This window comes from Schistocerca americana, chromosome 5 (assembly GCF_021461395.2).
Source record: "Schistocerca americana isolate TAMUIC-IGC-003095 chromosome 5, iqSchAmer2.1, whole genome shotgun sequence".
Classification (NCBI taxonomy): domain Eukaryota; kingdom Metazoa; phylum Arthropoda; class Insecta; order Orthoptera; family Acrididae; genus Schistocerca; species Schistocerca americana.
The window spans coordinates 358,775,433-359,279,906 of record NC_060123.1 but is presented as its reverse complement, the minus strand read 5'-3'; the positions used below and the strand labels follow the sequence as shown (position 1 = coordinate 359,279,906).

General features: G+C 40.4%; 1 protein-coding gene across 1 annotated transcript; it reads right to left on the bottom strand.

Moving 5' to 3' along the window:
* Positions 1–19,395: 19,395 nt before the first annotated feature.
* LOC124616382 (neural-cadherin-like) lies at positions 19,396–331,698 on the bottom strand. Its single transcript, XM_047144688.1, has 24 exons — positions 331,510–331,698; positions 329,773–329,959; positions 329,449–329,682; positions 308,676–308,848; positions 308,447–308,596; positions 278,877–279,182; positions 278,439–278,712; positions 249,295–249,503; positions 220,105–220,268; positions 194,117–194,285; positions 193,829–194,035; positions 193,461–193,732; positions 183,544–183,749; positions 175,183–175,325; positions 163,152–163,412; positions 152,313–152,591; positions 130,608–130,721; positions 116,926–117,112; positions 114,089–114,278; positions 89,653–89,894; positions 63,222–63,422; positions 55,607–55,756; positions 40,869–40,989; positions 19,396–19,842 (listed from the first exon to the last, which is right to left on the bottom strand). The coding sequence occupies exons 1-24, from the start codon at positions 331,696–331,698 to the stop codon at positions 19,791–19,793; spliced, it is 4,680 nt and encodes a 1,559-aa protein (XP_047000644.1). The 3' UTR covers positions 19,396–19,790.
* Positions 331,699–504,474: the final 172,776 nt, after the last annotated feature.

Genomic DNA, 504,474 nt, shown 5'->3' with positions numbered 1-504,474 from the left:
AGTTGTATGTTTTCATGGCAGTGACCACAAACTTTTGAATCAATGGTACAATGAACAAGCAAGTAATGAAAAAGATGAGAGAAAGAGAACAGTAGAAGCAGCAGCAGCTATCATTCGTGAAAATATAAGAATGACTCCTTACAGTATTGCCGATTACCCAGATATCGATGACTTGACAGAGAATGCTGGAGTTATGGTTCCTGACACTTTACACAAATTTGTGAAGGGTGTAGGTTTGTCAAAAAAGAAAGGCAGTGAACAGTCCTCTTTAAAAAAAAAATGTACAGCAATAGCCCATGCTATTGTGTCAGCTGCCAGGCTTCATTCATTTATGTCCCCACTACAACTTGGTCTTGCGGTGTACTTGTTTCGTAAAGTGGGATTAAAAAACAGTGTTGAAATTGTCTCGAATATGGGTTTCTGCTCTTCATATGGCACTGTGGCCTTATTTGAGACTTCTGCCGTTTAGTTCTGCAAACCAAATACTTAAAATCAGTCGTTCTCACAGTTCGTTTTCGATAATGCTGACAACATGGGTGTAATCAGGTGTGCGAATACAAGGAGAGCGATAGAACTTCAGAAAGTAACAAAAGTCTCTGTCTTTCCAAGCTCTACTGAAATGTCAAGTGCCCAAAAATTAGTCTGCTAACATTCCAAAGGCAGAACAAGAGTTGGAATTGAAGAAATTGTCCTGCAAAAGTCTACTCAAAACAATCATTCACTAAAGCAACAGTGCCCACCAATCACAATTTTACTTGGATAATGGGAAAGTTCTTACAGCTTTCTATTCCTGCATGGCAAGGTTTTAAGGAGAAAATCACAACTGGAGAATCTTATACCCAATCAAATGTATTAGTGCTTCCATTCATCAACAGTTTTAACTGCTTTAACTTATGCCATCACGGAGAATGAGAAGACCGCACAGCAAACCTGTATCACGACGTTTGATAAATTACTCTACATGAAAGCTAGAGATATAGTTGCAGTGGAGGCTAATGGAGAGAATGAGCTATTTGCTAATGTAGTTATTTGAATAGGAGGCTATCACTTGATAATGTCTTTCCTAGGAGCAATAGGATTCTTAATGAGATACAGTGGACTCTCTCAACTTTTTGAGACTGTATGTGCTGCAGCTTCTGTTTTCCCACATACTTTCTGCTCGTGCATACACGAGGGCAATTCAAGCTCACTCTGCAGTCATGTGTGCTCTTTCCATCATAATACTAGAGAAAATGGCAGGAAAGGAGGAGGAGAAGCAACATATTAAAGACTGCATTTCTGATATGAATGGAAACGGTGCATCTTTTGGCGATTTGGAAAAAGATCATGTGATTGAGAAGTTGCAAAATAAATTTGTTAACACAGTGGATGATATTAAGCAAGAAGGGAAAACTTCCTAGTTATGGAGACAATACATTCAGCTTGTCATCTTGGCATTGCATTTCATCCAAGCAGCATATGGGGAATTGGGAGCTCCATATAGAATTTGTGAGCGCTATGCTCCCAATATTCCATGCAACTGGACACTTTCCTTGCGCTAAGGCGTGTCATTTGTACCTCCAGGACATAGAAAAACTAAAAGAAACTATGAAATTTGCGGAGTTCAATAAATTCACCAAGGACAGCTTCTTCACAGTTCGACACTCTGATAACTATTGGTGTGGAGTGTGAACTGACATGACGATAGAACAAGCTCTTATGAAGAACCTGGAGAGTGTTGGAGGTGTTTCACATGGAAGAGGTCTCACCAATAGTGTGTTGAACCGATGCATTTATGGTATACCAATAACCCATCACATATGTGCAGCTATGGAACAGTTCTGGAATTTACATTCGGTTTCGAGTGAACAACATGATGAACTGAGGAGTGGGAGGATAGAAATTGATGAGAAAATTTACAGAAGATTACAAACATGGTTGCAACAACACACTCCATTTGCTTATAAGGATCAGTTGTATTCTTTAGGATCTGGATAAGTAGCTTCTCAGGAAGGAAACAGCTATAAAGCTGTGTCTGTTGGTGAAGAAGCTCTTCAAACAATAGTTACTGTCTCATCAAAATTTGGGCCTCTGAAGCTCAAGCAATCTAGCATGGTTAGGACAATGTGCAAGGCAACCGTTAGGCATGAAAAAAATATAACTGAATTGGATGACTGTACAATCCTTTCGATCAAGTACCTTAAAGGAATATTGACAATAATGAATCAAAGTTCTTTGTTATAGATAGAGAGTTTCTTATCCACCACATCATGTGCCCTGAGAATAGAACTTTTTGTGGCATTTATAAAACCTTAATAGTGTATATTCAGAAACATTATACAGATGATGTTGCTGTGGTATTTGACAGATATTCAGAAAGCTCTCGGAACATAAAATCTACTGAACACCGAAGGCAAACAATGAAGTGGACCTCATGAGAAATGTTATTTAATGACGAGACATTATGCGGTGAATAACAGTCTGTCTTTCTTAGTAACCTCATTAATAAGGAAATGTTTATTACACAGCTTGTGCAAAAACTAGACAGTTTAGGTACTGAAACCCGGATTGCGGATGACAATGCAGATGTTGAAATTGTTGCTAAAGCTGTAAATGCCTCAAAATTTTACCAACAATTGATGATAATGGGTCATGATGTAGATCTTATTGTGTTACCTATCGCTCTTGCTCCAGATGACACAGACGTAACAGTGATGAAGGAAGGTAAAGGTAGCATCAGAACAAGGTTTTACAGTTCTAAAGATATATGTCACTCCTCACTCATTCATGAATGCAAGAATTCAGTACTGTTTCGTCGTGCAGTAAGAGGTTGTGACAGCAGTTCAGAAAGCTGCAAGTTTTCCAACTATTCAACCGGTATCCCCAAATTCATAGTATTCCACAGATATTCAACGATCCTGCTTCCTCTCCTGATACCGTTGCAAAAGCAGGAGAGAAATTTATACTCTCTCTCAACACAAAAACAGTAGAGAGTCCTGATGATAACTTTAAATGCTATTCAATTTCAATGTTTCAATGTACTTGTGGGTCAGGCAAACAATGCTGTCATATACTCTCTCGTTTGCCACCCACTACTGATGCAGGGCACCTCCACTCTTACCGAGTTTACCTACAAGTCCAGCTATTGCTGGGGAACAACTTGGAGGCCAGAAACTGGGGCTGGAGGTAACCAAACGCATCCCTCTCCCCAATTCACATGAAATGACTACCGGCTCCAGAGAAAATACTGCTACTGATTTCATGTGGCTGCACTCAAGGCTGTGGAAGAAAGTGCAGATGTGGGAAGGCTGACCTACATTGCACAACAATGTGAAAAACTGTTGTGAAAAAAGCTGCACTAATGTGCCTCACAGTGATTTGACAGAAGATTTGAATAATGATTTTATGGAACAAAAAATATTTACAAGAATTTATTTGTTTGATAGATATTGTGGTATTTTCATTGTCTGCATGCCGTATGTATGATTGTAAATATATTACAACAAAAGTAATTGTTCATTAGTTTTACAGTAATTCTTAATTTTCATGAAAAATAATTTTCATTTCAATAATTTAAGTTGCATCTAAAGTAAAAGACTATAAAGCAAAATTGTTCCATATAAATAAAAGTCTGTTTTAAAAGAAATGTCACTTTTTTTTACCTACAAATTTTAGCACTCATAAACTAATTACCTTAGTAAAATGCAAACATCGTGTGACTAGGGCCTCCCGTCGGGTAGACCATACGCGGGGTGCAAGTCTTTCGATTTGACGCCACTTTGGTGACTTGAGCATCAATGGGGATGAAATGATGATGATTAGGACACCACAACACCCAGTCCCTAAGCAGAGAAAATCTTAGACACAGCCGGGAATCGAACCCAGGCTCTTAGGATTGACATTCTGTCATGCTGGTCACTCAGCTACTGGGGGTGGACATTACCTTGGTTAATCACGCATTTAACCTTCTCTGAGTAGAATTTCACTAGAAATGTTTTCTGTCATATAGATAACTTCGTTACATAACTGTTTTTCATCAAGTTTGGAAAAAAGGAAAATAAATTACATTAACGGGTGGAAGCGCCCCGTGTAGGTGAGGGAATTTTTCTGTTTTTTACTTCTTCATTCCCTAAGAGTGTTTTCCCAAAGTTTCAAAACTTTATAAGTTTTTTCCCCATTTTTCCTAATTTGCCTGGACTATTTACTTTGTTTCATTATGTCTACACACACTTTTTGCTGAGAAAACTATTCCATCATTGTATAGCTTATTCATTTTTCTTCTTAAACAGTTACCTTTCTGCTCTTCTTCTGCTTGCAAGTCAGCTCTGGTGGTCCGACAGTAAATAGCACTTCTGGAAACTGAGAGGTTGCTGGATGGAGTCCACAGTAATTTTCAGTCTGCCTTCAGTCTAGCCTTCACCTCTGCACAATGTGAGGAATCGACAGGAATGATACATGGTTTGGATTCCATGAAAACTGTAGGCAACCTTCCCCTGGTCAGATAACTGCGGTAGTTCAGGGACACGCAAGTCCCTTTAGTGGGATCCAACTGAAAGACTTGCACCCTGCCACTGAGCTACACCCAGTTATTATCTGCAGACAACAAAGAGCTCAGCAAGTATTAGGACCACTCCTCACATCTTGCCAATATCTTCTATTTATATTTGTTGACAACATAGTAGGCAACTTTATATTTTTCTGTCACAACCTTATCTGGCACTCGTCATGCACTTCTATTTGGTCATTGATTCTTGTGCCTGTCCCATTGTGCGACTGTAGTCTACAGTATTTTTTTTTTTTTCCTTCCTCCTCCTCCTCCTTGTAAGAATTTTTCAAATATCTGTATGTTTGAAGCCGTGTGATTCATTTTGCCATACCACATGCTCTCTCAAAGATATTCTAGTTCATCTTAATCTAGTTGGCATCCTGTTCCAGCTCCTCTTTTGTCTAGGACCTTAGACTTTGGGTACTGATTTTTCTTAGGTGACAGAAATAGCATTCTGTAGTTCAGTGGTGCTTTTGTCTGCATTGTAACCCGTATTCTCAAGCATCTACATATTGAAATTCGCTTTGAATAGGTTCCACTTCATTTTCTTGAGTTGCAAATCAGTTTTTGCATGCAGTGCTTACTTGTTCTTGTATCTCCAAGCTACAGGAGAAAGGGCGTAAGGTTGTTGTTGCTTGTTGTCATATTATTTATGACACACCACAAAGACACATCGTTAATAGAATGGCGGTTTGCAAAGTTAGGTTCTGTCTGTTTCTGCTTTTGCTCTGTTGTGCTACACAGATGTCTAACATAGCTTGTTTAGCACTTGGAGATAGAATTCAGCAATAATATCTAGTAGTTCTGCATCTCTATTGCGTGGCTCTATCGAAGTACAAATTTGGTGTTAGCATCTAAAATAAAAAATGCTCCTGCTCTCTTCCCACCATAGCAGAAGCCTTTAATTGCTACAAACAGGAATAAATTTCCATATAGAACATAAATGTTTGTTAACAAACCTCCTGATTCTATTGTGACCTCTATGGCTCATTGTGTTTGATTTCCATCATATCGTTGTGCTTGATTTTCTTGATCTACATTAATGATCTACCAATTACAATCAATGACAGAGAAAAACTAGTCATATTTGCTGATGAAACAAGTATTCTGATCAAAGGGCCCAACACAATGCAGGATACAACCCTGACTGTCACTAAACAAGTACACAAATTGTTCACAGCAAATGGCCAAAACCTAAATTTTTCAAAATTTTAATATAATGCAGCTTCAGATATCAAATAAAAAACTTCATGTTGCTGAACTGGATATCAATTAGGAAATTTATGAAATCACACACAGAAAATTTCTAGTAATCCTGATAGACAGTCAGCTAAGATCGAAAAACCAAATTGATCAGATAGTCAAGAAACTTGCTCAAGGTACTTCACACTAAGAGCAATTTCTCACTTTCTTGACAGAGAAATAATACTGTTATATTCTGTATATTTCCACTCCATACTCTTGAACACTATAATGTTCTACAGATACGCTGCAGGAGTTGAAAAAGTCTTCAAACTTCAGAAATGAGCAGTGAACTAATATACGGGGTCTCTAACAGAACATCCTGTATGGTTCACATCAAGTGTCTCAGGATATTTACTATTACCAGTCAACATAAGCTCACCAGAGAAGCAGTAAGCACCCACTGATGAACTGTTAAGTCTTTACAGATGGCACAGCAATCAAGTCACTTGCTCAGCCACTCACTCACTGCCTCCACGTGAGCATAAGGAAGTGGCAGTCAGTGAGGCATTGAAGTTTCAAGCAAAAACTGTACATAGACTTGGGTAAATGTAATGACATGACAATTGGCAAAAAAGGGCAATCGTGTCTGGCCATGCTCATGACCATATAGCGTGTGAAGTTGTTGGATTTGTTGGTGCCTAGTGGCAGACTATTCAGTGTGTCTAGTGCTTAGTGGCAGACTATTCAATGTATCTACAAGAAGCAGTGTAACACTTCTGGGCACAAAACATGACATCAGAATTGTGACATCCCTCTATCAGATCCTGACAGAGGGTCAGGAGGGGAGTTAAAAGCCTTGTGAATCAAAATCACTTCCAAATCTGACAGAAATTACTGCAGGCAGTTAATGAAGGCCAATTCCAACCTGTTAGTGAGAGAACATTGGAATGGAAACTGTGTCACCACAAGAGACACAACTGCTAAGACTCACACAAAAAGCCAGGTGTCTTCAATGTGCTAGATATCATCGAATGTGGGCAGTAGCTGACTGGCGGAACTGAATGTATTTTGACAAATCATGTTTTTTCCTATATTAAAATGATACACATCAATGAGTACACCAAAGGCCAAGTGAAGCATGTTATTCTGGTTGTGTGCAAGGTCAGGTTCAAGCCGGTGCTGGGTCTATGATGTTTTCCTTATCATGAACTGGGCTAACTCACCAAGGTGACCAATAACCTGAACCCACATGTTTATTTAAACATTCCGACTGATAAGGTGTTGCCTTTCAGTCAACAGCTGCATGATAAGCATGCTGTTGATACTCCTAATTCTCAAGACAACAACAGCAAAGTATATCAGGCTGAAAGAATATGGACTGGTTTCTTGAACATTGTGATTGGTTTCCAGAAACACTTCCCCACACTCTTCATCACCACTGACCTGCAAAATTGCCTGACTTGAACCAAAAAAGAATATCTGTGAGAAATGATGGAACAGTGAGTAAAACTCCAATAGCATCCCCACAATTTGGTCAAATTGCATGATGAAATCCTCAATGAGCGCCTTAACTTGGATGCGATGCACCTGCACAACCTCATGGACTCACTTTCTAACCAATTCCATGTTGTTATAAAGTCAAAGGGTAAAACTACACAGAGTTAAATAATGTAAGCAATGATTTATCTAGGGGTGACCAATTTTTTGTCTGTTGAGCTTATATACTTACTGATGATGGTTGCAGCAAACAAGAGGAAATTATATCAGGAAAACTGTGGCATTTACAATCAGGACACAGGACTGATGAAAACTTTCCATTAAGGCTCTGCAACTCTCACGAAAGTGCACATGAGAACTGTTTATCGGGTGTAATAGTATACAAACAGCTTCCCATCAACATAAAAAAAGAAATTAATAATGTACAAGAGTTCAAAAGGAAATTAAACACATTTCTCATCAGACAAACTTCTTACAAAATGAATGAGTTTTTTAAGTTACAAGCATCCCTTAGTGCAACAGCAGAGGAATTCACTTACCTAAAAACAGTCTTAAAAGAAAACATTCTTCCCATATGACATGAAGAAAAAGTTTTCTATTATTTTAACTCAAATTATGATGTAAAAATATAAATTTGTTTTTCATTAGGATAAAAATATGTACTCTCAGGAGAAAATTTATATTTTAATTTGAAAATGTTAGTATATATATATATATATATATATATATATATATATATATAAAAACAAAGATGAGGTGACTTACCGAACAAAAGCGCTGGCAGGTCGATAGACACACAAACAAACACAAACATACAAGCTTTCGCAACAAACTGTTGCCTCATCAGGAATTTTTCCCACGTGGAATGTTTCCTTCCATTATATATATATATATATATATATATATATATATATATATATATATAAAAAACAAAGATGAGGTGACTTACCGAACAAAAGCGGTGGCAGGTCGATAGACACACAAACAAACACAAACATACACACAAAATTCAAGCTTTCGCAACAAACTGTTGCCTCATCAGGAAAGAGGGAAGGAGAGGGGAAGACGAAAGGAAGTGGGTTTTAAGGGAGAGGGTAAGGAGTCATTCCAATCCCGGGAGCGGAAAGACTTACCTTAGGGGGAAAAAAGGACAGGTATACACTCGCACACACGCACATATCCATCCACATGGTCTGTATGTGTGGATGGATATGTGCGTGTGTGCGAGTGTATACCTGTCCTTTTTTCCCCCTAAGGTAAGTCTTTCCGCTCCCGGGATTGGAATGACTCCTTACCCTCTCCCTTAAAACCCACTTCCTTTCGTCTTCCCCTCTCCTTCCCTCTTTCCTGATGAGGCAACAGTTTGTTGCGAAAGCTTGAATTTTGTGTGTGTGTTTGTGTTTGTTTGTGTGTCTATCGACCTGCCAGCGCTTTTGTTCGGTAAGTCACCTCATCTTTGTTTTTATATATAATTTTTCCCACGTGGAATGTTTCCTTCCATTATATATATACATATATATATACACACACAATTTTTCCCACGTGGAATGTTTCCTTCCATTATATATATATATATATTATTATTATTCACGTTTGGGCCCTACTGGACCACGCGAAGTACAATCACGGGGCATTCAGTTATTTTCTTTTAGACTTTCTCTCTGCCCAAATTGTTTTCATTCTCTCGGAATGAGCTCTTTTCCTTTCATCAGACCATGTGGTTCCAGTTTTCTTTGGTTTTTCAGCTTGACCAACTACCCAGTCATGAATTTTTTGCCTAAATAATTTTCTGTCTTGAATTTCATCTTGTTTTATATCTGCCTATTTCATGTCCTCTTTTATAGCAGCAATCCATTTTATTGTCTCAAATTTAGCTTTACTTCGATTTTCGTAGAATTCCACTACTTGTTTAGTTAGTCTGGTAGCATCCATTCTTTTAATATGCCCATAAAATTTTAATCTGCGTTTTTTCATATCCGAATATATGCTGGTGTATTGTTGAATTTCACTATTTGCTCTTAGCCTGTATGTTCCTTTTTCAGTATATTTTGGACCTAGAATTTTTCTGATTACTTTTCTTTCTCTTTTTTGGATTTCTTGAATGTCCTTTTTTCTGTTTAAAATTAGCGTTTTAGCCCCATAAAGGCACTCTGGTTTTATGACCGTGTTGTAATGTCTCAATTTAGAGTACCTCGAGAGACATTTTTTGTTGTAGATGTCTTTTGTAAGTCTAAAAGCTGTCTCCATCTTTTGACAACGAATTTCATTTCCAATTTTTTCTAGACCAGTCTCTGAGATTGTTTCACCTAAATATTTGAATTGCGAAACTCTTTTGATTTTTCCATACTTAGTTTCCAAAAGTTTGGGTGCCAGTTTGTTGCTAGTCATATACTGTGATTTTTCAAATGAGATTTGGAGACCTACTCTTTCTGCTGTTTCTTTAAGAATTTCTATTTGTTTCTGAGCAATTTGGATGTCCTGCGTTAGAATAACCAAGTCGTCTGCAAAGGCCAAACAGTCTATTCGAATATTTGTTCGTCCTAATTTCACTGGTTGGTCAATTTTGAACTCCAATTTTCGTTCGCGCCACTCTTGTATTACTTTTTCTAGAACGCAGTTAAATAGCAAAAGCGCTGGCAGGTCGATAGACACACAAACAAACACAATGGAGACAAGACACATGGAGTTCCTAATGACTAATAAACTGAGGTGGCATCAGTATACAAATAAATTGTGTTTGTTTGTGTGTCTATCGACCTGCCAGCGCTTTTGTTCGGTAAGTCACCTCATCTTTGTTTTTATATATAAAAAACAAAGATGAAAACTTTTTGTCTTTAAATATGTCTGCTTGTGTCTGTATATGTGTGGATGGATATGTGTGTGTGCGAGTGTATACCCGTCCTTTTTTCCCCCTAAGGTAAGTCTTTCCGCTCCCGGGATTGGAATGACTCCTTACCCTCTCCCTTAAAACCCACTTCCTTTCGTCTTTCCCTCTCCTTCCCTCTTCACATCATCTTTGTTTTTAGATATATATTTCCTACGTGGAATGTTTCCCTCTATTTTATATATATATATATATATATATATATATATAAAACCCTCTCCCTTGAAACCCACATCCTTTCGTCTTTCCCTCTCCTTCCCTCTTTCCTGATGAGGCAACAGTTTGTTGCGAAAGCTTGAATTTTGTGTGTATGTTGTGTTTGTTTGTGTGTCTATCGACGTGCCAGCGCTTTCGTTTGGTAAGTCATATCATCTTTGTTTTTAGGTATATTTTTCCCATGTTTCCCTCTATTAATATATATATATATATATATATATATATATATATATATATATATATATATATATATATATATATATATATATATATATATATAATAGAGGGAAACATTCCACATAGGAAAAATAGATCTAAAAACAAAGATGATGTGACTTACCAAACGAAAGCGCTGGCAGGTTGATAGACACACAAACAAACACAAACATACATACAAAATTCAAGCTTTCGCAACCAACGGTTGCTTCATCAGGAAAGAGGGAAGGAGAGCGAAAGGATATGGGTTTTAAGGGAGAGGCTAAGGAGTCATTCCAATCCCGGGAGCGGAAAGACTTACCTTAGGGGGAAAAAAAGGACAGGTATACACTCGCACACACACACATATCCCATATATCTTTTAGGATAAAAATGTGCACTTTCATTCATTTTACTATTTTAACCACTAAGTTAAACTTATGCCAATAAACAGCATTTTTTAATTAAAAGCAACCAAACGTTTTTAGAATATAAGTAAAATGGTAATACGTGATACATAAAATGTACATATAATACTGTAGTGTCTCATTTGACTTGTCACAATTACTAGTACACTACTTGTACAATATGTAATCAACAAGACCAAATAAAAAGTCAAATCAAATGAGAAACACAGACAGGAAAACACTAAAACAGTTTTACAACTGGTTTACATGAAATGGTTAAGCCGTTAAACTTATAAAGATTCATTTCACATAAAAGCAAATCAGCTCACAGGTTCCAGAAGTAGTTATCAATGGAGACAAGACACATGGAGTTCCTAGGCATCCTAATGACTAATAAACTGAGGTGGCATCAGTATACAAATAAATTAACCTGAAGATGAGTTCCGTCTGCTTTCTCTCTGGTTATGTTGACCTACAGGTGGGATTGCTGACAAACTTTACATACTTTCATTCTATACCATTCTATGGCATAACTCTCTGAGACAAGGTGCAGAAAGTATTTATTCTACACCATCACACAGTAAAAATATTATGTAAAATTGATGATATAAGATATTGCAGAAGCCTGTAGAGGGACCTTGATAGTCTTTCATTTAGATGTCAATATATTTAATCCCAAATTGTACTTGTAATTAACAATAAATGTGCACTTAGGGTGGAAAGTGAAGCTCACAGTCACAATGCTGCAAGCAAAAATAATTTTGATATAGACACTGTGCCAATGTCTAGCTTTCAGTAATGAGTTTTACTCTGTTGTAAAAGGTTGCCTGTGGACATCAGGCAGGAAACTGGAAATCCGCAGACATTCCAAAACAAAATAAAAGAGCACATTATTAGCCATTGCCATAATTTATAAGAATATTTGGGATCATGGACATAAAATTCAACTAACATTAAGGTCCATATTAAACAGAGTTTCAGCTTCTCTAGCTGACAGAGTTTATGTAAAATTACATGAAAGCTTGGTTTGAAGAATTAGAGAAATAGTAGTAGCCGAGAAATTTAAGATGAAAAGCAATAGCTGTTTTTCAAATAAAGTAATCTAGCAGTAACTCCTTTAATTATCAGTGTGAATAGATTAGCACTATAAATAATTTGTTATAAGGACAATTTACAGAAGCTGCTGCTTCATGCTGTTAATACACAGCTTAACTTATTCCACAGCCCCAAGGACAGGATTTATGGAACATGACATATGAATAAAACAAATCATTGAATGTTTGAACAGTGCTTTGTCAATGTTATAGCTTTGCTTATAGCCACAAAACTTGTATTTGGCAATTAGTCTTCATTTTAATACAAAAATAAACATTAAACGAAACTTTAATTGAGTCAGTAAGATCATTGTTAAAATGCGCCCGGGGCAGTTTATCCAAACAGCACATGTAGTACAAACCACAGGCCTCACATTCTCAGGGGCACCATAATACACCGACCAGTTTTATCGGGGAGGGGGGGGGGGGGCGCAGAATGGACCATTAGTAGTTTTGAATAGCAAATAATAACACTGTATAGAATTGTTTGCACAAGATGGTGCAGCATTTTTTAATCATTGAAAATAACAGATCACTGACATACAGTTGTGCATTTGATCATTAGAAGAATACATTTAAAATAACTCTATTTTATTAAATTACTGTTTACTTGTTACAAATTGGCATAAGAGTTTTATTAACATGTTGTACTTCACTGCTGTGTATTGCTGTGAACCTGCACCACATTATTGTGGCAGAGTTTTTTGACTTTACATTGTGAACTAAACCTCCTAAAACTGTATATCAATGTACCCTTGCATCAAACATCTTGGCTCAGTAAACTGTAGAACAATCACAATTCTTTCAAAGGTTGACAACTGTTCAACAGAATTAATGTTATTGACATTCTAGCTCATTTAGTACTGTAGCCTTTTGCAAACTACACTCCTGGAAATTGAAATAAGAACACCGTGAATTCATTGTCCCAGGAAGGGGAAACTTTATTGACACATTCCTGGGGTCAGATACATCACATGATCACACTGACAGAACCACAGGCACATAGACACCGGCAACGGAGCATGCACAATGTCGGCACTAGTGCAGTGTATATCCACCTTTCGCAGCAATACAGGCTGCTATTCTCCCATGGAGACAATCGTAGAGATGCTGGATGTAGTCCTGTGGAACGGCTTGCCATGCCATTTCCACCTGGCACCTCAGTTGGACCAGCGTTCGTGCTGGACGTGCAGACCGCGTGAGACGACGCTTCATCCAGTCCCAAACATGCTCAATGGGGGACAGATCCGGAGATCTTGCTGGCTAGGGTAGTTGACTTACACCTTCTAGAGCACGTTGGGTGGCACGGGATACATGCGGACGTGCATTGTCCTGTTGGAACAGCAAGTTCCCTTGCCGGTCTAGGAATGGTAGAACGATGGGTTCGATGACGGTTTGGATGTACCGTGCACTATTCAGTGTCCCCTCGACGATCACCAGTGGTGTACGGCCAGTGTAGGAGATCGCTCCCCACACCATGATGCCGGGTGTTGGCCCTGTGTGCCTCGGTCGTATGCAGTCCTGATTGTGGCACTCACCTGCACGGCGCCAAACACGCATACGACCATCATTGGCACCAAGGCAGAAGCGACTCTCATCTCTGAAGACGACACGTCTCCATTCGTCCCTCCATTCACGCCTGTCGCGACACCACTGGAGGCGGGCTGCACGATGTTGGGGTGTGAGCGGAAGACGGCCTAACGGTGTGCGGGACCGTAGCCCAGCTTCATGGAGACGGTTGCGAATGGTCCTCGCCGATACCCCAGGAGCAACAGTGTCCCTAATTTGCTGGGAAGTGGCGGTGCGGTCCCCTACGGCACTGCGTAGGATCCTACGGTCTTGGCGTGCATCCGTGCGTCGCTGCGGTCCGGTCCCAGGTCGACGGGCACATGCACCTTCCGCCGACCACTGGCGACAACATCGATGTACTGTGGAGACCTCACGCCCCACGTGTTGAGCAATTCGGCGGTACGTCCACCCGGCCTCCCGCATGCCCACTATACGCCCTCGCTCAAAGTCCGTCAACTGCACATACGGTGCACGTCCACGCTGTCGCGGCATGCTACCAGTGTTAAAGACTGTGATGGAGCTCCGTATGCCACGGCAAACTGGCTGACACTGACGGCGGCGGTGCACAAATGCTGCGCAGCTAGCGCCATTCGGCGGCCAACACCGCGGTTCCTGGTGTGTCCGCTGTGCCGTGCGTGTGATCATTGCTTGTACAGCCCTCTCGCAGTGTCCGGAGCAAGTATGGTGGGTCTGACACACCGGTGTCAATGTGTTCTATTTTCCATTTCCAGGAGTGTATTTTTATGTCCCTGAGGTCAGGCACAATATGTTTGTATACCATGCTTCCATTAAATTCTGTGGAGTTTCCACCTATGGTTTATAATTTAACCCATTCAGATATTCCCCCATGCTCTTTCTGTCCTGTCAAATGTTGTAGTATTTGATTTCCAGCTTATACTACTAAGCAGAATGTAGATTATTCTTTCTCAGCCAGTGTGCTGCAACATTTTACTGTGTGCCATACTGTTATGGAATTTGTCATGGCCCAGAGTTCAAACTTTTATAAGTTTATAATACTAGACTCACTACTTGTAAACAGTGTTTATTTCTCCCTTCTTAATACAAGCCAACTTTGAAGTCTATAGTTTTAGTGTCTTATGTTATTTTGATTAAGTTTCTCAGGAATGGTTCACAAAATCAAGTATATCGGATCTGTTGACACTTAAATAGTGAAATAAAATTTTAATACATGTTACCTTCAAATGTTACATGGGAATGAAATAATAAACTGAAAAGCATATGAGTACATATAGCTGAATAGGGGCCCTACAGTTCATCAATGCTATGGGCCCTGCACAGTCTTAAACCTACCCCACTGACATATAACCCATGGCAAATAGTTTTGCCTTATAGAGAGGTTAAGTATGTGACATACTGGTAAGCAGCTTCAGTAAATGGCTAGCAAATGCTGAATTGTATTTATGTTTGTCTCGCTTAGTGAAATATGATCTTGAGCTGAAAAAAAGTATATGGAGTCAGGAGATTTGACTGTTTTGTGAAACATATGCCATGACAATTAACTTAGAATTTTCCAACAATGAGTATATATTTGAACTTTGAACATTGTTGTGAAAGACACTGCTGGAATTTTATACCTTAATGTTAGTTTGTACTGTCACCCTGAACTTTAATATTTTCTACATTTTTCTGTACCATCTATACACTTCCTTGTCCAATTCAAACTCATTTATGATTCAAATATAATAGATGGAAACATTCCACGTGGGAAAAATATATCTAAAAACAAAGATGATGAGACTTACCAAACAAAAGTGCTGGCAGGTCGATAGACACACAAACAAACACAAACATACACACAAAATTCTAGCTTTCGCAACCAACGGTTGCTTCATCAGGAAAGAGGGAAGGAGAGGGAAAGAAGAAAGGATGTGGGTTTTAAGGGAGAGGGTAAGGAGTCATTCCAATCCCGGGAGCGGAAAGACTTACCTTATGGGGAAAAAAAGGACGGGTATACACTCGCACACACACACATATCCATCCGCACATACACAGTGAAAATGTCTGCTTGTGTCTGTGTATGTGCGGATGGATGTGTGTGTGTGTACGAGTGTATACCCGTCCTTTTTTTCCCATAAGGTAAGTCTTTCCGCTCCCGGGATTGGAATGACTCCTTACCCTCTCCCTTAAAATCCACATCCTTTTGTCTCTCCCTCTCCTTCCCTCTTTCTTGGCGAAGCAACCGTCGGTTGCGAAAGCTAGAATTTTGTATGTATGTTTGTGTTTGTTTGTGTGTCTATCGACCTGCCAGCGGTTTTGTTTGGTAATTTTCATCATCTTTGTTTTTAGATATATCATTTATGATTCAGTTATTCATGATATATTTGTGCAAATTCTTACTTTTTTCAGCAGGAAAAACCCATTGTCAAGGAACATACAGCTTTTCCAAACAAAAATTACTGGGGTTTGTTCTGATAAATTTCAGAGCTTTTGTGAACTTTTAAGTGAAATATGAAAGTGTTCAATTTTTTTAGTTTGTGTGTTTTAATTGTTAATTGGAATTGACATTTATATATCAAAGCTAGAACATTTCAAAGAAATTTTATGATAATCAGAGCAGTCTGCATCAAGAAATTTTGATAAATCACTCAAAAATAACCAGGACAAGCCACAGGAGAAAAAAATGCTGCAACTCCATTTTATACTTTTTAATTTAATTAATTTATTTTTCATATATCTTTTTGTTATGACCAGCATTTCTTTGAGTAGAACCTTCTGAGTGGGCGTATAAATAGCCTAGAGAAAATAATACACCCCAGTGACCTCCCTGAAAGCTGTTTATAGTTTGAGCCAATGATGTCTCCATAGTGGACTGTCACAAAATACAGAAAAATTAAATACACATGGAAAAAATTTTCTGCCTATGAAACGGCAGCAGAGACTTCCAGTGTCAGAGGCTCCTCCATCTTGCAAATTGAGAGAAGTTGATGGTAAAGAGACTGGCTAAGAGTTAATTAAGGAAAGGCAGAGAGTAAGAGGTATTCTAGAAGTAATGGATGCAAGAAGCTGCTGTATGAGAGATCACAGTGGTAGGGGAGGAAGTAAACAAGACAGAACAAACTGAAGAGGACAGTTGTGGTAATGAGCAGTGGATATGACCAAATGCAGATTATAACTGGATCAACTGCCATAAGTTTAAGTGCAAGGGATGTTGAGAACAAAGTACATGCTGCAGAGCAAGCTACAAACTGAAATCCTGTTTCTGTGGCATGGGAAGAAACAAATAAAATTTACATTTTGCATTGCAGGTACGAAGTCCATTAACATCCTGTTGCAAAATATGCCTTTGGGTAGAAAATTGTGCCTTGCCAATTATCCAAGAACAGTTTCCGGTGCTTACCACTGACTTCCAAACCCTTTGCAGGCTGCAGATTTACTTGCAACATGCTGAGCTGAATGCTGCATCATTATCACCTAATATGTCTACCTACCCTAAGTAGTCTGTGTTTAGGCTTGCATATGCGCTGGTATTGACTGAGCAGCCTGCCTTGCCCTATGCTGAATATTTCTGGAGTGCTTTCTGTAGTGTCTCATCCTGTCACTCTAAGTTTCGTCACTACTGAGAGAAACGTTATTGTAGGTGTAACAATTAGTTTCCAGCTTTGAAGCTGCTTTGTAAATTTATCAAAGTCATACATCTGAAGAGGTGTAAAGATGGCTTTTTCTTCAATAGTGTCCCATTACAGTATTACAGTATGAACGAAAGTTACTCCCACTTTGAGATAATTCAGATTTGTGAGTACTATCAATCATATAAACAAATACATACGTATAATGTAGATTTAAAAAACCACTCACCAACTGGCAAAAGGAAAATACACATATAAAGGTATTTAAATCTGCCAGCTTCCGAAGCCAGCAGAAGTGTTGACGAGAGAAGAGGGCTGAAGGAAAAAGGCTGCTGAGGCTTAGGAAATGGGGAGAGCTCAGAAAAGTCACCCAGAACCCCGAGTCAGGGCAGACTTACTGGGCGGGATGAGGAGGACAGGCTGGTTCTAGCTCCCATATGGATGGGGATAGAGGTTACGAGTATCAGTAACCCCTGACATCTATGCTGACCTGCATGCCATATGTTGTGCAGTAACTACTGGAATTCATTTCACAGGCAGTACATGTGGATGGGCACAGCTGAGCACAGAGAGGGGGAGGATGAGGTGCACTGAGAAAGAGTGGAGGAGGAGATGGACAGACAGAGAGGAGAGAGCAAAATGGACAGGTAGAGGTGTGAGGATGAAATGGACAAAGAGGTGGGGTAAGGAAAGATGGACAGAGAGAAAGAGGGAGGAGGAGATGGAAAGTGAGGGGGTTAGCAAGAAATGGGCAGGGATATAGGGAGGAGGAGACAGGCAGAGAGACAGGGAAGGAGAAGATGGATAGAGTGAGCAGGAGGAGGAAAATTAGAGGGAGAAGTGGAGGAGGAGCTGGACAGAGAGAAAGGGGAAGAAGGAGGTGGAGAGGAAGGGGGGGGGGGGGGAGAGAAAAACAGAGACAGGAGAAGGAGAATATGGAAACAGAGATGGACACAAAGAAGGGGGAGGATGAGATGGATAGTGAGAGGGGGGTGGCAGAGGATGGAATGAGTTATGGGGGAGGAGGAGATGGACAGAGCCAGGGGGGATGGACAGGGAGAGTGGGAGGAGGAGAGGGTAAAGTGAGGGGGGAGGAGGAATGAATAGAGTGAGGTGGAGGAGTAAATGGACAGAGAGAGTGGGAGGAGAAGATGGATGGAGATAGGAGAAAGAGATAGACAGAGAGGTCAGAGAAGAAGGAAATGGAAAGAGACAGGGAGGAGGAGATGGACAGAGAGAGGAGCAGGATGAGGAGATGTGAACAATGTATGTGCCATACGCATTCACTGGTGAAGCCATGGGTAACAGACTAGTTACATCTATTGCTGAAATAGAAGAGTGTAGTGATAATCTGCTGACACGCATGACTCAGGACTGTAGTTTTCAGAATCTATGGAGGACTTGTCACTTATGACAGCATTGAGTAATTCATCCCCATCATTCTTCCCAAGTATCTCCACGAACTTTTCCTCAGTACAACCATGATGCCTTGTCATTTTCCTTGTAGAACGGATGAGGAAAAACTGTGATGCCAAATCCTGATAAGCAATAAAACATAAAGCAAAGTTGAATGCAGAAGAATGATATCAAAGGAGACAAAGAATCTCAACACAACAACTAGAACTGTGGAAAGCTACTGAGATGTAGGGCAGGAATTCCACTGGGATGGCATGTCTGTACTCATTATTAGTGTTCAGCAGTCAACAAGGATGCCAGAGTATACCACTGAAAGAAAATCCAAAGACCCTGCTTAATTTGTCACCATCACCTGGGGAGCAGCAGAGGTGATGTGTTAACTCATCAACAGCAGTCAAAGGGTTAAAGGATCACAACACTTTTCATCACTACAGTAACTGCTCTATAAATCTATCACACATGTAATATACATGACTAAAACTAGGAATTTCTGCCATTTTAAAATTATTCCAACACAATAAATGTGTATAACTGTAATTATTTGAAACCATAGCTTGGAGAACTAGAATGCATACTTGGAACTAAATGGTCTCTGGGTAAAAATTAAGTTGAAATACATCACACCTTTGAAACTAGACTTTTTTTCCTTACAAATTAAATACTTCTGAAATACTGTCCTGACGTCTTGTAAACATACAGAAATAGTATGCTAAGTTTATTTTCACATTCATGTTTTATTTGGTTATATTTTAAAAATTAGTACATAAATACATCAGTCTTTAAAGTTTGTGTGAATTACTTTAAGAGAAAAGCTCAAATAAATGTCTTCACACATTGTATTATGAAATGCCACTGTTTTAATATTCCAGTTAGCTCATTTACCAACTGATGTAACATATCTTGTTTTCATTAAAGCATGTGTAAAAATTTCTTCAATGGCAGTGATATCCAGCTTGTGCAAAAAACAATGTAAACAAATAACACATTAAACTTAATGTTAATAAATGTTTTGAAAGGACTCTTTTTCAGTAATTGTGTTGGAACAGTGAATTTGGTATTATAGCAAGACATTTCAGATCAAAAGTGTACATGTTAACATAAGATAAAGTCAATTAAATTAACTCACACATTCACTTTAGTAAGTTTGTTATGGATAAGGCACTGTGGTGTTTTTTGTAAAGATGTCAGAAAATTTTACAGAATTGCAATAGCCTGTCAGGAGTTGTATGAAATATTACTCAGCGATTTTTGTTGACAGTCCACAAACCTGCAATAAAATAATGAATTTGTATTAGTTAGTTTAGTTAGTTATTTGTTCCATAATTCATATTCTCTGTACACTTTATGATGTGGAACATTTCAACACAGCATAGGCTTTTTCCATAAAAACAAGAAATTATTTCTATTCAAAAGTGACTTTATGATACAGAAGGAGTTTTTAAGAAAAAAAAGACTTAAATGCACTTTTCGAAACACTTCTCATATCTGTCAGACACTTTCTTTCAATGCACAAATCATCCAAGAGTTTTATAGCTGCGTATTTCACTCCTTTCTGTTCCAAAGTTATATTCATTAAAGGATAATGCACATCACTTTCCCTTCTAGTGTTGTACTTGTGAAAATTTCTGTTACTCTCAAATGCAAATGGGTTGCTGACAACAAATTTCGTAAGGGAATAAATATAGTGTGAGGGTGTAATTACTACTCAGAGATGCTTAAAGAGATACCTGCAAGACTTATGTGTGTGGACCTCACTTTCTTTTTTGCACTGAACACCTTCTGCCTAGATGAGAAGTTACCCTAGAATATTACCCCATAAGACATCAATGAATGAAAATATGCAAAAGATGTACCTTAATGACTTCTGTAACTCCAAAGTTGGCAATTATTCTTATGGAAACACAAGCTGTACCTACATATTTTAACAGATCTATTATACAGTTTTTTCCAGATTAACTTTTGATGAATATGTGTATCTAAAAACTTACCAACCTTATTTAATATTTTCTGTTTGTATGCTAAGTTAAAAGGAGATGAGATATTTGTGATATTGTACAAAGACAATAAAAGCAAATGCAACTATAGTTCCTTTTAAAAATATGTTACCTCATCAGAACCTATTATTTTTATAGCACTTCATGATCTCATGTTCTATGAGCTATTATGTCTATTCAAATCATTCGTTATCATGAAGCAGCCTGATCTTATGCAAAACAGATTTGCTTTTATCATTTCCCACAAAGAATGTGGTGATACTGTAATTCTTCTCTCCACTCACAGCACTGCTTCCATTCTTGACAGGTAGTCCATTTCTGGGTACAACCAGAGACACACTCATCACTCAGTTTCATTATCATCAGCAATTTACTGCATAAAATATTGGTATTGCTTTTCAACATCCAGATTCTAAATTATTTTATGATTTGCAGGCAGAATTCAAGAAGTTGTTAGGTGTAGCATGGAATCTCTGTAAAACTTGTTAACTCAAAGCTTCTCATGCAGGATCTTACAAACATCTGCTGATGCATTCCCAGCAGTGCCTTTAATATGATAATGGCTGCAGCAAGCATCCTATTCGGTCACAGTTTTGACTCAAAACTCATTTTCTACAGTAGCAGTCATCACCGGTCATTCCGGCCCACTTCTGTCTTCAAGGTGTTTTCTTTGAAGTGATAGCAGGTTTTTATGGATTTCTTGCCATATCCATTTGAAGAATGTGTATAGTGTGTCTTCTGGAAGATGGAAGGAGAGAGTATTACAGTAAAACTTTGTTTTTACATTCCCACATTTTACGTTTTCCCGCTTTCTATGTTCATTTTTGTCAGTTCCAACAGAAGTCCTATTCTACATCTACATCTACATTTATACTCTGCAAGCCACCCAACGGCGTGTGGCAGAGGGCACTTTACGTGCCACTGTCATTACCTCCCTTTCCTGTTCCAGTTGCGTATGGTTTGCAGGAAGAACGACTGCCGGAAAGCCTACTTGCATGCTCGAATCTCTCTAATTTTACAATCGTGACCTCCTCAGGAGGTATACGTAGAGGGAAGCAATATATTAGATACCTCATCCAGAAACGCACCCTCTCGAAACCTGGCCAGCAAGCTACACTGCGATGCAGAGAGCCTCTCTTGCAGAGTCTGCCACTTGAGTTTGCTAAACATCTCCGTAACGCTATCACGCTTACCAAATAACCCTGTGATGAAATGTGCTGCTCTTCTTTGGATACACCATTTCCCACATTTTTAAGTCTGCTCTGGCATTATCACAACCTTTAACTCTAATTCATACAGACTGCTCCAAAAAGTGCATTGTATTCCTGCTCAAAGTCAGCACTGGTTTAGGGTAGTAAGATAGATTTTCATTGTCAGTGTGTAGGGTATTGTACCCTGGCCACCTGCATTACAGGATTGCAGTGTTTGAGATAGTGGGAAATTGTGATGAATCACTGCCCTAATGGTAATTGCGATCTGTCAATAGTGACTTTATTAGCAACTTTCCTTCTGCTCATTGAGTTGTATTACAACAGCTTTAATTTAATTTTAAAGTCATTTGTACAAATAAGCACTGCTTTTAAAGACAGCTGTCTCTATAATGTGCATCCACAAATCATTGTTACTTCCTCATACAATATGCTAATCCACACTAAACATGCAGTATTGTGGTGGTACCACCTGATGTCAGAGGTAAACATACCTCCTCAAGATTCTCTGTAACATGACAACAGTTTCCACCCTATTTCTCACCCAGGAGAACCCTGAACTGAGTGACCTCCTTGTCAAGAACAAGCTGTAGATATCATGCTTATTTTTCTCTGTTTATGAAGACTCTCAACTTTAATATTTTAACCCATGTTGTGTTAAAAGTTTTATTTACCATAATTTTATAATGATTATCAATAACAAATCTCACTTTAGAGCACAAATATCTTTTTAATAAGTTTTCATGAAAGACTTTTGATTCCATGTTTTATTTAGACCATTGGACAGGACAGGAACTAAGAGAGAAACCCGTGTGCAAATGCCCTTGAGATTATCACGAAGGCAGTGGTGAGTGCTAAAACACACAAATGTGTGCTTCCTTCTTTGTTCCTATCATGTCCAATGGTGTAAATAAAACATGGAAGCAAAAGATTTTCATGAAACCACATTAAAAAGATATCCATGTTGTAATATATTGGCTAAAATACTTAGGTTAGCAGTCTTGATAAACAGATAATAACAGGCATGAACTCTGAAGCTTCTACATCTACATTCTACATTGATACTCGGCAAGCCACCCAACGGTGTGTGGCGGAGGGCACTTTACGTGCCACTGTCATTACCTCCCTTTCCTGTTCCAGTCGCGTATGGTTCGCGGGAAGAACGACTGTCTGAAAGCCTCCGTGCGCGCTCTAATCTCTCTAATTTTACATTCGTGATCTCCTCGGGAGGTATAAGTAGGGGGAAGCAATATATTCGATACCTCATCCAGAAACGCACCCTCTCGAAACCTGGCGACCAATCTACACCGCGATGCAGAGCGCCTCTCTTGCAGAGTCTGCCACTTGAGTTTATTAAACATCTCCGTAGCGCTTTCACGGTTACCAAATAACCCTGTGACGAAACGCGCCGCTCTTCTTTGGATCTTCTCTATCTCCTCCGTCAGACCGATCTGGTACGGATCCCACACTGATGAGCAATACTCAAGTATAGGTCGAACGAGTGTTTTGTAAGCCACCTCCTTTATTGATGGACTACATTTTCTAAGGACTCTCCCAATGAATCTCAACCTGGTACCCGCCTTACCAACAATTAATTTTATATGATCATTCCACTTCAAATCGTTCCGCACGCATACTCCCAGATATTTTACAGAAGTAACTGCTACCAGTGTTTGTTCCGCTATCATATAATCATACAATAAAGGATCCTTCTTTCTATGTATTCGCAATACATTACATTTGTCTATGTTCAGGGTCAGTTGCCACTCCCTGCACCAAGTACCTATCCACTGCAGATCTTCCTGCATTTCGCTACAATTTTCTAATGCTGCAACTTCTCTGTATACTACAGCATCATCCGCGAAAAGCCGCATGGAACTTCCGACACTATATACTAAGTCATTTATATATATCGTGAAAAGCAATGGTCCCATAACACTACCCTGTGGCACGCCAGAGGTTACTTTAACGTCTGTAGACGTCTCTCCATTGATAACAACATGCTGTGTTCTGTTTGCTAAAAACTCTTCAATCCAGCCACACAGCTGGTCTGATATTCCGTAGGCTCTTACTTTGTTTATCAGGCGACAGTGCGGAACTGCATCGAACGCCTTCCGGAAGTCAAGAAAAATAGCATCTACCTGGGAGCCTGTATCTAATATTTTCTGGGTCTCATGAACAAATAAAGCGAGTTGGGTCTCACACGATCGCTGTTTCCGGAATCCATGTTGATTCCTACATAGTAGATTCTGGGTTTCCAGAAATGACATGATACGCGAGCAAAAAACATGTTCTAAAATTCTACAAGAGATCGACGTAAGAGATATAGGTCTATAGTTTTGCGCATCTGCTCGACGACCCTTCTTGAAGACTGGGACTATCTGTGCTCTTTTCCAATCATTTGGAACTCTCCATTCCTCTAGAGACTTGCGGTACACGGCTGTTAGAAGGGGGGCAAGTACTTTCGCGTACTCTGTGTAGAATCGAATTGGTATCCCGTCAGGTCCAGTGGACTTTCCTCTATTGAGTGATTCCAGTTGCTTTTCTATTCCTTGGACACTTATTTCGATGTCAGCCATTTTTTCGTTTGTGCGAGGATTTAGAGAAGGAACTGCAGTGCGGTCTTCCTCTGTGAAACAGCTTTGGAAAAAGGTGTTTAGTATTTCAGCTTTACACGTGTCATCCTCTGTTTCAATGCCATCATCATCCCGTAGTGTCTGGATATGCTGTTTTGAGCCACTTACTGATTTAACGTAAGACCAGAACTTCCTAGGATTTTCTGTCAAGTCGGTACATAGAATTTTACTTTCGAATTCAATGAACGCTTCACGCATAGCCCTCCTTACGCTAACTTTGACATCGTTTAGCTTCTGTTTGTCTGAGAGGTTTTGGCTGCGTTTAAACTTGGAGTGGAGCTCTCTTTGCTTTCGCAGTAGTTTCCTAACATTGTTGTTGTACCACGGTGGGTTTTTCCCGTCCCTCACAGTTTTACTCGGCACGTACCTGTCTAAAACGCATTTTACGATTGCCTTGAACTTTTTCCATAAACACTCAACATTGTCAGTGTCGGAACAGAAATTTTCGTTTTGATCTGTTAGGTAGTCTGAAATCTGCCTTCTATTACTCTTGCTAAACAGATAAACCTTCCTCCCTTTTTTTATATTCCTATTAACTTCCATATTCAGGGATGCTGCAACGGCCTTATGATCACTGATTCCCTGTTCTGTACATACAGAGTCGAAAAGTTCGGGTCTGTTTGTTATCAGTAGGTCCAAGATGTTATCTCCACGAGTCGGTTCTCTGTTTAATTGCTCGAGGTAATTTTCGGATAGTGCACTCAGTATAATGTCACTCGATGCTCTGTCCCTACCACCCGTCCTAAACATCTGAGTGTCCCAGACTATATCTGGTAAATTGAAATCTCCACCTAAGACTATAACATGCTGGGAAAATTTATGTGAAATGTATTCCAAATTTTCTCTCAGTTGTTCTGCCACTAATGCTGCTGAGTCGGGAGGTCGGTAAAAGGAGCCAATTATTAACCTAGTTCAGTTGTTTAGTGTAACCTCCACCCATAATAATTCACAGGAACTATCCACTTCCACTTCACTACAGGATAAACTACTACTAACAGCGACGAACACTCCACCACCGGTTGCATGCAATCTATCCTTTCTAAACACCGTCTGTGCCTTTGTAAAAATTTCGGCAGAATTTATCTCTGGCTTAAGCCAGCTTTCTGTACCTATAACGATTGTTGCTGAAAAGGATGTCACTCAGCTCAGGGATGTCCTGGGTGAGAAAGAGGGCAGAAATTCTCATCATATTGCACAGCATCTTGAGGAGAAACGTTTACGTCTGACATCAGGTCCTACCAACCTCAGACTGCACACCTAATATGATTAGCATATTTCACACAGAAGTAACAATAATTTGTGAAAGCCCATTATAGAGACGGCCGTCTACAAAAGCAGTACTTATTTGTATAAATGACCATGAACTTAAACTAAAGCTTTTGTAACACAATCCGATGAGCAGAATGAAGGCAGCTACTGGAGTCTTTCCCATCAGATCATTTCAGTTGTCACAACAGAAGAAAGAAGACAGTCAACAGGTGATGTTTCAAATCATGCCAACATGCCACAAAAAGTTATGGAAAGGTCTAGGCAGAAAGTTCTCTTGTCACTAAAAAATAAAAATGATTACTGCCCATTTAATCAGGAATTCTGAAATAAAATGTGGCACTAGATTAAACTTCACCAAAAGTAGTCAGAATAATTTATATTCTACCTTTTCCATATAGTGAATGTTAGTTTGAATGCCACGAGGGAGCTACAATTCTAATAATGATCGTGAAAAAACAGTACTGTACCAGTAATAATAAGCAGACAAACACTAGTGTAAAAGTCACATTCCGCACTTATTTGCAGCAGTGCCTATGAGTGAAATGATCAGAAAAGATGGGAAATGTACTTCTGTGGAAAAAAAAAATTACAACATGTACATTCGCATGTTAGATGGCAACATACTGACAGAAAAGGTGCTTCAGTTTGCTGCGAAAAATGAGGATGCCCAACGTCCCAGCTTCAAATAGTCAGAGTGATTAATTTAAAACTCGCCGTAACACTGTGTAGTGAAAGTGTAAGTGTTGATAGCGGAACTGTGAACCAATGGAAAGAAGATCTGTAAAATATCTTTAAAGAATATGATCCAAAAAATATTTTTTAATGTTCATTACACTGGTATTTTTTGTAGCATGTTACCAAATAGTCTGAAGCTTAAGGGACCAGTCAACCAGAATCCAGAAGTGGAACGCAGAAGTACTAAGAAATGTAGAGATGCAGTTCAATTTCTCTGAGGCTATAGACACTGCGATAATAAATAGCTCAGTAGGCAGTTCATTTGGAGAAGAATGGACATCTATAAAAAGGGCAGTCACAGAAGTTGGAGAAAAAAATGTAAGTACAAGGAAACCATGGATAACACAAGAAATACCTCAGTTGACCAACAAAAAAGGAAGTACAAAAATGTTCAGAGAAACTCAGGCATAATGAAATACAGGTCACTTGCGAATGAAATAAACAGAAAGTACAGGGAAGATAAGGCAAAATGGCTACATGAAAAATGTGAAGAAATCAAAAAAGAAATGATTACGGGAAGGACTCGTTCACCATATCGAAAAATTAAAACTAACTTCAGAGACATAAAAAGCAAGGGTAGTAACATTAACAGTGCAGTGGGAATTCCATTGTTAAATGCAGGGGACAGGGCAGACAGGTGGAAAGAGTACATTGAGGACCTCTATGAGGGGAAGGACTTGTCTGATAATTTGAGTGAAGAAGAAACTGGAGTTGATAGGGAAAAGATAGGGGATCCAGTATTAGAATCTGAATTTAGAAGAGCTTCGGAAGACTTAACATTAAATATGACAGAAGGGATAGATAATATTCCACCACAACTTATAAAATCACTGGGACAGGTGGCAACAAGACAACTGTTCACATTGGTTTGTAGAATGTGTGGAACTGCTGATATACCATCAACTTCGGGAAAACATCATCCACACAATTCCCAAGATTGCATGAGCCAACAAGTGTGTGAAGAAGAATGGAAAAGGAAACTGAGGATCTGATAGATGATGATCAGTATGATCTTAGGACAGGTAAAGATACCAGAGAGTCAGTTCTAACATTGTGGTTGATAATTGGAGCAAGACTGAAGAAAAATCAAGACATAGGATCTGTTGACCTGTCAAAAGTGTTCAACAATATAAAATGGTGCAAGGTGTTCAACGTCCTGAGAAAAATAGGGGTAAGCTATATGGAAAGACGGGTAATATACAATATGTACAAGAATCATGAGGGAACAATAAGAGTGGAAGACAATGAACGACGTGCTTGGATTAAAAAGGGTATAAGACAGGGATGTAGTCTTTAAATAAAAGAAAGATTCAAGAGCGGGATTAAAATTCAAGGTGAAAGGATATCAGTGGTACGTTCCACTGGTGACATTGCTATCCTCACAGAGAGTGAAGAAGAATTACAGGACCTGTTGAATGGAATGAACAGACTAATGAGTACAGAATATGGATTGAGAGTAAACAGTAGAATGGCAAAAGTTATGAGAAGTAGCAGAAATGAGAACAGTGAGAAACTTAACATCATAATTGGTGATCATGAAGCAGATGGAGTTAAGGGATTCTGCAACCTAGGTAGCAAAATAACCCATGACGGATGGGGCAAGGAAGACATAAAAACCAGACTAGATTTGGTAAAGAGTTACTCCTGGCCAAGAAAAGTCTATACTGGTATCAAACATAGATCTTAATTTGAGGAAGAAATTTCTGAAAACATACAGTTGGAACACAGCATTTATGACAGTGAGACATGGACTGTGGGAAAACCAGAACAGAAGAGAATACAAGCATTTGAGGTGTGGTGCATCAGAAGAATGTTGAAAATTTGATGGACTGATAAGGTAAAAAATGAGGAGGTTATCAGCAGAATCGTTTAGGCAAGGAATGTATGGAAGAAGTGATAGGATGATAGGACATCTGTTAGGGAGTAAGGGAATAACTTCCACTTTGCTACAAGGGGATGTATAGAGTGAAAAGTGAACAGGAAGATAGAGTTTGGGGCTGCAAGTGCTACTCTGAGATGAAAAGGTTGGAACGGAAGAGGAATTTGTGGTCGATTGCATCCACCCAGTCAATAGACTGATGAATCACACACACACACACACACACACACACACACACACATACATGCAAAATATTACAAAGTGAGATCTTATGTTTTAAAGGCAAGAAATGCCACAGAGGGAAACTGAGTAAGCAGAGATAATCATTTTAGTCATGGTCAGTGCTGATGGATCTGAAAAATTACTTTCTTTGGTAATTTAAAAAGACAAGGTGTTCCAAAAATATGAGAACTCTGCCCACTAATTATGATTCCGACAGCACTGTGTGGATGGTCAGTTATATTTTCACATCCACCATGCATGCATTCGATGCCAAAATCGAGGCAAAAAATAGGAAAATGATGCTGCTACTTAACAGATGCCCAGTGCACCCTGACAATCTCCAGCTCAGAAATATTAAGTTAGTGTCCCTGGCTCCTAATTGTAAAAGTGAGCTGTTAGATCTGAAAATAGTCCATTCATTTAAATGGAAACATAGAAAAATGCTCTTCCAGAAGGCTATATTTATGCATGATAATGGCATGGACCTCAAATCTATGACCATATAACATTTGGGTGCTATTCATTACCTAGCCAAAGCATGGATGGGTGTGACTCCTTTAACTGTTTCTGTTCCATGAAAGCAGGATTTAAATTTACAGAATACACACAGGATCCACTGGAAGAAGATTTGTCGGAGCCTACTGGTATAGGCATATCATCTGTGTTTCAAGAATATTTCAGAGTTGAGGCTTCAGTCATCACTTCAGAGGTGCCAATAGTAGACAGCATCATTACCAAACATTTTGAATAAGGGAGGAAAGAGGTGATTGTGAAGAGGATGACCAAGTTTATGATCAAGAACCAGTTGTGCTAAGTAGTAGAGAAGCTATGGAATCTGCTAACACTTCAAGCCGGTACACTGCAAATGCATCACATAACGATAATGCAATTTGATGCTTTGTATACTGTAGAGAGACATGTAGATCTAATTGCTGTGAGAAAGAAACAGAAGCAATTAATTATTTCAGATCTTTTTAAAAAGGCAATATTTAAATTGTTTTAATTTCATATTTTGAGCAATATGGAGAGAACGACATTTTCATTTGTTGTGTTTCCTTAGCTTTCCTATATTTTACGCTTTTCTGCATTTCACACTTTTTAGTCAGTCCACTGAAAAGTGTAAAAAGGGGGCTTTCCTGTATTTCAACATTTATAGGCCCAATGTGATCTGACACAGTAGAAATGAGAGAACATTTTATTGAGCTAATCCCATGCTGTCAACTCATTAAACCAGTGGTGAACTGTTGTACTGTTGTTTTGTGAGTTAATGTCACCAGAAGCCTGCTGCCAATGTTCCAAACACTTGTATGCAGTCACTCCTATCATAAACTAATAAAAATTTATTGGATTTAAGTTCTCATCTTTCAGCTTAATTACATTTTCAGTCCAACTGATGAAACAAATGACTGCCTGTTATTAAAAATAGTGTGATGAATAACAATCTTTAAAAAATCTGAGTGGCCCTGTTGCAGACTTTGCCTTGGACTGTATAATTTAAAAACTCAGAAGAGAGATCATAGACACAGAAGTGCCCAGATAAACAGAGAGAATCCGAAACTAAAATCTTTATTTTTTAGAAGCGCACAAATTTGGACTGTTCTAAAAAATTTAAGAACTACAACATAGTCCAAATAGGCTGTATGTTTTTATTATTTGACCTTATTTTCATTCTTAAAACATGGTGAGGCCTTGAACGCCCATGAAAATAAAATTTCAAAATGTTCTACAAGTGTAATTTCATGACAAGAAATGCCACTACTAAACTTTCTGTGGTTTGTTCAGAGGCTACAGAAACTGATCAACATTATTTATTGTACTTCCCAATGCGTGTAAATTATTTCTCATGTGATCACAAATAATAAAATGCAGAAAAGACTGCTTAATACAAAATGCTCTAAGCTACTCATTCTGAAGGCAAAGACAAAGATATATTCTGTACTTAATACAAGAGATAATAATTAACAAGACAATGACCCAACGGAAAGATTTACACTGACTCATATGCTTTTGAAACATAAATTTCTCTTTCCAGTATGTAGGGAAAAAATGGACAACAGTGAAAAGTCCATTAGACCTGAAAAACAGGAAGAGTCACACATAATGCACAATAACAGACAAGTAACATATCACTGTTATAGTTATTTTCTGCATTTCCATTCATTATCATTCCTTGAGATCTTCTGTTTATCTGTCTAAATGGCAAAGTCCATGTTTTCATATTTTTCTGGCTGAATAGAAAATCATTATGCACACCCTTTCTTGTGCTTTACTGAAGCTTAACACTGTCAAAGAAAGCACTTCACAACAGGTGGAACGCATGTAAATAAATGGGGCAAATCACTTCTCAGCCAGAAAATCAAAGTGCTAGTGAAAAGTGTTTTTTTAAAAGTCAGGAATGTGATACAATTTCATTGGCAACTATAAATAAGGCTGCAAAGTATCTTTCCTGCCAGCTCAGCAGAAATAGAACATAAAGAAACATTAGTTACAGAAGAAAGTACTGAAGGAGAAGCAGCTTTGTTAACAGTGGCAAGTCATGGAACAACACAACCAAGAAGAAAGAAAAAAGAAACAGCAAGAGTGGCAGCATATCCAGCTACAGAAACAACTGCACCATCAGATGATACAGATGTGCATCATGCTCTAAAGTTTAAACTACCCCCAAATAAGAACACAATATGTTAGAGCAAGACATCTGCCATGAAGAAGCGGGAATTTTTACTAGCCACGGATGAAGACAGCACCTCCACATTGTAGACCAGAAGTGCTCTTCAGATTAAAGTGAATAGAAAGCAGACACAAAAAGGTAAGTGGTGAATCAAATATGCCAATCAGAAGCCTCAAATTTATAGTGGTTCATCGAAATGTCCACTCACTCCAAGACAAAATCAAAAAACTACTAGGTCTACAACTTTGCTTCAGCCACTTTTTTTCAAAGTTTGTAGCTTTATTGTGAAAAACTTACAGAAAAATTATGATTCATAGTATTTCCCATTGCTGGCCACTACATTCTCCCATCTTTTGGATAGCATACGAATCCCGTGGTGGGAGAACTGGGAGTCCTTTGTGGGGATCCATGAATCGATTCAATTTTGCACTTGTTCATATGATCGGAAGTGCTGGTCAGCCAGACTGTATACCACTGATCAAAAAAGGTGGTAGTCAGAGAGAGCAACATATGGAGAATACGGCAGGAGGGATAGGACTTCTCATTTCAACGTTTCCATGTATATTTTGACGAGTTTTGCGACATGGGGCCGAGCACTGACCTGCTACAAAATTACCTTTATGTGTCTATCACTGTATTGTGGCTGTTTGTGTTTCAGTGTTGAGCTCAAATGCATCAATTGGTTTCGATAATAATGTCCTGTGACTGTCTTCATCTGTTTCTGTAGCTACGAAAACATTCTGTCTTCCACCGCCATGCTGGTCTTTGACATCAAAATCACCATTCTTAAGGCAGTGGAAACATTCTCTGCACATTATTCCACTAATAGTTCCCTCACCATTGGTCTTACCCATCATTTTAAGAGCCACAGCCACAGATTTCTTCATGTTAAAGCAGAAAATTAAAGCTTCCCCCAGATGGTGAGAAACGGGTACATAAGTTGATATACTTAATCGATATTAACCTTATGATGCAATCACAAATCGACTAATATTTTTATGGCCTTATGCTTACAGATGCCTAAGCTTATTGTATTACACCTACGACCAACCACCTGAACCTCACTTGCTGCTACTGTTGTCTATTGCAAAACGGCATAAGCAAAGCTGTAGACATAATGGAAGTATTATTGTCAGACCAATTACAAGAATATCTGTTATGTGCTTTAGTGAGCATTGGCTAACTGATGACATGTTAGCAAACATGAACACAATATGTTAGAGCAAGACAGGGTTTTGTTACGACAGCTCATTTCGTAGAAAAATATCTGCTCTTAAGTAATCGTGAAAGACGGTATCAACTTTTGTGCTTGAAATGCATGAAAAAGAATTTGAAATTTCTGCTGTAGAACTAACTTAAATAAACTTGTGTGCCTACTGATATGTCTCAGAAGTTGGCATTACTAATAAACAAATCAGTCCTTTGTTTCTGATACTAGTTTTCATTGAAAGTAGTGTGATTATTGGCTGTTCTTGTAGTAAGCTAACTTCTATTGCTTTTTATACATAAATAAAATGACTAAGTGTGAAAGTTACTTCAAGAAACACAAATTTGCGGGTAACAGATATGTGAGACCTGCATTTTCTTCTGAAGTACTCGAAAACACGTGTGCTAGTAGTGAAGGAAACCACAATAATGTTTCTGAAGTGACTACAGCCCCTAGTGCATCGAAAAGGAAAGTAACTTTAGAAACGGGCGGCAGTGGTAAAAGTAACAATATTATGGCAATCAAACCTAGTTACAGAGATTTGGCAAATCCTGAGCTACTTAAGAAGTGTTTACATGGGAAGACCCAGAATGTGAATACCAAGCAAGGCGGCGCAGTGTTTAGCACACTGGACTTGCATTCGGGAGGACAATGGTTCAATCCCACGTCTGGCCATCCTGATTTAGGTTTCCCGTGATTTCCCTAAATTGCTCCAGGCAAATGCCAGTTCCTTTGATAGGGCATGGCCGACTTCCTTCTCCAACCTTCCCTAATCCAATGAGACCAATGACCTTGCTGTTTGGTCTCCTCCCCCAAACAACCCAACCCAACCCAGAATGTGAATGAGTCCTTCAGTAATGTTGTGTGGTGCCATGTGCCTAAAAATGTATTTGTTGGCCTTATGACTCTAAAGTTAGCAGTACCTGATGCTGTAATACCTTTTAATGGTGGGAACTACAAAAGACTTAAGGTTCTGGAGAAGTTAGGGGTAAGATTTGGACAGAACACAGCTAAAGGACTGTGGGAACTGGATGAGCTTCGTGTATGTGAAGCAGAGCTAGCTGCTCAGCAAATGACAAAAGAAGCAAGAAAGAAAAGGAGGAGGCAAGCACTGGGCTGTTGTGACACTGAAGAAGACACAGACTATGGACCAAGGCAATTCTAGTGCATAAAAGATGCAGAAATGAAAGTCTGTATAAGAATTTGTAATAAAAAAAGTTTTAAACCTCAGTATCTCTGGACTACATTTTTTGCAATAAATGGCCTGTTTTCTAAAAAGGTACCGATGGTAGAGACATGAAATTTTCACATCATGCCAGAGTGTGAGATTCAACACATATGGAACTAGGATAATTAAAATATCCAGAGTTGCTTTGTTTTTATGTTCATTTATATACAAAATTCTGTCAAAAAATAGAGTGTTTGAAAAATAAAAGATAACATGCCCCACAATACAATTTTAGTAATAATTCTAGTTCAGTGTATCTAGAAATTCAATAATTATGGAAAATTGGAAGTTGGTGTCTTAAAAAGTTTCCAAGGTAATGAGTCACAAAATTCAATAATTTTACATTGGCGGCAAAGGACATACAGTGTCCCCTTAACAACTTTAAGGTAGTCTTGACGATATCAGCAACCTGAACAAAATAGTTATGGTATGTGGAGGCTTTAACAGTGACTTCAATAAAATTTCAGAAGATTGGGATGATCTTTTGGATATTTGCAACACACAACTTGCTCCCAACTATAAATACCCCCACCAGAGTCACAAGTCTACCAACACCACTATTGATATGGTATTGGTAAGCAACACAACTAGAAATATCAACTCATGTTTCAGTGACCACTATGCACAGCTTCTTGGAATATCTTCAACACTGAGCTTAACTAAATGAATAGAAACAGCGCAAATAGGATGAACCTTCAACCAACAAAAAGGTTGAGAAGTTTATAAATCTACAAAGGAAGGAAACATGAGTTGATGTGTATAGCTGTGAAAGTGCAGATGAAAAGTTCCTTTTAAACTGGAATTTTTCCATTATGCCTAAAAAGTGCCAAGCTCAAACTGCTATTCAAACAAGGTAAAAAGGACAAAGTGACTAACTATAGGCTCTTTGCTCTACTCCGTGTGATCTCAAAATTCATAGAAAAAGTTTTTCAAAGAAGAGTGGTAGATTTCCTGGAAAAGCACAAGATGTTATGTATGGCACAGTGTGTTTTCAGAAAGGGCCAGTCAACTGATTCAGAAATTTTTGAGTTTTTAAATGAAGTATTTCAAAAACTAGGTAATGGTGAATGTCAGTGAAATACATCTAGATCTATCTAAGGCTTCTGATATCATAGATCACACTAAACTCTTGCCTGAGACCAACAACATGCTCATCACAGGAACATCCAGCAACTGGATAAGATTGATAAGATCCTACATAAGTGGACAAATGCAAGTGGCTGAAGTGTATCACCACAAATTAGGACAACATCACTGAAAGCATGAACCCATTAAATACGAAGTGCCACAAAGATCAGTGCTGGGATCTCTTCTATTTCTATTATATGGAATTACCTGAAAAAATTCTGTGAGAACATCATTCAGTTTGCTAATGATACTAATGTGCTAGTTAGTGGGAAATAAATGGAAATGCTTCAGAAGTGTACAGCAGAGACACTGAATAATAGTGAAAACTCATTCAGTCACAACATGTTGGTAATGCAGTAGAGCGTTGATTATCCGAAGTAGTTGGGGGACATGGGTGTTCGGAAAACTGGTTTGTTCGGACAATCGAACTGTACATGTTAACTTGCCAAAAAGAAGTACTGTACAGTAAATTTATTCATAAAAACAGGCATCTCTTTTAGTATTACAAAGTAACATACAAACGTGACTTCAGTAGGAATATATAGTATGTGGCACAGTTTATTAAACAAAAATATATGCATATTACATACGCATTTTGCATGAACAATACACACAGTATACAAAATTAACGTTTAAAAAAATCCTTTATTTTTGTCTGTCTAAGCAAGCCTACACACTTACGAGCAGCTGAGTCACGTACTTTTTTCATTACAGATATCTGAAACTGGTCACTTTCATCCTGGGCTTCAAACCATCACAAGGCAGTATCTAAACAAGTGAATGTCTCAGAAGCTGTTGGTATACTTTCATCTTCACTTTCTGAAGCACTAATTGAAGAGATGCTGGTGGTGTCATCTTTATCAGTGACGTTTACGTTTACGCATTTTGTATTGTCAAGTTCACTTCTTCACACAGCAGCACACAAGTGGTCGTAACAGAGACCAGAAGGTGACTGTTTGCACCGAGGGCACACCTCAACTCTAAGCTGGCGCAGCTGTTGCTGTGAACAGCTTTGATACTGCCGCTACTTCTACTGCCAGTGCCAAGCCGACAGAAGTGTGCTGATTGTTGAAACACAGCGACTGGCGGCTTGGCCACTCAGCAGCACCTTGTGAAGGCCCCATTAGAAGCAATGTTCCACCAGTGGTGGCCCAGTGTGGCAACTACTGTGGGAAACGTGGTTTGGGAATGAGGGGGATGATGGACGGTAGGGTGGGAGAGTAACAGGTGCGAGCGAGTACACATTTCGGTTAAGCGGTCATTCGGTTGACCGACGTTCAGATAATCGATGCTCTACTGTACATCCAAGTAAGACAGTGGCAGTAAATTTCTGCAATGTGAAGAACACTGAGCAGACTGTTCAGATTCAGATATCTGATAAAGAACTTTGGAGTGTAGACAATGCAAAGTCTTGCGTTTTAGGCTCCAAAATAATCATAAAAGGGAGGCACATATTAAAAAAGTGTATGAGAAATTAAGCACTGCGTGCTACTTAATGAGGATATTCAAAGGATGCTGCAACAAGGTTGTTTGAAAACTTTATGCTTTGTCTACACAGTGTGTCCCAGAATTGTAGCGACTAACTTCTAAGGGAAGTGGAGCACATCAAAAGGATTGAGAACTGCGTAGCAACCTATGGCTGCAAACATGATTGTACACCACTAGGTGGTGCTGCACACAAGAGTACTGGAGGGGAACACAAGATAAGTGGAATGGTACATGAACTTTGAGGTTGCAAACTTTCACTTAATGTGTGGAGCAGCTCAGTGCAATGGATGAGCCACTGGATCCATTTATCAAGAACACTTTCCAGAGAAACAATAACTGTACCACACTTCATTTGCACATCTGCATCAAAATTTATGTGAATATTGGTCATTAAGAAGCTGTTGGGCTACTGAGGGCAGGCCATGATTGGCGCATTTGGTCATTGTGGAAGAAAGTGTGTTGGGGGGTGTGCAGACTAATCCAAGTGCCAACATATGTGCCATTGCATTGGACTTAAGAATGTCTCAAAGCAGTTCCCAACACGCTTTGAATGCCAAGTCTTTAAAAGCCTTTCATCTCCTAAGGGTGCAGTTAGGGCTCACTGATGACTATCCCATACAAGTGTGTTTTGCACCAGTAGTTTCTGCATCAAAGTGACCAACATGTGCACTTCCTATCTTATGTGATGTTCACTGATGAGGCCACATTCACTAGCGATGGTGTTTTCAATCACCACAATAAGCATTTCTGGGCATCAGAAAAACCCCATTAAGTGCGGCACAACATCGTTTCACAGTTAATGTGTGAGCAGGTATGGTTGGCAACTGCATACTCAGGCCATAACTTTCACCATCCCACTTGACTGCCATGAATTATCAGACCTCTCTGGAGCAGATACTTCTTGAAATTTTACAGAAAATGTGAGGCACAGCATATTGGTTCCAACATGTGGGGCACCTGCTGATTTTGGACTGGCTGTACATAGGCATTTGAACAGGTCATTTCCGCATCAATGGATTGGGTGTAGTGGACTGGTTCCCTGGCCCCCATGCTCACCAGATTTATCAAGCCTTAATCTCTTTCTGTGGGGAGCCATGAAATCTATCACATATCATGATCCTGTGGAGTCTGAAATGGATCTCATCATGAGAATAGTCTGCACAACCGCTCCAGTCAAATAAACTCCTGGTTTGTTCAAGCATGTCCAGGCTGTCAATGCTCCATCAGTGTCAGGCATGCATGGTCTTGGATGGTGAAAACTGCAAGAATCTGTTGTAACATTAGAGCTGTATTCATGTGGTACACTGTGTGTACTCATTATATCCAATAAATGTTTCAAATTATCACTCTCTTGTTTCCTTTCTAATCTTTGACCTCTGCTATTGCTTACAGCTGATATTTTTAGCCATGGCTTGCAGTGCAATTCTCAAACCTTATGATGTGCGCCACCTTCTCTAGAAGTTTGTTGCAACATTTCTGGGACACCCCGTGTATACTCAAAACTTAACTATAAAATTATTTTCTGGGATAACTCTTCCCTCAGCTGAAAGCTGTTAGTCTACAAGAAAGGATTACAAGAATAATGGAAGGTATAAAATTGAGAAAAACCTGTAGACCACTCTTTAAACAGCTGGAAATCCTCCCACTTCCACAGATCTATGTGTATGAGATGCCTGTTTTTGTGAAAAATGTTTACTGAAAAATCCCATTCTCTTCCCAGAAAATGAAAGTGTTCACTCCCATAACAAAGGCAAAAAGGGAATTTTCAAACAGTGTCAGTGGATACCAGCTAAAATAAAAAAGAAACCTCACATTATGGTAAAGTTATTTGGCATAAGTTTCCCCCAGAAATTAAGTCAATAAATGACCTGACAAAGTTCAGGTCAGCTGCTAAGGCATATCTGATTCATCACTGCTTCTATAGCCTGCAAGAGTTCTTTCAGTGATGTATTATATAAATGTACCTTTAAGTACCTTAATTATCTACCATGTAGACGATAATGTAATACAAATATCAATTTACCTGTAATGTATATGCTCTTTCTGCTTTTACAATGTATTCTCTTTCCTCTTGTACGATATATATTCTGTACTTAACTTAATGGACATTTAATGTGAAATAGTGTAATTAATGTAAATTGAAATTCTGTAATATTACATTTTGTTACACACTGACTTACGCTGCATGATTACCTGGGCCAACAAAGATCTAATCTATCTTGAAAAGGAACATTTTTCTCCACTTTTAAATTTTTGAATCCCAATGAGAGACAAGAATGAGGCAACAGCGAAAGTAAAGCTGTGAGGGAAAGTCGTAAGTCCTGCTTGGACAACTCAGTTAGTAGAGCACTTGACTGTGAAAGGCAAAGGTCCTAGATTCAAGTCCTAGCTCAGCACACAGTTTTAATCCACCAGTAAGTTCCACATCAGCATACATGCTGCTGCCAAGTGAAAATTCATTCTGGTGGAAAACAAGCCCACGGGCTGTGGCTATGCCATGTCTCCATAATATCCTTTCTTCCAGTAGTGTTTTGTCCCACAAGGTATGCAGGAGAACCTCTGTGAAGTTTGGAAGGTAGGTGATGAGGCACTGGCAGACGTAAAGCTGAGGGGGCAGGTTGTGAGTCGTGCTTAAACAGCTCAGTTGTTAGACCACTTGCCCATCAAGGCAAGGTCCCAGGTTTGAGTCCTGGTTGGGTACATGTTTAATTAGTTTCAAAGTTGAGACTACAATGGTGTTGGCACTCCTGAAGTTAAGCATACCCATCTGCTATTAAAATCATGCCTTCAGTGTTGGTATTGTGGGATCTGGACAGAGCCAGTCTTGCAGCAGTGTGTACAAATATGACCTGGAGCTATTAGATTTTGTTTGCAATGGACAGTATGCTGGCCTTCAATACATGCATGAGTTCAGTATGTGGACTCTCACTGCAACTGGAACTGGATCACACTTGGATCCTATTTGAGAGTTTGTGTCACTTTTATGAACTTCACGCACTATTTAGGTCTTTTGGGTTTGCTAGTCTCACTTGTACCTCCCTTGCTTTGGTTATCAATGTATCAAAAACTATTCTGTGGATTCTACTGCAGCATTGTTTACAGTGTATGCAACAAACTGAGTAACACTAATGACAAATTTTTTCAGCTACCACAACAACTGAAGCAGTATTTAATTCTGGCAGCCCAGTCCCTACCATCTTTCTAGCCCTCCAGTGAGATGAAAGACACAAATGTTTGCTGCTTGTGTCAGGACTTAACCACCTTGGTAAAGGACCTCAACTTATAGCAGACTACAGTAGTTCATTTGCTGCACAAGTTGTCACTTTTCTCAGATCAAGTGACACTCTTTTATTACAAGATATTTGCAAAAATCTAACTGTATTCGTAAGATTCATTTAGTACCTGCACATCTGAAATTTCCTAACATAAAGGCAGTATGAGTAATCATATTCATTGACTTAAACATCAGACTTCAGTTGTACATTTCCTGCACAAGTTGTCACCTTTCTCAGATCAAGTGACACTGTTTTATGACAAGATAATTGCAAGAATCTTATCGTATTCATAAGATTCATTTAGTACTTGCACATCTGAAGTTTCTTTAGTATAAAGATAGCATGAACAGTCATATTTATAGAGGTAAACATCTAGTGGTGAAGTTGTTATACTACATGGTTACTTTCACTAGTGACACTAGACCTATCACACAGAAATGTCCCATGTCTCAACAGACTGGGAATAAGAAGGTAGGTTGTGGAGATAGTGGGATATCTGCTTGGGAGTGGTAGGAATCATCACTAATTTCACTGTATGATTCAGTTGTGTAAGTTGTAATGAGGTGAATGCACCTTTGTTGCTGGCTGGGGTGTGTGGTAAGTACTTTCAAAGTATAGGAGGGTATGGCATGTCTATTTATGTATTAGGTTTTTAGAGTAGCATCTTACAGTGGAGTGCTTGGTAAGACCTACGACATAAAGTGTGGCAAATTGCTCATTACTGCAAATTTACTGAGGATGAGTAGCAAGACTGCAAGGCAGATTTTTCATGTGGAATCAGTGGCAGCTATCAAAGTGAAGGTATTATCAGTGGTTAGTTGTGTTAAAATGGATAGAGATTCTTTTGGATCCACCAGTGAGATAATAGTTAATGACAACAAATGTGCCTTACTAAACAGAAGAGGACATATGAAACAAACTAAATGTCATGAAGTTGCAAAGGAATGAGGGTAAAGTATCCTGGCTCTGGGTGTAGATCAAAAGGCATCATCTGTTTATTTAAATCAAATGAAGTGGTTTAGAGTTCTGGTTGACTTGATAGAATTCTTCTAATAAGCCCATGACCAAGTAACCATAGACGGGGACCATGTGAGTGTCAGTGGTTGTGTAATTATTTATAAATGTATCTTACAAATGCAGAATAGATATAGATGAGGATATAGTTGGGGATACATATAAATGAAGTGGCAGTACAGTTGCAGTCACAAAGTTCTGCTCATTATTTGGGTCAGCAATTGATAGGCCCTGCATATTATTAAGCCAGAACAGCATAACAGTCATTGGTGTCACCACTTGAAACATAAACCTATTACAGCATTCCAGTTAGCAAGATGTAATGTCTTCATATATACTTACATTTCTTGTTGACCTTCTTCTTCACTTTCTGTGGATTTATGTCTGTATGAGTGCGCCAATTTATGAAACTTTGGCCCCCATTTGCTCAGGAAATCAAATTCTTGGTCTCCTTCTTCTGTCCCTGTAACAAGGTGTCTTATATTGCCACCTAATTCTGCTGAAACAGGTCAAGTCAAGAGTAACATCAAATTGCTGCACAGGAAACAATGTTCATCTTCCTCCCTGCCTGTCTTGACAATACATTCTGAATTCATATCTTTGTCACCTTCTTCTATTTTTTTCTTATATTTTCCTACAGCATCATATCCTTCTTTTCCCCAGCACAATAGACTGTACACAATCACAAATTCTCATCTATATCTATGTCTATACTCTGTGAACCACTGTGAAGTACATAGCAGAGGATGCACCCCACTTTTTCCCATTCCATTCACATATGAAACACAGGAAGAATGATTGTTTAAATGCCTCTATGCATGCTGTAATTAATGTAATCTTGTCCTCATGAAGCCTATGGGAATAATATATATGGGATTTTAGTATATTCCTAGTCATCATTTAAGGCAGCTCTTGAAATTTGCTAGCAGGCTTTCTAAAGTTAGTTTTTCATCTATCTTCAAAAGTCTGCCAATTCACTTCTTTCAACATCACTGTGACCCTCTCCCATGAGTCACACAAACCTGTGACTATCCATGCTGTCCTTCTCAGTATATGTTAAATAACCCATTTAGTCCTATTTGCTACAGGTCTCACACATGAGCAGCATTCTAGGATGGGTCACACAAGTGATTTGTAAGCAATCCCTTTTGTAGACTGAATTTCACTAGTATCCTACTAACAGATTGAAGTCTGCTCAACTCAAAATCCCTTTCAAGTGGATGAGGCATATTTAATCTATGTGGATAAGTAAATTTTCCATTTACAATAACAAAATTAGGAAAACAAGTCTGCAGTAAAAAATTAACAACATTTTTAAGATTTTTTCCTGAACTACTTATACAATGTGACATAGCTGATTTAAACCTGATATGACTACTCTTGTACTGGTTATGATATGTTACAAAGGTCCCCTATATGCTAAAAAGACCCATTATCAGCAGTGTAACTGTTGGCAAGACATTTAAATATTACTAGATATTTAGCAATGATTCAAAAGGTGCAAGAAAATCATTGACTAAAGAAAACTCTTCAGATAGTAATACAGGTTAACTGATTAGCTACATAAATTGGAGAAATATGTCTGTTAACATCACAGCAATCAATGGAATGAGAAGCACCTTAAATAGACTAGTTCGTAAGACTTACACCATAATACTGAGTGAAATATAGTTCATATGAGAAGAAAAACATGTAAGTGAACAGAAGTTTAACCATTCAGCAGCTGTTACCCAGTGTATTACATTACTTATTCGGTGATGGTGGACGCCATTGGGGTTTTTAGCAGCTACACCTAATAAGTGTATGTCTACATAGCAAGTATTCATATAGAGTAGCTGTACTTTTATACTCCTCACTGTTTTCCTCAGTATTGCACATAAATATTTTTGGTGTTCTGCGCTGACTTTTGTGTTCCTTTTAATGTGAATGAATATTGTTGTGCTTTTGCATTCCTAACACATAATATCTGTAGTCATACAGCATATTAGACAGGTCAGGTCCTCATGGAACCTGCTGCTTGATCTGTCTAAGATCTGGACATTATTCATGTAAGTGATTAGCTTCAGTACATCAAACTGCAACACTTGGTAGCTGCTAAGAGGAATGTGACCATTCTTTTTAATCAAAACCAGCCACAAAGAGAATTTTTTATGTTTCTCTTGCCCCTCTAAAATCTGATGTGCACCCAAGAAATTACAATTACCAACTGCACAAAATACTGGAGATATTGTATCATCTGTTGATCTTGCCACACAACCACCCTGTTTAACATGCAACACCTGGCTAGTGTTTTCTTTGACATAGAAAAAGAATGCAGTAATATTTGGAGGCATAACATTCTACAAAAATTCCACAAAGAGAAATTTCATGGACAATGTCTTACATTCATTCAGTCCTTCAAGTGTAAATATCTTTTCAAGTACTGTATCAGTCATGTCTGTCATCATTTTTACCATTAGATTGGTTCCTCTTTGGTATCCACTTAACTTGACATAGTTGGGAGATTACCTCCCTTCCTTGGATTTCTACCACAGTGATTTGTAATATGATCATTTACAGAAAATAACATATCAACCCTAACAACAATAATAGTAGTATTAACTACTGTTACACTTTATTATTACATAAGAACTCAATTTTCAGCACTTATTATATCATACACTGAGAACACTAATAACATGACAAAAAACTGCCCCAATAATAATAATGTCACACTGTATTCAATCAAGAACATTCATTTGAATAATTATTATTCTAAGAATAATTATTAGGGCAATAAGAGGTTTAATCACTATTAAGTGATCGGGGATTAAGCAAAATTTTGGGATTCAGATTTTCTTAGAAAATTGTAGGGACTCCATCAGTTCACAGGCTAACATGACCACTGTGCATAGGAAATCGAAAACCCAAAGGGCAAAAGACACATTAATTTTATAAAGTTCCTTAGCCATATCTCAAGGGAAGCTGACAGAGCTCATTTGCACACCCTGTACAAGTCTTTTGTGTAACCCTGGCTCAATTATAGGCACATGGTTTATGGAAAAGCAAATACTTCATACTCAAAAAATTATTTTCTTTATTCATAATGAGGGGATCAGACCGACAATAGCTCTATTTGAGATCAGACCTAGACAGAAATCGGTTCTAGACATGCTCAGGCCGGTGAGACACCATATGTAAACCAGTACAGCTCTCCTTGCTGTGCCAGGCTTTTATTTATCACCAACAGTAAGTGGAATCTCATCTAGCACTGGAGTACATCTTTACAAATCAACCCAAAGCTATGAGGCCATATGGGATTCTCACATACTGAGACATAGAGACATAATGCTCAATTGAGAGTGGATTAAGTCACTATCCTGGTCGCTGAAGAGTACCTAATTAGCTGTAGAACTGCTGAGATATAGGAGCAACTCACTATGTTTCTGAATGAATATTTTATTAAATTTTAGGTATTATATTAGGTTTAAATAGATGACTCCAAACACTGAGACCCCATCAGCTGCTCTGCAGTATTCACTGAAAGTGCACTCAAGATAATTTAGCAAACAAATTTTCAGTTAATGATGCAAAGTCATATGTGATCTTAATGGGATTAGAACAGAATCAGATACAAATCAGCTATGAAATTCCTCACCTCCTTTAACTCCATAAATGTTCTTCTAATTGTTGAGTCTATTTACACAGTAGATTAAAAGTCCACAAAATCTTGAATTCCCTTTTCCAACTGCAAGTGTCATTCTGCTGCATACTATGACATTTTGGTATTGAGAACTCAGATAAAATTGCCAAGGATGCCTGCATGAGACAAACTGCGCTACAGCATTCTATCACTTCCCTTTTGAGACAAAGGACCTTGCGATAAGAGGATCAAGGGAGGGCTACATTTGTTGAAGAACAACAAACTGACCATAGGTAACTTTTTTGAGCCACTGAAAGGAGATTAAATAACTCCAGTAAGGCTCCTAGTAGCACACTATCCTAAGATGCATGGGTTACGTCGCCATCGATAGGACCCACCAGAATAAATAGCTTGAGTGATTGTTGCATACAAATTTTGGTATGAAATTTTTTAATTAAACATCTATTAATCACTACAAACTGATTACTCATAGTTGCCCCACTACTTGTTTATCGCGATCTTCTATTGATCAGAATACAAAATCAAATATATCTAACATAAAACTAAACCAGTTTTGCACAGAATAAGCTTGCTAATTGAGGGGAACATGCTGGTTGACCTGTAAGTTCAATATAAGAGTTTTGTAAGCAAAGGTTATTTATATTTTTACAAGTAGAAGAACAGCATACAAATAATTAAGTAAAATATCTCTGCTGTAACCTAGGGCTTAGGCCCTATTGCAGTTCAGCCAAATCTGGCCTTTGATTGCGTAAATCATGGAATTCTTTTAGATAAGCTAAATCATTATGGTTTGAGGGGGGCAGTGCACAAATGGTTTAATTCATACTTAACTGGAAGAATGCAGAAAGTTGAAATAAGTGGTTCATGTAATGTTAAAACAACAGCTGATTCCTCAAACTGGGGGGCTATCAAGTACGGGGTCCACAGGGTTCGGTCTTAGGTCCTTTACTGTTCCTGATATAAATTAATGACTTACCATTCCACATTGATGAAGATGCAAAGTTAGTTCTTTTTGCTGATGATACAAGTATAGTAAGAACATCCAAAAACCAAGAACTAAGTCATGTAATTGTAAATGATGTTTTTCACAAAATTATTAAGTGGTTCTCAGCAAACGGACTCTCTTTAAATTTTGATAAAACACAGTATATACAGTTCCATACAGTAAATGGCACAACTCCAGTAATAAATATAGACTTTGAACAGAAGTCTGTAGCTAAGGTAGAATTTTCAAAATTTTTAGGTGTGTCCATTGATGAGAGGTTAAACTGGAAGCAACACATTGATGGTCTGCTGAAACGTCTGAGTTCAGCTACGTATGCTATTAGGGTTATTGCAAATTTTGGTGATAAGAATCTCAGTAAATTAGCTTACTACACCTACTTTCATTCACTGCTTTCATATGGCATCATATTCTGGGGTAATTCATCGTTGAGTAGAAAAGTATTCATTGCTCAAAAACGTGTATTCAGAATAATTGCTGGAGCCCACCCACGGTCATCCTGCAGACATCTATTTAAGGATCTAGGGATCCTCACAGTAACCTCACAGTATATATATTCACTTATGAAATTTGTTGTTAATAATCCAACCCAGTTCAAAAGTAATAGCAGTGTGCATGGCTATAACACCAGGGGAAAAGATGATCACAGTAACCTCACAGTTACTTATGAAATTTGTTGTTAATAATCCAACCCAGTTCAAAAGTAATAGCAGTGTGCATGGCTATAACACCAGGAGAAAAGATGATCTTCACTATGCAGGGTTAAATCTGACTTTGGCACAGAAAGGGGTAAATTATGCTGCCACAAAAGTCTTTGATCATCTACCAAACAGCATCAAAAGCCAGACAGATAGCCAACCAACATTTAAAAATAAATTAAAAGAATTTCTAGATGACAACTCCTTCTACTCATTGGCTGAATTTTTAGATATAAATTAAGGGAGGGAAAAAAAACAACTTAAACATTAGTGTCATGCAATATTTTGTGTAATGTAATATCTTGTACAGACATCTTCTATTAAGCTGACACGTTCCACATCATTACAAAGTGTTGTATTCATGATCTATGGAACAAGTATTAATCTAATCCAATCTAATCTGCCAAGCTGCATAACCCAGCAGATACCAAAAGCATAAATAACAATATGTTTGTGGGCTTATTTGAAGGAGACTGGCAGTGCCAAGTTTACCACCAGTGAAAATAAAATTCTCACACTATTTTTCCTACGCCAGTTTCATATCTACAAGTGAGTGGGGCACATTTTCATCCACTCCACTTGTATTTAAAAGACAACATGACTCTAAGAGAGCAGTTCTGACAGTGGAGCCAGTTCCAGTTAACTTCACTTCAGTAACACTGAATTCAGTTGCGGCGACATTGATCAAGCATCCAGCACATCATCTACATGTGTTTGTTATTGCACTTTGCATCTAAGTTATGGTGTCCATTTGTCCTGGTTTTCCTGAGATAGTCCCCTTTTTTTCTAAAACGTTCCGCTGTCCCACAAGTTTCATCGGAGAGACTCCAGCGTCTTGCTTTAATGTCCCATTATCACAAAAGCTTTTTTTGGTGATGCTAAAATGTCCTGTGATTCAGCTTGGGTAAACTATTTTATGCTAGCAGTTCATTCCGCAAGCATAGATGCCAGGAAGTGTCACTTGTATAATTCGATCCACAATATTTGTTTATTTACTCTTAATATTTTGCACTATTGTTAGTACCAGTTTGTGTAGGGTCATATTTATGGTTGATTTAGGTAATAAGAATTTTCATTTCTGTTGTCGTAAACATTCTGAAGACACTGTTGTGGATATGTGACAATTTTAAATCTGTTCAGTCACTGTTTCAATCAGGCCAAAATGAAAGTGTAATTTGACACCAATCTAAAATGTGAGTTCACTTTTATCACCAGCAGTGCTGTAACTGTCAAATACATGTGGATTTTCTTAGTGAACAGTTTGTGCTCACATGAAGGGGGGAAGAAGAAGGGTCAAATGTATGTGGGTTTCCTTAGCGAACAGTTTGTGCTCAGATGAAGGGGAGAAGAAGAAGAAGAAAAGGAAGAGCATGAGAGAGAGAGAGGGGGGCAGGGGGGGAGGGGGGGAGAGGGAGAGAGAGAGAGAGAGAGAGAGAGAGAGAGAGAGAGAGAGAGAGAGAGAGAGAGAGAAGAATGAAAGCTGAAACAGTGAAGACCTTGCTCACTGGCAAAACAAGTTTTAATTGGGAATCACATGCTCACTTTTAAGAGACAATGTCAAAAGAAAATTCACTTGTTGGTAGCATACATAAAAGTAAAAAGTACAATGACAATGCAGGAGAAACTGTAAAATGTCATTTGGGATTATCTGAGTGCATGGTGCAGATGTAAGCATTTATTTCCACCAAATTTTGTTGATACTGTTCATGTCCCATTTGCCCCCTTAATTGTTCCAGGTTCTATACTGTTATGTCTTTTTAATAAAACTGAAATGGACACCCTAGTTTAAGTGATCCATTAACTCTCCTGGTTTGGGCTAAAATCAGAAGTAATAATTTTGTTTGGACCTTGTGTTATTTACATATCGAATCCCACGAGTTCAACTGTATAAACTGCGGCCTGAATAAAAGTTTGGATTTTAATGAAACTGACATTGGTAGTTATGTAGCCTTGACAGTAAAAGCTAATGATGGAGAGCATGTGTTAAAGCACCCCATGACTGTTAAAGCACTCTGTGACTGCCATCGCAAAAGTATCAAAAGAGAAATACACATGAGCAAATTATAAAATTAAAAGATTGAATGGCTGGCCAATACTTACCTCCAGCAGGTGAAATTCTTAGTACTAAATATTATCCTGGCTTTGAGAACTGAACTCCTCCCTCATGCAGAAAAGAGGGATAGGTTTGGTAAGGTCAGAAATGAAACGCACGTCATTCAGATCCCAGGATGAGAGAAACCTACCTGTTGTGAGGACTAAGGTAAAAGATACCAACTTTAACCACTAACTCTCACTGATATCTCCTGCTTTAATTTTGTGTCCCCCTATTGTAGACTTGGAGAAAGCTTTTGACAATGTTGACTGGAATACTCTCTTTCAAATTCTGAAGGTGGCAGGGGTAAAATACAGGGAGCGAAAGGCTATTTACAATTTGTATAGAAACCAAATGGCAGTTATAAGAGTTGAGGGGCATGAAATGGAAGCAGTGGTTGGGAAGGGAGTGAGACAGGGTTGTAGCCTCTCCTCGATGTTATTCAATCTGTATATTGAGCAAGCAGTGAAGGAAACAAAAGAAAAATTCGGAGTAGTTATTAAAATCCATGGAGAAGAAATAAAAACTTTGAGGTTCGCCGATGACATTGTAATTCTGTCAGAGACAGCAAAGGACTTGGAAGAGCAGTTGAACGGAATGGATAGTGTCTTGAAAGGAGGATATAAGATGAACATCAACAAAAGCAAAACGAAGATAATGGAATGTAGTCGAATTAAGTCGGGTGATGCTGAGGGTATTAGATTAGGAAATAAGACACTTAAAGTAGTAAAGGAGTTTTGCTATTTGGGGAACAAAATAACTGATGATGGTCGAAGTAGAGAGGATATAAAATGTAGACTAGCAAAGGGAAGGAAAGCATTTCTGAAGAAGACAAATTTGTTAACATCGAGTATAGATTGAAGTGTCAGGATGTTGTTTCTGAAAGTACTTGTACGGAATGTAGCCATGTATGGAAGTGAACATGGACGATAAATAGTTTAGAGAAGAAGAGAATAGAAGCCTTCGAAATGTGGTGCTACAGAAGAATGCTGAAGATTAGATGGGTAGATCACATAAGTAATGAGGAGGTGTTGAATAGGATTGGGGAGAAGAGAAGTTTGTGGCACAACTTGACTAGAAGAAGGGATCGGTTGGTAGGACATGTTCTGAGGCATCAAGGGCTCACCAATTTAGTATTGGAGGGCAGCATAGAGGGTAAAAATTGTAGAGGGAGACCAAGAGGTGAATATACCAAGCAGATTCAGAAGGATGTAGGTTGCAGTAGGTACTGGGAGATGAAGAAGCTTGCACAGGATAGAGTAGCATGGAGAGCTGCATCAAACCAGTCTCAGGACTGAAGACCACAACAAAAACAACATTGCCACAATGGGAGGGTCCCTCTTAACTTGGAGCCTGAGTGAGCTGCCTTTCCTTTAAAACCCTCCTCAAACAACCCCTCTCTCCTCCTTCAGGAAATAACTAAATAAATCGAAAAGCTATGATGGTTACTGTGGCATCAGTCTGTAGCAGGTCACAGCAGCCAGCCAAGGGGTATTGGGTCATCCATGGGTGAAATATCTTGAGACCTAAAAAGAATGTGATATTCCCAATACTGAAGAAAACAGTTGCTGATAAGTGTGAGTACTGCCCAACCATCAATTTCATAAGTCATAGTTGTGAAATACAACACTTTTATCAGGGATAAAACACAGGGAGAAAAATTTTTACTTGCACAAAAGCCAAATTTCAGTTCTAAGAATTGAATAAATAGAATGCAATAGCAAAGAAGGGAATGAAACAGAGTTGTACCGTATCCATCGTGTTATTCAATTTGTACACTGAGCAAACTTTCCAAATTTCCCCAGAAGAATGATGAATATTAGATAGATATGTTACATAACTAATGAAAAGTTACTGAATCAAACAGGGGAGAAAAGCACTTTACTGCACAAACTGACAAGGGAAGGGATAGGTTGATAAGACACAGTTGGAGACGTAGGGAACTGTTGATTTAATAGTGGTGGTAACTGTAGGTAGTAACAGCTATATAGGGAGGCCAATGTCTGAGTACAGTAGAAGATTGAAATGGATGTAGTTTTCCAGAAATAAACTGTTTTCCACAAGACACCCTAGTAAGGAGGGCTGCTTCAAACCAGTCTTTGGACTGATGACCACAACAGCAGTAGCAGTAGCAATAAGAATACCAATTTTCATTCAAATTTCTCTACCTGTTCCAGATCACACTGGAACATAGATATATGGTATGTACAGGGTGGTCATAATTTAAATTAAACTTTCAAAATGATGTAGAAATTAGACCACTAGTCAGAATGATGTCAAATTGCAATGAATATTATCGGAGAAGGGGGAAAATGTATGGCAGAAGAGAAAAAATAGTGTCAAAATTGATCAATAGATGGCTCTGTATGTGTCATAATATGTAAGTGAAAATGCCTGTCATGCGTAAGACCCATAGAAGTTGGTATAAACACGCTGGGTACACAGCTTTTCCTCCTTTCACATCCACGAAGTTCGCCATGATTGTCTCAATGCTGGATCATGCTCTGCTTGTAAAACTACATTATACAAAAGTGATGACTGTGCACACGTCGCTCTGCAGAAGTTCCAGATGCTGAAGGGTTTAAAAAAAGGTGGTCAAGGTCTGGAGAAAATGATTCAGAAACTCGAAAAGACAGGTTCTTTTAGTGTGCAACCTGGTAGAGGGAGCAAATGAATTGATTCAATGTCAGTGGAAGCAGTGGCCACAGCAATGCAGGAGGAGATGAGTAGTGGTGCGCAAATGTGTAGTGCATGGAAAATTGCCCGAACATTGGACATACCTATGATAATGGTGCATAAAATCCTATGAAACATCCTTCTTTGCTATCCATTCAATATTACCCATGTGCACGACCTGCCAGCAAGAGAGACCTTGCTTTTAGAATTTCTTGCTTGCATGGAAGCAGACAACTATCTGCCGTGGAAGATTATGTGGACAGACAAAGCCCACTTCCATCTGACAGAATATGTCAATAAACAGAATTGTCGAATATGGGCAATGGAAAATCCACACACAAATAACCAGTACCACTTCATCCTGAAAAGGTCACTGTGTGGTGTGTGTTTATGGCATCATTTATCATAGGGCCATATTTTTTCGAAGAGTCAGGTGCTTCCAGTCCTGTTACCTGTACTATCACTGGTAAGTGCTATGAGTGTCTTTTGCACAACCATGTCATTCCAGCTCTCCAACAGAGTGCATGTGTGGATGGGATCATTTTTATGCAAGATGGCACACCTCTGCACACTGCAAATCCAGTTAAGTAGCCACTGAAGTGCCATTTGAGAAATGCTAGAATTATCAGCCACCATTTCCCTACAGCCTGGCTGTCCCCATCACTTGATCTTAATCTGTGTGACTTCTGGCTGTGAGGCTATCTGAAAGCTGTTGTGTTCAGTGTTCTGATTGTAAACTTAGCTGCATTGAAGGCATGCATTGTGCAACACATTCTGAATGTGACCCCGGAAACACTTCAATCAATTTTGGGCAGTGAAATATCTGTACTAGCAGAATAGAAATGTGGAAAACAGAAGTCCAAAAACAATTTACTGGAATCACCAAAACAAAACAATAATACAATCTCCTAAAGTACAACCAACTCAATACCAACTTCAGATCGACACAAATACACAATAACAAACAATAATAGTAATAGAAAGACCTGACTCTTCACAAGGAGTGAACACAATTAACAATTCTACAATGTCAAGAGGTTTGTTGACTATACCAAGTCCATCCACAAGAGATCAGCCAGCTAGAAGAGGCATCTGGCCATGGCTGCTGGGTTGGCAGCTCTGTATCCTTCCAAGTGGTGTGTTGAACTGCCTTTTGCCAGCAAGGTGCCACCTCATAAATCCCGTTGGTGGATGTATCTGTGGGAACTATTTGCAATCATATGACTGCAATATCAATGTAGTTTCTGGGCTAGCTGCAACGTCTGGTGAAGCTGTTCTGCAGGCTCCATGAATGGGTAGCGGTCCCTGGCAGCCATTGATGGAGACCTGGTGGTGTGTTGTGTTGTGGTCGCTGGTAAGTATTTGCTTTGACAACACAGACAATGTAGGTTTTCCTGGTTAATATATGCCCTATGATGCAGGCATCCTGTGTTGGCTGGATGTGAAGTGGGATGGCGATGCAGTAAGCGCTTTGATGTTCGAAGTGGGTGGCCACAGCAGACAGCATATTGAACATGTTTTACACCAGTCACATGGAAATTAATAATCCGATTTGATTTTGGTTGATGCTTTTTATGCGATTTTTGGGCTCAAGACAACTAAAAACCGATGTGACTCACGCTTTTTATGCGGTTTTTGTCATCAGGATAATTCAAACTAATGTGATTGATGCTTTTTAGCGGTTTTTGGCCTCAGGACAATTAAAAACCGATGTGAGAGATGCTTTTTATGTAGTTTTTGACCTCAGGACAATCAAAAACCGATTTTCCCCATCCAACGTGATGTGACCTTCCCGTGATGGGTGGGCTTATGTAACTAACAGTATTACACCTGTACACCCATGCACAATGAGTAGTACAGTTTGTTTAACATCAAACGTACACCTTAGGCATTGTTTTATGATTGATTTGTCATTTGTAACTGAGCACTATTAAATTATGATGCTTACAGCGCCATCTATTGCTACATTTTGCAACTATTTGTTTTTCTTCTGCTATACATTATCCCCCTTCTCTGATAATATTCAGTTGCAATTTGATGTCATTCTGACCGATGGTGTTATTTATACAGCGATTTAAAAGTTTAACTTTAATTATAATCACCCTGTATATACACTGAAGAGTGAAAGAAACTGGTACACCTGCCTAATATTATGCAGGACCCCTGCGAGCATGAAGAAGTGCCACAACAAGACATGGTATGGACTCAACTAATGTATCAAGTAGTGCTGGAGGGAATTGACATAATGAATCCTGCAGGGCTGTCCATAAATCCGTAAGAGTATGAGGAGGTGGAGATCTCTCCTGAACAGCATGTTGCACGGCATCCCAGATATGCCAATGATGTTCATGTCTGGGGAGTTTGGTGGTCTGCGGAAGTGTTTAAGCTCTTTCCTGGAGCCAGTCTGTAGCAATTATGGATGCATCAAGTGTCGCATTCTCCTGCTGGGATTGCACAAGTTTGTCAGCATGCACAATGGACATGAATGGATGCAGGTGATTTGACAGAGTGCTTACATATGTGTCACCTGTCAGAGTCATATCTAGATGTTTCGGGGCCCCATACCACTCCAACTGCACATGCATCACACCATTACAGAGCCTCCACCAGCTTGCTCAGTCCCCTGCTGACATGCAAGGTCCATGGATTCATGACGTTGTATCCATACCCATACATGTCCATCCACTCGATATAATTTGAAACAAGTCTCGTCTGGCCAGGCAACATGTTTCCTGTCATCAACAGTCCTATGTTGGTGTTGGTGGACCTAGGTGAGATGTAAAGCTTTGTGTCATGCAGCCATCAAGGGTACAGAAGTGGGCCTTCAGCACCAAAAGCCCATACCCATAATGTTTTGTTGAACAGTTCATGAGCTGACACTCGTTGATGGCCCAGCATTGAAATCTGCAGCAACCTTCAGAAGGGTTGCACTTCTGTCATGCTGAATGAGTCTCTTCAGTCGTCATTGATCCTGTTCTTGCAGGATCTTTTTCTGGCCGCAGCAGTGTCGGAGATTTGATATTGTACTGAATTCCTGATATTCTCAGTGCACACATGAAATGGTTGTACAGGAAAATCCCCCCTTTATCGCTACCTTGGAGATGCTATGTCCCATTGCTCGTGTGCTGACTATAACACAATGTTCAAATCACTTAAGTCTTGATAACCTGTCATATTAGCAGCAGTAACTGACTTAACAGCTGCACAAGACACTTCTTGTATTAATTAGGCACTGCCGACCGCAGCACCATATTCTGCCTGTTTACATAAGTCTGTTTTTGAATACAAAGACCTGTACCAGTTTCTTTGGCACTTCAGTGTATAATTCACTGACAAACTTTGAGGGTTTGTAGTTATTATCATGAACAACAAACTGAGCATAAGAATACACATCCAGAGACATAGCCAGTGAGGTTCCAGAGCATTGAAATTACAGGGGAAAATACCTTCCACTATGTCACCCTTTTGTTGTCAGAAAACATGCACTTATATTCTGGCAGAACACAAGTGGAACTTCCCAAAATAGAACTGACAGCATTCATGACATTAGGTGGTGTCAAAGATGTCCATGCCTGGCATAAGAATGATATAAAGACTGCCAGTCATTATTGTGGCAGAGATGTCAACATAAAAACTCATGTTTGCTGCCACGTGGGTAGTCTAGCACCAGATAACTTTGATATTCCACAGAATCATTGGATAATGTTTCCAAATATGGATTGCTATCCTCAGTTTGTTCCTCTAGGCACCCTCTGCAACCACGAAAAGTTTGTCCGTATCACTTTGTGTCACCCTGTTGAGTGTAATTGTATGGGTGAACATTAAAGTAACTGGAAGTTTTTACAATTTTTTGTTGGAATTTTTTATTAAGGATGCTAACAACAATGTTGATGGACATGTAAATCTACAGTCATCATTATAATCAAAGAAGCAAAATTAGTAGTTTTGTGTACGAGGTCCATACCGTAGTCCCAAGATGTCATCTTCACACTATCACTACATGATGATTTGTACATGTAAAGACATGAGAATACAAACAAAACCATTTGGTCTACATGCAGTAACTGTGAGGTTCAATCAATCTTCAAAGATCTCACACCTCTTTCATTACAGTCTTCTATGGCAACGTCACAGGAACTCATGACATACCCACTGACTTGACTTGGGAGTACCTTAGCCACTCACATGCTGTTCCAATGGCACTAATATAAAAATCCCACTGCACACTAAACTGAAAATACATGGACAATAGTGCAGTACCTATCACCATCTGCTCTCTCTCATCATGCTCTGAACACGAACTCACATATCATGAGTTCTGTACACAGTATTCTTTTCATCAAAGAGTGCTCCAAATATACAAAATACTGTGTGGGAACAATGTTTTCTACAGCTGTCCTTGCACCTCAAATCTTAACTTTTCTGTCTCTTTGTTTCCACAAGTGTTCCTTCAAAGGTTGTTAGTTCATAAACAATAACATTATACTGTACATTTTGATCATAGTGCACTCTGTAACCTATTATGATTACAATTAGTCACAGGGAATTCTGAATATTCTGTCCATCTACTTGTGACTGTGAAGTAAATTGTACATCTCTCTGAGTAAACAATACATTTTGGAAGTGACATCACATTATCCTCAAATGTAAAACATGTATTACAGGCTTCCTGTTTCACAGGTAGTTTTTAGAGACAAAAAAATCAAGTGTGCCTCCAGCAATATGAAATGAATATCTAACATATTCAAACAGAAATATCATGGCTGTTCTAATTTAATGAACAAATACAATGATGATGAAAATAAAATGTTTGACATTTTTTACTTAGTCATTCCCTACTTCTGTTGACTAGATAATAAATAAAATCATTAAGGGGTTGTGTTTTCTTTCACATATCAAGATTACTTCATAAACACAGTTAGGAAAATGGAACAAGAGGGATAACTGTTGGAATGCTCAACAACTAACCTGATGCCAGTGATGACAATGACCCAGCGACACTGCCACTTCCTTCATGAATAAAATTGTGGAGATCATCCACTGAGGCCATTTGACTATTGCTGTAACTAGGGTCTTCAATGGATGGGGGAACATGTGGCTCAGTATCTAAAGGATACTCTGAAAAATAATGTAACACAAAACTTTGAAAAGCCAAATTTACATTTCAAGTTCAGTAATATTAATGAAAGTTGAGAAAAGTTTATTTCAATTATCAATAACAAGTAAACTTAAGAACAGTTTATTACTTCAACACATTTTCTTCACTTGTTACTACCACTGACTTACACAGCTTTCAGAGCAATATGAGTGCACAGCAAGATTTAAAATATGCTATTGCTGGGGGCAATGCACAACTAAACTAAAGCTCAGCTCACTTCAGTGATGTAGGATGTACTGGTTGCCTAGGGAGGACAATATTTATTCATAGGGAATTCCAAATGTGGAATGAATTGAGAGTTTTATGAGTCTTGAAAGACTTACAAAAAATGTACAGAAAATCCTTTATCATTCACTGTAATTGTAATTCAAAATAATATAAAATTATTATGTACATTCTTCTTTGTCCCATATTAAAAATATTAATATCTGTAAAACTCTGGCCTTGATCTTGGATGAGGATAGATGTGAAAGACATTGTAAGTGTACTTACATTGCATTCTGGTTAAATATATGTGTTTATTTGCTCTTAAAACCTTTATTTATGTTTCTTTAGCATCTATACATGATAGGAAACTAATAACTTATTTTTCAGAATGTATGTGAGCTTACGAATGGTTGTTGCTGGCCGTTTGCACAGCGCAACGTATTATTTGAAGATTGCCAATATTAAATGGCTTAAAGCTACAGCAATAGCTTACAAAGTTTGCATTTTTATTATACTACTTAACTTCAGTGTCATTTTAGTTTATCTGCAAAGATTAATAGCGGTTTTCATTAAGTTCATGTGGCGGCTGCATAATGGTTATCTTTTATTTCAGGTACGTAAATTCACAGAAATCAATTTACTCTGAAATGATCAATGATCAATACACTACACAATAATATTTCTCTACGTGAATCCATGACATTAAAGCAGAATTAATTTCAATGAAATTGCAATGCAAAAATAGCCTGAGATATTTTGTTAACAGACAAGACAGTACAGTGCTTCACACCGCTCTTTACATGTTTCATATTGCAGGCATTAATCCCTCAAAAAAATATTTCCGCAACAACAAAAGACTGTGTAATTTGCCTGTGATAATTTGTGTTGTCACTTTAGTGTGTGCAGTGTCATTTGGTGTGTTACTATGCGTATATGTGCAAACAAATCGTACAGTTTAATGAACTGCACATATACATATAATTAAAGCACACCACTTGATGTACAGGACAGATCACAACAACATACATATTTAGAAAAAAATAAAAATAATAAAAAAATGCAAGAGGGCAACTGTACACCAGCACTCTTAAGCCCATGCATTAACTAAAGAGCAGACTTTTAATTACAAAATTTGAAAGTAGATGCTTGTCATCTGATAGTACAGTCTCTTGCTGCTAATCATAACATAAGACTAAAGTTCATTATCCTAAAAACAGCTGCAAAAACAAGCAAAGAAGTCCATCACATGTAAGTCTCAAGATTAACTGTCACAAAACAGTTTTAAGGTTCTCAGCTGCCTCAAGTTCCACAAATAAAGTTGAGGTTATTACGGGCACTGAAACTCAGTCTCTGAAACCACTATTAAATTTTGTAAGTTCATTGAAAAGTTAAACTATGCGCCTGTGATCAGCCAAAATTACTCAGGTCTAATGAAATAATGTAAATGGATAGATAAAAACTCTACTCACCAAGCAGTGGCAGGGGAACACAGAAAAGGATTTAATGTGTACAAATTTTCAGAGCCGGTGGCTCCTTCTTCTAGCAGAAGAGTTGAAGGGTTCTACCAGAAGAAGGAGCCACTGGCTCTGAAAGCTTGTAAATGTTAAATCCTTTTGTGTGCATGTTCCCCTGCCACCGCTTGGGGTGTAGATTTTTTTTTTCTTCCCATTTACATTATATTATCAATAACTGATTATTTTCATTGTAATACAAGTCTAATGAAAAGCAGACATATGAGTCTGCACTCTTCAAAATCATTTTAAGTCCAATGATTGGAACTGGAACAAATTTAAAGCATTTATATAGCGCTGCTGCCTTGACACCTAGACACTTTTAGGTACCACTAACCAAACCCACAGATGCAGCCCCCAACAACAAAAGACAGCTGTCACACTGCTGCTTCCCCTTAAATACCTTTTGTGACACCATGCATTACTGAATCCATGTTAATTACTCAAAGAATGACCATCATTCAAAACAAAGACTATTTTCACATACGTACACATTATTAGAATAAATCCACAATTATTACAGTCATTTTGCAACCTAAAATTACACAAACTATATACTACTACATAAGTTATCAACATATTTCATAAACATGTTTACACCTTGTTTTACAATATGAAAGAATTACGTCAAAATTAAAAAATGCCTGAGGCCATCTCAAACAAAGAGTATTCTTTTGTCCTGTAGGTATTGTGTTTTACTTTTTATTATTTGCACTTCTACAGTGATTTAATATAACTTTCCTCAATGGACATTTACTTACTTAACCCCATAAAGTATAACTAATACTTAATTCTATGAAGCCATTAACTAGGATGGTACAGTGAGAAACTAAATAACTCAAGCTGTCTTCATAACCCATGTAGCTTGTGGATGATTATGGCTGTAGCATATTTTCATATATAATTTTTTATAAAATCATTAGTAATTTAAAATATAAATGCAGGATTTGACATAAGGTCAGTAGTGGTGTTGACACAGTCAGCTTTAATTTGATGCATCATATGGTGGGAAAGCTTCAATAATTTATAAGGTCAATAGTGGTGACACTTCCTGGCAGATTAAAACTGTGTGCCTGACCGAGACTCAAACTCGAGACCTTTGCCTTTCGCGGGCAAGTGCTCTACCATCTGAGCTACTGAAGCATGACTCACACCCGGTCCTCACAGCTTTACTTCTGCCAGTATCTCGTCTCTTACCTTCCAAACTTTACAGAAGCTCTCCTGCGAACCTTGCAGAACTAGCACTCCTGAAAGAAAGGATACTGCGGAGACATGGCTTAGCCACAGCCTGGGGGATGTTTCCAGAATGAGCTTTTCACTCTGCAGCGGAGTGTGTGCTGATATGAAACTTCCTGGCAGATTAAAACTGTGTGCCCGACCAAGACTCGAACTCGGGACCTTTGCCTTTCACGGGCAAGTGCTCTACCATCTGAGCTACTGAAGCATGACTCATGCCCGGTCCTCACAGCTTTACTTCTGCCAGTATCTCATCTCCTACCTTCCAAATTTTACAGAAGCTCTCCTGCGAACCTTGCAGAACTAGCACTCCTGAAAGAAAGGTATCCTGGCACACAGTTTTAATCTGCCAGGAAGTTTCATATCAGCACACGCTCCGCTGCAGAGTGAAAATCTCATTCTAGAAACATCACCTAGGCTGTGGCTAAGCCATGTCTCCGCAGTATCCTTTGTTTCAGGAGTGCTAGTACTGCAAGGTTCGCAGGAGAGCTTCTGTAAAGTTTGGAAGGTAGGAGATGAGATACTGGCAGAAGTAAAGCTGTGAGGACCGGGCATGAGTCGTGCTTCGGTAGCTCAGATGGTAGAGCACTTGCCCGCGAAAGGCAAAGGTCCCGAGTTCAAGTCTCGGTTGGGCACACAGTTTTAATCTGCCAGGAAGTTACATATTAGCGCACACTCCACTGCAGAGTGAAAGTCTCATTCTGGTCAATAGTGGTGTTGACATTATCAACTTTAATTTGATACGTCATATGGTGGGAAAGCTTCAATGATTTAATTGTTGTTAATTTTTACTGTCCAGCAAAATAACCACAATTAAAAGCAATTGTAATGTTCTTAATATTTATCATATAACCATGCTTAAAGCTGCAATGAGATCATTTCAATAGGAATAAATTATTAGAGTTGGAACATTTTTGTAAGCTAAAAAAATGTGTATTGTGAGTCTCATAACATTGGCTTACAGAAAAATCAAGTAGTTTTTTCATACCCTATGAGCACACACTGGCAGCACACTATAATGAGCAGAAATAGGGAAAAAAGGGGGTGTGGGGGGCAGATTGCAACATTTGTGAGACAATACATAATTTTTTTAAAAATAGATATAAGATCATACTCCAATGAATTAAATGGCAAATTTAGCTGTAGAAGACTGATCGAACAGAATATCATAATAATCCAATTTGTACAGATATCCAAATGATGATGTTAATTTAATGTTTGAGAAATTTGAACAAATGTTGAGAAAAATTTTTAAACTCAAAACTCATGTTGCTATATATGGTGATTCCAACATAGAGTTGTCTGGCTCAAGTGAGTCAACTCAAAAACATTTTTAAACTTGCTTAGATCATTAAATTTATTTGTAATAGCAATAGCCCAACATGTGGAAATGCCTGTTCTGACAATATGATAGTTAATTTTTCAAGAGACGTAAACAGTGTTATCATAGCATATGAATGTTTTGCAAATCATGATCCACTACTCTTCACACACCACCATGCACAGTCAGATAACGACTGCCAAGCTTGCCACGGGTTAGAGGTCAGAAAGAGGAATGTTTTAAGTTATTCACAGACTGCCTTAGAAACACAAATTGAGACTTTGTTTATGAATATGATGCAAATAAATTAATTGCTGAAACTCTCTGCAATAATTTCTTGAAGACATACATTGATTTATGGTACTCTTGTTCACCACTGAAAAGAAACAGTCTGAACCAAACAAAAAATGAAAAAGAAAAGAAACAGTTCTAAACCTATATGACCTTGCTAGTATCTGGGAAAAAATGCTTTCACTGTACAAGATGTGTACAAATAATTGCAAACATTGCACAGAGCAGTATGACATTTTTTATAAAGCCTGCCTGAAACATAAAAAACATTATAAAGCTGACCTTCAACTTGCCAAACAATTTGCCTATGAAAATTACATAGAAGAAATTACACAGAAGCAGCTCTGAGAAATATAAAGGTGCTTGGGATATTATAACACAAGAATCCACTTCTACCCAAATTAAAACATTCTGCTTGAGCCAGAAGAGCTCAGTAGATACTTTATTACTATAGTGAATGAATTAAGACCTAAAATTAACCAGTCAGACACATCAGAAACTGACATACTTGCTGATCACCTTCCTAGAGTAAATGACTTCCACTGGGAACTTGTAGCAACAGTAAAAGCTGTTTGAAATTTTTCTAACTCAAAAAGCATGAACTGTTACTGGCTATCTAATTACACATTGAAAAGGACAATACACCTTATTTGCAAACCACTTGCTTTTAGTATGAATAAAAGCCTTGAGTTTCGAGTTTTCTCCAACCAGCTCAATATTTCAAAAGCTAATACAATGCCTGTACACAAAAAGGGGGAAAAGAATACCCCTGAGAACAACAGGCAAATATCTATTGTTGCAATCTTTTACAAAATATCTGAAGTAATTTTTCACATACCAGTCAGAAACTACTATGAAAAACATTACCTTCACCACAGATCAAGATAGGTTACAGTTATGCCAGAAATCACTAAATTGGTTCACATCTAATAAACTACTCTGCATCCAGAGAAAATCACTAAATTGGTTCACATCTAATAAACTACTTTGCATCCAGAGAAAACTCAACACATGCTGCTGGGACAAGATAAAGGCATAGAAGCAAAATCTGTAAAACTGCTTGGAAAACATACTGATTTCAAACTAAAGTGGCAAACCCCTATTAATTATGTCTGCAGAAAGATATCAAGGGTGTCCTCTCTCATATGGATACTATCTGATATAGTGAGAAATAAATATCTCATGAAAGCTTACTACAGACTTTTTCAGTTTCACATATCCTATGGGCTGTTGTTATGGGGTCACTCATGTCATGTTAGTGATGTATTACTGAGGGAAAGAAGGTGCTAAGAATAATGTGTAAGGATGGTCCAAGGGAACACTGATGTCTGTGATAAATCTTTATGTCTATGTATCATTGATATATATGGAAAAAAAACCATAGCAGAGGCTGACACAAGAGAGAACAAATGTTGTCATGACATTAGAAATAAGATTAATAGTGACATTCCTAGACACAGGCTGACAAAAACAGGCAACTCTCACAAAGTGAACTGTCTGAAATAACAGTTTTTAATAAATTGCCACATTCTGCAATGAATGCTTCTTTCAATAATTTTAAAAGTAAGTTTTATACATGGTTAATAAACAATCCATTCTACAGTTTGAAAGAATTGCTGAATAGTAGTAGGGTAGAAAATGAGTTTTAGGATCAGAATTACAATTCCTTACAACAGGTTAGTATAAGATAAATTGTTTGTACATGCAGTGTGAACAGTAATTAATATAGAGATTGCTATTGTATATCAACGTAAAGCCCATTTCGCTATGTGTGGTCAATGGCTAATAAAGAATCTGATCTGAATTGTGATTTTTATGGTGTATTTGGTTTTATTGTATCTTGATTGAAGTCTGTAACATATTATCCCTGGAAACGCAAACTCTTTCTCATATTTTGTTTATTGTAGTCGACAATGTTCCTTCTCTGACTGCCTCATTCAAGTCTGTATGTGCCAGTCATGGAAATTCCCATCCCATGTCCACTGGTCAATGCTTACTAGAACCAGCCCTGCCGGGCCATTGCACTGACTGTTACTAGAGTATACAACAAATAACACTACCCAGCAGATGTAAATATACAGTGAGAGAAATGCTCTCACTTTTACAGAATGGGAAAGATTTTGCTTCCATGACACCTGAGCTGAGAGAAGCGAAGCCTAAGATCAGAGTCTGAAGAATGTTGCACAGTAAGGACAGTCAGTACATAGGCTCTCAAGAAAACAAGGCCAATTTTTAACTGTGGTCAGTAATATGTATGCTTAATCGTGAGACACTGACATAAAATAACTGAGCTCTGGTGACTACAAGGCAGTGACCTGATGTCTGCAACTGTCTCTCCTGAAAAAGGGCTTAACATCCCTTCCCTCTTGTTCCTGCGAATTTGCTCTATCTTTTCTCCATTTTTGGTGAAAGGATTTTAGGGAATTCTGAAAATTAAAAACTTAAAAATTTCTGTCTTGTCATGACTGCACCAATTTTTTAGTTTCAACATCCAGTAAATATTTACTTATCTTCAGTCAGAAATGTTACTAGCACCTACCCATCATATTTGTTTAGCTTTTTGTGACTCAAAAAGGGATAAAGTATTTTCTACCATCAAAAAAATGAAAGAAATCGAGTAAAGTGAAATATGTTTATTATTCCCTTTTACAACTGTCAGACAAATTAGTTGTTGTCACCTTACCTTATGTGGAATAGAACCTCATTTTGGAACTTTAATAACAGACAATCTGTCACTTCATAATCTTTACTCTCAAGAGAACAGGTTTTTATGCACCTTTATGCAAATGCTCTGTTGTAATCAAAAGTTTTGAATCTTCTGTGTAATTCCAGAATTAAATGGTAACAAAATGTACTCACTGGATAATGTCTCTGTTGATGCATCCATTGATTTTTTACTATCCAGTTGCACATTTGTCACATCTGATTCCATCATAGAATCCTTCCCACCACCTTCATCATCATATTTTATGATGTTTTCTCCAACACAATCTTCCTCTTTTTTCTTTTGTGTGTCTTCTTTGCATATGGCATTATACACAATTAAAATCAAGATTAACACTGAAATAAGGAATAATATTCATTAAACAATGAAGTAGCTCACAAGCTGTACACAATGTAAGAACAGATGTTTAATCTAAAATGTGGTCTCCCAATATTTAATTCTCATCATTTAGTAATTTACAATGAATTACTTCTATCTTTCAGATTCTCTTCAACTTCTGATTTAATCTATGTTCCATTTCCAACAACTCATATCATTTAGTTTACCCTACAGAAAATGTAAGATGGTTTCATTATAACTTTAGTTTAAAAAAGTTTTTAAAAAAAGGATAAAAGTTGCAAAAAAATTTGTGGCAGTTAACAATATCAAAATACCTACTGAAATACATTACTCAGAAAAAAGGTGTACTCAGTTATGCTTAACTATAAACTTATAGGTTAGATCATTAGAAGGAAGTGTATCCTGAATAAATTACACTTCTTTTATGGAGTTTGGGTTTTGCAAAAGTGTCAGTGAATTAGGCATGTTCCCAATTTTGATAAACAATGTCACTGGTATGGTTTCAAATATCTGTGAAGCATATGACTTTAATCTGTCATTAACTACTGAGATCAAAACACACTATATTAAACAAAAAAAATTAGAGTCCAAAAGAAATAATGAATCTATAATTACAGTACTAGAAAAAATACCTTCTTCCTCTTAATTAAAATAGAATTTAGGTGATATAGGGGTTAATAATGCAGCTACCAAAATCTTTGGTCACTTACTCAATTTCACTAAATGCCTAAAAGAAAGGAAATTTAATATGAAAGTAAGTAAGAAAAGATTCTTCTGGGTAACTCCTCATATTTTGTACAAGATTTTTTATTCAGAAATTTGTACCTATGTTTACCTCATACATAACATATTTATTTCTGCTGTTTAATTATACTTTGTGGACTAATATGCAAGTGTTAGCATGAAACTATATTCAAATATTGGTTATGTTAATACTCTGCAAATTGATGTAGTCTGTAATAAATTGTGTATATGGACTATGTAACATGTAACTACTAACTTAGTATCCAGTTTCTTATCTCAAACATTTCCTTCATTACTCTTCCTCCTACAAACACAGGCATTGCACAATAACACATTGCTTGACAGTTTTCTGATTCCCAGTTTCTTTGAAGCTTTAGAGGTGGAACTGTTGAACGAGGTCTCATCAGTTTTCAAGCTATCTCAGTACAAGCAATACTATCATTAATAATTGCATCCATTTTCCTCCATTGCTAACTTCAATTGTGTTTTACCATTAAGAAAACTCCAATCTTTTGCAAGTAAAATTTATTCTTGAATGCCAGACATGTTTCACTTAGTTATGTTAGGCATCTTCAGTGGTATTCAATTTTGTGTCCTGTTCATGCAGTATACATTTCTTGCTGTAAATATTTATTTGTACACAACCTATACTACAGTAAACTGCACATGCTTGCACTACTCTTGGTAAGATGTTTTAGAGCTCCAAAAGTGGGGAGGTAATAGTCACGTGTGCATGAGCTGTGTGTGTGTGTTTTCTTTTTTTTCTTTTTTGAAGAAGGCTTTGGCTAACCCTATAACTGTCTTTTCACTGTGCCTGTCTGCAACTCAACATATCATCTTTACTGTGAGCACCAATCTATCCTTTTCAAAATATTCTTGTATATGAAAATATTGATTCTGATGTCTTATTGCATTATGCACACTATTTATTTTAATGTATTATCGTGTAACATTAGCTCATAAGTACTACCATTAATTTACTATATTGCAACATGATGTATCAATTACCGTAAATTTTTAAAAATTTTTAAAAATCAAGACTGTAAATAGAAAACAACACTTACTATTCCCATGTCAAAATGACTATAATGGTATTGGTATTAATGGAACTTGCAATAGTATAAATAAATACACGAATCCTCCTAGTAACCCGATACTTTAACACATCTGTCTTCAAATTCATAGATGACATCTTCATGGTCTAAACTCCTGATGGTCAGATTCTACTCCTTCTCATTATCCTAAACATTCTCAAACTAGCTATCTGCTGGTTGGCAGCACAGGTGCCCCTCAGTAGCTGCATCAGTGTTAGTCATGCAGTCATTTTCTAATGGCTAAGTGATTTTTTAAAACATCTTTAATAAGTAATCTCATTCTATTGTATTTCATTTATATGGGCAAGTGATGGTTTTTTGACCTGAGATTTTGTATTTAAATTATCGCATAAAATCGCATCACACATAGTATGCCACATTTTGCTCTTAGTAAACGCTGTCAAATATCACGTAACAACCATGATCTGTGATGGTTAAGAGTTACATTTTATTGTGAATAAGTTACTTAAGATGTACTGTGGTTAGTTGAGTGCTTAGTTCATGCATTAAATGGGAATAACTGCCTTTTTATGTTACATCATGCACCTGAGACATTAACCTGTATGCCAAATTTTTGCCACCCATAAATAACAAAAATTCGTGTTAAGTTATTTAGTTCTATTTTTAAGTGTTGGATCAATATTGCTGTAGATTCCACCTCTGGGGGAGTAGTGATATCAGGAAGGGCATTCGGTCACCATCTGTCACTAACATTGCCAAAATCTGTATAACAGCACCGGCCTTGTGGAGAATACAGGAACAGGCAAGGAAGAGGAGGAAGAGGAGGAAGAAGAAGAAGAAGAAGAAGAAAGCAAAAAAATGCGAAGTTCCATTGGGGAGATTTCAGTGGGGATCTCAAGGGGGATGAACTCAGACACACACTGTGCTAATATTTAGAGAATATTCTGACTCTTGCACATGAGATTTCCTCTAGAGGCAGAATGATTGAGTACACAGATTCCACCTCTGGGGGAGTAGTGATATCAGGAAGGGCATTCAGTCACCATCTGTCACTAACATTGCCATAATCTGTATAACAGCACCGGCCTTGTGGAGAATACAGGAACAGGCAAGGAAGAGGAGGAAGAAGAAGAAGAAGAAGAAGAAGAAGAAGAAGAAGAAAGCAAAAAAATGCGAAGTTCCATTGGGGAGATTTCAGTGGGGATCTCAAGGGGGATCTCAACATGGCTATCCCATGGAATTGTAGGTCTTGCATAAAACAAGACAATGTCTGAACAAGAAGCAAAGATTTGTGCCCATTAGGCTAAATCAGTTTACATGAAATTTTAACTAGACAGGTTAAATGGAGGATGATGGCCGCTTGTTAAAGGTAACAAGTTATGGGCATAAGGGGAACAGTTCTTCAACTTCTTCAATTACATATTCACTTACAGTATGCAGTAAGTCTGAACTGTTACCTGAAGTAGGAGGGGAAGAGCCTCATCCAGTTATGGGTCACAGTATGGTGCAGCAGACTTCTAGCAAAGAAACTAATGAGGTAATGGTCCAATCTGACATGTCAAAACCTACCCAAAAATGTTTCACAAAGGAAGAATACATCAAAAGATATGCACCATCAAAATTTCAGCTGCTAAGGTGCACTTTTTTAAAAGAAATGTTACAGTGCCTCCATTTTGCTGCAAGAAGAACCACATATAGCAGCAGTTTTCCTAACATGCAAGTTGGCAAATAAGCAGATGCAACTATGGCAAAAGAACATAGCACTGCACAGCACGAAGTTCACAATGCACACATGTGAATTTTTAGCACTTAAACCATACCAAAAATGTCTCAAATCATTAATTTTGCAGTTCATATCAACAGCTAAACTGTTAAACAAGTAACTGGCAGACAAAATAAAATGAAGGCAGTGTATGATGATACATTACAGATGACTTCCATCAGTCAGTACTAATTTGTTGACATTAAAGATTTTATAACTGTTCCTGTATCACAGTTCTTATAATAATTTTAGTGACAATGAAACAGTTCTTTGTAGTCATCACAAAAATGCTAAGTGTCCACTGGATGATGAAAACAAACATTTTGCTTATACCCCACACCCTTGATAAAAGATAAATTAATGCATTCAGACTCTTCCCAGTCATTTTTAGTTTCGTTTTGGAAAGAAATAAGAAATGGTCATGGGCACTGTTCTGCATACTGTACTGTGTACCTACAATACTTGATAAAATTTGTAAAATGTGGTGATGCAAACAGACAATGTTGAAATGACTGAAATTTAATAGTAACATTCTGCTGACAAAGAGCTATCAGAAATTCTACTGGCTGACAATTTTCTGAAAACTGCTTTATACTGTTCAAATATATTTTTATCGAGAGGCTGAATCGCACCATTAGTTCTGGGTGGAATCACAACTATATTAACTGTTTTTTCAATTGTCGCCCTGAAGACAGAGGTGTCATTATGTCCAGCCAAAGAATCTAACAAAAGCAATGAATTATTTTCTGCAGATGGAAAGAAGAGGTTTTGATGTAACATTGAAAATTATTTCCCTCTTTTTCCAGCTTTTGCTGAACTGATTCCAAGATTTTTGCGAGTAAACGGTCCTTTTTTTTCTAATTGTGGTTCTAATTTGCCTTGAGGTTACTGAGGACAGACATGAAGCAGTGGAATCAGTATTCCATTGGCACTTACCACTGGCATTGTTGTACACAAATGTGTCATAGCATTCATCAATTGTACAAGTGACTCTCTCTCTGGTTGGCTTTATACAAAGATTTTAGAGGATAGCAAGAAGCTATCATATTTGCTATGAATTTCTCTATAGTGTTACCTATTAATCAAATCTACTCTACACATTTACTTGAGACAAATTTTGTAATTTTGCAACCTTCCTTATATAATTTCCTGATTCTGTTTAACAAGGTCAAAGAAACCCATAAAACAGTAATGTTCATCTCACTTGCAATTCAAAGTGCCCAGGCTCACAGATCTTCATCAGTAACAGTGTACTGATTATCACATGCAGTTCTACATTTTTCAAATAGTCTTTCTTTCATACTTTTGCGAGCTTTATTTTGGCTCATGATTTGTACTTTGTGTAATTTTTTCTTCCATTTATACAATTCATGATCAGATTTTATGAAGCAAAACTGGCTTTGCACACTGCTTAAATTGTATTGTTTCCTCTCTCCCATGAGAAACCAAAAAATTTACAGATTTTTCTGTGTCACCAAAAGCTATTACTGTTTGTTGTCTTTGAGCTTGGAAGCTGGTCTAATCTTGTTATGGACTTCAATTGGCACAATAATCATTGCTGAACCCACAATTCACAGAATCATCCAAGTTATTCCCCATTTCTTGTAATGTTTCCACAGTTACTAAAAAAATGGCAACATCATTCAAATGAATAGTCACTAAATTAACTAATAAATAATGCACATCTAGGTCTTCAGGACAAGTAGATGATTTTGACTGAGTACCACATTCTCCATATTTCACCTTTGTGAGGTTGAAAACATTAGTTTGATTCCACATTACTGTGAAATGCTGGAATTGGCACAAAGACAGATGCTATTAGCACGCTTATACAAAGAAATTACAAAGAAAATTAATTCAGTTTTGTCTCCATAGTTAATACTTAGCAGACCCACAAAGGCAGTTACTAATTATTAAAGGTTTAAGTCAGTTGCAAATTCAATCATATAGAAACTGAGAACAATTATCAAAGAAACCATCTATAGAAACTGAAATTCACTTTACAAATTATGATCATGTTGTGCCATGTTGTCTGTTTACAGATATGGCATCAACCAAGGCTATATCCTCATCATGTTGCACATGCACTATCTGCTACATCTACAGTACGCGTGCATATTTCTCCACCCACCACATGAGCTACGAATCTGCCAATTTTCAACATTAAAAAAATATATATAGTTAGAGTGTGTCTTAACAACTAAATCCCGACTTTTTTTGCTGCATATTCTCCCTGTATAACAAATTTCAGGGGAGGTTTTGACATGTTCTAGTGGACCATTCCCTAGATCATTAACAAAAGAAATTAGTAAGAAAACCATCTTGCTGCTATGTAAAAGGCATTGCAGGTGTGTAGGCCAGATGGTAAAGGGACGGGGTACCAGGCCACTACTATTGTGAAGCCAAGTTCTAGCCTTAGCCAGGTAACAGAGGATCCAGAGAAATTGTTAATGTTTGGTGGCCATGTGTGACATGTTTGCATTGTTCTGCTGGTAGATACCATCATGTGAAGGAAAACAAAGTGCATGCAGGGGTAGACATGGTCCCCAAGGATAGATGCATACTTGTGTTACATCATTGTACCCTCCAGAATGATGAGATCACCCAGAGAATGCCACAAAAACATTCCCCAGACCATAATGTTACCTTCTCCAACATGGATCCTTCCTACAATTCTTGCAGGGCTACACAGGTCAAATGTCACCTGTCCAATGGAATATAAAACATACTTCATCTGAACAGGCCACTTGTCACCAGTCAGGGGATATCCAGCTGTGGTATTGGCATGCAAATTCCAGACTTTCTCATTGACGAACTGAAGTCAGTATGGCTGCATGAACCAGGTGCCTGCTGCTGATGCCCATATGCAGCAATTTTTACTTAATGGTCATTGAGTGGACACTGTTGATAGCCCCTTGGTTCATCTGGATGATCAGTAGCTCAACTGTTATATGTCTGATTGCCCATGCATATCACTGCAGCCTTTTTTTCACCCATATACCTGTGGTCCTTGGTGAATCCTAAATGCCACAGCCTCAGTTTCAGATAGTGCCATTTTGCCACACTTGGTATATTTTAACCATGGTGGCATGAGAACACTTTTTAAACTTAGCCTTTCAGAATTGATTCCACCCTTGGTCCACAAGCCAATGATCATACCTTACTGGACATCAGATAAACAGCTCAATTCCCACATTATTATGATGACTGCACTGCTTTCCATGTCCCCCAGACATGATTTACATATACCCTAGCCTGCTAGCACTACCACCTGCCATCTGTGAATGCTTATTGCACATTGACATCGACCATAGGTGGTGGACACATTAATGTGCCTTGCCTGTGTAGATCCCCATTGGGATACTTTGAACTGTTTATGAGGACAGAATGAGATTTTCACTCTGCAGCGGAGTGTGCGCTGATATGAAACTTCCTGGCAGATTAAAACTGTGTGCCCGACCAAGACTCGAACTCGGGACCTTTGCCTTTCGCGGGCAAGTGCTCTACCAACTGAGCTACCGAAGCACGACTCACGCCCGGTACTCACAGCTTTACTGGCAGAAGTAAAGCTGTGAGTACCGGGCGTGAGTCGTGCTTCGGTAGCTCAGTTGGTAGAGCACTTGCCCGCGAAAGGCAAAGGTCCCGAGTTCGAGTCTCGGTCGGGCACACAGTTTTAATCTGTTTATGAGGAGTTTGGATTCCTTGCTATGCTATCTGCCTTTGGAAACCTTAATCTGATCCTAAAATTAGCTCTCAGTAATTAACTTTCCAACACAGGTGGATAAAGTCAGTATGGCCATAACCAATAATTTTTTCTTAGATGAAGATCAAAGTAAGATAATAACTGTATACCCAGCAACATATGTGTCCTCCGATCATGGTGAACAATTGGATAGGATAAATAATATAGTGTCTTACAGAATAGATGCTCTTCATTTAGAATTATTAAAGACTCTAGGACTAATATTTTTAAGTACAGTTACAACAGACGACCTGGGATCAAATTTATAATTAACCGAATGCTGACATACAATTTAGTTTGTTGTTGTTGTTGTTGTTGTGGTCTTCAGTCCTGAGACTGGTTTGATGCAGCTCTCCATGCTACTCTATCCTGTGCAACCTTCTTCATCTCCCAGTAACTACTGCAACCTACATCTTTCTGAATCTGCTTAGTGTATTCATCTCTCGGTCTCCCTCTACAATTTTTACCCTCCATGCTGCCCTCCAGTACTAAATTGGTGATCCCTTGAAGCCTCAGAACATGTCCTGCCAACTGATCGCTTCTTCTAGTCAATTTGTACCACAAACTTCTCTTCTCCCCAATCCTATTCAATACCTCCTCATTAGTTATATGGTCTACCCATCTAATATTCAGCATTCTTCTGTAGCATCACATTTTGAAAGCTTCTATTCTCTTCTTGTCCAAACTAGTTAACATCCATGTTTCACTTCCATACATGGCTACACTCCATTCAAATACTTTCAGAAACGACTTCCTGACACTTAAATCTATACTCGATGTTAACAAACATCTCTTCTTCAGAAACGCTTTCCTTGCCATTGCCAATCTACATTTTATATCCTCTCTACTTTGACCATCATCAGTTATTTTGTTCCCCAAATAGCAAAACTCCTTTACTACTTTAAGTGTCTCATTTCCTAATCTAATTCCCTCAGCATCACCTGACTTAATTCGACTACCTTCCATTATCCCCATTTTGCTTTTGTTGATGTTCATCTTATATCCTCCTTTCAAGACACTGTCCATTCCGTTCAACTGCTCTTCCAAGTTCTTTGCTGTCTCTGACAGAATTACAATGTCATCAGCGAAAATTGTAAATGGCCCTTCGCTCCCTGTATTTTACCCCTGCCACCTTCAGAATTTGAAAGAGAGTATTCCAGTCAACATTGTCAAACGCTTTCTCTAAGTCTACAAATGCTAGAAACGTAGGTTTGCCTTTCCTTAATCTAGCTTCTAAGATAAGTCATAGGGTCAGTATTGCCTCACGTGTTCCAATATTTCTACGGAATCCAAACTGATCTTCACCGAGGTCAGCTTCTACCAGTTTTTCCATTCGTCTGTAAAGAATTCGCGTTAGTATTTTGCATCCGTGACTTATTAAACTGATTGTTCGGTAATTTTCACATCTGCCAACACCTGCTTTCTTTGGGATTATATTCTTCTTGAAGTCTGAGGGTATTTCGCCTGTCTCATACATCTTCCCCACCGGATGGTAGAGTTTTGTCAGGACTGGCTCTCCCAAGGCTGTCAGTAGTTCTAATGGAATGTTGTCTACTCCCGGGGCCTTGTTTTGACTTAGGTCTTTCAGTACTCTATCAAACTCTTCATGCAGTATCGTATTTCCCATTTCATCTTCATCTACATCCTCTTCCATTTCCATAACATTGTCCTCAAGTACATCGCCCTTGTATAGACACTCTATATACTCCTTCCACCTTTCTGCTTTCCCTTCTTTGCTTAGAACTGGGTTTCCATCTGAGCTCTTGATATTCATACAAGTGGATCTCTTTTCTCCAAAGGTCTCTTTAATTTTCCTGTAGGCAGTATCTATCTTACCCCTAGTGAGACAAGCCTCTACATCCTTACATTTGTCCTCTAGCCATCCCTGCTTAGCCATTTTGCACTTCCTGTCGATCTCATTTTTGAGACGTTTGTATTCCTTTTTGCTTGCTTCATTTACTGCCTTTTTGATATTTTCTCCTTTCATCTATTAAATTCAATATTTCTTCTGTTACCCAAGGATTTCTGTTAGCCCTCGTCTTTTTACCTACTTGATCCTCTGCTGCCTTCACTACTTCATCTCTCAAAGCTACCCATTCTTCTTCTACTGTATTTCTTTCCCCCATTCCTGTCAATTGTTCCCTTATGCTCTCCCTGAAACTCTGTACAACCTCTGGTTTAGTCAGTTTATCCAGCTCCCATCTGTTTAAATTCCCACCTTTTTGTAGTTTCTTCAGTTTTAATCTACAGTTCATAACCAATAGATTGTAGTCACAGTCCACATCTGCCCCTGGAAATGGTTTACAATTTAAAACCTGGTTCCTAAATCTCTGTCTTACCATTATGTAATCTATCTGAAACCTGTCAGTATCTCCAGGCTTCTTCCATGTATACAACCTTCTTTTATGATTACTGAACAAAGTGTTAGCTATGACTAAGTTGTGCTCTGCGCAAAATTCTACCAGGCGGCTTCCTCTTTCATTTCTTAGCCCCAATCCATATTCACCTACTACGTTTCCTTCTCTCCCTTTTCCTACTACCGAATTCCAGTCACTCATGACTATTAAGTTTTCATCTCCCTTCACTATCTGAATAATTTCTTTTATTTCATCATACATTTCTTCAATTTCTTTGTCATCTGCAGAGCTAGTTGGCATATAAACTTGTACTATTGTAGTAAGCGTGGGCTTCATGTCTATCTTGGCCACAATAAGGCGTTCACTATGCTGTTTGTAGTAGCTTACCCGCACTCCTATTTTTTTATTCATTATTAAACCGACTCCTGCACAATTTAGTTTATCCCATGGTAAATTCATATTATTATTTGAAAATAGTTTTCCACATAAGCTAATCAGAAAAGACATTAAACAGCACTGTAAAAATTCATGGATAACTAGATGAATTAAAGCATTTAGTGAAAGGAAGAGGGAAACACACCTATTGACAACAATAAGTGAAGATCCTACAGTAGGAGTGAACTGCAAAAACTATTCAGAATTACTGAGAAAACTTATGAAAAAAAATCAAGTGCATTATTTCAGAAGTCAGTAATTTTGATAACATATTAAATCTATGCAAAGTGTAGTGAAATGAAAGATGGGATGACAGGTGCACAGAACAGGGTAACATCATTACTCATTTAAAGGGAAGGGCAATAAATGATTAGTCACAGATAGTAGATATGTTTAATAATCATATAGCAGTATGTTGAAAAAGTATGTCAATAAACAAAAGTCTCACTTACTTCTTCTGAAATTAAGAAAATCATACATTCTGTCAAAAATAAAACCCCATCTGGATTTTATGGCGTTTTCAACAGAGTATTAAAGATTTGTTCCCGTATAATACTGGCTGACTTTTCTAAAATATGTAATGCATCACTAACTCAGAGATTCTTAAAACCTATTATCAGAAAGGTGATAGATGGGATGTCAAAACTGCTTACACATTTCACCACACGACACCATTTTCTGAAATTTTTGAGAATGATCCATATTGTGGAACAATATTTCACCTGTGCAATCATAATATCTCTTCAGTAAACCACAGCATGGATTTGATGGGATAGTGAACCTATGTATAATGGCACATTTAACAAAAAGAAGTTCAAAGATTTACTTAATAATTCAACCAATGTAAACAGGGGAGATTCTTCTGACTGAGAAGAAAATGATTATGGGGGTCCACAAGGTTCAATCTTAGAACCATTATTGTTTCTCACTAATGTAAGTGACTTTCCATTTAATATACAACAAGCAGAGTTAGTTCTTTCTGCTTATGACACTAGTATTCCAATCAATCCCAAAATACACATAGCAACAGAAGAAATGGTAAGCAATGTTTTTAATACACACATCAAAAAAATGTTTTGCTTCATCCCGGTTCCCAGAGCTCCTGGAGACAGATGTTGACTGTGGATATTGTGTCACAGACACAGTCGCTTTGACTGTTCAGAGATGTCACTAAACCCACCCAAATATGTAAACAACCATGCATGAGAAGCGCCTATTAGACAGAGGGGGTCCAACAGCCGATCAGTTCCAGTCATTCCACCAGAAAGGAGGTACAAGGCTTGTGTTGTCTGTAGTTCAACCACGCCTAGACAGTCAATATCACAGTTCCATTGTTACTTTGTGTCAGGAAAAGCTCTCAACAAGAGAAGCGTCCAAGCCTCTCCGAGTGAACCAAAGTGATGTTATTCGGACATGGAGGAGCTACAGACAGACAGGAACTTCCAATGACATGCCTCACTCAGGCCCCTGAAGGGCTACTACTGCAGTGGACGACCATTACCCACAGATTATGGCTCAGAAGAACTCTGACAGCAACGCCACCATGTTGAATAGTGCTTTTCGTGCAGGCACAAGAAGTCATGCTATGACTCAAACTGTGCGCAATAGGCTGCATGATGTGCGCACTTCAGACAGACGTTGGTGCATGCCTGTATTCGTCGTGGCATACTATCCACAAGTTCATCAAGACACTGTTGGTCCATATTGCCCCACTCCTCAACGGCGATCTGGCGTAGATCCCTCAGAGTGTTTGGTGGGTTATGTCGTCCATAAACACCATGCAGCATGATACAGATGGGCCCAGCAACATGCCGAATGGACCGCTCAGGATTGGCATCACATTCTCTTCACCAATGAGTGTTGCATATGCCTTCAACCAGACAATCGTTGGAGACGTGTTTGGAGGCAACCCGAACAGGCTGAATGCCTTAGACACACTGTCCAGCAAGTGCAGCAAGGGGGGCTGGCATTATGTGGGGCTGACGTATGCCGCTGGTAGTCGTGGAAGGCACCAAAACAGTTGTACGATATGTGAATGCCATCCTCTGACCGATACTGCAACCATATCAGCAGCATATTGGTGAGGCATTCATCTTGATGGATGACAATTCGCGCCCCCACTGTGCACATCTTGTGAATTACTTCCTTCAGGATAATGACATTGCTTGACTGAAGCGGCTAGCATGTTCTCCAGACATGAACCCCATCGAACATTCCTGGGATCGATTGAAAAGGGCTGTTAATGGATGACGTAACCCACCAAACACTCTGAGGGATCTATGCCAGATCGCCATTGAGGGGTGGGACAATCTGGACCAACAGTGCCTTGATGAACTTGTGGATAGTATGCCACGACGAATACAGGCATGCATCAATGCAAGTGGACTTGCTACTGGTTATTAGAGGTACGGGTGTGTACAGCAATCTTGACCACCTCTGAAGTTCTCGCTGTGTGGTAGTACAACATGCAATGTGTGATTTTCATGAGCAATAAAAAGGGTGTAAATGGTGTTTATGTTGATCTCTATTCCAATTTTCTGTATTGGTCTTGAACTCTTGGAACTGAGGTGATGCAAAACTTTTTTTGATGTGTGTAGTTTTGCTGACTGGTTTTCTATAAATGGCATCATGTCAATTTTTAAAAGACACAACAAATACAGTTTTGCACATCTATAGATGCTACACCAATAGTAATAATAACTATGGTGGAAACTTCATAACTTTTAGGTGCCTATACTGGTGAGAAATTAGGAAAAAAATTTGGAAGTATTAAAATAACTTAGTTCAGTCTCATTTGCACTTCAAATTATTGCAAATCTTTGGGAGAGAGTAGCAAGTAACTGCAAATATATTTTGTGTATTTTCATTCAGTAATAGAAAAATGTTCTGAGTTAACTCATCTTTCAGGAACAATACGTTTATTGTGTAAAAAAGTACTGTAATATGTGGTTCTCACCCATGATCATTTTGTAGACAGCTGTTTGAGGAGTTAAGCATTTTAACTTCACAATCTATTTATTCCCTAATATACTTTGTCATAAATAACCCACTGCTGTTCAAAAGAAACAATGACACACATAATTACAACATCGGAAGAAAAAAGTAACAGTCATTGTTCCAAATTAAGGTCATCTCTAGCAGAAAACAAGTTTCACAATGCTGCCACCAATATTTATCACTTTCCCCCAATGATACAGAATGTCTGACAGGCAGCAAAAGTAAGTTTTAAAACAACTGGAAAAGTGTCTCCTGGACAACTCCTATTCCACAGCAGAATTTATATTTTTGTAGATTGTACAATGTGATGGGTACAAATTACTAAATCATATCTGCATTTAAAAGGAAGGTCGGCATGCAGTCTTACTTAAATATGAATGTGTAATGTGAATATAAAATGACTCATTCAACATCATTATGATTAATTGTACAAATGATCCATGGAAACTAAAACTAATTAACTTCAATGTGGTCTTAACCTTCACAACTCCATTTCCGAAAGATTTTGTTTTACAGCATGGGCACCACTTGCACCCAATTCAGCAATGTCAGTGCAAATATTGTGATAACCTTGCAAGCATCTTTGCAGAAAGACAATATTATGTTCAGTTAATTCATAAATACATCTCTTTATTATTTATTAAATAAATCTCTTTTACTGCTACGCATGCAACTGCATATGCTATGGTATGCAATATGTCCCAAAATGCTGAAGAATATTGGTTTGTTCTTTTTTCATGTGATGTCAACAGTGAGCATAATGGACTTATGGAGGCATCATTAGTTCACAGGCAATTCCATATAAAATCCCAAAAATGCGCTTTTTCACCATTTTTTGTACCAAAACTAAGTTGTGTATACCAAGCGGAATATGCACAGAAAATGGCTGAGATTTTTTTGATATATTCCTAAGATCCAGATCTCAAGTAATATTGAAGATTTTCTTAATATATTTGTCTGTTACTGAGATACAGAGATTCAAATTTTACCCTAGTTCTATATGAAAAATCAGGTATGACACAAAATCTAAATAATAAATAACCACAGAAATTGCTCAGTTCTTATTAGCACATTCACGAGGCATTTATCCAGAAGTGTGAGAAATACTCCATAAAGTGGAATGAGGCAGTGGGAAAGAGTAGGAAAAGTAATAAGTACTGGAAGATAGTAGGCAGTGGTTGTGGTACAGAAAAAACAAAGGAGACAATGGCAGAGTGAGAGAAAGACAGGGACACAGCGGTAGTGGAACTTAGTTGACAAGGGCAGGACAGTGCTGGGAAAATAGTGATGGAGACAGTGCCAGTGAGAGAGGAATAGAGATGGAGAAAGTGGGAATGAGTGATAGCCAGTGATAATGACAGAGAGGATCTATGAGAATGACAAGGAGGAAGAGAGAGACAGTGACAGCAAGAAGAGACAGCAACAGTGGGAAGGAAAGAATGAGAGAGAGATAGCAAAAGATAGATAGTGACAGTGAGAGGGGACAGTAGTAGTAGGACGGAATGAAGGAGACTGTGGCTATGAGACAGGAGACAATGACAATTAGAGAGACACAAAGAGACAATGACAATGAGCTGGGCCAAATGAGTAAGTGAGAATGGGCAAGTGGGAATGGATTGGTATGAGCAGCTTATAGCGATGGGCCAGGGGGTGTGAGTGAGTTACAGTTAGGTGAGCCTGTGGGAGTGAGAGGTGACTTTCATGTTAAAAGGAACTTGAATATATTCATATGCCAAAATTTTTGGGAAAATTTTTAGAGGTTATCAGGAAGGTAGAATGATCCACTTTTTGTTCAGCGTCTTTTAAATAGCAGCTTACTCACCTTTTGTATTCCAATAGAATCATTTCTTCATTGGTGATTTATACTCATATCTCCAGCAAATCTGTTGCTATTGCTTGCCTCTCATGAGTGAGTACTCTATGTATCAACCAAAGGCCTAGTGAAACATCTACATCCTTCACTGGGACATCAACCATTTCTTTTACCACTTAACACATGGTCATTTGAAAGACCCTGCCCAAATCCCTGCCTTCCTCTTCAAATGGTTATTACATCATCGACCCCTAAACATGTCACAGTTCATCCACACACCACTTATATTCTCTTGTAAATGCAAGATCTGTCCTGTACACCCATCAAACAGTTCCTACTGAAGCACTACACAGACAATTCGTTATTATTATGTGTGGAGGCAGCTATGTCATCTACCAGCTGTGTTGCAACTGCTGTGCAGTTTACAAGGTAGTTACATCTAAGGTATCTTATCCACTGTTGGCTGGGTATGGGCTTGTTCACTCAGGATTCCTGAACGATGAACAGTTATCAAGTACCATAAACCCTAAGAATGTTTCATCTACTGCTGATGGCAGTGACACTAAAAGGTGCTACATCTCAGAGTATGGGGATCTTAACTTAATGGTGTAACATCTTTTCTTTTTTTTCATGGAATTGACTGCTGCTGAAGTCGCTTTAGTAACCTCACTGTATGTGTTTAGGGAAGATATGGATATATCAATATGCATAGCATTGCCCACAACCTGAGAGGGCACCTTCGTTGGGGAAGCTGCTGATACCAGAGGCTGGGACCTAAAATTCTGTAGTTGGCCAATATAATATCATCTGGTAGCTTGCTCACCCTCAGCTTTTCCTTCACTAGCTGCTTTTATCTGATTCTTCCTCTATGAAGTGAACTTCAACTGCCACTGCTGTTAACCTGAGGATAGATTGGAGTTGTATTTTGACTACCATACTTTCCAAATTACTGCATGACTAGAGTGACGGGTCTGTTATCTGGACTCCATGGGCTTGTATAATATTTCTATATAATGCTTCTATCTGATGAGCATAGCAGTGGTTAACAGCTTGACCACTGGCAGCATCTGGTAAATGTTTCATTTTGGCCATTTCTCCACGTTATTTTAAAACATCAGTTTTAACGTAATAAATGTGGTGTGGTCAAATTCAATGCAACTTATATATCTGAGGAAGAGATTATTACTGGAAAATAAGAGCTCCAACTACCTGTTATATAATTGCTTTCAGAATAAAAAAACTTATATTTTACACATTTGTGCACTGCGCAAAAACAGTCCATGCACATGAAACTCTGAGGACAAATTTGGCATTTAAATGACACCTGCTTGCTATGTTTGATGGCATGCTTTTGGCCACCAGCTTTGGAGAGTTTGTGGTAACAGCTGTTACGTTTTCTCACTGGAATTTCAACCACTTTGTGATTGCCATTCATTGATGTCTTCCGAACATCATCAACCCCGAGGAACACACTTGCAATAGCCTCGTGGAAAGCAATGATACCCATTTTTTGTTTTGTAATTTGAACAAAGTATGAGCATTTACAAGAGTAGTATTGATAAGTAATACAAAGGCCACTTTGTGGTAACACTTCCACTCACTTCCACAAGCATGAGTCATAGGTTTTCTTTTGATCTGAAAGATCAATGAAGGATTTAGCTGCATTGTAATCCACAGTTGCATTAGGTTTTTTCACTTCACCTCTCCTTGTTTTCACTGCCACAAGCTCAGGTTTATGTTTGGTTGTCAAAAAAATGACATCACTCTTGTCACACCACTTTCCAACAACAACCTTTGAGTTGCTTTCCACAACCACCATTTACCATTCTTCAACTTTTTAGTGATGACAGTTTTCAGATCTCCCCTTCTTTTTGCGTGGAGTGTTCCCACCAGATGAGATTGTGTTCATAGAAGAATGTGCACCAAGTTCACAATAGTGTGAAAGTTATCTACAAAGAGGGTCCTTCCAGAATTTGAAAGTGAATCGATTAATTCTAAAATGGCTGCCATTGTTACATCTACAGCATTAACTTCTTTTACGCAATACACTTTAACATTCCAAGTATATCCATCTACAGCACACACTTGGGATAATTTCCCTCCATATTTAAAACATTTTCCAGGAACATACTGATGAAATCATAACCTTTCGCAAAATGGAACCATTGTTTCATCAATACAAACAGGCGATTCACAAGCTTCCTAATTTTGAACACCTTGTCATGTTCATCTATGTTTTCATTGTCACAAAAATGTATGCAACTGAGGAGCAAATAAAACATATTTTGGGACATAACAGAAGACACCTGGTTTTTGTAAAGTGGATTCTGATACTAATAATCCTCCAGTCTTGGCTTATAATCAGACCCCATCCACAACATAAGCCCCATACATTTTCTCTAGTCAACAACATGGATATCACTCCACAAAGTCAGTCTGGATGATGGTGATAATGTTTCTGCAGCTATTTCACTAACAATCTTTTGCTCAGTATTGTTTGTTTCATTCACTATGAAATTGCACATTTCTTCATCAAGTAAAACATTGTAAACATCAATGGGATGGATATTTGCAGGTAGATTGTCCAAAAGTGCATTACTTACTCCACAGTAGAAAAAAAAAAAAAGTTTAGGTTTTATTCAGGAAGTAGGGAGCCCATCAGCACAAGAGATCTCTTCTGGTGACAGCTCACTTTCACTGTCTTCATCAGTGGAAGATGAAACTTTGTTTTCCCAATTTGTAGACATATTATTTGTAACTTTCACATGTACCTTTTGTTTCTTCAAAGGAACTACTACTACTTCATCTTCACTACTACTCCCGCTAAGGGAATGATCATGGTAATCTGGGTCACAATCACTACCGCTTTCAAAGAGTGATTCATCACATAAATCAATTCCTCCAACCATTTTCAGATTCTCTCCTCTTGTGAATCAATTTTTCACTGAACATCTATATCTTACTGAAAACAAGCACTACACATTGCCACATAGGTAAAAAAAATATCTCTGCCAGCAAGGAACATGTACTGATGTTACATCGTAAACAGGTAACAACTGCCTGTCATCCATTCCTGCCACTACAAAACCAACGTCACAATACTTTTACCACTGGCCGGCATAATGTGAAACTCATTTGATTTCAATGCAGGTGTGACTGTATATGCACCATAGGCAAATACTCAAGAACCCCCATGTGATCAAATATGATGCAAATGGCGAAAATGGAAAAACTGATGTGCATCAACTATGCTGCACAAGGTGGTGAAAGTTTTAATACACACATCAAAAAAAGTTTTGCATCACCCCAGTTCCCAGAACTTCTGAAGACAGACATTGACTGTGGATATCGTATCACAGACACAGTCGCTTTGACTGTTCAGAGATGTCACTAAACCCATCCAAATACGTAAACAACCATGCATAAGCAGCGCCTATTAGATGGAGAAAGTCCAACAGCCGATCAGTTCCAGTACCTCCACCAGAAAGGAGGTACATGGTTCGTGTTGTCTGTAGTTCAACCATGCCTAGATGGTCAATAGTGCAGTTTCATTGTTACTTTGTGCCAGGAAGGGTTCTCAACAAGGTAAGTGTCCAGGTATCTCGGAGTGAACCAAAGCGATGTTCGGACATGGAGGAGATACAGAGAGACAGGAACTGTCAATGACATCCACTTCTCAGGCCACCCAAGGGCTATTACTGCAGTAGATGACCGCTACCTATGGATTATGGCTTGGAGGAACCCTGACAGCAAATCCACCATTTTCAGTAATGCTTTTTGTGCAGCCACAAGACGTCATATTACAACTCGAAATGTGTGCAATAGGCTGTATGATGTGTAACTTCACTCCCAACGTCCATGGTGAGGTCCATCTTTGCAACCATGTCACCATGCAGCATTGTACAGATGGGCCCAACAACATGCCAAATGGACTGCTCAGGATTAGCATCACATTCTCTTCACTGATGAGTGTCGCATACGCCTTCAACCAGACAATCTTTGGAGATGTGCTTGGAGGCAACCCGGTCAGGCTGAACACCTTAGACACACTGTCGAGTGAGTGTAGGATGGTGGAGGTTCTCTGCTGTTTTGGAGTGGCATTACTTGGGGTCGACTTATGCTGCTTGTGGTCATGGAAGGCACCATAACGGCTGTATGATGAGTGAATACCATCCTCCAACAGATAGTGGAACCATATCGGCAGCATATTGGCAAGACATTCATCTTCATGGCCGACAATTTGCACCCCTATCATCCACATCTTGTAAATGACTTCCTTCAGGATAAAAACATCATTCGACTAGAGTGACCAGGCGTTCTCCAGACATGAACCCTATTGAACATACCTGGGATAGATTGAAAAGGGCTGTTAATGGATGACGTAACCCACCAAACTCTCTGAGGGATCTATGCCGAATCGCCGTTGAGGAGTGGGACAATCTGGACCAACAGTGCCTTGATGAACTTGTGGATAGTATGCCATGACGAATACAGGCATACATCAATACGTGAGGATGTGCTACTGGGTATTAGATGTACCAGTGTGTTCAGCAATTGGGGGCACCACCTCTGAAGGTCTCACTTTATGGTGGTACAACCTTCGTGTGATTTTCATGAGCAATAAGAAGGGCAGAAATGATGTTTCTGTACAGGTTCCAGCATCTCGGAACCATGGTGATGGAAAACTTTTTTTTTTTTTATGTGTGTGTTAAAAATGCAACATATGTGTCCAACAGTGCAGTAATGCTTGGTTTTACATTAATTTTGATCAGGAACTATGATAGTTTGCTTTTGTGGAAGATCAGAAAATATAATTTTATGTTCCAGAAAGTTAATTTTAATGCACACAATGTGCTAGGGGATCTTACACAAAATTTCCTAGGAGTGGAACAGTTGAGAGCACTGTATCAAACATATCTCTTGATATGCTCTCCTTCCCCAGCAGATGTTGCTCTCTGGGGTGTACCTGACAGTGTACTCTCCAGTAACAAATTCCTAAGGAATTCAGACCGCAGACTGAGAGGAGCCCAAACAACGGGTAAATAGATGCTGTATGCATAACTACTGTGCTTGAACCTCATGACTATCCAGGTATGGGTGGATCACATTATGACTATTTTCACCTAGCTGGTAATACAGTCATTCCAAAATCTGCAGACAACCTATGTCCTAGTGAACTGAGGAAAGTCGCTCTGCAATCTGAGCCAGGTTAACTATTGAGACCCTCATGTTGCTTGTCATGAATGACACAACATTACAAGCCATTTTATAAAGTCAGAAGAAGGGACAGATGTAAGGAGTTCAGGTATAGTGTAAAATGGTAGCCTCCATAAGAAAACAAGAGATAAAATGCTCACAGAACACACTGACCAAGTGACAACTAATGGCAGTAGGATACAGTCTTACATCACCACAGAGTCATCATTGATAAGAGGCAGTTTGTATATATGTTTAAAGCAATGAGCTACTTTATAACAGTTCCTTTGCAGTGTAAGATCTGGAGCCAGTATCAACTAATTTTTAGTAAGACACCTGGTTGTTGTACTACACCATGCTGCAACACCTGTGATGGAATGCTATGAAAATCCTCCGTAACCTGTTCAATTTGATCAAGAACAAAGACACTTCTCCAACTTGTGACACAATGCAATATTCACGTCTCCCATAAAACCATGAAAGAACAGTAAATATCCAAGTAGTTATCATAGTGTTGCTCTCAACAGCTACATAGAAAAGATATCAGAGCAGTGAGTAAGCTACAATCTTATCTGGCCTCACAAATCTAGTGAGCTCCTTAGTTTGGTTCCACAATTAGTTGAGGAGATATCATTCCATCACTGATAACCTGACATTCCTGGTGACATCTATACAGTAGGCTCTCCTATAAAAGCATATTTTTCAATTTTTGAAAGGATAATGACCCCACTGTGAGGGATATTAGTCTCAGAAACTTCCTTCAGTGGAACTTTCAGGTACATTGTCTCTTCTTTGTCTGCTTACTCTTGTCGTGCCAAATTCTTAGATACTGATTCAGGGAAGCTCTGTTGGGATATTTTACATATCATTTACTACAAACATGCATTGCAAAAGTAGGACATTACTCCAAGTGCTAGAGAATCAGTGAGATTTTGAGGCCTTCTTTCTGATGGCACACTTTATCAGTTACTATGTATGAGGGGAATCTGGAAGCAAGGAAACAAGTGCAGAATGTCCTTGAGCATATAGTCACTAGTGTTTGGAAGAAGACATTACACAACTATTCCAGTTCTACAATGCCTTCATTTGGCATTGGTTGGTTTAACAACGCTCACAGTCCAGCACAAACTTTGTATATTAAGGTCACATATTCTATACATCATGAGGTTGTAACCATAGAAGACCAGCTCACAGCCAGTATTTGTGCTGACTAAAGCTAGTGAGCTCCCACTGTACATTCAACATCATTTCCTCATAGTGCATCATCAACGCAGGTTATTGTCAGATTCACAAGATCAGATCTACAAGACTGCCCACAAGAAATGGAACTATTCTGTATATTTATGAAATGCAGATCTAGTGGCCCTTAGGTGGAACATATGAATATTACACTTCCCTTCTAGAAATGGAACCACACACTTCCTAAATAGTAAGGAGCTCAAATTATTAACATTTATTTTTTGTAACCGAAGGCAATGAAACATGAAATACAGAAATTTATGGGCTTCAAATTCAAAAACAACTCTGAAGTAATGTGTTAGGTTTGTGATGGTTCTTCATGTGGTATAAAACAGATGGCTTCTGAACTTATGACATAAAAAATAGGGTAACACAACCTTCCAGTAACACACATTATCAATGAAAATGCTGTATCTTGCTTCTAGTGCATGTGAGTGTGAGTACACCAAGTGTGATGTCACCACGTGTGTGTGCTTGAATCAACCCCAAACAGTATCAGCGTGGTCCAACCACCAGAGGTCGCCTGTGGGGTGCATGCACATGGCATGTCTCTGCCATACTTTCTGCCACTGACTCACACATATATATATGTGGGGATCAGCTCTGACTCTCCCTCTATGTTCATCCAGCTGTACTGCTCACATCAATTGTTCTGTCTTGTTACATGTGGAGTCACAAAAGGCTTATTTCCATTATTGTTCAGAGGTTTATGAATAAAGCCATATTTGTGTTACTTAGATCTGTTTCGTGTATTACTTTGTAGCTACATGACTGGTGATGATGATGGGATGGTTTCTGCATGTGCAGTCTTTAAGTGCAGTTTCATCAAGCCAATCATTATGGACACCATGCTGCCAGCCCTCACTGAACAGCTTAGTTCAGCAGGAATCACTTTATCAGCTTCCTTTAACAGTGAGGGTACCATTCCACTGGTCCATCCACCCACTTTTCCTCAACATGATAAGTAAGCCACAGATTGGGAAGTTTCCAAAAAATGACTCAGACAGCATTTTTCGGCTTTCAGTGTGACTCAAATTTGTCCAAAACCTTCTTGCTCTCATGGAGTCTCTAAAATGTATCAATTACTGTGTCTGCCTGCTCCTTTACTAGAACTGGGAACTCTTACTTTTGATCACATGCTCAGTTTACTGTCTAACTAGCATTGCAAACAAATGCATGTCATAGTGGTGCCACAAGAAATCAAACGAGTAATACAGGACCTGGGCAGCCAAGCTTCATGGCCTCAGCCATAAGGCTCAACTCATTACTGATTTCTGTAATGATTCTTATGCAGATTCTATGGTGCACAACATGATTATCTGTTTAGCTCTGGACAAAGAAGTGTGCCAGAAGGCTTTACTATGTGAAAACCCCCTGTTGGCAAAGGTTTTGCAAATAGTACAATCTTCTGAAGTTTCTCAGGCAGCAAGGGACCAAATTAAAATGTGGGAAATATGGCAGTAGTGTCACAAGATGTGCCCACTAGGACAACTGACAGCTTGCACAAGGAAGCGGCAGTGGTGGTGGTAAACATGTGGGCCCAGTGCCAAGCAGACCAAGGCTGGCCCAAGCAGCCTTGACCACCACAGCACCAGCGTCAGCATTCTCTGTTACTGTCATCTCCTTTCTGTTTTGTCCAGCATGAATGTTCTGCATGCCCTAAGTGCTGGGCTACTTGTAATCCTTGCCAGAAGCAAGGCCACATAGTGTCCACATGTCATTTGCTGAAGATTGTCCAGGGTATGGATATGGGCATAAACTATGTGGCTCCAATGCTTGTGACTACTCCCAAGTTGTTTATTGAGTTACGTGTTGTTTGCCAAGTGCTCCAACCACAGGCTGACACAGGTGCTGCAGTAATGTTATTGAATTCTCAAACCTATGTGAGTTTAGGCTCACTTCTGTTGAAGCGGATCACATGGAGGAGGTCAGTTGTAACAAACAGAACATTGTGTTGTTTGGACAATTTATGGCATCTTTCTCTTACAAGACAGTGGTTCATTCCATTACATTTTTGGTGGTTGCTGATGTTGGTGTTGGGAACTTGTTCGGGATGGATGCATTTCAGGGATTTGGATTTTCTATCACTGATGCAGTTCACCTTGTGTCTGATCAGGTACCATATTCTCAATATGAAATACATTGTTTGGAGTTTTCATACTTGTTTTCAGAAGGTATAGGGTATGTTTACAAATTTTCTGCTCATTTTTCTTTGAAATCCATGGCTCAGTCTCACTTTTGTCATGCATGTTCCATTACTGTTGCCCTAAAAGATCAAGTGAAAAAAGAACTGAGCAGACTTCAATCACTATGGGTGGTACAACCTGTTATGGCTAGTGAATGGTGGTCTCATCTGGTCATCTGGTTGAGAGTCGTCAGGGAAACTTCGCCTCTGTGGCGACTTCAGGACACGTCAACATGCAGTTGGTTGTGGATACATATCCTCTTCCACCCCAGGAGGAACTGTTGTTGAAAATTTTGGGTCACCGGTGCTTTTCTAAAATTGATATGTCTGAATTGTATCTGCTATTTTCCAATGATTTTATAGCAACTGTTTACAGTGTAACCTCACAAAATCTCAGCTTTTTCGACCTTCTCTTGTTTATTTGGTGTTTGAGGTCTTGTAGGATGGTTTTCACCCTCTACCAGATCACCTCACTGTTATGTCTACACCCTGCCCCTAATTCAGGAAGGAGCTTCAGACATTCTTAGGTTAGATGGCCCACTACTATAAATTCCTGCTGGAGGTGGCCACATTGGCCCTCCCATTGCATGCCTTGTTATGCAAGAATGTACGTTTCTGCTGGAGCTGGGACTGTGAACATGCTTTTCAAATGTTGAAATCCAAACTGCTCTTTGCCCCTTGTTTAGCTACATTCTCTCTGTACCTAAAATACTTGTTGCTTCTGCCTCTAAATCTCTCACTTTGGCCCAGAAGCATTACTCTCAGGTGGAGAGAGAAGCTCTTACCATAGGCTATGCTCTCTGGAAATTTTATGTTTTTTGTATGGCTCAAAGTTTCACCTTATTACTGACCATAAACCCTTGGTTTCCATATTTAACCCTCCCATTTTCTTGCCTGACAAGGCAGCAAACTGCTTAAAATTCTGGGTGCTGCTCTTGTCTCACTAGAATTATGAAATCAATTTTCAACCTATGTCTAATCATACCAATGTGGATGCCTTGTCACACCTTCCTGTGGGTCCTGATCCTGACTTTGACCATGAAGAAATCCTTTGCTTCCATCTTGACATTGAAAAGCAGGCTGTGGTTGAGGGTTTCCCAATAATGAGCTCGAGCATAGCGCCTGGAGTTGCTGCTGACCATGTTCCCCACTAGGTGGTTTGGTCTGTTGAATAGAGCTGGCCAGATAAACCATGGGGTTGGGCTGCAGACCTTCTGTGGAATTATTTTTCCTTACAGTATTGCCTCTATGGTCCCAGAGCAGTCATTTCTGCTGCATTACTGCGTGAGGTTCTACACCTTCTCCAGGGCAATTGGGAAATTTCACACACTGAACTGTTAGCTAGAAGACATGTTTTTTCACCAGGGGTTGATGGTGAAATTGCTGGTTTTGTCACAGCTTGTCAGCAGTGTGCCAGGTAACTCCCAGAGTGGAACTGTTCCCCTGGCCTGCTCCCAACCAACTATGCAAACACATTTGTGTAGACTTTGTGGGTCCCTTCTTGAATTCCTATAGTCTCTTGGTTTTGGATGCATTTTCCTGGTTTCCTTGGATTCTGCAGTATGCGTTGACTCAACTGAGGTCACAATTCATATGCTTTTTGATAGCTTTTCTATTGAGGGATTGCCTTCTACCTTAGTTTCCAATAATGGGCCCAAGTTTGTTTCTCTAAGCTTTCAATTGTTTAGTTCCTGTCATTGTATTCATCACATTACAGCTCCAACATTCCACTCTCAGTCAAATGACAAGTCAAAATGACTCCTGCATATGTTCAAGTCTCAAATGAAAAAGTCTTTTGTGGACTCTTCACTGGACGATGCCTTTCTCCATTTTCTGAGCACTTGGAACACTTCATGCCTATGAGGCAGCAGAGCCCAGCTGAGATGCTTCATAGCCAGCAGTCATGCACACTCTTCCACCTTCTGCAGCCATGCTTTAGTGCCTGCCCGGCACCTTGTTCCACCCCTTCCATTGGCGCTGGCTGCCGCTGCTCTGCATATGATGGATGTGTCTCTCGTCAGGCCACTGGCAGCTCCTCCATCACCTGGGTGCTTGCTTCAGCACTGACTGTCTCACTCTATGTTCATCCAGTTGTAATGCTGACATCAGTTGTTCTGTGTCTTGTTACATGTGGTTTCAAGAGAGGCTTATTTCCATTACTGTTCAGAGGTTTATGAATAAAAATAATAAAGTCATATTTGTGTTATCTGTATCAGTTTCATGTATTACTTGGTTACTACAGAAACCACTTTGGCAATCATAGTTTTACAAATCCAAGAAAATCTGTAATTTGAATGTAGCAGCAGTAAAACTACCACTACAGAAGTAAGAGGGTTGTCATCAATGAACTATGGTATGCTGACCTCAAAAAATGTCACACAAGCTGCATGATATTGAATGCAAGACAAAATGCTAGAGACATTTTGTTAGTACCGTAACAGCAGTCACAAGTTCTTAATTTTCATATTTGTACTAAAACCTATGAAGTGTAGAAATCGACTACAGAAAAACATAGCATGGTCCTGTAGTTACAGCTGAGAAGTACATGCAATCAGTCTCAGAAAATTAGTATGTTCACAGATGGCATTGTAGCACTGGATTATATGACAATCTTAAAAAATAAAATAAAATACTGTATCATCCAATGTCATAATTCATCAGTAGCTTAAGCAATATCGAGATAACATAAATGGTAACTTACATAAGATAACAATAATACAAACAAAGAAGGCCACAACTGCATCTGTGCCCAGTTTTATTGTTAGTTCCTCTTGCAACATCTCACAGTTTACACCACCATATTTTTTTGGACACACACAACTATAACGGAGATCAGGTTCCTGGTTTATACAAGTACCTCCATTCAGACAAGGCATATTCAAACATTCATTGTGGTCTATACAAGCATTTCCATCATGTGACAATGTTCTCCCTTCACCACATCTGAAAGATTAGAGAGAAAATTATTCAAAATGTAGTACACTTTACAAGGCAACACAAATGAGAAATAAAGCTCTCATAATATTTGACTACTAACCAGAGACTCCTCTGGTATTCCATAACTTATACGATTTGGGACTAGGATTAATAAAGTTTTGAAACTTTGCACTGGGCTTGAAAGTACATAAAACAAAGTAAACAATTATCATCTTAAGATGATATTTATTTTGACAGCAAAGTAATAAAGCACAACTAAGGGACTTCACTCAAAATATAAGGCGCAATAACTATGTATGTTCTTCTTTACAGCATGATAAACTAGCATATCACTGATAAAGTCAGACCTTTTCATACTGACAAAGTTTGCTGTTGACTGAAAGTTACTGTCAGCACATATTTCGGGTGTCACTCATTACACATTGTACAAGGATATTGTCTGAAACTTGTGGTGCTGTCAATCACAATTATTCTCATGCATATTTCCTGATTAATAGTCCAATGCACATAGTAATGATCAAATTAGTGACTAACTCAATTTACTTAGATTTGCCGATAAATACACTAAGCAGCAGCCCAATGATGATGGGAAAAAGGAGCAGCTAAATGTTCTGATAAAAATATAATAAATAACTATGTTTTAAATAGCAAATGTTCCTTCACTGATGAGCTATTGAAGGCGTGGAGACAAAAAAAAGGGTAACAAAATCGCTCATAGGAGGATCACCATGTTCATTCACTCATTCATGATGCTGCACAGATGCCAACATTTTGATAATTATTCAGGAGAGAGGAATAAGTCAAAATGTACATCAATGTGTGCATGGTATTTGTGCTCAATCTTGATCATGATTAAATTACCAGGAAAGCTGATAATTTGTAAAAAGCTCTCATTTCCACATTTATATCCAATAAGGTTGCTTGCAACCTACTGGTTCTTTAATATTGATAAGACACTGATACTTATAAAGGCTGTAAGAAATGAGAACTCTTTTCAGTTAACACCATTACCTGTCATGCTGGAAATGAGTTTGCTGCAGTTCACACTAATCTCACAATGAGCCATGAGGTCATGCTGGTATCAGTGTCCACATCTAAATGCTGAACAAGGAATACTACTGAATTTACTTTTTTAGCTACACAGTCATGCTCACATACACAAATGATGACACCTCAGTCAACATTTTACTTTGATTGGTTTCATTTTCTTTATCTCTCTTGTTTACAATAGCACTGTTTTAAATGGCGGTTAAACAATCAACATTGCACCTTTCTAATGTAAAAAAAAGGTCCAGGATGAAAATTACCCTTTTTGCATTATAAACTGTAATTATGTTTCATCAAACAATAAAAAAAAATGCATATATCCTCAGATTGCAGTCATCTGGAAATAATGATGGTAGTTGGAAGCAGGTCTTATAAAACATATTTGACCTTGAAGAACTGGGAAATGTGTAAAACAATGTTGTTGAAGCACTCTGTGAATTTCACAGGACTGACAGTAATAGACAATCCTCTAATACCTGAAATAAGCAACCATTATGACATACTGTATCATCCATTTGCAAAACAGGAACACTTGCAAATTCATATTACCACAATGAAGCTATGGAACTGCTTAGGCTAGTGTTCACAGATGTTCAAATAACATACAGGAATGCAGCCAGGCAACACCTTTGACAATTGTCAATATTTCGAGATATGCACATCCTACCATTTCTCAGGCACGAATGCAGCAAGGAAGTGCTGTGCAAGGGAACTGAAAACCTCAATTTGAAGAATTTAATTTCAATGGTGTCCTTAATAACACTATTCCAATAGCTGGGATTGCATTCCAGAATCTCCATGTTGTTATATTCCAAATGATGACCATTGTTGAGGCAACTGCTCAGCTGTTAGAAGTGTTTGTGATGTCTATGCTCAGTACACTGGTTCTCCTTGGTCCTGGCAATCTAAACAAAATTTAATATGCCACAACTGCAGGAAATACAATATCCACCTTAGACAAACTGAAAGAGACTTAATCTTATATGGTGGCCAAAAAAATACATTTCACATCATATTTCTGCAAAATATGAGAAATCCTTTTGGAAGTGCTTCCAGCAGAAGGCAAAATGGCTGTAAACTTTGGTCCCACCTCTGCGTTATCATCATTCACCTGACATGTCGTCAATCAATAGTGCAATGGACATGTTATCATTATTTCACTATAACTATTCTGACAAAAGATGGCTCTGAGATGGCCTAACTCATGTGACTAACTTTAAGGTCTAAAATGACAAGGCCCCTGTGAACCAAGGTATAAAACACCCCTTCACATTGAGCCAGGTGGTGACAACTATCAGCCTTTAAATAGAAAGTGGTGTGATTTGGTTACCGATAAGCTGCATGTTCCCATGTACAATCAGCTATTTTCATGACCAACACATCAAGAAAGAGAACGCAGCCATTCTTCCCACCTCCACTTTGAAATGAATATTCAAGTGAACTGAAGCCAGGTGTTCTAAAATGCCATTTAAATTCTTGCTATCATGAGGCCAAACAGCAAAAGTATTTTAAATATATTGAAAGGGGAGGGGGGGTTAAAATACACTCCTGGAAATGGAAAAAAGAACACATTGACACCAGTGTGTCAGACCCACCATACTTGCTCCGGACACTGCGAGAGGGCTGTACAAGCAATGATCACACGCACGGCACAGCGGACACACCAGGAACCGCGGTGTTGGCCGTCGAATGGCGCTAGCTGCGCAGCATTTGTGCACCGCCGCCATCAGTGTCAGCCAGTTTGCCGTGGCATACGGAGCTCCATCGCAGTCTTTAACACTGGTAGCATGCCGCGACAGCGTGGACGTGAACCGTATGTGCAGTTGACGGACTTTGAGCGAGGGCGTATAGTGGGCATGCGGGAGGCTGGGTGGACGTACCGCCGAATTGCTCAACACGTGGGGCGTGAGGTCTCCACAGTACATCGATGTTGTCGCCAGTGGTCGGCGGAAGGTGCACATGCCCGTCGACCTGGGACCGGACCGCAGCGACGCACGGATGCACGCCAAGACCTTAGGATCCTACGCAGTGCCGTAGGGGACCGCACCGCCACTTCCCAGCAAATTAGGGACACTGTTGCTCCTGGGGTATCGGCGAGGACCATTCGCAACCGTCTCCATGAAGCTGGGCTACGGTCTCGCACACCGTTAGGCCGTCTTCCGCTCACGCCCCAACATCGTGCAGCCCGCCTCCAGTGGTGTCGCGACAGGCGTGAATGGAGGGACGAATAGAGACGTGTCGTCTTCAGCGATGAGAGTCGCTTCTGCCTTGGTGCCAATGATGGTCGTATGCATGTTTGGCGCCGTGCAGGTGAGCGCCACAATCAGGACTGCATACGACCGAGGCACACAGGGCCAACACCTGGCATCATGGTGTGGAGAGCGATCTCCTACACTGGCCGTACACCACTGGTGATCGTCGAGGGGACACTGAATAGTGCACGGTACATCCAAACCGTCATCGAACCCATCGTTCTACCATTCCCAGACCGGCAAGGGAACTTGCTGTTCCAACAGGACAATGCACGTCCGCATGTATCCCGTGCCACCCAACGTGCTCTAGAAGGTGTAAGTCAACTACCCTGGCCAGCAAGATCTCCGGATCTGTCCCCCACTGAGCATGTTTGGGACTGGATGAAGCGTCGTCTCACGCGGTCTGCACGTCCAGCACGAACGCTGGTCCAACTGAGGCGCCAGGTGGAAATGGCATGGCAAGCCGTTCCACAGGACTACATCCAGCATCTCTACGATCGTCTCCATGGGAGAATAGCAACCTGCATTGCTGCGAAAGGTGGATATACACTGTACTAGTGCCGACATTGTGCATGCTCTGTTGCCTGTGTCTATGTGCCTGTGGGTCTGTCAGTGTGATCATGTGATGTATCTGACCCCAGGAATGTGTCAATAAAGTTTCCCCTTCCTGGGACAATGAATTCACGGTGTTCTTATTTCAATTTCCAGGAGTGTAGTTCTGTTAATTCAGTGTCAAGCCTAACATCAATTAACCATAACAATTCAGACAGAGAATGCAAATAAACATATGAGTCATTCAAATGCAATCCCTCTAATTGGTGTAAGAAATATGCTGGGTTCTTAATGTGATGCACACATCGACCTCCTATTGAGCTCAACAGAGTTTCAAGGAATTTTGTTATATGATATGTCATAGCAAAAATGTTTCTCACAACAGGCCTAAGAAAAACACCTCCCTTGTAGATCTTTGGGTGCTCATATACTTTAGTGGGGACCCCACAGTAAGAATTAAGACTCTTCATAATCTCCTACAACAAGGAACTTTTCTTCAGGATGATCTTTCCTTTGTGGGGGACCAGAACCACACAGAATTTTTTGAAAGAAATTTCTGCTGTTTGGCTGTTAAGGTACATCAGACATATCTTAATGGTTCAACATGCACCTGAGAATGGCTAGAAAGTTGAAATCATGATTGTGTACAATAAATGAGCAATTAACAGTCAAATGGTGGAAATTTCTTTCAAAAAATTTTCCTCAGGAGATTGATAGTCTTTCTCTCAACACTTTTTGTAGGGTCAGCACTGAGCCCATGATATGCTGAATCAGAGAGTAAGCACCGCACTTTTTAAACATAATCCAGCTTTTCCAACACCACTGTAGCACTGACCTTGTCTGTGGGTAAAATAGCAACACATGGATACACTCTAAGTGAACATAAAGCAGCCCCCTCTCAGCTGCTGTTACATCACTCTTGGGTGAAGGTGCCCCAGTCAACACAACATGCTTCCTGCCTAAACTCCTCTTCAGCATTAGAAGGTACTTCAAAAACAGCCTGTTCAATATATCCTATAAAATCAGTGACTGGTAAACACTCAGACATCAGAGCAAAATCTAAATCTTTCCCAACCACAGATAAAGCTCAGTCATGACAACTTTTTTCCCTGAGAATGAACACACAACATTGAGATATAATAATAGACACTGAGCCACTGAAACATTCAGATTTCACCAAATGCCATACAGTTATAAAATGAAATTTATAGTCAGACTGTGACCATGAAGCATCATCCAGCCAATCCCAAGAAAACGGTGAAGTTTTTTGAGCAGTCAATAAATGAAGTTAAAATAATTCCTTGAAAACAAAATCCAACTGTTGGCATATGAAATTGGCTAAACCAGCCTGTTGCTTGATGCTCTGCAACCCAAGGTTTTAAATTCCTTGTGTAGCACTTCTTTTGCAGCATTTGTCCTTAAAAATGACAGGGTGTGCACCAGTTGAAATATTGACAACTGTCAAAGACATAATCCAGATGCAGTCGTCTAAGTTATATGAACATTTTATATGCCAGTAGAAACTCATGTTTCACACTGTTTACAGATGAGTTCTTTCAACATGTAGGTAATGAAAATAATGATAATTCAGAGAGTATTCTTCTAAGAAAATTAAAATGGACAAATTACAATCTGTCACTGGAGAAAAGTACACTTAGGATAACTAACAGTCTTTTTCATAATTTTGTAATAATAGTGGTAATAATAATTAATAAAGTAATAATTTCATTCTCATTAAACCATTAAAGCAACAGGCAAAGTCAAATGCATAGTACACTTGTTAAACTGATAAACACACAGGTCCCCTCCATAACTTTTAGCCCTACACTTTTCTCCATTACTAAACTGATAATTCTGTTGTGTCTCAGGATGCATTCTATCAACTAATCCCTCTTTTGTAGACAAGTAGTGCCATAATGTTCTTTTTTCCTCAGTCTGAACCAGTATGTCTCCATTAGTCACTCAATCTACCCACTAATCCTCGGCATTTTTCTGTAGCACCATATATCAACAGGTTCTATTCCCATCTAGACTGAACTGCTTAACATCCACATTCCACTTCCAAACAAGGATAGATGAAGACAGACAAATACTTCCAGAAGAGTTTTCCTGACTTAAATTTACATTAGATGTTGACAAATTCATCTTATTCAGTCTGCTTTTTATGTCCTCTCTACTTTGGCCATTGCCAGTTATTTCACTGCTCAAACAGCAAAACTCATCTTAAAGTTTTAGTGTCTCATTTTCTATTCCAATTCCTTCAGCATCACCTGAGTTAATTTGAATACATTTCATAATGCTACTTTCACTTTTGTTGATATCTAGCTTATAACCCCTTCTCAAGGCACTATGAGTATAAATTCCATTCAATTGCTCTTCCAAGTCCTTTGCCACATCTGACAGAATCACAATGTCATAAGCAAACCTTTAAGTATCTATTTCTTCTCCCTGAACTTTAACCTCCTTTTCAAATTTCTCCTTGGATTTCATCACTGCTTGCTCAATTTACACATGGAATAACATCAGCAAGATGCAAAAACCTTGTGTCACTCCCTTCTCAGCTATTACTTTTCATGACCTTCACCTCGTACAATTTCAGGTTGGTTTCTGAACAAGTTGTAAACAAACTCTCACTACTGTATTTTACCCTCGCTACCCTCAAAATAGTTTCATGTTCCATGAGTCATTCCTTTTGAATTGCAGTGAATTATTTACAACAAACTTTATGAGTGAATAAATGTACTGTGAGACAGTAGTCACCAGTATTAACTCCTTAGATAGATTCCAAGGTGATTGTTGGTGAGCATCATATATTATTCGTGCAGCACTTGCTCAACAATGAAGACTTTCTTTCTTAAAAGTGAGTTAGAACAATATTCCATAAGACATTATTGAAAGAAACCATGCAAAATATATGAGCTTATTGATTTGACTCTCCTTAATATTTGCAATGATTTGAAGTACAAATCAAGCTGAATTAAATTGTTTTAGAAAGAAAGATACTTTTCCAGTTTAAATTCAAATAAGTACCTTGAGTGCACTGGTCTTCATCACAACTGGAACTCGCAACTCACACCATCCTTACATCACATGACAGGTGTGGAACCTCTGAGCTAACAAGCCACTGCAGAGAATAGTCCCTACAACATTGTCAAAAGCTTTCTCTAAAGCTGTTTTTGTTCTGGTCTTCAGTCTGAAGATTAGTTTGTTACAGCTTTCCATGCTATTCTAACCTGTACAATGCTCTTCTATGTACCACAATGTACATCCCTTTCAACATGCTTACTGTATTCATGCCTTGGTCTGCCCCTACAATCCTTAGCCACCACATTTCCTTCTGGTACCAAATTGGCAACTCCTTCATGCCTCAGCATGTGCCCTATCAACCACCCCCTTCTTTCAATCAAGGTGGCCACAACTTACTTTCTCCCCAATCCAGTTCAGTTATTCAATATATCCACTTAATCTTCAGCATTTTTCTGTACCACTACATTCCAAAAACTCCTCTTCTTATCTGAACTAGTTATTGTCAACATTTCACTTCCATAAAAGATTAACTCCTATCAAATACCTTAGCAAAGACTTTCTAACCCTTAAACTCATTTTGTTGTTAACACAGTCCTCTTTTCCAGAAATGCTTTCCTTGCCTTTGGCTCTCTGCATTTTACATCCTCTCTAATTTTGCCATTGTCAATTATTTCTCTGCCCAACCAGCAACACTGATCTACTACATTTAGTGTCTCGATTCCTAATTTAAGTCCCTCAGCATCACCTGATTGAAATCAGTTACACTCCATTAACCTCACTTTACTTATAACTGATGTTCATCTTATAATCCCTTTTCAAGACACTATGCATTCTGTTCTGTTCTGACTCTTTGGTGTCTCTCCCAGAATTATGACATTGTAGTCTGCCTCAAAAATTGAGTGATCAATTTTGAAGCAGCCAGAAAACTTACTTGCTGTACAATTGCAGCAAGGGGAGCATATCTGGCCAGTGATACGCAAATATTATTTTTTTCTGCTGCATCGTGTTTGTCAGTGCAAACTCAGATACTTAACAGTAATTGTTCTGTACAATTCCAATTTTTGTCATTGTCTTCTATTATGATTATAAATATACTATGTATTAAAAATAACAGAAGTTAGATTTGTTATGTAATTTACTTTTATTAATACAGACATTGTCTTCCATATAAAAAAAGTGGCTCTTACAAGGAGATCAGCAGACCTTGTTTCAACTCTCAGCTCTGTTGTCAGATTCTTCTCACAGTATTGTATCTCCCATCTCATCTACTTCCTCTATGCTTTCTGCAGTCTGTCATCTCATCCCATCACCGCGCAAGCTGCCAAAGCGGTGTCAACTCAAATGACTAGCACTAGGTGACTGGTCTACCCAACAGGAGGCCCTAGCCACGTGACATTTAATTTCACAATGTTATAAACAAATATTAAAATTTTTATTTTTTCACCATGAACTCGAATTCACTTTCAAAATTTATCTTTGGTTTCCTTTACTGCTAACTCAATGTAAAGAATGAATAACAAGGGGGATGTTACAGCCCTGTCTCACTTCCATCTCAACTACAGTTTCCTGCCATGCCCTTCTACTCTTATAACTACAGTCTGGTTTCTGTACTATTTGTAAATAATTTTCCACTCCCTGTATTTTATACCTCCTACCTTCATAATTTCAGAGTGTACTTCAGGCAACACTGTCAAAAGTTTTCTACAACTCTACAAATGCTATAAATATAGGTTTGCCTTTCCTTAACCTCTCTTCTAAAGATAAATCACAGGGTCAGTATTGCCTTGTGTGTTCCAACATTTTTCTGGAACTCAAATTCATCTTTCCCAAGGTTAGCTTGTACCAGTTTTTCCATTCTTCTATAAAAAATGTGTGTCAATATTTTACAACCATAACTCATTAAACTAACAGTTCGATAATATCCTCAGCTGTCCACTCCAGCTTTCTTTGGATTTGGAACTATTACATTATTTTGTTATGTCTGAGGGTATTTTTCCCATCTTATGTACCTCATACACCATACAAAAGAGTTTTCTCATGACTGGCTCTTACAAGGAGATCAGCAGACCTTGTTTCAACTCTCAGCTCTGTCAAATTCTTCTCACAGTATTGAGCCTTTTAGTTTATTTCCCTTGTATAGCCCCCCATCCCCCACTACACAGAACAGGGCTTGAAGGCTCAACAGTATTAACTGACTACAGTGTCATCCTCAGCCCACAAGCATCACCACATGTAGATATGGAGGGACATGCAGTCAGCACACCGCTCTCCCTGCCATTGTCAGGTTTTGTGACCAGAGCCACTACATCTCAATCAAGTAGCTCCTCAACTCTGGCAACCTGGATGTGAGCATGAGGTGTGCTTGCTTGTGTGAATGAATGGTGTGTGTTTATCTTTTCCAATGAAGGCTGGAGCCAAAAGCTTATGTGTAAGCGTCTTTTAATTGTGTCTGCCTCCAACTTAGTGTGTTGTCTTTATGGTACACAGCAATCTAGCCTTTCCTACATTGTTCATGTTCCTATCTGGAGTTTCCATTGTTCAACATTACGAAAAGTCGTAAGAGATGCTTTTGCAGAAATGTAGGTGTTTTATATGAACACAACAACAGTTACATGACCACACTCATAGTTAAAGGAGATGTTCAAAGTGTTGTTCTCGTACCCAGACGCAGGTGTCTACCTGTCACTGCAATGAGTTCCAAATTCTTTCAGACATACCTGGATTATTCCACAATTCTTGACAACACTGACAAGAGTCTGCTCCAATGCTTCAACCATGTTAACTGGAGTGGTGTACACAACACCTTTAAGGTGGTCCCAAACATAGAAATCCATGGGGTTCAGATCTGGTGATCTTAGAGGCCATGGTAAAGGTTCTTCTCACCCAGTCCATCTTTGACCATTTCAGAGCATTAAATGATGTCTCACCATAGCAACAAAATGTGCAGATGTTCCATAATATATGTACTGTGTCCTCTATTATTGCTCTAATGGAATACCCTCAAGCAGTCCACTAAGATGATCCCACAGAAATCAAAGACAATTCCATCAATTTAGTTAGTTTGGTAGCAATAAGGCCATACCTAGTACCCCTAATCACATGTTAAATGATTTCACTGATCACTATTACCAAGACTCATGAATACCATGTGGGTTGGAGCCAAGATGACTCCAAATGTGACAACTGTGATAATTAAAAACACCATCATGAGTGCACCCTGCTTCAGCTCTAAATAAAAAGTTATTGTGAAACACAGGATTGCCTACAGTTTGTTGTTGCATCCACTGATTGAACATTAATCAAGGACCAATGTCCATCTCACTAAGACAATGAACACACTGGAGGTGGTACAGATACATTGCACTGTGATGCATTATTCTCCGAACACTACTGTGGGCCATTTCTGGAATTTGTGTCACAAATCTCCTTCATGAAATTCAAGAGGAGTATTTGAATGCTTCCAGCATCACATATTCAAGCACAAGTGTAATTCATTCCGTCCTACTGTTCTCACACCATGTCAAAGCTCCCAGTTTCTTGGAAGTGTCAATGCAACCTTATAAATGTTTCACTTTCGGGATACCTTCAAGCAGTGTATGCATCTTGGTACTAGCATGCAGGTTCCTGTGCATTGTTGTTAGCTGTAATACATGAAATGCATATCTGCTTACTCCTTATTACTGTAAGTTCCACATTACCACCAACACTGGTGCAATGCAACTGATGATCTGCAAACTACTAACTGTGTACTGTACTGTTGTAACTATTCTGTTTACAATTCTGTATCTCAATAATGTAATAAAGGACTACATCATGGATCAGCATGGAGTGTTTACACAGTATCATGTCAGTAGTGCCTGATAAATGCAAAGTCACAGTTATGTCACAATGAATTCATTTGCAAGTCTATGTTTACTGAGACCTATTATTTCTATATCATGTACCTACAACTGCGTGCATCTATGATGTAAATTATGATAATCGTATATATTCCTTCCACCTTCCAGCTCCCCCCCTCTTTGCTTACAAATGGTTTTCCATCTGAGAACTTCATATTCACACAGCTACTTCTCTTTCTTCCAAAGGCCTTTTTAATTTTCTTTTAGGTGGTGCCTTTTTTCCCTTGTTATACATTCTTCCTCTAGCCACTAACGCTTAGCCATTTTGCACTTCTTGTCAATCTTTTTTTTAGATGTTTGTATTTCCTTTCACCTGCCAGATTTTTATAATTAATTTTTATAATTAAATGCAGTATCTCCTGTGACATCCAAGGATTTCTACAAGGCCTCATCTTTCTGCCTGTCTCACCCTCTGCTGCCTTCACTGTTTCATCTCTCAAAGCTACCCATTTTTCTTCTGCTGCATTCCTTTCCCCTGTTTCAGTCAGCCACTACACAATTCTCCCTTTACAACTCTCAGCAATATTTGGTTCTTTCAGCTTATCCACGTCCCATCTCCTTAATTTACTACCATTTTGCATATTCTTCAGTTTTCATCTATAGTTCATAACCAATAAATTATGGTAAGAGTCAACATCTGCCTTTGGAAATGTCTTACAGCTTATAATATGGTTTTAAAACCTTTGTCTTACCACTATATAAATAATTTGAAAACCTCCAGGTCTCAGCCATGTATATGACATTCTTTCATGGTTGCATGGTTGCATGGAAGTCCTACTCTTCTTTCCACAGCACTTCACTAATTCTCACTGTATCCAACCAAGTATTGGTGATGATTAAATTATGCACTATACGCAATTCTACCTGGTGGTTTCCTCTTTCTTTCCATTTCCTGTCAGTCTATATTTTCCATGTGTTTTTCCTTCTCTTCCCCCATCACAATTAGATTTTCATCTCCATTAACTGTCTGAATAATTTCACCCATCTCATTACGTGTTCTTTCAAGTGCTTCATTATCTGTAGAGCTAGATGGCATATAAACTTGTAATTCTGTGGTGGATGTTGACTATATGTCTGTCTTGATTACAATAATGTGTTGACTATGCTGTTCATGCAGCTTATCTGCATTCCTGTTTTCTTACTCATTATTAGACCAGCTTCTGCTTCACCTCTACCGGATTTTGTATTTATAAGTCTGTACTCAACTGACCAGAAGTCCTACTCTTCTTTCCACAGCACTTCACTAATTCTCACTGTATCCAACTTCAACCTATCCATATCTCTTTTTAAATTTGCTGTCCTTTTTAGCTGATTAAGAGACCTAACAATCCTTGTTCAAAACCATAGATGGCCAGTTTTGTTTTTCTTGATGACAACATCCTCCAACACAGTCCTTGCTGAGAGATTGGAACAGAGGACTATTTTACCTGTTGAATATTTTGTCCAAGATGATTACATCATCATTTAATCATATAACAGAGCTGCATCTCTTGGGAAAAATAATGGCAGTAGTTTCTCCTTGCTTTCAGCTTTCAGTCTCCTATACAGGGTGAATATAAAGTCCGGGAACACTTTCTATTATTTATTGCACAAGAACTAAACATTGTACAGATGTCACATACATTGCATTTTGAAGAGAAATTCTGAAAGTTTTTATTTTACAAACAATCAATATGCGAACCATGAGTGACCCAGCAGACATAAATACGGTAATCGAATTCTTGTCATACCCATCCCAGCATGGCATCGTCGACTGTGGCAGTCGCTTCCCATATTCTCTCCCGCAGCTCTGCTGCATCACGTGGTAGAGTCAGTACATACACCAGATCTTTAGTGTGTCCCCACAGAAAAAAGTCACACGGAGTGGGATCTGGGGGAGGCCATTTCATGAAACAGCTGTCCCCTTCTGTAGCAAGGCCAATCCATCGATGCGGCAGCTCTGTGTTCAGGTACCCACGAACTTCATGATGAAAATGAGGTGGGGGTCCCATCCTGCTGAAAGATGAACGGAGAGTCTGATTGCATTTGAGGGATCAGCCATCGCTGCAACATGTCCAAGTAGGAATATCCAGTGACAGTGCTCTCGGCGAAGAACAACAGCCCGTACAGTTTTTGACGTGACAAGGCACAAAAAATATTTACTTTTAGGGAAACATGCTCAAATTCAATGCATTCGTGTGGATGCTTTGCACCCCAGATTCGACAATAATGTCTATTCACTTTCCCATTAGTGTGAAAAGTGGCTTCATCACTAAAAATTAAGCAATTAACAATGCCATCCCCATTTTCTTTCAATTGTTGCAAATGCAAACAAAACTCAAAACGCTTATCTTTATCATCATCACTGGGCTTCTGCACTAGCTCCAATTTGAATGGTTTCACAGACAGCTTGTTGGAGGACTTCCCACACCGTCATTGGAGCCATTTCAATTTCACAGGATGCAAGACGCACCAATTTCTTTGGACTCATATATGTCTCTCACTTCACTCACACTGGGACGCCCGCTTCTCTTTGTTGGGCACAAGCAACCCATGTAATGAATTTGTTTGGCCAGTGGTAAATGGCCTTCCTTGTTGGTGGCTTCTTAGGGTACTTGGTTCTAAACATCTGTTGAACAGCTTTAGCACACTTTTTTTTGAACTCCAACACACAGAAAGCTCGTTCCACACCTGAACTCACCACATTTGCGACTAGCACTGACTATCAGCAAATTACCAAATTATGCTGTGACGGTATAAATGAAAAAAGGCTTTCAGGGTTTCTCTTAAAAATGACGTATGTATGATATCTGTACAGTGTTTGGCGCAATAAATAATTGAAAGTGTTCCCAGACTTTATTTACACCCTGTATATTGTGTGTTTAAATGCATGTTTAGAAATATCTTGTACAACTAGTGGCAAGTTATTAAACAATTTATGCCCTACTAGCTCACAATCATTCACTGGTCTTGGTAATCTATTGCACGAGGAGTAAATATTTCTGTTGTTTTATGTATTGTAACCAATGATGTTTCTGTAGTGTTTTACTTTTGGCACCTTCTGCTTCAAATAAAGTAAAACAGTGTGTGTAAAAGGGGGGGGGGGGGGGGGGGAGGAGATGCACATCACGATTTTTCTGCTTAGTAAACAAACAGAGGTTAACATGGTTTATGCAAAGAGTCAGTAATTACTCGTTTGGCTTCTTTCTGCAATAAAAAGATCTCACGAACAGAGTTGCTCCATTAGAAAATGCATAGAAGAAGTGGAAAATTAAGAGACGTAATATAGACTACAGGAACATGTTCTTAAGTAATGAATCACTATAGATAACTTACCACTAATGTACAGGGCTATTACAAATGATTGAAGCGATTTTATAAATTCACTGTAGCTCCATTCATTGACATATGGTCACGACACACTACAGATACGTAGAAAAACTCATAAAGTTTTGTTCGGCTGAAACCGCACTTCAGGTTTCTGCCGCCAGAGCGCTCGAGAGCGCAGTGAGACAAAATGGCGACAGGAGCCGAGAAAGCGTATGTCGTGCTTGAAATACACTCACATCAGTCAGTCATAACAGTGCAACGACACTTTCGGACGAAGTTCAACAAAGATCCACCAACTGCTAACTCCATTCGGCGATGGTATACGCAGTTTAAAGCTTCTGGATCCCTCTGTAAGGGGAAATCAACGGGTCAGCCTGCAGTGAGCGAAGAAACGGTTGAACGCGTGCGGGCAAGTTTCACGCATAGTGATGTGAAAGATTCAGTGTTTAAACCTCCTCTACCAAGAAACGTGCCAGAACTGCGAGCTCGCATCAACAATGCTTTCGAACTCATTGATGAGGACATGCTGCGCCGAGTGTGGGAGGAACTTGATTATCGGCTTGATGTCTGCCGAATCACTAAAGGGGCACATGTCGAACATTTGTGAATGCCTAAAAAAACTTTTTGAGTTTTTGTATGTGTGTGCAAAGCATTGTGAAAATATCTCAAATAATAAAGTTATTGTAGAGCTGTGAAATCGCTTCAATCATTTGTAATAACCCTGTACTTCACATTTCATCATGAAGGTAACTTATCATGTACAACCAACAACTTGATACAACTACCATTATCAGAGGAAAATTTGGCTATTAAACTAAAATTATTTGCTGTGTTTTGTTTCACTAACCAAAAATTCACACACTCTAAACCAACAAGATTTTGAGCAGGTTATTGAGGTAACTGTAGCTGTGAAAGATTATAAATTTCCTGTTGAACCAAGCAGCACAGCCTTAGAGCTTAAAAATTAGGGCAGATCAGTTATTATATGTCATACCTTTCTTTTTAGACAACTTACTTACAATTATCCAGTGAGGACTTTCAAAGTTTAAGTCTATTGTGTCAAATACAATAAAATTCCAGCCAGTCTAGGAATGATACATATTGTCATGTCTAAATCACAATGAAGTCAAAATCCAGAGGCAGTATCACCAATGAAATTTAACAATTAGTATTGAAAACATATTTATTATTGACAACAACATACAACCAGAAGAGAACTGACTTCCTGGATGGAGAATGCAGCTATTTACACAAACATTGAATATTCCAGAATGCTGGTATATATACAAACACTGATATTCCAGAATAAACAAACTTTACAAATGTCAGATATTTCTAAAAACCTTCCAGAAAAGATAAATACTACATAACAACTAATTGTTCGTGACTGAGTTTGAAGTGACAACCCACAACATGCCAGCCAGTGAGGCTAATAACAATGACATACTGCAAGCACTGCAGCTTGCAGTAATGCTTCTGCTCCTGGAGAATCAATAATCCACTGTTTCAGAAGTTCTCATTAGAGCCGACAACAGCACTCCAGTTCCACATCTTCACAATGATCATGCATGCGGTGACACTGGTGGATCCTTACAGTCTGATCATGTTTTTACACCCTCTTCAATAGGATCAGCACTGAAGGTAGCCCCTCCCATCAACAAACTCCACGTTCGTCAAGGGCCCTCAGTTTCCTTGAACCTCCCATTGTTGATTTGTACCTCTGGACTGTAGTAAGGCTTTGTATAGAGGGCACTGATAACATCTCTAAAATTTTGTCTTCCACATCAAGAGTCATAATCCTCTATTTCATATATCACATCAGCAAGAGTTGGAGGATCTGATACAGTCCACAGCCTCATGGCCATGGAGCAGAAAGAATGGTGTGAATGCTGTATTATCTCGCTTCACTGTATTAAATACAAATGTAACAACAAGCAGTAATGTATTCCAATATGCTTGTTCAGTATCAATGCACGTAAGGGAGTATATCTGCCAACATTTTATTAAAACATTTTGTGGGGTCAATTACCTGAAGATGGTAGGTGCATGCCATCCTGTGAGTGATGTAGCAATGTGAAATTACCTTTCAGTCTAGTCTCGACCAGGAAACTTTTCCACACTCAGAGATCATCATATGGGGTGCGCCACTCTTCAGGATAATGTCTTCTACATGGAACTTCACAATTACCAGGGCTTTGACGGTCAGCACAGCTTTCATGACAGCATAGCAGCTGAGGTAGTCAGTGCAGACTATTATCCACTGATTCCAAATTGTTGACTTTCGGAATGTTCCCAAGAGGTCATTCCAGTTTGGTGGAATGGTGGTGCTCCAGGTGGGATTGGTACCAGATGCCCCATAGGTAACTGCAGCACATGATTTCATTGCTAGCAGTCCTTACAGAGGCTCACATAGTCTCTAACAAATCAGTAGAGACCTGTCCAATTATATCTGCATCTGACTCGACCCTAGTCTTCATGAATGTTGCAACATTGTGCAAACAATTCAGGATTGCCACCTGCAGATGAACTGGGATGACGAACAACCATTTCTGCTTCACTGTGTTATATTTCCTCTTATACAGCTTATTAAATAGAATTCTCCTTTGGTCAGTTCCTCAGTCTTCATAACTTCCATGGTTTTCAGCAATGCTGGATCTTCCCTCTAATTAGCAGCAATGTCATTTAATGCAGAAATGAGATTTTGACCATGCTGCTGTGTTTTGCTGAAGGATTCCTTAAAAGGCAGTCAGCATCCTTGTGTGTCGCATTCATTTTTTATACTATGGAGATTTACTCTTGAACCCTCAGTGCCCATCAAACCAGTTCACTAGATGGATCCTTCAGGCTAGTCAGCAAGCACAGAGAATGGTGATTTGTCACAATGATGAATAGTTTGCCAACTAAACACAGCTGGATCTTGTTGATGGCCCAAACAACTGCAAGGCACTCTTTCTCAGTTGTAGAGCAGTCCCTATCTATAAACAGTTAGAACTGATGTAAAGCTCTGCCTCGCATTCTTGTCATACAATGCTAGATCTGGAGGTGTTATCCCCTCCTTAAGGCCAAGGAAAGATCTTTCTTGCCCGTTGTTCCAAGAAAATCAGGCATCTCTCTGCAGCAGTTCTTGCAAAGGTCATGTCTTAGTACAGAAGATCTTCATGAATCACCAATAGTAAGAGAACATCTGAGAAAACTTCACACATTATGAACATGGCAAGAAGTTGGAAAAACTATGACTGCTCTTATTTTCTCTGGGTGGGGATGGGCTCCATTATAATTCTCCAGGAGGCCCAAGATTTTTATTTCCAAGGTGACAAGGAAGCATTTTTTTGAATTCAGCCAAAGAACTGCTGTCTGAATACACTTCTAGACAGTTCCTCAAATGTCTTAGAAAAATTGATAACGTCATCCAGATAGCAAAGATATGTCCGTTTAATATGTCACATCAAGTTGTCCATCATACTTTCAAAGGTGGCTGGAGTGTTACACTGTCCAAAGGGCATAACTTTAAACTCAAAGAGGAAGTGAGGAATTATGAAGGCAGTCTTCCTCCAGTCATCCTTGCAAACCTCAGTTTTCCAGTAACTTGTCTGTATGTACATAGCTCATAAACACTTTGCTTTGCTTTCAAGTGGTCTATTGTGTCATCAACGTGTAACAGTAGATATACATCGTTCTTCATTGCTTTGTTCACTTATCTGCACTCAATGCAAAAACACCACATGCCATCCTTCTTCTTGCCCAAGAACCAGAGGAGAGGACCAAGGACACTCTGAAGGTTTAAGTGTGTCACCTTGCAGTACCTCCTCTGCTTCCTTCCAGATTATTTGTTGTTCAGCTGATGACATTTTATATCAGAGCTAGATGTTTGGTGGGTGACCCTCGGTATTGATAAGGTGTTTTACTATGGGCCACTTGGTCAGATTTGGAAACATCTTAAAATTGACTAAGAGTGGCTATCATTCATTGATGTTGTTCCTTGGTCAAGTCAGAACCTATTAGTAGCTCAACAACAGCTTCCTCCCCTGGTTTTTCTGTAATGGTAGCAGAGCATGAGCTTTCAATGATAACAATAACCTGCCCTTTCTCGACTGGTTCGGCTGTCCCTATGCACTTACATTCAGGGATGAGTTGTGGCTGCTGATGACAATTAGTTATCCAAATTTCTTCTGGATCATCTACAGTGCTTAAGATTGTTTCTAGCATCTAAAAATCCTTTGTGAGCCTGAACAGCTTTTCATAACCAAAAAATACTACACAGCTGAACTGAGCACCTTGGCTGTTGCCTGGAAGTCATTTTCTTGGCAGTGGTGTAATGATAATGTCTTGAATGCCAAACAATCAACCAGAACCATTTTTGTTATTTGTGCTTGTTGGAATAGCTTTGTCAGTCTAAAGCTCTGACCTCCCACAGCCATTGCTGACTACATTTTGTTAAAATGACAAATTTGTAAGGTTGTGTTCTGTCACTGACATACTCTTAAAATGCATGCTCCTGTCAGCTAGACATATTTCCCATTTGAAACTTTCAGCACAATCACTTTTTTTGATGATGGTAAACATTCAACATTAAAGAAAAATAATCCCCTGAGTTGTCTAGCACCCAGAGTGGTTGGCCATCACCGATGATGTCAGTGAGATTTCCTGACATCTTTATGTGTCATCCATGGAGGATTGACATGTGTGGTGGCCTCACTTTCATAGATGGTTGCCTCGATTAGTGTTCCTGAATTTTGCAGGGAGATGAGCAGCTGATATGTCTGAAGCGTGATGGGGAATGGCTGTGGTGCATTGGGGAGTGACCTTGTATAGGGTATGACAATGTGCTTTGTCCCATAGTTCGACTGTGACCATCTGCAGCTTACTGGCACAAATAAAACTGCTGTAATGTTTGACACCTGGTGATGTAGTAGTAATTGAAAACTCACCTTCTATCTCTGCAGTACCATATAATGTGTCCAGGGCATTTACAATGGAAACACACTGCCATGTCTCTGTCTTCCCTTTGTAGTGGTATTCTTTTTTTGCGTTTCAGACTTCAGAGAATATATCATGATTATTTGATTACCTGCACTGTGGCAAATTTATACTTCAAAGTCCTCAGTGGTTCTCTGTCCTCTGCTTTCCTTTTCATTCTTTGGTACTCTCTTTATGGTATAATGGTATCATTCAGCATCTGGTATCTTCCTTTACCCTTCTCTCTCTTCCCCAGAACAAAACCTTCAATTGCCTCTGCTAGATGGCAGTCTCATGTCAAATTATGTCCTGTCCAATTTAGCTTCCTATTCTTCATTGTCAGCAACATCCTCTGATCTGCTCTGTACAAGTTGATGTTCTGTACCAGATATTTAATTAGTCACTTCCTTAATTCAGTGTTCAAACCACTAGTTACAAGTCTTTTCTGCTCTTAAAATGCCTCTTTCACCAGCATATTTCTGACTTTGATGTCCTGTTCACAGTGCTTATCTTTCCTGATACAGCTTCCCAAATACTTGAATGTTTCCATCAGTTCCATGGTTTGTGAAACTATTATATTTCACTCTTATTTTCTTTAAGCTACAACCATATCTTTCATTTTCTTTCTGTTTACTTTAATACAATATGATACACAAGTTTCATTGAGACCATTTAGTGTTTGAATCTACATCTTGATTTTCTGCAAGAATCGCCATGTCATGCACATATCTTATGGATTCTATTTTCTGTACATCTATCCTGATGTCTCTTTCCCCATCCAAAGAACTTTTCACTATTTCCTCCAAATAAATATTTAATAGGACTGGTGAGCGACAACGTACCTGTTGACCCCTCTCCTGATCTTGCTGTCTTTCAAAGTCTCACTTCCTACTCACATTTTTACTTTCAGATTCCAGTAGAGATTTTCAATCATAACATGTAAATAACAGATTTATTTGTTTGTTAAGCATGCAATATAACACCTGAATTATGAATCGAAACAATATTTATAATGACATGTCATAATGGTAATATCCAAGTCAAAAGTGCTTTAAACAACTCGGCATACATTTACTCCCTTATGGAGTCTGTCACCAGTCTAGTGTGTGTGTGTGTGTGTGTGTGTGTGTGTGTGTGTGTGTGTGTGTGATGGTAGCAAGATAACACCTTATCACTGAGAAAGTGTGTATAATTTTAAAATCGACTCATTCCACATCGCAGAGACATCACAATTATGATCCATGGAATACGCTAATAATGCCAACAGCTACACTAAGCGGTATCTCATGTGTAAAGCAGTATGTGTTAAGCAAGTATTCATCCCACTCCAAAAAGTTTTACTAATGAAACATTTTTAAAATAATTTTAATCAATGTTATTACCAAACATTAAATCTTGTAATAAGACAAAATACAGAGCAAAAAAAGTTCAGAAATGTAGGTCATAAAAATCTCAAATAATTTTAATCAATGTTTTTGCCAAACATTAAATCTTGTAGTAAGACAAAATGCAGAGCAAATAAAGCTCAGAAATGTAGGTCATAAACATTTCAAATAATTTTAATCAATGTTTTTGCCAAACATTAAATCTTGCAGTAAGACATAACACAGAGCAAATAAAGCTCAGAAATGTAGGTCATAAACATCTCTTTGAATCTGTTTAATTATACTGTTTTTGTCCTTTTCAGTGTGAAGACTCATTAAAGGCAACTCTCCTTGCAACCCTATCCTATGGTAACCTTTCAATCCCTGCATGACTATTGCAACATGAAACCACTTGATACTGCTAATTGTAGTTAAGCTCTGTTCAAATAGCGCATTTTTACCTCATCTCCCTACTCCCCCTACAAACACACACTCTTTCCTCCACGAACAGACTAGACTGACTATCCACTGATGCCGAAGAATATATTCTCTTACTGAAGGCTGTTCCATTTTTGTTCCATGGGGCAAAGGCACACACATGCACTCATCAACTTGCCAGGAGTAGCTAGTATAGGCTATCTGCCATCTGTATATAGCTACAATCACAATAAATACTTTCTAAAAAGGCCTCCTAATGCTTAAATTCATTGTAAATTTTAACACGTTATTTTTTTTTCAGAAAAGATACTGTTGCATGTCTCCATTTTCTATTCTCTTTACTTGTCACTTAATTTCCTCCCAAAATATCACAACCCATCTATCACTTTTAGTGTCTCATTCGCTAACCTAATTCTCTCAGCATTTCTTGATTGAATTCAATTCTTTTCAAGTCACTATCCATTATGATTCAACTGATCACCTAATCCTTTGATCTCTGATTGAATTATACTGTCATTGCAAACCATGAAGTTTTTATTTTTTTGCACTGAACTTTAATTCACTTATCAAACTTCTTAATACTTTCCTTTACTGCTTGATCGACAAACAGATTGAATAACATCTTGGGTATGCTACAACCCTGCCTCACTCTCTTCCAACTACTGCTTCCACTTCATATTCTGCTATTTAAATGATAGAAGAATGAATTTTATTGCATTTATGGAACAAGTTTAGATTCCACTGTTAAAGACAACAACGACAGTTTGATCTCGGCAAAGGTAAGCTCAGCTTCCATTTCAAAATAATCCTACAATTTCCTGCTACCATCAAAATGTCAGAGTGTATTCCAGGCAACATTGTTATAAGCTTTCCTTAAATCTAAGAAATAAAGCTGTCATCAGTTAAAATATTGGTTTGAGCACCACAGTGCTTCACTAGGCACTGTCCTGTAGGTGGTGGTATACAACTGCCTTCCTCTAAACTTTGATCTACCTTACCCAGTCAGTTATACGGGAACCTACAGTTTAATGTTAACTTTGGGCTGTGGCAAAATTTGTCAATTTTCACATTAACAAAACATTGCAAGAAGTAAAAGACATGAAAAGCGGCAGATAGAACAAATAGGACTGACCAGAGATCTAAAGCTATAAATGTAGTTTTCTGTTTTTCAATCTATCTTCAAAAAGAAGTCTTAATATCATGACCTCACGTTTTCTAACATTTCTGTAGAGCCTAAACTGAACTTCCTCAACAATGGCTTCTACCAGTCTTTCCTTTCTTTTGTAGATAACTCATGTTAATATTTGGCACCCACGATTTATTCAACTGAAGTTTCAACAATATTCACACCTGTGAGCACTTATTTTCATTGAAAATGGATTCATTATATTATTTTTTAGTCCTGAGGGTATTTTGACTGTCTCATATACCTTGCATAACCAGGTGGAATAGTTATGTCTTGGTAAATTCTCCCAAGGAACTCCATGATTCTGAGGTAAGTCCTCCACTCTAAGTGCCTTTCTTTGACCTAGGTCTTTTGGTACTCTATGAGATTTTTCTTATAGTATCACCCCTCTCATCTCATCTTCATCTACTGTCTCCTCCGTTTTCCTAACATTTCCTTTTAACTCCTTTCCTTTGTGTAGCACTTTTATAGATTTCTTTCAGTTTTCAGCTTCCATTTCTTTTCTTGGCATTGGCTTGCCACTTGAGCTCTTCACATTTATACAGCTTTGTCTCTTTTCTCCAACAGTGTCACTGTTTTCCTATATGTGGCATTTATCTTGCTCATGCTCATGCATGTCCTGCAACATTTCTGTTCTAGCAATTTCTGCTTTGCAGTTTTTTACTACTTGTCATTACCACTTTTTAGAAATCTGTATTCCCTTTCAGCTTATTCATTTGCTGCATTTTTTTTTTTTTTTATTTTCTCCTCTCGTCACTTAAATTTAATTTATATGGGGCATTGTCTCTTTCCCTATTAGTTCCTCTGCTGCCTTCATTATGTGATCTCTAAAGGTACTCATTTATCTTCTAACATGTTCGTTTCCCCTGTTCTAGTCAATAGCTGCCTAATGCTAATATTTGAATTTCTGAGCATCCTCTGATTCTTTCAACTCATCCCAGTTGCACCTCCTTAATTTACTATGTTTCTATAATTTCTTCAGCTCTAATCTAAAGTTCATGGCCAAAAATTTGTGGCCAGAATCCACAACTACTCTTGGAAATATTTCTCAGACTAAAATTTGGTTTCTAAATCCCTGTCTTATGATTATATAATTTATCTGTAACACTCTGGTGTCTCCATGTCTCATCCACATACAAAACCTTATTTTATGATTTTTAAAGCAAATGTTTGCAATTATTAAGTTGTCCACTGCATAATTCTACCAGATGGTAACCCATTTAATTAATTTTCTCCCAGTCCATGTTTTACCATCATTCTTTCTCTTCCTCCAATAGAATAACATTTTTGTCTACTATTACTCTCTGAAAAATCTATTTTCCCATGTCATATTTATTGTTTTCAGTATTTTCATCATCTGTAAAATGAATAGGAGTACAAGAGTCTGACTGTCATCTTACAGGAATTATTGATCAAATGAAGAACAGTAGAACATAGAAACATTCTACTTATTGTCTGTAAAGAGAAATTTGTTCCAAACATTGGTTTTGAGTGACAAATTGTCTTTATGTTCTTCTTCACATGCAATAGCACAGTCTGCTTAATTATGTTGCTTCACGTGATGCTCTCTCTCTCTCTCTCTCTCTCTCTGTGTGTGTGTCTGTGTGTGTGTGTGTGTGTGTGTGTGTGTGAGTGAGAGGGAGAGAGGCAGACTCAATTTTCAGTAAGTATATTTATGTGCAACACACAACAACAGACACACATATGCGCACACACACACACACACACACACACACACACACACACAAACACTCTCACTCACTCTCTCTCTCTCTCTCTCTCTCTCTCTCTCTCTCTCTCTCTCTCTCAAACGCAACTCACACACACTCTGTGGTTTCAGTTACCTGAGACTGCTGTCATGTGTGTTAGTTGCTTTTGCATGAGTGTGTGTGTGTGTGTGTGTGTGTGTGTGTGTGTGTGTGTGTGTGTGTGTGTGCGCGCACACACACACGCACGCACACATGTGTGACAAAGGTCCATGGCCAAAAGCTTTAATTGTGAGAGTCTTTTTGTTGTGCCTATCTGCGACTCAGCATCTCCACTATATGGTGAGTAGCAACTTTCCTTCCATAATATTGTTACATTCCATCCTGGGTTTTCGATTGTTTGACTTGTTCATATCAAATAACTTTGTAGTAAAGCTAGTGACACTGACAAGAGAAATACTTACGCACACTCATACTCATTCCAGAGATCAACACATACGAATGGCTCAGGGCATACAATGTTGATACAAGGACCATTTGAAAAGCATTTGTAACCCAAATTCTTTGACATAGTAGCTTGTCCCCACTGAGTTCCATTAACAGCAGGTGGCAGAGGTAATTGTTTCCCTTCAAGTTTGATGTCCTCCATACAACCTTGATCAAAAAAGATTACAGGAATAGTCTTTAGTTATTTAAATTATAAAAGGCTATATTTATTGCATCTGTACAACAGTTTGGATACTGGTACCAAAACAAACCATAATAAGTACAGTCTTTTGGAAGCAAAGGTAATCTCAGTTCCCATTTAAAAACAAACCAAGAATTTTAAATTTACTTACTGTAATGAAACGAATTTTGCAGACAACAATAAGAATTTTTTATTGATGGTTCATTCTTGGAAACCACAAGACCCCATTCATTTCTATACTAAAATAAATTACACCTATTGCTATTTATACAAGTAGGAAGAACATTGTTCTGAAATAGCGGATGTATATCACTGAGTCACAGCTGGAATTAGACTACTCATGCAAATGCCTCAGAGTATCACTCTGTAAAGGTAATGGAATGTAGTCAAATCAGATGATGCTAAGGGAATTAGATTAGGAAATGAGACACTTAAACTCACAGATAGTTTTGCTATTTTGACAGTAAGGTAACTGATCAAAGCTGAATTTAAGATAATATAAAATATAGAAATAAAGGAGATGACTCACCGAAAGGCAGAAGCACTGTGTCGTCCATAGGTATACGAACAAAGGTACAGAGCTTGACCAGCTTTCAGAATGAACTTCCTTTTTCAGGTTTGTAGGAAAACCATGCACACATATGCACATACAGTCACTCACATGCACACACCTGTTCCCTACATTGTGCTCAGGTGACTTCCAGCACTTTTCTGGCCCATGGTGAGTGTGCTGGGGTGAGATGAGGGTTTGGGGTGGGGTGAGGTGGGGTAAGGTGGGGTGGGGTGGAGTGGGCTGAGGGAGGGAGAGAGGCAAGATGCAGGGAGTAGGCTGGGAAGAAGTGTCTAGCAGCTCGTGGGAGAGTGGGGAGTCTGTGGGCTAGCAAGTGGTGCAGGTAGAGAGGGGAGTTGGCAGACAGCCAGACACTTAATTTCATAGCCTAGGATGAGAGATAACAGCATGCATCTAGCTAATGTGGCAATACAAACTGGGTGGGTGTTCTGTGGCAGGGGAGCAGGCATTGAAATCTTGCATGTTGTGCCACTGGGTGGTCCACCTTGTTTTTAGCAACGGTTGTGTGGTGACCATTCATTCTAGTTGACAGGTGGTTGGTTGTCATACCAGTTTAAAATGCTGTACAGTGGATGCAGCAGAGCTGGTATATAACATGGCTGCTTTCACAGGTGGCCTGACCTCTGACGGGGTAGGATAAGCCCGGAGTAGGAGGTGCTGGGTGGGTAGATTGAACAAGTCTTGCATCTGGGTCTTCCACAGGGGTATGATCCCTGGGGCAGGAGTTGGGGATAGGAGTGACATAGGGATAGATTAGGATATTGTGGAGGTTGGGTGGCAACAGAACACCACTTTGAGGGAGGTGGGAATTATCTTGTGTAAGATGTCCCTCATTTCAGGGCATGGTCGTAGATAATCAAAGCTCCAATGAAGAATGTGGTTCAGTCGTTCCAGTCCAGGGTGGTATTGAGAGACAAGGGGAGGGGGGGAGGCACTTCTTTGTCGTTGGTTCTTGGGAGGGATTTGAGGATCAGGTGAGTGTGAGAATATGGCAAGGGAGAACTGTTCGTGAATTAGATTTGGAGGGTACTGGCTGTCTGTGAAGGCCTTTGTGAGGCCTTCAGAATTCTGGGCGAGGTAGTTTCTCATCACTTTAGATGCATTTACCATTGGTGACTAGGCTCTATGCGACTGGTTTTTGGTGTGGAACAGGTGGCAGCTCTCAATGTTCAGGTACTGTTGATGATTGGTGGGTCTGATGTGGACTGAGGTGTGGATGGAGCCATATGGGAGGAGGAGATAGACATTAGGAAGGTGGCACAATGGGTGGATGGGGGAGAAGGTGTTGAGGTTGTGGAGGAATGAGGATAAGGTGTCCTGACCTTTGGTCCAGATAATAAAGATGTCATCAATAAACCTGAACCAGAGCAGGGGTTTGCATTATTGGGAGGCTAGGAATGTTTTCTTTGTATGTATTGTATTGTATGTTAACCAGGGACCTAGAAACGATGGAGAGGCTCAGTCCCCGCCGCAGCGGTCCACAACCCCATGACGACTACCACTTCATCCCTCCGCCGACCCACACCGAACCCATGGTTATTGTGCAGTTCGGACCCCGGTGGATCCCCCCAGGGAACGTCTCACACCAGACGAGTGTAACCCCTATGTTTATGTGGTAGAGTAATGGTGGTGTACATGTATGTGGAGAACTTGTTTGCGCAGCAATCACCGACATAGTGTAACTGAGGTGGAATAAGGGGAACCAGCCCGCATTTGTCGAGGCAGATGGAAAACCGCCTGAAAACCATCCACAGACTGGCCAGTTCACTGGACCTCGACTCAAATTCCCCGGGCGGATTCGTGCTGGGGACCAGGCACTCCTTCCTGCCCGGAAAGACATGCATTAGACCACACGGCCAACCGGGCGGACTCATGTTTCCTTTAGGTGGCCCATAAAGAGGTTTGCGTAGGAGGATGCCATGCTGGTGCCCAGGGCTGTATTACAAATTTGTGTGTTACTGTGCTCATTTTGTGGGCATGATAATAGTTATGATGATGATAATGTTGATAATATTAATTGTAATATGGTATTATGTACTTACCTTTCTGGTAGTCATTGTGAACTTCAAATGTCTGAACACCTGTATACTCAGCCTTTCCTCCAACATAAACACCTTCTTGCCTATCGACAACCAAAAGCTGATGGCCACTGAACTTGAAACTTTCATTGTATCGTAAACCTTCTCCATCATCAAGTATCAAAATAGAAACTGATCCATAACGAGTCACCTGGCAAATTTTTGGAAGAAAGAAAACAATGTAAGAGAAATAAAGCATAACTGAGAAGAGGCTATTGCTCATCATTGTGTAGTTTAATGTACAATGGTGTACTTCTCATGTAACCAACAATTTATTAGCCATGTGATACATCTAAAATTGTCTAAGACAATACGGAGCACATAATAGCATATAGTACATCACAATACAACATGATAACAGACAGCAGAAATAATTGTTTTAGATTATGGAGGAGAAAGTTCCATATCACTGCATTACAAGCATAAAATGAATGCCTTAGCAGACACTAATGTTTCCTGAGTGTGGAAGTATGTCTGTTCTGTTTGCATATCAAGAAAAAAGAAAGCACTACATACATATGAGTGATCAGGTACTTTTGACCTGTCAGGGAATATTTTTATTGCATATAACCAGTGCGTTTGTGGGGTTATTGTGAAAATGCTATTAACATGCAACATTTTAGTTTTGGGGAGCATGTGGATGTTGTGTGGTGTTCATGCCACATTCCTGCCTGCATTTATTGCATTTTTGTTGCTATGTTTTAACACACGTATAGGAAGATTTTGGTACAGGAGGCTAGCAACTAAGATCATAAGGCAGATTCATCAAACGATGCACCAGATGGTCACATAGCATGAGAACAGCCGAGTGACCAAGAGCCATAATGCATTGGAACAAAGGGGGACAGTGGAGATTCACCAAGAATGCTGGGCACTAATAAGCAAATCTTTTATTATTTATATTTGCTTTTTAAATATTAATATACAGCTTCCACTGTGCTGATGAGATTGGTCGCACTGAGAACTTAAAAATGGTAATTTCAATATCACTCAATTTAAATATCATTCACTTCATCAGGAAATGCTAATTACAAATATTCATTACTGTCAATGCTTGCTGATAGAAAGGATGAATGAATTACAAGCGCAACCTGGAAGGGCATGCATCACGCTGTTGAGATATCTCACTAGGCAGTCTATAATAATTTTTTGAGGTGGCAACACACGAACTACTGTGTGAAGTGCAATTGATAAAGTTACCTCGGAAAACAAATTTTTGTGATCTCATGTTGATTCTAAAATTGTGTGAAGCATTTTTGTGACTTTGCAGTGCTTGAGAACAAATGATTACTGGATAGGAATCTTGTTATGAACATTAATGCTAGATCGGCTCTAGAAATTGTTTTACTAACTTTGCAGTTGGTGAAATAAACAAAGTTAGTTTTATCCCAACATTTAATGATTCTTATCACGCTTGGCATTTAAACCTACCCAATTGTCACATGCATTGTTTATTGCACAAGCATTAAAGTATGCAACCAACAGAGAAGAAACCAATTGCAGCCACATGTATGAGATGCAATGTAAGCAAGATGGCTACAAGTCAGTTACAAGAAATACGGGATGGACGTACTAGACTTTCATCTGTAAATTACATGTAGCATCTCTGTGTGTCCCCATGCACATATTATGGCAGAAAATATTTTGAACATTCATTCCCCTGGCTGCTGTGATAGTGTTACAGTTACATGAAGTGTGTAACTGAGAAAAATAAATTTCAAAGTACTGGTTATTCCAGTGAACAGGGTAGTGAGAAAGTATTCCTTTTAAGTAAACTTATAGTTACTATGAGAAGAACACTTAATTTTTTGAGATACACATAATGACTGGTGTGACAAAGCTTCTGTAACACAATTCATTTGTGAAATATGGTGGTACCCCAAAGTACTGATGCACTGTAGCATAAATTTACCCTGGAAGGAACATTTCATTCTTGATGGATACATTAATAATGTTTAAAATGTTTTGTTGTCCAGTATAATCATATAAAACTTCAAAATGAAATTGCCAGTTTTTGCTGTCACAGGTTATCTTCAGATCACAAGTGTTATAAGTAGTTCACTCAACAGAACATTGATGAAACCACACTATCAACACAGATACAGTGGTTTTCTCAGTATGTTTCCAAGTGAACTATTGCTAACTCTCAGGATCTGAAGATGACCAGTGACAGCCAAAACAGGTAATTTCCTTTAGGAATTTTATGTGGTTGCACTCAACAATTAACCATTTTGAAAATACATTTATTTGCCAAAAACAGGTTTTGAAGAAGGTATTTCTATAACTTCTAGGAGTACAGCAATGGTCCATGTTGAAGGCATTGCACCATACAGATTCTATCATAATGGTACTGTATTTTGTCTAAACTACTGAACACTAAGTCAATGTCACTTCAGTGTCAAAAGATCACATCTTATTCTAATGTAGGTACATCAGAGATTCCTACAGGCTCAGTTCTGTACAGTACTAGATGTCTGATGTAATCATATCAGCACTGAGTTATAAATTACTCCTAGGAATCATGCAGTCAATGTCACTGATACTACAAGGCCTCCAGACTTCATCATTGTACCAAGGTGTTGCACATATTTACAAATGCTATTACTACTATTACCCAACAGAAAATCCAGGATGGAATATGACAACATTATGAAACATATAGTTGCTACTCAACATATAGAGAAGATGCTGAGACACAGATAAGCACAGCAAAGAGACTGCAAAAAAGTAAGCTTTGAGCCAACAAGGCTTTCATCGGAAATAGACAACAAACAAACACACATATACACACACACACACACACACACACACACACACACACACACACACACACATGCAAACGCAACTCACACGCATGACCACTGTCTTTAGCTGCTGAGACCAGTGAGCTGCATCTCCCTGAGTGTCTGTGAGTTTGTTGTCTATTTCTGATGAAGGCTTTGTTGGCCAAACGCTTACATTCTGACAGTCTTTTTGTTGTACTTATCTGCACCTCGGTACAACTACTATTATTAAGACAACATCATTTGCTGGCCAAGATCAGACACATTGCATTACATCTTAGTGATTATATATTAAAACCATTACTAAAACTATGATAATGGACAACAAGCTCTAAACAACATAGATATCTATAAATGGCACTTTATAGTCATTAAAAGTTTCCAGTTTGTGGCATCACACTGAAAGGTATCATGTTGACCAGCCTACGATTCGACCTGTAGAAAAACATTCATTTACAGAATATAGTGGCAGTTGCTTGAGCACAAGCATCAATCTAGCCCCGAAGATTTTCAGTGCCAATTTCTGAACATCTGGTGGTAGGTGGTTGAACATCTTCAGGGCTGGTGTGGGAAAACTGTCCAGTGTCTTACTTTGGTGACAGCTTGGAATATCAATGTCAGCCTTATTTCGTGTGCCGTAGTTGTGAATCTCTTGCCTCATGCAAAAGAATGCCTGATTTTCTTTCTTATAGACAAGAGAGTTGTAAACATACTGTCATTATTCCCAACTGCTCGAAAATGGGTCTACAGTAGAAAAATTTCTTACTAGAAAATATTATTCTTACAGCCTTCTTTTGTAGGAGCAATATATTTTTACTTCCAGTAGAGTTCCTCCACAGCTGCAGTCAATAAATGATGTGGTTGTGGCACAGTGCATAATATATTGTGATTAAGTACTGATACGTTATCATACATTTGACCTACCTGAGGAGATAAATTACTATTGAGAGCTTAGCACACATGTGTGCATTGTGTTCAGTCCATGTCAGTTTATTATCAGTTGTGATTCCCTGGAGTTTGACAGTATCAGTACCCATAGTCATTAATGTTGTAGAGAGTCCTGCAGTACATGGTGTTCAAGTGCTACTTCATGAGACATCGGCCCCTGGATACAAACACTCTGCCACCTTCTCTGTCTATTAGGTAAAGTGACAGAGTCTCAAAAACAAGACCCTCCATTATAAGATTTTAATTTTTCCAACAGTATCTTATGAGGGATGCAATTGAATGCCTTGATTATATCACAAAGAATTGAAGCCATGCAGTTCTTTTCATTAAATGCTTCCATTATTTTTGTTGTTACATGAAGCATTACAATAAATGTAAATTTCCCTCTTCTAAACCGGTGTTGATTGCCCAGGAAGATGTTGTCGTCTTTGAAATAACATATAACAGTTGGTTCTTCATTATAGTTTCAATCACTTTTGCTAGTACAGATGTTACGGAAGTTGGGGAGTAGGTGGATGGACTGTTAGGATGACCTTCTTTATACACTGGTACTGTCTTTGCCAGTTTTAAGAACTTTGGAAAAGTACCAACCTTAACATGTTGGTTGATGATGGCTGTAAAAAGGTTCAGCAATATCAGATATAGTATCCTTGAAAACAGCACATGACATGCCATTTATATCTGTGCTAACACAGCGCTCAAAACATTTCACGATTTTCACAATGTCCTCTGAAAGTACTTCCTTGCACTTGATCAGGGTGCAACCATTGCTAATGCTTATATTGCTTGTAATATCAATTTCTAAATCTGCTACATTAGCTACATTATTCCCAACAACATAAATAAAATATTTTTTTAAACCATCAGGTCTGCACACATTTAATGGGACAGTGGGCCTTTTTCTGTGTTCATTAACCAGTTCCTAGGCCACTTTGCATGGGTTGTGGCCTTCAGAAATGAACTTAACAGTATATGCCTTCTAGCAGATTCCTTCCTATAGCTTCTTTTAGCTTTCAGATAACAACAATGAAACATATCTTTGGTCCTGGCATCTATTGCTTTTTTAATTCGGTCATTTAGCAGCAAAACAACACACTTCATATTTTTCAGCTTGGAGTGCATCACGCCTGTGTCTCTGCCTATTTTGCTTTTATTTTTTAGTTTATCTACACGATTCTTTATGGTTACTGTTGGGAAACAATTGTCAAAATTTATTTTGAGGAGCTGGAAAATACATTTAAAAGCATCACTTGGTCCCCGTCATAAAACTTCAGACTGCCAATCAATCCTGGCAAGGACATTTCTGAAGATGTGTATTCCTTCATCCATTGTAATTCTTTTACTGACAGGTATAGCCAGAAAACCATGCACTGAGTTTTCTATTATGGCTCCTTTGCCTATTTTGGTGGACAACTAATGCATCATGATCTGCTGTCAACGGATCCAAGAGACTTATTCTGTAGTCCCAGGTGCTTAGGTTCATGATGACAGTGTCAAGGCAAACCTCTCCTCTTGTTGGCTCATGGTAAGCTACATATGTCCCACAACTACTCATCCAGTACTTGAATGCTTTTTGCTGCCTTCTCCCAAATGGATGGTGAGGACACCAAACAACATAATTTTTAAATTCATACACATTAGGCAGGACAAACAGCTGTCTGTCTTGGTGAGAAAATTATCAAAGTCTCCACCAGGAGCATGGTACACGGACATGACAACAATATTTACATCACACAGTCCTAATGCAGTCAACTCTGAATCCAGCTCTACACAAAACATTTTTAGGTGAAGTTCCCGACACTAAGACTGTTGTTTGCATAAACAGATACTGCACCATAAGTAGCGGTTTTATGATACCATACGCTAACCACAAGTAGCTGTTTTACGATACCATGCACTTATCATTTCTAGATAGTCTATACGTCTATAATAATCACCCTCCTGCTCAACTAGACATTGTTCACTAAGGCACACTGTGATGCAATGGGTTTGAATTGGTCTACAAAGATGGCTAAATTCTTCAGTTTTGTCCTGATACACTGGACACTTGCAACAACAACAGGCACATCTTCTGGAATAATTACTAAATAGGAGAGCTGTACTTTCTCTTGAATAAAAAATGCTTTATATCTACATTTCAGGTCACACAAAAGGCTCCATTAAGTAATACTTGAGTTCTCAGTCTACATTTAGTTTAAAACTGCAATTAAATCCATTCATGGTTAGTTCCCCATCTACAAAGTTCTTGTAGTCTTGGAAACACTCTCCCAAGAAAGCAGTTAATTTTCAGCTGTTGTGCCACTTCTTTGCTCTGGCCAAATAGAACCACATCTTCCTATTTCCACAAAACATATTCACTTCTTTACCAGTACACGGATAAGCAAAGCATGTTTTTATCAGCAAACCATTACATTATGTGACAGCACAATTTACTCTACAGTAGATGCCCTTGAGAGACATGTCCATTGAAAATAAGTTATTGTAACAGCTTAACAGACAGTGATAGGGAAGTATATATGGTGTAAAATATTGAGCTGAAGGGTTGAGGACAGCCTTGTTACATTTAGTGTGTTTCCATCACCTCACTGCTCAACATTATGTGTGCCCAACAAGTATGAAGCAGCCTTTGATGAAGCTATCTGAAAATATACATGCATGGAATTTATGGAATAGTTTATGAATATGCACACTGCAATTGAGATATCAATGAAGAATGTGGAGAGAAAACTGCACTGGATGAACACTGCCAAGTTGTTGAAGTTTAACACTGCATGATTATCTGATATTCTACTTTCTTTTTGAAGCAGTATTGGGTGCTTGGTAAAACTGATATGGCAATTTGTTTGTAAGATGATGCTGTACACACAAACTTCTGAGTTCTGAAATCTTTGATTTCATCACAAGCCATATAAGAAATGGATTATAAATCAATATCTCCACTTGTTTTATGTTATCATGCACTACATTTCATATCAACAATACCATATTCAAAATCGAAGTTCTCACTAAATTCAGCAAGAAGGACTTTTCAAGATATAAACTTCATATTGCTTGCATCAATAACATAAAGTATTTTAAGTAAAATAAATTCATTTCTTGTATTTAAAAATTAAAAAGTTCTTTTTCATTGTTATTCAAATTACTTAATCTCCCACATGTTACCTACTAACTCACTACAATGGCACTATTTCCTTGTCCATACTTTTCCATTGGTTGTTGAGATTGACATATCAAAAGGCTGAGATACAGTGTTCAATGTTACATATTACTACCAGACATGATCTAGTTACTGTAGCTGATGTGTCTGTCTGCCTATACAGGTAGCCTCAGATCTCCTGTACAGACACTTTTTCTCAGCAGAGGGTCCAGTCATGGTCAGGTAAAATGCACTTCAGGCATATGACTGAGAAGTACTCTTGCAGTGCCTGTAAACTGTCGGAAAACTCAGATAATGAACTCAATCTCAGACCTTCAAGTAGGAAAAATTAGTTATCAAGACATAGAGTGGCACGTTTGACTACAATTCACTGTTTTTTTCATAAGCAGAAACATGATGGCTGGAGCTAAGACTTCAAAGTTATTATCCTATTCATGAACTTTGCGTTGTATTATGTATTTTCAACACAGTGTCAACAGGATTTTCTTTATTACTTCCTATGTCTCATTTTAACAATTTCCATACACTATTAGTGGTATCATCTCACTCTTCCTGACAATAATAAGCTATCTTTCTCCACTATCTTACAGTGACAGTGCATATTTATTACTGATCCCTCCAACCAAAGCCAACACTGAAACTTTCTTCTCCTAGTTCAAAACATCTTCCAACCATGAGCCATCCCTCTCCCCTCCCCCCCTCCACCCCCCCCCCCCCCCTCCACCAAATTTTCCTGTGATAACATTCCAGCAGTTACTCAGTTACTTACTTACCTCCAACTTGGCCACACCTTCCTTGCCCATGTCATTTCCAAGGACACAAACCTCTCAATGGAAGAAAGAACAGCCACACACAGGCAAACCCTTATTAAATGTTTGTCCCTGCAGACAACGACTCCCTGCAGACAAAGGCTCTATCAGTGTTGTGATGAAACAGCAATTATCTGACACAATGCATCTATCAATGATCTCAGTTCTGCAACTGCAAGCTCTGCCTTAGTGATTCCCCCAACCTTCCCCCACAGAAGTCCAGCATAACTTCCAATCCCAATTTGAATACATAACCCATCCAGAGTCTTCCTCCTCATCTCAACAATCCTCGCAGACTCACCTGCTACATAGTTCCAAAAATTTACAAACCCAAAAGTTCTGGATGCTCCATCATTTTCCGTTACTGTACTCCCACTAAAAAATCTCCACTTTTACCAACCAGTACCTCAAAACCACTGTCAATGGTCTAGTCTCTTATTTTAAAGATATGAACCACTACTTGTACCAACTCCCAACCATCCCCACTCCATTATCACCTGAAATCCTACTCATCACTGTTGATACCACCTCCTCAGCACTAAATTCCCTGTACTCATGGGCTTGCTGTGGCAGTCTGTCTAGTGGGTCATATAGCCACATGGACACTTACATAGCACCCTTCTATACCAGTGACATTATGGGTCATCTGGAAAAACCTCCCTTGTCTTCCAAAGCCCTTTTCTGGTTCAGGATCAATGACGACATCTTCATAATCAGGACCCAGGGCCAAGACATACTATCCTCACGCCTCCACAGCCTCTACCTTCTCTTCCATTCAGCTCACCTGGTCTTCTTCCATTCACCACACCTGTGTCACCTTCCTGGACACTGTTTCATCCATGCTTCTGTCCATATCAAGCCCATTAATCAACAGTACCTGCATTTTGACAGCTGTCACCTCTGTCACACCAGAGAGTTGCTCCACATAATCTGGCCACCAGTGCACAGCACAGTTGCCTGACGTGAATTTCCTTGTGCACTATGCCAAAGGTCTCAATAATGCCTTTACACAGAATCACTGTCCCCCAAACCTAGTCCACAAGCAGATTTCCCACACCATATTCTCACACATCACTGCTTCTCCCACCATCTCAATGAATCAGCAATGCCCCCACACCCAAAATAATCCTGGATTGTAGCAACTGAACCACGTCCTTTGCCATGGCTTTTACTTCTTATCATGGTGCACGTTTATGAGAGGTATCATTCTCACAATCCTTCCCACCCTTCCAAAAATTGTATTCCCTTCCCCACATAACACCCTGCCTCATCCTTATGCCAAACCCATTGTCAACCCCTTGCCCGTCCTGTGTAAGACCTAGATTAGATTAGATTAGATTAGATTAGATTAATACTAGTTCCATGGATCATGAATACGATATTTCGTAATGATGTGGAACGAGTCGAATTTTCCAATACATGACATAATTAGGTTAATTTAACAACATACTTAAGTTAATATAACAACTTTATTTTTTTTGTGTTTTTTTGTTTTTCTTTATTTTTTTTATTTTATTTTTTATTTTTTTTAATATTTTTGTTTTTTTTTCTTAATTTATATCTAAAACTTCCTGTATGGAGTAGAAGGAGTCGTCATTCAGAAATTCTTTTAATTTCTTCTTAAATACTTGTTGGTTATCTGTCAGACTTTTGATACTATTTGGTAAGTGACCAAAGACTTTAGTGCCAGTATAATTCACCCCTTTCTCTGCCAAAGTTAGATTTAATCTTGAATAGTGAAGATCGTCTTTTCTCCTAGTATTGTAGTTATGCACACTGCTATTACTTTTGAATTGGGTTTGGTTGTTAATAACAAATTTCATAAGAGAGTATATACACTGAGAAGCTACTGTGAATATCCCTAGATCCTTAAATAAATGTCTGCAGGATGATCTTGGGTGGACTCCAGCTATTATTCTGATTACACGCTTTTGTGCAATAAATACTTTATTCCTCAGTGATGAATTACCCCAAAATATGATGCCATATGAAAGCAATGAGTGAAAATAGGCGTAGTAAGCTAATTTACTAAGATGTTTATCACCAAAATTTGCAATGACCCTTATTGCATAAGTAGCTGAACTCAAACGTTTCAGCAGATCATCAATGTGTTTCTTCCAATTTAATCTCTCATCTATGGACATACCTAAAAATTTGGAATATTCTACCTTAGCTATATGCTTCTGATTAAGGTCTATATTTATTAATGGCGTCATACCATTCACTGTACGGAACTGTATGTACTGTGTCTTATCAAAATTCAGTGAGAGTCCATTTACAAGGAACCACTTAGTAATTTTCTGAAAGACAGTATTGACAATTTCATCAGTTAATTCTTGTTTCTCGGGTGTGATTACTATACTTGTATCATCAGCGAAGAGAACTAACTTTGCCTCTTCATGAATATAGAATGGCAAGTCATTAATATATAATAAGAACAACAAAGGACCCAAGACTGACCCTTGTGGAACCCCATTCTTGATAGTTCCCCAGTTTGAGGAATGTGCTGATCTTTGCATGTTACGACAACTACTTATTTCAACTTTCTGCACTCTTCCAGTTAGGTGCAAAATACGTACAATTCACCCATCCAGCACATCCTACTCCAATCGGGTCAGATGCTAATTGTACCCCAGCAGAGACAGGACCACCTGTGAAACCATCCATGTTATATACCATCTCTGCTGCAATTTCTGCCTGGTATCTTATGTGAGCATGAATACAGACCAACTGTCCATCTGAATGAACAGTAACCACCATATGCGGCTAAGAGCAGAGTTTGGAGCACAGCAAGATGGAAGCTCCTCATATGTTATGTTTTCCACTGCCACAAATATTAATGTTTTTCCTTCTTTCTTGAAGACAGCTGCACATGTAATATGCAGTATGTACACGAATGTATGAATATCAAGAGATCAGATGGAAACCCAGTTCTAAGCAAAGAAGGGAAAGCAGAAAGGTGGAAGGAGTATATAGAGGGTCTATTCAAGGACGATGTACTTGAGGATAATATTATGGAAATGGAAGAGGATGTAGATGAAGATGAAATGGGAGATATGATACTGCATGAAGAGTTTGACAGAGCGCTGAAAGAACTGAGTCGAAACAAGGCCCCGGGAGTAGACAACATTCCATTAGAGCTACTGACGGCCTTGGGAGAGCCAGTCATGACAAAACTCTGCCAGCTGGTGAGCAAGATGTATGAGACAGGCAAAATACCCTCAGACTTCAAGAAGAATATAATAATACCAATCCCAAAGAAATCAGGTGTTGACAGATGTGAAAATTATCGAACTATCAGTTTAATAAGTCACAGCTGCAGAATACTAATGCGAATTCTTTATAGACGAATGGAAAAGGTGGTAGAAGTCGACCTCGGGGAAGATCAGTTTGGATTCCGTATAAATGTTGGAACACATGAGGCAATACTGACCGTACGCCTTATCTTAGAAGAAAGATTAAGGAAAGGCAAACCTACATTTCTAGCATTTGTAGACTTAGAGAAAGCTTTTGACAATGTTGACTGGAATACTCTCTTTCAAATTCAAAAGGTGCCAGGAGTAAAATACAGGGAATGAAAGGCTATTTACAATTTGTACAGAAACCAGATTGCAGTTATAAGAGTTGAGGGACATGAAAGGGAAGCATGGTTGGGAAGGGAGTGAGACAGGGTTGTAGCCTCTCCCTGATGTTATTCAATCTGTATATTGAGCAAGCAGTAAAGGAAACAAAGAAAAATTCGGAGTAGGTATTAAAATCCATGGAGAAGAAATAAAAACTTTGAGGTTCACCGATGACATTGTAATTCTGTCAGAGACAGCAAAGGACTTGGAAGAGCGGATGAATGGAATGGACAGTGTCTTGAAAGGAGGGTATAAGATGAACTTCAGCAAAAGCCAAACGAGGATCATGGAATGTAGTCGAGTTAAGTTGGGTGATGCTGAGGGAATTAGATTAGGAATTGAGACACTTAAAGTAGTAAATGAGTTTTGCTATTTGGGGAGCAAAATAACTGATGATGGTCGAAGTAGAGAGGATATAAAATTGTAGACTGTCAATAGCAAGGAAAGCGTTTATGAGGAATTTGTTAACATTGAGTATAGATTTAAGTAGTTGTATGGAGTGTAGCCATGTATGAAGTGAAACATGGACGATAAATAGTTTGGACAAGAAGAGAATAGAAGCTTTCGAAATGTGGTGCTACAGAAGAATGATGAAGATTAGATGGGTAGATCACGTAACTAATGAGGAGGTATTGAATACAATAGGGGAGAAGAGGCGTTTGTGGCACAACTTGACAAGAAGAAGGGACCGGCTGGTAGGGCATGTTTTGAGGCATCAAGGGATCACAAATTTAGCATTGGAGGGCAGCGTGGAGGGTAAAAATCGTAGAGGGAGACCAAGAGATGAATACATTAAGCAGATTCAGAAGGATGTTGGTTGCAGTAAGTACTGGGAGATGAAGAAGCTTGCACAGGACAGAGTAGCATGGAGAGCTGCACCAAACCAGTCTCAGGACTGAAGACCACAACAACAAACAACACGAATGTCCCTGAGGGTTAGTTACACATAGTTTCAATTACATTTATAGTTCAGTTAATTATTTTTATCTTCTTGATTCAAATGGTACAATTACTCTCACTAGAGGCTCATTTAATTAAAAGTTATAACTAACTGAAATTCTGACTGTAGAAAGTAATGGGAAAAAACTTTGAGCTAATCAATAGAATACAGATTGTTGTTTTCATTCATTTGAAAATAGAAACCATCAACTATTAATTAGGTCATGGGGTGACTGCATAACCATAAGTAGTACAGTACAGTTCAGTGACTTGCACAAGACTGCCAGATGGAAGTGGTACATAGTAATTTAAGGAGCATTAGCCCAACAGAGGCTGCTGGCTATGGCTCAAGCAATTCAGGTGGAGGCCTGGAGCATCTGAACAGCACACTACTCAATTGTGTGACATGCACACAGTAGTGGTGGAAGAGGTTTCTTCCCAGTCAGAAGCTGATACAGCATGGAAACAGCCTCTCTGTCTAATGCGACAGCATGCTCAGTAGGAAAAGTCCTCGTGGAATCAACTTTAACTTTTGTAACTCATGCTTGTAGTTGTACTAAACATTTGCAAGGTTAGTTACACAAAGTTTCAATTAAATGTATAGTTCAGTCAATTATTTTTATCTTCCTGATTCAAATGGTATAATTAATCTCACTGGAGGCTCAGTTACTTAAAAGTTATATCTAACTGAAATTCTGACTCTAGTAAGTAATGGGAGAAGCTTTAGGGTTATGGATAGAATACAGAGTGTTCTTATCCAAGAACACCAAATGAATTTTGTGTAATAATTACAAGTCAATTATCAGTCAGTATAGCTCCACACATGAATGAACTTAACTCACACTGCTACAAGGAATTCTGATTCAAGAAGCTCCACAGATATTCACACAGAACTAAGTGGATCCCATGCTTTCCCATCCATGGCCAAGCAAGTTTAGGTCCCTGTGTTGCAGTCAGACTTTCTGATTACTCAGCTATAGAGGAAGGTCTTTTACAAACACACTGTTATAGAAGCATGAAGGATTTTAGTATATCTACTGGATAACAGTAGTTACAAGAAATCTGTTCTAAATGATCATGTTGTACTGTTATTATTTTAAGCTATTCAACATTCAGTTGGCTTTTATGTCATAGCATCTTCTTAACTTTATCAGATGTCATGAAGTTTCATGAGTTGTTAGTATGAGAGCATGTTATACTTATCACCAAATAATAGTATATTACTGTGTAATTAGAACACACTTCAATAAACAGAATACACATAAACTTAAAATAAACTCATTTAACCCAAGCAAGCATTACTACTTCATTTTCTGCAGTTAAAGCATATTATAAATATCCAAACAAAGGGTTGTGACTTTAGACCTCTGATGGTACAACAACTTACCTTTACTGAGTGCCATTGTCCATCACTGACTGTAATATTACTCAACCACAAATCTTTCTCTTCTCGTTGAAGGCTATTGAGGTTGTAATAGAAATGAAGCTTGCTGTCATTTATCTGCAGAAAACAATACATAAAACATGAACACATATTTTCCTAATAAAAACAAAAATGAAACACTAATATTCATATGGATACTCAAAATTCTATATACAATAAAGAAACTGACAATATTTATGTCACATCTCTACATAAACTAAAATTATTAAGAAGACCCATATTGAATCTCTTATATTCCTATATCATATTCTGATAGTTTAGTACCAACATGTATGTCAAAAATATGGTGTGTTGTATGAGATTAAATTACTGATGGAGTTCAGGAACTCTCATTACGACATATTTTTACTCTCTTTAACTATTTTTCTCACCTTTGGCCTCATCACCGAAGAATTTTGACCATTGGGTACTGCTTGAACCTTTGCTTAGCTGCCTGCCTATAGCTTGAATGAGGAACAGCACATGCCCCATCAAGGGACTGACTGTATCCTAGGTTCCTCTTATGGCTTAGGAATGGATGCATCTGTGGCCAGATGGATTATGGGCATGGACTATGACAGTTATTGATTGTAGTATTGTGATCCAGGACACAAGTGAGATATGGTGTGTGTCCTCCTCAAACACTGCTACCTCTCCCTTCACTCTGCACCAGTAAGGTAGTTTCACAGCAGCACTAGCTGCCTACATTCCCAATTATTTGATGGATGTATTCCAATCTTTGTCTTGCTCTTCAGTTTTTACCCTCTACAGCTCCCTCTAGTTTCATGAAAATCATTACCTGATGTCTTACCACATGCCCTATCATCATGTCCTTTTCTCTTGTCAGGGTTTTCCATACAGTCCATTCCTTTCTGATCCTATGGAGAACTTCCTCATTACTTATCAGCCCATCTAATTTTCAATATTCTTCTGTAGCATCTCAAATGCTTCTCTTTTCCTCTGCTCCAGTTTTCCCATGGTCCATATCTCACTATCATACAATTCCGTGCTCCAATTGTACATTCTCAGAAATTTATTCCTCAAATTAAGATCTGTGTTTGATACTAGCTTACTTCTCTTGGTCAGGAATGCTCTTTTTACTAGTGATGGTCTGCTTTTTCTATCCTCTTTGCTCTGTCTGGCATGGGTTATTTTGCTGCCTCAATTCTTTTCCACTTTCACTGAGGGTAGCAATGTCATCAATGTGGATAGCAATGATATCAGTGAATCTTAAAATTGACATCCTCACAAATTGAATAGTAATCCCACTTTGGAACCTTTCTTTTATTTCCATCATTACTTCTTTGACATATAGATTGAACAGTAGTGACAAAAGACTACATACATGTCTTTCACCATTTTTATTCAGTTCAGTTCACATTTGGTCTTCCACTCTTATTGTTCCCTCTTTATTCTTTAGCATATTGTATAGTACATGTCTTCCCCTACAGCTTACTCCTATCTATTTTTCTCGGGATTTTGTACTTCTTGCACGATGTTACACTGTCAAACATTTTTTACAGGTCGAAAAATCCTATGAATGTACTTGATTTTTCTTCAGTCTTCCTTCCATTACTATCTGCAATGTCAGAACAGCCTCTCTGGCACCTTTACTTTTCCTGTAGAGAAACTGATTGTGATCTAAAATATCCTCAATTTTCTTTTCCATTCTTCTGTACATTATTCTTGTCAGCAACTTGGATGCATGAGCTGTTCAGCTGATTGTATGATAATTGTTGCTCTTGTTGGCTTTTGCAATCTTGTGAACTGTGTGCATGATGTTTTTCTGGAAGTCTGATGGTTTGTCACCAGTCTCATATGTTCTATACACCAATGTGAACAATTGCTTTGTTGCAACTTCCCCCAATGGTTTTAGAGATTATGATAGAATGTTATCCATTCCTTCTGCCTTATGTGACTTTAAGTCTTCCAGAGCTTTTCTAAATTCTGATTGTAACATTGGATCTCCTACCTCTTCCCTATCGACTCCTGTTTCTTCTTCTATCAAACTGTCAGCTTAAAGTCCTCCCCCTCAAAGAGGCCGCCAATGCACTCCTTCCACCTGTCTGTGCTCTCCTCTGCATTTTTTAGTAGTAGTAGTAACTTCATTCTTCTGTAGATCTCTTTTTACAAGGATATATGATATTTCAAAGTATTTACAAGTTTAGACCAGTTTAAAATAAACTAATTCATGTATGCATACATTTACAGACTTCTAGTTAGAGATTTACTCCTGGTATACAATAGTTCTTTTGTGAATAACATATTCAATAATGTAACGCCACACTGTTCATTAATATCTCACTATCAGTCACTCTATACACTATACACACATTGTTTCATAACACTTCACTCACTACACACACACACACACACACACACACACACACACACACACACATTGGTGATCTCTCGGCCATTTTCGGTACCGCAACTTCCCATTTGCTATCCTGAAAAAGTAAGTCAGCATCCTTCTATAATGAGTGAGATGTTGAGCTCAGAAAGAGGAAGAGGTGTTAGTTTTGTGCTATGCATAGCTTGGGGTTAAGTTCTTCTATAAAAGGAAAAAAGAAGGACTAAAACTTAGTGTGAAAGTGTTATGTGGAATGTTGGATGTTTTATAATCATTATTATTGTTTATTTGTATAACATTTTTCTTTTACCAAACCCCTACTCCATTTTATGTAAGTAATCCTTCAATGTATAAAATGTATTGCATAACAGGCACTTTTTAGTTGCCTTTTTAAATAAGTGTATTTTTGCAATTTCTTTAATCTCTTTTCGTAATTTATTGTACAGTTTTATTCCTTGGTAGAAAATGCTGTTTTGAGTTTTATGTTTATTTTTTTCTTAGTAAATGTAAGTTCAGTCTAGCTCATGTTCCACGGTCACGGACAGCACTGTTTGTGCAGTAATTACTAATGTTATTTCTGATGTGTACAACTGACTGGTAAATGTTTTCACACAGAGCAGTTATAATCCCCAGTGTTTTGAACAGATCTTTAAAATGAGTCCAATTACTATTTTTGGTTATTATTCTTATGGCTCTTTTCTGGAGTTTGAAAATTGTTTTCATATTTTGTGCATTTGTTCCCCAAAAATGAATGCCATAACTAAGAACTGAGAGCACATATGAACAGTATGTAACTAAAAGACACTGCATGTTACACACTGATGATAGGATTCTACGGACAGAAAATGCTGATGACATTCTGTTTGCAATTATCTCTGTGTGTTAACACCATTTCAACTGACAATCAATATTTACTCCCAGAAATTTTGCATTTGTTACACAGTCTATAGAGGTGACATCTGCATTTATTTTAACATTGTCATTTTCCCTCTTCAAACTGAAGTTCATGGCATTAGTTTTCTTTACATTCAATGTGACTTTATTGCTTATTGACCAATCGTAAACTTCCTTCAGGATTTCATTTGCTTGCTCTGCAAGGAGTTCTCTTTTTTGCAGTGGTTATAATGTTGCTGTTGCCAGTGAAGAGAAATTCTTCACCATCTACATCTACATCTACATTTATACTCCGCAAGCCACCCAACGGTGTGTGGCGGAGGGCACTTTACGTGCCACTGTCATCACCTCTCTTTCCTGTTCCAGTCGCGTATGGTTCGCTGGAAGAACCACTGTCTGAAAGCCTCCGTGCGCGCTCTAATCTCTCTAATTTTACATTCGTGATCTCCTCGGGAGGTATAAGTAGGGGGGAAGCAATATATTCGATACCTCATCCAGAAACGCACCCTCTCGAGACCTGGTGAGCAAGCTACACCGCGATGCAAAGTGCCTGTCTGAGTAACACTATTGGGAAAGCCATTGATATACATCAGGACTAGTATTGGTCCCAATATGCTACCTTGCGGAACCCCTATGTTAATGTATTTTGGTTCTGATAAGTATTGGAATTCCCACTGCTCCATTGATTTTACTACCCTTACTTTAATTTCACTGAAGTTTGTTTTAATTTTTCTATATGCTCAGACATTCCTTCCAACAATCATTTCTTTTTCGATTTCTTCATATTTTTCATGTAGCCATTTTGCCTTAGCTTCCCTGTAGTTCCTACTTCTTTCATTCCTAAGTGACTTGTCTTTCTGTATCTTGAATTTCCCTGAATATTTTTATACTTTCATCTTTTGTCAAGAAACCGAAGTATTTCTTCTGTTAGCCGCAGTTTCTTTACAGTTATCTTCCTTGTACCTACATTTTTCTCTCAAACATCTGTGACTGCCCTTTTTTGAGATTTCCACTCCTCTTCAACTGAACTTCCTACAGAGCTATTCAGTACTGGCTATTAAAGTTCACCCTGCACTGCATCATTACTAAATTGTGATCTGAGTCTATACCTGCTCCTGAGTATGCCTTACGATACAATATCTGATTTCAGAACATCTGCCTGACCATGATGTAATCTAACAGAAATCTTCCTTTATCTTTCAGGCTTTTTCTAATATATCTGCTCCCCTTGTGATTCTTGAACAAAGTATTCACTATTACCATCTGAAATTTATTGCAGATCCCAGTTAGTCTTTCTCTTCTCTCATTCCTACTATCAACCTCATATTCTCCCTTACCCCTTTCTTCTACTCCTTCCCCTACACACAGATTCCAATCCTCCATGGCTATTAGAAATTTATCTCCCTTTATGTATTGAATTATCTGTACAGTATCCTCATCTACTTTTTCTATCTCTTCATCTTCTGCTTGTGACACTGGCATGTATACTTGATTTATTGTTGTCAATGTTGGTTTGCTGTTGATTCTGTTAAGAACAACCCTATCACTTAACTGCTCACAGTAACTCACTTCCTGTCCTATCTTCCTATTCATAATGAATCCTACTCCTGTTACACAATTTTCTGCTGTTGTTGATATTACCCTACACTCGTCTGACCAGAAATCCTTGTCTTATTTCCATTTCACTTCACTGATGCTCACTGTATCTAGATTGAGCCTTAGCACTTCCCTTTTCAGACTTCCTAAGTTGACTACCATGTTCAAACTTTTGACATTCCATAACCCAACTCGTAGAACATTATCCTTTCATTATTTATTCACTCTTTTTCTCATGGCCACCTCCAAATTTGCAGTCCCCTCCTGGAGATCTGAATGGGGGACTATTCCACGATTTTTTGCCAATGGAGAGATCATTTTCAGTCTCTTCCCAGATATCTGAATGGGGGACTAGTCCATTATCTTTTGCCAATGGAGAGATCATCATGACACTTTTTCAATTACAGGCCACATGTCCTGTGGATACATGTTATGTGTCGTTAATGCATTGGTTTCCATTGTCTTCTGCATCCTCATGCCATTGATCGTTGCTGATTCTTCCACTTTTCATTTCTGATTCTTCCATATTTTACGGGTAGTTTCCCACCCCTAGGTCACGAAAGTCCCCTGAACCTCAGTCCTCTCCTCCACCCTCTTTGACAAGGCCACTGGCAGATTGAGGGTGACTTCTTACGTCAAAGGCTTTGACAGTCAATCCTGATGATTTTTATTCAAAATTTAAGCAGTGGCAGGGTTCAAACTTGGGACCTACACCATGGGTTTTGTACTTCACTTTAATGATGGCTTCACAGTCTCTGTCATATAGGTTCTTCCCACCAATACCAGATTTTCTAAATTGTGCAGGTGAGAACTTTCCCTATGGAATATATGAGGGTGGGTCAAATGGAAACCTTAAATTCGTAACAACAAATCAAAATTTCATGCCATTATCCTGTAAGTCGGTAAGTGTGCAACAAACAGCATGCAGAATGGCCTGTAGGGGGCAGCATAGTTCAGATGCACACATACCGTCGCAGTATCAGTATAAATATGGCTGCCCCACTTGTGGTTTGCACCAGGGAAGAACAGCATTCTGTTATTCGGTTTTTGCATAATGAAGGTGTAAAACCTATTGAAATTCATCGATAAATGAAGGTTCAGTATGGTGATGAATGTTTGTCACAGCAGCAAGTCTACAAATGGAGTAGGAAGTTTGCAAATGGTGTGACGTCAGTTGAAGATGCTCCTCGTCCAGGTCAGGCACAACAAGTTGTGACTCCACAGAACATTGCAGCAGTTGAAGCCATAGTGAAGGAAAACCTACGAGTGACACTGAATGACATTGCAGCATGTTTACAGATTAGTCATGGGTCAGCACACCACTTTGTGCATGATGTGCTCCAGTTTCACAAAGTGTCTGTAAGATGGGTGCCATGGCAGCTGACTCCTGAAATGAGAGAACAATGTGTTGATGGTTGTGACAAACTTCTTCGGCACTTTGAACGAGAAGGTGATGGCTTTCTAGCATGAAGCGTTACTAGGAACAAAACCTGGGTTCACTACCACCAACTGGAAAAGAAGAGAGCAAGCAAGGAATGGCGCCATTCCTCATCACCAAAACCAAAGAAGTTTTGAACAGAACCATCAGCAGGGAATGTTATGCTGACTCTCTTTTGGGATGAAAAAGGCATCATTTTGGGGCATTACATGCCTAGAGGGACCACTGTCACTAGTGCATCATACACAGATCTCCTAAAAAATCATCTGGAGCCTGCAATCAAATCAAAGCGACATGGATTGCTGTCAGCAGGTGTGCTTTTGCAACACGACAATGCAAGGACCCACATTGCCCATACAACAGTTGCAAAAATCACAGACCTGCATTTTGAGTGTCTTCCTCATGCGCCATACTCACCAAACCTTGCCCCCAAGTGATTTCCATATGTTTGCACACTCAAAGATGCAATGGGAGGTAAGAAGTTCCGTTCTGATCAAGAGGTATGCCACGCGGTGCATGAGTGGTTGCGCAGACTACCAAAAGAATTTTTTTCTAAAGGAATTTATGCACTTTGTAAGAGCTGAAGGACTTGCACTGAGCATGGGGCAGGGGGGGGGGGGGGGGTAACGTTGAAAAGTGATACAGCTTTGTATCACTTCTGCACAATAAATAATATTTAAAAAAATATTTAAGGTTTTCATTTGACTCACCCTCGTACTACATCCTTCCTGTAACTCCCCTAGCCTGTACTTCCCAGAGTCTGTGTCCTTCATCTGCCTACCCTGTTCCCTGCTACCACTCTAGCACTACAAACACCTTCTATCCTGTCAAAACATCAACATTGTCCTTTCTCCTTCTCTACTTATACCCCCCCCCCCCCTCTTCCCTCCTCCCTCCCCCACCCCACCAATGCAGCACCTAGCAGTCCTATCTTGTCTCCACCACACCCCTGCACATTCTCAAAGACAGCACTAGCATCCTACCACATCCCTACCTTGATATCACTCCCCACCCCCAATGCATCTTCATTACCCTCACTACACACCCCAGCTAGACTGCTGCTCACATCAGATGCTGTCACAGTTAGGCCTCATGTGTTTATGTGTGTAAATTTTCTGCTTCTAAAGAAGGACTTTCCCTGAAAGCCTATCTGTAACTCAATACCAGAAAATTATTATACCATTTGACATAGTCATACATAATAAGCAAGCTGCAAACATGCACTCTCAGTCATATAATACTTTCCATTATGCTTATCAAGCTGTAGCATTTGTAATTAGTTGTGGTGCTTAACACAGTCACAGAGCTAACTATCTACACAAAAACCTTTGAACACCTGTATATCATGTCAAAACCTAAAAATAATCTTATACCTACATTTCAGTATTTGCAGCCAATGAAATGTGACTGAACATAATATTCACAGATGCATCATCTCACATATGCAACCCTTGGCAACCAAATGAATCCTTATTAGTAGCATAAGATCCACATTCTATAATGCTCTAACTACTTATGTTAAACATTACAAACTGGAAACATCTTAACTCAATTACTGCTAAGGAGATTAGGTTGGAGCCTGTTTTTCTCAACACCATTCCTAAAGGTGAGTCCTGAAATGCCCAATGGTCACCTCTGTCTTTTAGCTTAACATGTCAATCCCTTCATCTCTCAAATTGCAAAATATTTCTATTTTCTCTAAATTCAACATCATCTAATGTTTTTCTTCCAAATATAATACAGTTGGACCTGATTTATACGTATATCAAGTGAAAAAGAAAATAATTACTTGTAACTAATAACTAGAAGTCAACTACAGGCACAGTAATACACATCATATTTTTCGTGACCCCTTCCCCTCATGATCCTTCTCACAGAGAGAGAGAGAGGGCAAAATTAGATACTGTATTGTAATTTGGCACTTTTCACTGTACAAACAAAGTTACAGTATTAAGGAGAAAATAAATTATTTTGAACTTGATTCTGCTTTAAAGAAATAAGATAATTTGGCTTGTTTCACTTTTCATGCATTAAGTATATACATCTTATTTTGCAGATTTATTAATGAATTCAGACCTTTTTCACAACATATTTTTGCACTGGTGTAATGCCTGCACACACCAATTGCACCTAACACTTCACCCTGTTTAGGTTTTTCAAGATTCAAGCCATCATCTCTGTCTCAATCACTGTCACTTGAAACTGATCTACCTTCTTGATCATCATCGCATTGTTGTCACACATCAGCAATAATCTCGTATTGTAGTTCTGCACACATGGCCAAATTATCATCAAAATATACAAACTGTCAAAATCTTTACCCTCCAGAAGAGCTTGCTCATTACCAAACATGTCCTCCCCTGGTAGCTGAGTGGTCAGCGCGACAGTATGTCAATCCTGAGGGCCCGGGTTCAATTCCTGGCTGGGTGAACGGTCTGCTTGACAGAAGGCCCCAGTCACATGACATTTACATTTACATTACAAGACATGACTTCACTAAATCCACTACCTCATCAGCAGCAGCAGTTTCTCCCAGCAAGGCACCAGCTTTAAAGAAACAGTTGTTGATTCTGAAGGATGACTCCAGTTGCAAGGCAGCCAAAATAAATTCCATGGCTTGTAGTAAATTAATGGAGAGACTTTCAATTCCTGCATTAGCTAGTGCTAACAAACGCTGAACCAGTTTTCCCTACAGTGTGGTACAGGGTAGTGTCAAAAAATATCAGTCCAATGATGTGCATTCTTGTTCCACTACACCAGATGCCAATCTTTCATCATGGAGTGGTTGCTGACACACAGTGTTAGTGTTCTCCATTGCCCGGTATCTCACGTTCTCTGACTTCACATAAGTAGGAATATGAAACCAAGCTTCATCACTTAAGATGTAATGGAAAGGATCTAGCAAACCATCACTGATATTATTCAAAAGCCAGGTGCAGCAATTTTCGAGTTTCTGATTGTCATCCTTCTGTAATTGCTGCACAATCATCACACAATATGGCTTCAAATGAAGATTTTTCAATATCTGCTGGCAACTCATCATACTTACATGTGCCTGTTGAGTCAATTTACATGTAGACTTCTTTGAGCTGCGAAATGTCTGCAAAAACTTCTGGTGTGCGAACTGAAGGAATTCTTTGTCATTTTACATTTTGCACATATCTGTAGGTGCGCCACTTTTTATACAGACTCTTAATTGCTCTCTTTGCTGGTAGTCCTCTATCTGGATACCTGACCCCAAAAATTTCAACAGTTTCCTCAATCAAAACTGTTTTCATATATGCTTCCATAATTTTGTTTCTTTCTTCCATCGAGAAAGTCATTTTGCAGGCCGCAAAGAGAAACGTCTAACTTAACTGATGAAATAAATGGAAATGCTGACAGAAGAATATTAAGAAGGGATTATTGCATGAAACTGTCCACAGTTGTAGTTGTTTACTCTATTTCAGAAGTAGTAGCATTGCATTTACATTCAAAGGAGAGGCGGGCTACTTTTAACGATGCCACCCTCTATAATGCACTTTGAAAATTGCAATAATGCCCAAATCAAGTGGATATAGAACACTGGTACAGTCTGGAAGGAAAAATTCCATGTGAACATTTTCCAAAATTACTTGGGGTGGATGTGCTGACATTAGTCCATAAGGAGAAGGATCCTCTCCCTCTCCTTTTCCCTAATGTCCTGTTTTTTTTAATCATTGTTCAATTTAAATCATAATCACCCAAGAATTTTTATTGGATTTGTATTGTCTAGGCTTTGTCTTAAGACCTGTGAAACACCTCAGATTCTTCTATTTTCCTATCACAAGTGGGGGAAGTTTGTCAGATCTATCTGCATTCGTGGCACAAGGAACTGTCATGCAGATTTTACTTTTGTTCCCTCCACAGCATGAGTCACCCTTTTCAGATGATGTTTTACTTTGAAGAAGACTATAAAATAGACCAGTCTCATCATGGCTGCAGATGTTTTGAGGTTGGTAATCCCTTAAGATACCTGGCAGAACCTGATCAATTCAGTGTTGCATCATGACATACACCGCAGGTTTTGATTTGTCAGAAATTGTACTCCCTGTGATTCTACAATAATCTTTAAATCCTTGTAATCATCTAGATGAAGCCTTGAAATCAGTAGTGATGTTCAAACTTCTAGCTAAATCTATCGCCTTTGCTTTCAGGTTGTCACCAGTATCAGTTGCAAAGCGATTTAGAAAAGATTGCTGTATGGTGTGGCAGGTGGCAGTTGACGCTAAATAACGAAAAGTATGAGATGTTCCACATGAGTTCCAAAAGAAATCCGTTGGAATTCGATTACTCGATAAATAGTACAATTCTCAAGGCTGTCAATTCAACTAAGTACCTGGGTGTTAAAATTACAAACAACTTCAGTTGGAAAGACCACATAGATAATATTGTGGGGAAGGTGAGCCAAAGGTCGCGTTTCATTGGCAGGACACTTAGAAGATGCAACAAGTCTACTAAAGAGACATCTTACACTACACTCGTTCGTCCTCTGTTAGAATATTGCTGCGCGGTGTGGGATCCTTACCAGGTGGGATTGACAGAGGACATCAAAAGGGTGCAAAAAAGGGCAACTCGTTTTGTATTATCGCGTGATAGGGGAGAGAGTGTGGCAGATATGATACGCGAGTTAGGATGGAAGTCATTAAAGCAAAGACATTTTTTGTCGTGGAGAGATCTATTTACGAAATTTCAGTCACCAACTTTCTCTTCCGAATGCGAAAATATTTTGTTGAGCCCAGCCTACATAGGTAGGAATGATCATCAAAATAAAATAAGAGAAATCAGAGGTTGAACAGAATGGTTTAGGTGTTCGTTTTTCCCGCGCGCTGTTCGGGAGTGGAATGGTAGAGAGATAGTATGGTTGTGGTTCGATGAACCCTCTACCAAGCACTTAAATGTGAATTGCAGAGTAGTCATGTAGATGTAGATGTAGATAAGTAGAGCTACACCCCAAGTTCACTGTAACCATATAAAAAGTGCCTTTTCCAAATCTACGTATCTCCCTTCTTGATGACAGCTGTATTTTGTTGATTTTGCACCCAATTTTAAAAATCCATTCAAAATACTGTTTCTTTTGCTGATGACTGCACATAGTGTGGTACAGGCAATTCCTAAGAATGAAGCAATTTGAGATTTTGTTTTTCTGTGGATTAGGATCCTCCTCTCATACGAGGGGGGGACCCAAAAGAAACCAGATTGTTGTCATAAAAAATTTATTGATGAACCTTTTTACAAAATTACTTCAGTCACCTTCAAAATACTCTCCATTACATGCGATGCATTTGTCAAGTCTCTTTTGCCACTGTTGGAAGCATGTTTGGAACTCTTCAAGTTTGATATTGTCCAGTGCCCTTTGCGAAGCTGTTTTTACCGCCTCCACATCATAATGCTCCCCTTTTAGAGTTTTTTCATTTGTGGAAATAGGAAAAATTCACACGGGGCTAGGTCCGGCAAATACGGAGCGTGGGGAACAACAGACCACATCTGAGATGCCAAATAGTGGGTCACTCGTAAGGCTGTGTGTACTGGAGCTTTGTCATGATGCAGAAACCAGTCACCTGATCGCCAAAGTTCCAGGTGTTTCCTCCTCACATCCTCTCGCAGACACCTTAAAACATCCAAGTAAAAGTGACGCCTTAAAACATCCAAGTAAAAGTGCTGGTTAACAGTCTGGCCACGGGGTACGAATTTCCGATGCACAATTCCATGAACATAAAAAAAGACAATGATCATCGTCTTCACATTTGACCTCACTTGCCTTGCTTTTTTTGGTCTGGGAGAGTTGGGAGTCCTCCACTGGCTTGGCGCTTGCTTGGTTTCTCGGTCATATCCGTAACACCAACTCTCATCCCCTGTAATGACTTTGTTCAAGAAGCTTGGATCATGTGCAATCTCTGTTTTCAAGTCCTGACACACATTCATGCAGATGGTTTTTTGCTCCTGTGTGAGAAGGCGTGGAACAAATTTAGCAGCAACACGTCTCATGTGCAAATTCTCACTCAGAATCTGCTGGCACAAGTTCCAACTGATTCCTGTCTCTGCTGAAATTTGGTCAATTGTTTGGCGATGATCCTCGTTGATCTTTTGGCAGACCTTTTCAATGTTCTCCTCATTTCGCGATGTTGAAGGGTGTCCAGAATGAGCTTGGTCTTCAACACACATCTCACCATGTTTAAAGCGCCCAAACCACTCGAAACCTAAGTGTGCTCATAGCGTCCTCCTGGAAAGCTTCCTGAAGCATTTGGTGTGTCTCCGTTGCAGTTTTTTAAGCAGGAAACAAAATTTCACACACACTCTTTGTTCTTTTAAAGTTGCCATAATGACTTCGCAGAGGTAACCTGCCAACAGTCAGAGAAACACAATCTCACACTTGCACGTTCAGCTCTACACTGACACTGTCTACACAGCTGTTTCATGAAGGTCTTTACTAACACCATCTAGCGTCATTTTGAAGACAAACCCTGAAAGTTACGTATACCGCCACAGCGTAGTTTGGTAATTTGCCGATAGCGCTAGTCATAAACATGGCGAGTGCAGGTGCCGTGCTACAGAAGGGGACAGCTGTTTCGTGAAATGGCCTCCCCAATCACCAGATCTCACTCTGCGTGACTTTTTTCTGTGAGGAAACAATAAAGATCTGGTGTATGTACTGCTTCTACCAAATGATGTAGCAGAGCTCCGGGAGAGAATACGGAAACCGACTGCCACAGTCGACAACGCCATGCTGGGATGGGTATGACAAGAATTTGATTACCGTATTGATGTCTGCCAGGTCACTCATGGTTTGCATATAAAATGATTGTAATTTAAAATAATAATAATAATAATAATAATAATAATAATCTTTGGTAGATGATGGGAGGTCGACTTTACAGAGCTCTGTGAGTGTGTTAAATGCCACTGGTATTATGAATAATATACATAATGGACAATCTAGTCCGGCTGACATAGCTTGTTTGCTGCTTATTTATTACTTTTGACTGTACCTAAAGGCATAATAATTTTAAGGTAAGTAATACTACATGGGAAATATAGACCAATTTACATTATATGTATGTTACTATGTGTAATAATATGAAGTAATGATTTGCTTTTCCTTGTTTTATAGAACTATACAATGGGATCATACCATCCTAAAACAAGTTTTGTTTACTAAATCACACATTTGGACAACTGATGCATCATATCCCTCACACTTTTTGTCATGATATAGTTGTACCATAGCTTCACAACTCTTAACTCAGCTGGACAGTGTTAAGTATACTGCCGAAGACAAATTTGTAGCACTCAGAAAACATGGTCCAATGACAATGTCACTTAGTAAATGTAAACACCATTGGTGGGTATGTAAATGATTACATGAGCAATTCTCTAAAGCAAGTAGAACAGCCACCAGAGTGCATTAGTGCTGTTGATGTATAGTGTTATTACCAGGCCTGGTACGGTATAAAAGCTGCCTGACCAGCATCAGATGCTGAGTGATCACTATGAAAAACACAGATATGCTGTGTACTTGTGTGAGAAAGCATTATCAGCACCTTACAGGGGTAGAAAGATATTACATATGTGTTGTGGGTCTCTATTTGGTTGATTGGTTACATCACGCAATTTTTAGATGTGTGAAGGATTTGGATATTACTGTGGCCTGATGTTGGACTGCATGGGAATGTGAGGGCAAGTACACTCATCATATGGTTCCAGTGGACCATATCCAACCACCACATGGGGAGATCATCATATTGTGCACCAAGCAAAATGTAACCACACCTGCAGCTGCCATTCGAGAACAAGTAATGGACTCTCTGCAGCATTCTGTGCCAGTACGCATCATAGGTCAGAGAATAGCACCACCCACACTTGGGAATTACTCTCCCAAGCGTAGGCTGTCATTAACACAAGACAAATGGCCACATTTGGAGTGTTGCAGTGACCGGGAAGCATAGACTGCTCACGACAGACATTGAATTGTGTTCAATGATGAATAAGGATTCTGCTGTATCCAGGATGACCATTGTCGGTGAGCATGGCAGTGGGCCATGTACCATTCTTCTAATGTTTTGGAGAGACACAGTGGTGTTGCTACAGGTGCTGGGGAATGAGAAACCATTGGATAGACTTCAATTCATGGGCAGTTATCAGCAAGGGAACTCTGACAGCAAATACATATGTAACCATCAGGCTTTCCACCCCTGCTAAAATTTTTGCAAGAGATGATTGTTCCTGCCATGACACATTACTGTGGCAGACATGCTAAACACACAAGATGTAGTGTGCTAATGGTTGCATGTACAGTGCTATGTTGATCAGCCCATGAAGGAGTGATATAGCAATTTTCACCTCTCTTCCCTTGCTCATCAGGATGAAGTTTGCGTACTTCACTCGTTCTAAAGCTGTCTCAATGTCACCATTGAATTTATTCACCACTGTCTGCAACTCTCAACATATGAACAACAGACAGTGACTTTTGGCAAGAATACTACAGTGCTACAATCAAGTTTTAAAATTCTGGAATGCTATCTCGTTTATTAATTCAAATGAAAATGAGGAAAATTTGCTTTCACTATAAATCCTATCTGAGATCCAGTCTAAAAGCAATCTTTGCAGTAACAATTACACATTTTAATTACAACTTATCAAGTGGCACAATATTCACAATTCAGCACTCAATACCTGTTAACGCTTTGGAGACCGACCAGTTAGAACAATATTGGGCCAAGAAAACTGGCCATTTATGCCATGTTTTAAAGTGTTACTAGTGCATATGCAACTGATAATCTTCGTGAGTAATATGTATGGAAAAAGGGCCAAGCTTCAGGATTTATTTTTCGTATTTCCTTTAGTTCTTTGACAGATTACAAATTTTAAAATGATAATGACAGAAGGTATCATCCCAAGGAAAAAGTGAGAGGTGAGTTAGTGAGCAATTTCTTCCTCTTGAGCTCCCAAAACTTCTTGCTCACTCAACAAACATGATGTATTTATAACAGAATTACAGCAAACTGTGAAACCTATTGAGTACATGCACAAGATTATATCAAGGTGATCATACTGGCTCAGTCATTCACAATGGTGTCTGTTATGTTTGCTAACGTTTCTATCAAAATAATTCTATAACTGACAACAGAAGGCAGCACCAGTCGTGGGGCAGCTCCAAATACTGATTATTGGGCTATCCTGACTCTTTCATGCCCAATCAATTAGGACTGTCTTGTGATTGTTCAGTCTAGTTCAACAATCACTGTTAACATTAAACTAATTCTGTAATTAATGTCTGCAAGTAAATTTTAAATGATTGACCATATAATTACATATATATCAGTATGGGTAAAATCTACAGTATTGTTAGAATAGTGTACAAACATATTAACATTAACTATTAATACTAACAGTTATTCGTCTTGGCAGGAGACCTAACATGGGATTCACTGCTCACTTATACCCTTAACATCTTATACCCTTAACATCTACTACAACCAGTGGAGTGGATAGTCTCCCATTCATGTATTGTTTGCAAAGTTCCAGCAGTGTAATCACTGAGATATGATTTAATAAAAGATGGCCCAAAATGTGGCATAAACATGCATAGATATCTTGCATCCTCATGCATTGCCTCTCATGCAGTAGAATCGTTGTGCCCCCCCCCCCCTTTTTTTAACAAGACAATGTCATTTCACAAAAGGCACATGATTCTATGAGATGTCTATGCAATGCTGAGGTACCCCCATACTCCCATGGCCATTATCAAACTCAGATCTGTTTCTGACAGAACTGTATAGAAACAGAGAGTATATCCAGTTCATCCAAATGCCAGTATCCAGGATACTGAGGACCATATACAACAGCTGCGGGCCAGTTCAGGAGAGGATCCAACAGATCTATAACACCCTTCCCAATTGAATCAGTGTATGCACTGAGGACAGAGTGGGTGCAATATCATTCTGATAAGTGGGTCCATATGCCAGGTTCTATGTAAATTTGACTCACTTTAGTAATCCCTGAAATAAGATCACATGCTACCTCAGTCTGTGTATTTTTGTTTCATTTCTCCCTCCCCTTCTGGGTGCTTCACTTTGTTTGTCAGGCAGTTTAGTTAAGTTTCAGATCTTCTATAAAAATGCCAGTATCCAGGATACTGAGGACCATATACAACAGCTGCGGGCCAGTTCAGGAGAGGATCCAACAGATCTATAACACCATTCCCAATTGAATCAGTGTATGCATTGAGGACAGAGTGGGTGCAACGTCATTCTGATAAGTGGGTCCATATGCCAGGTTCTATGTAAATTTGACTCACTTTAGTAATCCCTGAAATAAGATCACATGCTACCTCAGTCTGTGTATTTTTGTTTCATTTCTCCCTCCACTTCTGGGTGCTTCACTTTGTTTGTCAGGCAGTTTAGTTAAGTTTCAGATCTTCTATAAACGAAGTACATAATGTACCATAAATATTTCAGAATGAAAGTAATGCATGAAGTGTAAACAGGATCACAACAAGTGAATTGATCCAAATCTACTACCAAAGCAGATTCTTAGATGGTCTGCTAGTATTTTTCTTTTTGATCTCACTTTTTATTTTTTCAAATTCTTCCCTGGGTTTGTGCTATGCTACAGACATCTAAAAACTTTGGTAGCTACGATCCATTCCCTAACTACTTCCAAAAATCAGACTTATTGCTATGATAGACTTCAGTAATTTATGCTCACATTTTTTGAAAATATGGTCAGCAGCAAAATTAAAAATTTCTGTAATTAGTATTTTTTGGTTAAGAATAATTGACTCTATCAATTTTATATGGTTTTGGCTGTACTGATATAAGTCAAAAACTTCAGTTAAGAGCTTATTATTATGTCCTTCTATCTACCACTAAACTGTCTCCTAGATACTGAAACAGTTTTATAAAAGTACACATCTGATAATACATATGTTTTCATTTGATACTGTCTTAACAGGAGGAGGCTTTCATCATTCAACAACTGACTGGGATAATTACATGTTTGTTAGTGGTGGTGTTGACAAGACATTTAGCAAAATATTACTGAATGCTTTCTCTGAAAACTACTAGCAACGAAGAGCTAATTGTAACTAATAGATCTGACATGTCTGTGGAAGTCCATATTGAAAATGATATGAAATTACTGAAGTAATAAGGACAGCAAAACAAGCACAAAGACTTCTTTAATTAGTGAACTAGTGAAGAGGTAATGTGTCTCATCTCAAAAAAAGGAATGATGAATGCAAAACATTTACTTACAGGTGGGAGCGTGTAAAGGAATTTTAGCTAAAATTTAAAACAATAATTGATCAAGCACTTAACAGACACGTACATAGTCAAACAGCTTTAATTGGAGGGGATCTCTGGTAGAAAATTACTCTAAAGAAAGAAGTACTACTGCATTAATTAGTGTAAAATAGTGGAACCCAAATAAATTTTAGCCTGATGTAAAGACTCTTGGCACTACAAAAATTAGTGTGCAGACACTTATGGATGAGACAGGCACTGAAATTGAAGGCAGCAAAGCAACATTAAAGATGCTCAACTCCCTTTTCAATATCTGCATTACAAAGGACGGTACACAAGTATTGTCCCAATTTAATTTTCGCATCACTGAAAACATGAATGATATAGGTGATGGTATCATTATTGTTGAGAAACAGATAAAATCACTTTAGGGCTTGATGGGTTACAGATAAGTTTCTATACAAATTTTGTCTCCAACTTAGCTACCATTTTAACAGTAATATACCATAAACGTTCAAACAAAAAACTGTGCCCAGTGGTTGGAAGAGAGCACAGGTTACAACCATCTGCAAGGGGGTAGTAGAAGTAAAATACAAAACTACTTTCCAGTCTCACTGACACCCATCTATTCTAGAATCCTAAAGCATTTCCAGAGCTCAAATATAAAATGGGATCTCAAACAGAATGACCTCCTCCATGACAATCAGCATGTATTCCAGAAACATTATCATCCAAAACTCAACTTGCATTTTTCTTTCATGTCATCCTGAAAGACATAGATGAAGGCAATTAGGTAGATGCTGTATTTCTTGGCTTCCAAAATGAGTTTGCCTTGGTATCACACTAACATTTACTAATGAGAGTATGATAATACAGGATATCAAATAACATTTTGTAACCTGACTGAGAATTTCTGTGTAGGGAGGGCACAGCATGTCATCCTGGAAGGAGAGAAAATGACAAAAAGTAGAAGTAATTTCAACTGCACCACACGGAAGTGTATTGAGACCCCTGCTGTCCATATTCCGTATTTAAAGACATGGCAAGAGAATACTGTTGCTAATCTAAAACTTTTGCAGATAATGGAGTTACATGTAATGAAGTACTGTCTCAAAAAAGCTGCACAAATATTCAGCAAGATCTTGATCAGATTTCAAAATTGTTCAGAGATTGGTATTTTGCTCTAAATTCATAGAAATGTAAAACTACACACTTCATAAAATGTAGAACATTAGTATCCCATTACTACAGTATCAAGGAGTCACAACTGGAATCAGTCAACTCATACAAACACACAAGTAAAACAATTTGAGATGATAATGTTATGAAATGATCACTTAAGCTCAGTTACAGGTAAATTATATGGCAAAGTAACGTTAATTGGCAGTTTACAAAGGGCAATGGTTACAAAACCCTGTTATGTCCCATCTTAGAATATTGCTCAAGTTTATGGGATCATAGCAAATAAGACTGAAAGGGGATATAGAGTAGATACAATGAAGGGCAGCAAGAATAGTCACATGTTTGTTACACTGAAAGGAGAGCAGTATGGAAATGCTGAAAAATCTGAAATGGCAGACGCATGAAGATAGATGGCAATTATCCCATAAAAGAGTAAACACAGGGTTTCTAGAGCCAGTGCAAAGTGATAAATCTGGAGCTATACTTTAGCTCCCTATGTACTGCTCCCAAAATGATCACAAAAACAAGATTATGTTAACTGCAGCAAGCGCAGATGCATTTATGCAGTGATTCTTCGCACACACAGTCAGAATAGGAAGGAACTCTAATATGTGGTACAACACTAAGTGTCACCTGTACACTATATGATCAAAAGTATCCAGACACCTGACTGAAAATGACTTACAAGTTTGTAGTGCACTCCATCGGTAATGCTGGAATTCAATAAGGTGTTTGCCCACCCTTAGCTTTGATGACAGGCATACCTTCAATCAGGTGCTGGAAGGTTTCTTAGGAAATGGCAGCCCATTCTTCACGGAGTGCTGCACTGAGGAGAGATATCGATGTCGGTCGGTGAGGCCTGGCATGAAGTCGGCATTCCAAAACATCCAAAAGGTGTTCTGTAGGATTTAAGTCAGGACTCTGTGTGGGCCAGTCCATTAAAGGGATGTTATTGTCATGTAACCACTGTGCCACAGGCCATGCATTATGAACAGGTGCTCAATCATGTTGAAAGATGCAATCACCATCCCCAAATTGCTCTTCAATGGTGGAAAGCAAGAAAGTGTTTAAAACACCAATGTAGACCTGTGCTGTGATAGTGCCACACAAAACAACAAGGGGTGCAAGTCCCCTCCACGAAAAACATGATCACACTGTAACACCATAGCCTCCGAATTTTACTGTTGGCACTACACACACTGGCACACCTGGAATTTGGCATAACCACACCCTGCCATTGGATTGCCATATTGTGTACCGTGATTCATCACTCCACACAACTTTTTTCCACTGTTCAATCATCCAATGTTTATGCTCCTTACACCAAGCAAGGCATCGTTTGGCATTTACCACTGTGATGTGTGGCTTATGAGCAGCCACTTGACCATGAAATCCAAGTTTTCCCACATCCTGCCTAACTGTCATAGTACTTGCAGTGGATCTTGAAGCAGTCTGGAATTCCTGTGTGATGGTCTGGATAGATGTCTGCCTACTACACATTTCGACCTTCTTCAACTGTTGGCAGTCTCTGGCAGTCAACAGACGAGGTTGTCCTGTACTCTTTTGTACTGTACATGTCCCTTCACGTTTCCACTTCACTATCACATTGGAAACAGTGGACCTTGGGATGTTTAGGAGTGTGGAAAACTTGCATACAGATGTATGATACAAGTGACACCCAATCACCTGACCACATTTGAAGTCCGTGAGTTCTGCAGGGTAACCCATTCTGCTCTCTCACGATGTCTATTGACTACTAAGGTCACTGATATGGAGTACCTGGCAGTAGGTGGCAGCACAATTCACCTAATATAAAAAACATATGTTTTTGGGAGCATCCAGATACTTTTGTTCCCATAGTGTATGTAGCTGTACATGTATAAACAGTGAGTAAGATGAAGTTAATAATATCTGCTTTTATCTAACTGGTTAAGGCAATCTGCTCTGTGAAAATTTTCTAAAAATGAAGGAAAGTTATTGAAGCCAAGGCCAGTATACGTAGAGTACTAATGGTGTTTGTATGTTCACAGATGTAAGAAGGGGGGAAGAAATGAGAAATTACCTTATTCAATGAAGAATCTGATTATTTATCTGCAGTGATTTATAGAAACCATGGGAAACTTAGAACAAAATTACTGGGTAAGGATTGAGCCCTAATTCTTTTAAAAATAAGCGTTAACTACTGTCACACCATGTGCAGTTGTAAAACATTTTATAATGAAACAAGAAGTTATATTCTGGAAGGAGCAAAATGCTGAGTGCTTTTACCATACCCTATCTGGGTGTTAATTCATGCTTTCATCTCAAAAGGTAACTTCTCTGCAGGTAACAAAAATAATGAAGGAAAAGCTGTAGATGGTAGAAAAATTTCTACAACCCTTTCAGTTATCAAACATAGACTTTGTAGATAACTCTTAAGAATATAGGTAATATTCTTTGTGTCTTAAATTTTTGAATTCTATTTGTAATCAATTAAAATCTAACAACAGGAGATTCAGACTGGTCTTTCCTCTGTTTTCACATCATCTGCACTTATTATTTTCCCTTGTTCTCTGTAGCATTTAGTAAAAAATAAAGCAAAATTGAAGATTTAATTTTGATTAATTCTTTCAGCTATGTTTCATACATCAGTTCACTAATATGAGCTTTTAGATCAATTTTCATCTATATGGAAGAATGTCTTACTCAAAACCCTTATTTGGGAAGCAGTAGCGGGCAGCTTGAGAATCATCATGAAACTGATAAGCAAGTTCTGAAAGAATAACAGAGTTAATAATTGTTTAAAATCAATATAACATTATGCTACAAATGCCATTCACTACTGCAACATAGTGAAGATCATCCAATATAAAATTTTGCAGCAGCTGTACTGAAGCATTCACATCAAGCCATGAACTCAAAATATATTGTCCTCATCAAATGAACAACACAAAATGAAAACCTACCTCAAGCACAGCATATTCATGGCCATGCTTATCACTGGCTCGGAAGAGTTCCCCATTGATTTCTCTTGTACGGAAGCGTAGCTGCAGATCAGTGGAGAAACTGTTGGGTTCAAAAGAGAGCACATATTTTATGTAGCTCCCTGGGGCAAAACTTGTGGGTAGCACTGACCCAGTACAGCGTGCCCCTGTGTGCCCTATACTGCATGGGCTTCGGTGCCTCTGTGTAGGACAGTTGCCTCTATTACTGTATGAAAAACCCGATGATCCCAGATCCAGTAGCTGTAATATTCAACGGTGAAACAGAAATCAAGGTACATAATACAAACACATTTCACAACCTAGGTATACTCATGAAAAACAGGCTGTGAACTTTTTGTGCATAAAAACATGGTATGTATCACTTCAGTTAAATGTATCTTCAGTCTTTCAGAAAGATGTGCCCTCTGGAAAGACTGGAAGAGTTAAAATTGGACACATCATAAATTTTACACTACTTAGGGAGCTGGTTATGAGTTACAAGTGTAAATATTTGGTACAAATCCCTTTGTTGAATTTCTAATACCTAAGTCTCTATCCCCAAAATAAATATAGTGTTACCCTTAGCCTCAGCACAGAAGCCTATTTCCTCTTACTTACCACTGATTGATTCTGTACTTGGCAAACTCTTTTGATTTCAAGATTAAATCTTAGTTCAGAAAAAAAAGCTGTTCATGTTAGAAGATATAAGTGATTAGTATCAGAATGCAACATACTTTCACCATTCAGACTTCCAAATAAACTACAATCACTCATTTCATGTGATGAATAGCCTAATATGAAGGCTTGTATGAAGTATCATACAAGAATTTATATTAGGCTATCCATGACAAAAAGTAAGTGACTGAAGTCCACTTGTAAGTCTGAATGATGAAGGGATGCAGCATTCTGATAATATCCACTTATATTTGTTGATATGAAGAGGTTGGCCATATTTGCAACATATGAGAAACATTTTGTTGTTGGGTGTTTCAAAGAGAATATCAGGGATTGACACAGTGAACTAGTGAAAGAAATACAATTAAAATAGGTAAATTTGATGTAAAATAGTCGTGACAGCAGAAGAATAACTAGTCAAAACACAGAATAAATCATTGGATATGATAGGCGGTATTAAAATACACCAATGAAAGAAGGGACTGTAGAACTGTAATAAATCAAGTAGGCAGAAGAGAGCACAGACATATAAAAAATTAGACTGACAGAAAATGTAAAATAGCAAAGCAGAAATGCAAAACTATAGAAGCACTCATGACTGTAGGAAAATTAAAGAAACCTTTGGAGGAAAGAGAAATGGTTTTTAAACACCATGACCTTACATGTCAGGCCAGGAAAATCTGAAAGATGGAATAAATACATAAAAGGGTTTATAGAAAATAAATGTGAAGACAATATTATAAAATGAGTAGACGATATGGATAAAGATAAGATGGTTGCTGCAGTAGTATAAGAATACTGCAGAACACTGATGACATACACTGATGAACAAAACAATGTGATCACTGCCCATTGTGAATCTGGACATCACTTGGTGACAATGCGGGCATGTGATGCATTAAGGAAAATATATAGACATGGCAAAAGCAAATGGGGAATCATTCTAGTGATGATAAGGAGTGAAAGTCTGGAAATCCACTGGCACTGACTTTGACAAATGGTAAACTGTTATCATCTGGTGCCAGGGAATAAGCATTTCAGAAATGGCACAGATGGTCTGCTGTTAGTGTGCTACTGACATCAGCATCTGTGGAAAGTGGTTGAAGGACAATGAAACCACAAATAGGCAACAAGCTGTTGGTCATTCATGCCTTGTCACAGAACGTGGAGGCTGAAGGTTTACTCAGTCTGTATGGAAACATAGTCAGTGATCTGAGGCAGATCTGAAGAAAGAGTACAATCATGGTACTTTCATAAGTGTTTCCGAGCACTGCTGAACACTAGGGTTCTACAGCAGACAACCCTTACCTGTATCCATGTTGATTCAAATGCATCATCAGTTTGACTGTAGTGGGCATAGAATCATCAATAATGGATGTGAAACAATGGAAATGTATCACCTTGTTAAATAAATCATGTTTCTTGTTACATAAAGTTGATGGTTATATTTGTACATGCTGTCATCAAAGTAAATGGCTGCTCGAAATGTGCACCATGCCATGGATCCATGCTGGTGGGATCAGTAATATGATATGGAGGTATTCACCTCAGTTCCAGCGGAACTATCATAGTAATCAAGGGCACCATGTTAGTTCTGGACTATATTAACATTATTGTGGGCTACCTGCATCCCTTCAAGCTTGATACCTTCTCTGGTGGTGATGGCATCTTCCAGCAGGATAAATATGTATGTCAAAATGCCAGAATCATGCTATTATGGTGGGAGGAGCATGATAGTGAACTCATGGTGATGACTTGGCCACCAAATTTGCCTGATATTAACTTGATGGAAGCCTTTTGGGGTGTGATCAGGCAACAGCTCTGCACCTAAAAGCCACTGGCCTCAAATAGATGGGACTTGTGTGACCCTTGCATAGATATCTGGTGCACATAACACCAGAAAGCTACCAAAGACTTGCCGAATCCATGCCACACAGAACCACCACTGTATTGCCTTCCAAAGATGTACCTGCAAGCTATTGAGCAGGTGGTCATAAGTGAATCATAAGTGGAAGTTGAAACAAGTCTCCTTGAAGTAGATGACACTCCTTCAGAATTATTAAGAACAATAGAAGAACTAATCATGACTGAACAGTTAATCTGGTATGAAGGATACAGAAAAATTTGAAATACCATCAGATTTCTGAAAGAATGTTGACTGGAATGCACTCTTTGAAATTATTACATTATCAGGAATAAGACACAGTGAGTGAAGGACTGTAAAGATATTGTAATTCTGATATGGATGATATAGGACTTAGAATGCTAACAGAATGTAATGGATACGGTCTTGGAGGGGGGGGGGGGGGGAGGGAGGAGGGGGGGGGCAAGGTGAACATCAACATAAGTCAGTAAAATGTGGGTTTAAAGAGTAGTCAGTTTAAGTCAAGTGACACTGAATAAAGCACATTGGGAAATGAAACATTAAAAGTAGTAGGTAAGATTAGCCATTGGAATAGCAAAATAAATGAAAAGGAAGAAATATTAGAGTTTATCATTCTCTTGATGAGAAGATACTAGTGATGGATCACAAACTAAAATAAGGAGCCACCTCGGCATTGGCTTCAAGTGATTTAGGGAACTATGGAAAATATAAATCTGGATAACAGGATGAAGAATTGAACTGTCATCCTCCCATGTGGTGGCCCAGTGCATTACCATTGCGCCATTCCACTTGTTCCACTCCTTCCACTTGTTCCACTCCTAAATAACTGACAGTTTCAGTAGTAAACAGGATATACAAATTGAATTGACAATAATAAGAAAAGCATTACAGAAAAAGAGAATACACTAACATCCAATATAAATTATATAAATTTAAGTTGTTACAAAGACATTTGCCAAAGTCTTTGTCTGGATTTCTGACTTCATATGGTGAGCATGTAATGACATGTTTGTTATAGAATGTTCAAACCATAACAGAACACTAGAACTGTGTGTGAAATGTTTAACTTGGAAATAATAAGCATGTACAGCAGCTGACAACCTAAAGAAAATACACTTAAAACACAGGAAAGGCAACCACCTATCTATGGCAGATTGCCATAAGGAGCACAGAAACATGTAACAGAAAGCAGTATTCACACAATCTTTCAAACAGTAGCTCTTTTTCTAACACACACACACACACACACACACACACACACGCACACACAAACACACAAATGCACAGTCCTTGCCCATGACAAGATTAATTATTGATAACTGATTATTGAAAGCAGATTCCTGAGCTGACGGAAGTGGGGAGAGGGGAGGGAAGGACACATGGAGGGGATAGCAGGAAAGAGGCAGGTCTTTGGAAAGGTGACTTACCAGTCACAAAACAAGATGAAAAGGGTACAAGAGTACAGAAGGTACAGCAAACAGAGATGTCACAAGAGGGAGAGAAGGGTAACTGAGTGGGGAAAGGGAGGGGGGGGGGGGGGGGAGAGAGAAAGGTGAAGACGGAGAGGGAGAAAGGGAGGGGGCTAGAGAAGAGCAAGGAGTTGAAAAGGGAAAAGAGGAAAGAGAGAGAGAGAGAGAGAGAGAGAGAGAGAGAGAGAGAGAATACCGTAACCACAAGGGGGGAGGAGAGTGTGGTGGGAGATGGCAGTGTACAGTCTGTGCAGAGATGGAGTGGTGTGGATAGATGAAAGAAGGGAAAAGGTGAGATCAGACAGTGGGAAAAGTTTAGCAAAGGTTTAGGCCAAGGGGATTGCAATATCACAAGATATTTCAGAGAGACAATTCTCATTTGTGTAGCTCAGAGAAACTTGCACTAAAAGGAAGTATCCAAATGGTGAGTGTAGTGAAGCAGCGGTTGAAGTCATTTATGAAAATGTCAGGGAGGAGCAACAGACAATTTATCAGACAATTTATCTTTAAAGAGTGCTGTGAAATAATTAGAAGACCAGTAACATCTACCAAAATGAATTTTACTCACAATGACTGTGTGAACCTGAATAGAAATTTTATAGAATTTTCTCTGTGTGGGCTTGAAAAGAAATTTTATAGTATTTTTTGAGAAGTATTGCCTAACCACAGGTTATCCAAATTGTGTTGTTGTCATTGTAATTTTCAGTCCAAAGACTGGTTTGATGAAGCTCTGTACACTTCTCTGTCCTGTGCAAGTTTCATTATCTCTGCGTAACAACTACAATAAACATCTGTCTGAACCTGCTTACTGTATTAACCTGCCACATTGCCTTCATTTTAGTTGAACTGAGTCATAAAGTTCTTTTAGTCTTAATTCAGTTCAGTATCTCTTTGCTGAATATACAATTACCTACATAATCTTCTAAAATAAAAAAAAATAAAAAAAATATTCTTTGCTTTTTTGTTCCATTTATTATTTGTGGGTTAACTTTCATTTAACACTATATTGCACATAAACACTATCACAAAAAAATTACAAACCCTCACAATTACATTCACTAGTAACATATCTCATTTCCTTGTGCTCTGTTATAAAGAACCCTACATTCTCCAAAAAGAAATCAGCAGTTCACATGCATTTCACCATATGTAAGAATGACACACACTGTAAATTTAAAAAATCTGTCCCTGGTACTGAGAGGTGCTAAGAAAGCTGATGTAAAAATCTACATCCTTGTTTCCACTTATCTTAGAAACATAAGGAGTAGGGAATCCACTTTCAGAACTAAACTACACATATTTCTCTAGAATCATGGATACTAATCTGCTGAGGAATTTGTGAAAGAGAGCTTACCAAAGGAAAGATATAGCTAAACTGTTTTATAACTGTTGAAGTATTTTATGTAGATTAGGTTATTTTCATTTAGTCATTTTGTTGTGTGCTTGCCTCTATAGCTGAATGGTCAGCATGGCAGACTGCTATGCTGAGGACCCAGGTTCAGGTCCCATAATGCTAGGAATTTTTTCTTGGTGGGAAGACTGGAAAAGGGTCCATGCAGCTTTCTGATGCCAACAAATGAGCTACTTGAATAAGTAGTATGGGTTCCAGCTGACAACAGCTGGGAGAGTGATGTGCTGATCCATGCGTATCCATCAGGCATTCAAATGATGCCACTGGCTGAGGATGACATGGCAGTTGGTCAGTCCCAATGTGCCCATCTGGGGCTAGAATGGTGGAGCTTATGAGGTTATGATTGCGTAGTGTGGATATATATTTTTGTTTATAGAGAAATGCAGTTGAGGAGGTACTTGAATGAGAAGTATGGGCTCCAAGATTTACAAAGCTAACAACAGCTTGGAGAGTGTTGTGCTGATCCCACACCCCTCCATAACACATCCAAATGACACCACTGGTAGAAGAATGACATGTAGTTGGTCGGTCCAAATTACAAGGGTGGTATGAAAAGTTCTTGCAATCACCGCAAGAGGTCAGCACTAGCGCAATGAGTTGTTCACATGATATTCATTGGACTGCTGCCTGTAAACACGTGCCTCATCAGTGCTCTTGGAAGAGAGCTGTGGCAGTGATGTGGCTCTGCTGTTGTTCCCGCGTAGTGACTTGCGAAGATGGAAAAAATCAAAATTCGAGCAGTGATTAAGTGAGCAAAGGAAAATCATGCCAATTTCCAGAATACACTGGGGTACTCTGTTCCTTCATATTCAACTGTTGACAAGTGGACAAATATATTTAAATTTGGTCAGGAGAGCTTAGATGATGATCCACACAGTGGTTGATCAAGATGTGTCACTACTCCAGAAATCATTGCAGAAGTGCATAAAATGGTCATGGAGGATCACCTATTGAAAGCATGTGAAATTGCTCATACTTTAAAGATATCGTATGAAAGTGTGTATCACATTTTAACTGAAGAATTATAAATGAAAAAATTATTTGCAAGGTGGGTGCCGCGACTCTCGACATGTGCCCACACGCATGTGCAGTCACCATGGCAAAATTACAAAAACTAAGGTGTGAATTGTTTCCACACCCACCATATTCACCTCATATGGCTCCATCAGACTTCGATCTCTTCCCAAAACTGAAAATTTTTCTTGGTGGATGAAGATTCATTTCAAACGATGAATTGATAGCCAGAGTTGACAACTATTTTGCAGGTCTGGAGTAAACTCATTTTTGAGATGGTATCAAGACACTGGAACATCATTTGACCAAGTGCATTAATCTACAAGGAGACTACACTGAAAAAAAAAAAAAAAAAAAAAAAAAAAAGGGGGGTTTCAGTGATGTAAGTACTTTTTTTCTATTCCGTTCCAAGAACTTTTAAAACCACCCTTGTAACCGGCCTCTGGCCAGAATGGCAGAGCTGATGAGCTTACCTTTGTGCAGTATGGGTACATATTTTTACTAACAGAGAAATGCTGTTACTAAATAGAAGATTTCAAATTGTAGGATCTCCTTCTAAAACTATTAGTGTACAAAGCCATAAGCTTGTTTTTCTAACAGAAAACTGAGAATTTCTGATCTTCACTTTCTGTATCAAAGTAAAGGAAAAGTAGTATGTGAATATGGACTGGGGGTAAGGAATGAAAGAGGAAGCTGCCTGGTAGATTAATGCACAGAGCATAAATTATTCATCGCTAAAACTTGGTTCAATAATTATGAAAGAAGGTTCTATATGTGGGAGAGACCTCGAGAAACCAGAAGGTTTCAGATCAATTATATAATGGCAACACAGAGATTTAGGAACCGGATTTTAAATTGTAAGACATTTCCAGGGGCAGATGTGAACTCTGACCACAATTTATTGGTTATGAACTGTAGATAAAATGTGAAGAAACTACAAAAAGTAGGAATTTAAGGTGATAGGACCTGGGTAAAGGAAAAGAACCAGAGGTTGTAAAGAGTGTCACAAAAACAGAGAGTTAAGGAATGATTGACAAGAACAGGGGAAAGGAAAACAGTAGAAGAAGAATGGGTAGCTTTGAGAGATGAAATAGTGAAGGCAGCAGAGGATCAAGTAGGTAAGAAGATGAGGGCTAGTAGAAATCCTTGTGTAACACAAGAGATATTGAATTTAATTGATGAAAGGAGAAAGTATAAAAATGCAGAAAATGAAGCAGGCGAAAAGGAATACAAGCGTCTAAAAAATGAGACTGACAGGAAGTGTAAGATGGATAAGCGAGAATGGCTAGAGGACAAATGTAAGGACGCAGAGCCATACATCACTAGGGGTAAGGTAGATGCCCCCTACAGGAAAATTAAAGGGACCTTCGGAGAAAAGAGAGCCACCTGGACAAATATCAAGGGTTCAGATGGTAAACCAGTCCTAAGAAAAGAAGGGAAAAGCAAAGAATGGAAAGCAGTAGGGTGAAAGGGGTACAAAAAGGGTCTACACAAAGGCAATGTACTCGAGATTATGGAAATGGAAGAGGATGTAGATGAAGATGAGATGGTAAATAAAACACTGCATGGAGAATTTAACAGAGCACGATGAGACCTAGGTGAAAACAAGGCCCTGTGAGTAGACAGCATTCTGTTAGAGCTACTGATAGCCTTGGGAGAGCTGGCCACGACAAAATTCTTCCACCTGGTGAGCAAGATGTATGAGATAGGAGAATGACCCTCAGACTTCAAGAAGAATATAATAATTCCAATTCCAAAGAAAGCAGGTACTGCCAGGTGTGAAACTTATCGAACTATCAGTTTCATAATTCACAGTTGCAAAATATTAACATGAATTCTTTACAGATGAATGGAAAAACTGGTAGAATGTGATATCGGAGAAGATCAGTTTGGATTCCATAGAAATGTAGGAACACGCAAGGCCATATTGACCCTTCAACTTATCTTAGAAGATAGGTTAAGGAAAGGCACACCTACATTTATAGCATTTGTAGACTTAGGGAAAACTTCTGACAATGTTGACTGGAATACTCTCTTTCAAATTATGAAAGTGGCAGGGGTAAAATACAGGGATCAAAAGGCTATTTACAACTTGTACAGAAACCACATAGCAATTATAAGAGTCGAAGGCATGACAGGGAAGCAGTGGATCAGAAGGGAGTGAGACAGGGTTGTAGCCTATCACCATTGTTATTCAGTATGTATATTGAGCAAGCAGTAAAGGAAACAAAAGAAAAATTTGAAGCAGAAATTAAAATCCAGGGGAAGAAATAAAATCCTTGAGGTCCGTCGATGACATTGTTATTCTGTCAGAGACAGCAAAGGACTTGGAAGAACAGTTGAACAGAGTGGACAGTGTCTTGAAATGAACATCAACAAAAGCAAAACAAGGATAATCGAATGCAGCTGAATTAAATCAGGTGATGCTGAGGGGATTAGAAAAGGAAATAAGACACTTAAAGTAGCAGATGAGTTTTGCTATTTGCGGAGCAAAATAACTGATGATGGTTGAAGTAGAGAGGATATAAAACATAGACTGGCAATGGCAAGGAAATTGTTTTTGAATAAGAGAAACTTGTTAACATTGAGTATAGATTTAAATGTCAGGAAGTCCTTTTTGAAATTATTTGTATGGAGTGTAGCCATGTATTGAAGTGAAACATGGATGATAAACAGTGTACAAAAGAAGAGAATAGAAGCTTTTGAAATGTGGTGCTAGAGAAAATGCTGAAGATTAGATGGGTAGATCATGTAACTAATGAGGAGGTACTGAATAGAATTGGGGAGAAGAGAGATTTGTGACATAACTTGACTAGAAGAAGGGACACAATCTGAGGCATCAAGGGATCTCCAATTAAGTATTGGAGGGTAGCATGGAGGGTAAAAACTATAGAGGGAGACCAAGAGATGAATACACTAAGCATGTTCAGAAGGATGCAGACTGCAGTAGTTACCTGGAGGTGAAGAGACTTACACAGGATAGGGTAGCATGGAGAGCTGCATCAAACCTGTATTTGGACTGAAGGCCACAACAACAATAATCATTTATCTGTTTCTGGTAAGAGAAGTACTACTAGTACAACCTTGTATGTAATTATTATGTAAACTAAAGCTATGATGATGTCCAAAAACTGATTGCTATATGGACAGCAAATAAACGGTACAAAAATAGCTAAGCCTACCATACTATTCTGAACAAGTGACTACTTAGGATACAATAATCATTTATTGTTTTATTTGTAATTTTATAGTATCTGTTGAGCAGTAAATTGTAACTCAATATATATGGAAATATATCTCATCATAATCTTGAAATGTTCTACATCACTGCTTTTCCTGATCTACCCACACTGACATTCACCCAGATCATCTGCCACCAGTCATTCTGTTAGTTGACTCTTAAGGATTTCTTTGCAGATCTGCCATTACATCACATTTTCTAAATCTCACAAGATTTCTTCAAGGTAACTCCTTCATATCATCAGGTGGTGGCTGCTGGTTACTCCTGAAAGAAGAAAGCTATTTACTTGCCAGCAGTAACCAGCATTCATCACCTGTTGATGTCAATCAGTTATTTTTATGAAAGACTGTAGAATTTACAAAACATGCTCTACTGGATAGGACAGCATTATTATGGTTGTTTTTCACAAGGAACTAAGTTATTGTGACAGGTTGTCATCTACTCTAGGTGCCTGGTTTTGATTTTGGTTGTTCAGGTTCAGTGTTCTGTCAAATTCTTATCACATTCTTGAATTACCCATCTCATCTTTAACCACTCATCTTCCTTTTTCACTCTCATTAAGCTTATATTCACCTTTAAAGACCAAGAGCAATGAACTGTTCATTTCTTGACAATCACCTCATCAACTTTCTCCTTCTACCCTATCAAGATTTTAATTTCTTTCACATTTATCTTTTACCTTGGTTTGTTGCATTACTCCAGCATAAGGTCTGTCAACTAACATGAGTTTCTGAAACTAAGGATCATCAAAACAAGATGTCAGTCTTGCCAATATTCACTTCTAGCATTGCGATAGGTAATGGTTTATTATTTACAAAGTAATAAAAATAGAAGAAAGATGAGAACACAATTCTACAGCTATTTACAAAACAGGAACTGTAATGAAGTGTGATTTTAGTATGAAATTTAACCCATTCTTGTAGTTTATCAGGTCTTATTTAGACAACAAAAAAAGGTTACAAGTGAAACATAGGACTCTTATTCCTGAATAAAAATTTATAAAATCAGTATTTTGTCCCAGTCTGCACTGCATCTTGCTAAATTAAGCTGAGCCTTTGAAAAAATTCCAGTATTTTTTTTAAAAAAATATGCAACAGAATGGCTAATGAAAAACAGTATTTCTTACCTGCCTATTGTAATAAATATTTCTAATACATCCACTGAAACTTTTTGTAAAAGGAGCTCCATGCCAGTGGAACATCTGTGGGTCAAACTCTTGTCTGTGGCAGCCACCTATCTGAAGTGGGTCATTGACATTCAAGTATTCACTGAAAGGTGGTACAACACCTTCAGCCTGACAGATTGTGTAATCAAATTTTGATAAGCTTCCATCCTCTTGCTCAGTAATATCCGCAAATTTACAGAAGTCCAGCACCATTCGAACACTCTGCAAACTCAAGAGTTTTCCACAGTTTCATATTCATGTAATGAAAAGTTCATTTGGAAATTGGCACTCAGATGCACAGACCTTATAAGCAAAATACACCACCAAAACTTTCCATTATGAGTAACACTTTCAGTTAATTACACTGGTTTAAAAAAAATTATGCTCATTTTATATTCAAATTTTTCCTGCTATGATGTTCATTCCAAGAAGAAATACCTCCCACAATACATATTTTATATTTGACTGAATTATTTCACCATGTACTTAGGAAATAGAATATTATCTAGTCCCCCACAGACTTTCATAAGATGGCACTTTACAGAGGCTTCATTAGTAGTATGTTTAATTTTATATTCACACTTAATGGATTTAATTCTTTCTCATTATATGTGATTCCTTAAGAAAATAATATTAGAAAAGAGAGGTTAAGTGTGGTTGTGGGTGGAGAGCAATGGTCATGTGGGGAAGATATGTCATGGAAGAGATTATTGTGATATGATATACAAATATAGTTTTTACAAGACATTTATATTCTTGTATAAAACTTGGAATAAGTCCACTATTTGACAGCAAAATGGAATACAAGAGAAACAGTCTGCTGTTATAAATGAGGAAGTTGTGTATCAAAATAAACTATAACCAATTTATAAGTGTTTACCATCAATTAGATTTCTGCACCCATGGTCTAGGGTTTGCATCTTTGATTAGTGATCAAAATTTCCTAATGCCAGGTTCGAAACCCATCAATGCTTAAATTTTGATTAATACTCAGCATTGGTGACCAAAGACTTCCAGCATAAGAAATCACCCTCTTTCTGTCAATGGTCTTGTCAAAGAAGGCAGAGGGGTGGACAGAGTTTCAGGGCAGTCTCTTGTCCTTGGGGTGGGAAACTGCCCCTAGAGGTGGAATAATCAGCAATGACAAAGGCATGAGGATGCAGAAGACAATGGAAACCACTGCATTAAAGACACATGACATGTAACCACAGGTCATGTGGCTGGTAACTGAAAAAATGTCACAACGATCTCTCCTTTGGCAAAAGATTCTGGAATAGTCCCCCACTCAGATGCCTGGCAGGGGACTGCCAAGGGGGAGGCAACCATCAGAAAAAGATTGAATAGCCAATGAAAGGACAATAATGTCAGAAGCCTGAACGTGGTAGGGAAGCTAGAAAATCAGATAAGGGAAATGCAAAGGCTCAATCTAGATACAGCAAGGGTCAGTGAAGTGAAATGGAAAGAAGAGAATGATTTCTGGTCAGATGAGTATAAAATAGGGAAATATCAACAGCAGTACAAAATGTTACTACGGGAGTAGGACTCATCATGATAGAAAGGTAGGGCAGACAGTGTGTGAAGAGCTCAGTGATAGGATTGTTCTTATGAGAATCAACAGCAAACCAACATTGACAACAATAAATCAGGTATACATGCTGGCATCACAAGCAGAAGATGAAGAGATAGAAAAAGTATATGAGGATACTGTACAGATAATTCAATGCATAAAGTAAGATAAAAATCCGATGGTCATGGAGGATTGGAATCTGTGTGTAGGAGAAAGAGCAGAAGAAAGGGTTAGGGGAGAATATGAAGTTGATAGTAGAAATGAGAGAGGATAAAGACTAACTGAGTTCTGCAATAAATTTCAGATGGTAATAGTGAATACTTTGTTCAAGAATAACAGGAGGAGCAGATATACTAGGAAAAGGCTGGGCGAAACAGAAAGGTTTCAGTTAGGTTACATCATGGTCAGGCAGATGTTCTGTTATCAGATATTGGATTGTAAGGCATACTCAGGAGCAGATACAGACTCAGATCACAATGAACACTGCTGTTCCACTTTTATTGTATACCTCTAATTTTGTGGCCAGCTTGGCTTGGGTCAAATGGTTTAAACAAAAGCTTAAAATCAGGCAAAGTAAGATTACACAGTTTACCAGTTCCAAAGAATGTGCAACGATCGAAGAAGTATTAGTAGCTGTGGAAGAATTCTTCACACAAACAAAAATACTTATTGGTAATTTTAACATTGACTACATAATCAACACTGATCAACTGGACTGTCAATATCTATCAATGTACAGTAGGTCTCTCTCAGAGAAAGGAGTGAGAACCATTCTCATGCAGAGAAAAGATTTAAACAAGACAAGTCATTCATACACAGCACAGTACATTCTAACTGCATCAGGAAAGGGCATCCCATATGTTTTTTTTTTTACATATTCAGGAACCGTTGGGAAAATTTGGCCCTAATGTTCAGAAAGAGTGGATCAGTTAACTCTCAAATTTAAAAGTGTAATTGTGTCCTGCACAAAATGAGGGAAGTTCATGAAACTGGTGTACGAAGACTTTTTAAAATCTGTGATTCTTCCATACATGGGAGGGGAAAAATTTCTACATGTCCTGTGCAAGTTTCATCATGTGTGTGTAAGAACTATAATAAACATCCATCTGAAGCTGCTTACATTATTTACCTGTCACACTGCCCTCATTTTAGTTGAAATGAGTCATAAGGTTCTTTTATTCTTAATTAAATTCACTATGTCTTTGCTAAATATCCAATTACCTACATAATCTTCAGCATTCTTCCAAGATAACATATTATAAAAACATCTGTTCTTTGTCTTTTTGTACTATTTATTACTTGTGGGTTAACTTTCATTTAAGACTATATTGCACATAAACACTATCAGAAAAAAATTACACGACACTTACAATTACATTCGCTAGTAACTTATTTCTCATTTCCTTGTGCTCTGTTATAAAGAATCTACGTTCTCCAAAAATAAATCTGCAGTTCACATGCATTACACTAGATGTAAAATTGACACACACTATAAACTGAAAAAGTCTGTCCCTGGTGCAGAGAGCACCAGACTGATCTGACCGTATATGATCACATCTTCGTGGACGAGAGGAAAGCGTGCACCTGCACCTTAAAAGTTATCCCACCAAAGTGTACTCCACTTTGCCAGCCTTATAATGTATATTTTTACTGACAGGTTAAAATTTTCATGAAGAAAATTCAGAATACTCCCGATTTGTTGAAGACCAAGAAAGCAATTGCATCCAGGGCTGATTCCATAAAACTACACTCATTAATTCTATATCAATTCAGGGCACCTACTTTTTTTAATATGATCTAATATGCATGGTTTGCATCAAAGTTAACGGATGAAAGAAAAACTTTTTTGAATGTAAATAGTTAATGTTTTCCGGTATCACTCTTAAAAACTCCATGCAGTTGCAAGACTTAGCTTTTATGAAATGTGCCTGGTGCTGTCAAACATTGTGTTTTGGTTGCTTTTAAGAGAAATATCATCCAGATTTCTGTTGTGACATAGCAAGCAATGCAGGTGATAGCAAGTAAGATTTTGTAATAATGATGTGAAAATTACATTACTACAGCAAAATTGAATATTTCTTAATAATTTCATACAATGTACACTGTTTATTGATATTCTGGAAAATAAAATGGAAAAATGTTGGACTATTCTGATTTTAAAAAAAAGCAAAAACATGAAAAGGACCCAAACATGGTACGTTCAGTGTGGTAACTGCACCACACACACTTGGTTGGAACATGGCCAATGTTAGGCATATTACAGCATGCAGTGAACTTCAAAATCAATTTTCTCAAAAACCAAGGCCTGTCACTAAAATAGGGGATAGCCTCATACTCAGTGCATGTCCCTCTACAACATATCTGAGAACCATCAAAATCCGTGATGTACAATTCTGATGGCCCACCGGTAAGACTAAATGGCTGCATTGAAAATGTGAAGAAATAGAAAAGTAATAATTGTCAGAAGGACTGATTCAGAATAGAGGTAAGTCAATGAAAGCATGGATGGTAACATTAAGAGGGCAATGGGAATTCCACTGTTAAATGGAGAGTGGAGAGTGGATAGGTGGAAAGAGTACATTGAGGGCCTCTATGAGGGGGAAGATTTGTCTGATGTGATAGAAGAAAAAGAAACAGACATCGATTTAGAAAAGATAGGGAATCCAGTATTAGAATATGAATTTAAGGGAGCTTTGCAGAACTTAAGATCAATTAAGGCAGAACGGATAGATAAAATTCCATTAGAATTTCTACAATCATTGGGGAAAGTGTCAACAAAATGACTGTTCACATTGCTGTGCAAAATGTATGAGTCTGGTGACATACCACATGACTCTCAGAGAAACATCATCCACACAATTCTGAAGACAGCAAGAGCTGACAAGTGCAAGAACTACTGCACAATCAGCTTAACAGCTCATGCATCCAATTTGTTGACAGGAATAATATACAGAAGAATGGAAAAGAAAATTGAGGATGTGTTAGATGATGATCAGTTTGGCTTTAGGAAAGGGAAAGGCACCAAAGAGGCAATTCTGATGTTGTGGTTAATATTGGAAGCAAGACTAAAGAAAAATCTTGACATCATAGAATTTGTCAACCTGGGAAAAATGTTTGACAATGTAAAATGGTGCAAGATGTACAAAATTCTGAGAAAATAGAGGTTAGTTGTAGGGGAAGACAGGTAATATACAATGTGTAGAAAAGCCAAGATGGAATAATATAAATGGATGACCAAGAACAAAGCGACTAGATTAAGAAGTGTGTAAGACACAGATGTAGTCTTTTGCTTCTACTTTTCAATCAGTACATTGAAGAAACAATGATGGAAATAAAAGAGTGTTTCCAGAGTGGAATTAAAATTCAAGGTGAAAGGATATTAATGATATGATTTGCTGATGACATTGCTATCTTGAGTGAAAGTGAAGAAGAATTATATGATCTGCTGAATGGAATGAACAGTCTAATGAGTATGGAATTTGGATTGAGAGTAAATTAAAGAAAAATGAAAGTAATGAGAAATAGCAGAAATGATAACAGCGAGAAACTTAACATCAGGATTGATGATCACAAAGTAGTTGAATTTAAGAAATTCTACTACCTAGGCAACAAAATAATCAAGACAGAACAAGGAGGACATCAAGAGGAGACTAGCACTGGCAAAAAGAGCATTCCTGGCCAAGAGAAGTCAACTAGTATCAAATGTAGGCCTCAATTTGAAGAAGGAATTTCTGAGAATGCACACTTGGAGCACGCCATTGTATGGTAGTGAAACATGGACTGTGGGAAAACTGAAACAGAAGATAATCGAAGCATTTGAGATGTGGTGCTACAGATGAATGTTCAAAATTAAGTGGACTGATAAAGTAAGGAATGAGGGGGTTCTGCACAGAATTGGAGAGGAAACGAGTATGGGGAAAACATTGACAAGGATGATAAGGTATCTCGTAAGACATCAGGGAATGACTTTCATGGTGCCACCAGAGGGAGCTGTAGAGGGCAAAACTATAGAGGAAGACAGACCTTGGAATACCTCCAGCAAATAATTGAGGACATAGGTTGCAACTGATACTCTGAGATGCAGAGGTTGGCACAGGAGAGGAATTTGTGGTGGATTGCATCATACCAATCAGAAGTATGATGACTCAAAAAAAATCATCAAATACATATTTGAACCACCTCCTTAATCAAATGTTTGGCATCACTACATTCAGTGCAGCAGGACCTGGATACAAAAGTGGTGGGGAAGGAGGTCCAGAACAGAATCAATCCACTATGTCTCATGAAGTCAAATGAGGAACTGCCTGAATAAAGAAACAGTGGCATCATCAGGATACATCTACTGGCATTAACAGCTGGAAGGGCCGGAAACATGCCTATCAGGTGCGAGTTTGCCACTCAAAACAAGACTAAGGCCTAGTCTGTGGTGTTGAAGTAATGTTTATGTTGTCAGCCACATATTTTGAAAGTTAACCAATTTCTATAACCTGACATTGTAACTGTCTGTTATTTTGCCGTTTTAGAGCGTGCATAGTAAAATAAGCCTTCACATCTTTTCAAATAATTATACACTGATCAGCCAGAACATTATGACCACTGACCTATTATCGATACAAACCCATCCTGGTGATAGCAGCATAATCTGCGGAGGAATGCACTGTGCATGTAGTATCAGTGAGCATGCTATCAGTGTGTAGAATGGGGAAGGTGCACGCAATCTATTTGAGTTTGACTGGGGGCAAAATATGATGGTCCTGAGACCTGGCAAGAGTATTTGGCAGACTTCATAACTTGTCGGTGTTCAAGGAGTGCTGTGGTGACTGTCTTCAACAGGCGGTGAAACCAAGGTGAAAAACCATGTCCAGATGTCATGGGTTTGGGCACATGACCACTGGAACTGGACATTGGCACAGTAGCAGAGCATATCATGGTCTGATGAATCCCAACATCTTCTTCATCAAGCCAATGGGAGAGTGCCAATCGATTGTCTTCCAGTGAAACAGCTCGTTGACCCCTGTACTGTGGGACAGAGATAACCTGGCAGCAGCTCCATTGTGCTCTGGGGAACATCCATATGGGCATCCATGGATCCAGTGGAGCTCGTGCAAGCACCATGATGCCCAAGGAGTATGGTATACTAGTTGCAGACCACGCACATACACTCCTTCATGACGATCACTTTTCCCAAAGGCAGCAGGATATTTCAGCAAGATAACGTGCCATGTCACAAGGCCAGGAGTGTAATAGAGTGGTCCAAGGAACATAGTGGTGAATTCCAATTGATGTGCTCACCCCCTAACTCAACAGATCTGAATCCAATGGAACATGTCTGCAATGTGATTGAATGTGGCATCCCAGAATTTACAAGAATGAGGTCGACTTGTGTATGCAGATGTGGTGCTAACTTCCTCCAGCCACACAGGAAGGTCTCACAGCTTCCATGCCATGACAAGTCACTGCTGTTATCCATGCTAAAGGTGGACATAATAGCTGTTAGGTAGATAGGCATAATGTTCTGGCTGATCAGTGTACAGCTTTCCCATATGTTAAGCTGATATATTTGCACCTCTATGCAAACGCACAGTCTTGAGAATCAGCCTTACAAGAAGAATTTTCAAAGCACACCAGTGTGTTTCCACATATAATCAGTTATTTTGTACAAGTAATGACATAATTATCTGTTTTTGCTTTCAATCATTTCTACAGAAAATTGGGATTCTTGTGAGAAACAATGACTGTTTTCCCCTGCTCTCAATCTCTGCTTATCATTGTCTTCAACTTACCACACATGACATCCTCCTGTTCACATACCATCCCATTGTCTTGCACCCACATAATACTTTCTCTACTCTTCACTCCCCTACTAGATCCCTTATAGGAATCTTTTCTTATATATCTTCCTTTTCTAGTCTGGATCCTATAACTTGCCACTGTACTCTCCCTTTCCTCTCAACAACATCTCTCCTAAACTTCTCTCTCTCTCTCTTTCTCTCTCTCTCTCTCTCTGTGTGTGTGTGTGTGTGTGTGTGTGAGAGAGAGAGAGAGAGAGAGAGAGAGAGAGAGAGAGAGAGAGAGGGAGGGGGGTTGAGGGAGAGGCGGGAGGGGGGGGGGTGAGGGAGAGGTGAGTGAGAGAGAGAGGGGGGTTGAGGGAGAGGTGGGGGGGGTGGGGGAGAGGTGAGTGAGAGAGAGGGGGGTTGAGGGAGAGGTGGGGGGGTGAAGGAGAGGTGGGAGGGTGGGAGGGAGGGAGGGAAGGGGGGGAGAGAGAGAGAGAGAGAGAGAGAGAGAGAGAGAGAGAGATCTTGTCCACACTTAAGTGTTTTGCATATGAATCATTTTGTTAGTATTCTAAATTATGTAGATAATTTAAAGGATAAATCAGAAAAGAATGGTGATTTTTTCCCTCATTTGGAATATATAATAGCAGAAAACTGCATGGCAGCAAAATGTGGACAATAAACAGTTAGTATAAGAAGAGAATATAAATTTCTGAGATATAGTGCAACAGGTGAATACTGAAGATTAGATGTATAGATAGGGTAACTAATGAAGTGGTACTGAATCGAACTGGCAAAAGAAGAATTTTGTGGCAGAATTTGACATGACACATCCTCAGACATCAAAGAATCATCAATTTGGTAATGGAGGAATGTCTATGGGATAATTACTTTAGAGGAAGACTTAGGTTTGACTACAGTAAGCAGGTTAAAACTGATGTAGGCTGAAGTAGTTGGATAAATAATGAAATTATTTTGCAATGGGATGTATGTGTCTATGAGATCATACCTTTGTTTCATATAACTGCTATGACGGCTTATTAAATGTTACAGCAGTCCCAGCCACATCGTGAAAGGATTCTTCCACAATAAATAACATTTTGCTGATTAAAACCAGTTAAAAGAGAGTTGGATTTTGATGTACTACATGCAACTGAGCAAATGAAATCATGATTTTTATTATTTTTGCCATTGTACTGGAAGATGACAGAACAACTACAGATATTGCAGCAAAATCACTAACATTTTCCATAAGCAAGGCAGTTCATATCCAACACATATACACAGGAGGTAACTGCCAAGATTACTAAACCCAGAACAAAAGCAAAGAAAATGGAGACTTGGTCAAAATCATTTTTAGTGCAGCATAGGGAAGCCTATCACAGTTCGATCATTCCAAATTTGAAAGTGAAATAAAGCAATAAAGCAAGTGTAGCCTGGTAATCATTCAGTTTTCAGATAGTAAAGAAAGTTGCTTGGCCAGTAGGAGACAATGGTGATTCGCATCTCCAATTGATACGATTCATCAATACATGCTTGCTCACTTACAATGGCTACTATAGCCATCATAGTTATCTAAAACCCATATATGTAAATTATACTGGATTCCAAGCTGAGTACTTTGAGGTACAAATCTAGTGGTCTACATAGACTTTTACGATTTATGAGGGGGACCAAAAAGAAAATTGGAATAACATTGCCTTGGGCGGAGCTTGTGTACTACGCATTTCTGCCACTATGTATGTATAGCACAAGTCATTATCAGTTCAGTGCCACCTGTGTTGTCAATCTGACTTGTTCCGTTCATCTGCAGTGATTCTATTTGCTAGTACTGCTTTGTTCTTGTTTTGTCTTTTATGATGACAAATTTAATTGAACAACGTGCGACTGTGAAATTTTGTTTACTACTTGGTGCTTTTAATATCAAAAATGATGCTAAGAGAAAAACTCAAGTGTACAAGTGGTTTGCTCAATTTAAAAATGTTGACATGTTGATTGATGACAAACCTCGTTCTGGACATCCATTACCTGCCAGAAACAATAAAAATATTTAAAAAATTCAAGAGCTTGTGCTCACATACTGTCAACAGATAACTGATCAACAGTCAGAGATTAGTGGATTATCTTGGAGCTCAGTTCAGTGATTTGTGGCAGACTGGAGACTTGTCCTTCCACCTTGACAATGCACCTGCAGGCACAGCCATCTCTGTTAGACAGTTCTTAGCTAAAAGTGGCATGGTTCCACTGCCCACACATCTTAATCACCTATCCTGGCTCTGCGCAAATTTTTCTTGTTTTCACACATGAAAAGGGGCATGAAAAAACACCAATTTCACAACATGTTTCAAACTGTGGAAGCACCAGTGGGGCAAATGTTTTAGTTGTAATAGACAGTAGTATTTTGAAAGGGATAAAGTTGTTTTGTAAACAATATGAAAATATATAGCACTTAAAAATACACTCCTGAAAATTGAAATAAGAACACCGTGAATTCATTGTCCCAGGAAGGGGAAACTTTATTGACACATTCCTGGGGTCAGATACATCACATGATCACACTGACAGAACCACAGGCACATATACACAGGCAACAGAGCATGCACAATGTCGGCACTAGTACAGTGTATATCCACCTTTCGCAGCAATGCAGGCTGCTATTCTCCCATGGAGACGATCGTAGAGATGCTGGATGTAGTCCTGTGGAACGGCTTGCCATGCCATTTCCACCTGGCGCCTCAGTTGGACCAGCGTTCGTGCTGGACGTGCAGACCGCGTGAGACGACGCTTCATCCAGTCCCAAACATGCTCAATGGGGGACAGATCCGGAGATCTTGCTGGCCAGGGTAGTTGACTTACACCTTCTAGAGCACGTTGGGTGGCACGGGATACATGCGGACGTGCATTGTCCTGTTGGAACAGCAAGTTCCCTTGCCGGTCTGGGAATGGTAGAACGATGGGTTCGATGACGGTTTGGATGTACCGTGCACTATTCAGTGTCCCCTCGACGATCACCAGTGGTGTACGGCCAGTGTAGGAGATCGCTCCCCACACCATGATGCCGGGTGTAGGCCCTGTGTGCCTCGGTCGTATGCAGTCCTGATTGTGGCGCTCACCTGCACGGCGCCAAACACGCATACGACCATCATTGGCACCAAGGCAGAAGCGACTCTCATCGCTGAAGACGACACGTCTCCATTCGTCCCTCCATTCACGCCTGTCGCGACACCACTGGAGGCGGGCTGCACGATGTTGGGGCGTGAGCGGAAGACAGCCTAACGGTGTGCGGGACCGTAGCCCAGCTTCATGGAGACGGTTGCGAATGGTCCTCGCCGATACCCCAGAAGCAACAGTGTCCCTAATTTGCTGGGAAGTGGCGGTGCGGTCCCCTACGGCACTGCGTAGGATCCTACGGTCTTGGCGTGCATCCGTGCGTCGCTGCGGTCCGGTCCCAGGTCGACGGGCACGTGCACCTTCCGCCGACCACTGGCGACAACATCGATGTACTGTGGAGACCTCACGCCCCACGTGTTGAGCAATTCGGCGGTACGTCCACCCGGTCTCCCGCATGCCCACTATACGGCCTCGCTCAAAGTCCGTCAACTGCACATACAGTTCACGTCCACGCTGTCGCGGCATGCTACCAGTGTTAAAGACTGCGATGGAGCTCCGTATGCCACGGCAAACTGGCTGACACTGACGGCGGCGGTGCACAAATGCTGCGCAGCTAGCGCCATTCGACGGCCAACACCGCGGTTCCTGGTGTGTCCGCTGTGCCGTGCGTGTGATCATTGCTTGTACAGCCCTCTCGCAGTGTCCGGAGCAAGTATGGTGGGTCTGACACACCGGTGTCAATGTGTTCTTTTTTCCATTTCCAGGAGTGTATTTTAATTTATTTTATTTTATTTTTTATTTTTTTTATACTCCCTCATATTGACTTAAGCACAGCACACACTTATAACAACAATTTAAGCTCAAACTTTCACTTTGAGCCTAGTGGTCTAATGGTGAAGTGCATGCCGTTATTTAATTGTAGCAACTTTCAAAGTGACAGCCGATAGTCTCAATGCATGCATCACAACAGCACATAAAATTCTGTCACTCTCTTTCAAATACTCAAATTGTTTATTGAAAAATGAAGTGTTTGTTAGGATCTTATCATCACTAATGACTTCACATAAAATCTGCATTGTGAGATTTAGTAACTGTACTGGAGACTGTATCAGGTTTGAACGTCCATCCCAAATGCATTAGGAAATGCTTCATCAGCATTACAAACAGTGAGATGTTAAATGCTTTCGTTTTGGTAAGACTTCTATCTAATTGCTGACTAAAAGAAACATTGAATTTGTGATGCACCCATGATATATCCTAGATATTATCCCTTATGGGTTTATTTTCACTTGTCTGAAGCTGAAGGTCTATGGTAATTAATTTTTAAATCATGAAGGCTTGTCACTGAAAGAGTAGCAACCAGTTCAAAAGCCAATGTGGGAAGATGTGTTTTTGATACTTATGGGTGTGGAATAATTATATATTCTTTTTCTATTTGGAATGCAACAATTTTGAGTTTAGGTTTCAAAATACTATATTTTCAGCATCTAGCAACACAATGAATGGAAAATGAAGTAAATAAATAATTATTTTAACATACTTCTGTGTCCCAGAAAATGTCGATCCTGTGCCATTCTTCATCATTTAACTCTTTTCTTGTTATTATTTTGAGCTCTAATGTGCCAGAGCCGAAGTCAACCAGAAGTCTTGGCATCCCATCTACCAATTCAAGTGATATAAAATCTGTAAGAGAAATATGTAAACTACTAGTTGAGACTGTCGTCAGACATGCAAAGACATATTTCATAACATTCTCAAACACAACTTCCTCATTAGAAACAAGGGCCAGTAAGACACAACAGAGATGTGATCTGCCTCTAATGTGAATAACTGATCTTGCCATCTATTCAAAAAACATGTTTGCAGGTATCTTCATGCTTGACAGATGTGGAATATGGTAACAACTATTATAAATGTATTTATAAACAGCAATAGCAAATAAATATAATTAGTACTGGTCCATTTATGTCTTTAATAAAGGGCTTTAGCTGATGCCTTGATGATATTAAACAGGCGGTAATTCATTACTTTTCTAGTTACATTATTTAGCTTACATTTACCATATCTGCCAACCTGTACTTCCTATTTTTCTAAATATATCAATGATATCATGATAATAGGTGACTTCAGTTGTGTTAATAAATCATGCTGACTTTCACATTTGACATGGTTTCTGTTACAGATAGTACAATCTGTACAAGGTCTAATCATAAAAGAATCAATTAAGAATCAGTGATACGACTTTGTAAGCTTTCTCAGCAGAATAATTTGTGAGACTCTCCTTTGTTTGACAAGACTCAGCAGCAGCAGTGCCTCACTTGAAGATAATAGCCTAATGGATCACTGAGATATTGTGTCAAATCGATTTGAAAATGTGGTTGTAAAAATGAGAAGAGTATCACAAGAATAATTGATCTTTGTTACAGAGAACGCTGAACTCCCTTTGCTTCTCTACTTTTATGTAAACTTTGCAGAAGGTGCTTTTAGTCATTAAGTAATAATTTGTATGGAACACACATAAGCAGTAAGGAAACGGTTTCATTACAACACACAGGAAAACTAAACATAACAATGAACAATAATGAATTTAAAATATTAACAAATTCAAACTTCAGTCCTCACAAACTTGAAGTACAATTCAAGATTCTGTTAAAGGCTATTTTTTATGACTGGTTTGATGTGACCAGCCACAAATTCCTGTGCCAACCTCTTCATATCAAGGGTAGCACTTTCAACCTACATCCTCAGGTACTTGTTATATGTATTCCAATCTCTGTCTTCCCCTACAGTTTTTACCCTCTATAGCCCCCTCTTCTACCATGGAAGTTATTTCTTGATGTCTTCAAAAATGTCCTGTGATCCTGTCCCTTCATCTTGTCAGTGTTTTCCAGATTTTCCTTCCTACACTAATTCTGCAGAGACTCTCCAAATTTCTTAACTTATCAGTCACCTGATTTTCAACATTCTTCTGCAGAACCACATCTCAAATGCTTCAATTTCTGTTCTGGTTTTTGCACTGTCCATGATTTATTACCATATAATTAAATTTCTCCACAAAAAAGAGCCCTATGTTTGATACTAGTAGACTTTTTGTGGCTAGAAATGCCCGCTCTGGCAGTTCTAGTCTGCTCTTTATGACCACCTTGTTGTCTGTCTTGGGGTAGTTTGCTTCCATGGTAAAACAACTTCTTAACTTCATCTACTTTGTGACCTCCAAGTTTGTTGTTCAGTTACTCAGTATCCTCATTTCTGTTGCTTCTTATTATATTCATTTTTCTCAGTCCATATTCTGTATCCATTAGATTGTTCATTCCAGTCAGCAGATCCTGCAATTCTTCTTCACATCCCCTGAGGATAGCAATAATATCATCAGTGAATCATATCATTAATATCCTTTCACCCTTAATTTTAATCCTACTCTTGAACCTTTCATCTATTTCCATCATTACTTGTTCAATGTACAGATTGAACAGTAGGGGTGAAAGATTACATCTCTGTCTTACACCCTTTTTAACCTCACTTTGTTCTTGATCTTCCAACTTTATTGTCCCCTTTTGGTTCTCCCACATGTTATAGATTACCTGCCATTCTCTATAGCTTACTCCTATTTTTCTCCAAATTTTGAATGTGTTACACTATTTTACATAACTCTTTTTCCTGGTCAACAAACCCTGTTACCTTCTCTTAATTTTTCTTCTGTCTTGCTTCCATTATCAACAGCAAAATCAGGACTGTCTCTCTGGTGTGTTTACCTTTCACCGCGAGTGATGCTTTTTAAATCCATATAGCAGAGATGCTGAGTCGCAGATAGGCACAACAAAAAGACTCTCACAATTAAAGTTTTCAGCCATTAAGGCCTTCATCAACAATAGCTACACACACACACACACACACACATACGGAAAACATTTAGGATTATAAACAGACACACCACTGAAACCTTTAATCAGCGATTACAGCTTGTGGACTGGTCTCCTGTATATGCTACAGTTGATGTTAATTCAAAATTTAACATATTTATCGAAGAAGTTACAAGCCTTTTCAAAGAAGCATTTCCTAAAAAATCTGTGAGAGAAAACCTGTTCAAGTCTGGAAACAAGCCTTGGATTACTAAAGGCGTCAAAATCTCTTGTAAAACAACAAGAGAACTATATGCTGCAGCCAGGAGTTCAAATGATAACAGTAGGATTACACACTATAAAATCTACAATAAAGTTCTGAATAAGACCATTCAGGCAGCAAAGAACATGTGCTTGAAGACAGAAATTGACAACTCGAGCAATAAAATAAAAACTATCAGGAAATTAGTAAAGAAGGAAACGGGGATAAATGCAGTTTGTAGATAAAATATCCAACTCAAAAGTGAGGGTAATCTTGTTAGCGATCCAAAAACAGTTGCAGACACATTCAACAACAATTTTTTAACAGTAACAGAAAAAATAGGTTTACAAGGGTCCATGAAGCAAGCCATCAATCTTTTGAAAGCTATAGTACATGGTTCAGTACAACACAGTCACTGTTCAAGAAATTGAAAGATTTATTAAATCCCTGAAAAGTAAAAACTCTGCTGGAATTCACAACATTTATAACAAATTATTAAAATACTGCTCCAGCCATGTAAGTAAAGTCCTTTGCCACATTTTTGATGCGTCACTTAAGCAAGGAATAGTTCCTGAGAGGCTTAAGTATGCAGTTGTAAAACCGGTGTATAAGAAGGGGGATAAGACAGATACTGCTAACTATAGGCCAGTATCACTACTGACAAGCTTTTCAAAGGTTTTAGAGAAACTAATGCATGTCAGGATAGTTAAGCATCTCAGTGAATATCTTCAGCAAAAGTCAGTTTGGATTTCAGAAAGGTTTGTCAACAGAAGATGCAATATTTGCATTTACTGGAAAACTCTTGGAATCTATCAACAAAAAACTGAAAGTGATTGGCATATTTTGTGACCTAACATAAGCATTTGACTCTGTAAATCACCAAATTCTTTTAGAAAAAGCTGCACATCTCAGTATAAGTGGTACAGCAGGGCAATGGCTTGACTCACATCTGTCAAACAGGAAACAAAAAGTTGTAGTAGATAGTCAAGATGGTGCCCCATTATCTTCAGAATGGGGTACCATCACATGTGGAGAGCCGCAGGGCTCAGTTATGGGCCCCCTACTTTTTATTATATTTATAAATGATCTCCCTCTCTGTACGGAATATTATAGATTCACTATTTTCGCTGATGACACTACACTACTTATTGATAATTCAAGTAGATAAACTTGAGGTAACAGCAAATAAGGTTTTAAATGAAATGGCGAACTGGTTTAACATTAATGGTCTTTCTTTTTTAAATTACTGTAAAACAAACTACATTCAGTTCCAAACAAAATCCAAAGATGAGGAAATAGTAGTAAAACTAGGTGAGCAGACAATAACCAGGGTAGATTCCTCAAAATATCTAGGCTTGCATATTGATATCAAACTGCATTGGTCAAACCACATTCTGGATCTATGCAAAAGACTAAGTTCAGTGACATATGCACTGTGCATTGCTTCTTCTTATAGAAATACGGAAACCATTAAGTCAGCATATTATGGTTACTTTCATGCAATTATGGCATTTGGAATTATATTTTGGGGAAATCAGCCACTGGCTAAAAAAGTACTGTGTGTACAGAAAAGAGCCATAAGGATCATTTGTGGAGTCCATCCTACAGCCACATGCAGGAATCTTTTTAAGAAGCTTGAAATACTTACATCCACTGCGCAATATATATTCTCTTTGATGTGCTCCATAAGGAAAGAAAAATCCATCTTTAAGCTGAACAGTGCATATCACAGTCACAATACTAGAAGGAAACATGATATCCACTATGAACAGCCAAATCTGAATATGGTGCAGAAACGAGTCCATTTCAGTGGCTGTAAGATTTTTAATGCCCTCTCTTCAAGAATTAAGTGTTTGGTAGATGATGATCTCTTGTTTAAAAAAACCTTAAGGCAGTTCCTATTGCAAGGATCATTTTATACAATAGAAGAGTTCCTGAACTACCATGTTTAACATTTCTTGTATTGTAAATCGCAAATGTATGCCTAAATTTGTATTTTTAATACCGAATATTTTTAATGTAAACATACACTTATGGAAATTGAAATAAGAACACCGTGAATTCATTGTCCCAGGAAGGGGAAACTTTATTGACACATTCCTGGGGTCAGATACATCACATGATCACACTGACAGAACCACAGGCACATAGACACAGGCAACAGAGCATGCACAATGTCGGCACTAGTACAGTGTATATCCACCTTTCGCAGCAATGCAGGCTGCTATTCTCCCATGGAGACGATCGTAGAGATGCTGGATGTAGTCCTGTGGAACGGCTTGCCATGCCATTTCCACCTGGCGCCTCAGTTGGACCTGCGTTCGTGCTGGACGTGCAGACCGCGTGAGACGCCGCTTCATCCAGTCCCAAACATGCTCAATGGGGGACAGATCCGGAGATCTTGCTGGCCAGGGTAGTTGACTTACACCTTCTAGAGTACGTTGGGTGGCACGGGATACATGCGGACGAGCATTGTCCTGTTGGAACAGCAAGTTCCCTTGCCGGTCTAGGAATGGTAGAACGATGGGTTCGATGACGGTTTGGATGTACCGTGCACTATTCAGTGTCCCCTCGACGATCACCAGTGGCGTACGGCCAGTGTAGGAGATCGCTCCCCACACCATGATGCCGGGTGTTGGCCCTGTGTGCCTCGGTCGTATGCAGTCCTGATTGTGGCGCTCACCTGCACGGCGCCAAACACGCATACGACCATCATTGGCATCAAGGCAGAAGCGACTCTCATCGCTGAAGACGACACGTCTCCATTCGTCCCTCCATTCACGCCTGTCGCGACACCACTGGAGGCGGGCTGCACGATGTTGGGGCCTGAGCGGAAGACGGCCTAACGGTGTGCGGGACCGTAGCCCAGCTTCATGGAGACGGTTGCGAATGGTCCTCGCCGATACCCCAGGAGCAACAGTGTCTCTAATTTGCTGGGAAGTGGCGGTGCGGTCCCCTACGGCACTGCGTAGGATCCTACGGTTTTGGCGTGCATCCGTGCGTCGCTGCGGTCCGGTCCCAGGTCGACGGGCACGTGCACCTTCCGCCGACCACTGGCGACAACATCGATGTACTGTGGAGACCTCACGCCCCACGTGTTGAGCAATTCGGCGGTACGTCCACCCGGCCTCCCGCATGCCCACTATACGCCCTCGCTCAAAGTCCGTCAACTGCACATACGGTTCACGTCCACGCTGTCGTGGCATGCTACCAGTGTTAAAGACTGCGATGGAGCTCCGTATGCCACGGCAAACTGGCTGACACTGACGGCGGCGGTGCACAAATGCTGCGCAGCTAGCGCCATTCGACGGCCAACACCGCGGTTCCTGGTGTGTCCGCTGTGCCGTGCGTGTGATCACTGCTTGTACAGCCCTCTCGCAGTGTCCGGAGCAAGTATGGTGGGTCTGACACACCGGTGTCAATGTGTTCTTTTTTCCATTTCCAGGAGTGTATATTTTGCAATATTTATTTCTCTGTAACACTTATTATTTTGTAATCATTATCTATCTCTAAAATGTATTTTTTGTAGTGGGACCTAAGTTACTGTTTACTGTTTTTGTTTTGTAATATCTATCTATCTCTAAAATGTATTTTTTGTAGTGGGACCTAAGTTACTGTTTACTGTTTTCGTTTTGTTTTATGTATTACCATAAATTCTGGCCGAAAGCTTGTAAAATTGACATGTTCCATATCCTGTGATAGTGCCATAACAGGAACAAGAGATAAAACACAAACGCAACTTACACATACAACTGCAGCCTCAGGCAAGAGTGCAGTCTCAGGCAAGACTGCAGTCTCAGGCAAGACTGCAGTCGTGTGTGTGAGTTGTATTTTCATGAGTGTTGTCTTTGTGTGTGTGTGTATTGTTGACAAAGGCCTTAATGACCAAAAGCTTTAATTGATGAGTCTTTTTGTTGTGTCTATCTGCCGCTCAGCATCTCTGCTATATGGTGCGTAGTAACGTTCCTTCTCATAATATTGTTACATTCCATCCTGGATTTTACATTGTTTGATTTTTAAATCCATGCTGACTTGTGTACAGACACTTTTCTGTCTCAAGGAAATTTTTTATATTTGAACTCAGAATGCACTCGAGAATCCCAAGGCAACCAATGTTAAGGATATTGGACTTATGCATGTTCATTCTTTTAACCTTTCTTACATACAGGATTCACTTGTATTTTTTTCCAGTTGCTTGAGACTTTGTCCTGGGTGAGAGATTCATGACAAATGCAAAATAAGTAAGGGGCCAATGCCACACAGTATTCTCTGTGAAACTGAACTGGGATTCTGTCTGGACCCGTGTACTTATTTGTTTTCAACTCTTTCAGTTGCTTCTCCAAGCCAGTGATGCCTGTTTCCTTGTCCTCAATGTGAAAGTCTGTGCAAAAGTCAAATGATGATATTTTGAACAGTTCTCCTGAGTGAATGATATTTTAAACGTGAAATTTCCCATATGGAGGGTGAGTCATTTGTTGCCAGCAACATCATGTGATAATATCTTGTTTCCATTAAACAACATGAGAATAAGCACAGTTATGAACCAATAAAGGAAAAACAACCTTTACTGAGGTTACCATGTCTTTTGCTGGATTGCTCAACACAGTTTAATTCATGTCTTAGAATACGTTTCATTGTCAGATCTTCAGAGCTAAAATTGTTCATTTCAATTTTAATGCAATTCTGGTGTTAAAGGAATCAGACCCATTTCAACTCCAGTGACAGTTCACCTGAAAAGTTCATTACTGTGCCCAGTCAAGGAAATTCAAAGCACTGACTACACCAATGGTTTTGCGTGCCTTTTCAGCTGAATTGTCACATTTCCAGGGCCCTATGTATGAAAATTTCCAGTATTTATCATGTTCTGTGATAAGTTCATAAATAACACTTCTTGAACTGAATGAAACTCATTATTTTCTTGAACATCTACATCAGCGTTCTATACAAATTCTTCTGTGGTGACATTTTGTCTTCCTCAGGAAAATTAGTATAACCCTCTTTAAATGCTCTTGCATGCCCACTAACTGGCAGTAGGCACCCATGGGTACATGTGGGGAGGGATGGACAAACAACTGACTGTGGGCAGTTAGGCAGCTGTGCTGGAGCCTATGCAATGGTTTTGCACTGGCCGAGTGAACATGGGCATGGGCGCTGGTTTGCGCACACACAAAATGTATGTGATATAACTACTTGGCATGGACTCTATACCAGTTCTCATGCTCCTGTGCCATCTAAGGGGCACTTGGAAGTGTCTGCACCCTATATGGTAGTGTTGTAATAGCCTGCTCCTACTCTTTTTCTTACCGTTCCACTGATCACTGTGCCACTGAATCTTGACAGCTTTCACGTCCTTTCCACACAACAGTACTGCACATATTTTCCATTAACTGAGGCAATTCAAATTAGCACAAACAAATGAAAACTAGAGAAAATAATTCCTTCAGTCAGTATCAAATAACAGAAGGTACTCAGTAGACAAGCACAGACTGCTGGCTACAGTAATCATATTTAAAAATGGCACCTACATAAAAATATGCTTCATAGATATTCACATTCTGCTTCAAATTGTGAAGCTCTTAGCTATCTTGTGACTGATTCATGATGAAATTTTACATCAAGATTTTTTAAAATTGAAAATTCACTTGTTAAATTACTTTTAAAACAGTAACATGAGTTATACTATTGTACTTTTTATTACTTTAAAGCATGATATGTTGCTGCAAAAATTTTATGGATTTTTTTTTCAAGTTAGTCTACTTTGATACATTTAAATACTACTTTTAGTGGAAACTTACTTTACCTGAAAGCAGTGTTTCATTTCCATCTGGAGAAGTTAATGGGCCATTATACAATAATAACCCTGCCTTATATTTTGTTCTAAATTCCAAACTAAGATGTGAACTGCCACACACTTCAAGAGCAGGATACCATGCCCAACTGTTTCCTTGGAAATTGCGAGATGTCTGCTGACATCGTGGACCATTAAATTCACTAGAGCAGGAGCACCTGCATAAAAAATGTAGTTGCTAAATACCAGTTACTAACTTAGATGAACTATTCATTTAAAGGTGTAATCATGACACACTGACAAGAACTTCTTCAAAGAAAGGCAGTGTATAAAACTTTTACCAACACTCCAAACACATATACAATGTGACTGGATAGATAAATACATCTTCTCACCAAGCGGCGGCAGAGGAACACACACACACACACACACACACACACACACACACACACACACACACAGTTTTAGCTTACGCGAGCTTTCAGAGCCAATGGCCCCTTCTTCTAGCAGAAGAGTTGAAGGGAAAGGAAGCAGAGGGGGGCACGGGGACTGCGAAAAGTAGACAGGTCAGAAAATGAAAATTATAGAAACTAAAATGGAGTGAAGAAATGAGTGGTTACTGTTAATAAATGCTGAGATGGAAGTAATTAATGCATATTAAGGCCAGGTGGGTGGTGAGAACCAAGGACATGTTGCAACACTAGTTCCCGCTTTCAGAGTTCTGAGAAACAGGTGTCTGGAGGAAGAATCCGGATGGTGTATCTGGTGAAGCAGGCACTGAGGTCAGAATTGTCATGTTGTAGAGCATGCTCTGCAACAGGATATTGTGTGTTAATGGTACACATGCTCTGCCTATGCCCATTCATCCTAACAGATTACTAGGTGGTAGTCAAGACAATGTAAAAGGATGAATAGTATTTATGTAACAGCTGATATGTGATGTGTCGTTTCACAGGTGGTTCTCTGTTTGATAGTATATGTTTTCCAGTTACAGGGCTGGTATACACATATACAGATGTACACAAAAACTGGATTAGTTCTATATCAGTATAGAGGATGAAACAGTGCAAGATAGAAGGCATAATGAGATACTTCATTAGAATGAAGCTTACCATATGGTATACTTTTGCATTGAAATTAGGAGCATCACATTAACTGAAACTTGAGATGATGTTTCTTTTACAGTTTAACATGTTACTTGATTAATACAGAGGCTGAGTGGACAATGAGATCATCTGTCATGGTTGCGTTGAACATTTCTGTTGTGTTCTGTAGTACGGAGCTTTGAGACGTATCGATATGACTGTCCAAAGTACTGCATCGCATATTTGCATTTAATACAGCAAACGACTAGTTGAACAGTCCTGGATGGTCTGGTTGAACCAAGCATGTCCTTAATTTTCCAGGTTGCATGGAGAATGGTATTTATTTGATGTTTGTCCATTATTTTCATGATCATGCCCATTGGCAGTCCCGCGTATGGCAGGAATGGCACACATTATGTTGTTCTTCTTCTAGTTTCTCCTGCCTTCTCTTATCTGACTTTAAGGCACATCTTACTTCTATCTCATTGTAACCATTTTTGGTAAAAGTTTCCTGCAGATGCTGTAAGTCATTCGGAAAACTCTTTCTGTTGCAGATGGCCCTGGCACTTTTATATACTATGGTGGTTAGTACCAAGTCGTGTTTAGATGGATGAAGGCGACTCCAAGCATTAAGGTAAATGTCCATGTGCATCTTCTTACTGCAGACCAAGTGTCCCACCTTGGAGCCCAAATGTCTCTTGATCAAAATTTCCAAGAAGGGTAGGTGTACATTCTCTTCTACCTCCACAGTGAACTTGATCCTGCCATGAATGTCACTGAGATGACATAGGAACTCCTGCAGGTTTTCTGTGCTATGTGTCCACACCACAAATGTGTCATCTATGTATCTGTAGAATGCATTCGACTTCAGGTGGACACTATTCAGTGCTACATCTTCGAACTGTTTCAGGTATAGATTACTCACATGCAGACCTAAGGGGTACCCATAGGAATCCTGTCTATTTGCTCATAGAATTTCACAACATTTGAAATAAGTGATTGTTAGTGCACGTCGAAAGACACTGACTGTGTCATTATCAAAGTGCTTGGCCATTGAGTAGAGCTAGGAATCCTCCAGAGCTATATGGGCGAAAAGTGATGTGGCATCAAGGCTGACTAGTAGGTGGTTCTTGTCCAAGTGTATGCACCAGGTCACCAGTGGAGGATTACTTAGCTTGACTCAAGGCGAAATTTGATAAGACCACAGCTGAACTCTTTCAAAATGTACTAAACACCAGTGACTTGAAATGTGATATAAAATTCTATGAGCAATTCGATGGGGTTGCCATGCTGCAGTCCAGTATCAGTATACTAGGTAGTTCTATGTAGTCATGTTGTCTGTAGTATTATTGAATAGATGATCGACATTCTTGCTTGTAGAATGTTGTTCTAGTTGTTGTATTTCTTCATTTAGCAGACAGTGTTATTCTGGTTGCCTTCTTATGAAGTTGCTATGGGCTGATAAGCGAATAATGAGATTTCTGTTCACTTGTTCTGGGTATATGTCTGTTTTTATGCCACTGGTGTCAAATAAGATTAGCGTTTGAAAATATTTTATCTACTGTTCAACTATTCTGGATGTTCCCTAATGAAAATATTTTATCTACTGTTCAAGTATTCTGGATGTTCCCTAATATTAAAATATTACAGAGGAGATGCTGACTTGCATACAGGCACAACAACAAAAATGCTAAACATATGAGCTTTTGGCCCAAAGGTCTCCATCTAAAATAGACAAACTTGCACGTTTATGCAAGTACAACTCGCACACAAAATGATCACTGTCTCTGGTCACTGAGGTTGGACTGCAAGCAACTGAGGATGATGGGAGAAGCAATCTGAGTGGTGCAAGAGGATGCTGGAGGAATGATAACAGGTAGGGGTGGCAGACAGTAATGTGCTGCTTGTGTGAGCATGCAGGGCAAGTGGAGACAAGGTAGGGGAGATAGGTGCAGTCGCAAGGTTAGAAGTGGAGGGGAGGGGGAGATGGAGTGGAAAAGGAGAGAAATAGAGGACAGGAAAGAAGACTAGTGGATGCGATGCTGGAATAAAAGGCTGTGCCGTTCAGGAGTGGCTGCAGGAAAGGGGATGGATGGGTGAAGGACACGGACTAATGAAGATTGAGGCCAGAGGGTCACTGGAATGTAGGATATATTGCAGGAAGAGTTCTCACCTGCACAATTCAGAAAATTTGGTGCTGGTAGGAAAGATTCAGATACCACACGCTGTGAAGCAGTCACTGACGTGAAGAACATTGTGTTGAGCAACATGTCCAGCAACTGGGTGATCCAGCTGTCTCTTGGCCACAGTTTGGTGGTGGCCATTCATCTGGACAGACAGCTTGTTGGTTCTCATGCCACCATAGAAAACAACACAGTGATTACAGCTTAGTTTGTAGAGCATGTAACTGCTCCCACAGATAGCCCTGCCTTTCATGGGGTAGATGACGCTTGCGACCACAGTAGAGTAGGTGGTGGTAGGAGGACGTAGGAAGGGTAGTGGGTAGGATATTCCTCATTTATGACCAGACGGTGGGACTTTGGAAGATGGTGAGAGCATTCCACTCGTCACTCAATAACATCCAGGCCTGGAGCAACTGAATCACATTCTCTGCTAAGGTTTTGTCTATCTCTCATTGTGCCCTAAAATGAGAAATATCCTACCCACTACACTTACCAGATGTGCAAAAGTGGCATTCTTCTGCCCACCATAGTATCACAGTGGGCAGGAATTACTAAGTTTCATTAGCATATTTCTCTTTACCTTAAGAGAAATAGAGAGAGAGAGAGAGAGAGAGAGAGAGAGAGAGAGAGAGAGAGAGAGAGAGAAAGAGAGAGAGAGAGAATGTAAAGTGACTTGTTCCATATCATTTTCATCAATTGTATAAATGATCCATGAAATGTGAAACTAACTAACAGACCATTAATTATTCATGGTGTCATTTATTTATTTATTTATTTATGTCTATGGACCATTCTGTACAATGGTATTGGACATGTTTACATGAAGTAGAAAAATTACAAGTTAAAAAATACACACCTACAACCATATATCTGTAAAATGACCAATTTCCTCCAAAATAGTTCTAGAAGTACAAGAATCTAAAGAAAAAAAAAGAATGACATTGATATACATACATAATTACTAACAATTAAAATCGCTTATGCTTTCTGAAAGTTCTTTACATATTTACACAATTACATACGAAACATTACATTAATTTCTTACTTCGAAGTATTCTTCAACAGTTTATGGACAAGTTTTAATCCAGTGAAATTTTAGTTTATTTCTGAAAGCAGACATGTTTTCTGTTGTCTTTATACGGTCTCGCAAACTGGTATATAGAAGGCATCTGGCGTCGTGCTTCTACAGGCTCTTTGCCAGTTAATTTGAGCAGATTTCCTTCAATATGATAATCACTTTTATTTCTTGTGTTATAGTTACATAGTATGGGTATCTCTGTTTAACCGAACTGCATTGTTAAATAAATAATTTTTTCATGTATGTAAAGTGACATTAGTGTTTGTAAGTTTAGTTTCCTGAATTTATTTCTGCAGGAATCTCTAGATGACAATTTTGTTATGCATCTTATAACCTTCTTTTGTAGCTTTACTACACTAGGTGTGTGTGCGTTTGCAGAATTTTCCCAGACAAGGATACCATATGAAATTTGTGAATGAACTCGCCCATTGTGTATTGTTAGCAGTGCTTGTGTGTTTATTGTACTTGACATTTCTCTTATTATAAATATACATGAACTTACTTTGTAACAAATATTATTTATGTTTCTCCTATGACAAGTACCTACCCACTGTCATGCCCAGTAATTTAGAAGTTTGTGTCTGTTTTAGAACCAAGCCTCCAAGCTTGACTGTAATAGTGTTCAAGCAAGGTGTTTTGTTTGCATGTATTTGCATATATGTGGCTTTATTTATGTTTATAAAAAGATTATTTCCTCTGGAATAACTGTTTCCATTTTCTATATTTAGAGAAGCTAGCTTTTGTAAGTCATCTGTTGAAACACTACTTATAATGAATGAAATGTCATTTTCATACATGACAACATTTCCAACGACTATTTTGGGCATATCATTTACATATAAAATAAAAAGCAGTGGGCCCACCACTGATCCTTGAGGCACTACATATTTAACAAATTCAGAATCTGACTAGACATTTATTTGTTATAGTACTGTTCACATTTTGCTTTATTTCTACACACTGTTCTCTATTTTCCATGAATGGTTTTATGATATTGGCTGCTTTCCCCCTTATACCACAACCCTTAAGCTTTTCTACCTGTATCTTGTAGCATACACAATCAAAAGCTTTTGAAAGGTCAAGAAACGTACCACAAGCTTTCTTTTGTTCATCTAGTGCCTTAGCTACACACACTATAAATTACCGTATTTACTCGAATCTAAGCCGCACTTTTTTTCCGGTTTTTGTAATCCAAAAAACCACCTGCGGCTTAGAATCGAGTGCAAAGCAAGCGGAAGTTCTGAAAAATGTTGCTAGGTGCCGCCACAACTAACTTCTGCCGTCGAATATATGTAGCGCTACACAGGCATCCTTTGTAGGCACAAAGATAAATACTGGTGCCAAAACCTCTGCGTCAGTAAATAAAATTTTTTTAAAAAAATTGGAAGACGAGCTTTTTTTCTCCGCCCGAGTTTCGACCACTGCATTTTCATACATTATCCAACGAAGTAAATACAAATTCCGTATTGTTCATCTTCGAATGTAGCAGAATTTCAATGTACTATGAAAATCCGACTGGCAAGACTGGGATTTTTGTCAATATGCCCAACTCTACGTTCGGAATTTTTTCCTACCTGTGAGAAGAGATGGTTGCTAATAGGAACCTGATGAAATGTGAATCACATGCAGTATTCTCTTCACCATAAGAATAATACGAATATATACATTTTGCCCTGTATTCTTTCGTGTTTGCTTCTATCTCATTTAAATCCTGTCTGCCTAATAAACTACGAAACTAGAGTGAGACAACAGCAAACGCAGAAGAATATACGAACCGTGTCATGTTTATATTCGTATTACTCTTATGCCTAATAGTGATACAGTCAGAAATGAAGCACGGCAACTGACTAGACTTTTAAATCTAAGATGACTAATTTCTGTGCAGAATTTGATGTACTAAAGAAGCGGCCGCAAAGATTTTCAAACGGAGAAAAATTTTCGCCAAACTCTCGTTCTATCATACGCAGTCTATTATTTGGTTCTTGTTGATCATTATCAAAGAAAGCAGCAGTGTAAGTAACAACAAATAGCAGTCACTTGCCATTGTTTCGCTAATGAGACGATTCCTCTCTTTTTTTAATTGTAGGCGGCGGTAGCGCACACAAAAGCAAGCCATGCCGCGAGCAGCGACAGGCCGTAAACACGCACTATCAGAATGCGATAAACAATGCATGACACAGTATAGTAATGCATTTTCAGCTTAGAGTGACTGATGTAAACACCTATAACATAGAAAACGGCACTTATCAGATCAAAGCAAAATAAGCAATCGATTCAAACCAGATGAAGCACGTGAAAAAGGAAGGGTATCCGTATAAATACGGACGGAGCGCCTGACGCATAGCAATGGCTACCTGATAAAGCTTAACTGCTAAGCTTACAACTCGAACCAAACTACTGTAGCTGTACCGTCATTCATTCGACCTAAATTGTGTCTCATATTACAATGGACCAACTTTGTTTCGATTTGGAGGATCGGCCTAAAACTTTTCTCTCTCCTTGAATTTCAAGGCTCAAATTTCAGGTGCGGCTTAGATTTGGGATTTTTTTTCCCTTTATTTCGAGGCTCATTTTTCAGGTGCGGCTTAGATTCGAGTGCGGCTTAGATTTGAGTAAATACGGTAATGTATTGCTGTATTGGTGAATCTGCCCTTCCTAAACCCTTGCATTTTTTTATAAAATTTATAATTGTGTCTTTAATTGCACGTTTTATTATTTTAGACAGGTCAGGTGTAATAAATTTGTTTTTCCAAAAAAAAATTATAATTTCTGACCTTCATTATCTATATCAATGTGTGCACATATGTGTGTTAATTAACCTTTGTATATGTGAAGTAAAATCTATGACAGTGTCCAAAAATTGATTGTTATATGGACAGCAAACAAATAAACAAATAGTAATTGGTCAGTAATTTCCTGTATCTTCCTTGCTGCCTCAATCAAAAATAGGGATCATATTACTCCTTTTACACATTTCAGAAATATTCCTTCTTCCATGACTAAGCTTATGAGAAAAGTCAGAGACTTTACCACCCACAGTAGGCAGCATTTAATTAGTCTAGCAGATATATCATCTAGTCCCTCAGTATTTTTTGTTTTTAATCAGTATGTTATTTTTACTAATTCAGGTTCATTTATTGGGAGAAGGAATACTTTGTATGCATTTTTTGTCAGGAGAGTTTTGCTTTATTAATTTGTCCACTACCTCAACATTGACTGATCTGGCCTTGTAACATTAACCAAAACGGCCTTGCTGTGCTGGTACTGCGAACGGCTGAAAGCAAGGGGAAACTACAGCCATAATTTTTCCCGAAGACATGCAGCTTTCCTCTCCCCGATGTTATTCAACCTGTATATTGAGCAAGCAGTAAAGGAAACAAAAGAAAAATTCGGAGTAGGTATTAAAATCCATGGAGAAGAAATAAAAACTTTGATGTTCGCCAATGACATTGTAATTCTGTCAGAGACAGCAAAGGACTTGGAAGAGCAGTTGAACGGAATGGACAGTGTCTTGAATGGAGGATTTAAGATGAACATCAACAAAAGCAAAACGAGGATAATGGAATGTAGTCAAATTAAATCGGGTGATGCTGAGGGGATTAGATTAGGAAATGAGACACTTAAAGTAGTAAAGGAGTTTTGCTATTTAGGGAGTAAAATAACTGATGATGGTCGAAGTAGAGAGGATATAAAATGCAGACTGGCAATGGCAAGGAAATCGTTTCTGAAGAAGAGAAATTTGTTAACATCGAGTATAGATTTAAGTGTCAGGAAGTCGTTTCTGAAAGTATTTGTATGGAGTGTAGCCATGTATGGAAGTGAAACATGGACGATAACCAGTTTGGACAAGAAGAGAATAGAAGCTTTCGAAATGTGGTGCTACAGAAGAATGCTGAAGATAAGGTGGGTAGATCACATAACTAATGAGGAGGTATTGAATAGGATTGGGGAGAAGAGAAGTTTGTGGCACAACTTGACTAGAAGAAGGGATCAGTTGGTAGGACATGTTTTGAGGCATCAAGGGATCACAAATTTAGCATTGGAGGGTAGCGTGGAGGGTAAAAATCGTAGAGGGAGACCAAGAGATCAATACACTAAGCAGATTCAGAAGGATGTAGGTTGCAGTAGGTACTGGGAGATGAAGAAGCTTGCACAGGATAGAGAAGCATGGAGAGCTGCATCAAACCAGTCTCAGGACTGAAGACCACAACAACAACAACAACACCTCAACATAATGCTTATTTAAATTATTACTATCTTCTTTAGGGTCTTTTATTTCCTTCCCATTTTTCTTTATTGTTATGTCCCCACTCTTTCTCATGTCTACACTTTCCTCTCTTTCTTTAAGTTTGACCACATGTTATTAGAAGCTGCAATTTTGTTTCTGTAGTAATTGGATTTGGTTTCTTTTATTGGTTTCTTACATGATCTCTTCTTGTCTATACAGTCATCACAAGTTGCTTGTGTAGGATCTATCTGAGATTGTTCACACTCAGTTTTTAGCTGTTCCAGCTTCCTTTTTACATCTACTGTGACCTAATTTTTATTGCTCTTAACATTGCATTCTTACATACTAATGGACATGCAAGCTCTATGTAACAGGATAATGTTTTAGAAAATGATTCCCATCTCTTATTTATGTTTGCTGTTTGGTATATATATCACTCCAGACTTCACACTGCATTAATTTTTATAGCCTCCACAGCTCTGCTATTTTCTGACTTCATTATCTTATCTAATATCTCCATTAATATCCCAGCAACAGCTGTGTTTATTACCTGTAATTTTTGTCTGTATTGTGGTATTTTGTTAATTACATGGTCTATTAATGTCTCTATATCTGTACTGCATCTTATGGGACTATTTACTACCAGATCTATATCATAAGTGTTGATTAGATCACTGAAACTCCTAGTGTAACAGCTCTCTTTTAGTGTATTAACATTTATATCACCTACTATTATGACATATGTTAATTGTCTAACAGCCTTTTCTAACGGAACTTGTAGCTGTTTTAGAAAACCATTTAGCTAACTGTTTGGTGATCTGTATATCCCTAATATCAAACACTTCTTTTCCATTTGAATGTTGTCAGTATTGCTGCCAATTCAAATAGCGTTTCTGTACAGTTGTCGACTTGCCATGGTATGCAATCCCTCATTTCATTGTGTACATATACTACAACATCTCCACCTTTATGTTGTCATCTTCAGATGTACACAGCTTTTTCAGAGTCCTGTGTGTTGTATACTTTAACTTCATTTCTTTATCCCATGTTCTGTTAAGAGAAATGTATGTGGTAGTTCTGCTGCTACTATTACTTCTGTGTTATCTAATTTACTTGCTTGATACATACTCATCTTTTTCACAATAATCAGAACTCTGAAGAAACGACTACTTACCTATAACTGATTGATATGTTGTCCAAAGACATACATAACAGTACAGAGACTTTATTAACAATTTGAATTTCTGTTCTTTTCTAGTTTAAGTACACAGTTTCCAAAATGAATCAATTGATGTCAACAAACCAGAGGTAGCAATGATATGCATTGAAACAATAATAAATATCTTTTCACTTACTTGGGGCCAAATCTTGTATCTATGCACCTTCCACCATTGAAGCAAAAGTTTTTGTGACATTTATCTGTCAAGATAAATTTGTGAACTGCACAGGTGCATTCTGGCATCACATGGACTTTTACACCAACTAATGCAGTTCTATTAGCATTTACTAAATGGAGCCTTTTATCCACACTGACATTATTTGTGCAACTTCCTTCACAGTTATATGTTTCATGAAGGCATTCATTTATACCAACCATTGTGATATTAATTCCAACTTCTTTTTCAATCTGTGAACACAGAAGTAAATAAATAACTGAAAAATTACTTTCCAGGAAACAGAGAAGCATAAATTTGCTGTCCACATAAAAAAGTAGTACCAATACCTCATTCCTATGCATTGCAATTAAACCATTCAGAACAAAGGATTTATACTTTTTTGAGCCATTAACTGTAAATCTGACATCAGTAATTGATGGACTTCTTGAATGAAGCTGAACACTGTAAACAATAATGGTTTCTCTGTGAATGTTTAAAAGTTCAGATACTTTGTCCCGTAGTTTGCTTAATTTGCTGGCTGTGTGAGTGTTTGTCTGAAACATCACACACAAATATGTCAATATACTTTGGACATAAAGGAAAATAAGAACAAAAAATAAGATAAATGAGCTCACTCTATCACTCCAAGTCCTGATGAAATCTTCATCCGACACTCCTGCTATTCGAACTGAAGCAGAAGATTCAACATTTTCCTCTGAAATATTCTGCACTGTTATGGTAACATTAGCTTGGATGTCAGCTTGGTTATGCTTGTGATCATAAACTCTGAATTTCAGTTTATACCTGTAAAACATTTTTTTTTTTTAAAAAAAAGCTTCATTATCAAAATACAACCATTTTCTCTTTTTTTAGTGCAACATATTTATTTATAATAGGGAAGCTAATATTAAGTTAAGCAATACTGGAAACTCCTGGATGGTACAATATGTAAAAAAGGGAAAGGCAACCACTCACCTATGGTGGACTGATGTGTGGAATATGGGAACACATAAGAGGAGACACAATGCATGCAATCTTTTGAGGACATGCTCTTCTGCTAGTGAAAGTACAAACATTAACATATACAACTGTACAGACACCAAAACATGCACTCCAGTGGCTGTGGCAAGAATAACCGTGGCTGTGGGAGTGCATGTTTAGGCCTCTGTGTGGTTTCATGTGTGAATGTGTGCACCTTTGCAAGAAGAAAGGGTAAGAGCTCCAAAGCTAGTGTAAATCCTTTTTTCTCTTACATGTTTTGATATTACACTCATCAGTGCACAATAGGTTGAAGTGTTTTACTTATTCCTGACACATAATTGAGCCATAATGAAGTGTTCTGTCCTATGATAATTGATTAGAAAAAGACTATGGTTGCCATAGATTATCAATTCTGACATTTGCATTGCAAACCATTGTCAGAATATGTAAATTGAAGGGCGGTCACTGCTATCAGCTGCAGTGGGACAGTGAGTGGAATCAGTGGTGATGAGCGAAAATGTGTACGGGACAGGGATTTGAACCCAGGATCTCCTGATTATTAGGCAGGTGTGCTAACCACTGCACCATCTGGGACATAGTATTATCACATCTGTATGGACTATATCGGCATGCTTCACGGCTCATCCACATTTCCACCATGCGCAGATGGCACAGTGGTTACTGTGTAAATAACTCTGACCTCCTGTGGGAATCTCTAAGTAGCAAACAGGAGTATAAGGACAGTGACAGCAGATAGGTGGCACTCCATGGGAATGCGGATCGGCCATGAAGCGTACCGAGATAGCCCAGTAAGCAGGAGATCCTGGATTTGAATCTCAGTCTGGTACACATTTTTGCTAGTCACTGCTGATTCCACTTAATGTCCCACTGCAACTGATAACAGTGATCCCCCTTCAATTTACATGTAGTGTTCCACAGCTGCAGGATCTGCATTATGTCTATTCTTTCAAAGGAACAGACACCATGCATTCAAAAAACAGTGCCTGAATAACTGTGAGTGTTTCGAAGCTGCAGACTACTTCACTACTACTTCTTATTCCATGTTGGTTGAAATGTTACCTTAATATTTGATCTCCACTAAATGACACCACTCCTTCCTGTTAATTATTCATGTACTGAACCTTTTGATACAATACAAACCACATCACATACAGTTCATTTACAGAATTTGATTGGGCAAAGTCTGGCTATACAGTCAGTCTATCTCTGTACAGATCTGTCAAATGACTGCTGCATTCATTTATTGTGATATCACCGTGACTGTCATGATCTTCATTGAACCACAGGCTGCAGTGAATTTTCTAGCATTCTTGCCAGTAATACGTCAACAGTAGCCTTGCATTTTCAGCCACTGTTTTGCCACTTCCACTGCACAAAGCAATGCGTCTTCCAGGTTGCAAGTGAGGAACCTTACCAGACACAAAATTTTTGCCTGTATTGGGAAGAAACATAACTCTGGACTTAGCTCAAATTAAAACTGGATTTTTAATATGTTTAAAGACACTATGTAGATCTTATTGTATCTGGATTTCAGGATTTTTATGCGAATGTTGTAGAGGATAGAGACTTTAAACTTTAAACAATGAAAAATCCAGGATGGAATGTACCAATATTATGAAAGGGAAAGTTGCTACTCACCATACAGCAGAGAGGCTGAGTCGCAGATAGGCACAACAAGAAGACAGTCACAAATCAATTTTCAGCCAGTATGGACTCCGTCAAAAACAGACAAAAGACACACACACACACACACACACACACACACACACACACATACACACACACAAACACAACTCTCACACACATGACTGCAGTCTCTGGCTACTGATCCCACACTGCAAGCAGCACCGGTGCATGAAGGGAGTGGTAATCGTTTGGGGTAAGGAGGAGGCTGGGATGGGGAGGGGCATGGATGTAAGATATGGATGGGGCCAGGGAAGTGCTTCTGGGGAGCACCGCTGGGACGAGATGGAAAGAGGGTAGGGCAGTTAGGTGCAGTTGGGAGGATTGATGGAGGGAAGGGGAAAGTTGGGTGATTTGGGGGGGGGGGGGGGGGGGTAGCAGAAAAGGAGCAAAATGAGAAGATTGGGTGGGATGGTGGAATGAGGGTTGTGTAGTGCTGGTATCAAAACAAGGAAGGAGCTGGATGGGTGAGAGCAATGACTAAATCTCCTTTTCTGGAAAACTAGAGCCATAATTTTTCCTGAGGGCATACAGCTCTACTGTGTGGTTAGATGGCGATGGTGCCCTTTTGGGCAAAATATTCTGGATGTAAAATAGTCCCTCATGAGGATGTCATCATCAGGAGAAACAAATCTGGCATTCTACAGACCTGAATATGTAATGTTAGATCCCTTAATCAGGCAGATAGGTAAAAAAATTTAAAAAGAGGAAATGAGTAGGTTAAAGTTAAATATAGTGGGAATCAGTAACGTTCAGTGGCAGGAGGAACAGGTGAATGCAAGGTTATAAATATAAAATCAAATAGGGGCAATGCAGGAGTAGGTTTAATAAAGAATATAAAAATAGGAATGCCGGTAAGCCACAATGAACAATATTGTGAAAGCATTATTGTAACCGACTCCTACCATAGTAGTACAAGTTTTAATGCCAACTAGCTCCACGGATGAAGAGATGGAAGAAATGTAGGATGAGTTAAAAGAAATCATTCAGATACTTAAGGAGACCACTATTTAATAGCGGTGGGGAACTGGAATTCTATAGGAGGAAAAGGAAGAGAAGGAAAAATAGTAGGTAAATATGGATTGGGGGAAAGGAATGAAAGAGGGAGTTGTCTGGTATAGTTCTGCACTGAACACAATTTAATCAATGATAACACTTAATGTAAGGATCATGAAAGAAGGCTGTACATGTGGAAGACACCTGGAGACACCGGAAGATTTCAGATTGATTATATAATGGTAAGACAGAGATTTTGGAACCAGATTTTAAATTGTGAAACATTTCTAGAGTCAGATGTAGGATCTGACCCAGTTTTTTGGTTATGGACTGTAGATTAAAACTGAAGAAATTGCAGAAAAGGTAGGAAAACAAGGAGCTGAAACCTAGATAAGTTGAAAGAACCATAGACTGTTGAAAGATTCAGATGGAGCTTCAGGCAACAATTGACGAGAGCAGGAGAAAGGAATGCAGTGGAAGACAAATGGGTGGCTCTGAGAGATGAAATAGAGCAGAGGATTAAGTGAGTAAAAAGACAAGGCCTTGTAGAAATCCTTGGATAACATAGGAGATATTGAATTAATAGACGAAAGAAGAAAATATAAAAATGCAGTAAATAAAGCAGACAAAAGGGAACACAAACACCTGGATAAGGATTAATAGGAAGTGCAAAATGGAGCCATGAAAGACTAAAGTTGAAACAAGGCTCCATGAGTAGACAGCTTTCCAACAGAACTACTGATGGTGTTGGAGAACCAGCCATAACAAAACACTTCCATCTGGTGGGCAAGATGTACGAGATAGGGGACATACCCTCAGACTTCAAGAAGAACATAATCATTCCAGTTCCAAAGAAAGCAGGTGCTGACAGGTGTGAATATTATAAAATTATCAGTTTAATAAGTCACAGTTACAAAATACTAACAGATGAATGGAAAAACTAGTAGAAGCCAACCTCTGGGAAGATCAGTCTAGATTCTGCAGAAATGTAGGAACATGCAAAGCAGTACTGACCCTACAACCTTCCTTAGAAGACAGATTAAAGAAAGGAAAACCTATGTTTATAGCATTTGTAGACTTAAAGAAAGATTTTGACAGTGATGATTGGAATACTTCTTTGTAATTCCAAAGTCATCAGCTGTAAAATTGAAGGAGAAAAATGCTATTTACAACTTGTACAGAAACCACACAAAAGAGTCAAGGTGTGTGAAAGGGATGAAGTGGTTGAGAAAGGAGTGGGACAGGGTTATAGCCTATCCCCTATGTTATTCAATCTGTATATTGATCAAGCAGTAAAGGAACCAAAGAAAAATTTTGAGTAGGAATTAAACACCAAATATAAGAAATAAAACCTCTGATGAAATCAACAAAAGCAAAACAAGGATAATGGAATGTAGTCACATTAAATCAGGTGATGCTGAGGGAATCAGATTCGGAAACAAGACACTTAAAGTAGGTGATCAGTTATATTATATGGGTAGCAAAATAACTGATGATGGCCGAAGTAGAGAGGGTATAAAATATAGACTGGGAATGGCAAGAAAAGCATTTCTTAAGAAAAGAAGTTTGTTAACATAGAATATAGATAGAAATAAGTTTTAGGAAGTCCTTTCTGAAGGTATTCTTCCGTAGTGCAGCCATGTATGGAAGTGAAACATGAATGATAAACAGTTCAGACAAGGAGAGAATAGACGCTTTTGAAATGTTGTGCTACAGAAGAACTCTGAAGACTAAATGGGTAGATCTCATAACTAAGGAGGTACCAAATAGAACTGGGGAAAAAAGAAATTTGTGACACAACCTGACTCGAAGAAGGGATTGTTTGATAGGAAACATTCTGAAACATCAAGGGATCACCAATACTGAAAGGAAGTGTGGAGGGTGAAAATCATAGAGGGAGACCAAAAGATGAATACAGTAAGCAGACTCAGAAGGATGTAGGTTGCAGTAGTAGCTTGCACAGAATAGAGTAGCATGGAGATCTGCATGAAATCAGTCTCTGGACTGAAGACTACAACAGTTCAGCCCTAGAACATTTTACCAATAGACAACCCATGATCCCAGTCTCTCACTATTACAAAATCTGGTATCCCAATCTCCAGGTAACTTCAACAGCTCAATCCTAGTCCATGATACCTATGACATAAACTGCTAGAGCAAACCACTTCTTCATACATTTGCACCCTCTACAGCAACATTTTGCTTCCTGACCAAAACAAACACCCCATGGCTTGATGACTTCACACAACACAATACAGTGCAGTGCAACTATGTCATGGGTGAAAGCATTCGGGTGGTATCCTACCTGGCTGTAACCAAGACTTTCAAGTCATTATCAATCAGCCTATAAACACAATGAGATAGATAAGAAATCTACTCACCAAGTGGCAGCAAGAGATGCACATAGAAGAAGGTTATAATTAGACAATGTTTTGTAGCCAGTGGCTCCTTCTTCTGGCAGAAGGGTTGAAGGGGAAAGAAGAGGATGTGAAGGAAAAGGGCTGGAGAGGTTTAGGAAAAGGGGTACAGTCACAAAAGTCATCCAGAACACTTGGTCAGGGGAGACTTATCAGAAAGAATGACAAGAAAAGAATCATTGTTGGGGACTGCACTGGATGAGATTCAAAAACCTGAGAGTTTAAAGGTGGAAGATAGGGTAATATGTGAGACAGATTTACTGCCTACACTTTTTGCATGAGTTGATAAGAGTGAAAAGTTAAGAGCGTTGTATGTAACAGAGGGGGGTGTGGGGACAGCGAAAAGTAGACAGGTTGGAAAATGGAAGTTATAGAAATTAAAATGGAGTGAAGAAATGAGTAATTACTGTTAAGAAATGCTGAGATGGAAATACTTAACACATATTAAGGCAAGGAGGGTGGCGAGAACCAAGGACATGTTGCAGCACTAGTTCCAGATGGTGCTTATGGTAAAACAGGCACTAAGATCATGACTGTCATGTTGTCATCTTGCTCTGCAACAGGATATTGTGAGTCAATGGAACACACCCTCTGCCTATGCCCATTCATCCTAACTGATAACTAGGTGGTAGCCATGCCGATGTAAAAGGATGAACAGTGTTTACGTAACAGCGGGTTTCTTCATTACAATGAAGTTTACCATACAGTAATTTTTTTTAATTGAAATTAGGTGGATTAAGTTAACTGAAATTAAGATGATGTATTTCTTACAGCTTAACTTGTTAGTTGCTTAATACAGAGGCTGAGTGAACAGTGAGGTCATTTGTCAAGGTTTGGTCGAACATTTCTGTTGTGTTCCGTATGGAGGTGCGAGATGCAACAGTGTGACTGCCCAAAGTACTGAATCCCATATTTGCACTCAATACTGTAAATACTGTAAATGACTGCTGTGTACAGTCCTTGGATGAGCCAAGCATGTCCTTAATTTTCCAGGTTGCATGGAGAATGGTATTTATTTGATGTATGTCCATTATTTTCATCTTAATGCCTGTTGGCAGCCCTGCATATCACAGGTATGGCACACATTTACCTTGTTCTGGTTTCTCCTCCCTCCTCTTATCTGCCTTTAAGGCACATCATATTTCTATCTCATTGTAACACATTTTTACTGAAAGTCTCCTGCAGATGCTGTAACTCATTTAGCAAACTCTACATGTTGCAGATGGCCCTGGCTCTTTTATATACTATGGTGGTTGGTATCAAGCTCTGTTGAGATGGATGATAGCAACTCCCAGAATTAAGGTAAATGTCCATATGCATATCATTACCATAGTCCAAGTCTCCCATTTCTCTCGATCAAAATTTCGAGAAGGGTAGGTGTACATTTTCTTTGAACTCCACAGTGAACTTGATCCTGCTGTGAATGCCACTGAGATGAAATAGAAACTGCTGTAGGTGTTCTGTGCTGTTTGGCCACACCACAAATGTGTCATCTATGTATCTGTAGAATGCTTTGATTTTAAGCAAGCAGTATTTAGTGCTACATCTTTGAACTGTTCCAGGTATGGATTACCCATATGCAGAGCCAAAGGGTACCCATGAGAATCCTGTCTATTTTCTCACAGAATTTCACACATTTGAAATAAGTGATGGTTAGAACATGTTAAAAGACTCAGACTGTGTCATTATCAAAATGTTTGTCCAGAGATAAGGAATCTTCCAGTGCTGTATGGGCGAAAAGTGTTGCGACCTCAAGGCTGACATGTAGGACCTTCTTGTCCAAGTGTAATCCTTGGAATACCATCACTTTGCACAGGACACCTGTGGAAGATTCCTTAGCTTGACTAAAGGTAAACTTTGATTAGAGCACAGTCAAACTCTCTCAACATATACTAACCACCTGTGATTTCAAATGTGGTGTGAAATTCTATGAGCAATTAGATGGGGTTGCCAGCTGCAGTCCAGTATCAGTATAGTAGGTAGCTCAACGTAGTCATGTTGTCTGTAGTATTACTGAGTAGATGGCTGAGATTCTTGCCTGCATAATGTTGCTCTAGTTGCTGCATTTGTTCATTTAGTAGACAGTGTTACTCTGGCTGTCTTCTTATGAAGTTGCTATGGGCTGATATGTGAATACTGAGATTTCTGTTCACTTGTTCTGTATATGTGTCTGTTTGTATGCCACTGGTGTGTAATAAGATTAGTAATTGAAAATATTTTATCTGCTGTTCAACTATTCTAGATGTTCCGTAATATGACGGTATTACAGAGGGTGACTCACAGACAGGCACAACAAAAAACTGCTAAACATGTGAGCGTTTTGCCCAAAGGTCTCCATCTAAAGTAGACAACACATGTCATTCTGGACAACACATGCGCATTTATGCAAGTACAACTCACACACAAAATGACCACTGTATCTAGTCACTGAGGTCAGACTGCAAGCAACTGTGCATGATGGCAGAAGCAAGTGGTGTGGGTCAGGAGACTGCTGGGGCAATGATAACAGAGTAAGGGTGATGGAGGTATGGTTGGCGGACAGTAACATGCTGCTTGTGGGAGCATGCAGGGCAAGCTGGAGACAAAGTAGGAGAGATAGGTGCAGTCATGAGGATAGAAATGGAGGGGGGAGGGGTTGGAGTGGAAAAGAAGAGAAGTAGAGGAGGGACAAGAAGAATAGTGGGTGCAATGCTGGAATACAAGGCTGTGCTGTTCAGGAGTGGCTACAGGCAAGGGGATGGGTGGGTGTTCCTGTAATACTGGTATGTCAAAAGAAATAAGACTCAGTCACAACAGTAGCAGCACCACAACCAATCATGTAATTAAAAATAAGCTCAAAATTTTTCACCAGAATATTCAAAGCCTTCTCTGTAAGTTAGACCAAATCATTGTAAATATTGATGAACCAACAGGCGCAAATTGTGCTCATATTCTCTGTCTGACAGAACACCATGTCACTTTTGCAATCAAAATGCTCAATATTCCAAACTATGTATTAGCTACCTCATTTTGTAGAAAGCATATGTGCAAAGGTGGAGCAGCTATTTATGTGAAAAACAGCCTGTCCTTTAATACAATAGATGTAGAGAAATATTGTGTAGAGAAAGACTTTGAGGCATGTGTCACAGAAATAGTAGAAGCTAACAAGAAACTGGTAATCATAGCAGTATACAGAGCTCCATCTGGTAATTTTAAAGTATTCATGAAACAATTAAATTCTGTGCTATTGTATCTCACAAGGAAAAATAGGAACATTATGGTGACTGGAGATTTTAATATAGATTTCCTAGAAAGCTCATCTTCTAAGACAGAGTTTGCAAATTTAATGCATACCTACAATCTTGTCTCCACTGTCAGTTTTCCCACAAGAACTACTGCGACTTCCAGCACTCTAATAGACAATATCTTTGTAGATATGAGTAGAACTCATCACATCAAAGTTGAAAAAGTCATAAATGGTCTCCCTGATCATGATGGGCAAATACTCACAATTGACAACTTAAATACAAATACTGGAGTACAGTGGAAAACCATTAGAAACATGAATGAGGAAAATATCCAAAACTTCAAATTATGCATTCGGGAGACTGACTGGAGGTATGTTTATCTTGCAAATGACGTTAATACAAAATACAATTTATTTACTGATGAATTATCAGGTATATTTGAAAGTGTCTTTCCAAAAATGGTCTGTAGACTGCAGAACAGGCAATCAAGTGAAAAACCATGGCTCACCAAGGGCATAAAAATATCATGCCAGAGAAAAAGAGAACTGTATATATTATCCACACAATCCAATAATTCCCTCCAGATGAATTATTATAGGACATACTGTAAAATCTTAACTAAAGTCATTAAAAAATCTAAAAGTATATGCATACAATCTGAAATTAACTGTTCAAATAATAAAATCAGAACGATTTGGAATGTAATAAAGACGGAAACAGGTACTGCACCATCTGACTGTAAAAACTGCTGTCCTAAAAATTAACGATTTGGAAATAACTAACAGTAAACAGATAGCAGGCACATTTAACGACCACTTTCTGTCACTTGTCAAATAGGTTGCAGTGGTGACCTAAGGGAAGCTGCATATATTCTTAAACTTAACCTCCCCCAATGTTTTAATGATATAAATGTAACTCCCACAACTGTTAATGAAATAAAAAAACAAATTCACTCATTGAAATGTAAAGGATCTTCAGGTATAGATAACATCTCTAGTAAACTGTTGAAAGCCTGCAGCAATGATGTGAGTGTAGTACTTGCTCCTATTTGCAACACGTCTCTTTATGAGGGAGTTGTTCCAGAGAGAATGAAATACGCCATTGTGAGACCCCTTTTTAAGTCTGGCAATTCTACAGATGTCAAAAATTATTGTCCTATCTCTCTCTTAACAACATTTTCAAAGGTTCTTGAAAAGGTAGTGTATAACATGATTGTGGCACATCTTGATAAACTTAATAATATTAACCACAGACAGTTTGGTTTTCAAAAAGGGGTTTCCACAGAGTGTGCCATATATTCACTCACAAATGATGTCGTGGAGTCTATTAATAGTAAGAAGTCACCAGCTGGTGTATTCTGTGATATTTCCAAGGCCTTTGATTGTCTAAACCACAAGGTACTCTTGGAGAAGGCCTATCATTACGGAATCAAAGGGCCTATAGGTAACTGGCTAAAATCATATCTTGAAGACAGGAAACAAAAGGTGGTTCTAAATGGCTGCAACAAAGGATCTTCTAATCTAGTGGATTCTGAATGGGACAAAATTCAGCATGGAGTTCCCCAGGGATCTGTCCTTGGACCCTTGCTGTTCTTAATACGTGTTAATGATTTACCCCTGTCCATTAGTAAAAATTGTGAATTCACAATGTTTGCTGATGATACAAGCATTGTAGTAGATGGTAAGTCTACTGCTGATCTGGAGACTGATGTTAATGATATACTCAGAGAGGTTACAGCTCAGTTTTCAATTAATTCTCTTTCAGTTAATATTAAAAAAACTAATTTTATACAGTTCCACACAAGAAATAAAACTTTAGAAAATATGGTAATTGCTCATGACAACCAGGAACTAGAACAGGTGCACTCCACTAAATTCCTGGGGGTTCACACTGACAGTAGGCTCAACAGGGAACAGCATGTGTCCCTTACTCTAAAAAGGCTTTCATCAGCAACTTTTGCTCTAAGAATCATTACTCATTTTGGGGACATCAACATTTTAAAATCAGCTTACTTTGGATACTTTCACTCGTTAATGAGTTACGTTATAATCTTCTGGGGTAACCCACCAACCTGAAAAAAAATCTTAACTGCTCAGAACAGAGCAGTCAGAATCATGTGTGGGGTTCCTCCACGAACCTCACGTAGAAAACTTTTCACACAGTTAGGTATACTGATCACAACATGTCAGTACATTTACCTCTGATGAATGTAGTTAATAAATCTAAATATCTGCTTGCATATTACCATGTCTTCCATCTTTAAGCTCTCAGATTTTTAAATCTTGTCCGGTGCAGTCCCCAACAATGAGCCTTTCCTTCCCATCCCACACAGTAAGTCTGCCCTGACCTGTGGTTCTGAGTGGCTTTTCTGAAATTTACCCCTTTTCATTGACCTGTCCAGTCCTTTTCCTTCACCCTCTTTCCTGTCCCCTTCAATCAATTTGCTGGAAGAATGAGCCACTGGCTGCAAAATCTTGCCTAATTATAACCTACTTTTATGTGCACGTCCTGCTGCCACTTGGTGAGTATATTTTTTATCTATCCTATTACATTACACTGTCAAAAAGTGATTGTTTTTATTGTTATATTTACCTATTGTTATATTTACCTATAAGCACAGATAGAATAAAAATATAATGAAAAGGATAGATGCTACTCACTGTATAGTGGAGATGTTGAGTCTCAGATAGGCATAACAAAAACATAGGCGTAACAAAAAGGCCTTTGCCTTGTTGGTCAAAAACTTATTGAATAGCCACTATCCTTTTTATATTATTGTTACATTCCTTCCTGGATTTTGTTAGAAAGATAAAAACATGTATATAGACAAAGCATATAATAGAAATATCAACCTGTCATTGGTTAGAGTCCAGTAATTACATTCAGATGATATCTATGCAACAGGTTACAGCAGATGTAACATGCATGTCAGTTCCACAGTCCTCAAGTGGAGCCACTTATAAACACTAACATGATCTGTATTAAACAGGGACAGAATATTTATAATGCATGTGGGAAAACTATGAACAATATAACTTAAGTATATACTGAACAACAAACCACTGAAAATATGCATCACTTCATGTAACAACATCAAACTTATTCCTGTGTTATATGGACATACTATGAGAATAAGTTTGATGTTTGTAAGTTTGCTTCCACGTCTTCCAACTCAAACATTTTGAAATTTCATTACCAGAATGAAGATTGTAGTCCCAGATTGGCACTGGGAGTGGTGCAACAGAGGATGTGCACCAATTGAATTTTAGTAAACATAATTTGCATACCATGATTTGTTAGTCACTCTGTGTTGTATGATTGATTTAAAACAAATGCAGACTTCTTTTCTAAATGACTGCAGGTTCCACAGACACAAAGTTAAGAATGAAAAGTGCAAATTAGTAGTGAAATCATGCCAATGGTGAATTGCAGCCAAGCCACATAAAAGTGTTATGTCTTCCCTGCTAGAAATGCTGAAAAATAAGACTCATAATACAATGAATAATGACAATAAACATACGGATGGGAGGATTAATAATAAAATAGCACATAAGTAACTAAAAATAAGTTAGTATACTGTGAAATAACTACAACTATAACACATGATGCTTACATTATGGAGGTTGAAAGCAGAAAGACAAGTGCTTACAGCCAGGCTTTTCCTAGATGCTCTCTAAATAACTTGAAGTCTATAGCTTATTTTATTGCACAGATCATGCACATATGAACATTGAGTCTTTGGCTGCTTTCTTTACATAAATCTTTACATTAAATATAGTTTTTTAGACAAGGATATTATAGCGCCCCCTGAATAACTATAATAAAATTTACTGCTCAGTCATTCAATCTTTATACATTGAAACATTGGAAAGAAAAGTTAATATGTACATTCCTTTTTCTCGTCTGATAAAAACAGTGGTTCTGTTCAGTTATGGTGAAGTTCTTGGTACACTTGACCTTTATCAGTGGGACATAAGAGCAACATGGTGCTCTGGGGGTGAGCGTTGATTTTGAACAATTGTTGAGTTGTGCACACGAAACAATGCTGACTGCAACTTCATCAGAGGAGCGATACCAGACGTGGACTGTGACATTAGACTTGGGTGCTAACAGCAGACGCAGCTGTGTGGTATCACCAGGCTGGCTGGTTTGATCTCCTGGGAATGCTTGCGGCGCATCCACACATTGTTGTCTTCCTGGTTGTCCACCCCACTGTCCACAAGTATACACACAGAAAAGCCAAGGCTTAGTGTTTGCGTATTGGCATAAGTCCCTTGAAATGGTGCACTTCTATGGTGCATTCAGAATTAAAACACACAGAGAAATACACATACACTATAAAAATATCTTGGATTCATTCCTTTACAATAGTTGATAGCATAGGTTTACAACAAAAACATTTAATTTTTTATCATATTCTGTCAATAGGAAATACTTGGACATCATTCACAGTGTGGGAATAACATGACTTCATGGAAATTCAGATAAAGCTGAAAGTTTGTTTTCTGTTTGGATAGTAGATTGCTTATCTATAACATTAAAAATTATTGAGTTAATATGAATATTAACATGTCCACAAGTTTGTTTTCTTGTACATATATTAATGAGTATATTTAAATGGTCAATAACATCCACCGCACAGAAGTCCGCCGACAATTACATTTGGCCGCTGGTGTGCTGTGGCTTAGTTCAAGCATGACCACCGGACATGGAACACAGTGTTTACATGACGTGGAACTTTTACAGTGAGTGTTGGTGCTGGAGATGCATTTTGAGTTTCTGTGCATGTGACTCCAACATCACCCTTTTGGTAGCATACCCTTTTGAAGGAAGTGGCTTCAATTTGCTGCCAAGTTAAGTGTATATCTTATATTCGGCAGGAATGCTATTCATTTGTCCTAATGACTATTTAGCATTCCACTAAGGATCAGGATTTCACGTGTTGCAATAATTTTTCTGTCCCCTACACACAGTGGTCACTGTTTATCAGATGCACACCACTAGTTTGTTCTTCACTATATTATTTCTTATTTACTGTGGGTTTTTACATTTACAGATTTTTCTTGACCAAGTCATTCTACCTGCTAATGTTATTCTTATTACAAGACACAAATTTTTACAAAGTTCATTCAACATATTTTCAGCTTTTTAAAATATGGTTCAAAAATCTGAATTTAAAATTCATAAATCTTGAAATTAATACTTCAAGTAATTACATACACTTAAAAGTCAGGTTAGAGAAAGGTCACTAAAACACTTCACTGCTTATAGTATGTAAGTGCAAAATAGCAAAATAAGCCTACTAGAAATGATTCAATTACAAAACAAACAAATGCTTATTAAAAAAAGAGCAGAGACTTGAACCTCTACAATTTTCACATCAGCAGCACACTACCATTCGTGTTGCTAAGCCATATGTTGTGTGAGTATACTACTGGTATTTACTTTGTGAATAGGCCAGTACATGACATACAGGAGTGTGTTTGTGTTGTGTTTAGGTGATATGTGATAAATAGTGCAGTGCACCTGTGTGGCTGTTTTCCTTTCTTGGCAGGGTGTCACACTCTGGCATTTTACTATATTCACAGTTCTTTATTAGTTCATGACAATCCTTTATTTTCTTCAGAAAATACCTGTCATAGCATTAAAATGTGTTAAGCATGCAAAGCATTCAGCATTGTGTAAGTCTGTCACACACTTTTGCACACACCTTATACAGGTGAAAATACTTGACATTATAACAAATGCAGAAAATCATAGATAAAAGTGAGTTGGTGTTACTGCATGTCTTCTTCTAATTGTACACAAACAGATAAATACAATACCAGCTATTGTAGACCTCATACCACTGGTTATAGATGTGTTGCAAATTTGATGCTTATTCTAAAGCAAAATGTGGAATCTTGAAGTTTGATGTTCTTAGTTCATTCAACACTCAGCACAACAAATATTCTTGAAGTAAGTACTTACCCTACATATTGTTTGCTCACTGGTTTTGTGTACTGTTATTTTCTAACATCTGCCTGACAAGCAAGTGTGATTAGTACAAACCTTACTTTTGTGAGGTAACGGGCGAGTTGTGGCACCCTGAAAATATTCTAAGTTCGGAGTTGGCATGGCCATGTGGGCCACTCAACAGGGCAACCACGTGGTGCCGGACATAGGCCTGAGCAAGAGGGGTAGCCCCAGAACATGGTCCAGGCCAACCGTGTGGCTGGGAATTCCATGTTGACACAGTGTCGAGGACTGTGCTTTGTGTCGATGAAGGAGATGTGTATGTCGGGAGTGCCAGTGATGGTGGACTTTGTGAAACCATAAAAGCAGACATTTCAAAGCTTATGTCGAAATTAATAATAATCAGAGGAATCATGATACCTCAAAAATAAACATTTACATTACCATTATTTGCACGACGATTCTGATGGTGTGATCAATATCATTATTAGTTTAAAGTTTAGAATCTGACTGTAAATTATACAAGTAACACCCAGCAATGAATTTCCAAAACTGAAACAGTTCATGCGATTTTGTTGATCAATGTGTCTTTAGAAAGCTATTAATGTAAACCTAAACTGGTACAAATTACAGGGAAGTAACTTGAATAGTACATGACTTATAGGAAGTCAAAGTGGTTCATTATTATTAATCATGTGAGTCCATAAGTACTCCACAGTGACATGAAAAAATGTTAGGAGCTTGCTTATAAATATATTTATTCATCTATGTCTTTGTTTATATCCGAAATATACTATTCATGAAGAAATTGGTCAAATATTTACTGTGTTTTAGAAAGCACAGACACATTAGGCTACTGGCCTGCTTTCATTTCTATTCCTTTGATATATGTTTATTTTATTTGTTTACATATTTAATAATGTGTGTTAGAGTGTGTTCATAGTCCAGCCGTAGGAATATTTATTTAATTTCAAGTTATTTAAATGTAAATCCAGTATTTTGTATGGGTTTCAATACGTTTGTGAGTGTGCGTTGGCTTGGAGAAATGGTGTGAGCACTCTAGCCAGTCACAGCACTCATTAATGGGGAGACTGGATGGAAGTGGGGAAGGAGTGCTGGACAGAACAGGGCAAGTGTTGGATGGGAAGCAGTGACAGAGTCACAGAAATTACTGGGAGAGTGGAGCAGTTTGCACATGCTTGTGGCCAACTTGTGCACTTGAGAGATTTCCGTGGCTTCTGCATTGAAGACGTAGTATGCGTTTAGACGTGAATATCTCGCAAGCTATGTTGTTGTTCATAGCTAATTACATGAAGTAGGAATCTATTGTTACCCTGTTATTCAACTTATATTTTATTAAATTGCTGGACCATCAACACCAATAAGTGTTTTGCAATAATAAATGGCTTTCTTAAAGGTACTTCTGCTATCGTACTCATCATTTAAAGTCATTAAAATAGTACCTGCATATTTTATTTAATTGCAAACTTTCATTCACAAATTTTTATGTTGCATTCAAAATTCGCAATTGCCGAGTGATAGGAACCTTCAACCATTTGATTCATGTGTACATTCATATTGTATACTGTAGACTCAGCAATATTTGGCTTGTAATGTGGCAACTATGTATCCCAGCCCCTAGACAATGAAACCAGCCAAAACCTTCAATATTTCAATTCTGAGGGCCACCATCACATTTTTCATTTGAAAGCCTGCAACTTTCCTTCGTAGGATTCTGCTTGTCTGTAAAATTTTGGAAGAGGTTCTACCTACTAGTTGCTTCCTCTGACATTCAACATCAAATGTGCAGGAGTGTATTGTCTGTCATAAATAGGAAGATGGTTTATTACCCGCTCAAACAAATTAAAATACTGCACCCAACATGTGCATGTGAACATGCTCAATTTATGAAACAGATGTTTGGAAGGTTTTGGTGCGGGTGAAAGCATAATGTTAAAATTATTTGTGTGTCATTGTCTTACAAAAACTGCCTCCATTTATAGAAGTGAAGTAAGATGCATCATCTGTTAAAAGTGACTTGAGTTTCTCTAGTGTGGGAATGAAATCATTAGAAATTCTTTCAGTAATTACTGCAGCTGTAGCACACTTACCAGCATACAGCTTAACAAACTTGGAAAAAATGTCATCTAATGTAATAACATATCTCATACATCCATGGGCAGTCAGATACAACTCTGTCTTACTAGTTTTGCTGATGGATTTTGCTTTCTGAGAGATGATGGAACGGATTAGTAATCGATGTACTTTTCGTGGCATACTGAGAAAGTAACAAAATAGGTTAAGTTTCTATACACAGTTTGTGACGTCATTATATTCTCAGGCATGGTGTGTACACCAAATAAGTTTATCTACATTTCCAGATGGAATTCATACACATGAATTGCCTGTGTTAGAGTATGTAATACGTTATTGTGTAATCTTTTATCCTTTTTTAACTGTGTTCTCATTTGTGCCAATGTGAATCTGCTTCTTGTAGTTCTTCCATGTTTATACACATCAGTATAGTATTGTCTGTAGTGCTTGTCTTTCATAGGTAATATGCAATAGTCTGTCACTTGTTCTAATGTTTCTGCATTTTTAGTAAGACTTTGTGGCAATCTAGACAATGCATCAACTACAATGTTTTGTTTCATTGCTGTATGAATTACTTCAGACAAATGTTCTTGTAAAGGCAAAGCCCAAAAAACTAAGTGCAGGTCTAATAGATTGCACAACACCAAAAAACTCAAAGCTTGGTGATCAGTATATACCCCTGTGTGTTTTCACCATACATGTAGTAACTGAACTTTTTAATGCCCACACAATTGTAGTGTTTCTAATTCTGTTGCTCCATAAGAATGCTCACATTCAGAACATGTTCTGATTGCAAAGCTGATCACTTTTACTTCATACTTATCCTGTTCTGAATCAGTTTGAAACAGACATGAGCCCAAATCTGTGTTTCAAGCATCTGTAGTGACACAAAAGCTTTGCCCACATTAGGGTGACACAAGATATCTGAACTAATTAATGCTTGTTTACTGTGTCAAAGTCATTGGTGCTTTCTCATGTCCAAAGCCATAAAGTGTTCTTCTTACATAAACTTAGTAATGCTGTGCTATTTAATAATTGGCCAGGAATGAAATGTTTCAAAGAATGAGCAGAGTCAACGGAATGCTTTTAACTGCTTCTTGGTGTCTGGATATGGGAAATTCTTGATTGTGCTAATGTTATCAGGATCTAGCCCTATTCCTTGTGAGGATACTATATGTCCTAGAAATCTGACCTTCTCTCTTACAGTCCTAGAAATCTGATGTCTCTTGCAAACTTAGATTTTTGTAAATTTGGTATTACTCCCGCTTGTGAAAATTTTTCTAGTGTTCTTTTTAGAATGTGTAAATGTTCCTCCCAAGTAACCGTTGCTTTGAGAGTGTTATCAACTTACACGTTACACTTTCTAACAGTTCTGGATGTAGTACTGTGTCTGAATCTGTGACAAATACTCCAGAACTAACATTAAGTCTGAAAGCTAGCACACAAAACTGGTAACGTCTGCCACCAAAAGTAAAGGCCGTATACTTCCTAGATTCTGGGGTTAATTGAATCTGCCAGTGTGAACTTTTTAAATTAATATTTGTAAGGTATTTGGCACCATGGAATTTTTGTAATTGTTCATCAAGGTTTCATGTCTTGTGCATACAGATAAAATTGTTTTGTTTATAGGGTGTGTGTCCAGTGTGAGATGAGAGCTTCCATAGGGCTTCCTTTATGCTAACAATGGATTACAGTAGCATACCATAGATGGTTCAATTATTTTCCATTCTAGCATTTGCTTGATTTCATCTCTCACTGCTGCTCGCTTTGACCAGGGGATCATTAGGTGTTGCAGCAAAACATATCAAGGGCTGAACATCCATACTGTACATATATGTTTTAATAATGCCTGGTTTTCATGTAAATACCAGTACATATTGTAGTAGTACATCATATAACTTACATTGTCGTTCTTATGTAATTGCTGCAGATTCACCTATTAGTTCCTTTAAATCTGATATTTCATCCTTTGTTATGGGGATGGCTAGTGTCATGGCTGTCATCAGTGCCTAAAAATTGTATACAATAGCTCTGTCAATATTTTCCATGATTTAACTTTCGTCTGCCCTGAATTACTTCAATATTGCTGCAGCTGTGTGTTAAGAAACATTTTCCTATGAACCAATAAATTATTGTGTCTTTCTCTCTCAGAAAATCTGTGCCTATTAGGCAACCAGTAACTAAATGATCAATGACTAGAAATGGGCATTCTGCTGCTCCATCACCCACTTCAACTGTCACAAAAAACTGCATCTGCATCCTAGCCCCATGTGACTTAAAGCCAACTGCACTCACGATTCAGCATTTCTGGACAGGAAAGTATAGGAGAGGGCCTAGTTCCCTCATCCTCTAATACAAACTGTAAATACACTTTCTTTAGCCTGGTGTAGTGTAGTGTAGCAACTCGATGTGACATGGACTCATAACTGTGAAAGTGTTGCCAGTGCAGAATGTTGTGCACAAACTGATGTCTTGATTATATCCCATAAATGTTCAATGGAATTCAAGTCGTGCAAACTGGGTTGCCAAATCATTTACTGTCTGTCCAGAATGTTCCTCAAAGCAATTGGCCTGGTGACATGACATCATTGTTTGGGAACATGAAGTTCATGAATGGGTGCAAATGGTCTCCAAGTAGGCAACTAGGGCCCATGACTTCGAGGGTTTGGACCCACACTTGAACCCTACCGTCAGCTCCTTTTTGTTGTTGTCAGTCTTCTGACTAGTTTGCCACAGCCTCTATAGCTCCCTATAGTACCATGGAAGTTAATCCCTGATGTCTAAACAGATGTCCTACCATCCTGTCACTTCTTCTGCTCAGTGTTTCCACATCTTACCTTTCCCTGCCAATTCTGCAAAGAACCTCCTCATTCCTTACTTTATCGGTTCACCAAATTTGCAATATTCAATAGCATCCCATCCCAAATGCTTCAGTTCTCTTCTGTTATGGTATTCCCACAGTCCATCTCATACAATGCTGTGCTCCAGACGTATATTCTCAGAAACTTCTTCCTCAAATTAAGGCCTTTGCTTGATACTAGTAGACTCCTCATGGCCAGGAAGGCTCTTTTTGTCAGTGCTAGTCCCCTTTTGCTGTCCTCCTTTCTCCATCCATCATTGGTTATTTTGCTGCCCAGGTAGTAGAATCCCTTAACTTCATCTACTTTGTGATCACCAAAAGTGGTGTTAAGTTTCTCAATGATTTCATTTCTGCAATTTCTCGTCAATTTTGTCTCTCTTCAATGTACTCTCAATCCATATTATCTACTCATTAGACAGTTCATTCCATTCAGCACATTCTGTAATTCTTCTTTACTTTCACTCACGATAGCAATGTCATCAGCTAATCAAATCATTGATATCCTTCCACCCTGAGTTTCAATCCCACTCCTGACCCTTCTTTTAAGTCCATCATTGCTTCTTTGATGTACAGATTGAACAGTAGGGGCAAAAGACTACGTCCTTGTCTTACACCCTCTTTCTACTTGGTCATCCACTCTTACTATTCCCTCCTGGCTCTAGTACGTATTGTATATTACTGTTCTCTCCCTATAGCTTACCGCTATTTTTTTTTTTTTTTTTTTTTCAGAATTTCAAACACCTTGCACAATTCAGCAATGTCAAACACTTTTGCAGGTTGACAAATTCTATGAACGTGTCTTGATGTTTCTTCTTTCTTGTTTCCATTATCAACTGCAAAATCATAACTGCCTCTCTGGTGCCTTTACCTTCCCTAAAGCCGAACTGGTCATCATCCAACACATCCTAAATTTTCTTTTCCGTTCTTCTGTATATTATCCTCATCAGAAACTTTGATGCATTAGCTGATAAGTTGATTGTGTGATAATTCTCACACTTGTCAGCTCTTGTAGTCTTCGGAATTATGTGGATGATATTTTTCTGAAAGTTGGATGGTATGTCACCAGACTCATGTTTCTACACACCAACGTGAAAAGTTATTTTGTTGCCTCTTCCCCCAATGAATTTACAAATTCTGATGGAATGTTATCTATCCCTTCTGCCTTATTTGATATTAAGTCCTCCAAAGCCCTCTAAGTTCTTATTCTAATATTGGATAACCTATGTCTTCTAAATTGACTCCTGTTTTTTCTCCTGTCACATCAGACAAATCTTACCCCTGATAAAGACCTTCAATGTACTCTTTCTGCATATCCACTCTCTCCTCTGTATTTAACAGTGGAAATCCCCATTGCACTCTTAATGTTAGCATCGTTGCTTTTAATTTCACCGAAGGTTGCTTTGGCTTTCCTACATGCTGAGTCAGTCCTTCTGTCCGTTTCTTTTATGATTTCTTCGCATCTTCCAGGCAGCCATTTAGTCTTAGCTTTCCCCTACAACTGCAGTCCAGTTCCTCCTGACTACCAGATTTTCATCTCCCTTTACATGCTGTATTAACCTTTCAACATTCTTGCACACTTTCTCTATCTCTTCATCTTCAGTTTGCAACATCGGCATGTATATTTGAACTATCATTGTTGGTGTTGGTTTGCTGTTGATTCTGATAAGAACAACCCTATCACTGTTCACAGTAACACACTCTCTGCCCTACCTTCCAATCCATAACTCTCAGCCCTACCTTCCTATTCATAATGACTCCTACTCCCGTTATACCACATTCTGCTGCTGTTGATACAACCCTATACTCATCCACCAGAAATTCTTGTCTTCTTTCCATTTCACTTCGCTGACCCCTAATACATGCAAACTAAGCCTTTACATTTCCCTTTTTAGATTTTCTAGTTCCCCTACCACATTCAAGCTTCTGACATTCCACATCCTGACTCATAGAACATTATCCTTTCATTGGTTATTCAGTCCTTTTCTCATGGTCACTTCCCCCTTGGCAGTCCTCTCCCAGTGGACTATTCTGGAACCTTTTGCCAATGGAGAGATCATCATGACATTTTTCAGTTACAGGCATCGTGGATACACATTATGTGTCTTTAATGCAGGGGTTTCCATTGCCTTCTGCTTCTTAAAACCATTCATCACTGCTGATTCTTCCACCTTTAGGGGCATTTTCCCACTCCAAGGACAAGAGAGTGTCTTGAACTTCTGTCCTTTCCTCTGCCCTCTTTGACATGGCCGTTGGGTGACTGAGGGTGACTTATGCTGGAAGTCGTTTGCCGCCAATGCTCATTAATAATAAAAATTTAAGTGTTGGTGGGTTTCGAACCCAGGACCAAGGATATTTTCATTACTAATCAAAAATGCTACTTCCAGACCATGGGTGCATCAGTTTTTACCCACTGAAATTGGGACTCTTACTGTCCAGGCCACAGTTTTTCAGTCCATTAACGCCAAATTCCACTGCACTGTCCTAACGAATACATTCGTCGTCCATCCCACATTGATTTCTGAGGCTATTTCATGTAATGTTGCTTGTCTGTCAGCACTGACAACTCTACACAAACACTGCTGCTCTCAGTCACTAAGTGAAGGCCGTTGGCCATTGCATTGCCCATGCTGAGAGGTAATGCCTGAAATTTTGTATTCTTGGCACACTCTTGTCATCTCAGAATTTTGAATTCCAAAATGATGACATAACAGAATGCCCCATGTGTCTAGCTCCAACTACCATTCTGCATTCACAGTCTTAATTTCAATCATGTGGCCTTAATCACGCCGGATACCTTTCCACATAAATCACATGAGTACAGATGACAGCTCTGCCAATGTACTGCCCTTTCATGCTTAGTGTACACAGTACTATCACCTTTTGTGTATGTGCATATTGCTCTCCCATGACTTTTGTCACTTCAGCATATTGCTGCCTCCTTTCTTGTGTTGTTGCCTGTATCAGTTCATTCTTTGGGGCACGACATTTTGTGTTTTCTTCTACTCACTAGTTGCAATGACCTATGCTGCCATTACACATTGATACGCATATAGGATCAGTCTGGTTACTACCTAGTCTAACATGGGTCTTATAACTAACTTGTGACAAGGTGCCCCCCCCCCCCCCCCCCCTTTCCTCTTCCTCCTCCTCCGATGTGTTTCTCGATAATCTGCTAGGGGTAAGATAAGACTGAATTTAGCCTGATGGGCCATCATTTGATGATTTAGGTTCATTTTCCACTTCAATTAATCCCCATGAGGATGCTGTGTTCGACAGTCACCCTGAACCACATGACTTTGTATGTTGTTTTGAAAATAACTTTTGTGGTTACTATTATTTCTAAAGTCAGGCAGGTTCTCATGACAGATTTTACTGTTGTTTGATGGACACCACTGTCACTGTCCATTTCTGGAATTATTATTATTATTATTATTATTACTACTATTGTTGCTGTTATTATGGCACTTACTGTGATTATGGCTTTACGACACTTACCATAATTATGGTTTCCATTGACATTCTGGTTCCCATTCCAATTGTTTCATCTGTTCTGAACGCCATTGAATCATAGATGGAAATGGATCCCATTTTTATGTTCTTATTTGGCATTTGTCGGCTGATTGGCCAGTCCTACAAAGCTAACCAAGTTTTGGCCATGAGAATCAGGTTGGCCATACTATCAAAACTGCATTCTTTGGGCTGTTTTACTACTGTTGTCACCAATTTAAGATGGCTTCCACCTCTTGACAACTCAAATATTTTAAAATTTTGTTACCAGCAGGAATATAGTGATCCTAGATTGGTGCTGGAAGTGGTGCAACAGAGGATGTGAACCAACTGAATTTTAGTAGACGTAATTTGTGTATCATGGTTTGTTAGTCACTCTATGCTGTACCATTCATTTCAAAAAGTCTTGGACTTCTTTTCTGAATGATTCTGGGTTCTGCACATACAATATGTAAGAATGGATATTGCCGATTAGTAATGAAATCACATCAATGGTGGATCGGTGCACATGGAAGTGTTGTGTCTTTTCTGCTACAAATACTGAAAAATGAGACTCATAACACAATGAACAATGAATTAAAAATTAGGAATATAGAATTAATAATAAAATAGCACTTAACTAGCTCAAAATAAATTGGTATATTGTGAACTCACTACAACTACAACCCACGATGCTTACATTATGGAGATTGAAAGTGGAAAGGCAAGTGCAAACAGACAAGGTTTTCCTACCTGCTCTCTAAAAAATTTGAAGACTGTGCTTTCTTTTGTTACACATATAATACAAATATGAACACTGATTCTTTGTTTGCAATCTTAACATAATTTTTTACACAAAGTATACTTTTTTAGAAAAGAGATATTATATGCTGTTGCACAAAATGATTCTCAGAGGTTTATTGTTCGACGAGTACTTCAGTTATATTGTACATAGACTGAAAAAGGAAGTTCTGTGCTAGATTCTAAGAAAATGGAAATAATGGAAATGAGTATATGGCATTGTGGGCCAGGAGTCCCCCACTTGGGGAAGTTCGGCCGTCGAGGGCAAGTACTTATTGCATTTGACGCCACATTGGGCGACTTGCACGTCAGAGATGGGGATGATATAATGATAAGGACAACACAACATCCAGTCCCTGAGAGGAGAAAATCTCATGCCCACGCCGTGAATCTAACTCAGGCTCCTTGGCGTGGCATCCCGCCATGCTGACCACTCAACTAATGGAGGTGAACTAAGAGAGTGGAATTACAATTTAATGGAAGAAGAGTGGATATCATTAAATAACATACAGGAGTAATACAGATGCATGTAACTGAAGTCCAGAGGAAGCATTTTTTCCAGCAGTGAATGTGAAAAGGATGAAAATAAATAAATAAACCAAACATCTCTCATAACCAGCGAATTTTCTCAGATGTTTTGATAAATATTTGCAGTTTAATTTTTTGCAGTGTGTCAATGCAGTGAGCCCAAAAAAATACTGCTTATCATAAGTTTCATGTGAAGCCCTATATTGATAGAAACCACTGATTTCTTTGCTACAGTCAATTGTGATTTTGATGTATGAAGCAGCGCAACAGCTGCTGAATGATCCTTTATTAATCCGACTGGTTTCACAGCTTTTAGTACACCCTCAGGTATGCATAATCAGTTCATATAAAATTCAGGCCAGGATTAAATTATGATCTTGGTTTTATACAAACTGATTATATATACCTAAGAATGCAGCTGTAAGTTATGAAACCGGCTGTTTTAATAAAGGATCATTTAACAGCTATAACAGTTCTTCATTTATCAAGGCATGACTGGCAAGATTATAAAGTATCTTGTAAACAATTATGGAATTTTATGTGCTTATTCAATAGAGAAGCTGCAGATTAGTTTTACAGGAAGTCGGGTTTAATGATGTGGTAACAGTGACAATAAAACATGAGGAATAACCAGTACTCCAGAAGCAACTGGATAAAGTTCACACATTTAATGAAAGTGAATACTGACCTAGACTAATCTGGGACTTTTCTGTGAAACAGGCACATTAAATTTCATTAAAAAATCATTTTGTTTGTAATAAGAAACAAACCCATGTTTTTATCAGTGCTGGACATTGAACAAAACATTTGATTGGTAGCATTTGTTTGTGACCACTTTAACAACATATCAGAAATACTAATCTGCAAATATCAACTGAAACAGCAGAGGAAGGGGGACAGACAACTGTTATTAGAGACACCCAGTGAGTAAATTTGACCTGGGAATCAAGGAAAAGAATAGGATGAAGGAAGATGTGAGAGATACACTTTTATCTTATTGTTCATTCTTACATTTGTCCCACATACAATAGTATTTTTGTCTTTTCAAGTAGTTGTTATAAATTGAGATTCTGTCTACCTTTATGATTAATTCTTCATAGGCAATATGCATCTTCTCTAATTGCTCTGTAGTACTATCCCTCTAATACATACTATCACTCTCATACACACATACTATATCAGGTACTAGGTTTTAACTTTAGCTAAACAGAACTGAATGTCTTTTCCCACAACTGGTAAGTTCTTCTCAATATGGAGTCCAAGTCACCTGCCCCTCATTTTACATATTCATAGCCTATTCCTCTTTCCTTTGTGAAGAAGGATCAAAGCTAAGTTAAGCTTTTTCTGTTTCTATCTGTGTCTCTCAGCAATATTTGGAAATCGCCTCCTGAAGAATGTGTGGACCAGACATTCCTTCTTCAATGCTTGTTTGCTATCTACTAATAAGTAGCAATTTGTTCTGTCTTCATTTAATTGGAATTGCACAGCTGAGTTCCTTTTCTTTATACATTTTCATGTAGAAATAAATAGAATAAATAAGACCAGCAATACTATTATTAGTAAATGAAACTCACCTGCCATTAGGTGTTCCTTCTCGCATTGTTATCATTCCTGTGCTTGGGTTCAGCTGAAACAATGGGTACTCTGTAGTTTCCCAATGAAATGTTTTGTCTGGTAAATCCCAATCATCCAGATCATATACATAAACACGGCCAATTTCTGTATCAGGTGCTTGGCCCTAACAAATTCACAGAACAAAATTAGCACCTGAAATAATGAAAATATTTACTTTGTAACAACGATCATATAGTAGCATAAAATATATGTTAATAAAGGATTGGTTGTTTGGCATTATGTACATCATCAGAGGCCTACAGAAGATGGGAACAACAGGTGATTTATTCATTAGGTCCTAACAGCATACACAGAGATTCTAAATCCATTGACTTAAACATAGAGAGACAATAAAATTAACATAAATAAATAATTGCATGAAAGCTTTATCAGTTTTCCAACACATAGGCCAAATGCGAAAATAGTTCCACATTTTTTTAAAAAAAAAGTCAGCTATCTGTATCAAATTATTCAGTATCTTTACCTTATACAGGGCAGTAATAAGAATAATCTGGGACTGGTGAATAACATTCTAACAATATCACAAATAAACAAAACATAATATCTGGACATCAAATATATAGGCCATAACTGACAGTTCTAACAAAATTAATAAAATAAGTCACTATAGTAGTAATAAACAGCAACTGACTTCTCCACTCATTCATTCATTCTTCACTCATTCAGTCATGCAATATCTGGTTTATCATGTAATGTAGACTACATCACGAAAGAGAACCTTCAAAGTTGTGGAAAGAGTCAGGGAAAACATTCAAAGAAAACTGGCTATCAGAAACTAATTTCATACACTGTATTAACAATTAACAATATAACAGTAAGACGGCGATTTAGGAAACAGGTTTTAATTTGTAAGACACTTCTGGGGGCAGATGTGGACTCTGACCACACTCTATTGGTTATGAACTGTAGATTAAAACCGAAGAAACTGCAAAAAGGTGGGAATATAAGGAGATGGGAACTGGATAAACTGACTAAACCAGAGGTTGTAGAGAGTTTCAGGAAGAGCATAAGGGAACAATTGACAGGAATGGGGGAAAGAAACACAGTAGAAGAATGGGTAGCTTTGAGGGATGAAGTATTGAAGGCAGCAGAGGATCAAGTAGGTAAAAAGAAAAGGGCTAGTAAAATCCTTGGGTAAAAGAAGAAATATTAAATTTAATTGATGAAAGGAGAAAATATAAAAATGCAGTAAATGAAGCAGGCAAAAAGCAATACAAACGTCTCAAAAATGAGATCGACAGGAAGTGTAAAATGGTTAAGCAAGGATGGCTGGAGGACAAAGGTAAGGTTGTAGAGGCTTATCTCACTAGGGGTAAGATAGATACTGCCTACAGGAAAATTAAAGAGAACTTTGGAGAAAAGAGAACCGCTTGTATGAATATGAAGAGCTCAGATGGAAACCCAGTTCTAGGCAAAGAAGGGGAAGCAGAAAGGTGGAAGGAGTATATAGAGGGTCTATACAAGGACGATGTACTTGAGGACAATATTATGGAAATGGAAAAGGATGTAGATGAAGATGAAATGGGAGGCATGATACTGCGTGAAGAGTTTGACAGAGCACTGAAAGACCTGAGTAGAAACAAGGCTCCGGGAGCAGACAACATTCCATTTGAACTACTGACAGCCTTGGGAGAGCCAGTCCTGACAAAACTATACCATCTGGTGAGCAAGATGTATGAGACAGGCGAAATACCCTCAGACTTCAAGAAGAATATAATAATTCCAATCCCAAAGAAAGCAGGTACTGCCAGGTGTGAAACTTATCGAACTATCAGTTTAATAAGTCACAGCTGCAAAATAACAAGAATTCTTTACAGACGAATGGAAAAACTGGTAGAAGCCGACCTCATGGAAAATAGTTTAGATTCCGCAAAAATATTGGAACATGTGAGGCAATACTGATCCTACAACTTATCTTAGAAGAAAGATTAAGGAAAGGCAAACCTACGTTTCTAGCATTTGTAGACTTAGAGAATGCTTTTGACAATATTGACTGGAATACCCTCTTTCACATTCTAAAGGTGGCAGGGGTAAAATACAGGGAGCGAAAGGCTATTTACAATTTGTACAGAAACCAGATAGCAGTTATAAGAGTCGAGGGACATGAAAGGGAAGCAGTGGTTGGGAAGGGAGTGAGACAGGGTTGTAGCCTCTCCCCGATGTTATTCAATCTGTATATTGAACAAGCAGTAAAGGAAACAAAATAAAAATTCGCAGTAGGAATTAAAATCCATGGAGAAGAAATAAAAACTTTGAGGTTCGCCGATGACATTGTAATTCTGTCAGCAATAGCAAAGTACTTGGAAGAGCAGTTGAACGAAACGGATAGTGTCTTGAAAGGAAGATATAAGATGAACATCAACAAAAGCAAAACGAGGATAATGGAATGTAGTCAAATTAAATCGGGTGATGCTGAGGGAAGTAGATTAGAAAATGAGACACTTAAAGTAGTAAAGGAGTTTTGCTATTTGGGGAGCAAAATAACTGAAGATGGTCGAAGTAGAGAGGATATAAAATGTAGACTGGCAATGGCAAGGAAAGCGTTTCTGAAGAAGAGAAATTTGTTAACGTCGAGTATAGATTTAAGTGTCAGGAAGTCGTTTCTGAAAATATTTGTATGGAGTGTAGCCATGCACATAACTAATGAAGAGGAATTGAATAGAATTGGGGAGAAGAGAAGTTTGTGGCACAACTTGGCTAGAAGAAGGTATCGGTAGGTAGGACATGTTCTGAGGCATCAAGGGATCACCAATTTAGTATTGGAGGGCAGCGTGGAGGTAAAAATCGTAGAGGGAGACCAAGAGATGAATACACTATGCAGATTCAGAAGGATTTAGGTTGCAGTAGGTACTGGGAGATGAAGAAGCTTGCACAGGACAGAGTAACATGGAGAGCTGCATCAAACCAGTCTCAGGACTGAAGACCACAATAACAACAACAACATATTAACAATTAACTGCTGCTTACCAGTTATGATTTATTTGTAGTCATGCAAGCTAAAATGACAAATAAAAACAGAATACATGGATAATACTTGCATCTTTGTACTAATACTGACCAAAGAACAGCAAGTAGCAACAATAAAATACTATAAGAATAGCAGCCTATTTACTTGTTGTCATGGTGCTGAAAGAAGTTATTACTTTTTGAACATAATCTGCTAAAAAAATTCCTTATCTGCAAAAATGTGTTGGCTTAAACTAAAAAGGCCAAGGAATGAAAGAATAAGCCTCATGACACTCAAACAGCAATCAACATAAAAGCAGTATGTTCAGAAGTCTGCTTCTTCACACACCCATTAAATCATATTCTGCATATGGGAAAAATTCAATATAATGTTGCTCTACTCCATGCAGTATTAACATGTGTGGGCCCTCCTTGGCAGGCTGTTCACTAGGTGACTGAGACACTGTTGTTCAAGCCTGTCTCACTCTTCAGGTGCAACTATTCTTAGATGTGTAGGTGTGCTGGGTGACTAAAGTAGTAGAATTAGTAATAAGTGTGTGTGTGTGGGGGGAGGGGGGGCAGGGTGAGGAGGGGGGGGTTCAGCATTCATCAACATGTTATATGTTTTCATCTGCTACTCATTAACTTATTTCTTTCGGAGAGTTGTGATTTCTCCTTACATACATGCTTTCATTTTTTTCATGGATTTCTGCTGATTTAGAAATTACTTTCATGGATACTACTGTCAAAGAGTAAATTTCAGTTTTTTTTAGTTAACTTTTATTATTAGCCACAAATACAATCAGAGTGTAACTGTACTGATAATTACAAGAATGTATATCAAGAACATTGAACATTTTTATAGGATTCCTGAACTGAAATGTAAGACAGGAGAAGGAAAGCTGCATAAAGCAATGGAAGTAAAAAAGATAGCTATAACCAACAACACTTGACTCAAGAGTAAAGATGCCCTTCAGGCAGATATGAGAGCTGCAGTGCTCCTTAGCCAGTCTGATGCCTTCAAATGACATTAAAAAAAAAAAAAAAAAAAACATTACATAGTTTTGACACTTTCTAGGATGTCACAGGTGTCTACTCTAAGTCCAGGAAGGAAAAAATATTTAATACATCATTATCAAATGGAATAGCATCATTAATTTGTTGGAGATCAGTCTCAGAGTTAGATGTCCTCTTTGGATAACTGTATGTAGAATCATTGGGAAAAAAAAGGTCGCAGAAGAAACCCTTGGATGAACATGAATGCTGAATTTAACTGATAAAAGGAGTCAAAAGGAAATACATACATCTAAAACTGAGATTGGCAGAAGGTGTAAAACTGTCAGGCAGGAACGAATAAAGCACAAATGCAACAATGTAGATGCATATTAATATAATAGAGGGAAACATTCCACGTGGGAAAAATATATTTAAAAACAAAGATGATGTGACTTACCAAACGAAAGTGCTGGCAGGTCGATAGACACACAAACAAACACAAACATACACACAAAATTCAAGCTTTCGCAACAAACTGTTGCCTCATCAGGAAGGAGGGAAGGAGAGGGAAAGACGAAAGGATGTGGGTTTTAAGGGAGAGGGTAAGGAGTCATTCCAATCCCGGGAGCGGAAAGACTTACCTTAGGGGGAAAAAAGGACAGGTGTACACTCGCATACACACACATATCCATCCGCACATACACAGACATAAGCAGACATATGTGCGGATGGATATGTGTGTGTGTGTGTGTGTGTGTGTGTGTGTGTGTGTGTGTGTGTGTGTGCGAGTGTATACCTGTTCTTTTTTCCCCCTAAGGTAAGTCTTTCCGCTCCCGGGATTGGAATTACTCCTTACCCTCTCCCTTAAAACCCACATCCTTTCATCTTTCCCTCTCCTTCCCTCTCTCCTGATGAGGCAACAGTTTGTTGCGAAAGCTTGAATTTTGTGTGTATGTTCATGTTTGTTTGTGTGTCTATCGACCTGCCACCGCTTTCATTTGGTAAGTCACATCATCTTTGTTTTTAGATATAATGTAGATGCATACATTAATATGGAAAAGACACATGCTGCCTGCAGGAAAACTGAAGAGACATTTGGAGGAAAGAGAAGCAGTTGCACGGACAGCAAGAAAGGAGATAAAATATTGCGAGAAAAACTTCACAGAGCACTGAAAAACCTAAGTTATGAAATAGCACCTGGAGTAGATGATATTACCCCTGAATTATTTAGATAATTAGGAGAGCCATCCATGATGAACCTACTCCACCTGATGTGCAAGGTACGTGAGAGTGGCAACATACCCTCACTCTTCAAGAAGAATGTAATAATTCCAATACAAAATAAGGCAGATTTTGACAGATATGGGTATTACCAAATTTTCAGTTTCAAAGTCATGGTTGCAAAATACTGACATGAGTTATTTACAGAACCATGGAAAAATGATAGAAGCGGACCTCAGGGAAGATCAGTGTGGTTTCTGGAGAAATGTAGGAACACATTAATGCAATATTGAGTCTATGACTTATTTTGAAAGGTAGACTGTATAAAGGTGAACCTACATTTATAGAATTTGTAGGTTCACAGAAACATATAACAAAGTAGAATGGAATTCTCTTTTTGAAATTCTGAACGTATCAGGGATAAACTACAGGGAGCAAAAGGCTATTTACAACTTACATAGAAACCAGGTTGCAGTTTTATGAGCTGAAGGGTATGGAGGGGAAGCAGTAGGTGAGAACCGAATGAGACATATGAGGTCTGTTCAAAAATTTCCAAAACTTAATCCATAAAATTTGTAGTTGTAGTCTATCTCTGACTTTATTCAATCTCTACATTGAGCAAGCAGTAAAGAAAACTAAGGAGAAATTTTAAAGAGGTTTCAGGTCATGGAAAAGTACTTAAAAGTTTGAGGGTTCCTAGTGAAACCATAATTCTTTCAAAGATGGCAAAGGACTTCGAAAAGCAGTTAAACATAATGGATGGTGTCCTGAAATGAAGTTATAAAATGAAAATTAATCAACGTAGTTTCTCAGGACATGCTCTACTGTGTGGCTTACTGATGATGGCATCCTCTTGGGTAAAATATTTCCGAGGTAAAATAGTCCTCCAGTTGGATCTCAGGGTGGAGACTACTTAGTAGGACATCATCAACAGGAAAAACAAAATTGGTAATCATGTTTTGCAGCATGGAATGTTAGATCCCTTAATTAGACAGGTATGTTAGAGAATTTAGAAAGGGAAAACAGATACCGTATTTACTCGAATCTAAGCCGCACTCGAATCTAAGCCGCACCTGAAAAATGTGACTCGAAATCAAGGAAAAAATTTTTCCCGAATCTAAGCCGCACCCGAAATTTGAGACTCGAAATTCAAGGGGAGAGAAATTTTAGGCCGCACCTCCAAATCGAAACAAAGTTGTCCATTATAATATGAGACACAATTTAGGTCGAATGAATGACGATACAGCTACAGTAGTTTGGTTTGAGTCATAAGCTTAGCAGTTAAGCTTTACAGGCGCTCCGCCCGTATTTATACAGGTACCTTTCCTTTTTCACGTGCTTCGTCTGGTTTGAATTGATTGCTTATTTTTCTTTGATCTGATAAGTGCCGTTCTCTTTGTTATAGGTGTTTACGTCATTCTTAGCTGAAAATGCATTACTGTATTGCGTCATGCATTGTTTGTCGCTTTCTGATAATGAGTGTTTACGGCCTGTCGCCGCTCGCCGCATGGCTTGCTTTTGTGCCAGTACCGCCGCTTATATTTTTTTTGGTTTTTTTTTTTTTTTTGTTTAAAAAAGAGGAATTGTCTCAGTAGCGAAACAATGGCAAGAGACTGCTATTTGTTGTTACTTACACTGCTGCTTTCTTTGATAATGATCAACAAGAACCGAATAATAGACTGCGTATGATAGACGATGTTCTGAACGAGAGTTTAGCGAAAATTTTTCTCCGTTTGAAAATCTTTGCAGACGGCTCTTTAGTACATTACATTCTGCACATAAATTAGTCATCTTAGATTTAAAAATCTAATAAATTGCCGTGCTTCATTTCTGACTGTATCACTATTAGGCATAAGAATAATACGATTATAAACATGACGTGATATGTGTATTCTTCCGCGTTTGCTGTTGTCTCATTTTATTTTCGTAGTTTATTAGGCAGACAGGATTTAAATGAGATAGCTGTAAACACGAAAGAATACATGACAAAATGATTATATTCGTATTATTCTTATGGTGAAGAGAATACTGCATGTGAGTCACAATTCATAAAAGTTCTTATTAGCAACCATCTCATCTCACAGGTAGGAAAAAACTCAGAACGTAGTTTCCGATATTGACAAACATCCCAAACAGTCTTGCCAGTCGAATTTTCGTAGTACATTGAAATGCTGCTATATTCGAAGCTGAACAATACGAAATTTGTATTTACTTTGTTGGATAATGTATGAAAATGCAGTGGTCGAAACTCGGGGCGGAGGAAAAAGCTCGTCTTCCACTTTTTTTTAAATTTATTTACTGATGCAGTGGTTTTGGCGCCAGTATTTATCTTTGTGTCTGCAAAGCATGCCTATGTAGCGCTACATATATTCGACGGCAGAAGTTAGTTGTGGCGGCATTTTTCAGTACTTTGCACTCGATTCTAAGCCGCAGGCGGTTTTTTAGATTAGAAAAACCGGAAAAAAAGTGCGGCTTAGATTCGAGTGAATACGGTAGGTTGATTGAGACAGATTGCAATTTAGTGAAGAGTGGTGGCAGAAAGAACAGGATTTCTGGTCAGGTTGGAATAGGGTTATCAACAGAACATCAAACAGGGGTAAAGCAGGACTATACTTAATAATGAATAAGAAAATAGCGATGTGGATAAGCTTTTTTGGACAGCATAGAGATCAAATTGTCATAGACAAAACAGACAAGAAGCTAACAGCCACCACAACAGCAGAAGTTTATATGCCAGCTAACTCCGCAGATGGAGAAGAGATTGAAAGACTGTAAGGATGATATGAAAGAAATTATTCAAATAGTTAAAGCAGACAAAAATTTAACTGTTATATGTGACTGGAATTTGATAGTAGGAAGAGGAGGAGAGGGAAATATAGTAGGGAAGCATGCGCTCTAGCAAAGGAATGAAATAGGAAACTGCCTGGTACAATTTTTCACACAGTAAAATTAAATTGTTGATAACATTTGGTTTAAGAATCATGAAAGAAGGCTGTATATATGAAAGAGACCTGGCGACAATCAAAAGTTTCATACAGTGGTTTCAAACCTATATTTTAAACTGTAAGAAGTTTTCACTATCAGATGTGGATTCTATAATAATTTGCTGGTTACAAAAGTAGTAGTAGTAGTAGAAGTAGTTTATTCACCCAGAGACAATTTACATTGCATGAATTTCGTCAAAAAATACATAGTATATATATATATATATATATATATATATATATATATATACACACACACACACACACACACACACACACACACACACACACACACACACACACACACACATATAGGGTGAACAATACTATACAAAATACAGATGTGCATAGTAGACTACATAACATCAGACCACATTGAAATAGCATGTACAACTTTGATTATTTACATTGATGTATGAGAAAGACTTTTTACATGGAATACACAGTTGATATTTAGATATAACATATACAATTCTAGCACTTTTGTACATATTATTTATTTAGATCATAGCAACAGCCAGATAAAAATTACTATTGGCACAGAGTACATAAATATAATTGTTTAGTATGAAGCTATTCCAGGTATTCTTTAACACTATAATAGCAGTTGGTCATTAAAAATTTGAATACTGCTTCTTTAAATGAAGACAATTTTTTTATTTCTTTTATCTTTACCGGTAGTTTGTTATACAATCTGCTTCCTTGTATGTTTGTTTGTTTCTGCGCCAAAGCCTTGTTAACTCTTTTTATATGAATGTCATTGCACTTTCTTGTGTTGTAAGTATGTAGATCTGAGTTGGATTGGAAATTGTTAATGTTTCGTTTTACATTAATTACACTTTTATGTATATAGAGGCACGGTAGGGGTAGAATATTCAGCTGTTTAAATACTTGCTTTGAAGGAGTTAGCCTTGAAGTGTTGGTAATTATTCTAACAGCTCGTTTTTGTAGAGTGAAGATGGTTTTGAGATTTTTCTTACTATGACTCCAGAAGATGAGGCCATAGGTAATAGCAGAATGTATATAAGCAAAGTAAACAGCTCTGCTACATTCCCTACTACATACAAAGCTAATAACGCGTAAAGCAAAGCAAGCAGAGCTTAATTTATGCGAGAGATACAGGATATGGGATTTCCAGTCTAAATTTTCATCTATATGTACACCTAAGAATTTTGTGGTAGCAACTCTCACAATTTCTTTATTTTGTATTCTGAGATCTAGATCAGAGTGTGACTTTGCTTTCCTGTAATGGATATAATTAGTTTTAGAGATATTTATGGTTAATTTGTTTTACTGTTTGTTGTTGCAATTTCTACTACCTGTTTCCTATTATGGAGATATGACTGAAACCACTTTTCAGCTACTCCTCGTATACCGACATATTCTAATTTGTCTAGCAGGATATCATGTTGGACAGTATCAAATGCCTTTGAGAGGTCCAAATTTATTCCTATTGTACTGTTGTTCTTATCTAGCCCCGTTACAATATTTTCAACGAATTGGGTGATGGATGACTCTGTTCTCATTCCTTTGTGAAAGCCGTGTTGGTTTACAGACAATAGATTGAATTTCTCGAGGTAATTTGTAATTCTGTTTTTCATGACTGTCTCTATTACTTTTGAAAATACCGATAATAAAGCTATTGGTCTATAGTTTCCCACTTCATGTATATTGCCCTTTTTATACAATGGTTTTACTTTTGCAATTTTTAATCGTTGTGGAAAGACACCTTCTGAAAATGATATGTTTATGATGTGTGAGAGTGAGTCTGATATGACACTAGCACATCTCATCATGACTGAGCAAGGTATCTCATCAATCCCTGAGGACATTTTATTCTTCACTGTTTTTATTATTCGATTAACTTCCAATTTGTTCGTGGGAGGTAGCAATAATGAATTAACGCTTTGTTCTTCTGGGATTGATGTTCTACTAATCTTAGAACAATTTTTACTCAGATTGATTGGACTATTTATGAAGTAGTCATTAATGTAATTTGCTAAAGTAAGATTTCTGACTAGCACACCTTGATCATCTTTTAAAACAAAGTCATCTGGATTTCTAACATTTTTGCTTGGGCCTATTTCTTTTTTTACTACATTCCAGATTAAATCTGAAGAAACTGCAAGAAGGTATGAAGTTAAGGAGATGATTTCTGGACGAAATGAAAAAAAAAAAAAAAAAAAAACATGCAGCAAATGAAGCAATCAAAAGGGAAAACAGAGATCTAAAAAAACAAACAGAAAATGCAAAATGGCTATGGAGTAATTGCTAGATACTGATCATTCAGCATTTTATTGAGCTGAGATCAAATTAAGGAAGTCCTTTGTAAAAAAAAAGTCTGCATAGAAAGGAACTTTAATCAGGAAAACATGATTTCATTTCATGACAGGCTCATTCAAACAGAATGGCACTCCTACCAAAATATTTCAGGCAGTGCAAATTTTGAAGAATTCTTAATTAGTTTTTTAAATGTTTTCAGTGAAACATTTCTACCTACAACTTATTTTAATAGAGCAACAAAAAACTCAACTGGATCACTAAATATATAAAAATCTCTAGTGCTAAGGGAAAGACAGGTACATAATGAACTAAGACATAATACAAATACAGACTTTGGTGAATATGTTAGGCAATACAAATTACATTTCAGAAAGTTGTGAAGGCAGCAAAGTAATGCCAATAATAGTTTAATTTTAAGACGGAGAATAAATCAAAGACAATATGGTGAGTTGTAAAATCTGAATTAAGTATTAAAGCCTCTAGTCATGGAATTTTTAAAATAAAGCTTAAAGATGACTTTACTGAAAAACAAGCTCAAATTTCAGATTGATTCAATGGATTCTTCATTAAGGTAGCGAAATCAGATGTCAATGTTGCATATTATGACAACAAAGTATAACACTTTGACTAGATCAAATGTTTGAGCTTCATAAAATTTGAAACAGTGTTATCAATAAAGGTTGAAAATGTTATATTAACACATCCACTTAATTTCTCAAATTTGTGCATAAAATAAAAGGACACCCACTATATATGTTATAACAAACAAATATTTTTAACAAGGATATTTTACAGGGGTTCTAAAGTATACAAAAGTAAAATCGCTGTCAAAAGACGGTCAAGAGAGGATATGGGAAATTATTGTCCCATATCTCTTTTTCCAGTTCTGTCAAAAGAAATCAAAAAAGATGTTGCCATCCAGATTCAAAATTTTATTGAAAAATATTAGATTATTTTGAAAAATTAATTTGGATTCCTGCACAGAAAAAAAGCACTGTAAATGTAATTAATAAGTTTATCAACAAAATTAGCACTTCATTAGACAACAAATATAAAGTTGTTGGTATCTTTTGTGAGCTCAAAAAAGCCTGTGACTCAGTAAATCATGCACTTCTTATCCATAATCTTGACAGGTATGGAAATAAGCATAGTGTTCTACATTGGTTTACTTCACACCTGTGCAATAGGAAACAAAGAGTGGTTGTACAAATTCAGCAAACTATTCTTCAAATAGAACACAGTAACACAACGTGTACCTCAAGGCTCTACTGTAGGAACTATTTTATTTATATGCTACATCAATATCAATGATCCATCAGTTTATTTGCAAATGACACATCTGTATTAGTTGAGGAGCATGAGCCAGAAACTATCCCTGCCTGCATCATCAGTACAATAGATCGCTCAGAAACATGGTTTCATCTCAATGGATTAACCCTGAACATTCCAAAAACCTGTATGATCAAGTCCAGAACAAAACAGTGAACATCCGAGGAAATTAAAATAAACCTTAAAAATCTAAATCTAGAAGAAATGGATTCTGTGAAATTTTCAGGATTGAACCTAGGTAAGAATTTAGATTGGAGCAAACATGTGGAACATCTAGCAAACAAACTGTGTAGCTTTGCATTTGCAATGCAAATGTTAGCAAATGCCACTGACATGGGCATAAGGAAAATTGCTTACCACACCTACTTCCAGTCAGCTTTATGCATGCTATTGTTTTTCTGTTGAAATTCAAGCAACTTAATGCAATGGAAATTAAAGAAAAGAATTATTAGAAACATCTGTGCCATGCAACCAAGGAAATCATGTCACCCATTATTTAAAAATCTCAAATTATTAACAATACCCTCCCCATACATCTATGATATTATCATTTTTTTACATCGCGATTTATAATTATGCAAAAAGAATGGCACTGCTCACACTTACAGTACAACAAATAAAGAAAATTTTATGCTCCCTGCTGTCTGTTTAAACTTGTATGCTCAGACTCCCCAGTACATGGGAACATAAATTTACAACAAACTAAAAGCCATGAACATTCTGGATATGAAAATAGATTCACTGAGAACAAAGCTACATAGTTCTCTGCTTTGGGATTGTTACTACTTGGCTGAAGATTTCACGAATCATCATCATCAGTGTTCTGCCAAACGGCAGGTTTTCACATGGTAATTCTCCAGGCTGTCCAGTCTTCTGCCATCCTCTTCAGGTCTGCATCATTTCCTCCTCCCTTTATGTCATCTATCATCTTGTATCTCCTTCTTCCTCTCAGTCTTCTCCCATAAACCAATCCTTTCAAAGCATCTGCTAGCAAGCACTCCCTTCTCAATGAATGTCCCAACCAGTTCTTTTCCCTTTCTCTTACAACCTTTAACAGACATCTTCTCTCACCAACCCTTTCCAATACTCTTTCTTTACTCACTCATTCCAACCAGCTTATTCTCTCCACTCTACTCCACATCCACATCTCAAATGCTTCTAACCTTTTTTCATTCCCTTGTCTCAGTGTCCATGTTTCTGCCGCATATATTGCCACACTCCAGACAAAACATTTGCCACGCCTTTTCCTTAGATCTTTATCTAATTTGCCACATACGAGTCTCCTATTTCTGATGAATGCTTCCTTCGCAATGGCAATTCGAGTTTTCACCTCCTGGTGATATCTCAGGGCTTCAGTTATTGTGCTGCCAAGATATTTAAATGCACTTACTTGGCTAAGGGTAGATTGGACAGTTTGATGACCACACTCTTTGTTTTTGCTGTGTTTATTTGCATCTGATATTCCACACAAGCTTCATTCAGATCTTTCAGCACGTTATTCACTGTCCACTCACTTTCTGCTACTAATACCATGTTGTCAACAAATCTTATACATTCTATTCTCTTCCCACCAATACATATTTCTCTTTTCCCATTTAAGCCTTTTGCAATAATCTCCTCAAGGTATGCATTAAGCAACAGTGGGGAAAGGCAACAACCTTGTCTAACACCTCATCCAGTGTTGCTTCCTTCTGACATTTCATTTCCATTCCTTATCCTTACTTTCTGGTGTCAATATAGATTCTGTAGCAGTCGTCTCTCTTTCCAATCTACTCCTTTCCTGTTCAAAATATCCATCAGTTTGTTCCACTGAACTCTGTCAAAAGCCTTATCTAAAGCTATAAAAACAGCAAAGATTTCTCTACCCTTTTCCATATATCTTTCCCTATAGTTCTTAAGAGGCCAATAGCATCTCTTGTTCCTTTTCCTCTTCTAAATCTGAACTGCTCCTCTGCAATCCCTCTATCCAGCTTGCCATATAGCCTTCTATTCAACACTGTCAGCAAGACTTTAGCTGCATGAGAAATTAGACTGAAGGTCCATCCGGTCTTTATATTTCCATGTTATTCCTCTTTCTTTTACATTCAAAAACTATCTCACTAGCCAGTCTATACATCATTTCCTACTTTCCCTCTTTCTCCACTCTGTTTCGTTGCATTTCTGTTTCATCCATTTTCCCCTTGCTTCTTCAGTTTCTCTTCTTAATTCATTATTCAGTTTCCTGTACCTCTTTTTGACTTCTCCACATTCTACATTTTTCCACTTTCTCCACTATTCCATCTTTTTCAACATGTTTTCTGTTATCCATTATTTCCTGGCACTTTGGGATACTCTAAATCCTAGTACTAATTTGGCAGAGTCCATGAGTCCTTTGCTGATTTTTATCCATTTGTCATTAACGCTTTCATGAACACTACCTCTTTCCCATTTTTCCATAAATCTGTTTTCCAAATATGATGCCTTTCCTACCCCTTTGAGTCTGTCTATGTTTAGTCTTTCTTTTGCTTTACTTCTCCAGGCTTTTTTCAACTTCACTTGTATTTCTCCCACTACTAGGTTGTGGCTTGAATTTATATCTGCTCCTGGATAAAGCTTTGACATTCTTCAAAAAGTTCCTAAACCTTTTTTGTATCAGGTTGTAGTCCAACTGATATCTTTCCATATTCAAATTTGACATCCATGTGTAATGTCTCCTTTTGTGGTGTTCAAACAATGTATTACCCACTGCTAATGAATTTTCTTTACAGAAACTAATTAGTCATTCACCTCTCTCATTCCTTATTCCTAACCCAAATTTTCCTACTGTATCTTCATCTCTTCCTTCACCCAACACTTCCATTCCAGTCCCCCAAGATGATAATGCAGGTACTTCTGTTTTCTTTCTCGATGAGTTCTTGTATTTTCTCATAATATTCTTCCACTTCCTCATCTCTATGCTGGCTGATTGGCATATTACCTGTATTAACACCAAATCTTTTGAAATACCCTTCAGTCATTTCATCATCAGTCTTCCGTCAATATATTGAACCTTCTTTAACTCATTTTTCAGCTTTTGTCCTAACAACATTCCTACTCCATTTTCACCACTCTTGATTTCCCCTGAATAAAAGAGCTTATAATCTCCACTTTATATCACACCATTCTTTCCCCATCTCATTTCACACAAACCGAGGGCATCTAATCTGTTGCTTTTCATCTCCTGTTTTGCATTCTCTAGCTTTCCTTCTTGCAGTAGTGTCCTCACATTCCATGTTCCAATCCTTATCTTTCCTTCATTCACTGCCCCTTTCTTCCTTTCAAATATGTCTACTCTCAATGTGTTCCCCTCCTGGAGATCCAAATGAGGGGAAGCTTTAACTCTGAAATTTTTCACATGGACAGACATACCATGTACTGCTTGGGAATGTAATGCGGTAGTTTCCCGTTACTTTCCACATAGGCAGAAGGATGCCCAGCCTAAAATCAGCCACACACTATGAGTCAGATGCTGTCTGTAGCCACACCTCTGGAGTACAGTCACTACTTGTACTCTTTTTGTACCCAACAAGAACAGGTGCCTCTTCCATCAGCTTCACCATTCTGAAAGACTCTTTCTTCACTGTCGCTGCTGCTGAGGTCTTAAACATATCACAGGAAATGACAGGGAAAGGACATGGTGAGGACAGGTTAGGGAAAGGAAAGGGGGAGTGATAGGCTGTTGTGGAACACACTTTGTCTGGCTCCTCCCCTTTGGCCTGTCCAGCTTGGGTGACCCTTCTGGTAGCAGAGGTACCGCCACCATAGCCCTTCAGATCCAGAGCACACAAACCTGCTCGCCCACATGAACAGTGCTACATTTAGGCGGTATCCCCTGAGGAGGGAGTTCACAAAAGATGAACTGAATATTTGAGCAGGATGTAATTATCAATTGTTTTGGTATGTAAAGATATCTCTTCTAAAAAAATTTACATTAATGTTTCAATACTACTACATCTTATTAACTATAGTTTTATGTTAGTGAAATTGTATTAACCATATTTTGATGCATCTCCTGCACTCTAATCAAATATTAACATATGTATGTTATGAAATGAATGAATCATAAGTCACTTGAAATGAGATTATAAGCTGAACATCAACAAAAGTAAAATCAGGGTAATGGAATGTAGTTGAATTAAATCAAGTGATGCTGAGGGAATTAGATCAGCAAATGAGACATTAAAAGTAGTAAAGGAGTTTAGCTATTTGGACAACAAAATAATTGATGATGCCAACATAGAGAGGATATAAAAAGTAGTCAGGCAACAGGAAGAAAAGCATGTATGAAAAACAGAAATTTGTTAACACCTAAAATAAATTTCAAATTTAGGAAGTATTTTCTGAAATTATGTCTGGAGTGCAACCTTGTGCAAAGGTAAAGCATGGATGATATTCAGTTCAGCCAGGAGGAGAAGTGTAGCTTTCAAAATGAAGTGATACAGAAACATGCTTAAGATTACAAAGCTAGATTGAAAAATTAATGAAGAGTTAGTGAATCAAATTCGGGAGAGAAGAAATTTGTGGCCCAACTTGACTAAAGGAAGTGGCTGGTAGATAGGAGATCCCAAAGGCATTAAGGAATAGTCAGTTTGGTTATCAAGGAAAATATGTGTTGTTTTGTGTGTGTGTGTGTGTGTGTGTGTGTGTGTGTGAGAGAGAGAGAGAGAGAGAGAGAGAGAGAGAGAGAGAGAGAGAGAGAGAGACAGACAGACAGAGAGAGAGAGGGGGGGGGGGGGAGAAGGGGGAGAGAGGTGGTAAAAATTGTAGGGGAGGTATAGATGAATACAGTAAGCAAGTTCAAATGTGTAATTATTAAGAGAGCAGCCCTTACAGTATAGAATAACGTGGAGAGAGGCATCAAACCAATACTCGGACTGAAGACCACAACAGCAGCCTTGTACACAAGCAAAATGTGGGTGATAAATAACTCAAACAAGAAGAGGATAGATGCTTTTGAAAAGGTTAGATGGGTATACTGAATAACAAATGAAGAAGTCTTTGTTAGCAGTAAATGATGAAGTATTGAATCAAACTCAGGAGAAAAGAAATTTGTGGGACAATTTAACTAAGAGAAGTGATCAGTTCACAGAACACATCCTGAAATCATCCGTTTAGTAACAGAAGAAAGTATGGAGGGTAAGCATTGTAAAGATTAGTTGTTTGGTCTGGGGTACAAAGGGACCAAACTACAGGGTCATCAGTCCCTCTATCCTGATGCAAGCAAGGCTTCTACTTAGAAGAAGGTATTAAAAGCATAGAGCAGATGGTCTGGGCTGACTGATCACAATAATAAAAGAGGATGAGCCAGCCATTCTGCAACACATTAAAATGTCCACCCCAAAAAGTTGCTACCATGGATGGTCACTACCATGGATGGTCGCTACCAAAGGATGGCAGGGGTAGCACTTGTAAATAGCTTGTAGGCTGCTCAAGGAATCAGTACAGAAAAGAATCGACTCGCCAGGGCATGAGCGAATGTGCTCAAGAGCACAAGAAATGGCCGCCAGCTCTGCAGTGAAAATACTGCAGCCATCTGGCAAGGAGTGCTGTTCAATATGTTCTCCATGAACATGCATGAAGCCAATGTGACCATCAGCCATCGAGCCATCAGTGTAAATCACTTCATGGTCCCAGAAAATGTCAAGAATCAACAGGAAATGATTGCAGAGAGCTGCAGGTTCAACTGAGTGCTTAGGACCACGTGAAAGGTCCAGGCAAAGATTCGGTCTAGGTGTTCACCATGGAGGTGTACGTGAATGGACATCAAATACAGGTGGTAAAGGCAAGGACTCCACTACAGACAGAAGATATCGGATGCAAACTGCGATCTTAAGCCCTGACCTGGGCCTCCGATGCGGGAGATTAACTGCTGTGGATGGGAAAAGGAGACAGTAATTCAGATGCTCAGGAGAGCTATGAATGTGCGCAATGTAACTGGCAAGCAGTTGTGCACGCCTAACCTCCAATGGAGGAACTCCGGCCTCCACCAGGACACTGGTCTCTGGACTCTTTCTAAAAGCACCTGTTGCCAGTCGGACGCCACAGTGGTGCACTGTGTCAAGTAAATTCAATACTGAAGGCACCACCGAACCATAAACCAGACTCCCATAGGCAAGGTGTTTTTGGAAAAGGGCTCTGAAGAGCTGCAGCAGTGTAGAGCGATCTGCACCCCAGTTGGCATTGCTCAGGCAGTGGAGGGCACTGAGGTGCTGCCAGCACTTTTGCTTCAGCTGACAAAGATGAGGAAGCCATGTCAACTGGACATCGAAAACCAGTCCTAAGAATCAATATGTTTCCACTACAGTGAGTGGATCGTCATTAAGGTAAAGTTCTGGTTCCGGATGAACAGTTCGACACCGACAGAAGTGCATGACATACGGCTTCGCAGCTGGAAACTGCAAGCCGTGGGCTAGAGCCCATGGCTGTGACTTGTGGATGGCTCCCTGCAGGCGCTGCTCAGCAACACCAGTACTGGAGGAGCAGTATGAAATGCAGAAGTTGTCTGCATACAGAGAAGGTGAGACCGACAGCTGCTGCTGCTAGACCGTTAATGGCCACTAAAAATGGAGATATACTCAATACAGAGCCCTGCAGGACCCCACTCTCCTAGATATGGAGGGAACAATGGGAGACACCAACTATGACAAGGAAAGTACGGAGCGATAGGAAATATTGGATAAAAATCGGGAGCAGGCCCTGGAGACCGCACTCATATAATGTGGCAAGAATATGATGTCACCAGGTCATGTTCTAAGCTTTTCATAAATCAAAAAAGATGACAACCAGGTGTTGGCGTCTAGAAAAGGCTGTGCAGATGGCAGACTTGAAGGAAACTAGATTATCAATGGTAGAGCATCCCTTGTGGATACCCCCCTGGCATGGAGCCAGTAGGCCATGTGACTCCAGGACCCAACACAACTGCTGACTTACACACATTCTAATACCTTACAAAGAACGTTGGTGAGGCTGATGGGCCAGTAGCTATCCATATCAAGCAGGTTCTTACCAGGTTTGAACACTGGAATGATGCGTGCTCTCCCGCCATTGCGATGGAAAGACAGAAGCTGGCCCAGGAGCTGTGTCAGGGCAATGTGCAAGGACACTGAGGAGCTCCCACTCTGTAAATGGAGCATTATAAGGTTCACTGCGATGTTCAGTGAACGAGAGGGCTTTCCTTTCCATCTGCCGTTTGAGGGTGCGAAATGCTGTGGGATGATTCTCTGACTTGGAGGCTCAAGTATAATGCTCAGCAAAGTGCTCAGCAATTGCGTTTGCGTCAGTAGATAAGACGCCATTGGTGTTAATGCCAGTAACACCTGTGGGGGTCTGGTACCTACAAATTCATTTGATCTTCATCCAGACTTGGGAAGGTGACATATGGCACCCAATGGTCGATATGTACCACTCCCAACAGGCCTGTTTCCGTCTTTTTATAAGCTGGTGAACATGGGCACGGAGCCGCTTAAAAGCTATTAGGTGCTCTAGGGAAGGGTGCTGCTTACGTCGCTGTAGAGCTCGCCAATGCTCTTTAATAGCCTCAGTGATTTCCAGCGATCACCTAGGTAATGGCTTTCACTGGGGGTACCATAAAGAACAGGGGATAATGTTTTCTGCCGCAGAAACGATTGTTCTAGTGACCTGCACTACCACATCGATGGTACCATATGAGGGAGATTCAACGGTGACACCAGAGATGAAAGATTCCCAGTTTGCCTTATTTAAAGCCCATCTTGGTAGACGTCTGGAGGAATGGCACTGGGGGAGTGACAGGAAGATGGGAAAGTGGTCACTACCACACAAGTCACCGTGGGTTCTCCAGTGGACATATGGGAGAAGTCCTGGGCTGCACAGAGATAAATCAATGGCCAAGTAAGTGCCATGAGCCACAATGAAATGTGTGGGGGCCCCAGTATTTAAGAGGCAGAGGTCGAGTTGAGACAGGAAAGTTTCAACATCTCTACGTCAGCCAGTAAGTGCAGTGCCACCCTACAAGGGCGTTAAAATCTCCCAAAAGTAGGAAAGGTTTAGGGAGTTCATGAATCAGTGCAGCCACTGCATTCAGGGGTACTGCACCATCTGGAGGAAGATATATGTTGCAGACAGTTATTTCCTGCGTCATCCTTATCCTGACAGCCACAGTTTCAAGAAGGGTTTGAAGGGGCACAGGTTCACTGCATACTGAGTTCAGGACATAGACACAAACTCCACCTGACACTCTATTATAGTCACTACGGTTCTTGTAATATCCCCTATAGCCACAAAGGGCAGGGGTCCGCATTGCCGGGAAGCTGGTTTCCTGGAGGGCAATGCAGAAAGAACAGTTGCCGTAGCTCAGCCAGGTGGTGGGAAAAACTGCAGCAATTCAACAGGAGGATGACATTACAGTGAGGCTGGGAACACATGAAGCATGCAAGGAGGCAGATTGTGCCTCATGGTCACCTGCTGCCACTGACTGAGTATTTGTATCCATTCCTATTGTGAATGAGGCATCAGTGAGAGCCGGGTCTTCAGGAAACACAGATCTCCACCTCATCTGCAGGTGCAAAACTGGTATGGAATGGCGATGTTGGTGCCACTGGATGGTCCTTTTTCTTAGTAGACTTCTTTGTTTGCTTGCCCTCTCACTTTTCTTTAGGGGCTTGCTGGGAGGACTTCTCTGAAGTAGCTTCAGGCACGGAGAAAGATCGTGAAGCTCTTCGTCCAGCAGCTTTTCGCTCCTTTAGCCACTGGCGAGTGTCTGCTGTGGCATTAGTGGAGACAATGGGAGAGAGGGTCCCAAGGGATCCCTTTTGCATGAGAGAAACCAGATGAGGCTGTTGTTTCTCCAGCTGAGGGGAGGGGACCAACGTCCCCTGCATTTGGGGGAGGGGGGAAGGGGCCTTGCTTCTGAAGTAGGTACTTTGGGAGCAACAGAAGGAGATTTTCCCCCTATCACCAAAGGGGCAGATGTATTCCAGAGGCCCAGAGTGCCCACTGTTCATAGCACAGAGTGTGGTACAAGTGACAGTGATGGTAATGTAACTGCAGCGTATATGGACGTCTACCGAACATGGTGTAATTGTTCAAATTTACGTTTAGCCTCTTGGTAAGTCTACTGGTCCAAGGTCTTGTACTCCATGATTTTCCACTCCTTTTGGAGAATGGTGCAGTCTGGCAAGCTGATACAAGTGGGAGGAGGTGCACAGGGAGTATCTGGATGCAGTGTATATCTGAGTCTCGACGTGTGGCATTGGAAGTGCAGTGGGAAGACATGTGCCTGAATTTCCAGCGCTTAAAGCACCACATAGGGGGAGGGATGTATGGTTTAATGTCATAGCGGTAAACCATCACCTTGGCCTTTTCAGGCAATGAATCAGCCTCAAAGGCCAAGGTGAAGGCACCAGTAGCAACTCTGTTGTCTTTGGGTCCCCTGTAAACACGCCAGATAAAATGAACACCCCGACATTCTAGATTGGCGCGGAGCTCGTTATCAGACTGCAAGAAGAGGTCGCAATGGAAATTAATCTCCTGGACCATGTTGAGGTGTTTACAGGGAGTGACGGAAACAGGAATACCACCCAGATAGTCACAAGCGGGTTAAGCCTGGGATTGGGCTGGGGATGCTGTCTGAATCAAGACTGCACAGCTACTCATCTTGGACAGCACTGTCACTTCCTCAAACTTGTCCTCAAGATGTTCAATAAAAAATTGAGGCTTCATAGGTAGAAAGGAGTCCTCACCCATTCTGCTACAGACTAAATACCGAGGTGAATATGGCTCTCTTCTTTCTGTAGACCTACGTTCCTCCCATGGTGAAGCAAGGGAGGGAAATGATTTACGGTCATATCTGTCAGCATTGTACTCAATCTTGCCCTTCTTAGAGAATTCTGGCACTGTATGGTCACCAACAAGAGATGACTTAGTCTGCTTCATTGTGGGTCATCCGCCCTGATGCCACCCACTCCAATCATGGGCTCTCTGCATGGTCGCCACCCAGCCGCAGCAAAGGCCACCTGGCGTGATGGCCATTGCTGGGAGTTCTGGTGCCCCAGGAAGACAGGCACCTACTCCTTGGCATCAGCAGTGCGATCCCTGTTTTGTCAGGGAGCTACTACCAAATGGGTACATGATGGCCCCACCATAACGGACTGGCTACCATGCTTGATACTGGGCACTGAGAAATCCAATACTGACATGAGGGCGAAAGAAGACAGGAGACAATGGAAGAAGATGACATACCCCTCAAAGTGTCCTTGCACAAATAGTTGAATTGCAGGTGGAGATGCAAAGCCGCAACAAGAGGTTCAGGAGATCGAATCTAAGGGCACTATGGATACCTCATGCACCATGTAAGGCATCCTTCCCCATAAGGCCCACAATTCTGTAGAATTTGGAAAGTGGCAGGTCAAACCATAAAATGGTACCTGAACTTATAGGGCCGAAAAGTGTGAGACTCCTTTTAGTCGCCTCTTACGACAGGCAGGGATACCTCGGGCCAGACCCGCAGGGGAAAAACATTGTAAATAGAGACCAAAGCTTGGTTACAGTAGGTTGAAGTAGTTACACACACACACACACACACACACACACACACACACACACACATGAAGGGGCTTGTACAGGGCAGACTAGTATGTAGAGTTGCAGTCTTTGCAGTGAAGATTACAACAAAACTAGCAAAACTCACTATATAATTACCATCATAGCAAAAAATCTAAGATTTGCCATGTTACACAACTATTCACCACCCACGTGAAAGAGGGTGGAAAAGATCAGCGTACCTAGCAAAATGTACCAAAAATTGTGAACCACAACTACAGATAGTGACTTGAAAAGCCCAATTTTTCCAAGCAGAGTATATCTGTAAGATCCTATTGTTTTATTTGTTACCAGTATGTATTCAATTGTTGAAAGAGCTGATTGGAGGAATGGTTGTCTATACCATTAGCCGAACAGTGCTTTAAAGGCTTAAAAACCATAATAGCAACAGGAGGGTTTTAAACTGAAGAAAACAATTTAATAAACAGAAAATGAAGGGAAAAATGCACACAGATAAAAGGAGAGGGAAATAGAGGCAGAGAAAGAAGAGGAAATGAGTAAATATTGAAAGACAGTGACTAGCAGAGAAATGAGAACTGGGGAGACAGATTGTAATGTCTTGACTATTACCAATACTTCATGACAGTTTATTGCCCCCACTATCCTTCCACCCCTCCCACAGTGGTATTTTGCACCCACACAACCTATGCAATATTCTTGTCTGTCCCTCTCCACCCAGTCTCCAAACCCTTTGCCTCCTGACTCATATTCTGCTACAGACCTCAATACAAGACCTGTGCCCTACATCCTCCTACTACCAATTACTACAGTCCTCTCACAGGCTTCTTCTTACCTGTGAAAGGTACAGCTATCTGTGTAAGCAGTCACATGATCTACTAAATTTGCTGCTACCGTTTTGCTACATGCAACCACTGTGTTGCATTCTACATGGGCATTGCAACTAACAAGTTGTTTGCTGAATGCCTAATGCCAAACTGTGACCAAGGAACATTTGGACAATCCCGTTGCAGACCATGTCACCCAATATGATGTGCTTCACATTTATGATTTCTTCACAGTATGCACCATCTGGATTCTTCTCATCAGCATCAGGTATTCTGAATTTCACTGATGGGAACTCTCTGTGTGACATATTCTTCATTTCGGTAATCCTTCCTGGCCTCAACCTTCATGAGATCATATCTTCCAGCTACCTGGTCACTTCTCTGTTCCCACTCCAGTGCTACACATCTTCTATCCTGCCAACACATCTACACAGTCCTTCTCTCTTCTTTACTTCTCTCATCTCCCTTCTCCCCAGCATTACTTCCTGATGCTGTATCCAGCAGGCCTATCCTGTCCCCGACTCATCCCTGCATGCTCACACATGCAGCACTAGCACCTGTCACCAAGCCTACTCTGGTATCCCTCTCCCTACCCACACCATGCCTCCTTTGTAGCTCCACTACCTACCCCAGCTAGATTGCTGCTCACATCAGATGCAGCTGCAGTCAGGCTTTAGTGCTCAGAGATAGAGGTCATGTGTGTATGAGTCATCATGTGAGTTTTCCACTTCTGATGAAGGACTTTGTTCAAAAACTGACATACTTCTAGCACTGTTATTCAATGTTCCTATCTGTGACTCAACGGCCCCTCTATGTAGTGAATAGCAGTCCTTCCCATACTGTTTTCATTGCAGTTTAATATTATAATCTGCAGTTAGACGTTTTCAAGGATTTGGATATACGTATTTAAAAATACACTCCTGGAAATGGAAAAAAGAACACATTGACACCGGTGTGTCAGACCCACCATACTTGCTCCGGACACTGCGAGAGGGCTGTACAAGCAATGATCACACGCACGGCACAGCGGACACACCAGGAACCGCGGTGTTGGCCGTCGAATGGCGCTAGCTGCGCAGCATTTGTGCACCGCCGCCGTCAGTGTCAGCCAGTTTGCCGTGGCATACGGAGCTCCATCGCAGTCTTTAACACTGGTAGCATGCCGCGACAGCGTGGACGTGAACCGTATGTGCAGTTGACGGACTTTGAGCGAGGGCGTATAGTGGGCATGCGGGAGGCCGGGTGGACGTACCGCCGAATTGCTCAACACGTGGGGCGTGAGGTCTCCACAGTACATCGATGTTGTCGCCAGTGGTCGGCGGAAGGTGCACGTGCCCGTCGACCTGGGACCGGACCGCAGCGACGCACGGATGCACGCCAAGACCGTAGGATCCTACGCAGTGCCGTAGGGGACCGCACCGCCACTTCCCAGCAAATTAGGGACACTGTTGCTCCTGGGGTATCGGCGAGGACCATTCGCAACCGTCTCCATGAAGCTGGGCTACGGTCCCGCACACCGTTAGGCCGTCTTCCGCTCACGCCCCAACATCGTGCAGCCCGCCTCCAGTGGTGTCGCGACAGGCGTGAATGGAGGGACGAATGGAGACGTGTCGTCTTCAGCGATGAGAGTCGCTTCTGCCTTGGTGCCAATGATGGTCGTATGCGTGTTTGGCGACGTGCAGGTGAGCGCCACAATCAGGACTGCATACGACCGAGGCACACAGGGCCAACACCCGGCATCATGGTGTGGGGAGCGATCTCCTACACTGCACGTACACCACTGGTGATCGTCGAGGGGACACTGAATAGTGCACGGTACATCCAAACCGTCATCGAACCCATCGTTCTACCATTCCTAGACCGGCAAGGGAACTTGCTGTTCCAACAGGACAATGCACGTCCGCATGTATCCCGTGCCACCCAACGTGCTCTAGAAGGTGTACGTCAACTACCCTGGCCAGCAAGATCTCCCGATCTGTCCCCCATTGAGCATGTTTGGGACTGGATGAAGCGTCGTCTCACGCGGTCTGCACGTCCAGCACGAACGCTGGTCCAACTGAGGCGCCAGGTGGAAATGGCATGGCAAGCCGTTCCACAGGACTACATCCAGCATCTCTACGAACGTGTCCATGGGAGAATAGCAGCCTGCATTGCTGTGAAAGGTGGATATACACTGTACTAGTGCCGACATTGTGCATGCTCTGTTGCCTGTGTCTATGTGCCTGTGGTTCTGTCAGTGTGATCATGTGATGTATCTGACCCCAGGAATGTGTCAATAAAGTTTCCCCTTCCTGGGACAATGAATTCACGGTGTTCTTATTTCAATTTCCAGGAGTGTATGTTCTGCTGGGGAGTGACATCTGTGGCAGTGCTACATTAAGGCTGTTACATTAGCAAAGGAGATAATATCACTGGCACGTTGGTGCTCTGATGGCCACTTATGTATGATACAGTGTGGGAAGCAGTCAAATGAAATGATGTATTCAATGTACTGCTTTAAAAGTTTTACTCTGTGGCAAATATTTCAAACAAACCGTATATGTTGATGAACCTGTACTTAAACACAAAACCTTGAAGAGAGCTCACATGTAACATGTACAGAGTTAGCCTCTAAAATAAACACAGCAATGAAGTGCAGTGTGCTGCAGCAGAATCATCTTCCTCTAACATCACCTTTTTCTGATATAGAGATAACCGATACCATGCATACTATCGATTCTTCCATAGGTTAAAATTATCTCAGCTGTTTCACTAAAAGAATTCATATGAATCTGTATACAATGTACTATATTTCAGGCTAAAATGTATAAAAGAGAAATTAATGTGTTACAATCAATATGTACAAACAGTTAAATTATTCTCCGCTTAAGAATATTTGAAATTGCAAAATTTCTGGCATACTTAAAATTCATATTATTAATTGTGCAATCTAATGCTAATTATTAAATTTGTTTATGGATTTATTTATGAAATAATGATATAATTTGGTAAAGGTTTTTCTCCTGCTGAAAAAGTTTGTAAACTCTTTTGCTTTGTAAACACTTTGGAATACTGTGAGTATGGCAAAATGTAAGTAGTTGTGGGCATGCCTCAGATGGAAGTAGACGTTTTTACAAGTTTGTCACCAATAATTTAATTATTCATTTTCTTAATGTGGAAATTCAAGAACCCACAACGTCAAATCAAAATTTTCAGTAGCAGGAATGTACTCCTAGACACAACAAGATTTTGAGCCAGCAACAACGAGATTATCAAGATAACTAAATAAGTTCTACTTTTGTAATCTTACTCCCCTCGAAGTTTTCAAAATTTGTGCAAAGAATGAGAACTTTAATGGTAATGTGTGGGAGGATAAGATTACATATGACACATTCAAAGTTCAACTAAGGTCAATGAGGCAAAAAAAAAACTTCAATGGGTAAAATAGGTAAATCAAACACATTGTTACAGGATAAATTTGGAAATGTGGATAGTGAAACAGGAAAGGCGAGAGAAAGAGGAAAAGAGATAACAGTACAGAGATGGGACAGAAAGTAAGAGGAGAAGATGGATGGGTAACAGACAAGGAGAGAGTGGGGGAGGAGGGCGAGGGAGAGGGGAGAGAGGGAAGAGGAGTGGGTGGAAGGAGGGAGAGGAGAGGGAAGGGGAGGAGGGAGAGGGGGAGGAGAGGTGAGGAGAGTGAGGAAAGAAAAGATAGAGGAATGTGAAATGATAGGGGAGAAGACAGATGGGCAGAAGAGAGAGGGGGTGAGAGAAGTAGAGGAGGGAGACGGGAAGTAGAGAATGGGTAAAAAAGAGGGAAAGGAACAGGGTTGGGGTGAGAGGGGATGCAGAGAGAGGAGAAGGAGAGGGATAGGGGAGTGATGGATAGGGGGGAGAGAGAGAGAGAGAGAGAGAGAGAGAGAGAGAGAGAGAGAGAGAGAGAAAGAGAGAGGGGGGGGGGGGGGAGAGAGAGAGGGAAAGGAGTTGGCAAAATAGAAGAGGAAGACAAATAAGGGATGAAGGTGAGGAAAATGAAGGAGGGGGCAGGGAGAAAGAGGAACGATGGTAGGGAGAAAGGAGAGGGTGAGGTGGAGAGGGAGCTGGGAGAGTGGGGGAAGGGAGAGTAGGGGAAGAGAGTGAGAAGATGGATGGGGAGAGTAGGGGAGGGGGAAGAGGAGGACAGTTGGGAACGGAAAAGGGGAGGGGGAAGGGGTAAGAAGAGAGAGGGGAGTCGAAAAGAGGGGAAAGAAGGGGCATCAGGGAGTGGAGGAAAGCGAATGGAGGGAATAGAGAAGTGGGGAGAGAGTGTGGTGAGGGAGTGAGTGGGAAGGGGGGACAGAGTGGGAAGGCAGAGAAAGGATGGAGAGTGAGTGTTTGGCAGAGAGAGAGTCTGGAGAGACACTGAAGGATGAGAGTGAGATAGTGAGTGGGAGGATAAGAGAATTGGAGGAGGGCAGGAGGGGGGGTGAAGTAAGCAAGAAAGTGTGGGGAAAGAGGGCTGGGGACAGTGGGTAGGGGAAGAAAGGTCAGGTAATGGAACAGAGAGTAATCTGGTAATGAGAGAGAGGGTGGTGATGAATGTGATGAGAGTCAGAGCAAAAGAGTGAAAGAAAGAGTGGGACGGAGAGGGAGAAATAAACAGTAAGTGATCAAAAGTGGATGAGGGAAGTAGGCTGGAAAGAATGGGTGGGGTAAGAAAAATTGGATCAGGGAGACGAGAGTAGTCTGGTAAAGAGAGCCAGAGGGGATGGAATGGAAAGGTGTGGTAGAAGGCGGTCCAGGAGAGAGAAAAGTGCTAACGAGAGAAGAAGGGAGAAAGTAAAAGAGACAGCAAGAGAAAGAAGACAGAGCAAAAGAAAAACAGTGAGTGAGACAGGTGCGGAAAAATAGGGGGGGGGGACAAAGTGTGTTAGAGAGCGCATGGAAAAAGGTAAAGAAGGGGAGAAGAGGCAGGGGGTAGTGGAAAAGACAGTCACATAATGGTGCAGGGGGGGGGGGGGGGGGCGCATGAGAAGGGTGAAAAGTGAGTGGAAAGAAGGGGAGCAGATGAGAGAGATGACTGGAGATAATGAAATGGTTGTAGAATTCAGGGAAGGATCTCTTGAATATGTAAATTAGGATTGGCAGCTAAGATAACATGAATAGACACAAGATTAAGGAAGTTGTATCTGGCTGTCTGTGCTATCTGTCTCTGTGCCTCCCAACATTGTGACATGTGTCCCATATTCTTGTGACACACACACACACACACATACACATACACACGTGCACACACACCAGCCACTGTTTCTTTCATTTGTTTGTTTCACAGTTCAAGATGGCTTGTCTGACATCAGTTGTTGTTTCTTAAAAGTCAGTGACACAGAAATAGTGAGAGGCTACTTTTTTCACAACAATTTGTCTGCTGTTAATTTAACTTATAGGTTCTTTCTACCACTTACAATTATTTGACTATTCAATAAATATGCTCTATGTAACTGGAGTTGCTATAATAAAACATATAATTCTTCTCATACACAAGCAAGTCTCTAAGGATGAAGTCACATCACCTCGAATACGTGTGACTGGGAATGGTGTACGTGAGAAAAGAATTACCAATGGAAAATCCAGGACAGAATGTAACAATATTATGAGAAGAAAAGTTGCTACTCACCACATAGCATAGATGCTGAGTCGCAGATAGGCACTACAAAAAGATTTTCACACTTAAAGCTTTCGGCTATGGTCTTTGTCAACAATAGACACACATAAAGACACACACACGCGTTTGCATTTCCATGTGTGTGTGTGTGTGTGTGTGTGTGTGTGTGTGTGTGTGTGTCTATTGTTGACAAAGACTATTCCCTGAAAGCTTTAAGTGTGAAAACCTTTTTGTTGTGTCTATCTGCAACTCAGCATCTCCACTATATGGTGAGAATAATAATGAGAAAAGAATTAAAAGTTTAATAACAGAAATCCAGAAATTGATTTAAAAAACTACTGTACTAAAAAGAATCTGAGAGCTTACCATGAAGTTGTAGACATATATATCTTTACTTCCAGGCAGCATCATGTTATCATTAATGTCTCCTATAGTTATTGTTAGTGTGCTAGTGCCAGACATTGGAGGATTCCCTGAATCCTTTATAATAATTGGTATGATGTACTGCTTCTGCAGTTCTCTGTCAAATGACCGAAGTGAGGACAGAACAGCCATACCATCACCCTGTGTGGCAGCTGGAGACAATGCAAAGTAAAATACTATTTTAGTAACAGTGTATTTACAGCTATTTTCAAGCAGTTGAGATGTTGACACTGAAAATGTATGTTACAAAAATAATAATAATAATAAAATTTTAGAAAATCAAAACCAGATTTTTGGTGGCTAACAACTAAGGACCTCTGCCAGTAAACTGCTATATGGAATAGTTGAATTTCTCCTGCTCTTAAAAAATGGCATTAGTGATGAGTGTGATTGCCTGAGCAAAGGGAAGACAATCAGCCCATGTCACAAGAGAGCATCAACTTTTCATTGTTGTCTTGTTACCAACAGAGGGTTCTTTTTTTTTGGGGGCGGGGGGGGGGGGGGGGGGGTTGCTGCCAAAGTGATTTAGTCATGTAATTAAATGAGAAGGATGTCAATAAAAATTATTTCCTTCAAACCAAAGAGCAAACACTTCTCACTGTCATACAGGATAACCATCAGTTTGTGGCTATGTACCTCAAGAAAGATTCCTTTACCTTTTGTTAGGTTATCTGCAATTCACTCTACAAGAGTCGAGATGTAGAAGAACTCACTAGATGTGAACAGTATAATGGCTTCTGGAAATAAACATTAGAAAATAAATGATATCTTCTTTTCAAGCTAATAACTCTATCTCAATAGAAAGGAGAGGGCCGCATGGTGACGAACCCAAATTTCAAGCCTCTAGAAGACAGGTTCATCCCACTACACTTTACCAAAGCTTCGTGACCAAGATTATGTATGCTGTCAATCAGTTAACTTAATTGTAGGAGAGTCTCAAAATATATTTAAGACCTTGATAAAGTAAAAGAAGAGAGAGGATGTAATTTACAATAACCTCTGAAAAACCGCTACAAAATGAAATACAAAGAGCAGAATGCTGATTTAATCAAAATGAATTTTTCCCCATCCTAACAGAAGAAAATCATTATTCAAGCTTATTTTGGTAAGCTATTCTAACTCCAGATCTGATCATGTATAATGTGTAGCATACTCATCAAATACAGTGAGCAGTCATAAGAGGTTCTATTAACAGGTTTACAAAAAACACATAAACCTTTAATTTCATCACTCTTATTCAGAGTGTAATTCCACTGGACATATCGATGGATCACTCAACATAATTATGCATACATTCACTGATGTCACCATGTGCAGTGCAGAAGGATACATCTGCTGGTGCCAAATCCTGTGACAAAACACTTGTGACAGGTTTCAGGGCTCCTGTTAACTGCCGCAGCCCCACTTGTCAATCAGTTGATGTTAACAGCAAGCTCTACAGTGTACCTATTGATTATATCCCTGCACAATATGATTTTCTCTGGAACTGTGATTTGGACTTTGTTGTTACCTGCCATCAACATTTGCCTAGCCCACAGTATTGCCTATCTGTCTGCTGTAGTACTGATTTTGCACACACCTCAACTGACCACTGTGCTTCCAGCAAACGAACCAATGATATATGGAAGCACTGAGAGTGTGGTTCTTGCTCGACTGCTTCCCAGTTGACCCTATGTACAGTGTTCTCCTGATTAACATGAGAGTCATTCCACAAACTTCTAAAATACTGTACCAAACAAGAGATATCCACCTTCAAAAGTCTTTTGTTTTGCATACTTCCAGAAGAGATGGAAACTATTACATTGTGTGAATTATTTAATAAAATCTGTGTCACTGAAGATGTAGACTTATAGCAGTGGCAACAAGTACTTTAGGGAACTGCAACCAACTCCTTGTTAGAATAGGATTTGTCAAGCCATTTTGCTGACTGTGTCAACCCTGATGGCAACAGCAAGAGCTTCTACAGATGCTTAGAGATCTGGCAATCCTAGCTTTCCAGATGTACAGTGAAGTTAAAAAGTTCTGTAACAAAAGCCTTCGGCACCTCATTTTCAGGCAGGTGATATTAATTGCCCCACATAACAGTGGGGCCATTCTGTTATGTACAAACCTACTACTACATTATCTTGTGCAAAACTGTCCCTTTAGCTGATCCACCAGTGCTGCCCTCCATCACTAATCACTCACTTTTAGGGAAACATTTTACTACAAAAATGTACGTGGTGTCTGCTCATTTTAAAGTTCTTTCAACACTGTAAGGCAACATCAGACAGTTATTCATCACAGAATGATTAGCACCAGGCAGTGAAGTGCATGCTCAGAAAATACAGCTGTAGCCTCCTTCTTTAGTCAAAGTTTTGTATACTGCTAGTGTATTTGCGAATTCTCAATCAGGTCAAGGTACCATTTCCACAGACTTTGAAATATTGGAATTATCTCAATAATCAAGTGTGGCACAACCTAGCCCTTGTGATCTTGACAATGGAAACATGTCTTGCCTTCCATACGGCAGTGGAATGGCCCCCTTCTGACTGGACAGAAATGAAATATAGTGTCATAACAGTTATCCTCCTGGCTTTGACTAAACGTATGCAAACTGCAGAATGTGCCCATTGCTCTTCTATACATGCGAGGCAGTTGCTCACATTATGATGACATCTGTCAACAGTGTTTTTCCCAGGATTACATAGCAGATGTTTTTCAGAGTCCCTGCACCAACGGCAATCGAATGAGGTGATGAAAATAAACAACATCAAAGTGGTGAGGGTAGCATCATGCTATCTTACACTGTCAGCAACAGTTCATGCTATACCAATTTTATTCCTTATGGGTCATTCCATGCAATCTTGCAGTCAATGCTAAAGTGATCATTTCAGAATTTAGTCACATTTGGTACATGTATAACCTCATGTCTTAATAGTAAAACTGGCGTATAGTACTGTCATAATTCTAACCACTTTTGATAAATACAGGTTCAAAGGCTCAAGAGTATGTACCTGGTCAGCAGTCAAGCATCAATTTTGTTACTTTCAGAGATCTAGTATGTAGTAATGAGTTGACCTACAGACCTCAGTACTTTCATGTCAGGCCACTAAGATGATATAACGTATAAAAAGTACGATAAATCATTCAAACGTTTTATGAAAAATGTTGAAAAACCCACTTTTTTTGTACTGTGCTTTAAATTCGAGATTTTTTTTTAAAAAGCATAACTTCATATAGGGAAACAGTACAGATCTCATCTTGGCAGTGCAATTCTTTAGTCCTGGTAACGATAATGGAAAGCATCTGGCATCACACTTAATATTTCTTGCTAACATGACTCCATCGGGGGGAAAAAATGTCAAATTTGACAAACTTGAGATTCATCGTGGGGGGGGGGGGGCGGGGGGGGGGGGGGCGTGGACAGCTGAAACTCAACTTGATTTTTTGCAGAAATTTTTATACATCTGGTGGCAATCATACATGCAAAGAATAATATCTTAACTCATTTTATTCATTGGTAAAGAATAAAATGAAAGTACCACCCACACATATCACCAACATTTGATCCTACAGGGAATTGGTAAATAAGAACCATGTGTATTCCTTGAAAAATTGTTCCTAACATATTTATGGTTGATCTGCAAGTCAAAACTGTAAACAGGCGAAAGCTGCAATGTATATGTGGAAATTCACTGTTAAATGCATTTTTCAGTTTAAAGAGTTAAAAGACAGCTTTGGTGCAAAAATATGGAGAGATATCCTCATTCTAACACTGTACATTGAAAAGACAACTTCACTGAAATGAAAGAAAATGTGCAAGCAATAATGAGAGACATTAATAACATTTTACATATAAACTGATATCAAGTGACATAAGAGCTATTTCATAAAGATACTAAAATAAAATGAAGGAAATTTTATTTTTAAACCTCTTCCATCTTGCACATGGCATTGTTTTCCTTGACATCTTGGTCCAGAAATGAAATTAATTCACTTAAAGTTGATACATTCCTTTCATAACACTCGCTGTCTAGTTTATACAACCATGCACTATGACTCTGTAATCATGGGACATCCACCTTAGATGTAACACTGGAGAATGGGACCCAAACAGCATCTCTCCTACTTGGTCAGGTAAGGAATTGTGATTCACCAGGAGACATGCAGTTAATCTCAGCATGTTTAAATATATGTGATACTTATGGAATATGTCCTGTGTATCAGTTTTCATTGTATTTGAAAGCCATTTAAACTCACTTTCAGCTGTTCCAATAAAGCTTTCTCATCAGCTCCCATAGCAAAAATGCTATCTTTTGCTTTTGTTGGAAGTTCTTTCATTAGAAAGATGTTAGTAGCAGTGACTAGAAATGCAAGCTGCGACTGTGTTCTTGTTTTCCAAGGAAACTTCATATGATGTGATCTCCCGCAAAGAAACAAAGAACATATTAACACCCTGTATTTTGTGGACTATTTTGTGTACAGCTCTTTCAGATTAACTAAAGTAATTCTCTTCAGCATAGAACCTTCTTATCTACCATGATAGAAACATGATCTTTTCTTACTGCACAAAATCTTAAAATATTGTCATTTTCATAATATATCACTATGCCATGTTACATAGTTTCAGGTAACAGCTTTTGACTATTACTGCATTCTGGAGAAGCAATTACACCATTACTGTCTTTAACTTTTCTTGATACTAATACCATGTGCCCTGTGACACAAAAAGTAGCTGCTACTTTGACAATGCTCCATGAAGGTGGAGTATTTGTTAGAGCTTGAATCTGTTCACTGCTAATTAAACTTCTGTCTGCACCGACAGCTGAGTGGTCAGCAAGGTGGTCTGTCAAACCAAGGGGCCTGGGTTTGATTCCTGACTGGGTCGGAAATTTTCTCCACTTAGGGACTGGGTGTTGTGTTGTCCTCATTATCATTTCATCATCAGTGGAAGGCAATGGGAAACCACCACTGGAATTACTTCCCTAGATGCTCATGCGGTGGACCTCTCTGATGAGGCTTCCCTCATGACAAGACTTGCCGTAAGGCAGAACACAAAGTAGTTTTAATTGAACTTCTACATTTCTGAGTAAAGAGCTCCATTACATTGGGAAAATGTTTCCATTGTTCACAAGGGAACTCCACAAAATACAATGCATTAGTATGTGCTTTGGTTCTTCACATGAGATCAAATCATGTGAAGGATTCTTGGAATGTAGATACCGATCATTGAGGATTGTCCCAGGAACATGAATGCATCATGAATCTCTACTCACTCCTATTAACACCTTTCTAATTGAGAGACTTTCAACAAATGCAAATGTGACCATTTTGTGAAAACGCTTTGTTGGAACAGCTTCAAGTGAGTCAGTATGTGATTAGATTATCTTGTATTAGATTTGATTCAGTTTTCGTTCCATAGACCCAAAAATGAGGTAATTCTCATGAGTATGAAACATGTCAGAAAGAATAACATAAGAAACAAAGAACATCTGAGTATCATATTCACTTCCCTGATCTTTTGTCAGGAGATTATCAAAATATGTGAATACATTACAGTAAATTGGAGCTGCTAATATTCACAGAATTAATACACTGTCAGAATGAAACATAGAGAACACCTAATCTTAACTGTTGTGACCAAGTGCTTTCAAAACTGAGGTCTAACTGACAGTTTAAATTGAACTGGTCTAATAGTTCCTGTGAAGATATTCACCTATAGAGTAGAAGGAGTTGCCTACCAAAAAGTCTTTCGAACTCTGCTTAAACTGTGCTTTATCTGAAACCAAATTTTTAATGGTTGTTAGCAATTTATTGTAAATGTGTGTTCCTGAATACTGGACCCTGTTTTGGACCAACGTATGTGATTTTAGGTTTTTATGCGGCTGAAAGCAAGGGGAAACTACAGCCATAATTTTTCTCGAGGGCATGCAGCTTTACTGTTTGGTTAAATGATGATGGCATCCTCTTGGGTAAAATATTCCGGAGGTAAAATAGCCCACCATTCGGATCTCCAGGCATGGGCTACCCAGGAGGGCATTGTTATCAGGATCAACAAGACTGGTGTTCTACAGATTGGAGAGTAGAATGTCAGATCCCTTAATCATGTAAGTAGTTAGAAAATTTAAAAAAGGAAATGGACAGGTTAAAGTTGGAATTAGTGAAGTTTGGTGGCAGGAGGAACAAGACTTCTGGTCAGGTGAATACTGGGCTATAAATACAAAATCAAATAGAGGTAATGCCATAGCAGGTTTAGTAATGGATAAAAGCTAGGAGCACAGGTAAGCTATTACAAAGTGCATAGTGAACGCATTATTTTAGCCGAGATAGATACGAAGTCCACACCTACCACAGTAGTACAAGTTTATATGCCAACTAGCTCCACAGACGACAAAGAGATTGAATGAATGTATGATGAGGTAAAAGAAATTATTCAGATAGGAAAGGGAGATGAAAATTTAACAGTAATGGGGGGCTGGAATTCAATAGTAGGAAAAGAAAGAGAAGGAAAATCTGTAGGTGAATATGGAACAGGAGTAAGAAATGAAACAGGAAGCCAGCTGGCAGAATTTTGCATAGAGCATAACTTAATCATAGTTAACACTTGGTTTAAAAATCATGGAAGAGGCCTAGAGACACTGGAAGGTTTCAGATAGATTATATAATGGTAAGACAGAGATTTAAAAACCAGGTTTTAAATTGTAAGACATTTCTAGAGGCACATGTGGGCTCTGACCACAATCTAATGGTTATGAACTGTTAGTTAAAACTGAAGAAACTTTGAAAAGGAGGGAATTTAAGGAGACAGAATATGGATGAAAAAAGAACCAGAGGTTGTAAAGAGTTTCAGAGAGAGCATTAGGGAATGATTGACAAGAACAGGGGAAAGAAATACAGTAGAAGAGGAATGGGTAGCTTTAAGAGATGAAATAGTAAAGGCAGCAGAGGATCAACTAGGTAAAAAGATGAGGGCTAGTACAAATCCTTGGGTAACAGATGAGATACTGAATATAACTGACGAAAGGAGGAAATACAAAAATGCAGTAAATGAAGTAGGCAAAAAGTGATACAAATGTCTCAAAAATGAGATCGACAGGAAGTGCAAAATGACTAAGCAGAAATGGCTAGAGGACAAATGTAAGGATGTAGAGGTATATATCAATAGAGGTAAGATGGATACTGCCTACATGAAAATTAAAGAGATCTTCGGAGAAAAGAGAACCACTTGTATGAATATCAACAGCTCAGATGGAAAACCAGGTCTAAGCAAAGAAGGGAAATCAGAAAGGTGGAAAGAGTATATAGAGGGTCTATACAAGGGCGATGTACTTGAGGACAATATAATGGAAATGGAAGAGGATGTAGATGAAGATGAAATGGGAGGCATGATACTGCGTGAAGAGTTTGACAGAGCACTGAAAGTCCTGAGTAGAAACAAGGCCCCGGGAGTAGACAGCATTCCATTAGAACTACTGATAGCCATGGGAGAGCCAGCCCTGACAAAACTCTACCATCTGGTGAGCAAGGTGTGTGAGACAACAAAACAACCTCAGACTTCAAGAAGAATTTAACAATTGCAATCCCAAAGAAAGCAGGTTTTGACACATGTGAAAATTACCGAACTATCAGTTTAGTAAGTAATGGCTGCAAAATAATAAAATGAATTCTTTATAGATGAATGAAAAAACTGGTAGAACCAACCTCTGGGATGATCAGTTTGGACTCCATAGAAATGTTGGAACATGGAGGCAATACTGATGCTAATACTTATCTTAGAAAGTAGATTAAGGAAAGGCAAACCTACATTCCTAGCATTTTTAGACACAGAGAAGGCTCTTGACAATGTTGACTGCAATACTCTCTTTCAAATTCTGAAGGTGGCAGGGGTCAAATAAAGGGAGTGGAATGATATTTACAATTTTTACAGAAACCAGATGGCAGTAATAAGAGTCGAAGGGCATGAAAGGGAAGCAGTGGTTGGGAAGGGAGTGAGACAGGGTTGTAGCCTACCATAGGTATAATTCAATCTGCATATTGAGCAAACAATAAAGGAAACAAAAGAAAAATTTGCAGTAGGAATTAAAATCCTTTGAAAAGAAATAAAAACTTTGAGGTTTGTTAATGACATTGTAATTCTGTCAGAGACAGCAAAGGACCTGGAAGAGCAGTTGAACAAAATGGACAGTGTCTTGAAAGGAGGATATAAGATGAACTTCAACAAAAGCAAAACAAGGATAATGAAATGCAGTTGAATTAAATCAGGCGATGCTGAGGGAATTAGATTAGGAAATGAGACACTTAAAGTAGTAGATGAGTTTTGCTGTTTGTGGAGCAAAATAAGTGACGATGATCAGAGGAGACAGGATACAAAATGTAGACTGACAATGGCAGCAATGAGAGTGTTTCTGAAGAGGAGAAATTTGTTCACATTGAGTATAGATTTAAGTGTCGAAAATTTTTTCTGAAAGTATGTGTATGGCGTGTAGCCATGTTTGGAAGTGAAATATGTATGATAACTAGTTAAGACAAGAAGAGAATAGAAGCTTTTGAAATGTGGTGCTACAGAAGAATGCTGAAGATTAGATGGGTAGATCATGTAACTAATGAGGAGGTACTGAATAGGACTGGGGAGCAAAGGAATTTGTGACACAACTCGGCTAGTAGAAGGGACCGGTTGGTAGCACATGTTCTGAGGCATCAAGGGATCACCAATTTGATATTGGAGGGCAGCACGGAGGGTAAAAATCATAGAGGGAGACCAGGAGATGAGAACACCAAGTAGATTCAGAAGGACGTAGGTTGCAGTAGTTACTTGGAGATGAAGAAGCTTGTGCAGTATAGAGTAGCATGGAGGACTGCATCAAACCAGTCTCTGGACTTAAGACCACAACAACAATAACAACAACATATAGATTGTTCTTATTCTTAGTGTTGATACTATGTATTGAATATTGGTTGGAACTAGAGACATGTTACTGTATTTGCAAAAAATTTCATTAAGGAATAAGAATACTGAGAAGCAGTGGTTAGAGTATCCAGATCTCTGAAAATGTTTCTACACCACAAATGAGTCTTATTACAGGCTTGTGCCCTCTAAACAGTTTTGCTCAGTTTGACAATTATCCCAGAATATGATCCAATATGACATAATAGAATTAAAGTAACCAATATATCAAAGTTTTTTTTATATTTATACCTCCTGCATCTTATATCATTCACATCTGCAAATAAAGATTTGTTTAGGCACTTCAGCAATTCTGCAGTACAGCCTTCTCAAATGAATCTATTATGGAGTTGCAACCCCAGAACTTTAACACTATCGATCTCTTCTATCTACATGTTTTCATATGTTATGCACATGCTGGAAGGAAATCTCTTACAGGTTCTCAACTGCATATAGTGGGTCTTTTCAAAGTTTAATTTCAGTGAATTAGCTTTAAGCCATTTATTTAAGTCAGTGAACATTTGATTAGCAGCCACTTCTAAATCTGTTCTTGCCTTGATATTTATTGAAAAGTCTGTATCATAGGCAAACAAAACAAACTTAGCATCTGGCAATGTAACAGGCGAGAGGGGATTAATGTACACAAGGAAAAGCAATAGACCCAAGATGGAACCTTGACAAACACCACATATAATTAATTCCCAATCAGATGAAGGCTGATTGATTACTCCAAAGGTATTTTGTACTGACACTCTTCGTTTCCTGTTAGTTAGGTATGACTTGAACCATTTTGCAGTACTGCCAATGACTCCATAATATTCTAATTTACTTATGAGAATATTGTGATTCACACAGTCAAAAGCTTTCAACACATCACAGAAAATGTCAGTAGTTTTAATTTGTTTTCTAATGAATTAAGTATATTCTCTCTGTACTTGTAAATAGTCTTCCCTATATCGGAATCCTTATGCAACCCAAATTGTCACTCGGACAATATATCACAGTAGAGCATCGATTATCCGAAGTAATTGGGGGACATGTGTGTTCAGAAAACTGGTTTGTTTGGATAATCGAACTGTACATGTTTATTTGCCAAAAAGAAGTACTGTACAGTAAATTTATTCATAAAAACAGACATCTCTTTTAGTATTACAAAGTAACATACAAAGGCAACTTCAGTAGGAATATATAGTATGTGGCACAGTTTATTAAACGAAAATATATACATATTACATATGCATATGCATATGCATATTTTGGTCTGTCTAAGCAAGCCTACACGCTTACGAGCAGCTAAGTCACGTACTTTTTTCATTACACATATGTGAAACTGGTCACTTTCATCTTGGGCTTCAAACCATCGCAAGGCAGTATCTAAACAAGTGAACGCCTCAGAAACTGTTGGTATACTTTCATCTTCACTTTCTGGAGCACTGATTGATGAGATGCTGGCGGCGTCATCTTTATCAGTGACGACATTTACAATCTCACTGTCCTGCATGATTTGGTGTCCTGGATCTGCATCATTCATATTCATCCATTCATGAACATCTTCTTCATCACATTCGTGGCAATCTATTTCTTTTAGCATACCAAGAATTTCGGACATGTCATTCTCTTCGTCATTTTTTGGGGAGTGAGGGGGATGATGGACGGTAGGGTGGGAGAGTAACAGGTACGAGCGAGTACACAGTTCAGTTAAGTGGTCGTTCGGTTGACCAATGTTCGGATAATCGATGCTCTACTGTATTTGCAGTCAGATACTTAAGAAGATGCTTGAACAAAATCTTATAAAATATTTTTGAAAAAGTTCGCAAAAGTGAAATTGGTCAAAAATATGATGGTATCTCTTTATCCTTCTTCTTGTAAAGAGGTTCAACATCAGCATATTTTAGGCATACTAGAAATATTCCACTAATAAGAGATTGATCACACAAATAAATTAAGATAGAATTCAACTCACATGAGCACTCTTTGATTAACTTGTTGACATGTTATCATAACCAACTAAAATACCCTGTTTTTAAGAATTTTACGAAAGATGCTATTTCTTTGGGAGAAGTGAGCGTCATTTCCATTTTACTGAAGTCATTTGAAGAGACTGGTCTCAGATACTCCATTGCACTATTTATTGAACCTCATAACCCCAAGCTGTCAGTAACAGAAACAAAGTACTTGTTTAACAGTTCTGAAACATTGCATGCACTTGTTAACAATGTCTCATTTATTTTTAGAGCTATCTGTTCCTCTTCCTTTCTGGTCCCACCTGTCTCTGTCTCTACTATATCCTATATAGTTTTTAGTTTGTTGCCTCATGCGAAGAAACAAAACACATGCTAATGCCTTAAATTCTGTGGAGTGCCCATGTGAACAGTGCAGACATTTTTCCAATGTAATGGAGTTCTATACTCAGAAATGTAGAAGTTCAACTCACTGTGAACAGGTTCAAGTTCTAACAAGTATTCCACCTTCATGGAGCAGTGTCAGAATAGCAGCTACTTTTTGTGTCACAGGGCACATGGTCATCATCATCTTGGACAGTTTCCAGCCTCTGGCTGGGTCTGTTTGGAACATAGGCTTCTTCATTGCCTTCTGTCTTGCCACATCTCTCTGTCTTCACCTTGGTCCAGTCTTCTCCTTTCTTCTGGATGCATTCCTCAACTCCTTTTAGTCATCTGTCTCTCAGTCTTCCTCTTCGTCTCTTTCCTTCCAGTTTCATCTTGTGTATCCTCTTGGGTATCCTCTTCTCCCCCATTCTCTTAACATGTCCTCAACATTACATCACAGAGCACAGGTTGTTGTCATCCACATTTGGCCATAAGTCAAAGGGGGCCTGAAAGAACATCTTGGAGATTGCAATTCTTGGATCTTCTCTTCTCAAATTACCAATATTCTAATCATTATCACACACAGGCCTAGCACCTGTACGCAGACACACTGTCACAGTTTCCTATAGGTCTCAATCAGAAATTTTTGTTAACAAGAGATTGTTTGCAGCCACTCTTGAGACAGGTTTGTCAGTTGTGCAATCTGATTGGGCACAGGTCCAACCTTTGGTGGCCTCTCTGAAACTTCATTGTTTCTTTGGACAATGCCATGCTCTTCATCTTTTCAAATTTGTCCTATTATTGAATCAAGATGATCATCGGTGTTGGATGGTGATTCTTGAAATTCTGCAATACTGTAAATTGTGGTTGCTGCATCAATCGTGTTGGAGCATTTCCAGAATGGACTCTAGCCTAGTGACAAGTTGATTGGATACGGACTACTGAGATATTGTGCACATGTCTGAAACACAACAACCTGCACTGCCACAAGCCTACCAGCTGTGGCCTATGCCTGTCCAGCCATGGGAGTGGCTGCATGTAGATTTTGTGGGTCCATTCTGTGAGGCCATGTGGTTGATTTTAGGAGATGCTTGTTCTCATTCCCCAAATGTCACCTGAAAACAAAGACCACACCAAAGGAGAGGTTACTGTTTTCTCTATTAAAGGAGCCACACAAGCTCTTGCCAGAAACAATGGGATGGTGTTTGAATCCACTGGTTCTAAACCTGTGTTTTGCCTGACCTCTGTTGGCACAGCTGCACATTTTGCGCAAATGTTTGAAATGCAGACAGAACAATATTAACTTCAAGCCTACCAGTTGTCCACTGTTTTGCTTTTTGTCATCTTATGAGGTGATGGTGGTCCACTCTTGAAGCTCTTGCATGAATACCCTCTTTGTTCCTTATCAAATCTGTAGCAGCCTCCATTTAGGTCGGTTCAGCCTTTGTCATGACAAGAAGATGAAGCAGACACACCTTTTAAGGGCATGGATGTTCAGATTGCCAGCTGATCTTGGTGGCCCCTCCTCAAAGCACTCTGAATGGCACCAGAGTCAACTCCATTTGCACAATCCAGGGCAAGCTTCGCCTATGAATCTGTCACACTGGTGTGGCCAGCACTTCTTGCCCATCCTTCAGAACAACAACAGCTGTGATGTCTGATTCCAGGACAACACCACAGTTGCTGGGCATCTGACATTCCGGTTTTCTAGTTGTTGTCCATCATACCTCCTGATATAGACCTAGCCCATATGCAGGAGGCTCCCTCAGTCTGCACTGAGTCTGATGTCAGACCGACTGCCTTCCCCAGAATCAGCATCAAGCTAGGAGTATGAACAATAGTTGCCTCCTGCCTCTCTGGCACTAGACCCAGGTGCAACTCCTCCAAAGCCAACAGAATCTGAAGCTGCACCATAGCCATTGCAGCATGCTGTGCTCATCTCGTCCTCCTAAACAAAGGCTAGGATGGTTCTGGCACTGTGGGGTGATTCAAGGAGGGGGGGGGGGGGGGGGGAGGGATCTTGTAATATCACCAGTCATACCAATGATCAAGAGATATGATAATGCATATGCCCCACAAGGTTCCTAGGCATGGTATGGAAAGACACATCTGCAGCACCAGGTGAGGTGGCAAAATATCTGTGGCAGATTTAAGGGCTATTGCTGTGCTCCTTAGCCTCACTTGTCAACCAGCTGACATTCACAGTAAGTTCTCATGTGCATCTACTGAAAATGTCCCTGTGCTAGGTGGTTTTCTTCTAGACTGTGATTTGGGCTGTGTTATTACCTGCTGTTGACACTTGGCTAGCCCACAGTATTACCTGTCTGCCTAGTGTGTTACTGTTTCTGCACACCTTGATTTCCTAACAAAAAGAGCCCTGCTGATTTGGCCTGATTAATTGTGCAGAACAAATTAAGAAATCAGGTGGCTCTTACGAAAGTTATTTGGGTTATGTCTAATAAATGTTTCAAAACAGTTAACAATGAAGATAATCAATTTTTGACATTATAATGTCATATATCACTTGTCGGTTCCCAACAATCAGTCTTTCCTTCTCATTCCATCTAACAAGTTTCCTTTGCCCTAGGATTCTGGAGACTTTTCCGAACTCTGCTCCTTTTCCTAAACCTCTCCAGTCCTTTCCCTTCACCCCTCTTCATTCCCCTTCAGCCTTTCTGTTGGAAGGAGCCACTCTCCAAAAGCTTGCATAAGTAAAATCTTTCTTTATGTTTGTATCCTCCTGCTACTTGGTGAGTAGACTTTTTGCTGTCCAATTATAAAACAGCTGATTTGAAATTTCTAGTTTCTATAGCAGAGATTTTGTGGCAGAGATTTTGCCATTACTGAGAAAATGAAGGAAGTGAGTAAAACAATGGTTACAAATATGGTTATTATTTCGTGTTGTCTTTCAGAAGCCTGATGATTTTTCCATGTGGCAATACTTGAACACAAATACTTTGAAAATCAAGACTCTTGCTGTGGTCATGGGAGTGTGCATTTGGATGTGTGTTTGTTTGTTTGTGTGTGTATATCTGTGTGTGTGTGTGTGTGTGTGTGTGTGTGTGTGTGTGTGTGTGTGTGTGTGGTGTGTGAGTGAGAGAGAGAGAGAGAGAGAGGGGGGGGGGGGGGAGAGAGAGGGAGAGAGAGAGAGATTAACCTGCTACAGGTCAGTGGTTCCCATTCCCTTATTTTACAAGATGTGAATGTTTCATATCACTAGTGTCTTGTTACAACCTCTGAACAGGAAACTCATTTCCCATTTCCTAATACTGTAACAGTGCTATTGTACTATTTGTACATTATTGGAATCATTTAACATATGCAGCTTTCAATAATTTCCATACATAAGGTTATTACATGGTATCAGTACACCCTAGATGAGGATATAACTTCCTGGTATTTCATTTTTCAGTGTTTACTTTGAGAACACACATAATTTTCAGATAACTTTTCATGGACGCTTTGAAGAAATTACACAGTGACAGACACCCCTGAACTAGCTCTTGTAGCTCACTTTAGAAAGAGAAAGGGAGTATACTCCACAACCAGTTACATACAAATGGGAGCCAGTGATAAATACTGTGTCTAATTTTGGTTCCAGCCCAGACATACAAGGAAGACATTTATTGTTGGTTATTTCAGTCTTCCACAAATCATACTGAACACATCACTATACGGATCCATGGAACAAGGAATATATAAATACATAAATAAATTTAAAAAAGAAGCCGAGACTTACCAAACGGGGAAGCGCTGGTAGATAGAAACAATAAAAAACACACAAACACACACACAAAGATGAAGCTTTCGCAACCCACGGTTGCTTCATCAGGAAAGGGGAAGGAGAGGGAAATACGAAAGGATGTGGTTTTTAAGGGAGAGGGTAAGGAGTCATTCCAATCCCGGGAATTGAATGACTCCTTACCCTCTCCCTTAAAAACCCACATCCTTTCGTATTTCCCTCTCCTTCCCCTTTCCTGATGAAGCAACCGTGGGTTGCGAAAGCTTCATCTTTGTGTGTGTGTTTGTGTGTTTTTTATTGTGTCTATCTACCAGCACTTTCCCATTTGGTAAGTCTCAGCATCTTTTCTTAATATATTTTTCCCATGTGGAATGTTTCTTTCTATTATATACATAAATAAATTACATCATACTTCAAGATATAAAGAAATCTCTACATAAAGGCAGATTAAATAAAAAACAGAATGAAATCTGAATTAAACAACAACTATTGAGCATTGTCTGTTAATGTCATAATTATCAAGACAGTAATAAAAATAACAATAATAATGTCTCATGGTTTTTCAAACATACAGGAATGTAGCAGAAAATTCTGAAAATGAAAAATTGTTGGATTAGAAAACAAAGTTACCAATGTGTCCATGCAGAAATAATAGAGAGGGGCCTGTGACAAGATGAGAGTTCTGAGTCTGTTTATAGGAAATGTTTAAACAAAGCTGACTCAACAGCACAGCCTATTAAAGCTGGTGTCCTACTTTCAGTCACAATCCAGCAGATTTAAACATTTTATTTATTTAATGGTTCTGTGGATCTAGGACTGCACAATGCATGAAAGATATTGGACCATTCCTTAATTAGCACACATATTTTTTGAAATTTATACACATCAGTTTAGAAAAAGTAAGATTACAGAATATTTTGTTATTCTATGCACTTCACACAAACAATCTTAAATGGTGCAGCAGTTTTTTTTCCTACATATTCCCTTACTGTATAAAAGCAGTACTTCACCATGTAATCCTACAATGATAATAAAAAATTGTTTCTGTCCATTATTATCTTTGAGGAATTGGGTAATACATTTTACAATTTCATGCTGGGGTGAAGAATGCCTTTCTGTAATAGTGCTGTGTTTGTCTGTTCTACGCGTATATTATTTATTTGTCTTGTGTGGTAACTACGTTCATATTAATTATGGATGATGCGTTGACTTCTGCTGTTTAATTTTTCTTTCATAATAATTGCATTTTCTAGTATGTAAAGACATGGAAGTAGTAGTACTTTATTATTATAAGATAGTGGGTTGCATGATAATCTTTGGTCTACCCCATCCATTCGTCTAACATTCTTTTTCTGTAATCTAAATGATCTCAAATCTGCCCCACTATTTCCCCAAAATGCAACGCCATACTTAAATACTCAGTGAACATAAGCAAAATATATGTCTTGACATTGTCATATGATGTACAGTTTCGTAGTATTCTTTATTATGAAACATGTTTTGCTGAGTTTTCTGTTTATGTAGTCTATGTGTGTACCTCTTTTCCTATTCTGTTGTATCCACATACTGAGAAATTTTATACTATCTGTTTTTCTGATTGTTTGTCCGTTTATTTCAGTATGTGGATTTTCCCCAGATTTATAATCAAGCCATTTGCATCAAAGTACTCTAATATATCCTTTGTGATGTTCTTAATATTGTTTTCAAAGCTTTCTTTGATACCGCCTGTAACTAAGCTGCTGGCATCATCTGCAAATTGGTATAATTCACTATTTCTACTATTTATGTTATATACAGGTCATTTACATGTAGTAAGAATGAGATCGGACACAAAATAGAACCTTGGGGAACTCCACGTCTGACCACATAAATATGACTGATGGATTCTGACTGCCCCATTTACTTCCTTTGTTATCCCTATGAATTGTTTTCTTTCATGGAGGTTTGATTAAATCCAGTTGTGTGTTGCTTCCCTAATGCCCCAGTTCTGAATCTTACCAACAATTGATCATAACTGAGGGTATCAAACAATTCTGATGTGTCTTGGAGTGTGCTAAGGGTATGTCCCCTCCCTATCTAGGGTTTGCAATGTCTCTTACAGAAAAGAAAATGATGCTGTTTCAGTTGAATGATTTTCCCTATACCCAAGCTGTAATTCTATGAGTATATTATATTTATTTATGAAATTAGATAGTCTTTTATAAAAATGTTTCTCTAGAATTTTGAAAATACAGACAGCAAGGAAACAGGTACGTAGTTTCACCTCTTCCTGCTTTCCTTTTTTGTGTAGTGGTGTTTCACTTTAGCATTTTAAGCATGTTGGAAAGTTGCCAGTTGAGAAGAACCAGTTTACGTGATAGATCAGTGCTTGTTATCTATTCCTGATGAGTGATTTTATTGTGGAAGCTTGCTTTCTTCCTGTACTTCTTGTATATTAGATACCATGAGAAGTATTGTGTTTTCTACCTGATCAATGTTTGCTGTCATTTGTGTAGGGTGTTTATGGATGATGATTTGCCCAATAAGCTTTTCTGATACATTCAGTAAAAACTATTAAAACACATTAGCTACATCATTTGGTTTGCTGATAGTTTGTGAATTTTCATTTAATTGTGTATTATTATAGCACACAAGAAAAATACAACACATTTTTTCAGCCAATTTCAGTTGAAGAAATGCTGAATTTGTTGTGGGACATCATGAAATATTCCCACTTCAGCCCCTATAGTGTCATGTAGTTCTGATATGTGGCAGCACTACACATAACCTTCAAAATGGCTTCCGTAACAGGGGTGTGTTCTAAGCAGATATTCATGGGCATTTGCAGAATGTTTACAGAGACTAGTCACTGAAAAAATGCCCAATGAGTCATTGGATGAAGCATCTGTCATCATCACAACAAGGTAGCGCAAATTATAATCTCCCACGTGTCATCTGGTCGCATACAACTGTGACTTCTGCAATGTTGGAACATGCAGATACTTTCATTTGAAGTGATCAATGGATCACAATCAAACATGTTGCTGCTGAACTGGATGTCTCTGTTGCTAGTGCTGACATCCTCGTCCACCAGTAGGGGTAGTAAAAGGTAGGTGCCCCCGTCCCTTGCCACCTAACAGAAGACCATAAAGAGCAACGAAGGACTATCTGTGTCAATTGCTTGTACATTGTGAGGTCAAGCATGACAATTTTTTTGTTGATCATCATCACAGGTGATGAAACATGGCAATCTGTGGAGAGGCACCATACCTCATCTTCTCCAAAGAAAAGTTCAAAGCTGAACCTTCTGCTGGTAAAATCATGGTGACAACCTCCTGGGACTCTGAAATGGTTACTCTGTTTGGTGTTCTCCCTCATGATGCAGCAATCAACTCTGAAGTGTATTGTGCTATCCTCAGGACACTGAAGAAATGGTTTCAGTGTGTTTGTTTCCCAAAAATGCAAATTAACTTGTTCTTCTCCATGACAGTTCAAGGACTCACACAAGCCAGCACGCCTGACAGGGGCTCACAAAACATCATTAGACTGTTCTTCCTCACCCATCCTACAGCCTAGATCTCACGCCTTCCAACTTCCATCTGTTTGGCCCAGGGAAGGATGATACACTTTGTGGGAAACAGTATGTGGATGATGGGGAGGTTATTGATGCAGCAAGATACAGGTTGGCATATGGCTGTTGGTGTATGCTCATCACATTGAACAGAGATTATATTGAAAAAATAAAGTTTTGTAGCCAAAAGAGTGGGAAATAAAACAGTGTACTGGACTCCTGAATAATGAATGACCTTGCTGTTTGGTCCTCTCCCCCGAATCAACCAAGCAACTTCTGAGTAAAGTCAACTAGCTTTCATAAAAAAAAATGTTTTGTACTAATTACTGAATGGTGCTTGTACTTTTAGCTTTCTCACTTCCTGTTTATTTCTTTACAACACTCAAAACAGCTTTCATCTTATTGGTTGCATTTCTTATTATCCATCATTTTCCATCATTTTTGCAATTTTAATTGCATTACTGAGTTTTGTTTTAAAAGTTTTTAAAATATCTATCAAATTCAGGAGTTGTAGGACATATTTTACTATTTCTGTATGAGAATCATTTCTGTGCACATGATTTTCTAATGTCTTAGTGTGAGTTATTTTAGACCTCCTAGTTTTAAGTGAAAATTTCACAGCAAAATGACTTTAAATTGTATCTATAAAGATCTTAAATTTTTCAGATATGGTTCCAGTACCATACATTTGCTCCCATGATTCTATTTCTAATAATTCCAAAATATTTCAGCTTTCTAATCATTGTAAATTCTGCACTCGTATGTGCTTGTCAGTTTGTTGGCCTTATCATTTTCAATATTGAAACATATGGTTTGTGCATAGTGCTCTCCACAGCCACTCATTATTTCTGCTTTATAATGTTGTTGATTACCATTAATTATTATCTGATCTATTGCAAATTTTGTATAGCAAGTTTCTTCTGGGATAAATTTACTGTGATTTTTATGTTATGAGGTATTAAGAGATTCAGTAGTTGCGGTCTTACTTTGTGGGGTTTGCTAAAGAGTTTATTGAAAGTAGCACAGATGAGGATGGTGTGCTTATTTTTTACAGTTTGAATCACTGTTTTTCCTTGTGTTGTAGGAAGTTTTTTTGTCTGTGTCAGGAGAGTGGTGGTAATTCTGTGGCTGATATTTCAAAATCCTTTGTGCTATATGGTGTGTTTAATCATTCTAGATGCTCATAAATTATTCCTTTTGGGGCAAAGATGCAGTTTCTACCACACTGGAATTGCTTCCTAGAAGTATTGGCTGCCAATTCATAGTCTTTTTGTTCATTGTTTGTGATGCATCCTCTCTTAACTGTGTACTCCATAAGACACAATACAGAAGCATCAATAAACACACATGAAAGCATTACTTCTAATTCTATTATTTCAAAGCAACTGAACAGTCTGATGGAACAGCATAAAATTATGGATCATTTTTTCTAAAGTGTTTGGTTGAGCACATACCTCTACTTTGCATTCTGACTCCTGTTTCTCATTACATTTTTCGAGTAGATAATTCATTTTACTGGAGGATAGAGATCAATGTTTTTCTGTTCTTATTTAAATCATCATTCCGTTTGCTAAAAATCAGTTTCACTTGTTTTTTATAGCTGCACTATCATCTGCCAATACTTTACTTCAGATTTTGGAGGCTAACCTCTTCAAATGCAATCCACCTTGTGCTTGGCACTTACTGGTAATGAATTTATTAACTTGTAAGATGAAGAAGTACTGCAGCATTAGGCAGGTGATGGACCCCCTTAGGAAAATAGCGGAAAGATCGGGGAAGAAGGCCAGTGTTGACTCTGTCTGCTTGCCGGAGGGTCTCATCCGAGATGTGGAAGAGGCCCTGCCGGCGGCGATAGAGAGCACTGGGTGCACCCGACTGCAAATTGTTGCTCATGTTGGCACCAATGACTCCTGCCGTGTGGGTTCAGAGGTCATCCTCAGTTCATAGATGTCACACTATTTTCATTCCCAGTCATTTATCCTATTTATATACATCCACTGTCTTGGATTTGGGATTGACAGTTTTGGCTATATATCTCTCACCTTGTTTATGAGCTCACTTCATTTATTCCCACACGCACAGAGACATGTTATACAAATAAATAATAATAATGATTATAAAACATCCAACAATCGACATAACACCTTTCACACTATGTTTTTTTCTTTCTTTTTTCCTTTTCTAGAAAACCTTACTCTCAAGCTATGCAAAGCACAATACTGACACCTCTTCCTCTTTCTGAGCTCAACATCTCACTCATTATAGAGGGATGCTGAGTCAGTGAGTCAGTTTTTCGGGATAGCAAATGGGACGTTGCAGTACAGAAAACGGCTCAGAGATCACCAGTGTGTGTGTGTGTGTGTGTGTGTGTGTGTGTGTGTGTGTGTGTGTGGTGAGTTAAGTGTTATGAAACAATGTGTGTTTAGTTTTTGCAGTGACCAATAGTGAGATACGAGTGAACAGTGTGGCATTACATTTTTTAATAAGTTATTTGTAAAGAAGTCTTGTATACCAGGAGTAAATCTAATGATTGTCTCTAACTAGAAGACTGTAAATGTATGTTTACACGAATTAGCTTATTTTAAATTGGTCTAAATTTATATATATCCTATATCATTGTAAAAAGAGATCTACAGATGAATAAAGCTGCTACTACTACTACTACTACTACTACTACTACTACCACCACCACCACCACCACCACCACCTTCATATATTTCATTGCAGGCTACAGATCTCAGGTCCTTTGAGTTTTGTCTGGCATTCCAGGTGTCTCTTAGGTGTTTATTCATCTGATGTATCCTAATCCCAGGTCAAACATCAATTTTACAGTTTGGTACATCGGTGTTTCTTACATTACTGGCACTCCATTTGTATATGTCTCCGGTATCCCATGTTTTCGGTCCTTGTTCACTTCATTTTCATCTACGTCTACATGATTACTCTGCAATTCACAATAAAGTGCCTGGTAGAGGGTTCCATGAACCACCTTCAAACTGTCTCTCTACCATTTCAATCACGAAAGGCGCATGGGAAAAATTAGCACTTAAATTTTTCTGTGCAAGCTCTGATTTCTCTTATTTTATCATGATGATCATTTCTCCCTATGTAGGTGGGTGCCAACATAATGTTTTCGCCATTGGAGGAGAAATCTGGTGATGGAAATTTCATGAGAAGATCCTGTCACAACAGAAAACATCCAATTCACATATCATGTCTGTGGCACTATCTCCACTATTCTGCAATAATACAAAACAAGCTGCCCTTCTTTGTACTTTTTCGATGTGATCCATCAGGCCCACCTGATGCAGATCCCACCTGTTGCGCCTTCTAAGTGTTCTGCCAATGAATCATAGTCTTTGGTTTGCCCTACCCACAACATTATCTATGTGATTGTTCCAGTTTAGGTTATTTGTAATTGTAATCACTAAGTATTTAGTTGAATTTACAGCCTTCAGATTTGTGTGACCTATTGTGTAATCAAAATTTAGTGGACTTCTTTTAGTACTCATGTGAGTAACTTCACACTTTTCTTTATTCAAGGTCAACTGCCACCTTTTGCACCATACAGTTATCTTAGATAAATCATTTTGCAACTCGATTTGATCATCTGATGACTTTACAAGATGCTAAATGACAGCATCATCTACAAACAATCTAAGATGGCTACTCAGACTGTCTCTTATGTTGTTAATATAGATCAGGAACAACAGAGGGCCCACAACATCATCCGTCAGGCCCACCTGATGCGGATCCCACCTGTTGCGCCTTCTAAGTGTTCTGCCAATGAATCATCGTCTTTGGTTTGCCCTACCCACAACATTATCTATGTGATCGTTCCAGTTTAGGTTATTTATAATTGAATATAAACAAAACATCAGTCCTTATCAAAAGACAATGTAATGTGTGAGAAATAATCTTACAGATTGTCAGAATGAAGTGAACAAGGACCAATCTGTAAGATTATTTCTCACACATTGCATTGTCTTTTGATAAGGACTGAAATGGTGTTTCTTTCATTACTTGTAATCCATTTGTATATGTTTGTTGGTTTCTAATGTATTTGGTCCATGTTCACTTTATTCTGACAATCTGTAAGATTATTTCTCATGCATTACATTGTCTTTTGATAAGGACTGATGTTTTGTTTATATTCACTTTTGTGTTTATCAGATTCAGAATGTGATCACTTTTCAACAAACAGCTTCACATTTTCTTCTTTTGATTCCCTTTTACATTTAACAACTTCACAATATGTTCTCTTTTCATTGGAGTGTTTCACATTTTCTTCTTTCAATGAAGCAATTCCTTTGTCTAGAGTTTCTGTGTCACTTGATAGTTGTTGTATAGTTAAGTTTTTTGAGTTCAAAGTTTTTATCATTTCCAACTTTCCTTCATGCTCACAGTCACAACACAGCCATAGAAAATCATCATTTATAAATTTTACGTTATTTTCCACATATTTCAAGTCACCAGTAGTTACATTTTACACAAATGATGCCTTTTTGAACACGTTTCTCACATTTTTTACATGCTGAAGCATTACATACTGGCTTTTTGTGGATATCAAAGTGTTACTGGGTTCATGCATTCCTGTCATGTGGGTCAGAGTATGTAGTAATTGATGGAAAGTCATTGAGTCAAACAATCGTAATATCTGGCATTCCCCAAGGAAATGTTACAGGCTCTTTGCTGTTTCTGATCTACATAAACGACACAGGAGACAATCTGACCAGCTCTCTTAGATGTTTGCAGGTGATGTTGTCATTTATCATCTTGTAAAGTCAGCAGATGATCAAAATCAGCTGTAAAATTATTTAGACACGATATTTCTATGGTGCAAAAAGTGGCAATTGACTCTAAATATTGAAAAGTGTGAATTTATCCACATGAATACTAAAAGAAATCCACTAAATTTTGGTTACACAATAAATCACAAAAATCTAAAGGCTGTAAATTTAACTAAATTCTTAACAATTACAATTAACTTGAGTTGGAACGATCACACAGATAATATTGAGGGCAAAGCAAACCACAGACTGTGATTTATTGGTAGTACACTTACAAAATGCAACACACTGACTAAAATGACTGCATAAACCAGGCTTGTCTGCCCTCTTCTGGAATACTGCTGTGTGGTGTGGTATCCACATCAGATGGGAGTAATGGAGGACACCATAAAAGTTCAAAGAATGGCAGTTGGTTTTGTATTACCGCAAAATAGGGGAGAGAGTGCAACAGATATGACATGTGAATTAGGGTGGCGGTGGTCATTTTTCGTTGCAGCTGAATCTTCTCATAAAATGTCAGTCACCAACTTTCTCCTCTGAATGTGAAAATATTCTTTTGACTCCCACCTAAATAGTGAGAAATGATCATCATGATAAAATAGGATAAATCGGAGCTCGTGCAAAAAGATTTAAGTGCTTGTTTTTTCCGTGTGTTGTTAGAGAGTGGAACCATAGAGAAATAGCTTGAAGGTGGTTCGATGAACCCTCTGCCATGTACTTAACTGTGAACTGCAGAGTAATCGTGTGGATGTAGATGTGCACTGATCTGTTGGCACCATCATTCTTGCTGGCAGTTTTAGCTTGATATGGTGTTGTTTATGTTGTCAACGAACTGGAGCACTATAAAGTCGAGTTCATCAATGAGGCATTCCATTTTAATGAACTCCCTTGGTAGGAAAGCCAAGAGTTTTATTTCATTTTTTGATTTAATACTGATGAAGAATAAACTGTATACTCAGCCACGAGTCAAAGAATGACATTTCAGTATCAGGTTTTAATTAACATACAATAAGTTTTTTTTCACAAAGAACTGCTATTTTTAAAGAGTGATTAATTTTAATGTTCCATCTTTGTCTGTTTGTGAATATATCCAGCAAGTTTAATACTGAAAATGGTCCTATTATAGATTAACTTACTTTACAAGGGCAACAATATTCTAGATTGCGTGAATACATGAATTTCTAAAACAAGAAGGCATTAGAAATACATGTATGCTACACATATTAAACTATCTTTAAGTAATTTTAGTTACTAAATTTTTCTCTACCACTTGCACTGCTGTACACTAAACTTCCAATAATATCACAGTTACGGGACTGAGGAGGTGTCATATTATCAAAAAAGTTGGATTACTGTAGCTAGGATTTGTAAAATGAAGCTCAAACTTCTAAGTCCAGAAAATTTCAGTTGTTTTGCATAAACATTGAGTGGGTACTGCTCATACTGTAGTACACCTATTGTAACAATACATATTGAGTACATACATACGTATTTTACAGCCATTGAGGTTATAAAAAATGCAAATGTAGATATAAGACAAATTTATTATGTATGTATGTATGTATCTATATATGTATTACTCTTGTATAGAAATACATACAAAGATGATGTGACTTACCAAACGAAAGTGCTGGCAGGTCGATAGACACACAAACAAACACAAACATACACACAAAATTCAAGCTTTCGCAACCAACGATTGCTTCATCAGGAAAGAGGGAAGGAGAGGGTAAGATGAAAGGATGTGGGTTTTAAGGGAAAGGGTAAGGAGTCATTCCAATCCCGGAAGCGGGAAGACTTACCTTAGGGGGAAAAAAGGACAGGTGTACACTCGCACACACACACATATCCATCCGCACATACACAGACATAAGCAGACATATGTGCAGATGGATACGTGTGTGTGTGTGTGTGTGTGTGTGTGTGTGTGTGTGTGTGTGTGCGAGTGTATACCTGTTCTTTTTTCCCCCTAAGGTAAGTCTTTCCGCTCCCGGGATTGGAATTACTCCTTACCCTCTCCCTTAAAACCCACATCCTTTCGTCTTTCCCTCTCCTTCGCTCTTTCCTGATGAAGCAATCGTTGGTTGCAAAAGCTTGAATTTTGTGTGTATGTTTGTGTTTATTTGTGTGTCTATTGACCGGCCACCACTTTCGTTTGGTAAGTCACATCATCTTTGTTTTTAGATATATTTTTCCCACATGGAATGTTTCCCTCTATTATATTCATATCATTAATTTGAAATACATAACATTTTCATACATACACACAAAGGTATACAAATAGCATATTTATCACTTAAAAATATCTGTAGTAGTTTTTTGTCTTTTCTTTCATAAAGGGTCCATCATGGCTTTTTCATGAATGTCTTTTAACATTAAAATGTTCTCGTAGTTGAGTTCCCTCCATTCACACCAACATACAAAAGTGTTGGCAGCCACTATAAACTCTTTGCAAGTGATGGTGCATTTCACTTCTGTGGCTGCCTCAATTGGCTCATCGTCCACAACATAAGCCATAACTTCTTGGATTATCTCCTCTTCTGTCAGTTCAGAATCAAGGTTAACGTGTAACACCCATCTTTTCAGTTATTCTGCATCTTATTCCTGAATGTTAATTTCATCACAAAGTGTGAGCACAGCCTTGGTAACTTCATTACTATCTTCAGATTTGTTATCTCTGCCATCTTTCTTTGGAAGGACTATGTTTCAAGGCCAAATATTTTCCCAAATATCAGAGATACTATTTGTAATGTACTTTCAACGTTTTGATAACATCTTAATTCGTCAGCTGAATCACTGCAGTGATATTTTTTGGTAAATACAAAGCATTTATGTAGCCATCAGCCATCTTAACTCATTCCTTCTTGTCCAGGAGACCTGGAGCACTATCTAAAACAAAAGGGCCTTCAATGGCAGATTTTTTCTCTTTGACTTCTTGTACAAAGTGGTAGGAAAACCATTCCAAAAACTTACTTTAGTAACCCACGCTTTGGCTTTTGTGTGACACTGGAAGAGATTTGATCTTTCTTTTTTTTTTATTTAAAAAAAAGAGAGAGAGAATCCCCATGGGATTTAGATTTGCCAACAGCTAAGAGTTTTAACATATAGATTCCAGAGGCATTTGCACAAACTATTAATGTAATATGCCCTTTTTGAGGTTTCCTTCCTGAAACTTTTTTTTCTTCTTCCATGACAAAAGTTTTTGTTGGGAGCTGCCATCAGTTTAAGCCCGTTTCATTGGCATTATACAGGTGTTTGGGCAAAAGGCCTAGTTAGTTAATTCTGGCATTTAAATCTTGAATGAACTGAGAAACTTCAGTCTCATCATCTGATAGTTTTTCTCCACTCATCTGCAAGAAATGAATGCCATGCCAGTTCTTGAAGCCTGCAAACCAACCATCGCTGGCATGAAAATCATCTTTGTTGGTCATTTCATGACAAAAAAGCTGAGCTTCTGTTTTAAAATATCTCCTGAAATAGGGAAACATCTGCTTCTTTTTTGTTTAAACCAAACGTACAGAGCTTCATCAACTTGAGGGTATTTGCTCCTCCAGGGGCTCTCTCTTACACTCATTTTCAATAGTTTCTATAAATTGTTCTACTTTACACCTATTTTTTAAATGTCATAAATGGTAGATCACCCCATATCAGAAGCTTTAGAAATGGAAGTTAGAGGTTCATCACGGTCATAGTATTTAATATTTCCCATTTATCAGTAAGAGTACTAGATTTATGCTTACCTTTAGCATTCCCACATAGATTATGTTTAGCATTTCCACTTATACTCACCATTGTACAACAATTTTTAACATAAAAATCAAAACAGAACAATTGATCTATGTTTCAGAATTCATATTCACAAATATGTGAAAGGAGCACTCTCAATAATACATTTGAAGCATGTGCGTGAATAATGCTGTATGGTACATTTTGCGTCACCTTGTTACAATCCACCATTCTTGTAATGTACAGCATTATTCGCACAGAGACATGAAAACTGCACGAGTCTCCTTGCTGTTTAGTGCTCCCCTCAGATAACACACAGATCAACTACACTCATGTTTAGAAAAAAACAGAACACCTTGAACAATTAGAGATAGGACGTTCATAATCACAGGAAATGTACATTAATATGTTCTGCAGAAATGATTAGCATTTGAACCATGTCAGCATATGGGTTCAGGGTGAACAACGATATTGCAGCACAATACCACCTACCAGAAAAACATGCCTGTGGCTCTCTTTGTTGCTATAAACCAGAGGTAATAGATCAGTGTGACTCGAGCAGATGTGCAGGATGCGTTGCAGACACATGCATGAACCATACCATCAGATCAGTGAGTTTGAAAGGGGGTACTTTATTGGCATGAGAGGGTGTGATGCATCCATCCAGGAAATTGCTGCTCATGTGGGATGAACTGCTTTGGCAGTGCAATAATTCACAGAAAGCCGTAGAACATGACAAGATGAGCCTAGTTACACCACCCACACCAGCCCCCCAATAAGATTTACACCTTATACAAATGGCATTACAGGACAGATCAGCATCCTTCTTGGCTCTAGTGGAACAGTGGAACACATCATATACTATTAGGGGTGACAGTCTGCCCCATTTATTATGGCATGGGTTACATAAGCTTCGTCCACTTTGCCTACCTTTGGTGAATGTGCAGAAACGTGGTAGATGGCAGTGGTGTATGGAACGATATCACTGGGGACAGGAACTGCATCAGATAGTATTTTTGGATGAATCCAGGTTCTGTTAGAAAATTATGCCTGCATTTTGTTTCACCGCAGACAGGGGAAGTGACATCACAGTGACTGTATTCGCATAAGACATACTGCACCAACTAAAGGCCTTATTGTGCGGGGTGCTATTTGGTACAACCACAAATCACAGCTGGTGCATGTCCATGGCACTGTGACCAGTGTGCCTTACATAAAGGGCATCCTGCAACCCATAGCCATACCGTTTCTGCACAACACCCCAGACATCATTTTTCAGCAAGACAATGCATGATTACATGTTTCTGCACAAACATATGCCTTCTTGTTGTCACAGGATGTCAACGTTTTGCTTTGACATGGCAGATCACCAGACTTGTCACCAGTGGAAAAAGTGTCGGATATTGTGTAATGATGGGTGCAGTGCTGTGTCCAAGTGCCAAGCAACACAGATGAACTTTGGAACCACATGAATGCAGCATGGATGGCTATACGATAGGATGCCATTCACTCCTCATACTGATCTATGCCATTATGCTTGTTATCAGGGCCACTGGCAGACCCTATGTTTACTAGGAAACAGGCCACACACTCAACTGAGGTGACTGAAATGCTAATCATTTCTGCAGAACACACTAATGTATATATCGTGTGAATATGAAACCCTACCTCTAGTTATTCAAGGTGTTCTGTTTTCTCTGAACATGAGGGTATTACAACACACAATGCAGACTGCCATTTACAACATCATTTTGTGTCATTCTATAAAATGTCAACACGTGCCATAAGGTGCACATGTTTAATTTATACTTGTGTGAGGCCCAGGGCAGATGGGAGGAGGCACCTGTCATGACACATGTGTGCCTGACTGTGTCTGGAACAAGCACAGTGCTGACTTCTGACATGGTGTCAGAAGACTACCAAGTGTGTCGGGCTGTCAAATGTTGGATTATTGCAAGTCTACTGTAGAAGTCCTATAAATATTTATTCTTTCTCAAAATCTAAAGATTTACTTCTATGAACTTACTTTGTCCACACTCAACTTTAAAGGAGGCGTGGATTATACTGCTTGCATTTGGGTCTATTCTAAAACTGAAAGGTGGACCATTATTTTTTAATTTGTCATCATCATCTGTAGCAAAAATTTCTGCAACTTTAGTCGGTGGTATGTGCTCAAGAATGACAGGCTGATAATCTTCAATTAATCTCGGTGCATTGTCATTAACATCTTGAACAATTACCATTAAAGTCGCAGATGAAGTTTTTGCTGGCATGCCATCATCTATTGCCAGAATCCTGATCTGTAAAAAAATCCAAACAGTCAAACTAGTTGATGGTGTAGCAAATCCTTTTTGTCACACCACACTGATTATTACATGCCTAACGGATTTCAAAGGTTAGTCAAATGGTATTCCAGTAACAAAAACTAATTTATAATGAAGTGTTTAGCATATAAAATAATTACCTGATGTTTAGCATGGTTCTCTCTATCTAGCTGTCTTTGGATTAACACAGCTCCTTCATTATTAATAGAAAACTGTTTCCTCCTATCAGTTGCTCGATCGATTACATATTTAATTTGGCTTTTTCCGCCGTTGTCAGCATCTAAAGCTCGGAAGTTGCCTACTGTTGTTCCAATTTCAGCATTTTCATTGACAAACACTTCAACATTGTCATTTTCAAACTGTGGTTTATTGTCATTGACATCTAGAAGCCTAACAGAAACCCAGGAATAATCTGTATGATATATGTCACTGTCAGCATTATGTCCCTGAAAAGATTGAAAACAAATGGATTGCTTGTGCCATAATAGCTACAAAAAATGAGGTCTAAGAAACTGCAGTGCGCTACTTTTTGGATATGATATGTCAGCTTTGTTTTCAGGATCCACATTTAACAAAATAATTTATATTTTCATCGCACTAAGTCAAACATCCATTTCTACACAATGGAAAGTACAATAAACCACTGATTACTGACAAATACTATATAGAACAAATGAACACTCGCAACAGACAAAGCTTAGAAATAAGCAGTTATGGAACACATCATGATGATGATTAAATCTTCTCAGGTCAACAGCTGAGTCAATGTGTTGTTCTCCGGCAATGTTTCAGCAAGTTTCTTACTTTCCATCTTCAGGTAACATTTTGTCTAAGATGGCAAGTAAGAAACTTGCTTCAGGGTTGCTGGAAAACAACGCATTGAATTTGCTGTCAACCCAAGAAGATTTTATCATCAAGATTCGACGAGAAAGCTTGCATTCTCACATCCTGATGATGAGCATGACAGTGAGCTTTAAACTGACTCAACGTCAGCACATGCAGCAACTTCAAGCAGCTACATTATGAGAAGTAACCATCTCTAAGAGAGAAAGTTCTCAATGAACAGAATAATGTAGTACAAATAATACTCACTGCTCACACAAAAATCATTTTTAAGTAACCTTTTCAGGAGAAAAGTATTTTTACCTTAACTTGGCAGTACATATATTTGTAGACAAAAATCAGCTGAGAGGCCACCTATCACACTGATTGACAAATAGGCACATATAAAAATCATACAAGCTAACTGGCTTTCAAGCTTCAACTTGTCTTCTAGTTTTGATATGGTACACACATCCATGTCTGCAAGGTGAAATTAGAATTATATTAACACAAAAGTGTTGGTCTCTCACTGTGCAAAATGAAAAGCTGTTTCCAGTATTTGAAAACAAAATTTTGAGGAAAATTTTCGTAGCAAAAAGGGATGATATTAGCGGAGAGTGGCAAAAACTGCATAACAAAGAGGTTCATGAACTCTATTCAAACCCTGACATAATCAGTATTATTAAATCACGTAGGCTGCGATGGGTGGGTCACATAGCTCGAATGGATAAGGGCAGGGCAGCACACAGAGTACTGGTAGGGCACTTAGAGGGGAAAATGTCCTGTGGGGAGACTGAGGTGTAGATGGGAGGACAATGTGAAGGCTGATTTGAGGAGCCTAGGTATTGAAGGTGAATGGAAGGTAATAGCCCAAGACAGGTACAGATGGCAAAAATACATTGCTGCAGTAATGGACTCTCGAGTCCAGTATGACCAGTGAGTGTGTGAGTGTATTAACACAAAACTGTTTTGAGTGAAGCTGATATTCTTTAGCTGAAAGACAGAAATTAATCTTCTGTCATAAATATTGCTGTACTTCATTTTTCACTTTCAATTTGAGTTAATCTGTCCATTGGTCTGCTTCATCACCACATGACAAATTAATTAACCACAGTGATAATTTAGAACCTAGGTTAAATTGATAAATTCCAATAGTACTGTATCAATGTTCTGGTTAAAACTATATACCACTTTCAGCTAGGTGGCAGCTATCTATGACACATAATGTCACTAAACCATCTAGTCTGCACAAAAGTCACTATTCTAGCCAATGACGGGTACTCAGTCAGCAAACTGAGGAACTGAATCATGGAAAATTTGATGTGTGTGTCAATCTACACAAAGCAGAGGATCTGAACACTATGTAGGGACTGACAAAAAGGAAGCACAAATGCAGCCACCATGAATGATCAAAATATTTAGCCTGTGGAACCAATTTGGGAGTCATGCCTATATTAGCTGATCTTTGTAAGAACTGACTGGCCTGGTCTATTGCTGCTGGCAAATAAACACCTTAATCAGAAGCTCTGCCCATACTAGACTCCATGTGTGCAGTCTGTAAGGGCTTTCTTGACTACTCTGACATGAGAACCATGTCACCCCATCTGTGTCCCTCTCTATGTCTGCTGGTGGGAATACTAAATCACTTTCTCCTGACCCGGCCACGGCCTTGTTTCCGCAGCAACCTCTGACATGAAATTGGAGATTTCCCAGCGGTGGGTCTATCACTGAATAGACAGTGGGTGATTCAGTTGACTCTGCTGGAATGGTGGAAGATTGTGGAGGCTAGCAGAACTGCAGGTCTACCTGCATCACCAGGGTTGAGGCCCCATCCAAGGGCAAGTGAGGAAATGAGGGCACAGGTCCCAAGTCCCAAGTCCATGGACTCAGCATCAGGAGGCATGGCTAATCACCATCAGCACCCTAGTCCACAGACGAAAGTAGGATGTCGGTAGGCATGGTGGGAGTGGCAGCAGCTATGCACACTGCCACAATTGATAGACTCCTATAGAGAAAACATCGTCACCAACCCTTTTGCTCATCTGGAGCAGAGACAGTGGTGTTGTGGGTCGAATGGTTCACAAGTGCAACTGTTCTGAATGACAGGTCAGATGTTCCTGACTCACATCCACTACAAACAAATGCCAACCTCTATCAGCCGCCACAACTTCAAACAGACATCCCTGCTGGCAGTCAGAAGAGTGGGCTCGAATGGTAACCCTGCAAGGAAGAGTAACAAATTGATGTGGCCCTACAGCTGGTGCATGTGCAAACATTCTGCTACTAAGATGTGTTGCTCAGTACATAACCAGAAAGTTTAAAAGAGCATAGTGCAAGATAAGATAGACATGGACTTCATGATTTAGGTCTTGAAAATTCACACATATCGTTCAGTCTCTGAGATAGAAGCCAGGTGAAATAGGGTGGTAATCAGATGTGGGATACCACTGTGAAGGCAAAAAATCTGCAGACTCACACAACACCAGTTGACAACTGTTATCATCTATGAAGCTCTGGGGGGAGCCCTCGAATACAAAAGTGACTGGCAACATGTGAATAGTTGCTAATGACATCATGAAGGATGGTTTGACTACACAGAGGAAACTGGAGATGCATTAACCACCACCAAGCACATGTTTCCCCAAAATGGGCCTGTGAAGACATGTACCCTGACCCCAGAGTGCTTTGGGAGTGGTCGGGAAAACTGACACAGCAGTGCCGCCTGGTTCTGTGCACAGGCTGCATAAGCACACACAAGATGTTCAATACTGTGTTCTGTCAGTAGCCAGTGGACATGGCACTGAGCCAAAGCCCTCAAGTGGGACACATTTTAGTAAGACACATGCAGCAGATGGAGTATGTGAGGATGCAACGCCAGAGGGACAACCACTCAACACCTTTGCATGATAAGAATGAGAACCTCCTAGATAACATTGAACTGATCTAGTAGTAGGAAAAATGTATGGTATCCAAGTCTGCTTCCAACAGAGTGCACTCTGCCCATCCTGTCTGAACTGCTGAGACAGTATTCTGGAAAAGTGGGTCAGCAGCTGTGAAATCCTGCACTGTTAATGAAAACTCCAGAAATGTCTGCTGGAAGGTATCATCAAATGTGGAAATGAGAGCCACCTGTTGACCAGACTCCAGATTGGGTCCCGTTGACATCTGTGATAGTGCATTTGCATTAGCTTGCTTGGAGGTCATAACAATAATTACAAAGAAACAGTGCATACTTCTGCACTCAGTGGGCAGTCCTATCTGGTAGCTTAGAAAAGGGTCAAAAGAAATCAGTAGCTTGTGGTTGGTGATCAGTAGAAATTTTACTTCATAAAAAGCATGAAGTTTTTTAATAATGGGAGTGATAGCCAGTACCTCCTTCTTCACCTGTGAATAATTTTTTTGTGTACCTGAAAGCATCTGATGCATAAGCAATGGTTTGCTCAGTGCCAAGGTGACAGGACTGCCACACTGGAATGACTCAGTGGTCAGAGTTAATGACTTAACTGGCATAATAGAAGACAAACACGGAGCGGATCACACCACTGCCTGTTGGCAGTTCACAGGCCACACAAATGTGACACTCTTTAGGTGAAGCTTCTAAGGATTTTGGCGACAAGAGAAGAGGTGCAAAGCTGGACTGTGAACTTCACACTTCTCTTACTTCAGTGGACTTACTTGAAACTTTTAGCCGATCCTCTTCTCTGGATATGCGGCTGTATCAATCTCCACAACTTCTTCTCTGAAGAAATAATGTCAATTAGAGGAACTAACAAATACTCTCTCTTTCACTAGAAATAACTCGGTAACCTCATACTTTCAGTTCAGTTCAGGTATATTTTCATCTCCACAAATTTCACATTAACATACAAATTCTTGTAAGCCAACTGTGATGACACCCATTAGATACAATGAATCATAATCACAATTGCCTGGTTTTAACAACCAAATAATTTATAGACATCCCCTGAGTCTTGCTTCATTCAGAGCTAAGATATGAAGTAAGTTAAGAGTCTATAGTCAAATGTTCATTTTTCTTTTTTTTTCAGCAATCACATTTTGTGGTGCATGCAGCAAACACCTGTCGATGCCGCTCGTCTGACGCAGCTCCTGTCTTCCATGATAAATGTCAAACCTGCACATACAGACATGTGTTGCGCAGTAAGTTGGCTCTCTCTCTCACTTATCTTAAAAATATCGCATGTTCGAGGTGGCAGAAGGTTGAGTGGTTCCAAAATTTAGGTGTAAATTCTTGAAGCACTTCAAGCTGCTTAAGAGAATGGCAGATGTGCATGGCCTGGGGCACAAACTCATAATAAGAACAATCTCACCCAAAAAGGAGTGGAACTCCTTCAGATACTTGGGCACCAGCAAGATAATGCTGGTTTCGACATGCTCATCCTTAAATACGAGATCATCTTTGCTAAGCACATGTCCCAAAAAATGCACCTTTGGGGCAAAAATCTACATTTTTGTAATCTGCAACAAAGACCATTCTCCATGCATTGGGAAAGTGCCTCCAGATTGTATATACGCTCCTTTCATGTGAAACCCATGACCTGAATGGCATCAAGGTATGTAACACAACAGAGAATGGTCTTAACCCAATGCTTCATGTATCCTTGATAAATTCCTGGGGCAGACAACATTCAAAAATGCAAGTGCATAAACTGGTGAACCCCAAACACTGAGAAGTGGTATTAAATGACAACTGCAGGTGTGCATCACACACGTCAATGTGGGTAAAGTACTGGCAGCCTGACAACTTCACCAACAACTTCTCCAGCTACACAAAATGGGATATGAGTCCACAACAAACTGCACATTGAGTGCCTGTTTAAAATCGCCAAAAAGGCACACAGCAGCATCTGGCTTCTGATTACCACCATTGTGGTCGCCCACTGACTAGACTAAATGGGAGAGATGACATTGATTTCCTGTCAGCACTACAATTTGGCTTTGACCTTGTTGTGCATGGGAAAGGGAAATAATTTGGGGGAAACAAAATTTAGTTATTGCTGATGGCTTAAGGGAGACATGGATTTCGACATTTTTCACCTGACCCAAGATATTCTCAAACAGCTGGTTGTATGGCCATAGTTGATAGTCCAAACCTTGAAAGGGGATTGAATCAAACTAATGAGACTTTCTCACTGATCTAGAATCCCAAAACAGAAAAAGCATTTAGTCAAAAAATATTTTGCAGCAAAGTTGAATCTACCAATCAAAACATAAGTTTCCATTTCATGTTCTTATAAGATACTGAGAATAGAACTGCACCTGCAATAGAATAAGCTGTTAATTATAAGATAGTACTTACAAAGTAGGACAGGCCAAGAGCCTGTTCATGTCTAAATTAATCGGGCGTACTATTGCCTCTTGTCAATTTGAAACTCTACCAGTTATCCATCCACAACCAATGCAGGTAGAGTACACTGGGTAGATCCTCATGGGGTGTCGGAGACAGCCTCAGAGGGATAACACGGGGGCCTTTGATGACCATCCGGCAGCTTGCTGACTGTCACAAACTAATGCCAAGTGGCCTCATATTTGGTATACCCCACACAAAGTATATATGTACAGGCATTCTTGTCTAATGTCTAGCTTATAGCAACCAGAGAAGGATCATCAACTCACCCCCTGAGCAGCAACAGATGAAAAAGGAGAGAAATGCCGAAAGCCTGAAAAACATCTTGAGTGTGGGCTACAACTCTCTGACTTACATGTTCCCATCGAGGTGCTGCAAATAATGACGGGTGTGCAGCATCATGTTACCAAACTCTAAACATCAATGGCATCATTATACAGTGGCTCAGTGGAAGCCGAGGTCACCAGGCCCATTCCACAAGGTAGTGCAGGCTGTTTAGATGGGTATCTAACTTCGACACTTACTGGCAGCTGGCCTATGAGTGAGAGTGCGGTTCCCACACCTTCTTATCCTAAAATCAATATCTGAAGATCAATTGTAGGACTGGACTGGATGGGTGAAGAATAGAGAGCAGTGTTACATAATGATATGATATTCTGTCTTGATGCTAGGGATGATCACCTTTAAGTGCAGCCTCAAGCAGAAAGTAACTACTGGTATGGGTTGGATTGGTTTGTTCGAGGGGCCAGGCCAAACAGCAAGGTCATCGGTCTCATCAGATTAGGGAAGGACAGGCAAGGAAGTCGGCCATGCCCTTCCAAAGGAACCATCCCAGCACTTGTCTGGAGCGATTTAGGGAAATCACAGAAAGCCTAAATCAGGTTGGCTGAACACAGGATTGAACCATTGTCCTCCCGAATGCGAGTCCAGTGTGCTAACCACTGCTCCACCTAGCTCAGTCATCTACTGGTATGTATTAGGTATTGAGATGCTAGACCAATTCCAGGCATGATATGGGGAGCCTAAACCTAACCTGACCTTATATCTCTGTTGTTGGTGGAGAGATTATTCAATGACACAAGATAAACCCAAAACATTGTTGAGGGGGTCAATCCATATGAAATGATCCAATGAGAGTTGCTTGACCATTTTTAAATATTCTGATTTTTTTTACATATGATTACCCTACAACTGAGAAGCCCAAAACATTTTTTTTTTAATTACCTTGCACTATTACTGAATGGCAGCCTTTTTATTTGTTAGTGCACAACGGTTTTTCAATTTGGAGATATTATCATTAAGTTGAATACCTCTGCACTGGGTTAAGTTACAACATTGCAACTGCCATGACTGTTTTTAGAAAAGCCTCCTCTACAACATTGTTTATTACCCAAAATTAAAAAATAACCAGCTAAAATGACCTCCAAAGTTTGGTGCTGAAAATTTAGCAAATCCACTTTTTAGGCCCCAAAGTAACAACCAAGGAGTAGTTTGTCAGAGTGTTTTTTTCTCTAGTTAGATATCATCAACTGCTAGCCTTACACAGAGCAAGACCACTGACAAATGTTCATCTAATTTCTTAAAAAATTTTGAAATTTGAAAATCTTTATTTTTTAAGAACATAAAAATTTGGTTTTTTGCAAATTTTGTACACTTACATGATAGCAAAGTACTGACAAAATTTCAACATTGACATTTGACTGTGAACAAAGTATGAATTTTTGAAAATGATGAAATAATTCACATTACACTACAGTTGATCCTATGGTTTATTGTTTCATTGTAATAAAATTTACTTGTAACCTCTGTTTAGTTAACACTATAAGCCTGTATTTAGTTACTATTATTTATTTTAATAATAAAATATTAAACAACAGGAGCTATTCCTTTAGTTCTATGTTAAAAAAATTGCCCATTTGCATCTAGGTTTATTCTCAGTTAAGTAACACATTGTTATATGTTCAAAATGATAAAAGTAAAATAATAAACATGTGACATTTCTCTACTGTTGAGAAGTGTACAGTTTTGTGCATGAATTTAGTCCTCCAGAAAAATTTGTAGAGGAGCTCAGTGGACAGAGATACAAGTCGACACAGGAGGCCTGTAGTCAGTGACAAGTCTGTACATTAACTCCATTTGCACTGTTCTAGTCAGTTTGTTCAGAAATCTGTGTTAGAGTGGATGCACATACTTGATTGGTGTATAGAATATTATATGTGCAACTTCCTGGAAGATTAAAACTGTGTGCCGGACCGAGACTCGAACTCGGGACCTTTGCCTTTCGCGGGCAAGTGCTCTACCAACTGAGCTACCCAAGCACGACTCACGCCCTGTCCTCACAGCTTTACTTCTGCCAGTACCTCGTCTCCTGCCTTCCAAACTTTACAGAGGCTCTCCTGCGAACCTTGCAGAACTAGCACTCCTGAAAGAAAGATATTGTGGAGACATGGCTTAGCCACAGCCTGGGGGATGTTTCTAGAATGAAATTTTCACTCTAGAGCGGAATGTGCGCTGATATGAAACTTCCTGGAAGATTAAAACTGTGTGCCGGACCGAGACTCGAAATCAGGACCTTTGCCTTTCACGGAAAAGTGCTCCACCAACTGAGCTACCCAAGCATGACTCATGCCCCATCCTCACAGCTTTACTTCTGCCAGTACCTCGTCTCCTACCTTCCAACCTTTACAGAGGCTCTCCTGCAAACCTTGCAGAACTAGCACTCCTGAAAGAAAGGATATTGCGGAGACATGGCTTAGCCACAGCCTGGGGGATGTTTCTAGAATGAAATTTGCCCGCGGAAGGCAAAGGTCCCGAGTTCGACTCTCGGTCCAGCACACAGTTTTAATCTTCCAGGAAGTTTCATATCAGCGCACACTCCGCTCTAGAGTGAAAATGTCATTCTAGAAACATCCCCCAGGCTGTGGCTAAGCCATGTCTCCGCAATATCCTTTCTTTCAGGAGTGCTAGTTCTGCAACGTTCGCAGGAGAGCCTCTGTAAAGTTTGGAAGGTAGGGGATGAGGTACTGGCAGAAGTAAAGCTGTGAGGATGGGGCATGAGTCATGCTTGGGTAGCTCAGTTGGTAGAGCACTTGCCCGCGAAAGGCAAAGGTCCCGAGTTCGAGTCTCGGTCCGGCACACAGTTTTAATCTTCCAGGAAGTTTCGTATCAGCGCACACTCCGCTGTAGAGTGAAAATTTCATTCTAGATATTATATGTGCTTTTGGCAGGAGTGAATTTTTTAACTAACTAAAATAATTTTAAAATTTAATAATAAATAAATTTGAAGTACTAATTGGAATGCAATAAAAAGGACGAACAGTGCTCTATCGAACATACAGTAAGTGAAGTGTGTCACAAAACAGTTTATGGTTCAGTTTGAAAAAAACCTACAAAATGTTAATGACTCTGATGAAGACATACAAACTTTGATTGAATTACAAGCAATTTCTTCTATAATGATGAAAGAAATCAATTTTTGACAAAATAATGTAGTTGGATAGAAAAAAAAAATCTACTCACCAAGTGGCAGCAGAACACACACGTAAAAGAAGAGACAGTAACTCTCTCCTGCCCTGTGGTTCTGCGTGATTTTCCTGAAATCTACACCTTTTCTTACACCTCTCCAATCCTTTTCCTTCACTTCTTTTCCTTCCCCTTCAACCCTTCTGTCTGAATAACGAGTCACTGGCTCAAAACGCTTGCCTAATTATAGCCAAGTAGGTTCTTCTGTATCATCAGTTTGCGAATATCATGAGGAAAAATATATTCCGAAGTACAATCAGATTTTTGGAAAAAATGCTATGATCTACTCAAATTTCCCAAATATCCTATTATTAAAGGTTTGAGGGAAATACAACTTTAGCATTTGTCCTTGTTAAGTGCGAGTAAAACAGCTTCCCAAGTGAAACTTAATGTTATTCCTGGGACCTCGCTGTGGCCAAATTGTTACTCAAAAATGTTTAACGTGAAACAAGGGTCCAGAATCATATAACCTTGTTAATGACATTTATATTCCTCATGAGGAAGCTATTAGCAAATTGGATTTTGCTTGTTCTAATTTAGAGGCATCTCCTGCTTCAAAATAAGAAAAATTTGTAGCGGTACATGAAAAGCAGCTATTGAAAGCAAGATACAATGAATTTCAGACAAAATTATGTAAGATTTAGAGTCATGCTTTAATAAAGAAGATGCCAACTGTATTTCTAAAAAAGAAGAAAACCTACAACCAGAATTGTCCAACCCTGAATATTTGGCTTAACTGAGATACTAAAAAGCAAGTGTTCAGTAACACCTAAAGAGGAAAAAATTTAAAATTTAAGTTTGCTCCCTGATGCATGCTCAAGAGACAAAACAGTTCATCAGTTTATTGTTTCTGATCATTTGGTTAGACTAGCCCAAAAATTACTGAAAGAACAAGGTATTCTACCAATTTTAGAAAAGAAGAAAGGAGCAGATCCAATTGAAGAAACAACTGAAAAGATCCAGCAGTTTTTTCTGTGGATGATGAAAACAGAACAGTGTTCAAAGATAGGAAAAGAGTTGTTATAAATGGAGTTAAAGTAATAAACCAGAAACTACTAGTGCTGTCATATTTAAATGAACTTATGTAGCTTTCAAAAATTCTCATCCTGAATGCAAAATTGGAAAGTTAAAATTTTGGGACCTTCACCTGGGGTGGTGTATTTTGGCCGGCTCCTCAGGAACATTCTGTATGTGTTTATTCATATCATCAGAATGTCAAACTGATGACTGTGGCTACAAAACTCAATGATGTTAACTAAAAAGGGTACTAGATTTAAGAGTCTGTGACACTAACAGCTATGACTGCATGATGAATTTATATGATAAATGCCAAAGTAAAGAAACTGCTCTCAAACTGTTTAACAAATCTCAGGAGGAAATGTCCAATAATGTTAATTTCAAACAGTGTGTCACAGCCAACAGCACTGAAATGGTAACAGTGGTGAAGTCTCAGGAAGAGTACTTTGAATTTTTAATTGATAACTAGAAAATCTCAAATGTCACCACCATGTTTCTAAAATACAAAGTAAGTTTTTGAAGGACAAAAAGGCACAATTTTATGAAACTGAAAGGCATAATCCCAGCTGATTTTGCAAAAAACTTTATATTTGTGGCTCAGGATGAAATACAAGGGTACCACTGTGTCAATGACCTGGCAACAGTGCATCCATTTGTTCTGTACTTCAAAAATGAGAAAGACGAAATTTTCAGTTCTTCAATTTGGATTCTAAGTGACCACTTGGAGCATGACACTTTGGTTGTCCATGTGTTTTTAAAGTACATAGCAAATTACATATAAGAAATGTTTCCCAAGGTTGAGAAACTGATATAAATTTCAGATGGAAGTGGTAGTCAGTACAAGAACAAAAATAATTTTTCAAATCTTTGCAACCCCCAAGTATATTTTGGGCTGGAGGCTGAAAGGCACTTTTTTTGCCTCTTCCATATACAGACCAAATTCTTACAATAGAAGACAATGTATGCCTTCTGCAAGGATAATATTAAAGACATCACATATTTTCTCTTCAAGAAAGAAGAGGTAGTTCTTCATATCAAAACAACACCTCAGAAATGAATTGGAAACTGTATAGCAATAAAAGAAACAAAGTAATCCCACAAATTCCTTTGCATTGCAGAAAACTTAGGTTGATGACCAAAATTTATGAGTTTCATTGTGTCACTAAATTACATATCTGTCTTTAACATTGAATGATGTAGTGGCAGGTGAGTATCGTGTTGTAATGTACTGTATATTTTTGGTCCTGTGAATCATACACTGTACAAAGGTACATAATGATATAGGACAAGTCAAATAATTTGCAATGAAGTTTAACAGAAAAACTGTTGTATGGTTTTCAGTATATAGCAATATAACTCTAACATATAGGAATAACATTTCATAAATACACAAATAAATTTTACACGCACACATTTCATACTTTCTGCCCTGATTATACAGACACACACATATATGTAATAGACCACTTAAATTTACATGTACACATTTCTTATTTTGGCCTTAATTGTATTAACCATTTAAATTTTTAACATATTTACATTGTAGATAAAAAAATCATCAACACTATAATAGCAATTCTGTAGCAAGTAGTCACTGCAGTTTTGAATTTATGCATGCCAGTTATTGCCTTGATTTTTTTAGGCAGTTTGTTATACAGTTTTTTTTCCTGCTTGCAAGGGTCCTTTTTGTTTTAGTGTTGTATGTGAAAACTGCATATGTAAATCTTGATTATTCCTTGTGTTGTAAGAATGGATATTTTGGTTTTTTGGAGCAATCTTGCTATTCTCATCTACGATTTTCCTTATAAACATTATTGTTTCTAGGATATATAGGCATAGTAATGGAAGAATATGAAGCTTTTTAAATGAGGGTTTGCATGAAGATCGAGATGCTGAGACTTCGATGGCTCTTATAATTCTTTTTTGTGCAATAAAATATGATGGACAATAGGAGCTTAAACAGGTTGGAAGATATTTTTGGAAAACAGTGATCAGTGATGTTTATGTGTATATTCACCACCCTGCTGGACCAAGAACACCACTGAAGAAATCTATTAACAACAAAGTTTGGATTCCAACGAAATATGTATTAAGGAAACTTTCAGTGCTTGAACTTACAACAGCAACTGGGAGGTCTTATTCTATATTTCTAAAGCTGTCTGAAGAAATAAGTGTTCTTAACAGTCACTACTACAATTAGGAAGCACCACATCACAAAAGTATGTAAATTGGAGAAATTTATTTTAAATTTATCATGATATTATAAATGTTTAGTTCAATAATTTTTCAAGTTTTTGCATATAATTCAGTACCTTAACTTCAATAGTAATTCATCACACCCAGCCAAATATCACATATGAATTAATGAATTCAGTACCTTAACTTCAATATTAATTCATCACCTCCAGCCAATATCACATATGAATTAACGAATTAGACAACAACCATAAGATCAATTGCAGTGTAATGTGAATTATTTCCTGATTTTCAAAAATTCATATCTTTGTTCACCCGTCAAATATCAATGTTGAAATTTTAACAGTACTTTGCTATCATACAGGTGTGTGAAATGTGCAAAAACCAAATTTATATATTCAATCCCGAAATAACTAGTCTCAATCCTACAAAAAATAAAGATTTTCAAATTTCAATGTTGTGTTCTATCAGTGGCCAGTGAACACAGCACTGGGACATAGCCTTGATGTGGGACATACTTTAGTGAGGTGCATGTACCTGCTGCCAGTTAAAAATCAACATGATAATACTGGTCATTGTGGCAGAGTATCTATATTTGTGATAGAATAACCACAAGAAATTAAGGAAACATTTGTCAGTGTTCTTGCTCTATATGTGGCTAGTAGTTTATGATACATAACTACAGAAATGAAATACACTTTTATAAATCATTCCTTTGGTCTAAAAAGTGGATTTTTTAAATTTTGAATACCAAACATTTGAGATCATTTCGACTGGTTATTTTTGAATTTTGGATAATAAACAGTGCTGTACAGCAGACTTTTCTGAAAACAATCATGTCACTTGTAATATTATAACTTAACACAGTGTGGAGTTATTCAAATTAATGGAGTGTCTCCAAATTTCAAATCTGCCATGCACTTACAAATAAAAATGGCCACCATTCAGTAACTATGCAAGGTAAAATTTTTTTAAAAACTGTTTTGGACTACTCATTTATAGGGTAATTACATATAAAAAATATTTAATAATGGGCAAGAAACCAATTTAATTTTTATTGGATCACTTCACTTGGACTGACTCGAGTCTATTCTGCTTCCATTTAAAAATGATAGGGAGATCCCCTGAGCAACAAGATTACCAGGCCTGTCCACTGTCGAAAATATGCACAACTTGGTGGTTTGGGCTGGTCTGCATACCCAACTGCATTCCTTGACCAGCCTAGAAAGATGACACCTTATACTTCTATAATAGACTGAATACCTGAATGTGAGATTGTGCTTTACAAGATATGTATTGTGATTATTGTTCTAGTGATCTAGCCATAGTTTTTGTTCTTGTGATCATTTTCTTGTTTTCAAAAGTGTATTTTGCAACACCTGTGCATACTGTCTCTTGTTGTGCTACTACACCATAAAAGATCACACACTCCTTTCATATTTTTTTCCTCTGAAGCCCTCCTTAATTATGATAAAATCATCTACATCTCATTTAGGAGCTTTCAGTCTATTGGCTGATTATTGTCTTACGTTTCACATTCCAATTACATGTGTAAGTAGTCATATGAGCCACTGGAAAATTCAGTCAAGATCTTGGTACTTTTGGCTATAGTAGCCATTTATCCCCAGCTGTCAGTTTAAAATCAACATGATAATACTAACCATTTTGGCAGAATAGTCAAGTTCACACTGAGTGGGAAAGACTATCTAAATTGTTTGTAAATTGTCAAATGAAATTCCCAGCCATTAGTAATGTTAGACATTAGAATGTTAGATAACTTATAGCCAGTATGGCTAAATGTGAATGCTTGTAATTCATTAATTAAATGTCCATAATTACAAAAGAAATGTATTTTATATCTCTTACAACACTGTTAAAGTGCTTTGCTCAAAATATCTCCATTACATAGTTACTATAATCTGTTCTTATCTGTTGGGATCCAACCAAAACTCTCTTGGTCCATTCTCCTTACTGTGACAGTTATATCTTATGGTCCCATTTTTCCTTATCCATTTGCACCTGTTTTGTGTCTCTTAGAAATTCTCAACAGACACGCTTAGTGAGCAATCCTAACTATCAAAGGGTTTTCAACTGAAAGTTGATGTTTCACTGCCAATGTCAAAATTAGTTATAGCCTACATACCAATAGTAAACTTAAAGCTCAGTTTTGTTATTTGTTTAGAAAATGCTCTTCAGGTAATTTTTACTCTTATGTTCATATCTTTTACTGTCCACACAGACTTTGTCTTTAGCTGTCCTAAATTGAAAATCCTTCTATAACACCATTTTTAATTTCTTTTCAATGTGATTCTTACAAGTTTTGCAATCAGTACATGTCCTTTCCATTAACAAGTATTCCTGCTTCTTCTTGACAACTTAGAGATCCAAAGATTCCCATTAGGGTTGCTTGTAATACGAGGGCCGTTCAGAAAGTAACCTCCGGTTGATTTAAAAAAATACACCAAGTTAAATAAAAATATTTTAATATATACATCTTACAACTACATCTTTGCACTATTTTTCTACATAGTCTCCATAGCGATTGAGGCACTTATCGTATCTCTTCACAAGCTTTGAAATTCCTTCTGCATAAAAATCAGCCGCTTGTGCCTGGAGCCAGCCTGTGACCGCATCTTTGAGCTCTTCGTCGTCATCAAACCGCTGTGACCCGAGCCATTTCTTCAAATGCATGACGAGGTGATAATCACTTGGCTCCAGGTCTGGGCTGTAAGGTGGATGGTTGATAACGTCCCACTTGAAGGACTCAAGAAGGGCCGTTGTTCTGCGAGCAGAGTGAGGGCGGGCGTTATCGTGCAAAAAAACGATACCGGAAGTCAGCATACCGCGGCGTTTGTTCTGTATAGCCCGTCGTAACTTTTTTATTGTTTCACAGCACACGTCTTGATTAATGGTCGTACCACGTTCCATGAATTCAACCAACAACACCCCTTTGGCATCCCAAAACACCGTTGCCATCAGTTTTCTGGCAGAAAAATCTTGCGAGGCTTTTCTTGGTTTGGTAGGCGAATTTGAATGTGCCCACATCTTTGATTGTTCTTTTGTCTCAGGGTTCACGTACTTAATCCAGGTTTCGTCACCGGTCACGATTCTGTTTAACAATGGTTCTCCTTCGTCCTCATAACGTGACAGAAAGTCTAATGCAGAGGCCATTCTTTGAGTTTTGTAGTGGTCGGTAAGAATTTTGGGCACCCATCGTGCATAGAACTTACGGTAACCCAATCTTGCTGTCATTATCTCGTACAAGAGAGTCTTAGAAATCTGTGGAAAACCAGTAGACAACTCTGACATTGAGAAACGTCGATTTTCACGAACTTTTGCATCAACTGTCTGGACGAGTTCGTCAGTCACCAATGATGGTCTACCACTCCTCTCCTCTCTTCATCATGAACGTTTTCTCGTCCACTTTTAAATAAACGTACCCATTCACAGACAACTCCTTCACTCATAACTCTTGGTCCGTACACGGCACAAAGCTCATGATGAATAGCTGCTGCAGAATATCCTTTGGCTGTAAAAAACCTTATGACAGCACGCACTTCACATTTGGCAGGGTTTTCTATTGCAGCACACATTTCAAACTGCCACAAAAACTAAACTAGCGCAGGTACGACGTACACTCGACCACGGCTTGATGCTGACTGACCTGTTGAGTGCGTGAACGCACAGATGGCGTCGCTACTCCCCCCACAACCCGCACTGTGACCAATCGGAGGTTACTTTCTGAACCGCCCTCGTAGTATTTGTAATAAGAATACCCTCGCTTAAAATTTCTTTCATTCTGAATATCCCACTACAATGATGAAGTCAAATGGATATTGTGTGACTGACTTAGATCCTCAGAATATTAAAATAGGTTGAACCAGTGCACTAGCTGAAAATTGCTGTGAATGTACCACATGACAACATATTGCTCAAGTTTTAATTTAATATGGAGGTGAAATTTTATATTTCACTCATGCCTTTCAGCTACATTTTAACATATCTCTGTCACAACATGTAATCCAGTTGTCCATATATCCTTCTGAAGAAGCCTTTTTTTATGAATGTTGAAACCATGGTAAAGAGACATTAATAAGCCTTCCAGTTTGCCACTGATAGGCTGTTTACTGTTTCTACAAGAAAATCCCACACTGTTCTTGTATTGGAGAATTGTGTAACTTCAAAAACATTCTGTAAGTACTCTCAAGTTCCTGTAATATTACTTTTCCTGAGTGTTTAACCACTTCTGTTAAAATACTACCTCTTACAAGCAGCTTTCCTTTCTTCATACCTCAAATGGCTTTACGTATTTCATCTGACATTATTTTCAGATCATTAGTATTCTCATTATCAACACCTGTGATTCTGACTAATTTCTGGACTACAAGAATATTTAAAGAAATTTTCAAATGCTAAAATTTTCTCTGTGCTGTTAGTTACAATGGTGTTTGTCATTTTTTTATTTATATACCAAACACATCACTTAACCTAACAAGTCCATTTTGAAATGTCTTCAGAAGGATATTAGAAGGTACAATGAAAATTTAAAAATTCAATTAATTGAAAATGTTAAAAAGAGTGAAGGATACGAAACAAGTTTATGTTCCATAGACATTAATGCTATGTGTCAACTGAAGAAAGCTAACAGCATTCTAAGCCCAGACCAGTGTGTTAGTGAAAATCAGAAAATCTATAAAATAATAATGTTCTTGGGAAATGGCGTGAAGACTTTTCTTGTTATAAAAGCTAACTTGGAAAATAAGTAATAAAAATCAATTAGTATAACATGAGGAAGCAGTGGCAACTTTCAGAAAATTGATTTTGATGTTAATTTTATATCTGTCATTTTCAGAAGGTGTAAGCAGGCATATGATGTAGCAGTGTAATTGCAAATACAGTGTGCACAGTTAGGTACTGATATCTACTGTTCCATGCAAATACACATTTGGTATCACAACCCTGAAGCTCCTCCTTCATGATGAATGAGTAGTCATAATTCGTTCATGCATTTTTTTATATACTACTAGAGAGACATGATAATTTACACAACAGGGAAAATAATATATGAGGTTTATTTAAAAAGTAACATGATTTTTTCTTTAATTTAATGAGTTTTGTAATTACATATGTGTGATTTTTGTTGTTGTTGTTGCATTGGTCCACATGCCTGAAATTAATTAATAGTTGAGTCCGCTTGAGTTGATGCCAGACAGTTGCAGTGGGCTAGGCATTGCAGTTTTAGTTGCCTACCTCACCCAATAACATAATGTGATTTTGTAAACAAATCTATGGCAGTGCCTCATTGTTGTCAGATCTATAGATGGCTACTGTTTTCACCTTAAGTCATTAGCACTTCGCAGCTGAGAGCTGGCTATAGCACTGTGAGCTGTTAGGGATCTTCTTACACAGTTTCAGTGATGGACAGTGTTAGCCATATTGAACATTTAGTCTCTTGTCAGCTGAACATGTTACATGCTTTTTCATAGTCTCAGCAATCATTTATTTTGTATAAAAATGGATTAGAGAAGTTGTATCAAATTTCTCTAAAAGAACAGAATAATGTGCAGGGAGGTTTTAGAAATTTAAAATATTGCTTTCGGTGGGTCTGCTGTGTGTAAATCATGAGTGGTATGTTTCGAAAATGACCGTGAAGACATTAAAGATGGCTAGAGCCTTGGACACCACAGCAACTCCTCAACTGATTAAATCAGACAAAAAGTAGAAGATATGACAACAAATGATCACCAAATCACAACCAGGAAAGTTACTATCATGTTGGCATTACTTCAGGTTAGGAATTTTTTACGGATTTTTTTTTTATATGAAATGTGTAACATAATAATTTATTCCAAAATTATGGAATTTCAAATAAATATGGAAGCAAATGCAAGCTGATCAGGAGTCCCTACTTGGAGATTTATTGAAATGTGCCATAAGACTTATTTTCAGATATAATGTCAAAACTAAGGTTCAGTAGTCCTAGTAGAAGCATAATGGATTGACAACAACGCAAAAAGTTTGTCAAATGTATGGTCAATACTGACAGTTATGCTCACCACAAGTTCTCACCACAAGGCTGAATCATCGATAAGGTGTGCTTATTACAAGCTTAATACTGTTTGGTTGTATCATTTAAGAAAATCTGTATTTTTGGTGAACCAGATCATGTCTTTTGCACCATAATAGTGTACCTGCTTACATTTTGTGGCTTGCTTGTGAATTTTTGGCCAAGAACATTACTGTAATGATGCCCCCACCACCATATTGACCAGGCATGGCCACATGTGAATTTGCTATGTTCCCAAAAACAAACAAAAATCTTAAAGGACTGCAGTTTAAAAGCACAGATAAGTTTATAAATGCATTTCTTACAGAGCTAAAAGCTATCCCAAAGACTGTGTCAGAAATGTCCCATGGATTGGAAAAAGTACTTACATTAAGTGTATAATACCTAATGGGGACTTTTTTGAAAGGGTTAACAGTAAAGTAGGTCCTTAAAGAAATCCAGTTACTTTTTGAACATGCCTTTTGTACATGGAAGAGATTTCATGTATTAGGCTTGTTGTTGTTGTTGTTGTTGTTGTGGTCTTCAGTCCTGAGACTGGTTTGACGCAGCTCTCCATGCTACTCTATCCTGTGCAAGTTTCTTCATCTTCCAGTACCTACTGCAACCTACATCCGTCTGAATCTGCTTAGTGTATTCATCTCTTGGTCTCCCTCTACGATTTTTACCCTCCACGCTGCCCTCCAATACTAAATTGGTGATCCCTTGATGCCTCAGAACATGTCCTACCAACCGAACCCTTCTTCTGGTCAAGTTGTGCCACAAACTTCTCTTCTCCCCAATCCTATTCAATACTTCCTCATTAGTTATGTGATCTACCCATCTAATCTTCAGCATTCTTCTGTAGCACCACATTTCAAAAGCTTCTATTCTCTTCTTGTCCAAACTATTTATCGTCCATGTTTCACTTCCATACATGGCTACACTCCATACAAATACTTTCAGAAATGACTTCCTGACACTTAAATCTATACTCGATGTTAACAAATTTCTCTTCTTCAGAAACGCTTCCCTTGCCATTGCCAGTCTACATTTTATATCCTCTCTACTTCGACCATCATCAGTTATTTTGCTCCCCAAATAGCAAAACTCCTTTACTACTTTAAGTGTCTCATTTCCTAATCTAATTCCCTCAGCATCACTCGACTTAATTCGACTACATTCCATTATCCTCGTTTTGCTTTTGTTGATGTTCATCTTATATCCTCCTTTCAAGACACTATCCATTCTGTTCAACTGCTCTTCCAAGTCCTTTGCTATCACTGACAGAATTACAATGTCATCGGCGAACCTCAAAGTTTTTATTTCTTCTCCATGGATTTTAATTCCTACTGCGAATTTTTATTTTGTTTCCTTCATTGATATACAGATTGAATAACATCGGGGAGAGACTACAACCCTGTCTCACTCCCTTCCCAACCACTGCTTCCCTTTCATGTCCCTCGACTCTTATAACTGCCATCTGGTTTCTCTACAAATTGTAAATAGCCTTTCGCTCCCTGTATTTTACCCCTGTCACCTTCAGAATTTGAAAGAGTATTCCAGTCAACATTGTCAAAAGCTTTCTCTAAGTCTACAAATGCTAGAAACGTAGGTTTGCCCTTCCTTAATCTAGCTTCTAAGATAAGCCATAGGGTCAGTATTGCCTCACGTGTTCCAACATTTCTACGGAATCCAAACTGATCTTCCCTGAGGTTGGCTTCTACTAGTTTTTCCATTCGTCTGTAAAGAATTCGTGTTAGTATTTTGCAGCTGTGACTTATTAAACTGATAGTTTGGTAATTTTCACATCTGTCAACACCCGCTTTCTTTGGGATTGGAATTATTATATTCTTCTTGAAGTCTGAGGGTATTTCGCCTGTTTCATACATCTTGCTCACCAGATGGTAGAGTTTTGTCAGGACTGGCTCTCCCAAGGCCGTCAGTAGTTCCAATGGAATGTTGTCTACTCCGGGGGCCTTGTTTCAACTCGGGTCTTTCAGTGCTCTGTCAAACTCTTCACGCAGTATCGTGTCTCCCATTTCATCTTCATCTACATCCTCTTCCATTTCCATAATCTTGTCCTCAAGTACATCGCCCTTGTATAGACCCTCTATATACTCCTTCCACCTTTCTGCTTTCCCTTCTTTGCTTAGAACTGGGTTTCCATCTGAGCTCTTGATGTTCATACAAGTAGTTCTCTTACCTCCAAAGGTCTCTTTAATTTTCCTGTAGGCAGTATCTATCTTACCCCTAGTGAGATAAGCCTCTACATCCTTACATTTGTCCTCTAGCCATCCGTGCTTAGCCATTTTGCACTTCCTGTCGATCTCATTTTTGAGATGTTTGTATTCCTTTTTGCCTGCTTCATTTACTGCATTTTTATATTTTCTCCTTTCATCAATTAAATTCAATATTTCTCCTGTTACCCAAGGATTTATACTAGCCCTCATCTTTTTACCTACTTGATCCTCTGCTGCCTTCACTACTTCATCCCTCAAAGCTACCCATTCTTCTTCTACTATATTTCTTTCCCCCGTTCCTGTCAATTGTTCCCCTATGCTCTCCCTGAAACTCTGTACAACCTCTGGTTCTTTCAGTTTATCCAGGTCCCATTGATCACAAATGTTTACTTAAAACATTCTTTGGGTGGTCAAACTTACTATCTATTAAGTTTTTAATGATTAATGGTGATCTCAACAGAGACAGAATAAAGATACAGCCAAAAATAAAGTATTTACAGACATGCTACAGTTATATCACTGGCATTAAAATGGATAAGCCATGAATTGGCTTATTGTACTGAAATAACTATAGCTTGACTTTTTAATGTTTGTTGGTGATTTCAACAGAGACAGAATAAAGATACAGCAAAAAATACAGTATTTACTGACATACTACACAGTTATATCACTGACATTAAAATGGATAAGCCATGACTTGGCTTAGTGTACTGAAACAACTATAGCTTGGTAATAATGACTTTATCTTCACAAAAATATGTTAACCTGGCAGTAAAAACCACACTAGCTGATAACTTTGTAGTCATAGACATTAATATGAAGACTGATAGATTTGCGTAGACTATATGGAAGAAGGAAAGGTATGTCACAGCACAAAACAAGGTCTTTTTTTTTATAAAAATGTTATATCCAGAAAAGTAAGACTCACCACATGTAGACAGTGATGAACATACAAAGAGAGAACAGTGTTTTTATTTAATGAGTATCATATTGTTACATGTCTCGTGCACAAAAGCTTAGCAAAACCAGGCCAAAAACAGAAAGCTGGCTTGCTAGGAAATTACAACATATAAGAAATAAACTGAGGCATCTACTACGAACTCTCTCAGTATAAACAAAACAAAAAATTAAATATGAAAAATTAAACTGCGTGTGACAAGGTTTGTACTCAGGCTAATACTACTTCATTCTGGTAGGTTAATGGTTTCCCACAAAATTATGGTCACAAACTTTTAATGTACAATGATCACATTACAGTTAGCACTGCAACTTAGACAAAGCAGATCTCGAAATCAAATGAGTTTTGAATACTGAAAATGCAAATCAGTAACCACTTTAAAACATTAATTTCATAAAGCATCCAAAACAATTAACACAGAATTTCAAATAAACGCTGTAAAATTTATGTAAATACTAAAATAAATACTGCTCAAACAATTTATGAAATAAACACAACAAAAATTTTATAACTATGTTGACGCATTTTTGATAAGAGGAGTGTAGAGTGTCACACAGGCCCTAGATACACTGTCAACAGATAAACACAGGGATTTTCAGTTCAATTTGGCTTTGGAGAAGTGTATAGGATGACAATTTAAAAAGATTTTCATACTTGAGAAAAGACAAATGAGCTGTATTGCAAAAATACTACTCACAGTCAGACAATCTCACAAACAATGTTTTGTAAAATTTAACATTACAGCAGACCTCCAGAGGTGGTGGTCCAGATTGCTGTAGACATAGACGTAGCACGTCCTCTTGCATTGATGCATACCTGTATTCGCCGCAGTACACTACCCACAAGTTCTTCAAGGCACTGTTAGTCCAGATTGTCCCACTGTATATATTAGATATAACAGGGAAAGGAAGTGACATCCACATCATTAACAAGGAGAACAATGACAATACAATGTAAGAAGGGAAAATTGCTATAGAAGAGAATGAAGCTCCAACTGACAGGGAATACATCTAATGCAACAGACAGAAGTATTATTTTTTTCTTAGCTACCTAGCACTAAGCTCTACAATGACAGAGAAAATGGGTGCCAGAAGAAAAAGTACATAAACACTATGAATGAATATTTGTAATTAAAATAAATTAAAAACACCAGATTCACAAACAAAAAATGTAACTACATATATTCACACACATCAAAAAACATTTTGTATCAGCTCGGAATTCTGGAACCTGTACAGAAAATTGGAATAGAGATCAACATAAACATCATTTCCACCCTGTTTATTGCTCATGAAAACCACACATTCCATGTTCTACCACCATACAGCGAGACCTTCAGAGGTGGCGGTCCCGATTGCTGTAGACATAGACGCAGCATGTCCTCTTGCATTGATGCATACCTGTATTCGTCGCAGTACACTACCCACAAGTTCATCAAGGCACTGTTAGTCCAGATTGTCCCACTCCTCAACGGTGATTCGGTATAGATCCCTCAGAGTGGTTGGTGGGACATGTCATCCATAAACAGCCCTTTTCAATCTATCCCAGGCATGTTCGAAAGGATTCATGTCTGGATAAAATGATGGCCACTCTAGTCGAGCAATGTCATTATCCTGCAGGATAATGACGAATGCCTCGCCAATATGCTGCCAAAATGGTTGCACTTTCGGTTGGAGGATGGCATTCACATATCGTACAGCCATTAAGTTATCTTCCATGACCACCAGCGGTATACGTCAGCCCTGCATAATGTCACCCCAAAACAGCAGGTAACCTCCAACTTGTTGCACTTGCTGGACAGTGTGTCTAAGGCATTCAGCTTGACCGAGTTGCCTCCAAACACATCTGATGATTGTCTGGTTGAAAGCATATGCGACACTCATTGGTGAAGAGAACTTGATGGCAATCCTGAGCGGTCCATTCGCCATGTTGTTGGCCCAATCTGTACTGTACTGCATGGTGTTGTGGTTGCATAGATGGACTTCATGATGGGCATTGGGAGTGAAGTTCCGAATCATGCAGCCTATTGGGCACAGTTTAAATTGTAACAAGATGTCCTGTGGCTGCACAAAAAGCATTATTCAACATGGTTACATTGCTGTAAAGGTTCCTTCGAACCATAATCTGTAGGTAGTGGTCCTCCCCTGCACGAGTTGCCCTTGGGCAGCCTGAGCAAGGCATGCCATCGATAGGTCCTGCGTCTCTGTACCTCCTCCATGTCCGAACAACATCGCTTCAGTTCACTCCGAGATGCCTGGACACTTCCCTCGTTGAAAGCTCTTTCGTGGCACAAAGTAACAATGCGGACACAATCAAAGCACGGTATTGAGTGTCTAGACATGGTTGAACTACAGACAACACGAGCTGTGTACCTCATCCCAGGTGGAATAACTGGAACTGACTGGCTGTCAGACCCCCTTCGTCTAATTGGGGCTGCTCATGCAGGGTTGTTTACATTTTTGGAGTTAATGTGAAACTAAAACCAGAACATAAAGGACAGATACTAAATGCACCAAACACAGAGTTACATCCTACTCCAAAACCTCATTTCCTCATTATCATGATTTTCATTAACCACATTCTGTGGCTTCAGATTTATATAAAACTGCCTAGATTACAAAGTACTACTACTACTATCACTACTTAAATTATGTAGACACTACATTATCCCGGAAACCCTAGAAAGCAACTGAGCAATGCAGAGCAACAACGTTATGCTTAGTGCTTTGGCCCATATGGAAATGGATATCTGTGAAATTGGATATACTGCTATTAATGAATGTTCATATACACAATGCGGGCCAATATATGTATATGCAGATAAAGCTGGTTAATCATAAGATCAAAAGATGTCAGGAGCATGCATACAAACTATGATCTCAAAACTGATGATAGGGCACTTTAGGCACTTATGGCTTTCAGCACCTCATATATTTGTATTAATTTTAATTATGCTTTGATATAGACTTTTCTAAAATGATAAAATCATGTTTAGACCAACAATAGGATTATTCAGACTACACACAGTTAGTAAAAATAATATAACTCAAGAAATTATTTGCAACACCATTTAACATAACCACTGGATCCACGACACTTTCATTAAGTACCCACAAGTGAACAATCAAATCCCCACTGACAACAATGTGAACCAGATGGATCTTTTGTTGGTGGATTCTATGCACCTATTAGACCACCTCATCCTGTGACACTTCATGAACTGAATATATACGGATGAGCCGGAGTCAGGATGAGAATATATGATACATCAAAAATAACCAGAACAAAACCTCATGAAGACAACACAGCAGTCCAAGAGACAACTGAAAACAAAAAGCAATACCAAGAAATACCAACAGAGGCATTAGAGTGAGTAGACATGCACAACAGCACTGAAAAAAAGGTGGGAAAAGATAACAACCAAAACCACAGTAAATATATTACTGAAGATGAACAATATATGAAGGAGCCATCCACTGTTTGGATCTCAGTGCATAAAAGCAACTGTAGAAAATGATAAGGCACACAACAGTTCATTAAAAACTAGCTAAGTGGGCAAAATAAATCAAGATTATCAAGAGTAAAGGAGTACTGAAACAACAATTTATCAATGAAGTATAAAATACTGGTTGAAACAGATGTGGAACAATTGGAGTTACTGTGGAGTCTGAATGAAGCAAGACACTTTACACAGATAAGTGTTACACTAATGTCATTTAGCTCTAAGAGACACCTATGAAGAATAAATAAAAGAAAATGTTGTTCTTTTAATAACTGAAAAACTTAAAATTCACATAAAATGATAAAAGTATAATTAGGTAGTTAGTGAACAGTAAAGTATCTGCTAAATTTCTAAAACTAAGTAGTGATAAGGCTGGAACAGCTCCTCGCAAAAATGGTGACAATGAGCTGGGAAGAAGAGGGTATGTGACAACAGTACCATGTGATAGGGATAAAATAGTGAGATTATATGGTGCCCTAAGAGATATGGCAACTCCTGAGATTCGTGAAATTGCTTTCAATGAGCAAAGTAAGAGGCAGAATAAGAATCTGAAAAATACTACTGAAACGGACAGATAGTGATATAAAGTGTTCACTAAGATGACACACTGGAAAACCTTCTTTTCAGAGTAGCACTGGAATTGTGGTACAAGAAAGTAACCTACAGTATGCCGTGATGATCTTCCTCAAAACGGTGCACATAATAAGCAAAATCGAAGAAAGAGACACAACTAGAAGATCTCAGAAGATAATAGAGGTGCTCTTTACTGCAATGAAACAGACTGATCAGAAGACAGAACTGGCTGTCAAGAGGCTAGTTGTAAGACTAAATATTTGGCATACAGAGGAGCACACATGAGGAAGAAGGTGACATCAGTGACTATATACAGCTGCAAATTTGTGAAAGTTCTGACCTCTAACAAACAAACAGTCTTCTAGGATCGTATCTCACATCATTAAAACATACATAAAACACTTGTAAGAAGCATTCAGGTGCACCATCCAACATTTGGGCATTAACAACAAGGGATGCCAACATGTTGGACATCTTTGAGAGGAAGGTACTGTGCATAATAATAGATTCATACTGTAATGGAGGAAGGTGGAGAAAGTAATACAGCAATGAACTTTGTGCCTGCTATGAAGATCCACACACAAAAAATAGTAAATCTGCAAAATTGAGATGGGCCGCACATGTGACACTGATGAGTAATAAAAAGGTTCCAAAGGAGAACTGACTGGAAAACCTGGAAGGCAACAATGCCACAGAAGACCAAAAACTAGATGCACAGATATTTCTGATTATGACCAACTGTGAATAAGATACTTTTACATGAAATGGAGAGCACAAGCACAAAATTAGACCATGTGTCACAAAACTGTGTACGAAGCACATGTTCACAGTGGAGTACAGACACGGCAGAAGAAGATATCTACATACATGGTCCAGTCACATTTGTACTGCCATTGCCTACACCTGATGTCAACATGCAATAATAACTCACAGAGAACATGAGATAGTACTAGCAGTGGAGAGTATATAAAGTGTGTTGGGGGGTGAAGGGGGGGGGGCGGGGGGAAGCAATTCTGAAACTGTTAAGTTTGTAAACTGTTCAAGTGCTGTCATGGTTAAAGTATACTGTGCATGGCAAAATGGTGCTATTCAAAAATTGGCGTTGAGGCAACTGTGGTGCACCAAGGGCCATATGTGACACAGATGAATGATGGTTGTGGAAATGTGTATGGGTTGACAGATGTGCAACCATTGAGCAAGTGATGCCCAGGTTGAACCAAGGGCTACCAACATTGTCTCTTCAACATCTGTTCAGTTTGCATCCATGTTGTTGTCTTCAGTCCTAAGACTGGTTTGATGCAGCTCTCCATGCTACTCTATCCTGTGCAAGCTTCTTCAACTCCCAGTACTTACTGCCACCTACATCCTTCTGAATCTGCTTAGTGTATTCATCTCTTGGTCTCCCTCTACGATTTTTACCCACCACACTGCCCTCCAATGCTAAATTTGTGATCCCTTGGTGCCTCAGAACAGGTCCTACCAACTGATCCCTTCTTCTAGTCAAGTTCTGCCACAGAATTCTCTTCTCCCCAATTCTATTCAATACCTCCTCATTAGTTACGTGATCTACCCATCTAATCTTCAGCATTCTTCTGTAGCACCACATTTCGAAAGCTTCTATTCTCTTCTTGTCTAAACTATTTATCGTCCATGTTTCACTTCCATACATGGCTACACTCCATACAAATACTTTGAGAAACGACTTCCTGACACTTCAATGTATACTCGATGTTAACAAATTTCTCTTCTTCAGAAATGCTTTCCTTGCCATTGCCAGTCTACATTTTATATCCTCTCTACTTCAACCATCATCAATTATTTGCATCCATGCTGACTGGAATTGCAACTGGATGTCCATTGAGTGGTGACAGGTGGCTTTTTCAGATAAATCAAGTTTTATGTTCCATCACACAGATGGCTATTGGCACGTACGGCGTGAAATGTCTGAAACCAGACATCCTGCAACAATTGTCAGAAGAACTGTTTCCATGGCATTCTATGAATAATACTGTCATTCTGAAAGGCAAAATAAATTAACACAAGTATGCCTCTATCTTTGGGGATGACGTCGACCCCTACATACAGCTAGTTTTTCCTCGGCTTGATGGCCTCTATCAGTAGGGCAATGCAATGTGCCATACAGTTCACAGTGTATTTGTGAGCTCCAAGGAGCACCAGGATGAGTTTACCGTACTCCCCTGGCCACCAAACTGGAATTTAAACCCATTCAAGAATATCTGCTCGTGCTATGGATCCTCGAACAAAGTATTCCAGCACAGATGACTATGGCACTGTAGTTAGCATGGCTTCACATCCCTGTATGTGCCTTCCACAATCTCACTGAATATGCACATCTCACAGTGCTTTGTGCTGAAAAAGGTGGTTATTCAGGCTTCCGACAGGTGGTCACATTAACGTAACTGGGCAGTGTAAATGCAGTCACAGGATAGACATTATGTTCTAGGCCTCTAACCAGGGTGTTTACAGAAATTGTTGCAAAAATATCATGAAGTGTCCAAGGGCAAAGAATAAATAAACAAACATCAAGTGTGTAAATCAAAGTGAGCACACACTACTGTTCACTGTTATGCTGTCCCTTCAACAAACTCTGACATAAACCTTTCAGTGAACTCTGACATTATAAAAATATATCACTACATACAATACTATTGTATCAACTTAGTATAACAGTAATGTAGGATGACCACTGTTGAAGTACAATACTGCTATTTGATATGTTTACAGTCAATGAATGATGCATATATCACATCTCATAAGAATGTCCACAAAAGATTTTCAGGGGAAGGGAAATGGAAGTGTGAGAAAGGGGCAGGAAGGTGGAGGGGGGGGGGGGGGGATGAGGAGTGGCAGCTCAAGTTAGTGTTGCATTGAATGACATAACATTTTTGAGATTTCACAACAAATTGCTCCAGATACACTTGCAAAAAGGTCAGTATCCATTATTATTATTATCACTATTTTTAAAAGCTAATAGTGGACACATTTCTATGGAGAAAGGTTGGGGGCTGGCCTGTCTCACATTGGGTATGCCCTTTGTGACTTGACTAAACTATAGTACAGCTTACTGGGTTAATCAAAGCAAGTAAGTTGGAAGACTATGTACATTATCTTAAAATTCCCTTTATCTGAAAGCAGTACTGTGGTATAGGTACTGGATGTCTTGTTAATTTTAATGAATCAATTGCTTGTTCAGAACAGGCCTGTAGATTTTTATGTTACTTGACTCTATGTTCTCCATGAAACTATGTTAACTAATGTATTAACAGTTCTAATAATTAGTTACCCAACAAACAATTTCCCAGTTTGCTTTCATGTGACCTAGGTCTCTGTCTCAGAGCCCATCCTTAAGCATTTCAAACTTCCACAGTGTGAAATAAAAAGATAACATATTTTCTTGTACAATATTTTAATTTATTTAGTATTTGATGCGGTTTTCTGGTAGGCTTACCTTGTCACTAACTCGTATCTTGAATCTGAATCCATGTCTCTGCATGAGATCTTCATAATCAAGGTCCTTAACAATTTTAATAGAACCACTTCCATCACTGTTACTTATTATTATAAATTTATCTGAACCGTAACCGCTGTTTTCGATTATCTATAAAGTTAGAAACAACAATTATTTATGAAGTTTCCTTGGAATTAATTTCAAATGAAAATCTGAGACATTCACTTACTTCGTAGACAAAATCATTTGTTTCATCTTCATCATGCACGCTCACTGTGAGAATAGGTTCTTCAGGTATGTTTCTACTATCAGTTTCTTCCACTTCACAGAACCATTCCTTCTTAGTAAAACGCGGCGACATGTCGTTCACATCTTGAATTTTAATTGATGCAGTACCAGTACCTATCAATATTCGAAATACGTTAGGCATTTATTAATGCAAGAAATGGACAAGTTGAAATCAACGGTACCACCCCACTGTTTAGGAAAGTACCAGAATTCGAGTGCGACTTTGCTGATAGCTAATGCGTGGCAAACGTCTAAACACTGGTAATAATAATAATAATAATAATAATAAGATAACAGCACATACAACGTCAAGAATGTGACGTAATTAGTTTCGTACAAACCGGGTCTTACTTGACTACTTCCATATGGGTGATCATACCCATTGTAGACTGTAAGCTACAGTGGAAAGTAATTTCTGAAGCGGCCCCCAAGGCAGTCAGTATTACTGCGCAATATTCCTGGATGCCCAATATTTCTGGAAGCGCAATAATACTGGACGCGTAGGAGTGAGAGTGAGAGGTAACGCAATAATACTGAGTACATCAAAAACTTATGAAATATACTGTACTGCCTGAAAATGGTGTGCCGCATACGGGCAGCGTTGTCAATATTCTTGCCAATCTCTCACGCGCCACAGACCGTGACAGTGTATCATGCATCTAGATATTATGATAAGGCCATTCCGGGCGGATCTGCGGCCAAGTTTCCCACAGTGCGTTTCACGTCGTGACGTCATCCGCCACACTGCTGACAATGTGCGAAAGGCGCGTGTATAATCCAGACGCAACGCGAGATTAAATAGTTATTGTAACCGCGTAGCGAGAGAGCGAAAGAGATGAGTAAAAATTCGAGTAATTGTACAGTTGCAAACTGTAACAATTATGGCCGTAAAACTAGTGGTGCAATTTATCGTTGATTCCCTAAAAACGCAGTACAAAGGGAGTGGGTAGGTCGTCGCAAGCGAGCAGATAAAATAGGTGTAAACAATGCACAAATCTGCTGAATTCATTTACTTCCGGAAGATTAGAACGTGAATTAAAGAACAAGCTCCTTGGTTTGCCGACAAAAAAGATTCTGAAAGCAAATGCAGTTCCATCACAGCATTTAGCAGACATAGAACCGAAAGCAACAGCGAAGCTGGAGCTGAAGTAAGCAAGCTAAATATATTGTCATTTATACATCTACGTCAACGTCTATACTCAGCAAACCACCGTAAGGTGCATGGCGGAAGGTACGTTCCCTTGTAGCTGTTGGGGTTTCTTCCGGTTCCATTCACGTATGGAGTGCAGGAAGAATGATTGATTGAATGCCTCTGTGCGTGCAGTAATTATTCTGATCTTGTCTTCACAGTTCTTATGTGAGCGATATGTAGGGAATTTTAGTATATTCCTAGAGCAATCATTTAAAGCCGGTTCTTGAAACTATTCTTGCTGCCATGCTCTGTATACTTTCAATATCACCTGTCAGCCCTGTCTGGTACAGGTCCGTATACTTGGACAATATTGTAGAACCGGCCGCACAAGTGATTAGTAAGCAATCTCCTTTGTAGACTGATTGCACTTACCCAGTATTCTTACTAATAAACCGAAGTCTACCGGCTGCTTTACCTACGACTGAACCTATGTGATCATTCTGTTGCATATCCCCACAAAGTGTTACACCCAGGTATTTGCGTTGACCTGTTCCAGTAGTGACTCATTGATATTATGGTCACAGGATACTACGTTTTTTCGTTTTGTGGAGTGCAAAATGTTATAGTTCTTAACATTTAAAAAAAGTTCCCAATCTCTGCACCACCTTGAAATCTTATCAAGATCTGACTGAACGTTTGTGCAGCTTCTTTCAGACAGTACTTCGTTATAGATAGCTCCATCATCTGCAAAAAGCCTGATTTTACTATTAATGTTGTCTACAAGGTCATTAACATACAACATGAACAGCAAGGATCCCTGATTTTGAACTGATTAAACTATTTTACAGTGTTGATTTCATTAACTTAAATCTTCTCAAGTGGCATTTATTTTATGTGTGAATACATAGTTATTATTTCTCACGTATTATTAATAAAACAGACAACATGAACCAAACAATTAACCACCTTGTTTGTAATTCCCGCAGCTGTACATGAGCGAGCTCTATACTATGAAGATGGAGATGTACGAATGAGAACAGCTGGAGCCTTGGAATCTGTATCCCCAAAGAAGAGGAAATTGGGCTGAATAACAAATATAGTGCCCATCTGTGAACCTACTGTTTTAAGACTCAAGTACAAAGAAATCAAAAGACTGAATAAAGAAATGGAACTTTTGAGGAAGAAAAACGCAGTGTCAGAAATGTAGCCTTGAAAAGAATGAAAGCTGTCAGGTGCTTGTTGTTAAAAAAGAGAAAATTAAGTACAACTATGAAAGAAAATATGGCAAGGAAGAAGGTAGAAAATGTATTATCTAAATGTTTCACTCCGGGACAAATTCGCTGTTTGTTACAAAGCAAAAGACGGGTTAAATGGAGTTCCCATGATTTGCCAATACACTAACTTTAAAAGCCCTTTCTTGAAAAGCTTTTACGTGTTTGAGAAACAACAACATTCATTTGCCCTGTAGTGCAACGCTTAATTATTGGAATAGAAATTTTAAGTGCAATCCATGCGTTTCGTAAGAAGTTTTAACAATTTTGAGAGCAAAGCTTCATACATTTACTGTGTTAGAAAAGAAAACTGTGGTGTGTTTTGACGAAAAGAACATTGACGGCCGCATCTGCTATGATGCAACGGAAGACAAGATTTTACGACTTCATAGCAATTTTATAGGTGTGATTATTTATGGTTTATAGAAATATTGGAAGCAATCAGTTTATTATGATTTTGCTGTGACAGTGAACAGTTAAATGCTCTAAGATATAATAAGGAAAGTTGAACGTCCAGGGCTATATGTCATGGCCGTAACGTACGATGTTGGAGGAAAACATTCTAGAGTGTGGAATGAGCTTTGAGTCAACACATCCAAAACATTTTTTACAAATTCAGCGGACAAGGAAAGGATGATCTAGTTTTCTACGATGTGGCTTACTTACTGAAGCTTCTTAGTAACCACTTTTTGGATGAAATAGTTCTACCTAATGAAACTTCACTAACGAAGAAGTTAATTGACAGCATTTTGAACAGTCAGAAAGGTGACGTGAGTATAACTTACCAGAATCTCACACCAGTGTCACAGGTAGAGCGCGACAAAATGTTAGAATGGCTCCCCGGTTATTTTCACACCACATCGCTAGAGCTCTGTTGTATGTTTAGGAAAGGAACGTGAAAGCATTTTCTTTGAATTAGTCTGTTATATGTTCGACGTTTTGAAATCTAGAGTTCGCTTTGAGCGTGGCACGCTTCTACGTAAGGGGTTCGACTCGAATCTTCCAAGCCAAGAGATCACTTTAATAAGGTTTCGAGATGCTTGCCATGAACCGCGCTTTGGAAACAGAAATGGTTTGTTGCCGTTGCAGAGGGGGTGTATCATCTCCATCAGATTACTTCTAGGACTGTTTGAAGCAATAAGAAAAGGTAAAGGAAGGTATATCCTAAACATCCCAACTAAATCAAGACTGCATGGAAAATTATTTTTCGAGAAGTCGAGGTCTTAGTGCATTCTATAACAACTATTCAGCAGTCGAGATCAGGCACAGCATTCGGCTTCTTCTTTTAATAAGAAATGGAGACGACGTATAATTATCACGCTGTGCATCGGTTGCTGTTGAGGGCATCAGTACAGCTGCTGCAGACATCGAAACGTACGTGACGAATTCATGAAATTCGTTACCAGTGAACTTTGTATTGACGTGACAGAGGAAAACTAAGTGAAAGCTCAGTGTGTAAATAGTTGTGACATTGCACACATTATGGAAAAGGAAGAAGAATTCCTGATAACAGTCTACAAAACAGAAGAAAAAAATTCTGACGCAGAGGACGTTTCGCCCGACTGTTCGCTACGTGGCAGGCGGCCTTGCATTTAAGTGTCGAGCCACTGAAAATCCTTTTTTATCACGAACTGAAATGTGCTCAGTTCCTGGAACAAGTTCTGATTGCTGGATATCTACAGTTTCTGGAGGGGTTCTTTTAAATCCAACAGCAGACTGGATGAACGTAGGTAAACAGCTTGAAATTTTGTTTTCTAGGTTTCATGGACATATCATTTCTAAGTGCGACAAAGTAGTTAAAACTTTGAACATGCGATTCATAAAATTACAGTATGTAGGTTTGTTCGTATACACAACTGAATTATTGCATCTCGTGTGGAATTATTTTCAGTTATGTATTTCTTAGGGTCTATTTATTTTTTTCTGTTTCTTTAACACATTTTAAAGGCGTTTAAAACATTTACAGAAGGCACATGCTTCCTAAGCCGTCTCGCAACTTTGCTTTCATACAGCGAGCTGCCTAGTGCGGCCGGAGGTTGTTGACGTCAAGCGGGAGCGACCAATCACCGTTTCTCTGTTGGGGATATGTTTATCCGCTGTACAACGATTGTTGTGTTGCAAATTGGTTTGCCATCCGTCCAGATATATCGGGACTGTAAGACCTTCTTATCCCGACATCTGACAAGTCCCAATTTTGTCCCGATTTTCCAAAATACTGTTACGAACTTGGCTCAACCACTGAAGTAACGCCATTTTTAGTGCAACATGTAAACTCAGCCTCAGTGTTATTTATGTCAACAAATTTATGTTGACAAGGTCGTTTCACAGATGGTGTTGCATGTTGCGTATCCTGTATTGACGATGCAAGTACCTTCTAGATCTACACAGTCCTTCGAGAAAATACGAGACTTCCCTAGTAGAAAGGCTGGAACTATTAAGCAGCACGACACGGAAGAATCGGACAGTTACCATTTGAATAGCAATCTGATAACACGATTCTTTCTATACGTAAAATGAACAACTAGTGCAAGTTATAATAATGTTTGAAGTGTTTACTACGGGTATATTGGGCGTGGAGTGTATAGTGACGTGAACTTGTACGTTGCTGCTGCAGAACTAACAACAGCTTATAAAGTCGTCAAGCATTATCAATCCTTCATTTATCTTGACAGTACTGCAAAACTGAATGCCACAACATATTCCGACTCCGAAGTCGCCACAAAGCATTCTACAGCCAGGACCAAAGTGACAGCGATTGTTAAAAATATTCTCGTACCACACACTGTCCCTGAATGCACAAAACACTTCAAGAAGTTTCATTTTACAGCATAGGCCCGACGTATCGAACTAAAAGGCAGGAAAGATGTTTCCTTTAGTTGTTCAATACTTTACTGAAACTGACGAAATCCAACAAATCGTTGAAGTTTGATTCTCTGAATAACAAAACATCGGAGACAAATGCAAAGTTTTGTGTTAGACACTTTGAGATAACTGCAAATTTCTTTATGTAAATTAATCGCTTTTTATGGAGACAATACCAATACCGACTTCGGAGAACTTCGTCAATGCGGCCAGTGGAATGTGTTTCGCCAAATTAAAGAAGAACTAGGAAAAATGTAGAAGGAATTGGATGCCCTCCTGCTCCCCCCCCCCCCCCTCCCCACTCCATATTCTCCACAACACTACATCAAGCGCTGCTGAATTCTTAACTGATTATTTTTCAATTACATGGTAAGAACAGAGAAGCTGAATGAATTCTGCTTATGCTAAAATAATTTCAGATTTTCTCAGTAGTCCGATCAGTGAAATTTCCTTCATGTTTCGGCAGTCCAATTTGGCTCTGTTTGAAAAAAAAAAAAAATATAAAAAGCATGGAGAAGAATAAAGTTTAAATATCCAGCTGTGAATTTGTGAAAGTTCTGACTTCCAACAAAACAAAGGAAGACTGCCAGTTTTATTGGCTTGGAAACTGAGATGTATTTGAACAAATTAAAGAATGAGAACCATAACCAAGAAATAATTAATTTGATTTCGAAATCTGAGGCAGAGACAATGGTTTTCTAAACCACATCATTTGATTAATTAGGGAAATGGACTATTTTTTTAAAAATAAATATCAAGTATTTGATTGGATTATTCTATCTGAAACCGTAGATTGGGTGATGATTGAAAACACTATTAAACATGACTAAAAATGGTGTGAAGATTTCAGGCCACAATTGTTCTCAGGAGTAAATGTATCTGAAGAGCTTTCTAGAAACTAAGTGTGCCTTGGAAGACTGAACGTCTGAACACTAAGAGGAACACAAACGCCAACTACGAAAAGTATGCGAGTATTTGTTTTCTGTTCGCGCACACAGTGCTACTGTGGAAAGAATATTTTCGCTGATGTCGGCCCAGTGGACTGACGAAAGAAATCGACCGCAATCAGGGACTGTGGTATCAATATTACAGTGCCAGTTTAACTACAAGCTGACTTGCATGGAGAAAGGGAAAAATGACTTGCTGAGAAAGGTGAAATCTTCCAAACAATGTAGTGTACCAACTACTTTTGTAGCAACAATTCCATGTAATTGTGTTCTAAATAAATAATAATTATATTAAATAAATTTTTTATTTCATTTCTAGACCCCCATTTCAGAGTGTCCGAACGAGGCCCCAGCTAGATATGGCAATCTTAGTTATAATTGGGTTCGAAACCAAACGGATGAACGTCATTGCCAGAGTGCATCGAAACGTAATAAATCATTGCTAGCATTGTGGTATGCTGGGGAATTGCATCTCTTTTCCTGTAATATTTTCTTCTGATCATGGGAATAAGCGTGTCAGCAGAAACTTATGTCTAGTGGGGAGGGTCTAGAACTGTCATTTTCCGATAAAACGAACTGTTCGTTTCGAGATGTGTCATGCCACAAGGGCTAAATTTTATAGTCAGCTCAAAACAATGATAATCTATACTTAATATTATAAATGCGAAAGTAACACTGTTACGCTTTCACGACTAAACCGCTGAACAGATTTTGATAAAATTTGGTATAGGAATAGCTTGAACGCTGAGGGAGAACAAAGGCTACTTTAGAAAGTGTGTAGTACAACATGCTTATTAATTTGAAGAATATAACGGGAAGTATAGAACAATAATTACTCTTTGAAGAAGCAATTTACTCTTCGACTTGTGAAATTTATTACACGTGAAACTATTTTTATTGTTTGATATGTTTTACACAATACGATTCAACATGAAGCCAATGTTTAAGAAATCCTAAGGAGAGCTTCAATAACAATGCACAATAATAATGTTACACTGCAATATTATTGACCGTCTAGGAGGCGCTTAGTAGCGAAGAACTGTAGCTACACTTATTTTATTACTTACAAAGACTTCTTTCTGTTGGGCACTTGCGAACGTGCAGTTTAGATACTCTCATTACGATCACACTGCAACAAAAGATGGAAACATATCTCCATATGCATTCTACGATACTGTTAGCATGAAGGGCCAAGCGCTGCGAAGAATTTTCCTTCAGCAGGAAAGAGAACAGAAAAGAGCAGTGTAGATTTGATATCTTATCAAAATATTGATCGTTATCAAAAGCACATTGGAAAAAATGAACAGATTCTAAAATTAGCTGATAGCGAATCATGCAAACGTCAACACAGAAAATAAAGTAGGCCTAAGCGCATAGCTTTTACTGAACAGTCAAGTTGGGTTTCTTGTCGGTTTTCTCTATGATTTAATTGTACGGAATTCTATACACATTTTGTAAATCAAAGATGGACTGTAAACAGACGATTTATATCTAATCAATTGCTTCAGAAGAAAGATCGTTTGTACATCAAAATAGAAATCTTCATGTAGGCTAATAAATCGTCGTTCTAAGCCAGCGGACACCTTCGGCTAGGTACTTCATGTCTGTTGGCGTGATAGTGGAAAAAAAGGATTTGATATAGGTGAAAACGAGGATTCACTATTAGACTGAGAGTTTAACAGAGATTTGGAAGTTCTGCAATGAAATAAGGAAGAAGGGATGAATAACAGTCCCTCGAAATCTCTAAGATCGTTTGGTTAAGAGGCAACAAAGCAACTATTGAAGTTAGTGTGCTGACTCTATGAGTCTATAGAGATACCACCAGACTTTCGGAAAAATATCAGCTGCACAATCGCGAAGATAGCAAGGGTAGATAACTGCGAGAACTGTCGCACGGCAGCCCTTGATGCCCACTCTCAAATCCTGACCGCTCTACCTCCTGCACACTGTCGCCACGAGGCATATGTAACAACCTTCTCCCCCCTTCCCTGCCCATGTACATTAACATTGGTGACCAGAAATGGGATCTTATACATTAACATTGGTGTCAATTGGAATAGTTTGTAATGAAAAATAGGGGTCGCTATTTCACATTCGGTGAATGTTAGATCTCACATCGTAACGTATGGATTTTTCTTTAAACTAGAGATCTGTATCTACCATCAGTCCTGGAAAATTATATGAATGTGTGGTGTCTGTTCATTTGGACATGTTCGTAAGAAGAGGCACAATGCAGAATCAAATGGTTCAAATGGCTCTGAGCACTATGCGACTTAACTTCTGAGGTCATCAGTCGCCTATAACTTAGAACTAATTAAACCTAACTAACCTAAGGACGTCACGTACATCCATGCCCAAGGCAGGATTCGAACCTGCGACCGTAGCGGTCGCTCGGTTCCAGACTGTAGCGCCTAGAACCGCACGGGCACTACGGCCGGCACCATGCAGAATCCGCAGCTGTTGTGCGTTATATGTAAATTGAAAGTGAAGAGGGAAGAAAAGAAAGGAAAATGAGGGTATCAGCTGCATCGGGACATCATGCGGAATCAGCAGCGACGAGTGGGCATGTGTACCGGACCGGGATTCGAGCCCCGGTTCTCCTGCCTGCTGAACAGGTGCGTTAACCACTGCACCATCTGGGACACAGCGTTGTCGGATCTGCGTGGACTATCACGGCGCGCCTCATCGTCGATCCACATCCCCACCGTACACCACAGACGTTACGAGACAGTCCACACAGTTGTGATAATGCTGTATGCCGGATGGCGCAATGGTCAACGCGCCTGCCTAATAAGCCGTCCAGTGCACACGTTCACTTGTCTCCGCTGATTCCGCGTACAATTCCTATGCAGCTGACAGCAGTAATCCCCTTCCTTTCTTCTCCTCTCCACCTTCAATTTACACACAATTTCGCAAAATTAGATTACATATAATGGAATCGCTTCCGATCATTTGCACAAAACAAAGGTTGTGTGGAAGTGAAATATAAACAACATTCCTCATACCTCATAAATGGTTCAAGATACCGAAACGAATTTTTGACAAACGACAACATGCATAGGAGACAGTATTTTGTCACATAATTAACGCGAGAAACTACATGATCTACGGCGATATTCTAGTGATTACAGATTTTTTCAATAAAATAACGTACCGTAATTCTTTGAAGGGCCATCGATAGCTGGTGAATAAGAATTAGTATGGGTGTGTAACAACATAAATGAAGGAATCACAGTTTAATTTTATATCGAGCATGAGCTTTTCATAAGCTGTTGGCCTTACTTGTCCTCGATTGTTTGATCACTGTAGAATGTTTCAGGATTCTGTCACAATTGCAGCTGAGTTAGCATGTTAGAGATGCGAATTGTATAATACCACTGTTCGCGGGAAAATAAGCTAATTTTAACATGGTAAGAACAGAAAGAAAATGGTGTAGGAGACAGGCGAAAATAAACTCCACTCTCACTCCACTCTCTGTGGAAATTTCAGCCTAATTCCGTGCCCATTGTGTTATTAATAATAACGAACGGCTGACTTGTCGAATTATTTGTCATACTGACATAACCTGAGAATACGATCATTTGGAGACGTGCTAGCTGTAGCTTACAAGTTCTGCGAGATACACGTTTGTGTGAAGACTTAAGGCTGTAGAACTACACCTCGCCTACCACTCGCACGTCCGCAAGGAAGCCCGCACCGCTACCGTCATCCCGTCCCCTAATGCACAGTTTGCGCAGCTACAGGCAAGTAGTATTGCCTGCACTGTACGCCGTCGGGATTTTAAACGTAAACCCTGCTGTGATGCAGAACGTCTCTCTTCTCGCGTATGCCGCTAGAGTTAAGTTAGATTGTTCTTGTTGTGGTCTTCAGTCCAGAGACTGGTTTGATGCAGCTCTCCATGCTATTCTATCCTGTGCAAGCTTCTTCATTCCCAGTACCTACTGCAACATACGTCTTTCTGAATCTGTTTAGTGTATTCTTCTCTTGGTCTCCCTCTACGATTTTTACCCTCGACGCTGCCCTCCAATACTAAATTGGTGATCCCTTGATGCCTCAGAATATGCCCTACCAACTGATCCCTTCTTCTAGTCAAGTTCTGCCACATAATTCTCTTCTCTCCAATTCTGTTCAATACCTTCTCATTAGTTATGCGGTCTACCCATTTAATCTTCAGCATTCTTCTGTAGCACTACATTTCGAAAGCTTCTATTCTCTTCTTGTCTAAACTATTTATCGTCCACGTTTCACTTCCATACATGGCTACATTCCATACAAATAGTTTCAGAAACGACTTCCTGACACTTAAATCTATACTCGTTGTTAACAAATTTCTTTTCTTTAGAAACGCTTTCCTTGCCATTGCCAGTCTACATTTTATATCCTCTCGACTTCGACCATCATCAGTTATTTTGCTCCCCAAATAGCAAAACTCCTTTACCACTTTAAGCGTCTCATTTCCTAATCTAATTCCCTCAGCATCACCTGATTTAATTCAACTCCATTTCATTATCCTTGTTTTGCCTTTGTTGATGTTAATCTTATATCCTCCTCTCAAGGCACTGTTCATTCTGTTCAGCTGCTCTTCCAGGTCCTTTGCTGTCTCTGACAAAATTACAATGCCATCAGCGAACCTCAAAGTTTTTGTTTCTTCTCCATGGATTTTAATTCCAACTGCGAATTTTTCTTTTGTTTCCTTTACTGCTTGCTCAGTATCCAGATTGATTAAAATTGGGATAGGCTACAACCTTGTCTCACTCCCTTCTCAACCACTGCTTCCCTTCCATGCCCGTCGACTCTTATAACTGCCACCTGGAGTTAGATTAGCATCTCTAAAACGCTATTGTGCTTACTAAACGAATCCGTAATGAAACGTGTTATTCTTCTTCGTATCGTTCCTGTTTCCTCATTCGATCTTGCCTGGTAAGAGTTTCAGATCGAGCGCAATACTCAGGTACCGGTTCAACGATGGTTTTATGAGCTATCTCCTTCACGAGAATCTTCTGCTGAATATCGATCAGTCTGGACACTGCCTTCTAGCGATTAGTTTTACGTGGTCATTCCATTTTAAATAGCTCGACAGGGGTGCTCACTGAAATGTAATGGCTTTGTTTGTAGTGACTGTTCGGCAGTTGTACAACCGAGCAGTGATGGACCATATCAGCTATTTATGTGCGTTACACTACATTTGATTATTTTGAGAGTCAGTTACAAACTCGTGCACCCAGTTTTGAACCTCTACAGATATTCCTGCATTTCACTTTTTTTCCCATTAGGCAATATTGCGGAACTGAGGCGAAAACCCTCCCGATGTCAAGAAGGTCGGCATCAAGTTGGGTGCCGGCCTGTACTGCATCCTGGGTCTCATCAGGTTCGTGTTATTTGCACCACGACAAACTGAGATCATTTCTACTGCTCGTTCTAACATAATTATACAAAGGTTGCGCAGTCTGAAGAAGAAAAGAAGCAGGAAGCAAATTTTCACTAGCAAAAGAGAGTGAATAATAAAAGGAGAAATGTATAGAGCGTTTACATTCACTCTATCAGAAGTTGCTATAGACGATCCCGTAACACACTAAAATCTTTCAAATTTTTCGTAACTTTAGTCTGAAGAGCTTATTACTGACGTTGAACTCTAAATTAAAAAGGAAGATAATATGACGGAAAAATGAAAAATGCTTTCCTGCAAAAGAAAATCTGGAAATCATTATTGGTTTTATTGCAACATGATAGTCTGCTAACTTACTGGACGATAAGTACAGAGGAGCCACGCACACAATCTCAGAATTCCAGACAGATGTTGCAGTCACAACACATGAGACAAGAAAGAGTTTATAAAAGTAAGAAACATTCAGTCTCTTTAGTAATACCGTCCTATAACTAGAAACACTTATTAATCCAAATAATTTTGTTCTGGAATTCATTTTTTGCCACTGCTTAGAATTGCATGTACGAGTTTCTTCATATTCATCAGTGGCGATGCTTCTTTGTGAACTGCAGAGTAACCTGGTAACACAGCCAAATAGAACTTGTTCAGCATTTGCATTACTTAGACCTGAGATACACCAAAAATTACTTGTGAAATTGTGGATGACCTTGAGACCAGGAATTCGTATTCTTTTCTGCTTACTTGGAAGCCCTCAGCCTAGTAGCAAACCTGGATAAACAAGTTCAAACGGACAAAATATTAGTCACCCCCATAAACAGCACAGTAGCAGTTATAAGGTGCTGTATTTGGATCGGAACTGGTCCCTGGCTTGGTGTAGACCACAGCAATGATGTGATGTGTATGTGTCTGTCGGTTGTTATGGCATCCGCGCAGCAAGATGGTGCCATGACCACCCCATGGAAGAAGTTGCTCGACTTGTCGGTATATCTGTGCAGACTGCTCAAAGTGTCTACAACGATTGCTTCTTTTGTCAAAACAAAGTGGAATTACCCAAGGTCACATCGCTGTCAGGCCGGGTCACCAATTCCCAGCACTGCAGGTAACGGTCCCCAAGTTTCTGCCCCGCCAACGCACAGGTGGCGACTGCAGGTGTTTAAAAAACCCCACCGGAAATATGAGTGGCCCGTCGCTAAAATCGACTCGTGTGTGGCCAGCTGATGGGATGTTTCACAGGGAGTTTGTGTAGGGTTTACTTATTCAAATGACCGCGAATAAGTACCAGTATAGCAGGTATAAGAAAGCCAACAAGTTGCAATATATGGTGGTTTTCAAATAACGTTACAATGGTTTCGACAGATTTAAACCCCTCTTCCTTAAAAGGACAAAATTACATACAATGCGATAAAATAACTTATAATGAAAACGCCACGGACCTGTATTACGTGTCTAACAGAAGCTACGCTCTATAGCAAGCATAGGAATATCAGAAACACCATGGTATATATATCAACATAGGGCAAGTAGTACTTACAAACTTCACATTAGCAGTCTCCACATGACATGTATCGGTAACAATCTGCATGTCCATATATAAAAGTTAAGACCCCTAGTATCAGAACTTGTCACAACAGTAAAATCAGTCACTTAAAACAACAGAGCATATTAGTAGCTACATGCCGACTGAGGGACAGTGGAGAGCGTGGGCGCCAGGAACGCAACTCCTGAGGCACATGCTCCAATAAACATGTACGGTTGGCGGTCTAAACAGCCAATAAGAGTAAACACACTTAAGTTACTAACATAAATACAGGATACGAATCAACGAGTACAGAATAAGAGGTAGAAAAAGACAAATACATAAAATATACTGGCACAAGTTAAGACACTTACATGACTATCAGTACATCATTATCGTAGAGAAATAGTTTGTGTGTGTGCATAAGTACGTTATTACAAATGTAATGAGAGCAATGAAATTAATAGCACCTCCAGTATATCATCGTATGAGAAGTAAAACTGACAGTGCATATGCATGCTACTAAACATGTTGACAATAAAGAGCAAATATTTATAGGTCTCTGAATAGTGGCAGACGTAACAAAAGGGGGTGGCATGAATATCCTAGTACAATATAAACTGACGAACGAAACTGTATGTAAAAAAATTGTATAATAGAATTTTGAGGAAATGAACCACTTGAAAACACTACTGGCAGTCGTATGAAGGTTTCTTTGCGAATAGTATGGGTTTGAAATCATCGAAAAATTGCCTGCAGGCAAGCTGCAGCTGGTCATTTAGTAAATTCCAGTCTTTGCACTCAAAATGTTTATAGATCTCTAATTCTTCCCGAATGTCCATCAAGCGCTCTTTACTTTCTCTCTGAAGAATAACTGTGTCTTCCAAATTTTTCGGAGTGTGGTTGGCAATCAGCAGATGTTCAGCAAACATAGCGTTATATGTGTTACCTCCTTTCTTTCCTAACAGATGCTGTTTGTATCTTGTCCTTACAGGTCTGCCTCTCTGACCAGTGTAATAGCAGAGGGAGTTATTGCAGGCTAATTTATAGACACCTGAATTGGAAAACGAGTCACCAATACTTCCCACATTCTGCAAATGTCTTCTCTGCAAACTATTGTCTGTAGAGAAAGAGACATTACAATTGTATTTATTCACTAGAAGATGTTTAATCCTGTAAGAAATGTAACTCATCCACGAAAGAAGTGGCTTATAAGGAGCTTGTTCGCCCGATTGTTGAGTATTGTTCCTCTGTCAGGTAGGACTGATAGAGGAGATAGAGAAGATCCAGCGAAGAGCGGCGCCTTTCGTCGCAGGATTGCTTAACTGGCGAGAGAGCGCTACGGAGATGCAAACTCCACTGGCAGACGTTACAAGAGAGACGTTGTGCATCACGAAGAGATTTACTATTGAAATTTCGGGACAGCACTTTTCAGGAGGAGTCAGACAACATATTACTTCCTCCCACATACATCTCCCGTATTGACAACGAGGAGAAAATTCGAGAAATTAGAGCCAATACAGAGGCTTACCGACAATCATTCTTCCCATACACTATTAGCGAGTGGAACAGTGTTGGAGGGATCAGATAGTGGTACCGAAAGTACCCTCCGCCACACACCATTAGATGGCTTAAGGAGTATGATGTAGATGTAGATAGATGAAGAAACATTTCCTAAAAAACATATGAAATTTTTATGGTACGAGGAGAGCCACTGCATAACGTCGAACATTTTTGGTAGGGTTTCTTTTTGAAGATGTGATCTTCCGTGCTCTGATCATAGCCATTATTGAATACGACTGATTTCATGACATTTAAATCATTTATCTGACTGGTAGGCGATAAAGGGGTAGTTACAAGAAGGTATAAAAAACTGCAACTTAACTCCGCCCTAACAGGCCGTGAAGGCTCAATGGTACCGACCGGCCGCGGTGTCATCTTCAGTTCACAGGCGTCACTGGATGCGGATGTGGAGGGGCATGTGGTCAGCACACCGCTCTCTCGGCCGTATGTCAGTTTAAGAGATCTGAGTTCCTACTTCTCAGTCAAGTAGCTCCTCAGTTTGCCTCACAAGAGTCGATTGCACGCCGCTTGCCAACAGTGCTCGGCAGAACGAATGGTCACCCATCCAAATGCTAGCCCAGCCAAACAGCACTTAACTCGGTGATCTGATGGGAACCGGTGTTACCACTTCGGCAAGGCCGTTGGCACAAGAGGGTATATGGTGGAATGAATAAATGGTAGTTTATGAGCTTTGGATGTGTCGAGTCAGCAAGGATCACATTGTCTGAATAAGTTTGCTTACGAAAGATATTGGAGGGCTTGTTTTCTACATAAATCGTCAAATCAAGAAAATGTAGTTCTCTTTTTTCGTTTTGAAGTTCCTCGGTGAAGGAAATCTTGTGGAAGTTATTAAGGGGAGTTAGAACGGAATTTTTTTTTTCACATTTTAGGATTCTTATCTCAATATAGAATTTGCAATTTTCCGAATAAAATGATATATATACGTATCATTTACAAACTCATATGGTAAGTATTTTTTTTTTTTTTTGTTAAATGTGATCTACACCGGTTGAAAATTAAAATTTTTACATGTATTACTTAAAATCTAATAAAATCGGTAATTTTTTATATAGTAGGCTGTGGATTGTTGTATTATATAAAGGTCATGTCCAGAAGAGGATGGGCACCAGGTTGAGGAAGTTCAGACAAAGTCTGAGAAACAAGAAACTTTCTGATGGTAAAACCATAAGAGGCAGGCTGACAGACAAAATGATTGATGAGCTACAGCAGTATTATGGGATGGACCATAGTAATAATACTGAGGATTTGTTGAAACTGAAGCAGGCAGTATGGGCTACCTTCTTCCACCTACTGTCAACTGATGAAAAACCGTACTCAACCTTTGCCCTTCTGGACCTGATTCATGGCGCAATTACCGTAATGTCCAATACTCAAACAGTTCATACAGCCATAAACATTCCATCCCAGCAACAGTCATGGATGTCATAAAACCTATTTACAGAGACCTGGAAAATCCTAAATTACTGAGGAAATGTCTGCATGGTCAGACTCAAAATCCCAATGAGTCGTTCAATAATCTTATATGGGCTCGCTTACAAAAATTTTTTTTGTTGGAATGAAGACATTAAAGTGGGGGGTCAGTGATGCTGTTATTGCTTTTAATGATGGCAACATTGGTAGGGCGAAAGTGCTACAGCATATAGGAATTAATCCTGGAACGAAATGCATCAGAGAACTTGAACGGATGGACAAGGTTCGCATTGATAAAGCAGAGTATGCAGCACAGTTGGCCACTAAGGAGTCAAGAAAGAAGAAAAGAAGAAAAAAAGTTGGAAAAAGATCAAGAGGATCATATACAGTATGGCGCAGGGTGCTTCTGAGTGACACAAAAAAAAAAAAAAAATAAGCTACACTCCTGGAAATTGAAATAAGAACACCGTGAATTCATTGTCCCAGGAAGGGGAAACTTTATTGACACATTCCTGGGGTCAGATACATCACATGACCACACTGACAGAACCACAGGCACATAGACACAGGCAACAGAGCATGCACAATGTCGGCACTAGTACAGTGTATATCCACCTTTCGCAGCAATGCAGGCTGCTATTCTCCCATGGAGACGATCGTAGAGATGCTGGATGTAGTCCTGTGGAACGGCTTGCCATGCCATTTCCACCTGGCGCCTCAGCTGGACCAGCGTTCGTGCTGGACGTGCAGACCGCGTGAGACGACGCTTCATCCAGTCCCAAACATGCTCAATGGGGGACAGATCCGGAGATCTTGCTGGCCAGGGTAGTTGACTTACACCTTCTAGAGCACGTTGGGTGGCACGGGATACATGCGGACGTGCATTGTCCTGTTGGAACAGCAAGTTCCCTTGCCGGTCTAGGAATGGTAGAACGATGGGTTCGACGACGGTTTGGATGTACCGTGCACTATTCAGTGTCCCCTCGACGATCACCAGTGGTATACGGCCAGTGTAGGAGATCGCTCCCCACACCATGATGCCAGGTGTTGGCCCTGTGTGCCTCGGTCGTATGCAGTCCTGATTGTGGCGCTCACCTGCACGGCGCCAAACACGCATACGACCATCATTGGCACCAAGGCAGAAGCGACTCTCATCGCTGAAGACGACACGTCTCCATTCGTCCCTCCATTCACGCCTGTCGCGACACCACTGGAGGCGGGCTGCACGATGTTGGGGCGTTAGCGGAAGACGGCCTAACGGTGTGCTGGACCGTAGCCCAGCTTCATGGAGACGGTTGCGAATGGTCCTCGCCGATACCCCAGGAGCAACAGTGTCCCTAATTTGCTGGGAAGTGGCGGTGCGGTCCCCTACGGCACTGCGTAGGATCCTAAGGTCTTGGCGTGCATCCGTGCGTCGCTGCGGTCCGGTCCCAGGTCGACGGGCACGTGCACCTTCCGCCGACCACTGGCGACAACATCGATGTACTGTGGAGACCTCACGCCCCACGTGTTGAGCAATTCGGCGGTACGTCCACCCGGCCTCCCGCTTGCCCACTATACGCCCTCGCTCAAAGTCCGTCAACTGCACATACGGTTCACGTCCACGCTGTCGCGGCATGATACCGGTGTTAAAGACTGCGATGGAGCTCCGTATGCCACGGCAAACTGGCTGACACTGACGGCGGCGGTGCACAAATGCTGCGCAGCTAGCGCCATTCGACGGCCAACACCGCGGTTCCTGGTGTGTCCGCTGTGCCGTGCGTGTGATCATTGCTTGTACAGCCCTCTCGCAGTGTCCGGAGCAAGTATGGTGGGTCTGACACACCGGTGTCAATGTGTTCTTTTTTCCATTTCCAGGAATGTATATTAAGTAAGCTACAGCCTTTTGAATCTTTAGAAGCAGTTCCTGAAAATTTACATTTTCTGTAGCATTTTTCTCTAAATCTCAGAAACCACTTGGAGTGGAGTATTCAAATTTTCAGGGAGTAACAACATCCATATCCTAAGTCTACTGGACGAAAAGAAGAACATAATGTTATGTGTAATTAAAATTATTTAGGATAATGTACAAAAAAGCGCACAAAATTTTAACCGTGTAATTAAAAAATTGTATTTCCGACGGTAGTGGCTGAAATTCAATTATTCAGTAGACTCAGAACATACAGGTGGATGGATGGATATGGTGTTATGGGCGCTCAACAGTGTAGTCTTTAGCGCCCCAGAACATAGAGTTGAATGTCCTGTAAGAGTTTCATGTCAATACCTACAGTGGTTTCTGAATACAGGGAAGCCAAGTCACTAAATTTAACATTGTCGGGATAGGGCATTCCAACCCCCCTTAAATGCATCGGAGAGTATTTCCAATTCGTCATGATTACCGTCAAAAGCAATGAAAATATCGTCAACATATCTCGCGTAAAAACGAATTTATCTATGTAACTCCGAATGGAATTGATGAATGTTCTTTCAAGTGGGTTGATGAAGACGTCAGCCAAAATACCAGCAAGTGGATTCCCCACAGCCGAACCGTAAGGCTGAATATACATTCTACCGTCGAACGTGAAGGAATTATATTTGAGGGCAAATTCCAATAGCCTGATGAGCTCAGCAGTCTGTATTGTACTCATTTTTTATCTTGCAGAAGGTTCCTCTCAACGACAGCTATGACTGTATTTACGGGAACATTAGTATACAGACTGATAATAACAAAAGAGTCCAACCTCGTATCAGCTGTGCACCGTATCATTTGGGTTTTGCCGATTAAATCTTTAACATTTTTAACAGAGAAGTTTTGTACAAAAACAAATGAATCTTTAATTTTAAAAATTAAGTATTCGTTTGTTTGTTTGTCTGATCAAAACCAATTTCTCGCTGGTTTCAAACTCATACTGTTCGCAAAAAAATGTTCATACAACTGCCGGTAGCCTTTGTAGGTCATCCATTTCCTCAAAATTATATTCTACAATTTTTATGCAAACAGTTTCGTTTGTCAGTTTATATTGTACTAGGATATTGATGCCACCCACTTTTGTTACGTTTGCCACTACTCAGAGACCTACGAATTTTTGCTCATTGTTGTAATTATGTTTAATAGCGTGCTTATGCATTGGCAATTTTACTTCTCATACGATGATCTACTGGAGGTGATATTAATTTCATTGCTGTCATTTTGCTTGTAATAACGTACTAATGCACAGACACCACTATTTCCTTACGATAATAATGTACTGATAGTAACATAAGGGTCTTAACTATGTAGGAATACATCATGTATTTGTCTTGTTCGACATCCTATTCTATAATCGCTGCTTCTCATGGTGTATTTCTGTTAGTAACTTCAATGTGCTTATGCTTAATGGCTGTTTAGAGCGCCAAGCGCACATGTTTACTGGCACCTGCGCCTCAGGTGTTGTTTCCCTGGTATCCATGCTCTTCACTCTTCTTCAGTCGGCATGTAGCTACTAACGTGGTCTGTTATTTTAAGTGAATGATTTTAGTGATGTGACATGCCCTTGATTCGAGGGCCTTAATTTTTACACATGGACACACAGATGGTTGCCGATACATGTCATGTGCAGACCGCTTTCACTGAATGAATGTGTGTGTGAAATCTTATGGGACTTAACTGCTAAGGTCATGAGTCCCTAAGCTTACACACTGCTTAACCTAAATTATCCTAAGGACAAACACAAACACCCATGCCCGAGGGAGGACTCGACCCTCCGCCGGGACCAGCCGCACAGTCCATGACTGCAGCGCCTGAGACCGCTCGGCTAATCCCGCGCGGCCACTGAATGAATCGCTAATGTGATGTTTGTAAGTATTACTTGTCCTATGTTGACATATACCATGTTGTATGTGATATTCTTACACTTGTAGAGAGCAGCTTCTGTTAAACACGTAATATAGGTCCATAGCGTTTATTTTAAGTCATGTTATTGCATTGTATGGAGGTTTGTCCTTCTGAAGAAGACAGGTTTAAATACGTCGAAACCATGGTAAAGCTTGTTTGAAAACCACCATATGTTGCAGCTGATTGGCTGTCTTTTACACCTGCTCTTCTGTAACCGTTCCTGTAGTGTAGCCATGTTCAAAATATTGAATACCAGGATGTTTATTTCTACTACCGGAAAATGTGGTGAAATGTTTATAATTTCACCACCGTGGGACATTTTCACACAATGTGGAAGGTTCAGAAATCAGGTGTATACGTACTGCATGCTACAAGCAAAATCACGAAAATCCATCAGAAAAGTGAAGTACCTGAACGTTAATGGATATTACACGTTTACAGTAGTACGATTTCAAAACTAAATAACTTTGTTTATATGGTCTGGCCCTAATATATCAATTGCTTCCCTATTACTGATACTAAGATGGTAGCGTTCGATTACGGTCTGTACATCATCGACATGAGTGTTTGTTATGATCTTCAGTGAGTAGCCCAACGAACACTATTACAACAGCGTTTTCGGACATGGCGTGTATAGTGGCAAGCTTTATCATAAGGACCAGAGAAAGAAAGAAAGAAGAAGCAAAAGATATTACATTTGCACTAGAATTAGGAACAGAACGTCAAAGAGTAGTAAAGAAAGTTTGGACTTACCTTTCAATCCTCCACCGTCAGTGGCGACAACCTGAATAGCGTAATCCGTCGTTTTCTCGCGATCAAGACAACATACTGCTGTCTTTATGATGCCGGTATCTGGTTCTATTTCAAATATTGGCACTCCGGCTTCTTCTTCAATAACATTCTTCTCGATAGTATAAGTAAGTTTAGCGTTTGTTCCTTCGTCTGGGTCGTCGTAGTCGACTGCTGTCATTGACATGACAAACATTCCTGAAATACCGTTTCCATCAGTACAAGCATTAAAACAAAATGAAACTGTGAAACACGGGCATGCTACAGATACTGCAGTAAATCCTGTACCTGCGGTTCCGTTTTCTGTCACATTGCCAAAGTAAGTTGTCTTGGGAAAGCTGGGAGCATTGTCGTTGATGTCCTTGACGTTTATCTGGATATCGGCATAACCTACTAGGCCCTGCCCTCCTTCATCTTGAGCGAATACAGTAAACTTCCACTGAGGCCGGCCGTCTGGTTTATCTCGATCTAAAGGCTGGAAGGAAAATATAAACTTTTCACAACTTAATCGCACTCCAGATAACAGTAATAGCAATTGGAAGGTACATTCATCTGCACTGTTTACATAATAATGCGACAGACTAAGCAATATAAGAACCTTAAAGAAAAGAAGCGTTTCTGGCTGCAAGTATATCGCCACGAATGTTATAAGTTCTTTCGAAATGAATATTATGCCATAGACTCTCAACTCGCTTCTTTCGGGCCACAACAAAAATAATTAAAAGGAAAAAGAAAAGTGTTACGGAATTTGTGTAACTGGGGTCAGTGATAGTTTAGCAACTGTGAATAGCGACTGCTAAATTTTCCGTCCAAAATGGCTCTCAGCACTATGGGACTTAACATTTTCCTTCCAAATTTGGGTCATTCGCATTCTTAGTAGTTACAAACTAAATTCGCAGTCTACTGGGCTATTAGGATTCATACATCTGCATAGAGATTTGCGACAAATATTTACTTGATATTGACTGGCAACAGAAAATACAATCAATCTGTAATGGTGTGCTAAACTGAAGGACAAAAGTATCTTTCGCAGGACGTGTCAATGCTAAGTAACACAGCTCGATAAAACACGGACCATACTTGGAAAGGTCTGCTACAGTATAGTACAGTACAATACAGTACAGAAGGTAAGTGAAAGACATAATGTTGCATGTGCGCAATGACCACCAACTCTTTGGACACGGTACGCTCACTGATCAATGTTATTGTAACACTGTACGTCTTCCCTATGTGCATCTATTCAGGCGTACATTTAGCACTGACAATGCGCGACGGCGTCGAACGTCGCGCTAGGAGGAGCTCTTAGAGCGAGAGGACATTCGGTGAATGTACTTGTCTGCCTGTTTCCTCGACTTAAATTTCAGTATAAGCAGAGATGGACTCCTGCATGTTCAGCCACCGGATCAACCGACGTTATTCGTGGCCCATCTAAGGTCCTGCCTTACCACGAGAGGTTGGTCTTCTTGTACAATTAATCACAAAAGCACAGTCTTTTTGGATTCAAAAATTATTATTTGGAAGCTTCCTTTTTGTTACAGGAGCAGCATCACACTCTAACAACAAAACAAATGATCTCTAAGATCTCTTATTCTGTGCTTTTCAAAATGCCACTTGTTTTGTGAAGAAAAATAAAGTTATCATAAACACAATTATTTGCAAAACTGTAGGTTACGAACATAAACATAACGCTACATCATTCCCCCCTCACTCCCTCCTCAGTTACCAAGTCAATTGCTTGAACTTTTCGGGGAATTTCGCAACTGGACCAAATCGGGTAACTTTCTTTAGTGAGACTGTTGGAGGTCGGGGTAACTCATTTCTGGTTAAATACTCTGTGGATATCCTGTGTATCACTGGTGTTTGAGTCCACAAGGATGTATGCGGGTTTTAGTTTGTCAAGTGAGATGTTCGTTGCCACTCCTTAATTTTTAGAGTGAAATGTTTTGCTTTTCGCTCTAGAACTTTAAAAGACCCTTCATACGGTAGCATTAGATTGGCTTTCACTTCGTCATTTCTCATAAATACGTGAGTTGTATTATGCAGATCTTTACTGACAAATGGTGTTTCCTTTAGCTTGTGGGAACGTTCTGAAGGGCGTAGTTTATCCATACGTTGGCGTAACTGCGAAGTGAATGCTGGTAGATCTACTTCTAGTTTGTTTACTGACCTTATAATGAAATCACCAGGCAATGTTAGAGTTGTGCCAAACAGCATCTCCGCAGCTTTTTCATTACTTCTTCTCTCACACAGCAACGCAGTCCTAGGAGAATGTTGGGATTAAGTCACCCCATTTACTATTACAATGTCCTCTGATGGCTGCCTTCCGTGTTCGATAGATTCTGTCTATTTTTCCGTTTGATTGTGGGTGGTATGCCAGACGTTGTGAAATTGAATTCATAAAGTCCAAAAGGTGTGCTGTGAAGCACTCTTTTCCTTATCACTTTCAGCTAGTGGGATTTGGCCATATGCCTTTAGGAGATCGACTTTAGAAAATATTTTATTGCCCACAAGGATGGAATTTACATCATTTATCTGAGGAATTGGATAGCGGTCAGGAAGTGTCAGGTCATTAAGGCGTCGGTAGTCTCCACAAACGCGCCACTGACCATCCGGCTTCTCTAGCATGTGTAGAGCACTAGCACACTGGGATTTAGAGGGGCGAATTACATTATGATACATTAGAAACTGAAGTTCTTGTTCAGCCAAATTTAGTTTACATGGATCTAACCTGCGGTCTTTTGAGTTCAATGGTAGACCATTGCTGTTCGCAGTACAATGTTTAACATCATGCTTGATTTCCACCCGCGTATGGGTGGGTTTCGTCAGCTGATGACATTTTTTAAGTACTTCAGAGTATTATCAGTTAGCGTGGAAGGGACTAACGGAATCAAATAAATCAACGGAGCATTGTAGTGCAGCCGTATGTAACTGACTATTACTGTCAGCTAATGGTTTTCTATTCATGTTTATTAACAAGCCAAACTGATGAAGAAAGTATGCATCTGTTATACCTTTTGTTGTGTCGGCTACAATGACAAGCCCCTACAAACTGCTTTTTAAACTAAAATCGAGTTCTAACAACACTGATCCGTAAGTTTTAATCTGAGATCCATTCGCAGCATAAAGTTTATAGTCCGCCACTTTCACATTATCCTCGGGACACGCTAGTATAACGGTAACATCCGTACCGGAGTCAACCAGAAAACGCAGCCCTGAAGTTTTATCTCACACAAACAGTGCAAACAATCGACACGGGCGGCCTGGTATGACCGCTGCGGCAGAACACTCTTCCGCTACTGTGTCTGCCGACTGCAGTTTCCTTCACTGTTCCATTGGCAAGGTTCGACACACTTCTCGGGTCTGCATTTTGACCCGTGAAGAAAATGAAAATAGCAGTGTTTTCCTGAAGTATAGTATCTCGGCTTGCTGCGGGCTCTGCTACGAGAACGCCTTCGCGACTGATACAGTCGGTCCCACGATCTACATCTTCGGTCTTCAGTTTCCAGCTCTTCGATCCTTACCAGATCTTCCACTAATACAGAAGGATCACACGTCACTGGGGACACTTCCGTTGAGGAAGATTGAAGTTCATGAGTGCTTCGCATTTCCATCATCCGATCAGCCATTTCCACTAGTTTCTCCACATTTTCTCCGGAAATTATTAAAATATTTCGGACCCTACCAAGAAGTTTGTTTAGCCAGAGAGTCTTTAAAGTTTCATCTGAAATGTTCGTTCCTCAATAGCTTTTCATTTTCTGAAGCAAGTGACTGGGTTTCATATCACCCGTTTCTAATTCGCTAACTAATTTCTTAATCTGACGTTCTTCACTTTCCTTAAGTCACTAACAGTCTTTTTTTTTTTAGCTAAATAATATTTGTTGCTTTCGTCACTGTTCACGAGATCCTATATATTTTCGTGAAATCGGGGCACTAACTGTGCTAACAAATAATTGAATTTGGTTATTTCACTCTGTATTCACGCAACAGTAAATTGTGCTTCAACCTGACTGAATCGTGTATCAGGCGTTTCAGTCCAGAACGGAGGAAGCTTCACACTAAATTTGTCCACTTCATTTTTCGTATCACTGTGTGGGATATTACAGTCCCCTCTATCTGGCGTCATATTTGTTTTTTGTTTATCTCATGTTGGTGTCACCACTTGTTGGTCTTCTTGTACAATTACTCACAACAACACAGTAGTTTAGAGTAAAAATTATTATTTGGGAACTTCTTTTTTGTTGCAGAACCAGTATCACACACCAACAATAAAACTGCTGAACTCTAGACCTCTTACTCTGTGCATTTGAAAATGTCATTTGTTTTGAAAAGAAAAATAAAGCTAACACAAAGAACAATTATTTAAAAAAACTGTAGGTTATGAACACAAACATAACCCTAAAGAGTCAGTCAGCAGGTCTCGTGCAGCTGCCACAGCGTTTGCGGGCGCGAGTGGCGCCGCTACGTGGCGTGCAGGTCGCGGTAAACAGCACCGCAGTCGCAGGCACCTGCTCGTGTCTGCACGGTCAGGTGACAAGGTGTCGGTATTCCTCCGCTGACGTGTACTTACTTCGCCGCTCATCTCCTCGACGGCCCGTTCTCGTCTGGTTTCCAGACCGCCAGCCGACTCGAGTCTCTCAATGCCTACCTCAGCTGCTACCCGTTAGACAGTGCCGTCTTGCCCTCGTCGTGAGCCACTCCCAAGTATCCCGCTGTACCTGCGTCTGGACGGCCGACAAGCCACCACCTCGTGGGACCGTGTCGCTACTTTGACTTTGTCATAGGGAACACCTCCTAGGTATCGTCAACGATTGTCATTTCAGTCCTCAGAAGTTGTACTAAGTTTTGTTCTTGGTTAAGAATCACACAGTTGTTATTGCAACCTGTGATTTCACATCAATCTGTCAAGGACAAAACATAAATCTCACCGAGAGCGTACGGAATGCGTTGAGGAGCCGTACTGCACCACGTCCACATGCACAAGCGACCATTCAGCATCTACCAGAGAACTCCGTACTAAGCTTGTGGCCAGCGTGGGTGCACATTGTAGAACATGTATGCATTGCGGTCTGTGGTTATTAAATACCTCGTCATATACTGACGACATAATGACTTGTACGTTGTTAAGCTTACGGGTATTTGGAGCCATCAAGGGCACTCCAAGATAGGAAATCAGAGAGCAAGCAATAGTGGTAGTGTTCACGTTAACAAAGATGAATGGTAACACTAGATACTTCTCCCAGGGGAGAAGTTTCACTTCAGAGAATTAAATGGCAACTCCATCCACCATCTAAATGCTGTCGTGAGGCGTCACTGTAGAAGATGGCCATTTGAATGCATGTCTTAGCAGAGACAACAAGTTTGATACTTGCTCCTAAGAACTGCAGCGTCAACGGGTTTACATAGGTTAGAGTGCTACTACAGCAGTCGTCATCCACAGAAGGGCGGAGGGCGGGGATAGGTGACGTAAAACACTGTTGCTGCTGGCCATAATAGCAGTGGCAGCGACGTTTAGCTTTCAGCTGAACGCTATTGATACCGAACTTGGAGTTTGTTAATGTAAAATCCAGAATCATCCCTACCTAGCGAGGAACGTGGTTGGCCAGAGCCGCTCTGGAGGTACAGAACCACTCGCCAGATTGGCCGAAGATTGGTAAGTGCCGTTGGTTCGACTATAGGAAGGGAGAAATGGTGCTCCACCACGATTCCTTAAAATCCCCCGTTTTTGTAGTCAGAAGGAGTTCTCAGTCAGCCGGCCGGAGTGGCCGAGCGGTTTTAGGCGCTACAGTCTGGAACCGCGCGACCGCTACGGTCGCAGCCTCAAATCCTGCCTCGGGCATGGATGTGTGTGATGTCCTTAGGTTAGTTAGGTTTAAGTAGTTCTATGTCTAGAGGACTAATGACCTCAGAAGTTAAGTCCCATAGTGCTCAGAGCCTTTTGAACCATTTTTTAGTTCTGAGTCAGATCGCTGAGGCACCGACTCCGTGGCGCTCGTGGCCAGCCTTGGTATGCTCCGACATGTCTGTTTTCTTCACTTGGAGTGCTGCACTCAAGTTTGTACTTAACGTGCTGCTAGTGTTCGCTACTTCTGTTAGCAGCTGTCCTCTTGGCTTCAGACACTGACTTCTGTTGTGCAACTAATTTCTTCCTTTGCTTTTTCTAATGTTTAGGATTAGCCCTCAGTGTAATGGTTAGTCTGATCGCAAGTAAATAGTGCTAATCGATCCCTGACTTCCGTATGTCTCCTGCTGCAAAAATCCTGTCGAGTCCCAAAATCCGCATCTCTCGTAGATGCCCTGTGACAGCGTTCGGCTCTGGTTCAATTCATCAAGCTGCTTTCATTAGGAATTTGTCTTTCTGCATTTGCTCCTCACCGCTTGGAAATTGCAGACTGGCCTTAAACCCCCTGTCTTCCCTATATCCTGTGTTGGGACACGATACCCTATTAATAACCGCGTCCGCCTTTAGTAATGTCCAGGGGAACCATCGTGAATCGCAGTGATTTCAGTGTAGTAAATGTCTTTGGTAAAAGTGTCGTTTCTTATCGTCTCATTGCTTATTTCTTTCAGTTACCCTCTGTACTATACTGTCGCAGTTCTTGCTATGTAGGGTCTCTGTTTCATCGATCTGTGTTAACTGGCAGTGACAGATCATCTGAGAGTTACTTTTGTCCTTAAGTTTCCATTTATGGAAACAGTGCTACAAGTCTTCCTCTGTGAGCTCCTTGATTACGTGCGCCGCTTTTTCTTTCGCTGTTTCAATGAGATTCAATCCTGCTCCTTTTAACGCATATTCGACCTTTGGGAATAGATATGTCACATGGTGCTAGGTCAGGAGAATGAGGTGGATGATCTAACACTGGGATACCGTACTTCGCTAGAAACCTCTTAATAGGCAATGCGGAATGGGCCAGTGTGCTGTCATGAGCAGAAGCCATGATTTGTTCTTCCACAATTCGGGTCGTTTTTTTCTTATTTTCTACTGGAGTTGAGCAAGAACCTCGAGGTAGTAATGTTGATCAATAATCTGACCCTCAGGAACTCAGTCAAGATGCACAATTCCATGAATATCGACAAGAAACGATCATTATCACTTTGAGTCCTGATTTACTCAGTCGAGCTTTTCTCGCCCTCAGTGAAGTTGGGCCCTTCCAGTGCATCGACTGGCGCTTTGTTTCTGGATCATAAGTGAAAAATAAAGGTTCGTCATATGTTATCACTCTTTTCAAAGAGATTAGGATTACTTTCAGTGGCATTCAAAGTGTCAGCGCAAACATTTCCGGAAGTTTCTTGTTGTTCGAACATGAGAATTTCCGGCACCAATTCCACACACTCTTTTCTCATGTTAAACTGGTTATGTAAAATTGGCGTAACACGTCCTTTGTCAGTTCCTACAGTTTTAGCAATCAATCAAATATACTCAACCGACGAACAGATCGAGTCAGATTACATCCTTTTCCGATATTTTCGTCCGTTGTTAATGTTGAAGGACGTTCCGGGCAGGAGTCAGTTTCAGCGTCTTCTCGATCACCTTAGAAACGCTTGAACCACTCAAAACCATGTATGTGGGATAAAAAGCCTTCGCCACACAACTGATAGATTTCAATAGCAGTTTTTCCAAACGTCATGCTGAACTTCATAACAATTCGATGCTCCATTATTACACTTGTCGTTTTTCTGGGATAGCAAAATAACAGCTCTAACAAAAACGAATGCCACGGCCACACCGATATGTCTACAGATACCACCAGCATGCCGCATTCGGCTGAGAAGGCTTTACAGCCACTGCTCGTTCACCTCTGGCGCATGCGTACTTACTCTGTAACAGAATCAGTCCCGTTATTTTACAGCCACAACGTAACTCAACGTGCGAATATACGCAGACTGTTTTCACCCAGTTTTTGAGAATGACTTGCAACAAGCTACACGGTACGCATAATTTCGAACCTTTACGAAAATTTTTCTCGCTGACACGCTCCACAAAATGATGAAAGGAAAAAAGTTTGTTGCAGGCAATATTTTGCTTGTCAATGCAGTATAACTACCGCATCAAACAGGACATTTTAATTCATTAGTTCTTTACTAGTAATTCTATTTGCTATCCACTTTGCGAACAGTATCCACATATACCACTGAATTTATCAGCAAAGTTACATCACTGTACGACACATAGTTCATGGGATATGACGTCATAAAAATTGAGCTGCGTGAAATACTACGAGAGTCGAACAGAAAATAATGCACCACGTTATTTTTCTTCAACAGTTATTTACTGGACACACCGAAACGTACCACAAGAAAAAATAATGTTTCTCCTACATTCTCGATGTTGACGCGTAATCTCCTTCCAGTTCTATGACCTTCCTCGAGCGAGAGATGGGCGTATGTGCCCTGACGGTACCACTGCTTTGTCTGGTCACGAAACATTCACACTTCCTTTGATGATTGACAGTTTCAGCACCAACTTCCGAGTCGTTATCCGTCGGTTCTCGCGAATGAGCACATTAGCAAGCTGCATCTTGTGTGGTGTGACAGCCGTGGATCGTCTCTCAGAACACTGCAAATCTTGGAGCTCTGCCCAACCGCCTTCGCGTAATGGCCTCACCCTCTTTGCCCAGCAACTAACCGCATTTCTGTCGACTGAAGATGCTCAATAAATTGCAGAAAAACGTTTGTGAATGTTCCCAACAGTTTCTTTGTCCGCAATGAGAAATTCAATGACGTCACGCTGCTTGTAACGTATGTCACCTCCACATGCCATCTTGAAACATCTGTTGGAGGAAACGAAAAAGTTGCGCGCACGCTTCGGAAACTTCAAATAATGCCAACCTAAAGTTTCGCACTCGTACCAGTGTTGTTGACCGAGAGAGAAAAAAAAGTGGTGCATACTTCCTGGGCAAACCCTGTAGCTTCTGCCAAAACTGAGTGCCAGTTACCCACATTATACTCAGCCAGTGTTTGATAATGACTTCCAGCAAACTCAAAACATAATTTCAAACCTTTTCTAAATATTTCCTCCATTAATGCTTAACGTCATGTATTTAATACATTAACTTATTTGTAAAGTTTTCAGAAGTCTGAAGCTGTTTTACATATGGGAGTTCGATTCATTAAAGAAGGAAGAAAATTTACAGGTTTCACAGAAATATCGAGAAATACATGTTGGTCATTTGAGGATGTGACTAAGAAAGAACTTTTGAGCTAGATACTGAATACGACCGTTCTGATCGTATTTAAGGATTAGAATGAAGTTGATCATTCAGTATGACATCCATGGCTGTGAGCATTTTGTATCTTAGGGCATATGCAACAATGGTTATACTGTTCTCGATACGTAGGCTCGAGGGATTGCAGGTCACTCTCTCTTCTGATTCGGTGTAGGGAATATGATCTACGGCGATTTGACTTCATACATTGTGATGAAATGATGGGCAGCAGTGTATGGTCTTGTTTGCGTGCTCTAGGGAAAGAAATACGGTAAACTTTACCTGCGTTCAAAGGAACAGGGTTCCGACTTAAACGACTGCAGTAAAAGCGCGTAGTTGGTGGGGCGACAAAGCGCGTTTTTTCTGGGGAACGATGAAGAGACATTTCCAGATGGCCACGTGCAGCGATTGCATTGTGCAAAACACATTAGCTTTGGCGCCAGACGTTCAGGTATACGGCTTAGCGCCAAAAAGTCGCCGACAGCGCATTGTAGGCCTTGTTAGCAAGCAAGCCACCAAAAGAAATGTAAACGCTCTGCAAATGTTCGTGAGGCAGGGAAACTGGGGCCCAGACGTCCAGACTCTGTTTCAAAACAAGTTTTGTCAATGCGAGTTCTTTGCAAACTTTGCAATGGACGCAACAGGAGAGATAACAAGCTGTTTATGGAGGGCTGTGCTTCCACCCTGTATTGTGTTAGCAAAAGACTCGGCAAGCGTGTGGGAAAGAAGCCACGAAGCTAATTTTTTTCCATTTTCTGCCAATTAACTTTAAGTCTCTGATTGGTCAAATTGGTTTGCAGTGCAAAGACCATTCACCAAGCTTAGAATGCTGGGCTCCAGCTCGTGATTGGCTTGTGTGAAACTGGGGGAAGTCAAAAAGGAGAAACGTGCTTTCTGAACCGAGCTGACAAGGAAACAGGGAGAAAGGGAGATTGGCACTCTTGTACAAGTCTCTTATACTGGCCCTTCACTAGTAAAGAACTGCAGGTCTTTACCTAAACGGTGAGACTTGTGTCCTTTGCTTGGGTGTGACTTAGAGACTGTGCCAGCCACCTTCTGAACCGTCAGAGGTACTGCTTATATCATCATGGTCACAACGAGTGATGCATGGGTGCACTTATTTGTCTTGAGTCGGCCGTCTAAACATTTGACATATTCCGGCATGCGCAGTCGTGGCATGGAGTCAAATTGGTTTGGCAGAGCAGCAAACAGTGTAAGAGGTCCGAGCTGATGTAATTTCGATGTATTGCTCATACGCGGCCTGCGATATGCAAGGTATAAGAGAATCTCTGACCAGAGAGCAGTGTTGACTGCAGTAGGAACTGTGTAGCTGTAGCAGTAAGTTGTTGCTAGTCTGCAGTCTGCTCTGGTCTGGTCCGGTGTATCGTGTTGGCTGGGCTGGCCGCGGTGCAGCGATGCCGGATCCTGAGTATTATTGTATAAGGTAAAAAGCAGCCTCACGCATGTGTAGTAATGTTATCTCACGTCCCATGTAAATGTTTTAAAAATCTCGTAATAATAATCTTCCTCATAAAAAGTAACTTTTAACAACCATTCATTTCAATTTAAAGAATTTACTAATTTCTCCCATCCATGATCATCCCGATTGTTGCAAAAGAAAAATCAGTTGCTTCCTTTCATAAATGACAAATCTATCGGCCAGCATTGCACAGGGCTGTGCCAGAAAACATTATTTTAAGAGCAGATATATATGCGTTATCCGGCGACTTCATTGAGGTAAGAATTTTTCTCTTTTTTATTCAGAATGATCTTACAGGGCCATGACGCAGCACTGCTGATGTCCAAAATTTACCAGGTTAAATTCACAGTCAATTATTGCAAAGTTATAAGTGAGCGACAATTTAATTGAGAGGTTAGTTACATTGTACTATTACCAGGTTACTGAATTTATTTCTTTTGTTGGGTTGTTACACTAAATTAGAATCTTATTCATATTTTTTTATTTTATTTTGTGGGGAGGTTACACTTGACGACCTTGTCAGGATCGTATTTCTTTGTGAATTTCTGAGAAGTAGTCATATATCTGCTCTTATCTACTTAAATGTAGTTTGGATCTGACGCAACACATTTACTTATTTATCACTCTTTCTTTCACAGGCCATCGGCAATTTATTGCTCTTTGTTGTAATTGTGTTTGTTCCATTATTTATTTCGTTTTTGTTTCATTTTTGTGCATTTTGTGAAAAATGCCACGAAAAACTGTTAACAGTACATTGTGATGTGCACTGAGTGAAATAGCCGACTCGAATAATTTGACCGATAATACTTGCGACACTCAGTGTAATAGTGATAATCCTCTAATTACAGATAATCAATGGCTGCCGATCACTAGCATTGAGTCAAATCCTAATGATGAGCAAACGAATTCAATTATGTCCAGAGTAAATGTAACAATTGATGACGCGGCACGTTCCGTTACAATGAACGGTGTCCAGTTTGACACGCCTAATTTGAAAATTTTACGTAGCGAACAGATAATTGTTTCTAACGAAGGTGAACAATGTACTCAAAGTACGTCAGATTTATTTGATTCCGATGTAGTGACCAACAGTGCTTATCCGAGTAGCAAATCTTTTCGTGAATCAAATAATGGTCAAATGTTTACACAAAACGTGACACATGCAGATACATCATCACACAGCACAGAAAATAGAGTCGCTAATTTTGGCTGGAATCAAGTTATCGCATTATTACTTCAACTCAATGAAATAGAAGACAAGTATTTCAAACAACTGAGTGGAAAACTAGACAACAATTATATACAACTTAATAAATCGTGTGAACAATTCAATGAATGTTTCAAACAGTCGAATGAAAAACACGACAACCTTAATGAACAGAACAAACAATTTAGTGAACAGATTACAGCCGTTACCGTGCAATGTCATGATACTAAAGAACAATTACGTGAGGATACTAAGACTTGTGCTAGGAACAGTAGTGAAGAAATTAGATCTGTTGTACAAGAATTAAGTAGTACACGTGTAGCCACAACGAAATTACTTAGAGATGAAAATAGTGCAGTCACTGAACAATGTTCTGAAAAAGCAACACAGTTACGCGACGAGTTTAAATTAATGTCAGCAGAACTTTCACGCACACTGGATGCAAAAGTAGACGCGAAATTTGACCAACAGAACAGCCAAATTGACGAACGTTTTAATCACCACCTACAAAACAGCGAAACGCGTTACCGTAAGTTTATACAGGAACAGAATAAAGTAAAGCAACAAGTCATGGAAACAATTACTGTACAGAGACAGGAAAATAAGCGTAAATTGCTTACGAAAGCAAAAACATACGTAGACAACAATATTGCTACAGTATCAGACGAAATCAAACAGTTGAACACCGAATTGCATGATGAAATCTCCGATCTTAAAACAAAAACAGACACACACACATTAGACTTCCAGACAATGACCAACAGACTTGAAAAGTCCCGATGCCGATGCCATCAAAGCAGACGTTAAGAAATTGAACAAAACCACACGTAAAATACAAAAACAAATTAATGCTTGTGATACTAAAAACGATGATCACGTAAAAGCACTGACTGAAAAATATGATGAATTGGCCAGTCGTGTTGATGTTATCGAAAATAATAATGACACCAAATCAGACGATACGTCACCTGTTTCGCTTAATCAAACACCCGAATTCCAAAATTTTCCGCAGACGATCAGTGAGATAGGTTCGTCCAATAATACATTACGTAGAAAATTGTCAACTTTACAGCAAGAAGTGACACAGATGAAAAATGTTTCAGCCTCTAGCACGGCACAGCATACGCCACTTTCCAAACATATGTCAGACTCACACAGCCAGCATAATTTAGGTAATTTACGGAGAGTACGTGACTTAGATTCCGAACAGTCACAGACAAACAGACTAGCATAGAATCCTGAACCTGTTCAGACATACAGAGACGCTAATTTTTATTACAAACACTTTCCATCTGTTAGGAAATTTAAAGTGCTTAATAAAGAGAGAACACAGATTCACGCTTTGGACTGGATACGACAATTTGCTTGTGTATTTTCATCAGCTTGGCCTGTAATGCAGAAACTAGAATTGGCCTGGATACAACAATTTGTTTTTGAATTTTCACCGGCATTGCCTGTAACGCAGAAACTAAAATTTATTTGCAGTGGGTAAAAGACCTCAGGGGATTCATTACACTTCGATGAATATGTGCCGTAGCGTGCACAGGGTCCCGAGCCATAGTAGTGCTATTTCATCTATAGTTTTCTGCACTGCTGCCTTCTCTTCTACTATCCTTTATATCTACCAAAACAGCTCTTCAACTATCGATCTATCTAGGATTACGTATGAATAAATAAAACCTGATACGACAAGTTTTACCCGAAAGTGACAATTTTCATTAGACACTCTAGAACTACCAGCGTAATTTTAATGAAAGACAGAAGTGTAATCATCAGTATGCGTAAAATTATCAGCAACAGGAAACAAATTTTGGTAACAACAGAGGTTTTTCCCCGCAACATCAACAAAACCAGTCGGTTAGCATACCTAACCAACAATGTAGTCTGCAAGGTCAACCAAGCTTTAATGTTTCGCCGCCTACACGTATAGCGTCGGCTCCGCCAAATAGTAACGCACAGCAACAAGGAAATCAGTACGTACAGAAAACACACCATTTCAACTCATATCGCAACGCGCCTTATAGTAATGACTATCATGAGAGACGTAAAAACAATGAGCACAATTTTCAGCGTACGTTTAATAACAGTCGGTCTTACCAGCAGCAAAATCATCCGCAACAACAGATTATTATGAATGAACCAGACAGTAGGTATTATCCCGAACGTAATACGTCAGGACGAAATAACAGAACAGTTCAAATAGTAGAAATGCCACAGCATTCTCCCGCAAATAATACCACGTCAGATAGAATTTGACTAGACACAGTACAGGTTGCATCTTGCAGCAACGCAAGCAATACTTTTGACACAGAGAATCTTGTTCACGAAAATGTTATTACTTTTGACGACATCCGAGACACACTTTTGCATGAAAAACCAGTTATTCAAAAAACCATTTCCCACCCTGTCGTTGAAGTAAAGATGGATCATCCAAATTTTCAGCAGTAATCGATTCTGGATCACCTATGTCAGTTATAAATGAAGAAACTTTCAACTAATGTAACAAAGAGAATACATATCCTACGTTACCATTAGGCAAAAATAAAGTAAAAGGATCAGTGTCTGGGAAGGGAGTAGATGTAAAGTTACAGACACACTTATCATTTTGTATTGCGGGTCATGCGTTCCACTCAAATTTTTGGATTGTTCCCTTGTTGACAACAGACGTTATTCTAGGTACGAATTTTTTGCTACAATATGACGCAATTATTGACTTTCAAAATTCCTATTTAATGTTAAAGAATGAAAATGTACAACCGGCTTTAGAATTTCAGCACTCTTTATCTGTAGAAGAACAAACAATTAATCGTACAGAGGTCATTTCTGCATCACGTAACATAGACTGTCATTCCACATTGTTCACAGATACGTACGTACACAACTATAATGCTCCAGACGAAGCTGACTATGACGTTATGCAGATGATTTCTGATAAAGTTAAACAGAGCAGTGCAAATACAGACGACGAACGCACGAAACTACGCAAAATTCTTTTACAGCAAGCTCCAGCTTTTGACAACATCTCTGGTACTATATGCGGTTTTATGTATGAATTTCAAGTTAAACAGCACGATACATTTAAAGCCAAACATTATCCCATTCCATACATTCACAGAGATCAAGTTAAGAAAGAATTGACCAAGGAATTATTGAACCGGCAGTTAGTCCGTACATAGCGCGACTGCTACGGTCGCAGGTTCGAATCCTGCCTCGGGCATGGATGTGTGTGATGTCCTTAGGTTAGTTAGGTTTAAGTAGTTCTAAGTTCTAGGGGATTGATGACTACAGCTGTTAAGTCCCAGAGTGCACAGAGCCATTTTTTTTAGACCGTACATAAACCCGCTACATATCGTTAAGAAAAAGGATGGCTCACTTCGCCTCGTACTTGATTCGCGCCACATCAATGACATTATTATTAATGAAACAGATCACCCACAGACACTAGAAGAACTTCTACAGAAATTTCATGGTACTGCTATTTATTCCACGTTAGATTTGAAATCGGGATTTTGGCAAATTCAGCTCCATCCGAACTGCAGAAAGTACACAGCTTTTCTCTGTTTTGGTGACTGTTATCGATATTGCAAATTACCGTTCGATTTAACTATTTCTTCAGCAGCATTTATTCGCGGTTTGAATAGTATACTTCCGACAGAACTTAAAGACAGAATCACAACGTATGTAGACGACATTCTTATTGCAGAAGCTAACTGGTCTGAACACAATTTGATTCTTGAACAACTGTTGCAAACTTTTCGTTCACAAGGACTTACAGTTAATCTTAGCAGATCGCACTTTGGTAAAACTTCTATAAAATTTCTTGGACATGTCATTTCAGCAGAAGGCATTGCGCCTGACCCGGAAAAACTTCAAGCTTTACGTGACATTACTGTTCCTACGACGAAGAACAACTACGCAGCTATTTGGGTTTAATTAACTTTTTCCGTAAATTTATTCATTACTCTACTTTAAACACCCCTAGATTATGTCAATTGACAGGTAAAACACTATTTGGTCCTGGGATAGCCAAGCACAGTCTGAATTTGTCAATCTGAAATAAGCTTTGTTGAATGCACCACTTTTATCACATCCAGATCTTACTAGAAATTTTTCCATTGTCACCGACAGTTCTAACACCGCTTTAGGCGTACACATTTTTCAGGAAATTGATGAAGATGGTACTACAGTTATTAAAAACATCGCCTTTGCGAGTCGCATTCTGTCACCTGCTGAACGCAATTATTCTGTCACAGAACTTGAAACCTTATGTGTTGTATGGGTATTTACGAGATTTAGGCATTTTCTTTATGGAAGACACACTACCGTTTACACAGATCATGGAGCTATCCAGTTTTTACTTTCAGTAAAATTTACACACGACAGGTTAAGCAAATGGAAACTTTATTTACAGGAATTTAATTTTACAATTGTTCACATTCCCGGTACACAAAATGTTGTTGCAGACGCACTATCCCGTTCTCTCAGCAACAATCAGCAAGACATCGCAACCAACTTCTGCCAAGCAAATTTTAGTGTCATGTACATTCAACAAGTTGCGTTTGAAAATTTCATTTCGGCATCATTACGAGACATAGCACAAGAGCAGAGCAAAGACAACATGTGGAAAGAAATTAAACACCTTTGGCAAGATAAGAATAATGTTACCGTCAGAAACCATTACACTGTACGCAATAATATTCTGTTTCGCCGCTCTCACCCTGACAGCAACAACTGGTTACTATGTATTCCTGGCGAGCTTGTTAACAAACTAATTTGGTAACCTCATTTAAGTTACGCACATTACGGAGCCAGAGAATGTTTTCTTATACTGAGACAGAACTGTTATTTTGCCAACATGGAGAAAAGTATACGACGAGTTTTAGCGTCATGTAAAATCTGCCAGAAAGCTAAGCCAGACACGACTTCACATATTCCTCCGTTACATCCCATTGTACCCGTTAAATTGAGACACATGGCCGCTGTAGACATTTTTGGTCCGATTCCCAGATCTAATAGAGGTTTTTGCTACATCTTTGTCGCTGTTGAACTCACTTCGAAATATGTAACCTTCACTCCGTTACGCAAAGCTACTGCCAAATCGATTTCGAATGCATTTGTAAAACATTTTTTATTTCATGTAGGGCATGTATTGAAAGTAATTTCCGACCATGGACCACAATTTCGATCTGCGTTATGGACACGTATGTTACGAACAAGAAACATTTCTCCGATCTATATATCCAGGTACCACGCTTCTTCGAACCCTTGTGAACGACTAATGAAAGAAATTGGTAAACTATGTAGAATATACTGCCATAAAAAACATATTGATTGGGCCACACACATACTGTTATTCCAGGATGTAATTAACTCGATACCAAATGAATCTACTATGCTATCTCCGACTGTTATATTGAAAAATGTTGAATCACCTAACAAAATTAAAGAATTAGAATCCTTTCCTAAATCTCATCGACTACGATACCATGAAATAATTGAAATTGCACTCAACAACATCAAACGTGCCGCAGAGCGCCGGAGAAGACAGCAAAAACAGGTTTGTACACGCCATGACTTTCACGTTGGACAGAAGATATTAGTACGTACACATTATTTATCCAACAGAGGAAAGAGTAGATGTAGTAAATTTGAGCTTCTATACGCAGGTCCATATCGAATTCGCAGCATTCCTCACCCTAATGTAGTGCACGTCGAAACTTTGAGAACCAGAAAAAGCAAGGGCAATAACCATGTCTCCAATATTAAACCCTTTATTGAATGAACACACTCTATGATTTATCACACTGTAATGCCATTTCCTGATTTTTATATGACCACTTATGCAATTATATTTATATGAACACTTACTGATGATTATCATATTTGTTCCTGGCAAGTGCCCGGCAAGGTAAGGTTAGCAATTCGCTTTTCTTGTCGTTATATATCAGACCGTGCACATTTTCCATTTTTCGTGTATGTATGATTGTTTTCCTGTTTTGTTTGTATGCACTACGAAATCTTTAAGATATAACAAACACCAGTTGACTTTGACATTTTTCGTTATGATATCTCAACATCGTGACTATTTTACATTTTTTTGCCACTACATTATGATACTGTGTGTACATTTTTTTAAATGCATGATATTTATCCCTATTCATCATTTTCAGAAAGCAATAACGTGCAAAAGAAATAACTTAAACAAACCACAGTGGATTACTATGAAAAGGGAATTTCTCCTTCGGAATGAACGAAAGAAAATGCAATACCATGTCATGAAGAGTAAATCGATCAGAATTAACAAGCATTAACAAGAATATACTATACACATCGTATGATAGCAGTCTTAACTAATTATTTTTCTTTCAGAATACGAGGCGATTGAGCAAGCTGTCAGACAGAACTACACATCTTAGTTTTAGCGATGAAATATGCTAGAAATAAGAAACTCTATACTATGAATAATTGTATGAAGTAAACGGTAATATGAATAATGAAGTGTCTTTTTTGCAGATGATAATGAATGATGATGAATAGTTATATGAGGAATATGCTAATATGAATAATGAAGTTTTTCTTTGCAGGTGATGATAGTAATGAAGTTATGGTAGTATGAATAATTAAGTTTTTCTTTGTAGATGAGAATAATGATGAAGTTTATATATTTACTGTTAGTTAAGAAATGCTATGTAGTTATTTAAGTATTTGTTGCAGTTCGTTTTGACAGTATGTCTTATGTCGCATGGTATAATGACTGAATGTTTTGGAAAGGACAGCTAGAATACATACATATTGAGTACACGTTTCGTTACCTGTTAATTCGAAGTTCACTACTTTTCAGCATAATATGCGTTTCTTCTTTCAGCTCAATAATCCATTTTGTATTTTTGCCAGGAGAAGCTATTCATGAAATTAATGTGCTATAACCAGTTTGTCATTAAACCTGTTCTAGTACTTGCCTTTTTTACCCATTTATGTGTGTCATTCATGAATGTGATCACATACTCTACTTGTTTCACAACCTTGCTACAGCTGACTCATGACGAATGACGTTACTAATCCCTATTTCTAGCAATAAGTCAAAAGAAAATATTTTCATGCCCCAGCAATTAATTATCGATCTCAACACAATGCATTGCTAGCACAAAAAAATGTATTACCAGTGCCAAATAATTCTGCCAGTTAAAGAGATATTTCTAGTTCTATATATAATAAAAATGTCTCAGATGTATTGAATCCACTATATCTATGTATTATTGGACCACAGACCTTGAGTAATAGTTACAGTGTGTTCCATTCTAAATATGTCCTATGTCACTTCAATGATGACTTCTGAGTAATACTGAATGATGTTTTGTAATAATGCATAAATGCTATGCCAATAATTAACTCTCATTTTGAATGACAACTTCTGAATAATACTGAATAATGTTTTATAAAACTATATGAATAATTTGTAACTGACCAATGAATGCCACTGTTTCTTATATTTTAAATTTGTCTTATGTCACTTACATGATATTACATATGAATACCAGTAGCTTGATACTACACTCATTAACTCTTGTTTTGAATGATAACTTCTGAACAATGCATAAAAATGGTTTGTAACTGGCCAATGAGTGCCAATGATTACTATAATTAGATGAATTATGTAAATACTATGCCATTAATTAACTCTTGCTTTGAATGATCACTTCTGAATAATGCATAAAAATGGTTTGTAACTGGCCAGTGAGTGCCAATATTTACTGTAATTACATGAGTAATGAATAATGTTCTGTAATACTCCATAAATAGTACAGAAATGTTTAGTAACTAGGCAATGCCAACAATTACTCAAATCGGTTGATAGACTAGTGTAATTCTCAATGATGACTAGCATTAGACTTCCTTCACCTTCCGACCTAATTACCAGAAATTACTGCAACATCCGTTTGTCCTGTCCATCCTCATGATCATGGAGCACTATATTTGGATTTTGCACTAATTCTTCGTTGGTGAAAGAGTATGGATTCTGCAAGAGTGTGGTGTTGACACATCATGCTGTCCACCATCTTCAACGATGGAGATGTTATTATGGTCCCACTGTTTGGTGTACCTAATGTACTACCAAATTGATAACATTGAATATTAATAAGACATTTCAGTGTCTTGGCTACACTGATTAATACTTCAGGGAAGAGAACTTCAGGTTGTCTCACTTGGTGTTGTGCTTCTGTAGAAAGATATGGACTTTCAGTGCAGCTACGTGCAGCCTACTGTGCTACAACCATGATGCAATCCTTCCCTTTCCTATCCTAGTTCTCGTAAAATGGTAAAAAATATATACAGTGCGTGTGCACTTTATGTCATTTGTTAATATGTTTTGTACTCATTGCGTATACATTTTGTCATTTATTGATATGTTCTGTACTCAGTGCATGTGCACTCTATTTCATTTCATGTTCTGCGCTTATATATATGTATATACTCTGTGACTGTAAACTTAGTTAATTAAGTAGATTACAGAAAAATTTGTTGCTCATGGCAAGTCCAATTGACTTACCATCGCTGCCAAATTTTTGCCCCCTCCCCCCCTCCCCAGTGGAGGGTTATGTGAGAGGTCCGAGCTGATGTAATTTCGATGTATTGCTCATACGCGGCCTGCGATATGCAAGGTATAAGAGAATCTCTGACCAGAGAGCAGTGTTGACTGCAGTAGGAACTGTGTAGCTGTAGCAGTAAGTTGTTGCTAGTCTGCAGTCTGCTCTGGTCTGGCCTGGTGTATCGTGTTGGCTGGGCCAGTCGCAGTGCAGCGATGCCGGAGCCTGAGTATTATTGTATAAGGTAAAAAGCACCCTCGCGCGTATGTGGTAATGTTATCTCAAGTCCCATGTAAATGTTTTAAAAATCTCGTAATAATAATCTTTCTCATAAAAAGTAACTTTTAACAACCATTCATTTCAATTTAAAGAATTTACTAATTTCTCCCATCCATGATCATCCCGATTGTTGCAAAAGAAAAATCAGTTGCTTCCTTTCATAAATGACAAATCTATCGGCAGCATTGCACAGGGCTGTGCCAGAAAACATTATTTTAAGAGCAAATATACAGGGTGTTACAAGAAGGTACGGCCAAACTTTCAGGAAACGTTCCTCACACACAAATAAAGAAAAGATGTTATGTGGACATGTGTCCGGAAACGCTTAATTTCCATGTTAGAGCTCATTTTAGTTTCGTCCACCTATGCTCAATGGAGCACGTTATCTTGATTTCATACGGGATATTCTACCTGTGCTGCTAGAACATGTGCCTTTACAAGTACGACACAACATGTGGTTCATGCTCGATGGAGCTCCTGCACATTTCAGTCGAAGTGTTCGTACGCTTCTCAACAACAGATTCGGTGACCGATGGATTGGTAGAGGCGGACCAATACCATGGCCTCCACGCTCTCCTGACCTCAACCCTCTTGACTTTCATTTATGGGGGCATTTGAAAGCTCTTGTCTACGCAATCCCGGTACCAAATGTAGAAACTCTTCGTGCTCGTATTGTGGACGGCTCTGATGCAATATGCCATTCTCCAGGGGTGCATCAGCGCATCAGGGATTTCATGCGACGGAGGGTGGATGCATGTATCCTCGCTAACGGAGGACATTTTGAACATTTCCTGTAACAAAGTCTTTGAAGTCACGCTGGTACGTTCTGTTGCTGTGTGTTTCCATTCCATGATTAATGTGATTTGAAGAGAAGTAATAAAATGAGCTCTAATATGGAAAGTAAGCGTTTCCGAACACATGTCCACATAACATATTTTCTTTCTTTGTGTGTGAGGAATGTTTTCTGAAAGTTTGGCCGTACGTTTTTGTAACATCCTGTATATGCGTTATCCGGCGACTTCATTGACGTAAGAATTTTTCTCTTTTTTATTCAGAATGATCTTTCAGGGCCATGACGCAGCACTGCTGACGTCCAAAATTTACCAGGTTACATTCACAGTGAATTACTGAAAAGTTATAAGTGAGCGACAATTTAATTGAGAGGATAGTTACATTGTATTATTACCAGGTTACTTAATTTATTTTTTTGTTGGGACGTTACACTAAATTAGAATGTTATTCATATTATTTATTTTATTTTGTGGGGAGGTTACAACAGGTCTACCTGCACACTGGAATCCATTGGGGTTCCAGAGGCTCTTAGGGAAGTACCTGCGTTCTGAATTAACCGAACACGAGACCGCGTACTTGCATTTTTCGGGAACGCTCATTTAATAACAGATTGGATCCGTCCATGACTTCAGTCGCCGAATGCATCGTAGTGTGCCGCCTTCACCAGTAGGATGGTAAAGTATTCGATGCTGCGACATATGGCTATAATATCTATTTCTCAGCACCCTGTTCTTTCGAACCATATTTTTCCTTTTTTTTTGGTATGGTAGAATAAAGATGCTTGGTGGTGGCGTAGTTTGATGCCATAACCTGGATTCACCAGTATGAAGTGAGATAGAGCGAGTAGTGTTCTGGTTAGTATTGTGTGTCGATCCCCAGCAGATCACTTCGTCCACCATAGATCCCATTGTAGTAAGGGTTTTGTTAAATAAATATTTTTTGTATGATGTTTCTTTAATAATTTTGTTGTCTTCTCTTGTTTAAGACCAATAAATCGATTGTGAATTAGACTACAACTTCTCCCTGAGTTCTGGTTAACAGTTCGTTCACATTTTTATGGCAGTCTAGATCAGAAACATAAAGAGTAGCTTTTTCATTCGGTGTCCACTGCGTGGATCATTTACGTCATAAACAGTAATCCTCTTTCAGGCTTTTGTAACCATTATCAAATTACCTACGTTTTTCTTGCGGATTAGACGAGGTGGTGTTGATTGTACCCCATCTTGCCAGTCTATTTGTGGCTGAATACTATGCATTTATATACTGCACATACTCCGCAAGCCACTGTAGAGTGCATGGCTTGGGGTACTTTGTAAAACATCGGTTTATTTACCATTCCACTCGTGTACTTATCGAAGAAAGAATGACTATGTATGAGAGGAGGAGATTTAAATAAGGGCAGTGGTTTAAGTATGGGCTAGTAGGCCTTGAGACGCAGAAAGTGCTGCCAGCTGGCCGTGGCACGCGTAAGCCTGTCCCGCACCACCTCCGAAGACGACTGCAAACAACTGGTTGTGCGAACCTGTATTGTTTGGCTGCAGTGAGATTTTGCGAGAGAAAACCTCGACCCCATGGTCAGCACTATATCGACAGATAAGTGCTTCATAATTTTCTTTATAATTTGACTTAGCTCAGCATGCAGTTCGTTCGAAGAACTGTATTAGTGATATGTATCTGTTTCCCAGTTTTCATTGTTCTGTCTACATTTCGTAACGGCCAATAGAGCCATTTTGCGGGAACGACAAGTGTGCTCCAAATATGGGCTAGCCTGTATTTGAATCTATTTATAATCCTAAAATTTTAGTTGAACTCTGCCCAAGATTTGTTTTTCCGGATGCCACGCAACAAGCCTAAATACCAAACCAAGGACAGAAGGAAGACGTGGGATCCTTTGAAGACGGCTGAAGCCATCACTGCTGTGAGGGCGAAGAAAATGGGAACGCTAAAGGCTGCAAAAGTATTCCCTGAAGACTTTACTTAAGAAAACAGATCTTACGCCAACTGCTGCTGTCTGTGTTACGTTAGGTAGGCCTTCTGTTTTAGGACTACGTCTGGAGGAAGAGCTTGTTTCTTACATGTTCACTATGGAACAAATGTTTTTGGTTATACTTTACCCGATTTGAAACGAATGGCGTTTGTTTTAGCAGAGATGAATGACATTAATGCACCTTTCACCACTAACGCAGCTGGTAGGTGTTGAATCGCTATTTCTTCAGTCGCTATTCATCTCGCCTAAAATGTTAACCATACCAACAAATTCAGGTTATACTCTCCTCAGACAGAAGCGTTTTCTGAATTTCCTCACCTCATTCCTTCCTTATTACACGCACAACCAGAAACTTCGATTCCTGTTAGCCCTTTTGACACCTCCCCACAAACCACAATTGCAAACAAAACAAGCAATAAAGAATGGAAATCTGCAAAAGCTTGCTTGATTACAGGATCACCGTATAAGGAACATCTCGCAAGTTCCTTGGACAACTCACTGAAGAGGAAGAGACAGCTAACTTTTCATGATCAAAAACTGAAGCAGATTCAAAAATCAAATAAAAAAGGCAAGCGAAACAAAAAAATCTAAAGAAGAAAAAGAAAGTAGACCCATCTTCGTCTGACGAATTATCTAATGAGGAAGAGCCTATCATAGACGGTGAGGAAAGCGATTTCGAGCTCCCGGTAGACGGCACGCCTTCTGCCACAGATATATCGTGCATATTCTGCACATACTGAATGTGTAGGGATGGACAGTGGAGTTTATATTAGCGATTATTGTAAGTAAATTTGCACTTCAAACTTGTTTTTAAATATGTTTTCCTTCATGTTGAAGGTAGCCCATATTTGGACCCCAGAAAAAAATCGGTGCTTTTGTATTGGCTTGTTAAATAAATTATTTTAAATAAGAGAAATGTTTATACATCTATATGTCAAGCTTGCACTTGAGGTTAATAGCCGTCAGTTTGAACCCATTTTGAAAGGTATAGCACAAATTGTACGTTAATGGTGTCAATGATGGTATTTGCGGTTAACTAATGTAAATAAAAAGTTATAGTAATGTGATTTTTATTTGTATTATCTCCTTAAGATATCTTTTAACAAAACATAGAGGATGCTCTGCTGACAGTTTGAGGTAGGGAACCTGGGGTCGGAGAAGCCAGCTTAAGGAGATAATAGGAATAAAATCACACTACTGTTAATTTTTTATTTACATTAGCTAGTTGCAAATGTCATTACTGACACTATATCGTACTATTTGTACTGTATCTTACAAAACGTGCTCACACTGACTGCAATCAACGTCACTGCAAGCATGTCAACAGCGAACAAGATTCTGATGCACTCTGAGAAATATCCCTGATGTGTTTCGAACCACATCACAAGCAGTTACAATTCTGGCAACTAATTCCATCTCCGTATCCACTGGGGTCTCACGCACAAGTGATTTGAGAAGTCCCCGTACGCAATTATCAAGGGGATTCAGGTGAGGTGATCTCGCAGGCCATGGAATAGGACCTCCCTTTCCAGTCCAGCGATCAGGAAATACTGTACGGGTACTGCTCCATCGCATAGTATGTCTCTGAATAGCACTGAGTAATGAATGGGTCTGTCGTTAATTTATAGCACGTTCCGTCATGGGACAATGTAAATAAGGTACAAAAGAGCCACCTTATGGACAAGTAAAGTAAATAAAACCTGCATCATGATTTCCTGGTAATTAGGCTCATCCTCCTTGCTTCCTAGCAGGAAATAAAGAATGTACATGTAAATAAATAGCACAGTAGGTGTACAATTAAACTTGTACGCATGTTAGTTGTATATAAACTGAAATACAGTAATGCTAGACAAGGCAGTAGACAAGTTTACATCCAAATCTCCTTAAGCTGGCTTCTCCGACCACAGCTTCCCTACCTTAAATTGTTCAGTATAACATGCTCTATGTCCTGTTATATTTTTGGACGCTCCTACGGAAGCACTCTGTATGTTCTCTGATCTCTCATACCTTAATCTCGTGATCCCTGTGCGAGAACATGGTTATGTAGAGGAGAATGGTTCCATAGGTTTCTTGGTAAACAGTGAAAAGGGTCCGCGTGATATTGTTCATATAATGAAGTCCCATTGTCGAGTTATTCGTTGCCTCTGACTGACCCTGTGCAACGGTAGCAAGCTTCAAGGAAGTAAAACAGGCGCTGTTTTCAGTCAATACCTCTGTATTTTGCGTACCTGCATTTTCCTCGGTCCTAGTCGTGCGATTAAACCCAGCTTGCACGGTGAAAGGTATATACACAGGGTAAATCATTTCAAGTTTTGTAAGAAAATATTACACTGAACCAGAGATGGTCAAATGGAGTATCGATTGTGCAGTAGCGTCGCTGCTCAACAGTGGTCGTTGATTCAAGGTGTTATGGGTAATGTGTTACAGTGACTTTAGATTGAGAGATGTATGGAGGATTCTGAAGTGAGGAGACGTGTTGTATTTGATGTGTGCTGGATATATAGGTACTTACTAAGGGCAGTAATGATTTTTTTTTTATTTGCACGATATTATGGTGTTTGATAACAGTAAAATGAATCTCAACAGGAACTGGAAGTAATTAACTAAGGTAAAGAAAGTTTTGCTACTAATGCAATGCGCGTATTCATAAGTGATGATTGAGACAATGTATAACAATGTTATAAGGGAATCTGCGGTCATTTCGATTGTAAATTTACGTGTGCACGAATAATATAGTAACTTATGTTACTATTTTGTCCAATACTTTCTACATATCTTTACCAGGCGTCTTTGGTGACAGGAACAACCCTCATTACTAACATACTTTTCAGAAGTAATGGTTTACGGAGGGAATAGGTCGGTCCAGTAATTCGTACTGTCCCAACTGCATTCCAGACTCCTGTTTTTACATTATGTAGAAGGACTTGATGCAAACTGATGAGGAATTTCAGAACTTCATTATCGGTTATTCTGCGAGATGACTTGCCACAATCAATGTAGCCCTGTTTCATCATGATAAAAGTATTTCAAAATCAGTCTCTCCATCTTGTACAGATTGCAATAGCAAGTAGGGCCTATTAGTACTGACATTGAGCAACAATTTCAGCTTGAGCAACTACATGGCCCTGTAAGTAGATGTCACTGACAAAAAATGCGCCGCTAACCATAGTCTGAGAATGAACCAGAGTGTGTGGGACGATCGCAGCCTGCCTGCCTTGTATAGCTTCCCCGGTCACAGCAATTGAATCGTACGTGAAATAACCTACAGTTAAGAACCGTGCAATGACAATCGTTCTTTGTGTCTGTTGTTCTGCAACTTCAACGAATTGTATGAACTGGATACTGTAATAATAATCCACTAGAATGCATTTCATACAATTTGTTGAGGCTGAAACGCATATCCGTGGATTATTATTATAATAGTATGCGTTTCATGTAAAATGATCAGGCTGACTATGATTATCGTGGTGAAGGAGCGTAATCGTTGTACGAGTTTCCACAGGCATGAATTACTTAAAACGTGCATGCCTCCACCACCACTCGCCTAAGTCCTAACTGCATACCATGATGCCAGATTACTCATAAGTTACAGAAGTTATAATGCGTTTAACTTTCTTGCATGAAGTCGCTTCCTGCAAAATCTCCCAAGAGTTTCTTCAACTCCCACTAGGTGAAACAACGATCAGCATAATCTGTCTGACCGTTAACTTGTGGTAGAAAATACCAGCGGGAGATTTTCTTGCTTACCTTTGGCAGAACTTCATTTCTGACATCTTGTATGGCTCTCTCTACGGAGAATACTGAACAAGAGCTAAACTGAGATGCAGGTAAGAAGTGCTCTTCAGAAGAATTAGTCTGTATCCTACTACAGGCAACTGTCTAAAAAACTTTCGAAATGGGCTAGAAATCAGAGGAAGTTTCATACTCAAGGCTTTCAGTAAAGTTTCCCTACGTGACTGACCGATCACAAATACCAGCGTAGTTCTACCAAGTCATCGCAAAGTTTTAACACCGTACTCTACACGAAACACTATGATAGCAGAATTACTGCAGTTTAGTGACCGGATTAATTCTGTAATTTCTTAAGGGGTTTCGTTTTTGCAACTAATGTCTGTTGATGGTACATGCAGTGTCTGGTGAAGTAAATTCAATGCATCTGTAGGTGGTTGTTAGTAAGTGGGTGCAATGTTTGTTGCTACTGTTAAGTAGAATTTTGTGACCATTGATTTCAAGGTTCACCACTTCTGTTACTTTTAATTGCTGTGGACTCAACTTCAGGTGCATTAATGTACTTTTTTTGTTTAATAATATCCAAATTTTTCTTCATTCTTTCTTAAAATATTTTATTCTTTGAGCAAAGTACTTGTATTTCGCTTTTTCAAAAACGGGAGGGATGATTTTGCAGTACTGACTGTAAGACATTTTCAAGACTGACTGCGTCCGCCGCTCGTGGTCTAGTGCCTGGCGTTGCTGCCTCTGGATCACGGGGTCCCGGGTTCGAGTCTCGGCCGGGTTGGGGATTTTCTCCGACCGGGGACCGGGTATTTGTGTTGTCCTCATCATTTCATCATTATCATCATCTTCATGATTCGTAACAGTGGCTAAATTGGGGAGTAAAGAAATTGGACTGTGTGAAAAGTTGGGACTTTGTATGGGCGCTGATGACCACACAGTTGAGCACCCAACAAAATCAAACCCACCATCAAGACTGACTGCAGCTTGTCTTTTGAATTACGTAATGCTCTCTCTTTCTAGCACAAGATGCATTAATCGCAGGAGATATCAATCCTTTGTTTTTGCTTCTGTTCGATTTTACACTTATATGTTTTGGGGCAGGGCATTTCCCATACGTGTACAAAAATTTTGCATAGAGCCAAAAATGAGGCTCAAAAGATATTCATAGTTGGTTTTACTCATTCCAAAAGGACTTTCGAGCTAAACTCCGAAAACAGCCCATTTAAACCATATTGGATACTCCTAACGATTCCTGTAGGATATTTGTTTCCGTATCCAACATTTGTGTGTCCGTTTTTTCTTAATCATCATCACTATAAGCTCTTCGGGTTAAGGCTGGGCAACCGTCACTCTCTCAAGAACAACTTCACTTGATGCTCACATGAAAGTGGTGTAAGTTGCATTTCCAACTTGGACGTGTGGAAAAGTTAACTGGCATGTAGGGGTAGTGGCTGGTTGATGCACATGTAATTAACTCATGTGTGCGGAAAACTGGCTTTAGAATCTACAGCAGGTATAACTAAACTTCCACTTAATGAAAACAGCGTTACTGTCTTTGGCGGGTCAATAGACAGATGTGTTATCTCTAGGTGAAAGAATACCTTCCACCGGTTGCCTTCTACTGTATCCTAAACGTTTGAGGAACACCTGAACACATCGGAACAGTTCTGGTTCGCGGTGCTTTCCATATTACATACAGCTGCTGTCGCTGAAGTACGCCTGAGCGCTGAAGCTAGTCTCTGAGGTAGTGGCGTAGCAAAAAGTTTTTATCGGCAATATTTGGATGGAAAACTATAAGGAGCAGTCAAATGAAAACCGAACACACGCCTCAATGGGCCTTTGGAGTTGTAACATTCAAAATTAGTGACCAAGTGTGTTAAGACATTTATCCCACTGGTGGACGGTATGATTAATTCCTGTTCCGTAGAACGCGGTAGGACGTTTACGGATCCACGACGACCTCACTCTTGTACTTCCTCGTCCGACAGAAATAGATGCCCATGCATGTCTTTCTTCTGGTTGACAAAGATGTGAAAATCACACAGTGAAATATCCGGGCTATACAGAGGATGTTGCGTTTTCCCCAACCAAATCGCAAATCCGATTGGCAGTTTGGGCGCGGGCGTTATCGTGCAACTTACCGGAAATTGGGTGAACAGCTTTGGATTTCTTTGGAGAGGAAGATGTGGGATGTTTAAGCTCTTGGCTTTCCCGTTTGCCCTTGGGCTCGAAATGCTGACACTACGTAAGGTCTTGATGACCTCTTCCTTCAGTGCAGGGATTCTCTGCTCGTCGATTTTCTCGAGCATTGAATCAAACTCAATATGCAGCACTATGAAGACACTATGCAGAAACTGCAACGCGCCGTAAAGTCAAAACCCCCAGGAATGCTGCCGGCCGGTGTGGCCGAGCGGTTCTAGGCACTTCAGTCTGGAACCGCGCGACCGCTACGGTCGCAGGTTCGAATCCTGCTTCGGGCATGGATATGTGTGATGTCCTTAGGTTAGTTAGGTTTAAGTAGCTCTAAGTTCTAGGGGACTGATGACCTCGCAGAGCACGGATATTTCGCCGTATCATTTTCACATCTTTGGGGACGTGAAGAAAGACATGGGTGGGCGTCAGTTTCAGTCGGACGAGGAAGAGACGAGTGGGTGCGGTTTGGTTCCGTCAGCGGCCGATCACGTTCTATATAACAGGAGTTTCATCTCCCTGTGGGATAAATTTTTTAATGCGTGTGGAGACTACTTTCGAATGGGTGGTGGTGGGTGTTCCGTTTTCATTTGCGTGTCCACTGTCCTTCACAACTAACCATGCTGTTCGCTTCGGGTTTATGTGAACCAAAATGGTTATAAATTTCGTTTCTCAGTATGAAACACCAAGATTTAGCAACTTTATTAAATTTCGAGACTATTCTGAAAATACATGACCAACACAAGTATAAAATCTTTTAAAATACAGTTTTATTCTAAATTAGTTAGCTTGCCTAAAAGCAACAGTTAGTAATTTCGGAACCACTGAATAATTATTATACGGCAGCTCCAAACCTTGCGCAATGTTCTCAAGTTTCAATCCTTCGCCTCCAGATGTCTCTCCATTTGCACTTTATGCAGAAACTATGTGTGACCACAGTAACAATGGAGACATTTAAGTGTTTGCTTGTGGTATCATGAAATGCAGTCACCAACTGTTCTAAGAAGACGCTTCATTGTTGAGTACCACTAAGCTCCCCCTCAGGCATAGACTATGAAAGCACGGCATGACCGGTTTGGAAACAGGCTTGTGGCACATCGAGAGAAAGGTCAGGCTCGTTCACGGGCATGTGAGAAATCTGTCATGTGACATGAGGAAACCATATGGAACTTTTTTTAGAAATAAACATGATGTTCTATCAATTTCCGAACGGAGCATAAATAATTTCAAGTAAGTAAATCTTCTCCATTATTAAATGTAAAGTTTTGAATCACCCTGTATTGTGAGTAGTTTGGTCATAAACCTTAATAGTTATGTATGTAACATGGGGGAATAGTGACCTGACACAAATATTACTACTCTAATGTCAAATATAAGGTAATAATAATTTTTTATAGTTTCAACTTACTCTTAACAATCAACAAAGCCTCTGCATTTACAACAAAGTCCTTTTTTTTGCTTTCGTCAAGAAATTTTTTGGCGCTTCAGTTATTTGAATCTTCATTGTTTCTGTTCAGTTTGAAGTGTGGCTATTAGATCATTGACCGATGTTGAGCTGGAAGAATCATTGAATTCCTCAACAGATGATGGAATCCTTTTAAATTTTGAAGATCATGGCAGTAATGCATCTGAATATACGTGTTCTGATGACAGTGGCGGCAATCTCCTCTTTTTAAAAATGTGGCTATACAACTGCAATTACACTCACCATCACAATATGGCAGTCTATCACTTTCGAATATTATCAGGTGTGCCCAGGGTGTTACAAGGTATACAACCAGCAGAAAAAGAGACATAAAAAGTTCATTTGAATTAGTACTTTGTACAATGTGTCAAAATGAAATAATAAAGACGTCAGATTTCGAAGAGCAGAATATTGCTGAAGAAATACGGTAAGTCACTGAGCAGAACACATTGTATCAAGGAAGCATTTCCCAAGAATAGGACATTGTGTGGGAACGGTCAGATGCGTCCAAAACCATGAAGGTGTGGCGAATGTATGTGAAGCAGTGACAACAAGAAAACCCTCTAAACGTGCACTTGTAAGCTGTGTCCAGAAAGCAATGACAACAAAACATATATACTGTGCGAAAATTGTAATAAACTTGTTTGCAAAATACATATCACCTTCTTGTTAACGCTTTCAAAGATAATTGAACATATTGGAAACTGTTGTTTCGTATTTATGACTTTTTCGATTTGTATGTGACTACTTCTCCAAATGGCAAGCAGTGAAATAAGAAAAAGGTAAGGAAAGAAAAAGAGAGTAATGCTTTCTAATAAGAACGCCTTATTGAAAACTGTCTGTTGCTCCAAGTTTATCGTATGAGAACATAAGACGAGAAATTTTCTGAAAGAAATTTCTGTGTATTATAATCTTGATAATAATGATTATTGTTATTATCATAATTTTTGGTAACAACATTCTGATTAATAATAATAATAATAATAACATCTACATCTACATCTACATCTACATTGATACTCCGCAAGCCACCCAAAGGTGTGCGGCGGAGGGCACTTTACGTGCCACTGTCATTACCTCCCTTTCCTGTTCCAGTCGCGTATGGTTCGCGGGAAGAACGACTGTCTGAAAGCCTCCGTGCGCGCTCTAATCTCTCTAATTTTACATTCGTGATCTCCTCGGGAGGTATAAGTAGGGGGAAGCAATATATTCGATACCTCATCCAGAAACGCACCCTCTCGAAACCTGGTGAGCAAGCTACACCGCGATGCAGAGCGCCTCTCTTGCAGAGTCTGCCACTTGAGTTTATTAAACATCTCCGTAACGCTATCACGGTTACCAAATAACCCGGTAACGAAACGCGCCGCTCTTCTTTGGATCTTCTCTATCTCCTCCGTCAACCCGATCTGGTTCGGATCCCACTCTGATGAGCAATACTCAAGTATAGGTCGAACGAGTGTCTTGTAAGCCACCTCCTTTGTTGATGGACTGCATTTTCTAAGCACTCTCCCAATGAATCTCAACCTGGTACCCGCCTTACCAACAATTAATTTTATATGATCATTCCACTTCAAATCGTTCCGCACGCATACTCCCAGATATTTTACAGAAGTAACTGCTACCAGTGTTTGTTCCGCTATCATATAATCGTACAATAAAGGATCCTTCTTTCTATGTATTCGCAATACATTACATTTGTCTATGTTAAGGTCAGTTGCCACTCGCTGCACCAAGTGCCTATCCGCTGCAGATCTTCCTGCATTTCGCTACAATTTTCTAATGCTGCAACTTCTCTGTATACTACAGCATCATCCGCGAAAAGCCGCATGGAACTTCCGACACTATCTACTAAGTCATTTATATATATTGTGAAAAGCAATGGTCCCATAACACTCCCCTGTGGCACGCCAGAGGTTACTTTAACGTCTGTAGACGTCTCTCCATTGATAACAACATGCTGTGTTCTGTTTGCTAAAAACTCTTCAATCCAGCCACACAGCTGGTCTGATATTCCGTAGGCTCTTACTTTGTTTATCAGGCGACAGTGCGGAACTGTATCGAACGCCTTCCGGAAGTCAAGAAAAATAGCATCTACCTGGGAGCCTGAATCTAATATTTTCTGGGTCTCATGAACAAATAAGGCGAGTTGGGTCTCACACGATCGCTGTTTCCGGAATCCATGTTGATTCCTACATAGTAGATTCTGGGTTTCCAGAAATGACATGATACGCGAGCAAAAAACATGTTCTAAAATTCTACAAGAGATCGACGTAAGAGATACAGGTCTATAGTTTTGCGCATCTGCTCGACGACCCTTCTTGAAGACTGGGACTATCTGTGCTCTTTTCCAATCATTTGGAACCCTCCGTTCCTCTAGAGACTTGCGGTACACGGCTGTTAGAAGGGGGGCAAGTTCTTTCGCGTACTCTGTGTAGAATCGAATTGGTATCCCGTCAGGTCCAGTGGACTTTCCTCTATTGAGTGATTCCAGTTGCTTTTCTATTCCTTGGACACTTATTTCGATGTCAGCCATTTTTTCGTTTGTGCGAGGATTTAGAGAAGGAACTGCAGTGCGGTCTTCCTCTGTGAAACAGCTTTGGAAAAAGGTGTTTAGTATTTCAGCTTTACGCGTGTCATCCTCTGTTTCAATGCCATCATCATCCCGTAGTGTCTGCATATGCTGTTTCGAGTCACTTACTGATTTAACGTAAGACCAGAACTTCCTAGGATTTTCTGTCAAGTCGGTACATAGAATTTTACTTTCGAATTCAATGAACGCTTCACGCATAGCCCTCCTTACGCTAACTTTGACATCGTTTAGCTTTTGTTTGTCTGAGAGGTTTTGGCTGCGTTTAAACTTGGAGTGGAGCTCTCTTTGCTTTCGCAGTAGTTTCCTAAGTTTGTTGTTGTACCACGGTGGGTTTTTCCCGTCCCTCACAGTTTTACTCGGCACGTACCTGTCTAAAACGCATTTTACGATTGCCTTGAACTTTTTCCATAAACACTCAACATTGTCAGTGTCGGAACAGAAATTTTCGTTTTGATCTGTTAGGTAGTCTGAAATCTGCCTTCTATTACTCTTGCTAAACAGATAAACCTTCCTCCCTTTTTTTATATTCCTATTAACTTCCATATTCAGGGATGCTGCAACGGCCTTATGATCACTGATTCCCTGTTCTGTACATACAGAGTCGAAAAGTTCGGGTCTGTTTGTTATCAGTAGGTCCAAGATGTTATCTCCACGAGTCGGTTCTCTGTTTAATTGCTCGAGGTAATTTTCGGATAGTGCACTCAGTATAATGTCACTCGATGCTCTGTCCCTACCACCCGTCCTAAACATCTGAGTGTCCCAGTCTATATCTGGTAAATTGAAATCTCCACCTAAGACTATAACATGCTGAGAAAATTTATGTGAAATGTATTCCAAATTTTCTCTCAGTTGTTCTGCCACTAATGCTGCTGAGTCGGGAGGTCGGTAAAAGGAGCCAACCATTAACCTAGTTCGGTTGTTTAGTGTAACCTCCACCCATAATAATTCACAGGAACTATCCACTTCTACTTCACTACAGGATAAACTACTACTAACAGCGACGAACACTCCACCACCGGTTGCATGCAATCTATCCTTTCTAAACACCGTCTGTACCTTTGTAAAAATTTCGGCAGAATTTATCTCTGGCTTAAGCCAACTTTCTGTACCTATAACGATTTCAGCTTCGGTGCTTTCTATCAGCGCTTGAAGTTCCGGTACTTTACCAACGCAGCTTCGACAGTTGACAATTACAATACCGATTGCTGCTTGGTCCCCGCATGTCCTGACTTCGCCCCGCACCCGTTGAGGCTGTTGCCCTTTCTGTACTTGCCCAAGGCCATCTAACCTAAAAAAACCGCCCAGCCCACGCCACACAACCCCTGCTACCCGTGTAGCCGCTTGTTGCGTGTAGTGGACTCCTGACCTATCCAGCGGAACCCGAAACCCCACCACCCTATGGCGCAAGTCGAGGAATCTGCAGCCCACATGGTCGCAGAACCGTCTCAGCCTCTGATTCAGACCCTCCACTCGGCTCTGTACCAAAGGTCCGCAGTCAGTCCTGTCGACGATGCTGCAGATGGTGAGCTCTGCTTTCATCCCGCTAGCGAGACTGGCAGTCTTCACCAAATCAGATAGCCGCCGGAAGCCAGAGAGGATTTCCTCCGATCCATAGCGACACACATCATTGGTGCCGACATGAGCGACCACCTGCAGATGGGTGCACCCTGTACCCTTCATGGCATCCGGAAGGACCCTTTCCACATCTGGAATGACTCCCCCCGGTATGCACACGGAGTGCACATTGGTTTTCTTCCCCTCTCTTGCTGCCATTTCCCTAAGGGGCCCCATTACGCGCCTGACGTTGGAGCTCCCAACTACCAGTAAGCCCACCCTCTGCAACTGCCCGGATCTTACAGACTGAGGGGCAACCTCTGGAACAGGACAAGCAGCCATGTCAGGCCGAAGATCAGTATCAGCCTGAGACAGAGCCTGAAACCGGTTCGTCAGACAAACTGGAGAGGCTTTCCGTTCAGCCCTCCGGAATGTCTTTCGCCCCCTGCCACACCTTGAAACGACCTCCCACTCTACCACAGATGAGGGATCAGCCTCAATGCGGGCAGTATCCCGGGCAACCACAGTCTTAGTCCGATCAGGGGATGCGTGGGACGAGCTGGCCGTCCCCGACAAACCCCCATCCGGACCCCCACAGTGATGCCCATTGGCAACAGCCTCAAGCTGTGTGACCGAAGCCAACACTGCCTGAAGCTGGGAGCGAAGGGATACCAACTCAGCCTGCATCCGAACACAGCAGTTGCAGTCCCTATCCATGCTAAAAACTGTTTTGCTAAGAACGTCTGAACTAATCTACAGAGAGCGCAAACAAATCGACAAAATTTAAACGGTTATTAAAATACAAGATTGCCTAGTAAATGCAGTAATGCTGCTACTTGCGCACTACTGACACTGCTCGGCGGCGGAAGGAGACTAAGCGAAATTACACTATTCAGGTACTAAGACGCGATGCTACACTCTCAAATACTATAATACGCCCGAAATTTATGAATTAAACAATGCAAGTACCAAAAACACGCAAAGAAATTAAGAATTAAACTATGTAACAAACTAGTGAGCTAGGAGTATACGACTTGCTGCTGCAGCTGCTTATCCAACGGCGGCAGGGAGCACACTGACTGTGACCAACCGACACTGGCCGTTCAAAACAAAAACAGTAGAAAAACGACTACGCGAATTTACACTATTCAGGTACTAAAACGCGATGCTACAACTCAAATACTATAATACGCCCGAAATTTATGAATTAAACAATGCAAGTACCAAAAACACGCAAAGAAATTAAGAATTAAACTATGTAACAAACGAGTGAGCTAGGAGTATACGACTTGCTGCTCAGCTGCTTATCCAACGGCGGCAGGGAGCACACTAACGTCTGAGAAAGGAAAGAAATAATAATAATAATAATTATTATTATTATATTTTCAACAAAATGTAGTATATAACAATGTAAAAATATACTAAAATTTGTGTTAGTAGAAGTTAATGTCGAGCCATATTAACCCAAACAGTACATTCGTAAAGGAAAAGCGAACTGAACAGCAGGGTTAACGTGGAGGTGTACTGTTTCTGATTACCAGACTTCACAGCAGTGTCATGCATTAAATTTTAAAGTCACCAGTGTCTTAATGTGGATGGTGAACATCCTATATCCTCAAACGTCAGAGTTATTTGCTATTTTTCTTGCGCTTTTCCTCTGGTATAGCTGCATATCGAGGGGTGAAGTACCTATAGTCATGTAGGTACAGCTGTTTAAACGGTATCCAGCAGAAAAAATAAACTTCTCCTGCCGACAATGATTTATGCATTACCTTTGTTATGCGCGTTGTGCAGGCGCTGTTCGTATTTGAATTGGAAACAGTTGGTTGTCAGCACTCGTGTGCAGCAGACCAGTTGCTGTGTGTAGTGTGTCTGGGGAAAACGAAAACAAAATTGTACCTCTCACGAGACTATGTTTGGTTTAACCATTCGAGTTGCGTTTACAGTGTAACTGAACTTTCATTTTGAAGCAGGAAAATGTATCTTGTGGCATCTGGAATTTTTCTGACTCATTATAGTTGAAATGTTTGGAGAAAGGACAACAGCAATAAGTAACGATACATTTTGCGACCAGAAATCACTTGTCACTTACAGCTTTTATTGTCCGTAAGTGGTTCCGTTTCTTAACGGACACGTTAATCATCACTGGGGTTAACTGTAAGCTAATAAACTGCTTTAATTAATTGATTTTCATTCGTCGATTGCGAACGGGTTACGGAGAAGGTGCAGAGAAGAGACGACTCGCCAATATTCAGCGACTTCCACATACCAGTGATGCATTTTCCAACTCTGCTTCAATCTGATTAAATCTAATAATGGCTTAAAAAACTCTTCAAACGTTTTTTATCCATGTGCAGTTCGCTCCTACATCTCGGTACCTGTCTCTCCTATCCCGAAAATTTTATAGCAGATGAGTCCTAATAAGAGTGTACAGACTTTTTGGCTATATACAAATCGTTCTGCAATTGTAATTTTTGTTGAAAGACGATTTTCACGAATTCTGTTTCTTGTCCACATTTACTACAAAAGTGTGAGACAAGAGTCTTGATTATGTTGTGTGAATTACCTAAACAATATATCATAATCGTAGAAACCAAAATAAGGCTTTTGGTTAATGATAGAATTTGCAACACAGATACTACTCGAAAGTTTGTTATCTACCGACAACGTACTTTTAACGACATACAACAACTCATAAAAACAGGAATTAATGTTGCAGATTCCTGGTAGTTCTAGCGAAACCTATGTCAAAGTTCGCCGGTTTTGGAGTGTCCAGAACCCGGAAGCTTACGTATGGTCTGCACTCATTTCTCTTTTTCATTTCAACTGTCTACTTTCTCTTTTGCTCCGACTGCCATTATCTCCAATCATCTCTCTTTCTTTTTTACTGCCACTGTCTCTTAGCGACCATCACTATCTCCTCTCTTTGCCATTCAATGCTATTGAATTAAACATCTCTCTTTCTCTTTCACTGCCACTTTATCTCTCCCGCCATCACTGTGTCTGCTCTTTTTCTCTCCCACCGGCAGTCTCCACTCTCTTCCACAATCACTGTCTCTCTGCTTCACTCTTTCAGCACAAAAAACGCGAATACATTCGTATACCAAAATTTGTGGTGCAGAGGGAGAAATAAGGCTTGAAGCGGCTAGTTCCCAACTTTTCTGTCAGTCTTTTAAAGAGGAGCACATTCCCCTTTTCTGTGCTCGACTGGAGAATTTTTCAGCTAGTTCCCTTATTTCCCTGTCATAGCAGGGTGTGCTGCTTATATAATACGAATTCAGTAGGTCAATAAAGTTTTGACAGTTCATTTATACACAGTACTTCAAAAACTACATACTTTGAGTCACATAAACAACAAATCAGCATGCAAAATATAAGGCTGACACAAAATCGTCTCTCATTCAACGGAATTTCGCTTTTGCGCTATTCTACATTAAAAAGCACAAAAATCTACAGTGTACAAAAAATATGCCAGTTTGATTTGCAAATACAAAGAATTTCGATGATAAATTTTTTTTGTAAATTGTTTACGCCGCCAGGTGGCACTATCGAAAATTTCCCCAGGTCAAGGCAGCCTGTGGTGTGAAGTGCCTATTATACAGAGACTGAGCGTCATAAAGTTTTATTGGTGAAAAATGACAACTGCAAGTTAGTTTAGAGACATTAAAAAAACTTGCGATGACCCTTGCCATGTGTTCACTAGGTCAGGTAAAACTACATTTACGCCTCAGACCAGATATTACGTGCTTATATTCAGTACATGAGTAGGGTAAATTTGAACCTCTTGACATCTCGATAAAAAGTAATGATATCAAAAAAATTCAAAGTTCCTCTAGAACATATTCTTAAGAACGTATGGTAAAAATTTCGACGATTTGCCATGATTAGAAATGATAGAAGTGGCCATCCCTACAGTTGTTTCTTTTCGTAACCAAAAATCGTCGTTTTCGGGTGCATTTTGATAACGGATAAAGATTTTCGAAAACGGGAAAATGTCGTTCTCAAATAACTGTGTAAAGAAAGTACACTTAAAATTTGAGCCGTTTAGATAATTGCGGAACACGGTTTAAAATCGGCTATAAACCAGTTTTGCGGTTTTCTGCACCAGTAGGGTAACTCAGGGCCTCTGAATCTTCGAAATGGATAACATCGAAAAAAGTTTGGAGGTTCCCTGAGAACATCATCTTCAGAACATAAAGTACAAATTTTGACAGTTTAGCATGTATAGAAATTATAGAAGTGGGCATGTGTATTTTTCGTACTAAAAATCACGGTTTTATCAGGAACCATCCATGAAAAATTGGAGCTTTCATGAGCCACCTGAGGCCCATCCTAGAGCACCCTAATGCAACTAATCAATTAGCTGTTTACCAGGGCTGGAAGAAGTACGTAATGTTTCAGTTTAGACCCTGTACTGTGGGATATCTACATTATGCCCATTCTTGCAGTAAGTGTAGAAATGATCACTACGCCAAGGTTATCCAAAACATTTGACCCTTTACCTCTGAGATCAATAGAATCAGACATATGACTTCCGCCGGCCGATGTGGCCGAGCGGTTCTAGACGCTACAGTCTGGAACCGCGCGACCGCTACGGTCGCAGCCTTGAATCCTGCCTCGGGCATGAATGTGTGTGATGTCCTTAGGTTAGTTAGGTTTAAGTAGTTCTGAGTTCTAGTGGACTGATGACCTCTGAAGTTAAGTCCCATAGTGCTCAGAGCCATTTGAACTAACCATATGACCTCCAGAAAAATTGCATTTCCGCTCACCGCTTTTCGGAACATACTGGTAGCGCGCACTGTCGTGCACAGGCCGATCAGAAAATAACTGAAGTATGCACAGTACTCAGGCAACCTAGTATTAAACATCTAATCACTGCCAGTGGAATGTGAAAGTATAGGTCGTTGCCGAATGCAGCTCCAGTGCTACTTCGAAACTACCTGTATCCGTATTGTTGTGGTGAAAAAAGAACACCTATTCGATAGCGAAGGGGGATCAATTCTAGCAAAAATTCTACTATGGAGGTAAAAAAAGAGGATTTGTCATTACGTAACAAAACTGATACCGACGTCCACCGTCTTACATAGCGCAAAAGATTAGGTTTGAAACGTCCCCAATTATACAAGACTGTGCTTAAACTGACACACAATATTTTTTAGCGCAACGGAATCTGACTTTCAATAATCCCTACAAAGGAATGGCCCTGACTAACATTAACCTATACCTTTCACAAATCACTCAGCTCACAAAAATCTTCGTTACTCGAACTACTGCAATACAGCGAGCGCTACTACTGCCAGCTAAATAAAAGATTCAAACTACGGAAGGCACTAACTACTGATAGGCATAGTTAGCAAATGAAAGATTTTAATAGAGAATAAACAATGTATTTACCTTAATAGTCATCAAAAGTCATAATATACAGGGTGATTCAAAAAGAATACCACAACTTTAAAAATGTGTATTTAATGAAAGAAACATAATATAACCTTCTGTTATACGTCATTACAAAGAGTATTTAAAAAGGTTTTTTTCACTCAAAAACAAGTTCAGAGATGTTCAATATGGCCCCCTCCAGACACACGAGCAATATCAACCCGATACTCCAACTCGTTCCACACTCTCTGTAGCATATCAGGCGTAACAGTTTGGATAGCTGCTGTTATTTCTCGTTTCAAATCATCAATGGTGGCTGGGAGAGGTGGCCAAAACACCATATCCTTAACATACCCCCATAAGAAAAAATCGCAGGGGGTAAGATCAGGGCTTCTTGGAGGCCAGTGATGACGTGCTCTGTCACGGGCTGCCTGGCAGCCGATCCATCGCCTCGGGTAGTTGACGTTCAGGTAGTTACGGACAGATAAGTGCCAATGTGGTGGCGCTCCATCCTGCTGAAATATGAATTGTTGTGCTTCTTGTTCGAGCTGAGGGAACAGCCAATTCTGTAACATCTCCAGATACTGTAGTCCAGTTACAGTAGCACCTTCGAAGAAAAAGGGACCAAAAACTTTATTGGCTGAAATGGCGAACAAATGTACAACTAAATGAAACTTTATAGCTCCCTTAATTCGCCGACAGATAGTGCTTAGCTCTGCCTTTTGTCATTGCAGAGTTTTAAATTCCTAAAGTTGTGGTATTCTTTTTGAATCACCCTGTACATAGCAGTTCATGACATCCAGTCTCACAAATTTCAAAATTCCGCCATTTCTCTCGCCACATCCACCACTGCTGGCGGCTCACCTCCAACTGCGTAACGCTACGCGCTGTTCACATCCAGCTGCCCAATACTACAATGGCAGACAACAATGCAAACTAGCCACAGACTGCACACAGCACAGCCAGTGATTTTCATACAGAGCGCTACGTAACGTTGCCAATAAGAAAACATAAGCAGCCTACTTACAGGTTCACCCCATTTATACATTAACGGTTCAAACCCCATGATGTCACTCTCACGTGCCCTCGCCCAGTTTCAACCGATGGGGATTTTTATTGACTTTTGTGGTCGCATCCCAAATAGCATGGGGTGCTTTGATTGTGTGGAAACGTAGTTGTTTCCTCAAAAATTCCAGCTTTTGTCGTGTACGGGTGTACTAATTGATCCGATCGTAATCTAAGTTTTAAAGATCTCACATTTAATTTCATTCGTTAGTGGAGCCTTTCAAGCAATATTTTCTTTTGTGTACTTGAATATTGTTGCGCTGTTTACTTTTATTCTTTCTTGTGTTTTTCACTGCCTTCAAAATCGCAAACGCTCCGACGTCGGAACCACACCCATCACCGAGTTCTTCCTCCCACAACACACGGCTACGTGACCGCACTGTTTGTTGGTACAGCATCTCATGCCCTAAACTCCTCCCGCAGATAATTATTCACTGTTCACATTTCCTCCCTCTTCAAAATGGATTCTGGCTTCAACAGGAACAATAATAATAATAATGGCGTGTGACGAGGGCCTCCCGTCTGGTGGACCGCTCGCCTGGTGCAAGTCTTTCGATTTGACGCCACTTCGGTGACTTGGGCGTCGATGGGTATGAAATGATGATGATTAGGACAACACAACACCCAGTCCCTGAGCGGAGAAAATCTCCGACCTAGCCGGGAATCGAACCCGGACCCTTGGGATTGACAATCCGTCGCGCTGACCACCCAGCTTCCGGGAGCGGGCAACAGGAACAATGATATACATATTTACAATACCTGAAAAAATCACGTTCATTACACCACATTAAAAGTTGTCTGTAATAGCACAAACAGAATCAAAAAGGTTGCAACCAAAAGATTTGATCACTTGCCCCTTGATATAAAATGCCTGACAGACAGCAAATAAAATTTGATACTAAACTGAAAACGCTTCTGTTTGAGAAATCCTTCTGTTTGAGAAATCCTCCTGTCCGCAGAAGATTATTGCGGTATGTGTAAATGGTGTAAGGTAGGAATTTCTAACATCTGTCTGTCTTTAAGTAAGAAACAATAAACTGATAAAATGTCAGCAAGGAGGCATATTTTAAAAAAAATTGCTATTAATATGATTCGTTTGAAATAATTCCGATTTATCGTGCAAATGATTCCTGCCAAACTGACAGAGCTACTGGCGAGAAATATTCCAGGAAAATAAACAGATAGACTACTGTTGGAAATGTAGGTTAGGCTAACGTTATTGAAAAGTGACTTACGTACAAATTAAATAAAAATATCCATTCTATGCGGTCTAACCGTTTTGAGACCGTTCCCTTTATCACATTTCTAGAATTCCACAATTTTGGAATACGTAACTTAAATAGTGTTTATACGCTAGAAATTGTTGTTATTGGTGACACACTGAATGACGCATCATACGAAAGGTTTCAAAGTTTCAATGACACTAATGCAATGAGAATCTAGTAAAACAAGGGCTCTGTTCTGCATGGAAGTATACCTATATGCAGTCTTTTTGATATTTCAATAACCGTTCACTTTGTTGAGATGCAGAAGACACGGTAGCGAGCCTTGCTTCTTTTCTCATTGCACACGTAGGTAAGGTTTTTGCACACGTGAAGATTAAAAATGTAGTGGATACTAGTTGAAAGCTGAAAATGTAACGAACGAGAAGCAGTACCAGTAAGAAAACAAGCATTGGTTTCGGAGTTTGCTATCGATACAAATACAGTAAACGCGGAATTAAATTGATTACGAAAGCATGCGTTTCACAGCACTTTCTTCTCTTCTTGGTTATTCGAAATATATCAACAAATAAGATACATTAACCAGGCGAAATGTGTCGTGTTACTAGATCAAACACCCATTCAAGAACAGAAAAACTTTGAAAATTACCTTCTTGAGACTGTTATTCGTGTAAGAACTATAATTTTTAGTATTTAAAATAGATGTCGGGTGCACACGACAGAAATAATGAACAAGAAGCACTCGTAAACAGAAGTCACTAATGTTTCGGGCGGTTTAAGACGGTGGCCGACACCACCTACTCTAGCTTCAAAACAATGCAGTACGCCCATGCAAAGATATCACAGAAACAAAAGATACTACACATTACACATACATACCATGAGTTACAAGTACAATTCACGGGAGCAATTGTGTAAGCACAAATTACATCGCATATAAATGCGATACATAAAAAATTACGATACGAAGAAAAGAAAATATACGTTGCTAATAAATTCGAACCATAGTTTACACGAGTAACTAAAGCAACCACGGACAACCCTTAACGTCCAATTCTATACTCCGCATCAGAAAACTCATGCCGTTATAAGATCGCGGTAATTCTTAATAATAAATAATGAATCAGAAAGGACTACCACGTTAAAGTTGGGTTTTGGGTGGTGACAAACTAAAATGTAACACAACAACGACAAAATTAAAGAAATAGAAACCTTTAAAAATTCAAAAATTAACGGGAAACAGCGGAAAATCTATACGAATATCCCAAATGGTTCAAATGGCTCTGAGAACTATGGGACTTAACTTCTGAGGTCATCAGTCCCCTAGAACTTAGAACTACTTAAACCTAACTAACCTAAGGACATCACACGCATCCATGCCCAAGGCAGGATTCGAACCTGCGACCGTATCGGTCTCGCGATTCCAGACTGTAGCGCCTAGAATCGCGCGGCCACTCTGGCCGGCGAATATCCTAAAATAAATCGCATTACACACGTAACCAAAATTCACGAAAAATAACGAAACGTGGAATCGACAACTAGAATTCACATTTATGGGGCAATTGCAGTTATAAATTGCAAGGTTTATTATTTTTCGCAGTTTTGCAGTGGGTGTGTGCTGTGCTCTCTTTAGGATTTTCATTTTTGGTATCGCTTTATGTACTTGAGCTATATAGGTCAGTTTCAACTGTCGATTCCCGACCGATACTTTTTGTGATGTTCATTACGTGTATATCGTTAATTCGTTAAGGATTTAACTTTTTGGTACTGTTTTTTTTTTTAAATCTCATTTTGTTCGCCTTTGTTTGTTGCATCTGCTTCGGGCAGACGTCGTAAGACATCCATTTATGTTCGTTGTTGATCGATTGACTCAGTTTTTTTTTATTTTATTTATTTTTTTTATTTATTACAGAGGGCACGTAACCCTCTGACCAAACACGCTGAGCTACCGTGCCGGCGGTTTCAGTACGGCTGCAAAAGGGCGCCAAACAAAATAGCTTGGAATCAGCAACTGTAATTGTGCTATATAGGTGGAGTACAGAGAGTGATACCAAAAAATAAATCCTAAAGAAAATAACACACACATCATGAAAAATCACTCACTGCAAGTCCACTTAGGTTCCTTTGTAGCCTAACTCTCGGATATTGTGCCATATCCGGAATAAACAGGATATACACCAGTTACTAAGACAGATAATTGTAACTATACCTCCATGTCCATTACATCCTTCGCATCACACCGGTTACTAAGACAACAAGAGGTAATTGTAACTATACCTCCATGTCCCTTACATTGGCTCAAATGGTTCAAATGGCTCTGAGCACTATGCGACTCAACTGCTGAGGTCATCAGTCGCCTAGAACTTAGAACTAATTAAACGTAACTAACCTAAGGACATCACACACATCCATGCCCGATACAGGATTCGAACCTGCGACCGTAGCGGTCACGCGGTTCCAGACTGAAGCGCCTTTAACCGCACGGCCACAACGGCCGGCTCCCTTACATTCTTCGCATCTTAAACTCATGACGTCACACACTGCGTCATGGCTTAAAGCCGGCAGGTAGAATCACACGCTAGAGAAATATTTCATACTAGCCGTCGGCTTTGACCAGCGACATAGGAAACATGCGACAAACGTCGTAAACAACTTGGCGTCTATAACGCAATTTCTGAAAATGGGCTAAGTTACAATCACTGTGTCACCACAACCAATTTCTTTACTTTCACATTTATTGGCTTCATGACTCACATCTAAGTTGTCACTTCCAATCTAAGGTGACCTCGGGATAAGTTACAGATACGTCTGTCACTACAGCTAACAACATCCACGTCGCTTGCACCCTTCGCATCGTAAACTCTTTCGCATCGTAAACTCATGATGCTACACATGAGATCATGGCCCAAAATCGACAAGTGGAAGCGGAAGCTAGAGGAATATTCAATACTATACCGCATCATTAGAATAAACCTGATGAAAACATTACACCATGTATTCTTCCGCGTCTTCTGAGATCTTACGGATTTCATTTCACGTGAAGCCGAAGCCAAGCTGTCTCGGATACAGTCAAGTACGATAGTAAGGATATGTTATATGCTGTGCGCTACGCGCACATCGACCAGCGACAACAGGGGGCAACAGCGTTAGTGGCGCGTATAACTTGGACAGGACGGGCCAGTTATCTGGTCCAAATAACCTACAGTGATGTGAGCTGCTGCAGTTAGACGTAAAACGACACGAGTACAGAAATAATATAGCTTCGAATGTCATTGAATTTTTAAACAGAATGAAATAATATTCAGCAAAACACCAGCAATACCGCACGGTTCTTGGGTGACCAGAGATAAAGCATAACATACTCTCGTTCTTAGCTAACATAGTATTATAAGTAAGAACAAGAGCGACGAAAATTCACACTTAAGCCGAACTATGTCTGACTCAAAACTGTATTTCACCAATTTCTTCGCATACACTGACGAGCCAAAACATTATGACCACCTTGCACCGAGACGTTGGATGCTGCCTGATGGCGTTGCGGGTACGTGACGCGGTTAAAAAAGTATGTAAGAGGAGCAGACCCTGTCGAAGATATGTGCTGCAAATGGAGAAATTCATTGAAATATCTTGCCTGTGGATCACGGGGTCCCGGGTTCGATTCCCGGCCGGGTTGGGGATTTTCTCTGCCTAGGGACTGGGTGTTTGTGTTGTCCTCATCATTTCATCATCATCATTATCATTATCATTCGTAACAGAGGCTAGATTGGACTGCGTCTACACTGGACTGTGCAAAAATTGGAACTTTGTACGGGCGCTGACGACCGCGCAGTTGAGCGTCCCAAAAACCAAACATCATCATCATCCATTGAAATAAGCGACTTTGACAAAGAGCAAATTCTTATTTCGCAGGGCCTGTGAATAAGTATCACGAAAACGGTGAAGCTGGTCGAATGTTCACATGTTACTGTCTTGAGTATCTATGGAAAGAGCTAGGATAGTGAAACTAGGACTAGGCGCTAAATGGTTGGAGGTCCACCGGTTCTTCACAGAACGTGTGGTTCCGAGACTTATCTGCTCAGTAAAGTTGGATAGATGGTGATCTGTGGCATCTCTGCCGAAAGAGCACACTGCTGCTGCACGCACAAGTGTTTCGGAGCACACCGGTCGTCGTACGTTGTTGAACATGGAGCTCCGCAGCAGACAGCCCAAACATGTTCACATATTCATCCAACGATAGCGTCAATCACGATTTCAGCGGGCACGGAATCATAGTGATACGACCGTCCATCAATGAAAACGTGTCGGGTCCATATTTTTGCTGCGCTAGGTCGTTGGCCGGGTCCACAAACGCCGGCATCGAGGTGAAACGTGCAGCGCGCAACTCAAACAAGCTGTTGGGAGCACTATTATGCTATGGGAGTAATTTTCCCGCGCTTACATGGGACCTGTGGAAGTGATCGAAGACACGCGAACAGATAAGAACCACCTACATCCCTTTATGCTTGATGTCCTGGCCGACGGCGATGTCATCTTTCGGCAGTATATTTGTCCGTGTTTCGGGGCCAGAACCTGCTACAGTGGCCTGAGGAACAGTATAGTGAACTCATCTTGATGTCCCGGCAACCAGATTCGCCTGATGTAAATCCCATAGAACCCATATGGGTCGCTATATGGCACCCTCATCGCGTACACAAATCCAGCGCCCCATTATTTACGCGAATTTCACGACCTCTGCGTAGGCATCTAATGCCACATACCTCCACAAATCTACCAATAAACTGTCGATTTCTGATACTCAGAATCAGTGATGTATTTCGTTCCAAAGACGAAGAAACGAGCTATTAAGCAGGAGGTCATAATGTTTTGGCACATCAGTGTAGTTAAATATTGAAGCCACTGAATTTGTTACTTGTAGTCATTCGTCTGGTAATTTCTTAACTCCTTGTATATCCGTATCCGAGAAATATCATTCAGTATTGGAACTATGCTAACGTTGATATCGAGTTGAACAACAGAATCCAAGAAGCCATTCAAGCGCTACATTCTTTCCTCATTTATGACGGGCCCTTCTATATCCCGCCAGCATTCCCCAGTGACGTGTGACAAGCTTCGTACCCTAGTTCCAGTAAATCTGGCGGCTTAACTGTCTTGTTATTTATCGCGACAAATCCCGAAACTTCGTTCCAGGTTAGTTTGTTGGGTTCATATTGGAGTGGTAAGGTGGCAAATGCAGCATCCCCCCCACTCCCCCCCCCCCCCCCCCACACACACACACACAGACAAACGCTCGTGCGCAACGATGCTAGCGACACAGACGCGTTTCATGCACAGCACCAACCAAGTAATACTAAATCCTTACGCACAAGATGCGGTTCAGCTCACATATACAGTTATTATGTTCACAGAGGCAGGCTTACATTAGAAAAGTTAGGCACAGCTTTATGTGAAACTAAATTTTTGAAGCTGCTACTGGGATGTGAGCCATAAATGTAACATCTACCACCAAGTGTCAAACAGGACTGCTCATCAGTTGGTAGCCAGTGTAAGCATAAAAAATGCTTCAAATGGCTCTGAGCACTTAACTCCTGAGGTCATCAGTCCCCTAGAACTTAGAACTACTTAAACCTAATTTACCTAAGGACATCACACACATCCATGCCAGAGGCAGGATTCGAACCTGCGACCGCAGCGGTTCCAGTGTAAGCATAGTTTCAGGTAACCAATGAATGATAGCGAGAAATTACAGTTAGTTTTTTAGTGCTGAAACTGAAATTTTTCTGCCTTGAGCTTGCTCGTAGCGGTTTATTTCAGTCACCGTGAGGTTCCGCCGCAGATTATTGCCTGCCTTTTTCTCGTATACATTGCACATCGCGAGTTTGTGGTTAGAATAGGAAATGAGTTAAATTTCAGGCCTAAAATACGCGTCGTTTGCCGCATTTCAGTCACTGTTCACTTAAAATCAGCTGTCGGTAGAGCACCGATATCAACGATTTGAGGAGACGGAAGCTATTTTTCTTCTGTATCATTTGAAGGATGCCCTGGTCCATCGGCTAACAAAGGACAGCCACATTTGGTAGTGAAAATAATGATTATATATCTCCACTGTGAGTACATCATTGGCAAGATGCGAAGGTGAGTTATCAAGAAGCAGCAGAACCCACATCTTAAACTGTTGTCATGAGAAATTTCACTACAGCTGTTAAGAATTCATTCTGGAATGGGGTTTTAAAATTTTCTGAATTAATCCACGCTTTACTTTCATGAGTGTTTTGATGAGTGTAAGTTTGCCACCTCCTTTCGTGTGATTTTTCAAGTTTACGAAAGCTCTATTAATGTTAGCCGAAGCTTGTGGTTGCCAACTACATAACTGAAAGCCAATATGGTAACTCGTTCCCCACTTTTCTTGTATCCAGATGCCTCAACTTCCTATTTTGAAGCCTTTCGTAAGAAGCATAATGTAATTTAAACCACTCTCCTCGAAATTGTACAGTTATTCGCCAGAAATTCCCTCGTCGTCAGTTACCTTCGAAATAGAGCCTATTTGTCAGCGGGAAAAGCCTCTCCACTAACGGCAATCTGTCGAATACAGAACCTTTTCTTTCCACCGATCTAAGAATCCATCACTGGCAGTAAATTCTCGATCTTCTCCTTCTATTTTCCACTGAAATTGAAGTGCTTTTTCCTGTAATATCGGTTCAGCAATGGAAAACCTTTTCCTCTTAACTGTCACGCCACAAATGTAAAACTTCCTCGTCTTCCTTATGCTTACCCTTCAACATCGTCTTCATTACTCTGAGTTCACTTCCACTAGCTTGCGAAGAACACCACTTTCAATTTCTGCACGATTTTTCTTCCAGTCCAACAGTACTTTTCCCTGCCCCTAATTCCACAGCAATAGTTTTGGCAGTTGCACTACAGCAAGTAATTTCTGATCCATAGTCAATACAGTTTCCTTGTTCATCTCCCATTTCGGACTCTTTTAATTAAAACACAAACGGCCACACAAAACGACAACTTCACAGCGCTGCACCTTAGTTATTTGATATGCAACTGAAGAAAGAAAGAACACAAGGTTGCCAACAGAGCTGCTCTCTTGGTATGCTCATTGTTGTTTGAGAGGCCCTATAAGAGAGTTTCTATGCATCGTTTGTGGGGGAACGGTTACAGTAATTTATTCAGTATTAACAACAGAGTACATACCTTACAACTGAGACTCCAGATGTGCGAGAAGCACAAAAGATGCATAAAACATTTTGAACGGCCACAGAGCACTGTAGCCAGCACCCGTTTGCTGGAGGTTTGGGAAAAGTACAATACTTACAATAAATTCATCATCTTATCACGGAGAAATATCATTAAGATATCAAACAATTCGGACAGCTGAGAGTATACTATATATCTATATTAGTATGGGGAGAAAAGGTTCTGTATTCGCCAGATTGCCGTTAGTGGAGAGGCTTTTCCCGCTGACAAGGGCAGAGCAGCGTAGGAGACGTCGAATCGAGCGAAAGTTTCCAAATAACGAGAGGTTTGCGATAGAGTGGCGTGGAGCTATGTCATATAAAACGACAGCCAATCAACGACCAGCGCGCTGAAGTTTGTGCCTCAGATAAAACCTATTATACTAACGAGCGCAGTTACTAATTAAGTTATCTGAAGATAATGATTTCAGTTGAACAGACGAAGCTAGACAACTTAAAATGTATTTTCCGTGGGTGATTACATTAGATATGTCAATCAACTACCAATGCGCCAAAAATATTGCAACGGCATTAATTAGGTAGTCGGGTCAAACCGCACTGCTGGATACACCCAAAATAAGACCGCACACCGGGCCAGTATCCGCACGTTCGCCGCTAATCGGCTGTCGTTTTATGGACGCGGCTTCACAATAGTGAATTTCCGCCCTATGGTTGTTGTCTGAATGGTCTATTCAATGTCCACTACTCTGTTCTTATTGTCAGGTTGTCCTTTTGTTTAATGTTTTGCTTAGTTCGTTTTTCTCCTTCGTGCATATAAAGATGTCTCTCGAGTACAATTGAAATGGCTGTGAGTATGCGTAAGAGCAGTGATTGTTACGTTGTTAAATACAAGAAAAAAACAATGTTACGTCAACAATAGAGTATTGCAAACCGACAGTTACGTCGTATTTCGCAAGATAAAAGTTGCCCTCCAGCGTTTAACATCAACGGGAATAAATAACAGATCGCGTCGTTGTGTAGGTAAGTTTCAGATAGAAGTAATGTATCCGCAAACAAAGTTGACACTCGGCGCGGTGGCTGCTAGGAGTGACCGTAAAGGCATTTGCCAAATACAGTCGCTCCCATCAGACACCGCACCGAATGTCAACTTCGTGCTTTTAATACACCTCTGTTCCTGGTCGCGAGGCAGTATGTTTTTAACGATTTTAAATCATTATGTTTAATGCTACTGTACACTGACGTGTAAAATTAAAGGATGAAAGTAGCTTTCACATCATGTGTCAATGCCAAGCAACATAGTTCGATGAAACTTGGACCTTAAGTACAAAGAACTGCTGCAGTTTTTTACAGTGCGGTACAGAACAGTACAGAAGGGAACTGAAAGAAATACGCAATCGGGCGAACAGAAATGACACTTTTTTTCCATGACAATTGTTAATTGAAATCACTGCAATTTACGATGACACCTGGAAATTACAAAAGGCGGGACGTAGTTCATAATAGGGTCTGTGATTAATATGGACGGCAGCGCATGCTCCGCAACGTGCTCCCATCCTGGTAACAAGGATGCTAAGGAGTTCTTTTAACTGATTCCAATGGCAGACTCTACAAGAGAGAGGTTTTAGCATCATTCAGAGATTTACTATTGAAATTTCGAGAGAGTACTTCAGGGAAGAGACGAACAAAGTATTGCTTCTTCCTACATACATCTCGCAAAATGACCGCGACGATAAAATTAGAGAAATTAGAGCTAATACAGAGATGATATATTCCTGACATGGTCAGTCTGCGGGTGATCTGCAACGAACGATAACTGAAGAAAACTTCACAAGCTAAGACTGTTAAAAAAACCATTTTGTTGGATGACTGGTGTCGACAGTGCTATGCCGTCATAATCTACTATACTGTGTTCATCATAAGAACGAACTTGATGTAAATAATACACCATGTATTCTTCCGGACGTCCTGGAATCTCATTGGAATTCGCTTCACCTGGAGCGGAAGCCAAGATGTCTCGAGTGTAGCTGTACGACAAAGATACTGTGCGTTCTATGGTGTGCGTTACGCACACATCGCCTGAGCGATAATACGGGACAACAACGTTACCGGTGTATTTCACTTGGACAGCACTAACCTGCAGTGATGTGAGTTGTTTCAGTTAAGATGTAAAGAAGAGTTGAGTAGGGAAACAATATAGTAGCAAAGGAAGGAAGATTGGGTTTAATGTCCGGTCGCCATCGGGGTCATTAGAGACGGAAAAGTATTGCTTTGAATATCATTTAATTTTTAAAGACAAAAACTCCAGCAGTATCGCACCCTTCTTGGGGGCCCAAATGAAAAGCATAACATGCTCTCGTTCTTATTTCAATTAAAAAAAGAGTGATGAAAATTCCTAACTTAAACACAGGGTAATTTATCTGAGTGAGCTATGTGTAATGCAAAAACCGTATTGCAGGGGTTTCGCAGTACAGTTAAATTTTGAAGCAACTGAAGGTATTACAGTCAGCCATCTGCAACTTCTTACTTATTCCAATCCGAAGAACACATTTCAGTACTGAAACTCTCATCTACTACGTTGATTACGAGGCGATCAACAACAGAAGTCACGAAGCCAGTGAAGCGCCACATTTTGTCCTTTTCTGTTATGGAGAGTGGTTATGAATCACGCTAGCGACGTGTGACAAAGCTTCGTACATTAGTTCCAGTCCGTTCGGCAGCTTAAACGCCTTGTTATTTCTATCGACAAATCGCTTTACTTGGTCCAGAGTAGTTGTGTTGGGCTCATATTAAAATAGTATGGTGACAACTGTAAACATGTAGCATGTGTACGGTGTGCTCGATTGCAGTGGAAGTGATTGTTTTTCATGTACTACAATGCTTATCATTCTGGCTCGTGTGAGACCACGTCTGCGGTATAAAACAATGGACGTAGTCCAAATAAAGAGTATTTGATTCTTCATTTTTGTTTTAAACATTTAATTCGTAATGTTTTATCACTTTGAACAACATTGTATAAAATATTGATAATTAAGAATTGTGTTTGCAATGAAGACTGCAATTTTGCGTGTAATATGTAATTAGAAAGAAGATGTGCATTTTTCATAAAAAAGATGATTAGATATGCAATAATTAGCCTAAATGTGACGACTTTTACTTTCAAAGGGAGTAGGTATTTCAAACTGAACGAGAAAAAATACAAAGCTCAAAGAAAGATTTGAACCATGGATCCATCGATCCATTGATCCATTGTGTTTGCAATAAAGACTGGAATTTTGTGTGCAATATGTAATTAGAAAGAAGATGTGCATTTTTCATAAAAAAGATGATTAGATATGTATTAATCAGCATAAATTTGACGAATTTTACTTGTAAAGGGAGTAGGTATTTCAAACTGAACGAGAAAAAATACAGAGCTGAAAGCAAGATTGGAACGCTACCGATCCAACCAAGCATCCCATGTTGCATTAGTGCTTAACTGTAATAAATACATCTCCTTGGAAAACTGCGAAGCCGGTTTTTTTCTGCAAACTTGTGAAAAACATTAGGAACAACGCGCTTCTCGCCTGTTTTTAACGGTGTTCTGCCCGTATTACACTACGAAGAACGAAAGAGTGTCAGCCATTTTTACAATGCATATAAACAGAGCAACAATCAGAACACCACACTACAGAGACTGCGACTGCACACGTTTTTTGAAATAATATCTGCATAGATAAATCATGATTAAGGAAGACGTTGATGGCTGTCTATAAATTAAATATCTTAAAGTATAATTTATTGTAACTTAGTAATAAGATTTCTAATACCGAAGAAGGACCTAGCTCGAAGACCGTAACATAACAAGTGTACGTGTGCTACTGCTGCTGACCAATCATCGCGTTTGTGGTTGTTTACATCAGGCTCATTCTTATGATGAACACAGTATAATACAGAGGCTTACCGAAATCATTCTTCCCACGCGCCATTCGTGAGTGGAACAAGTAAAGGAGATCAGTTAGTGACACCAGAAGTACATTGTCATCTGTGGTTGGTTTGTTGGTACTCCGGGTGTTTTGATATCGGGAGGCATGTTGCAAAGGCGTACTGACGTCTAAATCTTTGAACACGGTACACTCAGCTATAAAATATGTTATTGTGACACTGTAGTCATTTCACATGTACGCCTTTTCTGGGGTGTATCGGCACTGACTCAATTTTTATGGACGACAACGTGCGACCGCATCGAACCGTGCAAGCGGTGAAACTCTTGGAACGAGAAGATATTCAACGAATAGACAGGCCTGCCAGGCCCTCCTACTTAAATCCCATCGAGCACATATGGGATGTGATGGGGACATATTCACACGCACCAACCTCCATCCGATAGTTGGCAACGGCGTTGGGTTGAAGAATGGAACGCTCAACTAGAATACCTTACCAACCTATAACCAACACAGGAACACGTTCAAAGCATGCACTTTCGTCACTGGTGATCAAACATTTATTATCAAAAACCATGTACCTCATTTTATAATCTCCAGGGCACCATCATAAATCGCTGTGACATTAGTGTAATTGTTCTCTTTGAATAAAAGTGTCATTTCTGTTTGTTTGCTTTCATTATTCTTTCGATTAGTTTCTATACTATACTGATGGAGCTCTTTCTATGCCTGGAACAACTTTCATCGACCTATGTTACGAGGCGTGATTTTTAAGTAAGTACCGTTTTGACCCCCCCCCCCCCCTCCCATTCCTGAACTATGGACCTTGCCGTTGGTGGGGAGGCTTGCGTGCCTCAGCGATACAGATAGCCGTACCGTAGGTGCAACCACAACGGAGGGGTATCTGTTGAGAGGCCAGACAAATGTGTGGTTCCTGAAGAGGGGCAGCAGCCTTTTCAGTAGTTGAAGGGGCAACAGTCTGGATGATTGACTGATCTGGCCTAACCAAAACGGCCTTGCTGTGCTGGTACTACGAATGGCTGAAAGCAAGGGGAAACTACAGCCGTAATTTTTCCCGAGGGCATGCAGCTTTACTGTATGGTTAAATGATGATGGCGTCCTCCTGGGTAAAATATTCCAGAGGTAAAATATTTCCCCATTCGGATCTCCGGGCGGGGACTACTCAAGAGGACGTCGTTATCAGGAGGAAGAAAACTGGCATTCTACGGATCGGAGCGTGGAATGTCAGATCCCTTAATCGGGCAGGTAGGTTAGAAAATTTAAAAAGGAAAATGGATAGGTTAAAGTTAGATATAGTGGGAATTAGGGAAGTTCGGTGGCAGGAGGAACAAGACTTCTGGTCAGGTGAATACAGGGTTATAAATACAAAATCAAATAGGGGTAATGTAGGAGTAGGTTTAATAATGAATAAAAAAATAGGACTGCAGGTAAGCTACTACAAACAGCATAGTGAACGTATTATAGTGGCCAAGATAGACACGAAGCCCATGCCTACTACAGTAGTACAAGAGTATATGTCAACTAGCTCTGTAGATGACGATCAAATTGAAGCAACGTATGATGAGATAAAAGAAATTAATCAGGTTGTGAAGGGAGACGAAAATTTAATAGTCATGGGTGACTGGAGTTCGACAGTAGGAAAAGGGAGAGAAGGAAACATAGTAGGTGAATATGGATTGGGGCTAAGAAATGAAAGAGGAAGCCGTCTGTTGGAATTTTGCACAGAGCATAACTTAATCATAGCTAACACTTGATTCAAGAATCATAAAAGAAGATTGTATACATGGAAGAATCCTGGAGATACTAAAAGGTATCAGATAAATTATATAATGGTAAGACAGAGATTTAGGAACCAGGTTTTAAATTGTAGGACATTTCCAGGGACAGATGTGGACTCTGACCACAATCTATTGGTTATGAACTGTAGATTAAAACTGAAGAAATTGCAAAAAGGTGGGAATTTAAGGAGATAGGACCTGGATAAACTGACTAAACCAGAGGTTGTACAGAGTTTCAGGGACAGCATAAGGGAAGAATTGATAGGAATGGGGGAAAGAAATACAGTAGAAGACGAATGGGTAGCTCTGAGGGATGAAGTAGTCAAGGCAGCAGAGGATCAAGTAGGTAAAAAGACGAGGGCTAGTAGAAATCCTTGGGTAACAGAAGAAATACTGAATTTAATTGATGAAAGGAGAAAATATAAAAATGCAGTAAATGAAGCAGGCAAAAAGGAATACAAACGTCTCAAAAATGAGATCGACAGGAAGTGCAAAATGGCTAAGCACGGATGGCTAGAGGACAAATGTAAGGATGTAGAGGCTTATCTCACTAGGAGTAAGATAGATACAGCCTACAGGAAAATTAAAGAGACCTTTGGAGAAAAGAGAACCACTTGCATGAATATCAAGAGCTCAGATGAAAACCCAGTTCTAACCAAAGAGGGGAAAGCAGAAAGGTGGAAGGAGTATATAAAAGGTCTATACAAGGGCGATGTACTTGAGGACAAGATTATGGAAATGGAGGAGGATGTAGATGAAGATGAAATGGGAGATACGATACTGCGTGAAGAGTTTGACAGAGCACTGAAAGACCTGAGTCGAAACGAGGCCCCGGGAATAGACAACATTCCATTAGAACTACTGACGGCCTTGGGAGAGCCAATCCTGACAAAACTCTACCATCTGATGAGCAAGATGTACGAGACAGGCGTAATACCCTCAGACTTCAAGAAGAATATAATAATTCCAATCCCAAAGAAAGCAGGTGTTGACAAATGCGAAAATTACCGAACTATCAGTTTAATAAGTCACAGCTGCAAAATACTAACGCGAATTATTTACAGACGAATGAAAAAACTGGTAGAAGCCGACCTCGGGGAAGATCAGTTTGGATTCCGTAGAAATGTTGGAACACGTGAGGCAATACTGACCTTACGACTTACCTTAGAAGAAAGATTACGGAAAGGCAAACCTACGTTTCTAGCATTTGTAGACTTAGAGAAAGCTTTTGACAATGTTAACTGGAATACTCTCTTTCAAATTCTAAAGGTGGCAGGGGTAAAATACAGGGAGTGAAAGGCTATTTACAATTTGTACAGAAACCAGATGGCAGTTGTAAGAGTCGAGGGACATGAAAGGGAAGCAGTGGTTGGGAAGGGAGTGGGACAGGGTTGTAGCCTCTCCCCGATGTTATTCAATCTGTATATTGAGCAAGCAGTAAAGGAAACAAAAGAAAAATTTGGAGTAGGTATTAAAATCCATGGAGAAGAAATAAAAACTTTGAGGTTCGCCAATGACATTGTAATTCTGTCAGAGACAGCAAAGGACTTGGAAGAGCAGTTGAACGGAATGGACAGTGTCTTGAAAGGAGGATATAAGATGAACATCAACAAAAGCAAAACGTGGATAATGTAATGTAGTCGAATTAAGTCGGGCGATGCTGAGGGAATTAGATTAGGAAATGCCACACTTAAAGTAGTAAAGGAGTTTCGCTATTTGGGGAGCAAAATAACTGATGATGGTCGAAGTAGAGAGGATATAAAATGTAGACTGGCAATGGCAAGGAAAGCGTTTCTGAAGAAGAGAAATTTGTTATCATCAAGTATAGATTTAAGTGTCAGGAAGTTGTTTCTGAAAGTATTTGTATGGAGTGTAGCCATGTATGGAAGTGAAACATGGATGATAAATAGTTTGGACAAAAAGAGAATAGAAGCTTTCGAAATGTGGTGCTACAGAAGAATGCTGAAGATTAGATGGGTAGATCACATAACTAATGAGGAGGAATTGTATAGAATTGGGGAGAAGAGGAGTTTGTGGCACAACTTGACTAGAAGAAGGGATCGGTTGGTAGGACATGTCCTGAGGCATCAAGGGATCACAAATTTAGTATTGGAGGGCAGCGTGGAGGGTAAAAATCGTAGAGGGAGACCAAGAGATGAATACACTAAGCAGATTCAGAAGGATGTAGGTTGCAGTAGGTACTGGGGGATGAAGGAGCTTGCACAAGATAGATTAGCATGGAGAGCTGCATCAAACCAGTCTCAGGACTGAAGACTACAACAACAACAACCGTTTTGCCACACCGCGGCCGCAGCGCTACGGTCGGCGTTCTGCGCATGCGCACTGGGTACCTACATCTGTTGTCTACGCACTGACGCCATTACAGTCTGATTCTTCGTTGTTTAGGTTGTGTACTGAGTGTTGAAGATGCCTCTGATAATCGTGAGTCCCGCCGACTGTGAAGTACGGGCTGTTATAAGATTTCTTAGTGCTAAAGGCCTAAAAGCGATCGATATTCATCGTGAGATCTGTGCAGTTTACGGAGAAAACATTATGAGTGATGGAATGGTAAGAAAGTGGGTGAGAGCATTTAAAGATGGCCACACAAATGTGCATGATGAACAACGGAGTGGGCTTTCGTCGGTCGTTAATGAAAGTTTGGTGCAGGAAGTGGACAATAAGGTGAGAGAAAATAGGCACTTTACGATTTCCTCCTTGAAGGATGACTTCCCTTAATGTTTCTCGTAGTGTTTTGTATGGCATTGTGACCGAGCACTTGAATTACCGAAAATTGTGCGCCCATTGGGTACCGAAAATGTTGACAGATGTGCACAAAACCAAACATTTAGACAGTGCATTGACTTTTCTTGAGCAGTACCACAATGATGGTGATGATTTCTTAAGCCAAGTTGTTAAGAGCAATGAAACATGGGTGGCCTACATCACACCAGAATCAAAGCAATAGTCCATGGAATGGTGGCATTCAGGTTCACCCAGAAAAGTGAAGTTTAAGCAAACAGTTTCTCCCTGGAAAATCATGTGCACAGTTTTTTGGGACAGAAAAGGAGTATTGCATGTGGAATTTCTGCCTCGTAATGAGACAATCAATGCATCGGATTACTGTAAGACATTGCACAAGCTGTTTTGCTCAGTTCAGAACAAAAGACGTGGCAAGTTGAGCAAGGGCATGGCAATGCCTGTCTGCATGTGACTAAAGATCTAATCACATCTTCTCGATGGGAAACTCTAGATCACCCTCCGTACATCCCCGATCTTGCGCCCAGTGACCACCATCTGTTCCTGCACTTGAAGAAACACCTGGGCGGTCAGTGTCTTAAAGACGATGACGAAGTCAAAACAGTGGTGATGCAGTGGTTAATAAGTCAGGTGGCAGGCTTCTATGAGCAGGATATTCAAAAACTGGTACAACGTTATGACAAGTGCCTCAATATTGACGGAAATTATGTAGAAAAGTAGATTAAGGTACAGGCTTTTGTGTAAAAATAAAATTATTGAGATATCTTAGCAAGTCTTTTTTTAATTTCAAAATGGTACTTACTTAAAAAACACGCCTCCTACTTAGTAGTGACAAATCATCAGTGAAAACTGAGGTGACAAAATTCGCCTCCTATTATCATGTTGGACCTTCTTTTGTCCGGTATAGTGCAACAAATCGACGTAGTGTGGACTCAATAAGTCGCCGGAAGGTCCATGCAGAAATATTGAGCCATGTTGCCTCTGTAGTCATACATGCTTGCGGAAGTGTTGTTGGTGTAGGATTTTGTGCACAAACTAACCTCTCTACTATGTCTCATAAATGTTCGACGGGAATCATATCGTTCAATCTGGGTGGCCAAATCGTTTTGTTCCAACCGTATAGAATGTTCTTCAAACCTATTGGGAACAATTGTTTCCTACTGGCATGGCGCATTGTCATCTACAAAAATTGTATCTTCGTTTGGGCACATGAAGTCCATGAATGGCTGCAAGTAGCCTCCAACTAGACAAAAATAACCAATTCCAGTTAATGATAGGTTCAGTTGACCAGAGGATTCTGTCCATACCATGTATACACACAACTCACACCATTATGGTGCCAACACCACCTTGCACAGTTTCCTCTTGATACCTTGGATGCATGGTTTCGTGAGGTCTTACCTTACTCGGACCCTACCAGCAGCTTTTACCACTGAATTTGGGAGTCATCTGCAAAGGCCATGATTCTCCAATCGTCTAGATCTACCGATATGGTGACGAGCCCAGGAGAGGCGCTGCAGGCGATGTCTTACTATTAACAAAGGCACTCGCATCAGTCGTCTGTTGCCTTAGCCCATTAACGCCAAATTTCGTCGCACTGTCCCAAAGAATACGTTCTTCGTACGTCCCACATTGATTTCTGCGGTTATGTCACGCAGTATTGCTTGTCTGTTAGCACTGACAACTCTAGCAAACGCCACTGCTCTCTGTTATTAAGGGAAGGCCGTCGGTCACTGCGATGTCCTTCGTAAGCTGTAATGCCCGAAATGTGGTTTTCTTGGCATGCTCTTGACACTGTGGAACTCGGAATTTTGCATTCCCTAACGATGTCCGAAATGGACTGTCCCAAGTGTCTAGTTCAAACTACCATTCCGCTTTCAAAGTCTGTTATTTCCCGTCGTGCGGCCGTAATCACGTCGGAGACCTTCTCACATGAATCACCTGAGTACAAAATGACAGCCCCAAAAATATACTGCCCTTTTATAGCTTGGGTAGGCGATACTACTGACGTCTGTATATGGGCATATCGCTGTCCCATGACTTAGGTAAGTAACTAAACGGGTCATCCACACGAAGATTTGTTTGAATGCCATCATGCCTTACTAGGTATGGTTCTTTTAGGAAAAAAATCTAAAGAAAAATTCGGAGTTAAGGTCCCATCAACGACCAGATCATTCAAAGATGAAGGTGAAGGCTGGTTCAAATGGCTCTAAGCACTATAGGACTTAACATCTGAGGTCATCAGTCCCTTAGAACTACTTACACCTAACTAACCTAAGGACATCACACACATCCACGTCCGAGGCAGGATTCGAACCTGCGACCGTAGCAGCAGCGCGATTCCGGACGGAAGCGCCTAGAAACGCTCGGCCACAGCGGCTGGCGGTGAAGACTGGATAGGCCAAAGAAGGGAGAGGAAATCCGACCTGAAGTCAAAGGAACTAACATGAATATAACGTGGAAGATATTCGACAATGAGCAGAAGCCTAAATTTGACTGACCAGATGGGGATTTGAGCCCTACTCCTTTCAAAGGCGATTCCACAGCCTATGTCCAGAACATCCCAGGTAAGTCAGGAAGGTAGGATACGAGGTACTGGCGGAAATAAAGCTGTGAGGAGGGGTCTTTAAGTAGTGCTTGGGTAGCTATCAGTGTAGGACTTGCCGTGAAAGGCAAAGGTCCCGAGTTCGAATCTCGTTCCGGGACATAATTTCAATCTGCCAGCACATACTCCGCCGCAGAGTGAACATTTCATTCTGGATCTAAGGTAAAATCTTGGAACTAGCGGAATGGCCGAAGCTGTGAAATGTATTCCGAGATGACGTACATTAATTTATCATAAGGAAATCGAGGTAAAGTACACCGAACTCAAATAAATCCAAAAGATATAATAGCAAGCTTAATAAAAAATATCAAAGAGTAGAAATCACTCTATAAAAATTAAAGCCAATAACATACTTATAAAAACATTTCCAGTATAATCCGCCAAAAAAATGAAAGTAAAACCACCTGCACCATATTCAATATTAAAACCTGAAACTAATTCAGACTCACCTTCAGCAACATCAAAGGATTTAGCTGTCTGGATTTGAGAACCAGATAGATACTAGAAAATAACTAAGAACTAAATCTACAAGTGATGTAAACGTAAACAGGCAACATTTACGAAACACTGTACGAGTTGATAAGCTAGGAAAGTATTGATGCGCCTCTTAATACTCACTTTGTCATTGCTACCTTCCACAGGATAGTTAACATCGGAGGGCAGTGGTTCAGTTCCCCGTCTAGCTATTTGGATTTAGTTTTCTTGTGGTCTCCCGAAAGCACTGAGGACCTAAGGCCAATGCCGAAATCGTTGCTTTGATTCGTTGAATATATTTTCGAAGCCATTCCAATCTTAGCAGCAGACTTATTACAAGTGGCGTCGCTTTCTGTCGAAGCGTACAGGTTTCGAAAGTGTATGAACATTTTCATAATGTCTCTATTTGAAATCTGTCTTTCTGTAAAGAGGAAGGAAGCTCATATGAACTCAGGTACGGTAGGAAAGACTGATGTGCAAATGAAAAGTCACCTTGTAATAGAGTTCATTATTGTAACTCGTGGTCCACGGGTAGCGTCTTTCACTAATAAAACGTCCTGGGTCCCGATTTGGAACCCATTCACTGCTTAAATTTTGAACAAAAGTCATCATCAATGACGGCCAAAGACGTCCGGCGTAAATGCCCTCGCCCTGTTGTCAAAGAGGGTGAAGGAGCCGACAGAGGATCAGAGCACACTCTTGCCCATTGTGTGGCAAGCTGCCCTAAAATGTTAAAGACTAAGCAATGATCGATCAACTGCATGAGAATACAAGAGGCGGTGGAAAATACTGCTTAGAGACACACAATGCGTAACCGCAGTACCTGTGGCCTGTAGCTGAAAAAGTGCCATGATGATCACTCCACTAGCAAAACACTGCAGACTAGTCCCCCATTCGGACCTCCGGGAGGGGAATTACAAGGAGCACGTGACCATGAGAAAATGAGTGAATAACCAATGAAATAATAAAGTTCTACAAACCGCGGCGCGGAATATCTGAAGTTTGACCGGCGTAGGCAAGCTACAAAATCTTAAAAGGAAAATGTAAAGGCTCAGTTCATACGTAATGGCAGTCAGTGAAGTGAAATGGAAAGAACGTAAGGGTTTCTGGTCAGACAAAAATAGGGTAATATCACCAGCAGCAGAAAATGGTGTAACTAGGATAGGATTCGTAACGAATAGGAAGGCGGGGCAGAGAGTAAGCTACTGTAAACAGTTCAGAGATAGGGCTGCCCTCACCAGATTCTAAAGCAAACTAACGTCAACGATGGTTTGGGTATACATGCCTACGACGAAAGCAGAAGACGAAGACAAAGTATGTGAGGGTATTGAACGGATGATCCAGTACGCAAAGGGAGATGACAGTCTAACAGTCGTGGTGGACTGGAATGTGGTTGTAGGAGAAAGAGTAGAAGAAAAGGTTATTAGATAATATGAGCTCTGTACTAGGGAAAAGAGAGGAGAAAAACTAAATGAATTCGGCAATAAATTTCACATGGTAACAGCCAATATTCTGTTCAGGAATCACAAGAGGAGGAGGTATACATGAAAAAGACACAGGGAAAAAGGGAAGACTCCAGCTGGACTACATCATGGTCAGTCAAAGTATGCGAAATTTGATATTTGATTGTAAGTCGTATCCAGGAACAGATACAGAGCCAGATAAAAATTTAGTAATGGTGAAGAGCAGACTGAAGTTTAAGAGTGTCGTTCTGAAGAATTAGTATGGAAGGAAGTGGGATATTGAAGTACTGATGAATGATCAGACGCGTTTCAAGTTCACTAAGGATGTGGATACTGCGATAAGGAATACCAGTGTCGGCAGTGCAGGTGAAGAGGAGTGGACATCTCTAAAAAGAGCAATCACAGGTACTTGACAGACAAACACGTGTACAAGAAAAGTAACTGCACAGAAATCTTGGGTAACAGAAGAGATACTTCAATTGATCAACGGAAGTACAAAAATGTTCGGGGAAAGACAGAAATACAGCGATATAAATCCGCCAGGAATGAAATAAATAGGATGGGGCTGTCAAACCGAAATGTTTGCTGGAAAAAAGTGATGAAATCGAAAAAAAATGGTTGTCAGAAGGACTAACTCAACATACAGCAATGTCAAAGCAACCTTCGATGAAATGAAAAGGAAGGGTCGACATTAATCGTGAAATGTAATTCCATAGTTGACTGTAACGAAAAGAGCAGATAGGTGGCAAGAGTACACTGAGAGCATCTTTGAGCGGGAGGACAGATAGAGGAAGAAACTGGAGTCGTTCAGGAAGACGTAGGGGATCCAGTATTAGAGTGATAATTTAAAACAGCTATGTAAGACTTGAGATCGAATAAAACTGAAAGAATGGATAACACTACATCGGACTTTCTAAAATCATCGGAGGAAAATAGCAACCAAATGACGATTCAACTTTGTAGAATCTATGAGACTGATGAATTACCATCAGACCTTCACAAAAATATCATCCACACAATTCAGAAGATAGCGAGAGCAGATAAATTATAAAACCATCGCACAATCGGCTTAAAAGCTCTTGCATCCAAGCTGCTAACAAGAATAATATACGCAAAAATGGAGAAGACAGATGACTATCAATTTGACTTTAGGGAAGTTAAAAGAGCAAAACATTAGAAAAATCTAGAAACCTTCAAAGAACTTGTAGACCTAGAAAAAGCACCTCAAAATGTAAAATGGTGGGAGGTATCCGAAATAAGAGTAAGTTTAGGTACAGATGGGTGAAATACAAGGTGTACCGTAGTTCGGCGCTAGTGGCCGTGCGAAGCGGTGGTCCGATACTTCCGCCTGTGCGGCGTGTGCGAGTGTTTGTTTACTTGTGGACTACGTCAGCTCGCGGGCTAGTAACAACGATCATGGCGAACAAGTACAGGAAAACTGCATTACGATTCAATTTCTGCAAAGACTACGAAGGACCAAAGGCTTTAGCAGTGGAACGATTCATTCGAGAGGAAGTCAAGATACCGCCAAACGATGTTGTCGGAATTCACCCGTCCATCATAAGTCCTACGGTGTATGTTAAGATGGTAAATGACGCAGCGTGTGAGAAAATTCTACAGGCGACAAAAGCAGGTCTCCTATTTTGCCATAGTGACGGGAATGTCGGCACGGTAACTGCAGAACATGCTGGTCTGGGTGTACGGACAATACGTGTTTTTGAGCTGCCATTTGAGCTCCCGGCTGACGAAGTTATCGAGGCTTTTAAGCCATACGGCACGGTACATGGTCACACAGCAGAACGCTGGACACAATTCGCCACGTACCCCGTTCTTAACGGAGTGTGACAGATCATTATTGATCTTCAGAAGCATGTACCGTCCTATCTGACAATTGGTGGTTGTCGGGCGGTGGTGATGTACGATGGTCAACCACGTACATGTTCTGGCTGTGGCCAGGAGGGACACCTCAGGTCGAACTGTATGCAACGGCGGATTACGCAACTGCCTTCAGATGTGCGGGAGCCGTCGCCGTCGATGACAGTACTACCGATCACCTATGCCAAAGCCCTAACTGCGTCCGCTGATGACCGAAAGGACACAGCCCCGGTGCTAGATCAAGACGGCACTCTCCGAAACCTTGTAGCAGACGTCGGGATGACAGAGGATGTTGCTCCATCGAGCATACAATCTACGGCGTTTTGGTACGGGAATTAATTACCCGCGAAGACCGAAGAGTGACGCGTCAAGAGGACATTATCACTGCATTCGTCGACCATTACCAACACATATATCGGGAAGAAGCAGCCCCTGTCGATGACCTCGACCGTGTAGCCACGTACGTCTCCCGTACACTGACGGTGGAAGTCGTGGGAACCTTACTGGAAGCCATTAGCTGTGAGGAAGTACATGATGCGATCGCACAAGGTGCGTTGAATCGGTCCCCAGGCATTGATGGGCTTCCTGCTGAATTTTATCGAGAATTTCGCAACGAAATGGCACCGCGATGGAGGGAAATGTACAACGAAATGTTAAATTCCGATGCGCCATTCCACCGCCTTTTATGGAAGGCCTCTTGGTGCCAGTGCATAAACCGAAGCCAGGAATTACGGTCACACATTATCACACCATCACCCTCCTTAATGCCGACTATAAGATCTTTTGCACGGTTGCTAGCGTCCCGATGTCGTATGTTAATTCGTAGCGTTTTCTCTCCAGAACAGACGACACCGGGTGGATCGGTGAATGTGCAAACAGCTACTGCGAATGCCGTGATGTGATAGCGCTGGCGGAGGAATGCCGGCTTAAAGCGGCGATGGTGGCGGTTGATTTTGACAGTGCTTTTGATTATGTGCACCACAACTGTCTGTACGCTGTACTGGAACAAATGGGATTTCCAGACCGTTTTACTGGTCTCATTAGGATTTATGGGGGCGCACAATCCTTGGTACAGGTTAATGGGCGTATAGCAGGGCCCATTCAAATTCGACGATCCATTCGCTAGGGTTGCACTCTTTCGATGCTGCTTTTCGCGATAGCGTTGGAATCATTAATTGGGAGGCTAACAAATTCTCTTTCTGGGATGGAACTACGGGGCTACACTTTCAAATGTCGTGCCTATGCGGACGACCTCCTGCTGCTCGTTCGTTCTGAGAAAGAGATGAAGACTGTCCTTGAACTGTTGTTGGACCACAGTGTGACGGCGGGTAGCGCAGTGAAAATGAACAAATCGGCGGCAATGCCGGTTGGAAGGGGTCTTCCGCCGGAAGAAATCAGTCCGTTTCCTTATGTGCAACGATTCGGCTATCTCGGCATAGTCTTTACCTCATCTGTAAAACATACTGCAGCAGTTAACTACCGACGTATTTTACAGACAACACGTACCATGGCCCAACAACATCTCCTACGGCGCCTTGATCCTATGCAGCGAGTCGAGTATCTGAACACTTATGTGGTTTCGCGAATGGTGCATATTTCGCAGATCCTGCCCCTACCAATCACTCTCGGACGTCGACTTCAATCAGCACTAGGCTATTTTGTGATGATTGGATCGCCCCTCAAGGTGCGATACGCAACGCTCACGCTCCCTACGGACAAGGGGGGACTCGGACTTACGAATGTTCACTGCCGAGCGACGGCGCTCCTTCTAGCCAAGATGTACAAGCAATGGCGTAGCGGGTGTGATTTCCTTACATCCCGTCTACTGGATCTCCTGGTTCCAGCGTCCCTCACACCACCGGTGGCGGTGGGCAACATTACGCCACATTTTGCGCATGTATCAACATTTATCGTGGAACTTAGTTATATCAGAGACGAGCTTCCGCGCACGAGACCGCCATGCGCGAAGGATTTTTATGTTTGGCTGCTACGACGGATAAGTCGTAATGTCATTAAACTCAAACACCCCAGGTGGCCGAAGATTTGGAGACATGTGCACCAAAAATTCCTTCCTACCTTCGTTCGGGCACTGTGGTTCTCTGTCGCCTATGGCAAGTTCAACACCAACCAACGGTTCCATGCAATTGGACTAGTGGACACTCCACTATGCCCGAAATGTCGCCAAGTGGATGACGACCATCACCGCTTAACTTGTATCGCGGTGGAGGACGTATGGCTCCTAAGAAGACAGATGGTGGCTTGCTACCTCCGTGTGACCCCGCAACATATTACACCCGCTTCTTTCTTACATCCGGAGAGTGACTACTTTCCGGCGACTAAATCACAGTCGATCATCTGGGTCAAAGGTTGGACGATCGCGTACCTCTATGGGGATGCTGCCAAGTCGCGACATGACTTTTGGTATTTCTTGCGGCAAGCCCACAATGAGGTTCATAGATGGTCACACTATCGGAAAACCTTTGCCAACTATCTTCAGGTAGTCTTCCTCGACCCCCCACGCAGTTGGGATGTGCCGGGTGCAGTCGGTGTGCACATTTGACAGTTGATAATGAACCTCACGCTTCTCTCACCACTCAATATGTAAAGCACATACTATACCATGAAATGATCTACATGTTCCTTTTAACAGAGTGATCTTTATTGAAAATAAATAAATAAAAAAGAAAAAAAGGAAAAAGGGGGTAGCGTCTTTGATTCATAATCATAACGTTTTCGGTCCCGGGTTCGAATCACGCCGCTTCTAAATATTGATTAATAATCAGCATTGGCGGCATAAGAAATCACCCTCATTCTTCCAACGGCTTGTCAAAGAGGGCAGTGGAGTGGACAGAGGTTCAGGGCACTCTCTTGTCCTAGGCGTGGATAACTGGCCCTAAAGGCGGAAGAATCAGCAATGATCAACGGCATGAGGATGCAGAAGGCAATAGAAACCACTGTATTAAAGACACCTGATGCGTATCCACAGGACATGTGGCCTGTAACTGAAAAAGTGTCATGATAATCTCTCCATTGGCAAAAGATTCCGGACTAGTCCCCCCTTTCGGATTTCCGTGATGGGACTGCCTAGGGGGAGGTTATCACGAGAAAAAGATTGAATAATCAACGAAAGGATGACGTTCTACGAGTCGAGGCGTGGAATGTCAGAAGCTTAAACGTGGTAGGGAAACTAGAAAATCTGAAAAGGGAAATGCGAATCCTCAGTCTGTATACAGTAGGGGTCAGTGAAGTGAAGTGCAAAGAAGAGAAGGATTTCTGGTCAGATCAATATAGGGTAATATCAACAGCAGCAGAAAATGGCATAACGGGAGAAGGATTCGTTATGAACAGGAAGTTAGGGCAGAGAGTGTGTTATTGTGAACAGGGCAGGGTTGTTCTTATCAGAATGGACAGCAAACCAACACCGACAACGATAGTTCAGGTATACATGCCGACGTCGAAAGCTGAAGATGAAGAGATAGAGAAAGTGTATGAGGATATTGAAAAGGTAGTACAGTATGTAAAGGTGAATAAAAATCTAATAGTCATGGGGGACTGGAATACGGTTGTATGGCAAGGAGTGGAGGGAGAGGTTACAGGAGAATACGGGCTTGGGACAAGGAATGAGAGAGGAGAAAGACTAATTGAGTTTTGTAATAAACTTCAGCTAGTAATAGCTAATACTCTGTTTAAGAATCACAGGAGGAGGAGGTATACTTGGAAAAGACTGGGTGATATGGGAAAATTTCAGGAAGATTACATCTTGGTCAGACAGAGATTCCGAAGTCAGATTCTGGGTTGTAAGGTGTACCCACAAGCAGATATAGACTCAGATCACAATATAGTAGTGATGAACAGTAGGCTGAAGTTTCAGACATTAGTCAGGAAGAATCAATATGCAAAGAAGTAGGATATGGAAGTACTAAAGAATGACGAGATACCCTTGAATTTTTGTAAGGCTGTAGATGCAGCAATAAGGAATAGATCACTAGGCAGTACAGTTGAAGAAGAATGAACATCTCTAAAAAGGACCAACACATAAGTTGGAAAGCAAACCGTAGGTACAAAGAAGGTAACTGCGAAGAAACCATGGGTAACAAAAGAAATACTTCAATTGATCGATGAAAGTAGGAAGTACATAACCGTTCCGGGAAACTCGGGAATACAGAAATACAAGCTGCTGAGGAATCAAATAAATAGGAAGTGCAGGGAAGCTGAGAAGCAATGGCTGCAGGAAAAATGTGAAGATATCGAAGATATGTGAAGATATGTGAAGATTATCGCACAATCGCTCATGAATCCAGGTTGCTTACAAGAATAATATACAGAAGAATGGAAAAGAAAATTGAGGATGCGCTAGATAACGATCAGTTTGGCTCTAGGAAAGGTAAAGGCACGAGAGAGGCAATTCTGACGTTGCGGTTAATAATGGAAGCGAGACTAAAAAGAAAAAAAAGCAGAGGCACGTTCATAGGATTTGTCGACCTGGAAAAAGTGTTAGATAATGTAAAATGATGGAAGATGTTCAAAATTGTGAAAAAAATAGGGGTAAGCTGTAGTGCAGGCTCGTCCAAACTGTGCCCGCGGGGGCGCTAGCGCCAGCGATCGTCAGAGGCCAGCGCCACGGGCGAATTCGTATGTTGTTGCAGCGGCCGAGCCGTGTCGCTTAGCTGACCGTGCAGTCCGCCCGCCGCGCCTCGACATGCTGCTGTATCCGCGCTTCGTAAGGAAGACAGACCGCCGCGCCAGCAGCGGTCAAAAGCAGGAGCGGCACGTTCGCACTATTTAAACCAGAGTGAGAAATTAATTTCTTTTGTACTGCTCTCGAAAAGCATGCCAGATGTTTAGTATATCATCGGAACCTTATGCATTTAAAAAAGTACTCGATTGAACGGCACTTTAATACCTGTCACAAAGATCAGTTCGAAAATTTGTCTCAAGAGAAACACCAGTCAAAGTTTGAAGAACTGAAAGAGAATTTCAAGCAGTATTACAGTGAAGTAAGTGTTAACTGTCGTATGACTCTGTATTACCAATAAAGATGATACATAAACCTAAATTTTACAATCTGATATGTCAGTTAGCAATGTGCCAGTTATCGAATATCAGATTGTCTGCAACAAGGAACGTTCCTTTTCGGTTAATATTTATATTTGGGCTGCATTAAATCGCGTCGCACAGGCATAAGAAAAAGTTTCACGTGCCTTATTTTTTGCCAATTTCTCAAAAGTCGTCACAAACGATCTCTCGGACAGCAAAGTGTCATTAAGAGTCATTCTCTGTTTCTGTGTATTTGTGTTTTGGTGGATGGAAAAACTTATTTTGTAGCTTGATCTATGTTTTCAATTAATTAAAACGCAACTTCCCAATAGATAAAAATTTATTTTGCGACCACATTTCGCTGGCCTTGCTAGCATCTACGGCCACTTTTCAGAGCACTCGGGTGAAAACGCACCTAAAAAAAATCTTTTTTGTTACGTTTTTATTTGGGTTTCAATGAATGAAACACTTAATTGCTAAAATGATAAGAGTATTTTTAAAAACAGGATTGTACATAATTGATTGTAAGGTTTTTTTGCCGTGGTAGGAGCAGCAAACAGGTGGGCAAGGTTTGCGTGCAAGCTACAAATGCTCGCTGAGAATTGCGAAAGTAGGGAAGCCCTTTGCGGCTGGGAGTCTCGTCAATGATTGCCCTGTCGACTTGGCGGCTTTTATTTGTCCAGCCGACCTCACGGAAAATTTTGAAAAAAATAGCTCTTTCGCCTCAAACTATTGCTCACCGAGCCGAAGATATGGCCTTAGATATGGAGCAGTAATTAATGGAGAGAGCGGCAAACTTCGCTTCACTTTCTGTCGCTCTTGACGTGTCCACGGACGTTGCGGACATATCTCAACTCGTCATTCATTCGGGGTGTCGATTACAGTTTGCTTGTCACCGAAGAATATCTCTACCTTATACCATTAAAAGACACAACCTTCGGTTTGCATATTTTTCTAGTCGTGGAAAACGTGTTCAAGCTATTGGGTTTAAAATGGGAACGCCTGACCAGTGTAACAGTGGATGGAGCCCCTGCGCTACGAGGGATAGGCACTGGATTCCTGGTTTACGTCAGGTCAAAAATGGATGAAGTCGGCTGTTCCTTATGTGCGGCAGTCCATTGTCTGATACACCAGGAGACACTTTGTACGAAGGTTGTCAACATAAAAAATGTCATTAACGCAGTTGTTCGAACGGTTAATTACACATATCTTCGCTCGCATGGACTCGCACATCGCCAATTAAAAGAATTTCTGGCTGATATCGAAGCGGAGTACCCGGACATCCACTGCCACGCTGAAGTAAGATGGCTGAACAGAGGGAAGATGCTTCATCGGGTTTTTCTCCTTGAGGGACGAAGTCAGTACCTTTTTTGAAATGAAAGGACGTCCAGAAGATTTACTTCGTGTTCGTGATTCTAAGTGGGTGGCTAATTTGACTTTTTTGAGTAACCTAACTGGTCATTTAAATACTTTGAACATTTCGTACCGAAGCGAAAATCACTCTGTTCTTTAGTGCAGACTATTCAAGCATTTTAAAAAAAAATCTTATTTTGTGGGAAAAACAGTTGCGCGAGGAGAATTGTGGACACTTTCCTACATTAGACAGCGTTAAAGAAGATGTAGATTGTTCAGAGTACGTTCAAATCATTTGCGAATTACAAGAAGAGTTTGAAAACAGATTTTTGGAGATAAGTGAGCTTCAGTCGGCCTTACATATATTTGTTCGCCCGTTTTCCCTTCGTGCAGACGACTTCTCACAAGTGTTTCAACTAGACCTGAATGACCGGCAGTGCGGTATCCGCCCGAAGGACCACTTTCTTATATGTAAAACTTTGCATGACTTTTACATCTGTTTTACACGAGAGATGTACCTTCTTTTGCCCAAGAACGCGGCCAAAGTTCTCTCGGTGTTTGGCCCCACGTATGTTTGCGAGTGTTTTTTGTCCTTTTTAAAGCTTGGTAAAACTAAAAGCCATTCACTGCTTAGCGATAAAAATTTGACTAATTTTTTGAGGTTATCAGTCTCCCGGAATGTTGTACCAAACCTAGACATAATCATTTCCTCGGAAAAGAAAAACATGAAAAATTTTAACTGTCTTCCTTAACAATGTTGAATGTAAGGATGAAAGGTCTTTATAGCCATAATTCTATTTCTTAATAAGTTTACAAACTTGGTCAATTAAAATTATTGCGTACAAAACAGCAAACTAAGGATCCGATGTCTAAACTCTGAAAAGCGACAGAAAAAGCTGTAGCATGAAGTACAACAAAAAATATTTACCTGTAACTACGAACTCTAAAAATGAGACTCTATATCCCTTACGTAAAAGTATTTATAAAATAGAATATTTGTGTCACTAGTTCATTTAAGAAATTGATATATCTTTCAGAAGACGCCTACTGTACATGTTAAGAGTGTGAGTGTGAAATACTAATAGTATTTTCCTGTGGGTCAGAAACTGCTAAGTTGTTCTTAGAGTCTTGTTTTGGATTTTGTTTTCTAAAGCTTTGCGTAGTAATTCTGCCACAGGAACACTAATTGTACCTAAGCAGTAAATAGTTTGCTTGTTTTACCGCTCATCGACAACTTTTACAGAAGTGCGCTTCCTCTGTTATTTTGTTGACGTTGGATCTGACCGCAGGACTCGCAACACGGTCCGCGCGGCTTCCCCCGTCAGAGGTTCGAGTCCTCCCTTGGGCATGGGTGAATGTGTCGTCCTTAGCGTAAGTTAGTTTAAATACTGTGTAAACTTAGGGACCGATGACCTAAGCAGTTTGGTCCCACAAGTCCTTACCAGAAATTTCTTTACTCCGCAGTTATCTCTCTCGCCCCTATGCCGACACTAGCGACACTAGATAACAGAACGCAGCATGTCATTCTCAATGGAGAGAAGTCTTCCGAAGTAAGAGTGATTTCAGGTGTGCCGCAGGGGAGTGTTGTAGGACCGTTGCTATTCACAATATACATAAACGACCTTGTGGATAACATCGGAAGTTCACTGAGGCTTTTTGCGGATGATGCTGTAGTACATCGAGAGGTTTTAACAATGGAAAATTGTACTGAAATGCAGGAGGATCTGCAACGAATTGACGCATGGTGCAGGGAATGGCAATTGAATCTCAATGTAGACAAGTATAATGTGCTGCGAATACATAGAAAGATAGATGTCTTATCATTTAGCTACAATATAGCAGGTCAGCAACTGGAAGCAGTTAATTCCATAAATTATCTGGGAGGAGGCATTAGGAGTGATTTAAAATGGAATGATCATATAAAGTTGATCGTCGGTAAAGCAGATGCCAGACTGAGATTCATTGGAAGAATCCTAAGGAAATGCAATCCGAAAACAAAGGAAGTAGATTACAGTACACTTGTTCGCCCACTGCTTGAACACTGCTCACCAGTGTAGGATCCGTACCAGATAGGATTGATGGAAGAGATAGAGAAGATCCAACGGAGAGCAGCGCGCTTCGTTACAGGATCATTTAGTAATCGCGAAAGCGTTACGGAGATGATAGATTAACTCCAGTGGAAGACTCTGCAAGAGAGACGCTCAGTAGCTGGGTACAGTCTTTTGTTGAAGTTTCGAGAACATACGTTCGCCGAGGAGTCAAGCAGTATATTGCTTCCTCCTGCGTATATGTCGCGAAGTGACCATGAGGATAAAATCAGAGAGATTAGAGCCCACACAGAGGCATACCGACAAACTGGAATAGAGGGGAGAATCGATAGACGTACTCAAAGTACCCTCCGCCACACACCGTCAGGTGGCTTGCGGAGTATGGATGTAGATGCAGATGTAGACACGGCCGCGTACAGCGCGCTGAACTACACTGTCTTGCGCCCGTGGAGCACGGCCGCCCCTGCCGGGCTCAGTTCTTGGATGAGCCTGCTGTGGGGAGAGACGGGTCATATACAATATGTTCACCAGCCATGAGGGAATAATAAGAGTGGACGACCGAGAACGAAGTGCTCGTATTAAAAAGGGTGTAAGACAAGGATGTAGCCTTTCGCCGCTACTGTTCATTCTGTACATTGGGGAAGCAATGATGGAAATAAAAGAAAGGTTCAGTGGTGGAATTAAAATTCAAGATGGAAGGACATCAATGATACGACTCGCTGATGATATTGCTATATTGAGTGAAAGTGAAGAAGTACATGATCTGCTGAACCGGAATGAACGATCTAATGAGTATTGATTGAGAGTGAATCGAAGAAAAACGAAGGTAATGAGAAGTAGTAGAAATGAGAACAGCGAGAAACCTAACATCAGGATAGATGGTCAAGAAGTAGATGAAGTTCAGGAATTCAGCTACCTAAGTAGTAAAATAACCAATGACGGACAAAGCAAGGAGGATATCAAAAGCAGACTAGCACTGGAATATCGGCCTTAATTTGAGGAAGAAATTTCTGAGAATGTACAACTGGAGTACAGCATTGTATGGTAGTGAAACATGGACCGTGGGAAAACCGGTACAGAAGAGAATCAAGGCATTTGAGATATGGTGCTGCAGAAGAATGTTGAAAATTGGGTGGACTGATGGGGTAAGAAATGAGGAGGTTCTGCGCAGAATCGGAGAGGAGAGGAACATGTGGAAAACACATATAAGGAGAATAGACAGGATGATAGGACATCTGTTAAGACATGAGGGAATGAATTCCATGGTACTGGAGGGAGTTGTAGAGGCCAAAAACTGTAGAGGAAGATAGAAATTGGAATACATCCAGCAAATAATTGAAGACGTAGTTTGCAGGTGCTACTCTGGGATGTATAGGTTAGCACAACAGGACAGGAATTCGTGGCGGGCCGCATCAAAACAGTCAGAAGACTGAAACTAGAACCAAGCGGGAACAATAAAATTGAAAGACAGGGAACAAAGTCCGAGGACGAAAAAAGTATGTGAGACAGGAATGTAGTCCTTCGCCCTTACTTTTCAATCTATACATCGAAGAAGCAATGACTGAAATGAAGAAAGGTTACAGAGCGAGGTGGCGCAGTCGTTACCAAACTGGACTCGCAGTCGGGAGGACGACGGTTCAAACATCCGTCCGGTCACCCGAATTTAGGTTTTTCGTGATTTACGTAAATCGCTCTGGGCAAATACCGGGATGTTACACATCTTACAATTAAATTTAATCGAGACATTTAAGTCTTTATATTTATTTATGATAATATGGAAGCTGAAAAATGGATTAAAATGTGTGCTCCCAGTCGGGACTTGAACCTTGGTATCCTTGCAGCACAATAAATAACTTTCCAGCCAATTTACGATCCAGATTAACATTCGTAGTAATTGTTAACGAATGCGTTGAGGCACTAATGTCAATTCATTTTGATACAGCTCCCTTGGTACCTCAAATTTCCAGGGATCCTTTCATATGCATTTCCTCTTCCAATCCCGATTCTTCAGAATTGAAAATAAATTCCTTGCTAAACGATGGGATAAGTTTGTTTATCTAATCTACAAATTTTTGGGGCGATTCCTCAGTTTGGTGAGCATTGTCAAGTTGACGCTTTGTTTGAAATTATCTTACGTCCTCCAGTTCTGTACCACTGTCTGAAGTTATGCAACCATCCACTGATTCCCTTAAAATCATTCTTATTTATGTCTCGCGTAATTTGATGTGCATAACGTAACAGGTTACTATCATGCAGATACTGTAAATTGAATCAAGCATCTTTGAAACGCCGAAACACTGGTTTCTGTAACAAGTACTCCTAGTCCTCCCTTGAATGTCTGTAGTTTTTCTTATGCACTACACGGTCATATTGCTGCGGACATACTTGAAATATGTTCCTAATTGTTATTTTACTATGCTGCGGATGATCTTACATGTACGTAATTTTGTTTAGTACCCGCTCCATGGACGATTGTCCTTTACCATGTTTCACTGGAGACGAGATTTGTGGCTCCCCTTTCCATATAAGGGTGGTGAAGTACATGGCTCGACACCTGTTTCAATATTACATTCACTTGTTATGCACATAACGTCATCAGTGTACTACTCATGCGCATGGTCTGCACAGTCGAGCGTATACGGCACCACACTTTAGACTGACTCATCTTGCAGAAACGCAAATATTTCATCCGCCACTTCTTTCTCACTCTGCGATATTCCATGGGTTCGTTGCAGACGAAATGTCAACTTCGGAAACCGTCGCTATAGATGTAAGGCAATGTCTGCTTTGTTTATCGTTGCTATTGATCTGCTTTGTCTCAACACCAGTAGCACTGTGACACTGTTGCTAGTCGTCGACTAAAAAGCAGCAACTACGCTTCGTAGTCTGTGCTCACCACCGGACACCTCTAGTCCCGCCCCCTGTTGCCATTGGCAGCCAATATTGTGGATGCATAGTAGACACATGTGGGGCGTCAAACGCATCATTGACCTTTTGCGACCTCGTACTCAGGGAGTTTCCTGTTAGACGCCTCAACGGTTGCTGTTAGTCAGGCTTCATGATTGTGGAAAACAAGAGAAAATCTAGACGTTTATCACAAGAAAAGCTTCTGTGATCTCCGTCAGAGAGAAACGCATTTTCTTCTGAAACGATGAATCACTGTCACGTATGGTCAGGAAAACTGTAGTGCTTGCCTTTAGCAGTAAGGTTGAGGGGGGGGGGGGGGGGGGAAGAAAATCAGACATTCGTATTGTGCCTGAATTTTCGAGAGAAGAAAAAAAAGCAATTATACACTAGTGGTTTAAGTGCGTAAGAACTTGTTTAAGGATTGAAGTTCCATCACTTTGCACAACTCAATATCGACATAAATCATATCCGACTTTGGAAAATTGTGAAAAAGTCCTTTTGATCTGGTTCTGCTAAAATTACTTTGTACTTGAAAATGTTCATCATTCTCAAGTGTTAATAAAAAAAGAAAGATAAATTTCTTATACCTCATCGCTACACAGTCTTTTTGCTCTCCTAGAAAATTTTTTGTAGCACTTTGATCAGTTAGTTTTTCCACTTTCGATACACTAATATTAATCCATATGAAATACCTGATATTTAACACTTCGAAATTCCTTAATGTAACGGCGTACAACGTCTACAGTGACACATGTTTAGTGACGTCAAATAGCTGCAGCTTTCACTAGCCACACACAAAGAGGAGAGAGAGATGGGGTGTAGCTAATTCCTGCGGCCAGAAGCGTTCTCTTTCACTCTCGAAACACTTCTAAGTTGCTAACGTATTTAAACGAGAATGTTATTAAAGGCACAGCATCTCCGTTCTTTGTGGTAACCTTTCCCCTTTAAGTTCAGTATACGCAGAATGCTAATTAAATAGCGAGGGAATTTGCCCAACAATAACGTATAAAGTAAGGGCGGCAGTGCTATAGATCCATCAACACGCGATACAGCACCAACGTCGCTATAGCTATAGGCTCGGCTTTGTGGCTCCCTAAATGGCAGCACTGTTTGGCGAGTCGCGAAATGCTATCGATTGTGTGGCTCTTTGTTTGCTGAACGTAGTGCCTTGCGTAGCTGAATGGTGTAACACGCTAAAGACGAAATTACTGGTTAATCCCACAACTCAGAGCACATTTTGCTAACAAATTTAATCTTCTTCTATTTCGCGTAGCGACTGTTTGAAAAAATTTATTACGAAAACACAGCGTAAGCAGGTTCTTTCTTTTTAATACAGTAGTCCTTCGACGATGTTAAATCATTTTCTACGTCTCATCGATTTTCCAAAACAACAGATACGTCATTTGGAGAGCCTGCTCCATGCGCAGCGCGGTTGTCACATTTCACTCCTATGGATTTCTTCTTGCGGGGTTATATAAAGTCACAAATATATGAAACTCCAATAGAAACTGGAAAGGAATTAATTGGTAGGGACCTATCTGTCTCTGTCATTATACAACGTAATATCTGAGAGACAACGGAAAAAAATATGCGCCGATCTAATAATTCCACCAAAACTGGTGTTTGTCATTTTGAACTGTTACTATGGGCTTAAGTTGTTGCTGTGACGTAAGCAGTGTGTGTCAATGTAAATGAAAACAATTTCCAAAGATAAGTTCGTTATCTCAGAACATCCTGCATAGGATCATCTAGTATTTGTAAAATTTTGACCTTAAATGTTTGGAACAACTCGTAAGATCTCCAGAGAAGCTGCAAAATTTCAGTGGGAAAAATTTAGATCAAAAGCTAAACAAATAGAAATTTTATTTTTTGTCTGACTAGTATTGCAGGAGCTGAGTTCTGGTTGTTGATTCTAGGCTGTATCAACGCCTCAGCAGGGATACGTGAGATAGAGTAGCTATCATTGATAACATGCTTCAGATGTGATAAATATAGGGTCTTAAGGCACATTTTTTGTGGAGGAAAGCACACATCTTCGTTACGACGGTTATCGTTCAGAGGTCCACGGCCTATTAGATGCTATAAATAGCAGTCAGTCCAACTCAGAGTCGTGAGGCGAGATGAGAAGCTACAGCAGTAAATAAGCAACGAACGTGGTACCCAAGGCACTGAAAAGGAGGCAAAGATAAATGCTCTTGACGCCGAAATTCAAGGACGATGAGAATCCATTTGGTAAGCTGGGCTGAAACTAATTACTCATTTTTAAAGAATAAAACGCAATTCGAAACGAAGGTCATCTTTAAAAGTGTTCATGGTGAATTGAGAAGTTGTGTAGAGTATCACATTCTGCTACAGAATCTTAAAAATACAGGGGTCGTGAAAATTTTACTCGTTATTCTCTATGGGGGCTCGCATCTTATCTGCCACGCGTAGAACGTGGCTTATCGGCTTACCTTCGCAATGTTACATTGATCAGTTTCAGTGCTCCTGATTTTAAACTTCGAAACTTACGTCAGTGTGAGAGGTAACTTTTCCGCTATTGGGACTTTTAGGTCAGCAACGTTTAAGATTACACTTTTTGAAAAAAACGTTTTTTTAAATTATTGATTATATCAGTAACTCAACAACAAAATTAGTAAATTTTCTGGTAAGTTTAAAATACAAAGCCAGTAATTTTTAACACTTATCATATGTGTATGGTAACATTTTTACTGGTTTCTGTTGAACTACCTTCGATGAAATCCATTTTTCTTGCAAGGTTTTAGCTGAGAAAACATACATTCAAGTATGTTCATGTTTCATCTTTGTTGTGTATGACTTTGTACAACTGTCATTATACTTAGCTTGTATATCTCCGAGTGCAGTAAGACGCATTACAAATATTGCATCAAGAAAGACCAGCCACCACAATATCAACAAGGATGAGGTTCGCCGTACTAAAGCACAAACGATGGAGCCGCAGTCTCAATGAGGCGGCGTCTGCGTAGTGTGTCGTAGCGAGTTGTAGCGAAAGGGCTCCTAGTGCGAGTGACCTGTGTGTCTGGTACCGGCCGTCCTATATCGTCGTGGCAGAGGGTGTTATAGTGCGCGTCATTTATGACGGCGGCCGAGTTCAGGTTCGTTCTGCGCATCTGACATCGTAAAGCACAGTCAGCCAATGAACAGAGAACGACGTTGCCAGATCTCGACTGCAGTGCAGAGCACGGACGAGTGTCTTCAGTTTTAGAAACGTTCAGTCATAAATAAAGTAATAGAACAAAAGCAATGTCTTGATAGCAGACTTTCTTCATAGAAAGTTTGGAAAAAGCGTTCTTTACACCAATTGCTTCATATTCTATTAATTAATTAAACCAAACAAGCAATAAGCCTCCTAATTCAGGGGATAGCAAGGAAAGGTGTTTGTATCAATCTCACGAACCGCTTTTTCGCAATAAAGAACAGTGGTAATTGTTTATTTCCTATTGCACTTCGACGAAGCGTGATTAATTCATAATTATACCAACAGTGTTTGTCAGTATTTTGTGTGCCGTGTTAGATTCCTCAAAGACTTTTAACGCCACACGAGCTGCGTTAGCGTACTGGGTAAGGTGTTGGGCTACGAAGTGCGTCAGTCTGCTTTCGGCTGCGGTGGGGCGAGGACGTCCGTTGCGCCCTGCCGTGCGCGATCGTGAACGCTTGCTTGTGTTTACCTTCTCGCGGCGCGAGTTGTATTTGTTCCAAATTCAGTGCGACTATGGCACACACATGGCGCCACGATACGATCAAAATTACGTTCCAACCAGATAACGCGCGTCCTCGAGCCTATGAAATAGAACAGTTCATACACGACGATCTATGTTCAGATCCGGCGACTGCCGTCGGAATACATTTTTCTATAACGGCGAGTGTGGTTTATGTTAAAATGACCAGTGCAGAGGTCTGCACGACAGTGGTGTCTAAATACTCGAAGTCACTCAGATTCAAACATTCTGACGGGCATATCGGTGCAGTGACGGTGGATCATGCAGGCATGGGCCTAAGGACTGTAAGGGTTTTTGAGCTCCCCTTCGAGGTCCCAGAGGAAGTTGTCAAGGACGCCTTCCGACCATATGGCAATATCATCAGTCACGTTGCAGAAAAGTGGCTCACTTTCTCGACGTACAAGGTCTAAAACGGTGTGCGCCAAATTAAACTTGAGCTCAAAAAACATGTGCCGTCCTATTTGAACATCGGTGGCTGTCGTGCAATCATCATGTACGACGGTCAACCGCGTACCTGTTCCGGATGTGGGCAGGAAGGCCATGTTCGATCGAGCTGCTTACAACGTAGAATTACGCAGACACCAGTGGGAGACTCCGTTTCCCCGACGGTGACGACAATCCTGCCCCTCACGTACGCTCAAACGACGATGCGCACCATAGATGAGGACGACACGGGCGATCGGGCACATCCATCGACGTCAGAAGGACCAAGAGAGGAAGAGGAAGGACCCCAGATGTCAACCCTTATGTCGCTCCTCCGCAGCAACAACAGCAGCAACAGTCCCACGGAATCCAGACGCAACATAGCAATCAGAACGAGATGGACGTGGACGTGAACATTGTCCCGACCGCGGCTTTCCTAGCGGAAGGTGATACGACGCTGGATTGGTTCCCACATTCGGATACGGATGTCCACGTTCGAAAGCAACGTTCGCCTCGACGACGCAAGCGACGTCGGCGGACCCCTTCTGACGATTGCCTCCTACACACAGCCGGTCAAGAAGGTGACATCTCGTCAGATGGCATGGATGCTACGCCTGCTGAGGATCTAAGTGGTGTAGACAGTTCACTTGCCCATACTACGAGTGCCCAGTTACTTCTTGCACCACAGATGCAGCAGGTCGTGTCGATGGATGGCGCTCCGTCTACCTCTACCAAAGACGACGTGCGTGAGAGAGATTTAGGTGCCGATCAGCTACACAGCATCGTGTTGCACCCACTGTGGTCGGACGATGTTAAGGAACTTCCTGGAGAGGGCACGGGTGACAGGGGAGGAGGTGGTATTGGGGATGCCACTCCTAGCGTGAAAGACTCATAATTTGTAACTGGTTCGGTGGGTCTGGCATCTCTTGCGTTTATCTTCGGTTGCCATGACGTCTACCCTAGGTAAAGAGGCTAGGCAGCACACCTTTCGCCTTGCCACAATCAATATCAATGCCATAAGGGCACCACACAAACTGACAATGCTACAACGCATGCTCGATGCGGCAGACATCGACGTGGCCCTCTTGCAGGAAGTATGTGTCGCTAGTTTCCCTGACTTCTACGGATATACCGCCCACATCTCCCACGCCTCTTCTACCGATTGTGGTGTGGCTGTCCTGCTATGGGACGGCTTAGCGGCTACGGACGTACTGTACTTACCGAGTGCAAGAGACATGGCAGTAATTATCAACGGTGTCCGACTCATCAATGTATATGCCCCTTCAGGATCAGGAAGACGGAGAGATCGGGCCCACTTTTTTTCGGAAGATATTACGCCTCTATTTATGGGCCGCATAGACGATATGGTGATCGGAGGAGATTTTAACTGTACATTATCTCCGTCTGATCAGCAGCCACATCACGTCCCGTGTGCGGAATTGGAAATGCTAGTGCGTGACCTCCACCTGATCGACACGTGGCGCCACATCCACGGCCCAGCTCCTGGTGATACCCATTATACAAGTCATTCATCAAGTCGGTTAGACGGGATTTATGTCACAAGCACCTTTTCGACGGCGACGAGAGGAGCAGAGCTCTGGCCCACTGCATTCACCGACCACACAGCCTATATTGGCACCATTGCCCTCCAACCTGCACGTGTGTAGCGCAGTAGGCCCCCCTGGAAACTGAACGTCGCCCATCTGGACGAGCCGGCATGTAAAGGTGCTATCGAAGAGTCGTGGTACGCGTCCTTACAGCGTCGTGGTCGTTACCGATCGACCCTCAGTTGGTGGATTGAATGTGCGAAGCCTGCTCTTAGGCGCACCTTCATGGCTTACGGCCGGGAAGCAGCGGCATGGAGGAGGAGCACGGAAAACTTTTATTACACCGTCCTACGGGAATGTCTTGCTATTGATCCCTCACCTGACAGGCAGATCATAGTCAATCGCGCGAAAGCGCAGCTCGTCTCCTTAGCACGCCGTCATTTACAGGGCGCTGTTATACGGTCGCGTGCTCCAGACATGATACAATCAGAAAGGCCATCTAAGCACCACGTGCTCATAGAACGCAGGAGGCGCCGTAGGGCACTGGTAATCGACATGATAACGGACGACGGGTAATCGACATGATAACGGACGACGGTCGATATGTGGTAGAACAAGCAGATATAGCAGAAGCCTTCTATGGGCATTACGCTCAACTTTATTCAGCAGTGCTCCCTGATATGGCGACGGCACAGTTCCTCCAGACATGGTACCGACTTTACTGGGAGACGTGACAGAAGAGGAAGTGCTCGACGCCATTGGTAAAGGTGCTCCCCATGAATCACCAGGAATCGATGGATTACCATTTAAGTTCTATCGAGCCTTTAAACAACTGTTGGTACCGTGTTTGATTGAAATTTGTCAGGAATTGATGTCCCCTGGTATAACATTGCCTGCGCCGTTCTTGGAAGGTCTGATCGTCCCCATCCATAAGCCGAAGGTACGGAATCATGCCCGCGATTATCGCCCCTTAACGTTATTGAACTGCGACTTCAAGATCTTTTCGAGGCTGCTATCAGAACGTATTCGCGGCACACTATTGCACGTCCTGTCCAGCGATCAGACGTCCTTGGGAGGACCCAACAACATCAGAAATGCGTTATGTCGTTACAGAGATCTCATCACCCTTGCACGGGTGAGACGTTTGCCGGCAGCCCTGGCGTCTATTGACTTGAGCCAGGCTTTTGACCGTGTGGGCCACACTTTCCTCACGGCCGTTCTGCAGCGCATGGAATACCCCGACCCCTTTATCACAGTGTTGACACGCCTTCTGCATGGTGCTACTTCTCGGGTTCTTGTTAATGGAAGATTGACGGCACCCATGCCGAACCACCGATCAGTACGACAGGGATGTCCATTATCAACATCGTTATTTGCATTGGTCTTAGAACCTTTGTTGTGTGGTCTCCGAGACAGGCTTACTGGGATACAGTTCGGCGGCTCCATCTATAGCTGCACCGCATATGCGGATGATTTGATGATCGTAATACGTGGAGCTGACGACATGGCCGCGGCTTTGGACTGGATTGCAACCTACGGTACAGCTTCTGGTAGCCAAATCAACGTTGACAAGTCCGTCGCCCTGAGCATCGGGATTGGGCTACCGCAGGAACACATTGCCCCCTTACGCTTCAGTGATACTGTACGCTGCTTGGGCTTAGATTTCATGAACGACATGCGACGCACGACGATGCTCAATTATCGACGCCTTCTTAACCAAATTAGGGCCGGAATTGCAAATCAGCGCTTGCGATCCCTCAACATCGTTCAGCGGGCGTTATTATGCCAATGTATACCTTGCATACCGCATGTCGTCCAAACGCTACCCATTCCGAAACCCTTGGCTCATAGCATTATGGCAGCGCTGGGATACTTCGTCACCGCTGGTATGCTACTGAAGATCAGATACGTATCTCTTACCCTCCCCAAGGAAAAAGGTGGTCTCGGCCTAGTTAACGTCCATGATAGGGCCATAGCTCACACTTACGTCTGCAGCGCCGTTATCCTACGAGCCTCACGAGTCTGCTACTGACGGCGCTACGACCTGCTTCACTAAGAGCGCCCGTGCCATTACAGGACATCCCAGCGCCCCTCTTTTATATAGGACGTTTCTATTTAGAACAAAGTTATTGCAGTGTAGCGCTCGCGACACCGCGAATGGCCACAACTCGACGCCTATATCACGACATGCTGCAACGCCGCCCCCTAAATGTGGTCGAACTAAAATATCCTGACGTACGGTGGCGCGTGGTGTGGAAGACTGTACACGATGCCATGCTTGGTTCCGATGTCGTTTCCCAATGGTACGTAGTCGTTAATGGGAAGCTGGTGACGCAAGAACGTCTCTACAATATCCACATGGCAGAATCTCCCAATTGTGTGGGTTGTAATACAGTAGATTCTGACGAGCACCGCCTCAGCTGTGGAGAGGCAGAACCTGTTTGGCACCTTGTGCGGCAGATGCTGGCTTATCTCTTGCGAGTTAGGCCGGAGCATATATCTGCACGCACGTTATTGTTTCCGGATGAGACATTTTACCCCATGACTCGAGCCAACTCTGTCACCTGGATACGTGGACATGCGGTCCATTACCTCTGTCGTGACGGACACAAGAATTTACTTGACTTCTGGCTCTATTTGCAAGAAAGACATCATGCTATTTCCGGGCATACCAGATATCGACAATGCTTCGCAAACTACCTCTGGAGTGCCTTTCACAGCTCGCCGTGTAGCTGGAATGTTCCAGGCAGTGGTAGATGAGATCAGAACGAACTGCAAGCGATCGTATCATGAACAATCTTTATCGGTGGGCGCAGTCGCTGGGAAGCCTAACTACCAAGTGGTGGCTTTATTTTCATGTTATTTATGCTTACTATCTTCGATGGTGTCTTCATTCTGTTTTAGTTTTCCAGGTTTGATAACTATGACTGTTCGCACATTGATATCTATATAAATAAAAAAATAAAAAAAATAAAAATAAAAAACAATAAAAAATACCTTCCGCACCCTACTAGAAATACCCTTCCCTCATTCCTTTCATCGTGTTTTTGTGGGTTGATGCACACACGTTAGTCCCGTATAGTGTAGTTTCTTCACATTTTCGATGGGGGGTGGTTACGTATAGTTAGGGAGGCAACGTCTGAAGAGGTAAGAGTTCATTTTTGTTTGGCAGGGACACAAGTGGCGGTGGCCTGTAGGGATGGCTATGATTTGTTTTATTTCTTTTGTTAGAAAAAAATAAAATAAAAGAAAGTGGGTGTAGGGGTAGCAAACAGAAAAGGTTGGTAGGGAAAAAATATTAAAAATAAAAAAAAATAAAAAAAGTGAAAAAAAAGTGAAAGGTTGTGAGTTCAAACCTTGTGCGATGCTTGATATTTTCTTTATTTAAAAACAATATAGAAGTGTCTTACTTCATGAATTTTATTCGTTTGAATGTAACTTTTTGAAATTTCTAGTGCTTTGTCTCTTCATTAACCCTTTCGCTGCTACAGAGACGTGCTCCCCGCATTCCGCGCTGTGCGCGATTTTGTCATCACTGCACTGCTCGCCTGTGCAGACACATGGTGTTCCGACTGCTTTGACACACTTATCATTCGACTTAACAAAAACTATTTGGCCCAAAAATTTGATGTATACCTGTACTATCGCTGTCGGTGTTGGTCTGCTGTCGATTCTGATTAGAACAACCCGGTCACTGAACTGTTCACAGTAACACACCCTCTGCCCTACCTTCCTATTCATAACGAATCCTACACCTGTTATACCATTTTCTGCTGCTGTTGATATTACCCGATACTCATCTGACCAGAAATCCTTGTCTTCCTTCCACTTCATTACGATTTTTATTTAATTACATAATTTTGATTGGTGAACGTACTTGACCGAAATTCTGGCGTATTTTATTCTGGCGAATTTCACCGACAAAAAAGTATGTCACTGCACATTCTTCACGAAAGCGTCCAAAGTTAACGAAATCTCAAAATAATTGTTAGCAACACTATTACTGCGAGACGTAACAGAGGTAGAGTATGTCAACGCATTGTTATTTCAAGCGGCGCAACAATAAGTTTAGTTATGTAGTTTTGTAGCGAGTAGCAGAGCCAATGTCGCGGTGTATTGGTCGCGATAGACCCGAAACTCAATTGTTGGCAGTATAGGTACCATCTCAAATATTTGGCGGGCCGGATACCGGGGATGTCCGGTCAGCTATCGCGGGCCGGTTTACCGGCCCTCGCGGGCCGGTTTCGCCCCGCGGGCCGTGGAGACCCCTGCCATAGCATATACTTTCCGTATGGTCGATTTTAGTTGCCACAATGTTGAGAATGAAATGTGGACAAGATACCTAAATTTCATATAAAATTTACTGTATAACAATATCTCATTTAATTTAAGTACCACATAGGTGCCGCATGTAATATTGAGAAATATTCCGTCTTTCGCGACTGTAATAAAGTTTTATTTACACCGGGCGCGTTTGGCGTTATTTTAAAGCACTTCAATCAATGAAAGGTATGGTACATACACAATGGTACTCATGTTCTCTTTCTTGTTTTTGTTCCACAGTCGCAGTTTTACCAATGGTATTGAAATATATTCCTCTTCTGCAACTGTAATAAGCGTCTTATTTAGACTAGACGGGTTTTTCTCTTTTGAAGCATCTTCAGTGGACAGCATTTTGTCTCCTCCATTTCCAAGTCACCTTCCGTAGTTTTGTGCTGCGGTAACACAACATTCAACGTTTGTGTCGGCTGATCAGTGTTTTAGTAAATAAATGCTGTTTGTGTGTGCCACACACAAAAATTATAATTGACATATCTCAGAGCACTTCACTGATAGGCGGTATATTCAAGTCCTAATGTTTTTGTAAGTCCACAGTTTTGTTTAATGTAATTTGTCTACTTCCTTTTGATTGACTGAAGTGTTTTAAAATAAAGCCGAACGCACCCGGCGTAAATAAAACTTTTGTTACAGTCACAAAAGATGAAATATTTCTCAATATCACATACGACACCTATGTGGTACTTAAATTAAATGAGATATTGTTATACAGTAAATTTTATATGAAATTTAGGTATCTTGTCCGCATTTCATTCTTCACATTGTGGCAACTAAAATCGACCATACGGAAAGTATACCCTATGGACTTTTACCTCTGCAAACTCTTCAATATTTCGTGCAACGGTTTACTACATTTAATGCTGCGTAATAACGGCGTTGAACATCTAAACAAAATTAAGTCATTTATGGGGGGAAGGTATCAGTCAAGAAGATGTGTAAAAATCAAATTTTTGGGCCAAATAGTTTTTGTGAAATCGAATGATAAGTGTGTCAAAGCAGTCGGAACACCATGTGTCTGCACAGGCGAGCAGTGCAGTGACAAAATCGCGCACAGCGCGGAATGCGGGGAGCACGTCTTTGTAGCAGCGAAAGGGTTAATCCGGCCGTGGTGGGTTTACTTCACGAACTGCGCGCTCCCCCCTAAACGTAAGTTTGCGAACTATACTATACTATGGCGCTGCTTCTCTTGGCCCGTGCGTCGTGTGCAACTGGCAACGCAGCCATCTCCCGCGTCTGGGCGGGCATGCGCGAGCCGCCAAGATAAAAGAATTGAACTACAGTAGTCCAGAGCCGCTGGACGTGTTACTCAGTGGGCGCACACCATTGGGCCCGCCAGATCCGGCGCCACCGCTCTTTGCGTTCGATGGAAACTTGCAGTTCCATTGCCATCTTAAAGGCGCCGGTAGGGTTATCCCATACACGATACCACAATCTTCGTATTTAAAACCATCTTTTGTCTTTATCATCTTTCTCATCTCTACATATGATCTTAACAGCTTTTGAACTAGGTGGTCTGATCTATTATTTTTTTCTTTTTCTTGAATAACCTTAAGACCACTGGGTCATGGGTTTTTGCTCAACTTGTGAAGTAGTTGAACTCATCCAGGACAACGAACGCAACAAAACTGGTAGTGGTCCACTTCTGCTCGTCCTCATTATTTTGTTGAAACCATAGTCAGAGTATTCTGTTCTGTCGTGTATGCACTATGCACTGTCTTTAGTGAATCAATATTTTTAAGCCACAGAAAAATTGTATTTTTTAAATTTAGAGTCATTATTTTAAACTATGGAGAAGTTGTACATGTTTTATTATAGAGTCGCATTTTTTAAATTTTACCTACTAATTATCGTTTATGGTACACAGTATACGACCCTCATGCAATCATATGATCCCACTACAGAGAATAATAATGCAAGAAAAAGCTGGATAATATTTTTCCTCTATTACAACAAACGTACGGTGTAAAGTGCAGTCTTAAAACGTGTAGGTTCACACTATGTACAGAATTTCGTCATTTTTGTTTCTTAAAGGAGTCCCACAATGTTAAAGATGCCTCAAAAATAAAAACAGCATAAAAAAAGGAAATTAGGAAATGACATAGTAAAACAGAGAATAAAACAGTCTTCACTGTAAGAAAACATTGTTAAGTTGGTTATGTAATTTGGTTCTGTCAAGTTGGTTATGTAATTTGGTTCTTTTATGTTATCGACGTGCACGTCAGAGAGAGAGAGAGAGAGCAAGTTACGTCACTGTTAAACACTCTTTGGTCTTGTTGTGGCACAGCCTTTGCCTCTGTGCAGTCTGATACGTGCTTACTTGAAGTGTGGTAGGTGCTGGACGTATTTAGCAGTGCTGTGTTGGCTTGTGATTGTATCTGTTAGATAAAGAAAGATTTATTGTAAAGGGCAAAAACAATTGCTCTGAGCACTATGGGACTTAACTTCTCAGGTCATCAGTCCCCTATAACTTAGAACTACTTAAACCTAACTAACCTAAGGACATCACACACATCCATGCCCGAGGAAGGATTCGAACCTGTGACCGTAGCGATCGCGCGGTTCCAGACTGCAGCGCCTAGAACCGCTCGGCCACTCCAGCCGGCTGTAAAGGACAGCAAGGATGGATATTATGTATATACTTGTGTAGGAAAGAGAAAGGAATATAAATTTTGAACAATGTTAGCTCTTTTTTTTAAAGAGAAGAAGTTTATGGTAAGACTACAGCATTGCGCACCTCATTTGTAGAAATGGTTATTGGGAGTTAGTTGACTTGCTTCACTTGCTCAGAACTGAGAGGAATACCATCCCACTTACCTGAGTTATGTATTATTATATTAATTGATTATGCTGTTTGATTTTTATAGAAATTCTCTGTTAATATGGTAATCTTTTTAAATCATTGTTCACTTTGTTAAGCATAGTATTGTTCAGACCCATTTTATGTGTTTTAAGATCACACGAAGCTTTACCCTGTCTTTTCGAATATATGCTTCATTCTAAAATCGTTGTCTTGGAATATCATTTAATAGGAAAAGTTTACTCACCCCACCTCACCGCCTATCGTTACGCCCTACACATGTGGTATGCAACAGATGAAAATTTTATTTAAAATAGAAATCTGGCTTAGCCACTGCCTGCTTACTGTCTCATGTTTTGCTTTCGAGAAATCTGCAATAATGTCACGACGTGAGGTAAGTGGATATTCTGATTAGGGCCAGATAATTGGTTTACTTCAATTGCGTATTTAATGTAAGACAAGTTGCTTTCATATCAGTTACAGTCTAGTTGAAATTAGATTCCGTTTAGTCAAAGTGTAGCATACGAGATTAAGTTGGATAACATTTTGTGGGGACATAGTTTTGGTAGTACTTAGACTTTTATAGATGAGGTAAGTTTGGCTGAATTCAATGCAGAAACAAAATATAGTGGGGAGTTTACAACATAGCAAAGTTAGCAAATCCAAGCAGCCATTTTTACATTTACGATTTCGACACAGTTTAGATCACTACAAGACATCAAACGGACCATGAATCTTTTAATCAAATAAGTGTCGTAATAATAAGAGCATTATATATTCCAAGACAAAAAAAAAACGACTCACCACGATGGAATTATCTGAATTGGACGGTAATCAGTTGAGTGTAGTACACATGCAGAAAAACGAATGATTATAGTTTCAGAAAAATTGGATGACTTATTGATCAAGTCAATAAATCATTGCTTCACCTCTGCCCTTACGCAAGCCATTATTGGGCTTGGCATTGATTGACAGGGCTGTTTGACATCCCCCTGAGGGATATCGTGCCAAATTATTTCCAAAGATCGTCAGAATCCTGAGCTGGTTGGAGGATTCTCCCCAAAGCTCCAAACGTTCTCAACTGGCAGACATCTGGCGACCTCACTGACCAAGATAAGGTGTGGCAAGCACGAAGACTACCAGCAGAAAATCTCGCCCTGTGTGGGGAGACATTATCTTGCTGAAATATATGCTCAAGTTGGCTTCCCAGGAAGGGCAACAAAATAGCATGTAGAGTATCGTCGACGTAGCGCTGTGCTGGAATGGTGCCACAGATGACATCAAAAAAATGATTCTCTAGACCTTCAACACTGGTTGTTGGGCCATACAGAGGGCAACAGTGCGGTTGACATCCCACCGTTGTCAGGGGCATCTTAGACACGTCTTCCGTCTAGAATCTCATTGAGTGGAATTGTCGTCAGTGACGAGTTGCATTTAGAACTGAGCCCCGATGAACGAAGGAGACGTGTCTGGAGACGCCCCAGACCGCAGTGGAATACCAACAGTCGGACAGTCCGACAACCAGTAGTTATGGTCTGGGGTGGCATTTCTTTTCATAGTAACCCAATTGGTTTTCATTCGCGTCATCCTTACAGCATAGCTGTGGGTCGACGCTATTCTATGTCCTGTTTTGTTGCCCTTCGTAGCAAACCAACCTGGGCTTACATTTCAGCAAGGGAATGCCCGACAGCACATGGTGAGAGTTTCTACTGCTTTTCTGCGTGCTTGCCAAACCCTATCTTGACCAGCAAGGTTGCTAGATGTCTCCCCAACTGAGAAAGTTTGGAGCAGTATGGGCAAGGACGTCCAACTGGCTGGTGATATTGAAGATACAACGCACCAGTTTGTCAGAATTTGGCACGATATCCCTCAGGAGGACATCCAACAACTCTGTCAATCAATGCCTAGCAGAATAATTGCATGCATAAGGGACAGGGGTGGAACAACGCGTTACTAGCATGCTTAGTTTGTGATACGCTTTCTCTTCAATGAATCATCCAATATTTCTGAAAGTGTTGTCATTTGTTTGTACATGTACATTACATCTACGATTTCTATTCGTTTCGGGTAATTACTTCGCGGTGCGTCGTTTTTTTGTCTGAGATTGCATTTTAAAAACGCAAAATTACTTTTACTGAAAAGGAATCGTGGATTCAGAGGGAATAGTGCGGCTATGTATTAGCAGCAACGGTGGGTTGACGATCTTTTGCCGCATCTGTAGTTAAATCTTTATCCAAGCCAAGCTCTTGGCGACGCTGCATCACGTGTACTCTACGCCGTGTCGCAGTTCATTGGGCAGCCAAGTCCATGATGGCCGCTCCTGTAGGTAATGTGGAGTTGTGAAAGGCTGCATTTATCGGCTTTGATATTTGGGACCACAAAGGGCCACAAACTAATTCATACAAACGTGCTATGTTGTGAATGGTATCAGAATACAATAAATAAATTAATTAAAAATTGTAAATTTCTCTTGTATTATCATTCTACGAACCGAAGTTCACTTCACGGAAGTTCTCCTTCGTAACTTGCGCGACTATTACTCCTGAATGAAAGGATATTGCGGAGACGTGGCTTAACCACAACCTGGGCGATATTTCCAGAAAGAATTTTTCAATCTGCACAGCTGTGTGCGCTGATGTGAAAGCTATGCTGATATTAAAGCTGTGAGAACGGAGCTTGCGTTGCTCGGTTGGTAGAATACTTGCCTGCAAAATAAAATGGTCTCAGGTTCGAGTCCCAGTCCGCTACACAGTTACAATCACCCACGAAATTTCAAATCCGCGCATAAGCCACTGCGGAGTGAAAAATTCATTCTGGGGACATTCCACAGTCTGTGGCTTAGACATGTACCTACAGTGTCTTCTCTTTAGGGAGTACTAGCCCCGCAACATCCGCAGGATAACTTCTTTAAAATTTGGAAGGTTGCAGGTGAGGCACTGGTGCAAGTAAATCTGTGAGGAGCGATCGTGAGACACGCTTGGGCAGCATAGTTGGTAGAGCACTTACCAGCGAAAGGCAAAGGTCCTGGGATCGAGTCCCGATCCGCCATATGGTTTTAATCTGCCAGGAAGTTTTATATGTGCGCGCAGTCCGCTGGAGAGGGAAAAATTCATTCTGTTGGAGCTGTATGTAGGCTGTAGACAGGAGGGGGGGGGGGGGGGGGGATGACGCTTGGAACGCGGCCACCCTGACACAGGCGCACCATCGCAGCCATTCTTCAAGGACGGCAGCTTACAGCTTTCTGCTACTTCCGCTTTGCCGGATGGTGGGTTGGTGGTTCCGCAACTTGTGGCCAGCGGAACTATCCCAGGTTCAAAAATGGTTCAAACGGCTCTGAGCACTATGCGACTTAACTTCTGAGGTCATCAGTCGCCTAGAACTTAGAACTAATTAAACCTAACTAACTTAAGGACATCACACACATCCATTCCCGAGGCAGGATTCGAACCTGCGACCGTAGCAGTCGCTCGGCTCCAGACTGTAGCGCCTAGAACCGCACGGCCACTCCGGCCGGCCTATCCCAGGTTTTTACCGCTTTGCAGGCTTTGGAGTGGCGGCACCAAGATGGATGGACCTCACTGTGTCTCTTGTACCAGTGGCGGTGCGGCTGGCTGCTAGGAGTTGAGGCAGTTAGTCAGCTGTTGGTTGTTCGAATCCCGGGTACAGACGTAGCGGCTGAGTTATAAGTATAATGCTAGCTGCCACAATCTTGACGTCACACTACTGCTCAGCTGTCCGATGATGACATTCTGGTCCTCTGCGGTGGGAGAGGACGTTTAAATACCGCTGTAAGGCGCCGACTGTTGCAGAAGAAGACACGTTTCTGAGTCACATCGAAATTTCTCTATTAGGCCCGGTGTTCCAGGCGTGGGTGTGTTGCTCGTGAAGGGGTCTACGCGGAAGTGGACTAACAATGAAGGGTTGCTGCGTCGAGAAGCTTCCGTCTGTGACTACTGGCAGTGACTGCTGCTTTGTTACTGCTCTGGACTGTGGAGGAGTTTTGTTCCGTTGCATTTTCTCCTTCTCCAGGTTAATCCAGCCCACTGGATTGTTAACTGGTATGTCTACCATTGTTTCTACACTTTACATTTTAGTGTGCAAATTAGGAATAAACACGACGGTTGACTGAAAAGTAATGCATCCACCTTCGTGACTCTTCAACAGTAGGCAGCATTGGTATGCGGCAGGTACTGGCTTGTTCCGTAGCCTCTTCTCTACAGCTCCAGTAGGCGGGAAGCCTTAGCATTGAACGGTTGTGTTGTTACAGTGTAACAATGCGATTTAAGCAACGTACAGTCATTGAATTCTTGACAGTAGAAAGTGTCGCCCCAAAGGAGATTCATCAGAGAATGAAAGCAGTTTATGGTGAATGTGTTGATGTGAGTACTGTGCGTTGTTGGGCGAGTAAGTTTAAAAATTTTGAGGCGGGAACATCTGACCTGCGTGACAAACAAAAAATTGCACGTCCTGTAACAGCAACCGCAGTGTTTTACAAGCAAAATGTTGACAGATCGATTCAGGACGAGCGTCGTAACACTCAGAGAGAAACTGCAAGCACAAGGAATGTCGACACAAAGATTCGACCCAGAAAAAGAAATTCAAGACGCAGCCCTCGGCTTGAAAAATCATGGCCATAGTGTTCTGGGACACAAATGGTGTTATCCACGTTGATTTCCTTGATCGTGGAAGAACAATACATTTAGAGCGTTACGTCACAACGCAGCGAACTCTGAAACGACGGTTGGTGATTAGGTGGAAAAGTGAATATTGGTAACTAAAGATAATATTCTAAGGATTATTTCTGCTTTTGATTTATTAAAATATTCCCATTCAAACCCAATTAACGAATTTGGGGGCATTAGTTTTCATTCAACTGTCGTACTTCTTGCGTAACTGCTATCCTTCTTTCCTTTTTGAATTGCGTTATGTACTATTATGACGCTCAAACACGGAGTTTGTAAATACATCTTGTTTTTCTCCTTATTTCTCATTACTTCCCTTATCTCACTGAAGATGAGTCGCTTCTTCACTGGTGGTGAAACGACTATTGTGGACCCTTGGTTTAAAGTAAGGTAAGTGGGCGGATTTGGGCAAATCTACTTCTAAGATGACATTACACAATGTTTATTATTATCAGAATTACGGCGGCAGCTGGTATGCAAGTTCCTATGGCAATGAGTCATTGGCAATATTCAGTCCAATATATTTTCACATTGTCTTGCAGAGGTTTCATAACCTTGCGACAGTTTTAGGTTGCTATCCTCTCAGACAGGGAAGCAAGAATGGTCAGATCTAGTGCGCTTTTTTAAAATAAGTTAGATTTTCCTTGGGCAGGATCTCTAAGGTTATTTAGAGATGCACTTCGCCCATAGTTTTCAGGAATTTCACCCGCAATTTTCGTGACGTTTCATCTGGGTCGACTCTGAAAACGCATCAGACACCCATTGTACTGCTTTCTGCAAAATGGCCGTATTGGCATAATCATGTTCCGTCAATTCATGTGTATCTAAATTGGTTTTCGGTCTACAGAACTTCCTATTAATTTCCCTTGTTCATGAACTATGCCAGTAAGTCGTTCTCACTAATGCCCAGAACTCTTCTTTATTCTTTAACTATTCACTAGCATTACCCGAAGGTCCGCAAAGAACAGAGAATCCTGCAACTGCTCACTGCAAATTACATATGTAGCATCCTCTGTTAATTTTAAAAGAGCCACAGTTAACAATTACTTACCGCTCCACATTCCTAACTTCGTGGGTGGATGCAAAGCATCATAAAAGAAAATAACATCATACTTACATTTTCACAAAAAAAATAGGGCTATCAATGAGGCATTTGATCATTTCTTCCATTCACCCTTTGCGCAATATCTTAAATACGATGCAGTGTCAGCGGTGGTCAGAGCAGTGTCCTGAGACTTTGTGGTTAGGTGGTTGATTGATTTGGGGAAGGGCACCGAACAGCGACGTCATCCGTCCCATGATCTATCGTGGCAGAAATCAAGGGAGAAACAACACGAACACCACAGTCCAGTCAAAGGAAAGGGATAACGTGCAAACAAAGAGGGAAATGGGACATCAGGGCAGCAGGAAGAGGATGGAGCAAGAGGGGGGTGGGTAGGAACAGGAAGAGCAGAGGCTCCCAAGCTACATGCGGTGGACCACCAGCACCGCCTCTGACCCATCTTGACACCCACACCAAAGGACGAAGGCACAGGAAAAGGGGAAACAAAACAGCACAGAAGATCAGAGAAAATGTATGGAGAAGGCGTGAGAACCACGCCAGTGTGAAGGCAAGGTCAAGGCCTCCGTAACCAGCAACTAAGCTAACTGAAGGACTCAAATAGGAGACGAAAATTCTGGAATTTATATCAGAGAGTACAAACCACTTTCGTGAAGAAGACCAAGGACAGACATAACCACGCGGGGATCGACTACTAACACCCGAGACAAGGAAGGTGGAAGGGCATATATAATGCTAAGGACCAAAAGGCGGGGCAGTCCAGGAAAATATGGATAGCCTGGAGTGGAGCTCTGCGACTAAAAATGGGGTAATTCGTTGTGGAGTAAAACCCCATGAGTCAACCTGGTATAGCCAATACGAAGACAGCAGAGGATGGTAGATTCCCGCCAGGAGAGGCAGAGGGAAGAACGCCACGTGGTGGGAGTCTCCTTGATGACGCAAAGTTTACTAGACAGGAGTTTAGCCTCCCAAGAGTCAGCCCATGATTGAGCAAAAAAGATTTTGATGTGAAGCTGCAAATTCGCCGCCGAGGAGTCATGTAGAATGGGAGTTGGGTAGGTGGTCGCCTCCCTGAGCCAGATGATAAAAGTTCATTATGCAGGATACCTATGTGGCCAGGGACCAAAAAGAAATCAATCAAACAAATAGTATCACCAAGATCAGCAAAGAAGATCGTGGATGGCAGAAACCAAGAGGTGACGGGAAAAACACCGACAGATAGCCTGAAGGTCACTCATTGAGTCCACACATAACACAACTCGGGTGAGGGAGGACCATTTAATAAAACAGAGAGCCCAATAGATGACCATCAGTTCCACAGTAAACATCCCACACATGGCAATCAAGAGATGGTGTTCCACGCCAACAGAAGACATGAAAGCATATCCCGATTGATCAGCAGATTTAGAGCTATTAGGATAAAAAGACAATGACATCCTGAATCTCTCATAAGAGCATTCAGAACAAACAATGAAGCACCATTTGAGTGATGTAAGCTTCTCGTCCCCAGAAGAGATCCATCTGAATCCATGGCTGAGGAACTAACCATGGGTGGTGGTTAGAAGAGACACGAGGACGATGACAAGGAGGGGAGATCGAAGCCAAAGTGGAGAGAAGTGAGGTGGAGCCCAGCTGGTAAATCCATCTGAGGGTGGGCAACAGGTGGGTGACAGCCTGAAGCTGCAAAAAGACTAGGAAGGGTGGGGAGCAGTAGAGCGGAACGCTGGCCAGGGTGGCTGAGCGGTCCTAGGCACTACGGTCTGGAACTGCGCGACCATAACGGTCGCAGGTTCGAATCCTGCCTCGGGCATGGGTGTGTGTGATGTCCTTAGGTTAGTTAGGTTTAAGTAGTTCTAAGTTCTAGGGGACTGATGACCTCAGTAGTTAAGTCCCATAGTGCTCAGAGCCATTTGAATCACTTTTTGGGGCAGATAACGATGGCATTGGAAACCAGGAGCTGGGACTGGTGAATCAGACTATCGACAAGGTTAGTGCAAAAGACACCAGTGGCTAAGCATATATCGCTGTGGTCAACTGTGCCCAAGAGGAGTAGCGTGGGAGAGCAGCTCATCCATAAACTTGAGAACCACAGTCCAGACAGGACAGAGTTAATACCCAGTAAAGGTGCAGAAGTGTCGAATCATCTGTGCCCCAGGAGGTGTGGGCAAGGAATCAAAGGAAATTGAGTTAACGGAAACAGCCAACCTTCCGATGACGGATGTGGGGAAATCAAGTAAGCTTGTTGCCAAAAGGAAGACTTAAGAAATGGAACTATGGGGCCAAAGTCAAGGGTTGGGCATCAAGATAGAGCTCCGGATGAGGATGGACCATAGTACGGCAACAGAAATGTACCACTCTCGACTTAAGGAGAGAGAATTGAATATCATGTGAAAGTATCCAAGTGGATGTGTACCAGATGGCACCAAATGACTTCTAGAATTCATCCACATACAGAGCAGTGGTGAGAAACGGTATGCCTGAAGCCGTAAGTCCATTAATTGTGATTGGAAAAAGGATACTTAATACAGAGCCCTGTGGAACGCCATTCTCCTGGGTCGGTGGAGAGCTGAGAATAGTGACAACGCAGACTGAACGACTGGTGGGACAGGAATTGGTGAATAGAAATCGGGAGGTGGCCCAGAGACCCTAGTCATGGAATGTAATGAGGATGTGATGGCACCAAACTTCGACAAGATGGTGGCACTGACAAAAAGCCTGTCTAATTGCTGTTTCCAATCGAAGCAGACGATCAATTGGAGACCGTCCCTCCTGAAAGCCACACCAATAAGGGGATGAAAGATCCTGAGACTGAAGGACCCAATTGAGCCCTTCAGCCAGCATCCATTCTCGTAACTTGCAGAGGACATTTGTCAGGCAAAGTGCCAAAAACTATCAAGAGACATGCTGCAGGACACGAACCACAATACTGTCTCTCCACTGAGAGGGGAAAATTCCTTGGAGCCAAATATGGTTAGACACTGGAGGAGATGTAAACATAGGGTTCCGCGGTTACTGTCACAGTCAATACAATTCTCTGTTTGAGGATGCATTGTCAGCAATAAAATTACGACGTTTCGGCGTCTTGTAATAGACGCCAAAACATCGCAATTTTATAGTTGACAATGCGGCCTCAACCCAAGAAGAATTTTGTTGACTGGAGGAGAGGTTTATGTTGTGGGGGACTGAGGTATTGAAGCAATTGGTTATGGATGGAGTCAGGACCAGGAACTGCAATGCGAGAACGGGCCAAAAGAAGGTCCCATTCGGTAAAGGGGTTCATTATAGGATTTCTGACGTGGGACAAGGGATAGAACATAAGGGTGAAGCTTCAGCCCGTTGTTCCCAGTGGAGGAAGGCTGCTGCATAGGAGGCTGTCGCTAATGCCATCGCAAAAGGGTTGTGAAGTGTTCCCCGAGAACTGACTGATTGTACAAAGGCCACTTGGAAGGGCAAGGACCAGAATGAAAGAATCCCACAGGCAACCTTGGAGGATGCAGAATGTAGCCCACACCTATCTGCTCTGTTTGATCAAGTAATGGGCTTTGGTACAAAGACGTTTAAGGATAATAAGACAAGTGGAGGACAGGTACCACTTAAGATGTTGGAAGGCATGACGACGATCACAGATACCGTTGGCAATAGCCATGCTCCACCATGGAACTGGACGATGTTGAATGGGGCCTGCTGACCGGCAATGTCGGCATCGCGGATTGTCGGACAGTTCACGGACGACTTCGTCAATACAATCTGACAAAGAAGGTGAAGAAATGACATGGGAGGTATACAGAGGCCAATCACTTTGATGTAAAGCCCAGCGGGAAAACCTGGCGGGAAGGGAACAAGAACACCAAAAGAGAGGGGGAGGGGCAATGGGGAAGAAGCAAGGATGGGAAGGGAGCTGCATGGTCAAGGAAATGCTGAGTAGTTTTGAATGTATTGTGATGGTGCGCATTGGACAGTGGACAAATAACTGGTGCTTGTATGGTGGATGTTTCCATGACCCAAGTAGCTAAATTTGGTGTTCCCGTATCTAAGATTTACACCGCATAGAGGGAAAGTGGGGAAACATCTGCTAAGTCACAATGTGGACGAAAAAGTGTGTTCAGTGATCGTGATGAATGGTCATTGAAGAGAATTGTGATGAAAAATAAGAATATGACTGCTGCAAATGTCACTGCATAGCAGAATGTTGCACTCCCAAACTCTGTCAGCACCAACACAACACGAAGGGAATTACATTGAAAGCTGGCTCTCCAAAACCACTCATCAGTGATGCAAATGCCTGAATAACGAATCGTGGTGCCAAAGCCATGCAAAAGCTTGCACAGGAAAACGTGGTGCCAGAGCCATAGAACCTAGGCTATGGGACAGTGGAAGAATGTCATTTGGTTGGATGAATCTTTTTCCACACTAACTTTGGGTCGAGTTTATATTTCAAGAGTGAAGCATGGCGGGAGTTCGGTGATGATTCGGGCAGCCATATATGGGCCCCATTGTTACTCTGCAAGGTTCCGTTACTGCTAAGGATTATGTGATCCTTGTGGCTGACCAAATCCGTCCCATGGCACAATGGTGAAAGCTATATTCCAAGCTGTAAGGCCACCTTTTTACACGGCTCACAGCATCTGGGACTGATTTTGTCAGCACGAGGATGAATCGTTGCATCTCCCCTGGCCACAATAGCCACCAGTATTATTGAGTCTTTGTGGTCTGTGTTGGTGAGAAGGGTGCTTGATCACTGTCCCCTCCATCATCATTACCTGAACTTGTCATTATTTTGCAGGTGGAGTGGTATAAAATTCTCTTGAAAATCGTATTGGACCCCTATTTACCCATTTCTACACCTTATTAGGCATAGTAATGTGCTGTAATTATGGAACTTCAATTCTATGTCCGCCTCCCCATATTTCCCTACGCAAAGCTTCATTGAGCTACTTCCTCCAGCAAACGCTGAATTATCATCTGGATTTCCAATCTCGTGCTGACAGACTTTTTGCTTACTACTACCACCACCAAAAGCGTGTAACACACATAAACGGAAAAGAAAGAAAGTGAAATTATCTTCTGTTGGTCCACCATGCAGACTCCAATAGCTATCCTGTCTCCAAATGTAATGAGTGTAGACAACTGTGTATCTGCCAGAGGTGGGTGAAGGTGTTGACAATGTAGATAGCCAACTTGTTGGTGAAGCTCTTTATTAACAATCATAAACATACACAGAGTGGCGTAACTGTAGTTGGCAGACTACAGTTGATACGCGATAACCATCAGACCTGAATGTGCTGGCACAGATGACCCAATACAGGTGTACCCCAACGAAGGCGGCATACAGGTTTCTGCTCTGCCTGCATTGCAGTGGACGACGCTAGCTCTACAATAGAGTGGGGCGGCAGTTTCAAGTGGTTCAAATGGCCCTGAGCACTATGGGACTTAACTTCTGAGGTCATCAGTCCCCTAGACCTTAGAACTAATTAAACCTAACTAACCTAAGAACATCACACACTTCCATGCCCGAGGCAGGATTCGAACCTGCGACCGTAGCGGTCGCGCGGTTCCAGACTGTAGCGCCTAGAACCGCTCGGCCACTTCGGCCAGCAGAGCCAGCAAAACTGCTCCAGGTATCGAGTACAGACATCTGTAGCTAGAGAGTGGCGGTACGAAGCTAGGTGGACCTCACCTCTCGGATCGAGTGTCGGCAGTACTACGGCTGGCTGCCAGGACCGAAGGCAGTCAGTCTATGCTTAATAGTGCAGGTTCTGGAGACGGCAGTGGCGGCTGCATAATATGTACGGCACTGGCCGACAAAGACTTGACGTCATATTAGTGCCCCGCTGTTCAGTGATGAAGAGGACGTCCTGGGGCGGTTTAAATACGGCTGTTCGCCGCTGCCTGTTGCAGAAGAAGCCGTGTTACTGAGTCACACTGAAACGTCTTGAAATGCCTCGAGTGGGATCAATGTTCTAGATGTGGGTGAAGTCAGTCGGAAGGTGATCTATATGAAAGTGGCGCTGCAGTGAAGGGTTGCAGCATCAACAGATCTTTGTCCACTGCTGCTGGCGGTGACTGAGGCCCCAATACGGCTCTGGACTGTGTTGGAGTTTTATGTCGCTATATTTTTATGTAACAGGCCAAAACTGTGTTCCATGCATCTGCATGTGGCAGGCAGTGCATTATCGAAGTACACCTCTTGGTGTGACTAAAAGGCTTCAGATTCGAATGAAATAGCCGAAGCCTGTGACAGACTGAAGCTTTGCGCCGGTCCATAGCGTGTGCTGATGTTGCGTAATATGAAAGAGCGTGGTTTTGCTGAAGGAGGAGAAATTTCAGGAAAAAAATACATGCAAGGATAAGGATCAAAAAAGTTCAGCTGGACACAATAGCTGGAAATGCGTCCCAAGAAAGGTAAACCCACCTGAAAGTCAAGAAAAAAATTGTTTAACAGTGTATAATATGACCCTTCTATATCAGTGGAAGGCAGGTGGTCTGCCAGCATGTGGAAAGCCAGACGACCCCATGGAACACTCTCCATGACAACTGTCACTATCCTTAGTACTTACAACATGTGCGGACCTTATTGATTGTGGATTTGCCTCTGCAGCGACGGTTTCAACACTGGTTTGTCGCTTAGGTCACCATGGTGCTGGATTTTTTGTCAGCCATCCTATTCCCAGATGCTACCTTTATGGAGGGTAGTATCACTAATCTCCACAGCTACCGACAATTCCTGTAGTATGGATGTAACTAGCTGTCAGATCTGGTTCAGTCTCAATGTGTAGACGGTGATTATAGATGACTGCCTTGTGGGACAAGTGAACTTCCACAACGCTTCACAGGCGAGACGGATCTGAACTAACTGTCGGTGACTTTGCGTTACCTACTGGAAGTCGTGCCTTTGGTGGTACGAAGGGTAATGTGGCTACAAACACATTGGTCTATCAGTTCGGACAAATAATTCGCTTGTGTGTTCAGTGAGATCCCATCAGTAACGATGTGCACAATGTCTACAATGATTCTGGTTCGACTATGTGTGACGGTCGATTGTGTACTACTACCTTTTGGCCCAAATAACGTTTAACACTGATCCGGCTTGGCATAATAATTATTGAAACATTAATATGATTAAGCTTAGGCTTTAAAAAACGTATCTGAAATCGGATTGGAAGGCTTACTACGTAGACTAATGTACATGTCCAAAATTCTACTTGAAAATTTATTACAGCTATAAAAATAGGAAACACGTACGAGAATATGACCGTATAACTCTAAATGGATTTACTACAACCATTAACGTAAAGTAATCGATAGAGCAATGATCATATCTTGGCCCTATTATTACGACGGTCTCTTGTTCATATTTCTACATGAATTTAATAATTAAATGACTGAAAGTGCTGATCATTTAGAGACATGGATGATGACAGAATCGTTTCAGAACGGGAGAGATTAAGAACAAGAAATCAGATTACCATTGCTGGTTGACCATGACCATGATTATTATGAATAGTCAAGAATGATGAACACACAGCCAAGCCACATTCCACATTGCACCATATGTTATGGATTGTGTTCACACTGAAACTTAAACGGTAACCGACTGTGGCGCGAATGACCATTTTCAGAACCTATTAGCAAAACAGCCTAACAGTCTGGGCTAGTTGGTTGGTGTGTTTAAAAGGGGAGGGAAAGGGACCAAACTGCGAGGTCATCAGTCTCTTGTTCCCAGAAGAACAATTATACAAGGGAAAGAAGAAAACAAATTAGATGTACGGTACAATAACAGAAGAAAGGAAGAACCAGAAGAATGACAGAAGGACAACAAACAATACAATGTTCAAAACAGGACAAGAAAAGCACAGAGAGACGCAAGAAACGGGGGAGATTAAGAACAAGAAATCAGATTACCATTGCTGCTTGAGCATGAGAATAAAAAAGGAGAAGCCAGTCGCTCTGCAACACATTAAAACCTCCCCCCCAAAAGCCCTAGGGTGGAGGACACAGAGGGACAAAAGACATGCGCTAAAACTCAGATCAAAAGATAAAACCCACCCTAACGAATAAAATGTAAAACTAAAGCTGCTGTTGAGGCATTGTCACCCGACACCGAAGGTAGGGTGCTGAGAAAGTTAAAAGTCCGCCACAGAGTGGCTAAAAGCGGGCAGTCCAGCAAGAGGTGGACGACTGTCATTTGGGAGCCACAGCGACACTGAGGTGGGTCCTCGCGACGGAGGAGGTAACTATGTCTGAGCCACGTATGGCAATGTGGAGTCGTCAAAGGACAACTGATTCCCTGCGAGAAGCCCTCAGGGAAGACTTTCATACATTCGCAGTCTCCTTAATGACACGCAGTTTGTTGTGCATACTGTTATGCCACTCCGTCTCCCAAAGCCGAAAAACTTTGCGGCGAAAAACAGAATGCACGTCAGTTTCAGAGATGCCCATCTACAGAAGCGATTTCCTCCTGGCCTCTTTGGACAGCCTGTCGGCAAGTTCATTACCTGGGATTCCGACGTGTCCTGGGTTGGTTGGTTTAAGAGGAGGGTGGGGGGTGGGAAGGGACCAACTGCAAGGTCATTGGTCTCTTGTTCCTGGTAAAATGATTAGACAAGTGGCAGAAGAAAAGAAAGGTGTGCAGCACAAGAACAGGAGAAAGGAAGAACCAGAAGATCGACAGAAGGGCAACCAACTTTACAATGCACAAAACAGGAAAAGGAAACCACAGAGAGAAGCAAGAAACAGGTAGAAGTGGTAAAAACCAGAGAGTAGATGACCGTAGCTGGCAGACCACGACAATAAAAAGGAAAAACCAGCCACTATGCGATACATTAAAACATCCAGCCTAAAAGCATTAGAGTGCAGAAAACAAAGGGACAAAGGACATGCGCTAAAACTTATATAGAATGATAAAATTTACCATCATGTATAAAACATAAAACTAAATTAGCCGACGAGTCGCTGTCAGCTAAAATTAATGGCAACGAGTCTGATAACTGAATAGTCTGTCGCAGGGCAGCCAAAGAAGGACAGGTCACCACGATATGGGCCACTGTCAACCGGGCGCCACATCGACACTGAGGTGGGTCATCACGGCGCAGGAGGTAGCCGTGTGTCACCCAAGCGTGGCCAACGCGGAGACAGCTGAGACTCACAGAGTCCCTGCAAGAGGCCAGCATGGACGACTGCCACACATTCGTAGTCTCCTTAATGGCACGCACTTTGTTCTGCGTGCTGAGGCTGTGCCATGTCGTCTCCCAAAGCCGCAAAACCCTGCGGCGTAGTAACAAACGCAAGGCAGTTGCCGAGAAGCCGATCTCCGCATAGCCTGTTTGGCCAGCCTGTCAGCAAGTTCGTTGCCTGGGATTCCGACGTGACCTCGGGTCCAAGCAAACACCACTGAAGGACTGGACCGTTCCAGGGCATAGATGGACTCCTGGATGGTTACTACCAAAGGATGACGAGGGTAGTTCTGGTTGATAGCTTTTAGGCTGCTCAAGGACTCAATATACAGAAGAAACGACTCCCCAGGGCATGAAAGGATGTGCTCAAGAGCATCGGCCGTTGAGCCGTCGGTGTAAACCACTTTGCGGCCTCGGTACATGTAAAGAATCGAGAGGAAGTGGCAGTGGAGAGCTGCGGCCACGTGGAAGATACAGGCGAAGCCGCGGCGTAGGTGTACACCATGGAGATGTGCGTGAATGGACCTCAAGTATAGGTGGTAAAGGCAAGGACTCCAGTTCAGAATGAAGGGATCAGACATGAAGTGCAATTGGAAGCCCTGACTTGGATCGCCGATGTGGGAGATAAATCGCCCTGGGTGGGAAAAGGAGACGGTGATTGAGGAGAGCAGGAGATCTACGAACGTGTGAAACGTAACTGCCCAGCAGTTGTGCATGCGAGGGACTCCAGCCTCCACAAGGACACCAGTGACCGGACTCGTCCCAATAGCTCCTGTCGCTAGGCGAACGCCACGGTGGTGCACTGGGTCGAGTAAACGCAGATCTGAGGGTGCCGCTGAACCATAAACCAGACTCCCATTTTCAAGGCGGGATTGAACAATGGCTCTGTACAGCTGCAGCAGCGTAGAGCGACCATGATTGCGCCTTGTGGATGGCTCCCTGTAGGCGTCCCTCAGCAACACCAGTACTGGAGCGGTACGAAATGCAGAAGTTGTCTGCATAAAGAGAAGGTGAGACAGATGGCCCTACAGCTGCTGCTAGTCCGTTAATGGCCACTAAAAATAGAGACACTCAATACAGAGCCCTGCAGGACTCCATTCTCCTGGATATCTGGATATGAGGGGGGGGGGGGGGGGGTATTATGGGAGGCACCAACGTGGACACGGAAAGTACGAAGTGACAGGAAATTTTGAATAAGAAACTGGGGACAGTCCTCGGAGACTCCACTCGTATAATGTGGCAAGGATATGATGTCACTAGGTGGTGTCAAAACGCTTTTCGTAAATCAAAAAAAGAAGGCAGTTAGGTATTGGCGTTGGAAAAGGCTGTTCGGATAGCAGACTCGAGGGACACAAGATTATCAGTAGTAGAGCGACCCTGACGGAAGCCGCCTTGACATGGAACCATTAGGCCACTACTACAGTACCCAACATTCCAGCAACTTACAAAGAACGCTGGTGAGGCTGATGGGCCGATAGCTATCCACATAAAGAGGTTTTTTTTAACCAGGTTTGAGCACCGCAGTGATGGTGCTCTCCCGCCATTGCGTAGTAAAGATGCCATCGCACCACATCCGGTTGAAGATGACAGGGAGATGAGAGAGGTTTCATCATCTGAGTTGTGCCGGGACAATGTGCAAAGGCACTGAGGAGCTCCCACTCTGTAAATGGGGCTTTAAAGGATTCACTGTGGCGTTAGTAAACGAGACGACTTTCCCTTCCAGCCGCTGTTTGAGAGTGCGAAAGGCTGGGGAGTAATTCTCCAACGCAGAGACTCGAGCATAGTGCTCAGCAAAGTGCTCGGCAATCGCGTTTGCGACGGTACATAAGACGCCATTTATGTTAACACCGGAGTTTCTGGTACTCGAAAACACGTTTGATCTTGGCCCAGACTTGGGAGGGTGACATATCTCTCCCAACACTCCTGCCTCTGTCGTTTGATAAGTTGGCGACTGCGGACATGGATCCATTTAAAGGCTGTGAGGTGCTCCAGGGAAGGGTGCCACTTATGCCGTAGTAGAACTCGCCGACGCTCCTTAGTTGCTTCAGTGACTTCCGGCGACCACCAAGGGACTGCCTTTCGCCGGGGGCACCCGAAAGAACGAGGGATCGTGTTTTCTGCAACAGAAACGATTTTTGTAGTCACCTGCTCAACCATCACATCGATGTTACCGTGTGGGGGAGATTCAACGGTGATAGCAGAGGTGAAAGTTTCCCAGTCCGCCATCTGGGCAGGCGTCCATGGGCCTGACGCCAGGGCAGTGACAGGAAGATGGGAAAGTGGTCACTGCAACATAGGTCGTCATGGGCTCTCCAGTGGATAGATGGGAGAAGTTCTGGGCTGCAAATTGATAAGTCAGTGGCCGAGTAGCTACCACGAGTCACTCTGAAATTTATGGCGGCCCCAGTATTTAAGAGGCTGAGGTCGAACTGAGACAGTAAAGTTTCGGCATCTCTGCCTCGACCATTAAGCACGGTGCCACCCCACAAGGGGTTATTGACGTTAAAATCTCCGAAAAGTAGGAAAGGTTTAGGGAGTTGATCAGTCTGTGCAGTTAATACATTCAGGGATATTGCACCATGTGGAGGAAGATATACGTTGCAGACAGTTTGCTCCTGCGTTCTTATTCTGAAACTCACAACTTGAAGAGTGGTTTGAAGGGGCACAGTTTCACTACTGACTGAGTTTAGGAAATAACCGCAAACTCCACCTGACACTCGATTATAGTCGCTCTGGTTCCTGTAGTATTCCTTATAGCGACGGAGGGTATGGGTCCGCATTTTTGGGAACCAGGTTTCCTGGAGGGAAATGCAGAAAGCAGGTGTAAACTTAACAGTGGCCATAGCTCAACCAGATGGTGGAAAAAAACCGTCGCAAATCCACTGGAGGCTGACGTCATCGTGAGACTGGGAAGGCATGGAACATTCAATTAGGCAGTTTACGCCTCAGGGTCACCTGCCGCCACAGACATTTTGCCTGACCATTCTATATTCAATGTGTCTGAGGGTCTGGCGAGATCTAGGTCCTCAGTAGATGCCAGAATCTCCATTTCATCCGCAGATGCAGAACTTGTAGGTAGCGGTGGTGTATGTGCCACTGCAATTCCCTTGGTTTTGGGGACCTTCTCTTTGGATTTCTCTCACTGCCCCTTGGGTTTCCCTGTCTGGGACGACCTCACTGATTCAGTGTCCGGGAATGAGGATGAACGTGAATCCCTATGACCATCTGCTTTTTGGCTCTTCAGCCACTGGTGGGTGTCGTCGTTTCCACTAGCAGAAACCTAAGAAGGGAGTGACCCAAGGGGCCCCTTCCTAGTGAGAGGAGCCGAAGAAGAATTACACTTCTCCATCTCAGAAGTGGGGACTGACGTCCCAGATGGTTGGGGGGAAACGGGGGGTGTTGCTCCCGAAGTAGGTGGTGCTGGAGCAACATGGAGGGAAGTGCCCCCCACTATCAAGGGGGTGGGTGTAGTCTTCTGGTTCTGAGAGGCGACATGAATGCGAGGAACTGATGGGGTGACAACAGTTCTCGTAGCGGCGGCGTAAGAGGAGGTCATAGCCACATGATGTAGGCGCTCAAATTTCCTCTTAGCTCAGTGTAGGTCAGTCGGTCCAGCGTCTTAAATTCCATGATTTTCCTCTCTTTCTGTAGAATCATGGAGTCTGGCGAGCAAGTTGAATGACGCTCTCCGCAGTTGACTCAGATGGGAGGTGGGGCACATGGAGTATTTTGATCTGATGGACGTCCACAATCTCGACATGTGACGCTGGAAGTACAGTGGGAAGACATATGGCCGGACTTCCAGCACTTAAAGCACCTCGTCGGAAGAGGGATACATGGCTTGACGTCACAGTGGTAGACCATCACCTTGACCTTCTCGGGCAATATGTCAGCCTCGAAGGCGCCAAGATGAAGGCACCGGTGGCAACCTGATTAACCCTCGGACCTCAATAGAAGTGCCGGACGAAATGAACACCTCGCCGCTCTGAATTGGCGCGCAGCTCGTCGTCAGGCTGCAAAAGATGGTCCCTGTGGAATCTAATACCCTGAACTATTTTTAAGCTCTTATGAGGCATGATGGTAACAGAAACATTCGCCAACTTGTCACAAGCGAGTAATGCCCGTGACTGGGCAAAGGATGCTGTTTTTATCTAAACTGACCGAGAACGCATTTTGAACAAGCCCTCCCCCTCCCCAAACTTGTCCTCCAAATGCTCCACCAAAAACTAAGGCTTCATGGACATGAAAGATTCCTCATCAACTCTCGAACTTACGAGGTACTGGGGAATAAGCTTCACTGCCATCCTTAGACTGGAGTTCCTTCAATGGTGTGGCCAATGCGGGGAACAATATGGGGTCATATTACTTAGCATTGAAGTTAGACTTTGTCCGTTTAGAGACTGCTGACAGCGGACCACCAGCAAGAGATGACATACTACGCTTCATGACGCGACGTGTTATATGGTCCACAAAAACATTCATCTACATCTACATCTACATCCATACTCCGCAAGCCACCTGACGGTGTGTGGCGGAGGGTACCTTGAGTACCTGTATCGGTTCTCCCTTCTATTCCAGTCTCGTATTGTTCGTGGAAAGAAGGATTGTCGGTATGCCTTTGTGTGGGCTCTAATCCCTCATGGTCTCTTCGCAAGATATACCTAGGAGGGAGGACAATTACTGAACGACTGGACCGTTCCAGGGCACAGATGGACTCCTGTATGTTCGCTACCAAAGGATGGCGAGGGTAGCACATTTAGATAGCTTGTAAGGTACTCAGGGAGTCAGAACAGAAGAAACGACTTACCAGAACAGGAACGGATGTACTGAAGTGCACGAGATATGGCCACAAGCTCTGCAGTGAATACTCTGCAGCCAGCGGGCAAGGAATGCTGTTGAATGTGGCATCTGTGGGCACATGCGAAGCCAACATTACCATCAGCTATCGAGCCGTCAATGTAAACAACTTCAGAGCCCCGGAACACGTCAAGAATCGAAAGGAAGTGACAGCAGAGAGCGTCGGGTTTAACGGAGTGCTTAGGACCAGGCAAAAGGTCCAGACGAAGCTTCGGCCGAGGTGTACACCATGGAGGTGTACGTGAGTGGACCTCAAGTGGAGGTAGTAAAGGGAAGGACTCCAGTTCCGAGAGAAGGGATCGCACGCGAAACGCAATCGTGAGCCCTGACCTGGGCCGCCGATGCGGGATATGAACTACCGCGCGTGGGAAAAGCTCATAACTTCCTTGAATATAACCAAATGCATACATAAACAAAATCCGGTTATACCGAGCGCGCGCGCGAGAATCATCCAGTCTTACCAAGCTTACTGTCCCAGACAACTCGGTAAAAGACCATGACGCTCTCTCTGCTCGCTTATTCTAGAACTCGGTCACATGACCGACCACAGCAGCCAACCTGCTACTTTCCCTGGATCACCTTATCGAGATAATACACTTTTATGCCGATTTGTATACATTATACATATTTGATAAATGTATTCATAAATCTACATATATTTACATCTTGTCCCAAAGCTAGATGTCTATGTTTTATCCTTTTAATTTATTAATATTCATTCGTTCTGGGAGGAAGTCACAGAACTTAGTCAAATACGTGACGGTATTCTGCTCGCCGTTGCGGCACTGCATTACTCAAAGCAGATATTTTAAGTCAAGACTTAACGAATTCTGTTTGTATAAATTACTATATCGTAGTCCCTACTCCAATGTCAGCATGCTGAAGCTAATCGATAGTGTTTTTGTGGTTAATTCTTTGGCCAGCTGAGCTAATTATTACGAATAATTTGTCCACTTTAGTGCATATCACATACCATCCAGACTCATCGTATAGCTGAAGTCATAACCTACCCATTGGTATGTCGTTTGTATTAGTAAAATTTCTGAAAATGGTTATAACTGTGTTATAAATAAACATTTAACTATAATAACTTCTAGAAAAGACGTCCAAATATGGTGACAATTTTGTTGAGTTCTTCAGCTTCCATCTATTTAAATGATTTTTGTTTATTTATCTCATGGTAGCCCGTTACCTACAATTGAGACGCAGACTGCATCATTCTTACACACACTGGGCAGTGTACATTATTACCTCATTACAACTCTACCTCCCATCACCAAAATTATTTGTACTTTTATTAATAATAATAATTATGAGAATAATAATAATTATAAGAATAATAATAACAATAATAATTATTAGAAGGACAAAAAAATAATTTCTACTATAAATAAAAATGTTGTTAATGCCAAATCTAACTAGGTGCATTACTACTGTAACACTCAGTTCTTGTCTGACACGGCCCACAATGCACTTCATTGTTCCCCGGTCTATAAGCACGCCCTGTTGGTTCCTTGAAAGGTGTGGAAGTTGTTGGGGTCGATTGTGTCTTTTCCACTGTTTGGTTCCCTGGTTGCAAGTGACGGTTCCCTTGCTCCGAAAGAGCATCGCTGAGACCACTAAGGAGAGCCACCACGTGTAAGCCCACATCACGCCGGTTCTATTGCCTGAGTGGCGAGAGATGGCCCGTGTTTCTCTCTGGTGTTACTATGATGGCCGTGGATGCAATGCTGGTTGTTCTTGCTGCCACAATTGTTGTCCTCGGCTGCCTTCGCTGCATTGCACCTCAGCTTTCGATTTCAATGATGTCCACATATTCTCTGCCAGCTTTCTGCTGCTCGCCTCGATACTGCGCCAAGTCATCCATCCAAGCCGCTTGTATGTATCACATGGTTAATACATGATGGTGCTCCAACTAACTACACTCTTGGTTCAAATGGCTGTGAGCACTATGGGACTTAACATCTGAGGTCATCTATCCCCTAGAACTTAGAACTACTTAAACCTAACTAAGGACATCACACACATCCATGCCCGAGGCAGGATTCGTACCTGCGACCGTAGCGGTCGCGCGGTTCCAGACTGAAGGGCTTAGAACCGCTCGGCCACTCCAGCCGGCTAACTAAACTCTTGATTCTGGAACAAAAATATTAGTTCAGACATAACATTCCCACTTGCCTGTGTCCTTATGTGTGATTTCAATATTAAAAGGTATACCGTCAAAGATGTTTTATTTACATCTTCAAGTGTGTGTACTAATCTTGGAATGTATGCCCAGCCATATCAACTTTTTGGTCCTTATTCACTCAGTGATCATTTCCTTCAATTTGTCCGCATTTCGCAAACTCGCCGCGTACACTGCGTCTGCAGTGAAAATAACGTATATGGAACTGAAGATAGCATTTTTGGGTTTCGTACCTCAGTCGATATAATCTTAACCCTTGAGGGTAACTTTGTTGTTCGTCTTGCTGTCCATATATTGTGGAGAGGTATCAAACTGAAATTTACGTCAAATATTAAGATGTACGGTCCCTTGGCGATGTAAAAAATTTAAACTTATAACTCAGTGCAATCAAAAGATACGGCCATGTATGACATATATTTTGATATTCGCAAGATCATTCATGAAAACCTACAGACGAACTGTCTACATAGATAATTAAGTTTTTATAGAACCCTCAGAACGCGAGTTCTACTCGCAGTTGTGCGTTTTTTTTAATCAATAGCTTTTACATGCCTTGTTAACCGTTTTACACCACAGAGGAAACTAATAATCACGCTGTCGTTGACGCAACAACTGGAGTAATTGCCTGTGTTATGATAAGAAATACAAGCAGTATTTCTTGTGAAAAGCATTTGCCTCCAGCACAGAACGAGGTCAGCGGAGTTCAAACGCAGATTGTGAAGAAAATCGGTCTTGCCATTTTAAAAGAAACAGCCCAGCATTCGTCCAAAGAAATTTAAGGAAAACACGGGAAATCTGAGTCTGGATGGGCAGACGGGAATTCGAACCACCGTCTTCCTGAATACGAGCCCAGTGTTTCACCACTGCGCTACATCGCCCGACCGTTGTACTATGTAGCACAGCAGGGCTTATTAAGGGAAGTACAGCTACGTGGAAAATAAACACAAAATTTGAGGATGATCTGAGAATGCATGACGCGGCATGTTATCTTCGATGGACAGTCATCGAGAGATGCTGAAGAAATTTCAGGTGTACCCCAGGGAAATGTGCAGGGGATATTGCTACTCAAGGTGTTTGTTAGTGACTTGATAGGCAATGTTAATTGTAACCATACATTTTTGCTGGTGATGCAGTTATATATCGTGAGATACCACCTGAAAAAATGTTGCACAAATGCCCACTCAGGCCTTCATAAGGTTTCATCGCAGTGGAAAGAGAGGAAATTTGCTTTTAATGTGTAGAAATGTCGAATCAGCAACTTCGTAATTATGAAAGAGTGTCATTGGAAGTAGTCGACTCGTAGAAGTGATTCGTGGGTGTATGAAATGGAACGATGAAATACTTAGTCGTAGAAAATAAGTGGCAGACTTCTGTTAACAAGTAGGATAGTGGGAAAATGGAGTCAGTCCATAAAGGACACTCAAGAGACTCGTGCTAGGATACAGTTGAAATGTGTTGGAGCCGCACCATAAAGGAATAATGGGGAATACTGAGCGTATACAAAAAAAGACAGCAAAAAATGGTAATATGTTTGACTCACGGGAGAGGATAACAGAAGTATGAATCGGCAGGTATTTGAAAATAGGTGTGACCTATCCGTAAAAACCTACTTAAAAGGTTTCAGGAAGCAATATTAAGCGAATAATCTAGAATAGTACAACAACCCCTTCCATGTCCTCCCTTACAACTCACGAAGGCAAGATAGGCTAATTGCAGTACTCTCAGAGGCTTTTAAGCAGTCAGTTTCAGGCGCGAATGGAATGGACATTAATCTTAACGCGCGGTGCAACGGGGAGTACCCTCTGCCACGAACTCCACAGTTGTTTGTCGAGTCTGGGTGTAGTGCAGAATCTTCATGCAAGTTACGCTCCCTCACACATTTAAATGGCATTTTGGGATACAGTTTCTTCTGAGGACTGGGATAAGAGAACGGATTTTGAAGGAGCAGACGTACCTTGAGAACAAATATCTCGCCAGTGTCCCTGTCGATGTGGAATCTGCTGCTGGCGGGGTTGTTGGGATCAACGCCCTCGCCTGTCAGGGAGTATGCGATGCCCAGAAGTCTGTCCGTGTCGCAGTCCTTCGCAGTCACCTGCAAAAACACAGGCGCAGCGCAGCGTAAATACACAGCGACGCTCTCCAAGAGACAACAAAGCTGTTTTCACAAGGAATACAGTCAGGAAAACGCACCCACTACTTAACACTCAAATAAATAAGCTCACCAAACGAAACATTAGACACATCCTCGAAAGAACGCTCTGGTAGCTTTAGAGTGCTGCAGGTGCCTAGAACTTGTTATCAGACGGTCATGTGATTCTCCATCGCTAATGTAAGTCATAACAGTGAAAGTGATATGTGTCTGCGAGTTATATGGGGTCAGCACAGTGGAGACGCGACAGATTGGCAGAAAAAAGTTACCCAGGACGCACATGCCCATGACCACTCAGTGAATGAAGTTGCACGATTTGTTGGCGTGACACCGCGGACCGTCCAACGTGTCTACAAGGAACAGTGTACCCTTCGCAGCCTGTAACACTGCGCAAGAACAGAGTTCATAAAAATGTCGCAACCGACAGGGACGGGGGCGAGCCTCACGCACTCTCAATGCCATTCGATTTCAAACCCGACTCGAGCTGCAGCAAGTCTGTATAAGCCAGTTTTCAGGTGAACACTGTGAAGAGAAGTGCATGCATTATTGTACTGCTCATAGCAACATATATAGCTGCACGTCTTCAGAGGGGCAAACAACAAATAGATTGGACAGTAACTGACTGGAGGCGTATACTGTGGAGTGCATGGGCGACCGAACGAGACGATCTCAGTGTTTCTGGAGGGTGTAGTTCAGGCATGGAGTGGGTCTGTGATGTTTAAGGGGGGGGGGGGGGGGGGTGTTTAGTACTCTAACTTGGTTTACTCATCGGGTTATTGTGAACAACTGCCAAGACATTTATTTCAACATTATCAGTCTGTTAGCATTTTTTTCACATCTTCGAGATGAGTATGGTGTCGTCAACATTCCTGTCTTCCGAGACGACAAAAGCTGGCAGCACGCTAGAGATCAGAAATGAGCTCTGTGTTTTCTCTTCAAATTCGTCATCGTGTCCTGTGAAGTCATCTCCGAACTCGCCGTCCCCGTACGTATGGAGACTTGCCAGTCTCCGTCGCTACACGTTCAATCGAAAACTCGCCACTTGAGTCTGTTGCCGGATACAAGTGGACTATACCAGAGCAGAAAGGACAGCGAGTACACGAGTTCACAAGTATAACCGAGGACTTGCAGCACTGCCACTTCATTCGGCACCGCCGGCCGCGGTGGCCGTGCGGTTCTAGCGCTGCAGTCCGGAATCCGGAACCGCGGGGCTGCTACGGTCGCAGGTTCGAATCCTGCCTCGGGCATGGATGTGTGTGATGTCCTTAGTTTAGTTAGGTTTAAGTAGTTCTAAGTTCTAGGGGACTGATGACCTAAGATGTTAAGTCCCATAGTGCTCAGAGCCATTTGAACCATTTCATGCGGCACCGTTTGTCATTGCGATTATTATGCACCAATAGAATGACTGATCAGTCACCAGTGAATACAGTTTATACGTACATTTTTATAGATGTATGTTTACACAGACACACACACACACACACACACACACACACACACATTGTGTTCCAAAAATGTTGTGACAACTCGTGGATTTGGAGAGGGTGTCTTGAGAAACAAATCGAGGGTAGGAAATGTATCCGGAAATGTCATTCAGCCATGCTACTGAGCGTCAAAGTTATAGGCGTCGACACCTGCTGTAGGCCACCCCTTCGGCACAAACGCGAACTTTGTACGCTGAGAGAACGGAATGTTTCACAATTTGGTTTTCCAGTGATCGTCACTGATAGCCACGATCGCCAGTGGAGATAGAGCAGCTGCTGCCTGGAAAGGCCTCGTCTCCTATGAATCAGATGGGGGGTAGTGATATGTTGTCAGACTCCTCCTGAAAAGTGCTGTCCCGAAATTTCAACAGTAAATCTCTACATGATGCACAACGCCTCTCTTGTAACGTCTGCCAGTGGAGTTTGTTTAGCATCTCCGTAACGCTCTCTCGCCAGCCAAACAATCCCATGACGAAACGCGCCGCTCTTCATTGGATCTTCTCTATCTCCTCTATCAGTCCTACCTGACAAGGATCCCAGATAGATGAACAATACTACCGAGCGAGGTGGCCCAGTGGTTACACACTGGACTCGCATTCGGAAGGACGACGGTTCAATCCCGCGTCCGGCCATCCTGATTTAGGTTTTCCGTGATTTCCCTAAATCACTCCAGGCAAATGCCGGGATGGTTCCTCTGAAAGGGCACGGCCGACTTCCTTCCCCATCCTTCCCTCATCCGATGAGACCGATGACCACGCTGTCTGGTCTCCTTCCCCAAACCAACCAACCAAGATGAACAATACTCAAGAATCTGGCGAACAAGGGCCTTATATGCAACTTCTTTCGTGGATGAGTTACATTTCCTTAAGATTCATCCGACGAATCTGAGCCTGGTGTCTGCTTTTCCACTATCTGTTTTTATGGTCATTCCACTTAAAGTCGCTCTGGATAGTTACGCCTAGATATTTTACGGCATAAGCTATCTCCAGCTGTTTTTCATCAATTGTGCAGCTGTACAGTAGTGGATTTCTTTTCATGTGTATGCGCAATATGATACATTTCAGTGTGAACTGCCAGAGTCTGCACCATTCATTAATTCTCTGTAGGTCGTTCTGCAAATTCTTACTATCTTCTGGCGTTGCTACTTTGGTATAGACAACTGCATCATCTGCGAATAGCCTTAAAGAGCATCCGACGCTTCTATTAGCTCATTTATATATACTGTAAACATCAACGGTCCTATCACACTTCCCTGTGGTACTCCAGATATTACCATTTGTCGATTTAATTCCTTTAACAACGACGTGTTGAGTTCCTATCTGCAAGAAAGTCTTGAGTCCAATCACAGGTCTGTTCCGATACTCCGTAAGCTCGTATTGTTTTCATTAAACAGCAAAGAGGGACGGTGTCGAATGCCTTACTGAAAACAAGGAACACGGCATCAAGCTGGGCCTCGTTGTCCAGTGCGCTGTGGATCTCATGGAGGAACAGAGCGATCTGAGTTTCGCAGGATCTTAGTTTGAGGAATTCATGTTGATTTTTATAGAGGAGATATTCATTTTCCAAAAACGTCATAATTCTTGAGCATAAAACATATTCCATAATTATGCAACAGATTGACGTCAACGATATGGATCCATAATTGTGTGGATCTGTCTCACGCTCTTTCTTAAAAACGGGAATGACCTGCGTTTTTTTCCAGTCGTTAGGTACATTTCGTTGCTCAAGCGATCTACGATAAATTACTGCTAGAAGGGGAGCAAGTTCTTTCGCATAATCTTTATAGAATCTTATAGGTACCTCATCTGGTCCGGAGGCCTTTCCACTACTAAGCGATTGTAGCTGTTTTACAACCCGAACGGTTATTTCAATATCTGCCATTTCGATGTTCGTACGACGATTGAAAGGAAGGACAGTGTTACGATCTTCCGTTGTGAAGCAACTTCGGAAGACCGAATTCAGTATTTCTCCCTTCTCTCTGTTATCTTCCGTTTCATTGCCGATGTGGTCGCTCGATTTGTTCCTCAGGACACCCTCTGCAGCCCCTCGGAATTAGTCGCTACGTTTCCTGAACACTCTGTATATGCTCAATTTTTCGTTTGACGGCGGGCATGTGTTTTTCATACCAAGTATACAAGTATTTTGTATGCATTGGACGAACTCTGTATGTTTTCAGTCGAAGTGTGGGCCTTAGAATATAACTTTTTTCCAGGGATCACTTACACTCTAAAGGGGAATATTTGTAATTGTGGACCCTGCATCACTTAATTTTCGTCCTTCACCCTCCACATTCTCACAAGAAACAGTTTTGCTAGAAGCCGTTGATCCTGAAGATTGGTGATTTCACACGGTCAGTGCTACTGCATGATGGTTCACTCGATATCCGTACTAATTCATGACTACACTCAGTCCAGTACTCTTCTGTAAGAGAGAGCGAATAGAAGAGCAGGAAGGACTACATTGCCACCGTTCTCTCACTGTTCATACCCACAGAGCTACAGTGTGTAGCACTTGGGTAACAGTGATGCCTTGTTATCTGGCACTTTAGACTGGCACTTGCCCAGTTTCTGACATCCACTACACGTTTCTGATTTGAAGAACCACCAGGCAGTGTGACACATATCGAAATGTGCTAAATCATGATCTTAATCCCACAGAAAATGTCAGATTATTTGTAACAGTGGGTGAAACATAACAACCAACATATCCCCATTTTCATAGTTCTTCACAACCAAATCATCACTTACCGTTAATAGATGGGTACGGAAATACCTCAAGAAAACTGTGCACACTCTTCCTCTCCGAAATTAGCTCTTTATCAAGCTTGTGGTCATGCTCCATGGTATTACCGCAATGTCTCCTTGAGTGCTCATGACTAACTTTTTTGTTCTGTGTGCTTGTCAAGGGCTAGGTGCAGTGATGGAATTGCCATACTTGATGTTGTGAGCTACTTTTTAAAATGGATGTGCACTATTACACCTTTTGTATATTGTCTGGTGCAATCAGTTTGCAGCCAAATTTTTGAAGAACTCTCCTTGATAGTCAATGTTTCACTGGCGCTTAACGATAAGTTAATGTTTTATTTCGCAATACACGTTTCACATGCTTGTAAATGTACTCACCATGAAGCTCAAAGGCGTGAATCGGCCAAGTATAATCCCAGCACTCGCATGTTAACTACTCTCGGAAGTAGATGACACCAAAGCAACTTGTCCAATTACTGTAACTGTAATTGTAATTCCCCTATGTGTCTGACAGGCGATGACAGAGATATTCGACGTGATGTATAGAAAAAAAAAAAGAAATCTATGTCGGCCAGTTCTGATACCCATTCAGTTTCAAACAATAATGCTGTAAGTTCACTTTGGAACGAATTCATGCCATTTGTACTGATATATTACCACTTGACAATGAGATCGCACAGTTTCGTGACTTGTATTCACATCAACATGACGGATCACATCGGTAGTTAGTATACAGCTGGAATCAAGGTCGTTCTTAGTTAAGAACTCCAAGGTGGAGCCGCTCCAAAATATATTTTTCCAGTGATATAGACAGTTTAAATTACCGGGAATTTTCAACACAGATGTAAATGACGGCTGTCAGATATTTTTTAGAATCGTTGACATTGTGACTTCTTTTCTTTTTAAGGATGTGGTAGCTAGTCGTATGGATGCGCCTTGACTACTCGCCGTTCGAAGTTTGTAATATTTTTATAAATCGCATCAAAGACTTTGTAAATACATAAATGAATCGCGAGCCAGATGTAATAATTTTTCCCTAAAGCTGTTACAGATATTATATACTTATATCTTCTTACGAAAGTTCCAACATTTGCGCAAAACGTTTCAGTTAGCGCTCTTTTATGGTGAAAATAAAGGCTAGGGAAACGGTGCTAGTCAATGCAGAAGGGATGATGGGATGAACCCGGCGTGATCTAGTTTAATTAGCAATCAGTCACAGTTTTTGCCTCGCCAATTAACGTAGAGAAACGTGTCAGAGATCATAAGCCTCCTAGAAAACTGCTCCGTAAACAAAGGCAGATTCATCTCAGACTCAAGAGAATGCAAAACCTACCTGACAAACAAAATCTGAACGAAGCGAAAACGAGTGTACAGAGAACAATGAGACAAGCGTTCAAGGACTTTGAAAGTAAGATTTTGTCAAAGAATCCGAGAAAAAAACCTAAGAGGCTTTGGCCATACGTAAAATTAGTAAGAGGGTCGAAATCATCTATTCATTTACTCAGAGACCATACTGACACCGAAACAGAAGAGAACAAAGAAAATTCCGAAATACTGCATTCGCTCTTCCGAAAGTGTATAACCGCAAAAGGTCGTAGCACAATCGCTCCTTTCAATCACTGTACGAACGTCGAAATGACACATACTGAGATAACTGGTCGCGGAACAGAAAAGCACCTGAAATCACTTAGAAGTGGAAAGGCATCAGGACACGATGAGCTACCTATACGATTCTAAAAAGACTCAGCGAAAGAACTTGCTACCCTTCTAGCAGCATTTTAATGTAGATCGCTTGAGCAACGAAGGGTACCTAGAGACTGAAAAAAAAGCGCAGGTCATTCGTTTTTGAAAAGGGCAGTAGGACAGATGGACACACTTGTAGACCTATATCGTTAGCGTCAATCGGTTGTAGAATTAAGGTACATGTTTCATGTTCAAGAATTATGACGGTGCTCAATAAAAATCAACACGGATTCCGCAAACAGAGATCTTGTGGAACTCGGCTCTCTCTGATCCTCCATTGGATCCATAACGGTGTAGACAACGTTGCTCAGGTTGGTGCTGTTTTTCTTGACTTCAGGAAGCATTTAACACTGTCCTGCACCACCGTTTAGCGAAAAACTTACGAGCTTATGAGCATCAGACGAGATTTGTGACTGGATTCAAGACTTCCTTGCAGAAAGAACTCATCACGTTGCTCTTAATGGAATAAAATCGACAGATGTCAAGATAAATTCAAGAGAACATCAAGGAAGTGCGACTGGGGCGTTAATTACAACGTAAGGGATTGATGTAGTAGAAAGCGTGCTCTTTAACACTGTTCGTAGACGATGTGATTACAGATAACAAAGCAGCAACGGCATATGGTAGTATCGATTTGCAGAATGACCTGCAGAGGATGGAATGGTGCAGTCTCTGGCAGTTGACCCTGAATGTAAATAAATGTAACATATCGCGAACAGATAGGAAAAGAAAACCACTACGAACAACTACACTATTTTGTCATATGGATGTTTGTGTCACTTTGGCACAATATTTCGGCCACGTAACTCGTTGTTTTCTTCAGGTGCTGCCTGGACAAGATCCTCCAATACGGCAGTCTCAGGTAGCACCTGAAGAAGGCAACGAGTTACATGGCCGAAATATTGTGCCAGAGCGACACAACTACACTATTGATGAGAAACTCCTGAAATCAGAATCTACCGTAAAATATGTAGGAGTAACTATCCAGAGTGACCTTAACTGGAATGACCACATAAAACAAATAGTAGGAAAAGCAGATACCAGACTGAGATTCGTAGGAAGAATCGTAAGAAAATGTAACTCATCCACGAAAGAAGTGGCTTACAAGGCAGTTGTTCGATTCTTGAGTACTGTTTATCCATCTTCTATTAGTCCTACCTTATCATGTAGGGCTAATCGAAGAGACAGAGAAGATCCAACAACAAGCAGTGTGCTTCTTCCATGGATCGTTTGGTCGGCACGAGATCGTTACCGAGATGCCGAACAAACTGCACTGGCAGACGTTACAAAAGAGGCGTTATGCTTCACAGAGAGGTTTACTGTTGAATTTTCGAGGGAGCGCTTTCCGGTTAGAGGCGGACAACATATTACCTCCTCCCGCATGTATAATGACCACGACGAGAAAATTCAAGACATTAGAGCCCATAGGGCTTCCCGACGGTTATTGTTCCCACGTGCATGCTAGAGTGAAACAGTGTAGAGTGGATCAGTGAGTGGTACCAGAAGTACCTTACGCCACATACTATTAGGTAGCTTACAGGGTATGAAGGAGATAAAGAAATTTGGGGAGACGCGGACGAGGACCTGAACCACAGTCCTTCCGAAAGTCGATCCTGCGCCATATTTTTCGGCTACTATTATGGCGAGAAATTTGCGACTCGCAGCTACCAGACGTGCTGTGGCAGATGCAGTGAGGGTTTCGAAACATTTCTGCCTGACGTATTTGTTTAGTAATGAATATATTGCTCCAGATTTTATTGACGTGAGTGCTGAAATAGAGGTCGCTGACAGGCAATAAACGAAACAAAGCGCGAAGCAATTACTGGAATTTTGTTTTTCAATACAGCATTCGCTGCAGGAAAATCACATGAAAACATAATCACACAGCTGAAATGAGCTATACGCTCATGAGAACTCAAAGCTGTTTCTCTGTTCTTCCTCATCGATAGACGAAAATGTTATCTCTAAAAGGGCAGAGCCACGGTAAATATCACCAGTGAAATATTTTGGAACTTCAAATGAGGATGACGATCTTTATAGATTAGAATTAGATTTAACCACTTTGGACACCTGCAATCAACCACAAAATATTCCGCGCAGGCGGCGTAAGTCACCGTTTATAAAATGATAGCATTTTCGTAGAAATGATTTAACATTTCATGATGAAGACGATGTGAGTTATAACGTATGTCCATTCTTGCGGTTCGTGGTTCAAATTTGACAAATACCTGAAAAACAGTCAGTGTGAAAAGAATGTGAACTACAGGAACGGTACAAGAGTCATATTTTGTCAACGGTAATCAGTTTCAAATTCGACAGGAATTGCTGGTGTGAGTGAATGCAACCGATTTCCGAGCGAACATTGCGAAGGAACCTTCTCAAAACGGACGTTTAGGTTCTGGTACTTCGCAAAAGGTCACTATTCGCAGCGGCACGTAAAACCCCCGTTTCAATGGTCCCAACAACGCAGCAACTGAGCGATGGCTGACAGTAGGCGCATAGTGTTTTGCGACGAGTCGCGAGGGGTTTAACAAATTGTATACGGACCCATGGTTCAGGGGCAGCGATGAAGGACTTGCAGGGTCCTGGGGTTCGAAGATTTCCCGTATAAATTCTGAATAAAAATCATCAGCAATGACCGCCGAAGACTTCTTGTGAAGGGAGTTTCCATCGTTCTTCCAACGACTTTGTCAAAGACGGTGGATGAGCGGACAGAGTTTCAGAGAACCTCTTGTCCTTGGAGTGAGAATGAGCCACTAAAGGTGGAAGACTCAGCCGTAATGAACTGCATGAGGATGTAGAAGGCAGTGAGTTAGAGTCACAGAAGATATCTCATTAGGTCATGTGGCCTGTAATTGAAAAACGTGTCATGTTGATCTCACCGCTTCCAAAACATTCTCAGATTAGTCTCAAATTTGGGTCTCTCGGGGGGGGGGGGGGGGGGAGGAGGGGGGGGATTCCGAGGGAGGGGTAACCACTAGAAAAGCGTTGAATAACCAACGAAAGAATAACATACTACAAGCCGGGTGTCGAATTCCAGAAATTTGAATGTGGTAGGGAAGCTAGAAAATCTGTAAAGGCAAATGCAAAGGCTCATTCTAGATAGAGTCGGATCCATCAGATATATTACAGCAATTGCAGGTTAGTCCTATTTTGCATTATCACTCCTCATTAATTTGTGAGGGAAGCATGCCTCTCAGAAGGAATCAGTCAGTTTATCCTTCGTAGTTACATCGATTGTTGATATTTTTTGTTCTTGTATACCTTTCCTGTTATTTAATCCAGTACGCGCAACTGAGATGAGCAAATTTGAGTTTTATGAGGATGGCCTTATGTTTGTCTGCTAATGCAGTTTTAGAAAGGTAGAGAGGTTTAGTTTGACCAGGTAAATACATTTAAATTGATACAGGGATCATCATCTTTGCGTACATCCTCTTCGCTGAAAACCGAGGGATGGTCACAGCTCATCCGGTAAAAGCACACGTTGCTGCTGAGACTGGATATGAACGGACGTGCTTTCGGATAATCTGCGGATGGACGTATTTGAATTTACTTAGTGTATGAAATTTATGTTCAGTAATATTTATTTAAGAATTTTCATTATTAGAAATTCTGGGTTACCATACGGTGTTCAGTATAAAGAGAATTTATTCTCCAATACAGTTAGTAAAATGTATTAAGTAAACGTATAAAAGTAAAATGTAAAAGTAAAATGTATAAAATAAATTTGCAGAGCACAACTGTGTGAAATGTGGAACTGAATTTTATATTGTTATTTCATTTCATGGGTTTGAAATTTTGTGGCTTTGTCCAGCTGACCTTGATGGAAATCAGCTTTCTTCTTCCATTACTTCTCGGTAAATGGTTTCTCCTTCAGGGCTTATGCAATATTTGTATAGATTTCCAAATTTGATTTTTCTAAGAAATGAAACAGGGTTTTTCGTGGGATAGAGCTGAAATCGTGGAGCAGACTTGATACCTACAGAGATGAATTATTTTTCTTCATTTTGGAGTTGTGCAGTTTAATAGAGTCTTTCCAGTTCGACACATTCAGTGCTTTGAGCTAAGACTACCTGTCGGGTATGCTGTGGACTGTGCAGTGGTTATCAGTAATGAATTTCTTCATCTCTGTTTCTTCGATGAATAAACAAACTTGTGATTACGAGATTACCATCCTAAACAACGTTTTTTGTGTGAACATACCCACCTGTCTACTATCACTATTCAGTATAGATACACTGATGAAATGGTCGTATGGCACTGATGACCAGGAGTCCCCACCTGGCGAAGTTCGACCGCCGAGCTGCAAGACTTTTCAGTTGAAGCCACACTGGGCGAACTACGTGTCGATGATTATGAAATGATGATGAGGAGAATACAACACCTATTCCCCGAGAGGAGAAAAACTCCGACCGGTCCGGGAATCTAACCTGGGCCTGCAGCATGGCAGTCAGAGGCGCTGACCGCTTTCGTTTCATGGTTACAAAGGAACCTAAACAAAAGGGACTATTTGCCACCGCCATTTCGACCCTAAAAAAAAATAATTCTGCACCACTTCAGGCGAAGGCCCTTAACCTAGCTTATCCCAACAGTTCTACCTAAACTAAGAAAGGAGAAAATCCACTCAGCTAAGAGGGCGGACAGATATGTTGGTAAATTTAATTTTATATAAAATGGGGACGACGCCTGTGCATTATGCTGATAAATGTAGTTTCTTTGTGTGTATTTGAATCAAGTCGAAAATGATTATAAATAAATCATTCCTAAGGAATGTTTAAAAGAAATTCAAGACCTAATGTTTGATAATCTCCTAAGAATCCTAAATGCATTTACAAAATAATATACATTTCTCATGAGTAAAGTTAGTTGTGATGCTTTGACACTTCGTTGGTTAATTTAAATGAAATAAAGTTACTCGCTGCATTTTTATAGGGTGACATTATTAGCTGCAGGAATGTGGGCCTTAAATTAAATAACATATTGACGAAAGAAAATACATTAGAGTAACGATTTTTTTTTTTTTTTTTTTTTTTTTTTTGCGAAGGTGCAAGGAAAAAGCGTTTTATGTCGCCACTGTAGTGAAAATTCTAGAGAGGATAGAAGCAGGAAACATTTACATGTTCGAACCTGCCAGGATATTTTATATTTTTATAGCGTAGTAACCATTTAGTTGTCGAGTTATATGAGAGTATCATATTACTGTCATTAAAATAGAAACCATTTATAGTGGTGGCCAGTGAAGTGAAACGGAAAGAACGTAAGTGTTCAGAATGAATTTTCAGTCTGCTGCGGAGTCTGTGCTGATCAGATTAACATTGTATGCCGGAATTGGACTTGAATTTGGGACTTTTATTTTTAGTGGGTAAGTGCTCTACCAATTGAGCTATATTTTTTGTCTTTTTTGTTTAAATTTTTCTCGTTTTCAATTTTTCCGTTTTTTTCGTTGTTTTGATCCCTTACAGCCCATCCTTCGTTCGTCAAAATCTTCTTCATCGTCGCCGGCTTCTTCTGCCACTCTGGACTTTTCATTGTTATTCCATATCTGCTGTTACATCCGTCATCTGCCTGCAGGGGTTTCCACTAGCATCGGCAGGAGTCCTTGTCGAAATGTTTAGAGGTTGTTGAAATGAAACAAAAAACTCAGATTGTAAGAAGTTGAGTTCTGATGTGTATCACTCCCATTGCTGCCTCAGCCACTGGCCTCTCTCCCAGTGCAAAAGCATATTCTAATGGAACGAATTGTAATACAGACCATGAAAGTCGCCAACTCTCTTCTGTAGCCTGTAGAAAGGAGGATGAGGATACTGTGTGTAGGGAAGGGTATGGAAATGGGAGACGTGTGATCGTCGGTAAAGGTGTGGGCTTTATAAGGCGGATGAAGTTATGACAAGTAGGTTCTTATCTTGTTCATTGGCGCTTCATTAAATACCAATAACGATTTTCAAGATGGGCCCTGAAGTGTCAAGTAATTGGTGATGGTCTGGTTTGGATCGGCGATCCTCAACACTGAGGAGCCCCTCTCAGAACTTCACTTCCGCCAGTACCTCATCTCCTCACATTCCGCTGCAGAGTGAAAATTCATACTGGAAACAATACCTCAGGCTTTAGGTAATGTACTTTCTTTCAGGAGTGTTAGATCCTCAAGATATGCAGGTGAACTTCTGTGAAGTTTGGCAGGTAGAAGTTGAGGCACTGACGAAATTACTTCCATGAGAGTGGATTGTGAGTCGTGCTTGGGTAGTTCAGTCTGTAAAACACTTGCCCATGAAATGCAAGCATCTCAGGTTCGAGTACTGGTTTGGCACATGCTATTAACTTTCCAGAAAGTTTCAAGATAAGTAGTTCTGGCCACACGAATCTAGGGCAGTATCAACAGCAGCTGAAAATGGTAAAACGGGAATGAGGTGCATCATGAATGGGAATGTAGGACCAGGCCAGCTTGACAACATTTTTCCACACAAGCAACTTGAATTTGACGTCACCCTCCCTCTTTCTCTTGCGCACTTTCAATCGCGTCTGTTTTCGCTACTAAGTGTGAAACGCACTGCATACGAATCTCCCGCTTGGGTGCCTATGGCGCCTTTCTCAGCGGCGGCTGTGTCATTTCGGCCATGAACCGGCTCTGTATGGAAGTGAGAGAGTTGCTGTGATCGGTTCAGTTATAGGATTGTTCTTATCAGAATCGACAGCAAACTAGCGCCAGCAACAATATCAGGTATACATGTCGACGAAGATTAAGAGGTAAGGAAAGTATACTGGCGGAAAAGAAGGAATTATGCGACGTAAACGAAAGTTGCTAGGCGTGTTTCTGCATCTGAAAGACGATGTATATTCTCCCTTTGCGCCAGTCGCATAAGAGTGGCGCTAGAAGCGCCACAATGAGGATCCAAATCATGTTTGCTTTGAACACACGCTGTAACGGTTGTGAGTGTTATTTACTTTTGAGACTGAATGCAGGCATGGAATTGATGTTAGCCTAGAACGCCTTTAAGGAGACAAAGACGCCATTATCCACACTTCACTGGGTTTGAACAAGATTGTGTAACAGGACTGCGAGAACCTGGATGTTCCTTCTGCGATGTTACTGAAAGACAGAGTGTAGCCACTATAGATGATTGTTGGCAGCGGTGGTTACGAGAATGTACAGTCACAAGAAGACCGGGCTCCGAAAGGCCACGTGGTACTAACGACAGGGAAGCCCACGTGTTCGGCGTTTGGCCCTGGTGCATCGTATTGCACTTACAGCCGCAATTTGAGCGGTAGTTGGCCCCTCGTGACACAGAGAAGTGTTATAAGTCAGTTATTTCAAAGAAAGCTCCGAATCAGACGCCCTGTAGCATTTATTCCACTGACCCCAAATCACGGCCACTACGACCTCATTGGTGTCGCGCGTGAGCTCATTGTGTTTTCTGATGGAAGATGGTTCTGCCTCGGTGCCAGTGATGACTGTATGTTGGCTAGGAGGAGGCCAGTTGAGGCCTTCAACCAACTTGTTTACGTGCTAGACAAACCCGACCTACACCTGGCTTTATAGTCTGGGATGATATTTTGTATGACACAGGAGTTCTCTCGTGGTTATTCTACGCACCCTGACTGCAAATCTGTAATTCAACCTGGTGATTCAACCTGTTGTGCTGCCATCCATGAACAACATTCCAGGGGCTGTTTTCCAACAGGATAACGCTCTCCCACATACGGCTGAGCACCGAGCGAGGTGGCGCAGTGGTTAGACACTGGACTCGCATTCGGGAGGACGACGGTTCAATCCCGCGTCCGGCCATCCTGATTTAGGTTTTCCGTGATTTCCCTAAATCACTCCAGGCAAATGCCGGGATGGTTCCTTTCAAAGGGCACGGCCGACTTCCTTCCCCGTCCTTCCCTAATCCGATGAGACCGATGACCTCGCTGTCTGGTCTCCTTCCCTAAACCAACCAACCATACGGCTGTTGTACCCCAACATGCTCTACAGAGTGTTGATATATTGCGTTGGCCTGGTAAGTCACCGGATCTGTCTCCAGTCGACCACATATGGGACTTCATGGGACGACAACTCCAACATCGTCCACAACCAGCACTGACCGCGCTTTATGGAGGGACCGAGTGCAACAGGCATGGAATTCCATCCTACAAACCGACATCCGGGACCTGTAAAACACAATGCATGCAAGTTTACATGCTCACATTCAACATTCTGCCGACTGCATCGGTTATTAATGTACCAGCATTTCAAATTTGTAATGGCTTTGTTCGCGCTTACGTCAGCCTGTGATCTTGTAATGTTAGTTACTTCAATAATTATGATACCTAGACAAATGCATTCTGAAGTATAACTAGTGCAAGGATAATTTTATATGTAAATAGTTGATAATCTAACAATCATCAATGACTGGTAGCTGGTGAAGGAACAGAAGACCGCGGTACGGGAGAATATGAACTCCGTAATAGGAATGAGTGAAGAGATTGGCTACTGGATTGTACGTCATACTTGGAGGCAGATATAGATACACTCGGATCACAATTTAGCAATGATCAAGAGTAAGCTGAAGTGTAAAAAAATATCGTCTGGCAGACGCAATGCTCAATGACGTACGATACTAAAGTACAGAGGAATAATGAGACGCATTTGAAGTTCACTGAGGCTGTAGATGCTGCGATATTGAGTATCACAATAAAGTCGAGAAAAAAATCTTCGTCAGAAAACAAAAACGAAAAACAAAAATAGGGAAATTGTGGAATGTAGAAAAGCCTATAGAAAACACGTGAAGATTTCTAAGATTCTGCTCACAGAAAAGGCAACTGAAAGTAAGGGTGGTAAAATTAAGAGTGCAATGTGAATTCTACATTTAAACAAAGAGGATAGAGCGGATAGATGTAGCAAGGGCAGATACGTGCGGGAAACACTGCACAATCAGCTTAACTGATAGTGTCCAAACGGCAAGACAAGGCAAATACACAAATGATGGAAAATAAGACAGAGGATCTATTAGATGACGATCAATTTGTCTTATGGACAGGTTAAAGTACTAAAGAGGCAGTTGTGACGCTTTCAATAACGGAAACAAGACTTATGTAAAAAAAAGTCAGGACAATTTTATAGGACTTCTCGAGCTGTAAAAAGCATTAGACACTATAAAATGGTGCACGATGTTCGAAATTCTCAAAAAATAGGAGTAAGCTCTGGAAAGGCGGATAATATGCAGCATGTACAAAAATCAAGAGGGAGCAATAAGAACTGAACATGAAGAAAGGAGTGCTCTGATTAGAAAGCGTGTAAGACAGGCATGTAAACTCTGATACCTGCTGTTCAATCGATACATCGAGAAACCAACGACCGACATGGAAGAGAGATTTTAGAGAGGGGATTAAATTTCATGGTGAAAGGGTATCAATGTTAAGATTCGCTGATAACTTGCTGTCCTTGGCGAAAGTGAAGAAGAATTACGGGATGTATTCAATGGAATGACCAGTCTAAAGAATACAGAACATGCATTGAACTAAACCGAAAAAAGATGGTCACAGGAGGAGCAGAAATGAGGACAGTGAGGAAATTAACATCAAAATTGGGGATCAAGTACTAGACGAAGTTAAGAATTTCTGCTTCCTTGCAAGCATAACAACGCATAACGGACGAAGCAAGCAGATTAGCACGGGCAGAAGGGTTATTTGCTGCCAAGAGAAGTCTATTATTTTCAAACATCATTCTTAATATGAGGAAGAGATTTCTGAAAATGTACGTTTAGAGCACAGCAGTGTGTGGTAGCGATACATGGAATTTAGGAAAATCAGAGAAGAAAAGTGTTTGAGATAAGGTGGTATAGGACTAAAAGGTTGACTAGTAAGATAAACTGGGAGCTTCTCCGCCGAATCGTCCAGGAGAGGAACATACGGTAAACATCGAAAAGAAGGGGACGTGGTAAAACTTTAAAAAAATGGTTCAGATGGCTCTGAGCACTATGAGACTTAACTGCTGAGGTCATCAGTCCCCTAGAACTGAGAACTACTTAAACATAACTAAGCTAAGAACATCACACACATCCATGTCCGAGGCAGGATTCGAACCTGCGACCGTAGCGGTCGCGCGGTTTCAGACTGTAGCGCCTAGAATCGCTCGGCCACACCGGCCGGCGATTAAAAATTGTAGGGGAGGAAAGAGAGTGGAATGTGTACGAAAGATAATTGAGAACACAGGTTGCAGTTGAAACTCTGAGATGAGAATGGTACGAGAGAGGAAGTTGTGGTGGGCTCATCGAACCTGTCAGGGGACTGATGATGCTACCGACTCCCCACTCCCCACCCCGACCCATCCAAAAAATCTTATGGAGTTCATAGTTCAGGCTGGAGATGGTTCGGTAAAGTAGAGGGTGCAGAGTGTTTTTCAAGTGAACATGAACGAGGAATTTTATTTCTTTACAACAATGTCCAGGCGTTATTATTTGTTCTAAATCTTCAAGATAGGTATGGTGGACGCTGCCGTGTTCCAAAACGATAACAGCCTTGTTGACAAGGCTGCAAGTGTGCCATAAATCCTAATTCAATTAATCTAAGAGGGTGGTGGCGCTATTTATAGTAAGCCACTGGAGTTATATTCATCTGGTGTGAAACTGAAATCCTCTTTCGGTCGTCTGTTCTGAATTAGGTTTTCAGTTGTTTCCCTGATCCATTGGAATTCCTCCGCAGTTCTTTCGATGAAGCCACTACCTTTTATTTTCCCTCGTCGCATTGCCCCTAGATGATCAAGCCCTGGATTAGAATTTAACTACCGATCATGGAGCCACGATGGGACGGCACATTTGGTATGTAAGCACGAATAACACTGGCTCTGGCACGAACGTGTACACGTGTAACCTGTAATTACTAAAAAATGAGTAACTTGGTCGAAGAACTTAAAGCAGTCAATACTACAAAGATATGACGTTGGAAAATTACGAGATGGTCTGGTGACTGACGTTTCCGGTATACACAGAGGAACCACCGAAGATAAAACCAGCACACAGAGAGAACCTGGCTTTCTCTATATATTGAAATTACGTTCGTTCTATCCACAGGCTTGGATAAATGACAAAATGAAACTGAACTCATATTTTATTTCAGAAATGAGAAAAAATATCGTAAGTAAGCGGTTAGCATTACGAAGAAGAAATGCGCTATCTACAAATGTTTAAAAATAGTTCTAAGTATTAAGCCTTATTTTCATCATGAATCAGCCTCAATAGAGACCAAAATCAACATAAAAATAATGTAACCTCAACTTACCGACCATAAATTTTGTACAGGCCCATAAAAATAGATGGAAACGTGAATTAAAAAAGCCGCATCTGATGAAGATATAATACTCTTCATGATAATAAAAGAGGAAAAACGATGTGAACAATACCACAGTCACATGAGAAGTAAACTGTGACGATTCTCACCACCAGCACATGATACTGGAACGTGAAACATTTATATACTGTGTAAGATTGTCATGAGAAGAAAGAGGTGGCGATACTCGTAACCTTGGTTTTCGCAAAAAGAGTAAGTAAAATGTCGTACAAAAATTTTGTGTATCGTCATTTCACACTACAGGACGTAGAGATCGCTATGTTGCAACTGTAATCTGGCTCTTATTGAGATATAGAGTCTTTTATTTATTTATTTTTAATTCGAAATTGTTAGTCAATATTGCGATCATTTACTACTGAGCTTAATTTCGTGCTGCTGGGTTAGAAGTTTTATTTGTAACGTCTTGAGTTCTGCCCATCCTCGTTGACCATCTATACGATTGTTTGTGAAGTACACGTATAGCATCGCTAAGAGCAAGTCTATAAACTACTCGAAAAAACTGAGCACGTCTGTCCGCTATAAAAGTTTGTGCGGAACTCTGAAGAGACAATACGAAGCAGAGGAAAACGAAAAGTTCTACACCCAGCTGTGTGGGGCATGTGAAGCAACGTGTAAAATTATTGTTTCAGACAAGATTAAATTAACAGCATAAACGTACCGTTTTGGCCACAACTAACTGATAAATGACCAAGAAATTCTGAACCTAAATTTTGGGGAAAAAATTTAAGAGTATGCAAATCAACAATGCTGTTTACAGATATTTGAGATCTCTTTTTTCTACGATGTAATTATACAGTCCAACAGAATAAGAGAATTTTTCAGAATTGAGTTTTAAACAGACCAATGGCCAATTGACATATGGAGTGATTTACTTCCAGAATATTTTCAAATCCTGTGAGTGAGAAAGAGTACAGTACCTATAAAACAATAGACTGGAAAGTGGGACAAAATGTCTTACCTGGAATCCGTTATTTAATCTCTTAGGAAAGCAGAAACTCCTTCACAAATTGTGTGCTTGGCAAATTGCACTTGTCGCTACAACACGAAAGAATCTCTCTGCCTGTTCAAGGGCTTTTTCATCTCTTTGCATTACAATGAATTGTCAAATACGACAGTGTAGTTTATCTATGGACGAATAAACTAAATAAGTAAGCAACTTGAGTGTTATTGTTTTTTCTCCCGCAGTTTTTTCTTTCACACTCTTCATTTCTTCTATGGATCACAACTTAAGCTACAGAGAAGGTTACAAAAAACTTGAAGCATGTATGAAGGCAAACATGAATGCGTCGCTCTTTGCCCTGGATTGGTTTTCATGAGTTTTGTAAATGACTCCTGTGTGTCTTCTTCGAAGGATTTAAATTTCACTTGTGTAGTCAAAACCGTTCTCCAGACTCATGAATACTGCCGATCTGTGTTGGATGTTCTTTAGTCTTCCTTCCAATGCGAAATGATATCACAGAATTGTTTTTCTGGTAACTATGCTTACTTCCAACAAACTAATTTGACTACATTTCCCCTCTATTTTTTCGTATAATGTTACACCAGATTTCCACTCTTGAGATACATTGATCATGTTGTGATTCTCACATTCAAACATTCAATCCCTCGCTCCTTCTTTGGTAGCGCGCAGATTTTCCTAGAAATATGGTACTAATTTCTAGCTGTCACAACTTATTAACCCAAGATCACAAAAGCTCCTGTTATTACACTTGTCACAGATTTTAGTTGTCCTGATAACTTATTTGAGCTCAGATAAGTCATTATTTTGTCAAATGATGTGTAACGTTCTTGGCAATGATGTTCGTTTATAATCTCTGGCTTTCGTTCCAGCAGCAAAAGTTTTACTTGTTTATTGAGGCTGTATTTCAGCCTAAATTTACTCTAATAATTTTCTCAGTACCGGATTTTTCTACTGGAGGTTAATTTGAGAATATGCAATACCAACAGAGCAACTAATTTCTGTTTGGAAACACGAGATGTAGAGGGCTATGAAACTGAATTCCTAGAAATTTCCTGATGGTGACAATATACACTAGCCGAGCACGCATCTGCTGCGAGAAGTTGTTCCGTCTTACTGCGGAGATATAATTAATTATGGCGCTAGGTGATATTGATTAAACGTTGGAAAACAAAAATTGTCATTCCCATACTCGTGACCTATGAAGATTCTTCAATTGTTGGATGTTATAGTCCAATGGTATCACTATCGTGCACAGGAAATCATCTTTGGGGTGACCCAACCAGGTATGATGTACTAATGGTCTAAGAGCATTGCACTTGATAACGGCATAAAAGCCTAACTCTAAGAGCGTAGAGAAGAAAAATATGTACAGAAGAAGAACATAGCAATGTACAGTTAAATGGTGACGTATTCTTTCAAAAGAAAAAAAAAGTTAAAATAAAATAAAAAATGGGAAGTTGACAAAGCAGACACTAGAATGGTGGCTTCAGTGAAGGAACGTTCTCAAATTTTATTAAGGAAGTTAAATTTAGACTACCTCAGAACGGAATATTCAGCTCATCACGTTAGAGAACTTATACGCTGGATATCGAAGCTATTATTTCCCCATTCACGAAAACAAAGCAGTAAGCATGTGACATTCGTTTATATTGGAAAGAACATGTGAAAGGGGACTGTCTTATATGCCATGACGATTTGCAGGTAGTTTTGGTCATAAATGTGGATGAAAGTGCCAATTTGATAAATGTACTCAACCACTGTAATATTATATTCTTTAGCCGGAGAGGTTACTTCTTTTGAGGAGAGTAGCAGTGTGTGTTGGACAGTCTGACAATGTACTTAGTTTGAAAACTGATGGAGGCAGACCTGTTGTGTACTGGTGGCAGCATTATTTAAAATGGAATTTTGCAATAATCTACACTCCTGGAAATGGAAAAAAGAACACATTGACACCGGTGTGTCAGACCCACCATACTTGCTCCGGACACTGCGAGAGGGCTGTACAAGCAATGATCACACGCACGGCACAGCGGACACACCAGGAACCGCGGTGTTGGCCGTCGAATGGCGCTAGCTGCGCAGCATTTGTGCACCGCCGCCGTCAGTGTCAGCCAGTTTGCCGTGGCATACGGAGCTCCATCGCAGTCTTTAACACTGGTAGCATGCCGCGACAGCGTGGACGTGAACCGTATGTGCAGTTGACGGACTTTGAGCGAGGGCGTATAGTGGGCATGCGGGAGGCCGGGTGGACGTACCGCCGAATTGCTCAACACGTGGGGCGTGAGGTCTCCACAGTACATCGATGTTGTCGCCAGTGGTCGGCGGAAGGTGCACGTGCCCGTCGACCTGGGACCGGACCGCAGCGACGCACGGATGCACGCCAAGACCGTAGGATCCTACGCAGTGCCGTAGGGGACCGCACCGCCACTTCCCAGCAAATTAGGGACACTGTTGCTCCTGGGGTATCGGCGAGGACCATTCGCAACCGTCTCCATGAAGCTGGGCTACGGTCCCGCACACCGTTAGGCCGTCTTCCGCTCACGCCCCAACATCGTGCAGCCCGCCTCCAGTGGTGTCGCGACAGGCGTGAATGGAGGGACGAATGGAGACGTGTCGTCTTCAGCGATGAGAGTCGCTTCTGCCTTGGTGCCAATGATGGTCGTATGCGTGTTTGGCGCCGTGCAGGTGAGCGCCACAATCAGGACTGCATACGACCGAGGCACACAGGGCCAACACCCGGCATCATGGTGTGGGGAGCGATCTCCTACACTGGCCGTACACCACTGGTGATCGTCGAGGGGACACTGAATAGTGCACGGTACATCCAAACCGTCATCGAACCCATTGTTCTACCATTCCTAGACCGGCAAGGGAACTTGCTGTTCCAACAGGACAATGCACGTCCGCATGTATCCTGTGCCACCCAACGTGCTCTAGAAGGTGTAAGTCAACTACCCTGGCCAGCAAGATCTCCGGATCTGTCCCCCATTGAGCATGTTTGGGACTGGATGAAGCGTCGTCTCACGCGGTCTGCACGTCCAGCACGAACGCTGGTCCAACTGAGGCGCCAGGTGGAAATGGCATGGCAAGCCGTTCTACAGGACTACATCCAGCATCTCTACGATCGTCTCCATGGGAGAATAGCAGCCTGCATTGCTGCGAAAGGTGGATATACACTGTACTAGTGCCGACATTGTGCATGCTCTGTTGCCTGTGTCTATGTGCCTGTGGTTCTGTCAGTGTGATCATGTGATGTATCTGACCCCAGGAATGTGTCAATAAAGTTTCCCCTTCCTGGGACAATGAATGCATGGTGTTCTTATTTCAATTTCCAGGAGTGTATTTTCACGAAAGAAAATGAGATTATGTTAATGGAAGGATCTAAAAAACCCAAAACTTAAGTTAATTCACTTTTTTTGTATATTTGTAACTGTCTAGTTTCTTACTGTTAGATCATTGCGTATGGTTGAAGTTTGCCGTAAAAATTTTGTAATGCAACACGTGATTCTGTCTTGCAGTTGAAACAAGTGTCAAGGAAGGTAACTGTACACTGAGAGTTAAGAGATGTGTTGCTAATTTGTCTACGTGTGAAAAGGTTACGAAAATGCGTATTTTTGTCATGACTTAATAAAGCATGGTTAAACTTAGTCTTTGTTATCATTTATTAGTCGTTAAGATGAGTTCTGCATTTTCATTTACTTTCATGACTGTATGCACGCTCGCATTGCACATCACGAGCTGTGTCCTGAGAAGCATGTTATGAAAATTGATAACATATCGTCTTGAATTGCCATCGGAAGTACGCCAAATGAAATTTGGTTTTGGATAGTGACATCAGTATTACTAAAAGTGACAAGCGGTAAATTTAATTTTTCATCAAACTTCGTGTCCACTGTAAGGCACAGATTGTTAAAGTTATTTGTGAAAATAATATCACTTCAGAGGCTTAATACCAATAGAAGATTTCAGTAAAATGCTATCTTGTGAATTTGCAAGCAGTTTGAACAGAAACTCAGATGTGTTAATTCTTACGTTTCATTTGTTGTGTAGTTACAATAACAGCTCTGATACAGTGATTGTTTGCAAGACTAAAGTAAAGTTCAACAATATTCAGGGCCAATATTTTAATCTGAGTCATTTTGTTGTGCAGTCAGATGAGGTATGTAAATCTCGTTGAAAAAGGACTGCTCTATCGCAGAAGAATTGTTTGATGTACCAATTAGTCTGGATTTAACACTGTGTTGCGTGAGCGTCAGATATTTCTGTTCAAAACCAAGTTTTCACGTAGTGCTGTTGCTCTGCACCGATATGTACACATTCCAATATCTTTTTCAGTTACCAACTTGAGACTTATAAACATGAATTTAGAAAAATAAACTTTTACATGCTTTAAGTGGAAGAGGACTTGCAATACGGCTGGTAGATACAGGAATAGGTGACCTTATAGCAATGGATTAGGAACGTCACCTTCGAGGTTAACAGCAGCAATATTCACAAGGCAAGTCGTTACGGAGTAGCGACCATAATTCTAATTTCTTAAATTTTTACACTAAAATCGAAAATATAAGTTCTTTGACTGATTTCATTCTCGATTAACATGGACTTGTCACATAAACAATTATTGTGTCTTACTTGGAAGTCGTAAATACAAATAAATGAGAATTGCTGTAAATATCAATACAGTCGCTGAATTTCTCAAGACGTTTGAACCTCTATGACTCATGACAATATGAATGTTTACATCCGTTTTACTCATTTTATTAATGTTGACAACTGTTCTTTTTCAGTACCCTATCACCTAATAATGACTTAAGATCGAAAATGCAGTCGTGGAAGTTGTAATAAATAAGACAGTCAACGGCAAACAACACGTAATTATAAAAATCAGCGTAATTGTAATCCAAAATAAATACTATTGTGTACATTGTATGCGTCCAAAAGCAAGAGAATATAGAAAATGCACCACCAGTTGAGACCTAGAATTTTAATGTGCAATGAGTCGGTATTCTGCAAGCGTTGAAGTACATATGGAGATAGCAATAAACAAAATTTTACCAAGAACAGGCATTGTCTGCAGGGGAAGCGACTGTTAAAGCTAAGTAAACAACCGCAAGTCGCTTTTTTTTTTTTTTTTTTTTTTTTTTTTTTCATGACCGATCTCTCCCTTCAAATGAACTAGAGCATCATAAGAATACACAGTTTAAAGTTGGCTGATGGCATTAAAGTTGGCTGACAGATCTAAAGATTAATCTGGCTGTACTATAGTACTTGTTTAAAAAACGTTGAAAGTGTATTAGTAAATGGTGACACTCGATTTCAATGTCATCATTTACTACTGTACTACAAAAGGATTGAAAACAAATGATGTACTTCATGTATCCCCACTGCTATCTACTTGTTCCATAAAGATTTTGGTTTGATTCTACTCTGACGGCGAGGTTCAGAAACAGCATCACTAGCATTTATATTTGCCTCTGACTTTACTTTTAGAAACATGCTGTGATAAAGAAACTGCAACAAACTGTCTAGTTATATTGATAATGTATCAACAGGAACCTGAATTCCTCTCGTTTCTGCAAACATAGGTAATCAGGGGAGTGTATCAAAATGACACCATTCATTATGAAGGGCAGAAACCTGACTAATAGAAACTTGTGCATTAGCTTCTTCACACTCACTACCATGTTTCTGTCAGCAGCACAGGTTTCGCTCTCCAGCTCACTTGATACATCGTCGTCTTCTGAAAAATCGCCAATGTCGTCTGAAAGATCGTCAAGTTCTGAGCCATTGTTCAAGAGCTCTTCAATCTCTAAGTTTGACAAGCAATGTCTGTTAGCCATATACATTATTTATATGTTTTTACACACAGGAAGGATGCACACAATAGCACAACACTGCAGCCGATATAGCGGGGCGGGGGGGGGGGGGGGGGGGGGGACAGGCTTCAAAAATATTCCGAGCGCGCGCGTCAGTTCACGCAACACCGGCACCATTCACGAGAGACTGGCACGCACTAGCCATCAACAATGCTCTTACGACAAGCCAAACAATTAGGCTCACCACTTACAAACGTAAAACACGCGTTTAAATCATGAATAAATAAGTCGGAAGGAAGAACGTATGACTTACGTCCGTCGGATTTTATGGCTAAAACGTAGTGAACGTATCCAGTACGTCCGTCGGCCCCAATGCGTTAAAGGATGCCATTCGAGGAAGACATTTTGAGGACGATGACGAGGTGATTCACACAGTGAAGCACTGGCTCCGCCACCAGGACATGGATTGGTACCGACGGGATATAAACGCCCTTGTTTAACGCTGGAACAAGGTCATAGAACATGGTGGAGATAACGTGGAATAATAAGGTGTGTAGATAAAACACCATTCTTTCGTGTGTGGAATTCTCATTGTGTTCAATAAAGACTTGTTGAAGAAAAAGAATGCCGAGCATTAGTTTCCAGACAACCCTCGCACTTACACAGAAGTAAATGTAAAATTTTACTAGTCAGAATTTCATAGATTCACTGTAATCTACATTATGCTGCTTTGCCAAGAGGACTGGAACAAACAAAGAGGCAATTACTACTCAACAGCTCAAGATAAGGTCGCATCGGTAGCTAGGTTCCTCAAAATCAACTGCAGAAGCATCTCCAGTTTAATAAGGACTCACTCTAAACCATAATAATTTTTCAAGTGATTGGTATCACTTTGGACTTCATGAGATGTCCTACTAAACAAATATGGGTAATTAAGAAACTAGTGAAGGAAAACGTACCTCTCCCTTCGTTCGACAGTACTCTGTTGGGATCAGGAGTAATTACCGACTGCGACCTAGAGATACATTTTTTTAGAAAAATAATCTATAGATTTAGTGCATATTCATCGCAAGTACCATAAGGCCTACATGGCAGTTATTGGAAAAAATGGGTGGGATTACTTTTAATTCCATTGTTTATGATAGTATTTTATTAGCTACAGTTATTCCCTTTCTACTGTAAAATTTGATTTTAAGCCCTCATTATCATCACACGAGATGTTCAGTACTTTAATGAAACTTATATTCTAAGTGTATGTTTAATGTAAATGTGAGTACAGAGGACGGTTGTGCGAAAAGGGTCTGGATTAAAATAAATAAACAGTTCCTCTGCTCCATCGTAAAATGTAATACATTTCCTTTAATGGAGTAACTGCTACCCAGGAGGGTATTTAAACACTATTTTGATGAAGCCATATAGAGTTCTCCATAATTGACTGTGGTTAATGGGGTGTAACGTAAATGTTATCCCTGCAGTAACACAGAGAACGGTACACATATCCTCATCTGGGTTGCTTAACGCTGCGTGCATTAACTCTAATTACAACCAACGCGTTACGGCCTGCGTGTGCAAGAGTAGCCTCGTAATAGTTGGAATATGATGCTAGGCGTTGCGTAAGCGAGAGATCAAAAAACCGCACAGGAGTGGACGTGCCCCTGCCAAGGCGTACATAGACAGTTGGTGCTGCTCAGAAGGAATAAAAATGTTTCGAGTGCTCGGTGGTAAAGACATGGCGTTGCGGTATGAGATGGTATATTTTACAATGTAAACATGAAGTGAACCTTAAAAGCATTCCAGATATGAAGTCAGCTCTGTGACAGTATTCTTGTATATCTTTCCTTTCTTTCTTCTTGTACGTGGTAGAGGTAACACAGAAAACCTTGGTATCTTTCACTGCAAATAATTAATTTCTATTACTGTAAAGATTGGTGAGCCTATCAGGTAACACCCTGTTGGTGGGGGAGCCGATGCATCCCAATCTGCTGGTCTGAGGAAACTGCGAAATACTTAAATTTGCTGCCATACTCGTGACTGGAACATTCTCCCACCACATGAGCAGTACGCAAATCTTTCCCTTCAGAAAAAAGTATATATATATATATATATATATATATATATATATATATATATACTGTCGTACGTCTTTACGTACTTTTTGAAGCACGTTAGTGCGTTAGTTGTGCCTTGGACAGGGTCTACTGGACGTACAGTATGTGCAAAGAACAACAATAACTGGGAGCAGAATTATAGACTGGAAAGTCATCTACGTAATCTGCAGACCGCAAGAAAACCGAATATTGTCTAGTGTTAAGCAAATGAGTTCTCTGTATGAAATGATCATGCATCGCCACAGTTCGCCTAAAGCTCGTATAACGATATCGAAGATAAAGATGACTTTTAGCTTAACGGAAGCAAATGCTGAAACGTTTTCCAGCTGTGCACGCGCGTGACCTATTAATAAGATTACACCTAGAATAAAAAATTTACCTTTGTTTCTTATCTTGTAGTCATGCAACCACCTATTTCTTACTGAAGTATCTGTTGAGGTGACGAATCACTGTGCAGCCAATAGGGTAAGCTCATGTTAATGGGGACAGTCGCTGAATAGGGACAACTTTGGAATATTGATTCACCAGAAGAAATGAACTGCGTAGAAGAAGTTGCTGCCATCTCTAGATTATCGTCTGTAATTGATGTATCAGAAAAACGCCTAAGAGGGTTCCAGTTTAGAGACATTGAAGGTAAGAGGAACAGACACTTGCGATTTCAAATATTTTGTTTCTTAAAATTTAGTATAATAAGCCAATCGTTACTTTGATTATGCATTCTTTTGTGTTATATAATAAATCGGAGGGCTGGAAGGAGTTCAGAGTATTTCTTCTGTTCATGGAGAACAGTTTGTGTTACTGACCTCTGTAAATTAGAAACACTACTTTTTGGTTGAATAGGGACACTAAATTAAGCCTGAATAACGACATAACATTTAGCTAATTTAGTTTTTACTGTTCTCTCGCAGATGTGTAATGATAAACGCGATTGAACGGAAGATGATATGGACAAAGTTATTATTGTATTCCACCAAGGGAGGAGCATACGTCATGCACGCAGAACTATTTGGGGTCCCTCGTTTACAACTTCACCGTCATCTTCTGAAGACGACGAATGGACAATTATGTTTATCGTTGAACAAGAAAAGCATTTAGAAAAATGGATGCTTAGTTTCTCGATTTGCGGTTTCAGATTGGTGTCTGACCTTTTAGGAAAAGCTGTTTTCTTCTTCGTAGAGTAAAATGGAATGGAACATAAGTTTTTGAAACAATAACAAATGGCAGTCTCGACATAACATTCAGGTGGGCTGAAGGTCTCGTTTCATATCGGTGCAAGGGCCTTAATAAGCATGTCGTTGAGCAATATTTTATTTTATTGGATAAAACCATGGAGAATCGTCCTGAGACACTCAGTATACCTCTTTAATATATATGTGCAGTATATGACAATTAAAAAAGAAGAAATGCTATTGTAACACTGTCCCGGTTCAGCTCAGTGACTGTCCCGACTCATCCTCACTGGCAACAGTAAATAAGGAGACGTGGTATCTAATTGTTATCTTTAATACATCCTGTATGTATTCGATTATAAAAGCAATGTGCCCTATAATTTGTTGCTTAAATGTTGTGGTAAAGAATGTACTAGAAAATTTACTGTTTCTAGTAACAATAAGACAAGTATTATAAATTTTCAGATTTTTGTCCCGATTCACCCGAGCTTACCTATAACGGCGCAAAAATCAAATACCTGTTCAGCTGTCTTGACCTAGATTCTTTGCATTATTTAAAAAAATTACTCCTGGAAATAAATGATTCCTGTAGCAATATCACCTCACGAATAAGTAATGCTTCTGTATCCGTCAACAAACTTGCAAAATATCGCACCCAATTGTAGACGTAGTATCTGTCTCATTTATTAACATATTACGCAGGGACAATTTACGAAAAAGTGCCGATCGAATGCACAGAACCGAGTCCAGGCGTAATCATCAGTGAAAAGCTAGCGAGAATTTGGTCACACAGGAACATTTCAGCAAAAACCTCAGACTGACTGGCAGTGGGGCATAGGGAGTCCCAGTAGGAAATAATTGGGAAGGGAATTACAGCATTTGACGCACAACCAAGGAAACCTCCAAAAGACGTACGTCTGGCCTTCTTATGCAGCCCCAGAGACCTAGGGTTCGCGCCAGGTCGTTGCATCGGAGGGTTGTGTCTGCTGCATATAGCGCCGCCGCTTTTGCTGCAAGCATGACGAATAGTTTGCCGCCGTGATACTATCTGGAAAACCTTTTCGTCCGAATCACAGTCGGAGTCACTGACCGATATAGTTCTGATCTTACCAAGGGAAGTACGTCACTAATGTAGCTCATTTCTTCTTTAGCCGTCAACCGTTGAGCAAAAGGATATAAAAGTTCTCGTAAATACTTTTTAGTGACCGGTAGACATCAATGGATGACTAAGGTATCAGAGTAATGACTGTTGTGGGAGAAGCTTACCTTTTTCAAATTTGTAACACACAGTAAACACTTTAAATTTTAGCACTAAGAGTGGGAAAAAATTGAAGCTGTTACTCATTGACTGCATGGCTAAAAAACCTTCTGTTAAACCAAACAAAAGTAAAGCGGGAAAGAGAAATCCTAACATTTACGCTATGGTGTTGTTACTGTATCATTTTCTGCTTTTGTATCTTTAGTCATTAATCAAAGTTGATACAGCAAATTTTTGTCGAGCATTCTGCTCATCAGGCTACTTTGCAGAGAAATTCTACGGAAAGTGTAACTGCAGCAGGAAAATATCATAGGGACTGGTAAATACGTTTCATAATTCACTTTAATCAGAAACTGATCAGAAATTATTTACCGCGACGGGCAGTGGTAGCGTTGATATGTTGGTAAAAGTTTGTATTTCCTTTTGGTCTTGACAGACCCATGAACTTATCTTTATGCAAGTACAAAAAAAGGAACATGAATGAAAGGGTGAAATGAAAGGAAGGAAGAAAGAGGATATGAAGGAAAGTAAATGTTAAAGTACACTCCTGGAAATGGAAAAAAGAACACATTGACACCGGTGTGTCAGACCCACCATACTTGCTCCGGACACTGCGAGAGGGCTGTACAAGCAATGATCACACGCACGGCACAGCGGACACACCAGGAACCGCGGTGTTGGCCGTCGAATGGCGCTAGCTGCGCAGCATTTGTGCACCGCCGCCGTCAGTGTCAGCCAGTTTGCCGTGGCATACGGAGCTCCATCGCAGTCTTTAACACTGGTAGCATGCCGCGACAGCGTGGACGTGAACCGTATGTGCAGTTGACGGACTTTGAGCGAGGGCGTATAGTGGGCATGCGGGAGGCCGGGTGGACGTACCGCCGAATTGCTCAACACGTGGGGCGTGAGGTCTCCACAGTACATCGATGTTGTCGCCAGTGGTCGGCGGAAGGTGCACGTGCCCGTCGACCTGGGACCGGACCGCAGCGACGCACGGATGCACGCCAAGACCGTAGGATCCTACGCAGTGCCGTAGGGGACCGCACCGCCACTTCCCAGCAAATTAGGGACACTGTTGCTCCTGGGGTATCGGCGAGGACCATTCGCAACCGTCTCCATGAAGCTGGGCTACGGTCCCGCACACCGTTAGGCCGTCTTCCGCTCACGCCCCAACATCGTGCAGCCCGCCTCCAGTGGTGTCGCGACAGGCGTGAATGGAGGGACGAATGGAGACGTGTCGTCTTCAGCGATGAGAGTCGCTTCTGCCTTGGTGCCAATGATGGTCGTATGCGTGTTTGGCGCCGTGCAGGTGAGCGCCACAATCAGGACTGCATACGACCGAGGCACACAGGGCCAACACCCGGCATCATGGTGTGGGGAGCGATCTCCTACACTGGCCGTACACCACTGGTGATCGTCGAGGGGACACTGAATAGTGCACGGTACATCCAAACCGTCATCGAACCCATTGTTCTACCATTCCTAGACCGGCAAGGGAACTTGCTGTTCCAACAGGACAATGCACGTCCGCATGTATCCTGTGCCACCCAACGTGCTCTAGAAGGTGTAAGTCAACTACCCTGGCCAGCAAGATCTCCGGATCTGTCCCCCATTGAGCATGTTTGGGACTGGATGAAGCGTCGTCTCACGCGGTCTGCACGTCCAGCACGAACGCTGGTCCAACTGAGGCGCCAGGTGGAAATGGCATGGCAAGCCGTTCTACAGGACTACATCCAGCATCTCTACGATCGTCTCCATGGGAGAATAGCAGCCTGCATTGCTGCGAAAGGTGGATATACACTGTACTAGTGCCGACATTGTGCATGCTCTGTTGCCTGTGTCTATGTGCCTGTGGTTCTGTCAGTGTGATTATGTGATGTATCTGACCCCAGGAATGTGTCAATAAAGTTTCCCCTTCCTGGGACAATGAATTCACGGTGTTCTTATTTCAATTTCCAAGAGTGTAAATAATCAGCTATATGTAAGCTATAGCTTGTCTGCTATAGATAATCTTGCGTAATTATTATGGTCTTAAAGAAGAGTAGGAAATCCAAAGAGGAGACGTCTGAATATCTTAGAAATGTACATTTTGTCCTATACAATATCCGTTAAATACTGGGCGCAATTTGTTTTGTTTACCTTGGAACATTAGTGTTCCAAACACGGACATAAAAAGAGAGTCGTGAGGCGTCTGCACGAATTCGAGGTATTTAGTTCATCTACATGAATACTATTTTGTTTCAAAGGTTTTCCTAATGTCGTTTAACGTGCTGTGGATATCAGGGTCATTCGAGACGTTATTCCGCAGTCCGCCATAATTCGTGAATTGTTGTTGCGGTAAATGCTTCGGTCTGTATCGGCAGAACAATTGGTTTAATTGCCCTTTGAACTACATTTCCTGTTTTTGCTTCTGTTGTATGTATTTGACTCTTGCACTGTCTGGGTTATTTGTTGTTATCAGTAGAGTACAGTCAACGCCGTACTTTGCAGGACATCACAGGTACCGAAATGTGAACCTGATCTGTATACCCGTAATGCACAATAGCCGTTATAATTCGGCCAACAATTGTTGCAAATCATATGGAATTGCTAATGCGTCAGGTCAGCAACTGCGATTTTTTTCAACATTAAAACATAGGCTCAAGCAAGTTTCAGAATGCAAAAGCATTTCGAAGGAAAAGGGTTTCATAATCACAAATATTCTATAAGAATCTTATAAAAGCGTTAAAGGTAAAAATATAAACAAATATTAAAAATTCGAGGTTACTTCCCTTGTAATCGTATCTTTCTTGGTCACGAATGTTTAATAGTTATATTTATATTTTTATCTTTATCGCTTTAATAAAATTCTTGTAGAGTAATTCAGATAATGAAGACCAGCTCCTTCCAAACGCGTCAAATTCAGTGCTTTTGCGTTGAGAAAGATTGTTCAGTTTACATTTTAACGTTGATTTTAACAATCATGACAAAGTATACATTATGGATAAAATAAAATTGTGACTTTTTAATAGCCCAAGAGCTTTTACGACTGGAACAGGAATTATATGAACGTTAATGCGGTCCTAATTACTTAAGTAATCTGTTTCCCCGTATAGTTGGAAAATTTCAGAAAAAGTAGTCAGGGAACAAATATGCACTTGTAAACAGGTAATAGAGTTCTTGTTGAAACTAATACGTCTCAAACTGTTCATACATTTGAAAATTTTGTCGCTTTCCATGATATGCGAGACGGGAGGATAAACCTTGAACCACACGCTTTCAGATCCTTTCATCATGTTCATCTCGTGAGTTAGCAGATTTAATGTGAAACAGTGTTCTGGAAGAAGTCGTAACATTTTTTAAGGTGATAAAATTTTAATCGTTAGATGTTGGTGACTGTATTTCCCTGTTTTGAAAGGGCGTTTCGTAGTTTATTTTATAAATAGCATTGCTACTGAAAGTTGTCTAGCGGGGCGTCAAGGGCATCGTCACTGTGTGGGTGCAAGGAGAGCCCAGGGTGACTGATGGTTTGCCGAAATTGAGTTTCTCGTTGGGAAACAGCGTCACGCTCCGAGAAAAAAGTCCGAGCGGCGCCTAGATATAAATAAAAAAAAACGTGGTTTCTGAAGACAAAGACGAATCAGCAGTACAAAGAAATTCCGAGCGTATTCGATCAGGACAGCACAGGTATCTGCTTCTGCATCTACGTACGCCCATCAGCCAGAAGATTATGACCACCTACCAAATAGCCGGTACGTCCACGTTTTGCACGAATAACAACGGCGACTCGTCGTGGCATGGAAGCGCTGAGGCCATGGAAGGTCGCTGGAGGGAGTTGGCACCACAGCTGCTCACACGAGTCACCTGACTCCCGTAAACTCCGGGGAGGGGCGATAAGCTCTGGCGCCACGTGCAACCACATGGCAGATGTGTTCGATCGGGTTCAGATCTGGCGAGTGAGGGAGGGCAGCACATCAGTTGGAACTGGCCACTGCCTTCCCCGGACCACTCCATTGCACTACTGGCCTTGCGACATGGCGCATTATCTTGTTGAAAAATACCACTGTCATCGGGAAACATGATCGTCTTGACGGGGTGTAGGTGGTCTGCAACCAGTGTACGATGCTCCTTGGTGGTTATGTTGCCTTGCATGAGCTCCACTGGACCCATGGGTGTTCACGTTAATGTTTCCCAGAGCTAATGGAGCCGCCGCCAGCTTGTCTCTGTGCCGCAGTACAACTGCCAAGGATCTGTTCCGCTGGAAGACGACGGATTCGTTCCTCCCATCGGCATGATGGAGAAAGTATCGGAATTCATCAGACCGTGCAACACTCTCCCATTGCGGCAACGTAGAGTGCCGATGGTCACGTGCCCATTTCAGTCATAGCTGCCGATGTTGAGCTGTTATCATTGGCACATCCATGGGTCGTCGGCTGCCGAGGCTCATCTTCAGGAGTGTTCGGGACACTGTGTGCTCCGATACGCTTGTACTCTGCCCAGCATTAAAGCCTGGTGTTAGTTACGCCACAGTTCGCCATCTGTCCTGTTTTAACTGTCTTCCCAGCCTACGACGTGCGACATCTGTAATGAGAGGTGGCCGCCCAAACCCACGATGTCTGGAATTGTTTCACCTTTTTCGTATATCCATCCTTCTTACTGAAGATCTTGGGGACCAGGACCGTTCACTATTGTGTAGCTACCGGTTTCGGCACTTCAGTAAGCCACTTCAAGCCGTAGTTCGTGCTGAAAGGGTTATCACTATAGATATATACGCTGCATCAGTAGCCAACATAACTAGATTACGCAGGCTAGAGTAATGTCAGCAATACAACCATCAACTGAAAGTGGGCGTTGGAAACTTACCCACTCTATAAGCCAGGAAATGCGGCGATCTGTAGGAGATCTGATGCAGAGTAAATTACTGCTACAGGGAGAAGTGTTTCGAATCACATCGTTCAGCGCACATTGTTTAACACTGGCCTCTGCAACATACGATCACAGTGTGTTCCTATTTTGCCCTAATGACATCGTTAATTAACATTCCAGTGCCCACAAGATTTTGAAATAGGGCCGAGGATAAATGTAAACTTCTCACCTGGTAGGATGAACCACGTTTCTTGTTAACCGGTCATGGGCACCTCCGAATACGCCGTCATTCACGCGAACAGTTCCTCGAATCATGCACAACGTTGCGGATTCTGGCGGGTTGGAACAGCAGTGTTGCACCTCTAAATATACACATAAAAAAAAAGTTTTGCATCACTTCGGTTTCGAGAGTTTCGGAACCAGTACACAAAATTGGGACAGAGATCAACATAAACATCATTTCCGCCCTTTTTATTGCTCATGAAAACACACATTGTATGTTGTACCACCACACAGCGAGACATTCAGAGGTGGTGGTCCAGATTGCTGTACTCACGGGTACCTGTAATACCCAGTAGCACGTCCTTTTGCATTGATGCATGCCTGTATTCGTCGTGGCATACTATCCACAAGTTCATCAAGGCACTGTTGGTCCATATTGTCCCACTCCTCAACGGCGATTCTGCGTACATCCCTCAGAGTGGTTGGCGGGTCACGTCGTCTATAAACAGCCCTTTTCAGTCTATCCCAGGTATGTGCGATAGGGTTCATGTCTGGAGAACATGCTGGCCACTCTAGTCGAGCGATGTCGTTATCCTGAAGAAAGTCATTCACAAGATGTGCACGAGGGGGGCGCGATTGTCGTCCATGAAGACGAATGCCTCACCAATAAGTTGCCGATATGGTTGTACTATCGGTCGGAGGATGGCATTCATGTATCATACAGCCGCTACGGCGCCTTCCATGGCCACCAGCGGCGTACGTCGGCCCCACATAATGCCATCTGGAAACAGCAGGGAACCTCCACCTTGCTGCACTCGCTGGACAGTGTATCTAAGGTACTTCCAAACACATCTTCGACGAGTGTCTAGTTGAAGGCATATGCAACTCTCATCGGTGAAGACGACGTGATGCCAATCCTGAGCGGTCCATTCGGCATGTTGTTCTGCCCATCTGTACCGCGCTGCATCGTGTCGTGGTTACAAAGACAGACCTCGCCATGGACATTGGGAGTGAAGTTGCGCATCATGCATCCTATTGCGCATAGTCTGAGTCGTAACATGACGTCCTGTGGCTGCACGAAAAGCATTATTCAACATGGTGGCGTTGTTGTCAGGATTCCTCCGAGCCATAATCCGTAGGTAGCGGTCATCCGCTGCATTAGTAGCCCTTGGGCGGCGTGAGCTAGGCGTGCCATAGACATATCAGAATAACATTGCTTTGGTTCACTCCGAGACGCCTGGACACTTCCCTTGTTGAGAGCCCTTCCTGGCACAAAGCAACAAGGCGGACGCGTTCGAACCGCGTATTGGTCGTATAGGCACGGTTCAACTACAGACCAACACGAGCCGTGTACCTCCTTCGCGGTGGAATGACTGGAACTGATCGGCTGTCGGACCCCCTCTGTCTAATAGGCGCTGCTCATGCATCGTTGTTTACATCTTTGGGCGGGTTTAGTGACATCTCTGAACTGTCAAATGGACTGTGTCTGTGATATAATGTCCACAGTCAACATCTATCTACAGGGGTTCTGGGAACCGGGGTGATGCAAATTTTTTTTGATGGGTTTAGTATAGCAGGCTAATGCTAAAAATTATTAATATTCTTCACTGGTGACTCCAGATGTCAGGACGCCTGAGTCGATGACCGGCGAACTGCCATCTCGGAGGAAATGCTGAATAGGTCGAGGCGAACGCGGAAGCATTCCGACACTCGCGACCAGCCGAGCGCCCCAATCCGCAAGTGAAGCACATTGACATGATGGCAACCGCCGACTATCGCCATACTGATGACAATAGTGTGACTAGAAAGTCCAGTTATAAAGCAACAACCTGGACTCGCCATCCTGATTTAGGTTTTCCGTGATTTCCCTAAATCGTTTCAGGCAAATTCCGGGATGGTTCATTTGAAAGGGCATGGCCGACTTTCTTACCTAATTCGATGGGACCGATGATTTCACTATTTTGGTCGCCTCCCCCAAATCAAACAGCCAACCATCCAATGAACCAACAGCTGATCACACGAGAAAATTAGTACACACGATGTCACTGCTATCTTCACCGTAGCAGAGCGTACAGAAAGCGGCAGTACAAATGCTACACCTTCCTCAACCTCATTGCAGAAGTTTCGTGGTACAGGGGAGGCTGTGTCAGTCGACTTTCTGTGTGCCTAATCGTCTACAATCACCTGTGGAGTCGCAAGTCTCGCTGGAGAGACTCTCCCACTGCAAGCTGCACCGCAGCGCCTACTTCTGACTAATCACTGATGGGATGCAGGGACCGCCATACTTGAGGCATGACCAGTAGGGCCAGGAAGCTCTACGTCATTCGCTAAGAGGGAGCCACTGCTGCTGCTGCTGGTCCTGTTCTTGCAGCCGACTATGATGCTGCCGGCCTCTATCTCTTAACTGGAGACTCCACACGATAACGAGGACTTCAGTCTCTCAACTAGAGGGCTTCGGAGTCGACCCATAGGGGCTGCAGCTGTACAGCGAGGACCGTTCCTTCTGTAATCTGGGGTTACCGACTGAGTCGTGACGTAACGGCCACCACACGAGCCTTCCGCTATGTAGCAGAACTGCCGGCGATGAACACTCGCTTCTACTGACTGGTTCCTCAAGCTGCTGGCTTTTCTGAGCTGCCAGCCTCTGAGGGAGACAATCCTCTACTTCTGATTAATACATCTCGAGCGTGAACAGCCTCCTCACTGTACTCTGATCGGTTCAATCCTGACAACCGGAGGGGTCTGGGTCTGGCCACTATACCTTCTGTCAGAAGTGGCTGACAGCGCAGTAGTGGGCGTCAGGGCATCACTGCCAGCTGTGGAGATGTGTACGCTTGGAGCTACACCAAGACGTTGTTATGGTATAGGAGATATTCATTTGGTCTTCTATGGAACCTGTTATAGTAATCTAAGGAGCCATGGAAGCTGTGGACTACGCAGATGTTACTGAGAACCATATCCATCCATGCATGTTCAATGCTTCCTCGACGGCAATGGCATCTTGCAGCAAGATAACGGTGTGTCATAAGCAATAATCGTGCTACAATGGTTTGCGGAAGATAATAGTGAACTCACGTCGATGTCTTGATCGCTTAATCAATCTGATCTGAACATGATGGGACACACGTGGGATGCTATCGGAATCCAGCTCCACGCCCTGCGGCCCGTAATTTACGGGAGCTGCGTGACCTGTGCGTAGACACCTGGTGTCGTGTTCCTTCAGAAAGTTGCGGCTCATTAGTGTGTAACACCACACCAGAATTGAATGGATGTGAAAAACAAAAGAGTTCTTCTGAAATTTTCCCGGCCTATTTCTCCTTGTAACAACTTCCGAATTTGCAGCCGGATCGCATAGACATTCTGCCACGATATTTCGGCCCAGAGACGTCCGGCCATCTTCAGGTGAGTAGACAACTCCAATGTAGTAGTAGTACATTGTAGTTGTCCACTCACTTGGAGGTGGCCGGTCATCTCTGGGCCGAAATATCGTGGCAGAATGTCGCCGGGATTCGGCTGCACACTCGAAAATTATTAGAACAAGAGTCCTTACAAGCGAACACTAATTCTCGTGCATTGTTATGTACGTAGATGATCTTAGAAAATGAGCACACGCTCGGAACTGGCCTGTAGTATTAAATAAAGAACTAATTTGCTGGAAATGATGCCGTTCTTTGAATTTGTCAGTCACGTGGTGCCCGCCTGGAAGAAGACAGATTTACAACTGCAACTAATACACAGCTTTCTCTTAATGAGGAGAAATTATAAAAGCAACAATTATTTTGTAAAGCATAAGGCAGTTGATGTGAACGTTATTTTGTTAGTGAAACAGAGATGTAGAATATCTGTCACAAATGAACTACTGGCACTGCACTTTTGTCTTCCTCACCGACACATATCAGTCAGTTACTTGTCGGATAGTAGCAAAGCAGATTATACTGTCAGACTGAATAAACAGAGCGGTCGTGCTGTCATTTAACGAACGAAATGCAGAGCTACACTGTTGTCACACTAGAGGCAGATCAAAGAGACAGACGTGATCAGGTGTTTTAATGCTGCTGCCACCAGCGCTTCATGAATGTATTATGTATGCACATGAGGCGACCGGCCAGGAGCGCGTAACTTGTTGCTTGTGACATGGGTGCATGTTAGCAGTGCCAATATACGGACTGGATTACAAGTCAAAAGGGCACCGGTCGCCTTACGTATTTAATCCAATGTAATTTACAAAATGGCACGCTACAAATTATAATTTCGTGAGTACCTGGAATCCGTATATATTAATTTCCAGATGAAAAGAAGCAATGCCATTTGCGTGTTTACATGTTATGTTGGATGCACAGATTTCAGTTTTTCAGGTGGAGCTGACTTTGCAGATTTACAGACATGACGTCCTCGGAGTCCCTAAAGGTGATCCTTGTGCTGTCGCTTCATGTAAAGATTTCGTCCTTCAAGGCGATAGAATTTGATATCCCAGCGATCATTCCATAGGTTAATATCTTCACTAAAAAAAAAAAAATAGCAACGTACAGTGTATTCTCGATCACACGATCTAAATCCAGAACAAGATGTTTCGTAACTACTCGCGAGGCGAGGTACATTCCTATCACCGAAGCTGAATTTCCATGTAGGACTGTGTTGTCAACACTTAGGTAAGATTCGCTACACTCGGTCCACATCACCCTCCATTTACATTTTTATTGATACACTGTAACGGTGATAAAGATTTCTGCAAGACCATGGGATTTACGCAAATACCATAAGATCTCGATAGTTCAGGCTTCCCCTGTGGTTTTCTCACATCTTTGTTTGAAAATTTTGAACATACGAATATGATTGCACAAATAAGTTTGCATTGCAAATATTTGCATATTTTACATATATAAGTGAGTGTAAGTAAAGGATACATGTTTTCTTCTGCTATTGGATGTCTCAGTTCCCAGTCAATATTGACTGATATAGAAGACAACCTGTCAACGAGTTCACGAGCAATTTCTTTGGCTACTCATGAGTGGAATTGTAAAACAAGTGATGTACTAGGTCACGCCTAAGAATTACTTGTAAAAATGGTCGCGTCACCAAAATGTTTTCTGATGATTGTAGCACGGAATCGATGTTTTCGGATATGGGTACCACTTCAAAATATTTTCTACTCCCTTCCCTCTACAAGCCCTAGAAGTCTATAATGGGAATTTTTGAACGCCCCGTATAAAAAAAAAATACATTCATGGCTGCGAATTTCAAGTTTTAGGATACAGATACATTTGAAGTAGAATTTCGTAAACATCAGAGTCCAGAATGAATTTTGCACGCTGCTTCGGAGCGTCCATTACTTTGCTGAAACGTCTTGACACATTGAAATTGGATGTTAGACTGTCTCTCGAACCTGGGCTATCCACTCACCACCCACAACTCTCTTGTCCTCGCAGCTTCAAATCTGCTCGTACCTCTCCCAATTTTCAGACTTCATAAAAGCTCTCCGCGTACCTAGGTGGACTACCAATCCGGAAAGAAAAGATACTGCATTGACATAGGTTAGCCACTGGAAACAAACGCTAGGCTGTGGCTATGCCACTCCTCCACAGTATTTTTTCTTCCAGAAGTGCTTTTCCACTTGTTAAGCTCAAGAGCTTCTGTGAAGTAGTGAACCGAGGAAGATTTGATGTTATGGGTAAGAGTCGTAAGTTGAACCACGTAACAGTCTTAATCTGTGATGAAGTTTCATTATTTAGAGTCGCTACAAGATTTTTTTCTATGGTCAATGTAATTCCTTACCAACAACATTTGTTTCTTCCCACTCTAAATTTGTCATGACAATAAGAGACGCTTGCTCTAGTACTTTGAAATCGCTCCGGAGTAGTGTTCCACTGCGCAATGAAAAGAAAATAATGTCTCTTGCCAGAGTGGTGTCAACAGAAAGTAGCGAGCACCACAGCTTACGTGGAAAAATAACATGTCACAAATAAACCAGAATGTCCGATACAATTGTCGGTTTTTACCAGTGACGTTATATCAGGTCCCATTATGCTAACTAAAACAGGCTGTATACGTTCCGGGACAACAGAGAATTCCGGGAGAAACCGGGGAATTTTAGCATCTGGGGGAAATCCAGGAAAAACCCGGAAATTTTTATAATTCTGGGACTTTTTCATTGTTTTAGTTTTCAGTTAAATTTTTGTAATTTTGGTTGGTAAGAACTGATACTCCAACAAAGAATTTTACTTTAGCCCGCTACTGTAGAACAATACTGTGGCATTAAAACAGCAACGAGACAATAACACCAGAACAAAGCTGTAGTTGCGAAGAGAAGGCGCCTTTTACAATAACGAAACGCAGACCGCCGACAGAAAAATGTGTCAGATTACGCAGTACTTCGTAACAACAAACTGCTTCCAGTGCGTCTTCCTCTTGAGTCTCGTTTCGATGAACGTGACGTAACAATTGTTTATATTCCTAACACGTCGCCGGAAAACATTGCGAATACTGTTTTTAGAAGCGTTACTATCAAAGTAAATTTCTTTTACACAAGATGAATTATGTTACGTGTGAGAATGTGTGACGAATTCCTTAAATCAAATATCGTTAGACTCTCATTCAAATCTTTAGAAAAATGTCAGGCCCAGAAGATGAGCCATTTATGCCATTATTTAAAATTTTACTGGCACATAAGTGTTTGGTAAACCTTAAAGGGTAACACTAACTAGAAAGACCAAATTTCTAGATTCGTTTTTCATATTTATTTACTTCTTTCGTGCACTACGAATTATGCAATAATGATGGCAAAGAGAACAATTATATTTCAAAAAAGAGCGGAGTTGGTTCTTGAGCAGTTTTACACGAATTGGCTTTTCTATGGAAAAGTCGAAGTGCTCGACGAACATGTATTCAGGTAAGTAACCCATGAAATGTTTGTTACACAGCAGTGAAATTTATAATCGTGCTTGCCAGAAATGTTCAGCTGCTGAAATTTACGCTGTACGCTTATGATCCTGCCTGACCACAACTTTGGAAAAAACAGCAAGAAAGTATTTTTGGAGACGAATATTTTATGTCTAAGGTTAGCTTTTCTTGTAGCTATACTGTGCGTATATTAATTTAAACAACTTCTTCTATTTGTGTGTTCGCACTACTTAACAATTTATACTATTGCCTGATTCTATCAAGTGTCCTATGCCCTGAATATCTGCTGTCACTGGCTGGCGAGCTTTGCAGCTCCGAGGGGGAGCGTACTGTCATTTAACACGAAAAAAAAATGTACTTTCCCTAGGGGTAAAGTGTGTTTTTATCCGGCAAAAAGTGTATTTACACCAGAGAAAAAGTGTATTTTTAACGGGGAAATCCGGGAATTTATTTTTCTTGTCCACGTATACACCCTGTAAACATGATTTCAAAATAGCGACCAATAACGTTACGTCACGGCATGGGGTAAAAATATAAACATCAAATACAGAATCTTCGAAATTCTTAATAACAAATATTGAAGTTCGCGGGACAACCGCAGTAGATTGGGGGTTCTGAGTGGTACCAATTAAAATCCAAAACAATAATTGCAATTCACGATAATAGTAAAGTATACAAAATGGAACAATCATATAAGCACGACACATTAGTATCAAAAATGCAAAAAATAGTGAAAACCATCTGTAATTGGTGGCGAAAACCTCACTTGACCCATAACTCAACTTAAAATACCGATACTAATAGAGAAATCTAAAACCGGATATCATCATGACACGTCTACATAGGAAGCAGCCAAATATCATGGGCAAAGGAGGTCGAACAGTAGGCGAGACTGATAAAATTGCTGCACGCAACGAAACAGTGCTGAACACGTTACGTTATTTTGCAGCACGTAGCATTGTGCAGTGTGACTAGTGAAGGTGCACACAACACGGTGGCTCCTTTGGTATGCGAAACTGGGCAATGGTCTTCCTCTCCTTGCAGATACGTTTCACAAATTAATGCTTGTGCCATGAATTCCTTATAGCGCAATTTGTTATATTCTAGTTGGCTACGAGAAAAATTATATTATTAATCATTAAAGAGTCTGTTGTATTTCGGTGGAAATAATAGCACATAGTCGTAAGCATAAACATCAGTTAAAATAAATGTCGTGTGACGAGGGCCTCCCGTCGGGTAGACCGCCCGCCTGGTGCAAGTCTTTCGATTTGACGCCACTTCGGCGACTTACGCGTCGATGGGGATGAAATGATGATGATTAGGACAACACAACACCCAGTCCCTGAGCGGACAAAATCTCCGACCCAGTCGGGAATCGAACCCGGGCCCTTAGGATTGACAGTAGCCACTGTAACGGCCAATAAAGTAACTCTGAGTGTATAACCGCGTTGTCAGTTGTGTTAAACCTCCGACGTTTCGATCACTATTGCAAATACCCTTCTACCGGGTGCTTTATCTGACAGTCAGCAAATACACGCTGAGGAAGGCCACTTTTAATAGCGGCCGAAACGGAAGTTTCACACATTGACAATCCAGTTACATACCAACAAGAATTTTATTTACAATATTTAGTGGGTTTATCAGTCTTTTTTCTTTACAATAAATGTTTTTTTTTTTTTTTTTTTTTTTTTTACTTCGTACAAAATGTGTCAAAATGGATCTGAGCACTATGGGACTTAACATCTGAGGTCATCATTCCCCTAGAACTTAAAATTACTTAAACCTAACTAACCTAAGGACATCACACAAATCCATTCCGAGGCAGGATTCGAACCGGCGACCGTAGCAGTCGCGCGGTTCCGGATTGAAGCGGCTAAAACCCTCGGCCACCGAGGCCGGCTACTTCGTACACTTTATTATAGTCTCCACTACAGCGTAAGTGTTTTCTTACAACACACAATTTCATTCCAGTGAAAAGGCGAAGTTCTTGTGTGATAACTGCTTCGGTTTGCTACTGATACATCCATACAGCGTATACCAGTCATCACTTGAGCTACACAGATAAAATGTATTTTCGATAGTAACGTTGATTTGTTTACGATAAATATTTCATTCGTACTGTGTATCGTGGTTTCCACTACTGCTGCTTTTAAGATACTCGATTCAATTTCTCTCGACAAACAGTTGCAGCGTTTCTTGTCAAACGACTTTAGATTTACTGCTCAAACTATATAAATTCGAAACTTCGTATTACAATCTCCTTTTGAGGTCTATAGGTAAAGTGTATTTTTCGAATGTAGCAACGATTTATCTACGAAAAACGTACTTTTTACTTCTTAGTATACGTCATGATGTGCATTACAGCTGTAGAGCTCTTTTCACGATAATCTTTCTTATTTTTTCTGACAAAATGTTACGGTTCTTCTTGTCATAATTGTTCCGATTTACGCCTGATACATACGTATATTCGTAATGGCTTATCGCAGTCTCCTCTTGAGAAATATACTAAAATTTTCCACTCTACCTTCTACTGACATACGTTTGATAAGTTCGCACTCTGTGTTGAGATGTCGACTTCAGATGTAGTAGCAAGGATAAAATACAGGGAGCTAAAGGTTATTTACAGGTTGCACAAAAACAAGACTGCAATTACAAGAGTTATCCCACAGACTCCAGTGTAGCGGACATAGTAATAAACATCGCTGGTATAGAGAAACAACTGAAAGAGCTGAAAGCCAGATCCTGATGGAATCCCATTTAGATTTTATGAAGAGTACTCTACAGCACTGGCCTCTTATTTAGCTTGAATTTATCGCGAATCTCTCGTCCACTGCAAAGCTCCAAGTGACTGGAAAAAAGTGCAGGTGATTGGTTGGTTGGTTGGTTGGTGTAAAAAGGGGAGGGGAGGAGGGAGGGAGAGACCAAACTGCTAGGTCATCGGTCCCTCGTTCCGATTAAAATAATTCCACAAGGGTGGTAGTGAAACAATCGAGACATACAGAACACAGCTGGAAGAAAGGAGAAAACCACAACAATGACAGAAGGGCAAACAAACACTAAAATGGACTAAATCGGACAAGGAAACCACAGATAGATGCAAGAAACAATAAGACAGAATGCAGATAAGCTTCGGAGATGCCCATCTCCACAAACGGTTTCCTCGTAGCCTGTTTGGCCAGACTGTCGGCAAATTCGTTGTCTCGGATTTTGACGTGTCCTGTGGTCTACACAAACACAACTGAACGACGGGCCCGTTTCAGGACATAGATGGACACCTGAATGGACGCTACCAAAGGATGGCGAGGTAGCACTGGTCGACAGCTTGTAGGCTGCTCAAGGAGTCAGTACACAGGACGAATGACTCGCAAGGGCATGAGCGGATGTGCTCAAAAGCACGAGATATGGCCGCCAGCTCTGCAGTGAAAATACTGCAGCGATCTGGCAAGGAATGGTGTTCAAAATGTCCTCCATGAACATATGCAAAACCTACTTGACCATCAGCCATCGAGCCGTTGGTGTAGACCACTTTATGGCCCCGGTACATGTCGAGAATCGAGAGGAGGTGACTGCGGAGAGCTGCAGGGTTAACCGAGTCCTTATGGCCTTGTGAAAGGTCTAAAAGAATCTGCTGCCTAGGTGTACACCATGGAGGTGTACGTGAATGGACCACGAGGTGAGGTGGTAATGGGAAGGACTCCAGTTCAGAGAGAAGGGACCAGACACAAACCAAGGTCGTGAGCCCTGACCTTGGCCACCGATGCAGGAGATGAACTGCCGTGGCAGGTGAAAGGACACGGTAATTCAGTTGCACAGGACAACTGCGAACGTGTGCAACGTAACTGGCGAGTAGTTGGTTCAAATGGTTCAAATAGCTCTAAGGACTATGGGACAGCATCTGAGGCCACCAGTCCCCTAGAACTGCTTAAACCTAAATAACCTAAGGACATCACACACATCCACGCCCGAGGCAGGATTCTAACCTGCGACCGTAGCAGCAGCGTGGTTCCGGACTGAAGCGCGTAGAACAGCCCGGCCACAGCGGCCGGCACGAGTAGTTGTGAACGTCTAACTTTCAATGGAGGGACTCCGGCCTCCACCAGAACACTGGTCACCGGACTCATTCTAAAAGCTCCCTTTACTAGGCAAACGCCATAGTGGTGCTATGGGTGGAGTAAAAGCAACGCTGAGGGCGCCGCCGAACCGTAAACCAGACTTCAATAGTCAAGGCAGTATTGAACAAGGGCTATGTAGAGCTGAAGCAGCATAGAGCGTTCTGCATCCCAGGCAATGGAGGGCACTGAGGTGCTGCTAGCACTTCCGCTTAAGCTGACGAAGGTGAGGCAGCCAAGTCAATCGGGCGTCGAAAACCAGTCCTAAGAATCGATATGTCTCCACTACAGTGAGTGGATCGTCATTAAGGTAAAGTTCTGGTTCTGGATGATGGTGCGACGCCGACAGTAATGCATGACACACGACTTCGTGACTGAAAACTCGAAGCCGAAGGGCTAGAGCTCATAACTGTACCTTGTGAATGGCTCCCTGTGAGCGCCGCTCAGCAACACCAGTACTGGAGGAGCGGTAAGAAATACAGAAGTCAAAGGCATACAATGAATGTGAGACCGATGGCCTTACAGCTGCTGCTAGAGCGTTGATAGCCACTAAAAATAGAGAGACACTCAATACGGAGCCCTGCGGAATGCCATTCTCCTGAATACAGGGAGAACTATGGGAGGCACGAACTTGGAAACGGAAAGCACGGAGCCACAGGAAGTTTTGGATAAATATCGGGAGTGGGCCCCGGAGACCCCATTCATACAATGTGGCAAGGATATGATGTCGCCAGGTCGTGTCGTATGCTTCACGTAAGTCAAAAAAGACAGCAACCAGATGTTGGCGATAGGAAAAGGCTGTTCGGATGGCAGACTCGAGGAACACAAGATTATCAGTGGTAGAGCGACCCTGTCGGAAGCCGCCTTGACATGGAGCCAGTAGTTCACGTGACTCCAGGACCCAACCCAACCACCGACACACCATACATTCCAGCAGCTTGCAAAGAAAGTTGGTGAGGCTGATGGACTGGTAGCTATCCTTATCAAGCGGGTTTTGACTAGGTTTGAACACGGGTTTTGACTAGGTTTGAACACCGGAATGATGATGCTCTCCCGTCATTGCGATGGAAAGACGCCATCGCACCAGATCCGGTTGAAGATGAGGAAATGTCGCTTGTAGTCAGCAAGAGATGTTTAATCATCTGACTGTGGATCCGATTCGGCTCATGAGTTGTGTCAGGGCATGTAAAAGGGTGCTGAGGAGCTTCCACTATGTAAATGGGGCGTTTTAGGGCTCACTGTGGCGTGTAATGAACGAGAGGACTTCCATTCCCATTCGCCGTTTGAGGATGCGAAAGGCTGGGGATTTGTGTGTGTGTGTGGGGGGGGGGGGGGGGGGGGATAGTTTTCTGACGCAAAGGCTCCAGCATTGTGCTCAGCAATCGCGTTTGCATTGGTAGATAACAATCCTTTTATATTAATGCCAGGGACACCTGCAGGGGGTCTGGTACCCAATAAGACGTCTGATCTTCGTCCAGACATGGGAAGGTGACGTATGGCACCCAATGGTCGACACGTACCTCTCCCAGCACTCTTGTTTCGTTCGTTTTGTAAGCCGGCGAACGTGGGCACGGAGCCGCTTAAAGGCTGTTAGGAGCTCTAGGGAACGGTGCCACTTATGTCGCTGCAGAGCTCGCCGACGCTCTTAATTGCCTCAGCGACTTCCGACGACCTCCAAGGGATTGTCTTTCGTCAGAGGCACCCTAAAGAACGAGGAATCGCGTTTTCCGCCGCAGAAACGATCGTTGTAGTGACCTGCTCAAGGACAACATCGATGGCACCATGTGGGGGAGATTCAGCGGTGACAGCAGAGGTGAAGGCTTCCCAGTCTGCCTTGTTCAAAGCCCACCGTCCATGGGCATGACGCCGGGGGAGTGACTGGAAGATGGGGAAGTGATCACTACCAAACAGGTCATCATGTTCTCTACAGTGGACATATGGGAGAAGGCCAGGACTGCAAACTGAGAGATCAATGGCCGAATATGTGCCATGTGCCACATTGAAATAAGGGGGGGGGGGCGTGTATTTAAGAGGCAGAGGTCGAGTTGTGACAATAAATTTTCGACCTCCCTGCCTCGGCCAGTAAGCATGGTGCCACCCTACAAGGGGATATGTGGTTAAAATCTCCCAAAAGTAGGAAAGGTTTAGGGAGTAGATCTATCAGTGCAGCCAATATGTTCAGGGGTACTGCACCATCTGGAGGAAGATACACATTGCCGACAGTTATTTCCTACGTCGTCCTTATCCTGACGGCCACAGCTTCAAGAGCGGTTTGAAGGGGCACTGTTTCACTACATACTAAGTTCGGGACATAGAGGCAAACTCCACCTGACACTCTATTGTAGTTGCTGTGGTTCCTGTAATATCCCTTATAGCCGCAGAGGGCAGGGTTGTGCATTGCCATGAACCAGGTTTCCTGGAGGGTAATGCAGAAAGCAGGTGTAAAGCTTAACAGCAGCCGTAGCTTCGCCAGGTGGCGGAAAAAACCACCGTAATTCCACTGGAGGATTACGTGATCGTGAGACTGGGAAGACATGAAACACTCAATGAGGCAGTCTTTGCCTAAGGGTCACCTGCGTCCGAGTACCTGTGTGATTGACATCCACTGTGTCTGAAGGCCCAGCGAGATCTAGGTCCTCAGCGAACGCTAGAATCTCCACCTCATCCTCAGACACAGAGCGTGGTTCTTGGAGTCTTTTCCTTTTTAGGTTTCTCTCGCTGCTCCTTAGGTTTATCTGACTGGAAGGGCTTCACTGATTCAGTCTCAGGGACTGAGGAGGACCGTGAGGGCCCTGGACCCGCAGGGGGGAAGTGAAGGTGACTTCTGTGTATATGAAGGGTAAAAGAATGGACCCAGAAAACTACAGACGAATATGTTTAACATCGGTTTGCTGCAGAATCCTTGAACATATTGTCAGTTCGAACTGTCCATGAGAGGAAAAAGCTTCTGTCCACAAATCAGCACGGTTTTAGAAAGCATCGCTTGTTCGATACTCAGCTTGCACTTTTTTCACACGAGATGCTGCGAACCTTGAATGAAAGGCAACAGGTGGATTTCACATCCCTAGATTTCCGTAAAGTTTTTACACGGTAGTACACTGCCGACTGTTAACGAAGGTAAAAGCGTATGGCAGAAGTTTTCAGGTATGTGTGTAGCTCGAAGACTTCTTGAGTAATACAAGCCGGTATCTTGTTCACAACTGCGAGTATTCATCAGAGACAAGGATTTTGCAAGAGTGCCTCAGGGAAGTGTGATAAGACTGCTGTTATTTTCTGTATGTATATAAACGATCTGGCGGACAGAGTAAGCAGCAGTCTGCGGCTGTCTGCTGATGATACTCGTACTTTGGTGCGTGGGAAGCCGTCGTTATTGAGTGACTATAGGAGGATACGAGATGACCTACATAAAATTTCTAGCTGCTGTTATGAATGGCAGCTACTTCTAAGTGTAGAAAAATGTAAATTAATTCAGATGAATAGGAAAAACAAATCCATAATATTCGAATACAGTAGTGTATTGCTTGACACAGGCACATCGATTAGATATCTAGACGTAAGGTTGCAAAGCCCTGTGATATGGATGAGCATGTGAGGACTGCAATAGGGAGAGCGAATGGGAGAATTTTAGGAAAGTTTGGTTCATCTGTAAAAGAGACTGCAGATAGGACGCTAGTGCGACTCATTATTGAATGCTGTTCGAGTGTTTGCGATTCGCACCAGGTCGGAATAAAGACATCGAAGCTCTTCAGATGCGGGCTGATAGATATGTTACCGGTAGTTTCGAGCAACACGCAAGTATTACGGAGATGCTTCGGGAACTCAAATGGGAATCACTAGAGGGAAGACGACGTTTTTCTTCGAAGAGCACTATTGAGAAAATTTAGAGAACCGGCATTTGAGGCTGACTGCAAAACGTTTCTACTGCCGCCAACTTACATTTCGCGTAAGGAGCATGAGGATAAGATCAGAGAGAATGGGGCTCATACGGAGGTATATAGATAGACTTTTTCCCCCTCTCTATTTGCGAGTGGAGTAGAAAAGGAAATAACTGGTAGTGGTACAGAACACTCCGCCACGTGCCGTACTGTGGCTTGAGGAGAGTGTAGGGAAACGTAGAGGTAGAAGAGTCGAAGCAGTGGTTGAGAGGAGAGTGAGACAGGGTTGTAGAATATCCCCGATGTTACTTAAGCTGTACATCGTGCAAACATTAAAAGAAATCAAGAAGAAATTTGGAAACGGAGTCAAACTTCAGGAAGAAGAAGTAGAAGCGTTATGGTTTGTCCAAGACGATGAAATACAGTCAGAGACGGCAAACTACTTTGAGCGGCAACTGAACGGAATGGAAGCTGTCTTGAAAACAGATAAGCCGAACATCTACAAAAGTAAAACATGGGTAACGGAATACAGTGGAATTAAATCAGGCGATGCTGCTGTAACTTGATTGGGAAGTGAGACACTAAAAGTAGTAGTTGAATTTGGATATTTAGGCAGTGAAATAACTGATGATTGCCGAAATAGAGAGGATACAAATTACAGATAAAAATCGTTCCTGTAGCATAGGAATTTGTTAATATCCTTACATATAATAAAAATGTGTGTGTGTGTGTGAGTGTGTGTGTGTGTGTGTGTGTGTGTGTGTTTTCCACGTCTCCTCCTAAATAACTGGAGCGATTCCAAACAGACTTGGTACACACATTCTCTACTATCAGGCAACAATCGCTGTGGGGATAAGAACCATCTATCTGACATAGTTCGAGAGATTTTCTTTTGAGTCATCACTCTTCTGATTGGTTCGATGCAGCTCGTTACGAATTCCTCTTGTCTGCAAAGATTATCTCAGAGTAGCACTTGCCAAATACTCCTGAATTGTTTGCTGGATTTATTCCAGTTCCTGTTTTCCTCTCCAACTTTTACCCTCTACAGCTCCCTCTACTATCATCAAAGTTATTCCCTGATGTCTTAACTGTCCATTCTTCTCGTCAGTGTTTTCCATTTATTCTTCTCCTCACCGATTCCGCGGAGAACACCCTCCTTCCTTACCTTACCAGTCCACATCATTTTCAACGTTCTTCTGTAGCACGAAATCTTACATGCTTATATTCTCTCCTGTTCCGGTTTTACCACTGTCCGTATTCAGGAGATATGGCGTCATAAACACTGAGATGGGTGACAAACTGCCGCATTGTGCACGACGTTTAAATTTTTGAGCCAATTGGAATCGCAATCCGTGGCAGAAGTTTAGGACATCGTTGTCACACCACCAACACTGAATGCATACGACCGCTTGATGTCGAACTGGTCCACCGTGTTTCCACATCTGAAGAGGAGGACATTAGGCAGATACTGACGCAAGAGGATATCGACGACCGAACGCCGTCACAGTACCTGCGGTATCTCAGAAGCAAAATTGACGTAAGTACCGTACCCTACCAGCTGCTGCGTACGATCTGAAGCAGTCGCTTGCCTTCCTCTACCAAGGCCACTGTTATGACGCCTGGCAGAACTGGCCGACAAGGTAGTGGATACCGTATCGCCTGCCCCAATTACGGCTACCAGTTGCGCAATAAGAGAGTACAACCACCACGGCACCGCGTGCCGAGTACAGGGCATTAGCGGTAAAAGTCGATCAACTGACGCAACGGATTATCCAGCTACATCGTCGGTGGAGATTGCGCTGAGCGGTGCTTGTGTATACAGTGTACTAGACCGCGCCAAGGCTTGTATACAGATTCTGGTGGCAGACGAGTACATCCTGAAGACAGCGATTATTACGCCATTTGTCTTATTTGAGAGCAAGTTCATGACTTTCGGCCTCAGGAATGCGGAGTAGACATGGCAAAAGTTTTTCGGCTCAGTGCCGCTTAATCTGTCGTTTTGCTTCGCATACGTGGACGACATCTTAATGTTTTCCGCATGGACAGTTTTTCTAATGACTGAGTTAACATGGAATCGTCCTGAACGTGGCGCAGTGCGTCTTCGGCCAGCTGCATATAGACAATCTAGGCCACCGCATTCCCCCTTCAGGCTCGCTATCGTTGCCAGACAAGGTTGAAGCTATCCGCCAGCTGCCATAACCGGCCACAAACAAAGAATTAAGTCGCTATTCAGGCATGCTGAACTTTTATCGACGGTATCTGCCGCATGCAGCCCGAGTCCAAAAGCCACTGACAGCCGCGCTGATGGGCTCGAAGGTTAAGGGCGACTTAGCAATTACCTGGAAAGACGAAATAATCGTGGGATTTGAGGAGTCTAAACAAGCAGTAGGGGACGCGTCATTGTTGGCACATCCTAAGCCAAATGCACTGTTGGCTGAGGTAGTAGACGCGAGTCAGACGTCAATAGACGGTACACTTTAACAACGTGTCGCCGTGACCTGGCAGCCACTAGCTTTCTTTTCTAAAAAGCTGACCACCTCACAGACGAAACTGAGCGCGTACGGTAGGGAATTACTGGCGATGCAGGAATTACTGGCGATGTACGAAGCCCTCAAGTATTTCCGCCCTCATGTCGAAGCTCGCACCCTCTCAATATTTACTGATCACAAGCTACTGATCTTCGCCTTTTGGCAAAATAGCCAGTGTTGGTCGCCGGGACAACAAACTTAGCTGCTTTACGTAGCCCAATTCACCATGGACGTCCAGCACGTCTCAGTTACGGACAAAATCGCGACAGACTGCCTCTCTCGCGTCGGAAGCGTCTCTAGAACAGACTATACGACAATCACAGAACCACAGACGTCGGATCAAGAGCTTCAAGACCTGCTACAGGACACTCGCTCATCGCTACAGCTACATTCCTGGCACCGGCAAACAACTGTATTGCAATATGTCCACTGCCAAGTCATATCCAAACCTGTCTCCTAACTGCCGTTGGCAAGCGGCCGAATCCCTGCACAACATGAGTCTTCCGAGCACGAGGTCTATTCTCTGTTAAGTTCTAGCTCGCTTCGTGTGGCCAGGGCGAAGGAGGACTGCAGAAAGTGGACGAAGTGCTACCTACAGTGTCAACGCAGCAAGGTTAGCAGGCACATTCATGCACTACTTGATAATTTCCTCGACGTCATAGTGTGCTTCACACATGTCCACGTTGACGTTGTCGGAGCGCTACCGCCCTCTAACGACCAGCGACATTTTCTACAGATTCACTCGTTGGCTTGAAACAATTCCGATAGACAGTGTCTTGTCCAAAACCTTGGTGCAGGCCTTCGTAATGCAATGGATATCGCGGTTTGGCTGCCCTCTCTATGCCACAAGCGATAGAGGCAGCAATTTTATTCGGAGTTGTTCGCAAAACTGGCAGCACTTTGCAACATGAGCCATCATAGAACGACCACCTTCCATCAGGCCAGCAGCGGAGTAGTGGAAAGATGGTACCACACCCTAAAAGCGACCCTGATGCCCCATGCGGTCAGGTGGATCGAGGCTCTGCCAGTTGTCCTCGGCTTTGCAACACCTATAGCCTAGACCTGGCTGGTTCCTCGGCAGAGCTAGTAAATGGGGAATCACTGGGACTACCCTGCGATTTCGTAGAAGTCGCCCTACGGCAACAGATCAAACCATCTACGCTCGTTGACTCATAAAGAAGATGCGCCTCCACAGCCATCCAGGCACAGTACCGCTATTCGCGCACAAGGATCTCAGCTCGCGCTCATACGTGGTACTACATAGCGATGGCCTCAGACCGGCTCTCCAGCCGCCCTACACTGCTCCAGTCGAGGTCGTCAGCAGGGGAGACCTCACCATTAACATCCTCTTCAGTGGAAAATGCACCACAGTCAGCGTAGACAGTGATTCCAACCTACGTGTTCCATGAGCCGCCATCACCCGTGGACCGATAATCACCACGTCTTCTACCGCCTGGTCCAGAGCCCACCTGTACCCCAGAAGCGACCCGCACAATCCCACTTCCTTCGCCAGCAGCTAGCAGCTTCTGTACCATACCGCACCACTAGATTTGTCCGTTATGCGCGCTTTCTAGATAGCTCTCCGCTCCCGCCGAGGAGGCTGTTGTAGCGACCGTAGCCATTTTCTAGTATGCATTCTCTTAGTGCTCGAGTGACAACCCGAATGCAAGTGTCCATTTTAGCTCGTGCGCCAAGTAGTTTCGCGCGTTCCGATATGGGCGCTGTGTTTTGTTCTAGCGACGAGCAGAGCTTTTACTCCTTGTTTTGCTATCTTTTGTATGTTATTTATTCTACATATTTTACCTTTAGTCTTGTATGGGTTCCAGTGACCAAAGTACCTAGTAACGCAAGCAGACACAAAGCTCACTAAGTGCAGCTGATCTATTCTTGCATTGCTAGTCTCACGAGCCTTGTATTTAGCAGTCTGTAATCAATTCAAAGTTGTGTTGTCATGTTGAATATAAAGGGTGATTCAAAAAGAATACCACAACTTTAGGAATTTAAAACTCTGCTACGACAAAAGGCAGAGCTAAGCACTATCTGTCGGCGAATTAAGGGAGTTATAAATTTTCATTTAGTTGTACATTTGTTCGCCATTTCAGCCAATTAAGTTTTTGGTCCCTTTTTCTTCGAAGGTGCTACTGTAACTGGACTACAGTATCTGGAGATGTTAGAGAATTGGCTGTTCCCTCAGCTCGAACAAGAAGCACAACAATTCATATTTCAGCAGGATGGAGCGCCACCACATTGGCACTTATCTGTCCTTAACTGCCTGAACGTCAACTACCCGAGGCGATGGATCGGCCGCCAGGCAGCCCGTGACAGAGCACTTCATCACTGGCCTCCAAGAAGCCCTGATCTTATCCCCTGCGATTTTTTCTTATGGGGGTATGTTAAGGATATGATGTTTCGGCCACCTCTCCCAGCCACCATTGATGATTTGAAACGAGAAATAACAGCAGCTATCCAAACTGTTACGCCTGATATGCTACAGAGAGTGTGGAACGAGTTGGAGTATCGGGTTGATGTTGCTCGTGTGTCTGGAGGGGGCCATATTGAACATCTCTGAATTTGTTTTTGAGTGAAAAAAAAAACCTTTTTAAATACTCTTTGTAATGATGTATAACAGAAGGTTATATTATAATTCTTTCATTAAATACACATTTTTAAAGTTGTGGTATTCTTTTTGAATCACCCTGTATTATAATGTAGATGTCATTACTGCAGCATGCGAAGTACGACCTCAAGGCCTGATTCTCATACACAGTGGCAAAAAGGCCATATAGATAGCCGTCTACAGAGTAACGCTGAGGCATTCCTACAGAGCCGTTTACAAAATCGGGCTATGAACACGCAAAGCAGCTGCTCCCGAAGAAATTGTCCAGGATCATGTTTCCTAATTTAGATACTGTACTTACACATTTGTACACTATGCATACTTTTCCATAATTTCCAAGGTTTTCTCACAAATATATGGAAATGAAAGTTTTCAATAGTTCACTACAAAAGCAGTTCGTTTTTTGTTTTCGTTTCTAATAGAAAATTAGCAAAGTGAATACCTGGACAATACTAGATTTGTCAGCTAGAATAACATAAATTTTATAATTAGGAAGTATTTACTGAAGTTTATTGTCGTGAGTGTAGGTTTGCTCCGCGGACTAGAAAAGAATATAAGCTTTTGAACTGTGGTGCTGCAGAAGAATGCTGAAATGTATGTGGATAACCCACAGCTCGTGCTTAGCGTTCCTGCATCTAGCTTATGGGCTCTTGGGTTCGACTCCCGGTCGGCTCGAAGTTTTTATTCACTGGGGGCGTGGGTACTGTGTTGTCTTCATTATAATTTCATCATCACCGACGAGCAAGTCGCGATGTGACATTAAAAAAATCCCTTGCGGTAGACGGCCGAACACCACCAGATGGGAGAATGTCATACAATCAATTTGTTTTTGTTTCCATTGGGTGGAAGACACGCGCCGCTAATGAGAAGGTGCTGAAATAAATTGGGAAAAAAAGAAATTTACGTCACAACTTGACTAGAAGAATTTCTTAGTTGATAGGACGCAGCCTGAGGCGTCAAGGAACAGAGAATTTGGAAATAAGGAGGAGGAGACCTAAGCGAGAAAACAGTAAGCAGGTTGAAATGGATGTAGGTTGTAGTTATGCATAGATGAAGAGACTTGCGCAGGAGAGACCAGGGTAGAGAGACGCATCAAACCAGTCTTTGGACTAAAGACTACAGCAACACATCGTAAAATAATGAGAAATGAGTGGTGCTGACCGCAAGTGCGTAGTAACTTACTATTTCTTTATATATCCAGCAACCATAATTTAGATATTGGATAATGCATTAAGAAAACCTCAGTATAACGAGAATTATCTCGTTTTTGGGCATGCATATGATTTTCAGACCGTTGCGTGGATAGAAATTTTAAAAAGTATTATTCTTTCTGTCTGCGAACTGTTTTCCATCGTAAACATGAATTTACTTTGATGTTGTTAAGAGAGCAGCAGTGTTGATTGCTATTGGAGCGCAGATCGTAATTTTCCGTGTGTGGTCTGTCAAAGTAAATTTACACACGCTGGTGTATTATGAGGCAGATGATGTCCTGCGTGTTCGATGCTCTGTTTACTGCCTACGTACATGAAGCTCATTCGCTTATATGAAATTTAAATTCCTTGCTTTGTATTCGGCTAGCGAACGAGTTTTCAGCGTTCCTATTTGGTCTGGTAATTTGTTTATCCTCTGTTATTGGCGTCTGGGACGAAGAATTGACGATGAGAGTACTTTAAATTTCAGAAAAGCGTTCGTTGCCCAACCAGTGGTGTCAGTTGCGGGCCTGGACGTGAACAGCAAAATATTATCAGAAGATTTGTATTACTGGAAGCATAAACAACGTGCAACAATAGTGCAATCTTTCAAAAACGTTTTAAGTGCGTATCGTTAAGTATTACACGCGAAAAGAGCAAGGCAACAAAAAAAGACACATTGGCAGGCAAATGTTCACTGGCAGGCAAATGTTGCCGCACTCGCATTTAATTTTTGATGAGCATGTAGCTACAACGTAACAAATGATGATAGAACTACAAGATTAAATTTCACGCCAATATGAACGACACATCGCCAAAAAATTCGAATGTGGTCGCTTCAGTGTTGGCAATGTACTCGAATTAGTGAGGAGTGGACGTGAACTCGACACGCTGCTATCCGATTTAGTTCTTCCATGACCTTCCTAAATGACCGGAGGCAAAATTCCTGTAGGCCCTTCGCAAAGTTCATGACAGAATACCTTTTACATTGTCGCCCTGCCACAGCTTGTGCTTCATCTGTAATAAACTCCTTCCTTCAGATTTCAATATTATCGTTAATAAGTACTAATAATTAGCTAGTGGAACGGAGAGATAACACTTACGATAGAAAGTCTTTAACGTGGCATCGTGCAAGAGTAAACTGTTAAAACTTTTGAGTAAAACGTTGTTAATGGTCTAAATCTGTATTTTTCAGGTCTACATATTTCCAGCCCTCTGCCGCTAGAGGGCTCCGATTTGCAGCATGTAACACGCCCCTGTGTAACGGAAGTGCTCACAGTTCGTCCATGCATGTAGCACACTCTCATTTAGCGTGACTATTTCAGACCATTTTCTATGGTCATCGGCGAAAGTGGTAATGAAACAGCTATTCACGTTGGTTTGTAGAATGTATGAGACTGACGATATAACACCAGAATTTCGGGAAAACATCGTCAACACAAATTCGAAGACAGCAAGTGCCGACAAACGCTAGAATTATCGCATTGTTAGTTTACCAACTCAAGCAACAAAGTTGCGGACAGGGGTAATACACAGAAGGATGGAAAATAAAATTGAGGATATGTTAGATGACAATCAGTTTGGCTTCAGGATAGAAAGGGCACAAGAGAGGCTGTTGTGACTTTGCTGATCTCGATAAAGCGTTCGAAAATTCCAAATGGTGCAAGATGTTCGAAATTGGGAGAAAAGTAGGAGTAAGCTAGAAGGTAAGACGAGTAAAATACAATACGTACAAGAACCAAGAGGCAACAATAAGAGTAGAAGACCAATAACGGAGTGCTCGAATTAAAAAGGATGTAAGACAGGGATGTAGTGTTTTGCTCCCACTGCTGAAGCAATGGCGGGGATATCAATGATGAGATTCGCTGATGACAGTGCTATCTCAGTGAAAGCGAAGAAGAATTACAGGATGTCCTCCATTGAATGAACGGTCTAATGAATACAGAGTATGGACTGAAAGTAAATCGAAAAAAAAGGAAGTAGCGGTAAGCAGCAAAAATGGGAACAGCGAGAAACTCATTATATTTGAGGATCATGAAGTAGAAATTAAGGAATTCTGCAACTTAGGCAGCAAAATAAACCATGATGGACGGAATAACGAGGACATCATAAGTGGACTCGCACAGACAATGACACTCCTGGCTAAGAGAAGCTTGGTAGTATCACGCATAGGACTTGTTTTTGTTTTGTTTTGCTTTAGGGCGTAAAAAAACTGGGGTCATACGCGCCCAAGTCAAAACTATAGAACACGAACACAGAGAGGAGTAAAAGGGCTATACGTCTGTCCCACTGGACAGAATGGGAGACAGCTAAAAACAGGTACCTGGAAAGAGGGCTAAAAAACACCATGCAGAAATGGTGGTCCGAAACTAAAAATTAAATGGCCTTCGCCAAATTGCTTCGGCGGATAAAAAGGAAAGCGCGGTCGACAGCCCGCGCGTTATGCGTTAAAACTGCTGATAAATCAGACGGAAATCCCAGCTGAAATGTAAATTGTTAAGAAAAGGGCATTCCAGCAGGGAGTGTCGGACAGTTAAAATTTGGGCGCAATGTGTACAAAGTGGTGCGGTAGCGCCACTTAGCAAATGACGATGGCTGAAAAGGCAGTGCCCAATACGCAGCCGAGTTAAAATAATCTCCCGGCGGGAAGGCGCTGGGAGAGGCTTAATGAGGCGAAACTTATTCCCGTGAAGGGAGGACCATTGGCGATGCCAAAGGGAAAGCACCTCCTGACAGATGGCAACGCAGAGATCATCGGGGGGAATATAGGTACTCGCGGGCTGAGGTACGAGGACTGCAGCCTTGGCAGCAGCGTCAGCAGCCTCGTTTCCTGGCAGACCGACATGACCAGGTACCCACAGAAACATGATACTGGCTCCACGAAGAGTGAGCAAGTGACAGTTTTCCTGGACCCGCTGAACTAAACGATGAGTAGTGTACAGCACACATAGACTTTGGAGGGTACTGAGTGAGGCAAAGCAGAGGACACAATTGGAAAGGCTGTGTCGCCAGATATACTCCGTGGCCTGCAAAGAGCCCAGCTGTAAATACTGAGGAGTGTGCCGGAAGCCGATATCGAAAGACACGGGTGCCAATGACGAAAGGCACACCCGACCCCATTGTCAGTCGAGAGCCATCGGTGTTAACAAAGGTACTATCGCGAAGTTCCATGTGAAGATTGTGGAACTGGAGGCGATAGACCGAGGCCGAAGTAGTGTCCTTAGGAAGCGAATGAAGACCAAGGTTAATATGGGCTGCTTCACGAAGCCAAGGTGCTGAAGGGTTCACACCCACCGGGTAAGTTGCAGGTAGTGTGAAGTTAAGCCGCAAGTGGCGGAAGCGGATTCCAGGAGGCAACAGAGAAGAGGGACGAGCTCCATACTGACGATCAAAGGAATCATCAAAGAAGGAGGGGTGGCCACGCACAGCAGACATACGGTATGCATACCTGCTGTGGAGAATCACGACCGGCCGGGGTGGCCGAGCGGTTCTAGGCGCTACAGTCTGGAACCGCGCGACCGCTACGATCGCAGGTTCGAATCTTGCCTCGGGCATAGATGTGTGTGATGTCCTTAGGTTAGATAGGTTTAAGTAGTTTTAAGTTCTAGGGGACTGATGACCTCAGAAGTTGTGTCCCATAGTGCTGAGAGCCATTTGAACCATTTTGAGAGTCACGGCGGTAGGACAGTGGGAGTTCAGCAGCTTCAGCATACAGACTCTCAACCGCACTGGTGAAAAGGCGCCGGTGGCCGAACGGCTGCCATGATGGTGGATGGGACGGCGTAAGAGGGATGGACGTGCAGACGCATAAACAAAGCACCCATAGTCGAGGTTCGAACGGACAAGAGACCGGTACAAACGGAGGAGGGTTGTTCGATCGGCACCCCAGGAAATACCATCGAGGGCACGTAGGAGATTGCGGGACCGCGTATAGCGGGCTGCCGGGTAAGACACATGGGAGGACCAAGAGAGATTCCTATCGAGCATGGGCCCAGAAATGTCGTGGTTACAACGAACGGAAGGGCTTGATTTGAAGAAGAAATTTTTGAGAATGTACGTTTGGAGCACAGCATTGTATGGTAGTGAAACATGGGCTGCGGGAAAATCGGAACAGAAGAGGATCAGTGCATTTCAGATACGGTACTACAAAAGAATGTTGAAAATTAAGTAGACTGACAAGGTAAGGAATGAGGAGATTCTCCGCAGAATCTTCGAAGAAAAAAATATAGGAAAAACACTGACAGAAAGAAGGGACGGGATTATAGAACACCTGTTAAGACATCAGGGAATAAATTCCATGGCGCTACAGGGAGATTTAGAGGGTAAAAGCTGTAGAGGAAGACAGATTGGAATACATCCAGCAAATGAGAGGGGCCATAGGTTCTCTTTTGAGATGAAAAGGGTGACACAGTAGAGGAATTCGTGACGGGCCGCATCAGACTGGTCAGGAGTCCCATGACTAAAAAATATTTCAGTGAATGCCTAGATCACTCTTATAATATGAGCGATCACAAAATTTCCAAATGTCACATCAGAAACCACGTGCAAGAGTGTGTTCGCTCTTTTCCATGTTATTTCCTGTAGATGGAAAATTAGGGATTACATTGACGATATAACTGGGAGGCGTTCATTTTCTCAAGTGACATGGATCTGTGTTTATGATCATGACAGTATTAAACAGCTTTCTGAGAACACCTATATACTTTTCTTAGCTATTTTTGTTACGGTAGAATTCTCTAATTCACCCGTAAATTTAATTTTACAATGCAGGACAATAAACTTCTTTGCCGCTACCTTTCTGTAGCTATAGTACAAAACTAAATATCTCTCCGGTACCTTATAGAAATAATTTTCTTCAAAATTGTTTGTTTTAATATAAATTTACCTCTTTTATATGTAATTTATGCTTACATCTGCTATTGTGTTTTATAAACAGTTACCCCATGCAAGCCAACGAAAGCACTAAATGTAACATTTCGACAAGTTTGACACAGTATCCTCAACAGAATTTTATATATTTTAGAAAATTCTTTTTTCAAATTTACAACGTTTGTTAAGCGGGTGAGGCAATCAATAAGATTGCTTATAAATTAACAGAATGAAACCAAACAAGAATATCACTTTCTGGACCTAAGAAATTTTTAAAAAAGAAAAATTTGTTGCGTTCGGCAAACGTAGGTCCCCAAGATAAAGGTAACAAGAAGCTAACTTTCTGCCACAGATATCTTTATCAATGGTCATGGAACGAGTCAGTACATGAAATTATAACACGATATTAGAAACAGATAAAATGAAATGTAAAAAAAAAACATATTCAGGTGACAAGTCGTAAGTTTAAATAAAGAAAATCAACAATGTAACACTGGAGTTTGCTTAATTTTTTAGCTCTTCCAGGAGCTCCTCGACAGAATAGAAAGAGTGAGCCATGAGGAAACTCTTCAGTTTGGACTTAAAAGAGTTTGGGCTACCGCTAAGATTTTTGAGTTCTTGTGGTAGCTTATTGAAAATGGATGCAGCAGAATACTGCACTCCTTTCTGCACAAGAGTCAAGGAAGTGCATTCCACATGCCGATTGGATTTCTGCGTAGTATTAACTGAGTGAAAGCTGCTAACTCTTGGGAATAGGCTAATATTGCTAACAACAAACGACATAAAAGAAAATATATACTGTGAGGGCAATGTCAGAATTCCCAGACTATTGAATAGGGGTCGACAAGAGGTTTCGAACTTACACCACATATAGCTCGAACAGCTCGTTTTTGAGCCAAAAATACCCTTTTTGAAACAGAAGAATTACCCCAAAAAATAATACCATACGACATACGCGTATGAAAATACGCGAAGTAGACTACTTTTCGTGTTGAAGTGTCACTTATTTCAGATACTGTTCTAATGGTAAATAAAGTAGCATTTAGTTTCTGAACAAGATCCTGGACATGGGCTTTCCACAACAGCCTACTATCTATCTGAACGCCTAGGAACTTGAACTGTTCCGTCTCGCTTATAATATGCCCATTGTGTCTGATCAAAATATCGGTTCTTGTTGAATTGTGAGTTAGAAACTGTGAAAACTGAGTCTTACTGTGATTTAGCATCAAATTATTTTCCACAAGCCACGAACTTATTTCATGATCTACATTATTTGTTACTGTTTCAATATTACACCCAAGATCCTTCACTATCAAGCTGGTGTCATCAGCAAACAGAAATATTTTTGAATCACCTGTAATACTAAAAGGCATATCATTTATATAAATAAGAAACAGCAGTGGCCCCAGCACCGACCCTTGGGGAACACCCCACTTAACAGTGCCCCATTGGGACTGAACATCACTACCACTCTCAATATTGCGGAGAATTACCTTCTGCTTTCTGTTCTTAAAGTAAGAGGCGAACCAATTGTAAGCTACTCCCCAACTTCTGCAGTAATATTTTGTGGTCAACACAGTCAAAAGCCTTCGTTAAATCAATGAAAACACCTAGCGTTCGCAACCTTTTATTTAATCCGTCCAAAACCTCACAGAGAAAAGAGAATATAGCATTTTCAGTTGTTAAACCATTTCTAAGATCAAACTGAACGTTTGACAGCAAATTATGTGAATTTAAATGCTCCAGTAACCTTGTATATATAACCTTCTCGATAACTTTAGCAAACACCGATAGCATAGAAATAGGTCTAAAATTGTCAACATTATCAATGTCTCCCTTTTTATAAAGTGGCTTCACTACCGAGTACTTTAATCAAAATGGTTCAAATGGCTATGAGCACTATGGGACTCAACTGCTGTGGTCATCAGTCCCCTAGAACTTAGAACTAATTAAACCTAACTAACCTAAGTACATCACACACATCCATGCCCGAGGCAGGATTCGAACCTGCGACCGTAGCAGCAGCGCGGCTCCGCACTGGAGCGCCTAGAACCGCACGACCACCGCGGCCGGCGTACTTTAATCGGTCAGGAAACCGACCACTCCTAAAG

Excerpts from the sequence above, each read along its gene's own strand:
- LOC124616382 (XM_047144688.1), bottom strand. The coding sequence starts at position 331,698 with ATGCTGTTTGGCACAACTCTAACATTGCCTGGTGATTTCATTATAAGG. Across the intron at positions 279,183-308,446 it reads AGATACGAGTTAGTGACAAG|GGACATAATGCTGACAGTGA; the intron begins GTAAGCCTACCA and ends CAATCTTTTCAG. Across the intron at positions 278,713-278,876 it reads AGAACCATGCTAAACATCAG|ATCAGGATTCTGGCAATAGA; the intron begins GTAATTATTTTA and ends ATTTTTTTACAG.